This window comes from Thamnophis sirtalis, unplaced genomic scaffold, assembly GCF_051295495.1.
Source record: "Thamnophis sirtalis isolate CommonGarterSnake01/CBP01778 unplaced genomic scaffold, rThaSir2_p1.2 scaffold_5, whole genome shotgun sequence".
Classification (NCBI taxonomy): Eukaryota; Metazoa; Chordata; class Lepidosauria; order Squamata; family Natricidae; genus Thamnophis; species Thamnophis sirtalis.
Genome location: NW_028261385.1, coordinates 41,794,488 through 42,371,203, shown reverse-complemented (window position 1 = coordinate 42,371,203; position 576,716 = coordinate 41,794,488). Strand labels below are relative to the sequence as shown.

At 37.2% G+C, this 576,716-nt stretch overlaps 5 protein-coding genes, 1 long non-coding RNA gene and 1 pseudogene across 8 annotated transcripts; 5 read left to right on the top strand and 2 right to left on the bottom strand.

The window, feature by feature from the left end:
• Positions 1–37,069: 37,069 nt before the first annotated feature.
• On the bottom strand, positions 37,070–51,670 carry LOC148045349 (uncharacterized). Its single transcript, XR_015696568.1, has 3 exons — positions 51,528–51,670; positions 45,615–45,658; positions 37,070–37,204 (listed from the first exon to the last, which is right to left on the bottom strand). It is a non-coding gene; the product is annotated as an uncharacterized LOC148045349 (long non-coding RNA).
• Positions 51,671–74,351: 22,681 nt separating this feature from the next.
• Positions 74,352–115,859, top strand: ARRDC3 (arrestin domain containing 3). 3 transcript variants are annotated; one of them, XM_014053805.2, is made up of 8 exons: positions 74,374–74,938; positions 79,004–79,085; positions 81,060–81,207; positions 83,747–83,849; positions 84,442–84,698; positions 84,806–84,962; positions 85,693–85,847; positions 87,003–89,470. In XM_014053805.2, exons 1-8 carry the CDS (start codon positions 74,659–74,661, stop codon positions 87,057–87,059), a joined length of 1,239 nt encoding a protein of 412 aa, XP_013909280.1. In that variant the 5' UTR covers positions 74,374–74,658; the 3' UTR covers positions 87,060–89,470. The 3 variants fall into 3 exon arrangements, with proteins under 3 accessions (XP_087571839.1, XP_013909293.1, XP_013909280.1); XM_087715713.1 differs by lacking the exons at positions 85,693–85,847; positions 87,003–89,470 and adding an exon at positions 115,285–115,859 and having other exon boundaries at positions 74,352–74,938; XM_014053818.2 differs by lacking the exon at positions 87,003–89,470 and having other exon boundaries at positions 74,361–74,938; positions 85,658–85,836.
• A 48,788-nt stretch (positions 115,860–164,647) lies between these two features.
• On the bottom strand, positions 164,648–396,836 carry ADGRV1 (adhesion G protein-coupled receptor V1). The gene is made up of 89 exons (XM_087715712.1): positions 396,657–396,836; positions 396,313–396,462; positions 394,633–394,728; positions 393,213–393,317; positions 391,855–391,968; positions 390,946–391,511; positions 388,885–389,155; positions 387,768–388,097; positions 380,322–380,498; positions 379,547–379,770; positions 375,803–375,929; positions 375,519–375,704; positions 373,289–373,469; positions 372,429–372,592; positions 371,906–372,029; positions 370,695–370,955; positions 369,705–369,831; positions 366,019–366,236; positions 364,687–365,424; positions 361,831–362,204; positions 360,303–360,479; positions 359,082–359,262; positions 357,219–357,421; positions 356,704–356,833; positions 355,336–355,410; positions 354,439–354,578; positions 353,354–353,963; positions 352,266–352,481; positions 351,040–351,255; positions 349,557–349,801; positions 348,864–349,045; positions 344,140–344,951; positions 343,503–343,712; positions 342,657–342,787; positions 341,685–341,784; positions 340,336–340,515; positions 338,962–339,125; positions 338,338–338,431; positions 337,340–337,418; positions 334,926–335,064; positions 334,329–334,470; positions 330,234–330,496; positions 329,427–329,602; positions 328,084–328,208; positions 327,170–327,336; positions 326,627–326,773; positions 324,248–324,355; positions 322,409–322,661; positions 321,881–322,003; positions 320,815–321,037; positions 319,765–319,969; positions 318,570–318,716; positions 316,556–316,811; positions 315,891–316,093; positions 313,901–314,077; positions 312,248–312,430; positions 311,155–311,334; positions 309,235–309,399; positions 308,421–308,538; positions 305,988–306,111; positions 303,967–304,105; positions 299,907–300,092; positions 298,632–298,864; positions 297,612–297,760; positions 295,445–295,646; positions 294,505–294,724; positions 292,718–292,957; positions 292,234–292,383; positions 291,114–291,587; positions 290,318–290,461; positions 289,311–289,482; positions 288,270–288,405; positions 287,079–287,926; positions 285,170–285,287; positions 284,036–284,207; positions 283,008–283,253; positions 280,530–280,937; positions 279,838–280,022; positions 279,257–279,506; positions 276,975–277,114; positions 276,007–276,167; positions 274,860–274,960; positions 225,091–225,207; positions 220,694–220,872; positions 207,422–207,579; positions 196,349–196,470; positions 172,127–172,318; positions 168,752–168,929; positions 164,648–165,062 (listed from the first exon to the last, which is right to left on the bottom strand). Exons 1-89 carry the CDS (start codon positions 396,834–396,836, stop codon positions 164,944–164,946), a joined length of 18,621 nt encoding a protein of 6,206 aa, XP_087571838.1. The 3' UTR covers positions 164,648–164,943.
• Positions 396,837–415,532: 18,696 nt separating this feature from the next.
• Positions 415,533–421,847, top strand: LYSMD3 (LysM domain containing 3). The gene is made up of 3 exons (XM_087715711.1): positions 415,533–415,697; positions 416,915–417,202; positions 419,101–421,847. Exons 2-3 carry the CDS (start codon positions 416,930–416,932, stop codon positions 419,674–419,676), a joined length of 849 nt encoding a protein of 282 aa, XP_087571837.1. The 5' UTR covers positions 415,533–415,697; positions 416,915–416,929; the 3' UTR covers positions 419,677–421,847.
• A 6,564-nt stretch (positions 421,848–428,411) lies between these two features.
• MBLAC2 (metallo-beta-lactamase domain containing 2) lies at positions 428,412–439,677 on the top strand. Its single transcript, XM_087715709.1, has 2 exons — positions 428,412–429,005; positions 437,426–439,677. The coding sequence occupies exons 1-2, from the start codon at positions 428,501–428,503 to the stop codon at positions 437,809–437,811; spliced, it is 891 nt and encodes a 296-aa protein (XP_087571835.1). The 5' UTR covers positions 428,412–428,500; the 3' UTR covers positions 437,812–439,677.
• A 5,603-nt stretch (positions 439,678–445,280) lies between these two features.
• On the top strand, positions 445,281–450,868 carry CETN3 (centrin 3). The gene is made up of 5 exons (XM_014053784.2): positions 445,281–445,475; positions 446,706–446,838; positions 448,572–448,686; positions 449,199–449,390; positions 450,491–450,868. Exons 1-5 carry the CDS (start codon positions 445,459–445,461, stop codon positions 450,532–450,534), a joined length of 501 nt encoding a protein of 166 aa, XP_013909259.2. The 5' UTR covers positions 445,281–445,458; the 3' UTR covers positions 450,535–450,868.
• Positions 450,869–536,654: 85,786 nt separating this feature from the next.
• LOC148045348 (uncharacterized) lies at positions 536,655–554,251 on the top strand (annotated as a pseudogene).
• Positions 554,252–576,716: the final 22,465 nt, after the last annotated feature.

The window sequence follows — 576,716 nt, the reverse complement described above, 5'->3', positions numbered from 1 at the left end:
ATAATAGTGTCCATTCAAGTTGAGAAGCTAATCAATTCAAATAATAAATGAATAAATTCAATTTATTTTCGTATATATACTGCTTTACATAGCTATATTTTCCTAAGAAAAAGTTGAAGTAAACAAAAGTTGGTGAGCTATATTATAGAACAGGCCATAAAAAATAGATTATCAATTAATTTATATTGCATAATAATGAGACTTGATTCATTCCTGAATAGTTAGCTTTCTAGCAAGGAGCACGATATCATAGGCATACTTATAGCTTAGAATATATCAAATTATCTTTGCTGCAATTATTTAAATTCTTTTTTGCATCTTCCAAATGATCTTAATTTCAAGCGCCAGGAATCTCCCTAGTGAATCTTTCCCATCAAATATTTCACAAGTAAAATATTAAATATATCTGCTAAAAGAGGGATAATAGTAACAATCATTTTATGAGTTCAGAACGTACGAATATTAATATAACCACTTACTTTAATAAGATTTGGCATAATACTGTACTTTCCACGGTGCTTTATACATCTAGCATTACAAGAGTTTTATAGAACAGTTCTATACAATTGGCATACAACTTTAATAAGGCCTAGTGCCTTTTTGTAACATTAAAAGGTATTTTAAACCACAGAATAGGACATTGCTACCAGAGGTGGGTTGCTATTTTTTTTACTACCGGTTTGGGTGCACTCCGGTGCATGCTCCCGCACGTGCGACACATCTGTGCATGCACAGAAGCATCTGGGTGGGTGGGCAGAGCCCCCTGCTGCCACTACTACTGGTTTGGCTGATCCGGGCCGAACCACCACAAGCCACATCTGGTTGCAACTGTAGGAAAAAATGTATAAAAATTGTCTTTTATTGAGGTAGTTCCCTGGTCCCTCTAGCTAGCTTGATGGTAAAGCATGAACAATTTTGACTGCATTGAATATTTCAAGATTTTTTCCTTTTCTGATGTAGCTTTCTGAGATGTTTTAACGAGGGATTGAAGCTAAAACTTAACACATACAAAGCCTTTAGATTGGCATTGTACATCCACAATAAAGCTCAGAGGGGTCATTTTAAAAATGTCCCATTCGGGCTTGATCACCTGTACAGAGCTAAACACCTTTAAATCCTACTATTGTCACTAAGAAAATAAACAGTTTGATGAAATGAAGGGTGAAAATAGATGCTATATAAATCAGCATTGCTGTATCTTGGCAGCCTGGAAGATGTGTGGACTTCAAATCCCAGAATTGAAGGCTGGCTGGGGAATTCTGGGATTTGAAGTCCACACATCTTCAACTTGTCAAGTTTGAGAAACACTGTTTATAGAAAAGATAAATCAGTTAATGTTTTTTTCCTGCTGAATATTTCTCTGCTCCAAATCAACTCCTACCCCCACCCCCAGCTGCTTTATCCCATAGGGATTCCTTATACATGTTTGAACATGTGTTTGGCACCCTAAAGGGGAAGAACAGATGGAGAAGGATGATTTGGAATGGAAAACAGCTTGTGGGGGAAATGTTAAACATTCCCTTCCTCTCCTACAGTTTCTCCTATCAAAACTGTCCCCCAATTCTGCTTGTTTTTCTTATTAAGAGCAATCACAGGGTTTCAAATGTAAACAGAAGGAGGTAATACACAGTCATGTCCAAAAGACGGTTGAATCCAAATCTCAGATTGACAAAAACATTCCAAAATTTTCAAGCTACTAGAGTTATTTATTTTTTTATTCCCTATCTCGACAAACCAAGCACACAGCTTCAATTAATTAAGGGCCAATTACATATTATGCTGAGCTGTGAAAATCTGGAGAAGTACTAGATGGCAACAAATAAAAACCTCTTTGTTGCTACCTGGTGGTTATCTGAATATTTGCAGCCCAGCTTGCTAATTTTATATTAAATTCTCTTCTAAATTAAAATACCATTATAAACTCTTCAATCAAAACTTTTAAGATTTAGATAACCACAGGAATAAATATAGTGAATTAAATGTTGCAAAAAATATATGATTATTTGTTCAATATTCCAAGATTCTACTATTAAATCTTCCATTTGCAATGTAGTGAAGAGGGAAAAATAATTGATTCTAAATCATATATGTAAAAATGTAAGAACTCATGAATGTGAAAGATCTTAACTGCTCTGACCTGAAACAAATCACTCCAAACAATTTCTTCAAAGATCAGATAATATGCCTTCTGAATGACTTGTGACAAAACTCCTATTATTCCTTCCTTATAATTCTAGTGACAATAGTGACACGAGTGACAGTTATTTTCTGGGTGTGCACAAATGGGGCACAGGTACAGTCCATGTTATTTTTAACTATAACATCGGCTTAAAATTGGGCTTTGGAGATGAGACTGTTAGCAAACTAGTGATACTGATAACGTAAGTGTGGGTTTATTTCTTGTTCAGTTGAGACAATAACAAAAGTGTGGAAAAGAGTACAAGTAGAGCAGCATGCTAAACCTCAGAAGATAACTCAGCTTAAAATGAGCATATGATGCAGTTAGAGTTCAAATATTTTATTTTCATTACTTTCAGTACAAAAATTTTAAAGGAAAAAACACAACAAATCCAACAGATTACATATGAGTTCATAGGAATTTTGGTCAGATCGCACTTGGCTACTATCAGTTAAATTAGATAATGATGACACTCGCTACTCCAAACATGCATTTTTTAAACCCATACATATTGTATTTTTTTCTTGTTTGTAACAGAATTACTTTACCATTTTCTTTTGTGCCACATATCAGATACCCATAATGGTTTCCAAAATAAAATAATGGAATACAACTCAAATAGGTTACAGCAAGAAATAGAAAGCAATATTCAATGAAAACTGCAGTAGGAAGTAGTTGGATACAAAAACCAAATGTCAGATCCATGAAAATTGAGTTATACTAAACCTCTTGTCCCAGTGATGATCAATATTAAAATCTGTTGGAAAATTACTGGAGGTAATTTATGCTTCGTTTGCACCCAGCATACTCCCAGGCAATTCTTATATTCCAGTCTGAGCGAGCATAGATGCACTCAGTTCAGCTAGTTAGAATGTAGTTTGATGTTTATTCATGAAACTTCAGCAAACATCAGAAACAGTTAACTGATCAAAACAAGAGAAAAAGTCAGGCAAAAGCAGAGAAATAGAGACAGGAACAAGAGACAAGTGATAAAAGGGCAGAAGCCGTGTAACAACAATCTACATTCTCTATATCTGTACCTAATAAAAAAACACAGAACTGTCAGAGAGTCCTGGGAAACAAAACTGTGAGTTGGAAATGGATTTGAATTAACTCTTTTACATAAACAATGGCAACAGAATAGAAAGAGGGCCACCAGGTGACCATCCTTTAATTTGCACCATTAAAAAAGGCAGGTAAAATAATACATCCAACAAAATCTAAGGATGATAATCTAAGAGAGTTAGATGCTAAATTTCTCCAGCATAAGAGCTTCAGCATGGCAATGAAATCTACCAGGATAATCACCTTGGAAAACCCTAACATCACAATTGGTGCTCTCTTATTTTAGGCAGTTCAACTAGTGTTCCAACTCAAGCACCTCTGAAGCCAGCCCTGAAGACCATTTGTGAACTAGGGATAGAAAGCAGTGGTGGGATTCAACCCACTTAACAACCAGTTCCTGAAAATATGAGTGTGCGCACGTGTGCAGCTTTCACCACGCGGTGAGGGTTGACCAAGCAGTCTTTCGGGGTGCTCCATCTCCATCTCTGCTCTCCGAGGCAGAGGCTGCTTCTCTCTGCTGCTGCTCTTGCTGGGAGAGAGTGTCTCTCGTGCAATTTAGCAGCTGTGAGCCACCACTTTCCTCTAAGTTCCATCCAGAAAGCATGTAGCACAAAGAAGCAGCAGCCATATTGAATACTGCTTTTCTGTGCTGTGCGCTTTCCTGATGGGACTTAGCGGAAAGCGGCAGCTCACAGCTTTACTAAATTGCACAAGAGACGCTCTCTCTCCCAGCAAGAGCAGTAGTAGAAAGACCTGGAGACCACATGGAGCGACTCTGCAAGTGACCAAGCCTTGGCAAGGGACAGCTGCAAGATCTCTACTGCAGTGCTTTAGGTAAGAAGAACTGTCCAGTAGTTTGAGGCCAAAGGGAGGGAGGGAGGGAGGCATGAAGGCGGAGGCCCAGGGCAAGGCCGGAGTCAGGGAATGGCATGTCCCTGGGCCCCGACCCAAGGCAAAGGGTGAGTGGGTGGCATGATTACCTTTGGTGAAGAGAGCAGACAAGGTACAGAGATTAGCTGGATGGTCTGGACCACATGGAAAAGGGAAGATAATATATAGGGCAGGGCTGGGTGGGTAGGGCTAGCCAGTGGTTGATTTTACTGGTTCTCCGAATTGCGCAAAATCATAACAACCGGTTCGCCCGAACCAGTCGGAACTGGCTGAATCCCACCACTGATAGAAAGAGCCTTCTGTAGCGATGTCAATAAACAGAAATCCATTTCCCAACCTAAGAACTGGACACTCTCTTTCTTTCACCAATGTGTTTTGGTTACTCAACTTTTTCCTATCCTTTTCAGTACATACTTATAGTTTAAAAGTGCTGCTTGGTTAAAAATTATATTTTTACAGGAATTATATATATTCATTTTAAAGCTTCCAACTTTTTAAACAGCATTTCTCTCAATTATGTCAGAAAAAAATGTAATTTTGGTGCTTTGGATGGAAAATAAGTCCAGGCTCAAGGTGAACACATTAAGACAAACTAATGGTTGCAGCACCATGTGAAGTTTAAAGTGAGAAACTTGAAATATCATCTCGGACCCATTGTTCAGGTTTAGATATGTGATTTTGGCTAAGATTTTGCAATTATTACATTAATATAATATTAGATCCTCAACAGCCATATTATGCTTTTATACTCATTGTACATAATTGTGTGACTCACACTAAGTGTCAACACAATGACTCGGTTCCCTATGAATCTCGAATAATCTCAAATGATGAAACATTAATTTAGACTCAGCATACATTTAATGCAAGTTTTGAAAGAGAGGCACTAAAAAGGAAGGGAAGCCTTATTTATTTTTATTATTTTATTATTAAATTATTATTGTTATTGTTATTTTTGTTGTTATATTAAATAATAACAATATTCATCCTAATTAATAGTAATAAAAATAAATAAAGGACATACCACAGAACCTGTGAAGATGTTCATGTAATAAACTATCTTTAAGATGATGCTACTGTGATTGTTATTGTGTATGGTTGGATTTATATACAATAAAATTATCAACCCTACAACTCCTGGACTCACAATGGGTCCAGGAGAGATTATATAAACTTGCCTGTATTTGCAAAAACATTCTACATTACCTTATTTATATTTATTGTATATTTATTCTAAATGGAAGCTGCCCGTTGAAGCTTTAAGAAACCACATTTCCAAATATAAAACAAAACAAAGAAATTTGTTTTCCAGTTAAATACTCCAAAACCCCAAAGCACTCACTAGCTTACCATTAATGGAATATCAAAATCAATATTCTTTAAAAAATACTTTAAAAAAAAATGGTTGAGATACAGGGTGTTCTAAAATACACTAAAATATATATGAATAGCATTAGTTTTCTTTTGCAATAAGCAATAATTAGCTGATCTAAAATATTAACGCATATGTTTGTCAATAACTTTCCTCCTGTGGGAAAAAAATCAACTGCTATGTTCAAATTTTGACCAAAAATAAAAGTTTACATATATTTCATGGAAATTTTAGCGTGTAAGAAAATCAGTGAAGATATAGCTAAAAATAGTGACCATTTTGACAGATGAACATGATTCTATGGATCCTGCTTGATCTCTCAGTAGCTTTTAATATTGTCAACCATAGTATTCTCTTGGACCAACTTCATGTATTGGGAGGAGTTTTGTTACAGTAATTCTATTCCAATTTGAAGAAACAGTCAAGAGTTTAATGCAGGAAGTCAGAGGTCATTGTTTTGCCTTCAATGCAATCTAACAACTATATGAAGCTGCTGGGGCTGTCCTCAATTTGAGGAGCAAATGCAGGGGTGAAATGCTACTGGTTCGGGCCAGTTTGTCCAAGCCAGTAGTAAAAAAATGCTACTGATTCGGGCGAACCGGTAGTTCCAACGATCAGCGGTGTGACAATCAGCTGTGCCACATGATTTATATTTGCTAGAAATCACAGCTGATTCTTGCACAGCTGAACGTCAGAACTTTTAAAAAACTTTTTAAATCATTTTTACTACTGGTTCGGGAGAACGGGTAGTAAAAAAAAATCTTTAAAAAAAGTTTTTAAAAAGTTCCGACGATCAGCTATTGCAACAATCAGCTGTGCCACGCAATTTATATTCACTAGAAAGCAGGAAACCCTACTTTCTAGCGAATCTAAATCACGTGGCACAGCTGTTCCCTCCCCCTTGCTGTTCTACTTATCTTTGCAGACTCAGAAAAGGCTTCTTAGCGCCTGTGGTGCACGAAGCGAACCAGTAGCAGACTGCATTTCACTCCTGAGCAGATGTCATCGATATGCTGAAGTTATTCACTGTAAGATTTAAATCAGGAATGACTTCTCAGGTTTTGAATATCATAAGTACCTGCTGCAATGATGAAGTAGATCAGGATCAATGAAAAAATGTCGAATTTTAACACGATGGGATTCTAATGGGTAGATGATTCCCACATAAGGGAAATGGGAGGTTTGCCTGTTCAGAAATTGTTGCACTCATTCACAATGGACAAGTACTTAGTTTAGGATATCCCTAAAGTTACTCTTTTCATTGGAGAGCCAAGTGATGTCTGTAGCAAGGAGCACTTATCACCTGCTTTATTTGTAATGCAAACTATATTTTTTTCTGGACTGTGACAGAATAGGAACAGTTTCCTCAGTCTCAGGTTTCAATTACAGCAACATGCTCAATTTGGAACATCAATCCTAGAAAAAATTGAGTAGCTTTGGATTTAAGAGACTCATCTCATGTCAAAAATGCAGGAACTAGAAATGGGAAAATTAAAAACTAGTAAAAACATAAATTTATATACTGCAGTTCTTGCTACATTGGTGGCAGATATTCTCGATCAGCAAGTCACGCTCTCCAGGGGACATTGTAAAAGTTGGTTAGTTTGAATAATATGATACTAGCAATAACAGTGGTTATGTGGAAAGTTGTTGACATTTTTTTTAGTATTGCAACTACAGATTATATTATATGGTTTTATATGCTTTTTGCATGTTTTTCAAAGTGGTGGCCCATGGGCTGGATGAGTCACAGGCAGACCATGCCCAGTCCTCTCCACAAATTGGGAAAACGTCACGAAACGTCACGTGATGGCAATGTGATGCAGCGAGTTTGATATCCCTGATGTAAGGTGTCCAGAGTTATGTATTTGAGATAGGCACCTAAATAAACTGAAATACTAAATGGCCATAAATAGCGCGAAATGTAATGACGGAACACTCAATAGTACAGATGCTGCACCTTGGTTCATGCAGATCTGTGGGTTGACAGCTCCTGAGCTAATTTAAAAATTTGGCTTAACATGTATAAAGTCTGAGACCAGGACTTTATATCAGGACAAACTTGATGGATTTCTTTCATTCTCTCAAGTAGATTGCTGAGATCTTCAGGGACTGCCACCCTGAATTTGATCAAGGGCAGGTGTTTTCTGTAGTTGCAACTTTGCTGTGGATGCACTGTCTCCTGAGTTTCATGACACATAAAAGATTATTATTTTTAAGCATTAGCTTTCTTTTCACTTGGGTCTTTTCTATCTGATTTTTTTTTCTTTATAGATTATTTTTTATTTTTCTCCTTCCTTTTTATTGAATGTAGTTTTATATTGCTTTCAATTTATTGTTGTGTATTTTGTAACACTGCTGATGTAAAATATATCAAATATGTTTTTAAAATATGGGGCCATTTGCTTTTTTTAAAAGTATTTTTGGATGCTACTGTTTCCAACTGTTACAATTTATTTAATCCCTAAATGCAAAAATCTTCAGAACTGTGACCATCTCCATTCCATCTATTATGAAACTCTTGTGTAATGACTATATTTTATACTGTGGAAACATGGGATTTAAGATACACATTTTTAAATTTGTGATCTCTACCCTCAAAGATGCATTTAGTGTGAGTTTGACATAATCTCAGAGACCTTCACACAACCTATTCCTAGATGTTTAAAGACAAAATGAGAAGAGGAAAGATTGGTGTTCTCATTTCCCTAGAGAAAGAGGAGGAGGCATCAAATTTGAATTATTCTTAGTAATGACACAGATACATTTTTCTTAGGATGATCTGTCCCTAAGATGGTCCTACAGTTCTTCCAATGGTGCACATATCACCTATCACCTGTAATTGAGACCATCCACCTTGGTACTGGTTGCCCTCCTGTCTTTACTTTCACATTTTCCAACATTATGGACTTCTTGTGGGAGTTACGTAGGAACATAATGTGTCCAAAATATAACCATTTGAACCTGATTATTTTGCCCCAAGTGAGAATTCTGAATTGATTTGTTATATAATAGAACATAGAATAATAGAGCTGGAAGGGAGCTTGGAGCAGAGGTGCTTTTCAACCGGTTCTCTCCAGTTAGAGCGAACCGGTAGTGGCGGCTGCGGGAAGCTCTACCCACCCGCCCGGTCGTAATGTGCAAGCACTGCGCATGCGCAGAAGGCGGTGCATATGCACAGACGAGCAAGCTTACATTTGCAAACCAGTAGGGAAGGTAAGTGAATCCCACCTCTGGCTTGGAGGTCTTCTAGTCCAACTGCCTGCTCAAGCAGAAGATCCTATAGTATTTCAGACAAATAGCTGGCCAGTCTTTTCTTAAAAGCCTCCAGTGATGTAGCACCCACAACTTCTGAAGACAAGCCATTCCAGTGGTTAATTGTTCTGTTAGGAAATTTCTCCACAGTTTTAGGTTGCTTCTCTCCTTGATTAGTTTCCATCCATTGTTTCCTGTCTTGCCTTCTGATGCTTTGGAAAATAGGGTGACCATCTCTACTTGTAGAAACCTCTCAGTCATTGGACAATCTATTTGTTTTTCTTTTTAGGAGTCTTCTCCAACCCAAAGTTCAAAAACATCAATACATTTTCCTGCTTCTTCAAAGTCCAACTTCATAGAGTGTCACAAAGGGGAAAAAAATCCTGTACAATTCTGCTTACCATAGTATGGAGACATCATGGCATCTGAATATTTTTTCTTGAGACTTCATTGCTGCTCTACCACAAACCTATCTATGATGTATTTCTTTACCACATTGCTTTATTGTTAATAGTCATTCCTAAGGTGACCAGATTTTCAGATTGGTAAAGAGGGACACCTTTGACCGGGGGGGGGGGGGACACCTTTCTTGCCACAGTTCTTAAGTGAATAACTGCAGCTGATATTTTGTATTTTGGATAGAATCTTTTTTTAAATAGTCTAAGAAAATTTAAAAAAAGATTCTATCCAAAATACAAAATACCAGCTGCAGTTATTCACTTAAGAACTGTGGCAAGAAAGGTGGTATAATGGGTTTAGTGACCAAAGTTACAATGGCATTGAAAAAAGTGACTGATGACCATTTTTCACACTTAGCGACCATTTTCACACTTAGCGACCGTTGCAGCATCCTCATGGTCACGTGATCAAAATTGTGATCTTTGGCAACAGTTACAATTTATATTTGTAAATTGTAGTTATGTTGAAATAAAAAAAAATATTACAATACTATTTTTGCGTTGTATGAACATTTTTGTTGCTCCGTATAAAATTTTTAATCAAGCCCCCACCCCCAGTCAAAGGTGTCCCTCTTTATTGAAAATCTGGTCACCTTGCTTTTTAGGATGCTGTCTAGATTTGCCATAGCTTTCCTCCCCAGGAGCAGGCGTCTTTTAATTCCTTGGAATTGGGTATGTCTAGTTTAATGAAAAGAAGAACCGAGGTATTGTATTGTGGTTGCTGCAATTAATATACTTAATAACTCCATTTTTATTCTTTATTTTCTAATAATAATTTTCATAACAGTTGCTCCTGTTTTTGTAATTACTGTTTTATATTATTATTTTAGTGGATTGTTGTCACCCCTGAGAGTCATTTCTATTGAGATGTACACATTTGAACAATAAATGTATTTATTTTCATATTTAAGGAAAGGCATCATCTATAAACTAAGCAAAGGTGTAGCTTCCAAGATGTGTCCTTGGGATCTTGAAGTTGGTGGGAATCTACTCAGAGATTAATTGAGGAAAGCTTAGTAACAGGGAGTTCTTAACTTAAATCCACACAGAATAAAACTATTTTAATAAATCCAGGTGAATGAGCCAAGGTGGCGCAGTGGTTAAATGCAGCACTGCAGGCTACTGCTAGATCAGCAGGTCAGCGGTTCAAATCTCACCGGCTCAGGGTTGACTCAGCCTTCCATCCTTCCGAGGTGGGTAAAATGAGGACCCAGATTGTTGGGGGCAATATGCTGACTCTCTGTAAAACCGCTTAGAGAGGCCTGAAAGGCCTATGAAGCGGTATATAAGTCTACTGCTATTGCTAAAAAAAAAAAAAAAAAAAAGCAGAAGTTTTCTATCACTTCCATATTTTCACTGTCAGTTCTAAGATCGTTTGTCGTACTGTTGCCCTTTGTTTAGCATTTTTTCATATTTAACATTTTCACTGTGTTCCTTAACTTTCTTTACTAGAGTTTGCAGATAATTTGCATTTTTACCTCTGTGTCATCATTTACAGCAGAGTAGTAGTATTAGCATTCCTCAGGATATTGACACTTCTTCCTCCAATTTTGAAACCATGCTCATCTTCTTCCCATCCAATTTCCCCTCATTTATACTATATTCAGCACATAAATTGAATAGATACAAGTAGTGCTCGAGATACCACAGCAGTTGGCAATGGAATTGTTATCACTAAGCAATGTGCTCACAAAGCACATGGTCATGTGATTGCATCTCTTAACAATGGCAATCCAGGCCATCCTATTGTTGTCGTAACTGCAGATGTGTGAGTCATTAAGTGGGAAGCGGAGGGAGTCCCATGTATTGTAAAAGGTTATATAATATGTATTCCTATTTTAAAACAACTAAGTATTTGAAAGACATTCTACAGAGCACAAGACTTACATTGTCTTTCTGCATTTTATATTAAAAGCACTGCAGCACCCTATATGCTGAAATAAATGACTAGGCAGAGATGGGGGAAAACCCGCTTTGTAATATGTTTTTGAAGTTTATGACAAAAGCTGCTCCTTGTGGTTTATTAAACCCTAATCATTTTTCTTGAGGATTAGTAGCAATTATCATTAAGGTTCAAGCATTTAACTGTGACTGCTTCAATAAATCTTACTGAAATAACGGAAACATACTTTTTTTGCATGTGGCAACCTGTCTCTGAATCACAACCATCTGTACATAGTTATTGCCTGATGCACACAGATGGCAGTAAAATCACTATAAAGCTATACTATTCTTTAATCATAAGTTCTATCAGTCCCAAACAAAATGAAATTGCAATCAGGCTATTAGCATTTGAAAGACTATATGATCACTGTAATTAACAAATATGTTTTTTGAATCCTGGTACAATATTTCTGCAGTAGTTTTTCAGTGAACAAAAAATAAATAAATAAATAACCTTAAACTTCAGAAATATTTAAAGTGGGCAACCCTTGTTTTAATCGCAAACAGCACATTAAAAATGAATGAATGAAAACAGATGTTAACAATAGGATAGCAGCCTTTGAAGTTTTTGCCATGCACAATTCCTCTGCAGATTTAAAATGACAGTAGATAGTAACAGGATAATTGATCCCTTCTTGCTCAAGGCACAGAATCATGACTACTTAAGATCAGCAAGTGGAGGGAGAGGCTAAATCCTTGTCACTCCAAATCAGTTACAAAGAAGACTTTTGTACATTTCATTTAATTTTCAAGGGAAGAGGGTGTCCACATGTCTTTAACAGGCCTATAGTCTATAGGTACTGACTTTCTAAACTGGGAAAAACAGCTGATCATTTTCAACCCGAACAGTGTTACAGTTTACACTGTGGTTCACAGTCTACTTCATTAAACACTATTTCAGCTTCTATCAACTGCCTTGCATGCATTTATTATAAGCGTCGTCTTCTGAGGATAAGTAAAGGACAAGGAGTAGGAGAACATTGGGAAAGCTATGACCTCCTATTGTTGATGGACAACAACTATATCCTTGCAATTGGTCTCTAGCTGGGACTACTAAGAAATGCAGCAATACTTGGAAAGCTACATGTTATCACCAACTCTGGAAGCAGAAACTAACTGGAGATGAGGAAGTGGATCACTAAGTCATTTGTAAAGTCTAAGCAGGAAAAGGCTAAATCCTGATCTGAGAAAGAGAATATTGTAGAATTACTGAAATTCAGTAAAATTTCTGAAGTGCAACATTCTGTTTACTTGACCTTGCATTGTTCTATATGAAGCAGTTAGAAATCAAAACTAGTTATCTTAGCTGCCAACATTAAAAGCAAGATGGGAACGAGCCTTGACTGCAGAGTGATTAACTTATATTTATAGAATTGGAACCCAAGTTGCTTAGCTAATGGCAATGAGTCTCAACTGGTGTTTCTCATGCTGCATTAATAAGCTATAGTGTGGCCTGCAGTATGACTTGTATGCATGAACACAAATTGAAGTTGTAGATGCTGTAATTTGGAGTAGTGATCTTTCTGGAACAATTCTGATTGCTCTCTAAAAACAGGAATGTTATTGTGTCCTAATATCTGAATGGATTCTTAATAGGATTTTGTAAATCTAAAAATAACTGCAAACTGTATTTTCTACACAAGAAAGCTCATAATGAAAATATTCAATGAGATGTATACTCTGTTTTATGTTTGCCTTTGTTTTATATTAAAATGTGACTTTGCATCTCAACTGTTCCATAAGTTTTGAATACCCACTCCCCCCACCACCAAAAAAATATGAAACAGATGCGATGAATCTAACATGAATCTTGCAGAGCATAGCTGTGCTTTTTGATGGGCTTAAGCAGTTGCCCTCCCTGGGGCACATGTTAACTGTTTGAGATTTGCTGCTGCCAAATGCACAGCTTGCTATCTGCAGGAAAGGACAATTGGCAGGGAACAGCTGGTACCAGTCAATAGATGTGCCATTTCTATTTCTTCCATAAGAACTGTAGCACAATAAATTAGCATAGCTCTAGATGGCACACCAAATTCAATGTCTAATTAAAGACCACCAAGTGCTATTTATATGTATTTATTTTTATTTTAACCTCTCTCCAATCATTCTACCAGATACCAAGTATTTATTATTTTACTTTAAAAACAATTGTTAACAAATTGTTAACATACATAAAATCTCAGTGGCAAATTCCAAATTACTTAAGTAGTTTTTCAGGGTTTTTTTTAATCACCATATTTAACAAATTTCCATTGGAAAAAAAATCACAAACATCCCTTTTTCTCAAAGGACGCCTATTTCTTTTTCTTAAGTTTTGACAGCACGGGAGGATGACTCTTGGATTGGTTACCATATATTGTTTTTCAACCAAAAAAAGGCTGGGGGGAAAAGAATGCCTGTGTGTTCAGCTTTAACTCATAGCAGTTCCAAACATGGAAAATCTGTAGCTCATCTTCCAATTTACTTTCAAAATGTCCACATAAGTCTTTCTACAGCTCTCATTCCTATAACAATCTGTACCTTTGCTATTATTATTTCTGAATAGAAATGGATTCTTAGGCTGATGTGTAAGATGACATTAATAAAAATAAGTTTTAAAAATGTGCCTATCTCTAGCTAGCCAACATAACTGACTCTTTTGTAAAAGTCTTCTATGATTCTGATTCTTCTGATCCTCTGATTCATCACCGCAAAAACTTTGGTATGGCTATTAGTCAGAGATGCATAAAAGTAAGGGTTACTGTTATTAGCAGAGGGACACATGCAAAATTAAGATTTTGTTGTGAAGCTTAAAACTTCAATCTGTCTAGGAAGGAGAGACTCACATGAAACTCTTTGATACACAATGCTCAAATACTCAATGCTGAAATTATGCTTTAATGAATAAATATTTCACTGGTGTAATGAAATCAATGAAGCCAGTGGACAGTCTGGATCACTAAATGTTACATAAAAGAGGTTCCAATCAGAATCAAACTGTCATGTTCCCCCCTCAAGCTGCAGCCTCAGGACCATAATCAAAGACAGCTCCATATAAACCTGAATATAATGATATTCCCACATTAACTCCATATGAATGCTGATTGGCAAATCAATCTGTGAGGGATAAAATGGGTGCAGTTTCTCTTTTTTGATTAGCTGGTTAAATACCAGTGTTACAACTTGCTACCTTTAAAAGGAAAAGCAATTTGGTTATAAAATAACACCAAAGTTTCCAGTTACAGAAATGCCATAAATATTCCCACATATTTTAGTCTAGATACTTTTCAATTATGGAAAAAGTAGAGGGAATACTCATAAAGTATGTTACTCATCATACATCAAGGTAGGAGAGGTAATACCATAATAGGGGAGGCATATAGTATAGGCTAAAAGAAACAATTTTTAAAAGACACAAATAAAAAAACAGTAATAAAAATAAATAGCAATAAAAACTTTTGCAGTGATAAATTCAGATTAAGACATTATGTGGGAATAATGATGACAGGACACTCTGTAGAAGCCTTTTCCAATATGATGATTTACTAATAATGTGATACATTATCTCCTATAACCGTAGTTCATGTAACCAAAAGGGAAGACTTAACAAAATAATACTTTGAATATATTGAATTCTAGAATATTGTTACTGTTCATGCAATCCTATTCTAATCAATGAAGAGACAGATCATAGTGTCTCATAAGACCATTTCTTTCTTTTTAGAGTTTTCTTTTTATTGTAAAAGGTGCATAGATGGGATATGAATACCTGCTGTAGTATCTGGTTGTATCTAGCTGACTAAAAAAAGGAAGTAACTCAATAGAAAAGTCACCTTGTAGCATGCTAAAAAAAATGGACTTAGGACAGGGGGTCAAACTCACAGCATGTTGTTGTCATGTGACATATCATGACTTTTCCCCCCTTTGCTAAAACAGGGGTGGCATGGCCAGTGCGTGATGCATCCAGGCCACGGTTTGACACACCTGACTTAGGACCAATCCAAGGCAGTTTTCTTTCTGACCTGAACGTTAAAGTAGCACCTCTTCAATTCTATCTCTTTAAACTACCATATTTTTGGAGTATAAGATGCACCGGAGTATAAGACGCACCAAGGTTTTGAAGCAGCAATTTTTTAAAAAAAGTTTTGCATTCTGCAAACCTCCCCAAAATGGCCCAATTTTTGCAAAAATGGGCCCAGGTTTTTTTAAAAAACAAAGGGCATGAATAGCCTTTAGGAGGCTTGTATAGTGCTCCTGGGGGTTGGGGGGGCAAAGATGAGCAAAAAATGGCCCATTTTTGTGAAAACCGGCACATTTGTGTCAAAAAAGGACATGCATCGCCTTTAGGAAGCTTATAAAATGCTCCTGGGGACTGGGGGGGAGGGGCAAAATTGAGCAAAAAACAGCCAATTTTTCACTCATTTTCTGCCCTCCCCAGCCCCCAGGAGCAATCTACAAGGCTTCTAAAGGCTTTGCATGGCCATTTTGGTGAAGGGGGTAGGATTTCAGGAGGCCAAAAATGCTGTATTCAGTGTATAAGATGCACCCAGATTTTCACCCTCTTTTTTGTTGGAAAAAGGTGCATCTGAAAAGTACGGTAACTTGACTAACAGTTGGATCTTACATTAATATTAAAAGAATGTTCACATTTTTCATAATTGCTTGGCAATTAAGTTTTTGCGAGTGCATATTTTTATTTCAACAGAAACGGAATGACTAGCATGGAACATTTGGTAACCACTTTTGATACTGGTAAATTTTATCATTTTTTTCTGTTTTGTCAACACAAAGTTTAGCAGATATCCTTCTTTATCATGTACACCAACTTCCACTCCTATCTACCTTGCTTTCCATAAACAGTAAGCATCCAGTTTGCAAAGTGATACTGCATCAACTGCATTTTGGAGATCTAAATGAAAGATTAGTTTTTCTAACGCTCTATGCAGGAGAAAGTGCTCCTGTTCTCTATTGAAACCAAGAGAAGAACAAAAATTGAAGCTAAGTTACTAAAAAATTGACATTTTTTCCTTGATTTTATCAGCTACCAAGGCACCATTTAGATGACACTGATGTAAAATATATTATCAAAGCACAGTAAAAATAAATTTTAATTATTTTAATCAATACAGGTAGTCCTTGACTTATATCTGTTGCTTAGCAACTATTCAAAGTACCGACAGATTTTCCAGAGCCACTTACAATCTGGTTTTGAAGTTCCAGCCACCACCACAATTTTGGGTGTTTTATAACCAGCTTATATTTATGGCCATTTGAAACATTTTGTATGTTACATATGACAATCTATATTTTAGCAATAGCAATAGCTCTTGCGGGAAACTAGCATTTAATTCCAGTTTGACTGCTGAAACATTTTAAACTTTGCTTAAAAATGGCAGTTAAAGTAGCAACTCATATAATAAAAGAGATTGTCTGGTTTTGTTTTAGTCCTGAAGGTGAAGGCACTTCTATATAGGAAAGTTTAAGGGTTGGCAAATGATACTTCTAGATTGTTCATGGCTTTCCTAACTTGGTAAGTATTTCAATTACTTAAAGGACAACACTATATCTCATTTCCATATAATGGAGGGCAAAGAAATCATAAACAATCACTAGGTGCAGTGATTGACAGCAGTACAAATAATACCAAAGAGATCCTTTTACTTCTATCTAACATAGACTTTTCAAACCTTTACACATATTAGAGTCACCATTATGAACAAGCCAGTCAATAAATGGGATTATATATGATATACCTTGTAAGGATCTAAATACCTAACAAGTTCTAAGGATTTTTGTAGGTCAATTCTTAACATAATTGCCAGAGCTAAGTCTGCTGTTCTGCCTCAATGATTTCCACATCTTTAAGAACAATATATGTACTACACCAAAAATTACCTGGCTTAAAGGATTAAAGAAGATAATTCATGTGTTTGTTTGTTCAGTAAATAAAGAGCATAAGAACTGTGATGAACTCAAATTTGCAGCTCATTACATATTGAACAACTTCATAATTCATAATATATTTAGTAGCAATCATTTCAATAACTTATTCCTCAATTTTGAATAGCTTAGGTATTGGAAATTGAGCACTGGGTAATAAAGTATAATAGTTGGTATTCATTATATAATTGTCTTAATAATATCTAAATGGTGTTGATATAAAAATAATAATATTTAGTATAAAAAGGCAAACATACCCTGTTTCTTCAAAAAGAAGACTTCCCTAGATAATAAGCCCAATATTGCAACACAGCAGCAGCCCTGAGGTGACCACGCTCGCTGCCTCCTGCACCTAAAAAATAATAAGGCCTCCCCAAAAATAAGGCCAAGTGCTTATTTCGGGAGTCAAAAGAAAATAAAACCCTGTCTTATTTTCGAGGAAACATGATATGTTGAAATAGCAGTTAACATGAGCGGAATTTATTGACCAAAATCAAAATACAAGATACACTTTACATATGTGTGTGTGTGTGTGTGTGTGTGTGTGTGTATGTGTGTGTGTGTGTGTGTTGTATTTGTGCTGATAAATAAAGGGAGACTAGTATAGATCTATTTCAAGCTATTTAGCTCTCATCAGCTAGCCATATCAGCACAAATACAACACAAATTGTAACAAAGGCAACAGTAAAAATATTGGGTTTCTCTCTGGATGGTCTCTTATGACGAGCCGATGGACAGAGAATGGAAGCAGTGAACGTCCTCCCATATTTGGGCATACCAGGGGTTGTGACTTTAAATATATACAATATACAAATTGTTGTATTTGTATTTTTCCTATTTTATGAGTAATTGTTTTCCTTATATATCATCATTATTCCAAAATTCCAGTTAAGATTCAAATCAAGTGCAACAATACGTCACCATTTTTAGCTACCTGCCAGAAATCTTCAGACAATATGACTCAACAGCTTTAAACACCTGCAATTTTACCAATTGAATGGGGAAAAAATTCAAGTAATGCTGATGATGTGATGTCTAAACCATTAATATAAATGCTTATTTAGGTAAGTCTAATTACTTTGGACCAGAAAAAATATTCTTATTGCTTAGAAAGCCAGCATCCCTACAATTGGAGAGTAGAAGCCTAGAGCATTAGGCTTCTTGCAGTGAACAATTGCAGAAGGCCCACCTATCCCCAGTTTTACCCGGCACATCAAAGGCTGAAAATAAAGTAGTCTTGACACTGACCCCACAAAGACCCAGCAGCTGAAACAACCTTAACAAGGTATTAACACAGCAATATGGTCCATAAACTCTTACTAGCTATAGGAAGAGACGAAGAAAAATGATAGAAAGAAAAAAAGGGGGGGTTGGAAAAATGAAACAGATACTTTTACAAGAAAAGTTTACACAGTTAGCAGACTCCAATTAGAAGTTAAGATACGACTGTGTATTTTTCATTTATGTGGAAATGAACATCACAGAATTAAATGGAGTTTTCTCGCTTGTGTGTATTAGACTATTCCTAATCTTAGTAACGAACCCACATCTTCAATGTATTATTAAAATTATGTCGTGAATTAAGTTTACTTCATTTTTCATGCTTAGGTTCCCTGAATTATTTCATAAATATAGCATAAGTTTATAAGTAACATAAATTTTGACACTTGATCAAAGGAGCTTCTTCTGAACAACTAATATATTACAGGAAGGCCTTGTAACAGCTATAAACCGTTACTGTTTATCACATACTGTATGTGTGAATGGAATAGGTTTGTCTCTGAAAATGTGGTAAACTTTATTGCAATTTAGAATAACTAAATTCTGTTCGATGATGCATATGTGATATGTATAAAAATAAGGCAGAGCATATTTTGCCAATAGTACTTTAAGTGCCAATTTATTTTAGTTATTTATTGTATGATGATGTTACATTATCCTGGAGATTACAATGTTAATACAGAGCAGTAGTTTGGCTGCCTAAGACTGCTAGCCCTGTTTGCTTCAAGTTTGTGTGCTTTCCAAGGGGCGCCACCAGAGAGAAAGGTGAATGGCATCCTGCACCATCATCCAGGGTCCTCTCCCCAGACCACAGCTATATCCCAAATGGGCATCACAACCGGGAAGGTTTAGCATCAGCAGGATTCTGACCATCCGCAAGAAGTGCTGGCTCATCTTCCCACTAAAGTGGTACCTATTTATAAAGTCCCATATAAAATGCTTTCAAACTGCTAGGCGGGCAGAAGCTGAGGTAAATAAAGGGAGCTCATCTTACCATGCATTGCTAGGACTTGAACTGCTGTAGCAAAGATCATCTCCAGCATTATTAAGTCACTGAACCACTGTACCAAAGAGAGCCATGTTATTAATGCAGCTCAGTTATGTTGCCTTTGGCTTTCTACTTTCGTTCTCACTTTCTTATGTTTTTACTATTTACTATATATTATACCATAAGACCATATGAAAGGCTGACCACTAAATAATTGAGGCATTTGAACTATAGTGCTGGAGAAGACTCCTGCGAGTCCTTTGGAGTGCAAGACGATCAAACCGGTCAGTCCCATAGGAGATCAACCCTGACTGCTCTTTAAAAAGCCAGATCTTGAAAATGAAACTCAAATACTTTGGTCACCTAATGAGACGGAAGGACTCACTGGAGAAGAGCCGAAGGCTGAGAAAAATTGGGGGCAAAAGAAGAAGGGGACAACAGAGAATGAGTGGCTGGATGGAGTTACCAAAGCAGTAGGCCTCAGCTTAAATGGACTCCAGAGAATGGCAGAGAACAGGAAGGCCTGGAGGAACATTGTCCATGAGGTTGTGATAGGCCTGACATGACTTTGCAACTAACAACAACAATATATATACATACATACATACATACATACATACATACATACATACATACATACATACATACATACATACATTCAGGTATTTTGCTAAAGATACCCTAACCAGGGCATACAAAACCTTTGCCAGACCAATTCTCGAATACAGCTTATCTGCCTGGAATCCACACTGTATAACGGACATTAATACAATTGAGCAAGTCCAGAGGTATTTCATGAGTACTCCGCTCCTCTGCTCGCAATAGAATACCTTACACTACTAGGCTTCAAATTTTGAACCAGGACAACCTAGAACTACCTAAGCTTAATACACAAAATTGTCTGCTACAACATCCTACCTGTCAACAACTACTATAGCTTCAACAACAATAATACACAGGCAAACAATAGATACAAACTCAAAGTAAACCGCTCCAAACTCGATTGCAGAAAATATGACTTCAGCAACAGAGTGGTCAATGCCTGGAATGCACTACCCAACTCTGTTGTTACATCCACAAATCCCCAAAACCTTAATTTTAAACTGTTTACCATGGACCTCATCCCATTCCTAAGAGGTCTGTAAGGGGGCATGCATAAGCACACCAACATACCTACCATCCCTGTCCCTACTGTTCCAATTTATTTGTACTCATTTCTTATGTATATACTTATACCTGCTTATACTTATATGTTATATTCATACTTATATACCTGTTTTCTCATACATGCTTTACAAACCTAAATAAATAAATAAGCAGTTCTGAGTTTGATCATTTTCTGATTTGGAAAAAACACATACATTTCACTTCACATTTCTTGATCTAAGTAATATTAAATTAAAACAGTATATTTCATTATGTTATTAAGCAGTGAAAACTAGAATATATTCTAATTGCTCTCTTATCCTCTTAAAGTTTACCAAAGCTCTTTTTTGAAGCAGGGTTGTGTTGCGAGGCCAGGAATTAAATTTATATTGAATATTTTTAAATCTAGAGCCAGAGTGCTGTAGCAGCTGGACTGCGATCAGGGAAACATCAGTCCAAATCTCTATTTGACTATGGAGCTTGCTGTATAATATTAGCCTGTTAGCGTGTTTCAGCTCAACCTGCCAGAGAGGATTGGTTTTGTGAAGATAAAAACATACATTACTTTGAGCTTTCAGAGGAAATACAAGGAATATAACTAACTATACTGTCATGTTCTCAAAAAAAAACCGTATGCTAAAAAATTGTAGCAACTCAATGAATCTGATTAGAGATCTTGGTATGGATGTATACAAAATGTACATTAAGAATGCACAAATACTGTATGTTATGCTTAGCAAGAGAGCATAAATTTACCTGAATAAAATTTGAAACTGTTAGGAATGTTTTCACACACAAAAAATGATGCTTCAAGTGGCAAGCCATTACTTCCTAATTGCCTTTTCAATATATTAGTTTATACTTTTGTATCTTTAATAGCATTTGAAATTTTTATTACTTTCCAGTAGTGAACTAGTTTCTTTAATAGAACTCACATAGGTGACACATTGCACTGAATTGCAGTCTTTGTATTAAAAATACACTGGCATTTGTTAAAAATATATTCAGTAAGCACCCCAGAAAAGTCAAATTTATATATATTATTGTGCTGCAGGACAACCATCTTACAATGCTGTTAAATTCCAAAATAATTTATTAAATACTATAAAAATCTCCAATATTCATTTAGGTATTACTCTACCTTATAGAAGATAACTCACATTAAACAGAATTAAAGGAAACCATTTCCAATCATCTCATTTTTTTTATAGATTATAAAAACAAAACATTTGGGAAGAAAAAAATACTCATCATGAACACTATTTATGCACCAAGAATTGTTGACAAAAAAAATGTGCTGCACTGAAACCAGAGAGGCTTAAATATCACTAATAAAATATTAAAACTAGTACAACCAGATAAAGATAATGAAAACAGCAAATACTCCTGAAATAAGTATCATATGCAGAAATAATGAAATTTAGATAGATGAAAGGAAAGGGGAAAGTACAGACAATGAATTGTAAACTACTCTGTGTCACTGACTGAAGTAAGCAGCTATGGAAATTTAATATAAATAAATATATTACTGTAAATAACAAAATCACAGAAAAAACTGAAAAATTTGTTGGAAGGCATAAACTGGTAAAATAAATAAAATGATATAAAGATAATATAATCCTACATTATCAGTATAGTCCTACAATGTCTGTATAAAACCCTCATCAGGTTAGGAGAATATATTTAATGAGGACAAAGAACACAATGAGAAAGTATCAGAATAAAGAATAATGATAGTGTAAAGGTTAATAATGATTGAACAGCAATATAAATAAATGTTTGTTCTTAAAATAATTCTCCATTAAAACTTAAAATTCATGTTAAACTTGTTTAATGTGATAAAATACAAGGTAAAATGTTAAAAACACATCAGAACTATAATAACTTGCTGTTTCTGAATAAATATGAATATAATTGTGCTGCTAACACTACTCTGAAGCAAATCAATGAAGGAATGTTATGACTATGGTGTCCTTAAACTAATATGGTGTTTTAAATTTAAAGGTATCCTGAGAATAATTTTACTGACAGGGTTTCTGTTTCGGATTTAAATGCAACACTTTCAAAGCTGATGAGTTTTAGGCTACTTCTGTAATGTTGCCATTTCCGTTCTCCAGTCCCTCAATCTGTCTTCTTTCCTGCAGATCTCATAATGTTGAAAAGGAGCAAAGAGACCTACCCAGCCATCCTGAACTGCTGCACGTCTTGAAGGAACTAAGACTCCTTTGCTTCTACTCTAGACAAAGGCAGCTTATTTAGCTGCATGCAAATAAATCGGAGCAATGTCTACAAAGTAAGCTAGTTTTCTTTTTCTCCTAAAACACTTGAAGAGCAACTAAGATCCTCAAGTTTAAAAAGTCAAAAGTTTTTGCAAACGGATAAACAGGCTATTCCACAGAGGCATTTCATAGCAGAGATTTTGTTTTAACTGCAGTTTCAGATTCACAGAATCTAGATGAACCAGAAATCAACTGACTCACTTTTGATTACCATGAGTATCAAGGACTCACAGAAATCTGGGACAGGTTTCAAACAGGCCAGAGACCTTGCATGGAATTGTCTTTAATCACAATCCAGATTTGTGATTAAGGAGTTACTGATATCATATGTATCGCAAACATCTTTAATTTCCATCATAGCACACACGTACACGTGGAAAACAGACAGTGCTCCCTTGCAAACACCAAGGCAAGTTCCTGCTCTATTTTTAAAATACGTGGTAGCGATTTGAGTTTATTATATTTTTAAAAGTGACATAGAAAAATAAGTCTAAAATTCTGCTTTTGAAAGTCTATTTTAGACATAATGAAAATGAATAACATTACACAACATCTGCATTTGTGCCCCCCCCAAAAAAAACCTGCCTTTTTTTGTTCAGTATATATTTTATTATGGTTTGTAGAAATGTATACTGAGCAAAAATTGAAACTCACATGCTTCTCAGAATGAGCTTGTTTTAAATACTACGACTATGTTCTCTTAACTCAGCAAGTTAAAGATATCCAAGTGAAAAATGAAGAAATGTGCTGCTAAACTTTTAAGTGTTATTTCTATCCTGCACTGACACCTACTGTCAAAGCCAGGAACACTGCAAGATAAATATAAACCTTTAAAATACCTTTTCTTCCAGTAAAGATTTTTGAAGTAAGGTTTTTTCAAAATTAAAGTTCTCTTTTGAGAACTGGGTTTCTATAGTATTCCTAAAGTGGTAAATCAACAAGAAAACAGATTTCAGAAACTGGATTTAGGCTCTTTCTATTCATTAAGATCTATAACAAAATATTAGGCTAAATGGTCACTTAAGTGTCGAACCACAATGTGAATAGCTTTGCTGCCTATCATTCTGGCCATCAATAAACATCATTAGAGTTCATGCATTAATTAATTAATTCTCATTAACACTGAGAACTTGCTTTTTTTTCTTGTCCTTTGAACATGCAAGATATTTCTTCAAAGAAAAAAAATTCTTTGTTATAATTTTATTGAAAGTTTTAAATAAGAGAGTAAAAATTAATATAAATTAAAATAGAGGAAGAGGAAGAAAGGACAAGGAAGAAATAAAAGAGAAAGCTAAAGTGCAAAAAGAAAAAATAAGCAAAGAAATACAAAATATAAAAGAGATCGTACATTCTCCTTAAGATTATAAAAATGTAAATTTTAATCCTTTCAATCACATATTTTTCTATTGTAAAAATCTGTATATTTTTACCAAAATGTTTAACCCATTTTATCATACATTGTTTCATTTGTTATTCTTCTAATTCAAATAATTTCAGCAATCACATTTGTCAATATTTTCTATAAGATCTGACTTAAATTGAATGTTCTACAGCAACTATGAAACCCTTGAGGGGGGAAAATTAGCTGATTGGATCAAGATATTGCTTTCTTGTTGCACACCTTCTCTCCAGAAAATTTCCCAGGTAATATTTTTCCTATTTCTCTCACAAACTGAATGTGGTTCTTTTTGCTGTTGCCCTCTTTAAGGCAAATCTTCCACAAAATTCATTAGATTCCATGCTTGCTATCTTTTAAGGACTATAATAAAGCAACAAGGATAACAAGAACAGTAATAACAGAAAGCTAGAGATAGGATAGATATTTATTCCAACCTAAGTATTATATATATATATATATGTTGTGGCCCAGCAGGAGCTGTTAGAGCTGCCGCCAGAATCCGACAGTACAGGGGCTGGTGGGTGGGCCTTGGAGGAGGTGGAGGACCCTGGACAGGGTGTTAGGGTCCGGCAGGAGCCGTTGGAGCTGCCACCAGAGTCCGACAGCGAGTAGGCTGGTGGGTCAGCCTTGGAGGAGGTGGAGGACCCTGGATGGGGTGTCGACGCCGCGCAGGGCGGGAAGAGACCCTAACGAGCAACAGCTGCTCATTATCCTCTCCTGTGAGTTGGTCAGCCCTTTTCCTGGGTTCCTTTCTTACTGGGTTCGAATCCCAGTAAGGGTATGGCTAGCTGATGAGAGTTAAATAGCTTGAAATAGATCTATACTAGTCTCCCTTTATTTATTTATCAGCACAAATACAACACAAATGTAAGAAAGGCAACAGTAAAAATATTGGGCTTTCTGTCTGGATGGTCTCTTGTGACGAGCCGATGGGACAGAGAATGGAAGCAGTTAGCTTCCTCCCATAATCGGGGCATACCAGGAGTTGTGACACTAAATATATACCTACCCCCCTGGCTCAAGCTGATATAGGAGGAGGACCTGTGGCTTAGTGGTTAAAACATCTGCCTAAGATGCAATACAGCACAGGTTCAAATTCCAGTAAGGGTATGGCTAGCTGATGAGAGCTAAATAGCTTGAAATAGATCTATACTAGTCTCCCTTTATTTATTTATCAGCACAAATACAACATACATATACATATACATACATACATACATACATACATACATATATACACACACACACACACATATATGTATGTATATGTATACACACACACACACACACACACACACAAATTCCACGTAGTATGATGAGTGAATAATCTATAATCCTGTTATAAAATATAGAATTGTGTATTTGAATATTCTTAATAGGGAAACCCTTCCTGATATGGATATTCAATATGGGTAGTCTATCTTAGAAATCAATATTGCGCAGAATATGTTGAACAGCATTATTGTGTTGCTTTAGCCAATATGAATGCAAGCATTTAATGCTATTAATAAAAACCTGACAAATGTAGCTTTAAAATTAAATGCCTGAGGAATTACTCTAAGCCCTAAATTGCTATTAGACAACTTGCTGTTTAATCAGCAGTAATCATCATCTAAGTTCACAAACTTAGCTTGATCTTTTAATAATGCAATGAAATCCAAGAACAGATGGCATAATGTATTCCATTGCATTCCATTACAACATTAAAATCTATATTTTAAAAAAGATACATAGAATTGTTCTAAAATTATTGAAACATTTTTTAATTTTAGAAGGTTTTTTTAAAGCAGCAAAGATCAGGGACATTTATCAGAAAGGTTTATGATTTTGATCAATATTTAAGTGTACAAGGCAGAACCATTGAGAACAGTAAATACTTTATAGCTGGCACTTTGTCAAAACTCTAAGTGGCTCTGCCTTACAATTTTACATCATCATTGAATTTACAGTCATTTGATAAGTAGCACAAGGTAAGAATTACTTCTTTCTAAATCTAAACCAAGCCATAAATCTAACATAAGGGTTCTTCTCAGTGTCCGTTATCGTCTGATGACAATGCCTTTTACCTTCATTGTCTTGACAGAAATATGACATGTAAAATTGTAATGTCACATCACTCACCGTGATTTAACACTATGCATTTTAATCAATCAAAATAGTCATTTTTAGTGTAATGATTTTGTGGTGGATTTTCTGTGTTTAATGTGATACATAAGTCAGATTAGTGACTTGATTTACTGTCTAGCACCCCGAGTTTAATGCCCATTCTTGCCTCCTAAAGAATTAGAAAATGAGTAACAATTGAAATATTAAAAAAAGAGAATGTAATTGCTGCAAAACATAAATCAAAGGGGAAACTTATAGATAACTAAATAGACAAAATACAAATTATTAGTTATTATGGTGGGAAAAGCAACTATTTAAAATTAAAACTCAGAATGGAACGAGTGTTGTTAGAAACAGTTTCTACTGTATATTAGAGAATTTGCTATGAATAAATATGCAAAGGATCTGAATGAATGAGCATACATTTAAAACTGTGATGCCTCAATCATACAATACAGTGTTAAATGATAAAATAATTGTCAGTAAAATGTGTGTATTTATTTATTTATTTATTTATTTATTTATTTATTTATTTATTTATTTATTTATTTATTTCTGATCTGTGTCTTCCTGATTTAACAACAGCACTTAGTATTCCATTTGTATATTTTCTGCTGTTAGAGATACTCTTCGACTTAAGACTATTTACTTAGCAACTTCAAAGTTATGACAGATGGGTCAGCTCTCCAAAAGCTTCTTATGATCTGGTCCTGAAATTATGGCTGCCGTAGTATCTTCATGATTGTTCAGCCTTACAACTAACTCAGGGATGCTGTAGCACTCCCCACCTATCTTCCATCCTGTCCTGGTTGTCCAAAGGTCTTGGACCTACTGCCATCCTACTGGGTCCCATACCTTCCTTCTCATCTTTTGAAGATCTCCAGAGCTTAGGTTGTACAAGGAGGACAGGCCATACCATTGCTGGGCCACATGGTGTGATCCCAGAAGTAGCTGCCATTTTCCAGGCAACCACACTACAGCTTGGGAAATGGTGGCTGCTTCCACAATTGTGCTGTGTGCCCTAGCAACAGAGTGATTTGCTTTGCTGCTGTAATGTGAGCTCTACAACATTCTGCAACCCTGCAAATATTACTATTCTTAACCCAACACAAGATAAAGGAGACAATATATAATGGTGTATTTGCCTTGAAACTCATATTCCCAATCTTTTCTTAATGCAGGCCACTATAACATCATTGAAACTTTTAAGTTGTCATTGTAGAAAGCCAGCTGACAGATCAAGCAAAGCTCTTCATAAATGCTTTTTCAACCTTTCTGCAAATGAACCAAAGGCTTATGAACATATAGCCTGCTCAAGGCTGAACATCTCTACCAGTAACCTGTAAATATCAAACAGTCAAGTCATAAGCTATCAGAATGACAGATAGGTCCAGCAAAGAGCAAACAATTTACTGTAGTATTTCTGGAATTATGCTTTTACTTCATCTGATGCTATTTTGAGAATCCAACTTTTGAAAGTTCCCTCTACCTCCACCTCTTTACAATCGAAGCCTGTGTGTCTAATTATCAGTATGCATGTATCTTCTCTCCATTCATACCCATGAATGTGATTGCTAAGAGTCGCCAATCACTTGATATCACATAATCAATCAATCCCTTTCATAATCTCAATAGTTCCAGATGCCAGAGCAAGGAATTTGTATGCTATCACCAATTGCTCTATGTCAGCAACACTCAAATTATGTTCCCCAGAACCTCAAGGTTCTATGTGAATCATCCAAGGGTTCAATGTGAATAGTTTCTGTTTACATTGTGTGAAAAGTATTATTACAACATTAATTGCAACATTTTGTTCAAATAAAATGTATTGCATGAAATGTACTATTTAATGGGTTCTGTACGGATTTTTTTTACATTGAGAAGGGTCCCTTGATATCTTAAATTTAAAGACCATCCGCCAAGGTGGTGATTTTGAAGCAATTTCCTCCTATAAATCAACTTTTTACAACCATACTTATTAATAACACCATATCATCACCTACTTTAACTACAAATATATCTGCCTCATTTTACTGACTGCTCATCTAAGGTTGTAATATGCATATCAGTCACAATGAGCAATATTTAAACCAGTTAAGCAGTGCAAGCGTATAGAAGAGAGAATAGTATTATTGTAGAAATAAGAACATTGCCTTGCTATAAACCACGACTGCAAGGGATAGACGAGCAGATGGAGGGAGATAAGATCTGCTGGGCAAAACAATATACTCACATGCCTTTGTTGAGTAGTACCTGTTGGCACTGTGAGAACAATACTGGAAAAGGAAATCTTACACCTGGCACAAGATGAGATCATGCTGTTTGGCTCTACCAATTTAGACACAGAGAGAAAACCAGACTCTGAGAATATTTTAAGATTATATGAGGAAGAGCTGCATCTTTTCTGATTCACAGCCTAGGGCAGTGATGGCTAACCTTTTTGCCATCGCATGCCAAAAATGGGGGAACATGGGGGGGGTCATGCGTGCATAATTCTATGAGCCTTCCTCCTGCACATATGCGCAACCCCCCCCCCCATGCCTTTCCCACATTTTTGGCATGCAATGGCACAGTGGACCCAGTTCTCCCCAGGCCCCAGAGGCTTTCTAGAAGTCTGGGGAGGGTGAAAACGGCCAAGGTGTACTATAATGGCCCATTTTCCACCTTCCTGTTTCTGTGTTGAGCTGTTTTTTTCCATCCAGCGGGTGAAAAATGGCCTAACATGCAAACTGGAAATTTAGGAATGGACTTCGGGGTTGCCCATTGGGCTGTTTTATTCGTCCAGAGGGTGAAAAACAGCCCAACATGCAAACAGGATTAGAAAACAGGCTATTTCTGGGCGGCGTGGGGGAGGCCATCTTCCCCCTCCCCAGAGTCCTAGAAAGCCTCTGGAAGGTGTGGACGGTGAAAAACGGGTCCACCGTTCCATTACATGCCAAAAGCTAGGGGGAAAGGGGGCGCATTCGCATGTGGGGGGGTTGTGTGCATGCACAGGGGAGAGCCGAACTTTCAGTTTGCCCATTGGGCCATTTTCTGCCCTCCAGAGGCTTCAGGAGGCTTCCCTGAAACCTCTGGAGGGCGTAAACCAAGGCTGAAATCAGATGGGGAGGTGACAAGGCAACGGCACACGTGACCTCAGAAATGGCTCTGCATGTCATCTGTGGCACGCATGCCATAGGTTCCCCATCACGAGCCTAGGGATTGATTTCCCCATTACAAATATGCCATTCAGACTAAGATTAAATAGCCTTAGGCTCAAGGGATACCATACTATCTTATCCTAGATCCACAGATGCAAAGATACAAAATGTCTTTCAGGGTCTAGTTTGCTAAAACATCACTTAAGTAGGCCTACTGATATAGATAATCCTTTGAGTTATGACTGAGCCCAAAATTTATGTTGCTAAGTGAAACATTTGTTAAGTGAGTTTGTCCCATTTTACAACTTTTCCTACCACAGTTGCTAAGTGAATTTAGATTCCTCATTGATTTTGCTTGGCAGAAGGTAGCAAAAGCTGATCATATGACCCTAGGACACTGCAGGTGTCATAAATATGAGTCAATTGCCAATGTGTGTGATCATGGGGATGCTGGAACAGTCGTAAGTGTGAAAAAATGTCACAAGTCACTTTTTTCAGTGCTGTTAGAACTTTGAACAGTTACTAAATGAACTGTTGTAAGTTGAGGACGACCTGTACCAGCTGTAGTAGGTAAAGTTTAATAGTACAATGCCTGTTCTGAAAGGCGCCACAAAATTGGTGGCTCAAAATACTGGTGATTAAGTATATGGTTGAACAGATTATGGCAGGAATAGCTAATGGCATGGTGGAGAATTTTCCTCTCCAACTAAGACATCACTTCATGCATTATTTCAGAAGGCAGAAAGCACTTTCATGCATTGTAAGAAACAAAAAGTTGGACACAACACCATTATGCACTTCACCTCAGATAAATAATTGAGTCAGTTTGTTGTGCCTGCTTGCCTCTTTATCATTACACATTGGTGGAATAATGTGAGAAGGTGAATCAGTGGTGGGATTCAGCCAGTTCACAGCAATTCGGGAGAACCGGTTGTTAACTTTGTGAGCAGTTTGGTGAACTGGTTGTTGGAAGAAATCATTAAGGCAGAGAAGCGGTTGTTAAATTATTTGAATCCCACCATTGAGGTGAATCTGCTGCTGGTTATTAGTACCTCCCTACTTCAGGACCATAAACATGATTCTTTAGATAGCTTTTGGTTGTATTTTTCTGGGATATGAGAGATTAATACCACAAGGTACCACAACTCTATTAGGACATGTAAGAACACCACTTTTCTTTTGTTTATGTAGCAGCTTGAGAAAAAAGTGGGATTAATATGACATGAAAAGAAAAACTGATGTATCTCCTTAATTTTGAGGATACCTTGGTGTTTAAGTCATTCTAAGTATTTTGAACATCTTGAGGACTGAGATATGCTGCATGGAAGGAGATCCCTGCACGCTTCTCCTTTGATATTATGGAGCAAACCATTCTGTGCCACCTTGGCAAGAGTCCCAGGCACTGAAAGCAGACAGACTGAGATGCAAATTACAAGTCTGTGCACTTTAATTGGCTTGTCGTAAATCTCTTATGAAAGAGGAGGAAAAGATAAACTAAGAGTCATAAATAAGAGTCATAAATAAATGAAGAAATTTGTTTAGAACCAAGATACATTTTTTGCCTGGATCAGAATGAATCTGAACCGTTTAAAGGCAGGAAAACTGTGTCAACTCAGAAGCAGTTGGTCTAGCTCTAAAGAAAGCCATCCAAGGGTGGTCCAAAGTCAAGCCAAAGCTCTGTCTGCAGCAGTGACAGGAACAAAGTCACAGGAACATAAGGAAAGAATTCAATACACTTTTTCCAGCAAAGGAGGGATCTAGGGAATGTCCTTACAAGTGGTGGGTTTCAATTTTTTTAGAACCTCTTCTGTGGGTGTGGCCTGCTTTGTGGGAGTGGCTTTCCAGCCATGTAATCGGGTGGGGGGTGGCTTACCAGTTATGTGACCAGGTGAGAGTGGCTTGCCAGCCATGTGACTGGGTGAGCGTAGCAAACTTGTAAAATGTGGTGAAACTCACTTAACAACACTCTTAGCAACCAAAATGTTGGCTCAGAAACTCTGGTATTTGAAGCACACAAGTCTTAAAGCTGTCAAATTACAAGACCCTTGCACCCCTAACCCTTTAGAAAAAAATACTCCAGGGGTGTTCAGACTTGACAGCTTTAAGACTTGTGGACTTCTACTCCCAGAATTCCTCCTCCAGTAATGTTGGCTTAGGAGCTCTGGCATTGAAGCACACAAGTCTTAAAGCTGTCAAGTTACAAGACCCTTGCACTCCTAACCCTTAAGAAAAAAATCCCAGGGGTGTTCTAACTTGACAGCGTTAAGACTTGTGGACTTCAACTCCCAGAATTCCTCCTCTCTTTCTTCATCTTGATGATGTGCGGATGCACGGGGGGGGGGGGGACGACTGGAACTGGTTCTAAATGGGACTGTAGATTTGTGGAACCTCTTCTATAGAAGAGGTTAGAACTGGTAGGAACCCACCTCTGGTTCTTACACAGCCAGAATGTCTGATCGTGCCCACTTAGATCAAGTCATGCCCACTCTGCTATTCAGTTCTTTTTAAATGATAGCTCTGGACAATTTTTTAAAAAAATCAATAATTTAAGTGTAAAAACATTTTTTTGGTTGGACAGACAGTACTCAACATGGACTAGCATATAACCTATTAAATTTATAATACATTTATATTACAAGGATATAGGATGAATGGGAGGAAGGAGCTTGTTTAAAATTGCCATTGTTCCCTAACATGAAATATCTTTTGTTCTGTATAGATTCTTTCATTATGTCAAGAATAGTTCAAATGGGTATATTAAATCAAAATCACAGTTATTAATTCATGGTCTATTGGTCATATGACTTCTAAGCTAGGAATATATAGAAGATAGCAGCTTTTAAATATAGCAATTGGTTTTCTAAAAAGGCAAAGAAACGTAGAATAACAAAACACAGATCACAACATTTTAAAAAACGAGATGAAAATTTTCAGATGTACCTTCTCTAATGAAGGTAATCCCTATTTCGTATGGCACCTGGAGAATGAAAACAAAAAGGGGTGCTACTCCTTATGCTCATGTTTGCATGAATTCACACAACACTGTGTCAAAACCAAGCAAGCCACATTAAGTCATTGCCCAGTGTGCAAGCCCATTCCTAAAAACATAAATGCATAGAAAACTGGTGGTAGAAAAACTGGTATTTATACACACACACACACACGGTGTGTGACAGTGTGTGTGTGTGTGTTGTTTAATTCAATGGTTTGAACTTGCAAGTTAGCCTATGATGCTTAAGTTGTCATAGAGGAAGAGCACAATACCACAGCAGGGGAAGTCATGTTTTTAAAAAAATCTGCAAAATGTTTGGAGACTTTTATGGGACAGTGTCCACATTAATGAGTTCATGGCAGGAGGAACTAATTCACCAGATAAGTCATAATTTGTTCCTCATATATAAATAGATTTAATAATTTTAATTTATACTGAAATATCTCACTTATATCTCTGAATTTTCACCATAATTGTACACTGGGTTGTGCAGCTGGACTACTTGGGATATGAAGCTATGAATAACTTCTAGGAAAATAACATGGCTCAAATTTTAATGGGAATAATAGATCTGCTTAAGGGGAACCGAAACAGCTGTGAGCTTGTGAAATGAAAATAAATAGTATACTAAAATATTGCACGAATCACATATATTCCAGCAATGACCTTACAATAATTAAAAATTGATGCTTTGAGCATAATAGGGCTCTGCAATCATATTTAAATTTAATAACTTTTTGGAAAGAGGAAACTTGAATCAAAAGGTCATAACACACTTTAATTGCATGACAGTCTATTTACTCTATTCCCAAAGTGAGAAAGTCTAATTTCTAAAAGACCAAACCAATAATTACATATTATGAAACTGTTTTACAGTAGTCAATACCTAATTTCTAGATATCGATTAGTATTTAGACATTTAAAAACATGTCCTATAGCAACAATAATATATTTATCATACTACTTTTCTCTCCTTACTGACTCGTGTAAACATTAACAATATTGATTAGAAACATGTGACCAAAAGGTCAAACTATTGGAATGATTATAGTATAGGACTACAATCGTTTAGTTATTTCAGCAATGGAGTTATTTCTACAAATTTTTCCATTAGATTATTTGTTTTCTTGTCAAGCCTGTTAAAAAAAAACCTTTACTTTAGAAAAAATGATGAGCTTTAAAATGTAAAATTGGAGTGTAAGAGTTACCAAGTTCAAGGAAATTTCCACAGTACTTGAGTTCAACATACATGGGGTGAAAAGTTTGTTTAGTTGTACAAATTGTTTGTGCGAGCAGAGTCTTTTGTAATATTTCAACCAGCTTTAAATGTGATGAGAAAAAATATTAAAGCTGTTACAAAAGAAATGACATCAACAAGTTTGATTGTACAAATAGAAGTCTTGCTTATTGTATGTTACATGAATAGAATTGTAGCTAGTTCACAGGAGCAAATATAAACACGGTGAGGAAGAATGGGCTTTTTTCTGTTCTTGCTGCACAACTGTTTATTCCAATAAGAAAAAAAAAAGTCTGCTTCAGTAACAGTTCTGTATTTTAGGCAATGAAAATTCCTCCCAGGAACCTGGGGGAAAAAACCTGAACTTCTGGTATTAAGGACAGTGCATGAAAGACAGTGCATGCACTGATTTTGTCGACCATCATAGAAGCCACAGCATTGCAGTAGCCAAGAAGTGTGAATCTTCCCTGCTATTTGTTGAAAGACACCTGGCCCTTGAAGCGGGAGTGAGCTTCAAAAATTTTAGCAAAGGATTCTCTGACTGGTTGCTGGGTGGCCGTGGCCAAGTTGGCCTCCTGCACCACGGGGGTGGGGGGTGTTTTTGCCCTCTCTAGGCAAAAATGGAGGCCTTCTGTAGGCCAGAGATGGGCCTGTTTCTGGTCTTTCCGAACTTCTGGTAGGCCCATTTTTCACCCTCCTTGAGCCTCCCTGCGCACTGCACTTACCTGCATTCAAAATAGGTCGCATAGGGACTCCTGTGAGGGAGGGGTGGGCAGGGCCAAGCCAGGAGTGGGATTTTGGGGTTCTCCAAACTGCACAGAATCTCATCTAGAGGTTCTCCCGAACTCCTGCGAATCCCCAGCAGCCCAGCCCTGCCTTGATCCCCTTTAATTGACAAATACTAGAAAGAGAGTTGGACTGGGGATGACCAACAAGCATACGCATACAAGATCCTAGAAGTCACAGTTCATGATCTGAATGTTTAGCTGATTTTATTTCACAAACAGTAATTTTCGAGAGATAATGGAGATAGCAACATATTTATTATCATAAAAACACTCTTTAAAAAAAGAGGGATTTGACTTTGAAATTTTATTTCAGCTCCACTCTTATTATTTGGCTTGGACTTTGTAGTTACTAAGATTTTTTTTTTTTAAGCGGCCCAATTTGCCCTTATTTAGATGCATTTGTTGAGTTTGGGCTTTGGAATCACACACGTCCTAATATGCACCAATTAGCTTTTACCCATTATTGAGATGAGTTTGGGGAACTTAGCCTGTTCCCCTTGACAAGTACTGCTTCAGGCTCTGTTACCTCTAGTAGGAAAGACCAGAGGAACCATCACTAATTTAATGAGTCATTTGCATTCAGTATACATACACGTGCATGGCTTATTATTTGAAATAAGCCTACTTTGTTGCCTCTTACCAATGGATATGAAGTGGTAGGAATAAATAGCATTACTACAGCACAAAACACTGAAAAAAACTTTCTGTTGAAATATGGTAACCATAAACTAGTATAGTTTTCTACTCAATCTAGATTTTGAGCACAATCTTTTCCATTAACTGAGTGAGCACACAGATGTATTAATTTATTCCTCTGCAACTGAGGATACACTGGATGGCAATGCTGCTATGCTAAGTCCATAGAATTTGGATTGCCCTTTTTCTAGCATTGCAAAATTGCCTCTCCAAACCAGACAAACAGGTTCTTTGCTCCCATGGCACACACAAGCATGGGATTGGAATGATGGCACTACTCCAAGAAGGGCTTCAGCAGGAACAGACCTACTTTGGATTTATGTTGTTGTTTGTTATTGTTGTTGCTGTTGTTTTTCTTTATCTTGCCCTACACCAAGTCCTCTTTCGTCTCTCATTTCCTCATTGCTTTATCTCTACCACTTGTTTGTTGTTTCCCATGGGTCTTGTTTTTCAGGCCACTGGTTACTATGTCCTGTTTATTCAACCATTCAGAACATGCAACATCCTTATATAAGTGCTATTAATTTTTGTCAAGTCCTTGCTTCTTGTGGTTATAGCACATTTAGTACTTGTTCTAGAAAATTTTCCCTACCTGCTCCTTAAGGTCCTCTCTTTTTTAGCCCACTGCATAGTCACTGCATACATACACTATATACATACAAGGGACATGGTGGCTCAAACGGATGTGGTAGGTTAGTGGCTAAAATGCTGAACTCGTTGATCAGAAAGGTCAGCAGTTCGAATCTCTAGTGCCGCATAATGGGGTGAGTTCCCGTTACTTGTCCCAGCTTCTGCAACCTAGCAGTTCGAAAGCATGTAAAAATGCAAGTAGAAAAATAGGAAACACCTTTGGTGGAAAGGTAAAAGCATTCTGTGAGCCTTCGGCATTTACTTGTGCCGGCCACATGACCATGGAGACATCTTTGGATAGTGCTGGCTCTTTAGCTTTGAAATGGAGATGAGCATCGCCCCCCCCCCCCCCGGTCAGGAACGACTAGCACATATGTGCGAGGGGAACCTTTACCCTATACTCCTTTTCTTTTCTCTTTTTATTAATTTTATGACTTGCTTCAAATTCCGAAAGAGAGAGAGAGAGAACAACAACAACAGTAAACATCTCTTTCTAAATTTTTGCTTGTTTGTATGAGGTTAGCTCACAAGCTGCCATTCAGAATACAGAATACCCATGCTCCCCTAAATTTGCCCATTCCAGCCATATCTTTCTACAATTCCTCATCTTTACTTCCTAGGAAATGGACTCTTGCAAAGATAGGAAGGACAGGAATGAAGTAGGAAGAGGCCATATTTGTTTCCTTCAAATAGACCAGGCATGTCTGAATAGAACATGTGGGCTTGGCTAGATTTGTACTTTTCTGTGCACAGCACGTCCAATTAATCACATATCTTTCAATCTAAAATATTATGTTTTGATCATGGAAAAGTAAGCAGACATATAGACAGTATTAAGGGAGATAGAATAGGATAGCTGTCTTAAAAATGCATAAACTGAAACAAACCATAAGTCAGCTAACTATTATAAAACAATTTTAAGAACTTTTGCTTGCTACCAGGAGATTAGCAGAATGTAGTAAAATCATGCTGACATTAACTTTAAAGGTTAATGAAACATTTTTATACCAGCAAAAAAGTTCAAACAATGTGCCTCCCTACTTTGCGCAAATTTATACATTAATATCTGAAATAGTATAAAACACACTAATAAAGTAAAACTCATAGGGAATATCAAAATACTCTTGTTATAGATGAGTGATAAGATTTTTATAAAGTTTTATGTTTTGTAGAGCTAAGCGGAGATCACTAAAAGAATTATAAATTCACTGGGAGCATTTACTCTCCAAAATAATCTAGAATATTTTAAAATAATGGCATATTAAAAATTAGAGAGAAGGGGTTTTGAAAGTGAGCAACTGACCACATAAATGGCAATCCAAGAAAGCTTTGGTTCCTCAACCATGGATTGAGCTAACTCATGAAGAACTCCCAACAAGAGGTGGGCTATATCTCACAAAGCTGGAAAGGGTGCATTTGATAGTTGTCATGTCAATCTCCTAAAGAGGCAAAAGGGAAATGTGATAAAAGCAAAGAGTGGATTATACATCCAAAGCTGGAGCCAAAACCACAGGAATTAATGGTGAAGTCTAAGGATAGAACTCAGAGACTGGTATATCTCTATCTCTATCTCTATCTCTATCTCTATCTATCTATCTATCTATCTATCTATCTATCTATCTATCTATCTATCTATCTAGATTTATTTATCAGCACAAATAAAACACACACACACACACACACACACACACACACACACACACACACACACACACACACACACACATATATATATATATATATATATATATATATATATATATATATATATATATATATATATATATATTATATATATTATATATAATTATATAATTGTTATATTTATGCTGATAAATAAATAAAGGGAGACTAGTATAGATCTATTTCAAGCTATTTAGCTCTCATCAGCTAGCCATACCCATGTTTGGGAATCGAACCTGTGCTCCATTGCCTCCCAGGCAGGGAGTTAACCATTTGAGCTACAGAGAACGACTCCTTATCAGCCAGCCAGGGTGGGAGGTATATACTTAAAGTCACAACCCCTGGTATGCCCAAGTATGGGAGGAAGGTCACACATATATATATTGTCTATATATATAAAGAAATTAAGCCAGAAGGACACGATTCACATCTCAGATATTTTTACACTGATGTAAAAGTATAGGAAACCAACAGGGAGAACTTGATTTCTTAACATGGGAGAATAAATATCATGTCATAGACATCATGGAAACAAATTGGAATATGTACAGGTAGTCCTCAACTTACGACTATAATTGAGCCCAAAAATATGTAAAGACAATTGTTAAGTGGGTTTTGCCCATTTTAGGACCTTTCTTGACACAGTTGATAAGTGAATCACTGCAGTTAAGTTAGTCACCTGTTGTTAAGTGAATCTGGGTTCTCCATTGACTTTGTTTGTCAGGTCACAAAAGGTGATCACATGACCTCGGGACATTGCAACCATCACAAATATGAACCAATTACCAAGTATCTGAATTTTGATCATGTGACTATGGGGATGCTGCAATGGTCATAAGTGTGAAAAATTATCATGTCATTTTTTCCACTGCCATTTTAACAGTCACTAAACAAATGGTTGTAAGTCAAGCCCTACCTGTAAATGCTTTGAGAGTGTTTGGGTAGGAGGAGTAAAAGGAAAGACAACACTGAGTTTATTATAATCTGCCTGGATTGGCAGCAGATATGAAAGAGGTCTTTCTGCATTCAGCACAGAGGTGAGCTCTTGAACCGGTTAGTACCAGTTCTCTGTGTGCATGCTTTGCATATGCTGCTCTCTTCAAGCAGGTTTGTTTGGCTGAAGAATCAATAATAGTTGAGTGATGCAGTAACTTAATGTTTGTTGTTGATGAAAAACTTAAAGGCCAAGTTCTGTCAATCTTTCTGTGGATGGTGTTTTTTTACATCTCCAAATGAACTCCAAATGATCTTGCAAAATTGATTAATATTGGAAGAATATTAACAGTATCTAGGACAGGGATATCAAACTTGATTTCAATGAGGGCCACATCAGGGTTGTGTTTGTCCTCAGGGGACCTTAATGGGCATGTCCCCAGTGGGCATGTCCAGATCAACGTCACTCGTCAAGGCTCCATTTTCGGACATGATGGCATCCTGCAGCCTCTGCCAGCAAAAATGAAGCCCGGGGGTCATACACGGCTCACCTGGGCTCTGTTTTTTACCGTGATGGCCTCCTGCAACCCTCTGCCAGTAAAAACATTTTTGCTGGCAGAGGCACCGCGGCCTGGTCCTTCACTGTTTCCAGGGTGGCCCCGCAGTCCATATCTAAGCAACCTGCGAGCTGAATCTGGCCCCCAGGACTTGAGTTTGACCCCCTGACCTAGGACAATCTATGAGTGTGGATTTAGTTTAATATATTCCATAAAGAACAAATTGAGAAAACAGTTATACTTTGAGCATTTGGAAATGCTTATGTGTGTAAGGAGCTGAAATGACAGATTACTAGATTTTGACAAAACTAAAATAGTTGAATGCTAATGTTTGCAGAGAAAAATTATAAAACCTGTGGACTTTCATAAATAAATTATAATTGCTTCTTCAATAAGCAAATATTTTCTGATGAAAATACTTCTGTTGAACTAGGAATAATTCAATACATAGTGATCAGCAAGTATAATGTGTAAGTGTATGTGACATACTATTAAGCGTTCTGGTTTCTCTACTTTAGTTAAGAAATTTGTAAACATTTTAACATGCATGAATAATTTCCTTTTACATGCATATTTTGGTGCACAAATTTATACTGCGTTTGAGAAAAGCTGCACAAAACAATTTTTTAACCCACAGCGAGACAGAAATTAGAGGAACATTGATTGTGAAGTGGTATATTTCCTTGCTTCATAGAATATGGCAGACAGTCTGGGAGACCATCTATCTGAAATGCTTTAGCAGATTCCACACTAAATTCCAACTCTAATATTCTAAGAAATGTGTGCTACTTCAAGGATCACACTTGGCTTGTGCTAGAAGACTTGGCTAATAAATCCAATTTCTAGCCATGGTTTATTGATTGCTATATGGTAGCTACAAACTATGACTTGCTCCTTTTTTAACATACCAGATTCAGAAGTCAAATTGTTTCACATGATTTACAGATTATAGCATTATTCATTCTTGAAAGGTAGTATTCTTTATTCTTGAAAGGAGACAAAAACGGTATTTCAAAACATTAGATTTTACTTATAAGGACAGTGCTCTATTTTATTTATTAGCAAGTCTCCTTGAACATGACCATTTTCAAAAGGCTGACTTAGCCCTGATTGAGTCTGAATAAATCACAATGTGATCCTGAGAATTTGGCAACATCATCAATGATTTTATGTCTAGCATCATACATTGGCTGCAGTTTGAAGAAATGAAAAGATTTTTATTTTTTTTGCTTTCTTTACCTCACCCCATTAATCATAGTGTGGCAATGCATGCATTATCATGTGCATCCATTCTGAAGCTCCCAAGACAGAGAGGAAGCTAGCAATGTTATAAAATTCATATATTCCTTGCTGTGCTACTGATTATCTTACAGTAAGCTAGTAAGATGATTAACTCTTTGGAAAAAATGCATCTATAAATTGAAAACTGCATATTAATATTGTATGTTTCTGTACCCTTTAAAAAACAATTAATAAAAGAGTAGCCTTCAGCTGTCACAACCACAATATCAGCATGTAAATCATTACAAGGAAGGAAACAATGCATTCTTCGCTAAAGTGGAGTCCACAAATACTTTTCAATTAGCTGCTAGATGAAGCAAATCTATGCAAAGAGCCATGTGATTACATCATTTGCATGGGTTTCAGGAACTGCATTTTGAAACAAAGAGATGTTGTTTAATATAAAAGGGTTAGCATATTTAATAGTCAACCCAACATCTTATTTCATGGATCAAACCCCACCCCCATATTTCTCAATCTACTAACTGAATATTCAAGACACTTTGTTACAATTTTTTTTAAAGAAACATCTTAAATATCCTTTTATGGACTTGTTAGATCAGATCAACTTAGATCTCATCTGGAAACATGACTATTATATATTATACCTTTTATATAACATTCATATTCTAATCATAAAATGTGAATATTGGTTTTCAGCCTGATCTTTGAAGTGAGTGGTGTTGAAATACATATAAGCATGATTCAATCCAAATCCTATAATCCTACTCTTGGAGAAAAGCAACTTCAATTTCAGTGTGTAATATTTTTAAAAATTATATATAGTTCCTCTAGAAAACTTAATAATCACTACCAATTACATACACCAAAGAAATTATTTAAAAACATTATTTCAGTTAACTATAGTGAACATTTAATTGAATTTACTACTATTAATTGCCATGTTCACCCAAATTTTATAGATATAGAAATTAGTCCATTATGTGTTTTCTAGGCTATATAAAAATTATGCCACACATCCTTCATAGAAGATTTATGGCTTCGGCATGTGGGTTCTCATCCAGTCTTTTGCCACTATTTAGATTGTCTTCCCTGATTTAAATGGCCCCTAAATCATTTCCCAGGTCTTTATACCTGCCAGACACTGCTATCTTGAAAGCAGCAGCTGTCCAGAGCACTTGTGGATAATCTCAGGTCCTCTCCTTTTGCAGAGTGGAATTATCAAAGGAACAGCCCAATCACCGTTCTTCAGTCACTCTGCTTTTCACAAAGCTGTCTGCAGTCTTTCTTTCCAAAAGTCAAATATAATCCTAATCTTGAAAAGTAGTTGAGATGTTAAGATTTCCTAAAATAAACTTCTTAGATTTTGCTATTCCAGTTCTTATTTAGGAATAGCAAATCATAAGTATGATATTGACTAATATACTTAGTATAATATATTGGAATATGGAGTATAATACCAATGGATATACTGTAGCACTGTTCTGACACTTATGCAGCTAACACAGGTTTTTGTAAAATTTTACCTTGAATGAATATATGCCAGTAGGTATTATATATCACCAGTAAATGGTCTTGCAGTCTGATTCTTTTCATGAAAAAGCCCTTCCTAGCATTAGTTATAACTGTACTTAGTAAAGTTTGTGGATGACTTTCCTTCAATTATCTGTGCAGAGTACAGCTGTGTATCTTGTGCCTCTAGAAAAACCCTGGCATCTTTCCAGCATCTTTAAACTGTATAAAACTTCACAGCAGGTGTTCTCTTTTCACCTGCTGCACTATAAGATTATCTCCTGCTAGTGATGACAAATTTTGAATCTCTGTTCCTTAGATAGGGATACTTTTGAAGTATTATTGTTGATTTTATTGAATCTAGTTTATTTATTACATATACACTGGAAGTCCCAGTTCCATGGACAGAGTGAAAATTGAATCTAGCTGGTTTAAGCTAGAGATTTTTAAAGCATGTTCAATATGTCATTTAAAATGCAAAGGGTGGGCCTAGAGCTTTTTTTTCCACATCTGGATCCAGTGAACTAAAAATTGTTTGATTGCACATAATCCAATGATGAGTAACAATGCCTTAAGCAATTGTGCCAATATCTGTCTCACTGAAATTTAGAAGGACAGGTAGTATTTTTGGATATATGTTCAACAAGAATTTGTCATGTTCTTTTAAAACTTTTCTCAAATTGCAAGATTGACATCCAGGAAAGAAACAGTGATAAGGCGACCACTGTTCTGTCAAGCCACCAAAACTGAGTTTTTCGATGTGCAAGAGTTGCAGTGGTTTCTTAATCATGCAAATTTGAAAATACAGTCATAGCAAATGTTGTAAGAAATCATACAAGGAAAAAAATTGATTTGAGCATCTTCATAATATCAATAACTTTCAAATCAGAACAAGTCTTCTTTTCTCTTTTCAGATCCAAGCTAGAATGATGACAGCTGTTAAATGTTAACACTTGCAAGCTGGATAGATCCTAGTTCATCTTTAAGGAGTTTAAAAATGTAAAGGGTCTTAGCACCAATATTTATTATAATTTCCAGAATCTGGGCAGGGGCACACTGACATCTATAAGACAGAGTAATGCACATTGCAACATTATGACAAAGAACTCTGCTGTTTAAGTATTTGTACGTGTTGCAGTAAACAGTACTCCCTCCCCATACATATGTGGGTTGCATTGACTACCAAATCCTTCCTTCCCGCATACATCAGAATTGCTTAACATAACCTTGTAAAAAAGCATTCATAGCAAGGTGAACTGATCCTGAGTGATGAAAGGGACATGAATCTATCAGAAACTTGTAGCCCACTAAACCAAATAGTGCATATTTACCAACCATATTTCAAAGATAGGATGGCTATCATGCTGACTCAATAGGAAGATAAATAATAATATGGACATGTAGAAGGGTTTATCTAACCCACTCCAATATCACACTGTAATTTCCTTTGCGTTTGCCTTCTTCTTTTGTCTTATCTTTGCAACATAGCACACCAAAGGTATGTAAGCTTCTGCCTTTGCTCAGCTAAGTGCCAAATCTTTGCTAGGAGATACCAGGCAGAGAGAGTCAGAGACAGACAGACAGAGACAGAGAGATATATTATTGATTACATGCTAATAACATTATGTTTTATTTTCAAAGTAATTTGGTTGCTTTAGGTGAAAGTGAGAGGGTGGAGCTTGTGTCATGGCATCATGAGACATATTTCAATATATTGGTATCAAGATTACTGGGAAGCAGAGGGAGTTACAGCAATTAAATAAAGCAGAAATTGCAGACAACTGTAATCGATTCTAGCAGATCTTAATTTTCCCTCTTCTATTTTTTTAATCTATTTGATGTAACTACATAATTAACATTTTCAGAGTGTTTCTTCCTGCAGACACTTTTACTTTATTGCACAGGTAGATTGCACAAAAGCAAGCTACCAGTAAAGAGGCTATTTATTATTCATCAACAGAAGATAGATAAATAAATAAATGATCAAGTAATCAAGTAATTAAGATTGGATCACAAACAGTCGTGGGTTTTAAATAATTCTATCACCAGTTCACTGAAAAGGTGAGCACGCACGCGGCTTCCACACATGTGTGTGCACTGCTTCTGTGTATGTGTGCAGCTTCTGCACATGCGCAGCTTCCACCACGTGACGAGGCTCGACCAAGCAGCCTTTCGGGGCCTGCTCCCCTCCACCTCTGCTCTCTGGGGCAGCTGCTTCTCTCCACACTGCTGTGAGAGTGTCTTGTGCAATTTAGCACCAGTGAGCCACTACTTTCCTCTAAGTCCCATCCGGAAAGTACTAAGGTACAGAGAAGCAGCTGTCATGTTGAATGCTGTTTCTCTGTGTCGCAGGGCTTTCTGGATGGGTCTTAGAGGAAAGTGGTGGCTCACAGCTGCTAAATTGCACAAGATGCTCTCCCAGCAATGGAGAGAAATAGCAGCTGACCTGAAAAGGACATGGAGCTGTCTCCATGAGCAACCAAGGCTCGGCAAGGGATGGAAGAAGTGGCTGCAAGATCTCTGCTGCAGCGCCTTCTGGATAGGACTTCTTACACGTAAGAAAAACCATCTGGTTCATTTCCAAACTGCTTCAGCCCTCCTGTGCCCATGCCACCACCTCCCACAGCCCTTGGCCTAGCATAGCAGGCTGCAGGCTAAATAAATTGCTTTGGCCCAGGGGGAGTAGTTTGAGCCCAGAGGGGGGATATGGCATGTGGGGAAGAAGTCTGGGGCAAGGCTGAAGCAGGGGAGTGGCACGTTCCCTGACCAAGCTGAGGCGGGCGGAGGCTCCGGGGCAAGGGCAGAGTGGGGGAATGGAGCGTTTCCTGATCCAGCCCAGGTGAATGGCAAGTGAGCGGAGGCTGCAGGGCAAGGCCGGAGCAGAGGAATGGAATGTTCCCCAATCTGGCTGAGGCAAACAGAGAGTGGGCAGAGGCTCCAGGGCAAGGCCAGAGCCAGAGAACGGCGTGTCCCTGGGCCATGACCCAAAGCAAAGGGCAAGCGGGCAGCATGCTTATCTTTGGTGAGCAGAGTGAGCCAGGGGCTGAAGCGAGGTGCAGAGATTAGCTGGGCCGCATGGCAAAGGCAAGATATATATAGGGGGGGGGGGGTAGGCGGAGCCAGTCGGTGGTTCAATTTGCTGGTCCTCTGAGCTACACAGAATCATTATTACAGATTCGATAGAAGCGGTCCAAACCGGCTGAATACCACCTCTGATCACAAAGATATCAAGTGCAATTACTTCTCATGTAAAAGCAGCTTTAACCACTTAGCTTTTTCCAGAAACGTGGAGATTTTGATATCCTTATCTCACGTTTTCTCATGAATATATAAAGTATGTACAAATGTTGTGAATCGGAACATTTGAACAACAAAGGAAAAATTAGATTTGTTAAAACATTGTTAAATAAGTACACACACACACACACACACACCCCTTCACTGAAACTGTTACAAATAATTCATCATGCTGGTATTTTTAGGAAATATATTAACACCACTTGAGTCTAAATAGTCTATGCTATAAACCTCTCTTTGGACAGTTAATTAAAATCAATCTTTTTAAAAACTCAGAGGAATTTCAGCATTTTCCAATCTCATGGGAAATATTAAGGGGGGGAATCACAGAATGCCACAATACTTAACATTCAGAAAATGAGTCACTTTAAAATAGTTTGCATGGAATAAATATTCCAAGATACTTGAAATCCTTGGGGGGGTGTGAGGGGGATGTAACAGGGTTTAACTATAGTGTGAAATTGCTATTGGAGTGGTGAATACCAATTATTTGTGATTTACAGTAATTTACTTGCAAACCCAAGGGCTTAACCTAAAGCAGTTGATATATGTATTAAATGAAGCATCAAGGGGTAGGGAAGGGAAATAAACTAGAATGTAGAAACATTATAAAGTCAAATATTACCTCCATTTATCCAGATTCTATATGGAACCCAGCATACACTGTTACTAAAAGACAAGCATAAAAAATAAATTGGCTTAGAGAATGCATTTTCTTTGATCCAAGAAACCTTACACTGGCCACTGTACTAGAAAATATAAATTATTTCAAAGAACTGAGGATGGATGGGTGCTGAATAACAACCAATGTAGAAAAGGGAGAGAAATGCCAAGCAGCTGATCTCAGGGCTAAATTAGACATGGCACAGATTTTAGACACATTAATAACTTTTATTGGTCAGGAACTCTTCATCCTTTAACTTTTGTAGGCCTGTAAACTATGACCAATAGAGAGTAAAACCAGTCAAATGATTCTCCATGTCACTTGCATTATTGCAATCCACAGATTGGAAGGAAAGATATGTCAGCTTCTCTAACGGGAAAGCAAAATATCATAGATAAATCAGAACTTTCAAGTTCTGTGTATTTGTGGGGGGAACAGATATCTAAGTCTTATGTATATTGTTCTGAACATTCATTCATTTACCTATTTATCCATTAAATTTCAAACTGCTGTAGAAAGATTGACTGGAAAAAAGAATGGTATGGATCATTCTTCCCCCTTTACACGTATAAGAAATATCTGTGTAGGAATGATTACTTAGCCATTGTCTGTACTTTAGCAAGCTTTGTATTGCAAATTTCTTCACATTTGCACTTAGAAAGATACTTAGCTTTGTGGATTTATCATTGTATTGTTAATTACTCTTCTCTGTATACTACAATGTTTATGTTACATTTATATTTCTAGAATTAAGATTCTATTTTGGGGAGGGTGCAAAATTTCACATTGGTTTGAGCCAATTGACTCTGAATCAGGGGTGGGCTGCTACAGGTTCGCCTAGGTATGGGAGAACCCATAGCTAATGTTATAGCCAGTTCGTAGAACTGTCAAATCCCACCCTAGCCTCCCTTAAGTTCCGGAAGGCCAAAAACGGACCTATTTCCGGCCTTCGGAAGGCCTCTGAAACCTGGGGGAGGCAGTTTTTGCCCTCCCAGAGTCTCAAGGAACAGCCTCCAGAGCAGGGGTGGGTTTCAACCGGTTCGCGGCGGTCCCTGCGAACCGGTTGGTCGGTGAACCTGGAAGTAAGTAACTTCCGGGAACGGCGAAGGGCCCACCCGCCCGCCCGCGCTCCTTACCCGGTTTTGACGAGTTCTGCGCTTCCACGCATGCGCAGGACGCATACAGCGCCTGCGCGATCCTCCAGGAGCAGCTGGAGCATCACGCAGATGCTAGTACGCATGCGTGTGCCGCACGCGTGCACGAGGACGCCGCCGTCCCCGGTTGGAACGGGGCGAGAAACCCACCCCTGCTCCAGAGCCTGGGAAATATGAAAACAGCCCACCATGCTGCAGGAGGCTGACTAAGCCACGCCCACCATGGCCACACCCACCCAGCAACTGAGCAGAGAACCTGTTGCTGAAATTTTTGAAGCTCACCCCTGCGTCTGAATCCTAAAAACCACACTGACTTCTGATCACCAGGATGCCAACACACATAGTTGAAATGCCCAGTTCCAGAATGATTCATGTCATTTTTGTAATATGTAGTGAGGGTATAAAATATAACAAATAAACATCTCAAATCAGAGTGGCATATGGCACTCACAATACAATGAAAACATTTAAGATTGCAGCTGGTTTCTCTTTGAAAATATTCAAAGAGGACACTTTGACCAGCTGCAATTCTTAAATATATTTAGTAAGAATTGAGAGAAATAATAAAGTTTTCTCGGTTTTTCTTAAATCTGTTTGTTGTCATGGATGTTCCAGGTTTCTTAGGAGAAAAATAAAATTTTATCCATTATGGTTGCAGAGACAAGCTTGAAAATACAATAGAAAGAACTCTTGATGCACCAAACAGCTTTCTCATTTGGGGACTGAGGAAAAGATTCTGCTTGAGAATCTGACCTTAAAAGAATACAAATACAGCTTTGTAAATGGAAATTGTATAATAAATGCACTGAAATTTTAATAAATGCTAGGCTTCAAATAAACCTCTGCTTTATATTCAAAGTGCTGTGCGGATGTATATAGCAGCACCAATATGTATATGAATATCAGAAATATAAATGCCTAAGCAAATAAGAGTAATTTCATGCACATCCATGATAGGTCTTTGTTTTTCCTTGTTCATAATTTCTTTATGATAATTGAAAGCTTTTATGGAAGGCAAGGAAAATTGTGCTAATTACAGAAAAAGAAATGCAGAGTAGAAATTCAAACAAGGTTACAAAAAAGCTATTTATGCATAGTCACAGGTGGAACTATGGAATATTTTGCCAATGATCTACTCTTGGTTCTATTGAAATTCATTGTAACTCCATTTAAGAATGTTTCCTTGACTAACCTTGAGTAATTTAAAACATATCTAAAAGAGTTTTTTCCAAGAAGTTGTACCACAATGCAGTGGTACATAGAATAGCTCCATTTGAATTCATAACTGCCTTTGCCCTTTCAATAATGAGAGAAAGAAGACTTATGCAGACCAGAGGTGGGTTCTGGCCGATACGCACCACTATGGGCATACCGGTGCCAGAAATTTGTCATACTTTTGCATACTCATTCCATGGCAGCATGGCCACACACTCATACCAGTAGGCTCCCCTGCCCCTGTTTGCAAGGTGCTTCTCAAAGAGAAGGAAGCGAGGGCGGGGCTTCTTCAGAGGACCGAGGCAAGAGCAGCATTGAAGCCCTCTCTGAAGCACCTGGAAAAGGTACGTGTGAGTTGGAGGGGGGGAGGAATTCAAACTTCATCTTCCTGGTGTGGTGCGGGGCTTTGGACAAAGGTTGAAGGGAAGGACCCTGTAGTTTGATTGCAGGTGCAGCAACGTTGCCTTTTCAAACCTGTAATCAGTGAAGCTGGGCTGGATTTTACATAGCTGATCCATGCCTTCCATGGGGGAAAAGTGTGCTACAGCATGACTCTTTGCCTGGCTTCCTGCCTCTTCCTGTGGTCACCTCAGCACTCGCTTGTGCTCTCCTTCCCCAAGTGTAGTTTGATTGGAGGCGAACCCATGTTGGCTTTTCAAACCTGTAATCAGTGAAGCTGTGCTGGAGTTTTGCATAGTTTTATCCAGCTATCAGGGGAAGGGGAATGACTTCCTCCCCAGGCCCCCATCAATTTCTCTTTCACGCACATACACATCTAGATAAAACTATGTAAAAATCCAGCCCAGCTTCACAAAATATTTTTTCGAAGGACTCTAAGGAAATGAAGTCTCTGTTGGGCCTTTCCAATCACCAGAGAAGTGTTGTTTTTCCAGGTGAGATCTTGACTAATAAGCACATCAGGGGTGGGTTTCAACCGGTTCGCGGCAGTCCCTGCGAACCAGTTGGTCGGCGAACCCGGAAGTAACTAACTTCTGGGAACGGCGAAAGGCCCATGCTCCTTACCAGTCTTTGAAGGCTTCTGCGCTTCCACGCAGGTGCATGGCACATACAGCGCCTGCGCGATTCTCCACGAGCAGCTGGATGGCACATACAGTGCCTGCGCGAGTCTCTGCTAGCAACTGGAGCATCGCGCAGGCGCTAAGATGCATGCGTGAACTGCGCGCGTGCACGAGGACGCCGCCGGCCCTGTTCCAACCGAACCGGTTGGAACGGGATTAGCAACCCACCCCTGAAGCACTCCCAAGAATTTAAAAGGGGAAACCCTCTCCACACAGCCCCCATTGATATACAGTGGGGCAGGTTCCTCTCTGTGCTTCTGGAAATCTAGTACCATCTCCTTTGTCTTACTGGTATTTAGATGTAAGTTGTTTCTTGAGCACCATGCGGATACCTTCTGGACTTATTCCTTGTATGCTGATTCGTCCCTTTCAGTTTTGAGACCCAGCACTGTTGTGTCATCTGCAAACTTTATTATGATGTTGGATGGCTCAGAGGATATAGAATTATATGTATACAGCAAGTACATGTATGGGCTGAGCACACAGCCCTGCGGGGAGCATGTGCTGAGCTTCAGCATGTAAGATGTAAACGACCCAACCCTTACTGTTTGTGGATGATCTGTCAGGAAGTCTTTGATCCATTCACAAGTGAGGGGAGGGAAACTCAGGTCAGTCAACTTTTCAATGAGAATGCCTGGTAAGATGGTGTTAAAAGCCGAGCTATAGTCTATAAAAAAACATTCTGATATAATTCCCAGATTTCTCAAGGTGGCTCAGTGCAATATGTAGAGCAGTGGTGATGGCATCCCCGGTTGACCTGTTGCTTCTATAAGCAAACTGGTGTTGATCAAAATTTGATGGAAGACAGGACCTGAGGTGTTGTAGGACCAGTTTCCCAAAGCACTTCATCACTATAGACGTCAGTGCAATGGGTCTATAGTCATTCAGGCTATTTATGGCTGCTTTGTTTGGAACTGGGATAATTGTGGCTGTTTTCAAGCATGATGGGACTCTAGCCTGTTGTAGGGAGAGGTTAAAAATCCTTGTCAGGACCCGTTAATTGGTCAGCACAGGTTTTTACCACTTTCCCCAACATCCCATCTGGACCTGCAGCTTTGTTGGGATTTACAGCCTTCAGCTCAGCTCTCACTTGATGTTCATCCAGGGTGAGTGGCTGGAAGTCAGAGGGCCTTTGGGCTAGAGCCACAGAGACTGATCTTTTGACCTCAAAGTGGGTGAAGAAGCTATTTAGCTCCTCTAGTAGCAGGGCATTTGCATTGGCTATTTTTTTCATATTGCCTTTTTAGTTGGTTAGGTGTTGTAGCCCCTGCCACACCTGTCTTGAGTTATTATCTTCCAGATAATTCTCTACCTTTTGTTTGTATTTCTGTTTAGCCGCCTTAGTGCCTCTTCTCAAGTTTGCCCTGGCTTCATTGTATTTGTCTTCGTTTCCTGCCTTGAAGGTGGAGTTTCGGGCTCTCAGAAGTGATTGTACCTCTACTGACATCCAGGGTTTATGATTACTGTAAACTCTGATGCGCTCATTCACTGTTACATTGTCTGTGCATGTTTTTCTGTATGAGTACAGTGTCAGTGAATTCTTGCAGCTCCAAATGTTCAAATATACTCCACTCGGTAGTCTCAAAGCAGGTGGGTGTGGCCTATTCTGCCTCCTGCGCCAAGGCAAAGGGGGGCATTTTTGCCCTCCCCAGGCTCCGGAGGCTTTCCTTGAGCCTCTGAGAGGGCAAAAACAGCCTCTACAGGCCCCGGAGGCCCTCTGGAGGCTGGAAACCTTCCTGAAGTTCCAGTAGGCCCATTTTTCAACCTCCTCGAGCCTCCGTGTGTACCCTGCATTTACCTGAATCCAAAACAGGCTGCATGTGGACTGCTGGGAGGGGTGGGGTGGGTGGGCCAGGCCCACCAAACCATGCCATGCCCACCAAGCCATGTCCACAGAACCGGTAGTAAAAAAAATTGAATCCCACCACTGTGCCACTGTAATTGCCGGTCACTGATCTAGTCTACTTATGTAATCTGATGAATTTACATATGCATGACAGCGTTATCTTTGATGTTCTTGACATGTTTCCCTGTTTCAATTTTTAAAATGAAATTAAGTAGATATATACTCGAATATTCTGAAAGAATATTCTGAAAGTATAGGTGAGCTACAGCTCTGCTTTTGAGGATTCTCTTCACCATGGCAGAGAAAATCCATGCCCTAGGACCCGCCAAGTGTAAATTCCTAGCAAATGGGACCCAAAGCATACCCCTTTGCCAGATCTAATGGTATAGGCAGATGTAATCAGACAGAGGCAGTTTCTCAGATAATTAAGGATAATTATTGCCCATTTGATTGAGAAATATAGTTACCAAAAGTAGCTCTTGTTTGTTTGTTTTAAGCAAGTCTTTGATTCTATTTCCAGGGCAATTCTCTGGAAGAAATTGAAAGCTTCTATTACTACTATCGGTAGATAGTTACTTACCATATTACTCTGTCAAGTGTCATATGCAGACTGTTCAGATTGCTTCAAATGCCCAGAGCAGTTCAACATCAAAACTTTCTTTCTTCTTCTCTAGGGGTATCCAATAATACCAACTGCCTTCAAGCTTTTTGAAGCCAAGACATTATTGCAGCTGTGATATGGAGCACAATTAAACCCAGGAGTTAATTATCAGTACAGTCAAATTTCATAAGAACACTATTCTAAGCAGCAAAACATGTGCCTAATGTTGCCCTGCAGTCAGAGGCAGAAGTTATTAAAGTTGACAGAAAGGCATGGCTGTCTGTGTTTAAATACTGATTAAAGATACTCATTTCATAATGTTCATAAATAAATAAATAAATTTGCAGTATCTAGGTTTGACACAGCTAATATCAATTGATAAATATGATTCCTCCTGGATACTCTAAATTGAGAAAAAATGTATAAACTGGGTTTCTCAAAGGAAATTCTCATGCCCTTGAGACAAGATTAGGCAATGGCTGTGCTTAACCAAAGATACTTGATATAGAATTACAAATAGAATGTAGTAAACTCTCACCCAGGGTATAACTGGGTCACAGCAATTTATGCTTCAAAGAAGATGGTATTTAGATCAATTTACAAACATTAAATTTCAGCAAGCATCTACATTATTATACTTCAACATACCATCAGCATAGCTAAATGCAAAAAGGCTATGCCATTGTAAAAATATTAAATATTGAAACCTCAACTCTTATTGGTTGCATTGTAACTTTTATAAAGACTTACATGAAGAGCTACTAACACTTTTTAAAAGTCATTTTCCAGGGCTGATCAGGAATTTTTTGTACAAATTTTACTGGCAGGTAAGGATTCCAAGAAAACTTTGCCATTCAAAGTTTGTTTCTGCAACTTATATGTACAGCTGCTAAAAATAATAATGCAAGTGTGATTGTTTTTTTTTAAATCTTGTATGCCTTTTATTTTGTATGATCTGTTTTATAAGTTTTATTTAGTAAATTTTATTTAGGCTGGGAAACTGATTAATGTCAATTCTTCAAGACAGACAAACTAGACATCATGCATGCTAATACTATTTGTATTATAAGATTATAGTAACAGAATCTTTCAAGTCTAAATGTCCTTCCTCCTTCCTTCACTTTATCTTGTCTAAGGAGGCAAGCATCCTGTCAGTGTAGGAAACCCAGTATAAACCCAGACTAGAGGAGAAATATAAAGTTCAGCACAGAACAGAACAAACCTGTCATAGCCAGCTACAACAAATAAGTGCAAGATAACAGCAACATAATGAAGACTGTAACAGAATAAATAAATAAATAAAAGAAAATGGCCAGTAACAAAGCTGAAACAAAGATTTCATTTGTAAATTTGATAAACCATAACTATCAGTCTTGGAAATTCAAGATGAGCATGCTGCTAATAAGAGAAGGTGCGTGGAAATGTATAAATGAAGCTAGATCAGAACATCTTTCAGATAAGTGGATAGAAAAAGATCAGAAAACTCAGAGCACAATCTCTCTTAGCATCAAAGATGGTATTCAGCTGGTTTGCACCAGTTCAGGCGAACTGGTAGGGGAAATTTGATATGGTTCGCTGAACTGGTAGCGATCTCTGGCTTGCCTCACCCACCTGGTCACTGCTTGCTCCCCCCACCTGCCCAGTCACTGCTCACTCGCCCCACTTGCCCGCTGCTTGCTTCGCAACACAGCCCAACTAATTAGCTAGCCAGTTGCCTCCATGCCTCACCTGCTCTGTTCAGCTTACCAAAAGCAAGCATCCTGCCCTCTCACCTCTTGCCTTGGGTTAGGGCCCAGGGATGTGCCATTCCCTGAGGCCCGAGCTTCTGCCCGCTCACTGTTCACCTTGGCCGGGTCATGGAATGCACCATTCCCCAGCTCTGGTCTTCCCGGGGCATCCTCCTGCATGCCACCCACTCTCTCTTTGCCAGTCCTGTTTCCGCTCCTTCAGAGGCCCAGGCCTGCTTCCTCCCACACAACTGCCTCTTTTTTGGGGCTTACCTACTTCCTGGGGTGACTGGTCAGACTCTGGAAGGCAAGCTTTTTATTTTGGTGTGACTGCAAGAAGCCTCTCAGCCACCGCCTTTTTGCTAGCCATTTCCTGGCAGCGGCAGCTGGCGGGAGGCCATCGAAAACCACCAGAGGTCCTAAATGCGCTGAAGAAGCTGCTGCCATTGCCACCCTGTTCTTCACGCTGTCCGTGCATGTGCCTTCCATTGCCTGCTGCACCGGAGGCACTTGCCTGGGCAAATCCAAGCGGAACAGCACAGTAGGCAATCCACATGCGTGGATGGCGCAAAGAACAGGGTGTTAGTTTAGTTTAGTTTATTTGTCTTGTATGCCGCCCACTCCCGAAGGACTCCGGGCGGCTCACAATAGACAAGGAAAGGGGGATAAATAGACAAAGACAACACTTTAAAAACGCAACATTCACAATTTCCGTGGGGCTGGATGTTTCACAAGCCCCCCGGCCTGCTGGAGCAGCCAGAACTTGGTGGCTTTGCGGAAGGCCGGGAGGGTAGTAAGGGTCCGGATCTCCATGGGGAGGTCATTCCAGAGGGCTGGAGCTGCAACAGAGAAGGCTCTCCCCTGGGGAGTCGCCAGCCGACATTGGCTGGCAGATGGAATCCGGAGGAGACCTAACCTGTGAGATCTAATCAGTCTAAGGGAGGTAATCGGCAGGAGGCAGTCTCTCAGGTACCCAGGTCCGATGCCATGTAGGGCTTTATAGGTAACAACCAGCACCTTGAAGCGGGTCCGGAGACTAATGGGTAGCCAGTGCAGCTCGCGGAGGATAGGTGTGGCATGGGTGAACCTAGGTGCACCCACAATCGCTCACGCAGCTGCATTCTGGACTAACTGAAGTCTTCGAACACTCTTTAAGGGCAGCCTCATGTAGAACGCGGGTGGTGATGGCATCAGCTTTTTCAGTGCATTTGAGACCTCCAGTAGTTTTCGCTGGCCTCCAGCCAGGCCACACTGCCAGAAAGCAAGGCCGGAACCAGGGAATGGTATGTCCTTGAGCCCTGGCCCCCAACACAAGGCAAAGGGTGAGTAGGAGCCATGCATATTTACATTTAGGGAGCTGAGCAGAGTGAGTGAGACATGGAGGCAACTGGTGAGGCATGTAGCTGGGTTGCGTGGTGAAATGAGGCAACATATATAGGATTGGGATGGACACGGCGAGCATCAGGCAGGCTGGGGTGAGCAAATGAACCATGAGCAGGTGGGGTGGGCAAGCGAGTGGCAAGCAGGCAGGTGGGGTGTCCAAGTGAGCAGGCAGGGCAAGTGAGTGAGCGGTGAATGGGCAGAAGGAGCGAGCAAGCTGCGACTGGCCAGGGCTAGCCAGTGGTCACTACAGGTTTGGCAACCAGGCCAAATTTCCCCTATCGGTACAAACCAGCTGAATACCACCTGATTCACACATGGCACAGGCGACTTGGACACAGAAGTCCTGATATAACACTGATGGCGAAACTTTTTTTGGCTCCGATGCCAAAAGCGGATGGAGCACCAGGGGGTCGTGCATGGATGTGCAACACCCATAATGCAATACATAATCCCCAGTGTTCATGCGCACATGACAGGCGCAACCCCCCCCCCCCATTTTTGCATGCTTTTTTCACCCTCCCCAGGCTCGAGAGGCTTTAGGGGAGCCTGGGAAGGGCAAAAAAAGCCTCCCCGCTCCCCCCGGAGGCTTCAGGAGCTTCCCTGAAGCCTCCAGAGCACAAAAAAAATGGGCCTGCAGGCAAACTGGAAGTTCAGGAATGGACTTCCGGTTTGCTTGTAGGACTGGTTTTAGTCCTCCGGAGCCTTTAGAGACCTTCAGGAGCCTTCAGGGACCTTCAGGACACTTTCCTGAAGGCTCTGGAGGGTTTAAACTAGTGATTTCTGCTTTGCTCATAGGGTCGTTTTCCATCCTCTGGAGCCTTCAGGGAAGCCTCCGGAAGGCCTCTGAAGGCTCCGGGGGATTTAAACCAGCCCTATGAGCAAACCAGAAGTCTGTTCCCAAACTTCCGGTTTGCCTGTAGGACCATTGTTTTTTTTGTGTTCTGGAAGCTTCAGGGAAGATCCTGAAGCCTACGAAGGGCCTCCAGGGGAGGCTGTTTTCACCCTTCCTAGTTTCCTATAAAGTCTCTGGAGCCTGGGGAGGGTGAAAATGGCCAAAATAAAAGGCTAAAGTCAGCTGGCCAGAGCACATGTGCACTGGCCAGCTGACAGGGCAACGCCTCGCATTCCCTGACAAATGGCTCCGCGTGCCACCTGTAGCACACGTGCCATAAGTGCGCCATCCTGGTGATATAATAAAGAAATTCACCTAAAAAGACTGTCTAATGGAATAAAAAAAAGGAACCAGGCCATAAGAGGCTTCAATCAGGAGATTCACCATAAGCAATAAAGGCCAAATGTGTGTCTTATGTTGCTCGCAATGCATTAAAACCCAGAGACGGGAAGAAGAATCCAAGAGGCTGCAGCCCCCCCATCCTTATTACCCAGCCCAGTCAGAGCCAGGGCCCCAGAAGTTTCGATGCCAGCCCTTTTGGACAGCCAAGGCCGAAGCTGGAGAAGAAGTGCCAGCTCTGTGAACAACCAGGACTGTATGAAAATGAGGAAGAAAAAGGACGAGAAGAATGATAAGGAACAAGAAACCAAACTAAGATAAGAAATGGGACTATTAAAAGGAGTAGTTGTTGAGTTGGGTGTTGGAATACATATTAGAACGTATTTTGTATAGCAAAAAGTACAGAATTATTCAGCCAGTAGATGCCAGTGTTTAGTTTGCATCTATACTTATAATCTCATGATGGCAAACCTATGGCACACTTGGCCAAAGTGGCAGACCCATGTTGCATACCATGCATAGCATCATCCATTCCTCTTTCGGGTTTCTGGCAGGCATGCGCATGTGATGATCAGTTAAGTCTTCGTGCATGCAGCAGTGCTGGAAACTGGAAGACCTAGTCTTCTGTTTTCCAGCATAAGCATGCATGTCGTCCAGCTGATCATCACATGCGCACCAGAAACTGGAAGACTAGCTGGCCAGCGTGGATGGGTGCACTGGAAACCAGAAGTTCATTTTCTGGTGTGCACATGCCCCCTGGGCAGCTCCTCTTCCAGGTTGTGATCCAGACATGCACGTGCTCTCCCTTTTCGACTCTCGGTGCCAAAAAGGTTTTCCATCACTGTTATAATCTATGGTTCCTTTATGTTCTGAGGAGAGTTTCCTTTTTGACAGTTGAAACCGTTAAGCAGCAAGGCCCATGGTAACTGTACATTATACATTTGATTTGATGTGTATGGCTATGTAACCATCCTCTGCTACCATTTCTATAGAATAAAACAAAATTTCTAATAGTCAGAGATGCTTTCTCAGGTTGCAGTTCTGTCCCACGCTCAGGTTTCTTTTATCTGACTGATGTCTTGATAGGGCTTTTCTTCCTGTTTCTTTTTTCCCTATCCATCTGTGATAAAGAATTTCAACATTATTTTTTTCCAAAAAAATCTTTTTGTAAAGGGAGAAATAAACTAAAATATTTCAGCTCTATCCCCAGTGATGCCATCATCATTGGGATCCTAGAAGGACAAAAGATAAACTATTTTTAAAGTACATAATCCTTAAGCCAGAAAGTTGCCCCCATAGGCAAGACCTCCATGCTTTTCTTTTCTTTGGAATTCAATCTAATAATTAACAAGCTTGGTCTGAACAGAAATTACAGTGGGGCAAAAAAGTATTTAGTCAGCCACCAATTGTGCAAGTTCACCCACTTAAAAAGATGAGAGAGGCCTGTAATTGACATCATAGGTAGACCTCAACTATGAGAAACAAAATGAGAAAACAAATCCAGACAATCACATTGTCTGATTTAGAAAGATTTTTTTTGTGTGCAAATTTTGGTGGAAGTATTTGGTCAATATCAAAAGTTCATCTCAATATTTTGTTATATATCCTTTGTTGGCAATGACAGAGGTCAAACATTTTCTGTAAGTCTTCACAAGATTGGCACACACTGTTGCTGGTATGTTGGCCCATTCCTCCATGCAAATCTCCTCTAGAGCAGTGATGTTTTGGGGCTGTTGCTGGGCAACACGGACTTTCAACTCCCTCCAAAGGTTTTCTATGGGGTTGAGATCTGGAGACTGGCTAGGCCACTCCAGGACCTTGAAATGCTTGTTACGAAGCCATTCCTTCGTTGCCCAGGTCGTGTGTTTGGGATCATTGTCATGCTGAAAGACCGAGCCAAGTTTCATCTTCAATGCCCTTGCTGATGAAGAGGTTTGAACTCAAAATCTCACGACACATGGCCCCATTCATTCTTTCCTGTACACGATCAGTCGTCCTGGTCCCTTTGCAGAGATGTTGCCACAGTAGGTATGGTGTTCTTTGGATGCAATTCAGCATTCTCTCTTCTCCAAACACAACGAGTTGTGTTTCTACCAAAAAGTTCTACTTTGGTTTCATCTGACCATATGACATTCTCCCAATCCTCTTCTGGATCATCCAAATGCTCTCTAGCAAACTTCAGACGGGCCCAGACATGTATTGGTTTAAGCAGGGGGACACGTCTGGCACTGCAGGATCTGAGTCCCTGACGGTGTAGTGTGTTACTGATGGTAGCCTTTGTTACGTTGGTCCCAGTCTCTGCAGGTCATTCACTAGATCCCTCCGTGTGGTTCTGGGATTTTTGCTCACCGTTCTTATGATCATTTTGACCCCACGGGGTGAGATCTTGCGTGGCGCCCCAGATCGAGGGAGATTATCAGTGGTCTTGTATGTCTTCCATTTTCTAATTATTGCTCCCACAGTTGATTTCTTCACACCAAGCTGCTTGCCTATTGCAGATTCAGTCTTCCCAGCCTGGAGCACATCTACAATTTTGTTTCTGGTGTCCTTCGACAGCTCTTTGGTCTTCACCATAGTGGAGTTGGAGTTTGACTGTTTGAGGTTGTGGACAGGTGTCTTTTATACTGCTAACAAGTTCAAACAGGTGCCATTAATACAGGTAATGAGTGGAGGACAGAGGAGCCTCTTAAAGAAAAAGTTACAGGTCCGTGAGAGCCAGAAATCTTGCTTGTTTGTAGGTGACCAAATACTTATTTTCCACCATAATTTGCAAAAAAATTCTTTCCAAATCAGACAATGTGGTCTCATAGTTGAGGTCTACCTATGATGTCAATTACAGGCTTCGCTCATCTTTTTAAGTGGGAGAACTTGCACAATTGGTGGCTGACTAAATACTTTTTTGGCCCACAGTATAAGCATTGCTTGTCTCTTTTTATGTAATGTTTGAGCCTCTATTTTCTAAACTAAAATATTTTTGTTAATATTATTATTGTAAATGCCAAGTATTTTGTTCAATCTTAATATTTATTGGGTAGTTCTTAAAAGGCATAATTTTGATGAAACCAACTTGTGTATTAAACTTATTAGGGTCTACGCATTTATTTTTTGCTTCCATTTGGATGGGCTTATTGTTTGCTCCTACAGCTCTTTGTATTCAACTCATTTTGTGGTATCTGCTTCTCTTTTGTTTTCGTTGAATTTGCTTTATTTTCTCCTTGGAATATTCAGCAATTCTTCTGATTGTTTTCCCTTTTTTGCATTGTTTATACAATATACAGCACTTATTTAGCTTGAATTTTTGTTGATCGGCAAGTCTCCAGATTTTTAATGTTTTCACTTTGCTTCGCTTTTCTTAATTTGATTTCCCTTTGTAATTAGCTTTGGTTTTTGAATGCTTTTATTGTTTTCTAGTTATTTCTATTTCTTCACCTTCAATATTGAGAATATGTCCGACTGTAGCTGATGGATACTTCACTTTGTTCATTTCCATTTATTATTTTAAGTGTTAATTCCATCAAACTTTATAGAAGGTTTCAACTCTCTACTGAAAAGGATTTATTCATATGTTTGTCTATTTAGATCCTGTGGTTGTTGCTAAATGTGTTTGTTAAAATTAGCAAATTCAGCCTTAATGATTAGAATTTCCAGGTAACCCTGCAGTTAGATTCATTCATATCTTCAATCTCCTCACCTCCCAGCAAAACTCACTTTCTCTTTATGAAGTGCCATTTATTGTGCATACATAAGATTATTGGTTTATGAGGGCAAATTCTTTGGCTAGTTTTACTCCAGTTTCTTTGTTTACCTGTAAACAGAGTTAGTTGTGGAGCCCTAATGACCAGTCATAAGATGATTTCACTATAGGGCCTTCTTTTGCAATAATTGAGCCATTATCTAATCAGGTGAGGGTCTTGTTGGAGGAAAAAATATCTTTCATTGTGGCTTGGTTCCAGGGGTGAAATTAACTTACAAATGTGAGTGCACACACATTCCACCTTCCACGCATGCGCAGAGCATCAAAAACGGGATGTGATGACATCCTGGTGGGTGGGTGGAACCTGCCGCCACCACTACCGGTTCTCCCGAACTGGATAGAACCGGCTGAATTTCACCACTGTTTGGCTTCCACTTATGTCCTACTACTCTAGTCTCTGGCTCTAATCCTAATCAATATCACCACATCTCGTGAGGACCATTTTAAGTATTAAAATAATAATAATAACAGTCCTCTTAATCTCTGTCTTAGTCACTGTTCCAACCACCTGCAGCAAATACACTCAGCTATACTAACTGGCTGCAATATAGTTGGGAGAGCTAAAATAAGTTTTTTGAGATAAGACACTTGGAGTTCCATGTTTCGTTTACATTCTTCATTATCGGAATTCAGCACTTCTGCAGTAAACTTAGCTGTAGCAGTCAAACCACAACTGATAATGATGCTGTGTGTAAAAAAGCTTTTACTAAATATTTATGGAATACATTTTAAAATTATCACATGGAGCTAACTACAGGCATCACACACACCCCCGCACCACAATCTTACTGGAAATCCTGAAAGCCCTTCAAAATCATATGCAACACCTAATTTCTTATATCTAAAAATTTTGTTAACATAAAATGCATCATTTAAATCTGAGTAGTGTGAATCTTTTGGTAGTTACAAAAGCTACATAGCAACACTATGTGTTGTTGAAAAATATAGTACTGTAGACTCGGTTCATAAGTTTTATTCCAGAGAATATGACAAAGAATTGCAGACTAGAAAATATAAATGTCTTAATTCTGTATAGGAAATATCATCAAGCATGGATTTTTTCTAGACTGGATATATTATATTTTAGGTTTCAGAAATATTTTGTTGCTTTTTTTTCTGTTTTACTATTCTTGAACTCTCAGAGTTATGTTAGATAGGATGGCCAGCTATACATTTTTTTAAATAAATACTTTTGCACAAATAAAAAGTTTATCATTATAATATAAGAATATAATAAATAAATAAATAATAAATAAATGAAAGATAAAATACAACAATTATATTTTTCTACTTGCAATACTTCAGATTTTTAAATTCCTTTTAAACTTATAGTTCCATGATGGCCTATATACACCACATCCAAAATTACTCTGGAAATAGGAAAAGGTTCAGAAAACAAGGTTAACTGGAATGTAACCAGTGATATAATAAGAGATGAAGAGAGAAACAAATATACCTAGTTCTCAACCATTCAAACATAATAAGTGTGAGCCAGATTTTTGTCCCTCTTCAAAATCATCATTTACCTAACATTTAATAAACATGCTATTGCTGGCAATGTGATAACAGTATCATATCTATTCATAGTTGGAGAGCTGTCAGAACTTATCAACCAATACCAATATTTCTCAGTCTGTTACTTTCTCTTCCTCCCCATCTCCCTGCTACTTTCCACTTTTTCCTTCCCGTAACCTGTCAACTGTTACTACTACTTCCATGTCAGAAGCACCAAAGCACTTCCATGGTTTAGCCGGTGACATCACCGTTGCCCAGTGGATGCCTAGTTGGGGACTCTTTTTCATGTCCTTGCTAACTGCTAACAGCAATGTATGTGGTTCTCTGCCTTGATGCCCTCCCACTGAATTATAGCTCTTAGAATCTCCAGGCCAGGCTGGCCGATAATGCTGAACACACTAAAAATAGTTAGTTGTAAGTGTTGTTTGTCTAATAATGGATCACAACAGAGGTAGCAACACCATTGTCCCTGTTGGTTTGATCACTACAGTAGATTTATAAGAAACCTGCCAAAAACCCAAATAAATTATTTTCCAAACATAATTCTTAAATAAGATGTATTGAAAAGAAAGGCTGAAGGTTGCAGGAATTCTGGCAACTGAACTAGTATTTCCCAGCTACAACTGGTCATCCCAAAGAACATCAGGGTGGGTATTTATTTCCTAATCGTCTTCCTTGAAACAGGAACTGGCTGATTTTTCACTTATAACAAAAGAGCCTGAAGCTAATTGTTTTCACAATAGTCTCCTGAATGTTTATCAGTCTGGAAGCAACAATATAACTGTACATAAATAATAAGAATAAATATTACCTTTGGGCATTGCCGAAAAACTGCTAGTGCAGGCCTGTGAGGTAAAAGGGGAACAGGATGGGAGAGACAAGGGTCAGAACTGTGAATATTTTAGCTTAAGGCTAATAACAAAAAAAAAATCCTGTGTTTTTCACATAATTAATACATACCTGAAAAAACTGAAAAGTAGATTTGCCTGACATGCTATATTTTTCTTAGCCTGTAGATGTTGCTGTAGAACCATATTTTCTTTATTAATCTCACATACAGTATTATCAAAATTCCAAATGTAGATGAAAGATTTATTAAACTTGGGCAGGTGATTAAAGATAAACAGTTCTATGGTGAAAAGACAATTAACAGATTTTTAGCTGTGACTAGTTTCATGTTCACTTCCTCCCAGGACTTATATTGTGTAAATTATATACAGATTGCCTTTTAATTTACACACTTAATTTCATTTCCTTTTTGGAAGGGGAATTTTTTTTTAATCCATCCATCACTCGGGAGCAAATCACTATTCCAAATTGACAGAATCACTTTTCTTTTAAACTAAAAGTTATGCACTATCCTAGGAATGTGTTCTATCTGCTTTCTACTGAAGGTCACACCAGCTATTACTTCCTCCCCAAAATGCTATTATCAAAAGGTAGATCAGGCCCCTCAGCTATTTTAGTCAGAAAAAAAGCAAATTAGTTTGAACACTAGATGGTTTTATTTTCTTCTGCACATACAAGGCTATGATCATAACACTGAAGAAGTTATCCAAGTGGCTAATGAAGCATCTGAAAATGAAAAATTAAACTAAGAAGATTCATGTAACACAATACTTCAACTTTGATATATTCTCTACCATTATTTACTCTAACATTGTGCACTAATCTACATTAAAGCATTAACTACAACAATAACAAGGAAATGTTAATGGATAATGTTTAATGATATATACATGTGTTGTATTGGTAAAAGCAAATTGGATACAAGCTTTAAATAGTGAGTTGGGGGAAAAGGGGGGGGATGCTTAGCTATCTTATTGGTTTTTTTTTTAGAATATGTTATAAAGGTGTAATGTTATTGGAGGTTTATTGAAATTGCGAATGAAAGCCAGTAGGTGGTTATGCCTTTAAATACAAATGACTTCAGATAAAAGCACGTTTAAATAATGGTAGTTAAATGAGAATTGTGGTACATTGATAGTAAAATACATAAAGATTTTTGATTGAAAATGTACAATTCATATGAATGAAGTGTAAGTAATGATTGTGGAAGAAACACACTAAATGTATTTGTAACCAATCGACACGCTTTCTACAAGATGTAATGAAGGATGATTCTTTTTTTGTGTTTTTGTTCAATTAAAAAATAAAAAAAATTGAAAAAAAATCAGGCTTTCCTGACTCCTCTTGAATAGATCCAATAATGGAAAACCACTGCTTCTTAGGTCAGTGATGATGAACCATTTCGGCATCGAGTGCTGAAAAGGGAGTGTGCACGCGCATCAAGGATGCGCCCCGGAAGAGAAGCTGCCTAATGGGCATGCGCTTGCTGGAAAATGAATTTCTGGCATGTGCATGCACACCAGCCAGCTTGTCTTCTGGTTGCTGGCATGCATGCATGCACGATGATCAGCTGGCCAGCACGCATGTGCACAACGGAAACCAGAAAACCAGCTCTTCCGGTTTCCGGCACTGCCAAATGCAAAAAGCCCAGCTCATCGTTGCATGTCCATGCGTGACAGAAACCTGGAAGAGGAATGGGTGACAATGCACATCTCAGCCAACATGGCTCGGTGTGCTGCTTTGGGCACGCATACCATATGTTCGCCATTACTGTTTTAGGTAATTGGTCCCACCTTCAAGCTGATCTTTCCACTAGTAAGATTTTTATAAGCTTCTGCAGGAATCTACCTTTCAAAACTTTAAATGCATGATTCTGTGAGCTGCAATATAGAATGAGGGAGAGGTTTCTGACCTTCTTTTATGTGACATCCTTTCAGGTGGTTGAAAAATACCTTTGTATCACCTCTCTGTTTCCAATTTTCAGAATCAAATCCACTCAACTTCTTCAATCTTTTCTCACAGAATGTGGTTTGCAGTCCCCTGAACTACTCTGTGGCCTTCTCTAATCATTTCTTCTGAATCCTTTTTAATCTGTGATATCCAGAAACAGACACAATACTCAAGATGAAGTTCAACCAAAGCAGAATAAAATGTAATTATGACTTTCTACAATTTGAACAATAATAATTCACCCCAAAATGGTCTGAAAATGGCCAAAAAATGCCCACAAAACAGGCTGTTCTGGGGGCTGTTTTCTAGCCAAAATCGGCCCCAAAACCAGCCCAAAAAAATGACCTGAAATTCCCCCCCCAAGCCTAAAAACAGCCCCAAAATGCCTACAAAACTGGTGGTTTTTCTGGCCAAAATTGGCCTGGAAAAGAGCCTGAAAAAAATGCCTGAAAACGGCCCCAAAACAACTTACCCAGCTTCTGTAAACCGCTTAGAGAGGGCTGAAAGCCCTATGAAGCGGTATATAAGTCTACTGCTATTCTTTTCCTCTTGCATCCAGCTCCCTCCCTCCCTTTCTCTCACGCACACATACACAGAGAGAGAGAGGGAGGGAGGGAGGGAGATTGGATCTTTCTTTCCTCCGCCTGCCCCCCCCGAGACCCCTGGATTTCCTCCCCAAACATGCCTGTCCCAGAGGTATCACCCACACAAGTGATGTAGGGTTGACTCAGCCTTCCATCCTTCCGAGGTTGATAAAACGAGGAGTCAGATTGTTGGGGGCAATATGCTGACTCTGTAAACCACTTAAGAGGATTGTAAAGCACTGTGAAACCAGTGGGGGGTGCAGGCGGTATGCCCCGGTATGGGCATACTGGTGCCTGCTGGGAGCACCAGGTACCGTTCCAGCACAGTGCTCCAGAGGGCCCACCCGCCTGCCTGCGCTCCTTACCTGTATTTGAGCTGTTCGGGGCTTCTGCACACGGAGCGTATGGCGCCTGCGTGACAGTCTGCCGAGCAGCTGGAGCGTTGCAGAGGCACAGCGGAGCATCGCAGGCGGTAAGTACCTCCAATAGACCGATCAGATCCCACAGATTAGGCCTCCTCCAAATTCCATCCGCGGCCAATGTCGGCTGACTACCCGGAGGAGAGCCTTCTCTGTGGCTGCTCCGACCCTCTGGAACGAACTCCCCGTGGAGATTTGAACCCTCACCACCCTCCAGGCCTTCTGCAAAGCCCTTAAAACCTGGCTATTCCGACAGGCCTGGGGCTAAAAAAGCTTCTGCCGCCCTTCTCGAATGGTATGGTTGTTGTGTGTTTTAAATTGTGTACTGTTATGTTTGTTTTTATTTTTTACCCCGTCTGTACCCCTTCCCGACTAAATTGTGAGCCGCCCTGAGGGCGGCATATAAATGAAATCAATCAATCAATCAATGCGCGCGCTGCACATGTGTGCACTGCACATGTGTATGTGAATGCTGCACACTTTCATGTGGTGGATGCCTGGCTCCGTTGCACTGTACCAGTTGCAATGTTATCCAGAATTCACCACTGTGTGAAATGGTATATAAGTCTTAAGTACTATTGCTGATTCCTTACCATTCATCTTCATTTTTATTAGAGCACCACCAGCAAGGCTTTTTATTTCTTTTGTTGTTGTTGTTCCTTTCTCCAACACTCAGGTTAACAAAGTCTACATTTTTTATTTATAGAATTCTCCACCAAACCTCCCAGGCAAAGTCCTATTAGCTCTTCTATTTTATTTGTAGAATGACTATTGTATCATATATAAATGTTATTCTACTGAAATGATTATTCCAGCAATGTATAAATAATTTGGGTGTCTAGGGGGAAAAAAAAAACCTAATACCAGCAATTTACCACAAGGTGGCATTGCAATACTACAATTGTTAAGAGAGAGAATAAAACCAACCAAACTGTCAGAATGTATCTTACTGCGTCACCAAGAGTAGTAGTAGTATATATGTCAATTTAAAAAATCTTGAAAATACTTATTTGAGAAGTTTATTTATATGCCGCCCTTTTCCCTGGGGGGACTCAGGGCGGCTTACAACTCGAAAAGGGGGGGGGGACAAACATTTAACACGTAGGACAGTACATCATTAAAAAACACAACATTCATACCATTCGGGTGGGTTACAGTCTTTAGCCCCAGGCCTGACGGGATAGCCAGATTTTGAGGGCTGTGCGGAAGGTCTGGAGGGTGGTGAGGGTACGAATCTCCACGGGGAGATCGCTCCATAGGGTCGGAGCTGCCACCGAGAAGGCTCTCTTCCGCGTGGTTGCCAGTTGACATTGACCGGCAGATGGGACTCGGAGGAGGCCTAATCTATGGGATCTAATAGGTCGAGTGGAGGTGATTGGCAGTAGGCGGTCTCTCAAGTACCCAGATCCACTACCATGAAGGGCTTTATGGGTGACAAGTAGCACCTTGAAGCGTACCCGGAGATCGACAGGTAGCCAGTGCAGCTCGCGGAGGATAGGTGTTATGTGGGTGAAGCGAGGTGCACCCACAATCACTCGCGCGGCCGCATTCTGGACTAGCTGAAGTCGCCGAATACTCTTCAAGTGCAGCCCCATGTAGAGCACATTGCAGTACTCCAGCCTAGAGGTCGCAAGGGCAAATTCAACTCTTGCTAACTACATGGAAATAATCATGCTGTATTCACGACAACAGTATAGCACAAAAGTGTTTTGCCACTGCCTTCTTTTAGGATGTTTTTTGGATTTTTCATTAGCCTATATTCCTGATATTCTTAAATTGTCTCCCATCAAAGTATCAAGCAGGAACAAGTTTGATTAGCCAGGTTAGCCAGATGTATCCACGAAACAAAGTTTAAATGTTTTCTTTGAAGTGAGCACCATGGTTTAGAGCAGTGTTAAATAATGTTTGGATTATTTAACACCAACATATTAATGTGATACTGCTATTAAGATTTTGAAATCTTGGCTTCATCTATGCAGAAGAATTAAGAACTGCCAGAAGAACTGAAAGTTGGATTCAAAAGAGGCAGAAGCAAATCATATTTCTAATATTTGCTAGATAACAGAAAACATCCAAGAATTCTAGAAAGATATTTAATTTTGCTTTATTAATAATAAAGAAATTTGACCCCAAACCACAATAAATGATAAACAGCTCTTAAAAACATTTGACTACAAAATAAATTGTATAATGAACAGGAAGCAACACAAAGAATGGTAAAGTTTGTATTTGCTAAATGTATGTGATTATTTTAGAGCTCTGGACCTCTTTTGCTTACGTCTGGATTGGAAAAGAAGTCATTTACTGGAATTGCCTATAGCTAAGACTTGTGTTATAGGGTGAAGAGCTCTACATATTTGTTAACTAAGAGGAAGTTGAAAAGATAGTGAAATTGTTTTTATTTGTTATGAGGAGGATGGGAAGTTGGCTTCTTAGAATTTTTTCTTTTGTATTTTCTATTTAATCTTTTTTTCACCTTTTATTTAATCTAGCTTTAGTTTTAGTTTGTATCATCCTGTATTACTGTATTTAAAATTTCAATGAAAATATTATTTAAAAAGAAGCAATAACAATGGCAACGATGTCTCAAAATGATGCATTTGAATTATGAAGGGTGAACATTTTAAGAATATTTTGGATAAAAAGAATGAACAATTCAATACAGGTAGACCTTGACTCATGACCATAATGGAGGGTGCCCTTCATGAAGATCATTAAGTGAAGCGACATGTTCATCTCACTTAATCCCACCTCTGTTCTCACTTATGTGCTTGTTAAATGACCATGCAGGTCTTTAAGCAGCGTTGGGTAGATCCTGGGAGGCCTAGTGCAGGACCAGACCTACCTGCCCCAAGGACTCCTCCAACTACCAGATGACCTGCTGCTTGCAAAGTCGTTTAGCCAAATTCTTGTAATATACCAGTTCCACTAGCTAGTATAAACTATCTCCAGAACAACTGGAGGGTCCTTTTTGAATTCCAGTTAGTAAAACAATCAAGGAAATACATTTATTGTTCTATTTCTGTATGTAAGATTCTCTTAAGAGTAAGAGGCACCTAGCTTGATCACCACAAAACAGACTGTGAATTGGGTGAGCTTTCAATCTGATTCAGCTTTAAGGTTCAAAAGTCATGTTCATACTTCCTTGCTTTGCAGTCTAATTTAAAATATTTGTGTTTTAAAAATTATAAATTCTATCCATTCCTCTGATAGAATTTTGTGCATTCTAAATTGAAATGTGCATTGTTTTATATTAGCCACAAGATGGCACAAAAGGACAAAATATTAGCATATGTACCAGAATTTACAGTCAACTAAAACAAGAATGACATTTTTGACTAATTATATGCACATATTAGACTTCACCCTTAAACTTTTTTTTACACCTTTCTTACTGAATTCTATGAAATTTGCTTCCTCGTTTGTATCAGATTTGCAGGATGATTTCTGCATGTATATTCATAGGCATTCAAAGGCACATTTATTCATATTTATTTTTGAATAAGCTCAATGAATTCAGTGACACTTGATCAGAGTAAACACTAAAATAATTCTTCACTGGAACCAGAATTGTCAGTTTCTTGGCCAATATCAATTTGCATCACCACACCCACTTTATAAACTTACAAATTACAATGTATGATCTTACAAAACCTGCACTAGACATTTACTTACATAGGGCCTTGTAAGTTTTAGTACCATCAGTAATTCTTGAAATTCATATTTCTTGCAAGAAATGACATATGACAGCAAATACCTTCAGTAAACCAAAAATCTTAATTTTATAATTAATGAACCAATAATTCAACATATACCCCTTTCCAATAAAGCTTGTAGCTAATGGGCCATTGTTAAGAAAATGACGTCCCTTTTGAGATAATCACTATTAAGACAGTTTCACCCCATCTGAACTCTGTGTAAAGATTTTTTTAAAGCACATTCAAAACCACAAATATAATGTTCTTTTACTAGGTCCATAGATAGCCAATAGGCCTGCTTGGGTCCTGGTGACTGACCCAGATTGGATTCTTCAGTAGAAATTCAGGTGCTGCAAAGTAATTGAAAGAGAATCAACATCATACTAGAAGGCAAAGTTCTTTATAGAAACACTAGCTGATAACCTGGCATTGCCCGGGTATTTATAGACGTCGAAGCAGGGAGCCATTGAGAGGTCTTTTTTCCCCCCTACTCCCATGCCCATCATCCCTGCCCCCCCCCCCCCCCATGCGTCCTCTTTCTCACCCTGTCTATGATCCGGGGACTTTTCCCTGAAGTATTTGTCTAACAGGGAGTCATTGAGAGGGGCCTTTCTTCCCCCTACTCCCATGCCCATCATCCCTGCCCTCTCCCTCCTCCCATGCGCTCCTCTTTCTCGCCCTGTCTACAATCTTGGAACTTTGTCCCAAATCCATCAGGCGCTTCTCCATTGGTCCACTGGATGCCTCACTTGCTCTCCTTAAGAGCCCAGGCTCTCCCTTCTACCTCCCATGACATCACAAACAATTGTGACTTTACTTGCTTTCCTTAATGGGCCAAGCATTCCAGAATTATTCTAGAACACACACACACACACACACACACACACACACACACACACACATACCAGGGGTGACTCCCCCCTCCAAGTATTTGTTTCCAGTGAGTAAGTCATCTGTGTACCAAGTTTGGTTGAAATTTCTCAAGGCTCTCCAGATAATCATATATACATACAGCCTTTTTTAGATGATGATGAAGAAAAAGGAGAAGGAGAAGATGATTATTATTATTATTATTATCATTACATAACAGGGGTAAATGGATATTCCATACAACAATGGAGAAAACCATCTTAGTTTATCTATATTGTCCCTGTGAAAAATAATGTTGATTTCTCCTCTTGGCACTTAAAGCTGAATTTCTATTTAGATACCAGCTCCCTACACATTCAAAACAACTCAAGAATAGTGAGATAGGTAAACGGACAGATAAATAAATAAATATGTCTTGTAGTGCTGACAGAAATTTGTATTCCTGGAACTAACCCAATGCCAATTATCTATAGTTGCGAATTAGTTTTCTCTGACTTATGAATCCACACATAACTCTCTATGCCAGAGAATTAACACTACTTCTATTTGACTCCAGTAAATCTCGCAGTACAGCATAGCAGCGAAATACATTTCCTAAATATTTTCAAGCATGTGCTATAGTTTGGTCTCATTTTTTTCTACTTATCCTAATAGGATTACAGTCTGGTTCCAGTAAACTGCAAACGCCTCTCCCCATTCCAACAGTACATAACCTTAAACCCAGTAAAACAATACTGCAATAAATTTCAACAAGCATGTTTAAGTTTCAACCTGCAAAACTATTTGTAAATAGTAGATACATGTCTTAACTGGACAATGGAAAACAAACAGTGATAAAATGATAAAATAGTTAATGTTCAGTCATGAAGCTGAAAATCCTGACAATGAACAGCAGTTTCTTTTGACAGTGACAATGAGAAATTGTGTACAAATATACCTGAAACAATGTTCCTTAGTGCATTTAACCATTTTAAACAGGGCCACGAGAACTGGGCTACAAACATCAAGCAGTCACTAGATGGCAGTAAAGAGATACAGAAAATTATATATTTAGTACCCTCCCATAGACTTCTGCATTTTTACAGTCTCTATCTGGCAGTTTATATCTGGTAAGATTGTTTTCTACTTTATTAGATTAGGCTACTAGATTAGCCTCCCACCTCTGATTTTATTTCAGTGAGGATTTACTTCAAGTAGACCTGCTTGAGTTTTCATTGTAATAAAGCAAACCCAACTGAATTTGATGCTTCTTTTCAGCAAGGAAAAAACTGTATCAGCTGCATCTAATGTATTCATGTTTTTAAGATGGCAGTGGCCACGCTGGATGATTACTAAGTGTAGGCAGAATGAATCCTGCTACCAAATCCCCCAGTCAGAAAGCTTTCTCTATATTCCCTCTATTAATCACTGCAGATAGATAGATAGATAGATAGATAGATAGATAGATAGATAGATAGATAGATAGATAGATGATAGATAGATAGATAGATATAGATGGATGCATAGATAGATAGATAGATAGATAGATAGATAGATAGATAGATAGATAGATAGACAGACAGACAGACAGACAGACAGACAGATAGATACATACATACATACAATTCAAGATAATAGTAAAAGAATCTGTAGCCTTCTTAATGTTGGTTAAGGCTATCAGATGTTGCATATCAATTGCATGTGGAGTGGTAGGATCCCCAGTCTCAATGGAGAAATTAGCTGGTTTGGTTTCTGCCTACTTCTGCTTCTATTTTTTTTACTTATACTTTTATTTGCTTTTCTTTGAAACAAATTCCATACTTTCCTCTAATCACGCTATGAAACTTTATTTGTAGCTCCCCTAACAATTTGAGTGAAGGGTTTGGAAAGGGCAGGAAGCATCTACCATGAATCATAACCCACTAGATGAGATGGGCTGATTGCAGACTATTTCAAAACCAGTACTCTAACTCAGAGAGGGAGGGAGGGAGGGAGGGAGGGAGCTATGTCTTATTGGATACTGAAAACATTATTCATCACTGGCCATTCTAGTTGGGGCTACCAAAAAGAGAAACACACCACCACCTGGATTGTCAGGTTCCTCAGTCCCCTGTCTGTCAATCCTTTAATCTTCTTGCTATTTCCTGATTCATTCATTCAGTCCTTGAAGCATTACAGTACAGGAGACAGCAGCAAACACTGTGGGATGGGAAATGGCCTGTCTCTCACTTCCAAAAAGATTTTTGTTCTGCAATTCACTAAGAACAAGTGAGCCTATTGTCAGAGTGTCAAACGTCCCCACAAAAAACTAAGGTGAATTTTTAATGGGAGAAAAATTGGGAAAGATCACCATTTTATATTTTTACTTGTTTATTTCAACGGGTTAAATCATAGACTAAAAAAAAGTGGTTCAGAGACCTTCTAGCATCTATATTTCTTTTCTTTTTTTCATTTTTTGGTTATACCCTACACCATCTTCTAAAACAACATATAGCACTTAATATGGAGTGATGGTTCTTTGAATTCCTTGTTGTTTTCATTTACTATTTTGACCTAGCTACGTGCTGCCATGCTATTTAATGAGTTATTAGTGAAGTTATAAAATGTTAGTTGAAACTCTTTGGGACCATTACACAGATCTGATAAAATATCTGCCCATCATCTCAATCTCTCCCACAGAAAATGGTGAGAAAGCAAAAAAGTTGGGGATGGGGGCAGTGGTGGGTTCCTAACTGGTTTACTACCGGTTTGCTGAGAGGATGTTGATTGAAAACTGTACTGCGCGTGCGCAGAAACATGCCGGTGATGACAGAAGAGACCAGAGAACCGGTTCGGGGGCGTGGCAGACCGTGGCAGGCCTGCCAGTTCCAGCGACTCAGGCCACCATACCACTACCGGTTCAGCTGAACCAGTAGGAACCCACCACTGGATGGGAGAGAGGAAGCAGTTCAATATTAGCCTGAAGCAAGTGTGTCTACAATTGTGGGCAGTGGCTTCATAATGGTGTCATCAGATGCATGAAACTGTACCCTCTTCTAATAAGATACTTACACATGAAAAGGAGTGGGGCTTCAATCTCCCAATGGTTTTCATTATTATGAACCCAATGACCATGGGTGCAGCTGTCCTTGGCCTGCATATGATACATGGCAGCACTAAATGCTATCATCCAGTTCCAAAGCCAGAAAAAAACTATGCTGCTTTAAGGAAGTGTTGGCACCATGTTCAACCCCTACTCTAATTCAGCAACAAAGCAAACTAGATGTGTATCTGTAGGAAAGATGGTTTTTTCCCCCCAGGAGGCAACTGGACTTTCTTGTTTTTTTCTTTTGAAGACTTTTCACTTCTCATCCAAGAAGCTTCTTCAGCTCTACTGGGGAATGGAAGGATTTTTATTCCTTGCAGACAGCTGCAAGGTATAAATCCTTCCATTCCCCACTATCCTGTCAGAGCTGAAGAAGCTTCTTGGATGAGAAGTGAAATGTCTTCAAAAGAAAAAAACAAGGAAGTCCAGTTGCCTCTTAAAAAAACACACCTTTGAGGCAACCATGAGCTGGATGACTGAGAATCTCTATAGACTTTTAAAGGTGTATCTGCACTAGAAATTGGGGAAGGAAAAAAGCAGGGGCAGGGGAATCTCTTCTTTGTTGCCACTTAGTGGCAGCAGATCTGTCATCAGGCCTTCAAACCTGGGGAATTCTTCTAGGAATCAAAGAACTGGTTGCAGAGCAGCTGTTTTCTCCAGTTTATTTCACCCCAAATCTCCTGCTATCAATGACTGTCCAGCTTGGACAAAAAAGGGGAAGAAGACTGGCTTGACAATGTGGTGCATTCATATTCTAGAAAAAAGTTTAAGTTGGACATCTTTCTGCTGGGAGAAGAGGAAAGAGTTTATAGATCAAATTGATTTGATTTGCATTTTGGGAATAAAGATAATTATGCCTCTGTCTTCTTTAGATAGAAAATCCCCCAACTATCGCTGTATCTTAAGTCATAGATAAAACTCAAAGGTTTTGATGGATGAATCTTTATCTTCTTAGTAATGGTTCTCTCTCTCTTCTCTTATTTCCAGTTATTACAAATGGGCTTTGCTCATTGCTCTGTTGGAAACAGGCACAGCTAAAAAAAAATGATAGGAGAGCTGAAATCATAAGAGAATTAAATTTTCAAATTAGTACAAATTTCCAATGATTAGCATTTCTGGGATTGTTTAAAAAGACTCCTTCCAACAGTGGGGTGTTTTAACATTTGCAAGTCTGCAGCCATACACTAAATACAGGTTTGAAAATCAATAGCACCAGTAGAATTACAGAGAACAGTTCTTAGTTTTTAATCTGTCTCTCCCCCCCCCCCCTTTTGAAATTCCAACCAAAATTTGAACTAAGTGAAGATCCAGCTACGGCTGGTTTAATGCCTCCATCTGCTTAAACTGATGCATTCTACTATATTCAATTCTTTCCTCACTTTCCAGTTAATTTTAGTTAAATCGTTACGGGGAGGAGGGGGAGACTGCAAATGTTGTACTCACTGCACCATGACACAATGTCCCCCCAACTATTTCAGAAGATCGTTTCGAAGAGATTTGTCCCTTTTACGTTCTTCCTTCCCCACCCCTCACCCAGTTTGGCAACGCTGAGGTTTTTAACACGTACCACCTGTTTGGAGTTCAGACTTGCAGCCGTGCTTTGATCAATGATTACTTTCACATTCTAGAGCAAACAGCGATTCTTTGCTAAGCATTATAAAAGGCAAAGCACCTACGCTGTGAATCATCTTCCTTCCACCAAGGAACTAGGAGAACAGCAGCCCTGTTACGCTAAAGGAGCAAAGCGCCGCGCATGCGCACTGTGGTTGTTTTCCACAAAGCTTAAAATGAGCTGGCAGCGGCAGACTACTTGTCTTTGTAGAGAGACCACAGAGCTGGCGGGCAGGAGCTGCGAGCAGCATCTTATGCTGGTACTTTTGAAGAAATCCCCGATGAAGTGCTCGTAGAGATCACACTGATCCTGCCTGCAGCCTTTTTCGCAGAGCAGAGAAACTGATCAGTGTCAAGTGAAGATCGCATTTTTATATGAGATCTTGACTTCCTTCCCCTTTTTTTCTTATAGTGTATTTTTATAGACTTTTATTATTAAAAAAAAAACTAGTAACATGGTGCTGGGGAAGGTGAAGAGTTTGACAATAAGCTTTGACTGTCTTAATGACAGCAATGTCCCCGTCTATTCTAGCGGGGATACAGTCTCAGGAAGGGTGAATTTAGAAGTGACTGGAGAAATTAGAGTCAGATCACTTAAAATCCATGCAAGGGGACATGCGAAAGTACGCTGGACTGAATCTAGAAATGCTGGCTCCAACACTGCCTACACACAGAATTACACTGAAGAAGTAGAATACTTCAATCACAAGGATATCTTAATTGGGCACGAAAGAGGTAAGTCTTTTATTATTATTATTATTATTATTCTTAAATGTGAAGTGACAACCTTACGAGACCCACTGTTTAATCCTGAGCGTAGTTATTCAAAAGAACCTCCCTAATGCAAGGGAATTTATTCTCCTGCATCGAAGTTCTGAATTAAGCTTCGTATAGAGCTGTGAAAAACATCAAGGTTATATTAAGGAAGGAACCCCGAGATCGTCGGTGCAGCTTGCAAAGTGCTTCCATAAAGACTTTTTCCACCCCCCATTTTCTTTTTATAGAGATCCTTTCACTGTTAGATCAAGAGGGCTGGTAGGGTTTTTTTTTTAATGGATTGATTTGGGAAGGAGATACGTTGAAATTTATTCTTAAGTATCTGATGACCCCAAAAAATGTGGCGACTGATTTATTAATCCACTTTTGAGAGCAGGCGAGCCGATCAGTGATGTCTTTAGGATAAGAGAATTGTTGATAGAGAAAGGGCTCCCTGCGGCTTATTTTGACACTTGCTTTCAGCACCCCACGTGTAGATCCGTGTTCCCTTTTACCGAGGCTGGAAAAGTTGGTTAAATTTCGCCGTATTCTTCTGTAATGCTTCAGCCCTCGAGACGTAGGGAAAGCTATTTTGGGGAGGGGAACCCCACTCTTAAATGACCCTCATATTGAATTAGTAGGGCATCCTTTCTAAGTTGAGGAGTTCTATGATGTATGAACCTGACGGTGCCAATGCAAAGAAATCTGCAAAGGGAGCGAGATTAGCAAAGGAAAAAATACTTTATTGGAGGGTAAATTTGCTTCCAGATTGTTAATCTATTGTTTCAAATGGTGTCAGTGGAAGTATAGCAGAGTCTAAGGTTGTTTTTCTGAAGTTTCCACCCTTTGTTAAAAGCGGTTCAATCCTGTTTGGGACCGGTACTGGAGAGAAGGGAGGGGTGGCGCTCCTCACAGCAGATTGGTTAGGCGCGTCAGGTGGTGGCGATGACTTAATTCCTAGCACAAGAAAATGTTAAAGCAGGTTATGTAATTTTGGCTTGTTCTTTTTATATATATATAGTTATAGATACAGAAAAATTGCTGCAGATAGGAGGGAGAGAGAGAGGTTAGAGACGATTCGCCTTAATTCGGTAGCATGTTAGGGATTTGTGGGTTTTTTTGAAAAATCTGAAAGTAGTTCTATGAAATCGTTTCTCAAATGTAAGTGACGTGAGGAGGGCACTTAGTCGAAAGGTACAGAAGGTAAAACTTGCATTGCGGGTCGTTTTGAGAATAAAATACAGCTTTCCTCCAGCGGCTGTGCAAAACTCAAGCTCTTCCGTTAATAATGGCAGGCTTGAAAATACTCCCCCCCCCCTTCCCCACATACTCCCAGTCATTGAACTGCACAAAATACGTTTGCAGTGTTCCTGGGGAAAGTAAGGTTAGAACCCAGGGAAAACAATTATCAGTTGCTTTTCAGATGTCCTTGTGATTGCACCTGTTTCTGTGGCAATTAAATAAGGGTGGGTTTTCAAATCAGTATTTATTTGTAAGAAACAAAGACTGGTAGTGATCTACGCTCGGTAGGGTCGGGACTCTTGACCCAAGCCCATACGGATAACCGAGCAGTAGACTCGGCTGAATTGTCCTTCTACGGAGCGGCTCTAGCTCTTCATTCTTCGCCGGATCGCTCTCCTGATGGCGAGCGGCTTCCAAGGCTTGACCCCCCAAGCCCAGAGCGGGGGAGTTTCAGTGGCTTAGCTGAGAAAGCAAGACAGGAAAGAACCCGGCAGCCTAGCGTGCTCGCCGAAGCCACGCCTAGCGCTCAGCCAGTCATTGGCTCGGAGAGGTTTGTTAGGCTGTTGCTAAGGCAATGCCACTTCTTGATTGGGAGTGGGGAAGCCGAGAAAGAGGGGCGGGACTAAGAGCCGAGGTTCGTTAGCTCGCGGAGGCTTGTGCTGCTCCTCAAGTGGAGTTGCGCGTGCTGTCGGAATGTGTATTCCTGGATGGCTTCGGTGGAGGGCGGTCCTTTGTCCTCGGCCACGCGAGGTTCGCGTTGCTGTGTTCGTGCAATCCGTGCAGCAATATAAGAAACTCTTGGCCCATCGCAGTAAAAGCCTGACTTATGCTTAGGAGTTAGCCATAAGTCTTCAGTTTCTGGGTAATACTGAGTGGAAAGGCTGCCTAGATTTCATTCTCTCTCGCCTCCCTACTTACGTCGGCTCGATGAGGTTTATTTTGGAGGAAGCGTGCGTGCATAGATGTGCAGCAAGCGCTTGGTGACCGCCACGTCGTTTCAGTTTGGTTGAAAATTGGATGGGACTTGAAATGGGGATCCCACGCGTTGGAGCCTGTAGGAAAGGATGTGCATAACCGAAGCCAAACTGAGGTTTTTTTTTGGGGGGGGGGGTGTCCAAAATCCTTTATAGCAAAGCTCATCTTATTCTACCAAGGAACAAGATTTGAGTTTATTAATACGATTACCGCAGCAACAATCATGAAAAAATGCCCTATTTTTGCTTGGGCATCGATTCCGCAATCCTGAGCCCACAATCTGGTGTCGTGAACGGCGAGTCCTCACTGGGCATTGAAGCCTATCGCTTCCGAAAGATAGCTTTAGTTTACCAGCTTTCCTTCCCTGTTGCCTAAAATGGGAGACAGGATCATTAGGTCGATCCTAATTGCAGAATCGAGTCTCATTCCGCAGGATCGTGACTTTGGAACCAAATAAAGGGAATGGGGGGTTGGATTCCTACACCCTATTTAATAGCCCCTCTGGGATCCGGATCAACTGCTCGGACTCCCAAACCAAACCGTGAAATACAGTAAGGCTTCCAAAGAGGAACCTCGGCTCCTTTCTTTTTCTCCCGGGTATTTGCACTCCTTGTACATTTTTACGTAATTTACTATGGGGGCGAATAAACTGCCCAAATTTGGTCGCTTTTTCACGGAACGGCCAAACCGGTCTTGTCAATCCTTGCCCAAGGACTGGCAATCAGAAAGCGAGGACGCCAGAGCAGTTCCCTTTGCTCCTTTCTCTCGGTCCTTCATGACGCCTCCAGTTAGCAAGCGGGGCGGAGCTGCTGAGCAAGGAGGCTGGGCGGGCGAGCAATGTATACTGTATGCATATGAGCGGCTGGCTGAGGTTCTGTTCGCGCCGGTTTAGGCCGGTCCTCTCCTGCTCTAGACTAGTCTGTGATTGACAGCCCAGCAGTTGTTTACCTCAGCCAGGCGGCGGCGGCTGCTGCTACTCCGAAAGCTGGAGGGAAACTGCTGAGCTGGCAGAATGAGAGGGAGGAAAGCGGAAGGGAGGAGGGGGATTTTCAGTATAATAAATGGGAACGGGGTCAGCGTGAACCAAACGTCAAAAAACATGATTTTCGACATCTGTATTGTATACACATGTATAATGAACGGTGGTTTTGAAGATGCCTTCAGCTATACCAGTGGGAATGAAGTCATGCGCTTAGTGGTGGTCCAGATTTTTGCAGCCCAGATCTGCAAACTTCAATTAGTGCCATATCCTAGATGTATAATTTTTGAGAATGGGAAAGAAGCAGCTCTTCCTAAAGCTCTAGAGGAGGAAGGCATTGTCACACATTTTATTCACTCCTTGCCTGAATAACTCAATTCTAAGACATTAGTAACAGTGCTCTCTAGCTTGTTAACTGGGAGTACTCTCCTTTTTTTATGTTAACAGGGAGAAGTTATTTATTGGTCTTGCCAATGCTATTATTTCCTGCTAGGACATTTTCTCATATTTTAGGACTACATTATATAGGATTTGGGCCCTGGCCTGAGAAAAACTATAACTGAGGACATGATAGGGTCTGGATTTGTAAGTGTAGAGAAATTTGCCCATCCCTTTAGAGTAATACTAAAGAATTCTAAGACAGAAAGAAGTTCCTTTTTAAATGCACCTGGAATCTTCTTTCTTTGGTTTGTGAGAATCAAACTAAAAAAAGATTTTTCAGATATGTAGAATTTATCAACCATATTAGTGTTAAATATTTATTTTCAGAGTCACTAGTGACAGGTGTATAGGATGACAGGAGAAAAATACTTAAACGTGAATTAGAATATTGAATGTTTCCTTTCTAGATGATGATAATTCTGAAGAAGGCCTCCATATCATTCATTCAGGAAGACATGAATATGCATTCAGCTTTGAGCTTCCACAGACGTAAGTATATGTAATACTCAGCCGTGACATTTGGGTCACCCTGCAATAAATCTATAAAAAGCAGCTTATAGAGGGAAATGGGATGGAGAAAAAAAAAACCCTTTTCAATGGTCACACGGATTGCACTAAAATATGCTGCAGGGACATTGTCCTAATAAACAAGAAGTTGCTTTGATTCAAAGTGGCAAAATCATGAAAAATCAGGACAACTACTGTCCTACCAGTAATGACCTTAAAAACATGGTTCATTTATTCAGTTGTTACATATTTAATTTCAAACAAGCTCACTAGGCTTTTAGAGACATTTGCATTGCTTCCTGTTGAATTAAAACTTGCTACATTGCTGATAGTTTCCATTGAACATACCTGTTAAAATGATGTAGAACAAAATTGTATGAATGATATGGAAAATTTAAATGTTAGCAATGGCTCTCGACTTGTAAAGTTACAGATTATATGAGAGTTAGGCAAACGGATGAAGAAAGACACTTAAGTCAAAACAAGAAAAAGCCATTATTTCAACACAGATGCATTCTAAACATTCTAAAGATATTTTAAATTAGTGATATACTGGAAAAGAAAAAATATGATGAGAATGACATGGAAATATACACATTTTTAAAATGGAATTATTTGATAATTATATATAATTATTTATAATGAAAGCCAGAATGTAGAGAGAAGAAAAAAGAGACTTCTATTAAAGAAGTTGTACATTGTTATGATAGAAAATCTTTTAGCAATATGATACATCATTGTCACACATTTTAAAATTATGCAGTGTGTCTAGTAACTTGTGTAGAATTTGCAGGCTGCATTGCTTCCTATTGGGTTTTTTCCCAAAGAAGCAGTGTGACAAAATTTAATTACCCTGACTAGAATATTTTACAAACTCTGTGGTGTTTGATTTAAAGATATAATTATCACTAGCAAATATATTCAGTGAAAATATCTCAACTAAGACTACTTATGAATTAGAAGTTGTAGACATACATACATACATACATACATACATACATACAACATACATATAAAATAAGTTAAAGCATAATTTACTTAATTCTTATGTTTCTTAATTAGTATGGAAATAATTGGAAACAAACTTATTTTTGTTTTTAATTAATATGCTTTAAACATAATTATGAACTTAAATGTATAAATGCATTAATTGAAGGTACCAGGGAATGCAAATAAATTATTTTAGACTGAGCACATTTATTTTCAGTAAAGACCAGAATATAGAAAAGTCTGTAGTTCTCAATAATATCATCATTTCATTTAAGAATACTAACTGAAAGGAAGTAAAGTAACTTTGTAAATTTAAGCTCTGTTCTCTTCTCTGTAATGAAAGCACAGATCTGGAATATTAAATGCCAGACATTATATGACTTAAAAGAATATATTTTGTACATTTTTATACATGATGCCTTTAAAATCAAAAGCATCTTTAAAAAAATCCCTGGTTTAAATAATTCTCATATATAAATTGAGAATTTTGAAAGCAGTTCTGCAAAAGCAATTTATGGACCTGCTTTATATTTCATGGTTTTAAATTTAAAAAGTGATCTGTTCTAAACTTAACATATCTCTTAACTTGATCTTCAATATATTCAAGCTGGAGCACATTCAATTCAATTACAGTTCCCAGTCAGCTAAATGTGACTTAGAGTGAAAATGTAATTCCTCCTGCTTAACCAAATTGTATTAGGAAGTTGTATCCTCGTAGCATATTTCAGTGCAATTCTAGTACAAATATGGTCATACTTTGTAGATCTGTTTAACAATCAGTTTAACTACAGAGATATTTCTCCCAAACACATTTAACATGAAATCTTAAAAATAAACATTTCATTATATACTATGATGCATTAACAGTACAGTACAACTTACTAATTATTACTTTGACTGTATATTTACGTTAAGCAACAACAGAGCTAAAGATTTATTTAGTTTTGACCTTTGTGTCCTGAACAGACCACTTGCTACCTCATTTGAAGGCAGACATGGCAGTGTGCGCTATTGGGTGAAAGCAGAATTGCACAGGCCTTGGCTTCTACCAGTAAAATTAAAGAAGGAATTTACAGTCTTTGAACATATAGATATCAACACTCCTTCATTACTGGTAAGAATTGATAGAATTACTAATTCTTTGTTAGTAACATTTTAAAAAATATCACACATGGCCCTTGAATTATATATATAGATATATATATATATACATAGATAAAAGTAACAATAATCAAATCAATGGAATGCTTAAAGTATATGCAATGTAATACCAAGAATATGGTAGCATATTGAGTAATAATAATTTTTAAGCTGCTTGTTTTTAACATATTAAACTGTTCCAGTAAAGATTAACTATGGGACAGTTTTATTTATGAAAAAAAAATTCACCTTAGAATTTGCAGCTTGGCAAAACAATGTATTTTTTAAAAATTGTACTGCAGTGCATTATTCTTTATTCTATTACTGATAATTTACATATCAAGTGGGGAGAAATCATAATTCTGTATGTTATCTTAACATACTTATTTTAATATATCAGGGATTTAAGATTCAATCTGATCAAAAACCATTATTTGTTCTTTAAAAAATATTTGAAAATGAAACACATGGAGAAAATGTCCATTGAAACAGGGTTCTTTTGCTTTGGATAAAAATCATATTTGGGATGATATAGGGCCTTGTCTAAAACCCAACACAATCAGCAGGAATATTTCTGTGGATTGTGTATGTTTGAGATAAAGCCCATTTCATACATAATTTGACAAAAATAGTACTTTGGAACCACCCAACCACTATTAGATGATGCTACTAGTTTTGATGGATTTAGTTAATCAATGGTGTTAAAGAATATGGACCATTTGGGGCATCTCTTTATTAATAAATGCTTAAATGAGGCTAATTTCAATTACCTGATATAAATATTTCAGGACAAGTCTATGATTATAAGAAGTAAGTCTCATTCAGCTTTAAGAAATATATTTGTAATTTTGAGCTAAAGATTCACAAAACATTTAATTGACAATTCAATTTAAGAACAATTTAAACTGATTTATGATCCTAAACTTCACTTTTAAAATGTAAATCGAAGAGATGTACTTCCATCATGTAACAGTATGGTCCAAATGTTGTTAGTCCAAAATTAAGTTCCACTTGCTCACTAAGTTTTTATTTGACTGGTAATGCAAACAGGCAGCCCACCCTTGTGTTTCTTTCTATATAAGAAGCCTTACTAAGTTTAGTGAAATTTATTCTCAGGTAGCATAGCATCACAGCCTAATTTAGCACTGTGGAAGTTACTCCTGGGTAGATATGAATAGGATCTGGCACTATTTAAAATGAACTCTTTTAGCTCGGATGATGATTTGGGATTTTCAGTGACCTTATTGCTAAACCTATCTCCTTGGAAACAGACCTCATTGAAGTCAGTGAAATTTGCACCCAAATAAATATAGTTAGGATCATACTGCAGTTGGTCTGTGTCTGAATTGTTAGACCAAATACTTTCAATAATATGGGAAGCTTCCATATTCTGAATCAGACTACCCTGTTTTCCCGAAAATAAGACCTTCCAAGATAATAAGCCCAATTGGGCTTTTGAGCACATGCGCTAAATTATGCCCTCCCCAAAAATACTGCAACGCAGCAGCAGCCATGAGGTGACCACGCTCGCCACCTCCTGCACCTCAAAAATAATAAGACCTCCATATCTCAAGGATCATTCAGATGAGAAATATAAACTGGAGTGGAGAAGATGGATTGTCTATATTCAATATAAATATGGGACTAAAAAATTCCAGATAGCTTATGACTGAAAAAGCAAGGAATGATTTAATTTGTTTATAGTTAGCTTAACAAAAGAGGAGTTAAAGCACAAATGAAAGATGAAGCCAAGTTTCTTTTAGTTTATTTTAGAATATGTTGTTAAAGATTTATACCCTGTATTTGCTCTGGGAAGTCAGGGGGGGGGGAGATGGGCTCGGGGCGGGAGGGGAGGTAAATATTTGTAAAAGCTTTTTAAAATTTTCAATTAAAAATAATAATAATAATAAGACCTCCCTGAAAATAAAGCTAAACACTTGGTCAAAAGAAAATAAGACCCTGTCTTATTTTGGGGGGAACACGGTACTAATTTATTAAGTTTACTTCCATCTGTATAGACTGACTGTAGGATCCATCTGAGGATGACAAATGTTGAACAGAGTAATTTTTTTCAGTGCTAGTACACTGACTGCAGAAACTTGAAATACTGAATAATTGAAAACTAGAATTTAAATTCTAATAATTGAATTTCAGTAAAATTAAAGGATTGAAAAACTACTAATTGAGTAGTACTTTACTGAATTAGTCCCATGGTAGAATTAATAGTGATAAAGTTCATTTTACTTATATATTTTGTCTTATTGGCTTATTCATAAAAGAAAAAGGCCATAGAAGTGTTAAGATACTTCTAGACAATGACTTCTTTGTTTGCTGTAGTGTTAATGATATAATAGTCAGGTAGATGTCAGGTCTGTCTATCTTGTGCTAATAGCTGCTGATCTGGATCCAGTAATAGAATCAGCAACTCAGATCACAGTGGAACCAAATCACTCTTCAAACTATTTCATTTTCACTAAGCTAAAAATGTAATTACTGTTTTGTTTTTCTTTCAGTCACCCCAAGCAGGCACAAAAGAAAAGACTCTCTGTTGCTGGTTTTGTACCTCAGGCCCAATATCCTTAAGTGCCAAAATTGAAAGGAAGGGCTATACCCCAGGTATGTAACATGAGTTCTAAGGAAAGTAGGGTTTATGATTTTTTTCATTTAATTGATTTAAAACAATGTTTGGTTTCTTCTGGGGTAAACAAAATGCAGTGTCCTATTAATGGTTGGTTTGCATGTTAACATCAAATGTTATGACTACTTGATTATAAAAGTACATATGCCACAGTTTAGATCCCTTGCAACATGCAAGGTCTTTTGAATAATTAAAATACAAAATATGTATGGACGCATGTAATGTTGGCTTGGTATTCACGTTAAAATTATTGAGTTGTCAAACTGAGCTCCTGGTGACTTAATGAAAATGTCCATATTTTTTCTTAGATAGACATATTTGCCCATTATCTCCTGGAGAATTTTTTTTTTCAATTTCCCAGACTGTATCCCTAGGATTTTCATATGGTACAGATTTATGATTTACAGATCTGTTTCTAGTTAATGTTTGGGTCAAACTACATTAATTTGGTAGCTGCCATTGCTGTGGCTTCTTGTATTTTCTTAATTATTAAAAATAGTATCACCAATGCTTACATTTTAAAAGATTCATGATTTCCATCTGATGTGTTTATTCTTAATTTCATTCAAGGTGAACCAATTCAGATCTTTGCAGAGATTGAAAACTGCTCATCTCGAATGGTAGTGCCAAAGGCTGCCATTTATCAAACACAGGCATTCTATGCTAAAGGGAAAATGAAGGAAGTAAAACAGCTGGTTGCCAACTTGCGCGGAGAATCTTTGTCATCAGGGAAGACAGAAACCTGGAATGGCAAGCAGTTAAAAATTCCACCTGTGTCCCCATCCATCCTTGATTGTAGCATAATCCGTGTAGAATATTCTCTAATGGTAAGAACTTAATTTAATCTTTTAATATTTAACAGAATACAATATACATAGAGTAGATGACAGGTTTTGATTGGGCTTTGAGTAATTTCTTGTTATTTCTTTTCAAGGTATATGTGGATATTCCAGGTGCAATGGACTTGTTTCTTAATTTACCACTTGTCATTGGTACTATTCCTTTACATTCATTTGGCAGCCGAACATCAAGTGTGAGCAGCCAGTGTAGCATGAATATGAATTGGCTTGGTCTGCATGAAAGACCAGAAGGTAATTTAACCATACATTCCAAATTATTTGTGATTTTCTATAGGTCTGTTATTCTAGTAGTATTTACTGGTAGTTAATACTGTCCTAAATAATAATGCTGCATAAACAGTATAGAAAGATTTTTTCATTAGGTAATGCCAGAATATTGTTCTGGATCATTGAAAACCCAGACTTTTCTGGGAATGGAGAGATAGAATAGAACAAAGTCCCAGATCTGTTAAGTGGTATAACTATAGAAAACATTTACAAAATTTCAATGATATTGCAGTATTGATTTTTGTCACGAATACCACTAAAACTGGCCAAACTGGTATAAATAGATTATATTGCTTTTTCTTACCTAATATTGATGATTTGACAAAGGCTCTGCACTTGTGGCAAGTTGTTTGTTGGTTTTGATTATTTGGTTTTTACAAACCAGCCAGTTATGTTTTAATCAGTAAGCTGTGGTAATACAATAACAAGAGTTTTGGCAATGTGGAAACTCCCCAATATCTGTAGCTAGTTTTCTTCTTGGAGAGCTCTAAATTATAATGGTTGTACCATTATAAAACATGATTTTTTAAAATTCTAACCTAGTTATTGCTTACCAAAACTACCAGGTAACAGTTGAAATTATTGTTATCTCTGCCTTGAACAAATCATTTAAACAAAGTTTAATATCCTGTCATGTTATATGTTCTGACATGCATAAGAACATAGTTCGAACTGCGTGTAATTTTCCCTTCAGCACCTCCTAGCTATGCAGAAGTGGTCACTGAGGAGCAAAGACAGTCTAGTCTAGCACCCGTAACTGCTTGCGATGACTTTGAAAGAGCACTTCAAGGACCATTATTCGCCTACATCCAAGAGTTTCGATTCCTGCCTCCTCCACTTTATTCTGAGGTGAGATAACAAGTAGTTAAAGCTCCAGGTTCTATTTTTAAGTATGTTACATTTTCTCTCATTCGTAAATCTCTCCCACTACAATGAACTAATGCATATTACATATTACAAGATTTCCCCTTGCTATATTTATGCTTATCTTCTATCTGAAATTGCAACTTTTATTAAACTTGGAGGAACATAATTTAAATCAGTAGAAATTATTTCTACAAAAAAGGGTACCTTAGATTTAACAAGGGACTTTGTATTTAATCATTGTGTAATATACAACAAGTATTTATATATTAATAAAATACCAAGCCCCATTTTACTACATTTTAATTTTACTACAACTTCTGGCCTTTTTTATGAAAAAAATTCAAAGCAAATAAATGGTTTGTGCTTGCTTTAAGCTCTTTTATTGTAATAAAAGAGCTTAAAACATTAAATACTATGTGCAGGTTAGTTAAGAATTAGCATTTATTGAAGAATCCAAATTGACAGTTGGACGGTATGTTTATTATACCATGCTAGTTGTCTTTAATGAAGGAAATGACCAACTTAGGAATCTTAATTTTTTTTCTTACAAAAAAGACACTTTTAAAAAAACTGAAAAATGATTTGCACTTTTTTTAAAGTTGCAACTGTCAGAAGAAAAAGAGTTGGGTAATATTTTACTATTCAAAATGATCCTACTATAAACATATTTTCTATCCATTTTGGATTGTGTTATTTTTCCTGAAAGAAGATCCTACTATATTGTTTGTTGAAAAAATGATTTTGTCTCTTGGCTTTAAAAATATGCATTATTTCATTTAATTTCATTTCAAGATATATCATTGTCACTGTCTATAAAAGCATGGAATTCAGTATTACTTGAAGTTCTTTTTTTCTAAAGTCATAATTACAGCATTAGGATACGTAATATTAGACCCAAAGCACTAAAATTTGCTATTCTCTTTCACCCAACTTGTTCTAAAATACATATAAGTTAAAAAAATGAAAGAACTCTGAATATTTTGCAATAATTAAGGATTGCTACAAATCAGGCAGCATGTAAACGTAAATCATCATCATCATTCAGTCTCAACATCTGTGCAACCAACCTAGTAAGTATTATAGTTTCTTCCTTGTTTTTAAAGTTGTCTCTCTTTTTTTTGTTCCTCTTTCACTTAGATTGATCCAAATCCAGATCAGACCTCAGATGACAGGCCATCCTGCCCCTCTCGCTGAAAGAATGTCTCCCAAAAATGTTGAGATGGGTCTGAATCATATTTTAACTGTATTCAGGATAAAGACGTCCTATAGAAACAGGCTTTGAAAGGAAGTTATTGCCTAAAAGAAAAGGAGAAATAATGAAACATCCTGTGATTATGCTTTTGAAGTCTACAGCAAACATCATAGGACTGCTCCACATGCTTGAAGACCTGGGCTTTCTCTTTCTGTTCTATAATGGCACATACTAAGAGCAGCCTTAATAGCCTACACGTGTCAAAATACTTACCATGTTGCAAGAGGGATAACATTCTCCTTTTATTTGAAAATTTGCACATGCTCAATGCTTTTGTTGTGCAGTTCAGTGTCACTACAGCTTTTTCTCATTTATGTTGGACTGTTAACCTCTTCTAACTTGTTTGTGGTCCGCACAACAAGGAGCAAAAGAAAGCTTTGAAAACTTTGATACAAATGCACTGACTTTTTTATTTAGATAAACAATATAGGTTGGACTTTTTCTGCATATGCACATGTTCAGAATTGTCCCAATAAGACTGATCCATGCATCACCTCTTCAGCTTGGATCCTCTTGTGGATTTATTACAAACATCAAATGCCTTCAACCAATCCTTGCTGTATGTTTCACAGCCTACTATAGTAGACAAGCAACAGATTCGAGGGGCGAAAGTAACAAAAGAAAACAATAGGATTTTTTGTCAGGAGTGTGTATCTTAATTCCTTTTTAAGCATTTGTTGCCTTTCTACTATTACTGCAAAGACGAATTTTGTTACAGACTGCCTAAAATCACTTAATCTCAGGTGAACTCATCACTTGCCAAAATGTTGAAATGCTACTTGTGTTTATGTTGCACTGTTGAGTTCTTTTTTCCTCTTTTGTTTTTGTTACTTCGTTTTCTTTGAAAAGGGGACTTGGAAAAGGGACATACATATATTAAGACATCCTCATTTCTTATTATCTAGCCAAAACATGAAACATAATTAAGAGTTTGGCCAAATTCCTAGAAGACCCATGTAGGCAATAGCACCGAACATATCAGCAAGAGTTGAGGAGGAAAGTTATACATGATTTATAAAATTACTCACGTAGGGATTTCTTAGCTAGGTGGTATGGGTAGGGAAAGTAAATTTATTTTTATATGTAGTTAACTCATGACCAGAAACGTGTAAAAAAATTTATAGTGAAATTTTAGTCAGATTAGGGTGGGCATCTCAAGTGAGCAGTATCTCTTTTAAGATACTTTAGAACATATTTTCTGGGGACTGCTATTTCAAATATATTCTCTACTAAAAATGAAAGTGACTCAGTAGTAAAATCATTGATATAATTAGCAGGTTTGCTTTGCTTAATTTGAGGATGGGTAACATTACAAGGAATTGACTAGTAGGTGATTGGGGTGGAATCTCAGCACAAATGCTAAAATATTTAATTTTTAAAAAGTCACAACTATCACCTTTTGGAAAACTCAACTCATTTTTTACCAAAATAACTATTCTAATTTTCAAGTGGCAAGAATTGAGTTCATGTATTGCTGACCAAGTGTTGATTTTATCAATAGATTGGCTTTGGACTGGTGCAGCTCATCCCAAAGCCTGTCTTGAGGATTAGAACAAGTAGGATAGGCTTGTCCACAAGTGGCCTTTAAGAAAACATGGACAACAATTCATGTTTGAATACTAACAGGGTGAAAAATGAACAGTATAAAATGAATCGCGTTTTAAGTGATTCTTTTAAATGAGTTTGACCTTTAGCAAGCAAACTTCATATGATGGCATAATAAGAAAATTGAGCGATGGAACTTAAAAAATACAGTAACAATTTTGTGAATGTCCCTCTTCCATAGAAGATTAAAATATGCTTTAACGGGATAAAGGCATAAAAGGGCATTTGGTGGGCTTTTTGTTTTTTTTTTGTTTTAATCAATGAGGGAACAATTGTTATGCATAGCATTATATTTATCACAGTATAATAGAAGGTTCTATATTGAAGCAGGATTGACCAATATTGTAATAATTGGCATTTCAATATACCAATATTGTGATGAGATTAAAATTTACAAACACTAATTTTTTTCACAAAATATTACACTTGCGGCATTACTATTATCTCTGACTTCAGAAATATTGGTCATTGTCTAGACATTGTATAATATTGGATTTTGAGCTGTAAGTCCAGTATTCAAAATAACAATTAAAAAGGGGGGATAAGTTCAAAATGTTAAACAAAGTGCAATATTTAATGTTTGCTTTATAGATTATATTCAGTGGCTGTTTGTACTATATTTTCTTTCTTTTTTCTGTTTTTAGTTTGGTGCTGAATATGTCTCTGTAGATTCTGTTCAAGAAAACGAATTGTGGAAAACAATTTAATTTTTCCTATTGCTCTTCCTTGTGGATAATAAACTTTTTTTATATAAAGCAAGTTCATTTGATAGTTTTCATCTGAAGAAACAAAAGATACCTCCTCTTGAAATTATATGCTGCAGTTATAACATTTGAAGCAAAAAAATCACAGTTTGAACCTTCTACTCATCTTGAATGTAGTAGACTGGTTAATACATAGGTCCTCACTGTGCTTTTAAAGAATGTTAGGTTTATGCACACCTTTATTTAACCAAGTTTCTGAGTACATATTAGTTTACATAATAAGAGCAATGGTCTAGCTCAGCGATCCTTAATCTTTCTGGCACCAGTTTCGTGGAAGACAATTTTTCCACAGACCAGGGAGGGAGAATGGTTTTATGTGCAACCTAGCTTCTGCGCATACGCAGATGACCCTTCATTCGCTCACCCGCCACTTATGTAGCCCAGTTCCTAACAGGCCACAGACTAGTCCACAGCCAGGAGTTGGAGACCCCTCATCTAGCTCATAAATATCTAACATACTCCTCTTAATACCTGTGTCATTTCCATCAGCTATGGAGTATTGAATTGAAAAGGTTTTATGTTGCCAGTTTGGATTTAATGAGAGTATAAAAGTATATAAATACATACTAACTGGCCTTGTAATGTTATTTATGTTTGGTTTTCTGTAGGTACCACATTCTGCATTGCTATGAGAATGGAAAATAAATAATCTGATGCAAGTATAGAAGGTCACATCAAAATAGTTTATTTGAACAGTTAAGTATCTGTATAACCATTGCATATATGATCTAGAAATATAGGGGACACTAAGAAACTTGTATTCTGGAAGCAGCTATGTCTGGCTGACATAACGTACCCTAAATATTTTCTTGCAAGTTCCAGTTGTAGTTCAGATTTATGATTCTTAGAAACTCTAAAAGCTGACAGCTAAAAATTGATAGCACTGTTGCATGGTCATATCAAAATTTCTTTATTAATGTTGCCAAACTTGATTTATATAAAATTCAGAAATGACTGAGCATTAAATTAAAATAGGGGGTGTCTATGTAGCCTATATAAAATACTGAGCACTATTACAAACAAAAATGATGAGTCTTTCTCTCCTTAAGATTTTAAAAACATCTTCATTTTCAATGATATCTAGGTTAAACTGACCCTCATATTAAAATGAGCATTGTTCAATGCAATATAAAATATACTTGTATTAGACTAAAATGTGCTATTAGCTTTCAGCATATGCATTAGTGAATTGTATGGAAGTATATTCTTTATTAACCAGATACTATAGAGAATATGATTACAAATTCTAGGGTAATTTCATTGCTTTTTAGAGTTCTTTATCATTAAGTTTCAGAATAACATTAACAGCAAGTAGAAAAAGGAACCACCTCTTCTTCCCTTCTTCCTCTTTTCTATCCAATAAGTAACTAGGCAGATAATATTATAAAGTCATCAACTGCCTAATAGGTCACATGTTAAGAAAGCAGCTTTTGTACAGTGTAACCTAATTCTAAATAATTCTAAAGTAGTGGACTATATTAAGAGCTGGAAGCACAGGCAATGACATTAATAGAATGATAGGGGTTATGATTTTGTATTGGTGCATTAAAATAAATACAGGAGTTTGACATGAGAGAAATCAAGCAGAGCTGATTGAAGATCATATAGCAGTAAAGTGATTGATTAAAAGTTTTTTTAAAAAACTCATGCATTAGTGCAAATCAATCCCACTAGGTTTTGCATGCTATTAGATCCCCGCATAAATTCCCTCAGTATCTATCCTTCATATAGCACTACTGCAGGGGTGTCAAACCCAAAGCCGGATCCAGCCCATGGGGTGCTTAGATCTGGCCTGTGGGGCCATCCTGGAAACAGCAAATGACTGGCCCGCGGTGCCTCTGCCAAAAAAACGGAGCACAGGAGAGCTGTGTGGCCCTTCCGAACTCCGTTTTCGCTGGCAGAGGGTTGCAGGAGGCCATCGCAGCTGAAAAGAACTCGGGAGTCCATTTTTGCTGGCAGAGCGCTAAGGCCACCCTAGGCACCCCTGACGAGTGATGTTGAGATAGCCATGCCCACTCTGGGCACGCCCCCATCCCCCAAAGTCAAACACAACCAATTTTATTTTTATACCAGATTATACCAATATAATCTGACATGACCTAATTCAAGTGCCACTAGAATGTAATTTTTTCCATGAGGGAGATTATTAGAGCCATTTTGCACAAATAAAAAATCTGTTTGTTTTCTTGTGTGTCTGATAATAATGAATATGCACTTCCTTATAACAGAAGGATGAATCACACATATTCATAACCTTATTTTAGAAGCCTGAATCTTTTTTTTTGAAATTTTTTTTATTGTTTTAATTGAACAAAAACACAAAAAAGAATCATCCTTCATTACATCTTGTAGAAAGCGTGTCAATTGGTTACAAATATATTTCGTGTGTTTCTTCCACAATCATTACTTATACTTCATTCATATTGAATTGTACATTTTCAATCAAAAATCTTTATGTATTTTACTATCAATGTACCACAATTCTCATTTAACTACAATTATTTAAACATGCTTTTATCTGAAATCATTTGTATTTAAAGACACAACCACCTACTGGCATTCATTCGCAATTTCAATAAACCTCCAATAACATTACACCTTTATAACATATTCTGGAAAAAAAATCAATAAGATATCTAAGCATTCCCCCCTCCTTCTCCCCCCAACTCACTATTTAAAGCTTGTATCCAATTTGCTTTTACCAATACAACACATGTATATATCATTAAACATCCATTAACATTTCCTTGTTATTGTTGTAGTTAGCTAAAAATTATTTACTATTTATATCACATCTCTCATCAGACCCAAAAGAAATTATACCTTTATAACAAGATCTAAACAAAAATTTATTAATAAAATTTATAGTTCTTTTCCCCAAGTCCCAATTTACAATTTATATCCATGTTACTTTTACTAGTTAAGGTTATCATTTCATTATTGTTTTCATAGTTAATTATATGTTAATGAATAAAGATTTAATAACAATCTAAAACAATCTATAAAATACTAAAATTCCTACTTATTAATCACCAAAAATTAACTAACTTTTTATCATCAACTTTCATTATCAGCCTATATCTTTCCAGTGGCAAAACAGTCTTATCTCTCTTGCCAGTTGTTGTGTCAATTCTCTTTTTAACTCCTTTATAAAGTTTTTTTTAACTTCTCTCCACACTTTATTGCTTGAAAGATGTCTCAGATAATCTTGTTGCCCTTGAGTTGTTATTGAAATTAGCTTGTCTTTGGTTGTCAGACTTATTTCTGAAAAGGTTTCTCTTCTTAACTCCATCATTATCACCTTTTTTTTTCTGGGATAAAACTCCAAATTGTCAAATTCACTTTTTCCATCTTCCCTTCTTTCCACTTTCACCCATGTTTGCTCTATTAATAAGTTCATCTATTGTCTTGTCTTTATCTTCTATATTTTCATTCTCTTCTTTAATTTTTGGGGCTCCAACCCCATCATCTTTTGCCGTGAGAAACAATAGTCTATCCAACTTCTTCTCAAATCTCCCAAATCCTTCCAATATATTTTGAATTCCAGCCAGGATATTTTGAAATTTTAAGGTTTCCTCATCTGCATATTGATCCATTTTTCCAAAAAAAGGAGGAGAGAAAAAGAAAAAATGAATCTGACAGCCACTGCCACTCTAGCCTTTCAAGTCTCTTGTGTGTGTGTGTCTGTGTGTATAAAGTTGACTTAAGCACAATTTCTTTTGTACTCTTCAAAGAAGAAGGGTTCTACTTTTTCCTTTTCCTTCCCTTGCCAAAATATTTTCCAAAAGCAGCTGCAAAAACAATTCGTGCCCTTGCCTCTTTATCAGATTTTGTAAGCAAGTTGCAAACCCTTCAGTTACAAAGTCAGTGAGATCAAAGAAGAAAGAACAAAAGATACATTGTTTCAAAAAAAACCTCCAGACTCTGACTTCCTAGTGGCAGATTCTACTTTTTCATACTTGTCTCAAGCTTATGGAAAACAAAGGTCTTTAATTGTCTTTAATGGAATTTAATAACAAATGGTAGGAAGAATTGTTGAAATCAAAAAGGTTTTAATTCAAGCCAAAAAATAAGGCGACAAAGAATAGAGGGGGGAAAAAATCAATCCGTTCACTTTAAGAGGAGAAACAGGAAAAATTACGGTCACTTCAATCCATAAAATATCGTTACAAAGAAAAAAACAAAACTTTCCAAGGCAGTCCAATAAAAATTAAATTCGCCGCTTTATTCTTTTACTTAAAGGACTAATTTATCTTTTTAAAAAAAGTTTCTTAGGGCAATCTTTCTCAGAATAGAAAAAAAAAACCTCACCAGATGGACTCACTTTCATTTCCTTCCTTCCGGAGCCATCTCCGACTTCGTCAGCCTAGGGCTGTCTGTTTGCCTCCAGCTTGAAGTGCTTCCCTTGGATCAGTCAGGGACGTTGCGATGTCCCTGAGACCAGCAAGGCTTTGTCTTCCTGTTCCCTGTCTCTACAGGGCGGTTTAGGTCTGACTGGATCATCCAGTGGCAAAAGTGTCAACGGCGGTCTCGGACTGTCGGGACCGCACATTGTATTGTCACGACGTTGACGCCTTCTTTCAGAAGCCTGAATCTTTTGTGTCCCCCCCCAACTTTATTTTCAGAACCTTGGTTTGACATTACCAATAGTGACAGGAAGACCCAAATAATTGTATAGTATTTGTGTTCTATTGTGGAGAAATATATGGATGGATAGTTGGATCAAGGAACAGAGAGAAAAAGAAAGAGAAATTATTCTCTTTTATTCTCTAAAAGAAAAAGAGAAATTATTTGACTATATGATGTCACAAAGCCCAACTTTTGCATTTTCTAATATACTGACAATTTTACTATCCTTAATTATCAAAACTGTAGCAGAAGTTACAAGTGAAACTGATTTTTTTTTCCAGGAAGTTAAAAAGAAAACTAAGCTTAACTTCTCAGATATAGCCATTTTGTTTCAGGTGTACTTTAAAAATAACAGACTGCTAGCATTACAAAAAAAAACACCTTAATAACTTCTTGAGCAAAGCAGACACAGCTATATAGTCACCAAAGGGTGCATTAAATCTTGTCTATTCATTTAAGACTTCATCTTAAATTGCTATCAGCAATGATAGCAATTGATACTGAAAGCTCTATAAAGAATACTGTTAGGAACACACTTACATTTTATGGCAGTTAAACTCACCACTATTTTCAGTTGTCCCAGCTGCTCATTTACTCATTTTTTTTACTTCGCTTTGCTTACTTTTGTCATTCCATCCACTGTTCTTACTCCAGACACTGGCCTTTCCAGATATAGACTGATATGTGATTAACAATTTGCCATTCACAATGTAAAGGACTGAATGAGAAGGACAGAAGCTGGCTTCAAAGACAATTTGAAAGCTTTGACAAGTAAATTGAAAGGAAAAACAAAATATCATGATAATGGCTGCACCTGCATAATAAAAGCCTCCCCCCATTTCTGCATGTATAAAATGTTACTTCTGTTAATGGGGGTTGTTGAGAAATATAGTCTTTTGTACAACTTTTTGGAACTTGGCACCATTCTGCCATGCCTAGACCATTTTTACTTCCCAGAGTTGTTGGCCATAGTCACTATTGGCACTTCCATTTCCTTGTAAAACTAGCAAAGAATGGAGCTTGTTTTTGGTCAGTTGTTCAGTTCTGCTTCACTATATTGCTCCTCCTTGCTCATGATCAGTCAGCCATGTTTTAGATATACACACATACATGCATACGTCTACCAGAGGTGGTTGCTCCCGGTTTAGCCCGGATCGGGTGAACTGGCAATGGCGATAACAGGAGGCTCCGCTCACCCGCCCAGACACTTCCGCGCACGTCCAGCGAACAAGTACCAACCAGTACAGAAACCCACCCCTGCCTTCCACTGTAACCAATCAGTTGCTTCAAACAAGATATTCACAATAGCCATTTTCCATGGTTGTTTCCCAGGTAGTTGGCAGTTTAAGGTAGCCTTTTGTTTTCTGCAATTCATCTGTGAACACTGAGGTGTTTCTAGTGCCCCAGCCTGGAAGCACAGAGTTTATCAGAGTCTGTGGGGAGACTGAAATCTATTGTTGAAGTAACTGTGGGTATCATTCTGAAATGTCATTGTCTTCTATCCATTTTTGGAGGAGCTTGTTTTCAAAGTCAATGGAGGCTTCATAGCACTGGGCTTGCCAATAAACTCTTTCAGCAGGTGCAGCTTCTAGTTTCCTTTGCTGGATGTAACAGTGGTGTTGGGTTTCTTTCAGTATTTTGGTGGTATTTGTGCAGCCACGCTAATACCTTTTTTTTCAAACTATGTTCCATGGAATCTTAGGATGTCATGATTCAGTGACAAACTAAGTGGGAGAAAAAGGTCATTAAGACAAAGCCAATTTTCTACTTTTGCCTTTTGATTTGACTTCTGGGGTTTAAAACTAAATTAGACTAAGATGTTCTCCAGTTTGAAGAAGTGTGAAAACCTCTGGTCTAAGGAAAACAGGATTGGTTTTTTTCCCCCATAGTTAATATAAGACTTGGGCTACTTCAATATTTTTCCTGATTATTATTATTTTTTAGATGGTAGCAAATCTCCACATAACAGAGCAGGAGACGTGAGGAGGTGGGGATGAATAACACTAGTTTGATTTTTATAAGATACGTCTAGTTCAGGCAAAAGGGATCAGACTGTAGCTATTTGTTTTCATTTGGAAATACTGCATGATTTCTTTCTTTTTATTTTACTCAGCTGAAGAAGAAATAGATGCCTTCTATTACACAAGGGGCAAGGCAAAGATAACTTTCTAAATCCCACTGCTTACTTTGTAGCTTTCTCAGAGTTTACAAAAGCAGTAGAATCTGAAGCAGGACCTTTTCAATATGAGAGAGTTATTCATAAGACAAGTAAACTCTGCATTTTATAGGACAAAGCAAAAATTCCATCAAAGAAAAAGTTGCTTGGGTCACATTCCATCTGAAAATGGCAAGCCATCTCTGATCCCTGAAACAGCTTTCTTCAATGGCAAAAATTACCTCATTACTATACAAGCATTAACTTCATTACTGGAGTCCCTTTTCTTTATTGGGAATACAAAATACAGTTCTTAAAAGTTGAAACAGGGACCCCTAATCCTGGGTTTAGACACTGTGTTATCTTTTTTTTTAATCTTGTAGCTTTGTTCCCATAGTTCAGAGGTGTCAAACTCAAGGCACTTAGATCTGGCCCAAGGGGTCACCTTAGAAACAGCAAAGAACTGACCCGCAGTGCCTCTGCCAGTGAAAACGGAGCTTAGGAGGGCTGCATGCGGCTCTCTCAGGCTCTGTTTTCAACCGCAAAGGCCTCCTGCCGCCTTCTGCCAGTGAAACTGGAGCTGAGGAGGGGTGCATGCAACCTTGCCGAGCTCCGTTTTCACTGGCAGATGGCGGCAGGAGGCCGTCACAGATGAAAACAGAGCTCAGCAGCCTGTTTTCACTGGCAGAGCAATCGGGCCACCATAGACGCCCCTGACATGAGTGACATCAATCTGGCCATGCCCACACCAGCCACACACGTCCTGGCCCCCAAGGTCAAACACAACCCTGATGTGGCCCTGAATGAAATCGAGTTTGACACCCCTGCCATAATTTGTATTTCTTTCTTAATATGGTGACATTTTTGATCAGGGGTAACAATAATTATTATGGGCATATTCCGGAATGCTGAATTTGACCAAATGACTTAACAAAGTTTTCTGGGTTTCGTTTTGTCCTTGGCCTTCACTAATGTAATATAAGCTGTTGACATCAGAAAAAGCAAACGTCACATTGAACGGTGTTCATTTTAAAGCTTGGGGTAGAAAAGAGGGCACAAAATAATTCTGCCTCTCTGGTGCCTGGTGTCAACAGCTGAAGATGTAAGAAGTAAAAGGGAATATTTTGAGCAAGCTACCCAAGAGAAAATAACATTTGTATGCTGTAAGTAAAGGGAGTGAATAATTGTTAACCATGATGGCATTTCACATGTTGAAAGGCAGCAAATGCCAGCTGTCAAGATTCAATGTCATTCAGGAAGGCCAAAAAGTTTGCAAGGACTGTTACATCACAGCCAAACAAGCCTTAATTTCACACTTCTTTCATGTTAGGACAATACACTTGCTCATAACCATGCATGCACACACACATTTGCACACCAACACACACACACAGAGAGAGAGAGAGAGAGAGAGAGAGAGAGAGAGAGAGAGATTTTGCATATGCAATGATGTATAACATTATTATTATATCATTATATTAACTAATATCACCAACAGAAAAGGGGATTTAGGTTTGTAGCTGATAAAAGACATTTAAATATATGCTGCTATTTTTTAAAAGTTGAGTTCTTTGTTTGGGATTTTTATAGTGTGACCATACGAGAAATACTGTATAGAATTCTTTTAATCACATCTTAAGAAGAATATTAAAACTCTGGAAAACATGAGTAAAACTTGCTAATATACTCAAAGGACTAGAGTCTTCCCTTATCAGTAAAAATTGCAAACAACAACAACAACCCCACAGTAAGATGAATAATAAAGATGAATTAAACTCTGCAATGAATTTGAATGGTGGAAGATTCAGTATAGGCAGAAGTATAGCTGCCATATTATTTTTTCCTGCCATACTTCTTTTTTTTTTCTGGGAGGTAATTACATACTTGGTAACCTACAAGTATTTGAAGCCAAAGTTATATCACAGCCATAGCTTTTATAGCTTCTAAATCAGTGTTTCTCAACCTTGGCAACTTGAAGATGTCCGGACTTCAACTACCAGAATTCCCCAGCCAGCGAATGCATTCGCTGGCTGGGGAATTCTGGGAGTTGAAGTCCGGACATCTTCAAGTTGCTAAGGTTGAGAAACACTGTTCTAAATACAGGTAGTCCTTGACTTACAACCACAATTGAGTCCAACATTTCTGTTGTTAAGTAAGACATTTATACCTAAACAGGAAGAACAAAATATTCAGTTTGGACAATGATATATTCTATGAAAGCTTTTAGACATGTTTAAATAAGAACCCGTTTGACTTTAACATCAGGTCAGTAAAGATAATGTAACACAATCACTCTTGGAATGATATTAGGACTTATGCTGGTAGCTGGTAGCATTCAGGGCAACATTATGAGTTCGAATATGATCTACAATATGAACCAAGAAATCCATATTCAATTAGGCAGAAAAGACATAAAACATTGTGAAGTACAATATTCTTTAAAAACTGAATAATATTAATAAAAGATTATGTGTAGATGTAGAACAACAATTAAGATTTTAGGAAACTCCCATTCATCATATTCCAGGTCCTTTTGTTGTCTTCTTGTCTCATTGAATCATGGTTACAACTGGCAAGAGTTATTGTCTTAGAGAACTAGTAATTGTTCTCCTACAAACTTTTAGTTCTCAAGAATTATAGCGGGAGTTGGCTTGATGATTGATTAAGATATTGGACTAGAACCCAATATGTTCTAGTCCTCCCTTGGCCCAAAAGCTGTCTGGTATCTTTCATCCATTTACACTCTCTGTTTAACACAGTGTGTTGCTATGAGGAAAACAGGAGCAGGGAGCATTATATACACTGCCTTGAGTTGTGCACAGTAGAGGCAGGATATATATCTAATAAAGAAAGTAAGTAAAAAGAGAACCTTGAAACATTATCCCATGCCCAACACTGTTAGTTTTGACAGAGTAAAGCAACTACCTCAGGCTCAAGTGCTAGAAGATACCAGGAGCTGTCCCATCTGAATTCCTTCTGCTGGAGAAAGAAAAATGTACATCCTACACATCCCTTAAAATGGCCTCTAGGATGCTGCTATTTCATCAGCAATCTTTTTTTTTAAAAAAAAAAATCAACTTGCACTCTGGTCATATGGAGACAGGAAATCTGTTTTTGCTTCAGGCCATAAAAGTCTCTTGGGAGGTCCTCCCTTGATCTATCTAGTTTGGAGGAATCCACTACAGGACAATGTGACTACCTTTGTAGTGTGTTCAAAATTCAAGTATTAATCAAAACTGATGCTCAGTTAAAAGGCTTTCCTATTGAATACTGAATCTCAGAAGTATGCTTCACTCTTACGCCTGTTTTCCCCTTAATGAACAGGTAATATGTCTCTATTATAACTGGATAATGCAGAAATGGACAGACAACCTCAATGTTTAATATAGTGCAATAGTGAAACAGAGCTGCTACAATAAACCAAGGAATATAGAATGGAAGCAAAAGGTGCTACCACTTTTCATTGTATTTTGGCCTGCAGAAACTACTTTTTTTTAGATTGCAGCTCTAATCAGTTCTAGCACTGGGCACAGGTTTTAAAAAAAATGTTCATACCTTTACTGACAATCAGATAGAAAACCTTTCAGAATAACAAGCAGTTTCAAGCTTGTTTTAAATTTCCCAATATTATGGATTGTTCAAAATCTGATCTTTCTGACATCAGTATGCATGTTATGTTCAACTATCTATGCAGACTCAAAAAATGACGTACTGTAGGTGAAAAAGCAACATCCAGATTGACCTTCAGCTGCAAAATCCATTTACTAGAGTTTAATAGAATTATTGGGCAAGAAGCAAATTCAAGTGTTTGGAAATGGGCAGATTACTTTCCAAGTCTTTAGGAATAAATTAAAGAAAAGCTTTCTTTTTCCCTAGGAAAGTTTTAGCTGAGTATGAATCACACTTTAGTCTATGTTTTTATTAAATATGTTTTGTTGTTAAACTACAAATGGCATTTGCTTTAAAGTCCACATTTCAAACTTAAGCAGAACATTTATTTTAAAAATAATGTATTAAAATGTGTGTGCTGTCTACTCTTTCAGTATTGTGTTGTATGAGGTATCAGCAATCCCTTGTAAATGAAAATTGATTTAACCTACTAACTCTCAGAGTTAAATGTCATACTGACTTAAATGTATGGCTGCATTTAGGCAACACTCAAGTCAGCCAGTTTTAGTACAACATGAGTAACACATCCAAGCTGCCTGGCTAGTCTATGATTCAGTGTTTTGTGCATACAAAGAACTGGGTTAAATGGGTAAGGTAGAGGTAAAGGTTCGCCTTGCACATATGTGCTAGTTGTTCCTGCCTCTAGTGGGCGGTGCTCATTTCCGTTTCAAAGCTGAAGAGTAGTGCTGTTCGAAGACATTTCTGTTGTCATGTGGTCGGCATGACTAAATGCCAAAGGTGCACAGAATGTGATTAAATATGTAGACCATAGCTAATTGAACCATGGTTAGGTATCTTATATGAATACAACTTTTGAGATGCCATCCAACCAGTGGTGGAATTCAAAAAAATTTATTACTGGTTCTGTGGGCATGGCTTGCTGGGCATGGCATGGTGTGGCTTGGTGGGCGTGGCAGGGGAAGGATACTGTAAAATCTCCATTCCCTCCCCACTCCAGAGGAAGGTTACTGCAAAATCCCCAATTCCTCCCGATCAGCTGGGACTCAGGAGGCAGGGAATAGATGGGGGCAGGGCCAGTCAGAGGTGGTATTTACCGGCTCTCGAAACTACTCAAAATTTCCGCTACCGGTTCTCCAGAACTGGTCAGAACCTGCTGAATACCACCTCTGGATCCAACATAAGGCAGAGAAATCCACAACTGTATCAAATGAATACACTTGGAAGAAATATTTTCAACCTCAGATGTAGTCACACTATGAATCCCATCGATGTACAATTTCCTCTGTGAAATTACATTTCTTTCCAAATCTTTCTTGTAGCTAACACAATTATTTATTCAGTTTTAAGTACAGCAGTCCAAGGACTGTACAATCTATTTTTGTACACTTGAACTGACATTTACTAAGTCCCCAAGGAAGAGAAATATCGGGTCTGCATTTGGATAAAATTCATAGATTATATGTTTATTTTTTAATTACTGTAACCATGAAATTATAGACCAGGGAGAATTACCAAAAGCTGGGCTTTGACAGAGATGAGTGGTGGTGATGATGAATGAATTCAGGACCTTGAAATGCAAAGAAAAAAGCATGTATTTGCAGGCTTTGTTGAAGATTGTAGTGTTTGAGGAACAATGCCATGTATACAAGCATTCCCCTTTGATATGGCATGGTTTTTGAAGATTGTTTTTTACCTTTAAATCCCTCCCCCATTGTTTTCTCAGTAGAAGCTCTAGAATTTTTATAAGGAATAGAACTTCAAATAGCAATTAGTATGACAGCTACCATCCAATTATAAAATACTGTATATTCACCATTAAGTGAACTTCTGGTACATTTGGAAATGAATGACATGATATCAAACCTCCAAATAAGAGAAGCAGCATATTTGGCTAAAAAAAGCTATTATAATTATTGTTTCATTGTTTTTTAAAAAAATTCTTTTTAAGTAAAGGGAAAGTAGCCAGTTCTAAGCACCATAACATACTTCTAGGTACATTCTGAAATGGCCTGTACAATATTCAACTGGACAGATGTTCACTGTCCTGCTTTTTTCAAAGGAACCCAAACTGTCAAAGGTGATTATAGCAGAATTGTGATCTTCTGTGCTTTAAAGCAGAAAGAGAGGAAAAGTTTGGAGTTCCTCAGAAACACTACTTAAATCGCCCGATCTTTCCTCCTGACTTTTACTAGGTCATTGGCAAAAGACATCTTTGCTCTGTTGTTTTCAGTTGCCTTCTTCTCCTTGCCTGCCAAGGCAATGATACAGCTTGCCCTTATAGTTGATAATAATATACCTCTGTCCAGTGGTGTGATTCACTTAGTTTCCCTACCGGTTCACAAATGTGAGCATGAGCACGAACTGCATCTGTGCATGTGCACAGACTTCTGTGTATGCACAGTGCTCGCTCATGACGTCAGGATGAGTGGGTGGAGCCTCCTGCATGCACCACTACCAGTTTGCCCAAACTGGAGAGAACCAGCTGAATACCACCTCTGCCTCTGTCTTACCTAATTAAAATGGTGCCATTGGATAGGGGCTGTAGCAGGATCCTGTGACATGCTTCTCATACATTTCTATTAAGAAAACACATGGCTTATTAACATACGTTGTAACTGAGCAAATGAGAAATAATACCATATAGTGGTTAAGGTGTTAGATGGAACATGAGGAGAGCTACATTCAAGTTCCAGCCTTCACCCCCCAAAAGCTTCCTGGGCTAGTCACTCTCTCTCAGACCAACTTGGTTTCCAGAGTGTTCCTGTGGAAGAAAGAAACACTCTATGTGCACCTTGAACTCCTAAAGGAAAAGCAAGATATAAACCCAGCGCAGAAATGTGAGCTGTCATCCTCCTGAGTGGAATGCTTCTATTTCTTCTTAGTGTCAAAAACTGGTCTTCAAGTAACAGCCTTGTCATTTTGCAACGACTGACCTCTAAGGCACTGAAAATTGAGAATAGCCTCTACAGGGATATTTCTTAACAAGACTGATATCATTTTGCTATATTCTCTTTCAAGAATATAGCACCTCAATAAGAGCAAAAGCCATGGAAAGAAAAGGAATATGAAAGCTACCCTGGCTACCCTCATTCATTCGATTTTAATTCTGCCTTTATTTTTGTTATGAGTAGTTAGCTCTGGATCCAGAGCCTCAAAAGCTCAGGCAACAGATAGCTGAGAACATAGTGTTTCTTACAAGCTTCAGATTTAATCATGTAAGCCAGCCAGCCAGCCAAAGCATTTCACCTGTTTTTCTATTTTCAATAGACCTATTCTTGAAATTTCTCAATCCAGCAAGGATTTCTGGTTAATGAACTTGATTTGCTTTGATTAATCAGAAACTTTATTCCTGAATTAGCAAAGCTATCTGGAAAGGTGATTTCCCCACCTTACCTATGATCAGTGGTGGGATTTAACCCATTTAAAACCGGTTCACCAAAAATGTGAATGTGATGGCGAACCTATGGCATGTATGCCACAGGTGGCACATGGAACCATTTGTTAGGGCAAACGAAGAGTTGCCCTGTCAGCTCCAGCAACCATGTATGTACTGGCCAGCTGACTTTCGCCTTCTTTTGAGACCATTTTTCACCCTCCAGAGGCTTCAGGGAAGCCTCCTGAAGGCTCTAGAGGGCAAAAAACAGCCCTATGAGCAAACCGGAAGTCCGCTCTTGAACTTCCGATTCGCTGGTTTTTCACAGCGAACGGCCTCAAAAGAATCCTGTAAGGTATATTAGGATAAGTATGAATGATTAAGGCAAAGTTACTAAATATGCCCTGCTTCTTGGATCTGGGACTCCCAATTCTTGCCCCAAACATTAACTGCTATATGATAAATATAAATGCTTTATTAAATTTATAATAAGAATGTTGTGAATACTGCACAAGCAGGAAAATTTATACTACAGGTAGTCCTTGACTTAGGATCACAACTGATATCAAAATTTCTGTGCAAAGCAAGACAATCATTCTGTGCTAAGCAAAACAATCATTGAGTTTTGCCCCATTTTACAACCTTTCTTGCCACAGTTGTTAAGTGAATCTGGTTTCCCCATTGCCTTTGCTTGTCAGAAAGTCACAAATCAGGATCATATAACCATGGGACCCTGCAATCGTCATAGATAGGGACCAGTTGGCAAGTATCCAAATTTTTATCGCATGACCATGGGGTTGCTGCAATGGTCGTAAGTGTGAAAAACTGTCATGTCACTTTCTTTAGTGCCATTGTAACTTTCAATGGCCACTAAATGAATGATTGTAATTCAATGATTATTTGTATTCATTTTGTCAGGATTATCCATGCAAAATGTCATTGTCTATAGGAACATCTAAGAAGATGATTGCGTTTGATGGCTGAAATAGCCAATTCTACCTTTAAGATTTTCTAATTCAGTAATTATGTTTTTCCTATTCTTACATGCAGCACTGTGTAAAGCATACTGCAAAATATTCCCTTCCCATTCCTGGGGGAAGGATATTGCAAAATCTCCATTCCCACCCCGTCCGGGGCCAGCCAGAGATGTATTTGCCAGTTCTTGGAACTACTCAAAATTTCCGCTACCAGTTCTCCAGAACCTGTCAGAACCTGCTGAATTTCATTCCTGGTGTAAAGAGATACAAAGAATTATATAGGTATCAACAGCTCCAAGTCAAAGTGCCATCACCAAGTCTGACTTTTCTAAACAGATCTAATCAAATGCTATGTTACCATGTTGTGTAATGGTATTTCACAAGGGCTTGCTGATGAAAGCAGAGTGATATTTACTTGAACTAGTTTCCATTCCTTCCCCCCTTTTTTTCTGAGTCATCTTAATTGTTATCTGCTCACCGCCAGGAGAGGTAAAACCAGCTGGGCACAGCCATCATCCAGATACCACACAAGGCAAGGATTCATATAACTTGAAGAAAGAAAAGCAGAATAGCTGCTTTCATAGAGCTGTGGGAATGGTGTACTTCTGGTGATGCAGTGTTCTTTTTGCAACAAACATACTCTCAGACTAGTTTTCTTGTTTTTTTATCCATTTTTTGACAGATATTGAGTTGTTGTGTCATATTTTCTCCACTTGTTGATGAGTGCCATCCATGGTGTAGCATTCCAACAATGAGATTGCTTTGGTGCTTTGTAAACACTTTGTAGATCTTGGTTTTGACTATAGGTGGCAACTGAGTAAATGTCAGAAAAATCCTACTACAACAGCTAAATCTTATATGGTCTTGATCAGAGTCGCTTTAATTGATGGTCTGCACTACCATTGAACATCAGTTTGAATGTGATTGGTTAATTCTGAACAAAGCCATATCCTTGCTTATAAGGGAGTATGAACACTTTTAAAAACATGTTATTGTACTTTTTGTTATTTTTTTCCCACTAAACAATTTCAAACCACGCATTTAAACATGGAAGTGTAGACTTTTTATATACAGTGGGCTGCTACGGGTTTGGCAGAACCCATAGCTAACGTTATGGCTGGTTCGGAGAACCTCCAAATCCCACCCCTGGCTGCCCCCCCACCACCACACCACACCCCTTTCAGGAGTCTCCACACGGCATGTTTTGGATACGAGGCAAATGTAGGGCCTGCGTGGAGGTTTGGGGAGGGGGAAAATGGGCCTCCTAGAAGTTCCAGAAGGCTGGAAATGGGGCCTCTGGAGCCCAGGGGAAGCAGTGTTTGCCCTCCCAAAGGCTCAAGGAAAGCCTCTGGAGCCTGGGAAAGGCAAAAATGCCCCCCCCCCGACATGGCGCAGGAGGCCAACTAGGCCACGCCCACCCAGCAAACGGGCAGAAAACGCATTGCTGAAATTTTTGAAGCCCACCCCTGACTGTACCTCTCTTTCATCAGTGCAGTTACTTCAGCTAATTATTCATATTCATTTTACTCCAGTCTTAGGAAAAGAAGAAAAACTCTTTTCCATTCATTTATTCAGATTATGCATATTTTTAAGAAAACCTTAACGTGTTGCTACTTCACTCATTTTTTAATAATTATTCTTGTCTCCTAATCAGAAGCAAATTACCTTTCCAGGTCTAAGACCATTGCCTGGAGGATATGACTGCCTTTCTCTAATTAATTCAACATCCTACACTACCAGGATTATAATTATTTGCTCAAACTATTAATAAGTGCTGTCAGGGTATGCTATTTTTCTTCTGTCATTGAGGAACATGGAAATCAATGCAATCACTGCAGGGAAATGTCGCAGCTTCAAACATACATGGCCTCTTGTTTCATGCCACTGACATCCTTTTGATTAACATGTATACTTTATGAACTAATTCAGTCTGTTTTTAAACACAAACGTTTTCTTTCCCTTTTGTTTTTCCTCCCAGAGAGCATATTACTAAATGAGCTTTCAAACAATTTCCATTTTAAAAATGGAGAGAAACACCTAGCACTTTACAAAATAACAAGATATATTTGAGTAAAATCTTGAACAATATAATGCCTTAGAAATATGCAAAATCTTTATATCTGTAATATTATTACAACGTATGTCACGATGGGAGTCATCAGCAATAGAGAACCAGCTTGGTGTAGTGCAGGGGTGTCAATCTCACATTGTCACATTTTCATCACGTGATGTATCATGACTCCCCCCCCCTTTGCTAAAATGACGGTGGGCGTGGCCAGCATGTGATGCATCTGGTCTGCAGGCCGCGAGTTTGACAACCCTGGTGTAGTTAGAAACCAGGAGACCATAAATGCTGGTTACTGACTTTGGATCAGTCCTACTCTCTCAATCTAACCTACCTCACAGGGTGATTGTGAGGAAAATAAGAGACAAGAGCATGAAATATAAATACTGCCTTGAATTAACTAAAAATAAAAGTAGGATAAACATCTAATAAGTACATAAACCAACAGAGGGCCACAGGTTTCCCATTGCATATGTAGATAATCACTTACTCTAAATTAGCATTTGGTAATTTAGAAGTTTGCAAATAGATTTGCACTTTGGTAAATAAATATGTTACCGGTCTTCTATTAATGTAGTCAATTGATTAGGAGAAGGTAAGAACTAATTTAAATTTTCTACCTTTGTCCTTCAATTTGCTTCAAGGCCACTGCATCACACTTCAGTGAACTCTGATGATAGCCCAGTTATTAGTGCAGTATATTGCACAAGTGTCTTGCCCAAAGTACCTAATATTCTGTGGAACTAATGTTGACTTGAAATAAAGGAATACAATTTACTGTATGCAAGCTTTGCTAAAAATCATGATTTGTGAGCACAATTGTTTCATTACAATTTGAATAACAGACGCCATGTTAATTAATGCAGTCAATCAGATGTGCCAACACACTTCCCCATTGCCTGGTCTACAAACCAAGGTCAAAATTGTTCTGAGTTTCTCTCCTCAAAATGATGCAATCTCTGTTTATTATCAATCAGACTGGGAAGGGGAGGTGTCATAGAAGAAACAGCACATCGATAAAGATATTACTTTACTATTTATAATATGCCCAGGAGTGGGTTGCTAGTGGTTCGCCCAGGTTTGGGAGAACCCATAGCTAACCAGTTTGGAGAACCTCCAAATCCCACCCATGGCTGCCCCCTCCCACCCCACCCCCTCCCATCCCTCCCATGTGACCTATTTTGGGTGTGAGGTAAGTGCAGGGCCTGCATGGAGGGGAGGGGCAGGCGGGGTGGAAGTCCTCTGGAGCCCAGTTTTCACCCTCCCAGAGGCTCAAGGAAAGCCACTGGAGCCTGGGGGAAGGTGAAAATGCTTCCCCCCCTGACTTGGTGCAGGAGGCCAATTAGACCATGCCCACCATGGCCACGCCCACCCAGCAACGGGGAAGAGAACCCGTTGCTGAAATATTTGGAGCCCATTCCTGAATATGACTCATTTCATATCTGTGTAAAACTGATCCAGTGGATTCAATTTCAGTATTACTGACTGACATCATACACATGGGGAGCGTCTGCAAGAGGAGAATTAAATTAATGAATTATTTGGATTCTTGAATGTATAAGAACTCACTGACTAAAAAGACAGTGAGTGTTGCATTCTTTTCAAGGGAGGGAGACCTAAGAAAAAGCAACACGTTTCAGGAAATAGTGTTGGTGATTCATGAAATGCTTAAAACTTTCTCGATGGCTTTGACTAAGAATTGACTCAAAATGCCTAGTAGCTGGAAAAAAAATTACTCATTAAAAATTGCTGCTATGCATTTCTAATACTAACGTCTTCTTTCCGGTTGCAGCCAAATCTCTGTGCCTATCATAACATTCTGCTAGAGATTCTCTGACTGAAGCTTTGGCTTCTAAACTTCTTTGACTATGCCCCACAAAATAATTAGGTGTTTATGTGTGTGGGTGTGTTATATAGTGCTGTATACTTCAATCAGGAACACTTTTCTCCAGATCAAGCCTGAGCCAAATAGTTTGCTTTCATAAGCATGACATTTCCATTCTGCTTATTAACACTTAAACAATTTCTAAATTGGATTAGAATATTGAAAACATTATAAAAGCTTTTAAATGTCGGCTATTTGTTTATTTCACCACTTGCCAGCACAAGAGCTCTTAAAATATATTAGCTTGTGCCATCAGTACTCAAAATATTCCCAATCATTGATTTGGGGACCTTGCAATGGACCTGTTTACAAACACCAATGAATCTGAAAACACTATTTAAAACCATGAGCACTTTAACATTTATACTAAAATTTCTTAAGTAGTTAGTTCTCTTTTCCCATATTAAACTTCCCTAAGCATTACTTCTCACTGTTTAAAAAAGAGAGAGGAAAAAGACCTTGCTTTTGCTTAACATAGAAGTTACGAGAACATAAATTTACAAAGAGGAAGTGGTTAAACAGGTTATGTCGTCTTTTATTAAAAAAAAATAGGCTGAGATGTTTTCCAGTGTAAACAAAAGCACAGAAAGAGTGGCATCAGAATTACAGGTTATCTGCCTTAAAATATATCTGGAGATATAGGTTAAAAAAACATTGTGGCTATCTACTTACCTTTTCAAAGGACAAGCTATTGATTATTGAAACAGTATTCTATTTAAATTTAAGTCTAATTTAAAAATTAAAAAATCAAACCAAACAACAATTAAGAGGGGAAAAAAGTCTCCAGACACAGTAGATTTTGGAATAGCTAGACTTTCACCCAGATTTTCCTAATATGGTGAAAATAATTACATTTAAATTTAGTAATTCATTCATACACACACAAACATATTTGTAGCATATGAATTGAAAAAAAGCATGCTCCCATTCTTGGATACTTGAGAATTACATTCATAATAGAACTGGTGCTACTATTTTGTTGGGTTTATATTTTAAGGCAGTTCCAGGACTGCTTCATAATTGAATAGGCCTAAGAACCACTGATGTCTCATCCTGCATAACAAAGTATTTAGTTGATACTTGAAGAATATCCCAAATGAGACAATACCTAATTAAGGCTGGAAAGATGAAAAATGAGTATTTTAGATTAATCAAAGAGAAAACAGAAAATTCTAACCTTGATCAACAACCAACTGGGCTTTCAGTAACATGGGAATCTCAATCTCCATTGCCAATCTAATATTTATAATAATTAAAGAGAGGCTAGGGGGTTCCAACAAAAAGAATCTTTGCTTTCACAATATGCCACTAATTTAGTGGAATTAATATTTAATATTAATATTAAGATTATATTCAAACCTGCATAGAATGAACTAGGACAGTGATGGCTAACTTTTTTGTCCCTGAGTACCGAAAGTGTGGTGTGCACAACAGCGCAAATGCGCATGCCCACATCCATAATGCAATGCACACTACCCCCTGTGTATGCATGCATGACACCCGCCATGTTCCGTGCCCGTGCATGTGCCACCCCCATTCCCCCTGCCCCCCCCCATGCATGCATGCGCCCCCTGTACCCATTTTGGGCCTAGCAGGCCTTCCTGCAGCCTCCTGGGTCCCAAAACAGGCTACGGGGGATTGCACCTCACTTCCCCATATCCCATTTTGGGTCTAGCAGGCCCCCCCTAAAGCCTCCTGGAACCAAAAATGGAGTGTGGCGCACACACACACACCACGCTCTGCCCCACACATGCGCACATTTCCATATTTCCACTTGTGGCACACGTGCCATAGATTTGCCCTCATGGAACTAGGAGAACTATATCTGAGCTTAAGTTCATGTATTATCATGGATGTTCATTGGATTCACTTGGGTCAGTTAGTCTCTCTTAGCTAAGGTGACTAGACGTCCTGATTTCAGCGGGACAGTCACAATTTATAACAATTTGTCCCGTGTCCCGTTTTTTTTTTTAAAAAGTCCCGATTTTCTGGCTTCATGTTGAAAGCCCAGTGGATTTGCTTAAGAAATCCTAACCGGGGCAAGACAAAAGACACTCTGTCTAACCTCTCTCTCTCTGTCTCAGTACTTTCATTGAAGATATTACAACTTTAAAGCAAGAAAACGGACACCCCCCCGCCCCTTTTACTCACTTTTATAAGAAAAGATGACCCAATACCATAGAGCTCCAGGAAATACTTGGCTAGAGAGGTAGCGAGTGTTCCTTCCTGGATTTTCTGGAGGGGAGGGGCTCGTGTGGAAAAAATGGTGGCAAAGTTTCTTTGAAAAATATTTCCCTGACTAATTTCACCATTTTAATTTGCTCAGTTCTTTGTATTAACATCTACATCATTCTGGATTGACTTGGAGTGCTCACTTGTGCCTGCTGGTAAGTGAGCTGGTTTTTTTTCTTTTATTTTTTTAATGTATTTTAAAATAATATTTTATTTATTGTGCATAGGATTTTTTAAAATAGTTTTATTCTGTGTGGATTCTTTTTTTAAATTGTCTTAAACTATTTAAAAAAAGATTCTATCCAAAATACAAAATACCAGATGCAGTTATTCACTTAAGAACTGTGGCAAGAAAGGTGGTATAGTGACCAAAGTTACAATGGCATTGAAAAAAGTGACTGATGACCATTTTTCACAATTAGCCACCATTTTCACACTTAGCGACTGTTGCAGCATCCTCATGATCACGCAATCAAAATTTTGATGTTTGGCAACAGATTTGTGTTGTATTTATGATGGTTTCAATGTCCTGGGGTCATATAATCACCTTTTGACAAAGTCAAATGGGGAAACCAGATTCACTTATGTTATTAACTTATCAGCTGCAGTTATTCACTTAAGAACTGTGGCAAGAAAGGTGGTATAGTGACCAAAGTTACAATGGCATTGAAAAAAGTGACTGATGACCATTTTTCACACTTAGCGACCATTTTCATACTTAGCGACCGTTGCAGCATCCTCATGGCCACGTGATAAAAATTTTGATGTTTGGCAACAGTTATAATTTATATTTGTAAATTGTAGTTACGTTGAAATAAAAAAATATATTACAATACTATTTTTGCATTGTATGAAAATTTTTGTTGCTCCATATAAAATTTTTAATCAACCCCCCCCCCCCAGTCAAAGGTGTTCCTCTTTACCAATCTGAAAATCTGGTCACCTTACTCTTAAGCCCTAGCAAACCACTTGTAAAGCATTTGAAAAAATACCTTTCTCATCCAGGGAAAAACTCACAACTCTCTGGAGACTTGAAAATGGCATGATTTTCCAAGATGAGAATCTCTTTACAAGAAAAAAGGCTGTACTTTAAAAAACTGAGAAGAATATATTTGCAAGTTGCCCTGCAGACCTGATCTTAAAGCTTAGTTTAAACTAAAGTCCTCCTATGAGGAGGGGGGGAAATATCAGAAAACAGTGGAATACTTAGTGAAAATATCCAGTTGTAAACAACAACCAAAAACTCACAGAAAGAAATGTCAACTCACATGACCCAAGGATTCCAATGTTTCTATACCTCTAGATTCATTTATTCATTTATTTTCAAAGAGATCAACTTGAATAGTGGAGAATCTCCCTTTCTTTGAAGATTTGAAGCAGAGGGGAACTACCATAGTTCTATAGTTATAATTTCCAGCTTCAGTTAGGATCAGATTAGATTAGCTTCAAAGTCACTTCACTCTCTATTCTATTGCCATCTTTCTTTTTAACAAGTGTTCCAAAACTGCATTCTGTTAGTCTATTATAAAGGAACATCTCTTTGATGTCTCCTTGAGGCAAAACATAGCTTGGATATATTTACAGGCTACAAGCCACAGGCACTGCAAATTCTCATTGGAATTCTAAAGTATTCTTATTTTTCTTTTAAAGTTAAGGGAAGTCAGTCCCCTATGTACTGCTGCCCTTTATTTTGAGTAAATAGGCATTATATCAAGCTGCATATAATCCACAGGACTGTGAGACAAACATAAGAAAAACCTCACAATGATATACCATATAACATGATAGCAAACAAGCGTTTCCTCCAGCATTCTCATCAAGAAATGGTTAACAGCTTCCCGTTCCTCTGTCTCACTTAAATGTCAACTTTCTCATACTAATGACGTCTTCAGAAGTTAGGAAATCTCTAAAGGCTAAGAGGGGAAGCCAATAATGCAGTACTGTTTCAGCCAAGTTAAGTTTCATAAATTGCTTTTCCTTGCTTTCTTTGAATTCGGGACAAAAAAAATCTATGTATTTCATCTTGCACATTGAATAAAGGCTCAAATTCTGGGAACCAAGAACTTGATCTCCAAAGGGAGAGAAGGGTGGAGGTTGCTACTGACAGACAAATAGTTCTCAATTTTCTAATGTTCATGTTTTATCCAAGTAGCTTGATTTTTGCTGTTGTTTCTCTTGTCCTGACTATGCTGAAACATTTGTCTTATGTAAGTCTATAATTTGGTTTATACATTAAAACAAATGTATGTTTTTGGAACATATAAAAGCAATGTTGGATATTCAACCAAGGACTTATGGAGACTTTCACTATGCTAATATAACTCTCCCCCCCCCACCCCCCTATCTTTTGTGAGAGTTTTAAATGTGAGTCTGAAACTTGCAGATGACATGATTTGTTCTCACCAGCAATCTTTAGCAGAAGGAAGCAGCAACAGCAGCATTCTCTTGCAGTGAAGCTTCTGGAGTCTTCAAGAGCAATCCCATATGGGATCTTGGCCACTCCTGCTAAAGTTGTCCCTTGCCTTTCAAAATGCTGTATTCACAAATAAAACATTAAATACTTTGGAGTACCTGTTCTCAAACAATTTCTCTGAAACATCTAATTAGTATGTACACAAATTCATTTGAGGCCAGTGTTTCAACACTATATACTCTGTCCAAACAAACACAATTGTGGGCTGAATTGTATAGGTTAATTCACACAGGGTTTGTCAGCCATTACCATGGAAGGAAGTCAGATAACGGGAGTGACTGCAAGCAGAGGCAAAATAGGGATCAGAGTGGAACAGCAAATCTCCTGCTGACATACGGTAGTTTTCTGCCCACTCAAGGGCGGGTGAGACTACTTCAGCAATGGTAAAGGTCTTTGTTGTATGATTGCTTAATCCCTTCCCCAATTTGTTTTCTATCTTAAATACACTTGAGAAGCTTATATATTTTTATCATATGCTCCCCAAATTCTAACTTCTTCATCATTATTATTATTTTTTGGCATTTCCTACTATCATCATCACACACTTTTTTCTGCCAGTGTCTGTGCTCTACTTTGTTTTTATCATTAGGATAGATTTTCAAGAAACGAAGCAAGTTTTCTAACTTTTAAAGTTTGATGGAAACCACTAGAAAGCCATCCTGGGTCTTTTTGGACCAGGATGCAGGGGTGGACTGCTGGGGGTTCGCACGTGTTCAGCTGATCCTCTAGCTAGGATTCTGCCCAGTTCAGCGAACCCCCAAATGCCACCCCTGACTGGACATGCCCCCTGTCCCCCCCTCCCAGGAGTCTCCACGCGGCCTGTTCATCATGTCAGGTAAGTGCACAGCCTGCGTGAAGGCTCGGAGAGGGGGAGGGAAATGAGCCTACCAGAGGTTCCAGAGGTCTGGAAAGGGGCCTGTTTCCAGCCTCCGGAGGGCCTCTGAAGCCCACGGGAAGCAGTTTTCACCCTCCCAGAGGCTCAAGAAAAGGCTCCGGAGCATGGGGAGGGGAAAAACGGGCTACCGGAAGTCCAGGGACAGGCCTGTTTCTAGCCTCTGGAGGGCCTCCGGAGCCCTGGGGAAGCAGTTTTCACCTTTCCAGAAGCGTGAGGAAAGCCTCTGGAGCCTGGGGAGGTCAAAAAATCCCCCCTCCTGTCATGGTGCAGGAAGCAGACTTGGCCACCCCCACCATGCCCACCGCTGCAACGGGGCAGCAAACCCTTTGCCGCAATTTTTGAAGCCCATCCTTGCCTGAATGGCCATTTCTTAAGACTGTATTCTACAGTCTAAGAAATATATTCTGCAATTTAAACAATTCTACAGTCAATTCCTGTGATTTTAAGTATTCTTCAGGCATAATTAAGAGATTTGTTCTACCTAACATTCTTTTTGGTATTCTCACTCATCAATGTAGCTATTGGATCTTGCTTACATTTTCTCATTTGCATGCTAACAGTAATAGCATTTTGAACATTGTTTCCAGGGGTGAAATCAACTTACCTTCACTACCGGTTCACAAATGTGAATGCACGCATGCGCAGAACATCAAAAATGGGACGTGATGATATCCGGGCAGGTGGGCGGATCCTTCTGCCGCCACTACTGGTTTGCCTAAACTGGATAAAACCAGCTGAATTGCACCACTGATTGTTTCCCATTGCTTCCACAATACATACATCTTTGTTTCCTTGATTTGTTTTGCACTAAAACACAATTGCAGATGAAATCTAGGATTCAGCAGTGTCCCTAGCATACTGGACTATAATTATAAAACATATATGATGACATCATCATTCAAATGATTACATTCAGGCATCAGGATACATGATGCAAACATATAACTGGCATTTGTATTATAACATCCTATTGTATGGCTCATAATTTGCCCTCTTTGTCCCCATAGTTGCCACTGCTATGGTCAATTAGTAATAGCACTTAGATGTATATACCACTGCATAGTGCTTTACAACACTATCTGATTAATTTACAAATGTAGCATATTGCCTCCAACAATCTGGGTCCTCATTTTACCAACCTCAGAAGGATGGGAGGTGAAGTCAATCTTGAGTCAGACAGGATCAAACTTCTGGCTATGGGCAGAGTTTGTCTGCAATTCTACATTCTAACCACTGCACCACCAAGGCTCTTACATAATTGTTTTAAAACAGTTGCTGTCTTTGTGAGGATAACTCACATCAGGGGCATTGGAGAGTAGAGGATCAAAGCAATCAAGACAGTGGCCATTATGCATGTGTATAATGCATAAAAAAGGGGGTGGGACTTTAATGATATGGTTATAGCCACCATAATGACTTTAAAATTATACTTCTTTCCCTTTGATGATCACCCTAGTTTGCATTTTTCTCCATTTTTTCTCCAGATGATCATAAAAGTTTATGGTACATGCAAACTGCCATTGTGAATACAACGTCTCCCAAAGAAATGCAATATATTCAAAGTATCTCTACATTTACAACAGAACCTAGTCCTCTCTCTTCCTCAAGAACTTCATATCTTTTGGACTGTGAGAAAGTAACTAATGACATGCTGATTTTGCTAGTAAACACAGGAAATCACTAAGGATTGAAGAAGTCTAATGAAGAGGTACCACCAAAGACCAGTAGCAAGGGATCCGGCAGTCCAATAAATAAATAAATGACAATTGTGCTTTTTTTAGTATATAAAAAAGAAAGGGAAGGAATTAAAAAAATACATGGAATAATTTGTGTGCTGTTAGTGAAATAACATTAAATGAAAAGAACATGAATGATTCACTGGTCTATATATTGAAAACACACTGGAGGAACATTGGGAGGAAAAGAAAAGGGGAAAAAAATGTCACTGCCATTAGAGAAAATCCCTCTTCAAAATTTTGTGCTGGTTTTGTGATGGTGCTTGAAAATGTTTTTTTTTCCAGATTGATTCAGTGAGTGTGTACTGTACTTAAGGATTTTTGACCCCTCTCCATATTAAAAAATAAATAAATCTGTCAACCGCTTTTTATGACATAACTGCTGGTGTAAATTTAAGGTAATTTAAATTTAAAACACCCAAAGTCAAGTCTTCTCATGCCAAAATAAGAGCCTAAACCTCTACAACTCTATACAGTTCAACTCAAAGTGCTGGTAGCAGTTGCTGAGAATATATACATATATAATATATACATTACAATTACTCTCTTCTTTTAAAAACTGGATTCTTTAAAATCAAAATTAAAACCAGTCTACAGAACCTGAGTTTTTGAAAGTGCACTATAATGAAGTATGCATTTCAGGAATTACCGATTTTTCTGCAAGGAACAAAGGACAAGTACTAATGATGTCAACACAACATAAAAGCTTTTTATCTCTGAGCGTGACTGTAGCCTGTGTGCATCCAATTTGCCAACCGGTTTAGTTAATTTTTTAAAAATTATCCAAACATCTATGGAAGCTTTTAGTGTAAAAATACCACTTAGGCCAGCTTATAACCATTTTTTAAACATCACACTATCATTATAAATTGCAGCATAAGAAAATAACCAGGGAGATATCGTTATCAATTAAAGAGCTGCCACATGCATAAAAAGCCCATGCTGTAAGAAAAGGAGATGGAAAAAAAGAGATTGAAATGCTTTTAAAAAATTAAACACACAAAAGCCAATAAAAACCCTATTAACTACACTGAAGCTAACACCCGGTTCGGAAGAATTTATGAATTCACTTATAATCTTAATAGTGAGAACTAGCTTTACAAGATCTATACTAAATATTACAATCCAGTCGACTAGTAGCAATAACTAATCTTTATTAGATTGCCCTATTTTATATGAATCGCTTTGCCTTCATTCTTTAGTTCAGTTCTTCATTCTTTAGTTCAGTTCAGGGTCAGACAATCTTCTGGAGTGTGAATGCAGGGAACTGGTGGTGGCATTGAGGGATGACAGGAAGTGAACAAAAGATGTATTGTACACGTGTGTGAGTTGGCGGGGTGGGGGTGGGTGAGAGCGACTAGTAGTTTTAAGCCTGCTTTGGAATTGACGCTGCCGGTTTTAATCTCTCCACACTTTGATATTGCAAAACACACCGCAATTCCAAGCTTTTTTCCTCCCTTCTTCCCGAAACTGAGCTAAAATCCAATGGAGACTTCCTGTCATTGCCTTCGAGTTCCTAAACTCCTTTTCCTGCCATTTTATTTGGAAATGAAAACAATGGAAATGAAGACGAGAAGGAAACTTTGCGTGGCATCGCTACGGGGGCGACAGCGAACTCCCTCAGAATGGCCGAGATCCACGTGGAGACCCCGATCAGCCGCTCGTTCCTCCCCCCACTTCCCCTCGTCCCCCCCCCAGCACGCTTTCGCATTCCCGGCCATTCGATTGGCCTCGCGCCCGTCGGCGCTTCTGAAGGCCCGCCCTCGAACACCGCGCAAGCCCATTAAGCGCAGCCGTGTGCTTTCCGCTGTCACGTAGGGAAAGGTGACTCAGTGCTGACTCACTGAATTCTCTGCCAATGGAATTCCCAGCCTCTCAGCTGTTCCCGGGCAGCCTATCTCGAGCGGCCGAGAGACACTCCTCAGCCGCAGTAAACCGGTCTCTCCCAAATCCACCTCAATCCAGTTTGCTGTTGCCGCGCGTCAGAAGCTTTTTCTCGACGAGGCGGGACTTTCGCGCTCTTGCAGACAAGAGAGCAGTCCAGCTTGCAGAAAGGCAGCTAAGGGCCTGAAGGGTTCCGCCGATCATCAGCGAGGATTCTCTTATTATCAACTTGCAAAATTGTGGCGTTAACGTTTTTAGGTTGCCAGGCGAAAACGCCTCCTCCCTTGCCTGCCTTAGGCACTATCCGAAACCGCCTCTCTGCTTTACAAGGCTGGCTGTCAAAACTAATGTATGATGCCAATCAGTAGAACATAGAACAATAGGCTTGGAAGGGACCTTGGAGGTCTTCTAGTCCGACCCCCTTGCCTATGGCAGGAGATCCTATGGTTTGGATCTTATGGAGGAGAGCTAAAGAATGTCTGACAGAAGCATTTCCACATGTACATGCCCTCCAGTGTCACCTCCAGTCAATATTGAGACACTCCACTGAACCTTAGATTTGGGGGCAATATAACTCTCAAGCGCAGGATTACAGACATTTTTCCTGCAGACTGAATCCTCATTGCCTGTAAATGCTCTTTCTGTTCCCAATCAAGCATGGCTTGCAATGTGTACAAATCAGTTCTGTTATCCTTTTTTCTGTATCCAAAAGAAGACAACGGGAATCTAATTCAATTCAGAGGTCCTTGGTGCTCTCTGAGCTTGCTTGTTTTCTAGCAAGATATTTCAGTACCTCAACTAGGTTAGGAAGGAGTGCTGTTTGCTGTCTGATTCAGCACAGATACAAATATAGAGGAGGGTAGTTGAATCTTGGCCTGCAGGATCTTACAGTGGAATAGAGCTGGACCTTGGAGGTCTTCTAGTCCAACCTCCTGCCCTTTTAGTAAATATTTCCTATTTCCCGGTCAAGAAAATAACATCCTCTCCCAAGTGCACAATAGGAGACAATGTCCTGTTGCTTCAGATCATGAGTCATGACAGACCTCTATTGTCCATGCTACAAATGCTCTCAATTTGCTTATGAAAGGCCTTTTACCTCACTTTCACAAGGTATTGACTGGTTGTTTGATACACTAGGATGTAATAAGACAGAATACACGGGCCATAGTTATGAGGGAATAGGCTAAAATTTCTGTTTCTTAATGGCAAACAAGTTGCACTCTTCTTCTTTTTAAAAGATTATATTTGCCACTTGTCCAAAAGAATGTGCTCACTTTTCCCAGATCCTGCATTTCATTTTTAGGCTAACAATTGCTTTAGGAGATTGTTTAGACTGGGAAAGAGTGAGTGATCGTCCAAGGCATTTCAATGCTGTGGATTTTTTTCCCAGGCTATCACTCTATTTGCTACCAGCTAAGCGTTGCTAAAACTCAGAATTGGATGCCTCTTGTGGCAAGCCTTTGAACTGCATGTTAAACTACACTGTAAACCATGATTGCCCCAGTCAATAAATACGAGCTGTTAAGATTATTATAGAACACAATAAGGGGTGTCCTGGGGCAATTAAGCTTTCTTGTGAAACAATCTTAGGACTCTGAATGCGAGTATATTCCTATAGCCTTTGTTTCAATCCTGACTTGTTCTTTAATTCTTTATCAGAATTTGATCCTGATTTGTTTGTTCCTTGTTTCTGAATCACCTTAGAATGCTTCTTAAAATCTGGCCCTGTCTACTTGGTGTCTTCCTTACTAGTTTTGGAGTTCCAATCTTCTAGCATCTTTAAATCAATAGTTGGGAACCAGTGGCCCTCTAGATTCTGTAAAACTCTAATTCTCAGCAATTCCGGAAGGTCTGACCTTACTCTTAGGTGTAGCTTACCAAATGTTTTGGTTGACAGACTGGAATGGGCAACCAATTAGGGATAAGTTGTACCTACTTCGTTCTCAAAGTCAACTATATAGAGCAGCCACTTCATTTCACAAAGGGATCTCATAATTAGTTGTTCTGAGAGCCTCCCGAGAGCATATAATAGTACAACTATCACTAGGCAGAATGTGCAGAAAAGTATGGATAGCTACAAGCAATTACCAAATAATATCAGTAAAACTTCATGGACAGTTCTTTAAAGTAGTATGCATCCAAGTTTGGGCTTCAACTCCTGATGCAGAAAAGAGGAGATTGATGATTAATAATCAAGTTCAATCTGAAATCAACTACAATGTTCAAACAAATTGTGCTGCTTCTGATTGGAGACTGGAATGCCAAAGTTGCAAATATTAAGGAGCAAACTATAGTTGGATTGTATAGCCTAGAAAACAAGTAAAGCAAGACAATAACTCATTAATTCCTGCCAAACAATGATGGGAGGGTGAAAAAGGGTCTACCGGAAGTTTGGGAAGGCCAGAAACAGGCCCGTTTCTGGCTTCCAGAGGGCCTCCGGCGCCCGGGGAGCTCAAGGAAAGCCTCCGGAGCCTGGAGAGGGCAAAAACACCCCCATGGTGTAGGAGGCTGACTAGCCGCGTCCACCCAGCAACCAGGCAGAGAACCCCTTGCTAAAAATTTTAAAGCCTATCCCTGATCTATATATGTAGATTTCACCAGGAGAAGTATATAGATGTGACCAGGGATTAACTTTGGAACATATCACAACTGGTTTTGAGAATTCAGTAGCATTTTTCACTTCTTTATTGCAGCACTAGCTTCTATTTTTTGAACTAATAGAGAACTATTCTGGCATGAAATTTGTTGCCCACCTATGTTTTCTTTGTTTAATAGCAATAGCAATAGCACTTAGACTTATATACTGATTTGCAGTGTTTTACTACCCTAAGTAGTTTACAGAGTCAGCATATTGTCTCCAACAATCTGGGTCCTCATTTTATCAACCTTGGAAGGATGGAAGGCTGAGTCAACCTTGAGCCTGGTGAGATTCAAACTGCCAAATTTTAGGCAGCGGGCAATCACCTGACTTCCCTCCCAAGGTGACTAAGGGCTCTTTTGCATGTTGTGTTAAGGATTTCTTCAGTGTTTCCGTTAGTAGAAAAAAATATATGCTGAAATAATTCATGCTACCCCGTATATTGGTGCTTTATTCTGTTTCAACAATGAGTTTATGAGTGATATGGTCCTTCTAGCTTACTTCAAGACAGTTTCATGGCAGCAATGGGTAGATTTATTTGGCTTTGTATCCTTTCCTCTCACATATTGTTAGCAGTTGCTTGGAAAAATCATCACCAATCACTCACCCTAAAGAGTGAAAAAGCACGATCATGCAAAACCCCTTCTCTGCAGAAGCAGCAGAAAGCACTAAATGTGCTCATTTGAAATAGAACTAGCAATACATCTCTTTTCCAGCTTTAAACAGATCTACCATCCCCCACTTTAGAAAAAGACAGTTCTATTGGTCTTTTGAAACTCTACTGAACAACAATAATAATTCTAGTAGTTTTCTAGAATAAGTGTAAGGTAAAGGTAAAGGTTCCCCTCACACATATGTGCTAGTCGTTCCTGACTCTAGGGGGCGCTGCTCATCTCTGGTTCAAAGCTGAAGAGCTAATACTGTTGGAAGACATCTCCATCGTCATGTGGCCAACATGACTAAATGCCGAAGGCACATGGAACATTGTTACCTTTCCACCAAAGGTGGTCCCTATTTTTCTTCTTGCATTTTTACGTGCTTTCGAACGGCTAGGCTGGCAGAAGCTGGGACAAGTAACGGGAGCTCACTCCATTACTCAACACTAGGGATTCCGAACTGCTGACCTTTCTGATCGACAAGTTCAGCGTCCTAGCCACTGAGCCACCACGTCCCATGGAATATTTCCATTGCCTGAACAGCACTTTGTAAATGAGAATAAGATACTATATGGACAAATGCCTCTGCAGAAACCAGGTGTTCATTTTTTTTAATCCAGCCAAAGCCCAAAGGTCCATGCAAGGCAGTACAGGGTGACCCTTAGAGGAGGATGTGTGCCCTCAGTAGGTTCATGAAGCTAAATAAGAGTTAAGCAGATGCTAATCCCAACTCCATCAGCATCAAGATTATGAATGAATCATTTGTCAGGAGAAAATGAAAAATGCTACTTTAAAAATGGATAAATTTAGCTTGCTTCTAAACATCTGTGGAGATTGTCAGTCATAGTTGTCTCAAAGGTGTTGCTTTTTCAAAAGGCAACTGGAGTTTTTTTTTCCCTTGAGGAAGAAGAATGAAACTGTTCCTTTTCCTCAAGTGAAGTTCCCCATTAAGATAGCTTGCTTCTATTATTTCATGCGGTAATCATGAGAGAAAGGTTCTGTCAGGGGGGCATCTTCTCAGGGGTGAAATGCTCTGAAGCCTGCTACCGATTTGCTTCGCATGTGCATTTCATGCACGCTTCATGCTTGCACACACCACAGGTGCTAAGAAGCCTTTTCTGAGTCTGCAAATGTAAGTAGAATAGGGAGGGGGTGGGAACAGCTATGCCGCATGATTTAGATTCCCTGCTTTCTAGCGAGTATAAATCGTGCAGCACAGAAGATTGTCACGCAGCTGATCAGCTTTTTTTAAAAAAAAACTTTTTAAAGCATTTTTTTACTAGCGGTTTTAGTGAACCAGTAGCATTTTTTACTACCAGTTCAGGCGAACCAGCCTGAACCTGTAGCATTTCACCCTGCATCTTCTCTACAAATGGTAGTGGGGCCCTTCCAAGCCATAGTTAGATGATTGTGCAGAATAGCCGAAAGTCTAACAGAAGTTGGATGGTGTCAGAAAACAAGGGAAATTACAGTTTTAAGTCCAGTACATGGCTGACATGAAGGCAACTTCAAGGGATATATAGCAGGAGGAAAATATTTCCATGACATGTTTGTGCTATGTGTTAGATAAAATAAGGTAAAACTTCAAAATGTAGTACTAAAAAAAAATATCTGCCTCAAACTTCCTCCCTGTGGTAGATGAGGGAAGAATGTTCTAGGATATCTATACTGAATTTTAAAGTATCTCAGAAAAAGTATATAAAAATATAGACAGTACAAAGAGCTTGGGCAGTTTTGAATTAAACAATCACATGCTTCACAGAAAAACAAGATTCTGAGAACTGGCTGATTCCAGTCAGATCTTCTGAAAAACCACGTTTATGCAATCTTCGAAATTGCATAATACTATAAACGTATTAGGATGTTTGTGGCATTTTAATGAATAGATACTTCTACGGAGACCTTTTTGTCATTCAGTACAGAATCTAATTTGCAAAACAGTTTGGTCTAGGAAATCAGTCCTTTGGGTTTTCAGCAAGAGCCCATAGAAAATACACTCTCAGGGAAATCATTCTACAGGCTTAGAAAATCCAGATAGGACCAGTTGAGATTGTTTACCAGCTTGGCCTGGAGTTCTCTATCAGACAGTGAGTCACCCTGTTTGCTCATAGAATCTCTGCTTCACATTAGACATTTGAAACTCAAATTGCCAGAGGGTATCGAAACTGGGAAACGGTGTGCTTTGTTGTGATTACATGATGTACCAGGATGCCCCTTGGAAGAAAACAGCACCTGCGTTTAACAGAAAAAGAAATGCTTATTAAGAGGTGTAAGGTTGAAATCTGGTGGCTTTTATTACGGAGCCTTCTATTTTATTCCCCCCCAGATGAGTGGAACACAGAATTCTCCCTCTTGCCTGACATGGGGTCAAGTGCTCTTACTAAAATCAGGTCAACTGCCTGCGTAATAATACAGATGGAAGGTATGCAAATGTGACTTAGAGCCAAACTTCTTTACGCTTGCTTAAAATGGCCCACTCGATTACTTCAGAAAGAGTAATTGTGGGAAATGGCATTATATGTCATAATAAAGAATGGGAAAGAAGAGGAGGATATTTTTTTCTTCTATTGTAAAATATTTTCAATTAATCTCTGATCAGGAAGGTCAAAAGTATGGTATATAATAGTATTAATACTAAGTCTAAGACTCTGGCATTATAAAGAAGAAGTAAACTGACAGATCAGCGCTGCAGCTCTGCAGATCTGCCATTTAACAAAAGAGGTGGGAAAGTTTGCTTCTGGTTTTTTTCATTTGTCTCCTTCTCCATTACACTCTTTCCCTACCCTTCCCTGTAGGCCCAAAGGACTTATCAGGGCAGGAAAAACGGATGAAATCATGGTGCAGGTAGTAAAAATATCACTTCATTAAAAAGGGAAGGCAAACAGTGACATTATTTATTCTGGGAAATTCTACTAGGGACCTGAAGTTCTCTTCTGTATCCAGTGTTGGGGAAATTCTGGTTGGTTCAGTTATAACTCATTCAAAAGAGTTGAGATAAATGTTCTGCAATCTCATTAAACTATAATTAAGTAGTCTAATTGAGGATGTATGGATATCTCTGGGGCAAGGGCCATGTTCAGTCTTTGAATCAGAGGCTGGAGATTTATTGGATGAGGCCATCACAAAAATGTTGTATTTCATTTCATTTACACCTATTAAACATTTCTAGTATGATTATTCTTTACTTCTCTACTTTTTTTTTAAGATTAAAAATTACCATTTGGTAACTCATCCTGGAGACCACTCATGGTTTTCTGGAGCTGGCTACCTGAAGTCCTGGAACCTGAAGATGTGCCCTACTGCTGTAAAAGAGTCAAGAGTTTCTTTAATGTAGTCATACTTTTCTTTTTAGTGTGAAAGGATAAAGGAATGGTCCTTTGTGTTCTCTGAACTTGGTTGTTTTCCTGCAGATATTTCATTACGCAGCACAGGGGTGGAATCCTACAGGTTTAACAACTGGTTCACTCGCGCATGCGCCTGACGTGCACTGCGTGCGCGTGCTCAGCTTACAGAGAAATCAGCTTCCGCATTACTACTGGGGAGGAAAACAGCTGAGGTGCTGTGATCCCCTCTGCCGCACCTATCAGCTTGGCTTCAGAAAAGGGAATATAGGTGAGTATAGCACAGGGGCAGGTGAGCAGGTCAAGCTGCTAGTCATAGCTACTGGTTCGCCTGAACAGTCTGAGCTGGTAGAATCCCACCCCTGATTAACCACTGATAATGTTACTTAGTTTGAGTAATAAAACGTCAGCAAGGAAACAACCAAGCTCAGAAAGCACCAAGGACCCCTCATCTCAATCCTGAAATGCAAGTATCCTCCTTTATTGAAAGGAGAAGCATTTGAGAAAGGGAAGAATTCTATGAACTAAACACTTGTCCTGTTTTTGCTTATAATCTATCTATATAATTATGGGGATATAATATATAGTGAATAGATTTATATCTATTATAAATATATAGTCATTAGATTTTTTTGCTTTTTGGTTCAAAGTGTCCAGTTCAACTTGTATCCTGAAATAATTCCAGCAGTATATCATATGACAATGTGGCCCAGGTATTGATGGCTTTGATAGTGTTATCACTATTCAATTTTGTCTTTAGCATTTTTCTCACATTTTGGTTATATTCTTTACTAATCACATTTTTAACATCTATGCTTGATTTATCCAATTCTAAAATGGCCAGATACTTGTAGGCTTCATCCTGTTGAGGCGGCTTAAGGTAGGAGAAAATGACTGGCTTAAAGTCCTCTAGCCAGTTTTCATGGTTAAGGAAGAACTAGAATTAAGTCTCTTGCTTTCTAGGCCCGCACGTTCACCTCTACACCAAACTAACTCTCCTTAATTTAATTTAATCTTAGTGCAATGCTTTCTGATACATCAGTTGTACTGTAATACAGAACCACAAAAATATCTATGCCTCATTTTAATTAGGAATAAATGCTTATGAAACCATTTCCTTTCAACAGTGCCTGCTAGGTGTCTCGGTGATGTCTCAGGGTTTGTTTCTTTGGTTTTATGATATGTTTATTCATTTACAGGAACAAGAACTTCTGGGGACCAAGTAGTTTCATAGTTATAGCCAAGTTGTGTTACATGACCATCTGTCTAGTATGCAATTGGCAGGCTCTGGATTCTCTCAGTGGAAGACTAAGCACAGTAAGCAGCCAGCCTCCGGTAGGAAAGTTTGATCTGTTCCACTGCAGTTTGCAAAACAAATGTCTAATAATAACTTTGCAGTAGCCTTTATAGATGGGAATTCTAGATTTTCCATCAGCACATATCTTGACTCCAAGAGTGATGTAAGATTATTACAGATAGTCTTTCTTTAGTGGCTGCTTTGTTTAGTGGCAGTTCATAGTTACCGCGGTGATGAAAAAGTAACTTTGCAAGCAATCTTTGCATTTTTCTCTTTTGCAGATCTTAAAGGAAAGGAAAGCTGAAGTAAGACAGCAAGCAAAGTTGTGGTTTTACTTAATGATCACTTAGCTTAATGACTGAGTTATTGGTCCCACTTGTGGCCATTAAGCAAGTAGCTGTATACAGACTGTTAACTATGTAGATAGGATTACCGGATATAAACCTAGAATTTGGCCCCTAAAATCAACACTATGAATCTTTGAAATGCATCTTTGAGATAAAAAGAAGGCTTGTCTTGCATTTATATTTACCTCCGTATCCTAAAGAACAGGGGTGTCAAACTCACATCGTCACTGCGGTGTCACATGATGTAATGGGACTTTCCCCCCCTTTGATAAACTGGGTGTGGGTGTGGCCAGCACATGACGCACCCGGCCCATGGGCCGGGAGTTTGACAGCCCTGCTAAAGAAGGTGAGGACAATTGAAAATAAAATCTATTAAGTGCAACATTATTCTGTAAAACACCCAAAGTCTTTTAGAGGTTCAGAGAAAAAGAGAAAAGAAAAGAAAAAGTGCAAGATTGCTACCAAGTAAGTTAAGGAAAATAAGATAGAGCTAATGAATTGAACAGTCTCCAAAACAATGAAGATCATAGTTTCCAAAATTCTTAGTCAACATGACAAAAGACAATATTGAAGTAGGAATGCCGGAAAGTGTAATTGCAACAAATATGGAGGACATCTGAATGGGGCAAGCTAGAAAAGAGGATGTGTAAAGATGTGGTGTACTGAAATGCCCAGTCTCCCTCTAGAGGTGAGGCAGATCCCCACTGTCCTGGCCTTCCAGAAAAGGAGTTAAAGTATGGCTTTGCTAGGGGATGATTAGCACCCCGAGAGCTCTGCCTTTGCCTTTTAAATTAATTTTCAAGAAGGTTCAATCATTCCTGAACCTTCAGTTCTTTAAAATTCTTATATGCTGTTTTTATATTTTAACATGTTATCGTACAATGTCCAGAGCCCCTCTTGGAGATCGGTGGCTCAAAAAATGTGAAAATGAATGAATAAATAAATAAATAAATAAATAAATAAATAAATAGGTAGGAAAAAGACAAGCGTGTCAGAATAGAAGCAGGACGGAACACCGAGTGCAAATGTGACTTCTCCAGATCACCTCCTAACCAGGGTTCCCAACCCTGTAGACATTTTCATCACTGCAGAGTTTGTTCATATTTCATAGTAGGACATCGTTCATATTCAATAGCAGTTACTGTAGTACATGTGATCCCAGATACTAGCTCCTCAAATATAATAATACATTGATCTCTATGGTTTTTAGTTAAGAACCTGATTTCACTACAAAGCATGAGGTAAGTAGTCTCTTTTGGATACTATCACAGGTCTTAATTCATGAGGCCTCTAGGTACGAATGGGAATTGTCAGAAGGTGAACCCTAACTCTCCTCCTGGAGGCATTGTGCCAGTGGAAAAAACTGACCTGAAGCAGATCTCATTGGCCATGCAATAATGAAAATCTAATGTGGGCAGCTGTTCTTCTGGGAACTGTCACTCAGCACAGTTTTATTTCACAGCTTTGAATTAATCTTTTCTAAATAAAGCACTGAGGGGAACAGAGATAGCTTTTGCTTTCATTGCAAAGGGCTTGGAAGTGAAATGAGGTGGAATGTTTATAGATTGCATTTTGTTTTTGAGGAAGGTGATTGTTTAATGCAGGAACACTAGAGTCCTTGCTATGGAGCAACAGGACTGGGAGAGTTGGCAGCAGCAGACAAGTCTGATTAAATATTTGTGCCTGAACTTGCGCAACATAATCTAATCAACAGTAAGAGGTTAGTGAGTGCAAGACTGTACTCTACACTCTAAAAAGAGTTTTCATGAACAAAAAAGAAAAGAGGGCTTTCCCTGTTAAGAGTACAGTCCAGCTTAAGATAATATTCATTGTTAACGCTTCTTGATTTCAGTGAGAGCATTAACATTTTGCTTAAATGTTCCTTATAAAAATAAATGAGTTTACACTCCACTTATCTCTAGTGAATTGTACCCCAAATATTTATCCAGGCAAGCGGTGTAAAGTGATGCTTAAAATACACTACGGAAAAGAAAATATTAGAAATAAAGAAAATGTAATAATCATGTTAATAATGGCAAAGGATTACTGCAGAATAAGTTCAGCTATTTTTACAAAAAAGAACCTAACCTTTTTACTTTTTACGAATATGTATAACTTCTTCCCCCACTCCTTTGGGCTTTCTTTTGCCCAAATTAAATTGTGTTTTTTTTCAGCGCTAAATTTGCAAGACTTATTGGATGATTTGCAGATGGAAATTCAAATTACATCCCTGTTGCATGGACAATTGACACCTTGCAATCATCCCGGGTAAAAAATTACTGATCAGTACAATTTTTTTGAATATTTGGATACAAAATGGTATTAAAGCAGCTCATTGTTTCAAAATGTTTGGTATAGACAGTGTTAAATATATTTCTTATGATATTAAAATGAGACAAATTGATCAAAAGATTCATTTTCTTTCAGCCAAAGGATTGCATCCCGATCTTTTTATGCTTGAAATATTTGAGAGGCCTTTGATATTCAGGCTTGTGCTTTAAAAACATAAGTTTAAAAGTTGCTCATATTGTGTGAAATAATGTACTCGAAAATTATGTTTATGGAGAACTTAGGACTTGACATGTATCTATAATGATAATCTTATATTATTGAAAAGTTATTACAACTTCTAACTAGGGTTGGAAGCTGATTAGGGCATGAATGACTAGGAGTAGAGCCTCTCAATCAAGGAATGGGAGTAACTGGTACATAATATGAAGCTATAAAAAGGCCCTTCCTCTTTGAGCAGGAGTTCTGAAAGACCCCCTCTGATTTCATGCAGGTCTGTTTGAGGAAATGCAGCCTCTCCCAGCACTGAAGTTAGTAAATTTCCTGAGCTGGAAGATCCAAAACATTCTGTCGTGCCAGGAATGAGCTGATGGTTTCCCATCTACATATATCCACCCATCAGCTCGCTGATGATACTTCATCCCATGTTAATGGATGTTAAACAGGAATGGAGAGAGTACTGAACCCTGAAGCACCCTCTGTAGTATGGGTGAAAACTGAAACCAACTACATGAAAATAATACACTTTACCCAGGAAGGCATTACTGGTATTGAGAAAACAAAATCTGCTTTCCTAATATTATTTCACAATACCCATGCCTTAGAGCAGTACCGTAGTTCTCATCCTTGGCAACTTGAAGATGTGTGAATGTCAACTCTCAGAATTCCCCAGCCAACACAAAGTCCACACATCTTAAAGCTGAGAACGTTGAGAGACATTGCCTCAGAAGCAATAAACGAGCACAGTCTCACACCACTAATAGCAATACTCAAATTTCAGAGAAGCAGCATTTTAACTCCCCAAGACAAACTGTCACTGACAGAGTGAGAAAAGGAGATTAAAGACCAGTTTCTTCTCAAAACTGCTGAGCTAGAATTGTTCAGGAGATTTAATACCATTTTTGAGGATTGAACAAAGGCCAAGGTTTCTTATTACACAAAAAGTATTAAGTAGCTATTCAATTCAAGATTGTCTGTCTCCCACCTGGTGTTCTGTCATATTTGGTCACTTCTAAATACATATTATTACTCACCTTTCTTTTTTTTAATTATCTCCATACACCTCATACAGTGAACTGGGATCCACAAAAATGTTTGAGATAATACATTTATAAAGGTGTCTTTAATATCTTTATAAATTGCTATAAGGATCTTGGTTCTTTTATTAAGAAAAAATGATTCTAAATAAGCATCAATCCTCTTCCCTCCCCTGCCCCCCCATGGCAGCTTTTTGTGCTAATACACCACAAGACAAAATTTATTTTCAGCCAATGTTCCAACTTTTGGAACAGATCAGAGAGTTCTGTTCTCTATTAAGATCTTCCATTATAACTTCATTTTGTTTGATCAGCCAGTTATAGACTATTCAGACACATATCATTTATTTTACCTTGTGTTTGTGGGTCGGGCACTCTTTATATAGAAAAAAGAAATAATTTGTTCTTTGCCACAATCTAGTGGTTGTCTGGATTTTTGCTGCCCAGGCATGATGGCCCTATTATCCATCCAAAAATTAATATGCTTCTTTTGGTATTGATCTCAATCTTTAGTATGTGAGATATGCCAGGGGTGAAATGCTCTGAAGTCTGCTACTGGTTTGCTTCACTACCTGTTCACATGCGCACTGCAAGCGCTACCGTGCACTCCTGAAAAGGGAGGATAAATAAGCCTTTTCTGGTTCTGCAAAGGTAAGTAGAACAGTGAGGGGGGCAAACAGCTGTGCCGTGCAATTTATATTCACAAGAAAGCAGGAAATCCTGCTTTCTAGTGAATCTAAATCGCGCAACACAGTTGATTGTCACACAGCTGATCATCAGAGCCGGTAGTTACCAGCTCAGGTTAATTGGTAGTTCTGACCATCAGCTGTGCAACAATCAGCTGGGCTGCATGATTTCTAATGACTATAAATCATGCAGAACAGCTGATTGTCACACAGCTGATTGTGGGAACTACCAGTTCGCCCAAACCTGAAGCATTTTTTTACTACTGCTTCAGGTGAACCGGGCCAAACCGGTAGCATTTCACCCCTGAGATATGCCCTCCTTTATTTCATCTTATAGATTTTTAAAAAATGGAAAAGAAAGAAAAACCTTTTAATTACTTTCACTGCTATTCCACTATTTTCTTCTGGGCAGCTGTTTTAGAAGCAACTGTGCTATATGCCAAGGGCACTCACAGTTATTATTGTTACCTCTGCTTCTTATCCGAAGGTTGGACAAAGGTGCTTTTTTTTTTTTGTGTCAAAGAGTCTATTCAGTTTTGTGTCATGTACTAAGATTAGACTTCAAAAACTGGTTTGGTCACTGAAAGCTGCCACAGGCTAAAGAAAACTGGTATGGCTTGTGAGTACTGAACCAAACAAAATACTGGGATAAATACTTTTCTTTAGTTGAATTAATATTTTGCCAGCCAGCTACTTCAAAGGAAGGGGGGGGAATGGATAGTTTCATTTTTACTGTACTCTGCCTAATAGTAGAAATGCCAGAGACACAAAAACCTATGTAGCCATCCCCCATTAGGCTTTGTGATACCCGATTTTTTTCAGTCAAGATATGGATCAGTGACAAAGTATGAGAAGCACCAATGAAATAGGATTAATGCCTTATGTGCATATTAAGTCCTATATATTAGGCCCTGGTGATGTTCAAAAATGCACTGAAAATGTAGCTGTTCTCCCAAATACTGTGGCAGAATGATGAGTTGATCTTGGTAAGAATTTTGTTTCATTCTTATCATTGTATGTCTCTAACATTAAGGGATAAACATAGTCATCCACATTAAATAGACTGATAAACATTCTCCATTAAAACAATGGAGATATAAATACTCTTTCTGGGACATTTGATAACTCATGCATGCAAGTTAGTATTTAGCCCAGGAATCTTTATGTAGATTTGTTTTTGGTAGCCTTACATAATGAAGAACCAGCTGTGTGGCTTTAATTATACTGGTTACAAGTCATTATTTTTCACAGAAAATCAATATGGATATATTTTCAATCCAGGGGTGAAATACTAGTGGTTTGGACCGGTTCGCCTGAATCAGTATTGCCAACGATCAGCTGTGACGTGCGATTTAGATTAGCTAGAATCATTGGATATCTTGCTTTCTACTAATCTAAATGTCATGGCACAGCAGATCCCCCCCGCTTCTACTTGCCTTTGTAGGCGTGCTTGGTAGCAGTCTCCTCCCACCTGTCCAGATGTCATCATGTCTTTTTGATGCTCTGTGCATGCATGACAGGTCCTATGCATGCACGGAGTTGGTAAAAAGATTCCTGGATTTTCTAAGCTATTTCCAGGACTTTAGACAGTGCTGCAAAACTCAAACAGAAAAACAGAAGGCGCATCTTAGATGAGATCCTCCATGCCAGGGGTGTCAAACTTGCAGCGTCACAGCATAGTCATGTGACATATTGTGACTTTCCTCCTGCTTTGCTAAACTGGGTGTGGGTGTGGCCAGGTGTGACACATCCAGCTTGCAGGCTGAAAATTTTACAGCCCTGCTCTATCCTGTCCCAAAATTATTTCTATTTTACAGAAAATACAAAAAATGTTTATTATTTATACTGCAGCAGATATGCAGCATTTGCACCATTACATAAAAACACCAGTTATGAACTTGCAGTTGATCTTAGTTTCCTGGCACATAAATATTTTTTGAGGTGAATGAATGTACCATTGTAACTTAACAGCAGATATGCATAATATGAGGAGTATCTCATAGTTGTTATTCCAGAACCAGCACTGAAAGATGTCTGAATTAGAAGTCCTGTGTCAAATATCACCAATGACGTGATTTAGGGGAGAGTTGGACAATCTCCATTTCTAGAGCTTTAATTGGCCTTCAACAAAATGTCTAAAGCCCTCTGTCATGCAGTCGGTCTTGCCTGGGGAAGAAAAGGAAAATATCAATGCATCAGGTTAAATTGAACAATTGTTGAAACAGAGAGAATTTGCAAGTAGCTGAGGGAAAATGAGAGCCAGTTTGGTCTAGTAATTAAGGCACCAGGCTAGAAACCAGGAGACTGTGAGTTCCAATCCTGCCTTAGGCATGAAAACTAGCTTGGTGACTTTGGGTTAGTCTTCCTCTCTCAGCACAACCCACCTCACAGAGTTGTTGTGGTGGGGAAAACAGGAGGAGGAAGTTATGTTTTCCACTTTGAATTATCTATAAAATAATAAAGTGAGTCTAAAAAGAGAAGACATTCACCGCTGGAGGTGGTTGATGGGATAAGAAGGTCTCATCCTGTGCCATCTATTTCCTGGGTTCCAGTTTTTATTTAGCTTTTAAATTTTTTAATGTTTTTATATTTAACTTTGAAAGCCCCACCCCCACCCCCAGTTGCCTTATGGGAGATATGGGTAGCATCTAAATTTAGTAAATTATAAAAATAAAAATGAAAACTAAAAATATGGGAAATTTAATGGAGAAGCTGAATTGTTAAAATGATAAAGAAAAACTCTGTGCTCATTTTCTGCTATCCATTTTTCTCTTCTCCCTTTCTCTCTCTCTCTCTGTCTTTCCACTGTTATTTTCCTCGGTAGTGAGGATACTTATATGAGCTTTAAATAGTAGAATCTTCAAAATGAGCTTTTATAAGCAAGCACTATTGATTGTTTTTTTTTTAAAATAGAAATTGCTTGCTTTTTATGTTGAATCCTTTTTGTAAAATAATATGTATGGCTTTAATATCCTTTTCTGACAAATAACAAGGACATCACATTTACAGTATTTGATTTTTCCTTCAGTAATAACTTGTTCTCTTTCCTGTTCCTTCTTTTTCCTGAATTTTCCTGGTATTTCTCTCCCAATGTGTTTTTTTCAGGGCTGAAATATATATATTTAGAAAATGGACCCATTCCTCAACACTTCCCAAACCATGAACCTCTGAATAACTGTAATCAGATCCTTGCATACAGCTGCATAGTGTTAATTGACAGAAATAAATCATGTGTGCAGGTGATGTATCAAAACTGTGAAACGGACAACTTTGTCCATTTAAATGAAAAGATGAGCAAATCAGCACTTCATCTAAATCTGCTATCTGTCCCAGTATAGCAATGTGGGTATTTGGAACATATTGTTCTTGGCTAAAGTTTAGCTAGCAGTTGACTTGCTCTGGGGAAAAGAGGAATCCATTCCATTTCAACCATGAACGTATTGCCTATCTCTAGGCAAATCACTTAATTTCAGCTAAGCCTGGAAGCTAGGCTTAATTACTGACACTTATTGTTATGTAGGATGAGAAGACCAGAGATGATTTGCATGCTGAATATTATTCTAATATTATTTTGCAGTACACGCAACTGAATTTCTTGGATTGGAGATTGGATATTATTGGCTTGATCGAATCGAAATTCGCTAAGAGAGAGATATACAGCACAGGTCTCTTAACTGTGCCAGACCAGGGTCTCAGGCAGATGTATTCCTGTCTAGACGTGGAGGTGTGTCATATTCCCAAGCTCAGGGTTTTTGAGGTCAGTGGCTGGACCTGGAACAATCTGAAATCAGAGAAGGTAAAGCCTAAGCAGGAGGCATGCCTCTGTTGACAAGCAAAGGGCTGAAGGCCAGTTCCTTGTATTTATACCAAGTCAGACTACATCACTGGGGTGAAATGCTACCTGTTAGGACCGGTTCACCAGAACCAGTAGTAAAAAAAAAAAAATGCTACCGGTTCAGGCGAACCAGTATTTCCGATGATCAGCTGTGACGCGCAATTTATATTAGCTAGAATTGTTGGTGTTCCTGCTTTCTAGCTAATCTAAATCACCTGGCACAGTGGATTCCTCCCTCGCTGTTTTACTTATCTTTGCAGGCGTGCTCGGTAGCGGGTTCGCCCTGTTTTGATGCTCTGCACATGTGCGGAAGGTCCTGCGCATGTGCGGAGGGGGGGAGGCAGAGTGCACATGCGCTCACATTTGCGAACCAGTAGCAAAGTTACGTTGATTTCACCCCTGCTAAATCGTGTGTGTATGTATGTCCGTGTGTCCGTGTGTGCATGTGCGCAAGCATACACAACTCAGCTGGTCAGAAAGCAATGAGCTTAACATCATATTCCCTGTATCTACTGGAGTCATTCAGTATTACCCATATAACCACAAATCAAAGTTTCAGATTCTGGGTCACTGCTTTAAACCTAATATAGCCTCTCTAGACCCAGTTTAGCTTCTGATGGTCAGTTGATGATAACTACTTCTGTTGTCACTTTTGCCTGAAAATCTTTTGAAAAGACTTATAGACAGGGAGTCAGTCAGAGGACAGCCACAGATACACATAATAATATGACAAAAAGCCTGATTTACTGAGATTTTCCAGATTAGTTGCTTTTTCTCAAGATTTAACTTGTCCATCACCATCTCTACTATAATAAAGAAATTATAATACCCTGAATATAATAGTTTAGTTATATAAGTACTAATAGCAAACCAGGAAGATTTTGCTTTCGCTTATTCACTTTGATAGCTTTCTTCCAATTAAATCTGTAAACAATATGGCAGGCCTTGGAAATTCCATGATGTTTTTTTCAGCTGACTCAACACTATCACTTATTCTTATGTTGTTATTTTCCACTCACTAATGAACCCCTTACCAAGTTAGACAAGCTGTTCCCATGTTCAGTCGTCCAGATGCAATATGATCTAACTGTCCAAGTTTTATAAACATAGATACAGCCACTAATACATTGATTTTTCAGGTAAAACTTGCTTAAAAGTCAACTAACGTATCTGACAGTCACTTCATTAACTAGCCCTTGTTTATATTTTAATGTATTAAATGTATTAAATGTATTTATCCCTACATAGTGATCTAATGAAACATGTACAGGATCTTTCACAAAAGGCACCTAAAGAAAGACCAATGCCTCAGGACTACATGTATTGCTAGATATAACCTATGTATATTCCTGTATTTTTATAACTCATCTTCCCAGTTCAGTCAGCGGACATGACGTGCCCCTACACAGTATCAGGTTGTGGTTTTCTAAGCAAAAAGCACTTCATAGAGGCTTTCAAGTTAGAACTGGTATGTGATGAGTCATGGGTTTCTGCTATTGAATTAGGAACAGAAGCAAGGAGGCTAACAGTCAAAACCAATATTTACAGTATCTATCCTGTGATATACACTTCTAAGGAAATTATATCTTTGAGGGAAATGCTGTTATTCATGTAAAATCATGTTATGCCCAAATGCTAATAATTAAGTTAAAGATATCCTACTGCTTGAGATCAGTGAAGTGTGTGTGTGTGTGTGTGTGTGTGTGTGTGTGTGTGTGTGTGTGTGTGTGACAGAGAGAGCAACAGTATGATAACTGAACCCAAGATCCATTGGCTATGTCAGTTTCTTTCAAGAATCCTAAGACATCAGAGTGAGGATTTGGATCACAGTCACATTCCAGCCTCCCTGTTGGGTACTTCTTCCAAAATAAGAATTTTAAAAGAAACTATATTGATGGGGATTAAGCGGGGTGAAATTCAACCGGTTCGAACCTGTTCAGGCGATCCAGTAGAGACTATTTGAATTGGTTTCTGTGAGCGTGAGTGATGTTGAGTTGGCCATGCCCACTCAGTCACAGGACCCACCACCACCAAACCACGCCCACAGAACCAGTAGGGAAAATTTTTGAATTTCACCATTGGGATTAAGGTAGAAATGAATATACCTTATCAACCCACTTTGATCAATAATCAATCTTCAACAGCCAATAGCATTTCTACCAATATGAGAATGGACACAAGCTTTTCCGTTGTTCATTAGGGGGCATCACACCTCCCCCTCATAGAATTAGCTGGATAATAACAGCAAGGGCAGTGAAGACTTTTGCTCATCTGCCCATCTGTTGTCAGCAGAGTGCCTAGAATAGGAGGTATTATTTCACTTTGGAATAGGCACAGCAGTTTGGCAGATGAAAGAAGAATGAAATATTTTGGGAAATATTAAAAAGGCAGAATAAAATATTTCCCCCAAAGGAGAAATGAAAAAATCTTAAGGGAGGTAGAAACCAGTCCCAGTTTCCCTACCCCAAGCAGAAACTGAGGAGGTCAGCTTTTAGAAATGCAGATTACATTCCATAATCCATTCAAAAAGACTGGGTCTTATTTTTTTTCTATATGACCCTTGAATTACAGCTCCGAATATATAGATTGAAATCTAAGTATTCAATAGACTGCATTTTTTTTATTACTGAACACCGTTTTCGTACCTGAAACACATTGAAATCACATGTATTTAAATATATCATTTAAAAGAAGAAAACAGTGTTACAATTATATTAAAATATACAATAGTAGAAACAATTTCATTGTATTTATTTTGTACAATGACAATAAAGGCTATACTAATGCTAATGCTAATGCTAATGCTAATAATACTAATAATACTAATAATACTAATAATACTAATAATACTAATAATACTAATAATACTAATAATACTAATAATACTAATAATACTAATAATACTAATAATACTAATAATACTAATAATACTAATAATACTAATAATACTAATAATACTAATAATACTAATAATACTAATAATACTAATAATACTAATAATACTAATACTATAGGATGATTTAAGAGGATTATCTTTCTACTATAACAAAAACAATGCAGACCAGAAGTATGCATCACAAATGTGCATTCTTATGGGCAGAGCAGTTTTAATATTCTGCTGTTGGAAGGAAAGTCCATCTGGTTCAGTTCCAAGCTGGGAGAAAGAAGCGGGAAACAACATGGAGGCTGCTTAGAAAGAAAGTTTATTGAACAGAACCACAAAGACAATGTGCAGCTCTAGGTCAGCTGACAAAATGGAGTTTAGAGTGGGTGAGCTTTTATACCTTCTGGATTCCTATGGGTCATGTAGGTGTTATGTAGGGGGTCATAGCTGGCTCTATAGGCAAAAGAAGAAATGCAAATCCTAGATGTTTGTCTGAGCTAATTTTGTCAAACTTTTGTTTGTTAAATACATGTGATTTCAGTGTGTTTCGGGTACAAAAATAGTGTTCAGTAATAAGAAAAATGCAAAGTCCATTGAATACTTAGATATCAATCTATATATTCTAAGCTGTAATTCAAGGATCATATAGAAAAAAATAAGATTTATTTCATATATCCTTATTATACTTTCTGTACTTGGCCATGCTACTCAGGACTCAACAGTATTTGAATGAACACAGGTCTGCCTCCTTCCCTTTTAACCACATAAAGTAGATTAAAAAGCACTAACTCTTCAAATATGCCTTATATAAATATTGATCTGATGTAGCTTTTTCTATACTTTCTAGGTTCATAAAAAGAGGGGTTTGTTTTTTTATACCCAAAGGTGCTTTTTCAAAAGGCAACTTCATTTTGTTTGTTGAAAAACAAAGTCAACTTGTTTATTGAAAAAGCACCTTTGGGACAACCATAACCTGAATAATTGAGAATCTCCATAGACATTTGTTTTTAATAATTTCCTGATAACTTTCTTACATTGAATAAAGGAGTGGGAGTGACACCTCTCTCAAAATCCAGATTATCTATTTTGTGTTTTTTCTGATCTGGAAAAAAAATCACACTCTCCTAAATATTTGCACTGTTTAAGTCAACTTGCCATAAACAACCAATGGATTGGATCCATCAGTTATTCTGTTTGCCAGAGTAGCACTGAAACACTTGCATCTCTTCCTGTATTGGCTCAAAAGCTTCCAAGAGACAGAAGTCTTGATGGAGGCCTGGCCAGATGTTCGTTTGTTTGTTTAATTTGTATTCTACCTTTATTATTTTTACAAACACAGCAAACATTTCCAACATACTTTTCTCATTCTATTTTCCCCACAGCAACAACTTGATAAGGTGAGTTGTACTGAGAGAGTGACTGGCTCAAAGTTACCAAACTGGCTTTTCATGGCTAAGGCAGAACTTGAACAATGGATCTCTTCTTTCTAGCAATGGTGCTTGCATCTTTAGATCAAACTGGATTTTAGTATATGCTGAATAGATACAGGCACACATTTTACATTGTTCAAGGGGAATATTTCAGTAGAATTATATTTGCACATTATTGCTGGATTAATGCAGTGATAGACATTCATTCACATGGTGGCACAGTGGTTAGAGTGCATTACTGCGGGCTACATCTGCTGACTGCCGGCTGACTGCAATTTGGAAGTTCAAATCTGACCAGTCTCAAGGGTGACTCAGTCTTCCATCCTTCTGATGTCGGTAAAATGAGGACCCAGGTTGTTGGGGGCAATATGTTGACTCTGTAAACTGCTTAGAGAGGACTGTAAAGCACTGTAAAGCAGTATATAATTCTAAATGCTCTAAATTCACATTACTTATAAAGTCTACGCAGCTTACTGTGCAATCTGTTTGTGCTCTACACATGAATCCAATTTGCTGTAAAACATTCTGAGACTTGAGCAACAGTATGAATAAAAACAAAACCGGAGTTAATAAATATCCAAAGAACACATTAAGACCGTGATGGCGAACCTATGGCACATGCACCATTGCCAGCTACTCTTCTGGTTTCCGGTGTGCACATATGCACTGGCCAGCTGGTCTTTGAAGCACTGGAGCACTGGAAAATGGCCAAAAACGCCCCCAAAATGGTTCATCTTGGCTTTGCTTTGAGTTGGATTTCATGGACATCTCTATATGTTGTTATTCAATTTTAAATTATCAACTTGATTTTACTTTTTATCATTTTGATGTAGTACCATCCATATTAGTAGCTGATAGTGTCACCCAGCCTCTGCTGTAATAATATACCAGTAACGTGGACATCCCCAGAGTAATAGCTGACATATTCTATGCATTGCCAGTATAGATAGCTTTGTATTTTAATGTTTTAAGTGTTGTTGCATGCTGCCTTGGGGGATTTTTGTTCTATGAAGCTGCCTATGAATCTTATCAATCAATCAATTCCCCTCATTTTAGTTCCTGATTTGGTTATTAGAGCTGAAACCTTTCTGCTTAATCTTTTTCCAGAGGCATCTGGTGTTCTGTTACAGTTAAATGTTCCTGCAAGCAAGATAAAGAGTTTTTCTTTTGATCTTTAACTTAGGCTTCCCTGTTACATGTATTGCAAATTTTGTGCCCCAAGTGCAGCTGGCAATAACTTGAGAGTTCTGGGTTCTAGAATGTGGGATATGTGGCTTGGTTACAGATGAAGAGTTTGATTCTATTTCATATTTTGATTTGCATTTAGCTTACTAAAATGAATTCTAACAGGATTCCAATATTATACGTAATCAATATTCTGTATTATTTTTCAGGCTCAACTGTGCCAAAATCAAGTGGTTGTAGTTTTGTGGTCTGGATCTTGGCTATTTTTGGTTTTGGATGTATTGCACTGTCCCATTAATACAGAATTTGGGGATCTTCCTGGAGCCACAGCTCCTGCTTTGAAGAGCAGGTGGCAGTTTGCTTTTGCAGAACTTTGTCATATGTGCTACTTGCATCTGTACCTGGATTAGGAGACCCTATTCACTGTCACTCACTCACTAGTTAACTCCTCAGTGGACTACACATTGTGCTGCATGTGGGGCTGCTCAGGAAGACCTTCCAGAAGCTACAACTGGTTTAGAACACTGACATAGGTGGCATCGCTACTGTGAGAGCAGCAATAGCAACAGCACTTAGACTTATATACCGCTTCTCGGTGCCTTTACAGACCTTTCTAAGCAGTTTACAGAGTCAGCATATTGCCTCCAACAATCTGGGTCCTCATTTTACCCACCTCGGAAGGATGGAAAGTTGAGTCAATCTTGAGCCTGGTGAGATTCAATTTGCCAAATTGTAGGCAGCCGGCAGTCAGCAGAAGTAGCCTGTGGTACTGCATTCTAACTGCTGCAGCTCATGGGTCATGGGCTTTCTGTAGGCTTGCAAAGGCCTTCTGTAGGCTTCTGGTTCCAATTCAAGGTCTTGGTTATCACTTAATTAGCTCTACATGAAAGAGAACTGAGTTGTTTGTTGGATTGTATCTTCCCAATGTTATCTGCCTGTCCCACATATTTCAGTAGGAAGGATATGCTTCAGGTCCTTTCTCTTTCATGTGATGGAACTCTGGAAATATGTCTTTTGCATTGTGGTCCCCTGACTGTCCCCTGACATAGAGTTGGCCCTCACCTTTCTGAAAGGCAATCAAAATCTGGCTTTTTCCTCAGATATTTTGGTCAAAATGATTGGGATTCTGAATGGAGTAGATACAGATGTCTGGTTGATTTTAATTGGAATTGTTTTTCTTCTTCTGATTTTTTTTGTTTATTGGTTTAGTACATGCTACCCATAGTTGAAATGTCTGTGATGAGTTACACATACCGTAAATCTAATAAATCAATACATAAATAAAAAGATGTGTATTGTTTTATTTGTAAATCATTTGAGAAAATGATTTTTAAAGTTGAAGGAAGGATAAAAATGTTTCTAAGCAAATATAACAATAACCAAAATGCAAGAGATGATTTGGGATTCTAGTAGCAAACCAGATGCAAAGGGGATAGAAATACTACTCTAATTGTATGGAGTCACTGCTTTAACTCTTTGATCCGACTGCTCTGTTCTAGGTTTTCAAGGAAAATTCTTTGAACTGGACTTGTATTCCACTAGAAAATCATCATTTCTGGGGAAAAAAATATATATTTTCCTGATATAAATGCTTGCCCAACTATATATGCGCACAACAGTCTTTCTCAGCAGGGTTTCTGTGGAACCATAGGGTTCTATGAAATGCCCTAGGGGTTTTTATGAGAATTGAGGGGGGAGGAAGCATCATTATTTTTGAAGTTTGCAGTATGATAGCCCTTGTATTGTACGTCCTGTGCATTGCTACTCAGCTGTAGCCTACTGCTCCACCAAGGGTTCCTGGAGAGAGCATAAAACAAAAACTAAAAATAAAATCACTCTTTGAACTTTGTGCACTGTGCAGTCCTAGCGGTAAAGATAAGAATTTTTTATGCAAGGGTTTCGCAAGAATAGAAGATGATTTCAAGAGTTCCCCCAGGGTGAAAACATTGAGAAAGGTTGGTCTCGAGTATATCTCACATAATTGAATAGAGGTAGAGGTGGGAAGGCAGCCTGTGTACTTAGGACCATGGATAAGCTTGAGCCAAATATTTTAACTGAACAGGTCAGACCTCTGGGGTGAAAGCAACAATGCAAATCTCTGTGGCTTAGAAGAAGAAAAAATGATAGCATGAAAAAGAGTGAGAAGGAAATAAAGAGAGCTGTTGGAAGAAAAAAGAAATGCATGCATCAAAAAAAGTGGTTTCTTCCATGGTTTCTTAATGCCCCGAACAAGGCCTATGAGGTTATACAGAAAAAAGAGTGGCCTGCCCACCTCTCTTTCTCTCTCCCCCCTTCTCTGTTTTATTCATTCTTTTTTTTTTCTACTACACTGAGATTGACTTTTGCTACTGTCAGAGTGAAGGGAGAGCTTTTTCAACTTGTACATGTGAAAATTCAATTAAGATATAGGATTTCCTTGTCACATATCTGTGAAGAGCACAACCAGAAAATAAATATGACAACTTGTTGAATTGGCAGGAGGTATCACTTCTTTGCTATTTAAAAAAAAGGTCGGGGGAGGTATATGAACAACCTATTTCTTAATGGTAAACATCAAACAAAGGTGTAAACTTTTAAATGCATCACCTATAAATAAACTGTAAAATTAATCTCTTCCTACGTTAGTATGTAGCATGTTAGCATAATTTTGTGACTATAAAATATCACTCAAGCAAACATTAGCATATATTAACGTGTAGATCTCCATACAACGGTGGTTAATCAGTCTCATTATCCTAGCCAACAGGGATAGGAATTGTAGTCCAATATCTAGAGCCACTAACTTGTTTAGTTTTTTTTTTAAAAAAAAACAACTATATTAAAATATCATTCAACAGCTTCCTGCAATGTCCATAATGAACTTTCATGCAAACAGACTTACTTGTTATGTAATGCAGCTGTTTGCAAAGAACAAATCTTCAGGAAGAGCAAGGTCAAATTAATGCAACCATCCACTCCTTTTAACTCAAATAAGTACCCTAATGCTGTGCATGAAATAAATGATACATTTCAGTCTCAAGGAAATAAATTTGTTGTTTGTTGCCCAGAGTCACTTTGGGTAAGATGGGCAGCTATATAAATTTGAGAGGTAAGTAAATCAACCAATCGATAGCTCTAGACTTTATAAATCAAATACAGGAATACCTTGGGCACTTTGCTTTATTGTATTTCCCAGATATTGTGTGTGTGTGTGTGTGTGTGTGTGTGTTTTACAAATTGGGACTTTATGGGAGTTCTGTGTCGAGCATGCCTTTTGGTGCTATTATTTTAATTTCTCTGTGATTTTGGTAATTCTTGCAATATTTCATTTTTTAAATTTTATTAATCAGATAATAATTTGCATTTTTATCAATAAAGTATTTTCATTAAAATATGTACATTTATTTTAGACAAAATAATACTGCCCACTTAATAGACTACAGTAATGTAAACATAATTTTTATATGTACTGGGAAACCCCCAAAATTATGACTCACTTTATTGTGATACCTGTTCTATTTGGTGGTTTGGAATTAAACTCAGTATCTTTGAGGATGCCTGTGTTTCAGTGGTTGGAGTCAATATTTTTTACTACCAGTTCTGTGGGCATGGCTTGGTGGGCATGGCAGGGGAAGATTACTGCAAAATCCCCATTTCCTCCCGATCTGTTGGGACTTGGGAGGCAGATAATAGATGGGGGAGGGGCAGTCAAAAGTGGTATTTATCGGTTCTCCAAACTACTCAAAATTCCTGCTACTGGTTCTCCAGAACTGGTCAGAACCTGCTGAATACGACCTCTGCTATGTTTATAAAAACAATAACAATACTATTTTAGCGTGAGGTATAGCTGGAAAAAGTTTAATTGCACTGCCGGATTTGTCCTCTTAGAATCCTGAATTAACAAAACAGGAAATAGTTTCAAAAGGGACTGTTAATAATTTTACTTGAAGCAACATGAATATGACTCACGGTAAACAGTGTAATGTTGGTTTTCACTATCTGCTTCTGGATCTTCTGGACCGAACATTTTTCATATGAATGAGAAATCTGTTCCACCAAAGGATAGAGTTCTAACAGTGGAACTATTTCCTTAGATTTTTACCCTATATTGAGTTAATAACAAGAGCCATAATAAACAGAGAATTGAATCCTTAATATTGGTCAGCAGTTTGACAGCAATTTCAGTAAATATCTGGGTTATCTTCACAGGATCTACACTGGAAGCCCTTTCATCTGAGAAATATCGAGATAATGGTAATTTTCTAAATTGTGGCTCCTATTCAGTAACCATATGATAAATAATACATAACTTCAAAATTAAGTTTGAAGCACATAACTACAGGAAAAATTGGAATTGCTAGAGGAAAAAAAAACCATCTATTAACAGTAGCATTAAAGTTGCAAGCTCCAGTAGCTACTACGTATGTGAGTTTCTGACCCAGCAGTCCTTGAGAGTGGAAATAACTTAATATCTTTCTTTATCTTCTTGTCTGTTATCAACTTCACAACCTTAGTTTACCAGTAAACTCAATACTAATCTTTTCTAATTATCTTCACAGTGTTTATGGAAAAAGCCCCAAGTTGACTTTCCTTTCTTATCTAAACAACATTCATCTTCCTCAACCAGCATACCATAAATGCAATGGCCAGTAATCAAATGTTTGCTAAAAACAGTCAGGGTTGTTTTCAGTGGGGGTGGAGGCCATCAGACTGATTAGCATGTGTTCCTTGAGTGAGGAAGTTGACATAGTGGGTAGATCCAGTCTGAGTTACTGTTTTCCTAGTGCGATATTTATATTTAATGTATGCTTACTGTTTCTAAAATGTATGCCTCTTAGAACTCAAATCTATGTTCTCTTTCCATCTTCTCTTTGATGATCTGTAAGCAGCCATAGTCACACATAGAGCCAATTTTGTGGGTGGAATAGAATGAATTGTTCCATCATCACATGCACAAGGAAAACTCACTGAAGCTTCTACCTTAGGTGGAGAAGGTTTTTTAAAAAAAAATAATCATGGAAAGTAGTTGTTGAAATTACAGGAACAAAGGGAATGAGAGCATCAGAACTGATTGTTAATTGGACTTTTCATCTCCTTTGTCACACTACCTAAGAATACTCTTCTCTCCAGTTATTTTACTGATGTTACGAAATAGCCCAATGGCACTAATTTATATTTCTTCTGAGCAAGAAAAATAATAAGAAGAAGAAAAGCCCAATGCAATAGAGAATAAAATCAAACTGGTAACAAGCAAGTGACTCATTAATGATTTGCTAGTTAAGACAGAATATATTCTTATGGCTGACATTTCCATTCTATTTTGCTTATTTTGCAAGAAAAGTGAAGCAAATCCTTTTGTTCTTTTTAAATAGGTTTTTTGGAAAATTAGTTGTGCTAAAATTTTTTTGCCAGGAAATAATTTGCATGTTGATACCATTATGATAATGAACATATTTAGATTAGTCCTTAGGCTGACCCAAGACTGTATTTTTTTAAAAAAATTAAAAAGTAAATTGCTTAATATTATAGCTCAATAAAATCAGCTTGTAGTTCAGAAATTAAGGACAATATCAAAATACATAAAAATTATAAAGGGACAATAATTGGTAATTTGCCCCATATGCCTTCAGAAACTTCCTCACACTTTAAACATTTCAAATTGCCTTTATAAAACAGATCTGACCCAAATGCCTTAGCACAGCCTTCTGTAACCTCGTGATTTCCAGAACAGACATATTAATTAGAAATTCAGAGAGGTGCAAAATCAGAACAGTTGACTAAAACTAGGCAAGAAAACACTTATTTTGTTTACTATTCCCCAGACTGCTTGGGGGATTCTGGGAATTGATGTTCACACATTTTAAAGTTGTTGAGATTGAAAAACACACATATATGCATATAAATACAGAAACAACATAGGTATTTTTTGGATTTCCCCCCCCTTTTTTCCTTTTATTTATTTATTTTGTTCCTTCTCTTTTTTTGTTTCTGGGTGGGGTGGGTCTGAAAAGATGGGGTATTAAAAAAAAACTGGTGGTCTTTTATTATACTTAAGGGAACCATTACATGAAGTTTGTTTCCTTACTATTGTATCAAAAATGTAGTTCACCATTTTTGGAATATGAAAGAAACTTCAAGGCAGTTTATATTGAAATCATGCAAAACAGAATTAAGTAGGCTAACATGAAAGAATATCCCACACATTCCAATTTCCCAAACTATATTTTAGCAAGAATTTATAACAATTTGAAAGAGATGGAGTACAAACCAGTTTGTCTGTTTGTACAGTATATTTCCTGGATTTCAATAGGATCGTCCATATAGATGAACATATGTCTGAGACCTTCTAAGTATATATGGTCCTATAAGATAGCTATGTTTGCAGCCAATCACATGCAACTGCTCTTTCCCAGAGGTCAGTTTTTATTAACAACTTTATTGTTGGCCATTCCCCAATTCATTGTCAGCATTTTGAATGCCACAGTGAAGAAATCATCTAGTGCCCTCAAATAACCTCTTGTTTTTATTACCCGTTGGTTTCAAAATTCAGGAAATGTGTCTATGTGTAGTTTTTTTCTTTTCCTGAACACAAGACAGAAATGTTGATAATGTTTATATTTAGTGGCTTCAGAAAATCATTCTTTTCCACCGGAGACAAGCCTCCTTTGAAAAGCAAACTGATAAACTATGGAAAGATTTGTTCAAGGTACCACTGCCCCAAACCTTAGTTGGAGTGCCACTTATGGGTCATTTGGTCTGATGCCTAGTTTTGGTCCCAGTTTTGAAAATGATCAAAGTTTCTGACATTTTCTAACCTACCACAAAACACAAAGTTTTATTTCATTAAAATAAAAACAAAACAAAAAGACTTTAGAAAGACTACCAAGCTAAATGCAGTTGACAAAATCTTTGAATTTCTCTACAAAAAATTTCAGAAGCACCCTCACTTTCCACCCACCTGGGGGGGGGGTGTGTGTTTCCGGCTGGCACTATTGCTGATTTGCTCATGCTTTGCTGCGCACACAACTGAAAAACAAGATGGTGCCAACCAGGGAACCGGTTCGGGGGCGTGGCAGGCCTGGGTCGCTGCCGGTTCCAACGACCCAGGCTGCCAAACCACGACCAGTTTGGCCGAACCGGTCCGAACTGGTAGGAACCCACCACTGACGTGCACGTATAGATGTAGGCTTGTGTCTGTCAGACTTCTGCTAGGACAGGCTGTATCACTTAAAGGTGAATCCTTTGTACTTGGTTAGGGTTAGATAATGAAACAGGCAAAAGAGGATATGGAAATTGGAAAGGGAGGGGACGAGAAGAAGGACACTGCAATAAAATCTGCAATAAAAATTACGGTGAACATCGGCAAAACAAACAAAATAAATAAATAAATAAATAAATAAATAAATAAATAATAAATAAATAAATAAATAAATAAATAAATAAATAAATAAATAAATAATAAAAGCATTTAGATTTATGTATATTTGAAATTATTTTCACTATCATCAGAAAGTCTGCTTTTTTGAACTGCAATATTTTTCCAGCAAATCTTTAAGAACGTATGCTAGCAATAATGTAGAAGTGATGGTGAATTTTCAAATCTCGCCATAGAAACATAAGGATGGGTCACAGAATACACTGATCATACAATTGAAAGGTCTGGCTCAGTGGTGGGTTTCAAAATTTTTTAGAACCTCTTCTGTAGGTGTGGCTGCTTTGTGGGAGTGGCTTGCCAGCCATGTGACCGGGTGGAAATGGCTTGCCAGCCATGTGACCGAGTGGGAGTGGCTTGGCAGTCATGTGACAGATTGAGCATGACCAACTTGTAAAACTCACTTAACAACGCTCTTGCTTAGCAACCAAAATATTGGCTCAGAAACTCTGGCATTTGAAGCATGCAAGTTTTAAAGCTGTTAAGTTACAAGACCTTTGCACCCCTAACCCTTTAGAAAAAAATCCCAGGGGTGTTCAAACTTGACAGCTTTAAGACTTGTGGATTTCAACTCCCAGAATTCCTCCTCTCGCTCTTCATCTTGATGATGTGCGGACGGGCGGGGGAGGGAGCTGGAACCGGTTCTAAATGGCACTGTAGATTTGTGGAACCTCTTCTATAGAAGAGGTTAGAACTGGCAGGAACTGTTTCTGGATGAAACTGATTGTTGGGATCAAGAAATAAATGACATGACACAAAATCTAACCTATTGAATCTGTCAAGAGATGATGGAAAGAAAGAAGCAGACTATCTACGAGGTCACAATACACGACTGTTTGAATTGACTAAAAAGCCAGACAATATTTGATTTTAAGATTGTGCCTGCCAGATGAAGGGCACGAAGACAAAAAGGGGGACATATCTTCCTTTTGCTGGATCTCTGGTAGCCCCATTCTGTCAACTATATGGCAAATCCTTCATTTTCTTGGCAACCTTTTTGGAAGTAGTTTGCCATTATCTTCTTCCTAGAGAAGAACTGGCTCCAAACTGACTGGCTAGCTCAGAGTTACCCAATTTCTAGGCCAGAAACTTTAACAACTACACCAAACTGGCTCTTCTACTTTAATTAGCTCATTATAAATGAGAATGGCAAATTCCTGTTGCGGTTTCCAAGGTGTGACACCAAATAGCATTAAATATACCTTACTAAATTCCATGTAATTATTGCTTCCTTGAACTAGCCCAACTGGGGTCTGTAAAATGGGGTTTGACACTGAGATAAGGCAATACCCTTAATCTCCCAACTTTTAAAAATATTATGCAACTTTACCCTATACTTTAAAGATAAAAGCTTTCATAAAACACCCAACTCCTTGTGTTTCCTGGGTTCAGTTTGCTAATTCATAGTTATTGTTATTCATATTGTTATATTTACTTCTAAACTGTTTCATTCTTCCCAGTTTTTTGATGATTTTTCACCCATTAAAATTTATTATAATGTTCTTGTTTTGTTGGTCCCTCCTCCCATTCTTTTCACATTTCATTTTCAATCCCTTCACCTTGAAATAAATGAAAGAGCTCCAAAACAACTTTTGCATTTGGCAGGATTTTGTTCTGATAGGATACCATAACAACATATGAATGAATTAAAAATGAAAATTGTTAGAGGTAAAAGGAAGATATATAAAGTTGGTGTGTTTGACCAAAATTAAAATAAGACATGTTTCTATTGTATAAAGTTCTGGTAACCCTTACAGCCTTTTTGCTAAGAGTGCTAAGGTGCTAAGACTGAAATAGTATGTATGTATTTGCATATAGATAAGGGATAGAATTATTTGTTTGCAACATTTATTATTTATTCATTTGTATTTGTTTATTTGTTTATTTGTTTATTTATTTATTTGTTGTTTAAAAGTTGAAAGAGAATGACAGGTCCAAGGTTACCCAGCTGGCTAGGTAGGACTAGAAATCAAGGTCTTTAGCTTTCTAGCCTGGTGCCATAACTATTTGACCAAAGTGACTCTAGGGAAGAGTTATTACATTTGTTTATACTTGTGATGAAGATTCGAAGTCACTTCTTTAAATATTTTTTCTTTATCTTATTTCTTTTTCTTGCACTTTTTGTTCTTTCTTTCTTTATTTTTCAAAGTTTAGTTTGCATTTTCTTTTGTTATTGTAATCAAAGTCTTTAATACAAAATATTTTAAAGATGACTTTTGTGTTTCATGTTATTTTTAATACATAGCTTCTCTAGAAAGTAAATGTACCTTCTTCCTCAGAGTAATAAAATATGTTAAAAATATAGCTTAGACCATTCATGAATTAGCATAAACATCCGTGGAATCTAGTTATGATAAACCTGTGATCTTTTGGAATGAATATGTGTCTCTCTGTCTATGTGTGACACTTATAGAAAAGACAGTTGCTTAAAAATATCATTAAACTACATTATTACATTATATTAATCTTTCCAATGTTTGTGTGCAAGAGCATACATGGGGTGGCTATCTATGTGTCAAATAAATCATAATAGTGGCCACATGATCAAAATTCTCTCTTTTACATGTGTTGCACTGTGGTGCACATACAAAAGGTGGGTGGGGCTTCAATCATATAGTCATGGCTACCATTTTTACTTTTTTCAACCCATCCACCCACCCCAGCCAATAAAGATTCTCCTGTTGATCTAGGTGGCACTTCCTGCAGATCTGAATGGATTCCCCTAGCAGGTTTGATTTCAATTAGATCTATTCATAACATTTTCTGTAAATTTAGTATTGTTTATTTTTAATAAATGTGGTTAGAATTTTGTTTTCCCCAAAATAAGACAGAGTCTTATTTTCTTTTGACTTCTGAAATAAGCGCTTGGCCTTATTTTCAGGGAGGTCTTATTATTTTGAGGTGCAGGAGGCACGAGCATGGCCACCTCAAGGCTGCTGCTGTGTTGCAATATTTTTGGGAAGGGCTTATTTTTGGGGGAGGGATTATTTTAGCGCATGGGCTCAAAAGTCTGATTGGGCTTATTATCCAGGGAGGGCTTATTTTTGGGAAAAACAGGGTACTAAATTTGGGGTTACCATTTATTAAAATTCTATATAAAACTTCCTAATTGTTCAATTGACTGATCGAGAACCATTTGCTGCATTTTGAAAGTCTTCAAAATATGAATTTCTTGTTCTAAATAATTCCATTTATTGCGTTCATTTTCTGAGTGCTCTGTTTCAAAATCCAGGCTGAAATTACACTTTTCTCACTTTTCTGCAAACAGCTATCTGGATAGGACTCTACTTAAGTGATTAGAGTTCAAAACCAAAATGAAACTCCTACGATGCAATAAATAGTATTCTATTACCCCCAATTAAAAAGGAATACAAGGCTAATCTGTGCCTGGCAAAAGTGCGTCTTTAAAGGGCCAAGGGTAGGTTTATATGCAATGCTAATATCACATGGGTGCAGCCAATTGTTGTACAGAGAGGGCCCGCAATTTGGGGGGCCTCCTGGATTCGCAGCTGACACTGGAACACCATCTGTCGGCTGTGACCAGGGGGGCCTTTGCCCAGGTTCGCCTGGTGCACCAATTGCGGCCCTACCTGGACTGGGGGGGCACTTCAAACAGTCACTCATGCCCTTGTCACCTCAAGGCTGGATTATTGCAATGCGCTCTACATGGAGCTACGCTTGAAAAGCGTTCGGAGACTTCAGTTAGTCCAGAATCCAGCCGCGCGAGCAATATCGGGTGTACCAAGATACACCCATGTTACACCTGTCCTCCGCGAGCTGCGCTGGCTACCAATTGGTCTCTGGACGCAATTCAAGGTGTTGGCAATTACCTTTAAAGCCCTACATGGCTTAGGACCAGCGTACCTACGATACCGCCTACTACCACATACCTCCCAACGGCCGATAAGATCCCACAAGGTGGGCCTCCTTTGGATGCCGTCAGCCAGTCAGTGCTGGCTGGAGGGCCCCCAGAGAAAAGCCTTCTCTGTGGCTGCTCCGACCCTTTGGAATCAGCTACCCCCAGAGGTCCGGACCTTGCCCACTCTCATGGCCTTCAGGAAGGCTGTTAAAACCTGGCTCTTCCGGCAGGCCTGAGTCTGTTGACCTTATTGAAAGGTCCATCCCCGACTAGAACGAATGTGTGTTGTGAATTTTAAATTATTTTTTTCATTTTTTTTCATTTTCTTTTTCTTTCGCTTTGTAAGCCGCCCAGAGTCCTGCAGGATTGGGTGGCCTATAAATTTAATAAATAATAATAAAATAATAATAATAATATTTGGTTGTGACAGCCCACTCATATGCCCTGAGTTCACAGCTATGAAGAAGCTCTTTGGAATTGTCTACCTTAAGATTTAGTGTGGGGCCATCTAATGGTCACCTTAATAAAGCTAAGAAGATCAGATTGGGATACTAATGGAACAGCCTGGGGACTCCATATACAGTTCAGCTCCTTAGTCCAGTGATGGAAAAAAATGGAGTGCAAGTAATTTCTACATAAGGATTAGTAGTAAAGTTAACTAAATATACTGTGGCATCTATGCACATTTAAATCTCGACAGTAAACTTTACTGAATTAATATTGCTGTTGCCTATGTAAGCCATGTGAATATTTTTTCTTATTCTCCTGATCTGTGATGTAAAATGAAAGATATAAAAATGATGATCTATTTCCATGGCCCATTTGTAAGAAGTAATCCAAGAGAATTTAGACTTCCCAGATAACCGTATCAGGAACCCTTGCAACCAATTAGCTATGTATCAGATACTAGATTAAAGCTATGGCTGTTGGCTAATACTATGAAGATAAGAGTGCTGCATTTCTCTCTGCAATTGGCATCTACAAGTAAGTTAGGGTATTAGTTAGAAAGTGAAAGAATCTTAGCTGTAACCTTCCCAGCCCTGCTTGCGTCTCACTCTGCGTAAACACCTTTATTTCAGCATTTCCTCCTTATGTCTGCATGCAAATAAAAGTATGCAGTAAGAGAGACTCTTTCTAAATCACAAAAAGGAAAATCTCATTACCAAGACTACATAACTCAAAAGAGCTCTATGTCCTTGAGTTTCTTTTTATCATTGATTGACAGTGCAGTTATACCCCTTTCTGCAAACCATCAAAGGACAGCAAAGCCACATGCATGAATGCTGTCTGTCTCACTATGGAGAGTCTTGAAGTACTCCAACTCGCTATCTCTTAAAGAGATCTGATGATATATGTGTGCGCGCACACGCACGTGCGCGCGCACACACAAACACACACATGTGCCATGATTGAAATAATGTATCTGTCACTTTGAATGCTCAAGTGAGATACGATTCGATGCTGTTGTTTTAATCAGCCATAAGAGGGAGTAGGAACTACTACTGTTTGTTCCTGGTTGTTCCTGGTTGTTCTCTGTACTTATTATTGGAGTTGAATACTGTATATTGGATGGTGCCTACTCTGTATGTTAGTTACCTGTCTAAATAGTGAATTGTGAGTTGAGCATCTGTAAACCAATGTGTTGTATCATAGACTATGTATATAATTCAAGACTACATCGCTTGTTTTGGAGAATGTTCATTCTACTTTATTTTTGTTAACGCAAGTAAAGTTATCCTTGTTTTAACTTCGGTGGCTGTGATTGATAGTGTGACTATTCAGCGGCACATTCCTTGCACATTCCTTGCTAGTCTCCAAAAGTAGATATACTTAACACAAAACATAATTGATTCTCTGCACAAGACCTAACACTAGATAAAGAGAACCCATTTAAACAAATGAGTCAGAAACATTATTTCTATTTATTGAGGGAAATGATAAAAAGCTACACATTTAAGGATTCAAGATAACTGCAGAAAACAACATTGATGTACAGCCATATATGCATGTTAGATTTAAGCAGGTTCAACTTCAACAGGTTTAGAGAAGTACTAGCAAAGGTGGTATTCAGCCAGTTCACATCGGTTCGTGCGAACTGGTAGCGGAAATTTGTCATGGGTTGTCAAACCGGTAGCGACTGCTGGCTGGCCATGCCCTCTAACCAGTCACCCGACCACTCGACACTCATTTGCCCCACCTGCCCCCCTTGACTTGATGCTCTCTCACCCCACCCATCCCAGCCCTATATATGTTGCCTTCTCTTCACCATGTGGCCCAGCTACGTGCCTCGCCAGTTGCCTCTGCTCAGCTCTGCTCAGCTCACCAAAAGCAAATAAGTATGCTGCCTGCTCACCTTGGGTCAGGGGCTGGAACCCCAGCCATTCCTTGAGGCCCTAGAGTCGCCAATGGGAATGCACCATTCCCTGGCTCTGGCTTTGCCCCTTGCAAATCTCAGCAGAGCAAAGCTGCAGGCAATGGAGTGCGCATGCACGAAGAACAGGGTGGAGATGGCAGTGGCTTTTTCGGTGATCTCCGGTAGTGGGAGGTTTCTTTGCAAGCCACTCCCAGCAGCAGTGGCTGGCTGGGGGCCGCCGAAAACTACCAGAGGTCAGATTGCCTTCCGGAGTCCAGACCAGCCGCCACGGGAGGAAGGTAAGCAGCCAGAACAAAGAGACATTGGTGGGGGAGGAAGAAGGGCTAGGGCCAGGGCCACTGAAGGAGGGGAAATGGAGTGACATGTGTGACTGTCGAAGGGAGGGTAGCATACAGGTAGATAGGTAGAAATGCCCAAAAAATTCCTAAATTTTATGTGGCTGTGACTTGGTAGTGTGACTGAGTGGGTATGGGCATGAGTGACATCAAGTTGACTACATCCACTTAGTCACATGACACCCTCCACTTAGCCACACCCACCCAAACAATAGTGAAAAAATTTGAAACCCATCACTGAGTAATAAGTGTAAATCCTAAAATGAAAAGGAGCACAGGGAAGTTCTCAAATAAGATATCAGAAATACAACTGAACATATTCTAATGAGGTCAGCTTAGGATATAGTTATGGATGCATAGATGACTTTTAACTGAGGAAAAAGTTAAATAAGTTAAATTATATCAGGAAATATCTTTGGTCAATTTTTTGCAAAAAGAGAAAATCAAAAGGGTAAAACAGGAAAATATATTTGGCTTGCGAGTGCGAGGCAAAGCAACAAAACATGTTAGCTATGTCAATTATGCAATGAAGAAAAAGGGAAGTGGTGAATCTGCTACTTAGAGAAGACAGAATTATAATAGGTGATGGAGGGAAGGCAGACCACTCCTACTTATTTTTAGCCTTCTCCCCAAAGCAGAAAACTTGAAAAAGGGAGGGACTGACAGTCTAAAGTAAGTAAAGAGATGGTTAGGGTGAACTGCTACTATGAATTAAATTAATTAGTCTTCAGTATTAGACTAATTACTTCCAAGAACAGGGGTTGGCAAGTATGACAACTTTATGACCTGTGGACTTTAACTTCCAGAATTCCTGAGCCAAATTCTGGAAATTAAAGTCCACAGGTCATAAAGTCGTGGTAGTTGCCCACCTCTGTCCAAGAATCTTGAAAGACCCCCATATGTTATCTTTGAGAATGGTCCCTTTTGACAAACCATTCAGAAGTCATTGAAGATGAGCATAAGGAAGGAGGAATGGGAAAAACACAAATGTTCTTCTTGTCTTCAAAAAGAAGGGAAGAAGAAAAGATCCGGATAACAGTACCATTATTTGAAATAGAGGATTTTGCACTTCGTTTGTAAGCATTACTTGGCAATGGATTTGTCACAAATAGATCATGCCAAACTACTCTGAATTCCTTTTTTGATAGAATGATCATTTCAGTTGACTGTAATAATGTAGCTTACATATCTTGATTTTGTAAAAACATTAAACAAAAACTCCCATGTGATCCTAGTTGATGACGGCAAAATGTGAGCTGGATTATGCTGCCATTAGATGGACCACTGGAATAAGATTGATTGGAAATCAGGAAAAAACCTAAAACAAAACAATAACTTTTCAGATGGAAAACTGAAGGTTGGATTACCATCTCTTGGCACGCTGTAGTCATCAGATCCTGGAACAGGACTGGAGATTCAATAACCTCCAAAGTCTTCCAGTCCTGCATATGACTCATATGTACCATTTTAATTCTTTTATTGCATACTTTTTCAGGCTAGTTATTTTTTGCTAAAGCTTTAAACTAAACATTTACTTAGTAAATTCAGGGTTGTTTTTTGTGTGTGTGTATGTGTGTGTGTGAGAGAGAACATGTTAAAGTTAAACACAAACATGGGGGATGATATACTTCCTCATTTTTTATTACACTTCCTACAGCAATAAATGACAAAATCAAAGATTACACAGAGGCTCTGAATCACAGAGGCTCTGCGTCGTTTAAACTCAGTCTCCCGGTCTTGCACGATAGACTATCACTAATGTTAGCTTCTGTTTTTTACTCATTTCTAACACAACCTATTAACAGCATTGCATACTTTTCTTATTTGTTATAGTAAGCACTTCATACTGGTTGGGAATAGATACTAGCAAGAAACTTTTTTTTCCCTTTTTGATCCTAAATAATAGCAAGATATCGTAATCCCTAGAAAAAAAAGGGTGTGTCCCATGATATTGCCAAGGGCAAATGAGAGCAGAAGCAAAAAGAAACAACTAGGTATTTTAATAGGTTTGCAATGTGATATAGCACCCATGCAATACTTTTGGTTCATATTGCTATTAAAAAGCATGTGTGCATTTTTAAGGAAATACACCATTAACAGAATCCAATACAGGAGTGTCAAACCCAAGGCCTGAGGGCTGAATCCACCCTGCTGGGTGCTTAGATCTGGCCCAAGGGGCCGACCTGGAAACAGCAGAGTACTGGCCCACAGTGCCTCTGCCAGTGAAAATGGAGCTTGGGAGAGCCGCACAGGGCCCTCCCAAGCTCTGTTTTCAAGAGGCCATTGCAGCCAAAAATGGAGCTTGGGAAGTTGTTTTCACTGGCAGAGTGACATACAAGTGACATCAAACTGGCCGTACCCATCCTGGCCACACACACCCAACCCCCTGCCTCTGACGTCAAACATAACCCTGATGCGGCCTTCAATGAAATCGAGTTTGACACCCTTATAATACAGAGAGTGGGAGCAGGAGATCCTAACTTTCTGGATTCACATTAATGGCAAATATCTACGAGGATAGCCAGGTAGGGAGAGACTTTGGCTTTGTTTCTTATAGATCCAGATCTGAATTCTAATTTGCATACCTGTAGAAACTATGTTTAAAAATAATCTCTGCTTTTGGGAGAATTTTTTTGGAAGCTTGGCATCCCTGAAGCATATATAGTCCTATAATTCTTTCTGAAGTGTTTAATGATGTATGGCAAGTTTACTATACATTTTCCTTTGAAGGATGGAAAGCATGATCAATCCTCCCACATTCTAGAAGGTTGAGCACAAGTCAACTATCCAATAATTTTTTTAATCCAATAATCCAAAAATACTTTAAAAGCTAGTAATAGGCAATTGGATTCAGAAGACACTGGTTCTAATCTGTCTTCAGGAATGGAAGATCGAGGTTCAAGTTCATCTTCAATCAGGATACCCCTTGAGTAAATCTGAACCCATCAATTATCTCTCAGCTTAACCTGGGAAATAACTTATCTCACAAGCATTTTATCATGGGGAAAAAGTAAAGGCTTTCTCTATTTGCCATAGAACTGAAGCTAGAGAGGTAATCCCACTGTTGGAAGAATTAGGTAACATGGTTTCTTCTATAAAGCGAAGTTTCAGGTAGTGAGTTTGTAAAATGGTAGATGATAGCTGTCATGTACAACTGACTATCCTGTTCTATGCTTTGACGCAAGCCCTATATAAAGAAGCAAAGAAATGGTTGAGACAGACCCTACATATGACTGAAGTTGTTAGCAGTCCAACTGGTATTTTATTGAAATAACAAAATTATCATTTGTTGTTAAATTTGAGACAGCATTTTTGCAACTACAGTGATGTGGCTGTTGATCGTGCTGCTGGTGTCATATCCCTCTGCTGTCACAGGACCTTGCTCAGAAGAACACCAAGTTTCAGGGCTGACCTTAAAGCAAAGGACTGCTGAATGAGATGTTGTAGGAAACCTTGTACATAGTCCAGGCAGAAGAAGAAGAACAGCAGCACCTATTTGTCTGTTAGAGATAATGCAATCTCTTAGCTCCTGGCCAGGGCATAATACCATATGCACAGACCTACTACCCAAGAGGCTTGGGGCTGGCTGATAATGTGTATCTGCTTAGCAGCTGAGAAACCACCCCATCCTATTCCAAGTCTATGTAATTTTTCCCCATAATAGGTTGCTTGTTTGTTTGTTTATATCCCACTTTTATTTTTCCAAATAACTCAAGGCAGCAAGCATTTCCAACACACCTTCCTGCTCTTATTTTCCCCATGGCAGCAACCTTGTAAGGAGTGTTGGGCTGAGAGACAGTGACTGGCGCAAGGTTACCCATCTGGCTTTCATGGCTAAAGTGGGACTGGAATTCATGCTCTCCCACTTTCTGGCCTGATGACATAATCACTAGACCAAACTGACTCTGACACTAGACCAAATATCTCTAATAATTATAGAAATAATAATGCAATGCAATGCAATGCAATGCAATATAATACACTGCACCACACTACAATAGAATGCAATACAATATAAATATTATTAGGTATAGGGTGGACTGTTTCTTTGCAAAAGTTTAATTGATAACAAATTTGACAAGTGGAGGAAGGAGGAGGTTAGGATTGTACATTTTTAGCCAGTCCTAACCCAATAAACAGGTTTAGTCAGGAACCTGGAAATCTTCTATTAGCAATGTGTTTTTAAAAACATGAACAAACCTTCAAACATGCCAGCTTCACTGCCTCAGATGTATAACTTGGGAAAGCTGTTCTGTTTGATATTTTTGAACATGTTGCTCATCTCTAATTTGTCTGCCATGTTCCTGCTTTCTGTAAACTTTTATTTGTATTTTTGTAGTCCAATGCTACAAAACATTGATCAATCATTCTTTAAGAGTTAAGTCTGACAGCTGTCATATATCGTTTGTTCATGCATGAGTAATACTATGGCAGCATCAATAGTATATGGGCAGTGAGCCTTTATCAAAGGAAAAAAGTGTGATATCTTAAAAATGCAGAATCTCTTCAGTAGAATGTATTGTTAAAAAGCAATACATTCTGAGAATTGTCCCTTTTTTGAACATTAACAATGTTCAGGGAACTCCACTTTGTGTTCTCTAGTTTCATTTTGAAATTTAATTTGATATTTGTTTTTCCTGTGTCCTGATTCCTTTGAATTTGGACATTTCCTTTGCTAATTTTTGTCTCAAGCCTCAGTGGGTGGATGCTGAGGGGAAAAAATCTCCCTGTCAATTTCCAAAGCAGATGTTTTTCTTCAACCAACAATTTGTTGAGGCAACTATGCAACATGTAGACTTTTTCTCTTAAAGAGCAACATATAAATAGTGCCTGTCTTTCCTTCACTGGAACTGCTGAGTAATCCTAACAGCTAGACTAAAGTTAATAATTATAGAGATTCAGACCAAACCTGGCCCTAGCTCTAAATTTGTTCCATTTTTTTCAGGAACAAGTTGAACTAGAGCTCATAAGAACAAAGAAGGTGAATAACTGTTATTCCCCTCTGCCAGCCCTATGCAAAACCATGGTTTTTTATGTTTGTTTGTAGAGAATAGTACTTGGCATATACACGAGAAGACCTCCAATGAGAAACGTTCAAGTTAAGCAATCTTAAACTAAATTAGATGGGTTGTTTTTTCATGGAGAGGCAATAATTAACTTTGTGTAGTTCCCTAATGCTTGAAGTGATGACTGATTATAGCCAGGTGCTGTCAATTCCTTACCTGACATTTTTCTTGATAAATGAAGCATGCAGCAGTGATGTACAAACCTCTAGATTCTACACTGTGAGAAAGAACATAAATGAGGAAGTGTGGGTCTGGCTGCTGTTACAGGAACGTCATCTTTAAGCAGTGCAGAGGCATGTGGTGCAATTCTGCAGAACAGAGGGAGGCTAAATCTTAAAGCACCAGTGACAGGGTTAATCTGATTTTCTTTCTTCCATGAATCCGCTGCAGGCATCTTTCTTGGTAGATGAAGCAGATTCTCTGGAAAATAATAGCCCAGATCCATCAAAAGAAGTAACACTCAGCTTTCCTAATGCCAGGGACATTAACATCTATTGTCAGTCAAGAGATTGATGTTTGCTGAGTTTCCAGGAACCCCAATTCTGTTCACCTACAGAAAAAGTCTCCAACCAGTTTCCAAGAACAGCCACCTGGGTTCCTCAGATATCAGCCCCCATAATGTTCCTTTTCCCCTGGTGTGTGGTAGGCATAGGCAAATTGTCTATGGCCATGAATATCCCATGGACAATTTTATCTAATTCTATTTATCCTGTTCAAAACCCCATGATCTTTAGCTGTGATCACCATTGGTGCTAAAATACAAATTTGTTACATGAAGAAGAATTTCCTTTGAAGCATGCAAAGGACATGGTTCACCCATTCATATGTAAGGCATAGATAATATTTTGGTGATTAGAAACATTGCTTGATGTGTATTTCAGGCAAAGAATTTGCAAGTAGGAAGCGGTAATGCAAAGCTGAAGAGACTGTGATTTTCATTCCTCCACCCCACCTTTGGTTGTGGGAGGGGTTTTCTGTTTTGCTTTTTTTTTTACATCGTGTCAAACTTGTTCAATAGCAATAGCAATAGCAGTTATAAGTCTTATATACCGCTTCATAGGGCTTTCAGCCCTCTCTAAGCAGTTTACAGAGTCAGCATATTGCCCCCAACAACAATCCGGGTCCTCATTTTACCCACCTCAGAAGGATGGAAGGCTGAGTCAACCCTGAGCCGGTGAGATTTGAACAGCCGAACTGCAGAACTGCAGTCAGCTGAAGTAGCCTGCAGTGCTGCATTTAACCACTGCGCCACCTCGGCTCAACACTTAAGCCACTGTTTTTTGAGGTTTCCTGCATTATAATAGCAGGAAACCAAACTTTTCAGAGGGTCGTGTGGCTCCAGTCCAATGTACATCTCCAGCTTAGGGTTATGAAAGACCATATGTTACTATTTCCTGAAGATTTGCTTCTGAGAGATATGTACTCAAATGCAAAACAAATATCTCTCAGATGAACCATTTTCTGTGTTTTTTAATTGAAAAGTAGTATATAAATAAATTTATGTAAAAGAATGTCACAGAAGTAACAGGAGATAGGCATATCCATCTGCCATCTTCACCTGAAAATAAAAGGAACAATAATAGCAATAAGTGCAGAAGTTGCTCCCAACAGATAAGGACAGATATTTTTTTCCCCCATCAAACATACAGAATGAAAGCTTCTTGCTATGGTTCTCAAGTAGAAAGCTTAAAGATGTGGTGATCCTTCAGGTCCACCCAAGTTGCATAAAAGTACCTTGTGTGAGTTTTATTCAACTCCACACTAGTGCCACCTTGACAAAGGAAATTGTGTCCATGGACTAACACGAAAGCTTTAAAAGCACCTGAAAATGTCATTGTTTCCCATGGTATTATAGAGACCACAGATACAATAGGAGGCAGGGGATCCTAATTATTGATGTGGATGGAAAAGTGTGCAAAAGAACTCAGAGACATCTGGACTGTCTCAAATGATGAAGGATATATGACCAAAAGAGTGGTAGGTAATGGCATGCCTTCCAGATATTTTGATCATCAACTCTCATCATCCTCCAGCCAGAATGGCTATTTTCAAGGAATAATAAGAGTTTGAATGATCTAAACCAGGGGTGTCAAACTTGCATTGTCATGGTGGTGTCACTTGACGTATAGGGAATTTTTCCCCATTGGCTAAACCGGGTGTGGGCATGGCCAATGGGTGACAGGGCTGTGATTCTATCAGTTTAACAACTGGTTCGCTTTGCACACGCGCCTGACACATGTTGTGTGTGTGTGCACAGTTTACAGAGAAATCACCTTCCCATACCTATCAGCTGGGCTTCAGAAAAGGGAATATAGGTGAGTATAGCTCAGGGATGGACAGGTGGGCCCAGCTGAAAGTCAGAGCAAACCGGTTCGCTCCCTGCTGACAGTCAGAGCTACCATTTTCGGCCCATGGGCCACGAGTTTGACAGCCTTGATCTAAACAGATGTATGAATAATTGGAATCAACATCTTTGTCCTTCCTGGTCTTGTAGCTGCTTCTCCTTATTGCCACTGTTTTATGATTTTCTACTTTGAATTTTACCTCATCTGTGTATTTGATTAGAAATCTAGAAATATTGCAAATGCCTCCTGTTTACTTGGAAATTGTAGATGAAATCTGTGTGTATAACAATTATATGAACAGCAGTATTGAGCTATTGTGTTGTAAACAGTCAAGATTTCCAGTGATTTGGTTGACTTTGATCTACATACAACTCTCTGGATTATTTGTTATGCATACCTGAAATAAACTTTTTTATTAAATTTAATAAAATATATTTTAAAGTATCCCCTGAGGATTCTTTGGAGGAGAAGTATTTGTTTTTGAGAAAGCCAGCAGCAGAAGGTACCACTAAATCTACTCATATGACAATGTTTTATTGTGGATTTTTTCCCTGTTAGGTTCGTGACCCAACATTTTGAAGTGTTGTTATGTAATTCTTTCTTTGTTCTTTATGTCTTTAAACAGCTCGTGGCATTTTAGTATAGCAGGAAATCAATTTTTACTTGATGGATCGACTCATTTAAGGAGGCGAGAGAAATTAAAAGCTGACTGCCAGCTATTCAGCTAATCTTGGGCAAAATTACCAGTGTGTAGTACAAGCAGCAACACACTCCTACCAGGGGCAAAGCCTTCATGATCTTTTAACCAAAGCAATTGTGCACCATGACAAAATATCAGAGCAGTTTGTTCTCTGTGTTTTGACTGAAAATGATATCGGAGTTTGTCGTTCTTGTTAATATTAATGGTGAGTTCATGTTGTAGCATGAATTTCAGGCCACTGAACTATCTGGGCCAATGTTCCTTCCATAGCTATTGAGTAAGAGAACTGGATTGTGTCAAAATTTTCCACCAGAACAAAAGTTTGTGTAAAGGTCTTTTAAGGGACAGAGGAGCCCTAGACACATTGACAAATGCCAAATTCAATCTGATTACATAGAAGTACCTTTAGGTCTAGGTCATTGAAGCTATTTCATACAGAAGAGGGACTTTCAAGTACCTGCAAATCGCAAGCGGATTTCATTATCTCCTACAACCCCCGCCCCAAGGGCTGATCATTGCTTGTACACATGACAGGACAAGGAACATCAGCAGTATTACGTTGACTATGGCACAAAGTTCTTGCTATACTTGTCTGATTGTACAGGCAATACTTTCACTTCATTCATGGCTCACTATGACAGTGCTAAAACAGCTTTGTAAGGGCCTGACATCTGGATAAAGCTTTGCCAGCCAATGCCAAAGAACAATTGGTACATACTGCCTTTCTCCCTCTTCTCTCTTGCATGGGGCAATCAGCAGAACATCACAAATAGTCCTTGACTTACAACAGTTTGTCTGGTGACCATTCAAAGTTACAACAGCAGTACAACAGTGACTTATGACCGTTTTCTAGTTTAAAGCATCCCCATGATCATGTGATCAAAATTCAGATGCTTGGCAACTAGTTCATACTTATGACCACTGCTATGTAACAAAGTTATGCAATCCCCTTTTGCGACCTTCTGACAGGCAAAGTCAATGGGGAAGCCAGATTCACTTAACAATCGTGACTAACTTAAGAACTGCAGTGATTCACTTAACAACTGTGGCAAGGAAGGTCGTAACAGGGGGAAAACCTCACTTAACACATGCCTCACTTAACAACAGAAATTTGAGGTTCAATTGTGGTTGTAAGTCGAGGACAACCTGTATTATACCAATGTCTCAGGATGTGTATCATGGTGGCAGTGGAGAAGAGGGAAAAATGGAAAGGAATAGAAGGATCTGCAAGTAGTTGTAACAGCTACACTCAAAATAAAAGCAGATCAGGAACAATAGCTGGAATGGGGGCCCTGCAAGGAAAGAGGTCAGAATAGTTCAGCTTCAGATTTTCTAAAATGTGCCCTCACCGCTTTGGTTTTAGGTCTGTAGGAGAACATATTAGAGCAGGGGTGTCAAACTCGATTTCATGGAGGGCTGCATCAGGGTTGTGTCTGACCTTGGGGGGGGGGGCAGGGGGCGTGGCCAGGATGATGTCACTTATGTTGGGGCTGTGGTGGCCAAAGTGTTCTGCCAGCAAAAACAGGCTACTGAGCTCCATTTTCGGCTGGGACAGCCTTTTCAAACCCTCTGCCCATGAAAACAGAGGTCAGGAGGGCCATGTGGAAGGGCCTCCCTTTTCACTGGCAGAAGCACGCTTCACTATTTCCAGGGTGGCTCCATGGGCCAGATCTAAGCACCCACAGGCTGGCTCCGGCTCCTGGGCCTTCAGTTTGGCATCCCAGTATTAAAGGGTAACTTTTCTTGGTCCAGCAGGCAACAGTTTTAAAGCAGGACATTTGAGGAAAGTACTACCAACACCACTGGAAGGTCGGCAGTTGCTTGTTCCTCCTTAACATGGGAATATTGATCTCTAAAGTCCCTGGAAGTTAAGGCTTGAACTTTAAAGAAAGAATTATTCTTGAAGACTCTGTAGGTGATTACTGCAATTTGGAAAGAGATTGATGGTTCTACCCAAGGTTTGTTTGTTTCAGGTATGTGTGCGTGTGTGTGTGTGCGCGTGTGATAAGATTATCAGTCTCCCAGATCAACAGACCTGTTCCCCCGTCCTTCACCAAATCCAGATGAATGTTCAATAGGGCATATGAAGATAATGATTAGGAGGTGTGGGATTTTACCCACTTCCCAACCATGCCCCACCACACCATTCAAGGAGCAATTGGTGGTTATTTTTCTTGCATCTAGGGGCTGAATAGGAGAGGAAAGAAAATTAGGGCATTCACCAATTGTTGTCCTCAATCCCCACTTATTACATGCGTGAGGACAATGCCACTCCCTGGCCTCCTTATTGTGTATCTGAAGATCGGCCATGGGAGCAGTGCAAATTAGGTTGACCTACTTTTCTGCTGCCTCAAGGATGGGAGGAATACGCGTTAACATGTCTGTGGGGAAGTGCCCAAAGTGTGAAAAGCAGTGAACAAAAGAAAATAAAGGCCATATATAATAAAAAAGCAAAGGGAAACTAACTAAACCTAGTTTATATCAATGCCATTCATTGCACTTCTCCTTAACTTCTAGTCTTATAAAAATCTCTTGGCTTCCACCCTGTCTGCATAGTGATTCATATATTGCCTTTTCTCTTTAAACATATGACCTTTTGTTGTTTGATGATCTCATCAACTCAATCCAGACACATTTTCTAGGTTTTTCCCTGAATCTTTCCCACTCTTTTTTCATACAGTTGTTTTGCAATTTAACTCTAATTACCTATCTTTTTCTATGTGACCAAGGTGCCTGAGAACACTTCTTTTGTAATAGTTACTCACTTTAGTATTTGCTACACATTCATTCATTACCATTCATTCTTGACTCTATGTCATCATTTACTACATAAACATATTTTAAGTATGCCAGTTCAATCGCATTTCTGAACTCTATTGGGAAGAAACACTTTCCTATATAGAACCATTTCCAACCAATGGAGAAATGCAGTTAGATCAGGGGCTTTGCTTAGCAGCCTTGCTTGTCACAATTTATGATCCATGAAGAAGCTTGAGAATAACTCTGTACTCTCCTGGAGTTCTAAACTATACTTTTTACTCCCATCTTAGTTCATACTGGGAGATGTGTTATCAAATTGTATGTGGGGTTAACATCTCTGCATGTGAATTTCTGATTATAATATGTTCGCTCTTGCTTGGAAAGTAAAATAATACTTTGTTGTGGGCAAAGAGGAAAAAAAAGAAAACAAAGCAAATATCTATAGGAATAAAATAAATTGAAGCTTAATAACCGTCAAATCTTTCCTGGTCAAGCACACATAAATAAACACACCATCTCCATCAAACTGATTATATATATTTTTTTTATTAAAACAGAAATACACATAGGAGTTAATTTTAAAAATTAGTTAACTTGATAGAATAGATTCATCTACATTAATGGCTTAAAACATGAGTTGTTTATAGCTTACTGTAAAAAAAATTAGAAGGTTATTTCATTTAAAAAACAAAACTTGTTAATTCTTTAATCATATAATTCACAGCATTCTGTTACAGACCTATATGTAGTGAGATTCTTTCATTGTTGTTCAAAGAAAACACGTGTACAAAAAGCAGAACGCAGTACAGCATGTTAACAAGATGAAAGATTAGAGATGAGTGTCTGCTATAGGTATTCTTCTAAGTTCAACAATTTGGGAATTAGCTATTGTACTTCCATCCAGGCTGCCATGACATGATTCAGTGTCACTGATGTTGAGACCAGCACCTGAAACACAAAACGGAAAGCAGAATATTTCTGAGATTTGAAAACAAGACCATATATTCCACAGAATACGCTTATCTGATTCTGGTGATGACATCAGCTTTCTTAGTGGTTTAATTATTCTGGCTGGATTTAGTAACATATTATACAAAATTCAATTATATCAAAATTATGTGGCTGGCTTATAAAAGCTAAATTCTTGTTAAAATTAATACAGAAAATTCCTCCAATTTAAAGCATTTTAGGCCATAATAAATTGTTTCTAGTTCACATCTGAATCATCATTCTTTCTTAACTATAATTTACCTTACTGAATTTTTAATCCATAAACCACAGTTACAAATATCACATTAAGTACTGTGAATTTACATATTTAATTTTACTACTGCAATATTGCCTTCATTACATTTAAAGACGTAAGATGACTATATTAGGGGTAAGGTTTGCAAATCTCCAGAATTCTGTTAGATATTTTAATATTTTTTACTCATCATTCAGATTGTATAGCTAAACTCCAGTCTTAATTTATATGAATGCTCTCTCTCTCTCTCCCTCCCTCTCCCCCCCCTCTCTCACACACAGCATTCTATTTCTTCATGTAACCTCTATGCTTCATGTCCTTTAAGAGTCATTTTTGTATACTTTCATGAAATTGTATGTCTTTAAAAGTCTATACATTATTAAATATACACGTAAATCTCCAAGGTGTGAAAAGAAACTAAGCATGATGGTTGCTTCTTTGGGTTTTTCCCGTGCACCTCACCAATTGCTAGTGGAGTTCCTCACAAAAATAGCATCTACATGATGAGGGACAGGACCTCCATCAATGACATCACAGTTTACAATTATGCTACTTTAGAAAGCTGACCTAACCCTGTACTAGGTGGGCAGATTTCTTGAACCAACATTAATCAAAATGAGTAGGTTTATCAGTATAATGCCTCCATATTTTCTCCATAAAGGTACAGTTCTTCTTGCATAACTTTTTAGGACGATGGAATAAACATTTTTTTTTATCATAGATTGAATTCTTCATGAACAAAAGAAGGTGGAGAAGTTGCTTTTCCCCACCCCCACATTATCTCTTCTAGTGACACCAACTGATTGCTTTGCCTGAGTGAACATACTGTGCTTTTGGTCTTAGGACAAGTAAATAAAACATTTAAAAACTGCCCAACCCCTACTTAGACATTTCAAGACTTGCAAATCCTATTTAGGCAGAAGTGCAGAAGTGCATGCAAGCATAATTAAACATGGTAATGTCAAAAGAGATTAATTCCAGACATCACTTGCCAGTAAAACCAGCTACAAATGAGCAAAGGCTGCAAATATTCAATGGACTGGGCAAAATTATTTCTGCTGCAAATGCATAGGTTTCAAAGGAGCTGTACCAGCAATAAACCTGGCTCACTGCATTTGGAATCTGCTATGTTTGCAGGAATATTACCACTTTTTTAAACTAGCAATTAATAAAACACACAAGACAGAAAATGTGGCATATTAAGTTGCTTTGTTATATATGGACAGTGATTATTTGTCTCTTTTTAATTCTATGACACAGCAGATGACATGATCAAGTTACAATGTTCTCCATCCAATCAAATGATTTAAATATGCTTTACAAGATGGGTTCCTACAGCTATCATTAGGCAAGCAATGTTCCTTTTTTCAATCTTTTCCTTCTTCACAGTTGTTTAGTGGGAAGGGGAAAAAAAGAATTGGTGATTGAAGACCCAGGAAGATTAAAATGGAAGATAATGATGATGAAATCTGGGTGCCTTCTAAAAATCTCTCAGTGAGAGGGGTTAATCAAGATAGGTTCCAAAAAATAGTTTTTTGGAGGGTAGAGAAATGTACAGACCAGTTAAGCTTTTATCTAGAAGTGTTTACCACAAAATAGTTAAGAGTTCTTAGGGGCAGCGTGTTCTCAAATTCAAACAATGAGGCCCTGTAAGATGGTGTAATGACTTCACACTGTGATTTTTGAGAAAACATTGTCTGCACATTTTCAGCACTAATGCTAAAGTTGGTGTCTCATGCGTCTTTGTCAATTGAGCCCAACTTGCAGTCAAAAAAGAAAACGCTGAGATATACTGTATGTTTAACATTGCTTTCCAGTCTAACCAGGAATTATAAATCTGAAGTAGGTTTACAATCTTCTGGCCTTGCGAAATCAGTGTGGTGGTATCTACAACTGCAGTGGGTAAATGAACATTAAATCTCATCACGCCTTTTTTATATGTTTAAAAACCTGTATTATATTATTGGTAGTTTCTCAACTGTTTCATGTTTACACACACCCAAGAAGATTTTTTTATGGGAAGCATAAACAATTAACTGTTATTTTCGTTTTGGTAACTTTAGCAGAACTGAGAGTTTCTCCTTTCATTTAGTATTTACTTTAAACAGTAAATAATTTTAATTATTTATTTATTTTTGTTTAACAAGGGAATGAAACACTATAGTTCAGCTGTGAAAGTTTCATGAATAAACAAGGGCCTATCTGAATTTACTCTAAGAACACCAATGAAACCAAATGCAGATTATGGCTCAAAGGTCTTCCAGGTGCCTGTTTGCCTAAGAAACTCACAGTACCTGTACAGCAAGTTTAAGATGAATTTAGGTAGCCAATCTAGTCTTTCTGCCTATGTGACACAAAACACTTAGAAATATTTCTTCAGGGCACTCATAGTTTGACCCCAGTTTAATTAGCACTTTTTAAAAAGTTACATAACTTGGCACTTATCCTTTTCACACAGTAAACACACATACATATATTTCTAAGCAGTGTTACAGTCGTATCATTTGTTGCCATGTTTTGCTGTGCAATTATCAATGTTCCAAACAAATCAGTCTGAGAAAATGTTATGCTACTGAGTGATCCATGCAAAACATAATCAGGATTGGCTTGTATTCTGCTACGTGTAACCAGGATGTATATAAACTAGAAATACAAGTGCTCTTTTGAAGTCAGTAGTCATATTCATATTTGTAAGCTTGAAAACCTGTCCCTTCAAATTAAGACAGCTGTGAAGTTGGCAAGTGATGTAGCCTCCCAAAGTATTAGTGGTCATATGTTTGATTGGGAATTAAAGTGCAAGACAGCTGATGAATGGAATGCTGACTTGCCACTCTTCTAGAAACCCATAAATTTCATTTTCTGGATGTCCAAGAAATCCTAACAGTGTCTTCTTTGACATACTTTCACACTCTGCGACTGATTTTCTCCATCTTTTACTTAGAATTAATCTTAATCTGGTTCTTAGACGATAGTTAATCTTCTTCAAATAACTATGAGGAGCCTAACTCAGCAAGATGGCATAATTGCACAGTCCATGACCATATTTCTGATTCATCTGCAATTGCTTCCATATAAATGTGAAATTAGATCCATATAAATTGGATATATGTAGCATTTCTATATCTGAAATAGTAGCTTGTGGCTCATATAAGAATAATGTTTACTTTTTCATTCTAAATTTCAAACACTTACAATAATAAAGCACGTTCTATTTTCCTGATATAGGCTAAACGTGTTTTCATTAAATTTGCCTTTTTTGTTCTTTAAATAAAACACATATTAAGTTTAGCACAAGACAGACTTTTTACTTTGATATGAACAGTTAATTTTTTTTTACAATTGCAAAAAAATCATATCTGATTATTTAGAAAGGGGGATATATTGCACTTACCAGTTTTTAAAGCAAATATTAAATCATCAAACTCTTGTGATTCTTCATCTGCCATCAAAGAACTGCTCCTAAATCCTCCAGCAGCTATGTAGGCATTGCCATTCTGTGGGCTTTGCTTAAAAACAGCCCTGGCCTCGGTGCCTGTTCTTGGGGATGCCCTCTCCCAGTCTGCTGGCATCTTTAGAAAAAGCATTAAGTGTACAGTTTATTTATATAGAATGCCACAAAAAAATCACTCTGTGTTATCTTCCTAATGATGTTATTGGTTCGCTAGACTAAGGAATCCCTCAAACAGCAAATGATGCCTTCATCGTTATTTACTTATTTTGGCAACTGAGGAAAATATTATCGTAATTTAGATGCGATAGGCTGACCCCAAATTATCCTGGTCGTAGCAATGTATTTAGTCAAAGGAATTAGAGCAACAGATTTTTCCTTTTGCATTATGGCATTTCCCAATGCCAAAACAGAAGAGATGGACAAAGATTTTGCTATCTGATGTAAAGTAGCAAATGCCCACCTCCTTGTCTAAATGCATTTTGTATACCAATTGGTCAAATTATGCTGGATCCTAAGTTACACAATTCCACAAAACTCTCTCCTTTCTCAGTAAAAATCAGTTCAATATTGAGAAATAAGAATTCGGACCTTTTAATGATACTTTTACCTAATGGCTAGGTCAGGCCCACAAATTAAATGGGACTAATGTTTGATATTACCAAAAATACCACTATCAAGGAAAGGCTGTTTCTCTAAGTCTAGCCACAAATTCCTTTAGGGATACATAGGCTGTTCTTGATAAAATAATAATTTGATAGATATACAAGATGAAAGTTACTTTCTTTGTGAAATAATAATTGGTAGATCTACAAACAGAAAATATAGAATGCATAACTGATATCAAACTGGCCTTGGATTTATGTATTTATCCCACTTTGGATTCTGTAACTCCACAACAGATGTTCAAAGAAAAAGAGGCAGAGTTGTCAGCAATACTGTAGCAGCAACTACAAGGCTGCCTTATAGTCCGAGACCCTCTGGACATGTGAAGACTGGTTCTATTTCAGTCAACACTGATTGCCCACTGAGGTGAAAGTCAAAGATCCTCCAGCATCTCTGAACACCTCAGGAATGGTAATTAGTGTGGAGAAAGAAGAGGCCCCTTTTCTGTAACAATAACCTTGTGCTTGTGTCATGTCCTTCTTAATGGCTTTTCAGAAGATGGGCAAGTCTTGCTTTCTGCTATAATGACTACTTATATCAGAAGGAGTGGTTAGTAATAGAATTATTTTTAAATAATTGGATCTCCTCCTCAAGAGGAGCTCCTCCCCAATATGGCTGCTGAATGGTAAGGAGATTTTTCTCTCTTACCGGTAATCTGCTGATTTTGCAGATTTTCTGGTTGCTACCTGGAATTGAACGGGAATGACCCAAAGATGACTTTTGGATGGACATGGATCCATTTGGAAAGGGGATCTTAAAGATTCAAAGATCAAAGAGATATCGAATGTACAGAGGTAGAACTGAAGTTGATTCCATACAACTCTTTGAACTTCAAATCTGCATTTGTTTGCAATAGAAGAAGTCTGACATGGAGAAGTGACAAACTGATTTTTCTTAGGAGGACTGGGAAAGATTCGGGAATGGATTTATTATTCTTAATTGCAAACCACTTTTATCTGGACTTTGTTGGGCAAACAGACTGATTTTAAATATTGAATGTAGTATATTGAATTAGACAAAAACTGATAAGAAATTATATCAAAAAATGAATGTACATATATGATCTAGGATGAATTACTCTTACTCTTGGGATGATTTGGGATAGATAAGAGGCCATGGTAAGGTCATATACTTCTTTAATTATGAGGTGGCCAAGATGCATGAGAGAATGTTGTGCCTCTCATGATGTAATCATCTTTCTGGCTTCCAGAACTTCAATTAAATTTAAGGAATGTTGTAATTAAAGAATTCTTTTGCATTTTTTTAAATAGTGAGGCAACTGTCATCAAGAAGGAACAAGTACGTTAAAATAATATTGAAGAATTTTTCTTTTCCTGAAGATCGTTGGGAAATTTCCTATTCCAACCTACTTTGCCAACAAATTTAGTGGATAATTTTTGAAAGCTTATTTGTGCCCAGCTGCAAAAAAAAAAAAAAAAAAGTCCAGTTACTGGCATCTTGGTGTCTGGATCAAAGAGCTCCAGCAACATAAATGTTAGTTAAGCATAATGAGCTATGGCAACACGGCAATGTGCAGATGCTTTATGTATATCATTTTATAGACCACTTGCCATTAGAATATTTTCTAAGATCCAACTTTCCACCATCAAGAGCATATTCACTCCCTTTGGCTGACTCACAATTAGATCCCTTTCTGTACTTTTTAAATTACTTAATCTTGCAATTGTAATAGGGTGTGAATGGGTTGAATTTTGAAATGGAACGGAGGTAGCATTTTGAAACAGAGCAGAATTGCTGAAAATAATACGCATATGATGCTTCTGACATATGTATACTTTACAGCTCTATTTTCTAGATAAATCCGATGACCTGTTTATAGGAAGCCTGAAATGGCCTGGAGGCAGAAGGTGGCACCTTCTTTGTTTTGCTCATTCTCCTGACCTGTGGATTAAGATCAAACAGAAACTAATTGCTCAGGTACATATGACAGTCAGCATGAAATTTGGCAAGGGTAAAGGCATCACTACAATAGAGCTCCCAAGAGTGCCCAACTCATTCTTCCAATGAGATTTTTTTGTTGGCTTATAAATGAGAAAAGAAAAAGTGCTGTTGTTCCTTGCATTGTCATTTAAACTTCTTTCTTATGCAACTGTTAATATTGATATTACATGCTGGGATACAAACCCCACTGACTTCAAGAGGGGGGGGCTACTCCGCCAAGCAATTGAGGACATAACTGCAATCTATAATGAAAAATTTGGGAAATATCCACTGGATCCAGTGAGTTTTCTGAGGAATACAAATATTCAACTATGAACTATTTAAAAAGGAAATTCTACAGAGTTGCACTGTAAATCTTTTATTATTTACAGTTGAGCTTTACTAAGCATTTTATGTTCTCAATGTCCTTTTTGATCAGAAATTGACCTTGTATGTAAAAAGATTCTAGTCTACCCTTATCCACAGAAGCTCACTTGGTGACTTCGGGCTGGCTAATCTCTCCCTGTCTAATTTACCTCACAGGGTTCTGGTTGTGAGAAAATAGATATATATCCGAGAATGCTTGCTGGATGCCACTCTTGAACTCCTGACTGAAATGTAAGAGGTAAAACTTATCAATTAATAAAATCAATGTGGAAACTATATGAGCTGTTAGGATATTTGTTTGTAAAGATAAAATAATGAAGATACCTCTTCCATAGCAGCAATAAGATTTTGAGTAGACTTGCTGATTTCTTCCCCTGCCAACGGCATTCCACTTCCATGAGTGAAAAATGTAGAACTCGAGCTAGTATTTCCATTCATTTCAACTGTATAGCTGGCTTTCACAGGGCAGCAGAGTTGGTTGTGTAAAATGAAATATACCACAAAGACATAAAGACCCTAAAAGACAGAAGAGGGAGCAAAGAAAACTCAGGCATCTATGTATGAAATGCACAGATGTTTAATGCAGAACACATTTAAGAAATCTATATATTCAGGATATCAAGATTTAGAACCAATGACTATCCATATGATTATAATATAAATTAAAATGCAAGAGAAGCTGTCAGTATAAATTATTGCCTTGGAAAATAACCTCCATGAACATAATGAGATAGTTTAGATTAAGATGATGTGTTTCTGTTTAAAATCACTTATTGTTGAAGCAAAGCAAAAGTAGAACAATGGTTCAGCTCCAAAATAACAGCAAGGAAATCAGAAGTGGCTGATAGAGAGCCAAGCTTGCGATGATTTATTATCAGATAAAGTATTTTTACTGACCTGTTAGTTTCAAATCATAAGTTCAACATCATAAAAACACTGGTCAGGGTTTAAAGAACATGTTTCAGCTTCAAATAAGCTCTATCTTAAAACTGTTTTGCCTTTATTGCCTATTTTAAAATATTTCTGCACCATCTTAATAGCAAACTGTTCCCAATTATAGGTTCATAACATAACAAAAAAAAACAGAAGAAAATATAATGCATGCATTTAAAATGTTGCTTGTGCAGTTTATACCCTGCAAGCTTTTTAACATTCAGCAACTGTCATGGAGTCAATTTTAACATAATACTGAGGCTCTGGATTCTAGATCCTTTCATCTAGCTTCTTCCCGATTGTCTTTTTGAGGGAGAAAGCTGTTAAGGAATAACAGACCTTGGAGGTCTTCTAGTCCAACCTCTGGCTCAATCAGGAAACCCTACACCACTTCAGACAAATGGTTGTCCAATCTCTTCTTTAAGAACCTCCAATGTTGAGCACCCACAACTTCTGGAGGCAAGTTGTTCCATTGGTTAATAGTTCTAACAGTTAATAGTTAATAGTTCTAATAGTTATAATTCAAGAAATTGCTCCTTAGTTCTAGGTTGCTTCTCTCCTTGATTAGTTTCCATCCATTGCTTTTTGTCCTGCCTTCAGGACAATAGACTGACCCCTCTTCTTTCTGGCAGCCCCTTGGATATTGGAACACTGTCACATCACCCCTAGTCCTTATTTTGATTAAACTAGAGTGGTAAATAATAGGTCCCTTCCCAACAGCAGCAATTTCTTTTCATGACTCTTTCATATAGGCAATATGCCTTTACCAAGACCTATCCACCTTCAATACTTTGAACATAGAAAAAGCACATCTAGGTCTTCAATTCATATTCAGTTTATTTCCTTAAATACAATCCATTACAGTTCCAAATTGTAAAATACCACATGAACTGTTCCCATAGAGGAGACAGAAAGTTAATATTATCATTTATGCTTTTTATAAAAAGCAGGAAAAAAGTAAAAAAAACAATGATTTTGCCTTCTTGAATATTTTGGCAGTATTTTGGATTTATTTATTAAATGTATTAAATGTATTTTGTGGTTTAAATGCTACAGTTAGGATACTATGGTGTTATTCTTATAATTACCAAAGGAAGCATTATATATGAAAAACACTTTGTATATTACACTACCAACTGCAAAGATGGATTAACAGCATGGGAGATAGAAAAACAATCTGCATAGAAACTGCCAGAATTGAGTCCAAACTTGTAAATCACAGTTATTTCTGATATAGTAAACCAGACCACAAGTAGATCTGTGCAGTTTTTCCTGCTATTTTGTTGTTGAAACTGTTCTAAAAAATTCCATCACCATGCGCTATCTACTACAGAATGACATCTTCAAAAACTATGAAATACTTGTATTTACATTACAGAGAAGATATATCTAATTTATGCATCTACCCTCAATACTTCTAAATAAAATATTTTATTATACAGTACTTTTATGGCTAATTCTAAAACCACCCAAAGATTGGTTCCTACTCCCAATTAGAAACATTACAAAAGGCCAAAAATAATCATAGTCTATTGGTTTTATTACAGGATTGAGTGTCCCCAAATGTAATTTCTTTTTCAAAGCATTATATAATCTCTTTAATTAATATAACTAATAGTATTTGCTAATATATTTTCAGCCAGAACTGGGAAATAATCCTCCAGAGGATGATCAAGGACAGGGGTAGGATCTGAAACATGTCTGATATTTGCATATAGTTCCTTCCCGGTTTTATGGACTGGGTGACATTTGTGACAACCACTTGATGGAGCAGAAAGATTAATACTCGCTCCATTGAACTATTTCCCATATCTTAAATTGGAATTTGTCTTCATTCTTACTTAATGCAAAGAAATACCCACCAGCTCCACTTTTCTCCATATAGGAGATAAACGTGAAGAAAAATCTTATCAAAATCTACCAATCATTTTAATTGAATGTTAAATTTATGTTCCTTATTATTTTAATGCTTTATAGTGAATTATAATTGAATGTCTCTAACCTGCTTTTAAAAGGATGGGTGGCATACAAGTTTGTTTAAATAAATAAATAAATAAATAAATAATAAACAAACAAACAAACAAATAAATAAATGCACAAACAAACAAATAAATGCTCTGCTAAATGCCTATTTTGGTTGGCATGCATAAAATAACATAGATTTATCCTTGTTTCCTAAAGGAGAAATACTTCTTATTTAGAAGAAAGGCCCCAACCCAAGAGCACTTGCAAATGTTTCAGATGGCTGATTCTTTGGGGGTGGTACAGACAGTGAGCATGTCTATTGGCCAAATTTGAAATAGTTTGCTTTTGTGGGCAAATTAGGTCATAGGTTTGAGGTTCCTATTCTTGATCTAGGAACAACTCATGCCAAAGTACTTGAAATAAAAAGATGGATTGGGAAATCATTGAAAGTTTTATGGAATACACAGGACAGGTTAAACATGTTATTAGCTTACGTACACTTGAGTGTGTATATGTATATCATTCTGGGATCCAGTTGTAAGGGAAGTTCTCCACCTAATATTTAGTCATACCCTTTATCTTCTGGGCCTGCATGCAAAATCTGCCCCCAGTAACTCTTTGCATTTAGCTTGCAAGGAATTGAAAGAGGGTTTGATTGAACAATTTCCCATAATCATGAATCCTGATAAAACAGGGTAGGACTTGTGTGCACTTGCACATTTCCTCTCTGGCTTACTTTTTACTTACATTGCTAGCAAACAACTCCATGTATGTGTGAGTCAAGATGATATTCAAAAGAATAAAATTATACTAAGAAAGGGGGTATATTAAGGAGAAACAAATGAGAGGCAGATTAGATATTAGCAGTTCCATCCCTAAATGGATTGAGAATGAAAGAAATAATGTATGCATTTGTCCTTGATTATATGTCAGGTTAATATTTCTTTTATTTATATATTCATGACATGCATTTTAGGTTATATTTCATTATTCCTAAATAGTATGTAGTAATTTGCAGTTTTCCTTTGCCATGTTTAGCTAGCATTAATGTGAAGACTGATCCTGTTGGAGTATAATAATTTGTCTTCTAAGAAATGTGAGGTAAGGTTTTTAAAAAGTTGGGTTTATTTTTTTCTAAGTTTCTTTTTAAAATTTACACGTAAGTTCTGCAACATACATAACTATATGCATACATATAAAAAGCCATACTAAATGCTTGAAACAACTATTTACCTCATTGTTTGACCTTAAATAAGAAAATATGCTCTTTCACTTGCCTTCATATTAAGAACTGAGTTAATAAATGTTCAATTTAAAAAGCTCATAGATAGATAGATAGATAGATAGATAGATAGATAGATAGATAGATAGATAGATAGATAGATATAGATATAGATATAGATATAGATATAGATATAGATATAGATATAGATATAGATATAGATATCTAAAATCCTTAATAAATACAGAATGAGAGAAGAATTCTTCTTCGCAGAGATAACTTTGATTAGGATTCAGGATGTTTTTTGCCATATCATGTTAGTAATATATTATGCATGTACACTGGTTCATATATTTCAGTATTTATTATTTATGTAAATATTAATATTTATTCAATATGTTATTAATTTATATGTGTTACTGTATTTTACACTGAATGAAAGGTATTTTCATAACATGACAGATACTTTAAATAAATAGTAATTGCAGCACTTTATACAGATTTCTGGACTGGAAAAGCCCAAAGGTAAACAGTTTTACATTAAAGGACTTAGAAGCACAGAGGCAAGAGAAAGAAAAAAGTTTCCAAGCAAATGAATAAAAATAATTGGATGCATGTTTTGATCACGGTAAGATGTACAGGGTTGATGATGTGGTTTGCCAAGCTGTTTACATAAGCATGAATCAAAAGAATGCATTGGATGTTAATGAAAAATAATGAGTGTATTTAGAGGATCTGAGGATACATTCAGAATAGCCATAAGCAATAATGTGTTGTTAATATAATCATGCCAGTGTTTCAAAAGTGGGTCAAAAATTACACAGAATTAAAGAAAATTCTGGACTTCCTTAAAATCTCGACAAAACAATATTGATTACATAAGGTGAAAGATGAAATAAAGGCTTCTCTACATTTTCAATCTTTCCTATTAATTTACTAATAAAAAATTGCCAGTCCATTGTTCCAAGTGAAGATGTAAAGGAAACCAATGCATGGGTGGGATCTTCCAGTTTTGACTTCATTGAAACATAGATAGACATTCTTGAGAAAGAGCCATGTTGTAAAATATATTTTGGGGAACAGCGAAAACATACAGAAGAAATTTGAAGAGAGAGAGAGAGAGAGAGATCGATCATTGGATTGATGTACCAACTTTTACATGAACTTGTCAACCTACATTAAGCTCCCTTCCATTTTTCTTATAATGAGAAGCCTCTGAGATGGGTTGGGCTGAGATAGAGAAATTGGTCCAAGGGCATATAGTGAGTTTTATTTATTCATTCATTTATAACATTTTCAATTTAGTAAAAATATACCGAACAAAGATAAAATATGAAAAACAAAAAAAGAAAGGAACAGGAAGTAGAAATAATGTCTTTTGCCCTTCTATTGATTATCCTCATAAAAGTTTTTCCAACCTGTTTTTTTAAATCCCCAAACTATCAATTCATTTTTTCTTCTTTCATCAAAAATTCCATATAAGATTTCCGAAAAATATTTCAGAAAAATATTTTTTTTTCTTTTCTCTGACCAAACTGATTAACTTTACTATTTCTGCAAATTAATTCAATCTTCCATTTAGGTGTTTCTTTGCTTTTCCAATTATTTTTATACAATAATCTTGCCATAGTTACTGTAGTTACCATACACAATATTTATCCCCATAATTCTTTTCTTATTCCTTGTCCATAAAACCCAGTAGAAATCATTCTGGTTTCATTATATTAGTCCACAATATCTTATGTATTGTTGCAGGAGTATGAGCATACTATATAATGAGTTTCCATGGTTGAGAATGGACTAGACTATTCTATCATGCACCCATTTCTGGACCAAGAAGCTTTGTATACGGTCACTCATTCTCTAGTCACTTTCCAGTTGGATCTTGCAACTCACTTTACACTGGGCTGTTCTTGAAGATCATGTGGAAAACACAAGTGGTTCTGAATGCAGGGCGTGCACAGTTCTGGGGGCTACACAAGTTACTTGTATTAATACTGTTGCTATGACAGCTGTACTGGCTTCCAGGATGTGTCTGTGTGAGTGTGTGTGTGTGTGTGTGTGTGTGTGTGTGTGTGTGTGTGTGTACAACTGAAGATTTTGCTAATTGCCTTCAAATATCATGGGACCAGCTTATTTGTGGGATTTCCTCTCCTGTGGATTTCTGTTTCATTCTAACAGTCAGATAGGTTGGGCGTGTTCCAGGTACCTTCCCTTAATATTGATATCTACTGGGACCAAGAAAGCACAACTGCCCATAGCTGCCTAGCTCTAAAGATTTGGCAGGTCCCTATCTTCCTTCCCCAGAAGACTCTTTCCAAGAGCATCAGAATAGAATGATGCTGAAGCCCAGTAAAATGGCATGCTATATAATTCTTTATAAGACCTTTACAAAATCCCAGTCCTGCACATCATTAAAGATCACAGGCATTGGGAGTTCTCACAAGACCTTCCCAATGATTACACTCCAGTTAAGATATACTATTTTCCTACATTATTTTTTCCCCCAGAAATTGTGCTCATTGCCTGAGGCTCACCTTGCAATCCTCTCATATGAAAGGGTTTAGAGGAAATCAGAAAGGCCTTCTACAATATGTTCGGATTGTAGAAGGCCTTTCTGATTTCCTCTAAACCCTTTCATATGAGAGTATTGCAAGGAAAGCCTCAAAAAACAAGAACAATTTCTGGGGGAAAAATTATTGTAGATTGTAGAAGACACTCCTCAGAAAAGTCCAATTAGCCACTTTGTTTTAGTTTTAGTACACATTTTTAACTAAGGGTTTTAAATGTTTTGTTTGTTCTACATGCTTCTGTATGTATTGCAAAATAGTGAGCATACATTTTATTGTCAGCAAAAAGATAATCTATGTAAACAAAAAGAAAAAAATAGAAAGTATGGACAAAAATGATAAGAATACTATCTTAAGGCCTTGGAGGAACGTTTCCTCCTGAAAGGCACGCCGCTAGCACTGTTAAAATCCTTTGAAACTGATTACACATAGTAACTGCTCCACGTAGTGGCCATAAGATAAAGCTTGGCAGATGAGTAAATCTCATCACATGGAGAACATCCATGATGCTTCCATCTAATACCTGTAGATGTGACACTGAACTCCCAGTTTTATTAAAGATAACCTATAACTTTTAACAAATCTTGATCATCTTTTAGCCAACATCCCCTCAGGTGTTTCCAGAGTACAATCACATCCTTCACAGTTTTCACAAACGTGCCCCAAATCTTCAACCCCTCATCATGAAACTTTGCAGACTAACAAAGAAATCTACTCATTTAGTTATTTATTTGTATTCTGCCTTTATAGTTTTTACAAATAACTCAAAGTGGCAGACATATCTAACATACTTTGTCTCTTGTTGGGCTGAGAGAGAATGACTGGTTCAAAGTCATCCAGTTGGGTTTCATAACTATGGCAGAACTAGAACTCACAATCTTTGTTCTTTGTGTCCAGGATCTCTAAACCAACTCCTAGAGATCCTTTGTGCGTTTGGTGAATCTATGTAGACAGAGGTTTTGTGGGGGTTAGGAGTCAGAGGGATAAAAGCATTATTGTGGTTAAGCCCAATTCCTTTTTTACATGCAGTATGACCTTGTATGATTCATTATGACCAAAGAATGGGGATTGTACCACAACTCTCACAATTCTGGTTTTGTCATTCTAAAGATACATGGGCATTGCTCTTTCTAAGTGCTACTTTACAGGGATCTTCATAATGTATAGATGACATGGCATGGCTCCTGCAGTTCATAACACTGGGACAAGTCCAGGAGGCTTTGTCCTTTTCCCAATCCATGTGAATATAGTGTTAAGTGTTGTGGCCCAGCAGGAGCCATTGGAGCTGCCACCAGACTCCGACAGCAAGGGGCCCTATGAGTTGGCCCTGGAGGATGTAGAGGATACTGGACAGGGTTCCAACTCTAAGCAGGGTGCAGAGAGACTGGTTGACCACCAGGTGGCGCCTGAGCCTTGGATCAGTGGTGGTGAGACAAGGGAGAGTGATCCAGAAACCAACAGTGAATTGTTCCTGGATGCACGCCATCGAAGAGCTACTCGGCGTCAGGAGCAATTACATAATTACAGGAGGTAATTACGCTCAGCTGATGGTCATTAGGCTCCTCTCCAGACTATAAAAAAGACTGCTTGTGCCACGCCCTTCTTGCAGAAGTCAACCCTTTGACTAAAGAGAAACTAACTTGGCAGGCTGGATTGCTGCCAAGGTTTGTCTGAATTGCTGCCAAGGTTTGTCGGACTTGCTGCCAAGGTCCTTATCTGTTTGTTTACTTGACTTTCAGCCACTGAGATTTTGGTCTTGTTATTAAAGGACATTTCATTTAAGCTTGTCTCGGCTTTCGTTACTGGATGGAGGAGGGGGTCAGAACAATTAATGTTATATGAAATTCTCAAAGGAATGAGTTATTTCAGCATTTTGAATAGAATCTTCAAAATGTATTCTGAAATACTTTTTAAAAAGTTTATTCACTTCAGAAATTTCATTTGCCAGCCCTTCTAAACTCAAACCAACCTTTAGCAATGAAAGCCTTAAGAGGAGGTGCAGAGTACTTATCAAACTGGCAAAATTTGTCCAATTTTCTGAAAGTTCTCTTTCACTGAGAAAAAGAGCCAAGTTCTGTTTTCCTGATTCTTCTCAAGGTGCTTTGAAATTTCTTTTGGTAACTTTACTGCCTTATGGAAGGTGAAAGGGAATGCAGTGGTTTTCCTACAAAGCTCTAAATTTTCTTTGGTTACTTATCTTTCTAGGCTGGATGTAACCAATAGAACAAATATCCTTTCTAATGTTTTTTCTTTACTAGCATATATTCCTTGGCTACATATAGTAAATATAAGAATTTGGCTTTTCACTTATGAGAATTTCCTAAAGCAATTATTTCCCCCTTTTTTCTTTAATAAAAATATTCTCTTTTCTACCATACTGAAGGTGAATGGTTTGGGGGCTTTTTACATAGATTAAATATCTGACTCATGGACTTAATAGTAAACAAATCATTTAGACATGCTCCTTCTTCGCAACTCTTATTCTCAGGAATAGTTTGCTGTCATAAACAACTGCACTAAAATATCCCTAGAGATGGGAAGAGAGATTGATACTATAGATATGCAAGGTAAAGATGAAGTCATCCCTCTACAAGTGCATGTGAAGGAGCATCCTATTTGTTTCTGTGTTAGCTGTGACTCAGCTAAGTCTAATCTAAGTTGGCTGTATTTCCATCATACAGTGTTCTTCATGTAGACGGTTCTCTGACACATCTCCAGTTAAATGGTTGAAGATAACGTAAAAAGTCCTATAAAGAGGACTTTGGGAAGAAGCTGTTATTTTGAACATAATGCTAGAGTAGGTGGATTGGTGGACTCATTTATTTTAAGACTGCTTCATATATCTTTACGCTTAAGTGACAGTGAAATGTTTAAGGAATAAATTCTTCATGGATTTAATACTAAATCCGGAACTGATTAATGCATAGATGCCAATAATAGTGTACTTAACTTCTCCATTTTATATTTATATTCTTAATTGTGTAATGCAGCTTGCATATCAAAAAAAGTTACTATTTTCTCTTTGTGACTATCTGACTGCATAGCAAATCTAGGCAGGTTACAGACAAAAATGAAAACAAAAGTATATCAAGAAAGTAGGTAATGACTGAATATATATTCCCCCCCCAACAGCAAACAGAAAAGAGTACCCTAGACCAGTAATGGTGAATCTGTTTTGGATCATGTGCCAAAAGTGTGGGGAGCACAGAGGGTTGTGCATGGGCATGCCACACTCATACCATGTGCGCAACCCCAGTGTACATGCACGTGCGACCCCCACAGCGCATTTGTGTGCATGACCAGCACGACACCCCCCCCGCTTTTGATGCACTTTTTTTGCCCTCTCCAGGCTCCAGAAGCTTTCTAGGAGCCCATCAGAGGCCCTCCGGAGGCTATAGGAGCTTCCTTGAAGCCTCCGGAGGGCAAAAAAATGACCCTACAGCCAAACTGGAAGTCATTTCCAGTTTGCCTGTAGGTCCATTTTTTGCCCTCCAGAGCCTTCAGGAGCCTCCAGAGGACGAAAAACGGCCCTACGAGCAAACTGGAAGTCCATTTTCGAACTTGAACAGAGGTTCAAGGAAGCCTCTGGAGGGTGAAAAAGAGCCTTAAAAGAAGGCCAAAGTCAGCTGGCCAGCGCACGCATTCCCACTGGAACTGACAGGGCAATGCTTCGTGTGCCCTAACAAATGGCTCCGCATGCCATAGGTTTGCCATCACAGCCCTAGACGATGGCCTGGAAGAACAATCAGATTGGGAAAAGTGAAAAAAGGTGGCAGCAGTATGAATCTTCAGAGGATATCATTGCAGCCTTCACCAAGAAGGCACACTTCCTAGATCCTGCAACATGACACTGTTTACTTAATGGAACCTGAAGTGTTTTCACTCTAGCTGATCTCATTGTACAGGTGAAAACATAAGGAGAATAGGCTGTATACCATGAACAACTTTAAAGGTGATTGCAAGTACTGTGAATTGCACCCGAAAGCCAACTGGCAACCAGTGCAGCTCATGAGACAATGGAGACAGTTGCACATATCATAAAAAATTTATCATTGCCTGCAATGCTGCATTCTTGATCATCTTTAGCTTCTGAGTTGTCTTCAAGGATAGCCCTATGTAGACTACATTATAGTAATCCAATCATGATGACTAAGGCATGAGTGACTGCCTGAAGATTCTCCTGGGCCAGAAACAGATGCATGGGATAGACAAGATGAATGTGTACAAAGACTCCTGACCACAAGCTACATTTCAGCAGGAACTGTGAATTGAAGAGGACACCCAGACTGCATTGGGTTTAGAAAAATAGTCCCTTCCACTAGAGGAGTCAAACAAAGCCACTCAGTTTTGTCAGGGTTATGCAGCTGTCACTTTTCACCCTTGTCAACACCAATTAGAACTGGACACAGAGAAAAAGCCACTGCAAAACAGTGACTCCCACTCCAAAACCCAAAGTTAACAAAATAGGACACTATGGTCAATCATATAAAAACTGCTGGTAGATCAAGGAGCACTATGATGGACACTTAATCTCCATCTCAGCTCTTCAGAAACTGTGTCCAGTTCTGTCTCCATGCTGAACTCTAGCCTGAAACCTGATGAATTGGCTCTAAATAATTATGTATAAACAAATATTTCGGAATAAAATAGATTTAGAAACATTTAAAAATTAAGATTTAAAACAGACATTTCATGTGAAAAGTAGATCCAAAATGCATTTCAATGTTACTTAAACATTTAGATCCATATTAAAAAAAAACTTCTAGGAATAGAATGAAATGGATTTATAAGATTTATTTATAGTCTATTCATTCTTAGTTGGTAGTAATATTTATGAAAGCAAAGCTAAAGAGTGAAGAAGTAAAACAGCTAAATATCATGTCAGATTTACAGAGTCATAAATCTTAGGACTATCTCATATTTCAACCTTGGAAAGTTAATTAGAGAAAATATTTTTCTAAACAAGTGTCTGAGGATATTGTAATCTCTAAAAAAACAATTCTGGATTTCCCACCAAGCTGGTAAAATTCTCGGGATGGCATAAGGATATCAATATTTTATCATTCAACAATACATAATCAATAAAGACTAGTGATTTTCCTCCTAATTGTTTTTTCTTTCATTTTAAAATGTATGATATTCAACTAATATCCAAGACAGCAATATAGTCAGTGATTATTCAGATGGGAATTTAGCCCAATGTACTCATTAGAACCTAATTTTGAAAAGCAATGCACAACACTGCTATCTATCTATGTTAGATCGGGTAAAGGATAGGCACACAAGGCTCCAGTAACAATAGCTCTTTATTGCAAGTCTGGTAAACATACAGTGAGGAAGGGTCGGACAGCAGCCCCTTTTAAAGGGATCTGTCTGACCCTTTGACCAATGGGATTAAACCTCTGTTCCCGCCGGAACAGAGGAGCTAGGTGGGAACCATTGTCGGGGGGGGGGATATTTAACAAGCTGTCTGTCTGTCTGTCTATCTGTCTATCATCTATCTATCTATAATCTATCAATCATCTGGTCTATATCATGTCCTATCTTTAATTACAGATTTGTTTTATTTTTATTGTGCATTTCCTTCAACATAAAGCAAATATATATTTAAAAAATTCTATATGCAGCAGAGTATATTAGAACAATAAGAGTATTCATATTGTTTATTATGTATACAAGAATCAAAGCAAGAACTGTTTTCCATGGATAACAGGAATGGTCTATATTTAGACCTTTCCTGGGAAAAGAGAATAAGCCTATATTTAGCTTCCCAACTGAATTAATATAGTAATTGCAGCTATTAAAATGCCATAATTGCAGTGACCATTTCTAGCTAAGGTGCTTTGAAGAGTGGTGGCAACAAAATGATTCAGAATACTTTGGGCAATATAGAACAAGAACATATCAGTCAGTACTAGATGGAAGTACGAGTCTGGGTGGGTAGGGTTGTGTGGATTGTTGGCTACTGCAGGGAGTGGAAGTTAATTTGTTGGATAACTTAAGGTGCTGAGAGCAAAGGCTGAAAGGCCCAAGGGTTTACTCAACCCTCCCTTGGTATGTTGGCTATATGATGATATGTGGATCCCCTGTTTTAAGTGCTGGAGGTTATGAACGGGGGGAGGAGGAGATCTTGTGGTGAGTCAAAATATTCTGGTGTTGATATATATGGGGAAATATGATTGGATATAGGATACAAGTCACTCATGGGGAATGCATTCTCGATGCTTTGCTCCAATTTTGTGCTCTAGCCTCCTAAATTCCTCCTGAATTATATTCCAATACCTGGTCTTTTGAGACCCAGACAGGGGTGGGTTTCTGCCAGCATTACTGCTGGTTTGGTGTGCACATGATTTCATTTTGCGCACGTGCACAGTTGCTTGTAAATAGGTCTGTGCATGCGCAGAACATTTTAAAAGGTCAAAAAAAAAGAGATGTTGCAGCGACCGGGGAACTAGTTTGGGGGCATGGAAAGCATGCCGTCCCTACCGGTGCAAACTAGTAGGAACCCACCTCTGGGCCCAGGGTTTTAGATGTTGCTTCTGAATGCTAGGTTGGCCTGCAATAAGGTAATTGATTCTGATGGGGTTGCATTTCCCCAGAAGACCTAGTACGCAATATGGGGTTCTTCTGGACTCATGACTCCTGCTCAGAGAGCAGATGGTAGTTGTGGCTAGGAGGTCTTTGCACAATTTTGAATTGTGCACCAGTTGCACCCATTTCTGAATCAAGACTTTCCACTCAATCACTCAAGTCCTTGTAACTTCCTGTATGCATTATTGTAATATACTCTATATGGTGCTGTCCTTGAGAGTTTTGGAAGCTGCAAAATGAAGCAGATATGAGATGGGCATTTATATAAATTGAATAAAATAAATAAACTAGGCCACTCAATGGAAGCAGAAATAAAGGAAACTAAAGCTTATTGGGACATTATGCAAAGGCAATAGTAAATTGAAGAAAACCCTGATGATTGGAAAAACTGAGGATTATTAAAAAGGGCCAATAGATGACAAGATGGATAGATACCACCATCAATGACACAAATACAATTTTACAAGAATTCAAAGAATTAGGTGCTATCTAACAATCCTGGAAAAATGATGATGGATTTTCAGTTTCATGAAAAATCAGAAGTGATTAAAGAATTGAACACAGGGGAAAAATATTTGAGCAGAACAAGAAGAAATGAGGGTGTTCCATTTACTGGTAAGTTCCTGACTCTCTCCAACTCTAAACTGCAGTTTTCTTTTACTAAAAAATAGGCTTTCAATTTTGCACCCTGCAGATTAATCTGCAAGAGTGACAAAATAAAGGTAAAAAGCAGGAAAAAAGTAACTTTTCTGATATTAACCAAATACTATCTATTCCTCAATGATTCAGAAAATGTGAAATCAGTCCTTGGAAAATTTAAGAATGGCAAAACAGCTAACTAATTCTGCATCAATTATTACAAAGTCTGGACTAACACAAGTTCACTTGCCTCCTGTTTTATGCATTTCACTGCATTAAATGAATAAGCATTTTTCTCCACTCAACTTACCTCAAATGGTTGTTGTTGTAGGGAAAATGAAGGGAGAATATAATGTGGAATATAAATCTAAAAAATGTTTAATTTTAATGTTTCCACATTATAAAAAGTGATTTTTATATGTACTTTGGGACCCAATGTCATAAACACAATATCCATGCATATTTGTAAGTTCTTACAAAGTCTGAAGAAAATAGCCTGAAACCACGCTAATGACTTACTCAATTAAAAATTAGGTTGAAATTGCCCTGCCACTTAAAAGAAAGTGATTTCAAGCCTATGTGAATGAATGGAAAAGATATACATATTTATTTCATTGCATGTAGGACTTCTATTTGAGATATAGCAACTGCTGAAATTCTTTCATAATGGCTTCATTAACTTTTCTCTGATAATTGTATCTGTTGAACAATATATGTACCATATTATATCCCTCTCTATTTTTTGGAAATGCTTTTAAGAATATAAACACATCCCACAGATATGAAAAAAATATTGAAATATCCAACATGATACAATAATAACAACTGTTATTTCCTTTAAAAAGGCACAAGGATAAAAAAGTGGGGGGAGGAGCTCTTTTTAAGTTTATCACTTGGGACTATCACTAACTAAAACTTTCCATGTCACTGTGACAACAAGAAAACATTTCTGAGATTTAAATTGCTGATGAACTTATGGCACAATTTTGTTTAGAGCTTTCTAAAAATTTAATCCAGCTGACCTTTGTCAAAGCAAACAAGCAACACTTGACATTTTATTCAAAATAATGAAAACACAATGCTTTTTCTATTGTGCTAAGTTCTGACCTCTTTGGTTGCACAACACTTTCCAAAGAAAAATTAGATTATTTTCAACCTCAGATGATGTATAAAGGAAACAGTTTCCTGACAATGCTATTATAAGTAGGTCCCTTTGGGACTTATAAGGATAGTATCTAGATAGCATGGGAAAACTATTTTTAAAAGGGCTCAGTAACAATAGTCTTCAGTGATGTAGGCAACTGCAAAGACTTATTTCATACCTTCATACAACTCATGTGCTGTGATGAAAAGGAAGTGCATCCACACTAGGTCTATTTTACAAAATTGAATTACAAGATGTCCATCCCAATTTAGATTGGTTGGGTTGAAAAATAATGTGCATAGGTTACCCAGTGAGTTTTGTGGCTGAGTAGAAGATTGAAACTTTGCTTTTCCAACATCAAACTCTATACACAACATATTCTTAAATTGCTACCAACTTCATGACTTTATTGGGCAATCCAAGAGGCAACACCCAATCAGTATAGTTATAAACAGGATTAGAAAGTCTTGATTTTATCTAGGTAGACGTCTAGACAAAAGTTAATCTCTTTTCAATTTCCTTCCAGAAGAAAATGTAACTTAAAACAAGAACAAAAACTGCAGTATGGGAATATTCACTTCTTTCAGGAGAATTAATTTTGTGAATCAATATTTTATCTCTCCTGGGTTCTTTTATGGTCAATGAAGACATTATAGACATTGATGAAAATTTCCAACACAGAAAGTGGTTTAATTGGTGAAAATGGTGAAAAATGAGAGATGAGAGGGGGGGAAATGTAATTATGTGATTAGCTGAGAGTTGATCAGTGCTAAATGTAGAAATAACACCAATATTCATCTTTTAATTAGGATGATTTTGAAGAACTATCAAACTAATAATAATAATAAGGTAATGCATCCCTATTTGATGACTCTGAGATAACATCACACTCACCACTAAATAACTTTATGTAGCATGTAGAGTCCCTCTGTAGTATGAATGACACTGTTATTTAAATAAAATGAAACTAATATTTGTTAAATCTCATTAAATGCAAATAAAATAAAATAAACATTAAGTTTGTGCACTGTTTTGGAATTCAAGACAAAAAAGTGCTTAAGAGCACACAGGATTGTCCATATAGCTTTATTTTGCAACTCCTCATAATTGGGCTCTCTGATCTTAGCCACTTCCAGGTGTGGGGACCAACAACCTATTGCTGATAATAGCCATGCAGACTGGGAAATTCTAGAAGTAGAAATGGATATTTATACAAATTCCCATGGCTGGAAAACACTGCCTAAATCAAGCACATATTTTTGTCTAATGACTACAGACTTCCTCTTATAACTGGGCACTGTACAGAAATGGGAAAAATACTCATAAGGAGAATTAAGCCAGTGACCTGCAGAAGGGGCTTTAATCGCTTTTTCCAACAGAATTAGATTTTTATGACAAAATATTCCAACTGGGATTAGATCACAGTGTATTTAAATATAATACTGAGCATCAGTTTCTTTTATTTTTAATATCTTTCTTAATTATTTTTAATAATTAGGTTTTGGCTTGTTCACTATCTATCTGTAATAGTATATTAGAGTGAACTTGAGAGATAAGGGAAACCTTGGAAACGATCAGAGTGGGGAGGGGAGTCCCCAGCTGATTAACGGTCAGAAGAAGAAACTTAGGAAAGGCCTCCCTCCACATCACTCAGGTGGTTAAAAGTGATTTGTATCTTCGGTTTTGCAAGATTCTGTTAATGAAGCCTTAGAATAAAGTAGAATTAGGTTATCTAGTTGTGTTTCCTGTCTGATAAGCCTGGAAAGGCTGACAATAGCAAACTGTCTTATGAATCTAAAAATAGATAGTTCTTAGCAGCATCAAGAATTAAGAAAGTTACCATTTAATTTATTATATTAGCCAAATGGAAGCAAAGGAGAAAAGGAAAGAATAAAAAATGCAGAATAAACAATAATTTTGAAAAAAAAACAACTGTTTTTTAAAAAGTTAAATATTGAAGAAACAGAAATTATAAGGACAGATTAAAGACATTATAAAGACAATCTAGAATCTATATAATAGACTAGATTATATAGACTATGGAAAATTACATGCTTCCCTACAAAACTTTTGAACAATATTATAATTTGTTTCAATTGCATCCTATAAATTTATTTCTTTGGCTCTTTGTAACAAAAAGAGTAAAGACTGAAATTAAGTCTGTGAAAAACACCCTAGAGACTGGATATTTGTGTCATTTTTATTTTGCAGAGTATGATTTACAGTATAGTAGACATTTTCCTAGGCTGATCATATCCCTGAAGTTCACTCTACTTGCTGCTAATTAGTGAGATGAAAAATACATCAGTGTTCAAACACAAAAAGGTTGTTCAGTAAATTTAGATTATTTATGTTTACTTACCTAGATTGTTCACTTTGCTTATAATACATTTGCTGCATTTGGATGTAATGGTAAACCAAGGATAAACTCCTTCCCTTAATGCTAAATCCTCAGCTATAGATCACTAAATCATAGTTCAGCTTCATGAGAAAATCTCTATCTTAAGCATTTTTCTCCTTCCTCTTTTCCCCAGATGCTGTCACTGGAAGTCAGTAGCTTCTTTTTCAATTTTAAATAGAACACTGAAAATAAACTGTGGTAAAACATAGAAAACATATAGCCCAGAGCAAAAATCCTTCTCCTTTCATTCTCTTCTTGTACTGTCCCATCAAAGCCCAACATATCAGCTTGTGACCCCAGTTGCATCTTTCAATTCATGTTCTCTGACCACTGATTCTAAGGGACATGCTGCTAAACTGGGGTTCATATACATTCATCATGATTAGAAGTTCATTTCCAGGAATTTGTTTTAAGAGAGCTTTTTTATTTTTCTTTAAAAAAAAAAAAACACAAACATGTCATCGTTTGTCAATCATTAAGACATTGAAGTACAATTTTTTTGTTGTTGTTGTGTATACCCCTAGGAATTTGTTGAATCGTCTTTTACAACAGTGGTTCTTAACCTGGGCGATATCGCCCCCCAGGGGGCGATTTTGTTTTTTTGGGGGGGTGAACAAAAAGGGGTGACGCGGGGGTGAAGGAATGGAAGGGGCGATGGAGCGAGAAGTTTGGGGGACACTTTTGAGACTTTTTTTCTACAGTGAACCGCTGTATATCTGTTGTTCAAAAACATCAGATCGCTCGCTATTAGTGGATTGAACTGTGTTTTAAAATGTTCCTCCAGCTAGCTTCAGTACAGCTACACTGTACAGAACACTGTACATATGTGAATACGCATCGCTTATCTTCATGAGCGTTGCACAGCAGCCTCTATCACTCTACCCATACAGTGGCATGCCATTGGCCAGAATGGGCAGTCATGGAGGGGTGAGCGCTTCTTTCGAAACTTTGCATGCAGAGTGGCTGTCCCCTGTGATGTCAGCTGTAATGTCAACGTAACTGTTGAAACCAGGTTTATCGAAGTTCACGTGTGTTTTATAGTGTTCCAGTGCAGTCGAAAATTTAATTTGCAGTTAGTGCCTTTCATTTCAAAGACCTCTCAACATGGCCGAGAAGGGGAAGTGTTGCCAATATTCGGCGGAATACCTAAAATTGGGGTTCATTCCATCTCCTTCCAATGTACAGTTTTGTCTTCTTTGTGAGAAAACATTTTCAAATGAATACGACTGTGAAGCCCAATCACATTTTCAGAGTTACTGCTGCGAAGATTTTGGGTGAAAATGAGGAACACTTACCCAATATTGTGGGAAGAAGTTAAGTTGCTTCTTTTAGCCTTTCCTTCCACTTACTTAGGGGCTTCAGCGCCATTCAACTGATCCTTTCTAAGTCAAGGAACATGTTGAAGATCACTGAGCATGGCGATTTAAGAATGAGATTAACAAAAATGGTTCCAGACATCAAGAAATTGGCATCAGCTCACCAAGCACAAGGTAGCCATTGATGGTCTTTTTTTTTTTTTTTTTTTTTTTTTTTTGCTTTTTGTGTACATACATTTTCTTTGTTAATAATTGTCTCAGCGCTTATCGTCGGATTTGCTGGCATTGGATTTCACGTTCAAGTTTGAGTTTTTGGCTTCATTTTCGAATTCTTGTGCTCTGTAAAACATTTTGTCTGTCTATTTGTATTGTACTTTTTTAGCATGCACTCCAGTTCGATATTATATTTACTCGTTTTTTGTTGTTGTGCTCTTCGTGTAAACTTTGTGTGTGTGTGTGTGTGTTTCTTCAGTTTAAGGCATTAAATTTGTCATTCTGATTTTTGTTGTTTTCCTTCTGTAAAAAATTTCTTTGTGTCTTTATAACCCTTTTTACAATGTGCATGAATATATATTTTCCTCAAATCTTAATTTAATGTCAGAGTTTTCGTCTTGAAATTCTTAGTTCCTGCATTGCGGTTTGTTCTTATGCCCTTTTTATATATTTTTTTGAGTCTTAAAATTCACTTGTAATTAAATCATTAAATGTTACTGTTCTTTTTCGGGCATTTCATTTTCTTGCAATTGAATTTTGTTTTTAGTGATCATTGCATTTAAGTGTCTTGAATAAATGAGATAATAATGAAATACATGTATCATGAAGTTTGGGAGTAAAGTGATGGGCGGCATCAGAATTTTTCACGCAGTTGAGATATGGAAAAAAGAATTGAAATAAATTATTTGCATCAAATAATGTCCTGATGACAATTTTAAAGAAAACGAAAATGTGTTTGTATAAATTGAAGAATTATTTCCCTGTGTTGTGATTGAGAAGTTATGTTGGGGGAGGGGGGGCAATGATAACTTCCTCAATGGCTCAAGGGGGCAATTCTTTCAAAAAGGTTAAGAACCACTGTTTTACAACCCTGTCCATGGTGGGCATCCTTGCTGTACCTTTTTTCATCTCTTCTAAATTTTCCATCATTTAGCTTTATTGAATTTAGTATCTAGTACTTTGACTCATTATACTACCTCTTTTTACTACCCCTCCTCCCCCACCTCCCAGTTGTCAAAACTTTTCTTTGTAGGAAAATTACTCCGACCTTCTGTGATTTTTGTTGCCCTTTTTCAGTTTTGCAGGATTCTTTGTGAGATGCAGCACAAAGAATTATTTGTAATGTTGCATAAGAATACCAGCACAAGAATTCTGCATCAGTTTGAAAACAACTCTAAATTTCAATGAATTAATTGTATTTGAGACCCAGGGTAATTTACTGCTGTTCTGCTGTTGTATGTTTGAAACCATGCCAAATCATATGCAGAAAGTTTTGGCTCATCATGCTAATGCGCTTCTGGTTTTTGAAAGATGCTTTTTCAGCTTTTCCTCACAGAAATTATTAGGACTTTATTTATTTAGGCACATGACTGGAAAATTAAGAGAAAGTAGAATGTGGCTGGGTATGAGTGAAACACACACAATTTTATCTGCCATTTGTAGGAAGAAGAAAAAAGTGAGATTCTGCTATTGCATGAGAGGTGAAAGCTCAGGTGGATTGTAATTTTTGTTCTTTGTTTTTAACATTTACAGGTCAGCAGATATGAAAAATGATCTACAAATTAAGAAGCTGGGAGTAAAGGCAGTGATGCTGTGGAAATTATTTTAGCATGGTTCAACCATATAATTATATAATGGTATATAACGATAGCTGGATATAATTGCTCTTTCAAATTTTGCCAGCAAATTTGTAAACAGAAAAATTGAGCAAACTGCATTGCCAAATATTTCCAAGAAAAGGGAAAAGTTCTCCAAAAATTTCACAAAGGAAAAATGTCTCCTTAAGTAATAATTGCACTATGGCTACCAAAATGCCAGGGAAAACTTTTCTTCCTGTTGTTTTTTCTTAATATTGTAGTTTGGAGCATGAGATGCTAGAGAAGCTGGACACCACTATACATGACTGTACAGTAAAAAAGCCCAAGATATTCAAACATAAATCTTGGCCACCTGAAGATTAAGTGCAATTCCATTCCATTCCATTGTAATTACTGACTCATTAAAACATTGAACTAAGAATGTGTATCTTGTCTTTTGGAATATCTTATTCCCTGAGGTGAGATCGACTCCCACCCTTCTGCTAGATGGTTTGTGGGTCCAAATGAGGAACATCACAATAGAGGTGATAGATTAAGAGCCAATCCCACCGCCCTGCCATCTTGCTCCCTCCTTCCCCAGCTTGTAACTATGATTTTACTTTCACTGTATTTTCATTTCATTATATTAGGAGTATTTATCTCTGATGATTTTAATGTTTTATGCTATAAGCCACCCAAAACGAGATGGGCAGCAAACAAATTAAGAAACAAATAAATATATAAGGAAAACTAAATTTTAGAAGCTCACTAATCATTTCAGGTCAGTCATTCTCTCTCTGTTTAACTTCTCTTGCAGGTCTATTATTATAAGAAAAATAGAATGGAGGCCTATACATTGTATACAGCTTTGAGCTCTTGAATGAAAGACAAGATATGATAGTGAATAAATAAATATTTCTCCAAAAGTTTTTTTCTTTTGAAAAAATATTCTAAAGGAAAGGCTCTTTGATCAACTCAGAAGAGGTAAAGAAAAAATACAAAGGACTATTGGTGTGCTCAGTAATTTGTTTGTTGATTCTCGTCTGAATAATTCTAGATATTGTACATTTGTCTTTCACCACAGTTGCATACTGTGTTGATTATCTCATTAAGTTCTTCACCGTCAGCCAAAATCTGTTGCTAATTTATTGCAGCATTTCAAATCCAATTGATTTATATGTGAATTTAGTATTTTTCCCTCTTGGTGTTCTTACATTTGTCATTTAATGTCCCATTCTTCTAATCAAAAGTGAATACAAAGGTAAATCTGATTTTCAGCAAAAGACTACCAATATATATAATATTGTTCATCATAATTTTATCTAAAATATTGAGAGGGGGCGTTAACCAGTAAAATCTTTTTGTTTTGTCTAGGTTTTTTGTTTAATCTGTATTATTAAATAAACTAATTACTTAGTGTATTTATATTTAAATTGCATTAAAAGTGTACATTTATGAGAACTGTTCCTGCAAGTCATCTGAAGTTCCTTTAAATGTAATTTGCTAAATAGTTGTGATTCTGCCATTACAGCAGAGGCAAAAAAAAGGCTGTGCATATGGGATGCTCACTATATCATTGTATTTTTTCATTGTTTATTCTATTGTTCCATTACTTTACTATTGTTATATTTACATCTCTTTTTATTAGCCACTTACAGCAGCCACATAGCAAAATAGCAGCAGATAAATTTAACAAATAAAATAAATTGGGAGTGAGCAAATCCCACCAAGAATGCAAGGAACTGAATGAGCAAGATATGGTCTCAACATACTTGTGTGGAACAAATGCAATTTAAAATAAACAATGCTTACTGATGCCTATATTAAGAAATAAACTTTTTGTTTCATAATATGATTCCACAAATTGATATAGGCTATATCACTGTAGCCGAGACCCAATGTTAATGCAAGTGAACAAGTCAAGAGTCTTGTTAATACATCACTTCCAGCCATGCCAATTCAGCAATAACCTAGAGATTTAAGGCTGCAATCTTTAGATCTAAAGTCTAATTTTATATATCTCTATTTTTTTTAAAAAAATAATTCACTTCAGCAGGATTTGTTTCTCTTAACACTTAATTTCACATTGTTCTTATTATGTTGTGAATGCAAAGACCCACCTGTCTCTCCTTCAATTCTCTTCCCCTTTCCAATTTATCGTATGATTCCATTTTACTTTTAAAAAGCACCATGAAAAACATCTCGACAATTTTGAACAGATGCACAGAGGAGCGCACTATTACTGACTTTTGCTAATTTCTTCAGCATTCCTAATTTTGGTGGCCTCAATTTATGTTGGATAACATATCTCATACAGGTACGTTGTGTAATAGTAGTTAAAGTCCAACAGCTAGAAGGCACCAATTTAAGAATGAAATGTAATACAATTGATATGGCCGATTCAAATACTCAATCCAATTATAACTTTCTTTTCATTTTATATAAATTTGGTGATGGGGAAAATCTACATAATTTGTTGTTACTTAATGATGTCTTTCAATATAGTACCAAGTAGTTTCTTAGGAAACATTTTCTAAAGTGACAGCAAGGGGGAAATTCATATCATATTTGCCATGTGTCAATTTTATAAATTCTTATATTCAAATTAAGACTTAAAAATAAGTTGATGTTTAATTAGAAAAGTTTTTGTTTAATTAAAATGTCTCCAATCTATAATCTGTCCAATTAGTTGACTAAATATGATTAGTTTCCTACTCACACTTGCTAACAAAGAAGTACTTCTGTGCTATTCCTTTTTCTTCATTCTTCAAGTCAGAGATCCAACATTACAACAAGTATTTGGAAAAAAATTCTGGATGCACAAACCCATAATTTTTTGCAAGTTAAATTTTTAACATGCAAGTTCTACCTAAATGTTTAATATTTCACTAAAAATATATTTCACATGAAGATTATTTTACACTGCTTCATACTATAGACCTGGGATGGCGAACCTAAGGCACGCGTGCCACAGGTGGCACACAGAGCCCTTTGTCAGGGCCCGCGAGACGTTACCTTATAAGCTGGCCAGCACACATGCGTGCAGTTCAGCCTTTTTTAAAGCCATTTTTCACCCTCCCCAGGCTCCAGAGGCTTTATAGGAACCTAGGGAGGGCGAAAAGCCTCCGGAGCACAAAAAACGGTTTTATGGACAAACTGGAACTTTGGGAACAGACTTCCAGTTTGCTCATAGGGTCGGTTTAAGCCCCTCGGAGGCTTCAGGGACCTTCAGGAGACTTCTCTGAAGGCTCCGGAGGATTAAAAACAGCCCTACGAATAAATCGGAAGTCACTTGAAGGTCCCTGAAGCCTCTGGAGGGCCTCCGGGGGGAGGCTGTTTTCGTCTTCCCCAGGCTCCTATAAAGCCTCTGGAGTCTGGGGAGGCTGAAAAAAGCATGCAAAAAATGGAGGTCGTGCTTGTCATGCCCACATGCGCACTGGGGGGTTGGGTATTGCATTATGGATGCAGCACGCCCGTACACGACCCCCCTGCGCTCCCACTTATGACATGTGAGCCAAAAAAGGTTCACCATCGCTACTGTAGACTTTATTTTCAATTACATTATAGAAAAACATTTCCCAGTTGAAATTTAGGTTCTGAACCCTATTTCTAAAAATGAATATAGGTATATAAACATTTATGTTTTTTATTCTTATACTGCTGATGTGTTTAATCATTTCATCAGAACCATATATTATATTAAGGAATATGTACATGCCAGCAGTGGATTTCCATTTTTTTACTACCAGTTCGCTTGTGTGCATTCATGCACGACACTTCTGCGCATGGTCAATGTACCTCTGGTACATGCATGTGTTTTGAGTTGTGTGACAATACATACCAGCTATATTCTTTTTTATTTATAGGTGTACAACTTTTCCTTCTCACGCACTTGCCCTTTTTCCAGGGTTCCCATAATTAAACATACAGTGCTTTGATTTTGTTAAAAATGTAAATGATAAATATAGTACTTACTTGTAGACTGTTGAAAATGACAAAGAAAACCAGCATCCATAGATGCCTGTAAGCCATGTGCAATCCTCCCCATAGCCATGTCGTGGAAATGAGGGCAAATAAGTACAAAACCAATGGGATCTCTAGAAATCATAAAAACATGAATTTATCACATTGACATGCTTTGCAAAAATACCTTGGATATCAACAGCCTATGAAGATCTTTTAATTTATCAGTGCTTCTGGAACCATCATTCCTATCTGTGATGGCTAGGCATAGTCTTTCCCTTCCAGTACTCTGTTAGAGCTGAAGGCAGCTGACTGAGAGTTGGAGAGGAAGCCCTAAAGCTATTTGGATGGATTATTCAGCAGATGAGCTCATCCCAAAAACTGAAGGCAAGATCAATCAATCAATCAATCAATCAATCACTTCTGGTAGCAGATGATGAGGTTATATTATTATTACTATTATATTACTATTCATCCAGGCAATGCACCACATTTATTAATTGGATAAAGCATAGCTTGGCTTTGTAAAACAATACTGGAATTTCAGCATTAAAACCTGTTGAATGAGTAGATGAGTAATAAATAGTCAATAATCAAAGAGCTGATGAGAGAATACTATGCCCTGGAGGGAGGGAGGGAGAAAAGGAAGGAAGGGTTTTAGATGAACAAACTAGATTCCTTCATTCCATGAAAAATGCAAAGTTAAATGACATTATTGAGCTTTGGAGTTGACATTGCACTCAGAGCAGATCCAAAGTTCTTATTTATTCGGCTATGTACATTTAAATTTGTACAGGTATTTTGCAAAATGTCACTTTTTCTCTTCAGTGACGAACACTATTTTTTAAAAAACCTGAAAGGATAATTAAATATAGGAAGTTCATAACTTAATCAGTTTTCAAACTCACATGTTTACTCATAATAAATTACATATGGAACTTAGTAACAAACAGCATAGGTGCCTTTCAACAAGATAACAAAATATTGCTTCAAGATTTTCCATACAACTGCCATTGTAAGAATGAAACTTTGCAAATCAATGCTTATCTTTTTCCCAAACCAAGGGTACCGTAGGTTGAAGTGAAACATTGCTAAATCCTCTTATACTGGTTCTTGCTTCCAATGTTTGCAGCATAAAATGTGAACAGTTACCTAGTTAAACCTTTTATCTGTCTTGCCTCATAATGTCAATTCTGAATTAGCATCTCTCCAGGTTTCACATAGATGTTTTTCAAGGTGCTGCCATCCAGATCATTTGACTGGAACTCTTTGAATCTGGTATTTTATACACTTCTTACACCATTTGAAATGTTAATCCCCTTCTAGAGATGAGTCAATGCTTATGCTTAATCCTATTCTGAGCAGCTGTTTGCATGCCCTTAATTTTAACACTTTTTGGAAGGTTTGGCAGCTCTTTCTGTGACACAAAAGCATTATCAAAACAAGCATTGAGTCTAAGGAATCAGAGACTATCTGAAAATAATGTTTTCTTTAGGGTGTTTTAAAATTTTACATCTTTGATTCTTTGTCTAAGATAGGTACTTCTTCTGCACTGTACTGCAGCCATATGCCATTGCAAGTTATTTCCTGAAGAAATATTTGGGGAACAGGCATTCCTATTTTTAACTTTCTGCATTTAATTTTCAGTGTATTCTGAGAATGTTCATCTATCTGGTGTAATACAAGAAAAGGAAAATAGAAAATAAAGAAAGATTCTGATATCTATAGATCATCCTGAGAAACAACATCTGAAGCCCTAGAGACTGTCTATTGGCCAGCATAGAAAAGAGACCAGTGGCCTAATTCCTTATTAGGCAGCCTTCTCACTGGGAAAAATATGACAGGGATTTTGATTGCATGGATGGTTGTACATATCTTCAGTTAGAGTTCACGTTAATAAGACTATACATATACATGAATACTATACATATACACTGAAATGAATTAGAGCAAATTTTGTCCTGTAGAATTACAGCAATAATCAGTTACAGCAGTTTTCAACTATTTTCATTATAAATATACATGCAGCAAAAATCCTGGGACAAGAATGGTGAGTGGGGGTAGAGTCTGTCTAATGGGACAGATTGATGAAAGCAGCATTATATGCTGTTTGTGATGAAGCCCTGCTCCTTTTCAATGCATGTCCCAAAAAGGGAAGGTGGCCTTGCAGCACAACAGCATAATACTACTTTTATAATCTTGGTAAATGATGGAACCTAGAGATGCCTACGTTTAAAGTGATGCGGAGAGGAGTTCCAAAGCCTAGTTGAATTTAACAATGAGACATTAACAAAATAATGAGGTAGGCTTCTTATTGTCTGTGTACAATGCTATTTGACAGGCCAACAAAACTAACTGAATTCAGCAGACATGTATATCTAAATAAAATAAAAATCCTGTTGAATTGCTTATAACAACAGATATTCAAGGTGTGGGTTCATGTAATGCTGGATAGATTCATATACTTTCCTAAATCAGAATATGGTTTATTTAAGTTGGGCTTAGTTTTTTTGGAACAATGAAACCAATGAAACAATAGATTCAGTATATTATTTATTAAACAAACATAGGTGACATTCTTATATGTTACAAATTAGCATTTTTAGTCTATTAAACGTATAACATTTTTTAAACCAAAGAATCAATACACACACACCCATCCCCGTCATAATATTACTTTTTGAGTAGGCAATGTTATGCAATGTGAAAAAAAATCAGAAATAGTAAGAAAGAATAAGTAAAGGTATTCTGGTTGTTAGCTAACACTACACCTTTTCTAAAATCTACTCTTCAAAAATAACTAGCCCAGGTGGAAAAACAAACAATATAGTGTGCAAGTAATTGCAACACCAGGTCCTTACATGCACTCTTGCCAAACTCTTGATACTATGGTTCAATATCATGCAAAAACAATTGTGAAATACCAGCAACCTGAAACCACATTTATTAGTAGAAAGGGTTATAGATAATGCAGTTTTGTATTCATTTAGCATTTCATTTAAACTCAAAGTGATCTACGATTTCACATCTATTTTAAGAAACTGTAAGAATAAATCAATGTGGTCTAAACCTGTAAAAAAAGGTGTAATATTTTTGGCAATTATATTTAGATACTGCTATAATTCTAAGTTTTATTAGCAATCTGTTGTCTCAGTTGCAATAATATTCAGAACAAATGCTTTGACTTCCAAAAGTTATTAGCTCAAGAAGCAAAAACCTATTTTATTTTATAGATAAAAAATTAGATTGAATGTGTACAGAATGTGGATATTTATAAAAGGGTTAATGAATAGTTAATAATTTAATGCTAATGCTACAAACACTACCCAACTTGAATTCTGTTTGTGATTCAGCATACTCATTTATACTCTTGAAATATGTACATAAATCATTCCTATCTATAAATATTATGTAATCTATGGGAGTGTTTTACTTCTGTTATTGAAAGTCAGAGCTGGGAAGAGAATCTTTAGAACTGCGGTGTGGAAAATAATACTCTTTTTTTCAAAAATATTTGTGCAGCTGAAATAAATCCTTATGAACATGAGACTTAGAAAACTCAACTGTACAATTAATACATGTATACACACACACACACACACACACATATATATATATATTCATCCCCAGAGAGAAACCTTCCAGATGCCCCAAACTCTATGACCTCCCCAAGATACACAAAGAAGGAACACCACTCAGACCCATAGTCAGCTCCATAGGCTCACCTCTACAGAATCTTGCCAAATCCCTCGCCAAACAACTCCAACCATACACAGAATCCATCACCTCACACATACAAAACTCACTCCATTTCATAGAAACAATAAAGAAACAAAACCTACAACCCAGCGACCTACTTGTGAGCTTCGATGTCATATCCTTCTTCACCCAAGTGCCTATAAAAGAAGCCTTGACAGCTATCCAGAACAAACACAACTCCCCTAAGCACATCCTGGACCTGAGCAACCACTGCCTAACCAACACATACTTCATCCATAATGGACAAAGATACAAACAGATAGAAGGAGCACCCATGGGATCACCCCTCTCACCCGTCATCGCAAACTTATACATGGAATATTTTGAAACTGCCTTAGATAAATCTGAACACAAACCCAAACTCTGGCTTAAATATGTTGATGACACTTTCATGATTTGGCCACACGGGAAAGAAAAACTGGACAACTTCCTCACACATCTCAACAGCTTACAACCCAAAATACAATTCACTATGGAAATAGAAGCAAACAACCAACTTCCCTTTCTGGACATCCTAAACTACAAAAAACCCAATGGCTCCCTAGGACACACCATCTACCGGAAAAAAACACACACCAACCACTACTTAAACACACAATCCCATCACCACCCTGCACAGATCAACTCTGTAGCCAAAACCCTCATCTCCAGAACCAAATGCCTAGCCGACAAAGACCACCTGAAAACTGGATTACACACTCTCACAAACGTATTAATCTCCAACGAATTCCAAAGAAAAACAATTACCAACCTAATCCAAAGGGAGACTCCCCCCAAAAACCGAGACACAGAAAAGGACAACGCCATCCCCCTCCTCCCTTACATTAAAGGCACCACAGATAAAATCAGCAAAATTCTCCACAAACACAATATCAAGACAGCCTTCAACACTGACCAAAAAATAGCCAACATCTTAAGAAGCCCCAAAGACAAAATCCAGCTAGAAAACCAAGGAGTCTACGAAATGTCATACAAAATCTGTCCTGCAACATACATAGGACAAACGAACAGGAGAATAAATGCACACATCACAGAACACAAGAACGCAGTCAGAAAAAAAGAAAAAAACTTCATCCCTTTTCCAGCACCTTAAAGCTACAGGACATGAAATTAATTTTGAAGGAACCAGGTTAATCTCCAAAACTGAACACTTCAACAAGAGAATAATTATGGAAGCTATCGAAATAGATAAACAACCCCACAACATGAATAAATGTGATGATACCTCCCACCTACCAGACATCTGGAAACCAGCCCTGGTAAACAGCCGTTACAACACAAAACAACAACGGACTCACAGCCAGCACCAATCAGCACCAATCTATCAATCATGATACAGCCACATATGCAATCAATCCACTTACTGAAACAACGCCAGCACTCCACACACACCCACTAAAATGTATAGAAAGACATCAGCTCCGGCCACGCTTTAAGCCATAAACACCAGCCTAAAGATGGCAAGTGAGACCTCGCCGAAACATATGTGTGTGTGTGTGTGTGTGTGTGTGTGTGTGTGTGTGTGTGTGTGTGTACTATAAGTGACTAGCCTTAATCGAACTTTAGAAGGTTTTTTTTTTAATAACAAAAACTTAATAAAGTACAGCAACCTGTAGTAAGAGACGAAAATAATTGTGCTTCCCTTTTGGATCTACTACAAGTAGTGTAAATTGAGAGAATAAGTGCTGACTAGAGAAATGCATATTGAGATGTATCATAATTTGCATTTTTGCAACTGATTATAGCTCAAGCTGTTAGCTGCTTGAGTTTTTATTTTGGCTACTATTCCATTTGGCTCCTATAAACATATTTTTAAAACTCTTGGCAAACAACAAACTGCTTTGCAGAAAGCACATCCAAACCAATTTAGAAAACAACTTGAACCAATTCAAACCTTCCAGATAATTAAGAGAAAATGCTTTTGTAACTTTAATATTATTATTCCAGGAATCAGAAAACATTCTGTGTTGAAGTTTGGTTTTAAAAATGTAAATGTTTGATAATGAAATTTAGTGTGATAACACTGCAAAATGTAGGGCTTATATTTCAGCTTCAACTCAACACCACTTTGTAGTACAGTATTCTGGGAGATTGACTTTAATTTGCAAAGACATTTTATTCATATACCTCGAGAAGGATTCAAAAATACAGATACAGAATGCATTCCTATGAAAACTTTCCTACACATATGTCCCAAAGGAGACAATGGCTGTCTAACATATTTCAAACCAGAATTCTTCAGTATACTAGATACAATCCAAAAAGCTGTTTTCCTGATCAACGCTATATGATTCTTTGTCTTCCAATTCCTGGTATCTCCCTTTTTCTGTAGGAAGTGTTTCATGCTAGAATTCATTTGCAGTTTCAAAGGAGTTAGCAGAGTCACCCCACTGAATTGCATATGCTCACATATGTTACACAATGTTACGAAGCCCGAAATAAAACAGTCCATGTGTGGTGGCAAGTGAAGTTTGCCTGACTGATAAGTGATCGCCTCATGCCATGACTTCATTTTGAAGTGGGTAACATTGAAGTCAACCATGATGGGTAAATCAGGGGAACCGATTTCAATATTGTAAATGAACTTTTACATCACATACATTTCAACTGGCTCTCTAATTGTTTTAGTGCTCTTACCTATAACCAAGGAACAGAATAAGCATTGCACAGGAAGACATTAATTTGGGGACTTATTAAATCAACTATTCAACATCAAATATCCATAAAATAGAGAAACCAACCAAACGTGGTGATAAAGGTCAAGTCTAATTGCTTTTTTTTCTCTTTAAGACCCGATTTGTCCAAGCCATAAAGAAGCAATGAAATTACATGTGGGGAATATTTCTGCCACTGGTCTATGATTTCTTTCTAGGAACTCTGAAAATGAAACCCTGTTAATCATCAAGCAATAGAACACAGGAGGATAAATAGCTGAAAATCTATTTAAAAGGACTGTAGTTGTCTTACTGGAGATGTCCTATTTCTTTAAAAATAGTGTAGCAAAATAAATTCGCCCAAATTTCTTTTGCAGACAGTTGTCACTTTCTTCTGTCACTTTCTAATATACTGAATTAATGAGATTCAGAGGTAGGAACATGATGTAAATTTAACTTAATTTGCTTATCATAGAAAAAAGTTTCCAAATCAACAGAATGACAGCAACTAGAGTTGTGAAACTTCAATCGCTTTCACAACTTCTATAGAACATGAGACTTGGCCAGTTCTGAAATATTCCCCAGTTTCATAAAGCAATGAGAATACTTCTCTTGGTGATTATGGTACTGTGAGAAGTCCTCCCTGAAGGCAGAGGTTAATATGCAGGCAAAAGTAATAGAGGCCTATGAGCTGGACTACTATTTTTTCTATCCTGTGGAAACTTCTTTTTTTATTTTAACAATTTGCTTTTCTTTACTATTATTTATACCGCTTGAAAACCACTTAAGAATGATTATCTTGTAAGTTGAGAACTAATTCTAATATATTTATAAATATCCTAAACACACATGAAAATCTAGATTCTGAATAAAACATTCACATGATGAACATACAACATCTAAATGGAAACTGAGATTTAAAAGACCAGCAAAAGTACTTATTCCTTTAAAAAAGGTTCCTCTACTTTTCAGCATCCAATCCAAAATGTCATTCTCACAATCATGTACTTTACATCATGGCTTTAATTGCCAAGCCATATTCTTTTTCTGTTAAAAAAAAGCCAGTAGACACTACATAGCTTATCAACACTGTTTCATATTAATACAGTGTGCTACATGTTGATTTTAAAACGGGCCAGATGTGATTCATTTAGCAACTCTCTCCTTCATCTTCTTTACTTGCCACTGATGGCTAATTAGTCATAATCCATTTTTCCTCATGATATTTATTGTGACAACAAAAGGCATGAGAATTATTATTCAAGAATATCTCTAAAAATGAACAAAAGCATGGATACACATAGGTAGAGCTGTGAGAGATCAAGTGCTAAAGGTGATTCAGAACATACATAGATTTGCTCATAGTATCTATTGGAAGCATTATATATTTTCTTATAATCATGCAACTGCTACCATTTAACCACAGAAAAAATGTATAGTTGTAAAGTGCTATATGTGCATCTATACACACTCTCAATCAAAGTTTGCCCCTCAGATCTCCACATAATCCTCTTTATTCATATGTAAAGCCCTATCTGAATGCCCTGGGATTTATTTGATTTATATGGCTACCCATAACAATACATGACCAGGGGCAGCTAATAATATTAAAAAATTAGTCACACTATGAAGAGCTGCTGATTTGGAAGTGCCCTTTATATCATAACATACACTGCTATTCTTAGCCAACTTAATTTCAGCAGAATCGGAATTTCCATTTTAATTGCACTACAGGAATATGTGAATGTGTGAGAGAGTAGATTTAGAATTACGTCATGCTAGGTTTTTTTTTTTTTTGACTATACAAAGCATTTCAGAGTCCATGGTTTATACCAGCAGTAAATTCACTAGCAAGCTTCTCCCATGTGTACAAATAGGCTCACATAGGATTAAAGTAAAACAAATGCAAATAATACTAATAGGATCCCTAATATTTTAAATGTATACACATAAACAAAACTACTTAGTTATTTAGAGGAGTTTAACTGAAGCAAATGCCACTCTTAAAATATGACTAAAATATTTAAAATACATGGAGATTTAGAAATTATCTGAGTTATTAAACTTTTCCCAGAAACGTATGTCTATATTGTTTCATAGTGAACTGAATTTTTTGTTGTTTAAAATCCCTATGTGTTACTTCTTCTAGTTAAGTGTTCTTTCCTCTAAAACATGGGGAAGCCAACTGACCCTGTACAATTTAGTTTGTAGCAGGCTGCAAAATACATTCACTGTTAAAAAGAGTTGATAGGAGTGATTCCTAAAAGAAGAACATCAGTGGCCAAGTCACCAGGCAGTATCCTTACTAGGGAAAACCTCCATTTTGTGTTCACATATTTGCATGCACGGTTATTCAACCATAGTTTACTAAATCCATTTTTTTAGGATTTACATAATGTACAGAAGAATGAGTTAACCACAAGGGCTGGATCTGAACAACATGCCAGGATGGCTGGTATGTTTTTGGTCTGTATATTATGCAAACACAGCCTCTTACCAGTTTCTATTACATCTGTGTATGATTGATATCTAGAATAAGAAAGAAGAAATTTAACCATCTCCCTTCAAAACCATCAGTGATTATAGCTGCCTAGCAACTCCTGGTAAATCATTGCTATCTGCTGATTTATTACTACTGAGGAGCTGAGATAGCATGTTGATTCCACCATCAAGGAAGTGTTAGCTTTTTGAGGTAGTCCAGACAATCAGTATAACAATGAATATTAGCTGTATCTTTAGTGTAAGTTTATATTAACAGAGTTTTGCAAGCTGAACATATTATTCCTATCCTTTCCTTTAACTCTCTGGAAAACTAGTGAGGGTTCCTTCTGAAATGCTTCCCAAATCCCCTCCTCTTCTGTGGACCACATATCTTTCATATATGGCTCTTCCTCTTGTTTCCCATTCCCCGCATACCATTAGACAGACAAAAAACAAAGGATACCAATTTGTGAATCCATATTTCTAAATGTGCACTTAATAGTTTTGGATTTGCATAGTTCAAATATGCAAGAACCAGAGTGAAATATCTGCTTCATTAACAACCTTTCCCCACACATATCTTCTCTATCTAGCTATCTCAAGTCTAACCTAATTATCTCAATTATATCATTTATCAAAAATGAGGACACATTGAATTCTCTTCACCCCCAAGTGCCCAAATGCATGTTTAAAAATGGCATCCTTTGACCTTTCCATGCTGCCAAGCCAGCAAAAGGATGACCGCATGTAGCAAGGAATATATCATCTTCAGCAAAGCGTGAAAGAGACTAAAAATTGTAAGACTACCATTAAAAGCAAAGGGCTGTATAATAAAAAGGAGAACTTTAACACAAAGATTTGACCTTTACAAGGACATATGAGCATTATATCTGAAAACATCCTAGTGACATTCAAACCCAACAGGTGTCCTCTATCAAACACTGCAGCCATCCTCCCCTTCCTTCCACCTGTTCTCCATGTGAGAACAGTCACTCATATCGCTCCAGCATCTACACTGACTTCCTATTGTTTTCTAAATGCAACCCAAAGGGCTATTTTCAATCCATCTCCAGAAAACCTCTGACAGCTGTGAATCATCACATGCTTTTATATTGGTCTAGCATAGGCATCTAGAGAAAGATTCTGCATGGATTTAGATTGAAAGTGTATCTTGTCTAGGAGCAGTTTTTGTTTTATTTCTTTATTTTTATTTTTTGCAAAGTGCTAGTCAAAATATGCTTTGTGATGATTGGGAGGTTTTATATAAGACTATTTTAGGCATGCTTTATAAGGAAAAGGCTTTTTGGGTAGCCCTGCAGGACAAATGCTCTGCTGAATATCTGGAGAAGGGCTGCCATGCAGAGCAGACAGATATGACTGACTTGCAAGAAAGTTTGAGGCAATGTTTCCCAATCCTTTAAACGTGCGGACTAGCTGGGGAATCCTGAGAGTTTTAGCCATGCTTGGGAATTCTGGGAGTTGAAGTCTACACATCTTAAAGTGGTCAAGGTTGAGAAGCACTGTTTTAAGGTACTTTTATGCCAGATTAGATAGGTTTTTTTTTTTAAAAAAGAGTCCTCCTTTGGAACCTTTATTTTTCAATTTGTGCTAGTGTAAAATGCACAAATTCAATTTTATATGCCTCAGAGAGGTTTCAATCTCTCCCTTTGGAAGACATTTGCTTTCTGCAAATGTTTTCCAACACAAATGTGCAAACTACCTTGAACCTTTAATTCAGGCTTGAAGTTCTTCTTCTGTGTAGTAAGGTTAATCCGTTCATTGTAACTTATGCAGCATAAATAAGTCAACAGAAATCTACTTAATGCGTTCTTAGTTCTCCTTTAACCGTACTTTCCTTAAAGTCAATCAATTTAGAAAAGTCTTGACAATCTTAGCTCTTGTCAATTTTCATTGGTCAAGGTCAAGATATATGTATTGATGGGTCTTACTTTAGTTCTATTTTTCACAATGGAAATAAGCAGAAACCTTTTCCATAGAAGGGTGGATGGAAATTCAACTGATAAATCATTGTGTGTTGCTACACCTGCAGGCCAAAATATCTCATCAGTTACATTTTTGCATTACTCAACATAGCATTATTGAAAGTATGAAAAGGCAATATATTTAGAGGGCCTAAAACTTAGAGAAATAGAAGTTGTTGGGTTCATTCAATATCGTTCACATTTCATACCTGCTGCATTGGTTCTTCCTCTAAATACATCATCATAAGCTTTCCACTGGGGTGTCACTTGATAAACATGGATGAACACCACAAACACTACCACCAGGCATACTAGTGGTACCAGGGCAGCAGTAAAAAGGGCTGCATAAATATTTGGAATGAAGCACCTGAAAGGGAAAAAGAAAACAGAGTCATTATCAAGTATTATAGGAACTTTGACTAGAGTGTGGAAGTTACCCACACATGTTGTTTAACCATATGATTTTCAAGAGTAAAAAGGAAATTCAAATGACATTTAATCATCTCATATATCTTGAATTTATAAGGGACAGCAATTGTCAAAATGGGATTAAATGTTTTTAAGTATAATAAAAGTTTTTACAAATGCAGTTTTCCCAAATAGAAAAAAGCTACTCACTCAAAAAAAAACACCCTTCTACATGTATATTTATCTAATTTAGTAGCACTATTAAAAGAATATGCATTTTTGTACATTTATCATCAGTTAACACAGTCAGAATTTCTTTAAAAACATATATAAAACAAAAAATGATTGGCATATAATAAAAGTTTCCATTTTGGATAAAACAACTGTGGGTTTCCTTTTGTAATAACTTTCCTCCCACTATTTTTCCTTTTTCAGTTGGAGAAGTGAATAGGGCTAGACCTCACCCATTCAGAAACCAAAGCTGAAATCTATTAATACTTGCCTCATGTAAGCCCAATTACGGTGGGTTCTTTTGATGTAAATAAATGAGAACTGACAGCCCAAGAAAAACATACTGTTTGATTACTTTACCAGAATACTGTGAAGTTTTATTTATGTAGTTAAAATATAGAATGTCAATAGCAACTTTATTTGGTTCACAAAACTTAATTGTATTTAAAGAACTTTTGGACTGAATTGGGTATTGAGCAGGTTTTTTTTTAACTCCAGTGTAGGTCTATAAACTTCTGCTCCTTACCAACTTCAATAGCCAATTGTTTTATATTCACTTTTTTTCAAATCAGAAAAAAAAAGCCATTGGCATATTCTAGCATCCCCACTGTTGCCCTTTTCTACATTCATTAGATTAAAAAAAATGTTGAATCTCCACAAAATGTTCAGGAATATCTCCCCATTGGTCAATTCTGACTAAAAATGAGAAATACTATATGATCAGTAAAAGCTTGACTTACAACTACAATTAGGACAAATGTCTATGGAGATTCTCAATCATCCAAGTCATGGTTGTCCCAAGGGTGCTTTTTCAAAAGGCAACTGGATTTTCTTGATTTTTCTTCTTATCCAAGAAGCTCCTTTAGTTCTGAAAAGAGAACCTAGGAAGCTTCCTGGATGAGAAATGAAATGTTTTCAAAGAAAAAACCAAGGAAGTCCAGTTGCCTTTTGCAGTGAAGCTAAGCAGTGAAACTAAGCTATTTTTAAGTGAGTTGCACACAATTTTACGACCTTTTTGGCCATGGGTACAGTGAATCACTACAGTTGTTAAATGAATCATGCAGTCATTAAGTAAATTTGCCTTCTCCCATTGACTTGGGAAGGTTGAAAATGGCAATCATATGACTCTGGGATGCTGTAAAACCATCGTAAATACATGACAGTTGCCAACCACCCTAATTTTGATCATGTGATCATGGGGATGCTGTGACTGTCATAAGTGCAAGAACTAGCTGTAAGTAAATTTTTTCAGTGGGCATTGTCATTTTGAATGATTGCTAAGCAAAAAGTTGTAAATCAAGGACTATTTGTAATTGGGACTCCGCAAGAACAAATACTGTATGTCCATTCAAAACTACTATCAAGATGCTTCTCTTGTACAATTAATTTCTGTCTATCCACACTTTTATGGAAATGCACAATTACCAGAATTTATCGTTCTTGAAGATTAAGATTGAATATTTATAAGCAGGTTTTAAAATTAACTATCATTACCAGTGTCATCTTTACTATTTCCAATGAGTATACCTAAAATTCTAGTTCTGTACTGGTTAATAAAACATTGTGAAGGTTTCTATCTTTTGTCCTTTCATTTCTAAACTGATTTATTGTGAAGAGAGTTGATTTATAGCATAAATTACTATTGTAAAAAATACAGTGTGCATCTGCCAACCTTACTATTTTTAGAATGCAAGAATATGAGAAAACGCAGATACAAATTACTAATTAAATGTACAAATCATCCACAAGTCATCTACCTATTGCATAGAAGGGTCTGAGCTATCTTGGCAGTGAGTTATATATTATGACTGGGAATGCCTTATGGGAGAGAAGGAAACTTGTAGTGCTCTGAATCTTTATTTAGTTATGGGATTTGTATCCTGCCTATTTGAGTATGTTGGCTGGATAACAGTTAGCAGAATAAATAATAATAACTTAAAAGTGCATTACATGTAAGTTAGAAAATAGTAAATTATAATGAAGTTAAGCTAACATAAAAAATTAAAGATTAAGCAGGGTCAAAACCATTAGTGGGCTCATTAGTTCTTATGTACTCAAGTTTCTTCCCAAATAGCCACAGTTTTACAGCTTTCTGAAAACTAAGCACTGTATTCCAAAGGCAGCCAGCCATGCTGAGCAGACTTATCTCCAGGATTGGAAAAGCCAGGTTTTTTTTTAGCAAGTGCTAAGTTCAGAGGTCTCCATAGGATTCACATCACTTACCAGAATTATTTAATAGATGATAATGAATTCTCTTATGAAAGTGACCTAAGTTAATGTTCTATTTTTCTCTATTAATCTTAAGTCTCAATGGACTGTATATAACTGTCAAAAACTATTACTTTGTGCACATGAAAAATATACTGAGCATACGTGTGAATGAAACATTTTAGAAAGAAGGAAGGAACGTGGAAGATCAAGTTTAGTAGTCATCTATGGAAACCAAGCTTTCATCTGCAAGAATTTGTATTACCATACCTCTGCAGTGCAGGGAATATAGCAAGCTTCATAGTACTATAATGTTGCCATTTTGTTGGGCATACAAAAATAGAATGTGGATAAGCACAAGACATTTTTATTATTGCAAATATATTGACTATGAGTCTATGCTGTTTTGGCTGAAACACCAAAAAAAGAGAATTATTATGTCCAAATATTCTTCAGGCAATTATTAATTTCCTCTCTGTGAAATATCCAGCATATTGTTTACACAGATTATATTATGAATTTATTGCACCCTAAAGTTTAGGTGGTGTTTAATAACAGGTAGTGCTAATGATTGAAAGAAAAACCAGATTATGTTGATACTCTTGGCAGCTGTCACTGTGACTATATATATACTCCAGGATGGGGCTCTATTGGATCCGTCATATATTGTGTCTCTATGCATATCCTGCTTTCAGTCCAATGTGTGCGCATGACTATTTTCAACCCTTATCTCCTATTCCTGCGTGGGCCTTTCCTTCCTATTTGCAATGTTAGTTGCATATTTCTCCCACTGCATGCCAAATCTCTGACCTGATTGTGCTGCTCAATGAGGAGCGGTGACAACTTATAAGTAAATGTTATTTGAGTGTCTGTTTGTTTTGGTTTTTGCTGACCGCATATAAATGTTGGGAGCTGTTTAGGATGTAATATTTTCTGTAGAATTATCAAAGTTTTGGGTATTCTGTTTTAAGAACAGTTTGATAATATGAAAGTAGGTTTATTGTTATACTTAGTGAATTCACATAGACAAGAGTGTTAAAACAATTGTCACAATATGTTTTACAATATACTATCTGAGAATGCAATACAATAGTTTTTGTTCAACTGTAAATAATCTAAAATCTTCCATTTAAAGATTGCTGTAGAGACCTAAATCACAGTCGTCTTATCAAAAGAACTACATCTGCTTCTTTTTCCAACTGAGAGGGAGGAAATACGGATTGATCAACCAACTTTTCTTATTGGCTGTTTATGCTGCATAGTATTGTTGAACAAATGCTAATACAAATATTCATACAAATGTTTGATAAAACTTCCACTTTCATTTTTAGCAGCTACCACTGTGCCCGTACCTGTAGAACAAACAAGCTAACATCTAAATCAAAGACAAAGTAATGCCAGCTAAAATCATAAAAGTTTATTAGCAATTAGATTAATTACAACTTTTTATTTGTGAACACAATAAAAAAATTGTAGATGTTTGCTTGCTCTCAGAAGAACTGTGCAGATATCAAACATTTGTCAGGCTAGCTAATGCCATCGTGTTTCCCCAAATTGAGTTTGATTACTATAATTACCAAGAGTTATTCTTCCTCAAGTAATCACCAAAGATTAGCCATTTATCTTATGGACAGGTATTGAATAATATAATGACCAATAGTTACTGCCAGACAGATCAACAATTCCTTCCCCATTTTATCTTTGAACTTTCTGAACCAAAAGATTCTGTGACGTGTGCTCCTGTTCGCAAAGAAAAACAGTGAACAGATAAAAGTATTATGTTGATGAAGTATTGTGTCAGACTGAAGAAGCTACTTGGATAAGCAGCAAGATGTTTCAAATGAAAAAAGTCAGGTTGCCATGACTCAACTTTCAGATGAAAATATTAAGTTTGCATGATTGCAGAGTTTGTACCAGCAATGATGGCTAGTGAATGGCAGAAAATTCCTGATCCTCAGTGTACAACAGTTTGTATGAACAGAGCTTATGTATTTGCTTTGGCAATAAAAGTACATAACTTTGCCTACATTTCAAATTTATGGGACTAGAAATTTCACCTAATGTGGTTATGATACCAGTAGGGATCTGATACTCCCCTGGGAAAATATAAATTGCCCTGAAAAACCTTCAAAGTAGTTAAAGAGCAATATATTTGTTATAGCTAAAATGTGTGCACTGCTTTTTTACTTAAAACTCATAAGGCAGGTTCTAGAAAGTAAAAAAGAAAGAAATTAGCAAAATTCCATCTTGGAGTTTCCCATTTTTCTTATCAATTGTTTATTCCAAAATTATAGGACTAAAACCAGTGCTTTGCAAGGACTTGTTTCAAGCCCAGAAGCAAAGTAAAATATTATATGTTGTTAGTCAAGATCTTTGAACTAAACTTACATATCAATATATTTTAATGCAGACAGAAGATAAAACCTGAATATTCTTGACAGAACAAAACCAGTTAATAAAACACATATATGAAATTCCCTTGATACTTTGATTTTTTTAGGTAACATTTTAATGCTTGGTTTACAGTATTGAGGAAGGGAGATTCCCAAGGTCAAATTAATTAACTGATGATTGAGTTGAAAATGCAATTAATTAGACTAGCATTTTTCAAACTGATATCCACAGGATATTTGGAATAAATATTCCCCAAATTTGCAGTAATCATGGCAAATTCCTATGCTGGAGGAGAGTAGCTTGGGGTACCCTCCATAGGATGGCGAGGGAGCTATAAGTTCTGGATGCTGTAATTCAGGGCGGGGGACACAGTTTCCTCATTCCAAACTTAAAACAATTCTAAGCATAATCATCAATTATAAGCAATTTCAATGTATCTATACTAGGATTAGGCAACCAAGAACCTTTTCAAAGATGTTTGCTTATATTTAGAGGATTGGGTAGAGTGTTCGATCCAGTGGACTGCAATGATGCAGAAGAAAGAAATAATGAAGAGAAGGGGTGAAAAGAAAATTATAAAAAGAAAAGAAGCTATGTCTACAATTGGCCTCAACTCTGTGCTCCTCATGCAGGTGGTCTATGGTGGTTCTTGACAAAAGCAATGGCTACCCTAAAGAACTTTCACTAGGCATCTGAATACTAGTCTGTGTGAATAATGACCCTGCTATGCTGTCACCATCACTGGGTCATTCTCATTTTCCTCAGTATTCCCATGTAGTTTATTAAGTGGGTTCAGGAAAAACAAATCAAGAACAATATAGTTGTTCTATGTACAGAAGATTTAATCAGCTCCTTCCACTGCTGTCCTTAATACCCTCCACAAGCTGGTGATAAATCTCTGTCCTGGGAAGCCCTTTCTACATAGGCAGCCTTCCTAGATAAGTGTTCCAATTCTTGAAGAGGTCATATAGATGGAACAGTTATCCCTGCTATTCCTAATGATGGGATTAATTTGAATCCCCAAATAAAGATCTTCTATCTACCAATGTCTACCTGGATTCTATTCTACCTTGAGGTTAGTTGATAGCATAATTGACTTGTCCAGGAAAAGGAATTAAATCCAGGATGCTTGGAAATCAATCAAACATTATCTTATATACCATAATTGCTGTTTAAATGCAATGCTTAAAACAAGCATAATGAAGTTCTTGGCCTTAAATATAGTGAACTTCTTGGACTTCCTTGGACTAACCATTCCTATCCTTCCCTACTTTGATCTGATCACTTGTCTCAAATTATGGAACCTGAAGACTTTACCATTATGTTTTATGGGCCAGGGAACTAAATCTGCCTCTCATTCTATCACTGTTGGTCTCTGGAGCAGGTTGACACTGTGTTACTTTTCAGTTCTGAAATATAATGGAATAACATAAACATATATTATATACAGCTGCACTATTTGGAAACTGAAGATAATGCATATGGCAGGTACTTTTATAACCAAAAGGTATCTCCAAATTCAAAAATAACACTTCATAATTTTTTTTAAAATAGAAAGTTAGAATATAAAATTCACTGGGTATGAAACCGTGCAATTCATTTAATAAATCTTCCTCTATAGATCTATTTTTAAATGAAAGAAAAAGAAAAACCAAATTGCACCAGATCATCTGGATTTCCCTTGGTTATTGTTTAGAGATTGTTGTTTTTCTTTCTCTTCTCTGAAATGTGTTTGCAAATCCTGGAAAGCCCTTTAAATGCTAATACAGCACGAAAAGGGGATTTTCTTTAAACTATTTTCTGTTCTGAGTGCCAGCAGCTTTATGAGTCAAAACAAACAGTTCTCAGATGTACCATATCAATTGCTCAAGAGCGTTGATCTGAATAGTATAATGCTGGATGATTTATTTATTCAAAAAAAAACCTTTTGAGTTTAGCATGTCTGCCCATAAAATCATTTGATTTTAATTGTTTTTATGAAAGAATACCTTTTTTACTGCAATAGAAATCCAACTACGTGTAAAAGCTCTGATTCTGATACCAATCTTTTATTCTGTCTGTCTACCAATCAATCCATCCATCCATCTATTCATCCCTGACAATTTTGCTTCAGATTTAGGAAGCAAGCAAAAACAGCTACCCAAATTAGTTTCATAAATATTTATCAAAAGAAAAAGAGCACTTAATTATCTTTATTTACTTTAGAATAGGCTTTCCCCCCGGTCTTTTATTTTAAAGCTAAATCATGAAGATAGAAGATGAACACTCCATCCAGTACTCCAGTCTTTAAAAAAGAAGGATATAGGAATTGATGGTCCAGGGCCCTGTCTACTTTGTGAATCTTGTGTAGGACTCTCCGCCCAAATGATGCCTCAGCCAAGACAAACGAGTCCAGCTTATAATTCTTGATGAATGGTGATGGAGAGGCCCAAGTAGCGGCCCTACAAATCTCCTCCACTGATGCTTGAGTAGCTCGGGTGGCTGTAGTAGCTGCGCTGTGTGTGGAATGAGCCATAATCCAGCCTGGAACCTGTCTGGATTGATGTTCATAGGCCAGCGCAATACAGGCCCCACAGCCATCTGCCGATAGTATAAAGAGACACTTTTTTGCCCATTGAAGTGGGCTGGAAGGAAACCCAGAATGATTAAGTTCGATGGAAGGAAGCTGTCCTCTTCATGTAGTGGTGGTTCGCCCTTCTGACATTTAATTTATGCCACCGTTTTTCAGTGGGATTTCTGGTGTTGGGACAAAAATCAGGTAAGATGACCTCATGAGATCTGTGAAAATTTGTATTCACTTTAGGAATGAACGATGGGTCCAGCCTGAGGATGACCCTGTCTTGACAAATGATACACAAGTTATCTCGAATAGAAAGAGCCATCACTTCTGAGATTCGCCTTGTGGGGTGACAGCCACAAGGAAGGCAACCTTAAGTGTCAGAAGACAAAGAAATGTTGTCTTTAATGGTGGATTAAAGAGAGCATATAAGACCAGAGGAAGATCCCATGTGGGATAGCACTGAATGACTGGTGATTGCAAGTTCGATGCACCCCGGAGGAAGCTACATACCCTTGGATGTTGAGATAGGGTGTGATTGGATTCAGTCCTTAGAATAATGGACAAAGCGGCGACCTGCGTTGGGAGCATGTTTAGGGTGAGCCCCTTGTAGAGTCCATGTTGAATTCAAACACCTGAGGAACAGAGGCCAGGATGGGATAGATAGGGATGGTAGAGCACCATCTGCAGAACACGGCCCAGTTCACGTCATAAATCCGGTTCGTAGAGTCATGCCTCAAGGGTTGGATGGTCTGGATGACTCGTCTGAATAATTTCCCCTTTCTCAGGATATCCCTCTCAAAAGCCAGATGGTTAGCAGGAACCACTGGGGTTCTGGGTGAACCAGCACCCCCGGCTGAGAGAGATCCTGTTCTGGTGTATCTGCCATGGACGGGAGACTGAGAGGCTGATCAAGTCTGTAAACCATGGGCATCTGAGCCAGTACGGAGTGACCAGCAGGACCTCCACTTCCTCTGTGAAAATTGTCCTAACCACCCATGGGATGAAGGCAAAAGGGGGAAAGGCATACAGTAGGCCCTGTGGCCATGGACTGTGGAGAGTGTCTGTTCCTTCTACTCCCGGTGTCGGGAACCTGGAGAAAAATCTTAGGAGATGAGCATTTTCTGGTCAGGTGAACAGGTGTACTCATGGTCGGCTGAATCTGTCAGAAAGAGATCCAGTTGAAGACACCATTGTATTGTCCTAATCTGTAGGAGATGGCGAGTCTCGACTTCTATGCACTTCCTCTTGGAGGAATCCTTGGGGTAGGGCAACTTAAGAAGTGGCAGGAAGGAGGAGACAGGAATTCTATTGTGTCACCTAGCCTCACTGTCTGTAACACCGAAGCATCTGTAGTTGTCTCCTTCCACTGGGGGAGGAAGACTTGTAAGCGACCACCAATGGACAGAGTGAGTAGGGAGTCACTTGGCTGTCTGGAAGGGCATAAGTCCAGCCCCGCAGAAAAGTCATCTGACATAAGGCTGTTGCCTGCCCCTGTTTCTGAAAGCACTCCTGTCCTGGTATCTATCTTCCCCTTGGGAATAAGGTTGCTGAATCTGGGGAGCAGGGAATCCAGATTCAGCCAGTAGAAAGGGCTGTTTATGTGAATAGGGAGAGACCCTGTGGTCTGTCCACTTTTGAATAAAAGGAAGGACCTTTTTCTTGTCTTTGGTCTCTACCAGGACTGGGTCAAGAGCCTCACCAAAGAGTTTGTACCCTTTAAAGGAGCTGAGGCTAGGCGCCATTTGGACTGCATGTCTGCCTGCCAATGACAGAGCCATGTGATGTAACATTGGCTGCTAAGTCTGAAGATGCGAACTTGGCCGCATCGAGCCGAATATTTGGTGGCTGCCACTACCTTATTTAAATCTTGGCGGAGCCTGGTATCTTCAGGAGGAATCTTATCTAAGAGCTGGCAAAGCCACATGAGTGTGGCTCTGTTAAAAAATGAAGCCGAGGTGGCTGCTTTGATAGCTCAAGCCGAGGCCTGGTGAATTTTGCGGAATGAAGTCTCTGCCTTCTTGTCTTCTACCTTCATCCCCTCCATAAGATCTGAGGGAATGAGAGCAGAAGACGTGAGAATGGCCACTGGGGGATATACCTTGGGCCATTGGAGAAGAGTCTCCAGGTCAGGTCCCATGGAATACAGACTCTTGCCACTTACAATGGGAGCTGTGATGGAACCAGGCTGTGACAATTGGTGTTGGACCATGTCAATAAATAACTGAGGAGCAGGGACCACTTCAGGTTCAGCTGGTGGTTCAATGAACAAGCTATCACACTTGCCCTTCCATTCCTTGGGTGGTTCTGAATAGCCGCTCTTCAGATCCAAGTTTGTAATGGACATGGCCTTGTAAAGAACGGATTTAAAAAGAGTTGGTTTGAAAAGGCCGGTAAATGCAGGTCTGTCAGGAACCATGAAGGCCTGGGCTTGTAAAATGGTGCTGGTGCAGAAGCACACAAAATGGTGGCTGCGATTATGGCGCGAATGAAAAGCAATGATGGCAGGAACTGCTCCAGGCACGAAGCTGAGCTAGTTCCCTGAGTTGGCTACAGCCTGGAGCAATTCCACATTCCTTGATCACCTCCGAAGCCGATTCGGATCATTGGAGGCCAGCGTGTGCTGCTGTGGCTTGCCGCGGCTTCAAAGGAGCACTGCCACAATCATGGAACAGTCAATCAGTGGCTGAAATGGGCCTCTGAAGGGAAGGCAATGCTATTGCCTTCAGGTGGGCATTTCAGCAGCTACAATGCGACTGCTCGCCCCCTCAGTGCCTAGCCTGCAATGCTGTTCTGAAGATAAATGTCAAATACAAGAAAAAAACACTATTTTTTTTGTTTCTCTTTCTCTGCTCATGACTGAGAGAGATCTAAGTCACACCTTATGGGCTTGACTGAGTTGAGAAACTGGAGGCAGTCAAGCCTAGGAGGCATGGCCAAAGAATCTAAAATAACTCAGACACCCGGCAGACAAACAAAATCCATGGTTAGATTCTCCAAGCAACACACAGGGGAACACAGTACATTATTGCTGGCGTAAAAATAAGTCAATATGTCACTAATAAGTCACTGATTAGAGAAAAGCCTTCAATTGTGGCATTTAAGACAAGCTGCGAAATGTGCTATAAAAAAATAGGAAATCCAGAAGATAATACTGCCCTCATGAAAATGTATACGTAGGTGAGAAAGCCATAGTACTGATATAAAAATGTCACAATTTACCAAGATATACATTATATACTGACAGTACTGTAAGAACAAATTTGGAACACCATAAACAGACTAGGAAATTAAAATTGGAAAACATGAACAAGAATGACTCCCATATGTACTATGCAGCAGGGTGAATATACACAATTGAAATACACTTTTTAGGAAGAATATTATGACCAATAACAATAATAGATGAAAGGATTCAGATAGTTACTACCCCATAATGTTTAAGGTAATATACACACATCCAACAAACACACATATGTATTTATATAATGGTAATTTGTTGTGGAAATAAATAGAAGGGAAGCAGAGACTCTCTTGCAAGAGAGTTTTCCTACAACATTTTTATTTATGTTTTACTCAATTTTAGTTGTTTCTTTTTCTGTTATTCCATTGTTACTATCCAACGTAGAATTTTTTTTCCTTTGCCTTTCATTTAGGATAGGATAGGATGGGATGGGGTGCCTAAAATAAAAACACCACTACTTTCCTTTACTAAACAAGGGAAAGGCAACAGGTGCAACTTCTGTTAGTTCTATCACTGGGAATACTTTTAGTGAATCAGAATTCGGAGCCACTTCATTCTAGGCTTTAGTCATGGTTGTTGCCACCATGTTCAGGCACCCATTAAAATTAATGGGTGGATTAAATAGGCAAATTATGTTTTTGTTTGTATTGGATTTTTTTCTGTAAAAGGAATTTTTCTTTTGCTTAAAATGTACTGTTTAAACATAATTACAGAATTATTGTAAAATATATATACAGAATTGCACACATCACTGGGAAAGACATAAAATATCCCAGAAGATGAGATTCCTAATGGGTGTGGTAGCTGATGCAGCCCAATAGCATTTAACTGAAAACAAGCTCTTTCCATTTGTAGAAAGGAAACTGCCCAAGCAACAAAGGAACACATGATTAGCTCTTAATTGATAAGATAATTTTGGCAAACTGCAAGAAAAGGAAGCCCAACTTTAATACAGCTTGGATTGATTACAAGAAAGCATTTAACTCCCTGCCACATGATTGGACAACCAAGTTCCTAGAAATATCAGGAGTCAATTTGAAACATTAGAAACTTTATGCAATGGCACAATGGAAGACACAGTTGCTGGTCATGGTGATAGACTGGAGGAGGTTAATATCAAGAAAGGAAACTTTCAAGGAGATTCACGCTTGGCACTATTTGTCATTAATTCCACTGTCAATAACATTAAACAACTGGACAACAAATAATACTAAACAACTATATGCTATGCCTTCAAGGAAAAAAGCAGTTTGCAAAATAAAGTCAGGGTGTCCAAAAATGAATATGTATTAAGCACATTTTTATTTCAACATAAATCAAACTCACAATGCATTGCATTTCAGTGATCCACTTTTGGTGTACATCAGTCTTTTTCAAATTTGGTCACTTTCAGACATGTGCACTTCAGCTCCCAGAATTCCTCAGCCAGCATTGCTGACAGAGAAATTCTGGGAGTTGAAGTCCACACATCTGAAAGTAAACAACATTAAGAAACTTTTTTGTACATGATTTGGGTGTATGTTTTGCTTTGCCTAGAAACTCTACCATAACAGGTAACATGCAAAATCAGAAAATATATTCCTTTAAAATATAGCAGAAAATCCTATAATAATGTCTTACAATTTTGACAAATAACAAAAAAATGCATTTCTATGTATCTAAGACACTTTGAGTATTCAATAATTTTTAAGATATATGATATGACAGTTGAGCATTAGTTAATTTTGTCTTTAAGTCTTCCTGAACGTTTATGATAGGTCTGACTGACTGCCCAGTGATATTTTTGTTAAGCGATGCCAGAAAGCTGCAAAATATTATAACCTAAGTACTGTTTAACTTGTTCATTTAAGCAGGTACCAACAGTGTTCCAACAAGAAGTCCAAAGTATCTTGCCACATTCAATCAATACCTGTTTTTACTCAAATGAGCATCTATATGGACCATACAGGAAAAGATGCAATTGGTGGTGGAATGAACCCACTTCCTCCAAATAATATTTTCTGCTTCGTATTGGAAGTACAGCCACATCCCTATTTATAATACTTCAATTTTTCTATATGGACATGAAGAATTTTCTGACAGTGGCCATTTGTCATGTTTTCTAAATTGCATTTGAGTAGGCCTTAGAATTCTACAAATGTCTATAGTTATGAAGAAGATTCATTTATAAATGACTCCTGTCATTCAATATTATTCACACTGCCATTATTTCTCTTCTGCTTTATTAAATTTGATGAGCAGAATGTCATGTAATCGACTCGTATCAAATACAGGAAAGGAAACGAGAATGATTCTTAAAATTGGCTTTCTCTAAGCTAGTTTAGCTATGTAAGGTGAAGAGATTTGTAGTTTAACTATACATGTATTATGTATGTCACCTCCAGGTGAGATAGGCAGCATATAAATTTAATAAATAAACAAATAAATGTGTTTACTTACAGGTCATTGTGAATCAGGCCATAAATCTGTGGTACGTTATGATGATAGATTCCTCGCAGGATAATTAGTAATAGTATCACAACAAGGGCTGGAAGACCCCAACCCAAAAGAAAAAAAATTAGATAACGCCGTTCTGTGTGTTCATTGTTCATCACCAAGATATACCAAAAATTAACAGCCTAGGGAATAACAGAGAACCAATCAATATGCTTAATAGTATTTTAATAACAGTTCTGTAACAACTTTTTAGCAATATACTTATGCCAATATCCAACCCAATTAGTGACAGAAAACTGACAGCAGAAAAAAACCTAGTGGTCCATTGAGTCTGTCCTTAGAGTTTTTTCCTTGCTGTTTTTGTTTTCTTTTTAATTAATTATTTTAATTATTTTTTTAATTTTTGTCAGATGTTGGATGTATGCTTATCCCAAGTAAGTTTAAGGTCAGTTACTGATGTTTTTATTGTTAAAAAAAAAAAAAAGTCTAAGAGTGGCAACCTATATTTGCAACCAGTTGGTATCAAATATAAATATCCTTGGGCCTGCCTCTACTGTATAAAAGTGGTTGACATAGATTAAACCAAAAGGCAGTATGTACAACAGATAAAATATTAGATCCCAGGAGAAATAAGTTCAAGTCACCACTTTGGGTCAGGTACCTCTTCAATACATCCTCACAGAACTGCAAAAGAGATATAAAATGAAGAGAGAAACCTTCCCTCCCTTCTTATAAGTTGCCTCAGGTTTCCAGAGAAACAGAGATGTATGAATGTCAAAAATCAAAACAAATATAGATTCGTTCTGAATGAACATTAAGAAAAATATTTTAACAAGGAAAAAATGTTCATGAACCCAAAGGCATCACTCAATAATGAGAGGCTAGACCCCCACTCATTGCAGGGTTGATAGCCATCTGCTGAAGACACTTGTGCTGGGCTGCAGGCTCTGGATAAGATGACAGTTTTATGCGTGTGCAACACAGTGTAAAAAAAGAGCAAGACTAATTTTGATCAGACAAACAGAAATGTATTGTTTAATTTTTATCCCTGTCACCTGAATTGCAGAATTAGCAGTTAATGTGCAAAACATGCAAAACAGACTGTCTTCATTTGTCAGACTGGAATATGTAAGGGCTATTCTGAATCACATATCGAACTGCTGATTACATCAGTGCCCATATCATTAAACATATTTGTATAGTGCTTTTAGATAAAATGAAACAACGCCAATACTTGACAGCTGCTAAAAAAAGTCTTCTGCTAGACATTACATCATCTTCATTATCATCATCATCATCATCATGAATTTATGTAGCAATCACTGGTGGTAAAGTAACCCCAAAACTTTTGAAGCCCAAATCTTTTCCTCTCCTAAATGAACCATTTGTAAGCATTGTATTAAATCACATTGAATTTATTCCCAATACATTAACTTTAAAATGATCTAAAAATTTATCCAGCTCATGCCTCACAAGAATTCAGCATTTAGTGATAAATAGGCAATTGTTTAAATGTACCTTGGCAAACATTTGGAAAGGTCAGAGAAGGAAATTAATGGCTACACATTTTCTTAATACAATCAAGGATAGCTGATGTAGTGGACATTTTAAATAACATACTGTGAGTGTGTGAGAGTGGGTATATGTTTGCATGCACATATGTATTTATTAGCAGCTCATCATTTTAATAAGCCTATGAAGTTTTCTGTGCCCTGCATTCATTTTATAACTAGGTTGCTTTCTTTTTGTGACATTAAAAGAACAAAGTGCTAGGTAGAATGCATCTTCTTACTGCATGACCTTGTAATAAAACTAGGCCATGCTTCAGCTACAGACAGATGAATCCTGAAATTTATTTTTGTCATTCTATTTAGTGAAAGAGCTATGATCCCATTAATTCCACCTCTTAGAACAAGTGTTTTTAGCCATGCAATTTTCTAAGAACTGGTACTATGTGTCCTTACCCTTGTTTTCTGTAATTGTTTAATCACTGTTACGTATCATCTTATCTCTTATTGCATAAATGATAATACAGACACAACTGGACCTTGCAAACTTTGTGAGTTTGGTTTGTTTGCTATTTTCTGTATGTACATTCCTGATATGTAATGTCATTTTTTAATCTTGATAAATATACACCGCTCATCTTTTAGTATTCTAGAGTTAAATAGATCAAATACAAACAGCAGATCTAACTTTAGCAATATTTTTCTGTTGCTATGGTGTAATAATAACAACCAGTTGTGTGGACACAAAAAGGTACAGCCAGTATCCTAGCTGCTAGAAGAATTAGCTCATGCAGAAATTTCTAGTTTGCTGAGGAGTAAATCAGAAATAACTTGTACTTTATTTGAAGTGCAAAGATGGACAAAGTTCACATCAGATGTTGAGGAACCAGGAAAATCTGATAATAATTGGACAAGTGAAACACATCATTCATGGATAAGACAAGAGACGCTGGGATTGATGGAATACTACTACAAGAGAAGACCTAATAAGGGGGAATAAATGAAAGGAATGTAAAAGTATGGATGGACAGAAGCAGAGGTGGTATTCAGCCAGTTTGGACCAGTTCACCTGAAGCGGTAGTGTAAATCACAGATGACCTGTCCCCGCCCACTCACCCCTGCTCTATGCTGTCCTATTTAGGCACATTTTTGAGGATGGGCACATGCATGGAAGGTGTGCAGGTGAGCAAAGTGCATATGCAGAAGGCCATGCGTATGTGCAGAAGGCTGGGTGCATGCATCTGTGAAGTGAGCAGTCGTGGGTGCGGCAAACTGGTGGTAACAAAATGTGAAACCCTCCACTGGACAGAAGATCTGCAATTTCAATAACTGAGAAACAGCTTGTAACTCAACACTTAACGTAATTAAAGGGAAGTTCAAATAGACCAATTACACATTATAGTCCATAGTGAAGAAGACTCAAAAAAACAACTAGCTGTGCAATCAACCCTTGAAGCTGGAATGTAATTAATATCTTCTCTATTACAGAGCAGAATAAGCTGTTATGAGGCATAAGACCATGGATAAACTAGATACAATCAATTCTCAAGACTGGATACCAAGGCTCAGTAGAGAAGTACTATCAAATAGTATCCTAGACAAATCCAATAGAGTCCTTGCAGAATTGTTTAGTAATCTGTATTCTCCTTATTTTTTAAAAGAAAGAGCAAAAAGTATACCCAGAATTGCAAGGACCTATCCTATTTACAAAATATAAAGCATATAGTTATGTTGTTACGACTTGGGTTACAGAATTTATGATATTGACTAATCACTGTTGTATGAAGTGTTACATATATTAAGCATACTACAACACAGTTTTCTCTGTTTATCACAGATTTACTTATATCAGTTTCCAAAGATTTGGGTTAAACTTTTTTAATAACCTAAAGAAAAATTAATCCACTATGCAAGCTAATTGGAGAACTGGAATAAAGCATCAAATAACCTGAGCCTTGGAAAGGATTATATATAGCATTAGCTACAGGGAATTTTAATGTAAACATAACTTCAAGTTGACTTCTGGTTGTTAAATGGATAAATTCAGCCAGTTTCCTTAAGAACAATATGGAAATTGAGGATACAGAAGGCAGAATGGGTTTGTTTAGAAATGTCCAGTACTGAGATCCAAAGAGTTCAGTAGATACAGCCTGGGCAACTCTTTGTATCTGCCAATTGCTCCTTTAAAAAGAAAAGAGTCTTCTATATTTTTACAATCTAATGAGGGCTGAGGAAAATATGTGTTTGAGGTAAGGAAGCAGCAACAATTTAATATGTTAATAGGAAATAAACACTGTGATTACAGTGGGAGTCATCACTGTATATAGGCAACAGGCAGCTTGGTATATTGGTTAAGATGCAGAACTAAAAGCCACAAGACTGTGAGCTCTAATTCTCCCTTAGGAATAAAAGCCAGCTGCATGACTTTGTACCAGTCACTCCCAGGGTTGCAGTGAAAATAGGAAGTAGGAACATTATATATGGTATTTTGCGCACACACACACACACACACACACACACACACACACACACACACACACTGTTATACAGTGTGTACCATTCCATTATATGTACCATTATACGTATATGATACTTTCAGTTGTAAAAAACAAAGGTGGGATATAAAGAGGAGGAGAATGAGGAGGAGGAGGTAGGAAGGAGAAGAAGAAACATTTATGCTTCTTTTTGTAGAAAAAAATATCCCCCCTAAATATAAATATGTGCTAAATGAATATTAGCCAAAAGCAAAAGGACAGCAACTTAATAAACCTAGGAAAAGGCTCAGCCCTTCTAGGAACTGTCAAGAAGCTCTTTCTTCATTGCCTGAACACTGATGTTCCTTTCTGGAATTAGATCCAAATTTCTGCACTAAAAAACAAAATTTTTACTAACCTGAATAAGCATCCAACTGAACTGACAAAGGTAGAGATAATGGGTAACTGAACCCAAAGCAGAGCAACTTTCTTCAGAGAGCTGTTGACTTGTGTAAGCTGAAGCCAGAAATGATATCTAGAAGAGAATTATAGTGACATTAGTTTAAATATATATTCACAACGATAAGAAAGATATCAGATTCACAATTCATAATATTCTATGTATTAATCAAGCACCCCACCGTACTATTTTGAATATGCATATACCACACTTTAAACTTTTTTCTTGAACTAAATATTTTTATGCACTTTGGCCTGAATGATTTATGCAAATACATGACTGCTAGATTATCCATGTTCAGTAACTCTCAGATATATACTCTGTTAAAGTAAAGCTACCAAGGATCTTTACAGGATCTATTAAGTGAAACATTTCAAAAAACAATGTGTTACTCAATAGAACCTTGAATCAGGGTTTCTTAGGCTGTGATCCTCTGAGGGTCTGTCAGCCCATCTGTGGATTTTTTTTAGGCTCGCAGACATAAGCATTTGTCCAGGAAGAGAAGTACCAAGGTCTGACAAGGCTTCAGCTCTGCTTAATCTGCTCATGCCACCTCCAGCTCCCAGCTCCAACATCTGGTGCATGCTCACCCATGCTGAGCCTTGTTTCCAAGCTTTCTCTCCAGGAGGGTTTGAGGTCCTTGTGAGAGGTGGCAAGCAGTTGAGCCAGGACCATGAGAATGAAGGCAGGCAAGGAGAAACCCGCTCTTCCCTCCCTCCATCTCCACCATGCCTTGCAAAAGGAGTCACTAGAAGATGGGAAAGAAAGGCATCTGGAGGAGTAACCAGTGGGCTGTTGAGTACTGTTTTCTGGTGGCTCTGATTGTCTTTCTATTTGTATCAACTGAAGCCACTGTCACTGTCAGGGGGGCGACCATCAGAATGTTGGATCCAGGTCATCTCTTTTTTTGTTTCAGTTGAGACTTCAAACACTTGCTAAGCAAACAATTGTAAGTCAAGGATTACCTGTGCTGTGTCTGAAGAACCAACGCAATGCACAGAAAAAATGTTCCAACCCACTTACATTCTGCTTTCCTTCATATGTAATAGATTACTTAGCACCCCCCTCCCCTTTTGACAAGGGTATCTATATCCTCTGTCTGTTTTAACATCAGATTTTCTAACAGGTTGCCGTCTAGTGACTGTGAAAGCTAATGGTCATGTTTGTGGCCAAAGAGACCGAAGGACACAGCTGCAACATCCCTGATGTAATTTCCATCAAAGGTTCAGAGATGGGAACAGAAATGCTATGTATCCAATAGCAAAATGCTTCAAAGTATGATCAGAGACATATTTAATGCAAAAAACATTTCAAAGTTCATACTGTAGGAAGCCTTCCCTCCTCAGATTAAGATATTTTTTATTCTTAATGTTAAAAAGAGGCAGGATAGAATATTCCCCTAAAGGAGAAACGGAGAAAAATCTTAACAAAGATTTTGCCATAGGAAAACAGCCTCAAGCAGAAGCTTGAAGAGGCTGGTCTTTGGGAATGGAGATATAATGGGGCCAATCCATTCATAAGCAAAGACACTCCATATAAGCAACACAATAGGCAAGGGACCAAAGTTGACAAGATTAGCTCAGACGAACACCTAGGATTTGCACTTCACCTTTTGCCTGTAGAGCCAGCCATGACCTCTACATGACCCCATAGGAATCTGGCAACAACCATTAAAATATTGAAGGACATATTCTTGCACAGGAACAGGCATCTCAACCACAAAGTTCCAAAGAATGTATAAAAGCCCATCTACTCTCAATCCCATTTTATCAGCCACCCCAGAAACATGCCACAGTCACTAGTATTTGGCTTCAACATAGAGACTCCCTGCCTCCATTTTATTTCAAGCATCTTTCTCCTGGCTTGGAACCAGACCCGATTTTATTTCCAACAATACTACTATGGAAAAGGTATTTTCCCTCCTTTTTGGGTTGAATTAAAAATACAAATGGAAGAAAAAGTTGAAATCCTAAATCCTAAGGAGCATTTTGAGGCCTTGAAGTTAATAACCCAAATCTGGGAATTTAAAATTGTAACCTTACTCCTATCTAAAATAGTAATTAGATTCTGTTAATCTGGAATACTATCTCCTGCTATAAATTATTCCTTTCCTCTAGGCATTAAAGTGAATTTGTCTAGTTATGTAAAACAGAGTAAAAGCTGTTCCATCTACTTTCCTTGTGATAAAATTCATTATAGAATCTTCTTGCCAGTCTAAATTTCTACCAAATATGCAGCGCTTATTTATACAATGGAAGATAGAAATGTCGTCCATATTGGATCTCAAATATCTCTTCTGATTGGTCCATATTGGATCTCAAATATCTCTTATGATTGGCAGCAGATCCCTAAATTCCCATTAAAGACATTCTCAGCTTCCACTAGATGGGTTTCTTGAATAGAGACAATGAGGTATTCTTTTATTTCCCATCTTGTATTTTGTACTTGTCACTGTAAAATGTTCTGAAGTTTTTGGAGATAGTAGGAAATTAAAATAAGTGAATAACTAAATTAGTTAAGGAGCCACTACTGGTGAATTTAGACACTTTCAGACACTGCAGATCTCTCTGCATTGCTTTCATTTCATTTTTATTATTTAGAGTTAAAATAAAGACAGAAATACCAGCATGTCCAGACCATACTGTGATTAATGTTGGGTTTGGAACATGGAGCATATGAATTTCTACTGTACTTCATGAATTTGGCTTATTAAAATAGTCTCCTTAATGCTTCTGTTTCCGTTAACAATGGCTTGAAATATAGCAGCAGTATCACTAACTTGTGTCACTCTTTAATAATAAAAAATACATTATTAAAATGTATTTTGACCAAACCTCATTTTAATCATTGCTGTTTCTTACCAAAAACATATAACAAACATAATACCAGTTGATAAAAATCTGGATAATGAATGTGGCAATAGCTGGAAAAAGCAGAAGAGAAGAGAAAGAACTGGCGAAGATAATAAAATACAAATACCTACAAATAGAAATAGAATGACTGTGGCAGAAGCAGGCAATATAGAATTAATAGTAGTAGGGGTCTTGGGTGCAATTCCAAAACAACTGGAGCACCACTTGACTACCATTGTCATTGACAAATTCACCATCGGTCAATTGCCAAAGGTGGTTTTACTCAGAATGGCTTCCATCCTGGGACGATATCTGTAACACTATCAAACATCCGGATCTGCCTATCTCAGGTCCTTGGAAAAGATTTGATAGGTAGACAAAAATATCAAATCCAATCTGAACATCTGGCTGACTGTATGACAAACCATAATAATAATAATACTTATTTTGTTCCAGAACTATGTATAATAATGATTTCAAATTCTTTTAAGATATTTTCTTAGTTTAATGACCTAAATAATTTTTCAAGAACAGTTTGTATGGTTCACAACTATTAAAAACTTTTGTTCTGTGATCAAACACATTATTAGTGCTAAGAAGTGCTTCATTTTTTTCACATATAAAAACACAGGCTAAAATTGCTCCCCAAATAGAAAAGGATTTGATTCTGATTTGTATATCTCAGCCATAAAAGGAGTTGCTCTAGCCAGAATTTTAACCTACCCTGTCAGTCAATTGTTCATAGTCCTCAGAAACAAAAGTGGAAAAATATTTCTGCACCTTAAAGAACTATTTTTTCCATAGAAGTTTAAGGAAGGATTAATTAACCTGATACCATACATTGCCACAAAAGGAAGTGTATTTCTTCTTTGCCAACAGAACATGACGTGCAGACAAACAAATAAAAACAAAAAATTGGAAAGACTAGTTTTTCTGCAATTTTAGAACTGAGGGGGGAAATGCTATGCTTTAATCCACTATCCAGAAAGTATAGGCTGCTGGGCTGTAGATGAATTGAGCATAGGGCCTTATTGTTCCAGTAATTCAGCTGGCAGCCCTGGAGGCCATCTTTTTCTTTGGATCTTCAGAGCTGCCATACTTGGTGGATGGGCATGCTATGGGAACTGGGAGAGGGGTTGGATGGCGACGGGGTCAGATGTACAGCCATAACAACATTCTTTCACTGGGAGTCAAGGACGTTCAGCCTGCACCTGCAAAGGCATGACTGGGAAACAACTCCAGTTAGGATGCTGACCTGATTGGACCTCGTGATGGACATGTATGGGTACAGGGGAAAGGACTTTGACTTTCCTTTGGGTGGGGAAAACCTGAGAGACTTCAGATTCGGGTTTTCCCAGATTTGCCAATATGACATCTCTAATAAAAGGGAACTTTGAGGAAATGCCTGACTCTGTTGGGGGTGTTACTTGGAACAATGACACTGGCTTACAAATCATCTGGCTGTAAATTGATATATAAACCCTCAGAATAAAATGAACAGGAAATCCAAACCTTTCGGTGCATATGTAATTTATCTATTCATACATGATAATATAGGATTTCCATACTACCAATTTATATGGTCATCTAGCCATTACTATGATGATAAACCTATTTCATTAATAAAGGTAGGCGTGTCAGGATATGGATAACTGTGTTTATTCCATCATGTTGTCTTATTGGAAGTCAAGTTAATTAACATACATAGACATAGACAGACATTAAATACCCCGATTTAAACTATGATTTGAAAGTAATTTTCCTTTAGTCAATATCCCTTAGGTCAGGGGTATCAAACTCACGCCATCACATTGTTGTCACATGACATATGACAACATTTTGCCCATTTGCTAAACTGGGGTGAGTGAGGCCAGCACCTGACACATCCGGGCTGTGGGCCACGAGTTTGATGCCTCTGCTTTAGGTCATACAATGAATTAGAAGTGGGGAAATACTAATTATATTATCAGAATCAAACAAGATTTTCTCAGCGCAAATGGTCTGCTAACCATCAAAATAACTTTCACATCTTTTTTTAAAAAATGTGCTTTAACAGTTTGCAGAAATCAAAGAATATAACTTCCAATTAGATAAGGATATTAATGTTTGGGCCTATAAATGTACAATACATACGTTGCAAAGTTAAACATATGATTTTGAAATACGTGAACTGAACAATTTGGGAAGGTTTGATGTGTAAATATATTTATTTTCATGGGTATGAGGAAAATAATACCTTCTCTGAGAAAACTAACATTCGAAATAGGCTTTCCTACAACATATTCTAAAAAATAAGAAAAAGTAGAAGGGGAAAAAACCCAATGAAATAGCAATTATAGGAATATTTCTTAGCAAACCAACATAATCTTCCAAGACTTAAATACTATAGTCATGAAAGAGTTGGATAATTTTTAAGATTTAAATAGAAATATTTATTATATAAAAAATGTTAACGCACTTGCAGCGGATTTTCAGTTTTGACTTAGCTCTAGACATGGAAGTAATCTTATTTTTATTAACATTAACATTTCAAAAAGCATAGTTAATATTGATATAAACTTTTTCCTTAACTTTAAAAGTTTAATTCACTTAAATCATCATAGTGTTGAAATTCTCACCTAAATCATCATAGTGTTAAAAAAACTCTAGTTAATTCTGTACAAATATTTCTATACCCATAATATATTATATTATAGGTACATCTTACGTCTTACAATGCAATAAAAGTATCTAAAAAAAAACCACTAATGAGCTTGATCATTTTTACTACTTGTTTAGAAACTGTAAAAATAATGGTATTTTGCCCAGGCTTATATACTTGTTTCATAACTTAAAAATAGTAGGAGCAGCAGGGACAATGTATGTGTCTTCTATAACTCTTGACATTTACCAGTTTCTTAAAAGAACAGTTGTTTAGACAGTGTGTTAGCATGGTTTGTCCTTTCTGTACTTTGTTGGCAATAAAGATGTTTTTGCAGTTAGATGTGAAGGACTGAACACATTGTTTATACTTACCGACAATTTGGCAGTAAACAACAATTAAGATGAATAACACAAAGCCAAAGTTAGAATTTAAAATCTGCTGTTCTCCTTTAAAAATGCTGACAAAGAGTAACAAGATAGTCAAGTAAGTCTATGTAATGCATGCTTTCTTTCTTTAAGATACTTGATTCAAATTTCAAGAAGTCAAGAAGGAACATGAAAAATGTAGTGCCAGGCACAATGGTGTTTCTACGGGCAAAAGAGCAGACAGGGAAAGTACAATGAGTCACAGTGACTCAATAGATTCTGCTTTTAGGAGTATGAAACAGAATGAAAATAACTTGTAGCTAAACATGTATGATTGCTAATAGGATGCTTTTGATTTAACTGGATTAAAGATGTATCCATCTTCAGAGACCAAGATTTCAGGAAATAACTATCAAAAAATAGATAGGTTCTCTTCTATATGTTTCTCTACAAAAATCATTTTACGAAGCTCTGGAGAGCTTATATACTGGTAAACGTAATTTGGATTACACACAATGACTACAATCTTAAATGTTTCATTCTAATAATTCACTTTTAAATAAGAGGACTGTCACAGAGAATATGGTAATGAAAACAGATTATTTTCATTTCATTTTTTTGGACAAATGTCTCAAATTCTGCTTTGAACACCTGTAGAAGAGACACATTAAATTTTGAAGGATTTACTTATGAGTATATATGTAGCATTTATACTGTACGTCATGGGTATTCGTGGCTTGGAAATTCTCTTTGGGGTCCTTGGTGCTCTCTCAGCTTGTGTGTTTTCCTGCAAACATTTCATTACCAAACTAGGTAACATCATCAGTGCACCAAGCTCTGAGAGTGCCAAGAACCCCACAGTCCAGTCCTGAGCTACAAATATTCTATCACTAAATTCCCTTATATTGGCTGAAAAGGAATCTAATAAAGACATTCACACTCTCTCCAAAACCACTAGATACAGTATAAGAATTAATATAAAATTATTATTATTCTACTTCATCCAATGAATCTAAAACATTACTTCATAAAACATTATACACCTATAATCTAGCAGACTTAATCTTTGATGTCAATTTTTAAAAATCCATAAAATAATAAAAAATATCTTAAACAGCCTTATGATGACAGGAATTTGTACTACTTTTTATAACATTGCAGATTTAGATTAGATTACAAACTACATCTGATCTATTCCACAAATTGTCTATCTTTGATTTAGCCAAATTAAACGACTTAAGGTTTAAACATGATTAATTATCAAGTAAGCAATCAATTATAATGGATTCAAATGCTTCCACAGACAAAATCAGACCCTAATATCTGGAATCCTCCAGATGTGCCAAGACTTCTGAAACGTTCTACATTCCCAACTTTTCCACAGTTGATGAACAATCTGGGATTTTTATTTCTATTTCTTACTGTATCTATAAATGGAGGGACAGGAAAGTTACCTAAGACTTATTTTTCAAAGTTCTGATAGAACTGGACTTGGAAAACAATTACGTTGCCCCATAGTTGTGCATTCTGTAACTAAACTTGCATACATCCTTTAATACCCTGATAAGAGTTTGCCCTTCATCAATTTGTTTGCCTTCTTCTAAAAACACTCCAATTATCACTTCCCTTTTTGAGCTATGGGGCCCAGCACTGGATACAACACTCTAAATGGATTTTGGTGAGGCCTGAAAATAGTGAAACAATTACCTCTAATCAACTCTATGTCCTGTTAATGCACCCCAAAATAGCTGTTGTCTTTTGGGTGGCTACAATGTAATTATGGTTAATGTCGTTGAAAAATTCTCAGATCCCTTTCATTTTCTTTCCTTCACCAAATCTTTCTTCCACCTACATCATACTACTTACATTACAGATTGCAACCAGATTCTAAGTATACTCTTATTGAAATCATATTTCAGAAATCAGATCAGCATTCAAAGTATATTTTTTTTCAATTCATATATCAGATTTATAAAATTAATTATCTACATCAATAGTTTAGGAGCCATTTGACTTTGGCCACATAAAAACAATTTTCTAAACAGAGGTTAATGTTAGACTTGCAGCATTATTGTTTAATCAATAAGAATCCATACAGGATTGCATCAATTCTTAAGTAAATTGAAAATAGACTTTGTCCCTGAATGATCAAATGAACACAAAATGATGTACAAGATGAGAGCTTAATAACAAGCCAGTAAGATTTTCAATCACAATAACAATGAAGCAACTATATTTAACATGCAGTTTTCTCATGGTTTATGTGTACTTGATGCTGAACTGCTAGAGGCATTGTGATGAATTGTGTGAGGCTTGTTTTTTATGTTGCTTACTAGTCAGCATGAGAAGAGCTTTTAGGATTTTAACACACCAAGAGGAGGTTTACCTTTTTTTCTTCCAAAAGTAATTATTTACCTCAAGCTGCGGGTAACCTTAAGCAAAAAGCTAACATTGATACCAAATCTGTCCACCCACATACCTCCTATTAAATGACTGCTAATGGAACAGTCCTATGTGTAATTCATGTGAAGGAACAACAGTAAAATCAATGGAGTTGAACTACAGGATAGTATTCTTAATATGATTTGACCATATATGGACAAAGAGATATGCTTAATGTAACTGGGGAATATAACAGTTATTATTTATTCCAACTGAGTAGTTTGTATTGCTATTTGCAAATTGGAAGTACCATATTGATACACAAAAACTTTGAAAGGGGTTTTTATTTTTATGCCAGTTACGAAGAATTGCATAGCCTCGAGAAGGTGTAAGCCTCATTTGCTTGGACATGCTGCTTATTTTATCTAGTGGTTTTAAGAAAACAACAGCTCCAGTGAAAGCCAAGAACATTGGCAAAGGCTTGGGACAATCATTTTCATTATGCCATTTACCTCTTTACTAATAACTTACCGAAGAGATTTCCTATAATATAAAATTGGGAGAAGGGCAGGTAATATAATAATGCAGGCTATCTAGTGCTTTTGAAGGTCACATATGATAGTTTCATATAATTCCCATTTTGTTTTTTGTCATCAGGATTATGGCAATTGAAATATTTCTTAGCAGCTCCGTAGTAAATGTCCACATAAACAGAATGTGTGTGTTGTTTTTCGTGGGCCCATATGAAACATTCAATAACCATTGTTTTCTATTTTTAATTATTATTGTAAATACTCCCTAGGTGGGAGGTAGTCATTAGTATGAGCTACCAGTTTGTCAATTTATAGAAGTTTAAGCAAAAGTAAGCATTTTAGCAGACTTTCCCTCCTTTTAAGAGTGTGCACTTGACAAACTAGAACCAACAAAAAGAAGATATGCTTACTGCTCCTTGCTGGATTTTTTTGCTTTATTTTATTTTACTATAAACCAAACCAAACCAAAATGCTTCTCCTGATGGTTACAGCAATATTAAAATCACCACAGCAAAAGAAACAAAGAAACAAAACATTTCTGTATATTATCAAGCTCTGTGAATTACCATTTAGCTTTGAAAATTCAACATTAACAAGGCACAACAGCATTCAGAAAAGCCTGAACAAGCCAACTAACGCATATCGGTATTTGAAAAATCTCTGTAAGCCACAAGAGCTAAAACTGAACAACCAATCAATCCAACATGAAATTTGAAAACATTCAAAACCATGATTTGTGGTTTGGTTGGCTGGCTGGTTTCAAGTCTGAAAACGACCGCTGACTTACCTGAACGGTCCTCCTATGTGTGCTGCGAGGGGAATCCAAGCATGGGTTAACTTTGTCCATTAGCCTAGAGACTGAGTTATGCAAATTGGTGACCACGCCTCCTCTGACTGGATGGGTCAGTTTTGTACGAAGTCAGCCGTTTAATGATGTATAACAAGAACAATAACAATGACGGCCGTAGCCCAAACAGTATACAAACATGTCATAAACCAAAGTCACAAACTAGGTAAAGTCAGTCTTAGTCAAGTCACAAGTCAATGAAGAGTCAGTCAATGTAAAAAGTCACGACAACCCTGGCCAGCCGAAGCTGCGGGCGGGTTTGGATTCCCCTCGCAGCACACATAGAAGGACCGTTCAGGTAAGTCAACGGTCGTTCTCCTGTGTGCTGCTTGGGGAATCCAAGCATGGGACATGGCAAAGCAATTAAGATCCAGGGCGGGACTAGGTTGGCCAGGGTCCCCTGCGGGGGGGAGCACCTGTTGCAACACACGCCGCCCAAAGGAAGCCTCAGCCGAGGCATACACGTCAACCTTGTAATGTCTGATGAACGGCGATGGCGAAGACCAGGTAGCTGCTCTACAGATTTCTTCCACTGAAGCTTGCGTGGCCCAGGCCGCCGTGGTGGCCGCACTCCTGGTAGAGTGAGGAGTGATGCGCCTGGGTACCTGTCGAGATTGGGAGTCATAAGCAAGAGCGATGCACGACTTCAACCCTCGACCTATCGTATGGGAAGAAACCTTCTGCCCCATGGATGATGGCTGAAAAGACACAAAAAGCGCTTCCGACCGCCTGAAAGACGCTGTGCGTTTCACATAGCTAAGAAGAACCCTGCGCACATCCAGGTGATGCCACTGGCGCTCCTGTGGATGACAAGGGTTGGGGCAAAAGTCCGGGAGGACGAGTTCCTGAGCCCTGTAGAACAACGTGTTGACTTTTGGTAGAAAGGCCGGGTCCAAACGAAGAACGACTCTGTTGGAATATACAGAGGTCCGCCCGAACTGACAATGCCGCCAATTCGGAAACCCGCCTGGCTGATGTAATAGCCACCAAGAACACGGTCTTAAGAGACAGTAGTCGAAGACTGATGGAAGTAATAGGTTCGAATGGAGAGTCCATAAGCGCCCTGAGTACTAATGTCAAATCCCATGTAGGGTAGTGGTGCACGGTCGGAGGCCGGATGTTGGCCGCCCCCTTCAGGAAAGCCTTGACTTGCAAATGCTGAGACAAGGAACATTCCTGACCTCCCCCAATCACCATGGCAAGGGCCGTGACCTGCCTGCGAAGCGTATTGGGTGCCAAACCTTTGTTAAGTCCAGATTGCAGAAAGTCCAATACTTGGGGCACCGAATCTTGGAGAGGGTCTGCTCCAGTCCGGCGGCACCACCTGCAGAAGGCCTGCCAGGTAGCCTTGTAAATTCGAGTGGTGGACGGCTAATTGTGCCACACGGCTAATTGTAGCAACTGGGGGTTCGGATGTATGAGCCGGATCTGATCATCCGGAATCCTCCATGGGCGTGAGATCGACAGGTGCACCAGGTCAGCATACAAGTTCGCCGGGACCACATCGGAGCCACCAAGAGAACCTCCGCTCGTTCCGACAGTATCTTCTGGATGACTGCCGGAATCACTGGTAGAGGCGGGAAGGCGTAGAGAAGGCCGGCCGGCCACGGGCTACACAAGGCATCCACTCCTTCCGCCCCGGGAGTCACGTACCTGGAGTAGAACCGTGGCAGTTGCGCATTGTGGGGCTGCGCGAACAAGTCCACTGCTGGATGGCCGAACCGGTGGGAGAGCTGCTGGAAGAGGTGGGGGTGGAGCTGCCACTCCACATGATCCACTGTGGCTCTGCTCAGCCAATCCGCCTGGACGTTGGAGTCGCCCGAAATGTGTTCCGCCCAAAGGGACAACAGTCTGGATTCCGCCCAGTGATGCAATTTCTCTGCCTCCAGCATGAGGGCCCTGGAATGCGTGCCCCCTTGGCGGTTGACATGTGCCTTGGAGGCCACATTGTCGGTCAAGATCAGAATGTGTTTGTGAGTTACAATATCCTGGAATTCCCGCAGTGCCAGACGGATGGCCCGTAACTCTAGCCAATTGATGCTGTTGGACAGCTCCCGGTCCGACCAACGACCCTGCGCCACCCGATCCAGGGCATGGCCGCCCCATCCGAATAGGCTGGCATCCGTCGTAACCTGGATGCGGTCCGGCTCCTTGAACGGGCACCCCTTGAGGATCTTGGAAGACGCCCACCACTGAAGTGATCTGAGGGGCTTGGGCGGTGAATGGGCACATGGAGGTATGCCTCCTTGAGTTGTGAATAGCAGTAGACTTAGCAGTAGACTTATATACCGCTTCATAGGCCTTTCAGGCCTCTCTAAGCGGTTTACAGAGAGTCAGCATATTGCCCCCAACAATCTGGGTCCTCATTTTACCCACCTCGGAAGGATGGAAGGCTGAGTCAACCCTGAGCCGGTGAGATTTGAACCGCTGACCTGCTGATCTAGCAGTAGCCTGCAGTGCTGCATTTAACCACTGCGCCACCTTGGCTCTTATGACTGGTGTGGGACCTCTGATAGGGAAGTAGGAACCATTGGAGTGGTCTTGCGTGAAACCTGGCCCAGGGAACGATGTTGATGCAAGAAATCATCTTCCCTAACAGCTGAGAGAGTAGAGCCAGGGGCACAAGCCGCAAGGCTGACACCTGAGATGCCAGCCATTGGATGCTCTGTTGCCTCTCCAGGGACAGGAAAACTTCGCAGGTGACGGAGTTGATGACGGTCCCTAAGTGAAGCAGCGATGTAGTTGGCTGCAGATGGCTCTTGGGAAGATTCAGCATGAACCCGTGCCTCCGCAGGGAGTCCATTGTTACTTGAAGATCCCATAGGGCCTTTTCCCGGGATAGCGACAGGACCAAGATGTCGTCTAAACAACAATTCACTCTCACCGGAACCGAGCGAAGTGAGGCCACCACCACCACCGCAATGAGCTTGGTAAAGGTGCGGGGGGCCGATGAAAGACTGAAAGGCAAGGCCCGGTATTGGAAACGACGGCCCGCAAAATGGAAGCGCAGAAACCACCGATGTGCCGGGTGAATGGGCACTGATGTCATCATGTCACCTTGGCGGATGGATGCCAGGATGTTCTTTAAGGACTGCATCTTGAACTTCTGATACTTGATGTACCAATTGAGTCTTTTCAGATCTAGAATGGCCCACCATCCTCCTGAGTTTTTGGGCACCAGAAATAGAATGGAGTAAAACCCTAGGCCTTCCTGCCCTTTGGGAACCTGTTCTATTGCATTGATGGAGATGAGATGATGTATTTTGGCTTCCATGAGGCACCGCTTTACTGAGCAGCTGGGTACGGGGCACCTGATGAACCGTCTTGGGGGATGGAGAGAAATTCTAGGGTGAGGCCCAGCCTTACCACCTGAAGGGCCCAGGGGTCGGACGTGGTTTCCGCCCACTGATGAGTGAAGGCCAGCAGACACCCGCCCACTGGCTCCTCCCCTTGGGAGTCACCGGTACCTCCAAAAGGACCGGTTCCCCGAGCCACGAAAGGATCTCCTGTTGTGGGATTGCGTCTGGTGCTGTTGGCGCCCCCTATCTCTGCCCCCCCCCCATGGTCCTGGCCGTGGTCCTATGACTGGTGAAAACCCCTGTTGTAATGGGGAACGAAGGGGGCCGCTGTGTATCCAGAGTAGCCTCCCCGAAAGGACTGGCGTCTGTTATATGGCTGCTGCCTTCTGGTATTGCGCCCCCCCAAGGAGGGGAGAACCTTGCGTTTGTCCCTGGTCTCTATGAGTATGGGGTCGAGAACAGATCCAAATAAGGCCCCGCCCTTGAAGGGCGTGGATGCCAGGCTCCATTAGACTTAATGTCGGCTTGCCAATGGCGGAGCCACAAGAGGCGATGAGACGCCACATTGGACACCACAGCACGAGAAGCAAACTTGGCAGCATTAAGCGTGGCATCCACTGAAAACTCTAAAGCAGCCATAATCTTAGTAACGTCCTGGTGAAGACGTACCTCATCAGGAGCCAGTCTCTCCTGCAACTGCTTAAGCCAGAGCACTGAAGTTCTATTAAAGAATGACACCGCAGTAGCAGCACATAAAGCCCAGGCTGCAGCCTGGTGGGTCTTCCGAATAACTGTCTCAGCCTTACGGTCTTCAGCCTTCAGACCCTCAGAGATTTCAGACAGAATCAGAGCAGTGGAAACTAGGGCTGCTACTGGCTGATCCACAGTTGGAAATTGTAAAATGCCTTCCAAGTCAGGGGTGGAAGTATATAGCTTCCTGTCCCCGTTGCTGGGCAGGGTAACCGCAGTTGGCTGGTCCCATTGCTTCTGAATGAGATCCATGAAAAGCTTTGGGGAAGGAATCCCTTCCTGCAATGAAACTGGTTCAGCAAAGAGGTGCTCAGTAGTGTCCAGGCCTACAGCAGAACTGTCTTTGGGAGCAACCCCTCCCATATGAGTAGTGGCCTTAGCTTTAAATAATGACTTGAACAGCATAGGCTTAAACAGACTAAAGGAATTGGGCTGATCAAAGATCAGGCCCTCATCATCAGAGAACTCCCTATCTATCAACTCCCCTTCCTCCACCAAGGTCGAATCCTCACTATAAGTAGAGGGAAGAGGTGAAGAGAGCCCTGCCTGCAGATCAGGAAGAGCCACTTGTGGGGCTGGGAGAGAGGGCCCACCCTGGGTGCTAACAACCACTGGGGCCTGATTCCTACGAAGCAGCTCAGCATCCATCCCCCTGGATATAGCTGCAGATATCATTTGGTAAAGGTCTGGGGATAGGCCCTGGTCATAGCCTTCCATAGGCCTTAGGCCTGCAGCAGTGGAAGTAAACGTTGCAGAAGGCCCAGCACGTGGCATAGAGTAGGCTGGAACAACCTGGGCCTCAGGCATTACTGTGGGGAGTTGGAGCCCCAACCCCCCCCCCCCGCCCCAGTTTCAGAGATAGCAGGTAAGGAACGATCAGGGGACCAGGCCTGGTGGCCTGCTGGCTGTGGAGCTGGCGAAATGCGCTGAGGTAATAGCGTGGGGGGGGGGAGAAACTCTACCCTCCCCAGAGGCTTTAGATGTTGCCTTAGATTTATCCTTCTTCTTGTGACCCTTATCCGGAGTCCCAGAGGTCTCCCTGGGCCTCTGACTGATGGCCCTAGAGGCGGCCCTGCCAGGCCTCGAACTAACCCCCGCTTGGGCAGCATTCTGATTATCAGTAGAGGACTCAACTGTACCTCCCAAAGAAGAATGATCAGCCATTGCAATGAATTGAGATGCGAAAAGACTCAAAAGGCACAAAGCACAGTGTTCACTGTAAGGCAAACGGACCGCGTGGTCAGCAAAGGCAGCAGGGAAACAACTTCTACCTAAGGCACACGGAGCCGAAGTGAGGGAAGTGGGAGGGCCGATGAGACAGCAACTGCGAGGGGAGGCAACGCCCGAGCTCAGCAGCGCCTGCGCGAAGAACGGCCCCAACATGGCGCCCGAAAATTGAGCGCCAAATTCAAATTGCAAGCAGCGAACCAACTGCCGTCCGAGACTCCCAGAGTGGGAAACAATGCAGCAGCCGCCGTGGCACTTTCCCAATGCGATCAGCGAGGACCGCAGAGGACAAACCGCGCTGCGAATGGTGGGTAACTCCCAGCGGCAAGAGAAAAGGCCGTGCTGCGAACGGCGGGCATCCCAAAGGCTCCTAAGGCAGCGGGGGCTCTTAAATTCCATCGTCGGCGCCAGCCGAAGCCTTGCGCTGCGAAATGAAGACCGAGCCCAAGCAGAATACAAAGTGCTCGCCGCCCAGACGCCTGCAAAGGCTCCAACCGCCTGCGGGTAAAACTTAGACCCAACGCCTCCAAACGCTAGTTAAATACCTGAGCGACAATAGCGAGCCCAGATGGACCTGGCAGGCAGCGAACTGCCGCCTTTCCCATCGGTAAGATTAATCCTCCACTAGGTCAATTGATCCTTGCAAGGAAATCCAGGATGAAGTATAAATTTGTCTCAGTAGTCTGGAGAAGAATTGGTATACGTCTCTTCTGGCTGGACTGAGTTAAAAAACTGACCCATCCAGTCAGAGGAGGTGTGGTCACCAATTTGCATAACTCAGTCTCTAGGCTAATGGACAAAGTTAACCCACGCTTGGATTCCCCAAGCAGCACACAGGAGAATATCTTTTCTACCTTAACTTAATAGCACTGGATTTAATACAATTGTATCTGTGTATGTCATAATTTTCTAAATCTTAAATCTATATATGTATTATGCATTAATATACATATCACTGTATGTATCATACAGATTTTGCAGCCTACTATATTAGTATATAATACTCTATATATTTGACTAAAAAACTTTTTTCTGCTATTTTGCAATCATGAAAACAAAGTTTGTTCAGGACTCAGGATCAAGATGCCTTAGATATATTACAGTTGTAGGCATTATCCAACTGAGATCCTATTTATACTTCTATCTTTGTGAAAACAATTTTATTTAAGAAAATGATATAAAATGTTATATACTTATAAGTAAAAAAGAATTATTGCTCCAGCAATATATTTTTCTAACATTCCAATGGATGCATCCAAAAATATTGGTTTTCTAGTGTAAAAATACTGCTCTCCTGATAAAAGGTTGCATATATTAGAATGATTTGCTGATGTTTTTGTTTGGGAAGCTTCCCTTACTTTAAAATAATGAGCTGCAAGTCTGATCTTTATCAAATAAACAATCAAGATGCAGTAGAGAAATACTACATTTGATTCCAGCTGATAAATGCCTGACTGCAATATTACACCAGCTAGCAAAATGAATACAAAGTTATGTGTAATATGTCATTGTACCGGGGCTGCATGTTTTTTCCCCCTACATGAACACAGTGTAGTTTCCTGTACATATATGTGTAGGAAACAGATTAATGTGGCCTTGGGAGTTTTCCAAATCCTGTTTTCCCGCAAACAATGAATAAAGTGCAAAAGGACAAAAGTGAATGCAGACTATATTCCATGTTGAACTCTGAATCTGAACTTAACCTAACTTCTACAATACAAAAGGTTAATCAAAAGAAACTATATAAAATGCCCTGCTACTGAAAATAAATGCCCTTGCTGGAAATTCTAAGAGTTCAAAGTGAATGTATTTAACAAATCAACTTAATGCTAAAATTAATAAAAGTGTTCGAAAGTTTCAGTATAAGATAATTAAAGGTATTATCTCTATCATTAAAGTATTATCCAAGTACTGGTGAAGAACTGAAACTTTCAGAGCTTCAGAAGGGCCCAATTTGCATATTATCTTCGTGATGAAGGATAAAGGATAAAAGTGGCAGGCTTTTGTTAAAGCAGGATCCTGGTTTTCTGGAGGCTGTTTGAGCTTTGATAGGCAAAAACAGGCTGAGACTCCATTGCAGTCAGACAGATGGGCTTTGAGTTTGAAATCTTGCAGATTCTAAGAAGATACCAACTTTAGTTTGGAATGGGGTTGCACTTCCCTAAGCAGAGCTGGTTTGTAAATACAGCAAATATAGGTGACAGCTGTGCCCAAGATGGCTTTTGCTCACATCCATTTTGGGTACTAATTGTGACTTCTCCTGCAATGGGACATTTTACTCATTTTCACTCACTCCTTATTCATCTCTTGACTCTGCTACTACAATGCACTCAAGAGTGCAACACTGCAGGATAGAGGAAATTCTTGATGCTTATAGCAATAGAATTGGAATTGGAATTGGAATTGGAATTGATTTTATTTGTAGGCCGCCCTTTTCCCTGGGGGGACTCAGGGCGGCTCACAGAAACCAGGGAGAGGGGAATACAAAACAATACAATACTACGACAACAACACATAATAAAATAATACGCAACATGCATACAACATTCGGGCGGGGTAGTGGTCCTTATCCCCAGGCCTGACGGGCGAGCCAGTTCTTCAAGGCTGTGCGGAAGGCCTGGACGGTGGAGAGGGTACGAATCTCTACGGGGAGCTCGTTCCAAAGGGTCGGGGCCGCTACTGAGAAGGCCCTCCTCCTTGTGGTTGCCAGCCGACATTGGCTGGCCGATGGGATGCGGAGGAGGCCTAACCTATGAGATCTTATAGGCCGTAGGGAGGTAATTGGCAGAAGGCGGTCTCTCAAGTATCCAGATCCACTGCCATGTAGGGCTTTATGGGTGGTCAATAGCACCTTGAAGCGCATCCGGAGATCAACAGGTAGCCAGCGCAGCTCGCGGAGGATAGGTGTAATGCGGGTGAATCGGGGTGCACCCGCAATCACTCGCGCGGCTGCGTTCTGTACTAGCTGAAGTCGCCGGATGCTCTTCAAGGGCAGCCCCATGTAGAGCACATTGCAGTATTCCAGCCTAGAAATCACGAGGGCCCGAGTGACTGTTGTGAGGGCCTCCCGGTTCAGGTAGGGTCACAACTGGCGCACCAGGCGTACCTGGGCGAATGCCCCCCTGGTCACAGCCGCTATATGATGGTCGAATGACAGCTGTGAATCCAGGAGGACTCCCAGGTTGCGAACCCTCTCTGAGGGGTGTAAAATTTGACCCCCCAGCCTGAGTGTTGGATTAATGGCCGAATTTTTGGGAGGAAAACACAACAGCCACTCGGTCTTTTCTGGGTTGAGCACAAGCTTGTTAATCCTCATCCAGTCCATGACGGCTTCGAGCCCCCGGCCCATTACGTCAACCGCTTCATTGATTTGGCACGGGGCGGACAGATACAATTGAGTATCGTCCGCATATTGATGGTATCTAATCCCGTGCCTACGGATGATCTCTCCCAGCGGTTTCATGTAAATGTTAAATAGTAGGGGGGATAAGACCGAACCCTGCGGCACCCCATATTTCAGGGGCCTTGGGGACGATCTCTGCCCTCCCACTAACACCGACTGCGACCTGTCCGAGAGGTAGGAGGAGAACCACCGTAACACGGTGCCTCCCACTCCCACCTCCCGCAGTCTTCGCAGAAGGATACCATGGTCGATGGTATCGAAAGCCGCTGAGAGGTCAAGGAGGACCAGGATGGAGGGATGTCCTTCATCTCTGGCTCTCCAGAGATCATCCATCAATGCGACCAAGGCGGTTTCAGTGCTGTAACCGGGTCTGAAGCCTGACTGGAAGGGGTCTAGATAGTCTGCTTCCTCCAAGGACCGTTGGAGCTGGAAGGCCACCACCTTCTCGACAACCTTCCCCAGAAAGGGGAGGTTGGAGACCGGGCGGTAGTTATTAAGGACAGCTGGATCTAGGGATGGCTTCTTCAGGAGGGGTCTCACCACCGCCGCCTTCAGTGCGGCGGGGAAGTTCCCCTCCCGAAGGGAGGCGGTTACAACCGCCTGGATCCAGCCTCGTGTCACCTCACTGCAGTTAGAAACCAGCCATGAGGGACACGGATCCAAAGCACAGGTGGAGGAACTCACAGCTCTCATGGCCTTGTCCACATCCCCGGGGGTAACCTCCTGAAACTCAACCCAGAGCTGTTGTACTTGGTCCCCCTGAGTCTCGGCTGGAACTGCAGGTGTGGAGTCCAAGTCCGTCCGAAACCGAGCAATTTTGTCCGCTAAGAATTGGGCATATTCTTCAGCTCTGCCCTGCAAGCAATAGCAGTAGACTTATATACCGCTTCATAGGCCTTTCAGCCCTCTCTAAGCGGTTTACAGAGAGTCAGCATATTGCCCCCAACAATCTGGGTCCTCATTTTACCCACCTCGGAAGGATGGAAGGCTGAGTCAACCCTGAGCCGGTGGGATTTGAACCGCTGAACTGCTGATCTAGCAGTAGCCTGCAGTGCTGCATTTAACCACTGCGCCACCTTGGCTTATCTATATTAATGAATAAGGCATACTGTACAAGAGTACCTACTGGCTGTGGTATGTCTTGCTTATCTACTCAGATGGACGTAACTAGTGAGAGTAAGTAATAAATTAGCTTCATTATTAGTAACTAGCTTATTCCTACCCAGTGTACTTTTTTCATAGACTGCTTCCAATCCTGAAAGAGGCCCAAAGTACCACATTTGAATGCAGACTGCTTTTTTAGACATAAGTTTGGATAGTACATGTAGTCTTCGAGTTACAAATGTAATGGAGCCTACGCATTCCATCTGTAACTCAAGAATTCGTGGGAGGTCATACCTTAAACGAGATTCCCTGCTTTTGCCCACACATTCGCTAAATTAGCTTGGGGTAGGGAAGGCCATGAGGGGAGGGGGCAGTAAGTGAACAGGCCACCTACTTCAGACCACCCAAGGCCTCCCACAACCCACAAATATCTCATTCTACCCCCAGGGTCCCCTCAGTTGCTTCCCCGCATTCTGCCGCACCGGGTGACTTACCATATGAAGTCCTCTCCAGCCTGTTTCTTTGCCTGCTCTCTCCTTTCTCATCAGCAAAGGGCTTGATGAGGCCTCGTCAAGCTGACCTCTGACAAGACAGCAGCCGCAGAAGGCTGCATGCAGCCTTATGGGGCTGCTTTCTCACTGCCAGAGGCCTCATCAAGTTGATCTCTAGTGAGAAAGGAGGTCCGGAAGGCTATGCATGGCCTTATGGAGCTGCTTTCTCGTTGGCAAAGCACTTGAGGATTGCATCCCTGCAGGCTTCGGCAGCCCTTTGCAAAAAGCCTTTGCCAGTAGGAACAGGGCTTCGGAGGAACATGCCCACACCTCCTAAGCTCCACTGATGCCAACAAAGGCTTTTTCCAAAGGGCTACTGAAGCCTACATGAACGGAATCTCCCTGCAGGCTTTATCAAGGAACAGCAAACAGAAGGAAGGCCTGAAGGACCAAAGCCTTCCTTCCATTTGCAAACCTCCAGGCCTCAATTTGCAGAGAATAGAGGCCTAAAGTGCAAGATGACATGAGATCTTGTGCTACTGATCTTGCATGAACTCGCAGTACGTGAGGCCTCATTTCTCTGCAAATGCAGGTAAAGAAACCACAACAGAGAGTAGATATTTGCAAGGTAAGTGAGTCTCCACAGGTGAAGTGCCTGTGAAGACAAGACAGGGGAGAATAGGCAGTGTGAATGTTGCAAAGCCTCTGCGGTCATTTGTAACAGAGAACAACTTCTGTGGTGCTGCAATATTCATAATTTTGGGACTTGTTCGTAAACGCTAGGGGGATGTCAAGTTGCCAGGGGGCATTTATCACGTAATTTTGAACGTTTACTAAGAGATTGCTCATAAACCAGGAATTACCTGTAATCGTATGAATTTCCTTTAGAGTACTATGTACTAACTACAAGAATGTTCGGTGGTATAATTTGCTTAATAATTGAATATGGCACGTGGTCAATTATAGGAACCATTCTTTAAACTGGCTGGGAACCAGAGCAGGAACACATCCCAAATTATGACATGATTGAATTCATCCTAAACCTTTATACAGAACATATAGCGTAGCTCATCTGTTGTTGTGGAAAAGAAGCAAAACACAGATTTCTCAATAGCTAGAATAATTTAAACACGATTAAGATACAAGCCAAATTAATAGGACACCGCATGTTTCAACTGTGTCCTTGATTCTGCCTTCTCTAAAAAGATGGTGGGTATGAAATCATACTCCTAAAGACAATGTGCAAGTATTACATCACTATGGAGGAGAAGCTAAATGACACAGCAAAAACCAATCCCATGAATTTTCATTTAAAAATTCAAATTGTGCTTTGCCTGCTGATGCTGCTTCCCTGTTACTACCTTGGGGGAAAAAATCATGCCAGCCAGCAATGCTCAGAGGAGCTCATCTATCCTACAGGGCTCCAACAGTGAGCCTTTCAGAAGCTGGCTGCTGCTGCTGCTGCTGCTGCTGCTGAACTGAGCAATGTGTTTTTCCCAGCAAGAGCTGCCCTTCCCCCAGCCCTCCTCCTCTACTCTCTCTGTCATAGCTAAACTGTGCCGGCTCAAACTGGCTTGCTCCAGCCACAGCAGCATCTTCTCTTTCTCTCTACCTTGTAGCTTTGTTCCCAGATTTAGAATGCAGCCTGTGTCTTCAAAGCTGCCCGTGTAATGAATCTGCTAACTAGCAGACAATTTTAGAACATTGATGCTTTTGGGATAAACATACTGGAGCAATGTATTTCATGGCAGCATTAGTTGTACTGTGTAACTAAGCTATGTGACAAAGATTTAACCTTTCAGAACCATGATCTTAATCTGTATTTATTTTGCTTTTGTTATTATGTGATCTATAGTAGATTTAGAATATATGTAAAGAAATCTGTGAATAATAGTCATTTTAAATGCTGAAAAAATTATATCAATTTGCTGGCTGAATTTGAAAGAATTTGAAACTTTTAAAATGCTTTTAATCTGAAGGCACATGCTTATATGGGAGAATGATTTTCAGTGTGGTGCAATTCCCAGGCTCAATTTACAATTCAATATCAAGGTTTATTGGATGACCTCATCTTATCAATCATTGTTTCAGTTCCTTATAAAATTGCTGTGAGGATTTAATGCAGATTTCTTTGGAAAAATAACAGTGCAATTTAATAATTTTTTTTACAGTATTGCTGGAATGTTTTACGATTATCAACCAAATATAGCTATGCTATTCAACTGAATGTTGATCCTGACACCACTTCGTAATTTCTCAGAAAATTCTGGAACTCGAATTAGAATAGTTTTCCAAAGCAATGACCTATAAATGAACAACTAAAACCCCAATATCTTTTATGACCTTGAAAGATAATTGGTTGACACAGAGATCAAATGAGGGAATAAAAAGTATTCTTTCATACGTGATTAGCTGGTTTTTTTTGTCTGACATCAGTACAAAAGCCAATGAAAATGCTGATCAACTGCATTTCAAAGATTTAGACCATGTGCTGGATTATATCAGACAAATAAAAAATGGAGGCTCACTGAAGTCTTAGGAGTGGGGCAGAAAGTGCTTTTACAATAGCAGAATCACAGTATCGCAAAAGGCTTTTCTGAGTTTAACTACCAAGGCTTCACCGGTTTGCATTTATCTTTGCTTTAAATAATCTCCAGAATAGTTGTATGAACTGTTTCTTTTTAGGCAGAGAAGAATGGAAAAACAGAGAAGAGCCAAATAGTTCAAAATAGCTTCTTGGAAGCCAATAGATTTTGAATGCTATTTACATCTTTTCCTTTGGTAGACTGTAGTTCCTTTATATTTATGTAAACACCTGGAACCTATCAAATATGTCCTAATAGATAAATATTTTGGTTAGGTTTCAGATAGTAATAGCACTTAGACTTATCTACCGCTTTGCAGCCCTCTCTAAGCAGTTTACAGAGTCAGCATATTGCCCTCAACTTTCTGGGTCTTCATTTTACAGACCTTGGAAGGATGGAAATCTGAGTCAACCTTGAACCAGTTAGGATCAAACACCTGGAGCGAGCAGTGAGTTAGCTTGCAGCGCTGCAGTATTTCATTCTAACCACTGCGCCATCATGGGCTTAGATAAGGCCAGGATGGGGAGGAATGGGTCAGGGGAGAGGGACACAATCTGGGCATGTAGAAGAACAATTCTAAAAACTACACTTAACAAAGTTCTTATTACAATAATAATGTTTCACATGAATATTTCTAAAAATTAGATGGGTCAATAATGAAACATTCTGAATGCAAACTGGTAAAATCTTGATGCATAACACCCCAGATGTAACTCTGACTGAGAATAAGGAATTGTGGATAATTGATGTGGCAATATCAGGGGATAGTAGAATACAAGACAAAGAATCTGAAAGTTGAACCCTAAAGAACTACCAGCTGTGATTTCACATTGTTGTATATGTAATAATAATGCTATAGAATAGACTAAACATATTGCCAACATGAAGCATTTTTCTAGTCCAGTGTGATTATGCCAAGCAGAATGCTATGCTCTACAACAAACATCCTTTTGCAGAGGAACATAGGATAAAAAAATAGGTACTTCCCTTGCATTTTGTATGCCAAACATGTGAAATTTCCTGGCCTGTTGCTAAATAGCTAGAACTTTCTAGCTTTAACCAGATCTGCATAGCAGAATGTTCCAAGTTGTGTAATTCTTGTAATATTTCCTATTTTTTTTATACCAGGGTACTTTTAAAGTCCATGAACTACATGGATCTTGCAGAGAGGTGAAACTACACCAAAATAATGACATGTACAATGATGTCATAGTTCAAACCCACTTTACATACATGAATCCTGATGTCAGTAAGTTAGAGATTTTGTGTTATAATACAATGCACATTTCATTAGCTGGTTCCTTTCCTCTCACCACAGTTGCCCATGTACATAAAGAAAGGAAGGATACCTTGTTCCATTATTAATAAAATTGGGCACAGTGCCTTAGAATAAGTTACCCTTAAATGTACTACAGTAAAGGGTTACAATCTCATTTTAAAATGTCTTATACCAGTTTAGATTCATATGTATTAATGTACACAAAGGTGTGTAGTGTAGCTTTGCATATACATGTTTGCTAAGTGTAGGGTTTCATTAATATTATCTACATTATTACAAGATAGGCTGGAAGCAACTGTTTCAGAACATGATGCCAAATTAACACCCACATGCCCATGAAGAAAATGCTCAGATGTATCAAAAGCACTATAAAGACATATACTGTACCAACCTGAATATATGAATTCTGGTAGAGATTATTCCACTAATATAATTGCTTCTGCAATCAAAATAACAAAGCAAGTATAAATAAACCTCAGAAATTAACTTAAAACTGCAAATATTGAATTGGACCTCCAATGTAGCAGAAAATACTTGGAGCATGCCTTCACTATATATCTCGTTTTTATATCTAAGAGACACTCACCAAAATACAAAAATGAAATATGCAACTTGCACCAAACATTTATTTTGGTACAACAGAAGCAACTAATTAGCAGAGTTTATTCTGCTTGGAAGCCTACCATTCCCAGTTGTGTTCAGGTTTATTCCAGAAAGATGGGAAACTGTTCAGAAACACAGACCAAGATAAATTAGGGAAGAAAGGAAGTTTTGCCCAAAATATTGGATGCAGCTAGATGAAATATGAGCAAGGGACATCAATGTTAATCATTTTAATATCCAATTGACTGAAATGAGAAACTCTCCCACTGTAATCAATACAAAGGCTGGATCATGCCATATGTGTGGTTTAATATTTTGCCAAAATAGTTTCCATAGAAGTAATAAAAACAATAATCTTTGCAAAATGCAATACTATGCAAAGAGGAAAAAGAAATTAATAATATTAAAATGTGGAAATGTGGAAAAAACCAAAAATGATTTTGGCTCTTTGAGTAAAACCAACATGTTGGGGGTGTGGCAGGGGAGAAATATTCTACAACTGGGCTCTATTGAGAAAAAAATGTCTTCAATATCCCCCCCCCCCCATCTTTATGATGAATATTTATTATTTTACATTTAAATGCATACTTAATTGCTCATCAGAAACAGAAATACATTAATATGGAGACCTGGTAACAAAAAACTGACATCCAAAATAAAAAGACCTGATGCAGTGACCTCTAACCCTCAGAACATAACTTACATATTTATGTAATAGATATTTGCATTTTCTTAGTATTTTTTGGACTGCATTAGGCATGCAAACGTTTGAAAGCTGTGTGCTAAAGTTTTCATGTTACAAGTACGAATGTATAGCTTTAAAGCTATAAAGGAGTGAATTTTCAACATTGCCAGAATCATTGATTTAAAATAATGAATGTTTTAGAAAATATTATGATTTTTTTATTCTATCAAAAATCATATATTCAGGCATTTCTTGGATGTAACTATAGAACAGCCCACAGAAGAATTTCAAGAAGTGTTTCACAGTATTTTGTTCCTAAAAGGTGTTTAATAGAAAGAATAGCATTTCTGGACTTACTGAAAGGAAAACATGAATGAAGGAATAACACATTGAGGGAATAACTAAGTCCAGTTGGCTTAGCATAGCTATAATAATATGGGTAAACAGTGCCTCATAGTGGGCTCTTCTCTTTAGTGCTGATTGAAAGAGATGTCAAATTCTGTTGTTTAAAAAGGGAAATCAGCTTCAACAGTTATGAATATACACTGACCAATGGCTCCCCTTGGTGGTTTATAAATATGTATATTAGTGTGTAAGACACACAAACAGAAGCACCAAGAATCAGTTCAGCATAAACAACTTTTTGGATAATCAACACAAAATAAAAGTTGGCTCACATCTTTGAGACAAATAATTTTATACTGGTTGTTGGTTTTTAATATATATTTTAATTCCTATAAAATGCATAGTTCTATAGTGTGTTAACAGAGATTAAGCAGAAATTTCCTAGGCACCCTGTCATTCTGTTGACCCTCTTACTCGTGCAATATATTAAGTGCTTGTGGAATATTGCAAGGGATAGATCAGAGCAATCAAAGGGAATTGATTGTTTTCTTTTTCTAAAAAAAACAAAACCTGAAGCTGACAGAACTTTGAGCTTAAAAAAATCCAAAACAAACCTGTGCCCTGTAATGCTAGTGTTATTGGTCACAAAAAGGACATTTCTACAGCTTCCTTTTTTTTTCTTTGTACAATTGAAGGGGTGTCCCTAATGCTCACATTATCAACAAGTTGATATTACAATATAAAGTCTATCAAGTGCCTACCAAGCAACAATTGCATTTTACCCAAATATAGAATCTGCCAGAAAAAGCAAGTGGAGGTAAGTCCTAGCTGAGACCTATCTTTTGGGTATATGTAGAAGGAATATGCAAAAAGAGAATGCAGATAATGATAAGCCCACTAGCTCTGCCCTATCTGGAGGTACACTTTTTTTAAATGATCTATGATCAGCTGCTGGGACCCGTGCTTTACTCATGTTGTCCTCAATTTAGAAGTCTGATTTTTTAGATCTCTAATCAAGTAAGGAACCTAAAGAGCTAGGAATCATTGCTTCAAAACTTCTCTCTAGGTCATGTAGTGATGCAAGAAGAGAGCCAGATTTTCACGCTTCCTTGCTGCCCTGTAGACAGATTATAGGTAAACTTGCTAATCACATAAAAAGAGAATTAGTTGTCAAGATGAGGAAAGAAGTTTACACAATGGATGTTTCTTGCTTAATGTTCTATTTGAAGCTGCCTATCTTTCACTCCTTCCCCTCCCCTCCTCAAACTATCTCCTGATATTCAGAATGTGGTTTGAAAGGTTTTGGAGAGGTGTATTATTAAAATCATATTTTTAAAGAATAATAAATGCATATTTTATCAAACCGTGAATGAAAATTTCTTGTATGTAACTTGAATTTAATTTTTCTGTGACAAAAGGACATGACAGACAAAATGGATTCTAAGAATATCAGTGTTGGTGTCTATGTATACTGGATGTTAAACCCAGGATCATATTTTAAATACTGATTAATAAAAAGATAGTAAAAATGTTATAGTAAAAGCTTAAATACATAATTTAGTGAGGACATTTTAAGATTCTTCTATCCAATGCATAGATAGAGACAGAGAGAGAGACAGAGGCAGGCAGACTGACAGACAATTATAATTCCCAACAATAGCCATGTGGCTTTTTCTCAGACGTCTGATCAAAGTTCACATAAGATTAATAAATAATAGATTTACAGTAATAGTTAAGCAATAGTCCAAAGTCAAGATACACAACATTTTTCCTGCTATCCAGACATACTCCAGCTTAAATATAACTTGCCCCAATAGTCTACAAAATTAGAACTTCCCTATTAATCATCTTGGAGATCATGTTGAGACTATTATTCTTGATGTGTTAATGTAATCTGGGCTACAATCACTCTGTTTATCATTAAACACTTCAGTTCACTGAAACCTGAGAGAAAAGACTATTTATTTCAAACAAAATCTAAGGGCATGAAAGGAGGCCCAAATTCACCCATTGTTGAACAGCTGAATTTTGCCCCCTGTGTTTTGTTTTGGTTGCTGTTTTAATAAACACTGTCTACAGGTTATTTTTTTTTTAATAATACAGTGTTTCTACAATTCTTGTTTTAGTCTTCTACAATCAAATACAGTAATGAATAGATGATCTGTGAATACATAACAGATAATGAATGAAGTAATTATAATGATATGTCTTATTAAGAAATAAAATTGTCTTTCACTACTCTCCTTAATTTGAAGGCTTTCGTCAACTCCGTAGCTTGAAAAGCTTCTTGCAAACTGGGAGGGGGATAATTTAAGAGTTTATTTTCATTCAAAGGTTCTTAGCAAAAGATAACTATGATAGACTACCATCAGAAAGTGGGAACCCACTGACACCTATTAAAGTGGTACTTACACTTGTACAATGACTTCTCTTTTCATCCCAGCCTTAGAAATAAAACTGAGATGAAGACATTTCCAATTAATAAACTTTGGGTCAATCCTGGAACACGGGGAATAGCTTTATAGCCATAAGACCTTGCAGATCAGTGTTTTATTAAGAAATTATGTTGTTAACCCAAAGGATCAAAATCTTTAGACATAACAATTAATCTGTTGGGAAAAGGTCCATTGTGGATAATTAGGAAAAACCATTTGGGTCTCATGGCTGGTGTTCTCAGGGAGCCTTCCTTGTTCATTCTACTCCACTTTGTTTAATTCTGTTGGCCTATATTTTACAAACTGTCTAGGAAAATTGAAAAGTAGATGTCTTTGGGAGACTGATTTTTGTTTTGCCCTGTGAAGGAAAATGTTCTATCTCTCATACCATCAAATTAGAACTACACTAATGCATAAACCTCCCTTCCTAAATACTGAGGTCTCTTGGAAAGATAAAGCTGCAATCTAATTCTCACCAGTGACACTACTGACTATATGGGATTTGGGAAATACATATAATATTCCATTTATTCAGATCTCAACACGTGATCAAATTATCAGGTGTTCTTTTCCTCTGTCTTCAAGACAGTATTGGACTCCTAGCAATTGCCTGGATTCATCCCTGCAGTTCTCTTGCAAGATCTTTTTAAAGGGAGTTTGCCACTGACTTTCTTCTAGGGCTGAGTGTGTGTAACTGGCCAAGGATCACCCAGATGGCTGCAAGACTAAGATTAGAATTCATGGTCTCTGGCCTGATGATTTAATCACTACATTGAACTTTCTCTCATGCTCTGTTGTGTCTTATCTAAAACTAGGCTTTTCTTATACAATTTGTTAATGCAAAAAAATGCTTAATAGTTTTACGTAAGCTTCAGTTAAGATGAAGCCTACTGTTTTGCCTTTTTACAGAATTAAATACATTATATATTTCCTTGTTTGCAATGTGCTCGTAGAGAAAGCTGATCTAATTCTATGGTGATGATGTTTTTTTTTTAACCAGTGAGCATCTCAGCCCACTGGATTGAGTGAAAACTCCAAAAATAGGTGAAGGCTCCAAAAATGGGTGTTTAATACATTTTGAAGATGCTGTCTCTTGAATGTTTCTATTGTAATATTATTACTGTTGTTAAAAATAAATAAAATATAAATATAAACCCAAAAGGTTTTAGTGTTCTCTGCAAGTAGCTTATTATTCCTAGATGTTGAATACATTACCATTTCCATCCCTTTGGAAGCACACACAGAATGGATGCAAGTTAGACTTTAATGTGAACTATTTAAATAAGTACAAAGGTACATCTGTACTCAGCAGATTGATCAATGTCAATATTTGGGTCAGTAGATTTTGGCATCTTCTTATATTTACAGTCTGTTAAGCTACTTTGCCTGTTATGCAATGGAATCACTGTATTTACTCAAAAGTATATCTGAATTTAATGATATATGTTCCAGTAAATACATTTAGAGATGCAATCTTAATTGCAATATACTGTTCAAAGACAAGATACTCTAATCATAGTAAACTTAAACATTGTTATTAGTGGAAATATATACTGTCGAAGGGAGTTAAAATGTTAGAAATCATATATTTTAGAGCTCATCTCAAGAGCTATCATAAACTATTAAGACAATTTCTGTTAGTGTTAGATCGGGTAATGGAAAGGCACACCAAGGCTTCAGTAACAACAGCTCTTTATTGCAAGTAAGGTAAACATCCAGCTGAGGAAGGGTCAGACAGCAGCCCCTTTTAAAAGGATCTGTCAGACCCTTTGACCAATGGGATTAAACCTCTGTCCCACCAGAACAGAGGACCTTGGTGGAAACCACTGTCAGTGGGGGGGAATATCTAACACCCTTCCCCACTAGGATAGAACAATCCAACTGGTAACGTAGCCATGCAGGTAGGCAGCCTGCATGGGAAGCTTTGCCTGACCTGCGCAGTTCAGTGGGAATGGTTTCCTTGGATAAGTTGGATGGACTTGTTTGCTCTGCAGCTCTGCCTGGTGGAAACTCCTGGAACTTTTCACAGGCCGTGGCTGGAGCTTCTGGAGTTAACTTGCTCAGAGCTCACTGCGGGCCTGCATCAAAATCAGATAAGTCTTCCGATACTCTCAGGCTTGAGTTGGACATGGAAGGACTGCTATTTTATTCTGTTTGGGTAGGACTTTGGCTAGCTCGTGCAGGAGTTACCATTGGTTGTCTAAGCGTGGAGTTGGAAATTCGGCTGCAGAGTTGGTCAATATGCCTTCTCCAATTTCTACCGTCCTCGAGCTCTACCAGATATGATCGAGGACCGGTAATGTCTATTACTGAGGCAGGAATCCACAGAGTTCCCCCAGTGTAGTTGTGGGCGTATACCAAATCTCCTATGGTAAAAGATCGAATCTTGCTTGTGGAATCTGGGGGTGATGAGGTAGAATAATTTGGATATAACCGGTCTAAGTGTGACCTTAGGCGGCACCCCATGAGAAGCTCGGAGGGGCTTCTCCCTGTGGTGGCACTGGGTGTGATGTGCCGAATCAGTAAATAGTGGTCAATCCGTGTTTGCCAATCACCTGGGCCCATCCTAGTGAGGGCCTCTTTTGCAGATCTCTCCATTCTCTCCGCCTGACCATTGGAGGCCGGATGGAATGGCATGACCAGGGCATGCCTGATTCCCTGAGATGCTAGGAAAGTCTCGAATGGCATGGACGTAAATTGAGGGCCGTTGTTAAAGACCAAGACGTTGGACAGGCCATGCGTGGAGAAAAGTCTCTGTAGCACCTTGATGACTGCTTCAGCCATAGTGGAGGTAATCAGGATCTACTTCTAACCATTTTGAGTAAGGGTCCACAACTACGAAGAATGTTTGGCCATGTACTGGTCCAGCAAAGTCAATGTGCACCAGGGGTGGGTTTCGACCAGTTCGCACCAGTCCCTGCGATCCGGTTGGTCGCCGAACCCGGAAGTAAGTAACTTCCGGGAACGGCGAAGCCCCCCCCCCCCGCGCCCACGCGCGCCCGCACACCCGCTCCTTACCCGGTTTTTTCGAATTTTGCGCTTTCCACGCATGCGCATAACGCCTGCGCGATCCTCCAGGAGCAGCTGGAGCATCGCGCAGACGCTAGTATGCATGCGCGCCACGTGCATGCGTGAGGATGCTGTGTGCGTGCACGCGTGCGCGCCGCATGCGTGCGCGAGGACGCCGCCGGCCTCGTTCCAACCGATCCGGTTGGAACGGGGCGAGAAACCCACCCCTGATGTGCACCCTGGACAATGGTCCTTGTGGTCGCTCCCATTCCTTAGTGGGCACCTCTGGGGGGGCCGGTCTGGACTCCTAGCATGGTGTGCATGTAGCCACCCATTCTTCGATCTCCCTGTCCATGTTAGGCCACCATACATAACTCCTTGCCAGAGACTTCATCCTGACGATCCCAGGATACCCTACATGCAATGCTTCTAATACTGCAATGTGCAGTTTGGTGGGAATAACGACCTGGTCCCCCCACAGTAAACACCTGTTAATAACCAACAATTCATCGCATTTGGTAAAATACATTTTGAAATCAGCCCCAACAGGCCCCTTGGGCCACCCCTTCCACACCCAGTTCAAAATTTGCTTTGTTTGGGGGTCCTTTGCAGAGTGGCATGCAACGTCACTGGATGAAACATTTCTGGTTTCCAGGCAGTCAATGAGAAGGACCAGCATCTCAGGGGTGGGGTCGGCGAGAACTTCAGGCAATGGGAAGCAGCTCAAGGCATCCGCGTGCCCTAAAGTGGAGCTGGGTCAGTGAATGAGACGGTAGGAGTAGGCAGCCAGGAAAATAGTCCACCTGGTCATGCGGGGGAATAATGATACCGGGGTGCGGCTATCCCCAGCCAATAAGCCCAACAATGGCTTGTGGTCCGTAACCAGTTCGAAATCACAGCCGTAGAGATATTTGTGGAACCTTTTTATTCTGGCCACTGCAGCCAAAGCCTCGAGGTCCAAATGGCTGTAGTTCCGCTCTGCGGCGGACAAGGTTCTGGAGTAATAGCAATAGCAATAGCAGTAGACTTATATACCGCTTCATAGGCCTTTCAGGCCTCTCTAAGCAGTTTACAGAGAGTCAGCATATTGCCCCCAACAATCTGGGTCCTCATTTTACCCACCTCGGAAGGATGGAAGGCTGAGTCAACCCTGAGCCAGTGAGATTTGAACCGCTGACCTGCTGATCTAGCAGTAGCCTGCAGTGCTGCATTTAACCACTGCGCCACCTTGGCTCGTGAAAAGTAAAATGCAATAGGGCTTCAGTTCCGTTAGGCATGTGGTGGCTGAGGACAGCGCTGACACCAAAAGGGGAAGCGTCACAGGTTAACACCATCGGCAGGGTCTGGATGTATTGTACTAGGAAGGAATTCGCTGACAGGAGTCATTTTACTATGGCAAACACAGCAGTGTCGGCTTTGCCCCAGGACCATTTCGCGTTCTTGGCTAGGAGGCGATGTAATGGTTCAGCAATGGTGGCTTTCTGTTTGAGAAAGATGCTGTAGAAATTAAGGATCCTGAGGAATGCCTTTAGTTCGGTGTGATTGCAAGGTGTGGGGGCATCCTGAACAGCTTTAATTTTTAGTGAGGTCGGGTAGATTCCAGACCCATCAATCAGGTACCAGAGGAATTCAACCATTGGTACATTAATCTGACATTTTTCTTTTTTGAGGCGGAGACCCTTGTCTCTAATTCTGGCCAAAACTGTTTGTACGTATTTTAAAAGTTGTGCCTCATTTGCAGCCGATACCAAGATGTCATCGAAATAGGGGACAACTCCTGGAATCCCCTGCAAAAGTTGTTCCATGATGCTTCGGAACAGTCCAGGGGCGATACTAACTCCGAATTGCAGATTGTGGCATTTGAATGCACCCCTGCGCATCACAATCGTTTGGGCCTCTGCAGTAGAGCCATCTACTGGCAATTGTTGGTATGCCTGCGCCATGTCCAATTTTGCAAAAGCTTTTCCTGGGCCAAGCGAATGTAGTAGGTGCTGTACAATGGGTACAGGGTAGGCGCTTTGTTGTAACGCCTTATTAATTGTGCACTTATAGTCTGCACAGATGCAGAAAGACCCATCAGACTTGATAGGTGTCACAATAGGAGTCTCCCAGCATGCATGATCAACTGGCCCTAGGATGCCCTGGCTCACGAGCTTATCAATTTCTTTGTCAATTTTAGGACGGAGAGAGAAAGGTACTTTCCTGGGTTTTAGCCTAATTGGGTCTATAGTGGGGTCCAAGCTAAAAGATATTGGGTTCCCTTGTACTTACCCAGACTAGTGCCGAAAACATCCTCAAACTCCTTAAAGATGCCTTCAGCACCGCCGTCCCTCACAGAGTTGATTCCAGTACCTCCATTCCCAAAGCTTGGAACCAATCAAGTCCCAGGAGGTTCTGAATGTTACCGCTGACCACCATCATGGGGAGGTTTTTGCAGAAGTGTTTGTAGTTCACCCGGAAGGTGCCTTGGCCCACGATGGGCACCTGGTTTCCCTGGTAATTGCACAGGCGGATGTCAGGGTTTTGGAGGTGCCGTTTCTGTAACTTCGGAATCCCTTGCTTGAGGACTGACCATGGCATTATGGTCAGTGACGACCCAGTGTCGATCTCATCTTGCATGGAGAGTCCTTGAGGAGGACAGTGACTTTCAGCTTTTTGGGCCGCCTAGAGCGGATTTGTTTTATTGATGTATGATATGTGTATTTTTGGGATGCCTGGTTGCGGTAGGGAATTCGCTGTGGCACACCTTGGCGATGTGCCCCTTCTGCTCTCACCACTGGCAAGTTGCTTTGCGGAATTGGCAGGATGGTCGGGCATGGTCTCCTCCACAGCTGGCGCAGGGGAGAACTTGCAAATTGAATTTTCGCGCTGGTTTGGTGCAGCTACTGCACATGTGGTAGCTGTCGTCCTCCTCGCTTTCTGAGCTCTCTGGCTCAGCAGTCTCGCAATGTACACGGTTACTTTTCTGCGCATTTTGAGGTGCGCTTTGGTGCTGTAGAGTCTCAGTTGATTGGTGGCTGATTCGGATGCCCTGGCCTCGTCCAGTGCGATCTGCAGAGTGAGGTTAGATTTAGTGAGTAAATTCCTCTGTAGGGTAATGTCTCACACACCACAAATTATGCGGTCCAGAATCAGCTCATCCAGGTCTCGAACTTGCAGTACGCTGTGGCTTTCCAGAGCGCCGGCACATACTCATTGATTGATTCACTCTCCATCTGGTTTCGGATGTTAAATTTGTGCCAGCGAATGTGCTTGGACGGCTTGGGCATGTAGTGGGTCTTCAGCGTCTGTTGGAATGCAGACCAAGACACTGCTTGGAGCGGTGTGGGTTCCAAGAGGTTTTTCGCTGTTTCGAACACTTCCCGGCCACAGTAACCAAGGAACATGTTGCCTTCGGGAACGCTCGTAAGGTCATTTGCCTTGAGTAAACACTCAAATTGTAGCATGTACAATTCCCAGTGCTCGGTGACTGGATCATATGGAGTTGGTGGGGCATGCATAGCCATCCTGATTCAATTTTGCCACTCAGCGATGGCTTGCTCGATGCCGCGCAGGAAACTCCGGGCTGGATGTACTTGCAGAATCTCTTTTGCTCTTTTTTTTATCACCTAGTTGCCTTCCAATCCCACCTTCGTCACCAGTGTTAGATCGGGTAATGGAAAGGCACACCAAGGCTTCAGTAACAATAGCTCTTTATTGCAAATAATGTAAACATCCGACTTAGGAAGGGTTGGACAGCATCCCCTTTTAAAGGGATCTGTTAGACCCTTTGACCAATGGGATTAAACCTCTGTTCCCACCAGAACAGAGGACCTTGGTGGAAACCACTGCCAGTGTGGGGGGGGGGGGAATATCTAACAGTTAGTGATTTGTGAAGAGATTGCAATGGTTTGGAATAGGGTTGGGATGATGATTGGTTGTTCCCATTTCTTGCTCATCATCCATTCAGAGATGGGAATCCTGGTTGGCCTGCTTGAATGGACAAGTCTGTCTTCTCCTTTCAGTTATTATTCTCTCTTCAGTTGTCTCCATTTCCCCTTTGTTTTCAAACAAGTTTGTAGAAAGGATGCTCTTACATCCCCTTGCCATATTTTCCCATTTAACACTCAGACTTTTTCCTCATTGCCCACCTCGATATTGGACCAGTGTTGTTTCTACAGTATGCTACAATGATTAAAGTAAAGGGGACATTTCTATCATTCATTCTTCTACCGTATTCCATAGAAATTTGTGGCAATGATGAATTGAGAATTCAATTGAGAATTCATTGAGGTTCATAGAAAGAAAGAAATAGACTTAACTGAAATTCTGAAGCTTTGGTCCAAAACTCATATGTTGTCAATTAATATTTTGTTTGTATTTTTTAAGTAAAGGGAAGTATCACAATACAGTAGGCATAGAATGGGAAAGAAACCCATCTGAGCAAAAATCAAAAGGGTGCCTATTGAGAGATGTACGGTAAGTATGCAACGTATGTGTGGTGGCAGTAGGGATATTATAATGGCTAGGAACATTTACTGAACTCCATGAACTGTTGTTAATTTACTGGAAGAAAAATAAAAAATAAATAAATCAATAAATTGATGACCATCAGCAGCTAGGAGGAAATGTCAGCCCAGCTGGAAAGGAATGGACATGCCTAGTGCTGTAGAGTTAAGGGTGTTCCTACACTGGAATAAATTTGGTAAAGTAATCACTAAGAAGAGTATAAGATAACTTAGCATGGAAGCCACTACTTCTGAAGTGGAGCTGGGTGCAGGGCAACATCATCCATTATTGCATGCAAAGTGGACTATACAAAGTGATGGGTTATGCAAAAATGTGCATTTGGTCACAAATACACACTAGTAAGTCCTAAACAATATGCTTAGTATCATTTTTAATAACACTGGCTGCCATCTGTCCTACACAAATGCTTTCCAGTTATTTTAAAAGGCATTGAAAAGATACTTTTTCATTTTGGAAATAAGGAGAATCCATGAACATAAGAAATTGAATTTTCTTTCATTACCAAATTTCTTCATTAACTCATCAAATATAGAGCTGAGAAGTACATACCAGTGTTTACCAAGATATTATCAATTTCTATCATTGCTTACCAGTCATATTTTAATATGCAAAATCAACTATTGCATGGAGTTATTTTGATTAGATTACTCCCCCAATAGTTAGCTGATTGAGATATTCCTATATTTACGTGCACTTTATTATTATTCAGATGATATGATGAAGTCTTATCCATTACTTAAGATTCTCTCTTTATCTTTTGTTTACATGGTGTGTTATCTTCTACAAATAGTACAACAAAGCTACACTCAGAAGCAAACCAGAAAAAAGTTATTGTGGATTTAAATATGGTTGCAGTTAAGAATGCAAAAAATATGCCATGGGAAGGAGAAATTTTGGGATGCCTTCTACATAGGGTTCACAAGTTAGAAAATCACATTAACTGCAAATATTAACTACATGACGTTCAAAAGATATTTCGGCTGGCCTTAGCACATTCTTTTATTCAGTTTTTATAATCTTTGATTAACTAGGTTGAATAAACCGGAGTTCATCACAAGGTTATATTTTTTTTTAAATGTTTGAATTCATTAAATTACCCTTAGGTAATGATGGGGAAAAACTGGTTTCAGAAAAGCATGCAAAGTTACTTTGTTTATTTATACATTTATGTATTTCAGTTCAACTTGTAAGCAAGACCCACTGAATTAAACAGAATTTTCTTTCACATACACCATATTCCCTTATCCTATCTTGAACTTGTTTAAACAGCAATTGCTCAACCAGAACAAAAGATCCTGCATTACATAGTAGTATGGGGGATTCAGCTCTAAACAAGATTTCCCATAAAGTGGAGAATTAAGAGAAAGCTTGCTTCAATATATGACTATGACACTCAATCTCTTCCACTACCTCTCGTTATTTGTTTGTTTGTTTCAGAAGTCCTTCAGGCAACAACAGCTTCTGTGCACTGTTAAGCATAATGTTCTTAAAAACTGCAATATTTTCTTACTTTTGGATGCTAGTATAGGAAGCGGCCCATAATGTAAAGAGTGAAAATCAAGACACAATAAAAGAGAGGTAAAAGATTACGGTAAGGGAGTCACTGGGGATTTTATTACTCTAGTCCAGTGATGGCTAACCTTTTTGTTGAGGCATGCCAAAAGTGGGGGGAGTGGGGGGGCATGTATTCATGTGCCCACACACATAAGGCAATGCCCTCCCCCTGCGCATGTGCGCACAACCCCCCACGCATGCGTGCAGGCCTCACTGAAGCCTCTGGACTTCCGGGAGGTGTGTTGGGCCATTTTTTGCCCTCCGCAGGCTTCAGGAAAGCCTCCTGAAGCCTCTGAAGGGAGAAAAATGGCCCAACCGGCAACCCAGAATTTATTCCCAAACTTCCATTGGGCCCTGTTGGGCCGTTTTTCACCCTACCCAGGCTTCAGGGAAGCCTCCTGAAGCCTGGGGAGTGCGAAAAACAACCCAACACACGAACCAGAAGTTCAGGAATGAACTTCCAGGTTGCCCATTGGACCGTTTTTCTCCACCTGGAGGCTTCAGGAGGCTCCCCTGAAGCCTCGGGAGGGTGAAAAACAACCCAAAGCTCATTTCCATTTCCGAACTTCTGGTTTGTGTGTTGGGCAGTTTTTCGCACTCCAGAGGCTTCAAGGCCGAAAATCAGCTGGCCAGTGCATGCATGTGCGCTGGAGCTGACAGGGCAATGCCTTGTGTGCCCTCAGAAATGGCTCCATAAGTTTGCCATCACGGCTCTAGTTGTTGCTGACTATAAGAAGCAGTGCTCATCTCCATTTCAAGGCCATTGGTCATTGGGCCAGCATGTTATCACAGTGTGCTGTTAACTTCCCACCAAAGTGGTATCTATTCTCATTTGCATGTTTTTGAACTGCTAAATTGGCAGAAGCTGGGGTGTAGACAGGAACTCATCCCATTATGTGGCACTAGGATCTCGAACCTGGGCTGCAAGCTTTCAAGCTGACAAGCCCAGGGTCTTAATCATTGAGTCACCTTGCTGTCCCTATAAAAGAGAGGATGTTAAGTGATTTGCTGGGTGACTATTGATTGGCAGACATCAGTTGTTTTCAGACCACTTGTGAAGTTACCTTCATGATCTTCAAGATATGTACTAGTTCAAAATATAGCCAGATAGAGAACTCTGTATGTTAATGGCCAGTTTTGTTATACCAGACTGTGAATTCAAAAATCTGTGTGGCTATCCTGAAGGTAGAGGGACATGGAATAAAACATACATATGGTGCTGTGTCAAAAAGATAATGCTTCCTTCATAATACTGTTTTGGAATAAGCCCCTTTTCCCCTTAGTATAAATAGTCCTGCTCCTATAGCGTGCAGTTGAATCTGATAATAAGTATAAGAAATACCTAAATGTGCTTTATTGTTAGATTTGTAACAAATTCTGGTAAATACTCTCCTGACTACACAACTGTAAAAAATTAAACTTGCAAATTCTTTAAACCACACAATTGCAGCTACAAGCTCTGCTGCTTCCACATTTCAAAGATCAAAGGAATTCAGTTAAATATATATGGATAAAAATATATGACAAATATATTACAGAACATTTTAAATTTCTGTTGTTATACTTCTTTATCACTGATCCCAAAATGGCTATCCTTTATCAAAGAAATTGTTAAGTCTAATTTCATTACAAAACAGTTAAGATGGAAAATATTTTTAAAAATGTAACAGTTTTTCATAGATTAAGGAGGCACCATGTCTTTTATCACACTAGATAATGTAAACTAGTATACTAGTAGAAGAAACAACTTTGTTAATTGTCACTATTCTGTCACCATTTCCCCTCCAACCACAACCGCTGAACAAATATAAAACTTTCTTCTCAGGAATATTCTCCATTTGTCTGAAGCTTACATGATAATGCATTAATAGTAAGTATCTATGGGGAAAGATTGACATTTGTTATTTTATATATGATCTGTCCCTCATTATCCACAAAACAGTGCCACATACTGGATCTGATGTTCCTGTTGGAGCATTGAGGATGTGATCTGAAATTGAGGGACCTTTTGGTGTCCTAGTTGTCATGGTCAGATCAAGCCCTGGTTACAATGGGACTCTCTGATGCCATCATCAACTGCAGAAAGGCAGAATCTATTATATTGGTCCATCCACAGCAAGTGAATGGCTGGGCTGTTATTGGTGTCTTTTACCTGAAGAGATTTGATCTTTTTTAAACACTCAAACATTCTTTTCCTAAGCTATTCAGCATCTTCCTGCATTTCATCAAATATTCTTTCTAGCATATCAACATTAATACATCTATTTTAAATCTAATTACAGGTAGTCTTCAATTTAAAACCATAATTGAGCCCAAAATTTCCATTCTTAAGCAAAGTAGTTGTTAAGTGAGTTTTGCCTCATTTAAAACCTTTTTTTGCCACAGTGGTTAAGCGAATCATGTAATCATTGGCTTTGCTTGTTGGAAAGCCAGTTGTAAAGGTTACAAATGGTGATCACAGGATATGGAAATGGTTGTAAGTGTGAATACCAGTCATAAGTCACATTTTTCAGTGCAGTTATAATTTTGAACAGTCAGTAAACTAACAGTTATAAATTGAGGACTACTTTTATTAACTGTATCATGACAAGAAGCTCAAAATTAAGAACTTCTCTTAACCCAATTCTGTGTCATACCTCAGGAGCTGAGCTATTTGTTCATCTCCCATCAGACTACCAGACCAAGCAATTACATTTTCAGATGGAGCCAAATTTCAGCATATAAACAACTAGATTAACAGCTGATAGAATTTTTCTTTCTCTTTTAGGGACAGTGCCGCAGGGGTAGGAAGAAGAGGAGGAAAGGAAGGAAGGAAGGAAGGAAGGAAGGAAGGAAGGAAGGAAGGAAGGAAGGAAGGAAGGAAAGAGAAGCAGCAATAGCAGCTGTTGTTTCTTATGCTTGTAAAGAATATAACTTTTCCCAAATTCTAATCTTTCCAGATAATCATTTAAATTTATATTTCTGCATACATATGATTTTATAAAAAGTTCAGATAGTTTTTAACAATTCATGGAAGAAAAAATGAAGCCAACGTATTTCTCATATATGGTATGACAGCTTAGTATTGATATCTATATAGAAAAGTATTTTGGGTGTACCCAAACAATTGGACACACTCAAGTAACTGTCAATCCCAGTCCATTATTCTGAGATGTTCATTGAAAGATTAATACATGATTTATTCCAGTACCTTCAGTGGTACAATGCTGAATACAACTTTCTAATAAGAGCCATATGGTTTTCCCACTTACAAAACAATGTTTTATTCACACTAATTACAATGGGAATATTTCGACTCATTAGGAGTCATTACTTCTAGTCCCAAAATTCCAGCAAAAGTGGGGAAAATTCACTATAATGGCCTGGCTTACTTATTTTATAACCAATGACTAATAGAAGTCTTGATTTTTTAAGAAACAAAAAAAGCAGAAAATAAATTAATAAATGCAAATAAATACAATTATAAATACACAATGAATACAATTTGGATAGCAACATGTAGCATATCATAATGTGCTCAAAGAAAAAATATTTCTCAAGAAAAACAAAAGATGATAATGGAATTCTATCTGTTAGCCTAGAAATGATCTAGGAAATTTACATAGTAATTACAAAAAGCCAGTAGATCAGAGAAACAGATGAACTTTCACAATTAGAAAGTTAAATATTTAAAAAACTTAAGAGAACATGAAATTACAGCATTTGTGATAGCTGGACTAGAAGTTTCTGAAAATTTTAAGACAACAAGAAATAGGCAGAGTATATGGAAAAATACAAGATTGCAAACCTTCTCCATAGTAATACTATAATGATGGTTTTAACTAATATGAGCCCATTAAATTATGCCACATTTAATGAGTGCTTAAACAATATCATTAAGAGTGCAGTAATTGGACCTATTTAGAACAAAAAAACACCTCTAACAGACTAACTTCATTTCCGGTAATATAAATTACTCAATTCTGTTTTATTTGTATTTATTAATTCTTTTCCTTCCTAAAAAATTAAAAAAATAAAAATAAATAAGGAGATATAATGAGCAAATCAGAACCTTCCGGGAACTGTAGCCCAATTTTAATAGATTTTCTCCCCTTAATTCTAAAATATTGGTGTTCAATTTTAATTACATCAGGTAAGAATGTACAATTATGTTTGTACGTGCAGTGACTTAGAACACTTAGTTTAGGCAGGATCCATACAATTCACAGTAATTATCACCCTGAGAATATTAGCTGTATACTTTCATGATGAAAACTGCCATCCAAGGAGGAAGAAAAGGAAGAAGCCATGTTAGGCATCAAGCTATAATTCTATAAGATAATTTATCTATAATTTATCTACTTATATATACTCCTGTTTCTCTTCAGATTGTATAAATATTTCACCTATAAGATAATCTATTATGAAAATCAATAATTTATTTCAATAGAATAGAATAGACAGTTGGAAGGGACCTTGGAGGTCTTCTAGTCCAACCCCCTGCTCAAGCACGAAACCCTATACCATTTTATACAAATGGTTTTCCAATCTTTTCATTCAAAACTTCCAGTGTTGGAGAATTCACAAATTTTAGAAGCAAGTTGTTCCATTTTTTAATTGTTCTAATTGTCAGGAAATTTCTTCTTAGTTCTGGGCTGCTTCTCTCCTTGATCAGTTTCCATCCATTGTTTATTGTCCTGCCTTCAGGTACTTTGGAGAATAGTTTGACTCCCTCTTCTTTGTGGCAACCTCTGAGATATTGGAACTCTGTTATCATGTCTCCCCTAGTCGTTCTTTTCATTAAACTAGACATACCCAGTTCCTGACACCGTTCTTTATATGTTTTAGCCCCCAATCCCCTAATTATTACAAATAATGAAGTGTTGTAAGGATATTAACATCACCATATCCATATTCATTTCATTTTTTTATTGGCAATACTACAGAAGTAGTTTGCCATTGGGTTTTTTTGGGGGGTGGGGGAGGCGGTGCGTTTGGAAGCTTTTTCAATTTCCCACTCTGGCTTATAGCCCTAGAATTGCTAGTAACTCCCCTTCCCAAAATCCTAACTAAGACCAACCTTGCTTAGGTTTTTTAAGATCAGTGGGTGCTGCCACATGCTGAGGCTTTAAAGTAAGTACAGGTAGTTCTTGTTTAGTAACTGCAGAGAGAGAGAGAGAGAAACTTCAAAAATGTTTTTTCTCATGATATGTCTTCTGCCTCACCCACTTTTTCATTTTTGCCTGCTTGGAGGCAAATGCTAGATGCCACATTTCTCTTATAGTAGTAACAAATAGGATGAATTGGAAAACAATCAAGCTATGAAATGTTCTGGAATACGTGCTAGAAATTACTTAGTTGTAATTAGATCTAAAATGAATATAAAGATTGATCAGTGACCACTTTCTAAATCAGAGTTCTCCAACCTTTCTAGCTTTGAGGACCAGTGGGTGGGGGGAGGGGGAGAGAGGATGGTTCCACAGAAGCAGTGGGCAAGCAGAAATTACATGACCTGATTGACGACCAAATATATGTTTCTCCCTGATCCAATGGTAAGAACTGAAAACATCACTTATATAGGTAAAGGTAAAGGTTCCACTGTGCTAGTCGTTCCTGACTCTAGGGTGTGGTACTTGTCTCTGTTTCAAAACCGAAGAGCCAGCGCTGTCTGAAGATGTCTCAGTAGTAATGTGGCCAGCATGACTAAACGCCAAAGGGGCATGGAATGCTGTTACCTTCCCACCAAAGGTGGTTCCTATTTTACTACTTGCATTTTTACATGCTTCTGAATTGCTAGGTTGACAGAAGCTGGGACAAGTAATGGGAGCTCACTTCGTTACACAGCGCTAGGAATTCGAACCGCTGAACTACCAACCTTTCTTATCAATAAGCTCAATATCTTAGCCACTGAGCTACCGTATCTCTTGCACTTATGTAGTAAGTGTAAAATGGGGAATATTTTTTAAAAAACAAATTAAAAATGAAAAGAAGCACATATTTTTCCTAAATTTGGAGTTTATGGTATAGATGATATTTTAAATATAAAATCAAAAGGACTGATTTCAAAGGCCATCTTTATGAAATGATTTAAAGTTAAGACAAAGTAACCAAAGTTTAAGCACATATAGGTACATATGGATATATATACATGTGCATCCATGCAGACATTTCTTCATGAGAATTTTAAAAAAAAACCTCCTTGTTAGATCAGGCCAAGACCTGGTTTCACCAAGCATTTTTTTTTTTTGCAGTATCCAACAGCTGTCTCTAAATAGCTTATAAGCAGAAGTTGAAGTTAACCCTCACCTACTGTTATTCCCTGAAACTGGTACTCAAAGGTCTCCTATGTCCTATCTAGAAGCAGCACAGTCATTGAGGATGAAACCTGTTTATAGGTCTGTGTTCCATGAATGTATTTAATACCTCTTTAAAGTCATGTTAGAGACCATAAAATGAATTGTACAGGTTTATCATGTGCTACAGAAGGAAGTGCTTTCTTTTGTCCATTGTGACTCTGCCAATCAGCCTCACTGTCTGGCCTTTCTTCAAGTCAGAGTTCCAAATATTGTAGCCTTGAGTTCCCCCAGCCCCATCGTTTGGGTGGTTCTTTATGGTGCTTTTGCACCTTTATTGCATCTGTTTCAAATATGGCACCAAGAATGGCTCTTCAGCTGTAGTCATGCCATAGATTTGAATAACAGTCTTGCTGTAATGCCAACTTTGTTTTCAATCCCCTCCTTAATGATCCACAGAATGGAATTTTCCTTTCTCACAGCTGCCACACACTGAGTCAACATCTTCTCTGAACTATTCCCTGTGATGCCAATAGTTTTTTTTAATTACTAACAGACAATTATGTCAACATCACTAAATAAGACAAATGGGGTTGGGAGGGGGAGTTAATGTGTATCGCTTTATACTTTCTTAAATGGATGGAATTTGCCTGAGTATTCATTACCCAGTTTAAGGAGACTCCTGGAGAGCACTATCACCTTTGGTTTTTATCACCCAGAATACTTCACTATTGTCTGCAAACTTGGCCAAATATTTAGCACAGTATCCAGTTGCAGTTCACTGTTTCTGGTTAAGCAACTTTTTAAAAAAATGTTGCAGTGGCTGAAGCACCATTAATGCAAAACTCAAATTACTAATATTTTCAATCACAATAATTCATATAACCAAAAATATAATATAAAATGTAAATAAAAAATATTTAAGCTGCCTCAATGTTTCCAGTCATTTTCTTTTCACTGAATACTATATTTGAGAATATGAGAATTGCTTTTGGTCATGACACATGTCTATGTTTGATATTTTGATAACAGGAAAAATTATGTTAAGAAGAATAAAAACTGATCATTTGAAATTAATAGTACTAATTTTATCACTGAAATTTGATTTTCTGCACACAATCTTTATTCATTAGACTTCACAAATCTATCAATATGAAATGATTAGTAATATTAAAACATACACTTTTTAGTGTGGCCTGCCATTAATGTAGCTAAATGTGGACATATATTGATAACTCATTGCTTCTGATCTATTATTGTATGACATTTGCATAGAAAGAGTTGACCTCTTATTTTGTTTGCTGTTTAAAATATAAGATGGTTCTAACCCATGGGTCCTTAAACTACCACCTGGGGGGCCAGATGTGCCTACTGAAGCCATTAATCCCACACAGGACCATGAGGCTGCCCGCCCAAATCACCCTGCCCACACTTTGGCTGAGCGCTGGACTTACCTTCACGAACCCCACGGGCTGGAACTAAAAGGTAAGGCTAATTTTGGCCTGCAGAGATGTTCTGGAGGCAGGGGAGATGAAAAACAAGGCGCACAGTTGCCGCAGGAATCCAAAATACAGGCCATTTTCACCTGGTTTTGGCAAAGAAATGGGCCGTTTTCACCCATTTTTTGCCTGTAGAGAACTTCTGGAGGTGGTGAGAGGTAAAAAATGAGGAGTGCAGATGCCCCAGAAGGCCAAAAATAGGCCTATTTTTCATCTCCAGAAGATATAGATATAGATAGATAGATAGATAGATAGATAGATAGATAGATAGATGGATGGATGGATGGATGGATGGATGGATGGATGGATGGATGGATGGATGGGTGGGTGGGTGGGTGGGTGGGTGGGTGGGTGGGTGGGTGGGTGGGTGGGTGGGTGGATGGACGGACGGACGGACGGACGGACGGACGGACGGACGGACGGACAGACTGACTGACTGACTGACTGACTGACTGACTGACTGACTGACTGACTTGTTGATTGTAAGCTCTTTGGGGCTGAGAAGAATTGCTGTAAAACTGAGTTTCCTGAAATGGACTCCTAAACATCTGAAAAAACGATCTAGTAAAAAGAAAGGCAACCAAAAAAGCAACATGCAAACAAAAGCAAATAAAACAACCCCAGGAGCAAACCAAAGTTTTGTGTATTGTTTAATAGAGTGTTAAATTGGTCATGCTCATCCAGTCACATGACCTAGCCACGCCCACTCAGCTGGTCCAGCCTCCCAACAGTGTGAGGGGCTGTGAATTGGCTCCCTGTTTAAAAAGTTTGAGGACCCCTGTTCTAACTAATAGACCTTATAACTTATAGTTATGTGTTAGTTGCTTTAAAAGGTTACATGTGGTGGCTCTAATCAGTAAAAATTATAGACAATGGCATCTGAATTTACTATGCAGAATAACAATTTGCAGGAATTATAGGAAGACATGGTTTTCTGAATACCTGATACCCAAAGATGCCTGACTTCATGTAACTATGGTCATCGGGATTAGATCCAAATTTAGTCATATTTAGGGCAGACACACTGATGTCAGTGAAACTTCTGTTACACATGACTGAATTAAGTACTACTGATTTCATAGTTGATTGAGTAAGCTGTCTAGGAATGAGTAAGTCTGAACTGCATTACCCACTGGGTGCAATTTTTATTCAGTGACTAAATTATACAGGTAGTCCTCAATTTACAAACACTATTGGGATCAGAATTTCCTTTGTAAGTTGTTGCAGTTATAAATCAGGTACTGATGTGAGCTTCAATTTTACAATCATTTTTACCGCAGTTCCACCATGTTTGTAAGTCAAGTCATGTGGTTGTTAAGTACAAATCCAGCTAAATAATTTTTTTTTACCAGAAATTGACAAAACTATCAGAAATCGTCATCAGGAGCCGAGGTGGCGCAGGTGGCGCAGTGGTTAGGGTGCAGTACTGCAGGCCACTTTAGCTGACTGTGATCTGCAGTTCAGCGGTTCAAATCTCACCGGCTCAAGGTCGACTCAGCCTTCCATCCTTCCGAGGTGGGTGAAATGAGGACCCGGACTGTGGGGGCAAGTTGCTGACTCAATTTGCTAAAAAAAAATTTGTAAACCACTTAGAGAGGGCTGAAAGCCCTATGAAGCGGTATGTAAGTCTAATAAATAAATAAATAATCAGATGACCATGGGATGCTACAACCAATTGTAAATGTCAGCTGCTGCAAAGCACCCACATTGCAATCACATGACTGTGGAGCAGGGGTGACAGTTGTATGTTCAAATTTAGACTGTAGTTGACTTTTTTGGAGGCCACTGTTAATAGTTGTAAGTTGTAAGTCAATGTTATAAGTCAAGGACTACCTGTAAATTGGTCACACTATGTCTGAAATTTATATAGAACATAGAATCATAAGGCTGGAAGGGACCTTAGAGGTCTTCTAGTCCAACACCCCACTCAAGACAGGAAACCTTATACTATCTTGGTCAAATGGTTGGCAAGTCAATTTTAAAACCTCCAGTACAGAAAATTCTGACAGCAACTTACAGAAATTTTGAGGAACAGTATATTGCTTATATATAAAACAACCCCCTTTTCATTACCTTGTAAGTTTAGTTTTTGCTTTTCAGTTGATTATGATAAAAATTAATCAAAGGTGAGAAGAGATCTACAATCAAGCAGTGAGACAGTATAAGCCATTCAAAACTTTATAATATTAATAAGACCAATGCTGCTATATAATGATATACTGTATCTGAAAAACAATGAAACCAATATGTGGTAGTATAGCTTTGCACTGAAAATTATCTACACTTCTCATTGTCAAATTTAGAACTTTGTTTCATTAAAATGTTGTCTCATATAAATTGCAGTAAGTTTCAATGGAAATAACATTATTTTTTCCAAACTACGTTAAATGAAGTAATAGAATAACAACATATATGAAGATTTAAGGAACAATTGTTAGAAGTTGTGGTAATGAACATGTAACAGTTTTCTGGCAATCAGTTCTGACTGCACATTTTAAAATTGAGGACATAAAATATGGGAAAGAGCCAAGGTAAGCACTTCTGTTGAAAGGACAAAGTCCCCCCTTTGAAAAAGGTAAAAAAAAAAAAACACCTCCCAGCAGAAAATCTTTCACAGCAACTAAGTTCAGGATGTTTACATTTCATATTCTTTCTCAGTAGGCTAGAAAGATGTATTAAAAATTGGCTGAAAATAAGGTGTTATGTAATTGTCACATAATATCCTGTTGTAACAAAATGTTCAGACTTTTCAACATTCAATAAGTGCTCTCCTTGTTTGTTTCTTCATTGTGTCTTTGCATTCTGTGTAATAATTACTTAATAAACTCAGGTTACTATAAGCAGCAAATGAGACTTTGAACTCCCCCCCCCTCCCTCTGCCCATTAACTTTCCAACTTCCATTGATAACATTTGCTGAGGTTTGGAAATCTTAATATTGTACAGACCAAAACAAGTGGTATGGTATTTTACCAAAAACCTAGAAACAATGTAAGGGCATGCATAAGCGCACCAACGTGCCTACCATCTCTATCCTTTTATTCGTATCCACTTCATATATTCAAATCATGTTTATACTTATATATGTTATCTAATTCATGCTTGATGAAATAAATAAATAAATAAAATGGGATGAAAAATACTGGGATCTACTCCTCTAAAGTCTCAACTTTTGCACATCTCTATGCCAGCTTCAGATTTGAAAAACACTTAGATAAGCTCAAGAAAATCTCTAAATATATTCCTTCTCATTGTAGTTTTTGGAAAATAAGCAACACTGAAAAAGACAGATAATGCAAACATCCCTCCATTATCATGTCTACCACTTCACATGATGCCTGCCCTTTGAGGTAATCCAAACAAGAAACCCAAACCTCGAAAATTATATTATACAGTTACAGTAACAGAATCTTTTAGGTCTGAAAATACAGTATATCTCCCACCCTTTACTTTCCAGAGAACTAGGGAGCGTCAATTCTGTGACATTTTCTCCACCCCATCCTTCCTTTGGATTTGGGTTTCTCTTCTCAGACTCGTCTCAGTTGTGTCTCTTCCTCCTGTCTCTCAAATTTATTCTTACAAACCAATATATCTGGTAACCAACTGGGCAATAGAAATGCTAAACATTTATGCACCATTAGGCTTTCTAACAGTTTTTTCTTATCATCATTTAGCCATCTAAAAATTATTGACATACCTTTGCCCATTATTTTTAGCTGTGTTTTCAGTTTTTAATGTTTTAAATAATAATAGCTGTTGTTGTTTGCATTTTTTAAAATTTTGTTGCAGGCTGCCCAGTGTCATTTGTTTTGTGAAATGGGTAGCCCCAGAAATTGGAAGAATAAATAAATAGGTAAATCCCACATAAAACAGATGGGGGCGTGGGGAATGGAAAGAAACAAACTCAGGCAGGTACACTGAATTATATCTTGCATATTATGAAAATAAGCTTGCTTTTGCACCAACATCAGCTCCAAGCTTGCTTTTGCACCAACATCAGCTCCAAAATTGTTTGTAAACAAATTGAGCATTATGGTAAAAATACTAAATAAACTGAGCTGTTTATTTCAGATGATATTCATATAATGTTGAGAACTCAAAATTAGAAAATTAAGTTGATGAGCTTACTAAAGTATTATAAACCATCTTCTCTTAAGTATTCAAGCTTGAAGAAGCATAGACACAAAAATTTATCCACATTAGAATTCAAATAAAGGAGAATTTACAATCTATAGAATATTAGCCTTTGTTCATCCACAATCAAATTAATATGAACAAAAACTTTATAGTCCTATAGCTGATGTTTTGGACAATTTAACCAACTTACTTAGTCTCAAGGAACAACTAAGCCCTTGAAAAGCAACATTCCATCTATTGCCTCAATCAAACATTTCACTAGGAAAATAAATTTCTAATATATCAGGGGAAAGGTTTCACTGCCATCTGCTGGTTTTGATAGCTAATATCTATGTAACCGACCTAAATAAGGAAATAATTGTGCCTGTAGAATTTCAGTAATGGCATTTTAAATAGCATTTTTGACACTAGATGGAAATGTTTGGTGGTATGTTCAAAGATACAGCATACACATCAACTGCTCATTCTTCTTCTGATCAGAAAGATTCTGTGCTTTTCTCCTTGCATTTTCCAAGTGAATATCACTGAGCTTGGGCAAAGTAGAAAATGTTGCTGCTTTAAATATTTGGAAATGTGACTCCAACAAGCAATTGCATTTACCCCTGGAAACTGATCTAGGGCAAATTCATTTTTGAAATGAGTAGGTGATATGTGTTCTATTTAATAATGAATTTCAATATTTAGACAATTAACCAGTGGACTGGCTTGTCTCCAGAAGCTGTGGTTGCTCCATTACTGAAGGTTTTTAAGAAATGATTGAATAGTCATTTGTCTGGAATAACACAGGGTCTCCTGCTTGAGCAGGGGACTGGACTAGAAGACCTTCTATTATTCTGTGTATACGATGAAACTGGGTGTAAATTGATACATGGGATAATGTGGCTATAGAAAGCCTTACATTAAATTAAACATATTCCTACCTGAGAACCCAAGCAGGCAACCATCATATGAGTGAGGAGTTTAGCAGCAAACATTGATGCTCTGGTACATAAGAAATATGAAAATAGAGCCAAGATGAAGCCTGTTGTAACCAAAGAAAAGTAGAATTCAATTACTAAATCAGCCAAATGATTCAGATCATTTCACAAATTGCAGTCCAAGTTATGTACAGCAAGACAAAGTTTTGTCCAAATGGCAACAACGTGAGGTCATGGTGTACAACAGAAGGTCACAATGCCACAAAGCAATGTCACAACAAAAGCATAAAAGAGGCAGAGTTTAAGTTGCAAAACTGTAATGTTAATCATTTCTGCTCACACTTGCAGCTCTGTGGATAGTTATGTTCTTAACTTCTCCTGTTTCTAAGTATTTTTATTGCACTCACACAAACCTTATAAATTTTTTCTCTTCTGGAATTCATAACCTGTGTGACTATATATTGAAGTAACTACATAGAACTATTTAATTTAATAAGCTACTTCTGGAAGTACAGTGATATAAAACTAAGCAAATTCCTTTTTTTTTAAATGAATTTCAGTAACTTTTGTACTATTATCTTCCAGGATATATTCCATTTGTCAAATATACATCTTAGACAAACATCTAAATATTAAATATCCTAACTAAAATATTTGTGAATGTGTCCTAAGTGTATATGGTAGAAATAGAAATTTGAGCAGTAATCTTTGGACAAAAGTTATCCACTTTTAACTACTTAGATAGAAGTGAATTCTAATTAGCTGAAATAAGGCATATCAGCTGAGATTTCCTTGGCTAATAACCTAAGGAAGCATAAAATCTTTTATTTGCATTTTTCTCTTGATAAAGATAAGGTCTTCTTTGAGGATATTATCATTAAATAAAATATATTTTGGTGAAGTTTCAAATAATCACACAATTATTTTGAAAGATCCAAGGAAGAGTTGGAATTGTAGGAGTCCATTCTGTATCATCTTTTAAAAGCAAAAAGAAATTGGAGTAAAAAATGAATCAGCATCTTCATTATGCATGTCTAAAATAGCTCCCCAAACTTTCCTTATATTCCTTACTTGGTGACTTTCTGAAAGAATTTCCAATATTATCTTTTTAAATCAGTACATAAATCAACAATACTGTAACACAACTGACCAGAAATACAGATGAAACCAGAAGAAAAGAAAGCTTCATTGTAAGAAGAGAAGCTGTCTGTCTGTGCACTAGCTGTGTAAACTGACATATGTGAACAAGAACATTCCACGTAATTGGAGGAATCATCCATCAGCTTACAGAATTGAGCATTAGACAGCCAACTACAGAGGAAACAAATATTGGCAGTTAATTTATTATTTCTTAACTTGATCAATGTCAAAAAATGTAAACAAACGTTATAAGAATTGTGTTGGTTTATAACAGAACCAAAATGCTTTTATAAATCAGAATAAAGTTCCTTTTTTATGGAATTTATTAGCTATCATACTACATGATTGTCCACAAGGAACATAAAGTCAAGACAAAATTTAGAATTTAACCAGATGGATGTCAAACTTTATGGGAAAGCATAGTTTCGTAAGGGTGTATGAGACTTCTGAGATCTGATAAGCCTAAATCAGATTTTCTCAGTAGGTTATCAATCAATGTCTCACAGGTTAATTCAAACATATTGAATTTATCTGGGTTAATATGTCAAATCTTGATCAGGATTTAAAAAGTATATAAATCACTATATATAGGAGCCATTAAATATCTATGTGTATATTTTCAGACCAAAGCAGAAATCTGATTGTGTCTTGTTAATGAAACTCCATCTTTCTCTAAATTTATATACTAGCCATGTAGAAGGCAGTTGTTCAAGACTAGGAACACATTAAGTAGAAGGCATTATAGGTTCCAATAAACTTGCCTCACCCTGTCAGCACCTCCATATTTTTTGGAAGTCTTGAGAATTGAATGAGATGAGGAAAAGACACAACTTCTTTAAAGAACTACCAACAGATGCAGTGAGTACACTCACACCCTCTAGAAATCACCCTCTTTCACTTTACATTTGCACAGCAACACATACCTAATAGATCTATGTGTTTGTGGCTAGACACGTAAACAAAGAATTATAAATATACCTTTCAGCAATCTGATTCCAAACAAGACACAAAGATTTATGAGGGACTATATGACTGTCTGTTGAATAAATCCGGTAGATGACCTCATTGTTATCTTTTAGCTGAACTGGACTCTGTCCCTTCAAGCTCATTGAAAAAATCTGAAATGGGAAAGACAGACATTTTTTGCTTTTAAAATATTCAGGATTCTTATTTTATACTTGATTCTTATTTTGCACTAAATATTCAAATCTATCTTATTCCAAGCAGGCCATCAGTAACTCCTGAAAAGATACCAATTCTCTAATTGGTATCAGTTTGAAATACTTCCCCTTTATCCTTCCTACAATACAGTGACTATACTTCATAATGCAAAGATTTGAAGAGATATCATTCAGACTTGTATTTGCTTTCTAAAAAAAGATGCCCAAATTCCATCTCACACAATGTCAAGAAGATTTGAATCCATATCTTATGGATGCCATCTTACAGAACCAATTGTCCTTAATGTTATTAATTTGTTTTAAGAATGCAATCTTCAGAACCTTAAGAGATATATAAACCAAGCAAGTGTAAAATCATATAATTTAACATTTTATTAATTTACTGGGCATCTTACCACTTCTTTCCATTAATAAGATTAAAAACCTAGAAATAACAAAAAGAACAACAAAGAAAAATTCTTCCAGCAACAATAAAAGGAACTCACATTTTATGGGCAGTCAATATTCAATCTAGTCTATCCAGAAGAGCTATGTTTAATGCTCTTTGAAATTAATAGAGATGGAACAGTTCTGTGAAGAGGTTATTCCAAAATGAGGAGGGATATTACTGAGGAGACTTGAGAATGAAGTCCCTGAAGATGACATTTCCTTAATGTATCACCTCCCCTTGATCTTACTAGATAGGGTGATTCCCCTTACAGCAGGCAACCCCAAGGCCATAAGCTGTATATTGTTTTTCAAAAGTGTCAGCCATCACCTTGAATTACATTTGGAAACTGATAACCCAACACAGCTATAGCCATGCAGATGTTACATAAGTAAACTTTGGTATGTCTATGACAATCCAAGCTGCCACGTGTTTAATTAGATGCAGTTTGCAAAAGGTTTTCAAGGATAGCCTCATGTATAAAAACTGTTGATTGCATCCTTTAATATTAATATAAGTTTTTGTTGCTATAATTATATACATACATTTCTATATGGGTTCTCCTTGAAGTGAAGAGCAGCTCTGAATAAACATGCATGAAATATGAGTATGAAAGTAATTATGTTAAGGCTGGGTAGCACTTTGAATTCCAAGGAAAGAATGTGTTTCAAGATATGCATGACATCCATATGCCATTTGTCAGAAACACCTTAAACCAAATGTATCTTTTCTTAGAATAGTATGACAGCTATAGAGATCAGCTATGCAAACCCAGAAAGCCCAGATGTTTTAAGGTGTTCCTGACAGGTGCATTCTCATGGGTGTTCTGAATCATATATTTTATTTTGAATTTGCAGCTCTGCATCATCCTAAATTGTACAAATCAATTGATTTTTTTCCAGTAAAATGTTTTAAGATAGTCAATAGATCTTCATGTATAAGTCTCATTAAAAATCCACACCATCAGTCAGACTTGCTCATGGAACTCAAAATCAGATTCTAGCATTTCCTCAATAATAGTTTTCATCTCATCTTACATAAGGTTCATAAATGTGTCTCTAACAGAGCAGTTGAGGTTATAAAATTTGATAGCTAGGTCAGCAGAAAGAAATGGCTCCCTAATCATCTATGAAACTGATTTACAGATTCTGGCAGTAGATTGGCTTGCTATACTAAGACAGGCCCAGAATGCTATCATAGGCAATGAGACATTATACAAATAATGAGAATCAAGTTATAGCAAGACAAACCATTATTAAAAAGATGCATGCTCAATATTTTCATTGAGAATAATGTACATCTAGCAACAGTTTTCTTTGGTATTCTGAATGTCATATTTGTTTGCCAACTGTAAGCAAATATTCCTACTACTTTCTATGACCAAATCATTCCATTGATATTGAGAAGCCATTAAATCTAGAAAACAGCAGTCTGCTACTAATATGGCTGCTGATTCAGATGAAATTACATTAAAATATTTTTAAATCCAATATGTCATAAATGAAACAAAAGCAATCCCATCTTATAAGAGTAGTAAAATAAAAAAATGAGTACTTGGATGTAGACTGGGAAAACCACATAAGGAACGTTGATATTTCTAACAGAAACAAAACTCACAGGATATTGATCTAAACAATAGTTTAACAGATTACCTTATTTTTTAGGGCAATTCCTCTACCATCTGCTGTAAACCATTGCTGGCTACTATATTCAGTGACTTGAATGAACCTACAAGTTGCATCATCATTAGACTGGGATGAAGCAGAAACTTCTAACAAATGGTCAGGAACTCTAATGAAATCCCCATCTTTTCCATCAAATTTATGCCCATTGATTTGTTGTGGATACCAGTGATGTGATGTGATTACAATATAAGGGCAATGGTCAAGGAAAGTTTTACCTCTGTTAAAAAAAACAGTAACAACAATCTAAGTAACTAGAAAATTACTATCTGCAATGAAAAACATGCAGTAGATGCTCATGCCTGCTCATAGTCTTATTGGCTCACCAGCAATACAATAAATAATATATCAAATATTAATTCATTAGTAGTATACTCAAGTTTTAGTTCAACTCTTAAATGTGAAATAAAAAAATGTAATCCTGATCCTGAGTGCTAAAGGATTCACTTCATAGGATATTAGACATTCTAAGCAATTTGCTTACTTGCATACTAAGATACATACATAGACCTGCAAATAATCTTGTAGAAACGTGTAGAAAATGCCATTACCTTTCACCCTGTGAGCCACACTTTTCACCAACAGGAAGAGAAAAAGCAAATTTCTCTGTAATATCAGCAAGGAAGCTATAGCCTCGAGTATCCTTGCGTTTGGGATCAGCTAGTGCACAGAGGATTTCATACAAAAGATTTCTGTTTCGATCAGTGAGTGCCTGTATTTCTCCTTCAGATATTACCTTGAGAAGCAAATATTTTAAAAAATGTTCAGTGTCTAAAATGGCTTGATTCTTTTGTATTGGGATAATTGATGAATTAAGCATTTCAAACATGAAATAAAAACATCCTTAATAAATATTGAGAGTAAGTGCCATTGATTTCAATGGAGCTCTTCCCTTGCATAATAGTGATATCTAAAACTTCATGGAGGACTAATCTTGAATACATAGTGAAGATAGTTTATGTCATGCTCAATGTATTGGAATTTAACACTTACATTGTATATCAGTTGCTCATTCAACTTCAGTTCAGTTAAACATTTGGATGAGTAACTTTCATCTAAGTGAGCAAATACTGCTTATGGATCCTATATATAATAATATGTACAATTTTCTATTTTTAAAAACAAAATAATCATTGGGTCAAAGCTTTCACTATTCTGGCTTCATCTCTCAGAAAAAAATGATTAAGATTTCATAATTCTAAGAAATCTTTAATTATTACAGAAGGGAGAACAAGATATGGACCTTATCTATGATATACATCACAGCAGAAAGTTGCTCCTCTGTATTTTCTTGGATTATTTTGATATTTAGATGCTGGAGGATTGTGTTCAAAATAATATCATCAAGTGGTTGAAACAGCTGATCAGTCAGACTCCAGATTGCTTGGGAGTTTGAATCAGAAACGATGGTGATGTTGGCAATACCATAGATGGCATCAATTCTGGCACCACCTGTAGGATTGAACAGCATAACTTGGAAGCGTTTAGGAAATAAATTTAGATATTCATTCTTTGGGTTGAGTATTATACTCATCAGAGCATTTCTCTGTCCAGATTCAAAAGACAATGTTCCTTCAGAAGCAATAAAATCTTGTCCGGAAATGGCAGGCGATATGATTACACGGCCAAAAGTTTCAGGTCTCAACAGCTCCTGAAAATCAGGAAATAAATGTCTAGGTAAGAAATTAATTATGGTATGTTGCAATTTGTAAGAACAAATTTGCTTCAAACTATCAACATTTCTAAAACTTCAATAAGTGATAGAGACTCTATAACGTTGTGTTCTAGAATCCCATGTATCTAGCCCAGATGTATTCTGGCAAAAACATGTCTGTATCATCAAGTGAGAGAATTTTCAAAAACTTTAAATTGTCCATTATCATTGGTAAAATGATTGAGGAACTAGGTACCCCCCTGCTTTCAGGGGGTATTAATTCGAAGGAGAAGTCTTCCAGAAGTAAAGTGAACTGCTTTAGGCATCACTTTGGGTAGGTAAGAGATGAAGTCTGAAATTGAGACCTACATGATATGTCTATATTTTAAAATTATTTGTCCTTCAGTGGGCAAAGAAGGTTGGAACCATATTTTATAAACATATAAAGATGTTAGTATTCCTCAGTTTATCAGCTATCTGTATTATCAACTATTATCACTAGTTCCTCAGCAGCTAGTCACTTACACAATAGCAATTGAGGAAAATTTCTTGAATTAGTAACATGGAGCTTATTTACCAACTCAGGATGACATCTAATCCTGCAGCAACTGAGGAGAGTCAACTTACATTTGCACCCTAAGATTTCCTTGCATATTCATGCTTTAGTATCACAAGAACCTACATGCATATGTTCAGCTGGCATATTTGTAGTGCACGTACACCCATGTAAAATAATATACTTTATAATACATAACAGTATAATAGTTCAGCCAGAAAAGCTTCAGAATTAATCCTAGTAACAATATATTTCCACATACATACATACATACATACATACATACATACATACATACATATATATATTTGAATCCAGATTCTTTCTCAGTACTAGAATAATTCTTAGGAATATCAGTGTATAAAATATAAACCACTAAAAAGTGTACTGTTTTGTCAACTCAACCTATATCCCAGTTTCAGTTAAACAACACTGCTAACCTTGTGCTTGGCAGAAAGCTTTATAGGGATGAATTAGCAAGGGAACTAGAAAAAAAGACTCTTTCTCTTGGCTATTTAAATGAGACACCACCGCTTCCATTTGGGTGATGGAACTGATACAAAAAGCAGTTAATTCACAAAGGACCAAGGATGAGTTCAACTGTCAAAGATAGAGTAACTTCAATTAGGAAAGGAAAACTATAGGCTTCTAACAAACTCTAATTCTGTTCCACATTGTCACCTGGAGAATCAATCATAAAAATCCAAAATGTATTAGTTACCATATCTGGCTGCACAAAATCCTTAAACAGTTTTTGCAACCTAAACATCCCAATTCAGAAAGAGGGAGTTGACCCACAGTGACAAATGTCTTTAGTGAAACTCAGTGGAGTAATCTTTCACTTATTATAAACACAATAGTATTGCAGTTATTTTTTTTTTCATTCAATCCAGTGCATAATTATGTTTCAATTTGTGTTGTTCCCTCATAGAACATCCTCAGCCATGAAAAGCTATAAGATAATGACTATTTCATAGCCACTTAAATTAGTAACTTTGCTGGAAGGGTTTGAAACCACTTCTCCTAAATCCAAATCAACTATATGTGCACCAAGTTTTCAAAGGACTGCCATTGTTAGATGAAATCTACAAATTATTGATTTCAATTATAACTTCTGGAATTTCAAATGGGCACTATTTTTTCCCTATGAATAAAAGAGGTAAACTAGCCTTTAGGCAAATCTTTATTAAATAAATATAACCTTGATTTGTTTCTTTGTAAAATATCTATCCAACATATAGGATGAAAGAAAATGTTATCAGGCTATTACAAACTACTACTCTAACTTGCAACTATTCAACAAAGAATAAATACGAAAATACTTTATATGAGATTTTTTTTAAAAAGAGAAGGAATAAGGGCTTCACCAAATATGTACTCATGTGAAAAATCAGAAGTCTGGTCATTTAATTTTATTAAAAGACATTAGTTATTGTGAGCTGCAGCTTATTTTATCAGTTGTCAGATGATATCCAGATATACAGCAAGATATATTCATGTGTCTGTCTTACCTGAGTCCTGTAGCCGACGGAGATAGGAAATGCTGTGTCAGAATCTCTAACTACTTGGAGTCTAATTGAAGTGGTTTTCATATGGGCCACAGCCAGACGAGACCCCACAGCAAAGTAGATGAGATCCTTCTGCACAGAATCACTCTCTGGAACTATAATGTTTGCAAATCTGGCACTCTCATTTAAAGCTGCTCCTTCCCCCACATCATACAGTTCCACAAAAAAACAGATCTCAGATTCAGCATCCTGATAATCAAAATGGACAGTCAAATGACTGTATATTTTCCAATCAAAGGGTATATATAACAACAATAATTTTTAAAAAGCTACCAAGTGCAATTTTGCTACATTTTGTGCAGTGAGTTTACCAGATCATAGAACTATGTGTTTGGCCTTATTAAAAAAACAACAACTGTTACTTGGAATCTGGATAGAAATCCTGTTGTCATTCATGTAATTTGTTTGTGAATCATTAAAATGTATTCTGGGAAAGTACACATGTATAAATAAACTCCTCAGTGGAAAAAAATATTAATTAATTTTATATTTTTTTCAAACTTGTTTCAAATACAATTGATAACTCTCTTCATTTTTTTTCTAAGTACATAGAAAGATTAGCAAATTTGCTCTCTTAAGGATTTGTGATTTTTTAAAAAAAAAAATCTAATGGAAACCCTTCTTATGCCATGTATAGTTAGCTTTAAAGATTATTGATCTTTGGAATATAAATGCTAATTAAAAAGGAACAAGTATCAGTTCAACATCTAAAATCCTACAATTTTCCAATGTTCTGCACAGAACCTCATTAGTGGACAGATTCCCACTGCTGTAATGTCACATAGATTACAAAAGAGAAGATCCAATATATATAATTCTTTCCTAAGTAAAAAAGGTATGCTGCTTCATAACCAATAGCCTAGAAATATGATAATGCAAATGGAATATTCTCCAGCTTCTCATCATTTGACCACATTCTACTATATTTTGTGGGAGAGTAGTTAGGTGTCTAATTCATTATAAGTACTCACATTATCAGGCTGGATCTCAATAGAAACCATGCACTGTACTTGGCCAGCCTTACAAGTGGTAACCCCTGTGACAGCTATCAGTTCATTTGCCAGATTGGTGCCATTACTGTGCAGGACAACTGATGTTTGATTAAAAGTTACACGCCAAGACACTTTCACATCTTCAAAAGCCCTATTAACAAAACAAAACAAAATAACTGCATTGATGCAGGCAGCCATTGGAAAAGTCTTTACCCACGCATCCATTTTGTTCCTATAGCAAAATTGTGCATTTTTTAAAAAATGAACAATGTTTATCCTATTATTTCCATTGCTAAATCATAAAAAGCAACCACATTATTTAGCAATGGCAATCTCTATAATCTAGGTTGCTATCATTAATTTAATCTCATAGTCATTAGGCAAAGCAACTTCTTGTGACTTACACATCCAGTTAATGGAGAAGCCAGCAGGAAGTTGTATGTCCCAGGCCAGCAAGCAGGTAAATTGTATACTACTAGGTAGAGTCTGCAAGGGGATGAGAGGATGCTTGCAAGTGCATGAGAAGCATAGCATGGGCTACAAAGGGTTAGAGTAAACACACATAAAGTGACACTCCATTTTTTTAACATAAGGATCTCAAATTCAAACCTTGTTTAGAAAATGCTGTTCAAATCAAATTTTTCATAATACGAGTGACCTGAAATAGTAGTGGGATGCCTTTGATTTTACCAATATAATGTAATACAATGGATTATATGATCAGCATTTAAAATATGAAAAAAGATTATTAATGAGATAGATCAAGTGCCATCTGAATCTACAATTCGAGCCAAATTGTACTTTCCTGAAGAAAGCATCAAAGAGTAAATGTGTACACATTGGACAAAAAATAATTTCACCTTGTAGCTATTATGTGTATGAATTAGGGTAAATTTATTTTTCTCATTTTTTGTTCAGTTCTGGTATACTGATTGACTTATATTCTAAATTTATGAGATAATTATCCCAGTTTGCAGTAATTTACTAGAACGTCTAAATGGCTTCACACTAAGATCCCGTCGCAACCTATCCTGCTTATAATTATAATCCTTGATTTGACACAATGCATTATAGTAAATGAAGATAACACTTTTTATTAGCAGCTGCTTGCACCTGTTTGGCTGTCGGGTGACAAAGAGTTCTACTTTCCTCTTTTCTGAATCTTCATCAAGCACAAGACCATGTTGAGTTTCTTCACTGAATCCTATAATTCCATTCTGAAGATCATTTCCTAAATGGGAAATAGATCATTCCAAAATATCAAGAAGCAAGTAAATTATTACATTGTAGAATTCATTGAAAATTATTTCCCAAAATGAGATAATTACATGATATTACATGGATTGAGGAGCTATTACAATATAAATGGAGAAACTGTATTTTATATAAAATAATGGGCTATTTAATGCTGCTGGAATTAAAACATTTAAGAATACTTATGCGTTTTAAGATACGATAGGATGGAATATTGTTGATATGATAATCACAACACAAATATAATGGCATTTGTTTGTTGAATCAACACATTTTAAAGCAACTGGGTATCTTCATGACATAGAATTAATATTAATACGATAAGGCACTAGGGAAAATAAAAGGGCTCCTTTACCAATTTTTGGAAATATATCACTAAGAAAGGCAAAGTCTTTCTTAAGTGGTGCTTGACTCCTTCCTCAGACATGGGGGTGTTATTTTCCTAGCAACAATTTGAAATGCTTTTCTATTGTCTACTTTACTATTTTAGCAAGAGCTGTATGGCTCACAAATTATTGGTTGTTATAATCTTAACAAAAATAGTAACCATCAGAATCTTTTCCTAGGTAAGAGGGGATGGTCACAATGGTGCAAGCAGCATTGAGGAATAACAGTTCAAGTCCTGCCATTTTCCACTCATGTTATGAATCATACATATTCCACAAAGATGTGGAGCTTGCACTGTGATGCTTCTACATTATTTTGACACATATGAGAACCTGCAGATGCTGCTGACAGTAACTGATTCATAAAGATTTAGCTGAATCTCTGCTTAATTTCTTCCTGTAAAAGACATAATTTTTAACAGAAAGCCTGCATTCTTGATCCTAAATGGAACCTATTTAAGTTAATTTCCTTTTATTATCTTTCCAGATAAATTCAGATGCTAATTATTGGCAATTACACCAGTCTAGTAAACAAAAGTAACTGATATGTAGAAAGACGATTCTGTTCTTACCAGTCCAACAAACAGGTAAATGTTAGCCCAGGAGACACAATGAGATAATTTTACTTTTGTTCCCCAAATTTTTTTTTTTAAGTCTGTTCAGGTATAATTTTTATGTATTGAATCCCTCACACAAGGAAATATAAACAGAACAGTCTTTAATCTCTTAGTCATGTTGGTAATATAAGAGAATATAAGTCTCATATAGAATCATTACAGCTCTTCTCAAGATTTACTAGAATACAAAGCTTCTAATATGCAATTGTGTGTGTGTGTGGTGTATGCGCATGCACGTACATGCGCAATATTTTGATCTGAATTTTAAACCAAAAGGAAATGCTTAGTTATCAACTTCAGATCCATGTTCCTTACTGAACTCATCCTTATTTGCCCTTATTTTCTGGTTTGCAAAGCCTAATTTATATTATCCAGTACATGAAACTGACCAAATAAATTTGAGTTTTTCAACAGACCCTTTATATGAATTCTACATTGTTTTCATCATAATCTTTTCCCTTCAATTATTACAATTACATCCAACAAGAAAACATGCTAATGCCACTGTTTCAATTTCAATCTATATTGTCAAATGCAAGAAATTTACCAGATATTCTCTTCTTCTTCAGTCACAATTACTTTGAAAATGATGGTCCAGATAACGAGAGAATGTATATGATTTATATTACAAACTCTGGAATACACACTTAATTGTTGTTGTTTTTTACTTAGAGTTATTATTTGCATATCAGTACCATTTTACTAAGGAACTCTCTTTCCTCTCAGCATTTTGCTTATATACTAAAACAACATAAATATGTCTACCTTTGATAATTATTGTGGAAAAACCTTTAAACCCATATTCATCTATGCTTTCTGTAATCTGGGCTCCATCTTGAGGTTCAGAAAGAACAACATAAAAGAATTCTTCCCCTTCAGGTTCATCATCATCAAGAATTGTGACAGACACTTTGCTTTCTCGTTCCCCATCCAATAATGTGACAGACAGAGCCATCTCTTCAAAGTCCGTACCTTCGATTGCCCAGGTAAGATTAGAAACCACAGGGATAATTTCAAAAGGAAATGTATCTGCCCCACTTTGGGCATTTATTGCACCAAAAGTTTTTATATTTACAGAGATATTTCCCACAAATCCCTGAGTCCTTCTGATATGAATCAGAATAGTGTTGGAAGCAATGTTATTGCTGTCTTCTTCAGTGTAAATAATAGTTGGTTCAAGACTTAAAATTCCATAGTGGACATCACTAGCCAGTAGGGTAATTGATGCAATGCTAAATTCTGGATTCAGGCGTGGATTACAAGCTGGGTTAAGATCCTGAACATCTAAAACATTCACAGATGTTAAATTCACAAAAAACGTTTCTTCCCCTTCTGAAATGCTGTCATCAGTTACCATGATTTCCAACACTGTGTTAATTTCAAGGAATCCAAAAACAAGTTCTCCATCATGAGCAGGTTCAAAGTCTTCTAATGATTTGGCACTTCCTGCAGTGGTCTGATAGAACACCTTTGTGAGATTGCTTTGATAACCAAAAAGTCTTTGTACATTTAATCTGATTGTTAGAACATCTTCCCTCACTAAAATGTTCCTTGAGTTAGGAGCAAATTGAAAGACTCCCATTGGCTCAATCTCAGCAATAATGAAATCTGATCTGAAATAAAACAAATATGACACTTGAATGTGGAAAGATAAAGGCAGGACAGTTTTAACTCATCTTCAATAGACAGATCCATTTAAAAACATTAGCATATTGGGTTCATTTGTTCAAATTGAAGAAACAGTTTTAGAACTTTATGATGATATCAGTTCATAAGTTTAGTCATTGTGTATTTTGGTTCCATAATTATTAATATGTCCAGATAAGTGGTAACTTTATCTTAGACAAAAGAAGAAAATAATGAATGTCAATTAATTAACGGGTGGGGTGGGAGGAATCCTTGTTGTACTAATAGGATGATAAACCAAATATTCAACTTGAGTGATAACTTTCTTACCTTAGACAAGCCCCACCAGATGCATTACTCTGCACAGCAGCCAGATGTACAGCAAACACCTCAGGACTATTTGCATTTGGAATAACTTGCAATAAAATTGTTTTGTTTTGTTCACCATGGGAAAAAGTAACTGTGCCTAGAAGGAAAAAGGAAAAGAGATAGATTGAAAGCTACTGGAATGTTAGAGAGTAATAGTATTAAATCATGAGTTGTTGCCAGTTGGGCAGCATGCAAGTTTAATAAATTATGGTTTGTCACACAGTTATGGATGTTCAGATTGGATTTGACATTTTTATCTACCTATTGAGTCCTTTCCAAGGACTTGGGATAGGCAGATATTGATGTTTGATGGTATTAGAGGTATTGTTGCAGTATGCAAGCTACTTTGACTAAAACTGCCTTTTGCAATTGACTAATGGTGAATTTGTCAATGCCGATGGTGCCCAACTGGTGCTCTATTGTTTTGGGATTGCACCCAAGGCATCTATTACTATTATCTTTCCTTTTGGGGGGGGGGACACATTTGTTCTATTTGCAGGTCTTTGTGTTTTGTTATCTTTTATATTCAAAAATATGCTACAGACACCAAAAGGAAATGATGGAAAAGACCCTTTAAACACTGATTCATCATTCAGGTTTGCTCATTGTTGAGTAACAGATTAAAAGGAAAGGATAAAGCAGTTACACTGTATACATCCCAGATATCAAAAAGTTTACAACGTCAAGTTATGATAAAGTACAGTGAAGTATGCCCTGGATATAACAATTAACTATCTATTTTCCTAAGGGAAAAATGGTTTAAGAAAAGAGAGTGATAAACCAAATTCAGATAGGGAATAATCAAGGAATTGTTTTTACATTTTTTAAAATTAAAAGAAAACAATTGAAGGTACAAAAAGAGTTCATGGTAAAATAATTCCCTTCAATCTTGAGCATAGTTCCTTTCTTCATTTCTTTTTCTTTCTTTATTACTGTCCCTTTGTTATCAAAGTGTTTGAATTGTCCTACTGTCCTCAAGACTAGCAAAATGATGGCACTTACCAGAGGCTGGTATAGTACTGCCTTGGTGAAGGTATAGTGGAATGAGCCCCAGTGGATATCCAGAATTCCAAGTTACTACAATGGAGCCATATATTCCTTTACGAGTTATAACAGCTTGAGTTGTTCCTGCTGTAATATTGTTAAGGCGCAAGATAATAGAATCAAAGGCAACCTATGAAGAAAATACTGTTTTTGTTAGAAATTATGGCAACATCTTATCCAAACTAAAATTATAGCCATGTGCACTGAATAATTGTATATGGAATACTGCTGCTGTTGGTAATAGAAATATGTCATGAAATAGAAATATTGCATTGTTTGTGCAATAAATCTATATTTTGAAATTTTAAGTTTTGTTTAAAATATACTACATATATTTGTTTTAATCCAGAAGCAAATATATATCAACTATAAAACAAATGACAATTGGAAATGAAATATTATACATGAGTTTTTTATAATACCTAGTTAAAATAACCTGATGTTATTTTAGCCGAGGTGGCGTAGTTGTTAAATGCAGCACTGCAGGCTACTTCAGCTGACTGTAGTTTTGCAGTTCGGCTGTTCAAATCTCACCGGCTCAGGGTTGACTCAGCCTTCCATCCTTCCAAGGTGGGTAAAATGAGGACCCGGATTGTTGGGGGCAATAACTGACTCTGTAAACCGCTTAGAGAGGGCTGAAAGCCCTATGAAGCAGTATATATGTCTAACTGCTATTGTTATTGCTATTGCTATATTTGCAAGCCAGGAATGACAAGATTCATATTTTGTTTCCTACCACCACTGCCAAATTGCAAAGAGAGAAAAATGGTGATGCAAAAAAATACATGAATGTGCTTGCCCCCAAATATGTAGTGAGAAATAAAAACCAAAATAAAAAAAAATCAAGATGTTATAATACAGTACTAATAATTTATTCAGGTCTTTCAACACCTGGCAGTTATGTCTAATAAATTAAAATGTGTTCCACTGGTTGTTAAGTTGTTAGAAACTATAAATCTAGTTACCTGAGAATTGGCAGCTTCTTTGGGAATTGGAAAAGAGACCAACCTGGCTGTCTCTAATATTTTAGGCGCAATATTGGCACTAATATTAACTAACGTTACATTGATCAGTTCCAGGGTCAAATTCATGCCAAGGGAAATAAATACCTGGAAATTTATAATAATAAAACATAGTAATTAAAAATTACATCTATAGATTAGCATTCAAATAAGACTTTAAAATATTTAATTCAAGCAAGACTTATTTAGACATGTAATTTTCCTCCAAAGTTAATAGAAAGCAACATTAAAATTATAATGAAAAACACCAGCAAATTAAGGCTACCAAATTTTAACTTTATCAAAATTATTTATTTAGAATCTGTAAGTGCCATGTCATTTTCTATTACATCATATTAATAGAACACATTATTTTGAAATATGTAGCCACCACTTTTGCTTTTGTTATCATTGTGAACATTCAAATATATAGAGTGTCACCTGTTATGATCTTGTTTAAGCTTTGTTACCTAGATAGACTAAGGAAATGCATTCTTTGATATACATGACTTTTAGGGACTGTGGATAAGAGTTTTGAGATACATCTTTCAACATCAAAAAGCGGCTTCCCAAGAAACTGGCATGTGCACTCACTACTGTGCATTTTCCTTCATGTACCTTAAAACAGGATTCTTCTGCTTTTCTAAATTAAAACCAAGACTTAATAAAAAAATTATAGCTCATAAAATACTGTTTTTGATTACAAAACACTACAATCATAATTTAAAAAGATCTTTCAGTGGGAAGGGAAATAACAGACCTGGGTGGATATTGGCACTGTTTTCAATCCATAACTGGAGCCTGCTTTAATGTGTAGCTTTCCCACTCTGTTGGCTGGTGTGATTGCTTTTTCTTCATTGAAAGATGAAATTTGGTACTCTACAATTACATCTGCAAAAGTCCCTGCATGCCGAGAAATATTAATCTGGATAAGCCGGCTGAGATCTTTCTCTACTAGTACTGACTGTTTTTTACCATACAAGGCAAATACTCCATATGGCTCATCATTTGCAACCACCATGAATCTAGAAATGCTTTTCTCCAGATCCAAATCAGCTCCTCCTTCCACTGAAGTAAGCTGCACTTCATAATGCTCATCTATTTCAGGAACATCATCAGGCAACAAGGAAATTACAATGTTCGAAGTCCTTTGTAGATCAGGAATCACAACAGAACCTCTCATAGTTATAAAATCATTTGTAGTATCAGAATCACTACTTAATTTCCAGTAAATCTATAACAATTAAATTAAAAGAAACAAAGAAGCTTTGGTCAATATATTGAAGTCGCAATGAAATGAAATTTTATATAGTTTAGATGTTACAGACTTTACAATTTGAAAACAATATTCTGAGAACAAACAAGCATACTTTCAGTTTCTCTGAAACCCCATCATTATTAATTCTTAAATTTTGTTGTTCATACAAATATCCTTTTCAAAACATTTTACTAGGAAAATATATATATTTAAAAAGAAAATATTCATGAAGTTCAGAAATGTAACATACATTTTCTCTGTCATATGCTTGCATATATTGTATGTGCATAGGTAGACAGATATCCCTTCTCTTAATAGATGTATTTTTCTACTTGCTACCACTTATGTATCTACCTACTTATTGTATAAAAATATCCCAAATTAATCTATTTCAGTATACATCTTTGATCCAAATGGGTTGATATATTCCAAGTCTAGGACTGGGAGTAACTGGCCACTTCTTCTAGTCCAATACTTTAACCATTACACCATACTGGCTCGTCTGTCTGTCTATTTATCTATCTGTCATCTAATATTTATCTATCTTAATCTCCCATTGATTTAATTCTTCACTCATAATGAAGTTATATTGGACAAACAACTAAGTACCAAAGTCGAATACCGTGATGTTCCCCATAATGCCTTGAATTCGCTTTATGGAAAGCACAATATTCAGTGGACCTTCAGATGCTGATGGTTCCTCAAAAGTCTTTGGAGATAAGGATTCAGGAACAAACTGCACTATCCCATTGGGATCACCAAACTTTAAAATCTAGGTTAAGAAAAAGTAATGGTTATACTTGGCTTTCCTAATTAGTGATACAGTACACAGAACATTCAAGTACTTTAATTACATGTTTCCTTTTTAAATGGTGTGCTGTAATGGTGCTCATTATTATAAGTGACCTTTAGACTCTTGTCCCCCTGTGTTAAAACAGCTCAAACATTTTCAAAAGTTATTTTTTATATGACAAAAGCTATAACCTTCTCATATATGATTGTATGTTGTAGCATTAATAAAAAGATGCTGTAAAGAATAATAAAGAAATAAAACAAATAACAGTAAAGCTCAAAAGAGTACTATTATTATTAATAAAATCATTTACTTTTACTGTTATATTGGCAGCCTTGGGATCTATTCTTGTTTCTCCCCTCATAGCACGCAACCTTATAATGAAGGTTTCTTGAACTTCAACTTCTTCATGAGGATAAATTTTCAAGTTGATATGTCGCAAGCCACCTTCTGCTTCCGCAAAATAAAATGATCCATTTACTGGGTCACTGATGTCACTATTCATAGGAGGTAAAATTACCTCTGAATTAGGTCCTAAAATGTCCCAAATAATCTGCAGATGACATATATTTTAAGAAAGCATTATTGATAACTTAAAAGTGCTACAGCATAAAAAAATATTCTTAGTACATATTAATCAATGTGCAATATAAAGATCTTTTGTGGATATTCCCAGAGAAAGTGTGCCCTTTTGCTCAATTAATCTGCTAAATGTTTAACTGGCTTTAGATTAAAGAAATGAACTCATTTATTTATCTTTTAATTAATTACTTGATGAGCCACCTATATTGCCAAAACTGAAACACAATATATGTATACACTATATTGCCAAAAGTATTCACTCCACATTCTGATTATATGGATGGGTGAGCGAATACTTTTGGCAATATAGTGTATGTGTAAAATTATATGAAAATCTACCAATCAGCAATTTTTAAAAGAGATGCAAAATCAAAAACAACCTTCATAAAAATGAAGAGAATAATTATCTCAGGTAAATTCTGGTTAAAAGCATAATGTTAGGAGGGAAGGAACTGATTATCTTTTACAAGGTAAATCATTACAAGCCATAAGGTTATATAAGGCACTTCTGTATAAAAACAAGAATTATTATCCATCTCGCAATGGGGCATAAAATGAAGAATAACTTATATTCTAAATATGTTAGTTCTAAGCATGCCTGAAATCCACAAACATTCATTTAAAACTGCATTTCTTTATATTAGACTTCAGACACACATTTTCAGATCAAGACATTTTGCTGGCCTCTATAAAATTGCTGCATGAATGGGTGGGATATATTACAGGTAGAAGAATCAAGACATGTTGACCGATCTGAAGCATGAGTTTACATAAAAAACTATATTTGTGACTTGGTAGTCTTTAGTGAAACTAAATCGAATAAATCAAATACAAAGTAATCAGATGTATTCATTGATCATAAACTAAAACAATCAGAAAACAAAAATTCAACATTTTATCTATCAATTAAAACACAGTTCATTTCTCCATGCACAAATCTTTTTATAAGATTGCAAATTTCCAAAATTATTAACTTTTGAGCAATGTAAGAAAGCAGCATTACAATAGGCCTATGAATTTAGTAAATAATAAACATGAGATATAAATAAATATTAAAAATAATAATTTAGAGCTTGGATGGAGAGTGGAATCTTATTAAATTGAAATTACTTTTATCTTTTTCCTTTCTAAGCATATATTAGCACATATTGGCATACATTTCAGTCTATTTATTATTAACATGCTTTGTTAATGTTTGAGAAATTAAAAATAACACAAGGTTCTTTGCCATGGGTAACACACGTGTGTAATAAAATTGGAGGTTACATTATTCTTAGTCCATTATAGCTATAGGTTGTTCAGAACAGGTTGTCCTTGAATCCATATAAAGGTAAGCAAGGATCAGCACAACCAATTCCTTTCTGAAACTGAACTGGAAAAATTTCCCATAAATCTTATCCAAATCAATGATGGCTGCTTTATAACTTTAATTGATTGATGTTTTAAAAAACAAGTGAAGAGTATAAAATTCTAAAAAGAGTATAAAAAAAAGTTTTTTAAAAAATTAAATAGACATACCTGAGACTCTCCTATCAATTCTCCAGCTCTTTCAAGTACCAAGGACAGTGTTAATGAGACATTGGGGTTGGGAAGAATGATTTGGCTTTCATTGAGGAAGCGGACAATCCCATGTGGAGAGTCACTCTTAGCAATAGTTATTTGGGTCACCAGGTGAAGTCCCAGAACCGCTCCTCCGCTGGCACCTATTAGTTGGATTTCAAACTGCTCAGCATTTTCTCTAATCAGAAACCAAAGAATGGAATGAATGTTGTCACCACACATAGTTATAGTACCCCATATATCACTGAAATATGAACATCCAGTAATTTTACAGCTCATATTCATAAAATTTACTATTATTATTATTGTTATTGTTGTTGTTATTGTTATTATTATTATTATAATACATGAAGTATTTAAAGTTATAGATCAGGACAAAAAGAACTAATTGATAATAACACCACTAATTCTTCTAGAAAAAAATATGTAGAAATTGTAATTTAAACATTTGTTCTGGAAAAATAAGGTAAGCAATGAAATGCCATATGATTTAAATTTAATTTTTTAAATAAAACAGGCTAGTTTTATGCCCACTCTAATTAACTATGTTTATAGCAATAGCACTTAGACCTATATACTGCTTCATAGTTCTTTAGAGTCCTCTCTAAGCTGTTTACAGAGTGTCAGCATATTGCCCCCAACAATTGGGTCCTCATTTTACTGACCTTGGAAGGATGGAAGGCTGAGTAAACCTTGATCTGTTCAGAACAGAACTCCTGGAGTGAGCAGTCTGCATTACTGTAATCTAACCACTGAGCCACCATGGCTCTTATACAAATACTGTAACCAATGATGTCTATCAAGTTTTACTGATTTGGTTATGAGTGCCACTGACTGTGAAATGTAATTCTTGAATAATTGTAGGGCAGTGAATGAAAAATAAGAAAAAGAGCTTTACCTTTCTTCATCATTTATGATTAAAATGCTTATAAAACTCTGTGTTTGGCCATGATGAAAAATGACTGAATTATTTGTAATACTATAATCAATCCCATCCGGAAGAGCTGAAATACTTCTAGATATGAAATCTGCTGTCACAAAACCGTAACTGCCCAATCTTCGAAATACTGGAATCATTATCCAACCAACATCTTCTTCCACTGAAACAAAAGAAAACACAGGATGCATTACAAGTTCTAATGCAGGAATAAGCTTCTAACTTTTAAGTAAGCTTCTAAGTGCCAGGAAGTTTGGTTTTAAAAGAGTGCAAAATTATAGCTGTATAAAAAGCCATGATTATATAAATTGTACATAAATGCCCTCTTATTCACTTCAGTTCATAAAATTAGATGTTCAGCCTCTGTCAAAAGTTGTCTACAAATATAATCACTGGGATACAATTATAATTGTGGAATTTACGTTTATCCTTGAAATCTGATAACTTTTGCTTCTTTTATATGTGTAGTATATATGAAGTCAATGCTCTTAAGTATATGAAAACATTTTTATGTTATTGAATTGTATATGAAGGCTCCCTCCCCCATATATTACATGGATATATTTAGGCCTTTGCCAGATTCTGTGCTCAGAAGGACTGCCTTATTTATAGGCAGGTCCACAGTAAAGAAAGATAAAAGCCATGTAATATATCTATTAGTTCAGAAAATGGAAAATGCAGAACTAGAAATAACAAAAGCCCAAACTGGCCAGAAAATGTAGAATCACACAGAACCAGGTTAATATTATTGATTCTGGCTCCCCACTGAGTTTCCTGTGGGAAATTGGCAGGAAGCATTGGAAATTAAACTAACTACCTTCCTTCCTTCCTTCCTTCCTTCCTTCCTTCCTTCCTTCCTCCCTCCCTCCCTCCCTCCCTCCCTCCTGCCTTCCTTCCTCCCTCCCTCCCTCCCGCCTACATAATGTACTGCTATGAAAAGGAATAAAACATATAGAAATAAAAGTTGGAAATGTGATACAGGAAGAACATTTTATTTCACTTAGTAGTCATGTAAACACATTCAAAAGTACTAGAAATATTTAACAACAAAGCTTGAATTTAAACGATGTTTTTTCTAGTAGAAATCTTTCCAGTAAATAAAATATATCACAATTTTATTATAATATACAATGATTTTCAAAAGCATAAATTGGCTCACATTAGAAAAGAGACACTTTGCCTACAATAACAGACAGGGAAACCAACTTGGCAGCAATGTAATACGTTTACTAAGGGACAATATTTGATTTAAATACTGTAGTTACTAGAAACAATTTGAATATTTATTAATAAGTTGATGTAATCACTTGCCAGGTACAATGGGAGGAAATTGAGTATTTAATATTGTTTTTAGTTGATTGTTTTTAGTATTTTTTCATGTGGTTTTTTATGTTCATGTCCATTTATTTTAGACAATGATAAATAGTAGTCTGCAGTGATTTAGAATGATTTCTCAAGATTATATGAGTCTGATTTTTACATGCTCAATAAATCTTAAATACTCAATTATTTAAGCCATGAAATAAGGAATGTTATATTTTATGAGAATTGGTTTTTTCAACAACAAAGTGATTGCAGCCCCACCTCCCAGTTTATGGCCAGCTCACTCAGTTGCTTCAGAGCTCTGCTTCAGAATCTCTTTGCAAACCACTGCTGTATGGAATGGTGATCTTGTGGGGTGATTCAGGGACTCTCACTAACCCAGGAATTATGTAAACTTAGGGAACTGAGTTTGCTTGTTTGTAAATTGAAAGTACTTTGGTCTGGAGCATTTTGGATTGGCCAGTTGGCCATCTTCGCTGGAAATTGTGAATTCTGCTTATTTACTGATTATTTTTTTTATTTTCCATCCACTATGCCTTTTCTCATTTTATTTTTTTCCTTTACAGTTTGTTTCCTTTACTTCATACTTTTTTTCTTTTATTCAATTTGTGTTCATGGATCAAAATACAAAAAGAAAATAAGAAAATGAACATAAAAGCCATTTTTTAATTATTGTTGTTGTTTAAAAGCTAACTAACACAAAAGGAAAAGTGGTTACTATTTTTTAGCCAGGGGCAGAATGTTTTTCTTGCTGGATCCTGAAATAAAATAAATGACTGAAATAATGCAGTAGGAACTACCATACCTTCAAGTCTTGCATGGGAGGGATCAAATTCAATGATGCCTTCTGCATTGTCACTTTTTGATATAATGATTCTTATTACTGAAGCGTTTCCTATCTCAGGTGGCTGGTCAATTTGCAATCCATTTTCTTTCATTGTAAAATCAAATCCACTTGCAAAAGTATATGAAGATAAAAATAGTAAATAAATAAGGCAATACTTTCATGTCCCTATATGCTCTTATTTCTTTGTATTAGACAGTCCTCAAGTTATGCTCACTCATTATGATGGGGCTGAAGTAATGAATTTAATGCTTCTTGAAGTTCCGGCCATTGCAGATTCCTGCAGTTACGTGATCAACATTCAGGCCAGTCATTTACAACTGTCCCCTGCTGCTGCCACACTCTGATTGCCCATAGCATCTCCCCATCTGTGGAACCCTCTATGATCCCTAGTACCCACCTGTGGCACCCACCCCACCTGCAGCATCTACCTTCACTTCCTAGCACCCACCAACACTGCCACACTCCCAAGGACCTACCCGCAGCCCCCATCCCCATCTGCGTTCCTTAGCATTCACCTGCAGCACTTCCCTTCTCATATAGTTCTAACATGTATCTCTAACCTGCCAACTTGCTTGCCTGGAACTCCCATCTCTTCCTACTAAATCACATAGTCAGGGTTACAGTGACAATGGGACTACTGGTATTGGTGTTGTTAGGTGATGTGGTCACATGGTATCACACTTTATGACATTACTTAGTGATGGAAAGTCTGGTCCCCATTACCATCATAACCTGAGGAGTACCTGTAACTGATTCAGCAATAACACCAAATTATAAGTTATTACTACTAGAATGAACCCGGTTTTTACATTTCTGGTTTGCAAGGGAACTATAATATAAGGTACATCCATATTAAATTCAATTTTACATTAGATCTTGATCACAAAATCAACTATGATACCAAGATTTGCTACACAGTATTTTATATTTAATGACTCCGGGCAATATTTTTCTATAAGATGACTTTTATGTTTTTACCTTTCCAGTAATTCTACTTTTGTAATTACTATTGAAAAATCCTCAGGACCTTCTGGAAGATCATCATCATAGATTTCAACATAAATAGTTTTAACGGTTTCAGTGGGTTTGAAAATAAGCTCTTCTGAAGTCACACCAAAGTCTATGCCTTCCACTGCAGTACCATTCAATGTTTTATACAAAAGGTGAATTTGCTTGTAAAATCCATGAGAACGGACAACTGTGATGTTAGCCTATTGGAGACAATTGCATTCTAAGATGAAATGCACCTTCATGATTTCTCTAAAGGTAAGCACAGAATCAAAGAATTCTAAGTTGGAAAGGACCACAAGGATTCTAGTACAAGCCCCTTCAGGAAAGGGATTTTAAAAATTCATGTTACTGAATTCTACTAACATGATTTACTGTAACTCTGATATCCATTTTCTCCTAGAGTAGAAAAACATACCATTTGGACTGTTGCAGTTTATTGTTCTTTGATCTATAGCAGGGCTGTCAAACCTCCAGCCTGCGGGCCCAATGCGTCAAGTGCTGGCCACACCCATGCCCGGTTTAGCGAAGGGGGAAAAAGTCACAATACATCACAAGACGCCATCATGACGATATGAGTTTGACTTGCAAGGCAATGGGATGCGCATGTGTGAAGAAAATGGCAGCAACGGCAGCTGCTTTTTCGCTGACCAGAGGACTTTTCAATGGCCTGCAGCCAGCCGCCAGCCTCTTTGAGAGCCGGTATGCAAAGAGAAGGTGGCTGGGAGACTTCTTTGCCAGCTAGCCGCTTCCCAGCAGAAGGTAAGCAACGAAAGAAGTGGTGGTGAGGGAGGAAGCACGGAAACAGGGGAGACTAGCAAAGGGAGGGTGGTGGTAGAAAGGGAAAAATCCTAAAAATTTCCTACCTTTTCCTGTGGGCGTGGCTAAGTGGGGAGTGGGTGTGGTCATGAGTGGGTGTGGGCATGAGTGACATCAAGTTGGCCACACCCAGTCAGTCACATGACTCCCACCTAGTCACATCCACCGAACTGGTAGCTAAAATTTTTGAATCCCACCACTACCCCACCCCAATATATAACATGAAAAATATATCTCGGAAAATTATCTGATAAATATAATTTAATTAAACAAAAATAATTGATATCTAAATCAAAATAGAATTAAAATCCAAAGTAACCATTGCTGTCTTAATAGTGCTTGGTATTAACATCTACGACAGAACTTCTATCACAATGTATAATATGAAAAGCTGTTCTAATAAATTAGGATTTAAACTCTGCCTACCCATTTATCATCTTCTCTTGTTTGCAGTACTTCTTGAGAAAATGTGAATTGTCCATATGGCAAATCACTAGCAGCCATTATGATATTTGCTGTTTTGGCTGCTTCATCTATGATTCCGCCATTGCTAATACCAGTCAGCTGAAACTGATAGTGTTGCTTTTCTTCTGGGACATCATCATCAAGAGCCTAGATGAGAGTGAACACATTAAGTTGAAAAACATATAGAAATATTCACTATGCTACATGGAACAACATATATTTGTTATTAAGTCTGAGCCAAGATATATAGTTGAATAACAATATCTGCAAAGGAAAGGTAGATTGTCAAACAATAATGAGGCAACATAAGTTATAGCAAAAAGTTCATTATCTTAGAAAACCAACCATCATAGCACATAGTGCTATCATCTATGAATTGAATTGAATTGAATTGATTTTATTTGTAGGCCGCCCTTTTCCCTGGGGGGACTCAGGGCGGCTCACAGAAACCAGGGAGAGGGGAATACAATACAATACAATACTACGACAACAACACATAATAAAATAATACGCAACATGCATACAACATTCGGGCGGGGTAGTGGTCCTTATCCCCAGGCCTGACGGGCGAGCCAGTTCTTCAAGGCTGTGCGGAAGGCCTGGACGGTGGAGAGGGTACGAATCTCTACGGGGAGCTCGTTCCAAAGGGTCGGGGCCGCTACTGAGAAGGCCCTCCTCCTTGTGGTTGCCAGCCGACATTGGCTGGCCGATGGGATGCGGAGGAGGCCTAACCTATGAGATCTTATAGGCCGTAGGGAGGTAATTGGCAGAAGGCGGTCTCTCAAGTATCCAGATCCACTGCCATGTAGGGCTTTATGGGTGGTCAATAGCACCTTGAAGCGCATCCGGAGATCAACAGGTAGCCAGCGCAGCTCGCGGAGGATAGGTGTAATGCGGGTGAATCGGGGTGCACCCGCAATCACTCGCGCGGCTGCGTTCTGTACTAGCTGAAGTCGCCGGATGCTCTTCAAGGGCAGCCCCATGTAGAGCACATTGCAGTATTCCAGCCTAGAAATCACGAGGGCCCGAGTGACTGTTGTGAGGGCCTCCCGGTTCAGGTAGGGTCGCAACTGGCGCACCAGGCGTACCTGGGCGAATGCCCCCCTGGTCACAGCCGCTATATGATGGTCGAATGACAGCTGTGAATCCAGGAGGACTCCCAGGTTGCGAACCCTCTCTGAGGGGTGTAAAATTTGACCCCCCAGCCTGAGTGTTGGATTAATGGCCGAATTTTTGGGAGGAAAACACAACAGCCACTCGGTCTTTTCTGGGTTGAGCACAAGCTTGTTAATCCTCATCCAGTCCATAACGGCTTCGAGCCCCCGGCCCATTACGTCAACCGCTTCATTGATTTGGCACGGGGCGGACAGATACAATTGAGTATCGTCCGCATATTGATGGTATCTAATCCCGTGCCTACGGATGATCTCTCCCAGCGGTTTCATGTAAATGTTAAATAGTAGGGGGGATAAGACCGAACCCTGCGGCACCCCATATTTCAGGGGCCTTGGGGACGATCTCTGCCCTCCCACTAACACCGACTGCGACCTGTCCGAGAGGTAGGAGGAGAACCACCGTAACACGGTGCCTCCCACTCCCACCTCCCGCAGTCTTCGCAGAAGGATACCATGGTCGATGGTATCGAAAGCCGCTGAGAGGTCAAGGAGGACCAGGATGGAGGGATGTCCTTCATCTCTGGCTCTCCAGAGATCATCCATCAATGCGACCAAGGCGGTTTCAGTGCTGTAACCGGGTCTGAAGCCTGACTGGAAGGGGTCTAGATAGTCTGCTTCCTCCAAGGACCGTTGGAGCTGGAAGGCCACCACCTTCTCGACAACCTTCCCCAGAAAGGGGAGGTTGGAGACCGGGCGGTAGTTATTAAGGACAGCTGGATCTAGGGATGGCTTCTTCAGGAGGGGTCTCACCACCGCCGCCTTCAGTGCGGCGGGGAAGTTCCCCTCCCGAAGGGAGGCGGTTACAACCGCCTGGATCCAGCCTCGTGTCACCTCACTGCAGTTAGAAACCAGCCATGAGGGACACGGATCCAAAGCACAGGTGGAGGAACTCACAGCTCTCATGGCCTTGTCCACATCCCCGGGGGTAACCTCCTGAAACTCAACCCAGAGCTGTTGTACTTGGTCCCCCTGAGTCTCGGCTGGAACTGCAGGTGTGGAGTCCAAGTCCGTCCGAAACCGAGCAATTTTGTCCGCTAAGAATTGGGCATATTCTTCAGCTCTGCCCTGCAAGGGTTCCCCCGCCTCCCTTTTGTTCAACAGGGAGCGGGTTATCCTAAACAGGGCGGCTGGGCGGGACTCAGCGGACGCAACCAGGGAGGCTATATGTGATCTTTTGGCTGCCCTAAGTGCCCTAGTATATTCCCTGGTGCAGGTGGTTACCATTGCTCGGTTCGCTGCGGACTTATCGGACCTCCAACGGTGCTCCAGGCATCTCCTCCGGCGCTTCATCTCCCGGAGCTCCTCGGTAAACCAAGGTGGTCTCCGGGATCCGCCGCCTCGGAGGGGCCGCAGTGGCGCAATCCGGTCGAGGGCCTCTGACGCTGCCGAGTGCCACGCAGCAGCCAGAGTCTCTGCCGGACTGTGGGTGAAAGTATCAGGAATAACCCCAAGCTCTATCTGGAACCTTACTGGCTCCATAAGACGCCTGGGGGCGGAACCACCTGGTCGGTTCCTCCTCCCTACAGTGGGGGTTTGGCCTCCGGAAGTCGAGCCTCAGTAGGCAATGGTCTGACCACGACAGGGGTATGATGTCACTCCCCCTCAGACCAAGATCACACATCCACTGCTCCGAGAGAAATACAAGGTCAAGCATGTGTCCCGCCGAATGGGTTGGGCCTCGGATTACTTGAGTCAAGCCCATGGCTGTCATGGAAGCCATGAACTCCTGCGCCCCATCAGAGTTTTCACCGAGCGTCGGCAGATTAAAGTCCCCCAGGACCATCAACCTAGGGAACTCAACTGCCAGCTCGGCTACTGACTCGAGGAGCGAGGGGAGGGCTGCTGCAACGCTGTTGGGAGGCAGGTACGTTAGCAGCAGACCCACTTGACCCTTGAGGTCCAACTTTAACAGCAAAGACTCACACCCAACAATCTCCGGAGCAGGGACCCTACGAGGAACTAACGACTCCCGGATAACAACGGCCACACCCCCACCCCTTCCCTGGGCTCTCGGCTGATGCAGCACCTGAAATCCTTCTGGGCACAGTTCTACAAGGGGGACTCCTCCCTCTGGGCCCAGCCAGGTCTCAGTAATACATGCCAGGTCTGCCCTCTTGTCTAAAATTAAGTCCCGGACGAGAGGTGCTTTATGTACAACAGACCTGGCATTTAGCGACAACAGCCTGAGACCAGGGTCCTGATTACTTACACCATCTGGTCTTGGAGTGGGACTCCTAGGGCCGGAAGGAGGGATCTCTGTGATGTAGCGAACCCTCCTTCCCCGGTAATGGCCTGCCCTAGAGTCCCCGCCGTATCTGCCCCTCCCTGTCACGACCGCGATACCCCGACCCTCTCCCGTGTCTTTAGCCCCCTCAGCCACCCCCATAGCCCCCGCAGTTCCCGGCAGGTCCTCCGAATCAAGCATACTCATTTATACACTCAAACAGTCCCCACGTAGTGATTAAAACACATAAAATACAAGAGTCATAGGGTAATAAAAGTGGATGATCTATGGATCTATGGATGATATGTTACCATTACCAATACAAATATGCTGGCAAGACTCTCTACCAGTGCTGCACTGCACCAGGAAATGCATAACCATATTTTATGTTCCTCTTTAAAAGATCTCTGATTTGCCTTTAAAGAAAAATATCTCCCAAGAAATCTTATCAAACACAAATTAAAAACAGTAAAACTGAAAGACGCAAAGCAATTGGTTAGTGATCAAACTTCACAAACTTCAAAGAAAAAAGTTAAAATAAAGAACAAAGGACCTCCATTCCTAATATTAAAGTTGTATTTGTGTCTCCAAGTCAGTATTGACTACTGAAATCAATTTATACCTGAATCCGTATAACAGCAGCAGACTGCTGGTCTCTCATAGTGACAGTTCCCGATACATCAGCAAATTCCTTTTGGTCAGGTGATGTTATAATCCAAGAGATTGTAATTTCTCCAAAGATCCCTGGGCCACGAACTAGACTGCCAAACAAAAAGAAATTGCCATGTTCAGTGGTGGGTTGCAGGCGGTATGCCCCAGTATGGGCATACCAGAGCCTGCCAAGAACACCAGGTACAGTTCCGATATGGTGCTCCGGAGGGCCCACCTGCCTGCCCGAGCTTCTTACCTGTCCTTTAAAGTCTTCAACACTTCTGTTTCCGCACACGGCGCATACAGCACCTGCGCAACACTCCTCTGAGCAGCTGGAGCATCGCAGAGGCTCGCAGAGATGTCACTGGACAGTAAGATGCATGCATGGGCTGTGCGCATGTGCGCAGGTGCTGTGCGCGTCCATGTGGACAACGCTGGGCCTGTTCCAACCGGTACAGATCCAGAACCCACTACTGGTCATGTTTGAAATATTACTCAGTATTGGTCCAATACCATTCCCAGATACTTAGTACAAATGCTTCAACCAATTTTACAGTTTATTTTTTCTTTCTTTCTGAATAATAACAAAATAACTTGATATTTTTCTAAATGAGTTTACTGTATATTCAACAGCTAAATATCTAAATTTATATGAATCACTAAGAAATATAAAAATACTTTGTTTTATTTGTACTAATAATTCACACATGATTTGCAGTTGTAAACCACCAATTCTACAGTTTTCTGATGTTGTTTTGTATTACAAGATATCACTGGAAAGAAGTTAAGAACTTTTCCAAAACAATATAGTATGTTGTGTCATGACTATATTAGGCCAGATTTTCTTTAAAACTGCTACATTCTCTCATTTAGCAGGGTAGCTCTTACTTTTACCAAGATGAAAAGGTACTTTGGAACATATGCAAAAAAAAAAACCCATTTGGTATCTGCCTACATCTCTTTAAATCAAGCATGACTTTTCTCAAGCACATATTGTAGTTCATTTAGGAAGCTTTCATCCTTTCAAATATTCATTGTGAAATTGCTTTAAAAGTATGACTTGTATAACTTGAATGATCCATGTGTTTCAAACACATTTTCCCCTCAAAAGAGGCAACGACCTCAAATATGCTACCTTAAAAAAGAGACTGTAAAATATTAAAATAAATGTAATTAATTCATATTTACATGTTTATTGGGTATTTACAGTAATTAATTATTGAAATAATTAGTATTACCCTTTTAGATGTTAATGAAACATATTCTCAACAATTTTGAAGATTTTATACCAAAGCATATATAGATGCCCATGAATATATTGGCATTTTTTTTCCTAGCAACTACTTAGCAAGCCTCTGCAGTTATTTTGGCAACTGTCAGGCACAATCAACCAGATTCACATGTTACTTATTATTACATTCTGCCTATTATATAGGAATCTTCCCAGACTGCCAGTCTTCACCTGGGAATAGATAGATAAGACTCTATTAAGATAAAGGGGGATCAATTCTCGATCTCTTGAGGCTGCGCAAGGATTCGAGGCTAGTTCTGCACTTGGGGCCTCCCCATGCCTGGCTGGGCATTTTCCATCATCAACATTTTTGGGTTTGCCAATGCCTTCTTTCTATGATTCAGGAGAATGTCTGCTAAAGTTCATCCAGTTGAATTTGTGCCTAAGGCAAGACTAGATCTCCCAGTCTCCAAGATAGCCTGGTGCCTACAATAACTATATCTGAGTGTCCCTCTGCATGTGTTGTACACACAGTTAATTTTATACTTAGAATTCTTTATGATAAATAGGAAAATTTAAAATTATTTAACATATCAAAAACTACCAAAGGCTAAAGGAACCAGCATTAAAAACATGGAGCATTTTAATGACCCTAAAGTAGTTAATTGCTAGCAAGACACACCTCTTGAGTTGTGGTTAAATACTTACACAAACTGTGAACAATTTTTATAGCAAAGATACAAAATGAAATGATTGCCTACCCAATAAAGGCAGTTCCGTTATATTTTCCTACAGGCTCCCCAATCAGGACATCGGTGGATTGTGAAGCTAACCCAACAACTCCAGAAGCTCCTTGATCTGCCAGGATAGTAATAGTTGCCATACCTGTAAACATATATGGGGTTGCCAATAAAAGCTGATTGGTGAAAGATTTTTTTTTAAATCAACACAAAGCAATAATATAACTATTACATAATTCTCATTCTATTCTCAGCATATTACCAACAAATTCTTTTAAAAATGTAATTAGCAAAGTTCCATTATTAAGTGTCAATATTTAATCATACCCAATCTCCAGTCAATGTTAAGATACATTCAGGATGCAATTCTATATTTTTATTTGGAAGACTAATTCAACATATATTAATTATCAGGACTATATAGTTGTTTATTTTTTAAATTTCTATTCTGCTTTTTCTTCAGGATCTCAAGATAGTGTACATTCCCTTCTCTAATTTTGTATCCTACAACAAAAGTCTTGTGAATTGGTAGTGACTGTTCCAAAATAAGCTAATGAACCTCCATAGTTGAAAGTGGATTTAAAATTAGTTCACCTCATTCTAATTGGAGATATTAGCCATGATGCTTATAGGAACAAATACTTAGCAGGTCAGATAAAAACAGCTAAAACTAAATCATTAGTTTATTTCCAAAGCAAAGGACAGGTGAAACTGTCCCTCCTGTCCAAAGAGTAACTTCTAGTTATGTCGATTATACTGTCCCCTAAAGTCAAGTAAGGTAACTCATTTTCACAGATTCATAGAAGTATAGCACTAGAATGGACCTTGGAGGTCTTCTAGTACAACCCACTACTCAAGGCAGGAGTACTTATAATATTCTGGACAAATGTTTGTCCAATCTTTTCTTGAAAACTTCCAGCGATGGAGTACCAGAATTCCAGATCGCAAACTATTCCATTGATTAATTCTTCTCACTGTCCAATACAATTCCTCATTTCCAGATTGGATTTCCTATGATGCGCTTCCACCCATTGCTTCTTGTCCTCTCTTCAGATGCTATGGATACTAAATCATCTCTCTTTCCCCTGTGACAGCCTTTTAAGTATTGGAAGACAGCTATCATGTCATTCCTCGGACAGCAGCGGCTTTTTTGAAAGGTAAAAGCACATGGCTGGCTCATATTTAAGTGGTGGTCCACCAGGACACTTAGATTCATCTCACAGACACTACTGTTAAGCCATATACTGCCTATTGTGTACCCATGCATTGTGTTTTCCTAAGTGCACTACTGAACTCCATCTTGTTGTATAGGGCCTGATGCGGTACTTTTTATCTCACATTGCTCTATCTTACCAAGCAACAGTCTGTGATCTACTTTATCAAATATCTTAATGAAGTTTAAGAATACTATATCCACCGCATTTTCTTGATCCACTACTTTAATTTAATTTAAACAATGTAACATAATAAAGTAATTTAAGTTAATTAAAACCTTGTGGGTAGGAGTGTAATGTAAGAATCTAAACCATTATTTTTCTTCAAATAGAGCTTGTATTTGAGACATAAGAATCATGCAAATTCTTTCATTATGGCTTTGTTAATTCTTCCACAATAAATCTACTTATCAAAAGCTTGTTCTTTCTGTTTGCAGTCCAGTTTGCGACAATACTGTGAAATACACAGTCAAAGCCAATATCCAGGACAATATTCAGCATTCATAGTTGAAAAACAAGGTTAACCTCAACATATGTTTTCAAAAGCCTCAAATACCACATGTGTCAGGCATTCAATATCCAAGAAAGAAAAACCTTAACTCCATTTGAATAGAGATAAAGTACTTTTACTAGGTATGAATTGAAAGCAGCAAAAAGGAAAGTAAAATCTGAGTCAAAAAAGCATGAACAAGTACACATCAAATGCACCCTCCCCCCAATTCCCCAATCCAATGTCCAATATGCAATTCCCTAAGGTGTCATGTGGGGTGCATCTTCAAAAAGCCTCATCAAGTTGTTATGCGAGATGGTTGGCGTTGACCAAGTCCAAACACAGGCCACCAGCATGTGCAGAAGATGGTGAGAACAAAACTTCCTTCTTCATAACTCCTCCAGCACCTGTAATTCCCCCTCCCAAATATCTCAAGCCCCCCCTCCCTGTTTCTATGGCAGCCGATAGCAAGCAAGGAAAGTAGAGGCTGATAACATGTAACTACTTAGTTAAAAAAGACCTCTATTTAAGAATTAAATACTTTTCAAAAATGTTACAATTCCAATATAGCAAAAGTAATATGTCAACATAAAAGAACTTATGAATAAAGTCAACAAGCCACATTCTCTGTATTTTCTTTATTTCAGTCTAATCATGGCATGCCATAGTTTTCTAAACACTGCAGATAAGGGGAAAAATAAAGTTAATTAGACCTGTCTGGCATCATTGCAATTAAATGAGTGTGTTTACCATTTACAGGTGATATTTCTGTGTTATCAGTAGACACCAGATGAATTGAATAATGTTCATCACCTTCCAAAACATCATCTTGAATTGCCTGCAAAATTATGGTTTTCTGAGATTCCATCTGCATAAAATTGGAAAAGATTATATATCTTAGAGCTATAATTTAGTATACTAAAAAAGGAAAACAACATTAAATGAAATTAAAATCATCAAATGAAATTAGTTTCAAAAGAGGAAAACACTAAATTGAATTAATACATTTTAGGAGATAAGAATAGAATTTTAACCCTTTTAAGAAATATATTCAGGGGGAAATGTTGTTAAACAGGAGAAAATCACTAAACCATAAGCAAAAAAATGAACACTTTTGTCTTAAATACTAGAATAATATCAAATTCATAATTGTATATTTGCATTTCTACTTTCTACATGTGGCTAACAGTGCAAATATGTTAGGTTCACATCAATATTTTTATTTGAATAAATCTGATAGATTATTTAACCACAGAAAATATGCAGTTAAAAAATTATTTGTGAAATGAATGTATTTATTTATTTATTTATTTGTTCATTAAATTTATTTGCCGCCTATCTTGCCATGGGCTACTCAAGGCAGCTGACAACAATAAAAAGAAAGAAATTAAGAGAGTGTAAACAAAACAGAAGCAAAATAATAGAACAATAAAACACACAATGAAAAAGAAAGCAATGAGAATACATAAAATATGATATAACATATGTACATAAGCTTGACTTAAAATAAAATAATAAATAATAACACAACATTTAAAAAGTGATGTGGCAAAAGGGGCTGTACCTCAGAAAAGAAAATAGTACCATTGAGAGGAGTGAGATCATATCTAGCTGCCTCCTCAAGTTTCCAAAGAATCTGGACTTCTCCTTGGCCTCCTGAACTTCGACTTACAGTGAGAAAGACATTTGCTGTGGGATCATGTATTGACTGAGGTTCTTTCACTGTTACCTGAAACAAGAAAAGCATTGGTATTACGGAGACCAATATTGAATAACAAGCAAAATATGTCAGTGTTGAGCTTCCTTTATGTCCCACACATTGCACTTTTGATGCATTGCTGGAACCAGCAGCCTACCTGTCAGTACCTGGTGCCAGAATCTGCCAACAAGAAGGAGAAATGCACACATGCAGCCTCTCTCAATAAGACTAAAGAGGATCTCTGCATAAGGGACTTTCTCTGTTTAATCACATTCCCCTTTAAAAACTGTTTAATGTGGCAAATGATTTGATTCAAACAAGCAGTCATTCAAAGAAGCCCATTAATAGCAATAGTTATTGCACAGTGCCCAGAGCTGCCCCATGGAGCGGTATAAAATAATTGTAAAATATAAATAATGAAATAAAATAGACTTTATGACCATTTATTTTTTTCTTTTGGTTTTTCAAATAAAGCCTACAATTATAAAGCAATTAAATTGTTTCTTCTTCTATGTCCTTAAGAATGTTAAATTATAAATATACTAAGTAAACATTGAATCTGTTCATATGGTACAGTGATGTTTTCATGTGAACATAAATATCTTTCTTTTGTTCCAGTTAGTAAACAAAGACTAATTTGAGGATGATTCAAAATATATTTATGTTAGAATTCTATCTACAAATTGTACTTAATTGTCAAACATCTTCTTTCTCAATAAATTCATTAACAAAACTATTATATATGACAGCCTATAGTAATAATTCTGCTTGCAGGAGCAGCGTCATTATTTATTTATTCTCTTGTCCCATTTAGCACCTTCATATGCAAACACAGATATATCTGTTAGATAAACACAATCACTTGATAAAATAGCTATTGCATACAATATTAAGTTCTAGTTGTGGTATCACTTCTGCTAATCCAATCTGAGAATTGCTACTTTTTTTTCCAAAAAAAATATGCCTGACTCAATTTTACTTTTACACCCAATTGTTGACACTTAGAAGTCCTTAAAATAGCATATACTTCTTTTGATATCCTAATTATCAACAGTGGGAAAAGAGTTATAGACCACTTTTTCTAGATTCTGCTACTATTTTACTAACTAGAAAAGCTCCCCTTATTTAAATCCAAACACAAATACTAAGGAAGGATGGACTATCTACAGTGGTGCTTAGTTGTTTGTGAATTTTTTGGAATTTTCAATATTTTTGTATACCCATGTTATAAAACATGATCTATTGTCCACACAAACCCTAAAACTAAGTAAAGAAAACCCAATTTACAAATGAGTCAAAAATTATACCCGTTCATTTATTTATTGATGAAAATGATCCAGAGCTAAATCCTCCTGGTGTAGGGGATAGACGTCATGTAAACTATCTATAGTTGTCTGTTCAAAGAGCTTAAAGGAAATTGCTGTGTATACCATTGTGAAAGCCTCTATACATCCCTTCCTGAAAATATTCTGCACTAGAACCTGGATAGTTCCTAAAACAATTGCTCTGTATATAGTCATGTGAAGGAGAATAACATCTGGCTATCTAATTCTGATGCAATGAAAAACATCCAAGGTGATATGTATTTTGAGATTTATGGATTAGTTTTAAATAGACATTTTGTTTTCAGATGCATCTTGGCTAATTTCAGCCGCTTATTATTTATATCCTACTACTGCTTTTGGTCTCAGCTGGATTGGGCATCTAGCTGGACATATCTATACATTAAGGTTTGAATATGCAAGTGATATGCAGGTGTCTGGCATTAAATATAATTTCACTTACATGCTTTTCTTCAAAACTGAACACTCCAGCAGGTGAATCATTTGGTGCAATAGTAACCATCACCTGTACATCATCACCTAATCTTGCATCACCTGTCACGCTAAGTAAGGTAACAGTGAACATTTCCAAAAATTCAACCGCATCATCATCTATGATAGTGATCTCTATCACTCCTGAAACCTAGGAAATAAATTAAAAATAAAAACAAAGATGAAATAAGTACCATGAACGTGTTCAAGACATTTAGATTTAATTCTGAAGCAAAATAGAAATGGAAATGAAAGTTCGGGTGAGGTGGGCAGCTTTATAAATTTGGTTAATAAATAAATAAATAGATAAAATGAACCTCAAAGAAGGCAACTCTGGCATAATGCATATCATACACATAAACAGTTAAAAACACCACAAAACCCTTTTACAAAATAGTCTCCACTGTCCTTTAAAAACAAGCAGCAAGGCTTGAAGTGGTACAAGCTGTGTCAGTACAGGGTTCTGAAGCAAAGTCCACTTAGTGGAAAAAGTAGGGAAACTACTAAATGTAGTAGGATTCACTGGCACATTTAGAAACAAAATATCCATTTTTAATATATCTATATAAAATGCATTGTTTCTTTACTTTAATGGCATTAGATAATAGATCCAAAACAGAAAAGTTGCTAAGGAAAAAAATATATGAATAGAGTTACACCAACTTCCAGAAGTTTGGTAGGTTTCATAGTACTTTAAATATGAACATGAGTCAGACTTCAATGAGGCTCTCATTTTACAGCAATTAATGGTTTTCATGGTTTAATACATTTATAGTGAATGTAAGTGGGTCTCCAATCACAATCAGCCATGAAAAAAGGACCCTATTTGCCATCCTATATTAGAACCACACAGATTGTTGGCTAAAAGCTATTCAGACCTCACTAAGTCAATGAAACTTATTTTTGAATATTTATGCATAGACATGTGCTTTGTACATACTTAAAATGTAAGAAAGGGGAAAAGCATCCTGTGATTATTAGCCACAACTATCTTAAAAGGAACATACAATAATCATAAGAATAAAAAATATGGGGAGGGGATGATTTATCAATATGTTACATACTTGTCCATCAGCAAATATAAGATTTCCAAATGATGGTGAAAAGTCTTTCAGACTAGCAGAGGCAGGTGTGGCTTCCCAATCCAGTTTTATTGATCCAAATGTTCCTGCCTTCCGAACAATGGACAACTTTAGAATATTATCTGGTGGTGGTACTTCATAAGCAGCCACTGTCCTGTTCATATCCTTGAAAGGGAACAATTAGTATTTTATTAAAAATATAATGGTGCCTGTATTTCAGAAGGAAGAGTGGGAAGAAGAGAAAAAGTGAGAGATAATAAATATAATAGGATGTGTGTGTGTGTGTGTGTGTGTGTGTGTGTGTGTTTGTTTGTTAGGAATTGCTCTTTCAGGGATTGTTAGGCCAAAGTGAGAATAGTAATAACAAAAGTACAAACATATTTATCACAAACATAAATAGGCTCATTTTCTGCCTTTGGATTTTCTCATGGAATAGTTGAGAGCTTTCTCCCTTAATAAAAGCTTTTAGTTAATTATTATTGCCTATTTTATGAGTTAATTATTAGTGGCCTATTTTATGAGAAATGCTACAGCTTTTCTATTTCTTCATTTAACTATATGGATAACGTCTTTGATAGTGGTTGTTTTTTATCATGGCATATTTTCAGGAATCCTTTTAGCCTATGAATACTGTGAAGTGGTTGAAAATCTGTCAGTGTTGTATTGTGCCACCTGTTCTTTGGATGCCTGCCCAATTTGTCTACTGAGGGGAACAGATGGAGAGGTAGGTGAAATACTGTTGATATTCTATTTTTACTGCCTGGAGATTTTAAGGGTTTGGATGGGAGAGAACTGCTTGAAGTGTAATCTAAGAAAGATGTAACTACAGTTTGTCTATTAAGATTCTCTATCAACAGTAGTGTTACTTCTGTTATCTCACAAGCACAGTGAAAGAACAGATTCACAATTGGTGGCCCATCTACATTCACAGCTCCTGCTTGAAGGTAGAATAACAAGTAGAAATGTCTTCACCCAAGTTCAAGTAATGCTTCACTTGGGGCTTTACCTAGTAGGCTAAAACTTACACTCTCATTACCACTGTAACAGGCTACTACAACTTACTTGCCCGTAAAGACTTCTTAAAATTACAAATAATTCTGAATGCATATTCAATGGCTCTCAATGCTGGAAATACATAATATGGAATTTACAGGCCTAAAGTGATACCTGATTTTCAGGTATAAATTAACGTGCTGGTTTTGACCTTTATGGTTTGGAATCTGAGTACCTGCAGAAATGCCTGTTCTAAATAGAATCTAGTGCCCATCTCCCAGATCTTACAGCAACAATATTTAATTATTTTGACATATTATATAATATGTATTATATATGTAAGCTACTGTAAGCCACCAGATTGTAATGAAATTGATTGAATGAATAAGAATCAAGACCTTTAGTGGTAAGGATCAATAGATGCTTTAGCAACTCTTTGCCAACTAATCCTGTCCTATTCAGGTTAAGATAAATAAATAGGAAATTATATCATAGGAAAACATAATAGCAATGGACATATTAAGCATGGATAAAAGATTTATAATTTCACATTATTAACCTACATACATGCATTGAAACGGTCAGCTTAGAATAAGAATAGTTTCTACTGCTCTTGACAGAGATGTTTCAGTTTGTTCTCACCTTGCTAATATTGAACTGAAATATTCCTCTGGGGTTATCATTTTCTTCAATTAAAATCTCAGCTATTTCTAAACCAAGTTTCTTCATGCTCTGTTGCCCTCTAGTAAGAGAAGAGTTCAGTAATTGCACACTACTAATATTGATTAAAAAACCCTCTTGTAATTCTGGAATATTATCCTGTAAGATAAAAAAATGTTTTAAATTGTTTTGCAGATTCAGATTTTGGATAGACTAGTAAGAGAAATCATTTCAAGTTATGTTTGTTTCAATGGAAAGTAAAGACATGGATGACCAAGCAATCAATTCCCTCAATGTAAAGAAGATTAGTTATATAAAAACAAATGGTTGTTAAAAATTATATTTTCTTTCCTAAAAATATAATTTCCTTGTATCAAAATCTGCTCTTCTCTGTATATCTAATTACCTAATCCATTTAAGGAAAAGTTAAATATAAATTAAATTAATTAATTTAAGGTTAATGATTAAAGATAAAAGGGTTCAAATTGTGAAGTGCAGCAGAGATGGTACAAATTGTAGCATCAGAAAATAAGCATGAAATATTTTAATAGAAACCACAATCACTGGAGGTTGGGCAACATATGGATTTATTTTTGTTCTATTAAATTTTATTGAAAAGTTTTTCAGAAGTGGTTTGCCTATGCCTCCTTCCTAGGGCTGAAAAATGACTGGCCACCAAGCTAGCTTCTTGCCCAGGAGCTCACTGTCTCTTGTTTTCTAGACTGATGTCTTAATCACTATATCAAAGTAGTGTTTATAAATTTAATAAATTATTACTAATAGTATATCATAAATATGGTAGAATAGTCCATACCATTTATTCAGAGAACATATAGATAAAAATTAGAAGTTGTTGAGATTACAAATTGTAGAAGGCAATACACCAGCAGATTTTCTATTTATTAACTCATTTATTAATCAATCAATCATAAAGTACATACCATGTTTCTCCGAAAATACAACAGGGTCTTATTTTCTTTTTACCTACAAAATATGGCTTGGGCTTTATTATGGGGGGAGGGTTTATTGTTTTGGGGTTGCCGGGTGGCTGCTCTCTTGCGAACGGGTTCCCAAACAGCCAGGCACAGCCTCATGGGTGAATGGCTGTGTTGCTCTGTCGCAGCAGCCATGAAGCAACCATGCTCATGAGTAGCCACCCTGCAAACCCCCTTTGCAGCTGGGCACAGCACCATTCACTGACCTAGGGATATTGCCAAGCCACGTGAGCACCTGTTCAACACCACCCAGCTCCCGCGGCTTGGCAATATCCCTAGGGGGGTTTGCTCGGTGGCTGTTCGTGAGCGTGGTCGCTTGTGCGACAGCGCAACACAGTCATTTGCTAATGAGCTGTGCCCAGCTCTTTGGGAGCCTGCTCACAAAAGAGCAGCCGCCCATCAACCCCTCTCTTCAGCTGGGCACAGCGCTGCTCATCAACCTAGCAGTATCCTGGAGGCACCAAGCAACGCGATCAACTTTGCCTCCCCCCAGGTTCCTGTGGCTTGGCACCTTCAGGATACTGCTAGGTTGGTGAGCAGCGCTCTGCATGGCCGGAGGTGGGGGGTTGTCCAGGGGGCTTATATGTGGGGGGGCTTACATTTTTGCCCACCAGAAAAATGTGTCATGGCTCTATTATGAGGACATGTCATATATTCAGGGAAACACGGTAGGTATATCTGTACTTCTTCTCACCCACAAATAATATTCAAACATTAATCAACTTGGGAATTTTCAACTAGCATAAATATTTAAAGTATGAAATATACTGTAAAGTTGAAAGACAGTGAAAAAATAGGTTTTTTAATACAGGGAATATAATTAGTCCAGATATAGATGTATAGGGAATTATAACATTAAATTATTGAGTGCTATCCTATTTTATGCAAAAATATTAATCAGAAAAGTATTTTCACTTTTCATATGTCATTCACATATAGGCTTGCTGCAAGCTATTTATATACTTTCAAATACTCACTGGTAAAATGGTTACGTAAACTGAAACTAATGTTATATTCTCTGTCATAATAATGGTCTTGTTTTCCAATCTATAATCTTCATTTTCAATGGCTTGATTAACAAGAGGGAGTGAAAAGATAGGGTGGGATATTACATGTATACTAATATCACCAACTAGTGGTTGTTCTCTGAAAATATGTAAAGTAATAGTAGTTGATCTCCCTAGGAAAAAAACAATATTAAAGTTAATGAATATATATATACTTATTGAAAGAGTCTGTTTTTTCCAACCAAAACTAATATGAGTATGGCCAATGAACTACATAATAGTAATATTACTTTCATAAATTGCTTCCATAAATTGCATTTTTTCTCAGCTCAAGAAAAATTAATCATTTGTGATGATAAAAATTAGGACATTAAGAAAAGTGTAAGCACTCTTTTCTAAACATAATTTTTTTGAGCATTTCAAAAACTATTTACAAAAATATAACTCATATTTCTTGCTACTCATATATTACGTTCTACATATTATATTGGTCCTCCAAGATTAAGAAAATGTTTGAAACTATATTCAGAAATGTTTACTTTAAAATCTATAGATATAACTGCAACATTTTTTTTAAAAAAAAATCTGGAAATATATACTTGCATTTCTCTAGGATTTTCTCAGAACTGACTCACCTTCAGGCTCTGCTACTTTGTTAAAGAGAGAATTTGTGTGCCATCCCACCACACCTAGGGGAATATCATTGGGCAGAATAGTAAGTATAGCTTTTGCTCGATTTTTATCAATTATGGCTCCTCTCTGGGGGTCTTGAATGCCCACTGTGCTAATACGAGTGAGAGTTATAATCAGTGTCTCTGTAGCTTCAGGAAAAACATCTGCAAGGACTGTTAATGTTACTGTTGACAAAGCCTGACCCTCTGAAAATGCCACCTACAGAATTTAACAAGAAAATATACATATATGTATTTGTTACATAACTGTGGCTTAACACAACAGTTTAAGATGCAATCCAATGAAACTTAGCAGTTTTTGTACCAGTTAAAAGAAACATTTAATCAAATTATCCTAATAAAATTGCAATATCAATATTGCTTAAATATACAAGTTGTAACCAATCATTGAATTAGTAATGTTCGTTTTCTTTTCAATGTTTATTTTGTTTACCTATGGTACAAAATAAAATCTTTCAGGGAAGCTGGACTGTAACTCCTATTGTAGTCCAACATATTTTGGAGTCATATTTTGAAGAAAGCAGGTTGAATCAAGTTGAAATATCAGGTACTACCTTACCCAATTTTAGGAAGAGGAGATTTTAATACCTGCAGTTTATTCCTGTATTTCCTATTAAGACTTGCAAATTCCATGGCTTAAATATACAACTTCTGCCTTGATTACCAGATAGAAAGTTAATGTTGTTGGAGGGGAAGAGTATGCTAATATGATTTTGGATTTTTCTTATGTCTAACAAAGTTTATTTTACTTTGTGTATTAAAATTCTAAGTTGCATTGGCATTCAGAAGAAATAAAAAACACACTAATCTTTTCTTAGCAATGGCAACTGACTATAATCTTGAGTACTTATAAGTGGAACTTTATGACACTTTAGATTTTTTTTCTAAACTAAACTAAACCTCTTCAACCTAACAGCAATACTGAGACTTTCAATTTAGAAAAGAAATCTGAGTACCAGCATTTCCTAAAAGTCATCTCTTGCCATTTTAAACCCAATCTCATATTGTTCAAGGGCTGTGTTCCTCTTCATGAGTGAATTTTCCTTGAGTGTATGCAGCAACAAGAAAGTGCTATTGCATAATTTATATTATCTGAATGGCATTCATTTTTGACTTTATTAAATTTGATCCACTTCAGCCCATTTTCTAGAAATGAGTTATATGAAATAGTGTTTCCTGCAGGTACTCATAAACAGCTTTGTAAGTTGACATGATGCACGTTACTATATATACTTATGTAGCAAAAAGACACACTGCAGTTTTTTGTATCAGTGTGCATTATAGGATAAATTTATATTTTAATTATTTCCATTAAATATGGTATTGATACTACATTTCTAAAATATAGTGTATAACTTTCTTTCCCTACAAAGGACTGAAGTAACATCACATAGAAAGCACTTTTTCAACCAAAGGAAATTCACTATTTATATATAAATATACCTCACTTGATGACCATTCAACGTTATAACCAACTCCCCAAACCTACTCAAGTCCTATCCTCGAATTTACAGCTGCTTCACCCACCTTGGAGTCCTATTATTGCATTTTGGGCACTTTGACAATTGACAGTGTTTTTGCCATTTTCTGACAAAGTTAACTTAATGGCCTTATTGCATTGATTTAAGAATATGAAACAACATTACTATTATGATTACAATCAAACAAATTACTAGTTTCTTTACATTTTAATTTTCTTAATTTTGTTTTTTCTTTTAGTTTAACAAAATTAGATAAAAAGTTATCTAAGGAGTATGAAAGCAAAGGAAGAAATGATTTTTTCCATAAATCAAAATGATTTTGAATTTTTAGATCAAGAAATTAAGGGACAATATGAGGGAAGAAAACTTTTGAGCTAATATTAGCCAATTTGAGTCTTGTTTAATTAGATCAGTAATACATTAGCAATTAAACTAGTTGGCAGTTTCTATAGCTAAAATTTTGGCAAAATACATACCACCCCTGAAGTTGGAAATATGTCATTAATACTCCCGCTAGCTTCCCAGTGTACTATAACATGTCCAAATGTACTTATTAAGCGCTCAACGTTCAAGGTGATCAAGGTGTCCTGTTCCATTTCTTCGGCTTGTTTAAATAAAGAATTCTAAAAATATGCCAATGATGAAAAATAATACATAGATAGTTTAACATGCACATATTGCTCTTTAAACACTAACAAAAAAGAATAACTATGTATTCAAAAATGTATAAAAATAGTTAAAATCATAATTTAAACTGAAAAGGTATGACTATCAGATTTTGCTTTAATAAAAGCAGTGACCCTTTACTTCAGGCACAGCAATATGTCTATACTCCCAAGACATTTAACCCATACTCAGGTATCCACTGACACTCAAAGATGTGATGTGGTTTTATTCCACAATAGGAAGAAGCACTTTTCCTTTCTTTATCCATATGCATACAGATCTGCCTACTGCAAAATTTTGAAAACCAATTCCATCTGCCTTTAGCTCTACTAAAGTTTTCCTGGCCTTAAGATTGGGAGATTTCTGTCATTATTTACTTAAAAGTTCTATCTAGCCTGAGAAATGTTGGTTCCCATTTTGACAACCTTCTACAACAGAGAAAATTAGTATGGCTGAAATGTGGCCAATGAAGAAACTGAGTTCCCTATATTTAATTTCAGAATAGAAATAAACAATAAACAAGATAGGCTAGTTTTTATATGCATTTTGACACCCATCATGGTACCATTATGTAGTAGCAAATAGATTATTGGACTTAAATTTAAGACCTTGGATTCAGGTGTCCTTGAACCAGTGATCTGTCAGACTAACTTATGTATTGTCATCAGTGTAAACTATTAAATTGCCTTGGGGAAGCTAGGATATAAATCTGATCAGTAAAACAATACATTTTCCTAATTTATAAGCCATCACAACAGAATTCACAATTAAACCAGTATGACATGACAGAAATTGCAGGTTCCAAAGCATTTTTATTTAGTTTTACTTTTATATACTATCCATCTTGCTATCCAGAGATGAATGAATAATATGGTGAGATATGTTACTAAGGCAGCTGTTTATGATACTGGTGTTGTGTTTACAACATTATAAACATGAATGCATTCCATATGTGTTAACAGGAGCCTAGTATTAAAAATATTTAATTTAATATTTTAATTTTACCTGGGCAAATGCAACAACTCCATGAGCATCATCATTAGAGGGTATCACTATGGTCACATAACCATTAGGACCTATTTCTGCACCACCCTTTGGATTTTTCAGCCATGCTCCAAAAGATTCTTCTTCCTCTGGGACTATGTCATCAAAAATATTGATTGCTATCACAATTTCTTTATCTCCTGGTTCAAATATCAGTTCACCTGAACTAGCATAAAAACACAGATGTACAGCATATTTATAATTAAACAATTGTTCTTCTGAGACAAAGTAAAATCAGTTTTGATACAGAAAAAAATGTAATTTTAGGTACTTTAAAAAAGAGTTTCTATCAGTTACTAATTTTTTGTTGCTATTAACTTAAGTGTTACAGGAAACATTGTGAGGTCAATTCAAAAACAAGCAAATAGACATGTTTATATAGAATAATTTATCCTTTTCCTCCTATCTATAAAATCCCTAAGTTTTTATAGTCTGTTTTGGGAAATCATTCCACACACTGAAGCAGAATTTAAAAGTAGTATCTATGGAGCAGTGCAGCGTGGAAGCTCTCTGTCTCCATATTACTTTAGCAAGACATTTCATTTGCCAGGTAGATTACCTCATACATATTTTAAGCAAATAATATACACTGCGTTCCATTTAGATTAGACTAATTTCATTGTTTTTAGACTTTATCCAGTTTTATCCCAAAGGAAAAAGATCTCTTGGCAATCAATCAATCAAAAAATAGTCAGCAGACTTCTATCAGCTTTCTAGGTTATATATTCCATTATCATCTTTAATTTGGTCATATTTTGTTTATAATCTTTGACAGTACTCTTTCCTGTATTTCTGAACAATTCCAAGATAGTGTCCTCGGCTGCTGACTATCACTTTCTCACTGTAGAATTTTCACTAGAAAGTGAAAGATTCAGAACATGGAAGGTATTTTATTAGGAACTCAAATCTTTGCAGCAAAAGAAAGAACAGTAGTATGATGACTGTAACGTTGTTTTATAAACTGTAACTAACAAAAGTAACAATAATCAATATAAAAAAATAAAATCATACCTAGGTATAAAATCTGACTGATTTGAAATTGCAGTTAGCTCATAAACATAGGAATAGGAATCTCCAGTCACAACAATGAGACTTTTGTTAGAATTAAGAGACTTTACATTGATACTGGAAATATGATTGGCAGAAGGAGCATCTAGCAACTGAGAAAACTGATTCATTTCTGAGTTCCAGGAATACAGAGCTGATTTATCTTTGCTGGCAAACAACACCTGCACTACAGCAAGAATCAAAGAAGATAAGAATGTTAGAGAAACATGTTAACATATTATGCTAAAAAAAATTTTAAAATATTTAATTGGTTTTGTTCAAGGTGTATTTCGCATTTACTCAGTACTTTCTGTTTTAAAGATATACAAAGCCCTTAAAAGGGTACTCCAAAAGGGCACTGAAATCAATAAACATCAGTCCTTGAAGCGACCATGTCCCCTGGAAGCTCAGTGTGGCTGCTTCTAAGGCTTATCACATCATTCATCTGAATGTAGACAACACTTTTGCTTGTATCACAAACATAGCAAAGCAATTGTGCATGCACTGCCATATTTAGACAATCAGGGAAAGATTTGTGCAAGCAGCTGTGCAAAGCATTCCTGAAGGAGGTAAGAAATGTTTGCACTTTGCAGCAAATGCAGCATGCTCTCATTTTTCTTCCAACAGCAACAAAAAAACTTTATTCTGAACACATGATTAAGATACATGTTAAAAATTGTTCTGTAAGTTTGTTTTCTCTCTGAAAGCTTGGGTTGTGGAAATGACTCTATTACTAATCATATTAGGCTAAGAAACGAAGTGCACACAAATAAAATGACTTTTTAGGGCCATTTCATATCTGACAATGCCATTAAGATGCAGGTAATATCCATATCCAAATTGATCAAAGTGCTTATTTTGAAAAATCATGACCAACTGTACATTTCACAGGATCCAAAAGGCCAATAGTATTATTTATGATGATGGTATAAAAAAAGGCATTTTCCCCTACAGGAAAATTATACGTGGCGAGGGGGCGTGGGAATCATGTTTGAATTAATGCAGTATTAAAGATAATTGTCATACTTACCTAAACCTGAAGGTGGGAAAGAAGTATGGATTGCATTTACTGCTCTGATGGAAATGGACTGAAAATATCTGAAGGAAAATTGCCCTGCCTCCCAGATAAAAATTTCACATGTACTGTTGAGCTCTATGGAGAGTAAAATCAGACAGCTTTCTATGGATATGGGTATTTATAACTACTAATCAATAAATAGTAACATCTAATATACTAGTTCATTTTAGGAAACACTATGGATTATAGAACTACAACCCTGTTTCCTTCATTTATTCATTACAAATTATTTTCTCTTATGTCCCTAATATCAGAAGAAACTATTGTCAAACAGATTTTGAAAGAAAAGTGAAAAACAACTAGCACAATCCCCCCAATATATATGATCAACTTTGCATAGTTGGCCTTTTTAAAATGTTATATAATAAGCATATATCAAAAGATCATCATTAAACAAAGCAACATTAATTATAAGAATCATTAAAAGTTTTTTCTTGCTTCAGTTTCCACTCTTTATGTAATTCTATCAAATATGAGTACCGTTTGCAAATATTAGGTAGATGTCAGATCCAGAAATGACAGCTTTGACTTGTGTTATTCCATTGATTGGCACTTCTTGAAACCTTATAAAATCATTTTCTGACCACTTGAATAAAAGAGGTGTATGCATGGATTCACAAGGGACAATGACTAGATAGGTTGTACTTCCCCTGGAGAAAAAATCCAGACTCAAAACTCCATTCACAGAGAGTTGATTACGGAATATAAAGATGCCATTATTCCACTGGAAAATCTGGAAAATGCAAAAGAACTCTAGTTACAACTAAAATTGGAGGAAATCAAATAAGTTAAAATATATTTGTCTTAAATATGACACCTTGTATGGAATATGGAAAACTGGACTATATTTCTTGTTCATTATGTATATAAATAAACAGCAATAGGAATTATTCAAGGAAGATCTGTTTTTTTAAAGTGGTACCATATAATTTTACATAATTCTTTTTAAATTTTCCTTTTGAAAGAAAATATGATTATCTTCATAGCGGAGCATGACACTCCTTCACTTATTTCATTATGGATTGACCCATGTACGTATGTGAATGCTTTGTTTTTACATTATATTATCATCTCTGGCAGTCTGCAAGTTTACAGACTTCAATTAAATTTGACAAGAACATATCCCGAGGAACCTCTCACCATGGGTCGTTTTTCAGAAAAGGAAAACAAGGCTGTTTGGAGCAACAGAATTCTCAATTACCTTCAGTTGGAAAGTAAGCTCAAAAACACCACCAGAACTTTTACTGCATCTCAAAAGCAAAGAGAATTCTGAAAGTGTTACCTTTTCACTGTAAATAAAACTCATTAATTGACTGAAATTTTTCAAAACAACTCAAGGCTAAAAAGCACTTTTTTTCTAAAACTTATGCAAAATGTATACAATTAAATATGTGTTAAGATAATAAACTCTTTTGTTCCCCATCCAGTCCATAAAACATCACTTTTGACATCACTCCAGAGCTATGTGACTTCCCTCTTCAAGTACAATAATCTTTGGAGAGTTTACATTGACAGCCATGCATTTTACTTTGCACATTTGAGTATTAATTGAATAGATCTTGCTGAAGAGGAAGCATCACCACTGGATGGAGACATGTTGGATGCAGAAAGGTAGAATGGTTTGGAGTCTTCATTGACACAGGGGAACCGGAGTTTGAATTAAAGCTTTATATGCTATAATATAGATATGGTGCTCAATTTTTTAATTGTTGTATTACTGTCCCGTTTGTCTTACTTTCTGTATTTGTTTTCCCCTTCCCCTGGTTTTTGTTCAGCCGCCCTGAGTCCCTTCGGGGAATAGGGCGGCTTACAAATCGAATAAATACCAAATACCAAGTACAAGATTCATACAAAAATGAGATGCATGATCAGCCAGAGTAATAAGAATAATTGAAGATTAGGAGCATATTTAAAGCAGAACTCCAACTGAGAAAAGTTTTAACCATTAATTGTTTATCACTTCAGCTGATTAATCTGTAATCATCATTTTGAACACAGAACAGTAATTTGCAGATATGAATACAAAAACATGTCCTGAAGAAGGATGCAAAAACAGGTACACATTTGTGTAGATGGTACTCAAGTTGCATTTATTAATGTGCAATAGAAACATAAAAGTAGAAAAAAGTCTAAATTTCAAATATTTCCAGTGATCATATGATTCAAATATATACACTTGAATTTGCTGCCTGATTTGTTTGCATCCCCTTAAGGAATTCACAAGGCTGTGTAGGTTCTGAATATGTTACTAGATAATATGTTATTAGGTAAATATACAAACAAGGTAAATACAGGAAATAAAATGAAGATTCTCCTAACCTGGGTAGACTTAGATTCTGGTCTACAACTTGCAATAATCAAATAATGGCTTTGATTCAAACTGAAATATTTTATATCACTGGTGGCTGGCACCAATATAGACTGTACCTGAAAGAAAGAAAAAGAAATACAGTCACATGTATCTAATTACAACCTTCAAAATCAGGGGTGGGTTTCAACTGGTTCACGGCGGTCCCTGCGAACCGGTTGGTCGGCAAACCCGGAAGTAAGTAACTTCCGGGAACAGCGAAGGGCCCACCCACTTGCCCGCGCTCCTTACCCGGTTTTGACGAGTTCTGCGCTTCCACGCATGCGCAGGACGCATACAGCACCTGCGCGATCCTCCAGGAGCAGCTGGAGCATCGCACAGACGCTAGTATGCATGCGTGCACCACGCACGTGCACAAGGATGCCGCTGTCCCTGTTCCAACCGAACCGGTTGGAACGGGGCGAGAAACCCACCCCTGTTCAAAATGTATCTCACTTGTTTTAATATAGCAATGCAACTTAAGGCAAAATGATATAAATAAAATGAACATCTTAACATCTAGCACTGTAACTTCCAAATTCATTTCTGAGGTTTCAGTATTTCCTTATGTGTCAGCAGCTCCATTATACATAGGTATGGCAATTAATCTCCAAGATAAGTGAAATAATCCATACACTTACACAATATTTAAAAATGAAACTTGGATAGTTAAGTGCTTTATGATGATAATGATAATGAAAGTATCTCAGGTGCTTATAAGGATAGTTTAAAAATCTACGTTGAAAAATCGTATGTCTGAAGATTTAAGTTCTAAATTAATTTTTACTGCCTTTTGTTTTCCTGCCCTTCCAGCTTCCCATGCTGGCCTGGCTTCTTATTTCCTGCCTTGCTAACTCTATGCTCTTGGTAAGGCCACACTTGGAATACTGCATTCAGTTTTGGTCACCATGATGTAGAAAAGATGTGGAGACTCTAAAAAGAGTGTAGAGAAGATCAACAAAGATGATTAGGGGACTGGAGACTAAAACATATGAAGAACGGTTGCAGGAATTGGGTATGTCTAGTTTAATGAAAAGAAGGACTAGGGGAGACATGAGAGCAGTGTTCCAATATCTCAGGGGTTGCCACAAAGAAGAGGGAGTCAAACTATTCTCCAGGGCACCTGAGGGTAGAACAAGAAGCAATGGGTGGAAACTAATCAAGGAGAGAAGCAACTTAGAACTGAGGAGAACAATTAATCGGTGGAACAGCTTGCCTCCAGAAGTTGTGAATGCCCCAATACTGGAAGTCTTTAAGAAGATGTTGGATAGCCATTTGTCTGGAACAGTATAGAGTTTCTTGCCTAGGCAGGGGGTTGGACTAGAAGACCTCCAAGGTCTTTTCCAACTCTGCTATTGTATTGTATTGTATTGTATTGTATTGTATTATACACTCAGCAACAATACACAGTTGTTTTTAGGTTTTCTTTGACTTGGAGCTTTATTTTTGAGAATGTGTGTTTTTCTTGACTGACCATTCATTTCCCACAAATATATATCCTCCCTCTGAAGTTATAAAAATATTCATTCTCGTCACCTGACTTCAAAAAATTAGGTTCCTTGTATAACTTGACTTTTCCCTTGGAATTACTTTAAAAGCTGTTCTGTCACACTTTTGATATTACACACTAGTAAACTGATACCATCATGATTAAAATGCACTGCATATTTTACTGGTTTGTCTGAAAATGAATTCCATCTCTGAGAGAGATGGGTGGTTAAGAAAGATGAACTATAAATAAATAAATTCCCAATCACTCAAATATCTAATCCCCCTCTTATTATTTCCAGTGTCACATTCATTCTTCATCTTGCTGTCAAATTCACAAGGATATTTAACACTTTAGTCTTTTTATTTATTATTTTTAAAAATAGCATTCTATCTAGAGTATGTTTTACAAAACCAAAACCTAAGGTTCGATTTTGCAGAGTGAAGCTCAGGCTTATTCCTACAGTTTTCCTATAAAAATTAGTGAGAACACTTTAGGTATGTTGCCTTGTGGCTTTTCATTAAACCTACTCATTGGTTCTAAGATTGAAGTAACTTTGCTACACTATTGCAACTTTAGACTGAAAAAATATTTGCACTTTTTGGAAGTTTTTGCAGAACAAGATTATTTTTTCCCGTAGGAGTAAATTCATCTTATACTTTTTAGCATTCAATTAATTGTGCATAAATGGTATTTAGCTTTATTTCAAAGATATGCTCAATGCATACTTAACTGTGGTTTACAAACAAGTATTTATATATATTTTTTGATATTGCTTTGATATTATCAGGAAGAATAATTTTCAGTTCAAATATGTGAGGCATAAAAAAGTTGAAAGGAAGTTTGGATAATGAAACAATACCTCTAGCAGCTGAAATCCAGAGTTAAACAAGAACACCGTGTTGTTAGAAGGTCTATTTTCTTTTATTCCACCATGAGTAATTACTAAGTAGGAGGAGCCATTGATTTGAAATGCAGTACAATGATGAGGGTTCTCAATACTGAATTCCTAAGCAAAAAGTAAAACAATAGCTTTTTTTTTACTATCCAAATAATAAAATCCATGAATTATTTTAAGACAAAATATTTAACATTCCTCTCTATTGAAATAAGATTTATAGATAGCCCTCCTTTAATGATTGCCTCAGTTAGCAACTATTCAAAGTTACGATGGTGGTGAAAAAAATAATTTTACAATCAATCTTCACATTTATAACCTTTACAAGTCTGTAAAGCAAGAATATAAGCATGGCCATGGTTTCAATTAGCAACCATTTCACTTAACAACTGAATTTCTGGTTCTAATTGTGGTTTTTAAACAAGGTCTATCTGTGTATCACATAGCTTGAAACGGTGCTATGATCCAATATTCTTAAATATCAGTTTAATTTTTTACAGTATTTACCTCAACAGGAACAAAAACTCCCCGCCATTGATATATTGAAGACTTTACAGCTGGATTTGTTCTCAACAATAAACCATATAAAAAGTCTCCTTCCATAAAGAAACACCAGCTAGATATTGATTCTTCCTCAAAACTTTGTAAAATGGCCAGTACACTTAACCCACCCTCTGCAATTAAAAGAAAATTAATGCTATTAACAGTGCATATTGGCATAAAACAAAGAAAGTCCATAATGATAGCTGACCAAATGACCATGAGCTGCTAAAATTGCATTACCTAGAAGAAAAGAGGCAAATAGGTTCAAGTCTAGGCAGCTGCTTATCAAACCATTCCAGAATCTTGGAAACAATTCAGGACAATCCTACAAAACCACCAGCCTCTCACTTCTGTATCCTCCCATGGAAAAAATTATTCCAGTTGCCCACAGGGAGAATAGAAAAACAGCAAACAACTGGCACCTATCCTTGTTCTTCTCTGATCATATTGTAACTACTAAGAAAAAAAGAAAGATAAGGAAAAAAAACCTTATAAAGCCGCAATATGGAAAGAAATGGATCAAGTAAAAGGAAATTAAGGGAACCAGATGGATCCCTCCAATGGGAAACTGCTTGATCTTTTTTCTTCTACAAAAGAAAAAAACAGCACAAACTTTTTGGATTTTTTTCTACAGGGAAAGCTAATCCAGTAGTTAATTGACGCAGCTTCCAAGACTTTTATATAAGTTTTGGGATGCTATGAGGACAACTCAGAATCCCAAGACATATATAAAGCACAAAAAGGCACAAAACCAATTTTGGACGGATACAGTCATTGTCTATGGAAAGGGCTTTATGTCTCTGTGATTGAATTGACCAAATTACAGTACATGAGTTATAAAAACCTATCCTGTAGAACCTATCAAAAAATTGACTTACTTATCCCAAATGCAGAATCAGGTCGCGTTTCCCATTCCACACTCACTGATGTATTGAGTCCATTGCTCCGAGATATTTTCAAGTAGACTGTAGTGTTTGCTTCCTCAGCTATAATAGAATTTGTCCTAAGAATTAAGGAAGATTTAACAGAATATATAAATAGTGATTCTTTTTCAGATTCATTTCTCTAAGTGCTATATAACTAAATGATAAAAATAAAAATATACAACTAAATAAATGACAAAATAAAAATATGCACCTAAATAAATGATAAAATAAAAATACAAGGAAGGTGTTCTATTGGCATACTCTTTGTAAAAAAACAAACACTGTTTTTCACCACATGTAAAATCTCACATATCCTGATGTTAAAATAACAGACTTTTTCATAGTAGTTCCGAGAATAGATGCTAATTATAATGTAAATATTCTATAAATCATAGCAAGATATTTAGAAATGTAACCTGTGGTTCTTTAGAATTTTCAGAGTTTACTCAAAAGATACCACCGTACATATTCCCTTGGAAATAAATGTCACTGGCTTGGGTGAATATAGAACTGATTGTGCAAAAATATCTGGGGAGTGTTTTGTCAACTGAGTGGAGCACTAATGGAATCAGGCCAGTTCAAGGGCCTCACAACTTTTTCTCTGGCCATGCATGTGCACAGATAGTTCTTCCAGGACTATCTGTGTGTTGATCAACAGTCACCCTAAAAGCTGTGTTACGCTGTGCATTCACACGTAGTCAGTCCAAGCAGGAACCTCAAAACCAGTTAAGCCATTTCGAAGAGATGGCATTTCAACACTCTTGAGCAGTAGGTTTGTTTTGTTTGCAGCACAAGGCAATTTCCAGAATGGTTTTGCACATTCCTAGTTTGGGCTGCACATTGTTTGCCATGGCATCCAGGGAAAGCGAAACAGAGAAATACACAGATTTTAATAGAACTGACATGGAATTATATTCCATCAATAATTAAAAACAGATTAGATGCCAGGAATAAAAACTGAAACTGGGAAATATTAATGAAATCTCCAAATGCCTACTGTTAAAGAAAAGATGGTCAATATATAGAAGTATCTAAATGTATAACTATTATTTAATGTATTTAAAATATTTATATACTGTCTGTTTAAAATTTATGAATAATAAGCAATGAAAAAATTTCTATCAACATTTATGGTTCATATTTATCCTATTTATCCTGACATTCTTCTGATATCTATAACTCCAACATTTACCATTTTCTGTGTTATATTATAAATATTAAAAAAATTATGAAAGACTAAAGTTAACTTTTGTATATAACTAACAAATTATTTTCTGACCTGACACAATATTTACCTCTCTGTAACTGGAAAGATACTGAAAAGTCCCAAAGGGGCTTGATTTTGCAACACTGTGATCAATGTTTCTGTTCTTGCACCTAATCTGGCTCCACCAGTTGGATTGAACAGTGTAACAATGAAATGTTCGTCCATTTCTGGTTCAGTATCCAGGATGGCACTAATATGCAGATTCTGAATGAAAGGAAACACATTAGTATTAAAATCTTGGATACTAGTATAATTACATTAAGACACGGAATGAAACCAAGAACATGCTAGAATGGGAGAAGCTGTCATTCTTATAACCTAAAAGATAATTTTTATTCTTCAAAATATAATATTTAAAATCAAGTATCAAAATCTTGGATCAACTATTATCAACAATGAAACTCTATAATAATGTCACATCTCAAAAGCAATTACAAATATTACTATTATTTTGAAAGAGAAGCACATAAATACCATCTTTTCCATATATTTGTAGTAACTCATCAGAACTTGCCAAATTAGATGTCCAATAAAATGTATGTATTTTCAAAAATAATTGCTATTGAAATAAATATTTCCAAATAAACATGTACGGCAATGTCAGCTAAAGAACCTTTGTTTTTGAAAGAGCCAAACATTTTGAATATCTAAATCTGCCTACAATCCAAATCAGTACAATCATGCTCTGCAATTGTAAATTAGTTCTTAAGGTAAATAGTACAATATACATATTATATACATTTACTAATATAAGCCAATTTATGTATTTTCTTTCTAAAATAAAACAATGTTATTTTTTTTTTACATTTTGTAGAAACTCCTTGTTGTATATTACCTTGACTCTTATTCCTTCTTCTAGAACAATATAGCCCTGTGATGGAGTCAAATCTACTGATGCTTCAGAATAATTTATCTCTCGCACTATGTATTGGACAGTCACTGTTCCAAATATTCCTTGAGGTGGTTCTCTGATAATATTCAATATCGCAACACTTTCCATTAAATGGAGTGCTGTCTGTTCTCTTAGGAAAAAATGTTCACTATTGTTGAAAGACAAAACTCCATGACCGTCATCACTGGCCAGAATAGTAATTGTTGCTTTGAACAGATAATAAATGAAATGATTACCTTAATATACAACATAGATTCATTGGGTAATATTTCTACATAATTTAATAAAGAACACTGTTGTCAATATTGGTATCTAAATTCAGGTACAGTATATATTTGAGATTTTTCTGAGTACAAATTTGTGAAAGATAGCAAAGTTTATGTAGATTATAAATAGTTATAATAAATCAAGACAGAAGTCTCTAATACATACAAGGAAAATTTGTGCTCCAACTTTGTTTTGCAAAGTTTGAAAAACATAGTCCTGAAGAACTTAACTAAAATTCAGTATTTCAAATGTATTTACATCAAACAAGAAAAAACTTTCATAATAAATATAAGTTTAATAAATAAATAAATATTTTTTATTTTACTCTACTGATTTTACTCGACTGATCCCAATAGTTTTGCTTAAATAATATGAAATCTATCTAATTTTCTCCATTATGAATTACAAAGTGAAAAGAATGTTTTAAAAGTTTCAAAATGTTTCATATTGTTCTGTTATATTATCCTATCAATACTAAAAAGAACTGAAACCTTTTAATAATAGAACCCACCAAAAATTGCACAACTGTTTATGGACTTTCTACATGCTAAACACACACACACACACACACACACACACACACACGTGTGTGTGTGTGTATAAAAGGGGAGGATAAATTATTGCTTTTTCTTTTCTTTCAGCACCTAGCCAGGGTGGAACCTACACTGTAAAATGATTTTTTTTTTAAAAAAAAGTACAATATAGGCCATTACCAAACAATATGACATACTGCCGGCCAATCATTGCTAACTATCAGTAATTTAGGTAATTGTGTAAATTGCTAATGATTATGAAGAATAATCACAAGCATCCACTGTTAGTAATAATGTTAGCTTTATGTTAGCTTTATTCATTCACTGTCTCATCCATTCAATTTATGTAACTGTGAGATAGTTCACAGAATTAAAAACAGAAAACAATAAATAAAAATAAACAACCAAAATAAAACTATTAAAAACCAAATAAAATGAAAAATTTTAACAGGAGAGGGCAGCGAATACAGTCACTAATAATACAGCTGGCTAACATGTTCCATACCACCGCTGATCTCCAAGCATAATGACAGAACCATATCTTGAGAGCCTCCCAAAAGGTCAGTAAGATCACGACCTGTCTAACCTTGGGGGGAGGGTGTGGAATGATGTTCTCAAGGGTAGGTGCTGTGCTGTGGTGGGTTTCAAAATTTTTTAGAACCTATTCTGTGGGTGTGGCCTGTTTTGTGGGAGTGGCTCAGCAGTCATGTGACCAAGTGGGCATGGCCAACTTGGAAAATGTGGTGAAACTCACTTAATGACGCTCTTGCTTAGCAACCAAAATTTTGGGCTCAATTGTGGTCATAAGTTCTCTTTCTTTCTTTCTTTCTTTCTTTCTTTCTTTCTTTTCTTTCTTTCATCTCTCTCTCCCACTTTCTTTTTCTTAATTTCTTTTTCTGTTTTTCTTTCTTTCTTCCTTTCTTAATCTTTCTGTCTCTCTCTGTCTCTCTCTGTGTGTGTCTGTCTGTCTGCCTCTGTGTGGCTCTTTCTCTCTCCCTCCCTCTCTGTCTCTCTTTGTCATTCTCTCTCTGTGTCTGTCTCTCTGTCTCTCTCTGTATCTGTCTCTCTCCTCCCTCCCCCATCTCTGTCACTCTGTGTTTTTGTCTGTCTGTCTGTCTGTCTGTCTGTCTCTCACTCACTCTCTCTGTATCTCTCTCTCTATCTGTCTCTGTCTCTCTCCCTCTCTGTCTCTCTCCCCTCCCTTCCTCTCTCTCTCTGTCACTCTGTATATGTTTGTGTGTCTCTCTCACTCACTCACTTACTCACTCTGTGTGTCTCTCTCTCTCTCTGTGTCTCTCTGTGTCTGTCTCTCCCTCCCTCTCTCCCTCCCCCCTCTCTCTGTCTCTCTCTGTGTATCTGTCCATCTCTCTCTGATTCCCTCCCTCCCTTTCTCTCTCTCTCTCTGTGCCTCTGTCTGTCTGTCTCTCTCACACATTCACACACACACATACTGCGGTCACTTTGTTGAGTGTTCCAAACGCATTTGAAACTCTTAATAACTGGTCTGCATTTATGTTTTTTTGCAGCATTCTGCAGTCATAGGACCAAAATATATGGTTAAAGGTACCCGGCAGTGGCATTTTTCCCTGGGGGGCTCCGTAGAACATTCCAAGACCAATGCCACCACATCTACCCTCTTTGGGGACAGGTCCTCTTCAGAAGGATGAGGCCTCTGTGGTCTCCCTTGCGTTCGTCTTCTGGCAGTGGCCCCACGCCGTGGAAAACATAGGCGCACGCACACAGGCACAATTACAGCCCGGAGCAGGCCCAAAGCCCCTCTCCCAAATGGCCCTTGCGCCCTCAGTGGGCTTTGGAGGGCTTCATAAGGAAGCTTCTGCAGAAGCCCGGGTGAGTGAGAACAGGTTTTCGCTGTTATGAAGTCTCTGACGCTGTAATTGTATGGGGTGTGTGCGCGTACCTATGTTTTCCACGGCATGGAGCCACAGCAAGGATGGGCTCTGGAGTCATTGCCGGCTGCACAGATCCATGCCGTGGAAAACATAGGCGCACGTGCACACCCCATACAATTACAGCCTCAGAGACTTCGTAATGGCAGGAACTTGTTCTCACTCGCCCGGGCTTCTGCAGAAGCTTCCTTCTGAAGCCCTCCGAGGGAGGAAGGGCCAGTTGGGAGAGGGACTTTGATCCTGCTTCAGGCTGTAATTATGCGGGTGTGCACGTGCCTATGTTTTTCCATGGCGTAGGGCCACGGCTGGAAGACGAGGAACATGAGGGGGAGCACAGAGTCCTCGTTCTGAAAAGGACCTATCCCCAAAGAGGGCAGATGTGGTGGCATCAGTCTTGGGATGTTCTGCAGAGACCCCCCACTGGGAAAAATGCCATGGGGGATGGCTTTTTAACCAGGCGGCTGTCAGAGAGAAGAGGGCAGCATGAGCCCATGGGCTTGTGCAACAGCCAAATCCTGGTCTCCTGTTCCTTCTTTGGCTATTGCACAAGCCCACGTGGCATGCGCTGCCCTCTTCTCTCTGACAGCTACCTCGTTTCCAAAGGAGGGGGTGGGGAATGCATGCCTTTTCCTCCTTATGCATGGATTTCCCACCCCCGATTGGTAACGAAGTGGCTGTTGGCGGGGCAAGCCTGGTGCAGACAGGTGGGGCAAGTGAGCGGCGACTGGGTGAGTGCGAGCAAGGGGGCAGGCAATGGGAGGGAGCATTCCGGTATGCGGTCTCCAGAAGAACAGGTACTGGAGGACATGCTACAGTTGACCAATGGGTACGTGTGTGCCGGGCGTACTCCATGAAACCACCCCTGATGCTGTGGCAGAAAAGGCTCTCCTCTTGGGACTGTCAGATTATGTGTTTTTGTGGATAGGACCCATAACATGTACCTCATGCCAGCCTTAATGGCATCTTGCCATAGAGGCTTTATAGGTCATCACCAGTACCTTGAATATTTATTTATTTATTTATTTATTTATTTATTTATTTATTTATTTATTTATTTATTTATTTATTTATTTATTTATTTATTTATTTATAAAATTTAGATAGAACCTGGATAGTGAGGCTCACAAAAAAGAAGTATTGCCTGTTCTGATTGAGAAGCACACTTTGCACCTGTAGCTGCTGAATGTTCTTTACAGACAGCCCCATGTAGAACATGCCATTGTATAGTAATCTATTCTGGAGGTGACCAGGGTATGAATAACTGAGAATAGAGCCTCCTGATCCATGGCAAACACAAAACAAAATACTAATTTCAAATTAATTAATATTACCTGTTGTGTTTTCTCCCAATTCTAATCCAAGGGATGGATTTGTTAAAATTAGTTGGAATCTCTCATCTCTTTCAGGGATCTCATCATCAAAAATTTGAACATCAATATATTTATATCTTTCTCCATCAGCAAAATAAAGAGTCTGTTAATGAAACATAGTGTAAATGCCTTTAAATACTGTATGTTGAAAAGCAATGCATACAAATGTACAGAAAAATGTAAATTCTTTGTGAGAATTTACAGAAACATTCAAAAAAGTACGTCATCTTTATAATAGCAATAGCACTTAGACACATATGCCACTTCACAGTGCTTTATAGCCCTCTCTAAGCAGTATACAGAGTCAGCATATTGCCCCCAACAATCTGGATCCTCATAATGATAAAATACATACAATAAACATAACTCAGTTACACATCCTAACATCTAACTGTTCTTTGGAAGTTTAAAGACCAATGTAAATGTTTGTGCATAAACAAAGTGTCATGTTTTAATTAAAATAGACCTAATATTCAGGGTACAATTGCTTATACTTTTCATTGAAACAAAACATTTGATGCTATGGAAAAATGGTTTTCTGTGATGGTTTGTTCTTACCCTTGAAGAAAGGTTAAAGTCCAGTCCCTGATATGCTTCCAGATTCTGAGCATACAAGAATAAGGACACATTACCATACAATCCTCGGTCCCGGAATATCACTAATGTTAAGTTTACATTCAGTTCACTTATTTCAAACCTGAAGGAAAAAAGAAAAGTTACCTATTTATTTAAATAAATTATTTAAGTTACTTAAATACTTATTGGCTAACTTATCAAATAGTTCTAGGAGGCTTAAAACAAATGGGCATCCAATATAAAAGCAAAACGTTAATGTATCAAAAGCAAAATAGCATCCCTGATTCATTAATTATCACAGTCATATCATCCACTATGTGCAAAGGCAACATGGAAAAATGTACTTTATTGCTTTTCAAGATGATAGTAAATTATAATATGGAAGGTGTAATTTTAACTCAGAGGAACAGCTGTTGAGGCTGAGGGGGTAATGACCAAGAAAGCTTGTATCTAGACACCCACCCTTTTAACATCTCTGGTACAGTCATCTATAGTATCCCTTCCCAGTTTACATTTGTCAAGCAGATGGATTCTACTTGGGCCATATTACCCTGGAAGTAAGAAATATCCAAATTACAAAAGGCTTCAGAAGTGACAAGGAACACTTTGAATTGGGACCAAAAGTCTACAGCTACTTAATGAAACTCACACCAGATTGGCATTATCCTGCTGTAGCATCTTCTACCATTCAGTGTGTGTGGGGAGGAGAGGAGGGGGAGGCTGAATTATGCACAAGTTGTATCTTTAAGGGAAACTCTATATAGAACGACTTGTAGTCCTCCAAATGTGAGTGATAAAGGAATGAGTTACTGTACTGCTGCTAAATCCTTCAAGAAAGATAGTACAGCCACTATCCCATGAATGGACTAAAGAATTTGGGAAATTCTTTAATGCAAAAAAGAATATTTCTTTCTCTCCTTACATTCCCACTCAGCTGACATAAATTTTACTGAAAAAATGCAGACTTTTACAGCACATTGAAGGGGCCTGGAAAATGATGCAAGACAGAAAATTTCAGACATCAGGACTGGTGGATGGATCCAACTGAATAAAAGCATATTTTTCAAAGGATATACCCATAATCCTTGGAAACTTGGAGCTTGATTATGCCAGAAACTTTGTATATTATACCTATGGGTATTTGTTTATCTTTGTGCATGTGTGAGGGCTTTTCTTTTTCTACTCAGACTCTAAAATACCATATTTTTCGGAGTATAAGATGCACCGGAGTATAAGGCGCACCCAGGTTTTGAAGACGCAATTTTTTTTTTAAAAAAAAAGGTTTTTGCACTCTGCAAACCTCCCCAAAACGGCCCATTTTTTGCGAAACAGGCCTGTTTTTTTAAAAAATTTTTTTGCATGCATAGCCTTTAGGAGACTTATAGCATACTCCTGGGGGCTGGGGTGGGCAAAATTAAGCAAAAATGGCCTGTTTTTCACTCATTTCTGCCCTCCCCAGCCCTCAGGAGCTCTCTGAAAGCCTTCTACAGGCTCTGCATGGCCATTTTGGTGAAGGGGTGGGGCTTCAAGAAGCAAAAAATGCTGTATTCAGTGTATAAGACGCACCTAGATTTTCAGCCTCTTTTTTGAGGGGAAAAAGGTGCGTCTTATACTCCGAAAAATATGGTACCTGACTCAGTCTGCTATTATTCTTCTGCTAGAAGTGGGTGATTACTTGGCTCTCCAAATTGCATGGCTATTGTCCGGCAGGTTCTGCCCTTTATGACCTTCATTTTAAAACACATTATCTGACAGCCTGTTTCTTGAGTTGTAAAGTCAGAATTTATTAAGCCCTGCTACTCTAATTTATAATCTGATTCATCAGAAATGCTCATAACATACATCTTTTTTCAAATGTTATCATTTGTGTCAGCATTTTCATAATATTTTTTTCCTTACTTATCTCCTGAAAGTCATAATCACCCTTTACCTAATGTGTTGATGGGTATTCTATAGTATTTTCTACACCTTTCTCAGCTAGATGCTGTCCAGTATTTGGTGATCTTCTCCCACAGATCTGTTTAAAGCTACTCTGCCACTTTTTTACTGGAAGGGACCAGCAGCCTGGTTCCATTTTGGTTCAAGTAGCATCCCTCTCTCTTGTAAAGATGTGTTTTCAATATTTAATATATATAAAACACTCCAATTCATGCCACCATCTTATCTACACTTTGAGATTCTTGAAACTGCCTATAGCACTTAAATGTAAATTAGCTACATTCCTAATAAGGATACCTTGGTTATCCTGGACTACATAAGAGCCCATATTTGGCTTCCAGGACTGGCTGACTACATTTCCTACTGTCTTTGGTGCCATCATGATTCATGTCAAAAGGTTTCAGCTGAACAAAGTAACAATTTAAGAAAATGAAATGTGAATTGAAAATTAAGCTTACCTTGTAGTTTGCCAACTTATTACTCCTCTTGCTCCATCATTAGCATCAATAATTATCTGTGCTGTTAAACCATCCATGTCTAAAAATAGCAAGAAAATTATTTTGCACAGTAATGTGGATCTATAAATTAACACTTAGATGTACAAGGTAAATTATTATGTATAATATCAATGTATGCATAACGTTAGCTAACTATAATTCTTCTCAAATGCTTCTGGAAAAAAGTAGAATATTAATGAATACAATTAAGTAATTAAAATTACTAAAGAAGATAGAGATTCAACTATTCCTAAATGTTCTCTTTGCTATCAATGATGAACACATCTTAAACCTATTGGCACATTTTTTCTATTTATCTTGTAGTAAATTAACCAAGTCGGTTCTGTAGAAATGCAAAATGATGTTCAAATTGAAAATATTAGAATATAGAGCACCAGTAACAGGAAACATGATGTATCTTGGAAATACTGAACAAAATCAAATTTAATATACCAGCCTAAAGTTGATGAAGAATTATAAATTGAGATTTTGGCGCCTGAAGCAAATATTGGAGTTTTCTTCCCTTATGTTTCTAAGGCTCTTATATCACACTGATGTTTGCAGAGAACATGAATGAGATATTTGCTAATGCTGTACATGATGCACATGCCATTTTTAAAATAAAATAACCACTGGTTGATTTAATAGATGTCCTACTGTAGGACAGTAATGTGGGATCACATCAGCACACTCTTCCTCTACAATAAACAATATTCACTATTGTAACTAATAAAAATGGCTTCTTATTATCTGTGATTGATTAAATTTACTTCTAAAATGCCATTGACAAGTCTACTGTTAGCTTTATTTTTTTTTAGAAAAGTATATTTTGAAAGTTTGCATAAAGAGAGTAACAAATATTTATATATATATTAACATTGGTGCAAAGTATTTTTAAACTGTACAAATTTGATAGAGAAATATAAAGAAATCATGAAAGAAAGTTGTGAGATTTCTACCAAGTCTGGGAGGAAAAGATGTCAAAGGATGTGTGACTAGTTTCACAGATGTTAGATTAATAAAAAAATATTCTTGCATTTCTGGAATATCATCCTGTAAAACAAAAAGACAACACAGGTTCATGTTATTGTCCACTTGAAAATTACTTCTAAATTAGCAGAAGTAGTTTATTTTGCACTTAAAATATCTATTATGTCTAACTACCATCCTCATTCCTAATGGAATTACTAGACCTGAAAAATTTTCATGTTATGCATGTCAAATGAAATATTACAAATTTTAAAATAATATAATACGAGCCAGGCTTGTTTCCAACCGCAAGATTTACTACAAGTACTATAATCAGGAAATGAAACAGAAAAAATATGGAACAATGCATTATTCATTTTAAAGATTATAAAATGTGGCACATGGTAGTGAAACCACTGTAATGAAACAGATTTATTCCACTTGTATAAATCTAACTTCTCTGTTTGTGATTAACTGTTCCTCTTGGATTTTTCCATCAACCAATGGAGCAAAGAATTTTCCCATGAACATTAGAAATTATGGCCTAAATCCTGCATTCATCTAAATTAATCTCTCTCTCTCTTTTTCCTTTACTGAGTGGAATTACAATTTACCTCTAGAATAGTAATATTTATGGTGGCTGTTGTTACACCTTCTTTCAAAACAACTGATCCTGATATAGGTATATAATCAACTCCTGGTTCAGCATATGCCCCTTCTGTCCGATTCTTTAAACCAAGAAATTCTGAAATTGTTGTGTAGGTTACATTGACAACACCTGGTAAACATATAGATTTCAGATATAAATACACCTATATTTTATAACGAACAAAAACATCAAGTAATGATTTGTATATCATCACATATCTATGAATATCAGACATGTAAGACATGCAACTAAAGAGGCAGTGTAATGCGCTTCTGTCCAGCATTATAGCTACATCTTTGACTTATATCAAGATGCTTCTTTTATTTGTCCATTATACTTGGATTTTGACAATAATATCACGCTCAGTACCCATGCCCATGGAACATGATATTTCATGACTACTGGGAAGCTTTTTAAATTAAAAAACTTTAAAAAAAATTAAATTAAATTTTAAAAATTAATTTTGTGTAACAACTTTGTGTATTTTTTTCAAATGTCTGCATTTTTCTAAGCTTGCTGTTTCTCCTGTTTGCAGTTATTATTTATAATATCAGAGGTCTCTTAGAAAATTACAGCTAAGGTGAAGTGTAACATTTAAAAATGACTACTATATTTTGCAACTGCTTTCTTTTAATAGCAAAGTGAAGTATAGTGATTAAGACATAATGATCACATAAAGATATAAATATCACAGTATAATATATTAGTTTTTGAAAATGTGCAAATATTTAGGTATTTGATATCTAGGACTCTCTATCTTCTTTCTTATATGTTAAGGAAGGCCATTGAATGTTCAGAATTCTGCTGGTTAGAACTACAAAAAGCAGAAAGCACTGTCTTTTTGCTATATTATCTCATTATGATATTCTTTTCATAAAAATCCCTCCTATCTGTATCATTTTAGTAAAAGTTTAGAAAACCCACTATTTAAATTAAAATTTCATCAATTCTCAAACAAGACTCTCCCAGCTTTTTCCATCATTTCTTTTATCACGTGAAAGGAAAAGCCATTTACAACATTGCAATTAAGTACTTAAGAGAATAGTGTACTTCAGTATATTTATGTATGTGAATAAAAGAAAGCTTGTTGGGTGCTAATATCTACATTCTAGCCACTATTGATACATGGTACCTAATATACCTGCTCAGAATCAATTTAGCTCTTAGATTGAAAATATATTCCTTTTTCAGAGTTTCAGATTTATTTATTTGGAAGTTGATGCATTTTCTTCTGCTTTTATCACATAATACTGTGAAACATCACGGGTAAGAAAGTAATAATAATGAAGCTGTATATAGAAAAATATGTTTTAGAGCCTACATTTTTCTATATACAAACCTAAAGATCCAAATTCTCTGTTGATGAAAAGTTGAATTGTCTTATTTTCCTCTTGGATTAATACAGTTCTGGAGGAAGATGCAAAATTCAGAATGCCATATGGTTCATCACTAGCCTCTACTGTCAAAGCTGCTTCATATCCTTGATGGTCCAAAATAGCACTGCCAGTCGAAGTGATACCTAAAAATAAATTTAAAAAATGATATTAAAAAGCATGGTTCCTCATAGGAAAGTGCTGTTTATTTTAATAGAAAAAATGTTTGGTGGTATATGGCAAAAGATATTCCAGTATGTTTTTCATAAAACCATGATCTATTAATCTTTCCATTCCATTGTTCTGCTCTCTATGTACAATGATCGTGACAGCATACATGGCAACTTTCCTCCTTCTTCCCACATAAAATAATCACATATTGGGCTAGAGAAAGCTAGTTGATTATATCATATTATGATAAAATATCATAAAAAGTAATAAAGAAGATTATGTTTATCAAGATTATCAGACATCGTATCTTATTTTTGGAATCAAAAGAAAATTGTGTCCAAACATAATTTCTCCCATAGTATATAAAACAATTGTCCTCAAAATCTGGTAGACTACCATAATTTCTGATTTAGAGGACTAATAAAGGAGAATATTTGTAGCTCAGGGTTGAAATGAGGGGTCCTTTTTGCTCTCTGAGCTTGCTTGTTTTCTTGCAGATGTTTCATTACCCAAACTAGATAACATCCAAAGGTGGTATTCAGCAGGTTTTGACCAGTTCTGGAGAACCAGTAGCAGAAATTTTGAGTAGTTCGGGGAACTGGTAAATACCACCTCTGACTGGCCCTGACCCCATCTCGTCTCTGCCTCCCGAGTACCAGTTGATCAGGAGGAAATGGGGATTTTGCAGTAACCTTCCCCTGGATTTGGGAGGGAATGGAGATTCTACAGTATCCTTCCCTACCACGCCCACCAAGCCATGGCATGCCCACCATGCCACATCCACAAAACCGGCAGTAAAAGTTTTTGAATCCCACCACTGGTAACATCATCAGTGCTAGTAAGGGGGGCTGAATGATGTTATTTAGTTTGGGTAATGAAATATCTGCAAGAAAATAAGCTTGGAGAGCAGCAAGGACTCCCCCCCACCCTTAGATAGGACTTTAGTTTGATCCAATATCCCTGTTAGATGAAGCATTAAATGGTTCTTTGCATCTGTGAACAGACTCAGACAGACTTTTCACGGCATTTCAGACTGATGGATTTTACCCGCTAATATATTCATCTTCAGATTACAAAGTATTAAATAATCTAGTCATCATGTATGACCCAATCTTGATTTGCTATATATCTACAAGACAGATACCTTGAGTTTTAATATTATGCAGAATTATGTGATATTCTTTCTTTTCTTCAGGGATCTTATCATCCAGCAGGTATAAATAAATTGTTGCATTTAATGACCCCTATTTGTTAAAGCAAAAAAAAAAAAGGACAATTATGTAACAACTATAATAGCACAGGTAGTCCTCAATTTACGTTTGTTCAAAGTTACAACGGCAGTGAAGAAAGTGACTTATGGCCATTTTTCACACTTACAACCATTGCAGCATCCCTGTAGTCACATGATCAATGTTCATATGCTTAGCAGCTGGTTCACATTTAGGATGGTTGCAGAGCCCCAGGGTCATGTGATGTTCTGACAAGCAAAGTCACTGGGCAAGCCAGATTCATTTAACAACCATGTTACTAACTTAACAATTGCAATAAGTGGCTTAACAACTGTGGCCAGAAAGGTCATAAAATGGGGCAAAACTTACTTTACAAATGTCTCACTTAGCAATATAAATTTTGAGCTCAGTTGTGGTTGTAAGTTGTAACCTGTAAAACATTGAAACTCATTTCTACAAATCACCTTTTCATCTGCTAAGTTGTCCTATTACAAATAATACCAGCCTGGACTATTTTCTGAGAGGTACATTGAAAGGTCTTCCTTATTAAGAACATTCCATTATTAAAAGGTGTTAAGGGGCACAAAGTTACTGTGACATTCACAACTTACCAGAGTCTGCAGGTTTCAGGATATAACAGATTAATACCCAAATATTATATTTTATTCTAGCAAAAGCTTAGTTGGCTTGTAAAACCCACTAAGGTACAGTGGCAAACGCTTAGAAATAAATCCCACTTCATTAGTCTAAATATAGCTGAACAGATATGTATAATTTTACATTGCAAATAAGGCAATAAAGTTGTCTGTCCATCTGTTCTCAAATCAAGTGCAACTATTCACACCTTCTTTTTATTATGGTATCTGAAGCAAATAAATGATAGCTACCTCTAAAAAATAAAGTGTGCCAGAAATATTTTCAAAGTTTTGTTCCAGATTATGGCCAACAATTTTCCAGTCAACAGTTACATTGCCAGCTCCTGGTGCAGTCCTTACCACATGAAATTGTAATAGCTCTCCTAGAAATTAAAGAATACATAATATCATAAGAAATGAAGGAAAGCCTATATATTATTTGCATCTAAGACAATAGAATGTTCTAAACAATTAGAACCTTCCATTAGTTTGTTTCAAAGATAAATATATGCCTTTCTGATAAATTGTTTCCATTATCTTGATTTGCTATTAAATGACTGTAATATATGTAAATCAGAAAGAAACTACAAGTCTCATCTGTTTATCTCCTTATCTACCTACCTAACATTTATTTAACTGTAATACCTACTGTAAAATTGCTGACTTAAATAAAAGAAAAACTATTATCGGCAAATGCAAAGTATGTTCATCACATTATATTGCTCAAGTATTAAGGTAAACATTTGTTGTATATATTATACAACTGCAGTATATTTCATCAAGGATAACAAACTCCAGCCTTTTTCTCATTCATGTGTTTTGAAGTATGTCAGAATATGGAGAATTGGTGATAAGGAGAAGTATAAAATTGTGCAATTACTCACACACTGTACATTTGTATATTATTCCACAATATTAATTTCTAGGGATAGAAAAAAAATTTAAGGGATAAATTGATCAAATGAAGGCAAATAAATTGATCAAATTCTTCTTTCTGTTTTTCTGAATAATAAATTGATCAAACTGAGAGAAAGTCTAAACTCAGATTAATATTAATAGCTCACAAAGAAAGGGAAGTGAAAATGGAGATAAACCCACCTTCATGAGCAATTACAGATCTTGAGGATGTTTGAAAACTAAGAATTCCTGCTACGTTGTCATTGGCTAAAATCACCACTGTGACAGTATCTGAAGTGGGTAAAATACGGCTACCACCTTCAGTGTGGGTCAAAGTGATGTGAATGCTTTCATCATCTTCGGGCTCAGTGTCGTCTAGAATAGTCAAAGTGATGGGCTTTTTTGTCTCACCTGATAAGAAAAATTAGAGCACTTTATGATTATGTAGCAACCTTTCCAATGTTTAGAACACTCATTTCACTTACATAAACAAAGCAGCTTTCTAAATACAAGCATATAAACAAAGCAGCTCTAGTATGTAATACTATTTAAAACTGTTTCTTAATTCCCCTATAAATTTTGGAAAAAATAGTATGAAATCATTTTAAGACACCACATTTCAAGTGGCATGAAGTAATCTATATTTAATGCATTTAAAATGCCAGAATTCAAACTGTAATTTATGAATGATAACCTTCAGAGAGATGTCATGAGTATTTTCCTTACAATCTTCCCATAAGTAATTATAAAGCTTGATATATGGCAATGATTGTACAGGACATACATATTGTATGTAGCATATTGAGTTTTCATTAAAGGATTCTCTCAAATTTCTTACCTTCTGCAAAAATCAGGACTTCTCCATCACCTATAAAATCCAGATTTGGGGTAGCCGTGCCACCACTAATGCTCCATTCCACCATCACCTGCCCCAGACTACCTTCTGTTCTATGTATCATCAACTGCACTGTATTCTGAGGCTGTTCTTGTACTTCCACATAAAGACCATTCTCAGTTGTATGGGGACTAGTGCTATAAATTACAAACACACCAAAAGCATCCCCATTCATTAGTATGAGAACCGTAGCGGTGTTTGGTTGCCCTACGACTGGTTGATTTTCAATGCTGGCAGTGACATTCATCAGCACAATTTGTAACAAAGAAATGGCAAACTTCTCATCCAGTTCTGGAAAACCATCAGGTAATATGGAGACTGTGAGGTTTGCAAATTCTTCTCCTTCTTCCATGATCACCCACTGGCTGGTAACAGGCTCATAGTCATTATTAGCAATTGCTTGTGTACTGAAAATAGCAGTTAAAGTAGTAAGATTTTTCTTGTATATCCAGAATCTGGACTTGTTGGTTATTGAGCTACTCCAAGATCCCACCCAGAAACATGATGGAATTTCAGAAGTACCAGAGAAATAAAAAGCTGAGCAGGCCTGTTCTTTCAAACAAAGAATAGCACAAGTGTAGAGAGAATCATTGGCTGGTGAAAGATTCACTCTGGTCACATGACTCTCATCTGGAATTCCTTGTATAGGTTCTTCATAATAGCATAATACATCCAGCCCTTCCTCTTGTACAAGAGTTATGAAATCAATGTCTGAAGTGCTGTAAAATATCTTCAGCTGACCAAATCTTCCACCACTACAAATTAAATAAATGACAAATTAAATAATGATTAAAACAGTTTTCTTGATATAGTTGTATTGTTATAGTTAAATTTGAAGGGGTAGGGAATGCAAAAGTTAAATTTGATATCATCATTAAATTTGAGGGGGTAAGGAATGAAAAAAATAAATAAAAACAAAGCATAACTTTGAACTCTTATGTTTTAAAATTTATTTATTAAATTTATTTATTAAATATATTTATATGCCGTCCAATCCCAAAGGATACATTACAACAGGGATGTCAAACTCAAGGCCCGTGGGCCGGCCGTATTTGGCCCATGGGGTGCTTAGATCTGGCCCACAGGGCCATCCTAGAAACAATAAAGGACTGGTCCGTGGTGCCTCTGTCAGTGAAAATGGAGCTTTGTTGGGGGCATATGTGGCCCTCTTGAGCTCTGTTTTTACTGGTAGAGGGTTGCAGGAGGCCGTCACAGCCAAAAATGAAGCTTGGGAACCCATTTTTGCTGGAAGAGTACTCAGGCCACCACAGACACCCCAGCATGAGTGATGTTGAGCTAGTCACACCCACCATGGCCAGGCCCTCCTCCAGCCCCCCCCCAAGGTCAAATGAAACTCTGATGCGGCCCTCAATGAAATTGAGTTTGACAGCTCTGTTTTACAGGATACTATAACCTTACTTCAGATGCTTGGGATGAAAGGCAGAAAGGGAAGCTAAGAAATAGTGATTAAAGGAAGAACATTTTCCCTAGGTTTTACATTTTTTTAATTTTGGGGAAATAATTAGATGTGGGGGCTTATATGTTCTAAGTTTATTCAGACTAGAAGTCCTCTCTATGATTTCCATTCAAGACCATTTCCCAGTGTCCTTATTTCTAAACTACATTCATTGGGGTTTTCCGATTAATTTGTTCTGCCTTCCCTGAAATGCTTCATTGGCAACATGTTTCTCCTACCTTAGAATACAGTCAGGGCTTGTAATATTCATGTCTAAACATGTTACATATGTGTAAAACAGCAACTATCATAGAACATCACCTTTATTGACTTATTTGTTTAATATTTATGACACATAGAACCAGAAAATAAAAGTTATTATTTTGCAATGATACTGTTGATGTGTTAGGTTTCCCTAATTGCAACCTGTTCTCATAGTTTTACACCAAATATCTGGATGCAAATAGCAATAGCAGTTAGACTTATATACCACTTCACATTACAAATAATTCATAAGTATATTCGTATAGCATATTCATATGCTAACAGAGAATTTTGCATTCATTTTAAATCTATGGGAGGTATATAAATATATATTAGATATATTTATATCTAATATATATCTAATATATTTTATTATATATGCATCTATTAATGCTTACAAATCAAGAATATGCACAAACACATAGATACATTTAATTAAAATTAATATATGATACACGCAGTGATGTGCAGTCAGATGAGGCAGGTGAGGCACAGCATCACCGCTCTCATCATGAAAAGAAAAAAAATGTAAAAGGAAAAAGGCAAGTGCTGAGATGAGGCTAGCTAGCTGCTGCCTCACCATGAATGACTCCCTAACTTTTTAAAAAAGCCTCTAAAAAGTGCCCTCCACTATGAGGCAGGAGAACTGCATGCCTCATCTAGTCTGACTTTTTAGGTGTTTTATCATTGCTCAAGCAGAGTTAAGCAAGGCTTAAAAGCCTAAAAAGTCCCGAGGTAGGTGAGGTACGCAGTTCTCCTGCCTCATAGTAGAGGGCGCTCATTCTTCCTGTGACTCAATGGCACCGCTACCCCTCTTCCCTTTTTCTTCCCTTCTCGCTTGCGATACAGTGATAATAAAGGGGAAACACCTTCATCTCTTCATTGATTTCCCTTTTTATGGGATGAGCCAGCTTCCTGCTTCTTTTATTTTCTGGAGGTCTCTTCTTTCTCCATTTTTGCCATTTTTTATTTTATTTTTTTGTTTGATGTGCATGCATGCGTGCGTGTGTGTGTGTGTGTGTGTGTGTGTGTGTATCATGCATGTGTGTGTATATGTATCTACTTTGGTGGAGATGAAATGGCTGCTGTTATTATTTGGGAAAAAGCTTTTGGGGGAAAGGTTGCGGAGAGGAAGGGAGGGAGGACGGGAGCGGCTTTTAGCGCTGATTTGTTTCCCTCTCTTTTCTCTCTCTCTCAGTCTCTCCCTTCAGCACTCTTTCATTTCTCTCTCCCTCTCCCCCTTCTCTCTCTGTTTACCTCTCTTTTCCCTCTCTCCCATTCTCTCCTTCCAGCTCTCTTTCATTTCTCTCTATCTCTCCCTCTTTCTCCCCTTTTCTCTTTCATCTCTTTCATGCGCGTACAAGCAAAATACCCCAGGATCACAGCGGCGGTGACAGCGACTCCTTCTGCTGCCGCCACTGAGAAGTGAATACCTGGCTGCGCTGCGGAGAAGAGCCACGCTGTGCAGGAGACTCCTTAGCACTAGACTCAGGTCAGTGCAAGCTGCAGTCCCCTTCATGTTGGCTCAGGAAGGAGGGGAATGGGGCTGCTACTCGTGCTGACCTGAGTCTAGTGCTAAGAAGTCTCCTGCACTCCTTAGCGCTAGACAGGTCAGTGCGAGCCGCAGTCCCCTTCATGTTGGCTCAGGAAGGAGGGGAATGGGGCTGCCACTCGTGCTGACCTGAGTCTAGCGCTAAGGAATCTCCTGCACAACGTGGCTCTTCTCCACAGCATAGCCAGGTATTCACTTTTCAGTGGTGGCAGTGGAAGGAGTCGCTGTCCCCACTGCCGTGATCCCGGTCCAGAAAAGTATTTTGCTTGCACGTGCGAGGAAGAGATGAAAAGAAAAGGGGAGAAAGAAAGAAAGAAAGAAAGAAAGAAAGAAAGAAAGAAAGAAAGAAAGAAAGAAAGAAAGAGAGAGATGGAAGGAGAGAATGGGAGAGAGGGAAAAGAGAGGGAAACAAATTAGAGAGAGAAGGGGGAGAGGGAGAGAGAAATGAAAGAGAGCTGAAGAGAAAGAATGAGAGAGAGAGAAAAGAGGGAACCAAATCAGGGGGAAAGAAAGGAAGAGAAAAGAAGGAAGGAAGAAGGAAGGAAGGAAGGAAAAGAAACTTTCTCAGACCTATGACGAACGCAATGGCAAGCTAGATCTCTTGCCAAGAAAACTATAGTTTGCCAGAAGGCACAAATTGGAAGCAAGTCTGATTTTTTAACAAGAAAATAACAGAGATGGCAAAAAAAATGCATCTGAAAATAAGATTATTTATAATTTTGGATAACATATTATATTGTCAAACTCAAAAAGCTTTTGATACTTAATTGTCATCATCATCATCATAATCATAATCATCATCATCTCTCTCTCTCCTCCCCCCCTCGGAGGGACTGTCGTCCCTTGTAGAAAACACAATAAGGAACTCTTTGGCTCCTTGCTCCCCCGCAAGTCTCTTTTTTTGTTGTTGTTGGCTACCGCTCTTGCCTGCCACCCCTTCGAAATGCGCAAGGATGGGACAAAACGGCATGGATTCTTTTATTAAAACCCCCTGTATTAAAAAGGCATTTTAATAAAAAGATTGTGATGATGTCAGTGCCTCACCAGCCATAAACCTTACCGCATGTCACTGGATACATGCTATTTGAAAAATAAAATTACATTCAGTAGGAATTACTGCTTTCAAGGAAACATTCATTAGATAAGCTGCAGAATTCTTTTCCTTGTAGCAAAATCTTTACATGCCTCTAGCAATTTCAAAAGCAATCATGGTAAAATACTTTAGTATTTTTAGTAGGTTTTTGAGTTTGTGTTGGTTTATTCAAAAGATTGCCTCATTCTTATCTACAAAGAGTTTTCTCCATTAAACTGTAAATTGTAATAATTGCCATAAATACAGCGAAACAAAGTGATTATTAGCCATAACCTAGTAAGGTATTAGGGTATTAAACAGACCTCCTCTTTACTGTTATGTTTGCAGTTGAACTTCTCTCCAATGGCTCTTGAATACGATATAAGTTTTGTTGAAAGGATACTGTTCCATATGGCTTATCATTGGCAGGAATTACAACATTTGCCACTCTGTCTAGTCCAATAGTACCTCCACTGGAAGCCTGGGTTAATTCCACTCTGATAATCTGTGATGTATTTTGGACAAACAGTTTGGTGCAGAAAAATATCATTAACTCTAAGGTTTGATTCCAAAATTAAACATGGGCACAAAATTCCTAAACCAAATGTAAGTTCTTATTGAGATTTAAGCTATTAACAATTTAAAATGTAAATTTCTCTCACAACTTTGCTCAAGAAAGTTCTAGTGTTACACAAGGAAACAATTTTCACCCCTGCTCAGTATAGTTTTTGAAAAATTGCTCTAAATGGTAAGAGACCTAGAGATCAACATTTGAGAACTGGGAATTCAGCAATTATTTTATCCTAGCAAAAAGTTTTCTGATCCCTGCTCTCCCCACAAATCAATTGACATTCCCATTTTCAATAGCATTATTATCATTATCATTACCATTATTCCATAGTATTGCATTTTTACAAGTCCAATACTTGTACCTGTGATTTTTATGAACATCACTTTTAAAATAAACAGTCACATAGAGTTCTTCTTTTCACGTTTTGTCTTATTTCTCAGCTTACCTCTTCAATTTCTGGAACATCATCATTCAGAATCTCTAATATCAAGTTCTTTATGGTTTCCCCAGGGGAAAATTGAACGTTGCCTAAGAAGACTTTCAAATCACTGGCAGCAAATTGCCCATCAATGGTAGCAAGCCATTCAACAGTTACATTGCCAAGTGTTCCAGCGTTGCGAATAACTGGCAGATCTATCAGCACTGTATTGGCTTCTGGTTCTTTGACAACTATATTAGTGGTCTGGAAAACTAACAACATGAAGCTTCATTTTTTTTCACTGTAATTTATTTTTTCTGCTCGTTACATACTTTTAATACATAAATAGAAATTTAATTTTTATAATCAAAGACAAATAATTGGTGGATTTTTAAAGCTACTGCATATTATAATTTTGAACATGTCTTCCTAAATTAACAATCAAAGCTTGTATTGTTCACTCCAACAATATTAGAGCCAAAGTGGGGGAACCAATGGAAACCCAGCACCAGAAATAAAGTGCCTGCATTTTTACTGCCCAAATTGACTTCATCCTCATTCAAGCAAGAGGCAGCAAAGTCCACAGAACAGACTATGGTGAATATTCAGGTAGAGACAGTACTTATAAATCTTTTACAAATGTCTTTGTTTAATAATCTCTCTTTAACGGGAACTTGAACAATAGAAAAATGAAAAGATTCATGAAATATTTCCAATCCAACTCTAAATGGTATTGAAGAATTTCCGTGCTGGTCCAGAATACTAGTTAGCTCAATCTTTCTCCAACTGTTGGTTAACAAAAGTAAACAATGGTCTAGCCCTTAATATCACTATTTAAATATTTATATTCTAATTTTATTACTAATTGCTTGAATAGGAAGAATACAAACCTTTTAATTAAACTAGAAGACCTCCTAGGTCCCTTCCAACTCGGTTATTTCATTCCATTCCATTCTGTTCTGTTCTATCCCTATCCCTATTATTTCACTCCACTCTAATTTCACCAGAACCCTGTGAAGTAGACTAAGAAGTAGGTTTAAAATAGGGTCTACTCTTCTTCTCTCTCTTCTGATTTGTATTCATCTTGCTTTGGTAAAGTCTTCTATAATACCACAAAAGGATACCCTAATTTCACAGAATGCACAAGAGGCCAGTTTAAGATTTAAGAAAGGGAATCAGAGAGGGGAGTAGAGAGAAGGACTAAAGTCTTCTTTCTGGGGATCGCAATACTTCTCATGAAACAAAAAGAGATTACATGGCTTGTAATCTTTACTTTAAGTATTAAATTTTAAATTGTAAAGTCCAGTATAAATGTAATGGCAATAATATACAGTACTTTATCATGGTTTCTGAAGAGGTTTCTTCAAAAAAGGAAGAAGTGGCCAAAGATAAGATAAAATGGTTTGAAAAAAATATATTGTTGAGATGAAAGGTAGATTTAAACTTGTTAAATTTATTATGATTTTTTCAATTCATGGATGGTTTTATTAACATTTAAATGCCACCTTACCAAAAGATCCAAATGGATCGTCTGAAGCGTCAATAGTTATCACTGCCTGACTTAGACTCCCGAGTTGTGCTCCGCCTGTTGTCTGATTGAGCAGCTGCACAAGGAAGGACTCCTCCCTTTCAGGGTTAATATCATTAATTATATAAATTGGCATGGCTTTGCTGGTCTCTCCTTCTAGTAAGACAACATCTGAGGAAGCTACGCTGTAGTCTTCACCTGTGTATAACAAAGATGCCTATTCAAAAACATGATGATACTATTTCTTTACATTATTTGAAATTCAGGTCTAATGAGCAGAATCTATGAGAAAAGTTGGAGAATATAGAATATGCTTGAAACAATACCAACTATTTTATCCTATAAAATATTTGGCATTCATGTTTTAGCCATTCCATATTTCATATTGCTACAACCCAAACCTTCTTTAAAGAGATAATGTTAGCATACGTGGTCTACTGAAAACAAGTACCCAAATAGTGTGCATATAGATAATTGATATTGTCTGCTCTGAATTTTTTTTTTCAAAAGCTAGCATGCTTTATCATCAAATTAATTTGTTTTACCATGAGAACAATATATCTGGAAAATTTGAAAAATGATCTCACGTTAATTAACACAGTAACAGTTTACATGTAAATTTAAATTAAAACATGACAGAATGATCATGTAAACTTGAATTCAGCAAAGGACTGTACATGCTATGTTATATGTTTTTCTTTTGCTTATTCCATGCTGAAACATTTCTATATCTTACTACATTATAAAGCCATATTAGCAGATATCAGAATGAAGCTGGTAGGTAAACATTTCAGTCACCTGGCACAAAAGGATACACTGGATTATATCCTTCCTGCCTTATCTACACATTGAGATGGAAGGCATCAAGAGGGAAGTTTGACCATGTATTTAAACTAGGCTACCCAATTCAGATCTTTTGCTTCAATGAATGGATGCAGTTAGCAAAAATGAGTGATGGGAATGGACCAATGAACACAACTCCATTTTATCATAGATATACAGTAGTTTGAACTGGATGAGCAACAAATGCTCAAATAACAACAACAACAAAAGAATTTCTGAACATGCTTAAGGATTTTATGACATGCAGGCATATTCCATATAAAGCTTTCTGATACTATAGTATTCTTGCCATTTGATTATAGCTAAAGTATATGTGCAAAGTTGTACATTTTTGCCATTGCATTGTAGTCTCTTCACTCTCTTACCAGGAGTTGCTGTAATTGGCACTGCTCTAAATTTCACAGAGACATCTGCAAAGATTCCTCCGGTTCTTGTAACATTGATTATTGGTCCAATATAATTTTCAGGTACTTGGACAGCTGGTGCAGAAAGCTGTAATGTTCCAAAAGCATCATCATTGGCATTGATAATTATATGAGCAATTGTATCAGTAGTAGATCCAAGGCGAGGAGAATCTGAAACTGAAATACAGAAAAATTTGAAGGATTTCCAATTTATTTTTTACAATAACTATAAACTAGAATTTTACAATGAAATAACAACCTTATATCTACTGTTTTGGAAAGATAAGCATTGGTTTTTGAAGGACATTTGTTCTGATTTGCAGTAATTATAGCAATATTACTGACACCGTCCAAATATCCATTCATGTACAGTATACAGAGAGAGGAAGATAAATGTGGACGGCGAGGGAATACAGGACCAAAGCAACATTCATGGCTTATTTCTACTGGATTATTACCAGATCAGACATCATTTCAAAAAATACAAGCATGGATAATTTCATTTTTTTATCAAGGTGGTATCTATGTTATGGAAATGTGGGATATGCACATCCTAGTCTACTTGATCTGCTCTAGCTTCAATTATTACTTTCCTCAATTATTCAGTTTATTAGCCAGCTTTTGTTTTATAGTAAAGTGAATCTTCGACATTAATCAGCAGCAGATTCTAAAATTGGATTTGCCATGGTTTTTTTTTAAAAAAAAAAAACCCAAGACACAGAATAGTCATGGTTGTGTGTGAAAGTGTGTTAAAAGAGAGAGTTAATCTTGATTTTTTGTGACTACATAGACGTCCATCCATTTTTGTTGACAAGTTTTTCAGAATGATTGCTTTCTTCCTAGGGCTGAGAAATAATAGCCCAAAGTCAACCAGCTGGCTCCTATGCCTATGACAGGACTAGATTTTCTCAATCCTAGCTCAGTACCTTAACTATTAAACCAAAGTGGTTTTAGTCATGTATAATGTTGCTAAATAGAGTTTTGTAAAGAAAATGTAATTTTGGATTATGCTTTAAACATTACTGAACAAAAGACAAAGTTAGCCTTACTTGGCTGATGATTGACTTCTCCTATCAAAGTAGCACCAAGAAGCTCAACAAATACAGATTCCGATTGCTCTGGTTCATCATCATCCAGAATAGGGAGGTGTAGTGTAGCTTCATTTTCATTGGCTGGAAGGATTACAAATCCTGAAATGGGCAGATAATCTTCTCCCAATGTTGCCCTTGCAATATTTGATGGCAGATAGAGTGAGTCATTTTCATCACAAACAGTTCTATATGTAACCTTGACTACTCCCAAGTGACCTTTCAACCTTACTATTGTTAGGGTGACATTCTTGGTTTCTTCCTCAACGTTAATTGGCCTATTTTTTTCAGAGAAAATCAACAATCCATATGGGTCATCATTTGCAAGAATAGTCAATGTAGCATTTGTGTGAACTCCAAGCCGCCCATGTGTAACATTAATGATATAAACTGAAAATGTCTTGTCTAGTTCTGGAATTTCATCAGGCAAAATATTTACAGTTAAATTTGCTTTTCTTTGCTCTATGTGAAATGTTATGTTGCCACTTGTTGCAGTCACATCTTCAGTATCATTTGGCACTATGAACCAATATAGCATCACCTGAGACAATGCACCATGATGTCTAATAACCTGAAAAGCAAAGCAATACATCATTATTATTGTATCATGTAAGAAATGATGTCTTAGCTAAACCAAGGTTCCTGTGCCACTTTAGATATTACATAGACACTTCTTCACAATATTAATAAGCAAAATAAATTTGAAACAAGATTCCTAGGCATTCAGCAGTTTTTATAACATTTCTGCCATACAGTCATAATCCCGTCTCATGATCTTTGTATATAATTATCCTATCAGTCTTGCATCTTGATACTGAACTTGAGTATCACTAATATGAGTGCTATAAATGAGTAAAATATAAGGTATTTCAAATTTTCTGTCATAAACCCCAAGTATCCCTGCATATTAGAGTGAGATCATGACAACTACAGTTATCAGCAAAAGAAAGCCTATTTTTGGAAGAAAAAAAAATAATGTAGCCATGGAGGATTTCTATAACAAGTATGCAAACACAAGAGTAGTATATGGGACTACATCTGTAAACCTCAAATGTGATGATTCCTATTCCATTTTCAGGTTCCATTCCACTGAGAGAGAGGGATTCAGCACCGAACTCAAAGACTCCATGTGCATCATCAGAGGCTTCAATAGTCACTATGATATGAGATGCTATTCCCAGATTGCCTGCTGATATAAAGGACAAATATATAAATTATATATATCATGCATTAATTCTAACAATTGGATCACATATAATACCCAAAGTTTAATATCCTGTACCAAAATAAATGCAACTCAACTGAAACAGAAGTATGGCTACTTAATTTTCCCAAAAGGTTTGAATTGCGACCCTAAACACACAGGTAGGTCTAGACAAGAAATATTAAGCAAAGGCAGCTTTCCTACCACTGTCTTCCCACAGTATTCACCTAACATTGAAAATCTTCTTCCAGAGGTTGGAAGATACTAAATGGAGGTATTTCAGAGGATACCTTTTATACAACTCAGTTGCTTAACTCTTTCAGCAAGTTTCCCTGTCTTTTCTGGGTCTGGGGAAGAACTAGGGGACAGAGAAGTCTTTAAAACTATTTTATTTATAAATCATCATGCCAGAAATGTGACAGGTTGGCATAATAACTTTCTTTCTATGTCAGAGGTAAGAGAGGATCTGAAAAGTGTCTTTGGAATAGACAGCTCTCCTTATGTCTCCAGGAAAGAAATCTGGTAATATACTTTGAAAATAAACAACCTGCCAGCTTTGAATAAGAAGAGGGGAAAGGCTAAGTTCTTATTAAGGTAAGATTGTACATTACTGTACCGTTTCTTTTAAATGCTGGGAGTTAAAATCCGCATCTTAAAAGTTGTCAAATTTGAAAAATACTGTTTTAAATAGTGAACCATACTTCTAAGAGAGGGTGAAACTCCAGAAATCACTGCTTACCATATTGATGGACAGGAGGAAGGAAGTAGAAATCACCATCACCACTACCACTGCCACCATTAAAGAATTCAGAAACTTTAAAAAGACAAAGCCAAAGATGATACTTTTTTTGTGAGCTACCTGTATCAATTATCTTTAATTAAGAGTAACAGATACTTGATAAGTGAAAAAGCAAAGAAGAAGCAGAATCTATAAATCAAAATTCTCTGAATTAGTAAATTCTGGAAATAATGCTAAAACAAATAAGGATATTTATTTATTCACAAAGTAGACTGCCTCAAACTGAGCTTAACTCCATGCAGTTTTCTTTGCAACAAAGCGGAAGTACTTTCACATTGCTTTCATCTTGTTTTTTTACTTCACAGTCTAATCTATTCAGCCCAGTGATTTTCTGTGAGTTTCTCAGATGACTTTTTAACCAGGTTAGATTTTTTTAATGATCTGCCAAGAATACATTCAGCAAAAGAAGCTCATGTGCAATAATATTTTCATAGCATCAGAGGTAATCAACTGTAGCCATAATGGAGAACCTATGGCACGCAGAGCCCTCTTTGCGGGCACACCAACCGTCACCCCAAAACAGCTCCACTATGCATGTGTGCGTGCCTCCCACCAGCCAGCTGGTCTTCAGGTCTCTGTGCGGGGGTTGCATACACAAGGTGTGCATCCACAGGAGGCTCATGCATGGGGGTGCGCATATTGTATTTTGGGGGCTCTGCAGCACCCCTGCACCCAGTTTTGAGCCTGGAAGGCCTCCTGCACCAACCTGGAAGCCAAAAATGGGTAAGAGGGAGGTGGCGCACATGCAGGGGGTTTCATGTGCATGAGCCGGGTGTGGGGGCAGTGGGGAGGTTTGCACATGCATGCACAAGGGTCACACACATATGCATGGGGCAAGGTGCATGCAGTGGGTCATGCACACATATGCGGGGGTTGGGGTGCGAGGGCACATTGTATTATGGGAGCTCGCATGCACTTTCGGCACATGACAACAAAAAGGTTAGCCATCCTTGAACTATAAGGACTGGCTTAGGTTCTGGGTTTCTACAAAGTTATCAAATACTTGTTATTTCAAGTTTTGGAGCAGCTTCAGATAAACACGTGTCAGATAAAATGAGGATTTTGACACATACTCTACTACCAAGATTCCTGACAACATATACTATAGAGTACCTAGTTTATGTGGAGTATTTTGTTTAGCAACAGAGAAGATATGCAGCTAATGTTTTCAAAAGAAAATTAAAAATATGCTTTTTTTAAAGGAAATTCAAGTTATTTTTGAAAAGAGTTTTGCCAGAATGAATTAAATATAATAAATTTCAGTTCCCAAAGAGACGAATGTGTTATTATTATTCCATGACCCTTTACCTGCTCCATCTGGATTCAGCAATTCTACTTTGAAAGCCTTTTCTAGCTCAGGGATAGAATTATCTGTAATATTGACAAGAATGTGCTTGTATCTTTCTCCTGGCAGAAATTCCAAGGTCCCTGTAATTTCCTGCAGGGAACAAAAAATGTATTAAAATATCTACATGAGGATGCCATTCATCAAGTCATCAATTACTTGGGACAGGTCCACGGCTGCCATAGGGGTCACAAACCTCTGAGCCACCTTGGACCTAGCCTCACAGGGTGTCAAATTAAAACCCTCAGGTGCCAACAGCTAAGGAACTCTATGGCCAACCCAGCCATGAAATGTAGAAGTTGAGGCAAGAATCCCTTAGGTAGCAGGGACAGCAGTATACTAGCAGCAATCCCAACTATTCCCTTTACTCTGAAACATTGATACTGTAGGTGACAATGGACATACTATTTAAATGATAAACTCATATAGATGAAGTTAAGTGGCCTCTGTCAACCCTTTTAGAGAGTTGCTCATATACCTGATAATCTTGAGGGCTGAATGCTGTTAGTGCAACTGTTCTGTATTGTGCCATAATTGTCCCAAGTAAGCCTTGTGCTCGAACAACAAGCAAGCTGACTTGCCCTACTTCTTCCTTGACAGTAATGTGGGGTGTTGTCGTGGCTGAAGTAATGATTTCATCGGTGTCTGAAGAAGGCTGCCCAACAGAGAACTGCAACAAACCTGCCAGGTGAAAAAATATACCTTGCATTATTTAGCCTTAAGTGCAGGCAAAGAATATTTATTAATAAAAATACATTTGTCTCTGATACATAAATTTAATATATAAAGATCCATGTCCATTTGGACAGGGCTACATTTGAATCTGAATCATAGTGAATCTGTATACAGCTATAGGAAAATATGCTAAGGTATGCAATTTTGCAATTGGATAATATATTCCAGCAAAAAAGATTACTAGCTTTCTCCAATTGGCATAGGTTAATAGTGGATAGTTATACTAAAAATTAGCAGACATTCTACATAGTGTCTGCTTTTCCATGTTTTCTCATTTCAAGAGAACTATTTTCTTTCTTGAAAAGAGAAAACATGGAAAAACAGGCACTATGTAGAATGTCTGCTGATTCTTAGAGATGAATTGTATAAATTATTTAAATAATTTTATAGCAATTAATTAAATCTATCTATATATACATCTATCTACAATATCTATCTATCTATAATGATATAACTATTCAAAGAGCAAAACAATAATAAATGATATACTGTATGTATGCCACAGGACACAAGTCACAGTAAGTTACATCCCAGAATGAGTCAACTCAACACAGCCAACTTGCCACGGGACAACTAGCCATGGACAATGTGCTGCTGCTCTTGGATATAGCTGATGCTTCCAACACTAATAGAAATTGCATCACTGCATCCGCCAGTGGTGCTTTATTCTATAATTTGAATCCCTGATTTGAATCCAATAGCCAGGTGGTAATACTAATGTGGCCTGGATTACAAGCACACAGATAGAAGAGGCTTGGGTTACCCAAAAATCTGTAACACTGCATTGATAGGGCAGTTTCTAATGGCCTCTTTTGCAGGCCAAATTTACATTTTCTAAATCAGTGTTTCTCAATCTTGGCAACTTCAAGATAGATGACTTCAACTCCCAGAATTCCCCAGCCAGCAAAGCTGGGTTGATGTCCACCTATCTTAAAGATGCTAAGGTTGAGAAACACTGCTCTAAATAATCATACATTTAAATCTCAGGAACATTCCTATAGATTCTATTAATTAAGCTGCAGTCCCCTTCCTATCCTTTTAAACGGTTAATTCTGTGTCTGACACATTTGTTTTAGGATAAGGTGAGGAGACAATGCATTTTAATTAGCAAAGAATGCTTCCTGATATATTCATTCAGCTTTAAAAAAAATTCTTACACCCTGTCACTGATTTTGTTGGGACATAACCATATATAAAACTAAATATAATAAATCATTTAAAATTATTATGGTTTAGGAAAAATTTTGCTCGATAATACAATATTATGCCTGTTTTATTAAATACAGTAGGGTGCATAGCTAGTAAAACAATGGCTGTAATTTTACAAGATTTCCACATTAAGTATTTTTAGTCTTCTATCTAAAATGTTGTGAGAGTTAGGGAGGTGTTTTACTCTTAGTAACATACAGCAGTGGATGAAGAATGCTTGTCAATTCAAAAGTCTTATATTAACACATGAATGTAGCATTACATTGCAGACCAGTAAACTATCTATAGCACATACCAACTGTCTACATCTTAAATGCTATATGTAAATAATTATACAATAATCTATACAAATTAAGTATGAAATTTAAGATGTAAACACAATTTCTATAAGTATTACCATAGGGGTGATCACTAGCTTTGACAGTGATGTAAGTAGTTTCCTTCTCTGGATCTATGCTAGCTCCACTGGTTGGGGTTGAACCTGTTTTTCCATCTCTGGTAACTGCAGATATTAATGTCACCTGAAAATATTCTTTTAGTTCAGGTATATCATCATCAAGTACATGCAAATTTAGAACCTGGGGGCAGGAAGTGATGGGATAAAGATATAGGCAGAAACCCAAATTAAATATAAGTATTGTTATTGCATTTTAAAAAGCAAATCCAAAAGTGTGAGAAATTTTACATAAACATTGTTGAATACATGAAACTTTAATTTCAATCTGAGAAGAATATATTACAACCAATTTTAAAATTTATTAACCTGACAAGTTTTTCTAATGAAATCAAGAGCTCATTGGCCAACAACCATTAGGTTATTCCAGGGGTGTCAAACTTTTGGCCCGTGGGCCAGATGCATCACACACTGGCCACCCCCACCCCCGGTTTAATGAAGGGGGGAAAAGTCACTATATGTCAAGTGACAACAATGTGACGCTGTGAGTTTGACAACCCTGGATTACCCTATCTCAATACTTTAAAACTAATGCAAGTAAAGCATTATTTAAAAAGCTGATAAAGGAGAAATTTAAAAATGAACAACATTAGGCAAAACTATTAAATATAGCATTAAATGTTAAAATTTAGAAATACTTAAAAGAAATATAAACAGAAAAAATAAAGATGCAAAATATAGTTAAAGCCTCTATTGTGATTTTAAAAGGCTTGGGAAAAATTAAGAGTATTTGTACATTAATAAAAAGACATTATAATGGGTATCAGGCAAGCTATTTTAGATGAAAGTTTAGTATCATAGAAGATACAGATAACAAAGAATACTTCCCTCAATATCAGAATCATTTAATTTTTAAAAATACACAAAATTTAGTGTTAATATGGTGAAAGTCTTACAGAGACTATCTAATACTTTCTGGTTGAAAAGATTTTATAGCATTTCCATTCTAAATGTTATTCATCATTCATTTAAGTGTAAACAAATAAAAATAACTACAAATTAGGTACATCGGTAACTAGTACAATGAGCCTTCATTTAAAGCCACAAATATACTGAAATTAGTGTGCATTCTGGAAAATAGATTACCAAAATATATTATCCAAATTTCAAAGCAGCAAGGCATAACAATTATATTATTAACTTGAAGAAGAATGTATGATTTACCTCTGACCTCTGGAAAGGAAGGAATTTTACCATTCCACTACTGTTAGCAAAGTCAGTAACAGTATAATTAACGCCATAAGAATCAATCTGAGAGATAGCGTAATACACAAAAACAGAATCCAAGGCCCCTCTGGTGCGTTCCACTACACAAGATACAGTAGAACCTTCATTAGAGACCTATGAATAATAAGAACTTCAATAAACATTATGATAAACAGAAGATTTGAGAATTTTGAGGTTTGGATGGAAATAAAATATGAAGTCACATTGATATGTTATAATAAAATCAATATTCAGCTTTAAAATGCATAAATTCATATTTGGGGGGGGGGAATCTCATTACACACACATGTTCATTTGTTCAATAGTTATTTTGCCCCATTCATCAACTCTAAAAGCTCCCTGAGCACTTTAGCAATGATTAACAGGGAGACATTTCTCATGAACAAGATTACCATATAAAATATCTGAAATAAAAGGAAAAAAAATGGAAGGAAAATAAGAAAAGGAGGCACCAGTTTTTAAAGTCAGAGTTTGCATAATAATCATCTGTGAACTACTGTAAGAAACAAAAATACTAGAAAAAAGCCTTATATCCATTGTTTGCCCATGTGAAATCCTCTATCTTAATTTCATTCCTTTTCCACTCCTCACAGTGATTTATAACAACCTGCTTATAAACTAACTTCTAGTTAACAGTTCCAGTGTTGCTAGTATGAAGACTTTTCAGCTAACAAGATTAAGCAACATGAGGACTGCATTTTGATAGCAATGTGCTATCAAGATTGCAAGGTACCATTATCTCCATACTGCTTTTGGTAGGTTGAGGTCAAAAAGAAAATGAGTAGTTCCAGTTTAGCAACTGGCAACTCATTTATTGAGCAAAGCATCACTAAGTGAAGCCACAGCTGTGTTTATGATCTTACTTCAGCTTCCCTTTATTGATCTGTGAAGGTCATGTAAATGCACAGATTTCTTGCAAAGTTGCTTTTTCATCACTATTATGATGAAACAGCTCTAAAAGAGGCAATCACTAAATGAAAACTACCCATATCTAGTACTGTAATGGCGAATCTAGTACTGTAAGTGGCATGCAAAGTCATGCAGCCTGGCATGCATGGCGTCACCTGTTCTGGGTTTCTGGCATGCAATAAGCTGGCCTTTGTGCATGCGGCAATGCTCTAAACTGGAAGAGCTGGTCTTCCGTTTTCCAGCTTGAGTATGCGCACTGGCCAGCTAATCGGAGCATGCACATCAGTAACCTGAAGACTTGCTAGCTGGCACGCATGCATGCGCTGGAAACCAGAAGTTCATTTTCTGGCACGTGCATGCCACCTAGGCAGCTCCTCTTCCAGTTCACACCCTAGATGAGCATGCACACGCCCTTTTCAGCACTTGGTGCCATGTGTGCGCGAGCTCCTTATTCGGCACTTGCCGCTGAACAGGTTTGCCATCACTGATCTAGCATGCATACTGGTTAGACTTGAATTAAGGATTTTCATGGATCATGTTAATAGGGTTTTTCTACCTCTGGAATACATGCTCCTGTGAAACCAAATAATCCATTGGCATTATCACTTTTCTGGATTCTTAATGTTGCAATTGTGTTTTCTTGTGAAATCCGTGCTCCTCCATAAACTGAAATAAGCTTTAGAATGAACAGCTCCTCTCCCTCCTCTTCTTTGTCATCTTTGGCAGAAACAATGAATGATTTATTCGTTTCTCCTTGTCGATATTCTAAGTATCCAGAGATGGGATACAAATCAGACCTTGCCGGCATAGCGTGAAGTTCATTGATCTCTTCCTTTGTTAATTTACATTCATAAAATCTTACATCTTGCATCAATCCTTTATACCTGCCGCCACCATTTATGCCAGCACCAACTTTCATTATTCCTGGTCCTAGAGAAAACAGGCCCACAAATAAATATTGTTTTTAACGCTCCAACTTTTAAGTTTTACAAAATTAAATTGGTTAGCACTATACATAATCACCCATTTTGAATTTTCTTATCTAAAACAAGAAAGCTGACTTCAATGTAATTAAAATTAAATGCATGTATTAATCTTTATGTAGTAATCAATTCAGTGTAGTTAAAAGATTTTTCTGGCTCAAACTTCGTAGAATAATGTTTTGCTTTCATTTGTTTTATCTAGCCATTATTTGAGCCCAGCAGAACTAGGCATAACAAATCTGATTTATTTAAAAGCAAAAACAGCAATCTGTAAATTGAATAAACTTACATGTTTTTGATTTGTAAAGTTTACTATTGTAAAAGTCTGGTTTCTGTTAAATCTTAAAAGGCTTCAAGGAAGCAATAAACAGGATTCAAATCTTTATTTATAAAGGCTGTTCTCCTCCAGCTTGAAAAAGTAAAGAGGACCTACTGAAACTTTTCTATAGCTTTTATTACTCTCCTGCTAAATAACAGCTACGAAGTTCTGCTTCACCAGAAAGGTTTCCCCACCAATACGAGAGGTAGTGTGTTGGAGTGTTGGGCATAGAAGACTGAATATAAATTAATGGTGCAGCAACTGGTATGACCTGTGGCTGATGATCTGCCTTAGGAGAGATCAGTCTTTTGATGCTGAGCTTCTGATGTAGAATGAAAATCTGAGAATTTTATAATCCAGTTTTAGTGGATTGAGACAGTTTGGGTGTATGCTTTCCTACTGAAAGTGGTATATCATGTGATGCACTCAGTAAGTACAATTTAATTCTCCATCTATTGCATCTGCACATTCATATTTCACCAGAAAATGTGAAATATGAACATTTGCTCTCAGAAGCTGTCTATGCTGCTTTTAAAGAGTTCTTTGTGGTAGAATATTTTGGGTCTGGGTTGTGATGGTACCTATTTGCCATGGTATCCTTCTGGCTCACTAAAAGATTTAGGTATAGGCAGTATCCCTATTTGTCAGACAGATCACATATAGAGGTATTTCATGACAGGTGCTGTTAATACAGGAGTTGCTACTACCTGGGACATATCTATGCTTACTATTTAAGCTGCTTCTGCCCCATGCCATTTTACTCCAAACTGATTTAAATTCCATCTATATTGAGACATTTTGACAAAACTTGTATGGTATACATACCACACTTCCAGTCATAACAAAAAGCTGTAAAAATCTTTTCCCATCCTACTGCTTTACAATATCTTTTAAAATTACTGTAGAAGTACAATGTTGTAGAAGCACAGTGGCTTATAAATAGAAGATCAATATTATATGTTAATTGTAAAATACTGTAACTTTACATTAAATATATGTAAAAATAGATTGGCTAAAATGCAAAGTTAGCTATTTGAAACTAGAAGTTTGGAATTAATTATCCCAGCATTAGCCAAATATAACTCTGCAATCCATTTTTTTAAAAAGCAAATACTTATCACACAGAGAGTATCTGTTTCAGATCTGTATAATAAAAACCATATATTTATTTATGCAATTTTAAATGAATGGGGATGAATTTTTATCTAACAAAAGAAAATATGTAATTCCTTCAGCAATTTTACTTCTCAATGGAGTTTGATCATCCAAAATTTCAGTTACAAGAACTCAAAACACCACACAGGAACAGCTTATATCCTGCAATGATACCCTTAACACCATTAAAAAAAAACCTACCTCTCTCTTCGAAAGCACAAATGCCAATTCCAATCTAAACAACTGGCTGACAGTGCAACCAACCAGTAATAAAGATAACAACTGAATTATTAATAATGAATTAATTATTAATTGAATGCCAGGAGATAGTAGAATAAAAGACAAAAAATGGTGTTCATAAATTAGCTAAAAATCAAAATTGAAAGATTATGGCATAAGCTGCTTATGGTGGTCACACTGTTATAGGCACACGAAGTGCCATACTAAAAAAACTTGGATGGCACTTTGAAAATCTGCTGATTAAAATGTCCAAAGGCCACACTGCTTGGATCCACACATATAGTATGTTGATAGATTACAATATCTTAGGTTTTGGCAAAAAACTTGATGAGTATGAAGGCCAAATCCAACTAAAGAATTAGCAGATATTATTTCATAATGTTGTGTACATAGAATAACTGAAGTAGAACCATTGTGACAAAATAAAACAGACAGAGCTCCAATAGTAATCAATGCCTTGGGGAAAATATAAAACAACTGGAGCATTATTTCAAAACCATTGACATTGATGAAATCTCCATCAATTGTAAAAGGCAGCTTCACTTACATTAAAACAGTTTATATCATGAAACAATATCCTTAATATTATTTAATATTTAATTAGTATTTAATAACAGCATCTGGCAAATCCTTGGGAAGGACTTAACAGGTTTACAAAAAAAACCAAATTCAGTTTCAACATCTGAACAAACAAAACAATAATAATATTGCTTACCATCAGCAATTGCTTTTCCTTTGAGCTTCTTAATGCCCCCAGGAACAGGTTTGCCATCAATGAAAAACTCAAGAGTGCCATTATTGAGCATAATCAGAAGGTGAACCCAAATATTTTCCTCCAAGTATTTCATAATTGTGATTTTAGCTATATATGTCTTATTAGACTGCAATGGCATGTAATAGAATTCTATAGAAAGATGGGATTCGTTTGTGCCTATTTTTACTCCATAATATAGTAATCCATTACTATTGTCCTTTGTTATTATAAATCCATCGTTGTTGGCACTAGGAAGTACCCATGCTGAAAATGTGAAGACACTAATTATACTGTTTTTACTAACATGGACCTCTGCCTCAATTATCCCATATGAATCTTCTTCACCACTAAAATATAAAGCATCTGTTCCAGTGTGATGCCGTCGCATGTGAGGCTTTGACTTTACTGAATCTGTAAATTTTCCAAGCAACAAGAGGTCAATCATTGGAGGTAATCCTTCTCTGAAGTTGCTAGATAATATTTCCCAGCCAATCCTGACAGTTCCAAAAGTTCCCTGATGCCTCCATACTGTAAAACTGGTAATGCAGGAAGTGTCATCCTCAGACTGAATGTCTTCTGCTACCTCTCTGTCTTGGCTCTGAGGATCTAAGATGAACACTCCATAGGGATCATCATTAATTGGGATCATCACAGTCACAGAAAGGTTGGTTTCTGATAACTGGCCACCAGGACTCCCACCTAAAAGAAAGACAAGAAATTATTTTTATAACTCATACACACAATCTTATCAGCTTTTTTATTTATCTGCTTATTTAATAAGTGCTACTGATATATGCCCCTTCTTTTTCCCATTGTTATCTTTACAGTATCTTTAGAGGTAAGCAAGTCTAAAGACCAGCTAGCTGGACAAAGACCACCCAGTGAACAATATGATTAAATAGGGAGTTGCTACATATGAAACTTTTTCTGGCCGCAGTCCCTTATTAATATTGTGACTGTATGACTCTGGTACATTATGCCCAACCACTCCATGCTAGCCAAAAAGTAATCCAGAAAAAGGATTCCTCAGTTTGAGCTTCCACTTACAAAACCATGTTCTCTGAGGCTCCTTTTCAGCAACATATCAAAAAGCCAATCCAAATGGGTCTTCAAGATGAAGATTGCAAATAAAACTGAAGCAACCACACCAGAAAGTATGTTCTGAAGCTCATGATGTATCTTTTCTTATGTAATATGTGTTTAATGTATTTTTACCACATACATGTTTTTAAACCACATGCAATCATAGCAGGAAGTGGCACATTAAATAGATTGTCAAATATGTAAATATACCTGAAGCATTCACAAGTTTTAAGGTATAAAATTCATTGAATTCTGGAATTTTATCAGGAATAGCATGAAGAGTTATAGACTGTGACTGTTCACCCTCTGTGAACCATACAGTTCCAGATACTTCATAGAATTCTTGTCCTGAATCTAAAGCAGAATTATTGCCAAATAGCTGCCAGGCCAAAGAAACATTGCCAAAGTAGCCTCTGTGCCTCATGATCCTGTATGGTAGAACAAAGAAAAGTATTTTCAGACTTACATTTTTCAATTCTCTACATGATCTCAATATATTTTTAGAGGGCAATAAAGACTACTATGAACATATGTAATATTCCCAGTGTTAAAGGACCTCTTCAATGGGATGCAAATTGGGAATATACATTTATCTCCTTTGAGTTTTCACAAAGACAGGAGCTCAGTGTGAAGATTTAATGAAACAAAAAAGTGTCATTAAAAACTGTGGCTGTGATCCAAAGAGTTACTTTAGGTGTGCCCAAAAGGCAGTCTATGATCATGGAGAATTTTCTTTTTTGTTTCCTTAAGCAAAAGGCTCCTTACTATTACCAACAAACCAGAGCATCACTGTTGTCTGAAATACACAGTAGTTGGGACATGAAAATAGCTGGATGGGTTTATTTATTTATTTTATTTATTTATTTATTTAGTAAATTTATAGGCCGCCCAATCCCGAAGGACTCCCTTTGGGATTGGTATCCCTTCCCAGGTAATGCTACACAAGGTTATGATATAGTATCTGAGCAATATATAGACTATTTTGAAATAATTATTTTGAAATCTTTTGGGGATATACTGAAATATTTGATTTTTTTACATTACCATCTCATTGTTTTCATAATCTTAAACAGCTGGGACTTGGAATATTTATGTGGATTATAAGGAATTATGTTTTACAACAGGAATTTGTACATCATCATCTAATGGAATCTTTCTAACTATAAACATTCTGTTTGTTTTTTAAAGTCAACTGGTAAAGTAGTATGTGTTATTAATCATAAATAATAGAATACACACAAAATCAAGCAAGATGTTTCGAAGAACTTTTGTTGGTTGCTTCTTTCTCCCAGCAACCCTACAGATAATCTTGGACATAATCTAACTTAGTGTTTCTCCAACTTGCCAATTTTAAGATGTCTGGATCCCTGCTGCTTGTGCACCTTTTTCTTCCACACTTTTCCCTTCCACATAACTTTCTATTAATGTGCTTTGATACAGCACTTTGGGAACATCCAACTTCTTTTGCAATTACCTTTTGAGACTTTCCCTCCTTACGGAGGGTCTCAATGATGGTTTTCTGCACAACTGTCAGGTCAGCAGTCTTTTCCATGATTGTGATTCCTACTGAACCAGACTGAGAGACCATTTAAAGGCTCAGGAACCCTTTTCAGGTGTTATGGCTTAATTAGCTGATTAGAGTGGGACACTTTGAGCCTAGAATATTGCACCTTTTCACAATATTCTAATTTTCTGAGATTGTGGATTTGGGGTTTTCATGAGCTGTAAGCCATAATCATCATGATTATGACAAATCACGGCTTGAACTATCTTGCTTTGTATGTAATGAGTCTATCTCATATATTAGTTTCACCTTTTAAGTTGCATTATTGAAATAAATGAACTTTTGCACGATAGTCTAATTTTTCGAGTTTCACCTGTATAAAATTAGTACAAGAAATACATAAAGTTTTGTGTCTTTAACAATATTTCTCACTATGCTTATCTTTCACTGAACAATCATTGTTCGTTGCTTTTGGGATTTTATTCAAATCTAAAGGATGACATGAAAAATCTCCAAGTAGGACTTTTCAGATTTAGCTATGTAAACTCTCAAAGAAGTTTCAGAATAAAGGAATCCCAACACAATAATAATAGCAACAATAGTAATTACTAATGCAATCAAGTTCACAGTTGAAAAAATCATCAAATAAAGAAAAATGCAGATTGTGCAAAGAAGCAGAAGAAACAGTCAGCTCATGCAAGAAGATTGCACAAACTAATTATAATCAATGACACTGTCAGCAACATTATTCACTACAATAATTATTCATCTGTAAAAATTATCACGAGCCGGTAATGAAGAATTGGTGGGGACACAGAGTTCAAAAAGCCATTGAAAATGAGCAGGTTAAAATATTATGGAAATTCCAAATACAAACTGATAAGATTCTTGGCTTGTAACGTATCAGATTTAACTATGGTTGAAAACATGTGGATAATTGATATGACAATACAGGAGATAATACAGTAGAAGACTAAAACTTGGATAAATCACATAGTACCAAGATCTGAAAGCTGAAAATGTATTTTCTTCTTTGTTTGTTTGTTTATATATGTTATATTTCTGAACCAGTCAAATCCCTTGAAGCGGGAGTGCTACCAGCACCTTGGCGGCACTTTGAAAATCTGCATATTGACAACATTTGTACCTGTCAATTACCAAAGGCACTCTCCTTCAATCTGCATTATACTATACCAATACATTATGACATCCTAAGTTCTTGGAAAGAACTCAGTGCATTGGATGGCCAACCTCAGTTAAAGAACTGGCAGCTGTGATTTCACATTTTTGTGCTTATCATAATAATAATATCTGAAAGCACCTTATTCTTAAGACAGCAGAAAAACAAATGTCAGAGGGAAAAAACTATTGTTAAATTGTTTTATCAACATCAACATAAAATGGAGCTTGCTCAGGAGCTGAAATACACCAGGTAAATGAGATGAAGAGTGGGAAGAAAAAGAAACAGGTAAGGAAAGTGGAGAGGAATAGGAGAGAGGGCACGGAGGGGGGAAAGAGGAGGAGGAGAGAGGAAGGGGAAGTAGAGTAGGGAAGGATGACAGGGGGAGGAAAGTAGGTGGGGAGGGGGAAGAGAGATAGGGAGAAGAAAGTGATGGATAAGGACAAATATAGTGTATGGAGAACAGAAGAGCTAATAATTGTGTTTCGGAAGTTGATGGTAAGATAAGTTGATGTAGACATTTGGTAATACAAAACGATGTTGGCTATGTAATAGTATACATGTGATTATATGTTATGAAAATGAAAAAAATAAAAAAAATCTACTTAAAAAATTGCTATATTTTTGCACAGATTTAGTATGTAATAATTCAAGATGTGTCATGATTCCCATACTGATTTTGTTCATTACATTTTGTGTCATAATTTCTTGCATCCTAATTTTTAAATATTCTTTTCTATGTTTTACCAAGTGATCTCCCTTCGTCAGCAAATTAATTAAATATCATTTGATAATGAAATTGATTCCTCATCAATTTAATAGCTTCCCATTATGCTATTATAAAAAAATTACAATTTGGGTGCAACATTTGGAGGAGATTTGGAACCCACACCATAGTTTTTATGGGATCCAGAAGCTGTAGGCTGTGCAATCTTGTCATTCAAAGAAAAATAGCAAAAAGTTATATCCATATCTACTTCCAAAAATGGGTAATGGTTGCAAAGTTTCCAGCTACAGTTGCATTTTTAATTTTTCCTTGTGAATGTTTAAAACTCTTCATTTAGTTAAATGTGGACATGGAAATTGTTTATGACACTATTTGCATGCTGTAAAAACTATCATAAAAAATAAGTCACACCGAAAAATATTTCAAAGTATTATTCAAGATACTTAGTGAAATTGGCAAAGGATATTTAATTGAAAGTTACTTACAAAAAGTCATTGGTTTTGCCTTCTTCCACTGCTTTGCCTATAGACTCAAGTAAAAAAATGCCATTTGGATCATCATTTGCTTCAATTATAACTGTTGCCATTCTAGGTTTGTAAACAACTGTGTCTCCTTAAAAAAAAAACCACAATGATTTTGTTGATAGATAGACAAACAGATAGAATTGTAACTCGAGAAAACATATTTCCACAACTATTCCAAATACAGGTTCAAAAGTCAATCTTCTCCTTTGACTACGAAAAAAAGTGATTATGACTTCTCTAACATTTGCATCTTTGGTTCTTCAAGTACATAGCACTAGACCCGAACACATTTTAGGACATCCAAGATAGCAAAGAAATAGTTTATAATACTGTATAATATGTATAATCTTTCTGCTCCCTGCAAAACTCATAGAGATATTATCCAAATAGGTTCTAAAAGCAAAAGGCATGAAAATAGAAAACAAGACAATACTATACAATGTATTTTATACTTTAGTCACAGTGGTGAACAAGCTATATTATAAAGTACCCTAAACATATGCTTCAGATATAACAGAATAACAGAGTTGGAAGGGACTTTAGAGGTCTTCTAGTCTAACTCCCTGCTCAGGAAGGAAACGCTACACCATTTCAAACAAATGGTTGTCCAATCACTTCTTTAAAACTTCCAGTGTTGAAGCATTCACAACTTCTGGAGGGAAGTTGTTCCACTAATTGTTCTAATTGTCAGGAAATTTCTTCTTAGTTTTAGGTTGCTTCCACTAAGTATCTTGATTAGTTTCCATCCATTGCTTCTTGTCCTGCCTTCAGGTCCTTTGGAGAATGACAACTATAGTATACAGGCTTTAAAAATACTACACTTTGGTGTGAAGAATGTCAAAAGGTAATGCCCAACTATCCTTAACTGCCTATAATATCAATCAGGGGGCAGAAAACAATCTAAAGAAACAGCAGTCGGTTAGTTTATATAGATTGAATAATAATTTGAACCTGTAGAATTGAAGAGAATTATGTAAAAATCCTCATCTGATTCAGGAATATCATCATCATGGATAAACATAGTTATAGTCTGTTCTTTTATTCCAGTATCAAACAAAACCATTCCATTTTTTTCACGAAACATGAAATCTTCAGCACTGGCATTTCCATCAATAGTGGCATATAAAACAGATACAACATCGGCACCAGAGTCATTTCTTACAACTACAAATTCTGCAATGCCACCTTCGTGAACCCTCTGAATAACAGGATCTGAAATATAGTTAAGTCATTAACTGTAAAAGCATGCAAAAATTGTTTTTCAAAAACATATATTAAATAATTGTTATATGAATTTCAGTGCCTAGCTTCTGATATCACATTAAAACATAGATTATGTCAATCATAGTTAAAAAAATTCTAGCTTGCTCATTTGATTTTGTAACCCATATAACATCTAACCCCAAATTGATGATTGTTGATCTTTACAATGTTGCAGAACCATACCTTCTAATCATTCTTATCATTGGCCATGTTATTTGAGGTGGATAGAAATTGTAAGATGGGTAGTCTGAAGGAATGATTAAAGGCACTGAGAAATTGACATGAAGCCAGCTCTGTGACTTTGGGCCAGTCTCACTCTCTCCCCCCCCTACTCGAATTTGCTGTGTCTGCTGTGTTTTTAAATTGTCTGTATTGTCTGATTGTTTTGTCTTACTTTTTTGTAATTGTTCCCCTTCCCTTGGCTTTTGTTCAGCCGCCCTGAGTCCCTTCGGGGAATAGGGTGGCCTACAAATTGAATAAATTCCAATTCCAATTCCAATTCTCAGCCCTAGGAAGGAGACAATGGCAAACCAGTTCCAAAAATCTTGCCCAGAAAACTGCAGGGATTCATTCAGATAGTCATCAGGAATCAATAATAAACTCAGGGGCACACACATGAAAAAAAAATGTAAATCATAATATCTAAAAGTCACAGATATTCACTCCTACTATCAAGGCAAAACCAATTTTTTAAAGTGAAAGGTAAGAGACAAATTAGGCTTTAATTATTTTACTAAGGACTTGTTATATAAACCATGATTGATGCACCTAACCATAGGTCTGTGGAACATAATGTTCAGCATAACTCATACAGTTCTAAATGTTCACTCTTGGGTCCAGAGCTTCCTATAATAGTACTATTCTTGCATTTAAACATAAGCTAGTAGAATGGAACTAACCTGCAAAGTAAATTGGACAATCGTTTTTGGTGATCTGCAATGTTGCTGTGGTTATATTTCCTAAGCTAGCACCGCCTGTAGTATTGAGAAGACTAATTATGAATACTTCCATTTCTTCAGGTATCTTGAGGAAAAAACCCACAAAAGTTATGTATTAATAGTATTAAATTAACCTCAAGGTGCCAATCATTAATTGAATACTTGCCTAGTAATAGTAATGAAATTTAAATCTTATGATTGATAAAACATTTTATATAGATATTAGACATAATTTAAATCTGGTCCAACGCATACATTGTTTCTATTATTCCATTACAGTGTTTTCAGCTAATCAGCTAAAAGGAATGTTTCAACTGAGCCCTCATTCAAGAATGCAGGTATACCTTTTTTGACCTTTCATGTTTAAGTTTGGAAAATATTCAGTACTTTATTGTTAGTCCTCTTGGAATTATAATAATTATCTTTGTGTGTTATAAATTTATTTGCCCCTCTTCCACAAATAACAATTATTGTAAAAGAATACCTCATCAGGGACTGAATAAATTGTGATATCTTTTGAAAATTCTTCATTTCCAAAAAAAATTGTTCCTCGATCTGGAAAAATATCTTTTGTAGAAATGGAGTCTGTTGCCCAGGATACACTCACACTCCCAAAGGTTCCTTGGTTTCTTATTATTTTAAAAACAGCTTTGAAACACAAGCATACAGATATCTCCATCAGATAACATCCAAGACAGGTAAGAAAAACTTGATACAAAACTAATGTGAGGTTTGATTTTTAATGTTATAATATCACATAGATAATTTTATATTAGAAACAGTGAACAAATTCCAAATTACTGTTCTGTCTACAAAATGAACATTAAATAGTACTTTAGATGTTAGTGTTGTACAACCGAATAATGAGTTTAATAGTTTAAATGCTATGACTATGATTTGTTAGCCACGTGATTGGGTTCACATATAATGCAAAGCATAAATCTAGGTATTACCAGTAGGGCACAGTGATTGGATTCATACCGTACATAATACAGAAAGGAAAAAAAAAAGTATAATACAGTACGTAAAAATAGTTTGTGCTGATTGGGAATCCCAAGGTCTAGTTGGAGAAATAGCAATTCAAATCAAATCCCATGACTGAGTCCAGATATCTGTAATCCTGATTCAGTTGCAAATATTAAATCCATAAAGTTAAATTATGATAATTAAAGTTGTGCCACAATGACTCTTGTAATATTAGTGTCTCAGGTAGAAGATCGAAACAATGAACTTTGGTAAATAAATAGTAGAAAGGCTAACAGGTTTTTTTTACTTATTAAAAGTATACTCATATATTTTCTCATTTACGAAAATATTTTATATGAAGAAAACAATGAGAATTACCAGCATAGAAGTCTTCACCTTTACTTTCATTTATTGTTACTATCATCACATTGTCAACAAACTGAATAATTCCATGTGGATCATTGTTCTTCAGAATTGTGATGTTGACTCTTGTAGCATTTCCCAGCTTACTTGGCACGTCACCATGGCTACTGAGGAGCACTGAATAAAATTCATCTAACTAGAACAGGGAAACTGAATCAGAACAATAGGGACAGAACTAGCAACATAGTAATGAATAGATATTTGAATGAGTGCCACAAACTAACTACTTTTTTTTTAAAGGCAGCATTCACATATTGTTCAATCCAGTTCAAAATGGTTAATGATTCATTCACATTTCTTTTCTGCCACAGTACAATCCTAGTGCAATTTCAGTGATACCAAGTTACATTTTGGAAGAGATAAAGCATCCATAATGGTGAACATTAGAAAAATACTGTGATGGATCAATTAGTAAGATATATCCTGTTTTTGTATGCTGTATTATAGGGTTGAAATTCAGCAGGTTCTGACAGGTTCTGGAGACCTGGTAGCAAAATTTTGAGTAGTTTGGAGAACCGGCAAATTCCACCTCTGGCTGGCCCCAGAGTGGGGTGGGAATGGAGATTTTGCAATATCCGTTCCCTAGGAATGGAGATTTTGCAGGATCCTTCCCCCTGCCACGCCCACCAAGCCACAACCACAGAACTGGTAGTAAAATTTGAATTTCACCACTGCTGTATAATCTAGATAATACTACTACTACACCTTTGATTTTAAGTGTCTTGAATTTTCAATATAATGGACAAAATCTGTCTATATCCTTCTACACATGCCTAAAATCCTATTCATCATTTTACTCATACTATGCTGCAAATATACAGTACATAAAATACACAGGAATTTTTTTTCGTCATTTTATGCCTGTGTAAAATTTTATTTTAATTTAATGGACATTCTGTTTTAATGGATAATGCTGATTTTAATTCTGCATAGAATGTTGACAAAATAAAATTCTATGCAATATTTATGCTTCCATAGATTTAATTTTTATTTATATCTTGCCTTTATTTTTGTATAAATAACTAAGATGGCAAACATGCCTAATACTTCTTTCTCCTCCTATTTTCTCACAATAATACTGTTGGGCTATGAAAGAGTGACTGGTCCAAGGTCACCCAACTGGCTTTCATGTCCAAGGAAGGATGAATGCAGAGTCTCCTGATTTCTAGCTAGGTGAATTCCTACTGGTATTTTCTGGATGCAAGTCCATGAACATTTAACTGAAGAAAGACTAGCAGAACAAAGGTGAATGTACTTCAAAATGCACTTAGCTTTAAAATCGGTAAACATTACTTTTCTCTTAAGTCATAGAAAATAACTTTAAGATGTTGGGATTGGAAATGTCTACTTAACTCTACAGGTAGGTCATAATTTCCAGACACTGGAAAAGAAACCTAACAACAAAACCTGTTTGGTTTACGGTAGAGATATATAACTGAATATCATCATTGCTTCTGTATCAACATATGACATTGTCCAGCAGTTTTATGTAGAGTGGGGGGAGAATAGAGTCCTGCAGGGTACCTCTAACACAGAAATCTAGAATCTGAATAGACTAGATTTCTTTCTTCCACCAAAACCAACTTGAAATTGTATTTACAAACATTGCAGTATCCTGCAATCACTTGATTGCTATTTGTATGCTTTGTAAATTGGCCTGAGACAAGCAGAGATAATAGAGAGGATAGAAGTACATTTTTAAATCATGCTCACAAATGAGTTGATTCTATTAACAGCCAAGGGGAAATGAGGTTATAAGTCTTTCATATTGACATGTTTCAGTAAAAAATATATCACTTAGCAAAGGAGTTGCTTTGTGATTACTGAGTGAGGACTAGCCGTGTAGCATTTCAAATTGCTCAACTCCAATAGATTCAAACCTTCTTAGCTAAGAACATGTAAGTCATCTCTTTTGGACATGCCTAGCTGGAATCAAAGTTAGAATGAGTCAGAATGATGAAAAAATGTTCTGGCATTTATGGACACAGAGAGGCCACAAAGCACTACTCAAGTCCATAGCTACCCTTTAATTCAGGCACTGGTGAGGGCCTCAGTTAAGCCATGGATCAGATCCCAGCTCAGAATCAATCATGAGCTCTCTCTGAAACCCAATAAGATCCATTAAACAGTATTGGTTATTATTAGTCTAAAAGAGACATCAATAATTTCCCCTTCCTCTTTTTACCTCTGGAATCTCATCCATCCTTGTTAGCAAAGTAATTTTAATTTCTCTTTCTCCAGGTTTAAACTCCAGGACTCCTGTATTTCCATAGAACTCATTGCTGTCTCTTGGCTCTATAGTGTAGAGTAGAAATTGCTCCATAAGTGCTCCTCTGGAACGGACAATCTGGAGTTCGACAGATTCTCCTTCCTGTAAAATAAAATGATTATTTTTTAAAAAAATTGAATGCAAAAGGTCAGTATTGATATAGGATATGCCTCTCTTCAAATTCAAATATGAATATTTACCTTTATCCTATAGGGACCTCTGGAAGATGAAGCAAACTCAAACACTCCTCCAGGGTCATCATTTTCTGGAATGATCAGTTGGCGACTAGTATATCCAGATTTCAGAATTTGATTTTCCACATTCACACTGAAGAAAAAAATTGAACGCATGTGGAATATGCAGATTGGTTGCAATTAAATCGACCAAAGCCTATGGTAAAGATACATTCTTGGACAAAAATAAAGGACAAATCTGAAAAATCCAAAAGAGGTTCATAAGAAATTTAAGTATATATACCTAAATTATGAACCTCTTTTGGATTTTTCAGATTTGTCCTTTATTTTTATATATATTCAGATTTGTCCTTTATATATATATAATTTTTATATATATTCAGATTTGTCATATATATATATATAAAGGGAGACTAGTATATATCTATTTCAAGCTATTTAGCTCTCATCAGCTAGCCATACCCTTACTGGGAATCGAACCTGAGCTGTATTACATATCAGGCAGTTGTATTAGCCACCAACCAAAAACTATTCTTATTTTTAAAAATCTAAAATCAAATAGTATGTGTACATTTAGTTTTAAAAATTCAGTTCACAAATGTGAAAGACTGTGCACTAAATGGCACCTTTTGTATAGTAAAAGTTAAATTACCAAAATAAAGGACAAAAGTGAGGTTTTGAAAAATAAATAAATCGAAAGAAGAACTTTCTAAAGTGACTGATTATCCTTTATTATATGGTCACTGTAATTATAAAGCATTGGGGGTTCTGTACTTCACTACCTCCAAATTATATTTTTGCCCTCTCCCATCTCCCTCAAAAAAGGCTTATCCTGAACTGGCTTCATTCAGGAAGTAGATAAAACTTGCTCTACCAAAGGTATGCTAACATTGCCTAAGCAAAAAAAAAAAAATCTCTTTTACACTGACAGTGTAGTTTGTCAGAAAACAGTCTACTAATACTGAGAGTAACCAAATAAAATATTTCTCAGTATTCAATATCACATATAGAATCCACTCTGAGGATTATTTGGATCTTGGAAAACAGATCACATATTACATAGCAAAACAGAGGAATTCATGTGTGCAACACATTAAAAAAAAGGTGAAGCTTTAGGCACGCAATTACAGCTGCCATCTTGACTTGTTCTTAATATGTGGACACTCCAGAGAGGAAAAAATTATTTAATCAATGACTGCTTCCAGGTTAGTAAAGCCGCCTGGCAAATAGAACTGAGTTTAATTGTTTCACCGCCAGAACTTTTGTGTACAAGTATTTAATTTAAATCTTGTTAAATATTACTTCAGGTTCCTAATTATATGCCAGATTGTATAAAAAAGTACAACCTACATTTCACAGTAGTCTATTTTGAAAGCCTGTTGTATTAATGTGTGCAGGCTCCTTTGCTAAGTTTGCAACCTGTACACTTTTGTCCAAGGACGAGTCATACTGAATGCAGCCATTTTGCTTCTAAATAAACAGCAGTCATTGAATTGTGCTGTGCATGATTCAAATGCTGCAATGAAAATGTATAATTTGATTAAAGGCTTTTGTAAATAACCTTTTTATATACCCGGTTCCTACAGCTCAGTGAAAAGAGATTTGTCACACAGGTTTTTCAAGCCATCTACTGTACTGGACTATCTTCAAACATCAAGCCATGCATTCATAACCATTATTGTTGTTTTTGTTGGAATCCCTCCTCCCCCTCAAAAAATGTTTTCAATCCACCAAGACATGTTACCAAGGGGCACTAAATAGCATGCTTTCCCTGAGAAGGCTTGCAAGGCAGAAAGAAAAACCAAAGGAGATTCCTGTCCAGACAAACCACTTCCGAAACAAAAAAGCTAGTTCACTGAAAACAAAGACACAGCTTGCGGCACTTACCCAAAGTACACGACAAACCTTTCTGTCTCTACCCTGTCAATGCAGAGAGAAAGAAATGGGGGACAGAAATAAAACCACTGTTGGCCAAGTTCTTTGTATGAGAGTTCTTTAGATGGTGGAAATCAAATGAAAGATTATAATACAGCACTTTTCAGAGGCCTACTGTTTATTTATGGGAATCCTTGTTCCAGCAATGGTAGTAAGAGGTTCAGGAATTTGCACTTGTAATTCAGATGACCCTGTGACCAATTGTGATGTCAAGGACTCTTTAAGCCCTTCATTACAGCATTGCTCAAAGAGTTAGTTGCTGGCTGCCCTAGTACAGTGTTCAGGCACAGAAGCCCAGCAGTTGAGTCCATTTTTATTCAGGACTACTTGTAAGTACTCAGTGCTTTGGATCAGACTAAAAAAGTCTGTTTTGTGGGTAAGTGTATTGCCTCCAGCACCTGTCAATCTACTAAACAGTCCTACTGATTGTGCAAGATAATGAAGGACAGAGGTTGCTTTTGTCTAACCTTGTACTGATGGGTGTATGTGGATGTGCTAATTAATAATAAGAATGATACAAATGAGAAAAACATTTTCCCAAGCTTATAAGAATTTCATCTAAAAACAAAAAGTTGGAACTGAACAAAGAATGAGGTTTTTTTCCTAAAAGAAAATCTGAAATGAAATAAAACTTTTAATCCTACCCCTAATATTGTAAGACAACAGTTCCTTTGATTAATTATAAATTTCTGTCTCTATTTCTGTGATTTGTTATATCTGTACATGTAGAAGGTCAGAATTCTTTCCTAGAAATGTGAGTTCCCACTACATTAGGAGAACTTTTAGAAATACAACAGTTGAGAAAACAGAAAATTAAGGATTCATCTGGGAGGGAGATAGATGAGGAAGCATTTTAGAAATATCTATGTAGATGACATAATCATTGCACATTCACAGTACAGAAGCAAGAACATAAAGATAATAACTGCATACAACAAATATAGTCTTGGATATTTAGATTCTAGGTAAAAGCAAAGCAATGTTTACATTTACATCTTACTTACCTCTTATGAAATTAACTTATGCTATAAGATATCAAGCTAAAAGCTATACTATACTTGAGCTAAAAGCTTAATGACTTGTATCTTTAGTTAACAGTCACTATCGATTTCATTTCTGCTATAAATTTAGTAACCCAATAATTAACTTTATTCTGATGATATTAGACTGCAACAGTCTGTTTTTCAAATTACAGCATATAATTAAATGAATAAATTTTCAAGATTATCCTAGAATCAGGAATGAGTGAGAAGGAAATCTGACTGAAACTTTGCTTTGTTACCATTTCAACTAAACAAGTTCAAAGCAGATGATGGATACTTTATAAACAAATTAGACATAAAGTAACAGAAAAGAGCAACAATCTTTAATTTCAGTCAAAGACCAGCATAAAATTATATGTTGCTACAAGGTTAGCTAAATGATAAAATACAGTTCCTAAAGTATAATAAAATAATTAGGTAATATTAAGTTAATGTATATATCTATAAATTATTAAACTATATATGTTCAGTTTAAGTGTGAAGTAAAAGAAAGGTTAATCAGATAAAATGCTTAAATTTATTCTGCAGAAATAATGGATAGTGGTGTCCTTGTCTCTCTTTAGTTCTATCCCTGCTTGCTTCAGTTCTCAGTTTTTCTAAAAAATGAATCCCACTGTGCTTTCTGCAGTGAATGCAAGGTTAGTATGCCTAAAATTACAGTTTAAATACATGCCATCTATTATATTATGGTTGTCTTATATAAGCTTTTATATTACTGCATCAGGAGAAAGCATGATGTTAATTTGTTTTTTAAAAAATTATCAACGGCTACCTGTCTAATGATAATGTTAGAGTCTCATTCATTTCAGGTATATCATCAGCTTGAATAGTAATGTTGATTGCTGTGTCACTTTGTCCAGATAAAAACAGAACTGAACCAGAAAAAGGCCATATGTCATCAACAGTCACAGCTTTTGAATTGAGGCCTGTAGGTGTTAGGCTCCAGAATACAGTGGCTTGTCCATCTGTCCCATCTCGATGCAAAGGAATGGAGCTCTAGAACAAATATCAAACTTGTAATTTTGCATATCTTGGGATGTGTGCAAAACTTGATTTTCCAAGCTATAAGCAATCTAACATTTTACAACATAGTTCTGAAACTGAGGACATACTGTATATACACATTTGTCCTCAGTATGTTTGTTTATTTATCCTGCAACTTTTTATGAATAAAAAATAAAAATCATTGATAACGGAGTTCTTTAAACACTGTTAGCTTGATGATCACCATGAAATTATACGACAAAAAGGTTAAGTGGTGCTTGATTTTAGATTTTAGAAGTGAGAAAGTAATTTTTATTTTATCTACAAAACTCACAATTTTAAATGCTCACAAGACTTTTCATAATCAAGAACAAATGAATTATAAACTTCAGTTTAAAACTATGATTCAGACTTGCTAAAATAATCATTCATTTCAGGACTATGATTACATTAGAAATATTTCAGATATGTATTACAAAACTTTCCTGCATTAAGGTATAATGCTATTTTTTCTAAATACTGTGCTTAATTTATAAGAGCAAGGCATAGAAAGATTAACTTACTACTGCAAAAAGAGAATCTTCTGGCTCATGAAAAATTATTGGAAGGTTGCTGATAAAGCCAATTTCTCCATTTGCTATATCAGGCGTAATTCTTAAAGATATATTTTTAATTTCCCCTAATCGAGGAGTTATAGAAGGAATTCGAGGAATAATATTCAGTAATTCAACTTTTTCCAGCTGAAATAAGAAAACATTAAAAAAATTCTGTTAATAGACCTGCAATAGAACATATTTTAGCTGTTACTTATTAGTATTATCTATTATACTGGAGATTTACTTTTTGCTATTTGAATATCCCATACATTAAAAAAAATGTGGGCGTGGCCTGTTGCCGAGGAGGGCTCCACCGAGCTCCTCAGAGATCTGGTCTGTATATCTAAATAAGATCATAGATAGCACCCCTTTTTGGCTAAGAAAGGGGCAGGGAGGATAGCTCCGTAGGTTAGGGTCTATTCGTAAGCCACAGCCTTTTTCTTTTTTTGGCTGTGGAAGAGATTAGATCCAGCCGAAGCGGAGCCTTTATCTCCGGCCAGTTCTTCTCAGCTGCCTTTTTTTTTTTTGGCAGCCCCAGACAGGCTAGCCCCCCCCAGGACAAAACAAAGTTTTTTTTCAAGCTAGAGCTGATACGGGAGGGTACCACCCCTGTGAGATTTATGCTTTTATTACTATCTTAAATACCAGCACCATTTGTCTTAAAGACTTCTTTGTTTAAATAGACTTCAAAATGGCGATTTCTCTCCGTGGATGATTACTGGATGTACTTAGCTGGGCTTATCTTCCTGCAGACCGCTCCTTAACAAAATAAACTCTTTTTCTTTGGAAATAGAGGGGAGCGAAGCGCTGCTTACTTGTTTATCTATTATGGCACCCAGATCAAAGAAACGTCTTGCTACAAATGTGTCTAAAGAATTTAAACAATCTTTTTTGGAAACACAGCCTTTGTCTCCTACGCCCTCTACTGGAGAAGTTTTAACACAGGAATATCTCTTTAAAATATTTAATGCCCTTAAGCAAGAACTTAAGGAATTTGTATTGCAACTTTATGATGATCTAAAATCTAAAGTTAATCAAATGAAGGCGAATACGTTTGCAGCTGTGTCTGCCCTGTCAGATTACTCTGCTGAAATAGAGAACAAATTGGAAAGTCTGGAGAAGGCTAATTTTGATTTGACTACCAATATTCAAATTTTACAAGAAAAAATTAGAAATAACGAAGAACAGCTTATGACGCTAAATTTTGATAGGAAGGCATTTTCAATAAGAGTCAGAGGATTCCGTGAAAAGGAGCAAGAGAATTTGAAACAGACATTTGCTGAAGCCTTCAGCCATGCGCTGGGAAGCCCGGGACTTAACTTTGATTGGCAGATTCGGAAAATCTATCGCCAGAACTCATTGATAGCGGAACAGCGACAGCTCCCGAGGGACATAATTATACATTTCTCTACAAAAGAATCTAGAAACGCGATTGTGCAAAAGTTTTATAATAACAGTCTCCGAGTTGATGACCAGGACGTGATTGTCTTCAAAGATATACCTTTCCAAATGTTGAGAGCAAGAAGGGACTACGCCTTTTTAACTAAAGAGCTTAGGAGTCAACAGATTCGATACAGATGGGAGGCCCCTGCCGGCATCACGGTTACATTTGAGAATCAAAGATTTCGTCTCAACTCTGTTTCGGAGGCTCAAGATTTCTATTGTAGGATTCTGAAGGCGGGACTTCCTGACGCGCTTGGAAGAGAGGAGAGACAAGCGGAAGGAGAAAGCAAACGGCTGGCCATGCAGCTGCAAGATGGAGGGGGTAGCCCCTCCTCCCTCGGAGAAGCAGAAGAACGCAGATCGAGAATTTAGATACTTCAAAAGACTTCCTAAAGTTGAGGACTGAATGGGGGTTTGAGACCTCTCTCCGGTAGAAAAAGTGGACTAATTTTTTTCAGAAGGGAAAGCTGGGTGAAACTACTTAGATTCTAAAGTAACGTTAGCATAAATCTGATAGTGGTTAAAAGAATGCGGAATGATTTATGTTGTTTAAACTTTGTTAGATGGGACTATTTTAAAATAGAAGGTTAACTGACTCTTGCTGAAAGCATTATTTGAATATGATCCATGCTATTTAACTTTTATTTGAAGGGAAAGTTGGTTGTAATAGTTCTGAGTTATTTTTCAAATAAACGCTAGTATAAATTTGATAGTGGTAAATATTAGACAAGCAAGAGATGAGGGTAAAATGCATGTGGAATGAACTACGTTATTTGTGGTAAATATCAGACAAGCAAGGGATGAGGGCAAAATTTATGTTGTTTAAAGCTTATTAGAACAGGAAGCCGCTTGGGATTATCTTAAGATAACTGTAAAAAGAATGTGGAATGATTTATGTTGTTTAAACTTTGTTAGAAGCGACTACCTTAAAATAGAAGGTTAACTGAATCTTGCTGAAAGTATTATTGGAATATGTGGAATGATTCATGTTACAAATCGCTCTGAGTTATATTTTAAACAAATGGTAGTACTACGTTATTTGTGATAAATATTAGACAAGCAAGGGATGAGGGCAAAATTTACGTTGTTTAAAGCTTATTAGAACAGGAAGCCGCTTGGGATTATCTTAAGATAACTGTAAAAAGAATGTGGAATGATTTATGTTGTTTAAACTTTGTTAGAAGCGACTACCTTAAAATAGAAGGTTAACTGAATTTTGCTGAAAGTATTATTGGAATATGTGGAATGATTCATGCTACAAATCGCTCTGAGTTATATCTTAAACAAATGGTAGTATAAATTTGATAGTGGTAAATATCAGACAAGTGGGGGATGAGGGTAAAATACATGTGGAATGAACTAAGTTATTTAAATTCTATTAGAAGGGGAAGTCGGTTGGAATTATCTTAAGACAGAAATTGATTCCTGTGTAAAGTAATATCTGATCTACGCTGCTTAACTTTACTAAGAAGGGGAAATCGGGTTAGATTATTTTGAATTACTGTTTGAAAAAGGGGTAAAGAAAGATCATTTACGTTGTTTAAATTTTACTAGATGGGAAAGTTTGATTACTTGTCTGTAAAGTTATGTTTGAATATATGGCATAAACTACGCTGCTTAAATCTTACTGGAAGGGATCATGAGGTTTAGGAAGGGAACGGGAGAGTCTACAGAAGGTCGGGGTAAATAGCAAAGAAGTAAGAGATGAGAATAAAATATAGATAGAATGATTTATACTATTTAAGCATAGATAAAGATGGGGGGCTGAGATCAACACAAAGAGTGGTTTCTTTTTTCTTTTTTCTCTTTTCTCTTTTCTTTTTTTTTCCTTTTTTTTTTCTTTCTCTGCTTTTCTTTTCTTTCTTTTTTTTTTTTTTTGATATATTACTTTTATTTTTTAATCCATATGTATACAAGACATCTTAGATAGAAGGTAGTGCCAGGTGTGGGCCCTGGGAAGTCGGGAGGATTAGGGATGGGGATTGTGGGGGGTGGGGTGGGGGGGTGTTAATATAGTTTTAATAAGAACAAGAATGTATTTATATACGGTGGTTCCTTTTTTTTTATTATTATTATTATTATTTTCCTTGGTTCACTTTACTTTTATCAGATCAAACAACACTCGAATAAAGGCATACACCAAGGAGGGAGGTAGAGGGAAGGAAGAGGGAGGAGTAAGGAAGGAGTAAGGGGAATGTAAGGAGTAAGGGGAATGTAAGGAGGGTGTCTGGGGAGTAAGGGGAGAAGGAAGGCTTGAGGGGAAAGGGAAGTAGGAGGGGAGTGTTAGAGGGAGAAAGGAAAGTTGGAGGGGGTAGATGGGGTGTATGGAGGACGCAAGGGTTAGGTGGGGTTGTGAATGATGAGTTGTGTTTCCTTTTTACTTGTTCGTTTTATTCCCTTTTTCTTTTCTTTTTTTTCTTTTCTTATAGTAAATACCCTGTATATAAATGATTGCAAATGGAATGTGAAAATTGAATAAAATATTTAAACACAAAAAAAAAAAATTGTAAACCCAAAATGAAAAAAAGTCAAGCCCTTATCTCAATTATAACAGACATGTAAATAACCTTGTCAGAATTAAAGATTTTTAATGGCATGATCATTATGTTTGTACAAGCAGCACAAATTAATATTGAATCAGCTGCACTGACAAAGAAACTGAGAAATAGGAAGTCATCTAAAAATTATCTATGAAGACCAGACAACATTTTTTGGTTTTAAAAAAATTAAGCAGTGTAAAAATTAGATAGCATTGGGATGAAGGGACCAATAAAAAAAGGTTATAACTATAAATGTTTAAATAGAAAATTGGGAGCCAGGTACAATCACAGGAGGAAGAAATAGCCAATCACTTCTACATTTTTGCCAAGTAAAAAATCTGGATGGATCCATGTAGTGACTCGTATAAATAAGTAAATATAAAATAGAAATAAGCCTCGAAATTAGAATATGGTACATGAGTAGGTGCTTCTTAGATACCGGTAATTGAGAAAGCTAAAGAATATATGAAAGAAGTCACTGTGTGCTTCACTGCCTATAGAAAGGCCTTTGAGTGTATAAATCATGTCAAGTGCTATGATGTATCTTTTGGTAGTCCTTGATTTATTATCACAGTCGGGCCCATAATCTTGGTCATTAAGCAAAGTGGTCATTGCAGATGGCAATCACAGGATTGTTGGACACTTAGCAAACAGTCATAAATTTGAACAGGTTGCCAAACATCTAGATTACAATAATCTAGGGTGGTTTTGTGATGGTTGGAAGTGCTTTACTGGCTGTAAAGCATTTAAATGAATGGTCATAAATGGAGTACTACCTGCATACCTACAAGGATCAGACTCATGCAAGCCATGATGTTCCTTATGACATTGTATGGAAGTTAAAGTTGTACTATGAAGAAACAAGATAGGAAAACTATTAAGACTTTTGAATTTTGCTGTCACAGAAGAGTCCTGAAATTATTGTGTATAAACAAAAGGAACACATGGAATTATCAACCAAAAATTCTCACTCAAGGCACAATTGACAAGTAACTTGGACTTAATGCTGCTCATAGGAATCTCAACAGCTCCTCCCTGCATTAGTGATAGAGGAAAGGTATCATCTATCCGGTATGGGAGAAGTTCCAGTAATTAAGGGTAACTGGATGGTAGAGGTATTGGCATCTAGCCTCCTCCACTATGTTAATGGATGATCATTCAATCCACTGCATAATACTGGAATCAATCTGATACCTTTGAGGTACCCTCCCATTTGTTGCTTGAGAAGTACTTACTTAAAACATTGTCTGTCTTTCTGTCTATCTGTCTGTCTGTCTGTCTGTCTATCTATCTATCTCCATCCATCCATCCATCCAATTTATATAGTTGTCCACTGCACAAACATACAACACTAGGCACTGTGCAAAAAAATTAAAAGCAATTAATGAAATACATTAAAAAGTATTAAAAATTGAGACCCAGTTTGGTCTAGTGGTTAGGACATTAGGCTAGAAAGTGGGAGACTGTGAGTTCAAGTTAGACTTGAAACCCAGTTGGGGGTCCTTGGGCCAGCCACACACACTCTCTCTCAGGTCAACCCACCTTATGAGGTTGTTCTTGTGGGAAAAATAGGAGGAGGAATGTTTATCGCTTTGCATTATTTGTAGATACATTTGAGATACAAATAAATGAATAAATAACAAACTGAAGTATAGAATAATAGACAAAAGGAACTAAAAATAGTAGAGCCACCTCACTAATTCACCTGTTCCCTGGAGTCACCAGCCTGCTGGCATAACCAGTTCTTGAGAGATCTCTGAAAGCTCAACAATGATGAGACCAACTTTATCTCAGGGAGGACAAAATTCCACAGTGCAGGCACCACAGTAGAAAAAGCCTGTTATCACCAAACATAGCTCCCTAGGTGACAGAACTATAACAAGTGCTCTCTGATGGATCCCTCAAATAACCCAATCACATACCATGAAGGGTTTTAATGGTCAACTACTAGCGCCTTGAATTCAACCTAGAAACAAACTAGTAACTGGGCATGAGTGACCATGAGCAGGTCCTTTTGATATAGGAAAGGATGCAATTGGTGCACAATATGAAGTTGTGCAAAGGCCCTCCTGATCTCAACTGTCATGTGTTATTCAATAGCAATAAAACTTAGACTTATATACCGCTTCACAGTGCTTTCCAGCCCCCTCTAAGTGATCAGCAGATTGCCCCTAACAATCTGTGCCCTCATTTTACTGACCTTGGAAGGATAGAAGGCTGAGTTGACCTTCAGCCAGTTAAGCAGGAATTATGACTGCAAAAGGACTGCCAGATTGCACATAGGATCTGATTGGGGCAGTGCACCCAATCCAGTACCAAAGATGCTTTAGTCCCAGAACCAAAGAGGTTCAAAATTCAAAGTCACTGAATCTTGCCAGGGTTGAGTTAAAGCCTATGGCTCCCCATCCAGATCCTCACAGCCTCCAGAAACTCAGATAGGATGTCCACAGCATCATTTAATTTTACAGGGCAGGGATGTACAATTGAATATTATCAGTATACTAATACAACACTCCTTATTTTCCTGGAAATATATCTTGCTACTTGTTGGCAGTAAGTCTCTTGAGGGCTAAGCAATTTTAACATACCAATAGCTCTGGGGGTTTTTTCTGAAGGGACAAACGCAGAAAACATGTACTGAAATGGAAGGTAGGGAGGAGCGTTTTGCAATTTATTTTTCTTTCTTTCTCTTTTCCTCTTTAGTCTATGAGGCAGGATGCTGATTGGAAGGTAATTTTTACACTATTCCTAAGTGAGAGGAAACATTGATCAGCTATGGTGCTGCTTGTTCTCAGCCTTCCAAAATTTGCAGGGGGAAAGACAATTCTATGGCTGTCTTCCACACATTTTGAGGACACTGAGAAATGGAAATGGAGCTGTGTAGAAGTACCTTCTTCATTGATTTAGAAAACCTGGAACTTTTTCTCTACTTCCCATTTCTCTGTTTACCACAGTCTGGTTATAATACATGGAAATCAAGAAGAGTCCTAACATATAAGTATATAAGATCACAATGGTATCACAACTCTTGAGATATATTAAGAAACAATCAATTCAAAATATCTTTGAGATAATAATTAAAAAAAAAATAATTCTCACTTTTTCAATCCGTTCCCCCATTCCCTTCCCATTTTCTTCAAATTTACTTGCTCTGAATCTCACACATAATTTTTCTTTTACAGAAAAAAAAATATTACCACTCATCAATTGAAGAGTTATATAAAAATTTTCAAGATTTTCAGCAGAGTAGTATATTGGGAAGTAATATTCATTACTATGGTGAGTTTTAAAAAATAATAATTGCTTGGATATTAGGAACTAGATTACTTGAATGGCAAATCATGACACTGCTGATACATCTCATTGAACAGTTGTGACATAATATTATGTATCACAAATGATTTGAGACTTTTGCATATAATTTATATACCTGTATTAAGAAATGGGCTCCATTTTGAAGAAATGCATCATTTCTTATTGGTACTTTAATGGTGTCATTAGGTTTTCCTTCTGGAAAGTAGAGGATACTTCTTCTGGAAGTGTTTAAAACACCTTCTTTAGCTCGTTCAGGATCCACAGGTCCAGAAGGAATATACATGATAATATAAAAGAGCTTCACATCTTCCACAGTTCCCCTTTGCCTTGCAAAGCTAAGGGACAAAAAGCGTCCATCTGGGCTGCTTTCTATCTGCTGATTCTCCAAAGGACAGAACTGAATTACACCATAAACATCATCACTGTCCTGAATGTAGAACAAAAGCTACAAGAAGGGCAAACGAAATTCTTGTTAAAAGCAAATTTCTAATTCAAACCCAATTATATTTTCTCATCATTGATATTATTCTAATGTATATTTTTAGCCATCTAATGATAAAATCTAAGAACTCAATATTTGCTATCTTGACTTTAACTCATAATTGAATATGGAGGTGCATGAGAGACATTGACATAAATCTAGAGCTTTCCCATATTCCAACATCTGGCTAGAACTGAGCTACTAATAGCAATTCAACCTAAGTGGCCATACCACCAAGAAGGGTTTTAAATGTAAATCTTAAGGATATAATTTTATCATTGTACTCTTAAATAGTGTGCTCACAAATCAAAGGTTTTTAGAAATTTTCTAAGAGACCACTTAATACCACGTTATTAAAAGCAAGAATTTTTTACCAAGCAGGCAAACTTTTGCAGCAATTGAGAAATAGCTATTATCTACCTTAGCATTAAGTATTCCTATGCAATTTACATCAAAATTTAACATCCCATCTATTTTATTCTACTCTATTGTCCCTATTATTTTTTTATAAGTTTCCAAAAATGGGATTTTCTCATGGTAGAAAGCATTTCTTTCTTAAGATCAAAATTGATCTAGTACAGGAAAGCACACAACTTATAATCCTTACAATATTATCCCAGTAAATATCATTTTATAGATTAAAAATAAGATAGCTATTCTTGGACACATCTTAGCATTATTTTCTGTATTAATTTTGCCCAAACACCATCTCAGTGCTTGCAGCTTTTCAGAAGAATAAATGCAGACATACCTCAGCTGGGTCACTCACTTCTGCCCCTCCTTGTATTGTATGATCTAAAATTTGAAGCAAATATGGCTCTGCTTCTTCAGGGACATCATCATCAATTATATTCAGATGGAGGGGTGCCAATAACTGTCCTTGAGCAAAATGTAACACCCCTGAGTCTGGAGTGAGATCTGTTGTCACAGGTGAAGTATCAGTGCTGTTGCGAGTTATAATCCAGGAAACTGAAATATTTCCATGTGTTCCACCATTCCTTACAACAGTGATGCCTTCATACCTACATGATGTACAAAAAATTAATAAGAGTAATACTCTATGTGTAACATTGACTGGTACCCGTTGCAGTACTGACTCCATTATAGGTCTCTAAAATACTTCAGATTTGATTTAAAAGAGGTGCTTTGGAACATGTTAGAAGATGAAGGCAGAGTCTTCATCTGTTATTGTTATTTTCACCTTTCTGTATTTTCCAAAGCCTCTTACAAAGCATTGCACAGTTTCATTCCATTCCATTTATATCACCAAAGCTCTAAGCTATTTTTCCATCTATGAATGCGCACAGACACAATTGCTTTTCAGAATTTTGATAACAATAGTAAGAACTAATAAAACCAAATAGAAGAAAGAAAAAAGAGAAAAGAAGAAATAAAAAAGTGTAAAAAAGAAAGTAAAGATGAAAGAAGAAAAAATATAAAAATATTAAAAAGTGGCTTTTGATCTGTGAATTGTATTTTAACTTCTCTAACATTACATCATGATTCTCCTTACCACAATCTACTTTGTCTAATCATAAAATCATTAGCAGAAGTTCATTTTTTAATGAAAAAAGACTATAAGGGTTTTCCAGTCACCGATAAATGTAGATAGTGTTTTCTCTGATCAAATTGCCACCGAAAAAGCCCCATCATCTTCACCAAACCTTCCTCTGTTGTAGACAATCTTTCCATCTTGCTGCAGTTATCATATATAAAAAATGTTCCATGGCTTTTTTCTAACTGTTAATCCATTAGTCCTGGGTGGAGAAGTTCTGGTTTCAACTGAATATTAATCTTTAAAATCCTCTCAATCATTCTGTGTATTTGACCCTAATTTTTTTAGCTTTTCACTTATGACTATTTCTGATAGGCAGAACTATTCAATAAAAAAGCTAGTGATCCAGGAATAATGAATTATGAACTGGAACTGCATGACAGAAATCTCTTATTTTGTACTTATATCCTAACATTGCACACAAGTATGGTTTGCATTGCAACATTGTGATACATATTTTGTCATCTCCATATTGTGTCATCACCAACTGATCCAGATTTAGATATGCTTTGATAAACTTCTGGTTTATATATTGAATTGAAAGTGTACTTTCTCTTGAAGCTGATGCAAATGGAATCTCATTAAACTTACCTTGATAAAACTGTACTGCTTTGATTGACAGTCAGTGGGAAGTGTCAAATGTTAAAAAGGAGCAGGTCCAGGTCACAGAATTCAGTTGCTATCCTGATCACTTGGAATAATATGATTTCAATAGCTACCTTGATTTCCTCCTTCCCAACACCCCTAATTGCTTTATTTCTTGGCCTAAATCAATAGCTTTTAGGTATTTTGTTTTATCCCTAAAGTCTTATATAGCTTTGAACCCAAACACAGAGGAGAATATCAATCTATCCCACTTTCACCATGTTTTAAGATGTTCTAGAAAGGTTCTCTTTACAAACCTTCTATATATTATTATTTGTAGAGACTGTTTTCTTTACTATGATGCCACTGACCTCAATATTCATTCTGAATGATTAAAGACTGTAATTTTAAAAATTGTTAAACCATTTTCCTGGTTTTTTATGTGACATTTTTGTGTTTCTGTGAATATTCATTTTCATGAAAGTCAGTCTAAAATAGTCTTACTAAAATAAGAACAGCATTGTAAAAGAAAAACCAGAAAATCCTAAAAAAAAAAAAAAACATTGATACTGAAGCAGTATCAATGATTTAATTAAAATATTTAAGAAGATTAGCTAAATTATAAACCAAAATTATATGTTCTGATATCAATATGAGAAAGTAATACAATACCTCAGCATTTGATCTTCATTGATAACAACTGTCTGAATAAACAAGATGCTATTGATGGATAGTACTCCATATGGTTTATCATTGGGTTTAATGGTAACTTGGACAATTGATGGATTTTTCAAAATGGCATCTCCTTGCAAAGTGTCTTTAAGTAGCATGATATGAAACGTCTCAGCAATTTCTGGTATGGCATCATCAAGGATTTTGAATTTAATATAAGATTCATGCACCAGAGGTGGGAAAACAATAGTTGTATTTGGCTGTAGATCTAGAAAGTCTAAGTTAAGCTGTGCATGTAGTGTAGAGTTCCCAGTTACAATGCTGTAGCATATGGAAACTTGATTTTCATCTGGTCCAATTCTATTTCCACTATCATCTGTTCCTCGAACTACTGTGATTGCTATTATATCATCTTCTTCATGTACCATATAAATACTCTGAGTGAATCGCACTGGACTGTCGTTTCCTTTAATAATAATCTCAACAGAGTTTCTTGATGAATTAATTTCAGCTCCCCCTTCCACGCTTCTCAAATATATAATGTATAATTCATCATTTTCTGATACCTAGAATAAGTAAAATATACATTACTAAAGCATAATTTATATTTCTCATTCAGATTTATGTAATTAGTACTTTATAGATTAGAACATTTATTAAATGTTTTGGTTTTTTTTGCTTTATTTTCTTGCACTAAATTCAGCCACCTGTTTCCTTTGAAGATTCAAAAACTATGTGAAGCATGAATTACAAGGATTGCTTGATGGTAAAAAACTGAATGACTGTAACATCTTTGCAAGCAAACTAACTTCCTTCCAAACGATTAACTCCGCTAATCATTTTTCTTTTATCTTTTTGTTAATTTATTAATTGATCAAATGGGTAAATATAATTGATATATATCTTTACCTGGTCATCAAGAACAAATAAGTTATAAATCAAGACAGCTGTGCCAGGTGTAAAAGTTATATTTCCTTTCACTGGACTCAAATCTTCTTCAGGAGAATTTGGGCCACCTTGTACCTAAGAAGAAAGCTGAAGATGTTTAATAGAAATACTGAGTTGTTATATCAATTAAAATACATATTGTTAACTTCTACAATTAAAATGTTCAGAAAACAAGATCTCCAAAATGTTTGGACAATAATTTCTGAAGGAAATCTGAGGACTGCATCAATAACAGTTATTTTAAAAAATTAGGAAATGCTTATTCGAAGTGGAGGTACAGTAGTTTAAAATATCCATATTCATCCACAGCAGTTTTGTACACTTTCGACTGTTGTAGAACACATGTATAAAACAAAAATAAAAATGGTACTGTAAGTCTTCTTCTAATACATTAAGAATCAGGAGATGGGTTTGATACATGCAGGCAGTTTGAATTGGATACTATACTATACATGCCAAATACCATATAAACTCAAAATACAAGAAGGAAGAGTTTTAATTAGAATGTGTCCTTTTTATGGGGTTTATGAGGTATAAATGGTTTTTTTTTCAAAATAAATTTGATGAGGATGTATCAAAAACTGGTTATTTATGCTTTTGTAGAATAAAGCTAATTTGTGACATGTGTTTCTAGCATTTGCCTAAAAATTCTTATGATTCTGAAATGTATCATGCCTACAGCCAAGAAGGATTTCTCCAAATACCTATTCATGTAATAGGAGTTATTAGATTCCATATCTTGAAATGGCAAAATCTGACTTTGAACTGATCTACCAATTCTAAAAGCTGTTCATCTCTTTACTGGAAGAAAAAAGGAGCAGAATTTAAAATCACTAGTGTGTCAGACTTTATAGCTCCTAACAAGGTCATTATAAAATCTCTGTAGCTTTGGCTGAAAGATCAAGTTTATCAAGTCCAGCATGGCATGTTAGATCACAAGTGAAATTATTACATCAATATATGTCTTTTTCAGTAAGTTTTCTGGTCCTGAAAAAACCTGATTCTTGCCATAAAAATTTTCTGTTGTTTCAATAACACAATTTAGGGGCAATATTTCCTGGTTATGCTGAATACTCCCAAGAGCTCACAACCCAACATCAGCAGGACAGGATAGATATTAATAATGATCTGATTACAGTGATCTGGTCAGGCGACTATACTGAAAATAAAAATAGTCATACTAAGTACCAGTAGGAATATCTGGAAATGGCAAGCTCTACTTCATTTAAGAAGTGTCATATTCATTTACCACAATGATTCAAACTTTTTGGTTTATTCAAAATAATGTTTTTAAGGTAAACATATTTCAGCATGCTTACCTCATAGAACACAGTGACAGAACCATAGGTTCCCTTCTCTCTAACTAAAGCAAAAGGCACAGATTTATTCTCACCTCTGGGCTCAGTCAATGTAATTAAGGCAGGCTAAAATTCAGAGATGAGATTGAAGATTGGAATGGGGAGAGGGAGAGGGAGGGAGAGAAAAAAATAAGGCATCAATGAAATATTTAGGGAACGGAATATACAAAGGGCTATTTTACACATGTACATCTTCCTAGTGATAAATTAATTTACCTTATGAACTCATCTAATAATGAGATAGTGTTTTTCAAATTGATTCTATAATCAAATATATCAAAGATTTCAATATTGTTAATGATTGGGGGTTTTTCACCCACTGAAACATGTGCTACAAATAATTAGTATTCTATTATTTATATGTTATTGATTGATTTATTAAATGTAATAAATCAATTATATATTTACAATATAATATATTTAATGTTAAATCATACCCTTAAGAGTAGAGTAGTACTAGAGTTTATAAGACTTATTAAGAAACAATTCACTAATGGGAAAATGCTTTATCTTCTGCATTATCTTCTGTTTCTTATTCCTCCCCCCCACCCCTAAATTCAATGAACAGCTATTTTCAACTTATTTAACTCTGACCTTGTGGTGTCTTGCTAATCATTACATTCATAGACTGTCCCTATTTCATTTCTGAAGTGATAATATAGGTAGTAATATATACATGGTATAAAGAACCCACAAAGACTTACGGTTGCTGGAAGAAAACTGTAAACATCCAATCTTAAAATTCCAAAACCAAAAACTGCTAATTTAAATAGTGAAAGGATGCATTTATACAAATAACTTTCAAATAACATCCTGCTGTTGATTGAGTAGATGTGACATTTATTGCTAAGATATGATTTAAGCTTTGAGCATAAACTATCAACCGCAGTACTTTGAATGTCCATTATGATGTCAATTTTCAAAATATTTTTAAGAGAAGTTCTTTCTGAGATGAAAGTATCAGGAACTTTTTACGGGGGAAATAAGAGGGGGGGGTTGGGTGACAGCTACTAACTTTGGAATGCTATATTGATGAAGCTGCTTACAGTTATTTTTTAACATTCAAGTAGATGTTTATCTTTTATTCTGTTTTGTTGCTGTTCTGTGGGTGTTATTATTAATTTCTTACTGATGTGATTTTGCTTGATGAGTTTGCAGTATTTCACACATTATTTATTTATTAAAAAAAATTACAGAGTCACATATAGGTGACTCTGGGCAGCTTACAACATTCCATTTATATATTCTATTTATAAACTTAAGTATGATTTATTTATTTGAAAAGGATATACATTGAAATAATAAGCAAACACATTTTCTTTGCCAGATATTTTCTTATCATTCTAATTTAAGTAAACAGATGCAGTAATTGAAAACATACCATATCAAAAGAAATAATTCCAAAAGCATTGTCATTTGATAAAATTGTTACAGTTACAGCTCTAGGCAATCCAAGCTTTACTCCTTGAAGCGGCTTCTAAAAAAACATGGCAGACAAAACAGAAAATAAGGGTAAACAAAACCACCTATATATATAACAGGCGAAAACATTCTTCTATTCACTAATGTCTGTGTTTACAGAACAAACAAATGTTTGTGACACATTCCAGGGAAAGTACTCAAATGAAGGGAATCTATAAAAGCACTTTTCATGGAACTCAAATCCTATAGACTCAGTCTGGTTAAACAAAAAAGTGTTTGACTCAAACTTTGACAATCATTAATCATAGTTAATGATACCATAGCAATAAGATGCTAGATGAGAAATATGCATTCCTTTCCTCCCTCAAGAACCTGAATAGCTTTTGTGTGAAACACTACTGAAATAAATCATTTTTCAGTTATGACTAAAAAATATAGAGAGAGACCACACTGATTATATTTAAAACAATAATTTATTTCATTGATCAATTTTACTTTAAAGGAAAAAAAGTGCATATTATATAATAATGAAGTTCATTAAGTAATTACCTCATACTAACTAGTAATCTATATGCAGTGACCTGAATCTTCTTATGCTAGAGGTCAGAATAACAAAACAAAGTAAAAATCACCTCATGGTGAGATGGGCAGCAAACAAATTTATTAAATAATAATAAATGAATAAAAAAAGTCCTCAATATTTTTGAATGGGTTTTCTGAATTGAAAATCAAATACTCTTACTTGAAAGTTATTATAGACGTCTGTATTTTGTCATCTCAGATAGATAAATGTATATCAGATTTTTGATAAATATACAAGGAAAGTAAAGAGATGGTTGCAAAGCGATCAGGGTTCAATTTTCTTTTTCTATCCAATTCAGAAATTGAATGAGATTGTTGCTATAAAATTTTATAGGTCAGTGCGAAATTAAGGAAGGTCAAATTTTAAATGTTCTTTTTTTAAAACAAACAATTTAAAATGGGGAATCAGAACCAAAAATTATTTCAAATAAAACTTATAAGGGGATTTGATTGGGAGGTGATTAATACCACAATGCTTTAGATTCTACTCAAAAATAGAAGGGAGGGAGGTGAATCTAGTGCCCATCTGCACCTCTTCAAAGAAGCCACATCTTTTCCCAGTATTCTGAGGCTTTACTGATCTGAGGTGGCAAGTGACACTGTACTCTCAATGTTCTTGTTTTATGTTGCATTTTTGTCCCTTACTTCACAAATTCCCTGGCTGTGCATCCTTCCTTTTCTTCATAAAGACTTTTAATTTCCTAAATATTAAATTGAAGATAAGTAGCTAGTATGGCTGCAGATTGCTGGAGAGACATTGTAACAATAAAGGATAGGTGGACTCCCTTTGTAACTAAGGAAGATACAAGATCCTTATATCAGTGTAACTTTCCCTAAAATTACTTCTCAAGAAAATTGAGCCCCCCCCCCAATTAAAGAGAATGGTTGAGATAATAAAGAACAGCTAGTACACAATGGCAGTAAATAAACCAACATTAGAAAAAATATATCAATACACACAAACATATACATACAGTATATACTATATGTGTGTATACCATGTGTGTGTGTATGTATGTATGTACGTATGTATATATGTAGAAAAAGTAATGCCTACCTGTAATGTCAAATAAAATATAAATGTTTCATCAGCCTCTGGAATATCATCATCACACACAGAAATGAAAACGGTTCGATTTGTTTCTGCCTGGGATATATATGCTGCTGCATATGTGTCAAAAAAGTCACCTGTATTTTCACCATGAATCTGCAATACATACCATACACAATCCAGAAATTAAAAACAAATATATCTTATTTCTGCTTATTTGCACCTTATGACACTCTTAAAACAAACATCTTTATGGCTGACATATTGCCCCTAAGTAAAAAATTCCACTTCAGAAAGGAAACCACATAAATATTTGCTATTAGAGCAATTAGATTGGAAACATTTCTTACCGATACTATTGCTGTGACATTCACTGGGTCTCCTATTCTTTCAATAACAAGACGTATAACGGTTGTAGTTGTTTCATTCACTACAAATTCTGTTTGTCCTGTAAACTTTACTTCTGTTTCTCCAGAAATCAAACTGATTAGTGATAAAAGAAGTATAACTAGTGAACAGACAGAGGGCATCCCTGAAATAAAAGAAGGCAAAAGTAAAATGGGGGAGGGAATTAATTTTTAAACTTAATCTTACATTCTCTCTTAAGAGTTATGTCTTTTTCTCAAAGGTGGGCTAGTCAAATATATATACAAAAAAAGTGGAAAATCAAGTCTATAAAAAGTATAGCAATTTTGCTTAATTGCTAACAACTTATTTCAGTTATCTGAAGTAATGGAGTCAGAAGATGGATGTGTATCAGGGACGTGCAGTCACTAGAGGCAGGGGAGGCGGGGCCTCACCAGACTCCTCAGGAAAAGGAAAGAATTTTAAAGAATTTTTTAAAAATAATTAAAGCCAAGGAAGTTGCTACCAGACTCCAAGTCACAGTGGCTTGGAGTCTGCTTAGCGTTAACTATAGGAGGAAGCGAGAGAACTAGGGGCCTCCTTTGCATAAGGAATTTTTCTCCTTTTAAAAGTTAAGCAAGGGTTAAAAAGCGAAAAAATTTGTATGCAAAGGAGGCACTGATTCTCCCGCCTCCTGATCTGGGAGCAGCACTTGAGCGACTGCACAATCTAGCAGCAGGAGCCTTGCTTGTAAAACGCGCCTGTGTGAGCAAGTTCAACTCTCCACTTTCCGCCAAGAGCAGAACCATCAGAAGACTTAGAGGTCTCTTATTTCCCCATTAACCTGCGATAGCTAACATTTAATATACATTTAAATTTGTACTGAAATATTTGTTTTACAAGTTTTTTTATATATCAATATCTATTTTAGTTTAAATTAATATTTGCAGAGAATGATTCTCAAAGTATTCATACAGCTATGGCTATGGAAAATGATAAGATGTTAGAATGTATTCCAAATAATTGTCCAGCAGAGCACTTTGCATCCTGGGAGCCGCCAAGCGCCTTTGCTGCAGACCCGGGTCTTGGTGGCTCCCGCGATGCAAAGGAGGCCGTGGCACAAAGGGAGGGCCATGGGGGTCCTCCTTGGTGGCAGCCTTGGGGGGTGGAAGGAAAGAAGCTGCGGGCTCCTGCCTGCCTGTCTCCCCCGCAAGGTCCGAGGTGGGCAGGGGCTTTGGGCCAGGAAGGGCCCTGGGGGGAGGCCGTGGGAGGGCAGCTCTTCCCCCACGGGGCCCATGCGGCCCTTCAGGGCTGTAGAGGCTCTGCCGCGGGCAGGCGGGCAGAGCGCGGGACCAACAACTCCAAGGCCAGCCGGGTGGAGGCCATCTTGGGGGGCGGAGGCTCCAGGCCTCACTCCACCTGCCCGCCCATCCTCCATGGCGCCTTCGCTGCTGGGCGGCCAGCAGGCGTCAGTGAGCAGGCAAGGGGAGCCTGGACGGAGTACCTCCTGTCTTGTGAGCTGAGCCACCGGGTCCGGCCGGGCAATGGCGGTGTGGCTGGTGCTGGCCGGGGTCCTGGCGGTGGCAGCGGTAGGGCTGGTGGTGCCCTGGGAGAGCCGGCCAGCCCTGGAGAGTCTGCTACTCACAGCCGGAGTGTGCTTCGGCTGGACGAACCTCAGCTGCCCCGCCTGCAGGCTGCTCTTCACCACCCTGGATGCCAGCATGCAAGTCAGCGCCCCGCTCCCCCCTTCCCGGAGGCTCATGAGATTTCCCCTGGCTGGCCGAATAGGCTTCCCAGGCGGGGGGGCAGCTTCCTGGTGGCAGCGGGGCCCTCTGGGCCTGGGCCGGAGAAGATCCCGGTGGCCCCCTGGAGGAGGATGAGGAGGGGCCCTCTGGCCGGTGGGGAAGGCCTGGGCACTTTGTATCACAGGAACTTCATCAGCCACTGCTGCCGCTTCCTCCGCTGCCACTGCTTTCCCCTCTGCCCTGTCGCGTTTGGAGTGCTGCCCTTTCGGAAAGCTCCGCCGAAGCCCCAGCACTGTGTCCGCTATAGAGTGGGACGTGTCCCGCCTGTATGGTGGACACAGCGGTGGGGCTTCAGTGGGGCTTTTTGAAAGCTGTGCCAGGGCTTTGCCTCACCAGCCATAAAGCTCACTACACATCACTGATGTGTATGTGTGTCTGTAAGAGAGAGAATGTTTAATTAAATGTACTGCATGTATTAATTATCATAGTCATTCTAAATATTATACAGATGTATTAGACATCTATTTTGCTAAGGATTTTGCTTTGATCAATATTATTACATAGTTTTGTTAGACATGGAGAAAGGATTTTGATACGTTTAATGGAAATTTTTGAAACAACTTTTGTTGAATATGGATTTCCTCTAGTAGTTATTAGTTGGAGCAACATGTATATTCCATCTATTCAAATTATCACAAATGGGATTATTTTCTCAGCCATTAAATTGTCTTGTGGGACAATTATGCATTATTCATGTCCATTATTCACTCTCCCTTATATACTGGATTTACTGGATTACCCAGAAATTGGTTTGATTGATTATCAATTTCATTATTTTGCATGTATAACATGAATGATGGACTTGTTTTATTATGTATTTTCATCTGTCAATCACAAAAGGTCACATCACTTGGATCCACACATATACTATACCAATATATTACAATATCCATGTTCAATATCAGGCCAATATCAGATGTAGCAAATGTAATTTTACATTTTGTTGCATATAATAAAAACATACAGACTGACTACAAATAACAGCACCACAAACTAGCAATAATGTTGCAGTGGAATATCAGCAAGAAATACCATTTACCTGCAAGCAAGAACTGGTAAGATCACGAAACAGACAAAGTAATATAAAGGAACCAATTTCATTGTACTTATTTTGTACAGTGACAATAAAGTCTATATTAATAGAAAGTGAAAAAAGATAAAGGGCTTTGAGACTTCAGAATTCAAACAGACAAGCACCTGTCACATAATACTTCAGACTTAAGAACTTTTGATAAGAAAGAAAATCTGAACAGTTGTCTTGGCAGAATCAGGACAATAAAAAAGAAAACTAGACAACAGATAGTAGGTAACTAATAGAAATAGGCATCTTGGGTACACATCACAATATCTGGAAAGTCACTTGAACACCATCTGCATTGACAAAAATCACCATCAGTAAATTGCAAAAGGCAGTTTTACTTGAAACAACTTACATCCTGCAACAATACCTTTAAACACCATGAAATGTCTGCCTATCCTAAGTACCGGGAGATAAAAATGGCAAATCCAATCTAAATACCTGGCTGATTGTGCAAAAAGCAACAACAATAACAAAAAAAAATATTTGAAGCAGCTTACATCTTGTGATAATACCTTTAGCACCATCAAACAACTATCAGTCCTTGGGAAAAACTCAATAGGTTGATAAAAATGGCTGACTGTATGTAAGTTTATGGTTTGTAGTTTGTAGCAATCAGAAACAAATAATAATAGCATGTCAGCAAAGAAGATTCTCATTTCTAATATTTTCCAGGAAGATAATCTAAATTAATACTAATATTAATCATTATCTTAACAATTTAAAATTCAGTAAGGAATAACCAAGACAGGTAGCATAAAAAGAATTAAAGTGATAACTTTTGTTGAAATTAAATCTATCTTATTTATAATTTTGAAATTATTAATTGAAGTTAAAACTTTGCCTCTTGAACATAAAATGCTATCCTTGTAAAGTATGAGAAAAATCAATTTGCAACGCAGTAATTGATCTTTAAAGAACTAAGGTGGCTGACCTTTTAACTTCAGAAGTTACCTTAGATGAAGCAAGTTTCTTCCCATACTAAATACCTTGCTAAAATAAACCTGAAAACACAATCCTTGTAGAGCAAGGTAACTACGTTTAGAGTTACAGTACTTGAATTCTATTATCTTACTAAAACTATAAAGTTACTGCTGTGCAACAAGAGACTAATAACCATAACATCAATTATTCAGTTAACAAAAAATCTTCCTTATTATATTTTATTTGTGATGTTTACATATGCATATGTATGTCATATATTAATATTTCTCTCTCTCTCATATATATATATATATATATATTAGTGTCACAACCCCTGGTAAGCCCCAATTATGGGAGGAAGCTAACTGCTTCCAACATCTGTCAATCGGCTCGTCACAAGAGTCCATCACGACAGAAACCCAATATTTTTACTGTTGCCTTTTGTTATATTTGTGTTTTTTATTTGTGCTGATAAATAAATAAAGGGAGACTAGTATAGATCTATTTCAAGCTATTTAGCTCTCATCAGCTAGCCACACCCTTACTGGGATTCGAACCTGTGCTGTATTGCATCTTAGGCAAACGTCTTAGCCATCAAGCCACAGGTCTCCTCCTTATCAGCTGAAGCCAGGGAAGAAGCATTGCTAGCTGATGAGAGCTAAATAGCTTGAAATAGATCTATACTAGTCTCCCTTTATTTATTTATCAGCACAAATAAAAACACACACACACACACACACACACACACACACACACATATATATATATATATATATATATATATATATATATATATATATATATATATATACATATACATACACACACACACACACACACACACACACACACACACACACACACACACACACACACACACACATATATATATATATATATATATATATATATATATATATATATATATATATATGAAAAATGGCAAAATATATTAAACCAATATTTCATAAAATTATTCCAATTATGGATAGTGTCCTAAAAATTAGATCTAGACAACTCCAAAATGCCTTGAAAGTCTGTTACCCAAAAGCAAAGTTCAATGCCTCCTGTAAAATCTACAGGGCTTCTAGAAGAGAATGTTTTGCACCTTTAACTTTCTATGCTATTAAACCATTCAACAAGTAGTCCAATTTTTAAAAAATAAAATCTGTTGTTGAACTCGGTGATTCCAATTTTTGATATTTCCATCATTTACTTTGGCAGATGTCACCCTTCCCAGGTAAACCACACAGGAAATATGAGCTAATTCTACTTTATTGTAGAAATCTTGCAAGCCTAAAAGTACAACTCTCCAGCCATCTCCTTTACAGCCTAAAAAGCTAGGGAGGGTCTCTTCTGACCTCTTTCTCCATCCACTGTGCAGCTCCAGGTTATGCCCTGTCTTATCTGACCACTCACGAGGCATCATATCTTTGTCCTGTCTCTCAACTCTGTGTTACATATCATTACAGCAGGATAAGATTTATGTATGTAGCTGTTTTGTTCTTTTACAACTGTATATATAGGCAACAGTTATTACATCAGCTCTTATTGACCACAATCAATTTCAATTTCCCATAAAATTTTATAGGTTAATACATTTTCTAGTCTTTAGGATTCCATGTTATTCTTTGTTATTTTCACACATTAAAACATACATAAAGGAGCACTTGTAGTTTACAGTTTTAACCAATGTATATACCATATTTGGTTATAGACACTAGAGCATAAATTCTACATTTTCAATAGGATACATTGTATGAAGCAATTTCAAACAATTTGTGTATTACGTCAATTGCTGAAGGTAGCTGAAATAATATCTCCAGAATGTTAGGATTTATATACATGAAAATATATAAAAGCTGGCAAGTTATATAAAATAATTTTCTCTTGTTAACTTTAGAAAGACAGTGTTATAATTTCTAGTTTTATTATTATCATTTTTCTATCAGAAATTTAACACACTCTTCCCAGGAAGCCATCAGTAACTCTCTAAGTAACTGATACTCCAAGAATCAGTCATTTATCAGGTAATATTGCAAGATTAAAAAGTAGCATAGTTGATCACTGCTGCTATTCTGTCATAATTTCAATTTATTTGCTTGCAACAGAACACAATGATTGTATCTCATGGTAGAGGCATATTCGACTCTACAGTAGCTTCTAAAATGAAACACCAAGAACTATGCTGAGATTAACTGCATGCTATAGGTGTTTATGATAAAGATGAAAGATATATTATTTCAATCAAAATTAATTTATAAATATCCAAAGCCATTAACTGATTTAAAATATGTACTCATTTCAGGATTCCTAAGGTTGTTCGTAAAGAAGCAAGGCCTGCTATGGTATGCTACATGAAATAAACGGAGCAGACTGCTGATTCTCCCTAGCATGTTACTAAAATGTAGGAAACCTTCCAGTTGCTGAATTTACCAGCTATAGGAAAGACCACAAGTAGCTAACAGTGCCCCACCCCTAAAATTCTATGTGCAATGATTTTATAATATTTCATTCCATTATTCAAGACATGACTAGAACTATTTATCTAACAGAAGAATTAACCTTGTTAATTAATTCTTTCAAATGAATAAGCATAATATGAATCACAATTCATATTAAATCTGGAGTCTTTGAGCTTGTTTGTTTTCAGAGGTTTCATTAACCAGTTCTATAATAAACACCTATTAAATGTTTGCTAAGTGCCATAGCTCATTATCAAGTACAATGCAATTATGCAAGTATAATCAAATGCTAGGAGTTGCATTCAGGAGTTCTAAACTTAATGTATTTCACAGAAATGTATTCAAATTATATTTGATCATTCAATTATGTTAAAAAAAGTGAAGGTTTTGAACTTGCTGACTTTCTTAGGATACAATCACATTTTTTTTCATTTTCCATTCATTTTTACTAATTGTACTGCCTCATTTGTTCATTTTGATTTTTAACCGCTATGTGCTTGCATTGTGCATTGCAGCCTATTGAAGAAAATATAGCCTTGAAATGTTATTGGAAAATATCCACCTTCTTATCACTGATGTTTTTTAGTGCCTTACTAAACCTTGTAATCTAGTCCACAATTTAATAACTACTATTTAATCATTATAATCATTCTCTTATTAGCCAACTACTTTGCTTCTCCTGCCTCATGGCACCCCTGGAGTTCAAGACAAGGAAACCTCTTTGTTGATTAATTATTTAAGGCTAGCAACAATAACCATGCAGGAAATAAAGGTACTTTGAGAGGATTACACAAGGTCTAGTTCTCAACAGCACCAAGCTGAGGAAAGCAAATTACAGGCCCAAGTACTTCATTGCATGTAACTAAATTGGCTGGTTGAAATGCTAATTGCCTTTCAGGACTGCTGAAGGCAGACGGTGAGGCCTCGACTTCATGGGAATTATTCTCTTTTTTCTTCCTGTTCTACATTATTGTCTGGCAAAGAATGATTCAAAAGATTTCCCTAACTTCCAAACATGTGAGAAATCTCTAAAGTTCTGACTACTGCTTCAGATCACTTTGGTCTGCCAAATCTGTAACAGATGGCTGAATTAAGGCCATGTTAAATCTCCACTAAAGCTCTGAGCAGCCCGGAGTAACTTTGGATTGCTGCAAGGAGAAAGAAGAGCAATTCATGGGTCAAATGAGACATCAGTCATAAATTAGCAAAATCTGATTAGTATTGATGGAGCATAACTTTTTCAAAACTTAACATACTTTAGCTTTGTGATAGCAGTTGAAGAAAAATACTCCCAATAATACATTAGGAACCTGATCTAACCTGAACCTGTTCTATATTACTGTGTTAATATATACTGCATATTGGGGAATTATTTTTTGAAGAAATATTTTCATGCATAAACTTACAGATGCTCTGAAACTCAAAGCAATTTTCAAGAGTTGGATGAAATGCCAATATTCCAAAATGTGCTTTTCCTCTGCTTTTGTTTAGAAGCAACTGTGACATGTTTAGCATTATTCCAATCATGTTTAAATGAGCCCTGAATCTTTTAAGCCTTCATATTCTGCAAATTATTTTCAATGAATGCAATTTAAACAATGAGAATTTCCATTATTCAAAATTTCTTGTTTCAAAGATTCAAAGAATAAGGCTACTTGTATAAATTTTTCTTATTGTAATGCATATACATAAATCTTTGATTATAGTAAAATTGCTTATTACACACCTTATTTTATAGTTATTCTGATCTGACAGATCTTTTTTTATAGAAGTAACAGTTGTAATTCAACAAAGACATTTATTTAAACCAACCTCAGAAGCCATTTCCCCAAGCAAAATTGGGCATACATAATACATACTGTAATGTAAAATAATTTTCTAGCAGTCAAGTTAAATTTAACAATGAAATACATTCATTATATTGAGCCAATGTACTCAATGAGAGAAGAATTTTTCTCTTTAGCCCAAGCCAGAATTAATATATATTAATATCATAAATCAGTTGTTTGATACATACCCGAGAATAATTTCTGATTGTTTTCGGTTTCTATATATATAAAACATAGTTCAATGTAGACAATTCCAAATATATAAATTTGAAGACAAGTTTAACAAACTGTTCTTTGTAGAAGAACATTATTGCTTCTGCCTAAAATATATATACAAATCAACATACTGTATATTCTATTAAATGATATTTGTATAATGGATACTGATGAGAAGTGTCACATATATTATCCAAATTCATATTAAACTTTTCCAAACATATCAAAATTCTATCTTTGTCAAAATCTTAAGAAATAAAGAATTCCATCAACATCATTTATGGGTGCTTTCCTAATATTTAACTATTCATCAAGGTAGTCAGTTTTATGTAACATGATATTCGTATAGTTTACATATATTTGATTTGTGCTTGAAAAAAGTTACATATTAACATTTTTCTTCCTGAAGTTGATGATAATCTAAAAATCAACTAAATGATATAGGATCCCATATTTCCAAATGATTAATCTTAAACAATTTAGATGGAGGGAAATATGTTCCTAAATTCAGGTATAATACAGTTCACATTAAACATTTGCAACAAGGCTATATGTCTATTCAAAAGTTAGACTCATTAAGTTCAGTTAGACTTACCTCCAGGAATGGAACAGTTTTCCTTAATTACACTACCTCCTTTATTTTTTCAGCTGCAAATTAAAATTGTATCTGTGTGCTTTTGTTATTAGACAGTGAAACAAAATGCTTCATGTTGTCTGCATTTTTAATTAAAAGTGCATATAAAAGCTTAATGATTTATTTTATCAATTTCTTTCCAATCTCAATAGAAATCTGATATTTAACTTTTGTATAGTTGAATTTGCAACTGCTTATTAACAATCCATTTCTCTACATAAGAATTTTTGCTTTAAAGTATTTTCCATACTTCATTTTTTTCCATTTTATTTCAATAAATCCAAATTAATATTCATCTGAGTGTTATCTGAGCTATTGATCAGGTTGTGAAAATATTCTAATAAAAACTTGGTTCAAACTTACAGTCAGGTAAAATAATACATTTCTTTATCAAGAATAAAAGAATAAATTTATAACTTGTCTTCCTCATGACCTAGTAATAACCTCTTGAATAATATTTATAAGCAATTTTAGTAATGTTTAAGTATGCATGATATGTATGTATGCTCAGAACTTAATGTATAATGTTTCTTTGTGGGAAACATCTATCAAAGTTTAGCATAACATGACCAAAACAAAATTAAGCAGTTAAGAATATGATCCTGTAAACATAAACTAGATAGTATCATTGAATTAAGTTGAATACATTGCAGAGTAAAAAAAACTGGGCTGCAGATCCCAAGACTTTCATTTAGGTGAAATTCAAATTTAGTTTGAATGAAATCATGAATGAAATTACAACAAAACCTAATGTTCTTACACTTTTAGTTTGTTCATTCAAAGAGACAAGCTCTATCTAATGTGACATAATACACACATTACAGCTTTCACATCTAATAAGTTATATGCTTCTTAGCCTTCAAAGTATAATACTGCATCTATGACAAGGAGTTGAAGTCTTAGGGAGAATAGAAACATTTGAATATATGCAGTGAATAAGGTTCAGAGTTTATTGTTCCACTATTGGTATATACATGTAGTACTTGTTTTCTCCCTTTTCCTCTTTATTTGAGGATAGATTATGTCACAAGGAACATGTAGCAAATTGCAAGAGGAAGGCAACTGAAGTACCATTTATCAGGATGATGCAATGACAAGTTATTAGCAATATGATCACTTATAATCCAATTTTTGATAAATAGCCACAACGCTTTTAAGTTGCCTCAGCAGGTGCTGTGCAGCTCCTAACTGGTTACTCTAGTATGCTAAGAATTAGATAATGCAGTAGCGTTACAAGAGAGAAACGGCAAAATTGGAAGACATCCTCCTCAGCCCATAAAAATCTCATGTTTGATGCCGGGAGGTCCCACCCTACGCACTTCACCTGAGAGCAATGGTAGGAATGTAATGTGTGTTGCGTGGAGGGGGGGGGGTTGAGCTGCAGCGGCAGCAGCTATGCAGGTACAGCGTGTGCAAATTCGGACTCAGGTGGCCTTCGCTGTCGCCGGCGGCAGGACGTCCAAGTCCGGAGCTCTGGCTGCCGCCGCTGTCGCCAGCGGCAGTGCACAGGCCTTGCGGGGAAGTCAGCTGGAGCTGCGGACCTGAAGTCCCGGGATCAGCGGGTGGCCGCAGGTGGGTGGGTGGGTTGAGACTGGGGCAAAGACGGACGCCGGAGGTCCGCCAGAGCCCCGGAGAGTGGCGCGCCGGTAGGACAAAAGAGGGGGAGGAGAGGAGGTATAAAAAGGAGGAGGTTTTGGCGGGAAAGAAGAAGGGGCTTCGGTGGGGCAAGCCTGGGGGAGAGAAGGGAAAGGAGAGGTATCTGTGGCCGTCTTTTCTAGCCTTGCTATTCTTGATAAACGAGCTGCCCCTGAAAACAGCGGCAAAAGGTCCGTTTCGCGCGCGCACGCCACTTCCAGCGCAGTGGGCTCCGCTAAGCGCCGTGGGCGCCGGTCTCCCCGACTCCTACAGTGACTGTTGCGAGGCGCTTCCAGCTCAGCCAGGAGGAAGGTTTCCTTTTCCCCTTCCCCAATCGGAGTTGAAAGCTGACCGGCTTCGCTCTCGAGCCAAGCAGCCTGCCTACACCGCAGTAACAGGTGCCGCTCTTGGGAGAGAAAGATGCTCTCCCTCTCTCAAGGCAAGCGAGGGAACCAAAGAAACTTCACAACTTGCTCCGCAGCAGAACCGGGATTCCTATCCACGGGCGCTCGCGAAGCACCTACCTAAACTCAGAAATGTTGACATCAGCGTCCGTGGACTCGCTTGCCAGGCAGCCGCCGGTCCGTCCGCCCGCCGCTCCTTGTCACACACGCCTGTATTATGCGTGCCCGCAGGGCAAGCCCTCATTGGGTGTCTGACGGCGCTGCCGCCCCGGCTGTCGTCCTCCCGCTCCTCGCCGGCTTGGTGGGAGAGGAGAGTTTGGCCACCCAATCAGCCGCCCTCTTCAAAGAGGCCGGCTTTGCAATGAATTTAACTCCAAAGCGAAGTTGGAGGCCTCCCTGCACCAGACTGGTGTTCTCACCCCTCCGTTTATCCTCCTTTTGCTAGGGTTGGGAAGATTCGGGACATTTTAAAATTAAAAATTAGAGCAGTGGGTTGGGGAATACCAATCAACTTGTCAAAGTAGAATCTGGACATACATAAAAGGATCTTTAAGGTTTTGTACCTGACAGCTGTCTCCCCATTTTCTCTCCCTCTTCCTCCCTCTCTCCCCCCAAGTCTATAAGAAAAAGTATTTTAACTATATCACCCATAAGAGCCCCTTGGCTTTCTTTTCTCAAACAATCATACCCAATTCCATGAAATATGTTGTAGGGATTACAGTACACTACAATAGCAGAGTTGAAAGGGACCTTGGAGGTCTTCTAGTCCAACCCCCTGTCTAGGCAGGAAACCCTATATGGTTTCAGACAAATGGCTATCCAACATCTTCTTAAAGACTTCCAGTGTTGGGGCATTCACAACTTCCACTGTTCCACTGATTAATTGTTCTGTCAGGAAATTTCTCCTCAGATCTAAATTGCTTCTCTCCTTGATCAGTTTCCTCCCATTGCTTCTTGTTCTACCCTCAGGTGCCTTGGAGAATAGTTTGACTCCCTCTTCTTTGTGGCAACCTCTGAGATATTGGAACAGTGCTATCATGTCTTCCCTAGCCCTTCTTTTCATTAAACTAGACATACCCAGTTCTTGCAACCATTCTTCATATGTTTTAGTCTCCAGTCCCCTAATCATCTCTGTTGCTCTTCTCTGCACTCTTTCTAGAGTCTCCACATCTTTTCTACATTGTGGCAACCAAAACTGAATGCAGTATTCCAAGTGTGGCCTTACCAAGGCATTATAAAGTAGTATTAACACTTCACGTGATCTTGATTCTATCCCTCTGTTTATGTAGCCTAGAACTGTGTTGGTTATTTTGGCAGCTGCTGCACACTGCTGGCTCATATTAAAATGGTTGTCCACTAGGACTCCAAGATCCCTCTCACAGTTACTACTAGTTTCCAGACAATTGATTAGCTGTGCTGCTTTTTACCAAAAGCACTTCAATTTAAAACATGGGGCCCAGATTACAAATGTCAGGCAAAATACAGTGGGCCACAATCATGAACATGACTGGATGATTCCTCTCAAAAATATTTAAACTTTGTACTGTAATTTTATTTTTGGTCCTGCTCCATGATTTGACTCAAGAACAGCCTCCAAATCAAAGAAATATAAACACAGGTCAATCAACCAACTTTGCTTTACTTATGTAAAGCTTTCCTTAATATATTTTTCAAATGAAAAACTCCACAGACTTTTCCAGATTTTGGCTTTCAACTTTCAAGAGGGTTTTGATTAAGAAACAGGCCTGGATACTCATGACAGGCCATCATTCCAAACTAGCATATTTAAGAATCTTATCCAGGGAGGAGGAAGTAGAATTAACAAGGCTCTGTTTTGTCATATTGGCTCTCCCCACTCTTATCATGCAGTGTTCAGTGGGTAAGAGTAATAAATGTAATATTGTAATAATATGGAAATATCTAGCTGTGGTTGTTAGCTTTTCTCAAGTCAATGCTATACAGTACTAACTTTACCTTGGACAATTTTGTTTGGACAAGCAATGTCAGTCTTATCTCACATCCAATGAGTCTGGTAAATGTTTTAAGAGAAAGTCCAGCCTAGAAAGTTTTGAATTGGAGAGACATACAAATCCAATAAACAGATGCCTCCCTTTTCTCTGGGCTATTTCTACCCTAGTGTAGAAGGAATGGCAAAAGTCCATTAATTCAGTCCCTCCATTGGCAGTGCTCCAATCAGTGGAGGCTTTCCCTATGTCTAGTGATTTGCTAAAATGGGATGGGAACAAATCCAGAAAAAAAAATCAAATCATTTTGCCTATGAAAAGTAATACACTCATAAATTAAAACACCATCTATCAATGAAAGTGGAAATATTTAGGGGTTGGAAACAAGCACTGCAAATTTTATGCTGCAATTGCTTTACATCAAATCAGGAATGGAGAATGAAAAATCAGCAGTGGAAAAAATCCCTTTTCTCTCAAATATATACTCTTTACTTTAAAGTTACTTTAAAGACAGTCCTGTAGATGTGATGTCAATGACACCTTACACCTCTAAAAATAATTTAAGGTGTTTTTTTTAATTCTCTCTTTATGACTTCCCCCCTTCATTATTATTGAATAACTCAAGGCGGTGAGCAAACATAATACTCCTTCGTCATCCTAGGTTCCCCACAGCAACAATTTAAGAATGAAAATTAAAATGTCTAATTTTTCTATATAAAGAAAAAGATCTCCTCTCACTGACAGTTATCCTATCCCCCATTGAATTGTGAGTGCAGAAAACAAACCAAGTTCAAATGGGGTAGTTGGACTACTCCTTTCACTTTTATGTAAAATGTCTCTGAGGAAGACAAAACAACACTGAAAGCAGCAGCCTCCAGTTTGTTTGTTTGTTTTCAAGGCTTTCCTATTTTCCTTTTATTGGCATGGGATGAATGAAGACATGGGAAAAGAGGGACTTGAAATAATGTGGGTGGAGGAAACAAAACTAGCTACTTGATTCTAAGCGGTTTTGTGCTAGCAATAAAAGTCCACCCAGATGCATGCAACAGATCCCTTCTAGTACTTCATAAGGCATAGCAAATTAAAGAAGTGGCTAAAGAATCTCTGCCCCTGCGTTGTGGACCATCCTGCCCCCAGATGTGAGGAAAGCCTCCAATCTCTTGGTGTTCCGCAAAGGGGTCAAAACTTGGCTCTGCGACCTTGCTTGCAAGTTCCTTGAGAGCCTCCTCTGCCTGTAATACTCTAATGTTAAATGGTCATCATAGGATTTTATCTTCAATATTTATAAATTTTGATAGAATAGATTTTTTGCTTTCTTCAACACTACAATATTAATATCCTTTCTTTTTTCTGTTAAATTATTTGCATCCTCTGTATCAATTTTAAGTTATATCCAAACACTCACGGAACAAGGTACATGCCTCATAAATTGCAATGAGACTTTCTTCTTAATGGAATTGTACAGGCATAATATTGTAACTGTTGCTGGATTTTTTTTCACTATGACCATATAAGGATCTAACCAAAAACTATCTAGTTCACATTCTGTGAATGTTTAATCATATATTATTGGAAGCTTACAGGTCAGTCCTCCATTTGTTTTCTAAAACTGACATTCAGAATTTAGACCATACTATAGTTTTCTTCAGATATTTAGCACCACCAGACAATGCACTTTATTCACTGACCAATGCAACTGCAGTGCATGGATTTTTAGACTTTCATGCATGGAATAAAAATAAATAAAATAAATAAAACCAAAATTGATTTTATTCCCTCAGTTTTCTCTATCATTGTAAATATTTTTATTTCAACCATTAATAATGTAAAAGTATTAACTGAAGCTAAACTCTTCAATCAATGGAAACATTTCAGTTGAAAAAGCAAGTATCTAATTTCTCAAATTTCTCAAATGTTAAGTGGTAATTAATGACATTTGGGTATATAGTGATACATTGGCCTAAACAATAATGAAATAAATTATTAAAAGATTCCATTTAGACAATGCAGTGTTTTTTCTTGAATATACTAGCTAAAACCAGCCTATCTGATATCTATGTCAGATTGTCCAAATTTTGATGTTTTATGATGTTTCTTATTTATGTGCCCCCTGTGTGGCACTTCCCTGCAGTTTGTTATTTTTCTTCAACAGTAGAGGGAGGAAACCAACAATGCTTGGCAACCGCATTACATAGCACACAGTAACCATGGAAGCATTTGTCTAATTGTTAAGACCCTTCCAAAGCGATTCAGCCATTCATTTCTTTGAATCAATATTGAAGCTTTTAAGATTTATTATTCAGGAGCTTAGACAAAACTAATGAAAGAAATTTGTTGTTTCTTTCCATCAGTTCATTCCATCATGTTAAGCATATATTAAGACCTTGTAAACTCTTGTATGCAATAAGTAATGTTACCACTTTTTCCTTATGGGAAGTCTAATCATAAGATCCTGGCATTAACATTCCTGACACAATGTGAAAAGAACTTAAGAACTTCTAAAGCAGATTGCCATAAAAGATGAATCTAATAAAAAGACAAAGAGAACACAAGAATAGAACATGGGAGTAGAGCAAATTGCTTAAAAATCCCTCAAAAAAACTTTTAAAGTTGTTAGAAGTTCCTTGAACTTAACTATTTAGGAATTTTATCACTTCACACTATTTTTTATTAAAGATTTTTAAATGTATAGATTTATTTATCTACTAAATGTATAAGCCATTCATCTCATATACATGATTCTAGACAGCTCACAGGGTTGCAATTCCATATACTTAATTGGAAATAAACTTACTTCTTAGTATAGTAACACTGTATGTCAAATTGTTTTGTCAACAGAGTTTTACTTATATGCAGATGGAAACAACTTATTCTAATCATATATAAAGTTTGTGAATGCATAGAGATAACTAAGTGACCACATGGAAGAGCAGGCAAGTGCTTGGTGGGCTAATTTGGCTATATATTAGTTCCAATGAGCAAGGGAAAATAATAGAATAAAAAAGTAGTAAAACCAGAATTAAAGTGCATGTGTGCGCATGCACACACACACTCAATTGTATTAATATGAGTTAGATTCTTGTTCCTTTTTTGCTTACCTCTAGTTAAAAGCTTATGTCCAAAATATTTTTTGCTCACTGTAGAGGTAATGGATTGAGGGTGATAACTTTGTAGAATTGTAGAGTAGGTACATATATTTGTGGAGATAACTGCCAATCATCAATCAATAATCTTAACTAATTTGGCAGAGGTAACTGTATAAGATCACTGAAATAAATGGACATAATTTGGTTTGCAACACTCACAAAAGCAGGCAAATAATCCCTCCAGAGTCTGAGTTGATAACTAAAATGAATTATAGCAATATTTTGTTTTGATTTCCATTTTAAGCAGTTGTTTTAATAGTATGCCTAGTTCTCATTTAGGTTTTTCATTTGCTATTGGTTTTTATATGCTGCTCACAATGAGTAAGTTCCTATGCAATACTTGCACATACAGGTGTCATGCTGTGATTAATACTGGCCTTTGCTAACTCATTTAACATGCATTCAGATAAATGAAGTAATTTACATCAAGAATGAGAAAGACTGCATCTACATTAGTATTCACAGGTTGTTCAGCTACTGTCCTGTTCATCAAGTTGGAAATATACTCTTTTGTACACTGATGGGAAAATGTCACTAGGTACAAATAGTTAAAAGAAAGGTTTTAGTATAAAAGTGCACAGCTCTAGCAATATTTGACTCCATACTATAGATTCTGTCTAAAGCACACTTCTCAAACATTGTGGGAGCCTAATCCTCTAAAATCAATACATATTCAGAAGAAACAACTATGAATTAACATTAGGGAAGAAATAACTACAGTATATTATTGCTTTTAAACTCTGTGGCAACAAAACTACTCACTGAAGTTTGCATAGGCACAATTAGTCAGAAGGCCTAAAGTGAGTTTGGACAGTGGTCTCATTTTGCCTATTCAATCATGATGGGTTTTCAATTCAAAAGTTGGCAAACCGTAATTATAAAGGAAAGAAATGTTGAAATTAATTTGCCTTTTACATTATCATCCAAAACTTTAAAACAATGGTCTGATAAAGATTTATATTTATAACAATTAATGCCAAGGTATTATATGAATTTGCTTTCCTCAAATTTATTTGTTGCTGTACTCATTTCTATTAACCTCTTTGACCAGTCATAAAACTACATTTCTTTAGTAATTAACACAGGTAAGTCTTTTATGTCCTTGTTACAATCTGTTTACTACAGTATTGTGGTTGAATTCTTCCTTTATGAAAACTGCTTCAGATCTCTGTCAAACATGAAGTAGCAAAGATGCAAAGGTTCATGTATCTTGCTAAATCTTGCAGAAACAACCAAAAAGTCTTCCTACACCACTGAAATAAAATTGAATTTTCTTTGTAGGCTTCCTAGTTGTTCACACATGCTATTAACTTTTTCCCATGTACTTGTGGAATGGAATTGCATTGTATTAACCAACAATTCCAGCTAAAATTTAAAATTTACTCTGAAAAGTTTAAAGCACAGATTTCAGAAAGAGGCCTGGAAATCAAAGAAGGAAGTAACAAGTGGTGCAGCTGATTATTCATATTTTATTTCAGTTAGAGACAGGGCAATGCCAAGAAAACATCATGGATTTCAGGTTGAAGAGTATTATCCACGACACCACACATATATACAAAGCTTTTATGAGGACACCAGCAGCACATAAAGCACAATAGTATCCTGTTGTGGCTCAGCAGGAGCCGTTGGAGCTGCCACCAGACTCCGACAGCGAGGGGCCCTATGAGTTGGCTCTGGAGGATGTGTACCTTGGACAGGGTTCTGACTCCGAGCAGGGCGCAGAGAGGCTGGTTGGCCACCAGGAGGCACCTGAGCCTTGGACCAGTGGGGAGGAGACAAGGGAGAGTGGGCTGGATGCCAGTAGTGAGTTGTTCCTGGATGCACGGCATTGAAGAGTTAATAGGTGTCAGGAACAGTTGCGCAGTTACAGGAGGTAATTGCACTCAGCTGGTGGTCATTAGGCTCCTCTCCAGACTATAAAAAGACTCCTTGTGCACACACTTCTTTGCAGAAGTCAACTCAGGATTGAATGTTGGAGGACATTACTGTGAGCTTGGCAGGCTGGATTGCTGCCAAGTTTTATCTGTGTTAATTGCTGCCCAAGATTGTCTGTGCCAGTTTGCTGCCAAGGACCTGTCTGTCTGTTAATTAAATGCTGTAACTCATCTTTGGCTCGGAGTGTACTTTGGTGTGGAACGAGGTGGGCCAAAACAGTATCTCCAGTATTTTTCTCAGCAACTTGAGCACAAGAAAGAATAGCTGTCATTAAATTAACTGATTGAATATCGTTTTAGAAGATTAATGTTTCCCCCCGTGCATTTTTATACACATCCTCTTACACTTTTTCTAAGCTTTAAAAACTAATCATTTTCATAATCATTTTCTATTAGGGGAACTGCTTAAGTTCCTGTATTACTTTGGTTCCTTTTTTCTGCATTTTCTTCAGTTAATGGTACAGTACTATTTTTCTGAAGCGGAGACTAAGTCTTCACAGTATTTCCTGTGCGTAATAACAAATAGACACAAACACATCCGATTGCTGCAATGGGTCCTTTTAAAACTTAGCACAGATGTGTGGATATCACACCCAGAATTCCACACATTTTAAAAACAACCGAATTTGAAAACGCCGGCGTACAATATACAAAACACGCTAATATCACAATATTAACGACTGTCTGCATTATGGGTGGAGAGTACTTCAAGCACAGATCTTACGAAATTATTGTAAAGAGGAAAACTGTGTAAGAGTAGATGGGCCGTTGCAAAATCTCGCGAGCGTAGTATATTGCCATTTTGGAAAATGCCATCGCGGGATTTTGAGATCTCACGAGAGGAAGCCGAGCAGAGTGGCCGCCATCTTGTCGACGCGCGGGCGCTTTCGCTCTTGGCAAGCAGCCGTATTTCGTTTCAGTTCCCAGGCTTCCCCATCGTGGCATCCGCGGAGAACGTTAAGCCGGCGCCGCAAAACGCACCCCCTGCAAATGGCCGCTCCTGGGTAGCTTGGTAAGTAATCTACTTGCCAGTCTGTATGTATTACAAAAAGGAGGGCAGTTTTACAGAAAAAACTATTTCTGGAGTCGGGCGGGGGCTAGTCAAATGCCGAGGGCTAGAGATGTTGCGGGGGTCCCCTGAAGAGCTTTGCCGATCTGCTACAGACCCTGGTGCCTTTTTCCATCCCAAACTCGCCCATCCTCTTTGTTGGAATCCTATTTTCCTGTCCCAGTTTCCCGGCTTTTGATGCGTGGCATCAGGACGTTGTATCTTTTCCTTCTATTATTAGAGTGGGGATTTTTTGGGGGGGGGGGTTAAAATCAGAGGAGTCCTGCCAGATGACACGTTTATCATCTGCGAGTTTTCATTTGCCTTTTAGTTAGTGGGACTGTTTCAATAAGTGGTGGGACCTGGAGATTTCCTTGGTCCGAACCCTCCTTCCTGCCTACGTGTAAGTGCTTGAGGCTTCAAAAGCATTGCGGGAGACGTAAAGAAGTTCTTGCCAGATGTAAATTGTGACAAAAGCAACCGGTGGATCATATCAACTAATTGATTTTAACTAAGCTTAAATAACAGTTGCGCAAATGAAATTCACCTTCAGGTTTTGCAACAGTTTGGAGAGGCTTCTGTGGCATAGCCATCAGAGACCAAGCACAGCCCTTGATCCGGAAGAACCGAACAATTGCTCACTTTTCTGTATTTAATATCAGGGATCTTAGGTCACCTTGGAAGTTGTTTATCAATAGCAGTCTTTTAATGTCTAATTGCAGGAGGCAGGAATCGGAGTGTATATATTCAGTTCATTTTGATCAAACTTGTTACAAACAAGGATGTTCATGATGTCTTATCTAATTCTTTTTATTATTTTGAATTCTGACTTCTCAAACATTTTGATCAAAGATTGTTGCAAGCAAGTGTTCATGATATCTAATTAATGCTGTTTCTAATGTATCCTAGTACAGAGTTTTTATAGTATTGCCAATTGGGTTGTGCAATAACCACTTTCTTCTGCTATAGCTAGCTCCAGTCTTATATGGAAATAATGCTTTCTCAACAGTTTATTTCTATTCACTTTTTTAAAAAAAATATGAACCTGAAGGATCTGTGTTCATTGAGTTATTATCTAGAGGAATAAATATGTCAATAGGGACCTGAATGAAATCATGTGTATACATCTTTAAAAACATTTGTGCTTAATTGCCCTCTTTTCATTCTCTTTTCCCTGTTAGATTTCTCCTGGTAGAATGACAGGAAAAAGCCAGACTTTAAGTTTTCAACACCCAGCTGTTGTACAACCCACTTCAGTGGATAGCCACGTATATCCATTTGGGAACAATCTTAGTTCTGACAGTGATGTTTTGGAAGATGAAGTTGAAATATATGAACTGCGACCTCGGGGAAAAGAGAAAACTCGGAGAAGCACTTCAAGAGAAAGAATGGATGATATTGTATTTATAACTAAAGATATACAAGAAGGAGATACACTAAATGCATTAGCTCTTCAGTATAGTTGTTCAGTAAGTTTCTCTTTTTCCAGTTGCATATAATTGTATCATATATTAGACATATAAATGTAGAATGTTTTAAATAAAATTATGCAATAAACACAATTGGAAAGGTTACTTATTAGATTCTGGACTGTACAAAAATACAATATATGTTTGCCAACTAGAAGCATGTGGTTTTTCAAAGTTAATTATAAATTTTGGTAATTGCTAAAATTTCAATTTTTTTCTTCTCTAACAATATTTTATGAAACTGATATAGAAAATTCCAAAAGTTAGAGGATTGTATAGGATTATAATTCTTTATTTTTATTCATACAAAGTCAATTGGACTTTAGTGGGGCTATAACGGTGATACCCCTTGAGGAGATAAGCAGAATTAAGGAGAGGGGGTACTCAAAATAATTTCATTAAACTTACTAAATTTAGCACCTCATTAGGAAATATTATACAACAGTGTAATTACTTTAAATCAGAGGGCTAACATGTAATGAAATGGAGCTGTATACTCTTGAAAGAATATTGAATACAGCTAGAATAATGTTTAGTCCTGTGCATAATTTTAGACTCAAATACTATGCTTTGGAATGCAAGAAGGTGTCAGAGGTAATACATATCTCATGTCTTTAGCTTCAATGCAATAACTGTGGAAGACAACTATGAATTTCCAAGAAATGAAATGACTGCATTAAAGAATTGCAAAAAAGAGTTTTGTTCCTGTCCTCATGTTCTAAAACATTTCTCTTAGTGGTCGATGTGTTTGTGTGTGTGTGTGTATGTGTATATATTTATATAAGTATTTTTCTTAGTGGTCATATATATTTATGTAGAGTATATGTGTATTTGTACAAGTAATTAGCATTAGAATTTTTGTATAAAATATTTTAATTACAGTTAATTGATTTTAACTATGAAAAATGGAGCGCAAGATATATACGATCAAATAATTTTACTGCAGACTATAGGTAAAATGCTTATTTGTGCAAAATGTTAAGGCCATATTCAAATGCCTGCCTTCTATCAGTGGTTTTTTTTGCTTGATAGTGTTAGTTTACTAAATGCATTTAGACTGGATGCAAATGGGATATTATATTTGTGTGGCATTTTAAAACAATGACTTGGATTGTCATTGTTTCAAGCCATGGTTTGCCTATGATTAAATTGTAATTGTTTAGGCATTTTATTCAATCATTAATTTTAAGCAAACTATGGCCTAGCCTTTAACCTTGAGTCACAGTTGGTTTCAAACAACAAGCTGAGTCAAAAATCAAGTGAACAATATACCGGTACATGTTAAGAATCAGTCCTGAACACACAGCCACATCCTGATTATTTTAGAAGATCCATTTCCCACAGTTGTAAAATAGTTGGAATTGGTGATTCATCCCTTCTATCCTTTCTGGATTATTTTAAAAAAGAAAAAAAATAGTTTCAAAATAGCTGTTAGCTAAGGAGAACCAGTACTTGTTATTCTTGGTAATCTCAAGTTTTCTTGACTAGTCAATGACTAATTTTCAAATAGTGACATATCTTCGTTTTTGATAAAAGCAAAAAAGGACTGGCACTGGGGCTATGGCATAACGTTTTTCATCACATAGATTATTCCACCATTCATTTGTGTGATTCCTTGTTCACTGGTTAAGCCAAAATCAGTGAACCAGCACTTTTGGCCTCTCCAAGAGAATTCATTCTACTGGAATCCCCAAAAGATTGTTTTGTAAAATGAGAGCAAGCCATATGGAAACTAGTATACGGTTTTACTATTTGACATAATTTAGTTTGATATTGAAAGCAAGACTTTGTATCAATATTGACAGAACAGGTTCTTTTTAAAAAATGAGTTGAACGTAACAGGAGTGATTCAGTTAACTTTTTAAATGAAGCTAATTTGTTTTATTATAACATTTCAGGTAGCAGATATCAAACGGGTGAACAATCTTATCACAGATCAGGACTTCTTTGCACTAAGAACTATTAAAATTCCAGTTAAAAAATTCAGCCTTCTGACGGAGACACACTGTTTTCCAAAAAATAGACAGAACTCAAGATCTGCCTCCTCTTCGTATTCCACAGAATTTTCAGATTCATCACTAGCACCTGAGTTGTTCTCGTCTACTGAAACAGCTGGTAACTTTTTGAAAGAAGTGGACCGTGATATAGAACATATAGTGAAGTGTAATGCTACTAAAAGAGAAAATCTTAATGAAGTTGTTTCTGCTTTATCAACCCAACAATTGAACTTTGAACCAGATGGTAAACCTGTCAGACAGAAAGATCCTTATTATGGTGCAGACTGGGGAATTGGATGGTGGACAGCAGTGGTAATAATGGTGGTAGTAGGCATTATAACACCTGTTTTTTATCTTTTATATTATGAAGTTTTGGTCAAAGTGGATGTCAGTCATCATTCTACAGTGGAATATTCATTAGTTGCACCATCTCAGTCAAAGCCATTAGAAAATGATATAAAGCAGCCTATTTCATGAAGATTAAGTTTTGGTTTTACATGCTAAATGTCTGAGCGTTCTTGCCGTATATTCTGCAAAGAAGCATGAACATGTTCTGAGTGGAGCTGTAAAGTGGCTATCTCTCTGATGGTAATATACCGTGTTGTGGAAAAGTTGTCAATATATTGAAAAATTAAAAGTTTATCTGGATCTGCTAAAATATATGGATTTAAGCTGCTACCCTGCCATTGAAATCAATAGGACTGAAATCAATATAAGTGAAGTCCCTTACAGTAAACTTCATATTTACTTAAAAATGTTTAGTCTGACTTTAATGGTATGGAGATTGTATTTATATCAAGCCATAATACCTTCTATCACAGTATAGTGGAATTAGGAATAGTTTGGTTTATTAGATTTACTGAAGAAGCACACTGCTTGGTATTGCTGAATAGGATAATGAGTTTGAATTATTTGAAGAGCACTATATAATGAAAGGAACCAATGATTCATATGATTCCTTTGTTCTAACTGCAATGAGTTTCAGAGAATGAAAACTTAAACAGGAAAAAGGTGAAATAATTCAACATTCTTTGAACCTCTTTGTTCCTGAAGTGCTCATTGCATTGTATAATACTGCATATCTTCAAATGCAGAAGAGCTGTTTATTGTACACAAGCAGTTTGCACAAACTCCCTCTTCCCTTCTAAATGATTTAGAATTAAAGTGAAAGAGTACTAGCTACTTGCAGGAAACCAGGAACGATAATACAATATCAGATTTCTTCCAAGATCATAACAATGACATTGTGGAAGTTAAACAATCAATTGCCACTAATGTATCACATGTACAGTTGAGCTGAAAATTGTGCTAAGCCATTAAATGCTTGGGCTTTCATTTGGTATATTATTTTAACCTAATCATTTAAGAAACTTTTTGACTTGGTCTGCTAATTAATTTTTTTTAAGTGGAACACTGGTTCAGCAGCTATGGTTTAGTGCACTTTATAAAGCTAATTCTGTACATGGATAAGACTTAGAGGATGGCAGCTACACAAAATATATAAAAATATATTAATTCATTCCATTAAACGAATGCAGTATTATTGGCTTATTTTCTTCTTGAATCTTCTAATTTGGAACTTTTCTATTATTTTTGTATCCATTCAGAGCTTTCCTGCATTAGCTACCTAATCAATATTATTTTGGAAAGCAAACCTAGTGTTCCTTAGGGTATTATTGGAAGTGTATTGCAAATGTATACTTAAGAGAGGGAAAAGGTCATTCTTTTCATTTTAGCATATGACTAGTTGCAAAGCAAAGAAATACAAGTGGAATATTTCTGAAAATTTAAAAACATGTTTTACAATTGGCACATAAATGAATGCATTAGAAGGTCAAGTATGGCTGACTGATAGAACTAGAAAACAAAGAAAATAATAAGCTGTGCAAGACTTTTAAAGATCTCTATGCCATAAGGCATACATATAGTAATATTTTTCAACCATCTACAGTTTTTGAACTACCAGAAGTTGAGTACCTCAGATATGCTACATTTCTTTTCTTTTCTTATAACTTGAATTAAGGCATTTGAAAAGAAAATATTAAAGGAAGATACAGTATAATAGTCTTGGGTTTTATTGTGCCTTATTTCTACAACTGAAAAATATTAATCTATAGTGTTTCATAAATAAGTAGTATACTTACAAATGGAAGGTTTCTCCATAAAAATTATGTAAACAAGTCAATTTTGAAACCAAGGTCAAGAATGTGTAAGCTATAATTCCTTATGCAGTGTTGCTGTATGTTATTATCTTTTCCAAACTACATTTTCATCATGTGAAGGACTGAAAAGACTATGAAAAGATAACATGAAGTTAAAGGAAAAACCTGCAGTACTAAATTAAGAAATACCACTAAAACAAAGCAATTAAGTTCAGAATATCAGATTTGTGAGTATACTACATAAGTGAAGCATATGAAATAGTTTTAATTGTCATTTGGAAAAGAAATTTTCACAAAATGAGATTTATGTAAGTTTCAGAATTTATCAAAAGGCCTTTGTCCAGAGTATTATTTAAAAAAGAATATAAATAAATAAATATATATTTCTAATTTTGTTTAGAGTGATGAATCAACCATATGAATTGTAGAATGCATATATTTAGTGTAATGCATCATATATTTATTCCATAAAGTCTAAAGAAAGCTTGTGAATGGTAAACTATAGATTCTTATATAAAGAGTTTAAACAGTAAACCCTTATAAAGAAAAAAAGAAATACACTAAAATCAAGTACAGTTCGGATAGAAATATACATAGAAATATTCTTTTTTTATCTCACTGCAAAGGGGGATTGAGGTTTATTCTAAATGCCTAGAATTTTTTAAAGGTTTACAAAACACTGTGATTCCGTAGAATATATAACCCATCATATATATTCTTCAAGAGTATTTTTCTATATATAAAATGCATCCTAGGATTTTTCAAAGGTGTGCTGATATTCAAAGTTGTCATGTCTTGTGCAGTTGTTTTGGGGGAGGGGAAATTTCAACCAGTCTTAATTTTTTGGTAAACTATCAAATTTTCTAGCTGAAAAATGAAATTGACAATGACTTTCCCTTTTCCATGCCACCCATAAAATATGACGACGGCATAGTTGTTTTAAAAGCACCTATGGTTCAGTGTGGAAGTCTTGTGCCAAATCTAATTATTGTACATAGATTGGGCAAACCAGGTAAACCCCACTCAGAATTGCCTGACCATACACTATTGGGCAACGTTTTAAGGTGGTTCTCCTCCTACCTCTCGGACAGGTCGCAGTCAATGTTGGTTGGAGGACAGAGATCGACCCCTAGGCCCCTCAAATATGGGGTGCCGCAGGATTCGGTCCTGTCCCCCCTCCTATTTAATATCTACATGAAGCCACGGTGAGATCATACGCCGGCACGGGATCAAATATCACCAATATGCGGACGATACTCAGTTGTATCTGTCTGCCCCGTGCCAACTCAGTGAAGCAGGGGAAGTGATGTGCCAGTGCCTGGAGGCTGTCAGGGTCTGGATGGGAGCAAACAAGCTTGCACTCAATCCAGACAAGACCGAGTGGCTATTAATGCTGTCTCCCAAAGATAGTCCAGACATTCCACCTCTTAGCCTGGGGGGTGAAATTATACACCCCTCAGAGAGGGCCCGCAATTTGGGTGGTCCTCCTATATCCGCAGCTGACGTTAGAACACCATCTGTCGGCTGTGACCAGGGGGGCTTTTGCCCAGGTTCGCCTGGTGCACCAGTTGCGGCCCTACCTGGACCGGGAGGCACTTCGAATGGTCACTCATGCCCTCGTCACCTCAAGACTGGATTACTGTAACACGCTCTACAAGGGGCTGCCCTTGAAGAGTGTTCGAAGACTGCAGTTGGTCCAGAATGCAGCCGCGCGAGCGATATTGGGTGTACCTAGATACACCCATGTTACACCCATCCTCCGTGAGCTGCACTGTCTCCCCATTGGTCTCCGGACGCGCTTCAAAGTGCTAGTCGTTACTTTTAAAGCCCTACATGGTTTAGGACCTGGCTACCTGAGAGACCGCCTCCTGCCACTTACCTCCCAACAACCAACAAGATTACACAGGTTGGGCCTCCTCCGGGTGCCATCGACCGGACAATGCCAGCTGGCGACCCCCCGGGGGAGGGCCTTCTCTGTAGCTGCACCGGCCCTGTGGAACGATCTACCCATAGAGATCCAGACCCTCACCACTCTCCCGGCCTCCGCAAAGCCACCAAGACCTGGCTGTTCCGGCAGGCCTGGGGCTGTTGATTAATATCCAGCCCCACTTAGACACAATGCATGATGTGGAATTTTAATAATTGTATTTTTTATTTAATTTTTAAATGTTTCTTTTTACCCTGCCTGTAAGCCGCCCAGAGTCCCAAGGGAGTGGGCAGCATACAAATCTTATTAAGCCTAAACCTAAACCTTTGGTTCTTGAACTAATTTCAATCCCTTATGGAAAATACCACTGCATATCTCCTTTTCCTACTCTACATTTTCTGATATTTAAATTGAGTAAGTTGGGAAAACACATTAACATTTATTGCACTCCTCCCATAACCTACCTTTAGGCATGGCTATATTCCTGCAATCACAATTTAATGCAAGTAGTTTTGTAGCAGGTTCTCTGCTGCCCTATCCTTTCCTCTCCAGCATCCCCTAATGGTAAGAAAACCAAATCCCACTTGCTTTTCTGAATTTGTGGCAGGATTGGGGATTCAAGTGTTAATTTTTATGATTTATTTGTTTAGCCATGTTTTGTTATTTTTTGTTATTTTACTGAGTGCTAATCATATAAAATTATTCCCCAAATCATCCAGATTATCGAAAGAAACTGACAGACTTGTCAGGAAAATAAAAGAGTGGTACATTAAACAGAAGCTTCCACTCAAAATGTGATCAGAAGAGATGCTTTGAAATACAAAGTGGAAAAGCCTAAATTTCCCCTTTAATTCAATTTCTGGTTTTGGTCATACAAAGAACCACTTTACTCTCGTACTCCATATTTGGGGTGATGTGCACTCTCTCTTCATCATGATCTCAGCAGCACAGAAGACACATTTGCTACATAGCAGATTTCTTAACTTTATCAATCTGGGAGTTCAGTATTCAATTGTACAGCTAAAAGAAAAATTATTTGTAGTAGGAATCTAAATTCATGTCCTATAACTGAAAATTTCTCCATTATACTGATAGACTGAAGAATGTCAGCATAATATCCAAAATAATTCACTATATATTGTACTGGTGGGGATAGAAGTGAATGTCTCATTTCTTTATAGTAAACAAAAAAAATGCATGCCTTGGGCTCACAATCTCTAGTTTTTAGCTTGATTCATTAACCTGAGATAACGATCTCCACCTTTTGAAAGATAAATACTTCTGTCATAGTCCATAGATATCCAACAGAAGGCATGATAATCTCACATGCACCATTAGGCCATTGAGCAAATGACATCATGTATGTAATTTCTGTGATGTGCTTGACAAATTACATATTTTATGTAATTTGCATGATAAAAGTCACGATGTGCATAGCATTATTTCAAGAGGAGGTTGTAGATGGGTCAAATTATCCAACACACTAAACCTAGGGATGATTTCTTGAGACAGACTATTACCTCCATATAGGCTGATAAAATCAGTGGTTTACTTGAGAAATTCACAGCTGCTTGTACTCAGTCATATTCCTAGAGAGGCTTTAATCAATAAGGAGAGGCATTGGTTTTATAAACTGATAGCATATTCAGAACCTGCCCATTTCCTGCCCATTTCCTCAAGTGAGGAAGGGGGCTCAAACTACCATAAGTCATACAATGCAGTGGTTTAATCAGCTCTACAGGACATGTAATTGGAATCATCTGAGCAATTTCACCTGTCAGGTGTCTAGAATAATCCTCATAGGAACCCTAGAGCTGTTTCTCTGCCTGTTCTCTGGCCAGTAATGACCGAGTCATTTTAAACAGTACCACTGGCTGGCATTCTGTAGATACCATAACAATGGAAAAAATAAAGTTTTGCCACTCTTTCTGCCTTGATGTAGTCCTTAATATGGACTCCAATATGTGTTTATTCAGATTCATCTTTATTTTCAATCCTATTGTTTCATCTCCTTAAGCTTTTCCAAAAACTACTGAATCCACTAAGATCCACAGACAAAAGGAGGGTTCATGGAGTCAATCCAATATAAAGTCATTGTCACCCTCTCATTCAAAAGTGTAAGTAGGATTTCAGTCAAGCTTGAAGTAAAGCCTTGAAAAATTCTGCAAATTCCCTCTGAAAACCAGTTGGTGCTGGGGCAGTTCAGGCAAATAGGGCCTTCCAGTCAGTGTTGTGGGGAGGAAAAGTCTGGCCACAGGGACTGTGGGATACCTCAGGGCCTGACTCTATCCCCGCCTCTGTTTAGCATCTATATGAAGCCATTGGTGAGATCATCTACCAGCACAGGGTTAAAGACAATCAGTTCGCTGATGATACAGTTGTCTATAGCCAGATAGTATTGTCAGGGGTCTTTTCCACTAACTGGACTCAATCCTAGCAAGACAGAGGGACATTAGGTTGTAGACAGTGGTGAAATTCGGTTCTGTGGGCGTGGCTTGGTGGGCATGGCAGGGGAAGGATACTGCAAAATCCCCATTCCCACCCAACTCCAGGAGAAGGATACTGCAAAATCCCCATTCCCTCCCCACTCTGTGGCTAGTCAGAGGTGGTGTTTGCCAGTTCTTTGAACTACTCAAAATTTCCATTACCGGTTCTCCAGAACCTGTCAGAATTTCACCCCTGGTTGTAGAACGTCCCAAATCTAGAGAATTCCCATCTCTGAATCCGGATGGGGATGCAATTCATCTGACAATTTAGGGATCTTTGTGGACGCACAGTTCCTGCTTGAGGAGCAGGGGACAGCTATAGTTAGTAACCCTTTTATATAAATGTGCCTTTGAATGTTCCTATGACACTGCGCTGGCTCCCAGTTGGTTTTTTGGTGCAATTTAAGGTGCTGTTGGCTACCTATAACGCCCCACATGGCCAGGTTATTTGAGATTGTCTGATAGTTGTGTTGTGTCCACCTGACCTACCAGATCTGACAGGATGGTATGCACCAAATCTAACAATGCCATCTAGTGGGATTTAGGCAGCATGTACTTTCGTTCACTGTGCCTGCCCTATGGAATATATCTCTCCACTGAGATCCGGATGACCTGTACTGTACTGTAATCCTTCCAGAAAGCCTTGAAGACCTTATTTTGCCCAGGCAGTGGGACCACACCAAAATGTATGGAATGTTGATTAAGAGATAGTTTTTATAGTCCTCATTTACACTGTAGTATTTCTATGATTTCCTATGTTTTATGTATTTTGCTAAATTCACAAGGTTCAGATAGGCAGCTGCCTGAATTATACAGAAAAGTAAATAGACAGACACTAATATAGTCCCTGCCCATTTAAATTCCTTTACTCTGGCTTGCAGTAATTCAGTAAAGATTCAATAAAACTTTCCTCTTAAAAGATGCAGGTCACTGCTGTGATAACTGATAGAGAGACAACTGATGATGTCCTTTTGCACTGCCAATTTTATTGACCTATCTTTTGTACATGTGCATATGTTGTGCACATGCCTTTGAGTCAGGGTTAACTCCGGGCAACTTTCCTGCCATTTCAGAAGTGGTTGCCATTAATTCCATCGTAGGGTTAAGAGAAATTGATTGGACCAAGGTCATCCAGCTGGCTTTGTACTGTTGGAAGTAAAATCTGATGTGGTTCCAAGGCAGGAAAACGATGCTGGAAAAATTAATTGGAAGCAGGCTGTAGGAAAGGAGATGACCATTTATTAGAAATCAGATGTGAAGTGACATAGCAATTAGCAATTCTTTATGGGATAGCAGACAAAACAGTCTGCTGAGTGGATGGGTTTTTATGTGGTTCTAGGGCTTTGTGATTTAGATGCCAAGGATCATTGTGAAATGTACTTTAATTTGTACTTCAGTGTACCCTTTTAGTATTCTAATTAGTGTTGCCTGACTCCTATTGTGGCTGGGAAGTCATGCCCTGTCATTGGAACTGGGTGGGGAATATAGATTTTAGGTGTCTTTTGTCTGTCTGCTTTTTTAATTGATCAATTTCAGCCTTCTGTAGAGGCTGTAGCTGAAGGCGTTTTGTTTATGAATGGAATAGTTTTTGAAAGGAAATATCCATTCATAGGGGTCAGCTGCTTGAATGATTTTACTTCAGGGAAGCCTTTTCCAGGAGTTGGGGTGCGGGGGCATTTCTTTGCTTATATGGGGGCTTTCTTACACTATATTGCCAAAAGTATTCGCTCACCCATCCACATAATCAGAAGCAGTTGTGAGCCAATACTTTTGGCAATATAGTGTATATTTAAAGGGGGGGGAGGATTCTCCTTACAGTATCTAAGGTGGGGCTAGAACTCACATTCTGGTTTCTAGCCTGGTATTTTAACTAACAAGACTGGCTCTTTCTAGTATTTAGTAAAATGCTGGATCACTCCAGCCAGTTTTATGTGCCTTTTATTTTTTTATCTTGGTAGTAATTCCTTTTCAACACAGAGTTGTGCAACAGTATCTAAGATCTGTAGGACAGTAGTAAACGTTAATTTCTCCGTCAGTCCTTGTTTTAAGGGGAAGTACTGAATTTAATCAGAGGTGGGCAATGGAGGGCTCTTTAGAATCCAAATAGTATTGCACTTATTACGGTTTCTGAGCTCAAGAGATGCAATGCTTAATCGAGGGACAAAGGTTGGCTTCTTTATATCCCACCATAGACAGGGGATCTGAAAGAACACAGACGAATAGTTTCTTGCGGATCCCATCTAAAAATCCTACGAAATCTAGAAAATCCACGAGTTCAAGCACCGGTTTTTTACCCAGATCCCTTCCTAAATACTATACTTAGGAAACACAAGTGAGAGGGGCTGGCATTTTCTTTCGCACAACCCGGAGCGCTTTTGCTGTATCAGCTGTCTTGTAGCCGCATCTTCAGTCTCGCAGGCAATCCCCACGTGCAACCGCATCCCCTTCCAAGGCAAACCCTCATCCCACCCCCCACCCCATTCCTTCCATCTGACGCGTTACTGCAGTGGGAAAGAGCCGAGTAGGGGACCACCCGATAAGCCGAGACGGGTTACGCTGAGGAGCTGGTGATTCAGTCCCCGCCTCCAGCTCCTCCTCCTGCTGGATCCGCCCTCCTCGTCTAAGCGACGCGTCCGGGACATTCGTAACACGCGATCCTAGCTCCAAACACCGCAGGCAGGCGTCGGGTCGTGTGGCCGCAGCGCTTCGTTTGGCGACCGGCTGTGATGTCGGCGCTGGAGTGGTTCGCGCATAAGTCTCTGGGCGGAGGCATCTACTGGATCCAAGAGCGCTTCTACGAGTCGGGCAACCGGGCCAATATCTGGCTGGTGCGCGGCTCCCAGCGGGACGTGGTGATCGACACGGGGCTGGGGCTGCGCAGCCTCCCCGACTACCTTCACTTGGCTGGGCTTTTGGATCCCGACCCGGCCCAGGGCGATCAGGAGGGAGCCGGTGTCGGCGAAGCAGAGAAGGAACCCGCAAGCGGTGGGCGGCGGCGGCGGCCGTTGCTAGCCATCGCCACCCATGTGCACTTCGACCACTCGGGCGGACTGCACCAGTTCGAGGAGGTGGCCGTGCACAGCGCCGAGGCTCCAGCCCTGCGCCGCGGCGATAACTACGAGACCGTCACTTGGCTCTCGGACAGCGAGGTGGTGAGGCAGCCCAGCCCCGGCTGGAGGGCCAGGCAGTTTCGAGTGCGACCCGTCCAGCCGACGCACGTCTTGCAGGAGGGTAAGAGCGGGAAAGGGGAGGGAGAGGATAGTGGGCTGGCAAGGGAGATCCTCATCTGATTCTGGAGGCGCCTTTCTGGAGCAGGGCAGACAGCTCTCACACCCTAACCGAGCCGAGCGGTTGTGACCAGGTGTACAGCCTTGAATCGATGAACGCTTTCTTTTAATGAGCTGCTTTCCGATCCAAGTCATGAAAGGACGCCAATGTAGTGATACAGAGATTAATTATTTCATTAAACACTAGGCTGAGTGATTTCTTGCATGCAATATCATAAATTTGGAGGGGTATTTTCCCCCTTTGAAGTAATATACTTCAAAAAGACAGTCTGTAAGAAAGAGTCTCTAGCCACCTGCAGCATTTGGCTTTCTTTAATATCGGATAGGTCATAGTAAATTGGACGGGGGCAGGGTTGAGTATCCCTAGCATTATTTCTGTATTGCACATGACTACTGGGTTCTTGCTGAAGTGGATTATTTGTACAGAAAGGAGGGGCTGTTTGAGTCCAGCAACTTTTCTGTTACTGAAAATAAATAGTGGATATTATCATTTGCCTACCAGAAAATGCAAGAGTATTGACTGGAGCCATGTGAGAGTGTGACATGAAAACGGAAAGTTCTGGTTTTTTATTTGCATGTAGTGAAGGCACTAATTCATAAAGGTTCAGTGATGAAGGCAGATGGATTTTGAACCCTAACGTTCCTTGGTCTAGAATGCAGAATTAATAAGGCATGGGAGAGGTGAATTATGCCACTTCAGTGGCAAAGTGTAAAAGGAAGGGAATTTCTGGTGATGCAGGGAAATAATAGTAGTCTGTGTTTATAGCTTCTGTTCTTTGGGTATGGCAAAGGGTAGAAGAATTCTCCCAAGATTTGAAATCACTATGAAATAGATATATGAGGAAAAGAGAAGGAAAACGTGGAATGGAATGGGAATGAAAAACACAGCATTATGTGATCCCTGTACTTTTATAAAATATTTTAAAAGGAGATTATAGAAGAGACCCTCAAAACAGAGCAATGTTATTGGTTTCTTGAAAAAAAATTGGGAGCTAAATGCATCTTTCATCCATGATGTTGAAATTATCTTTCTGGTGTTAAAAATGTACCTCTGAAAAGACAGGTAGAGAGCATCTTTGTAAAATCCATGCACAGGCCATTGAAATTGTGTGTCTGCCTCTTAAAGGTCATACAAACATGAATGTGATCTGTCAGAGTCTGAAAGAAAGGGTAGGGTGGGAACATCTTGAGCATCTGCTGAAGAATGGGGGATATACAAAGTACATGGTAGAGCATTTCACTAAGACTCTTAGTACTTTGTGCTTCTCTAGGGCATCCCTGCTGTGGGGTGAAAAAAAGAATAAATAAACATATCAGAGCTTATCAGCCAGAGAAAAATGTCCAGGAATACAATTTTGCCAAGTAGTAACATTGCTAGGAACAATGAGTTTTCAACATTTATCCATCAAATATTTGTGCTGTACTGTGTGTGTGTGTTGTGTGTGTGTAAAACGTTTTGTGTGATTTTTCCCCAGCATCTTTTTCAGTCTCTGTCCACTCTGCAATTCTATCAACATTTTGGACTAGCTGTTTATATTTAAGAAAATGCAACCAAAATCCTTTAATATTATCCACAGATTATAACCTAGGAGTAACATCTAATGCAGGTTTCCTCCAATTAAGTATTTCACATATTACAACCCAAAACACTACACTAACAGTTCAATCCACATGTTTCATATCTAATTTATAAGAGACATGAAAAACTATAATTCAAATTAGATTGATCATCTGATTTTTTTCACTTGCTTCATTATACCTATTATTTTAGATTTCACTTTTAATACGCCCCTAGCTACATTTCTATTTATCTCTGGCCAGATTAATTTTTCAGGGATTATGAAAAGTGCTGGAATTTGCGAGCAAAAATCTTATTTAGGATTTTAGGATTTTATTTTTTATGGTTTTTTTATAGTATTTTCTTATTTGTAACCCCTTTAATTATATTTAATGTAAAATTGCAGAAAACTGCATTATATCATTGATCCATCTTTCTCATTTTTATCTTGATACTAACAGTTGTTCCAAAAGGTTTTCATCTTGAGTCTTTCCCAGGAGTAATAGATATGGCTTGGGGCTTAATATGCATATCTCTGTCTGAGCATAAGTGCTCTGCCATGAACCTGCAACCATTTACTTGTAATTGACTTAGAAACATCTTTATTTTGCCTAAATTAATGCTACCAGTGCATTTGTAATCATAGGCATCTGTTTTTAATTATGAAGATGCCAAAATTATGAATGTATGTTATAACATGATACTAACCCTCTCCCTTTATAGATTTGTATCACAAGGTCACATCCAAGTACAAGTAGTCCTTGACTTAACAACCACAATTGAGCCTAAAATTTCTGTTGTTAAGTGAGACATTTGTTAAGTGAATCTTGCCCCATTTTATTTCTTGCCTCAGTTGTTTAAGTGAATCACTGCAGTTGATAAGTTAGCAACCCAGTTTTTAAGTGAATCTGGCTTCCCCATGGACTTTGCTTGTCAGAAGGTCATAAAATGATGACATGATCTTGAGATACAGGAAAGTCAAATATGAACCAGTTGCCAAGCATCTGAATTTTGATCACATGATTGTGGGGATGCTGGAAAGGTTGTAAGTGTGAAAAATTGGTCACACGTTGCTTTCTTCAGTGCCCTTGTAACTTTGGTCATTAAGCAAACTATGGTAAATCAAGGACTACCTGTACTACATGATGGAATTTGAGTCAAATCATCATAGAGTAATAATACAATACAATACAATAGCAGAGTTGGAAGGGACCTTGGAGGTCTTCTAGTCCAACCCCCTGCCTAGGCAGGAAACCCTATACCGTTTCAGACAAATGGCTATCCAATGTCTTCTTAAAGACTTCCAGTGTTGGGGCATTCACAACTTCTGGAGGGAGTTGTTCCACTGATTAATTGTTCTAACTGTCAGGAAATTTCTCCTCAGTTCTAAGTTGCTTCTCTCCTTGATTAGTTTCCTCCCATTGCTTCTTGTTCTACCCTCAGGTGCCTTGGAGAATAGTTTGACTCCCTCTTCTTTGTGGCAACCCCTGAGATATTGGAACACTGCTATCATGTCTCCCCTAGTCCTTCTTTTCATTAAACTAGACATACCCAGTTCCTGCAACCGTTCTTCATATGTTTTAGTTTCCAGTCCCCTAATCATCTTTGTTGCTCTTCTTTGCACTCTTTTTAGAGTCTCCACATCTTTTCTACATTGTGGCGACCAAAACGGAATGAGTATTCCAAGTGTGGCCTTACCAGGGCATTATAAAGTGGTATTAACACGTCACGTGATCTTGATTCTATCCCTCTGTTTATGTAGCCTAGAACTGTGTTGGCTTTTTTGGCAGCTGCTGCACACTGCTGGCTCATATTTAAATGGTTGTCCACTAGGACTCCAAGATCCCTCTCACAGTTACTACTGTTTAGCAAGGTACCACATATACTGTACCTGTGCATTTTGTTTTTCTTGCCTAAATGTAGAACCTTACTCTTTTCACCATTGAATTTCATTTTATTAGATAGTGCCCAATGTTCAAGTTTGTCAAGATCCTTCTGTATCTTAAGCCTATCTTCTGGGGTGTAATATATCCGGTCCTAGTGATTTGAACTTGTCTAGGGTAGACAGGTGCTCACTTACCATTTTCTTTCCTATTTCAACTTGTGTTCCTAATCTGATTTTTGTGGTGCTGTTTTTGATAGGTTGGATTGTTTTATGCCTTTGTGTAAAGACAAATGCAAAAAATGAGTTAAGTAGTTCTACTTTCTCCCTATTGCTTGTCACCTTCTTGCCACTTTCTCCTAGCAATGGATCAATTGTTTCCTTAACTTTGTCTTGTTTTTAACATGTTGGAAGAAGCTTTTTTTGTTATTTTTTACTTTTGTGGCAAGCCTTTCTTCATTGTGAGCCTTAGCTTTCCTCACTTCATCTTTACCGGCTTGGGCTATTTGCTGATATTCTGCCTTAGTTATGTCCCCCTCTTTCCACTTTTTATACTTATCTTTTTTATCTTTCAATTTGTCAGATAGTTCTTTATGCAGCCATGCTGGTTTCTTTTGGGAGCTGTTATTTTTCTTCTTCATTGGTATTGTGCTAGACTGGACTTTACATTCCTTTATTTCCCTCACCCCCCCCCCCCCTGGTTTCTTTTCATCCTACAAATTTCCATGCTTTTAATGTTTGAGTTATGTTAATATATCCATGATTGCTATTTAAACAAGCGTAGGCAATCTTACACAGATGTGATTGTTGAAAAGTATAAATAAATGCAACTATGGGCTATTCTAAACTATGGGCTATTCTAAAAAAACCTATTGCATCTTCATTTTTACTTAGAATTTCTTTTCAGATATAATCATTGAATATTTGAGGGCCATTAGAGAATCCTAGAAATAGTGGAAGTAGGCTCAAGGACATTTTAGACTATTACTGTTTTAGTGTTTTCATGTATAAATAAACATCTGCATAGAGCATCAGTACAATAAGTATGAACAGATTCATGCATCTGAACCCTACAATGCATTATTAAAATTATCTCAGGGTGCACACTAATTTTAAACCATTTTGTACCGTATTTGAGGAAAGAGAAGTAATTCAATGGTGGGGTACATACTTTTTTTCCACTTTGTGTTCACTTTAGCTTTTACATAAACGCAAATATCTTGGGAAGACTTGAATATCTGTGAATATCTGTGAAATGTAAGTACATCCAAAGTAATATTAATGGATATGTTGACAATTCTTGTTAATTGAACATTAAAACGCATAATAGATTTATGGTCAGGGTACAGCAAGCTGCTGGTTACCACTATGTATAATGGTGTAATTTTTCTATCTTGATTTTTATGGGGGTCCATTAAAATTGAAAGTATACAAAATATATTATGATTTAATAGTTGAAAGTATATATCATATCTTTTCTGGGAAGATGGCATTCTCAAAGATGGTGAGTCAGCCAATAAAAGCATTGCAAGAAAAACAGATAGAAAGTCATTTCATTAAGATTAGAGGGACATATGGATTCACAATCTGCTTACATTTCCAGGTGATGCAGACTTATTTATTCATATATTTGTTTATGACATTTATATAGCTACTCAGTTTATATCGAACCTCAGGTGGCTCCTCTGAAACACCCATAGAACAGCTTACACAAGAAGAAATGCATAGTGATCTGTTTTGGATGTGAATTTCCAAATTTCTAAATTATGGCATATGAACGTGATAAAATACTGTAGATTGTGACTTAATATCTTAGTCAGTAAGCTGACTGATTCAATACAGTAATGTATTTTGGATATAATGAAGACCTTTGGTTTAAGGCAGGGCATTAAGGGGAAAAGGAAGGAGACATAGTTTCCAACTGCGAATTTAAATTTCCACCTACATAATCCATGTTTTATGAAGAATTAATGTCCACAGTTGGAACATTAGACTCTGAGTCTACTTGCAAATGGTATTATGTAGTTTTCAATGCTTGTGTACTGAAAACTGCAATATATCTAAAAATGGCCAGAAAGAAACACATTTTGAAACTTTATTTTCCCTGTCCAAAGTATTTTCTGTTAAGAAAGAGGCATGATAAATTACCTACCTTTTAGTAATAAATTTCTGTTTGTATATTATTATATTATGATACCAAATACTTTAAATATATTGGTTTATCAGAGAGAAAGGATAGAATAGGAGAAAATGTGAATAATTCATAAACTAAATAAAAATAACCAGTCTTAATACACATATACCTATGTATATACATCCCTTTGTACTAGCCACAATAAAGCCTTGTGATTGTAACTTCCACTTTGAGGAAAAATATTTTCTGAGATTAAGAACAAATGACTAAGAAATCTTTTGAAATTAGTTCAAGCAGTCAGTAGTTTTAGCTCATTGAATGTCAAAATGATTACTTAGTAATTTTCTGAATTGCTAAAATATACATAAGTGAATATGCAATCTAATTGATGAGGCTTCATTGCCCCCTTTTGTGTTTTTCATCCTTTATCAGACTGCTACCATAGCCAATATCCACTATTGCTATTGACAGATGTGAATAATGAAAGATATGCTATATTGTGTAGTATATTTGTATACTACATACAAAAACAGTAGTTTTAGTTCTTTATTGTACATAAATTCATGTTATTCCATTTCCAGAGATACCAGGTTGCTTGCAATGTAACAAGATTTTTAAAAATCACTCAATAAAACCATAAATACTCCATCTGATGCATCACCATGTGGGAATAGCAAGATCTTACTTGGATTTAAATGTTTTTCTGATGTGATTTTGGATATTACAAAGGAAGGAGAACATCACTTGGTCTAGGTTCTGTAAAGAGGGCATTCTCTTAGTGGCAGGACCCCTTAGAAAGTCCTCATTCCCAGTTCTTATAGGATGAATGGATTCAACTCAGAGGTTGTAGTAACACAGTACTCAGTCCCTGAGCCATTTAGGGCTTTAAGAATGACAATCAGCATATTGGATTGCATTTTGAAACTCATTGGCAGCCAGTGCATCCTGTAGTAGTGATAATACATGAATGAACCTGAATGCAGCTAACTAGTCGGGTTGTTGCATATTGTACCATGTAAAGCTTCAAAATGATCTACAAGGGCAATTCCATGTATTTTACATAACAAAAATCCACCTTCGAGGTTCATAAATAATTGTGAATAAAGCTGCCTGAATTAAATAAGTCTATGCCTAGCCACTGTAACTGACTGTCTCGCTGGGTCTTCATTTTCTGTTCAAGTAGGAGTGTCATTCTATGTTGAGCCACAATAGGTCAACACCATATGGGAAAATATCATATCCAGGAACAAAGTTGAATAAAGTAAAATAGACGAAGTTATCTTCTACCCTGTTTCCCCGAAAATAAGACCTCCCCGGATAATAAGCCCAATATGGCTTTTGAGCGCATGCACTAAAATAAACCCTGCCCTGAAAATAAGCCGTCCCCGGAAATTTTTTGCAAGATAGCAGCAGTCATGAGGTGGCCATGCTTGCTGCTACCTGCACCTCAAAAATAATAAGACCTCTCTGAAAATAAGGCCAAGCGCTTATTTTGGGGCTCAAAAGAAAATAAGACCCTGTCTTATTTTTTGGGAAACACGGTAAGTCCACAGTGTCTTGATAGAATTCAGTTCAAATTATTTCTTATATCCATATCCTAAAAACGTCAAATCACTTAATTAGGACCTTCATCACATATGTTGCCCAGATTCAGATGGAAAATATGTAATTGAACATCATCAGCCTATTTGATAATATTTCACTTCATTTTGGAGATGATCCCTCCCAGGGGCTTCAGGTAGATGTTAAATTATAGGTGGAAGACAGCTGAGCTGTGCAGCAATCCAGAAGCCAAAGTCCTGACTTACGCCACTACCACTGTGGGAACTGACCAATCAAGAATACAGTATGTCCAATAATACTCATAGCAAAATGTCTAAACACTTACAATAATTGCAGGGGGATATCATGATATAGAGTATTGAAGGCCACTCACAAATCCAGCCTTCCATCCCAGCCTTCTTCCATCCCAGCCTTCTCAGGGATCATCAAATTTTAATTCTATACCCAGGCCTATATCTTCATTTAAAGAAGTCCAGATAATTTGCTTCTTATATTCAATAAACTTTGTGTTTTGTGAGTAATACTGAGTGAATTGATGAAACTAAATATTGTAGACCCCAAGCCAGATATTACTATTGTGATTTGAGCTTCAGTCAATTGTAGATTCCTTACTTATGGCTTCTGGGAAAGATAGGCTTCAAGTTGACAGTTGTTTTCTTTTCTTTTCTAATGAATAAGGAGAGTGCAGCTAGAGGCAATTGGCTGTCAGTTGGAGGTAATGCAAAAGAGCAGATCTAGGAAAAGTACAAGCTGCCCAGTCTAATAGAACTCATAGAAATCATTATGAGAAATAAGGATGAAATTAAACATGCATGATATGATGGATTTTCTAGGAGACTAGTGTTTCTCAATCTTGGCAGCTTTAAGGTTGGGGAAGTCAGACTGTCTTAAAATTATGAAACATAAAAATAGATTATAGTTTGGCCATGTTGGTGCTCATCTGCAGATGTGACTGGAAAATACCTTTAAAAATCAGGGTTTTTTCTTCATAGTTTTACTATCCCCCTTCACTGAACCCTAAACTAAGGTAAGTAGTCATGCTCACAGAATCCTTCCTACTGTGTGTGGGCTTTCATCTTTGTCAAGGGGAAGGGGAAAGAGTAATATATGTTTTCCTGCGTTGCTTGGTTACAGTTAACAGTTTTAATGCATGCATTTGTAACAGACAAATATAAGGTTGCATTTTTAAAAAGTGTTTTGTGCATAAAATTTTGTTTCTTGTTTTAGGGGATGTGATCAGCCTTGGTGATAGACAGCTCACTGTCATGCACATGCCTGGCCATTCGAGAGGAAGCATTTGTTTGCATGACAGAGAACGGAAGATTCTGTTCAGTGGGGATGTTGTGTATGATGGCTCAATGATTGACTGGCTTCCCTACAGCCGGATAAATGACTACGTTACAACCTGCCAGCGATTAATAGACTTAGTCAATAGGGGCCTTGTGGAGAAAGTCCTTCCAGGGCATTTTAACACATTTGGATCTGAACGACTGTATCGTTTAGCTTCCAACTATATTTCAAATGCTGGGGTTTGTCACAAGATTTCTATGTGTGCGATGAGATCGGTTGCAAGCCTAGCACTTCGTGCAACAAATTCTAGAACAACTTCATAGTCTTAACTTCATAGCCATGAAGATGCTTATTTTTATCTAATTAATTTATATTTTAAAAATGCCAATATACATACCAGTAGCTGTGCCAAAGCTACTCATCTTTTTTGTCTCTTTTAAAAGGCGAGTTTGCACATATGTTGAATGCTATTTGACAGATGTTCTAAATAAGTTATTTTGTATTTTGAACCATTTTGAAACATATCGCTAAAACAAAAGTTTTGCCCTTTTGTCAAACTTTGTAATGCAACCTTCAGTTAGGAGTTATGTTGAAAACATATTTTAAATGGCTGAAATACAGAAGCAAGAGTTGTGAGAAAAAGGGGCCATTAGAACATTCCACTGTCATGTTGAATGCACTAAGTACCTATGTAATTTTTATTGTATGGGATGAATGTAAACTGAAGTTAATACCAAATGTTCATATCAAATATTGTTCTGTGTTAATGTTGTTCTTTAATTGTGTTGCATTTAAGTATTGGTTTTAAAACAAATGAAATGTCATTTAATATTTTAAGTATTGCTTGCTTTCCAAATATAACTAATGCTGTAAGTGTGAGTGTATAACCATTTTTAAGTAAAACATGCACCTATAATCCAAGATTCTTAATCCCTGTAATATCACAGTTGCAGAAACACTTCAGTAAGTGTGAGCTGCTGATTAAACAACAGTTGTAAACAAAATATAAAACTAGCAACTTGATATTGGGTGGTATCAGGTGCACATTGCATATGGGTCAGACTAAGTTTTCATACTTCAGTTATTATTCTTCGTTTTTCTCTTTTCAATTTTTTTCCTTTCTTTTCCACAATTTGCATTGTGCTTTTTTCAACTAGCCTATTAAACATTTCTGCCAGTTATTATTTTCTACGATATTACTAGTCTCATTTTTGGATGCAGTACTTGTTTCTTGCATCAGAATTTGATTTATTAGAATCCAATAAGAATTATATTAAAAATGACTGTTTCTTGCAAGAACAGTAACTTATTTGAATATTGTGGTCATTGCACTTTTTTTTTCTTTTTGAATTCTATTGCACAATATTTCCCCAAGATCAAAGCAGCACTTTGATTCTTAATACCACAGTGTTCCAGCACTTGGTATCCTATGAAAGTACAATTCTTAAAAAGATAATAGTGCCTATTTCCTGTTATAAAATACTGCATCATTTTGGCAATTAACACTGGAATTGCTGCCTGTACTAAGAAAAACTCTTAATTCAATACCTTTGAAAAATAGGGAAAAGGTATGTAGCAGTATAATCACAAATTAGCAAATGCTGCTTGTATGCTATGGAAACTGGCTAATCTTCACTGAGGAGCCGCACAATTGTGGTCCAAAGGTTAGGAGCATGTTGCCATATTATGTACTCATAGTCATTTCCTTTTTGACCAGATTTCTTCTTCGAGTTGAATACAGTTAAGCACAGTATCAGCTGCAGTATTAAGCACAATCAAAATTAATCTGATTCCTGCTTAATCAAGATTTTCAACCATCTTGGAATCCATGTGAGTTTATAGTGCCTTGTTTATTTCTGCTACAGAATGGTTGACATTTTGGCCTGGACCATTACAAACTGATTTTGTTATGAAATACTGCTGAGGCATTAACAGTTTTTTCCATAGATAAAAGAATCCTCTTCTTTTGACTTTCTGTCCCTTCCTCTTCCTTTGCCCATTGACAGTGTCTTGAAAGTTATTTTACCAAAGTGTTGATTTCTCAGTATGAAAGTATTTAAGTGTAAGGAATCCTTCAATTATCAGACTTGTGGCAAAGGACTGATCTGAAGCTTTTCCATTAGTTTAGTAAGCTAGCAAGCAAACAGCTACAAAGTTTGTAGCTGTTTGCTTTCTAATTAGAAAATTTGCTGATTTTAAAGAAAATCTCTGTCTTTTTTCAATCTGATTAGATATCACAGAGTAAACCTATCTACTGAAACTAATAATTACATTTAGTGGGTGAAATATTCAAATTGGAAGTACCTTCCTTACTGTAATATAAATACTACTCAATTCAGTGAGATTTTATTCCTAGCGAGTACTGAATTTTAGCTTTATTCGAGTTTCAACCTAGGACTGAATCACAGTTCAACTTATGATTATTATTGGTTAGTAAAATACTATTTCTGAGAGAGAATGCTATAGAATTTGATCTGTTGTTTTAAATATTTTTATATTATAAAGTTTAATTTTGAAAAAAAAATCCTTTTTAAAAATGATAGTGATCATTCCTTTACTATTATTTGTAAAAAAAAAAGTTTGAAACCACTAAAGGATTCTGTATTTATCTGGTTTTCACAGTTTAAAAACTCAAGTTGAAATAGTTATTTGAAGTTCAGCTGTGTTGATGTGATATCACTTTAAGAGATATTATTTAACTGGGTCATGAATATTGCTGTAATGTATGGTTTAAAACAATTTTTAAAACTTGTAATGCACCATACTAATAAAAATTTACTAATGGTACTGGTTTTAAGAAAAGTTATATTGTTTATCATTGATATTGATAATAAAATAATGACACAAAATACATCTCCAATAAGATTTCATTTTTTTGCTTTTTGATTTATTCCTTTCCTTTTGAATGAGAGGAAAATGTGTATTTCCCTTAGGAGGTAAGCGGAACGATACGTGTATAAACAATCAACGTTTTGGAGGTGGAGTGGGGATGATAGCTTGAACATAACAATTGCCATCTCAAAATTTCTTTCTGCATTTTTACAAATTGAAATAAGTGGCAGAATCCCCAGGGACACAGCTTGCAAAGTCAAAAGAGAGAGATAAAGCAATTGGTAAATATTTCCGTAATGTTTCCACTCCCCCCCCCCCCCAACCATCACACACACACAAATCTGTCCATACAGTAACTAAGAATGAAACTTTTTTTGGATTCTTCAAAATTCTGCTACTATTTATAGTGATATCATTTGTATCATTCTCAGAATTATATTGTTTCTGTAAGACTTACATGTCTTGCTGCTGTTTTAGACATGGCCTTTTTGCATTTGTTATAAGTGTATTAACTACAGTAACTACTCATTATTCAATCTTGATTTTCTTTTTAGTTCACTATTACAAAATTGTTTTCATCCCAGATTTTTGAGCGTGCCTTACACAATTAATGAAATTAAGCTAGTATAATCAACTGTCTCCTTTTTAAAAATTATGGCTTAACTCTTCATTTCATGATGATATAAATATAGGGGTTTTCAGAATCAAAATTTTAAGTATAATGTTATTTTGCATCAAATCTTAGTTCTTTTGAACTGATTGTTTTATAAAAAAACTAATCTAAAATATTTAATATTTTTAATATCTTCTGTGTTATCTTTTGGATAGCCATTCTAAATATTGAGGATGCCTCTTAACAGGGTGCATAATCTATTCATTAATTTGTCTGGGATGAAGTACTGTATTTTTCAGAGTATAAGACACACAGTTTCTGCTCCTAAAAGAGGGTGAAAATTTGGATGTGTCTTATACACTGAATGTAGCCCTGCCCACCCACCAGCCCCCACCCTTTGCCCTCTGCCTCACAGCAATTTACCTTCTTGCAGCAAACCAGAAAATTGGGCTTGCAGAGATGGCAATCGGCTATGGCAATCAACGGGAGGCTGGTGCTGAAATTGAAAGTGAAACTTGCTGTTTGCTTGGAATGAGGCAAATTGCTGGGAGGCAGAGGCATATTCTTTTCCTCTAATCAGGCTAAACTGAAACAGGTTGTTTGCTGTTTGCTGCAAGGGGCAAATTGCTGGGAGCCAGAAGCAGATTTTTTTCCCTTCTAATCAGGCTAAACTGAAACACGCTGTTTGCTGCAAGGAGGTACCATAAGTCAGTAACTATAAATGCCTATAGAATGTTCAAATTATTAAACTTATTTTTTAAAGACTGCTTTATTATTGTTCTAGACAACTTAACAAAATGAAGAAGCTTTTTTAAATAAATGCTTGATCTGAAGAGGCCCAGTGTTATTGTAACTTATTTTAAATAGCAGAGAATAATGTATACTTCCAGAAAGCCACATCAATTTTAACAGCATCTGTATAAGTAGTCTGAAATATAATACCACAAACAGTGTATGTGTTCTGTACTGTTTGCTTTTTAGTGCAAGGAGGCAAATTGCTGGAAGGCAGAGACATATTTATTTCCCCTTGTTTTCATTCCCAACAGCTATGTGTGCCTTATACTCCGAAAAATACGGTATTTGAGGTTCAGGAGCTTAACCAAATATATGAAAGGGGCTGGGATTGGAATTTTTCTTATGCTGAAGTCACATTAATACTTAAAATGAATATATGTTTTGTCCATTTGTTCTACATCATTGTTAAAACTTGGTTCTCAAAAGTTATATAATAAATTGAGTGGTATATACATTTATTGCCACCATGAAAGCAAATAATCTTACTAAAGACACTAAATCATTGAGATTTCAGAATTCCAGTCTGTTGAATGTGTGCTGAACAATGTATGCTGCCATCTGCTGGTGCAGTTGTATATACATAAGTGGTAAGATAGGCTGCAATGTTGTCTTCAAGTGTGGCAAAATAAAAGATTAACATTTGTTAAATTGATGTTGAAATTTAAATGTTTTTCCCCATTTTCATTTATCCTTTCCAAACTACAGAGACATTACAAAAATAAATGATATACTCATATCCTGGAAGGAATTTCCTAAAATTAAGAGAGTAAGCTTCTTTCCAATTCTATAAAATTGTCCTCTTGATTGTGCCCCAACCTTTACAAAGCCAAAGCTCTTCACAAGATGACAGATTCCATGTTTTAGGAATATAGTTCAGTATCACATTAACTATGGTTTTCTAAAATTGTATTTACATACATAGACAATTAAAATCAAAACAATGCTTTGACTGGACAATGCCAAAAAGTATTAAAGAATTGCAGCATCTTTAAGAGATGTAGGACATCTTTAAGAGATGTAGAAGTGTTAAGCTTGACCATGTTGAAATCAATAATTCCAATTTTTTTCATTTGAAAAATATTACCGTTCTTGACAGAGCACATACCTCATATAAGGGGTGGATTTGGGACATTATAAGGATCAACTGTGCTTCAATTAATATAGCTCTCAGTCACAGCATTTTACATCAATCTTTAACATCTGCAATTCTAGACAGCATTGTGTGTTCGGAATAATAGTATGAGAAAAGAAATTTTCACTGTTGATTCAGTCAAATCTCTTGAATAACAAAACACACAGCATTGCTTATGGCAGAAGCTAAATATCTAAAAGGGCAATTTGATGGTTCTGTTATATGTAAATAGAGTGGCCCAAATTACTCATACTCAGAAATATGTGCAATGTGTATGCATGTATGTGTCACATACATTTTAATTGGTTCTTTATCATTAAATAAAACCACCAGTTAACAAACTTACTATGGGTTGTTGGGGTCTATGTTAAATTTTCTGTTCTCTACTGCCTTAAATTGGAGGAAAGCATATTAACATAAACTGTATTGCCCCCAGTTTACATTATTGAACCTTAGCAATAATGCTGGGAAGTTTTGCTATCTTCAAAGAATTTAATTAAGGCAATTTCAAGACAGTGATGGTGGTTGAAAAATCAACCACCAGCTGCTTTCCTGAATTTTTGGTGGGGTGGGATTGGGAGTTCAAACCTTTGTTTTATTATTTATTTAGCCTTTATTTTTACCATCTGCTGTAGGATATTTCTAACAAGACTATTTATGTTCCATGTTGAGTATACTGCCACCTAGAGATCATCCTGATTACTGCAGGAACATGGGAATGCAATACTCTTAGTGTAAGAGATAAGTAGCCCTATCAAATAAACCCTGCCCCTAATCTGTTTGATCTGATTTGAAATAATCCTGAACCAAAGTGCTTAATGCCACTGTGCTTCTGCAGGTTTCTTCCTTCTACTTCCCTCTTCCTACTTAAATGTATGTGTCTCAACATTTCTCGCTTTTATATCCCAATATACAGTATACATATCTTAAGTACCAGATAGCAGAATTCCTGATTGACTGGTCATCAAACTCCTGGGAGTTTAACAAGAGAAAATAATGGAGTATCTCATTCCTCATAACCAAAGTCAAATGACCATGGATGCCCATTGCTCCGTAACTATGTGAAGATGCTGTCTACTACATCAGATTTATCAGTTCAATTGGAATTTAGCGAGGACTATTCATATCTATATATGCCCATACTCATTGCCAGGACATTTTAGATCATCCATTATGACAATTGGGAGAAAGAAAATACCACTTTCCAAGTGGAAGGGCTATCATGGGCTGCCTGAGTAGTGGGCTGGGAATGTGACAGCAACATGTTGGTATAACCATAAAAAATCCTTAATATGGTATCTCTGCTCCAGCAAATCTCATGACCTCAAAGCAGTTTTTATAGTTTGTTCCTTTCTCATATTTTGTATTATCCTTCCTAATGTAGTTGATTAGGAAGTACAAATCATTGCATACTTTTGTTTTAATTGATGATGATAAAGGATTTTCCCGGTAAATCAACAACTATGTGTTCTCTGCATGCCTGAATCATACAGGAAGATAGAAAATAGTTGCTTGATATAGTTAGTATTACTGATTTTTTTTAAAAAGTACAAAGTTTAAAAGATAAACACAAAAAAGATTAAAAAGAAAACTCAAAAGAAAAAAAATGAAGATAAAATAGTAGCAAATGCCAAGTGGTATTTTGCTTGGTATCAAATCCTGTAAACAACACTGATTTGCAAGGTTTGCATAAAATGTGTCATGTGATTCTTGGTGCCCCGTGAATCCTTAAAACCTAATGATAATAATCTTCTGATCTATACAAAGTGAAAGTTTGGAACATGGTCTTGTAAAATAAACAAAGGCAATATAAAATGCATTTTTATAGCTGCGTAATAGAAGTGTGCATGTGTTTAACATAACTCAGTCCAATTGCTTTTAGAATCTAATCCCTGGTGCAAGTCACCTAATTTGTAATTTACACTGAGCTCAGTTGTATCAATTTCATTGTCCACTTCCATTTATTTTCTATTGACTTTCAGAATTCCAAATATTTTCAAGACATACTTATCTTGCTGTATGACAAGCATAACCCCGCACCACCCACTCCAGCCACAGCATAGACAATATGCCCAAAACAGGCATGTTTCTTCGATTGCTAAATGTAAACTGAAGACGGAAAGAGACGCTAACAAACTAAATCAGGCACTTTACTCAACGAGAGTCCATAGGAAAGCGACTCCAGGAACTCCAACCGTTCAAATTTGGAGAGGCGGGGCCTCTACGTCACCATTGCTCACACCCCTTGCCTTCCTTATCTTACTCCCACTATGACGTTGCATTCGCAGTGCTTTCTGGGTAGTTTCTGGCGCTTTTCCAACCTAATAGTAGACAAGGAGGGAGGCCTGAAGCTTGATTGACGGGCGTCTTAGCCAATCGCTTTGGGCTCCACACAAAGAGGCGTTGTAACGTCCAATCGTAGCTGAAATCTGAAGAGGGAAGCGGCATTGTTGGCGGAGAGACTTGGGTTTACGTCCCGCTTTTGAGATAAGGCTGTTGTCGAGTCTGAATTTCGGGTTTAGTTGACCATAATTACAAGATAATTACGTCTCTTTCCCCCCGCCTGGTGTCCGGTTCAAGGGGTGGGAGACCGGGAGAATGAATTTGGTAACGAGGTGGGTACAAAACGTTCGGAAGGAGGGGAGAGCGCAAACAACGATTCGCTTCTTGTTGCTATGGTAACGTAACGTTCTCCCCTCGCGTGCGACGCTTGTCGCGATATCTGCTGTAGCGCGCGATAGTTGCGGGAACAAGCGGAGCGGAGCGCTTCTCCCACGTGTTTATTGTATTGAGGTTTTTCCTGCACATTTTCTCCCCCCCCCCCCATTGCAGAATTAATGATTTCTGCCTTTATTCTGAATTGATTCAGAATCTCGAAAGAGAATCTAAGCGGACTTGGTTAGTACGGAGATGGGGAAATAAATACGGAAGCTGTAGATTAGGAAGGAAAATGAGAAGCAAATTCCTTAAGGCCATGTAAACCGTTTCCATGCTTCCGCTAAAAAAAGTGTATGTGCTCGTTTCTTTATCACAAGTCAGAGGAATCTTCACCTTAGAATGATTCCCCATCAGATTTTGCAATTCCTTTTATTTCACCCCCTCGTTTTTAAAAATCAATTTACAGTATTGATGGCTTTAAAGTAGTAATTTGCATTAAAACACCTCAGCTTTATAACTGCTGGTAGTTATAATTGAAAAATTTAAAAAATAGTTTTAAAAGAAGTGTCTGGGAAAATCTTAAACAGAACCAATCATGTGGCAAGTGATGTAATTAGACATAGATTTGGGGAATGGGATGAATTAAAGATGACGAGTTCTGGATCTCATCAGAATTAGCAGTTTATCCACAGGTTTAGCAAAAAAGATTTTTTTAGTACTGAATGTTGATGGAGAATGGATATTTATAGTTATTAAAAAAGTAGGAAACTCACTAGCATAATCACTATATTATAGGTAACTTCCCATGCATCATGTTACAGTAGTAATGCAGTTAGTGGTGCCCATACATAGTAGTAGGGCAAGTGAGGATTGGGATGCAAATAATGTATGCAAAAGATACAAAATAAATGTGAATCAGAAAGGTTAAGAGTCTGGAGTTCAGAGTTTGGAGTATATGTACAGTTTATAATTCAGGTGAAGGATATTTATATTATAAATATGAATTTTATGACTAGATATTATATAAAATCAGATCTCATGAGAAGTGACATTTGCTTATTTATCAAAAAACCCATAAAATCCATCTATTTAGATGGGTTCTAGATCTACACACTGTTTGATAATTGATAATTAAGACAAATGATTTTTTTTGTATAATGGCTACACATTTTTCTTTCTTTTTTTAGAGCTGAATTTTCTGAAAAAACCAAAAGAAAAAAGAGAAGAGAATTAACTGAAGTACAGAAGCAAGAAATTAAAGATGCTTTTGAACTATTCGACACTGATAAAGATAATGCAATAGATTATCATGAGCTAAAGGCAATTCATTTTCTGTTAAAAGTTTAATACTTTGTTTTGAAATAGTTTGGATTACTGGGCTTATTGAAATATGCAATATTGCACCTACAAAAGATAGTTAATTGCAAGTTAATTTAGGAATGGCAAGAATGCAAGTGAAGCTGTTAGAATATCATATTAGACAACTTGTGATTTCTTGGGTGATCATTTCAGAGGTATTTCCTCAATATCTTCAACTATGTCAGAGCTTGTAATGTTTTTAATATGTTCTTAAAAATACAGGGAGAGATGTATCTAAGAGTTGCCTTGAAAGTGCTCCATATTGAACTGAATAACTCAGTCAAACATCAAGAGTTGACCACAAGAAATGTTTTATCACTGGATTTTGGACACATTCTATAAGTTGGTCCACCTGTGGTATTTTGGTTCAAAATGCTTTTCCCCATCACCCAATTAAAGGTCACAAATAGGAGAGTTTTTGAAGTATAGATAGGAAAAGATGCCCAAGAACAATATTTACAATAAAGTCTTAAAGCCATAGAATATCTTATAGAGGCAAAAAGTAAAACACTAAAGGCTTTGTCAACTGTCACAATTCAGTAAAGGTCTTAGGAGAAGGAGGGGCAGGTCTAGAGCAGACCCAAATTTCAATTCTATACTACTTCAGTCAAAAAAATTAAAATTGAAGAAAACCCTAGAAAGAAACAGTTTCCTATTATATGGACCAATATTGAGTCACCTTACTTGTATCGTCATCTTTCTCACAAATTAAATTTAGATTCAAATCTATATGAAATATAAAATTAAATAAATTTGCTACTAAATATGGCTTTCTGACTTCAGCATGGTTTATTCCTATGTAACTGATCAGGTTATAGCCTAAGATTGAATTGGTTCATATTGGAGGACATTGGTTTTTTTAGTTAATTTCATCAAACGTTTTTCAGAAGAATAATTGCAATCTTGCATTATTAGCTGACATTGTAGGCATTTTTCAAAAGGCAGAATTATAGAAAGCAGTGCTTTCCAACATGGCCATTTCCTAATATAAGGACCAATCTAGAATTTCTATCCACCTTGATTATTACTTAAAATTTAGGGGGTTGAGGACCACACATCTGGGATATGTAAGTTTAATTTTAAGTTTGTAAGTTTAATTTTATTTATAGGCCGCCCAATCCCGAAGGACTCCGGATATATCAGTGTTGACAGGGTGTACTGTAAATATTGTAGTAATCTAAATGAGAGCTAATTAAGATATATGAATAGCTTTTACTTAATTGTTGCAGTAAGTAATATGATGTCCTGTTAGAAGGAAATGCTATCATGGTTTCCTCCCACCCTCCCCACTTTAGACTTACTCCAGATCCGAGGAAATGAAAGAAGAAAGACTACATAGGTTTCTCCTATCCCTGAATTCAGAAGTGCTAAATTCCTCAGAGTAGAACATTTGCCCTGCTAGTCGTCTGGAACTGATCAATTACTTACATAATCAAATAAAGTGACAAATTTGGAAAATGTATTTAATCAGTTAAATTATTTGTCACATTTAATTTGTTATTGATACCCAAGTGAAAAGAACTTCACTTAGAACATAAATAGTTGTGTCCCTGGAAAATAATGAAGTAATGGTTTTTCTCCCAAATTTTTCTGGTTTTCCTATTCACTATAATACCTCTTACCTAAGTTTAATTTACAAAGATAAGTTATTATGTGCCAAATTGAAATGTTGTATTTCTGTCTTTTCCCTGAAGGTGGCAATGAGAGCCTTAGGTTTTGATGTGAAAAAGGCAGATGTATTAAAGATACTTAAAGATTATGATCGGGAAGGAAGTGGGAAAATCTCCTTTGCTGATTTTAATGAAGTTGGTAGGTGATGGAATTTAAGCAAATTACTGATAAGAAAGCAATAATTGGTAATCAAAGTTTATAAATATTTTAATAGATATTAAAATATTAATCTATTGACAAAGACTTTTTTTAATATATTAGGGGAGAGGCAGGAGAAAACAAACCATCAGGATTTCAAAATGCAGAATATATTTTCTATTATTTTACTTATGGGAAAAATGTAACTAATCACACCTTATATTATAAAATATTTTATTATAAAATATATTTTATAGTTGTTCTTAATATAACTTCTCATCATGTTATAGCTTGTAATAAGAATCATAGATTTATTTTACTGCTTTTACTAGAGACTAAACCAATGTGCGTGCAACTACAGATTGATTTTGGTTGATGGTAAAAATGCATCTTAAATTAAGTCATAAAGTTGATGTATGAAACAAAAATAAAATTATTTCTGTGGAGAATACAATTCTAACAGTAAAAGATGTTTTTGTATAAGATGTAACATTTTATTTTTTCCATTTTAGTGACAGACTGGATACTTGAAAGAGACCCACATGAGGAGATACTCAAAGCATTTAAATTGTTTGATGATGATGATTCAGGTAAAATAAGCTTAAGAAATCTGCGTCGTGTAGCTAGAGAACTCGGGGAAAACATGTCTGATGAAGAACTTCGGGCAATGATTGAAGAATTTGATAAGGATGGTGATGGAGAAAGTAAGTTCTGAATATGTATATAATTCTAATTTTGGATCAGAGAAGCAAAAAAATTGTTCACTCAGTTTTCTGTCTTTGAAATATTTTCATGATGAGACCTATAGAAATAATTTAATATCCAAAAAATAAAAATCCTACAAGCTTCCAGTGTATTTAGAAAAACATTCCACAGCAGTAGTTTCTTCCTATTCAAAATGAAAATTTCCTTGGCATATGTTGATGGCAATAGTATGTCCATTGTTTTTCTTCTTTTGTGTAGAATGAGTAAATATACTGGAATTAACCTGCTACAGTATAAATAACTGAAAAATAAGCATGAAATTTACTTCTCAATTTAAAAGTTATGGTGTTAGCATAACATCAACAAAGCATAAATGCCAACAAAATTATGTCTAAGCCTAAAACCTAAAGCAATTGCTTGTATAGATAATCCTAGACTTACAACCACAATTGAACCCAAAATTTCTGTTGCTAAGTGAGACAATTATTACATGAGTTTCCCCCTGTATTATGACCTTTCTTGCCCCAGTTAAGTGACTCACTGCAGTTATTAAGTTAGTAACACAGTTGTTAAATGAATCTGGTTTCTCCATTGACTTTGCTTGTGAGAAGGTTGCAAAAGAGGATTCCATGACCCCAGGACACTTATCAGTTGCCAAGTATCTGAATTTTGATCATGTGACCATGGGGATGTTGCATGATTGTAAGTGTGAAGAACAGTCATAAGTCATATTTTTCAGTTGCGCTGTAATTTTGAACAGTCACTAAATGAATGGTTGTAAGTCGAGGACTATCTTTAATGGTAATTACTTATGGGTGTAATTATATAGCATAATAATTTTTATTAAAAATAAAAACCAATTACTTGTTTCTGAGTAATTTGGGGTGTTTAGGATGGTTATGTTATTTTAATTTCTTAATACTAATTGATTCCCTCTACTATTAAATACTGTCCATCCATTAAAAGGATGCACTGCAAAATTTCCAGTTGAAATTAAATTGTTACTTCTTTCCTGAATGAAATAAGTTTGAGATGCTAATTTGAGTGAATTTTTTTTGAATAAGAATGTGGTACATATGTATTTTTTTCTTTTTAACAGTCAATCAGGAGGAGTTTATTGCTATTATGACTGGTGATGTTTAATATTTCAAGAAACGAACTTGATACAAAAAGGAAGGATTGTTTTCAGAACTGCAACATTTCTATTTCAATTAATATCTATAACAGGAGCCATGACAAATGTTAAAGGACCAAAATAAATATAAAGTATATGTATTGAGAGGTTACTATTTTATATCATTAAATTTTAGAATAAGCATGTTTGTTTGAGTACTCATTTGTAAAATAGCTTTGTATAAAATGTTTAAATTAAATCATAAAATTTTTGACATTATTTTAGCATTAGCTGTGGCCTTAAGTTTTATATAAAAGTTTAACACACCCATTTTAATAAAGCCTTCTTTTTATATTCTGTAAACTTTGTTGGAGTGTTTAATCTAGAGTCTGGTCCCAACTGACCTTCGTACCTAAGGGGAAACTAGAATTTGGGATTACGTGCTACTAGTCCAGCACTTTAACCATATACTGGTTCTCTCTAAATCAAGTATTAGTTGTGGAATTGTGGATTTTGTTGCATTCATTTCATTTTCATTACAATTGTGTAGCTATTGATACAATAGTATTTGTGAATTTTAAAAGGAAGAAAAAGGTATAGGGCAGCAATAGCAAACCTTTTTTGACTCGTGCCATAAGGGGGGAGCGCAGGGGGGTTGTGCGTGAGCGTGCCGCACCCATAATGCAATATGCGACCCCCCCCAGTGCACATGCATGCATGAGAGGTGCGACCCCCCATTTTTTGCATGCTTTTTTCGCTCTTCCCAGGCTCCAGAGGCTTTATAGGAGCCTGGGGAGGGCGCAAACAACCTCCCCCGCCCTCCAGAGTCTTCAGGGACATTCAGGAGGCTTACCTGAAGCCTCTGGAGGGCAAAAAATGACCCTTCTGGTTTGCCAATAGGGCCATTTTTTTTGCACTCCGGAGGCTCAGGGATCTTCAGGAGGGCCTCGGGGGGGGGGGAGCTCTTTTTGCCCTCCCCAGGCCTCCTATAAAGCCTCTGGAGCCTGGGGAGGGCGAAAAATGGCTTTCAAAAAGGCCTCGTGTGCCCTGACAAATGGCTTTGCTTAGGTTCGCCATCCTGGGTATATGGCATCAGTTTTCATGAGCAGCAGCAGGATAAAATTAAGGTAAAATAATTCCTTGAATTATTTTGGGGGGGGATATAAAAATAAACTAATTCTAATCATACAAAAATGTATAATCTTAATATTAATCCTAACATTTATTAATTAATGTTTTTTTATGAATGCAGTTGTCCATTTCTACAGCCATTTTGAAATAAATTTGAAGAAAGGATCTAGTGTTCCTGAAAAATACAGAAATGTCTATATTTCTGTGCAATCTCTTAATAATGAGAATGCATATCTTCCTACCTAGGTTTTTAGTCATAATTTTAATGGATTTTTCCTGCTACTAAGTTGGACTATCTCTGAGTCCTCTGCACAGTCTGTACCTTGGATCCTGTCTATGGATCTTGCTTCTATGGATCTGGTGCTTCATGCCTGTTCTTGTGCTGCTTTGATTAATGCCTCAGTGCTGTGTCTTAGTCCATCTCTTTCTGGCCACTGGGATAGTACCATGTCATCCTACACAAAGGCCATGGGTCAGATCAGCTGGTTCTGCTTTCAAAAGGTAACCTGTGATTTTCAAGAATATATTTTTTACTTTCTCTTTTACCATTTGATGTGTTGAGGGAATCTCTAAGATCCCCTCAACCCTCCAATCACTTTCAGGAAAAATAACCATCCGATCTGTCCCATGACCTTCCTTTACAATATGGTACTGTCCTGGAAATGGACACCATTTTGGGAGCTGCCATAATTCTCAGATTTGAGAATTGTAGCCATTTCCAAAATGATGCCAACTTCTGGGAAGGCACGATGTGGCCTCTGAATAGGAAGGTGGATTGGATTGGCCATGGTGGCGCAGTGGTTATAATGCAGTATTACAGGCTAATTCTGCCGACTGCCAGCAGTTCGATTCTTACTGGCTCAAGTTTGACTCATCCTCCCATCCTTCCAAGATTGGTAAAATCAGGACCCAGATTGTTGGGGGCAATATTCTGACTCTATAAACTGCTTAGAGAGAGCTGTAAAGCACTATAAAGTGGTATATAAGGCAAAGTGCTATTGCTATTGCTATTCCTTCCCAAAGGCAATCTATAGAAAAGGTATGTTTACCATGCCATGATGGGAAGGACGAGGTGGTGGGACCCAGCAGGATAGGAAACAGGCTGAAGGCCTGTGGGACCCATTGAAATAAGATGGGGGTGGGTGTAGACAGAGTGGCACTGTAGTATCCCTGTGGTTGATCATAAGGATAGGGAGATTGCAAAGCATCTGAATTTGGTTTATGTGATTGTGGGGCCACTGGAGTAGCCATAACTTTGGGTACAGGTCAAAAGTCCATTCAGTGCTGCTGTAATTCTGAACAGGGTCTGGCAGACAATAAGTCAAAGACTACTTACACACACACACACACACACACACACACACACACACACACACACACACACAGAGAGAGAGAGAGAGAGAGAGAGAGAGACATTCAAAGATTTAAAAAAGTCCTTTGTATGATATGGTATTTAAGATGTTGAACAAAACCAAATTCTGTACACTAACATGTAAATTATATTTTTGTTATGAACTACTAAAATGATATATCAGGACAGAACGTACTATTTAATGCCACTTACAATTTACTATATATGTTTTCTGTGAAATATTTATTCACAGAAAACATATATAGTATAGATCTGTGTTACCGATATACCAGATCATGACTTTACATATTTGTTTTATTACCTAATCTGAGACTGTTCTGTAAAGCTATCTAAAACTGAAAGTCAAAGATTTCAAACTATCTCTTGATTTAAATCTGGATATATGTATGTGTGTTGAATTTTGAGACTACTAGACAGAGTAAAATTTAAAAATAATGACTTATGAAAACAATAGAAAACACTCCTAAGGAATGTGGGGTATAATTGATATATTTTAAAATAGGGTATTTAAATACAAGGTTCTCATGATCAAGCAGGAGACAGATTTAACAGTCAGATTTCCTTTTATCCTAAATCTGACCTCTCTTCAAATTTGAGATGCAGGACAAAATGCTCTGTTACCTATTTTATCTTGAAAATGAATTTAGTTTTGTTTGTTTCTCAACAATATAGAAGAACATATTAAAGTACAGTATATATTAAAAGAAAGGTTGCAAAGGATAAGCAAGGAGTAACATTTTACTAAAAATCTGAATTCTCTGGCCGAGACAGGATCCTTTGGTAAATTGCAGTATGTAGAAAATGTTAAACAGGTTTAGACTGAATTGTGTGGTACATGATACCTACTTTCATGATTATTATGTTTAATTATGTTTGAGGCATGCTACATTCTTGAACATGGAATATTGGCTGAAAGATTGACTTGTATTCAAATAAGCAATGCCTTTGCCTTGTTTTCATTTATCCCTAGCTTTTTCACTCAGATGTTATTCTTAGTTCACAAAATTCACAATTTCTGTTTATGTCAAAATTTGTTTATTTTAAGGGCAGATTTATTTATTTCCTACTAACCACAGTTTTTGGATGTAAAATATTGAAGAAGTGGACAAGGGACATTTAGGCAATGATAAAGTCAAAGATGGGCAGAGACTGAACCGAAATAGACAATGTCCTTCCTTCCTTCCTTCCTTCCTTCCTTCCTTCCTTCCTTCCTTCCTTCCTTCCTTCCTTCCTTCCTTCCTTCCTTCCTTCCTTCCTCCTTCCTCCTCCCTCCCTCCCTCCCTCCCTCCCTCCCTCCCTCCCTCCCTCCCTTCCATACTGTTGTTGCAAGATATCTTCTCACATGCAAAGGGCTTAGAAATGAGGCCAAATGATGCAGGAAATTAGCCTAGCTTTAAATACACATTTCCCCTGGTCTTTGGTATTCTAGATATGACAACTGAGCAATGTTCCCTAAATTTTAGCACCCTGGTAGTGGAAGCAAGCCTTAGTAATTGTTTGATCATCTCTGGAAAGTACTTCTCAAAGGAAAGCAACATATGCTTGCTACGTCAGTATATATCTTTTGTATATATGCAGTGGTGAGATTCAGCCAGTTTGCACCACTTCGGGAGAACCGGTCATTAACTTTCTGAGCAGTTTGATGAACTGGTCGCTGGAAGAAATCATTAGGGCAGAGAACCGGTTGTTAAATTATTTGAATCCCACCATTGAATATATGTGAATAATAATAAAAATGGTAAAGTAATTGTGTATATGCTTCAGATCCAGAAATTTGTGAGGCAAGGTCATTACAAAATTAAAGAAAGTGGCTTCTTTCTTTTTTCAGGCACAGTCATGTCAGAATTCATATTTAGCATAAATACACATATTAATTCCATTATAACATGAACAAGTGCTTTTATATGTAGTCATTGCCTTAATTTTATTTTAAACTATATTATACTATTTGGTGATCTTGATGCCTATCAATGGCAAAATGATTGTGATGGATTGAATATTTTGCTCTGTTATGAAATACATAGAACATAGATTTCATATTTGAGGACTGGAGGGTTTTGTGACATGATCACTTAATGAGGCAATTCTGCACCAAAGAAATAGCATGTCATGCCTTATATTATTAAAATGACACAGAAAGCTTAATTAAATCTCCTGATGCGTTCAGTTTGTGAGTAGGAGAGAATTTTGAATACAAGAATCAAGGTTTTGGCGAAGATAAATGTAGAAGTAGGACAGCAACTATTTAAATTTTTATCCACTAGGGGGACCTATTGCTGTTGTAAAGTGGATTTGAAGAAGCAATAATTGCACCAATTTGACATATTTTATAGTATGGTCCTTTAACTCTGTCAATGCATTGACACCTTAAAAGATGCAGTTTTCCACCATAATAACCTTTAATTAATTTCTAGACTTCTAAATTTTTAAGTACTCTTAAGCTTCTCTGCAGTACTGCAAGCAAAAAGCAAAGATTTAATATATTCAAGTCTAGTCTTTCTCTCTTGCTATGCCATAACATACATACTAAGAAATCATATACACACACTCAAGTTAGTAAGCCAAAACAATCAACTAACACTGGTGCAAAATTAATTTAAAAAGTTGATTCTGTGTTTCCATTCATTTAGTGACTGTTCAAATTTACAAAGTTACAAACAGCATTGAAAAAAGTGACTTTACGACTGTTTCTCATACTTACGATCATTGTAGCATCCACGTAGTCATGTGATCAAAATTCAGAGCACACAGTGTTTTTATGACAGTGTAGGGTTCAGGGTCATGTGATCAGATTTGCAATCTTCTGACAAGCAAAGTAAATGGGGAAGGCAGATTCACTTAATAGTCATGTTACTAACTTAACAACTGCAGTGATTCACTTAACAAATGTGGCAAGAAAGATCATAAAATGGGGCAAAACTGACTGGCTTGCTAGGCAACAGAAGTGTTAGACTCAATTGTGGTCATAAGTCAAGGACTACCCATAACATTCCTATGTTTTGTGTTGGGTAAGAAGTTGTATGCAGGAAACTTGTCAGTTTTAGCTTCATTTTTAGTTCACAATACTTAATATATTAAGTAACATATTCACAGCATTCTGGATCTCTTCTGTATGCAGATAGACATCTTACATTATGAATCGTGTGTACAATATACTCTAGATATTAGTAGTCCATATGATATTTTAGATCAAGAGTGTCAAACTTACATTGTCATGACGTCATCACATGACATATCCGGACTTCCCCCTTCACTAAACTAGGCATGTGGTCAGTGCATGACGCATCCGGCCTATGAGCTGGGAGTTTGACAGCCGTGTTTTAGATCCTTTGTTATCTGCATATTTGCTTTATTTTTTATATTTCCTTTATACCTATTGTATTCCCTTTGCATGTTTTCTCCTTTAATAATTTTTTTAAAAGAAACCATTTTTGTATATAAAGGGTCTCATTACTCCCAGTTAGTGGGAGGGCAGAGTTCAGGCACTGTATCCTTCCTACTTGTATTTTATCATTTCTGATCTCTTAAAAGATGTGGGGGAAGAGAGAGATTTAAGCTATTCCTGGTAAACCAAGCAGGCTGCTATCTTTTTTTTTTTCTGGGCTAAAGTCCAATTTGCACAGCAGTTGCAAAGAAAAAGCAAATGCATTGCTAAATTCATCAAGATTTTTTTTAACAATATATAATATCTGTCAAGATAAAATTGCTTTGTGATTTACATTATAATAAATCCTTATTTATATTACAATAAAAGTTGAAGTGGGATGACTACATCTTTCTCCCCATTGTGGCATTTTGTCAGGCCTTCCACACCCTGCTTCTACTCAAATGTGTGGAGATGGCAATTCTCAGAAAGTCCTTTCAAGTCTGGCCAGGTTGCCTGTGGATTCTAGGAGATGTACACCCATAGGCATCTATAGGTGTGGGGCAGAATAAAAAAAACAAAGCCACGGAAGCTGAAAATCTCTAAATCCCACTCCATGTGTTGTGAGTGTGACACATATAAAAAATGAGATACTTCAAGTCCAGTGTTTGCAGTGGCAAATTTAATATGTGTGAACTTCAGTTCTTAGAATTTCCCAGGCAGTCCACACACTATAAACTTGCCAAGGCAGAGAAATGAGATCTAGCCCAGGAGACTCCAACCTTGGTAACTTTAAGACTTTAAGACGCTGGCTGAGGAATCCTGGGAATTGAAGTCCACAAGTCTTAAAGTTGCCAAGGTTGGAGCCCCCTGATTCTAGTCTATAGGCCTGGACATTCCTAAAGGTTTTTCCAAGTAAATCCGAGACAGATCCAATACTATTTAGATGTTATAAAGTAGACAAAGTCCAAATGGTGCTGCACAAAGCGTAACCAAAGCTTAATTGTTTTTGTTGTTGATGATGCTACAGGTAAGTGAAGAAGCAGAAGAGACAAAATTAACTCCAATCATCAACTCTATCATCAGAAATAGTAGTCAATGAATGAGTAATACATTAAGGATTTAAATGCACAATTCTTGAAATTGAAATTAAAAGTTCAAATATATTAGGTTGGTTTATATAAACAAACTATTTGCATTTTTCTCTTCTGTATTCATGAATACCCCACCATTGAATAATTGTAATTTCTTGAAAAATATTTGAAATATCTTTCGGGCAGACTACTGTATCAGCCTTTAACAAAGTTCTGTGCTCCAATAATGTTGGATCGCTATTTCCATTATCCTGAGACAATATGATAAGAAGGACTGCTATATCAGGATTCTGGAAGTTATTATAGCAGTAGCAATAGCAATAGCAGTTAGACTTATATACCGCTTCATAGGGCTTTCAGCCCTCTCAGCCTTATCCATATATTTCAAGAATATCAGGTTGAGAAATTTAAATAAATTCTATATTCTATATTTATTTAATTATAGTCAGCATGATCATAGATAAAGATATTCAACCCTTTCCCATATTTTTGGTGCATTTCTTTTTACATTTGATGTTTATAATTGATATTTAAACTTGAGGTTTGAAAAATCTAGTTTTGGTTTTAAAATAGGGTTGAGATGCTCTTTCTTTCCTTTTTAAACATGATTCAAAATGCCCTTGAATCATTCAATTATATATATTTACAAACTTATCTCATCAATGAATGTATGCTCTCCAGATGTGGAGTTTTAAGGTTTATTGTTCTGAGGTAGCAGAGATTTTTTGACACAATTTATTATAATGATATTAATATCAAAACTGGACAGCCAAGAAGCTCTACTATTGTACAATGCTGGAAAAAGAAAAAAACTTACTTTGCCCTAAATTTTGGTGCTTTCACAGTCCACCCTACATGACCCAAACAGAGTGTGTTTTGTGCCACTCAAATTTGTTGTGGTTTTCACAACATCTAACTTGCATCTGAGAAGGAACATGATTAGCAATTGATTACTCCTCATTTGTTAATATCAGCTTCTGTTGCAGGGACATCACCAATTGACACACTGCTTACTAAAATGTATTTATTCATTTGTTATTCTTTTGGAAACACCTTGAACTGCTCAACTCATAAAGTCAGTTGATTGGCTTATCCATACTGCAACTGAAGCCTTTGCAAATACCCGTGCAATGTTAAGGAAACATTGACTCAATCAGGGACGTGCAGGCAGGGGAGGCAGAGCCTCACCCCTGTCATCATGAAAAGAAAAGAAAAATGTAAAAGGAAAAAGGCTGAGCTAGTTGCTGCCAGAATCACAGTGGATGACTCTGCTTAGTGCTTAACTGTTTAAAAAAGCCTCTTAACAAGTGCCCTCTACAGGAGGAAGCGGGAGAACGAGGTGCCTCATCTAGTCTGACTTTATGATCACTCGAGCAGAGCTAAGCAAGGGTTAAAAGCCGAAAAATTCCTGACGTAATGAGGCACATCATTCTCCTGCCTCCTGTAGAGGGCACTTTTTTAGAGGCTTTTTTAAACAGTTAAGCAGAGTCATCCACATGGTGACTCTGGCAGCAACTAGCTCAGCCTGATCTCAGCTCTTTCCTTTTTCCTTTTACGTTTTTTTTTCTTTTCATGATGGCAGGCAAGAGCAGAGTTGAAATCCTTTCTGAAACAGCTGGAAAAGGTACGTGTGTGGGTTGGAGGGAGGGGGGGGAATTCAAACTTCAAATGCTGTCACTTTAAATCGGAACTGAGCATGCCTGGCTGTAGAATTCTGGGAGTTGAAGTCCACAAGTCTAAAAAAAATTGAAATCCCTGTGTCAGTGCCTCACCAGCCATAAACCTCTCCGCACGTCACTGGATTCAATGAAAAAAATTGAAAGTGCAGAGCTGCAGAAGACATCGTAAACATGAGTCTAAATATTCTTGAGCGGAATTCTGATGCAGTGTTTAATGATCAGGGAAGTTCACAGCAGGGAGGGCGAGATTCCGTCTTGTCATGTACAATTGATTACTCATCCAAATGTCATTTCAAAAAAGAGAGAGTAATGCTATGCTCTGGTCTTCTAAAACAAGAATGACCAATTAAGCCTGCACTTATTTTGCTTCTGCTTCTGCCTCATCTTAAGGTTCAGGTGGGACATGTGGACATGTGACCAGGGAATGGATATACGAGCATCCTAATGTTGGGGCAAGAAGACTCAATGGACGTGCCTAAAATAAATGTGACAAACTGTTTAACATTCATTTAAGGTTATGTATTTATCCAGAATCTAGATAAATTTATGTATTATCTAAACTCTTAACAGCGCTCTTAGGGTGATATTCTATCAACTGGGCTTTCTCGGATGAACTGAATAGTCTACATAAAAGTGATTGGAGGTGTTTTCACTGTTACTATTAAACAATATTATTCTGCTTTAAAAACTCCTTACAGCTATCTTAAGAACATAAAACATTCCTTCTTACATTTTTTTCAGAGTTTAATTCTTGATCTGAAACATATGCATTTGCATACATATCCATAGATGTAGACAGTGTTCTGAAGAGGTTCATAACTATATAATTTGCTATTTTTGTGAGCTCTTATAATGCAGTTCTACTTATACTGTACACGCTTACTGTGGACATATGCTCACATTAGACAAAATCTGGTAACCGTTTGTCACAGATGGCAATGAGCAATGCTTCTGCTTATTTCACCCACCCAAATAACCCATGTAGCACTCATGCAAAACAAGTTCCCAGTGACTCATCTGGTGCAAATAAGAAATTTATTGTCTATCTTTGCTTCTATAGCTCCAATAATTAAAAGCAATGCTAGAAAATCTAACAACTACAACAATTAAGAAAATATGATTACCTATTCTCCTTTGAATTCTACAACCACAAATATGAACAATTCTTCAGTCACACTTGGGCCACCATGGACCTATGGTTTGGATGTTGGACTAAACCCTGGGAAGTCCAGATTTAAGATGAGCTTTGACCAGCAAGCTCACTGACAGATTTTTAATCAACCAAATACCTTTTACTCCAACTTACACTAGAGGGTTATTGTTATTGGGGTAAGAATGGGGAATTACATATGCTGGTTTCTGTTCCAAGAAGAATGTGTAATATAAATCTAAAACAAACAAATAAATGTGTGCCCCATCAACAGACGAAATAGATCTAAGTAATAAAAATTCCAAATCCAGGGCATTGTAAAATATTTTGTAATTTTTTTAAAGATAAAGATTTCCCCTTGTTTAGACATGTCTGACTCTTGGAGGTGGTGCTCATGTCTGTTTCCTAGCCAAGGGAGCCAACGTTGACTTCCATGGCTATATAGCCAGCATGAGGTACATGGAATGCTGTTACCTTCACACTAAAATGGTATCTATTTATCTACTTGCATTTGCATGCTTTCAAACTGCTAGACTGGCAGGAGCTAAGGCGAAAATGGGAGCTCACCTGTCACATGGTACTTGGGTCTTAATCTGCCAACCTTCTAGTTGACAAGCCCAGTATTTAACCACTAGGCAACTATGTCTTTTGGTTAAATTCATCTTGACCCAAGAAAATGTCTTCATTTTATCTCAGCTTTTTGATATATTCCTGATGAATTTTATCACTGCTTAGGCCTTCTCCAGGAGCCCCAATGGCATAGTGGTTCCAGAAGAGTAGCAGTACTGAACTGATCCCCAATGATCCATGTTTCTTTAGGTGATAAATTAAATGAAACCTTGCCTTTTGTTACAGTCCTACACCAGAGCAACTTTAAATAGTAATAATAAAATAGGTACATCAGTACTGCAGCATACTATAAAATAATATATCAAAACACATATAATATTTTATTAACGTCAAGCAGTACTCAGACTCAGTCCACCTGAAGCAAATTTATGTTTGATCACAAACAGTTCATAGAACCTGGCTATATTAACTGAGGTCTTTGTTCTACATGGGTAATAAAGGAATTATTTTCTAACTTAAGCTCAACTGTTCTTTCAAAGGTGTATGTTAAAAAAATGACAGAATGAAAGAAAATTTTTTTTGGAAAGAATGTTAGGCAAAGAAATTGCATATGTCAGTTGGATCTCTTTCTTCAATTATGAAAAATTAGGAATTGGACCAAAACAAGCAGCAGGGGACTGAGCATGCAAAATGTAGATGAACACAAAAGCTTATGTACAACTCAATATGTATAGCAATTTATGTATATTAAAAGGTATTATTATTGCTAACATCACTGCGCAGGTTAGTACATTATTATTTTTTTAGTCTCTTATGTGTCCTGTTTTCACTGGCAAGATCTCCCAATCTTAGCAGGATAACATTAGGATGCCATGACTCCTATGCATGTAAGATTTGTTACACAGAATATTCTAAAATATCTCTTGATATTGTTAATGAATTTGTTTAAGTTAACCACCATAAATCCAGAAAAAATATTTTTTCATACTTCAACTGATTGCCAGATTTTGCTCTTTTGCTTGTTTACATTAAAATTGCAACAGCACACGTTGTAATAAACTCTTTTATCTATGAGTTTATTCTGCTTCTTGGTACCACATGTTCTTGGCAGCCAATAGACAACAAAACAAGTTCTGGCTTTCTAAGACACACTCTCCCACTTTTGACTTCCTGAATGGTACCATCGCTGAACCTTTCAACTGGTTTTTGTGGTCATCAACAACAAAGAGTAAAAATAAATTGCAGCCATCTCTTAAATTGCTTGAGTATTTTTAAATGGTAGGACATATATCAGTGACTAAATACTGTACAGTTAGCAAAGAATGCACAAGATACATTTAGCATCCTTTGAGTATATTTTAAGAGCATTTGGTTACAGTGTGTGGTGTATAATTTGCTGCATTCAAAGTTACATCATTATAATGCTACATATTGGGAAAGTTACTAAAAGAGCAATGTCTTTGAAGCATAAACTGGTATGAACTATAGTATATATTTTGGGGAGGAATGGGAAAAAATAAAATGTAATTTTGGCTGTTTCTTTTTATGAACTTTAAAGAGGAAAATATTTTGCATTTTTATCCCAAATACACTTTATAATAACGACTTTAGAACAGGTATGAGATTTGTAAAAAGCCATTTGGAACAGAGGGATAACGGAAGTGTCATTTGATTCCATTTATTATAAATGATGCATTTATTATTTATTTAACACTTCTTCTAATACTCTATAGTTATCTAGCAACTATTTGTGCAATGGAAATAGACTTTAAAAGTCAACATACATTTCTGCAGGCTTAAAGACAGTAGAAAGTCATATATGGTTTAATCCAATATATTTGACCTTGCTTAAAAATATACACCCATGCAGTCTCACATCTTCAACTAGACTTACATTAAAAGTACATAATAACATCAGTGGTTGATTCTGCTTTTTTTTCCTTTCCAGGATCTAGACAATGGAACATCTTGTCCCTGGAGCTAAACCTTATTTTATTGCAGGAGGAATTTTAAACTTTTATTTTAAATCTGGCTCTTATGATTTTTTTAAAAAAATATTTTTAATTCTTGAAGTTTAACCATTTGTTAGTGGGATGTTATTGTATAGCATTGTTTCTCAAACTTAGCAAACTCCAAGAATTCCACACATCTTAAAACTGCCTAAGTCAATAAACACTGTTGTACAGGGATATCCGTAAGCTGCCTACAGCCACAAAGTGGGAAAAAGAAACAAATGTATAATGTACATTTATGGGAGCACTGCTCCTTGCCCTGTGTCTTCAACAAACCTTATAGCCAGATAACACTATACAGTACTGAAGAAGCTTCTTGAATGAGAAGTGAAATGTCTTCAAGGAAAAACAAAGAAAGACCAGTTGTCTTTTGAAAAATATACCTTAAGGACAACCATGACCTTAATGACTGAGAAGCTCCATAGACATAAACAGGATTTAATGAACGTGGAGGAGAGAAAAAAAACCAATTTGAATCTGTAGGTTTCATGTCAGCCCTTATCCAGCTCAGGAAAAAGCATCACAAGAAGACTAGAGGTAAGCCTTATTCAGATCTATGGGATGCTGTTTGGGAAATTCTAGGAGTTAAAGTCCACACATCTTAAAGTTGCCAAAATTGAAATGCATTGGCCTTATTAATAGAATATTACAAGTCTGATTGTGTTTTTGTTCCCTCTCCTTCCCTCACCCAATGAACTAAAGAGGAATCAGTCTGAGACACTAATGCTGTCTCCTTTGTGGAATACTTCTGCCCATTTTATTTTTGTAATAGATTCTGAATATCTCCCTCAAGATCATCTCCAGGACCTCTGCATTTCACCAGCCTTCCAGAATCCAAAAAGGTTGAAACCTTTACCACTAGGTAAAGCAGTATTTCTTTCAGTATCTCTTTTTTGAAGGAAAAGAACATGTCCGAAAGGGTTAAATATCAGTTTCATGAGTTTGGGTCCTACATATTTCCCTCATTACTATTTGCATATTGTGTTATTTTTATATATCTGCAACTGTATTCCATTCATTAATCCTTTACATTTATTAATATTACAATAACATCATTTTAAATATATTTAAAATAATTATATATAATAATAATATATTAGAAATTTTTACCCAGATTTAAAACAAAATGATGACAATCAGTTATTTTTTACATTACAAATCTAACTGGCTCAAAAAGTATTGATTTTTAAAGTATTCTAAAGTTCTAACAAGTCCCTATTCCAGGAAAGTATTTTCACTATGCCAGTGTTGTTTCACCATCCGTGATTAATGCCTCTTTTATACTTTACTAAGGGTTGGCCTGGATAACTAGTGTTCCTGGAGTGAAGACATTTCAAAGAGATTTTATGTGGTGGCACCATGCAGAGGGCATCAGTCTTGCTTAGGATTTTCTCTTACCGTAACAGTGAAAAAGCTTTAAATGAAGAAATCTTGTAAAATCAAACATTTCTTAGAATTTAGATCCACAGGGTGAAAAAGGAACAATTTTCAGTTGCTATAGACAAGTTATCCATATGCTTTGTATACTTTTTTAAATACTTTTTTTATTTTTTATTTTCAAAACAAACACAACACATAAAATCTTCCCTTTTTACATACTGTAGAAAGTGTATCAGTTGGTTACAAAAGGCTTTCATGCATCTCTTCCACAGACATCAAAATAATTCATATTAACTCAAGTATTTTAACTCAGTTATTTATACGTTACCATCATCATACCTCCATTTTCATTTGACTATAATTGTTTAAATGTCCTTCATCATAAAATTAAGAAAATATGATTACCTATGGAAGGAGGAGCCAACGTCACGATGTCAAAACGTGCGGTCTCAATACTCTGAGACCGCCGTTGATACTTTTGCCACTGGATGGTCCATTGAGACCTAAACCATCCCACAGAGATGGTGATCAGGAAGATGAAGCCTTGCTGGTCTCAGGGACATTGCAAAGTCCCTGATCGACCCAAGGGAAGCACTTCAAAAGGACATCTGTAAGCTTTTCTTCTTATCACTCTCTATAAACAAGCAGTGAGACCTTGGAGTGGCAAGCCAGGATAATCAGTAAGAAAAGTAAAAGTGTTTCGTTTCCAATACACAAACCTCCAGCCCCTGAGTAGCAGTGTTATTGTTGCAATTTTCTTTGTTTCTTTTTGTATCTTTTTTGTATTTCAAGTTAAAAAAGGTCCAATTCTTGAATGAGTTAGAAAAACACCCACAGTAATGAAAGAGGAGAATTTTAGTCCATAGGTTACAAAGAATAATAAAAGAAAAAAAAAACAGAAGAAAACTTAATCCATTCGTTTTAAAAGGCTTGCATAGATTCCATCCATGAACATGGCATTTGAAAAGTAAGATAACCCACTGTCCAAAATCATTCCAAACTTAATTCCGTCACTTATTTCTTCTGTTCTCCAATTTAAATTAATTTTAAGTTTTTTATAGGCAGTCTCTTTTAAAATGGTAAAAATTCCTCACCAGCTGGAAACACTTTCTCTGTATATCCTTCCGTTTTGGAGTCGCCCCCGACTTCATCAGCCTTGGCTGAATTTTTTGTTGCCGGCTTGAAGAACTTCTCTTGCATCAATCAGGGACTTTGCGATGTCCCTGAGATCAGCAAGACGTATTCTTCCTGTTCACCATCTCTGCAGGACAGTTTAGGTCCGATTGGACCACCCAGCAGCAAAAGTATTGACTGCGGTCTCAGAGCATTGAGACCGCACATCTGTATCGTCACAATGTTGGCTCCTCCCCAGCCATATGCTTTGTATATTTAAATGCTAGGGAGTAAAATGGAACTTCATTTTTATTTAAAAAGAAACTGTAATTGTTGTATGTTGAATGACATGATTATTTTGAGTTAATAATCACAAGAAATATAATGAAACACTAACATGCTGTTAGCAGTCAATTAGCATTAATTGTATTAACTTACCTTTGAAAAATACCTATATATTGCTTGAGAAAATGCAGTTCACTGAAGCATTTACTACTTTGAAAACATGATTCCTATCCCCCAAATGCGTGAATTTGAAATGAAAAAAAAAACATTTGCAACAACATTAATTTATTCAACACAATATTTAATATACAACTTATGTATAGGTTGCAATGAACCACTCTTTATTTTTTTAGTTCAGTTCTCCCATTACTGTTAATTCAGAGGGTGCTTGTGAGACAATAAATTGAAACTGTGCTGACATGGCTATTGTATGTGTGCATGTTTCTCATTCTACTTGCTCTACCAATATTTTTTCAGAGACGCTGAATAAAAAGGTATGATTAAAGGTGGGATATTAATATTTTCAAACAGACAAAAAGAAATACTTGACAAAGCAGGGGTCACATTTTGTCTCACAAAAAGATGTCTAACTGATATTATCTACAAATGCATGCCAACTGTAGGGTTTCTGTGAGAAATCATTCTTAATTCCCCTCACAACCAGCATCTTGTGAACATTGGAACTATGTCTTTTCACACGTAGCCAAGTTACAAGATATGTGAGTAACGTGCTATTATCTGTTAATTGATATAGAAAATTAACAAGTATGCGAATGATGACCCAGGGTTAAATGATAAAATGTATGTCAGCAATGGGGTCATGTCTCAGGAGGTATTTAAGAAAGAACTTGGAATTTAGGCTGTTCCTGTTTTTCAAATTATGATATTCCAATTCTGGATACTTTTAGAAGATTAAATTCACGTACCGAACATTTTCAGCAGAGGCAATTATTTTTAGGTCTCAATGACAATGAGCAAAAAAAAGACACATTAGATATGTCAGACTACTATGATTCTTCAATTTTGGAGGTGCTAGTATCAGACAGTGTATAATAGGCAGGAAAAAGATTTTCTGCCTGCATGTGTATTTATGTTGTGATACTATTATTCTCTAGTTTTATTTATACAAATGCTTCTACCATGTACTTTGCTCAGTAATCTCCAAACAGCCAACCATATAAAAGCAACAATAAAGGTGTTGCTATTTATTGCCAGGAGGTTTGTTCTGCCTCAGTGCTGAAGCTAGCAAGGGGCACTGTTCTTAATTTTAATGTGAAGAACGTTAATGAAAGTATTGTTGGATTTCTCTGACTTTATTTTCCTTCCCATTTCACTTCCTAGTAGGGGAAAAAATAAGCAAGCACCAGTTTCTTCCCTTAATGTGTGGGGTAGCAGGACTGGGCAAGTGTGGGTCAATCTACTGAATGGCAGGTGGATCCATTTGACAAAATGCTCAGGTAATAAGTTATAGATGCAAAGAAATGACAAGGGGTGAAGCAGGAGGGAGTTCTCCTGATGTGCTAAATAGGAGCATTAGCAGGGCTTCTAATTCATTCCATGCACCACCTGCTAATCTTTGACCTATCTGTCAGACTAACAGGCATGGAGAAAGGCAGGGCAGAGTGATCAATAATGAGTCAGCTCTACCCTTGTCTAGTGCTGCAAAAGAATGGCAGTGCTCATGGCAATAGATGGCAGCCAGTATCACCCAGATGTAATCCACAAAGCAGCCAAAACACTGCTCTCCCTTCCTTCCAAAGTAAGAAAATAATTTGTTATAAATTAAAAAAAAATACAGTATGCAAAATTCTTTGCCAGCAGAAGCAACAGAACTCTTATAATGTGCTCATTTGTGACAAAAATCAACAACACCCACCTGACAATTCTCCAGTTTTTGTTACTATTAGATTTATATTAGGCTTTTATTTATTTTGCACAGTATCAGCAGTAGAATCCTTCAAGTTGTTGGTTCTTTAATCACCCAGGATTTGAAATGGACATCTAATTTTAGAAATATCATTAAGAAAACACAACAAGCAATGTTCTTCCTGCATCAACTCAGGAAATTCAGGCTGCCTTAGGAGCTATTGACACAATTTTACAGAGGAATTATTGAGTCTGCCATTTGTACTTCTATAGCTGTCTAGTTTGGTACAGCAACCAAACAGGACAGGTACAGACTCTAATCGCAGAATTCCCCAACTTTTCTGGTTTTGCGGGCTGGAGGGGAGGGGGGAGGGGATGGTTCTGTGTGAGCATCCAGCAGGCACACACAGATCCATTTGCACTAATGGTATGCATACACATCCACTGCTCACACAAATGGAGAGTGCATGCATGCACTTGTCCGATACTCACTCAAGTGGGGATGCACGTGTACGCATGCCCACTTGCCTGCTCTTTCCACAGCCTGGTTTCAAACAGCTCACAGCCCACGGCCCAGAGGCTGGAGGCCCCTGCTCTAATGGATAGTTAGGACAACAGAAAGAACAATTGCAACCAGCCAGTCTTCCATAGAAGACCTGTATATTGTGTGGGTCAGAAGGAGGGTTGAGAAAATATCTACAGACCAATGGGATGCTTTTACTTGAGATGGATCAATTGAAATATAGTAGGTCACTCATAGAAGAAAGCAACAACCAAGAGCAATGCCATTGCTGTCTACTTCAGCCTAGTTCAGAGTAGTCTTACTAGAGCTGACCAATTGATTTCATATCTGCCCTAGAAGAAACCATACAGACACCTCGAGAAGGGAGATCATCAAGTGTTCCTGTGATAAGGAGAAAACAACCCAGACTTTCTCAGGAAAAGAAAGATGAGTGTTGCTAATAGAAGATTTACTTTTCAGGGGAACAGAATCAGCCATCCATAGATCAGACAATCAACCTAGGAAGGTATGCTGTCTCCCTGGAACAAAAATAAAAAAAAATGGCTGAAAGCCTTACTAAAATAATGAGGACCACAAATTATTATCCCTTTGTTCTCTTTCATGTGGGGACAAATGGCAGAACAATGAATCTGAACACAATATCAAGAAATTACGAGTAGCTTGGCAAGAAAGGTAAGGAGGTATGAGCACAATTTTCATCTGTACTTCCAACAAAAGGTCAACATCCAATAATGGAACAATGGATTTTAGAAATAAAATAGTGGCTTAAGGGAACTTCAGATTCCTAGATCACAGTCTGTATTACTTACATGAAAGGTTTCTGGCAAGGGATGGGCTGCACCTCACAAGAACCAGGAAGAATGTATTTAAAAAATGACTGGCTCAGTTGATCCAAAGGGGTTTAAACTAAAACTGGGGGAGGGGAAGGATGAGTTTAGGGTCCTTAGGACTAATCTCAAGCATTAATCCCCAAATAACCAATCAAACTACATTCCAGAGTTCTGAAGAAACTAGCAGGCATGAATTTGGAACCATTTAACCACATTTTTCAAAGATCCTGGTGAACTATCAGAGAATATGATATGAAGAATGGTTGCAGGAATTGGGTACGTCTACTCTAAAGAAAAGAAGGACTAGTAGTGACATGATAACAGTGTTCCAATATTTGAGGGGCTGCCATAAAGAACAAGGAGTTAACTTATTTTCCAAAGCACCAGGAGGCAGAACAAGAAGCAATGGATGGAAATTAATCAAGGAGAGAAACAGCCTAGAACTAAGGAGAAAATTCCTGACAGAACAATTAACCAGTGGAACTGCTTGACTTCAGAAGTTGTATGTGGTACATCAGTGGAGGTTTTAAAGAAGAGTTTGGACAGCCATTTGTCTGAAATGGTATAGGATCTTCTGCTTGAGCAGGGGGTTGGACTAGAAGACCTCCAAGGTCCCTTCCAATTCTGTTATTCAACTATTGGATGAAGCTGATGTCTTTCCTTGAAGAGGATGGGAAAGGAAGTTTTCAGAGGTAAGGCTAGTAGTAGCTTAGGAAATTTGGATCAGAAGTTTCCAGATTAATTGCAGTTCAGGAACTTTTAATGAACAGCTATGCCTTAAATTCTATCAAGGTAATAGCTAGGAAAACAGGCTTAATTTTTCACAGCCAACCAAAAAAGTGATATGAAAACCCACTGTGATAGCACAGAAAGTAGCTAGTAAATACTTTGCGATGCTCACTGTGATTTGTCATTTGGGTGAATGCAAAAGTTTCTTCCTCTGGTTTAGTACTATTCTATTTATGATTTGAGTTTAATGTTTTTGCATTAAATTTGTATGGTAAATTATGTTCAACACATGTCTCTCCTGTTTGCTTGCTTAATTTTAATGAGGCTGTCTTCCCTCCCCCCACCCTTGGTATAAAATGTACCGGATTCTATAAACAGTAATAGACTGCTAAAAGAACAAGCTGAAGATAATTAATACAGTTATTAGAGAGGAATTAATCAAGACAAATAATAAATGACTTGTCTGTTATTTAGTTTAGAGAAACTATTACTGTCATCAAATATCCCAAACACATAACATTTTGAACAATTGTAGTTTTTTTCTTTGATGATTATGTCAGACAAAAGGGGAATGATTGTACAATTGTAAAGGAATACAGGCTGCAATGCAATAAATATATTTTAGACAGGTAGGTCAAAAGTTTAGCAGAGTTAATATATAATTTCTAATTTTCAGAAATATTCATTTGTAAATTGTTTAAGAAGAACTCTCAAGAACATGAATGTTAAGGATTTACTACTTAAACATTTTTAACTACCTTGTTATTATCACAATCAAGATGATTGAATCGTTATTAGTGGGTGGAGTTTTGGGTTCTTTCAATATCTCCTAGGAGTAAAATTGGGACTATGAATTGCTACTACATGTTTGAGGTCATTTTTCATGCATTTAGCATAGATGTAAAGCCTGTGGGGGGGAGGGGAAAGGGAGAGGAAGAGGGAGGGAGGGAGATGTGGGGAAATGAGTGTTACAATTTTGTAAACATTATTTCTGAATGGTTTCACTAATCATTTGAGGAAATATCATTATGTATTTAAATGTAATGTGAGAGAAGAAAAAGAATGAGGTGAATAACTATTTGCTTAGTCTTCCAAAGCTGCTTCACTTCTGTTATTTCAATAAAAGAGAATAGATGTAGTTCAGGATTGAACTGTGGAACTCTTAGTGCTCTCTGAGTTTGGTTGTTTGCAGACATTTTATTATGTGACTAGCAGTGGTGGGTTTCTGCCAGTTCGCACCAAATCCGGAGAACCGGATGGTGAAATTTACCGATCCGGTGAGAGGAGGTTCGACTGGTGGACCCAGGAAGTAACTTCCGGAACGCCTGCCCCAGCCCTGTCACGCCTCGCTCACCCCTGCCTGTCCGGAAGCCGCTCCATCGCTTGCCCCCCCGCCTGTCTGCACTATCCTAGCACAATTCGGTGTCAAGTCCCATACCTGGGACTGGAGGTGGTGAACGGAGAAGCATGGAGAATTCCAGCGGCACAATCCACCAGACAGCAGCGGCAAGTTCAGGAGTTTTCTCCTGGATTCCTCTCTGTCATACCTCCTCCGATCTCCCAAAGTTCTTTCTCCAGAGTGTGATAGCTTTCTACTGGATTCCCCTCTGTCTTGCCTCCTCCATTATCCCAAAGTTCATTCCCCAATGTGTGATAGCTTGGTCCTGGATTCCTCTCTGTCTTGCCTCCTCTGATCTCCCAAAGTTCTTTCCCCAGCGTGTGATAGCTTTCTACTGGATTCCCCTCTGTTGTGCCTCCTCCGTTCTCCCAAAGTTCTTTCTCCAGAGTGTGATAGTTTTCTACTGGATTCCCCTCTGTTGTGCCTCCTCTGATCTCCCAAAGTTCTTTCACCAGCATGTGATAGCTTTCTAATGGATTCCTCTCTGTCCTGCCTTCTCCGATCTCCCTAATTTCAGCCCTTAATCCTCCAGTGGTCTATTTTTGGGAGGTTTTCCCCTCTCTTCCCCCACTCCCTTCATAGGAGTCCCAAATTTTTTTGCCACATGGCTTGGGGGTGGTGGTCATGGGACTGAGTGTGCATGAGTGATGTCAAGTTGGCCATACCTGCCCGGTCACATAACTGCCAACCCACGCCCACAAAATAGGCCACACTCACAGAATAGGTTCTAAAAAAATTTGAAACCCACCACTGGTGACTAGGTAACATCAATAGTACTTGATTGTTTATCTGGTGTCAATCACTGCTTATCTGGGTGGTTGTAACTGGAGAGGATGTGTTCTGAATTTTTTGTTTTCTTCTTAGTTTTTTTATTGTTTCTTTTGAATAGTGTATAAACATGTATATCTCTATGCTTCTATTGATAGCTGATTTGTCTGAATGCCAAGCTTCCAGGATTTCCCTAGCATTTTTAGATTTAGCTTAATGTAGGATGTTCAGTTTTCAGTCCATCCATGTGTTGGACTGAAATTAAGGAAATTAAGAACTCCTTATTCTCACAACATATGCACAGACTCAGTTGGGAAACTATGAGAATGCTAGACCAAGCTAAATCCAAAAAATTTAACCATTACTCTGAATTGCATTTAGAAGAATACCTGGAACAATTCAAATCAAGTACAAATAAATGTACAAGCTGCTGCTGATGCTTTGAACGCTCTTGAGAGACAACCCCAGTTTTCCATATGTGTTATATGATTAAACAGTGAGTGCACTACTTTTTCTAAACCAAGAGATTCCCTTTGAGGATCATACCAGGTGCCAACTTCATAAAAAAACGGCGTTAAGACCAGGACCCAAACTTAATGTTATTATTTTTTATCTTTTAACATTTAATAAATACAACATATAGGACTACTTTCCAGTCTAATATTTAATATGTTTCTCATCATATTAAATATTTCAATTTGATACCAATTTTTCAAAGTCCTTGAGGTGTTCACTGGAGACTTTTTAGGATTATATATTATGTACTTGTAGTTTAATACCTGGAGTCATTAAACAAATCACTGAATATGGTTACCAATCTGGATAACATTTTTTGCCACTGATCAGTAAGCATGTTATTTATATATGCCTTGCACCCAGTCTCAGTATCATATTATTGGAAAAATACATGGATTATCTGGTAATGCCCTGTCAATTTTCATTTATAATGAAGACAGTATGGAAAACAAACATTGCATTCTATATTCATATATACGTAGTAATTACGCAAAAACCCATATTAAGTGGACAAACTATCCTCTTCTTGTATCTATTACAATTGCCCTAGAACTTAATTCATCTTTGTACTCATAGTGCTTCTGTTTCTCATATAAGGCACTATGAAATGTTATTTAGTGCTGCTGTTAAGTATATTCTCTCTCTCTCTCTCTCTCTCTCTCTCTCTCTCTCTCTCTCTCTCTCTCTCTCTCTCTCTCCCTCCCTCTCCCTCCCTCTCTCTCTGTCCTGTCTGTCATCCATCTGTCCATCCATCATCTATCTATCTGTCTGTCTGTCTGTCTGTCTGCCTGTCTATCATCTATCTATCTATCTATCTATCTATCTATCTATCTATCTATCTATCTATCTAATTTTTTACAACAATCAGTGCTGGTGTAATATGTTCTTTTGTTTCTTCGTTGTATTTTTAATCCATTCACAAATATATGTTCTTTAGACTGCTTACAAAATTTGGAAAATTAATGTATTCAATATATATTTAACTGAAATATCATTCACTTGTATTAAAATAAACAGTCCTTTTAAAAGTCAGAGATAGAGGTTATATCTGGTTTGTCTGATCTGTCCTGGTTCTCCTAATTTGTCCCAGCTAAAAAAAATAATTAATGAAACAAAATCACTGTCTGCCAAAATATTCTGATGTGGACCTTTCCATTTCAGCCTATATTTTCCTTGGGAAAGTGGGTAATTTAGTTACTATACAATGACATGTGATGATCTTGAGCATATCCTCATAAACCCCAGCTGACTGCAAGGGTAAAATGATGGATTTTTAAGGACCTGAGATAGTACAAGTTATAAACACCAGGCAATAAAAATGCCTTCCACGCAATTTCCCATTGGCCATTTTTCAAGTTGTTCCCTTCCCACACTTGTCTGGTACAAGATCTAGCCTTTCTAAAGCCAGCGACCTTGTGACATTATATGATCGAGTTTGCACACTTAGCAGTCACTCACTGGGAGCACAAATGGAAAAAAAAAGGAAGGAAGTTGTGATGTGAAGAAGAATGTCTGCTAAATGTTGCATCCAATATCCATCCAAGCATTTGTTTAGAGTGGGTGTAAATTAAGCATTAGATTGTTACTAAAGTCTCCAAAATTAAAGACATATTTTCCTAATGATGCATTTAGGAGAAGAATATTTTCTGAAAGAAAGGGAGACAACACTCACAATCCTTTTCATCTTTGAATAACTTCACGAGCAACTCACATTATAGTGGACTGCTAGATTAAAACACTGACTTGCTTTTCTAAGCAGATAAAATGAGAGATTTATATCTCTCTTTTGACACATTACTCTTATAGATGAAAGGAAAAAAAAGTCAAACATTGTATATTTCCTAGCTCTTTACTTTCAAACTAATTTCTTTTTTTTTTTAAGTATTTTTTCACTGTTTTCTCTAAGGAGTATTTCATTCATGATTAGCTAAAAAAAGCTTAGTCCTTCCCTTCCCTTTCAATGTCTGATCAGTTTTATGTGCTGGGAAACAAGTATTGCACAGAGTTTTCCTAAGTCCATGTCTGTATTTTAGTGAAAAAATTGGCAAAGCAAACTCTGTTTTCGAAAAGTCTCCATCAATATTATTCACCCACATTATTTTTTTAAAAAATTACAGTATTTGTAAACCACCCCAATTAGTTGAAGAACTCTTTACAATACCGAGGCTTTGTAAATTAGCATCTGCCATAGTTATGATATTGAAACTAGTGGCTTCCTAGCAAGTAAATACTGGCTAGTTCAAAGCTCTGTTAATGTACAGTATTTGCAGTCCAATGCACTCCAGATTAGACCTACTGTATCTCTGTTATGTGCAGTTGTGGTGTACTTTATATTTAGTTTCAAGTAGGGCAGAGATGTCAAGTTTCTGCTGCAGGATGGACTGAGAGGGCTGTTCAAACATAAGAACAGTGTAAGATTGTTAAGCATTTTTTAAATTAGGGAACCTGTAAAGTGTAGATAGAGACATGTGAGATAATATAATATATGAGAAAAGCTTCTTAAGAGTTGCCTATGAGCTCAGCTAATCCTGAGTGCTATTTGTTCGCTCATTTATTCATTATAGCTTGTGGATGTCTCAAAGCAAGTAAGTCAGATCTGAGAAAATGACTTTTTTTCACAAGCTCTTCCAGATTGCAAATGAAGTTTTTCTTTGTCTATCTTTTATGAGGCTCTGGTTCTTTGGGCCTCTGGCTTGCCAAATTCTAGCATGTTCTCAAAAAAGATTGCTATCTGTAGAGTTATAATAATACGGTATATGCACAAATTATCTTATTTCTGATATGTTTCCTTTGATTGTCAATGATTTGGTTGTGGTATGTTAGAATATTTTGGTTCTTCTCTTCATTGCAGTGAATTTCTAGAAGCCTCCTGGGTTTATTATGCTCAGTCACAATACTATGTTTAATGTTGATATTTGTGAGAATATGACAATCTTTCCTAAATAATACTTTTTGAAGTGGCTAATGATAAAGCCTAACATAACTGGAAACTTATTTCATCTTCAATCCTATACTTGAATACTATGGCCATTTTATCTCAAATATGTCCTTTCAGAGTACAATCAACTACAGGATAAAAATTCAACCTTCTCTGGCAGTTTGATCACGTATTATACTTGGATATTTTAGTCAATCCAGGCTACGTTTGGAAATGTAATTCTGGGGAATTAGAAAATGCTCAATTTATTACATTATTTGGAGTTACAATTGAGTTCCAACTTTTTTGATCCATTTTTCTCACTTGGAAAGTTAAGCATGTGCTATGGACATTTCTCCTTGCATTTACTCCCCTACCCCTAGCCCCAAACAAAGAGGAAAATCCATTGGCAATGGGAAGGGCCTTTGGAAAAATGCACTTTTTAATATTCTACTTTTCATTTGTCCTCTTCTTGATGAAGCTAAGACCATTCTATCTAATTTTAAGAAGCTGATTTTTTTTTTCACTTGGGGAAGGGGCAACTGCAGGAGAAGCAACAAGTCATCAAATTTCCCACACTTTTTTTTAAATAGAAGACAGCAGCTTTATTTTACAAATCATGCTTAAACATCTTAGCACTGAATTATTCATACCAATATTATACTGAATCTATAGCCTTGAATTAATTGCCCTTGGTGCTGAGTGGAACTAATAATTTCCCATTTGAAATATAAACATACCTTGCACGAGGAAAATATTAACATTGCTAATGTCATTGGCTTGCAAACATTGCTCCTTTCTGCCTTTATTTTGGACCCAATTTTGTTTTGGAGGGTGGCAGTACACTTTCATTTCTCGCATTGTTTTCATCACATTTTGTCTTAATGCAGGCTATTAAAAGTTCTCCACATCCAAAGTATAAAGTGGGTTACACTAAATAAAAACAAAGTTGATTGCCATTCAAATAAGATTGTTTCTTAGGCTGATATGCTGCTGTGGATTCTTACAATTTTTAAGCCAACAGGAATCGAATACCTAACTTATCGCTGTCAGTCACTGAATATTTTAAAAATTCATATATGGTCATTGTCCTTAACAAGGTTGGTAACTTGAAATGGCTGAGCAAATATAAACGTACTTTTCAAATAGGCAGCTATTTAAAGTTACAACTGCCAAAACATCTTAGGGTCATTGTTATTATGCAGTTGATCTGTAGCAGGCTTACACATTAAACAGTCAGTGTAGCATGCGAGAGAGGCCCCATCCAACATTTATCTTTCCAGCAAAATATTACTTAAACGGAAAGTGGATCTGTGCGTGTTAGCCCTTTCCTGTGATTGTATTCTTTGTTGTATGTGTTCAAGGGACAGTTTGAAAAGAAGCTTGTCAGACATAATAGTTTTCCCCAAGAGCTGTGAGGCTGCAGCTCACACAGGCACTTATTTGTATTTAGCAGACAGGCCCTCTTCTTGTAATTCCAAATGTCTACCAGGCAAAAGGCTGGTGGTGTAAGGAATATGATAGTGAAGTGACTAACATTCATAGACATATGATTCTTCATGCAATTGCACTCCATTCTCTCTACTACGTCATTTCTCTGGATAGAATATAGCCTTGCTACAGCTACTGAAGACTGCACTACAGTTCCAATCCATGAAGGGCTGCTTGTTTCTCTTTTTTGTAGGTGTGTAATTTCCCCCATCTTTACCACCAGAAACAAAGTTTGGAGACATATAAAGATAAAATATGAGTAAAAAGCAAAGCATAAAATAAAATGAAAATAACAGTACAGAGATCAACCTATACTGCCATCCGCAAGCTAGCCAGCGTTAACTTTGCAGGCTGACCCAGCATTTAACAAATGACGCATTGCTGCAGACACTGGTCCCGGGTTTCCCTAAAATAGTAGCTACTGATTGATTGATTATGTGCTGTCATGCCAGCCTCAACTCTTAGTGACCACATCGATAGACCTTCTCCAAGATGAATAGCAGCTACTACCCTGTACTTAAATTCCATCTTACAGTTGTAACTCAGTTACGGTTGTGGAATAAAGCACTCTGACTAAGCTATTTCTAAAACTCCGTGTTCTAATTTTATGTCAATACACGTAAACAAAGCAATTGTTTCAACAAGTTACTCGTAATTCGGGCTTTTTATATCTTGCACATTGTGCTCTATAAATATCTTGATCTAAATGAGGGTGGCATTGCAAAGACCATCTCACCATCTATAATCATGGTTGATTTTTTTTAAAAAAAAGCTTCTGATGACTCTTTATGTAGTGTAAACCAAAGCCTGTACCTAAGGCTACATTCAGTCCTGAAGATAGTAATATATATATATATATGTATATATATCCTCCCCCTCCCCAAAAAAACTATGTGGTACAATCATCTATCCAGAAGGGGGAGCTGTCAGCCTACATGTAGTGGAAGATGCAACCGGTCTCCTGTCTTAAGGCTTCACATTTATCTGACCGTAAAGTATCAGTACAAATCATGTGCTCTGGTGCTGAAGCATGCTGGACTTCATCTGCTAGAAAAGATGTGGCGATATAGCAATCACACTTCATAATTTAATAAACACACTTTTGTGTTAGCAATGTGAGTTCTGTACCCAAGCTCCTGTTGCCACAAAAGACATTTAAATATTTCGCTAATATGTCATGAATGCTATGCAAATTAATGAGCCTCTGAATAGCTGTATACATTTGTCATCTGAATTCATGCTAATCACGGAGGTCTCCTGATTATTCCAACAGTCCACAGCAGCTGCTCAGACTCTTAAATCTATAAAGGCATATTTTTTTTCTTTCCACTTTTTTCATGCCCCCCCTTTTTTTCCTAGGCTGTCACTTGGGCAGCAGTTCTGCAGCTGGTTATTGATAGGGCTGCTAATTATCTTTGACTTTACACCACAGGTCTGACCCTTAATACGGAGCAGAAGTAATGGATCAGTGCTGAGAGAATTATGTACATCAGATGGTGACAGGCTCAGACCACCAGGTCAGAAGACATTCACAGGGAACCAGTGGTATTTACTGAGTGTGTTGGCACGCCAACGGATAACATTTTTTCCCAAATACAGAATATAATGTATATTAATAAGTTGGCCTGAGACTGTAGCTGTGCACACAGGAGTTACATTTCACTGTAATAAGAAACAGCACTGTAACATTTGGCTTGGTCAGTAGGGATAACGCATTAGTGAACTGTTTTCAATAAGTTGCTGCTGATCTTAGAAAGAGAATGTAGGTTGGGAATTCTAGCTTATCCACTGACTAAAGGGCCCAATCTTGGGAAGGTCATCCTTCTTTGGAACAAATGTGGAGGTGAAGCAATATCTAAAAAAAACCAAGATACTTTGCATGCTGTTTTCTTCTGTTCGTGTGTTTTAGTGGTATCTTAGTGGTATCAGGACCATGAACAGAACTTGTCTGAGTAGAACATGGATTGTTCCTTTTCAGAAATTGATTTCCGTTTGCAAGTAGAAGAAATAAACTCAATGATGATCCTGAATTTAGGCTTATAATATGAAGATTATTCACGGTCTGTTATACTTTATTTCCTTTTTACAGATGTGTTTGTGCACATGTGCATGCTTGCACACAAACACAAATTTTGTGTGCAAGATCCCTAAAGCTACACATGACAATAAAATCAGCAATATACCCAATTCCTTCTCTTTTCATATTTTATCATATCATTAACTTAGTCAGTTACTAAATTATTAGGTTTCCTTGAGTTATGGGGAAAGCAAGGCAGTTATTGTCATTTTTCAACAACTTTCAATCTTTCCTGGGTCTCAGTAAATATATGAGCTGGAAATCTGCAATATTATTACTCATGTTTATGTTAGTGTACGAATCCATGAAGTAATCATGCAAAAATACTTTATAAACCAAGAAGGTACAGCCATTTTTTATATCATTGAATAATACTGCATGCCTCTGGCATTGTTTATGAAGAGTATTCATGAAGAAGTGATTGGCTTTGTTTCTAAAATATAAACAAGCAACAACAATTTTTAATAGATGGAGCAGTTTAGCATCTCTTTTGCTAGCAAATGGTATGATTTATACACATGAGAATTATTCAAATCACTTCAGGCTATGTTATGTATTTTTACTTAGCATATTGATTTCTAAGTAGAAAATAGCACATGTGACCCCAATATTTGCAAATTCAGGGAGATTACTGTTATACATTGAGCTCTTCCACATTACTGGTTGTGGGCTTGGCAACCCAGATCTCACCCAAAATGGAGACACTTGCTGGAGGCAGTAGGCAAAGCAAAAACCCAGGCTCTCAACAGTGAGATGGAAAGGATTGGAGGCAGTACAAACAAGGCATTTCTCTCTGACATGGAGACCTGTTCGAGCATGGCTGTCTAGGGCAGTGGTTCCCAAACTTGGCAACTCTGCTCTGCTGGCTGGAGAATTCTGGGAGTTGAAGTCCACAAGTCTTAAAGTTGCCAAGTTTGGGAACCACTAGTCTAGGGAATTCTGGGAATTGAAGTCTATGCTGCTTAAAATTACCAAGGTAGAGAAACACTGTTCTGGGGACTGCAGACCAATAAAACATTTGGCTGTCTGCAAGAAGACAGTCACTTCTGTCTGCATGACAGGAATACTTTGAGACATGAATTGAGAAGCCTTTGTTTATGGTTGATGGGGCCGTTTAGTTGAACTTGTCCTGCTTGTCACTGGACTCCCTCTTGTTTTGTCCCTCTCTGTGAAGCATCTGAAACAAAGTCCAATACAACACTGATGTGGCAGCCTTCAAAGGCTTGAAGATGGCTATTTTACTGTCTCTAAATTGTCTGTTCTCTGCTTCTTGGCTATATTTTGAAGGAACTTAAAAGGACTTCAACCTGAAATGACACCTTAAAGACTTCCAGGGAAATTACTACTGTATGTTGACCAAATATACATTTCACTGAAAACACCATATTTAAAGAAAAGAAATTGTCCCCAAATTTAAGAGGATTCCCACCCCATAAAAAGGAAATTTAGACATTAAAAAGAAATCACCTGCCTCCACTGCTGTATTCTTTAGTTTTTAGTTAATCATAAATAAGGATTGTGCCTCTTTAATAGTAGTTGCGTGTGCATGCAGAAAGCTATTTTTGGCAGAACATAACATAACATCCCATCACAACACAACACAACATAATATACAATATATATAAATCTGGTAAACTGTGCTGCCTAAAAATAGCTGTCTGCATGCACAAAGGTCCCTTGCAACTACTATTAAAGGGGAAAAATCCTTATTTATGACTAATTATTTAACTCTGGGGAAATTTCAGATAACCATTCCCTTTATCTTGTCCTGTAAGGTTGACAACTCACTTGGAGTCAAGATGCTGGGAAAAGGATGTGCCAGCTTTCGCTTCCAATACCCCCATGAAGGAAACTCCTTCTCTGATGGCTACTGGTGTTTATATGTAGAGGTTTCATATAGGAACAAAGAGCCACATCTGCAGCAGTTTGAGAGTGGAAATCATTTTGTCCATGATCAGGGACAATAATGACTGGTCAGAGCAGTCCTTAATCTAGTTTATGAGTGGACTAGAAGCAACATGTGGTTAATATCTGATTTGTCAAGCAGACAAAATAATCAAATAGAAAACAATACCCTAATCAAAAGTCTACTAAGGAGAAGACCAAAGCCCCACTAATACTGGCAGAGCAAACTATTGTACTGTGTGTAAGCAGAGAACTATTCATTTATTTACATTTGCATTTTTGGATTGCTCTCAAAATGTACACTCACTTGTTCCTAGTCAGGTAATGAAACATCCGCAAGCAAACAACTTTCAGAGTACCAAAAACTCCACTTCTGTTTATGTCCATATAAGTTATCATTTTATTAAAGTATGTACAGGGCATAGAAGTAAGTTTTGAGCTTTCAGATTCAACCTTATATTTCATTATAACTAGAAGACCAGCTAACTATACCTAGTACAAAATACTGGTGAAAGAACAAAATACCTCAGACCACATGATCCTACAATTTGTGCTTATTATAGCAATAGCACTTAGACTAGCAATAGCACTAGACTTATATACTGCTTTACCGTGGTTTACAGCCCTCCCTAGCGGTTTACTGAGTCAGCATATTGCCCCCAACAATCTGGGTCCTCATTTTACCCATCTTGGAAGGATGAAAGTCTGAATCAACCTTGAGCCTGGTGATATTTGAACTGCCAAATTGCAGGCAGACGGCAGTCAGTAGAAGTAGCCTGCAGTACTGCACTCTAACCACTGCACCACCACAGCTCATAGAATTGAATTGCAATGCTTATGCATAGAAACTACTCTTGGGTTCCCTAACTTCCTTGGTTAAAATATCCTGATTTAGAGGGTGAGGGTATTTTCTACTTTAGTGATGGGACAGAAATCCTGGATCATTCATTGCAAATCTGTCTGAAATTTGTTAGAACATCCGGACTTTTTTAATAAACTGTTGTTCCAAATGGCATTCATTTACAATTTTGCTGTTCTTTGAACTGGAGCCATGACTCTCAGTGAAACCTGATGGAATAACCAAAGTCAAAATTGCACTTTCAAAATATGAGCATGAAAAGAGGGACCACTGACAAACTAAGTTGAACAGAAGAATGTACAAAAGGAAATGTTCAAGCCTCAAAGCTGTTTCACACCAACTCCTGGGAGAACTCTGTCTATCCATCCACCCACCCCTCCATATCACCCATCCCCATCCCCATTCTCAGGGTTAAAAGCCTCCTTTCAAAGAAATGAGCTTTTCTAAGTATCAGTGAATAGTTTTCTTTGCTACCACTCTGCAGCTTTCTCAGGAAGGCAGGAGAGCTACAGAGTCACATTCCCTCTTTTCTCAGGAACTCTGACATGTAAACTCATTGGATTGATGGCTCCTTCTGGTCCTGGCATTCTCTTTGATTGCTAGTTGTGGGGTTTTTTTCTGTAAAGTTGTTAAAATGTCTCTCAAGCAACTTTCTCTCTCTCTTTTTTTTGAGCGAGTGCATGTAAGAGTAGAGCCCAAGTGACAGGTGAAGATTTACTTTTACTCTTGTTGATTGTAACACTTTGGAAGATCAACCACCCAGAAAAGTTGTTGCTTTTTCTCAGTCCAAAGCATTTAAAGTCCTTTGAAATTATGCATTCTTTAGAGTGGTATTTGCCAAGAATACTAGGAACTAGCTTGCTGCAAGTTTTTTTGGGGGGGTGTATATTTAAGTCCAGAATGACAGTAGTCCTCACCTCAGAATAAGGCTGTAACAACTACACTACCATATTTGACTTTGGTTGGCATTTTTGACTCCCATGCATATTTTCAGAATTAATCATATAGGGTGATGGTTATAATAGCTGCCAGTGCTTTGCCTGATTTGCCTTATGTAAGGGCTGTGAGAGCCAGAGGGCTCTGGAAGAATAACCTGTCCTATTCTTCTTGGCTGCTGTATTTCCCACAGGGAATCTATATTTTTGCTTTGTCCCTGGAGGAATGTTCTGAACAGTCCAAAGTTTGCATGTGAATAATGAAAAACCATTTTGGACAATTTTTTCTCTGCTGTATTATCCCAATGAAAGAAAGCTTAGTGAATCGTCTTGCTGAAATTAGGACTGACACCACAGCATTGCCTTCTCCACGGTTCACAATGGCAGTGGTCTTCAGCTGGATCAATAGTTCCAAATATTCAGCCTTTGGAGATTTGTTGTTGCTTCCTTTAGAATCTAAATGTTCTGACCTAGGCTTCCTGATGCAGTAAAAAGCACACCCTTAGTCCCCCAAAAACTCTTTTTATTTCAACAGTTATAAATTATGTTCATTCACAGCCCTTACAAATAGTTTGTAAAGAGTCTGACAGAAGTCTGCCAAAGTATTTTGGGATAAGGCTGGCAAGCACCCACCTTTATCTCCTGCAATTATCTTACAGGGCCACATGGAGCAAAGAGTCAAAAAGGAGCTTCAGAATTTAAACCGACCAGAACGAACAAAGTTGCTTGCTGCAAAGGCTCACGTGCCTTTGCTCCATCTTTATGTCCTATGGGAGGGGCCAATCACCTCCAAGCCTTACTCCTGAATCGTCCCTTTTGTCTTAACTTTTCTTACTTTTTGGCAGCTCTGTGCATGAGCACATTGGGAACAGGCTTCCCCTGTTCCTCTGCCTCACTGATATCTGACTCTGGAAACTCCATTTCTGCCTCTGACGCAGAGCCCTTGTCTGAGCCTTCCCCAGACTCCAGTACTCGCCCATGTTCCTCCCCAACATCCTCACTGTCTGATTCTTCTGCCAGCTCCGCAGGCTGCCGGCGGACCACAACACTAAAGGGCACTTTTAGAATTTGGAGTACATGTTGTGGCCACTCTCACAAAATGTCTACTATGGCAAAATGATTCCCATGGGATTTATCTATTCATCAATTTTCCTATTACCATTTATTTATTTAATTTATTTACAGGGCCACCTTTTTCATATAATGATTCTAGTGGTTCGCAACATGCGTTAAAACATTGCTTAAACAAAAATTCACCCCATGCCCAATACCAGAGTAGATAGCCTTTCAGCTCAATCTCATCCTAGCCTATGTTTGGGTGAAGAGCCATGGTTTCATGGCCCTCTAAAAGGCTAATCTCCCCACCAGTTTCTTCTGTACCAATTCTGCATACTTTTGCTTTATTTTGATTAGTTTTCAGGTAGAGTAGATTTGCAGCCAAAGTATAAGGATGCAGCTACTCTCCATTCTTACTTTCTAAGAAAGGCTGGTCTTGATCCAACAGACATTTATGGAAATAAATGTTGTGTCTAAAACTAGAGCTTTCTTCCCTGTTAGAAGCTATTGTATATTTACATTTAAAATAATATAAGTGTTCAATAATCAGTATGAAAAGGGCCATGCCAGGGGCCAAAAGAGAAGCCTATTGGTATAGTGGAGACAAATGTGGTCTAGTTAATTCCTGGAACCATCTTGTTCAAAATATGTCCATTGCCCAGAGCTGCAATTGAGGAGGGGGGCATTACAAAAGAAGTCAAATTGGTAGCTGCAACTATGTGATTAAAGATATACCACTTTTTCCCCCCATACTTGTGTGATGCATAAGAAAAAGGGATGGGGCTACTATCACTCAACTGTGGACAACCTGATTGTTTTGCCACTCAAGGCACCCTTAATATTAATACATTCATTCATTGTTTGCTCCAAATAAATCTTGGTAGAGCATCTTGTTCTAGTTGCAGTTTATATATATTCAAGAAACTGCACTGAATTAAAAAAAATGGGGATGCAACCAAAAAGACTAAAGACTAGATTGAATTTCCACTCCCTATTCCCAAACTTTTACCAATCAACAACAAATAGCCTAGCAATTACCAAGAATCTTCAGCCAATGCTATAAGCTTTCAGACAAAAAAATTGGCAGCTTGCTCGAATCAATCTCTAATATTTCTTTTTCTGCTACTTCCTGGCCTGGCTCATCAGGTTACAATGTCATTTGAGAGCAGAAGCAACTTATAGATAGCATAATTTTACCCTTTAGTTCTACTAACTAGGGAACTGCCAATGATACCACCAATTTAGGTTTCTTTGGGCAGATTCTTGGTCTCCCTCAGATGAATTAGAGTTCTTCTGAATTGACTAGAACCAATCTATACATTTTTGATATTCTGTATACTGGAATGGAGCAAATTAACCGATATGCATAATTGTCATTCATTCTGTGTAAATGTGTGTATCTGTAAAGTTTTATAAGTTGGTATGAGACTTTATAACCATGTGTGTTAGTATTATTTATTCATTAAATTTTTATCTTGCCTTTATTACTTTATAAGTAACTCAAAACAACAAACATAATATCCATTTACTCATTTAAAAAAATTATGTTTATATAAATGGATATATGTATATGGAATACATTTATTTAATATTGAAGATATTTTTTAAATATATATATATATATATATATATATATATATATATATATATATATATATATATATATATATATATATATATATATATATATATCAAAAATATCAACAGAATAGTCCTTAGTCTATAACATAATCTGTCATTTTTGCTAAGTATTTTTGTATTTTATTAATCATAAAACCTGGTTATCTTATTCTTTAAAACTATGTTGAAAAAGATAAACATTTATTTATATTTTCATGCATGTCTCTTAAAATGAATGCATTTTATATGCATTTTTTCTAGACGGTTTAATTTTAGAAATATTTTTTCTTTGTGAAAATACAGTATGTTTTAGTCCACTCTGATGGCAGCGCCTGATTTACAGAGGAAAAACCTGGTTAATTCTTGAATGGAAAGTCTGGAAATCTGGAAGCTATACTGGGAAGTTTTAGAAAAGAATATTCTAGAAGAATGCAATGCCACATTATTTCCATATTATCTATTTAAGGTTTTTTTTAATAACATGAACATGTGGTAATCTAGAATCAAAGCTAACCTGAAAAGGTTTTCCCCTTCACCTTTACCCTATCTTATTTATTATTTATTTTTATGCATATTATTTTTTGATACAAGATGTCAAATTCTAAAAAGGGTCGATTTCACTCTGCATATATGTGTTATATATCCAGAGGTTCCAAAATTAAAATGTTTTTCTAATGAACTGGATTTCTTTTCTATTCTATTCCAGATGTTCATCTCTTCCATAGAAAAATGGTAGAAGGGTAAATTATGTATGCCATCTTGAGCTTCTGAAAGATGGGATATATAGTAAATCTAATAAATACACAAATAACAGTAATATTGTTCTATATTTTTAAGAAATGGAAATAAATTTCCTAAATCTAACTCTAACATTCTATCTGTTAACTAAAATGCACATATGTCAAAAACAAATCCTGAATATCTGTTCACCAGCTGGACAATATGAAAAAAATAGTGAATCATTTGTATATCATTCCATGTACTTATTCATCCATTATATCCTTGAGCTAATAGCTTTATTGTTAATTTTTTTCCTAATCTTTTTTTAAACTCTTCAAATCCAGTTACTTCTCTTTTTGATTTTGTTCCCACATGAAACAGAAACATAGGGATAATAATGATTTTTTCATAATAAAAAGAGTTTTACTGTAAAAAATGCCTTTTTGTTTCTGCTTGGCTACTTGTGCAGAATACAAAGCAACAAAACATTAGGCTATTGACATCGTGACTTTTTAAAATTAGGATTACAACTGGAGCACAATCTGGAAGAAGATCTAACAGTAATACTCATATTTGGAATACTGTGTGTGTTCTACTGTACACTGATTAGGTGATTTTGGCCATGATGGAAAACCTGGCAAATATTGATAGCACCAGCAGTAGTCTTATTCGGCGTGGCTTGGAAAGAAACATACCAAGCAAATTTCTTATTTATTTGGGGATTTATATCCTGCCTTTCTGCCAACAGATGGCTCTCAAGATGGCAATATATACAAACAAATGTATTTATTTATTTTATTTCTGCACCCGTCTTCCTCCCAAAGTGGTTTACAAGAGAACAATAAAAACAGCTTTAAACACAGGCAGCACAATAAAACCAACCAACAATGCTTAAAAACAATGCATTCAAAATACAATTCATTTTTTCAAAAAGCAGAAAAGCAAAGTAATTGTCCTACAAAAGCCTGAAAGAAGAGTGTGGTCTTCAGTTTCTGAAAGAAGAGATGACTGGGCCAATTTGAGCATTTCCAGAGAAGAAAGATCCATATCTGGATTCCTGCCACTGAGTGCTCCAGAAGACTTTGCACTCATAATGTTCCTTATTTCTTGAGTAAGCAGAAATACATTGTTTTAGCATCATCTGTAGAAGGTTACTGCAGGACAATTGCCTGTGTGCAGGCAAGCTGCTTATATCAAACATCAGTGCTATGGAAATCTTTTTCCACTGCTTTTCTCAGGGATCTCTTGTTTCTGCTCAGTGAATATCTTATTTGCCTTATCATTTATTTATTTACCATATTTTGATTAGAAACAGGCTCAGAAGTAGCTTACCAGAATTGAACAACAATAAAATGTCCAAAATAAACTGATTACAGTAAGTGGTAATAAATTATAAGCAAGAATCAGTAAAAATAGTCCAAATCTTCCAATATTAAATGTCCATTGATTGACCAAGATGTTTAAAAGAAATATCTTCTTCAATCTGCTGTTTTTCTCTCATGTATTGAGGTGACAGCTTGTTGAGGTCTCAGAGTTTTGGTAGCTATAGTTGAAAACTATGGTTGTAAATTTCCTTTTGAGGGGATGAAGGGGTTGCAAATGGACCTAAACAGAACAAGTGCCAAAAAGGCAGTAGTAGTAGCAACCGAACAAAAAAATAAATAAAAACTTAGGGGACACCTACCTACATCAGTGAGTTTATGTCCCTAGATCTGGTTAGTTACATCTGAGGATTTTGAAGAAGATTGCAGAGCCTTGTTAGACAATCCACAGGCTCAAAACAGCTTCCTATGATCTTAGAGAAATCCAGAGAGGATGGGTATAGCTTCAGAAGAGTGGAAAAGAGTACATTATATGCTGTTTGTATGTTCAGAAAATAAAAAAAAAGATTTAGATAACTAGAGACAAGTCAGATTGACTCTGATACTGAACAACACTCTGAAACATATTGTTAAGCAATTTCTGAGCATTTAGTGGGAAAAGACACCATAGTCCACAATAACAAGCCTGGTATCAGCCAATCTAACATTTTTGATAGAGTGACCAATTTAGTTGAGCATGGAACTGTGATGGACATTGTATATCTTGACTTGGCAAGACATTTGGCAAAATTGACAGTAAAATTCTAGTAAATGTGGGAGGGACTGTGCTAGTATTATATGGGTGCAGAGATGGTTCACCAATTCTGCCCTATGAACATAAATCAGTGGCCCTTTGTTAGATCTGAAGGAAGTATATGTGAGATATTACAGGGTACTACACAATATATTCAGGGTGGGTTTCTGCCAGCATTACTGCCAGCTCGGTGCATGAACGATTTGCACTCGCTTGCTTCGCTTTTGCACGTGTGCACAATGGCCTGTAAATAGGTCTGCACATGCGCAGAAAATTAAAAATGTCAAAAAAAATATGTCGCAGCAACCGGGGAACCAGTTCGGGGGTGTGGCAAGCCTGCCATCCCTACCGGTTCGGCAACCCCATTGCAAATTCCACTACCGGTTCACCTGAACCAATGCAAACCAGTAGCAACCCATCTCTGAATATATTGTATTCTAGGTTATGTACATATATAAACATATATAAATAATAGACAGATAGGGGATTGGATTTAGAAGATAAGCTTCAGTAGTATATTGATAAGATGGAGCAATGGATATAAATCAGCAAGTTGACTTTCAGCAGAAACAGACATTGAAAAATTTAGGTGGGAAAAAATCCAGAATATGAGTGCAGGTTCTCTCCTCCCTCCCCCTTTAAGTAGCATGTCTGCTTCTGATTTCATTTTTATGCCTAAGGGATGTTTGGTACATTCTATCTATCTGCTATAAATGTGTCCTTGTTGTGTTACCATTATATTAGAGAGCTGCAGTCGCAGAGTGGTTAGAGTGCAATACTGCAGGCTATTTCTGCTGATCACCAGCTGCCAGCAGTTTGGCAGATCAAATCTCACCAGGTTGACTCAGCCTTCCATCCTTCCGAGGAGAGTAAAATGAGGACCCAGATTGTTTGGGGCAATATGCTGACTCTGTAAACTGCTTAGAGAGGACTGTAAAGCATGGTGAAGCGGTATATAAGTGTAGGTGGTATTGCGATATATATTTTTGCTAAGACTCAATTATTTAATTTTTGCCCTATATTATGTTCATTCATAAACATGTTGCTGTTTCACTTTTACATTAATATGAGCCTTTCATAAGTGCACAGAAATGAATGACATATTTGTTCTCACATACATTTCTAACCACATTCTATTTTAAAGCACAAATCTATATGATTCTTAATATACTGTTCATCTTAATATATTTTCGAGCAAGACCTGCACTGTAAAATCCGAAAGTTAAAGAAGTACAATTTTATTTGGCCTGTACTTTAGTCCAGACTAAATCATGTCTGTTCATTACAAAACAGCCTTCAAAAGATAATTATTTTGCACATTTTCGTTCTGAAAATGCTGATTGCAAATAACTGAAGAAAAGAAGACTGTTTTCTAGCAGATTTGTGTTGTCTTACTTGAATTGTGGAGCTATCAATATGCATATTATCTATTGAAAGAAAATGCAAAATTTGTCTTTTGGGCAAATAATATATTGATGTAAACCTAAGTGATGGGCGGGGAAGACAAACTCCAAGGTTCTTTTTCTACCCTGGTTTTATTGAAGGGAAAAGACCTTGAAAAATATTGAAGCTTGGCACTTCTCTTAAACTTACATTGCTTTGTTGTTTCTGCTGCCTTATGCAGCAATTTTTCTTTTTAAAGAAATATACAAACAACAACTTTAGGCTGAGTTGAAACGAATGCCCTCATCTAATGCCTGGCATACACCAGCTATAGACATATTCACATGAGAAAATGCCTTGACAAATATTTCATCTATCTGAGATATTTTCCAGCTGAGTTCCTGCTCCATTCTGTTCCCACCACATTCTCAACATTGCAGAATAGAAAAAGCAGAGATATTTAACTTCGGCAATCAGACCGGGAAAGTCAGACTTTGAAAATCAACACTCTCTCTCCTCAACACACCACATCTCCATTTCAGCTTGCCCTTCATAATGGAAACAAGATTCACTCACCTCTTTTGCCATATGTATCTGCTTTCAAAAGGAGAGAATCAAGGAAAGATTTATTGTATTTCCTGATTACTGTATGGTCTGTTATGAAGCACTTTCTTGTTAACTTACAAATTATAGAGAAGGGATAGGATGAAAAGTAATGGCTGTGTTGCCATTAAATTGGGCTTCCACAAATATTACAGTCTGGAAATGGATGGAAAGAAAACTGTTTAGCTGCCTGAAACTTTTTTTTTTTGTAGTGGAAATTTGTTTCCGGGTTCTACTATTTTAACACCTATCCTCCGCGAGCTGCACTGGCTACCTGTCGATCTCCGGATGCGCTTCAAGGTGCTACTTGTCACCCATAAAGCCCTACATGGTAGTGGATCTGGGTACTTGAGAGACCGCCTACTGCCAATTACCTCCACGCGACCTATTAGATCTCATCGATTAGGCCTCCTCCGAGTTCCATCTGCCGGTCAATGCCGACTGGCAACTACGCGGAGGAGAGCCTTCTCGGTGGCAGCTCCGACCCTATGGAACGATCTCCCCGTGGAGATTCGTACCCTCACCACCTTTCAGACCTTCCGCATAGCCCTCAGAATCTGGCTATCCCGTCAGGCCTGGGGCTAAGACTGTAACCCACCCGAATGGTATGAATGTTGTGTTTTTAATTATGTATTGTCTTATATGTTAAAAGTTTGTCTCCCCCCCCCCCTTGGGTTGTGAGCCGCCCTGAGTCCCCCCAGGGAAAAGGGCGGCATATAAATAAACTTCTACAATCTACAATCTAATGATACAACAAATATAATCCTGTACTACCAGACTGATAGTGTATTTATCAGTCTAATTTGGATTTTTCTCTAACAATCTATGGAGTAATTTTTGAGGAGAACATTGAAAAGCAATTGGAATACTTTTGACTTAAATATTCACAGAAATAACAGTTAGGCGAACGGAAGAGATAGGACTCAATGATCAGCAACAAACAGCTCTTTACATAGACAACTATGTACAGCCCAGCAACTTGCCTATGTGACAACTCGCCCTTTTATAGGGAGCTGTCAGATGGCTCAACCAATCACATTCAAACTAGTTTCCCCCTGGAATGGTGGACCTGAGTGAAGCCTACTGCTTCGCTCTGAATACTTAATAATAACTTTACTGAATCATTCATATAAGCTGAGGTAAAAGGGAGAGACACCCAATTTTTTTTTCTGGCTGAAGACCATCCTGACTTTTTGAATAACGAATCACAATTTACGCTGCTCCCCTTTCCAATTGATGGACCCAGAATAAAGATATAGACACAGGTAGCACAGAATCAGAGCAAAAAAAACCAACAACACACAATTTGACTAAATTTACATTTCAATTACACACAACAGACTGAAATAATGCTCATACAACTTCCCATATATCATTGTAATTATCTTTTGTCAAATTTGATGGTCTGTCTTTTGCCGGTCACAAAATACCAACACAGGTAACCCAGAAATATGGGTCTGGTGAATTAGTTCTAAACAAATTTCAAATAAATTCAATGTTTGGCAATGTTAGAGCAGTGTGGATAGAGATTTAGATAATAGGGAGATTGCAACTGAACTCCTCAATCATCAGAGATCAACCAATCTACAACTTTCAACCCACAAAGTGATTGCAAGGCTATGTCTATGTGGGAAGAACATTTCCTTGAAGAAATGGACTCACATATAACGAGTAACATTTTCATTATGTCATTGTATTACTGAGGGAGCATGGAGGGAACTCAAGCAATCTCATTGTACATATGTTGTGCACTGACAAATAAAGTATTATTATTACTTCCATACAATTATTTAGTAAGTATAAAATATGCTTACTAAAATTAAAGTTTTAGATGGGCTCTTCTTTTTACAAGAACCATAGCCAAGAAATGAGTCAACTCAATGCATGGAACTGTTGGAACAATAGAGTAGCCACAACCCCAGAAAGTCTGCAGAGCAGTGTAGTAACCGCAAGGGCAAAAGATCACTTCTACACAGGAGCTTCTTTCACTCTTGCAGACAGTCAACTAAAGGTCAGAGCACAATATTTCTGTCTCTTTTCCTTTTCTCCCACTCTATATTCCTAGAGCTGCAAACTAGGATAGAAGTAAGCCAAAGAGAAGCAGAGGCGGTGGGGTGGAGCAGACAGACAAACAGCAAGATTTACTAGTAGCAGAACAATACAGCATTATTAACTTTTTTAGTAGAAGAAACAATGGGAATAAAATAGAAACCATTCATTTGGCCTTACCCGTTTTAGCACTGAATGCTTATTCTTTTTTTTTAAAGTGTCATCAGGCAAGATTTCATTCCCTTGACTTCTGGCTTGCAACAACCTGTAAAATTAAAATTAAAATATCTCCAAGACTAATAGAAGTTGAGACTGGGACTTGGCATAGATATTTTTTTTAATTTCTGTCCTCTGATACACTCCAGTATAGAGAATGGGTCAAATATTATTAACCCAGTAAATCTCTGTCTGTGAGTAAATTAAATTATTATGAAATTCTTATTGCTTTATTGTGTGCTTAATTCTGTTTGGAATCTTAGCTGAAATTTTTTGGAAACTATTGATGCCAAAGGCTAAAAGGAAACCTACTCTTAAACCTGTCCCTGAATGTAAGAAATGTAATGACCTCAAAAAGAAAATTGAAATGCTTAAGTTCTGGGGGTCTCAGTCTTAGCTCTGAAATAACCATGATGTTCAAAACTTAAAGCAGGGATGTCAAACTGGTGGCCTGCAGGCTGGATGCGTCATACACAGGCCACGCCCACCCCAGCTCTGCAAAGAAAAAAAGTCATAATACATCACATGACATCACGTGATGCGATCGAGTTTGACACCGCGATCGAGTTTGACATAAGGCAACAATGCCTTATAATAGAGTTTCTCAACCTCAGCACTTTAAGACATGTGGGCTTGAACTCCCAGAATTCCCCAGTCCAGTATTACTGGACTTAGGAATTCTGGGAGTTAAAGTCCACACATCTTAAAGTTGGTAAGGTTGAGAAATGTGACACTATGGCTGGGATGGTGAACGTATGGCACTCGTGCCACAGGTGGCTCCTGGAGCCATTTGTCAGGGCACACGAGGCATTGCCCTGTCAGCTGAGTTCAGCCTTTTTTAAAGCCATTTTCCCCTTCGCCAGGCTCCAGAGGCTTTCTAGGAGCCTGGGGAGGGTGAAAAGAGCCTCCCCCTCCCCCCGTAGGCCCTCGAGGCTTCAGGAGCTTCCCTGAAGCCTCTGGAGCACACACACAAAAAAATCGCCCTGTGGGCAAAGAGGAAGTTTGGGAATGGACTTCCGGTTTGCTCATAGGATCAGTTTAAGCCCTCCAGAGGCTTCAGGGACCTTCAGGAGGCTTCCCGGAAGCCTCTGGAGGGCGTCTGGGGGGGGGAGGCTGTTTTCGTCCTCCCCAGGCTCCTATAAAGCCTCTGGAACCTGGCAAGGGCGAAAAAAGCATGCAAAAAATGGGGGGAGCGCCTTTCATGCACACATGCACATGGGGGGTTGCACATTGCATTATGGGTGTGGCACACCCACACACAACCCCCTTGCACTCCCTCCCTTATGGCAGGCAAGCCAAAAAAGGTTTGCCATTGCTGCCCAATGGTATCTGTCTATTCAAAAGAATCTGATAGTGGGGGGTCCCCTACAATCAGGGAATATCATCTCCAGGCCTCAATCCAGCGGTGCCCACAGAGGGCTGCATATCAAAAAAGTCAAGGTGGCAGCTATGACTGTGCAGGTGAAATCTACGTTTGCAGGTGTGCAATGTAAAAAAAGTGTGAGTCTTTATTAGAATGCGTTCAGCTTGACTTTCTTGACCCACCCCTATAAAATCCCTGACTTTAGTTTGTATAGCAAGATCTAAATACAGGTAGTTCTTGACTTACAACAGTTCATTTATTGACTGTTCAAAGTTACAGTGGCACTGGAAAAAGTGACTTATGACCATTTTTCACAGTTACGAGCTTTGCAGCATCCCCATAATCATGTCATGAAAATTCAGACATTTGGCAATTGGTTCAAACTTACGACCGTTGCTGTGTCCCAAGGTCATGTGATCAACTTTTGTAACCTTCTGACAAGCAAAGTCAACGGGGAAACCAGATTTACTTAACGACCAGGTTCCTAACATATCAACTACAGGGATTCACTTAACAACTGTGGCAAGAAAGGTCATAAAATGGGACAATACTCACGTAATGAATGTCTCACTTAACAACAGAAATTTTGGGGTCTATTGTGGTCGTAAGTCGAGGACTACCTGTACTCTGCTCCTATTTGAGTGCAGCAAAGCTCTCAATCTGTTCATTATTAAATGTTTTTATATAAGCACTTAAGGCAAATAAAACAGGGCTCAAAATTTGTGAGCCCTGCCATGGACCATCAAAGGAGTGCCAATCAAAGGAATGCCATGATCCTATCCTACTGGGCTTAGATATATATCCTGCAGTCCTAAAAGTGCAAGCAGTTTCCCAAAGTCTTGGCTACAATCCTCAGTTCTGCTCCACAGGTTGCTAATGAGCCCTACTTTTTATGTCACAAAAAGGGAAAATAATTAAATAATACAAAGATTGTTCACATTAGCTACACGAATTTACATTAATTTTTGTGGCAAGCCCATGGCATGCAGCTGTGTGGCCTTTAATCCTAAAACTGTAGTCCTTGCTTGCCCCAAGTTCATGATAATGCCAAAGCAAGACTGCATGCACTTCTGCAGCGCAGCAAATCAGGAAATTATGTATAGCCTGTCAAAGAATAACCACTAAACTATGCATTAATTACAATCTGCATCCATCATAATATGCTCCTAATTAAGAGCATTTTTGAAACAGGCAGCAGGGCTGACGTCCTGTTGAGCTTTCTGCAATCATACTTTTAAGAGTTCCTGCAAGAATTTCAGTTAGAAGAAACAAGTATTTGAAAGGCAAAACTATAGTTTATTTATTAAGGTAAAATATGTATTACTACTCTTCGCCTTATGATATCAGAAAGGAATGGCATACAGAATCTAATGAAAGCTATGTATTATGTTGTGTACAATGAGTACAATAAAACAACCCCTGCAATAAAAATCGGGAACAGCCCACATCAACTTGCTTAATAACATCATTTTAAATGTCTGGGAAGATTTAGGTCTAGCATCAAAAAAGATACATTGGAGGGATACTTGAGTCTCTTGGGGAAGAAGATACACAATTGGGCTGCTGCTTCAAAAAGGATCCCCCCCTCCTTTTTTTCTTTCATAATATTTTTACTCCTGATTATTCTGGAGGTGCTAAATCCCATAATGAACTTGAACATGATTAATTGATACATCTTCTATTGTTGCCATTTTGATGCCGATTGTCACATTGTGCTGGCTTCCATCCTCTTGGTCTGCTCTCATAATCTATGAACTTGTTTAATTTCATGTGCACCTTTTATTGACTTAGCTGTCTGATGGATTGAAGTAAGCAAATTGCCGTAAAAGTCCTCCTCGGCCTTATTATTTAGTTATAATTTATTATTTGTCTGGACTGTGGTTTCTCTGGCAGGGTCTGAGAGCAATTTAGAAATGAACATTTTTAAATCAAGCTATGCGAAATAAAATGAACAATCCTTAAATAAAAAAAATAAAGAACAATGTCTTGGCAAGCTAAAAGAGATCTAGCCCTGGAGTAGTGGTCATCTTACAAATAATTGGTAGTGATTTTAAAACAGTAACGAGAAACACTTTCATTCTGATTGTAAATACTTAACACTTTTTTCTTCTGTTCAATTGTGTCCAATTCTTGGAGAATCCTTGTAGTCTCTGTAGCTTTTTTGGCAAGGTTTTCCAAAAGTGATTTGCCATTGTCTCCTTCCCAGAGCTGAAAGAATATGACTGGCCCAAGGTCATCCAACTGCCTTGTGGCCAAAGTTGGTCTCATGGTCTCCCAGTTTCTTGCCTACACCAAACTGGCTCTCTCACTTAAAACTTACCTGTGTGCCATTAGGTCATAATTGTTTTCACAGTCATTTGGGAAAAAATCACAATGGTGTTTGCTGGTCATGATATCTGTGATATCATGACCAGCAATCAATGACCAGCATCCATCAATGAATTGCCACTACATGCCTGGCTTTTCAGTGACATGCAATAAATTGAGAGATTTTAGTAATTTTATTGATGTATTTATTTATTCATTCTGGTCAGGCAACTGTAACTCTGGGTAGAATATTTCCCAAACTTTCATAAAACTTGTTTAAAAAAACTGATTTACTAAAATCAAAATAAGGTCATTTTCTGAGGGAAAAGTACTAATTGGTTGACAAACAATAACAAGTAATTAAAGACAATACATTTATATAACATGTATCTGCATACATCTTTCTAATTTCATTAAAGTTGATAATTATTTATCAGCAATTGGATGTTGCATAAATAATTTCTTATTACATTTCTGTCTTCATTTAATTAAATAAATAAACACATCAGTTGTTAATGTTACTTCTTCCCATACAGTTAACATCTAAACTGATAAACAACTATTCTTAGGCAGTTTACTATATGTCAGCTAGATAATTAGTGGCACTTCACTGCAATTTCTAAAGTTGTGGAATTATTGTTAGGCTGTTTGATTATTTGTGTAACAGTTTATGATGGACATATGAACCACATAAAATCTAGAGGAAGAAAGTACCCTAATGTGTTCCTGTGGAGGTCAATTTTGAACACTCAAACAGCAAGACATCTTAAGCTATTCGTCCCCATTAAGTATGTTTTTCAGTTGCTACTTCATAACTCTTACTAAAAAAATAAAATAAAATAAAGAAGTGCAGAGGACTTACTTCAAAAGATTACGTACAAAATAAACCTCAATGAATCATTACATCTAAACATAGCTTCTTGGTAATTCTCCTTGAAAAAAATAGCAAGAATCCCAACAGACATTGGGCATGACAATTAGATAATTAGCAGAATATCTGGGTTCCTTTCATTCAGGATTAAGATTTGGGTATAGAATGGAGACAACATTGGTTGCATTGTTGGATGATCTGATGTGGGTGATGGTACTAGTATGTCCATCTTTGCTTCACTTGACCTCTTAGCAGTTTTCAATATCATCAACCATGGTAATCTTCTGAATTGACTCAGAGGATTGAGAGTGGATAGAACTGTATTGTCCTTCCTCCATGGTGATTGGGAGGGAAGATCCAACCCTTGGCCTCTACTTTGTGAGTCTGCAGGGATTCATGCTCTCTCCTCTCCTTTTCAACTTCAATGTGAGACCACTGAGTGAGATCATCTATTCCAGTGGGATGAAGTATCATCAGTACATTGCTGATACCCAATTGTATATCTCCACTCCTAGACAGTAGACCTTTTCTGCTCTGGTACCCACATTATGTAATCTTCTCCTCCCAGAGATGAAGTCAATCTCATCATTCCTGAATTTCTGGAGGGAGGTCTCTCAAGTCCTGGCTATGCCAGCAGACCTGAGGACTTTAGGGGCATGTAAATCGCTGAGGTGGCTTTGTTATTGTTAACATTCCTTCATCTTTTTTTCTTTAGTTCTGCTTTTGTAGCTTTTAATTTTTTAAAATAATTATTATATAAAATTTTACACAATGATTATTTTGTATATCCATAGTTTTATTGGATTGCTGTATGTTGGTCAGAGTGACTTTCCATGATATAGGCAGCCATATAAATAAGTAAATGATAATAAAACAGGGACTATCAAGTTTAGGACTACCAGATTTCTGCTGCAGAAATCAGGACAACTGCTTCATGACAGCAACAAGGTGTACAAAACTCTTCACATTTTGTTACCATCTAGCAGTTAACCAGATTTCTGTAGTTCAGATTTGGTGGCAATATTTCACATAATCTGACTGAGGTTACAGTGGAATTTTATTTCAGTGTTGGTGCTGGAATATTCCTCTTAACTCTACCTGTGAGTAACAGATTAGTTTAAAAGACAGCTGTATCCTGCATAAGACTTGACTTGTCAGGGAAGATTGTTGCTTTCTCCACATCACCTTCTATCTGCACTCAGACCCATTCTGACAAATGGCAGGACTACTTTCCTTTATGCTTTTCCTTACCCTGGTCTGTGAAACTGTTGGTTTTGTTGTTACCACAAATCATACACTGCGAAAGGGTTATGTTTCCAGACAATAGTTGCTCATCAATGGCTGAGCACATTTTCTTCTGACTCTTTGTTTCTAAGCTTCTTGTGCCCAGGGCTCTTAACTTCTTTCTCAAGTATATTAAGTGTGCAAATACTGTAAGATCCAAAATGATGCCAACTGTTCTAATGACACCGCAGAACCAGCATCAGATTTCACATGACTGGCACTGTTCTGTTGGGTTCCTTAGAGGGGCATAAAAGTTTATCCTCATCTTGATTAGTTTCTTTTTTTTTTAACTACAACCAAAGCATCATCCAGGGAAGCAGTTACCCACCAGCCTTCTTTTCTCACAATGCCTCCAGTTTTTAATAAAAAAGATAAAAAAGTTCTCTCAGGGAATAAAAAATGGGTAGGCATCAGAAGGACAAGTCAAGAAACAGACTCCACATTTGATGGAATTATGCTATATTCATATGTTTTATTTTAACAGAATCTTGAAAACCTAACTGAGCTTCCCCTTTTCCTCCTCTTATAGTAATAGTGAATTAAGGAAGAGCCAATCTGAGGTTTTTTTTTCTTATTCTTTAGGCTTCCCAGGCTTAAAAGATGGTGTTGTTTACATAATTGTTATTGTCTCTGCCTCGTTTCCCCAAGGTGATTTCCATGGCTTTCTACAGTAGATTTGCTTTCCAGTGTGCCTGCTGCTTTAGTGTTACTTTCAGCAAATCCAACAGAGCTCTGCCTGATGCTGCTCAGGTTATGATGCTGCTCGGGTTATTGCCCACTCTGATCGATCTCCCTAATGATTGCTGATACCACAAGAGAACTAATGACTCTCCATAGCAAGGGAAAGCTGGGAGAACAGAGCACTTTAGTTCTCTTTCTATAGAAATGGTCCATCTTCTCATTCTCATCTATGATATTTCTGTTCACAGTACTGGAGAGGGTGGAAATATGAGCTTCAGAAGAGATTTATATGCCCAGAATCAAGGATAAAACTTTGTACTTTAAAAACATAATTTTCTATGTAATGAGAAAGATCCAAGAAGAGTTTCTACATTGAGCAAAAGCATTACACAAAAATGATGGGCTGGGAGTCAGTCTGGGGAAAAAAATTGATGAGCCAAATTAGCTGTGATTTGATGTACACATGAATATTCAGTTCTACCTCTAAGGTGCACTATGAAACAAACTTAATGGAAAGAAAAATGTTTTTCAGAAACCTATTGCTGATAATTAGTAAATTGTTACTAACATCAATAAAGTATGATTATGATCATGCAAATCCATCACATCTCACATGAGCAATTTCTCACTGTTAAACCTTACTAGCTTCTTACCTAGAGTTCTTACCCAGCAAAAGGGAAATTTTGGGTTGTCCAATTATATCAGACTTGCAAGCAAAGTCTAAGAGTTAATTTTTGTTGATCAAGACAGGAGGGTTAAGTTTCCATGTGACAAATTCAGGGCAAAATCCTCAACTTGTTACTGTTTGATAATAATATAAACTACAAATCTATCTAATTGGTAAAACCCAAAATCAAAGTTTCATTTTTTTTCGCCTCAAGCACAAAGATCAGGATCAGTTTCCAAGTAGAAATAAAGGTATTTGTGTTTTTTCTTTAATCAAAATTGTCAATTTAGCCATCTCTGCAGCCATTCATCCATTGTGGGTTATAGTATCACCTTCTGATGAAACAAATAAGTTAGAAGGTGATTTATATTAGGGGAACAATTCAGTTGATTGACTTGACAGTCAATCAATCAATTAATGTTGCGAGAGATTCTAATCTCTCTACAGATCTCCCACATTTATTTTTGACCAGAATTGCCCCATAAGTATATTTTCCTGGAATACAATCCCATAAAGCTGCTAGATCTTGGCTGGAAAAATCTTGACAACCTGATACAGTGATGGCTAACCTTTTCCAGACCGAGTGCCCAAAGCGTGCCCATGCCCGAACCCCCAAAATGTGATGCGCAGCATCCCCCACATGTGCCCTGCACCCTGCACATGTGCATGTGCCCCCATACATGCCCTGCCCCTGTGCATGCGCACATGCCCCCTGCCTGTGCCTCACACCCACACATGTGTGCACAACCTCCCCAAGCACCCCACCCCTTGCACAGGCATGCACTCTCCCCGCAGCCTCCCTGCACATGTGCGGCAGAGACCCGAAGACCAGCTGGCTGGCAGGAGGCGCACTTGCACAGCATAGACGAACTGGGGCGATGGCTCACATGCCATCAGAGAGGGTGCTGCATGCCACCTCTGGCACAGGTGCCATAGGTTCACCATCACAGACCTAGTAGAAGCAGCACAGAAATTCAGAAAAGTCTCACTCTTTGTTGCCACCTACAGATAGTTTGGAGTTCTGTAGCTCAGAACCTATAGCCCTGATATTGTTAGTATATGATCAGCATAACTATAAGAATAGGATTAACTACTGACTGCACTGTCCTCTGCTTGATCAAGGAACTAACTGGGTGATTTCATGCATACTATGTAGCCTCCTGTTATTGTTTTAATGTAAAGCAAACAATTTACATATTTCTATCCCGTATTTGGGGGATAGTTTGTCCCTTGCCACACATTCCTTCTTTTCCAGGCACCTCACCAATCATTTATTCAGCAGAGAGAACGAATGGTGCAGGCATAGCATAAACGTTTCCCATGGCTTAAAGTTTTATAGTCAGTACCTCTCCAAGCATATGCCATATGCTTACATTGGAACTGGCCCTGCTTGTGCCTGTTTCCTGGATCAGAAATTAAAGTTTTTATAGAAAGCAAGTTATGTCTCACTCTGTCTCCTTGAGCCTATGTTTCAGATATCTCATTGAACAAAATTATTTATAACCAATTTTCAAGCAGTCTGAATATCAGAATATCGAGATAATGGCGTAAATACATGTGGTTTAGTTCTTCAAAAATTCTTCAGTAGTTCCAGTGGAAAACAACAGAGTCTTTTGATCCAGACTTGCAACATTTGGGGTTTTTTTTAGTTGAATGAAAAAAACAGCAACCTATTCAAGATCCAAATGCAAAAGATAGTGAGGGCCATTGAATTTTCAGGTTATTTGTCGCAGCTTGTTAGTGTTTGGCATCATTAGTATTCCTGTTATTTTTCTGCTCATGCTATCTTTCCCCCATTTAGCTTTTTATCTCTTTTTATCTCAAGTGGTATCAACTCTTTATTATCAGCACTGGGAAGGAATTTGGTTTCTGCTTTACTACTAGCAGAGTTGGCCAGAACAGTATTGTGCAATGAAGCACAGTATTGTGCTGCTTTGCACAATAGTTTCCAAAATACACCGGTAGGTACAGCAACACACATTTTACCCCTCCCTCAACCAAGAACAATGTTCTCTTTTCCCGGGGGAAATTTGTTTGTATAAAATATACCCCGCCTTTCCACCAGGAGATCAAGGTGGCACACGTAAGAATTCCATGTTCTAATTCACTTTTTCTCAACCTTGGCAACTTTAAAATATGCAGATTTAATTTTCAGAATTCTCCAGCCAGCATGCTGCATGAGAATTCTGGGAGTTGAAGTTCATACATCTTAAAGTTGCCAAAGTTGAGAAACATGGTCTAATTTTTCTATGCAAGGGAATCTTGCAAACTAAAATGGGTTGAGAGAGTGTGACTGGCCCAGAGAAACTTTGTTTTTTCTCATGGCTATGGATGCAAATACCTCCTCCAATACACTTTTTTTCTTTAATGAAAACTAGCCAATAACCTGGCATTTCCCGGGTATTTATAGGGGGAAAATGTCTGGACCAAACATAATTTCTAATGTTGGATTTTCCCCCTTACCAGAGGGAGTCCCTTTGTGGAGTAGTGTGAAGCCATTACCATGGCAACTTCATTGTACTGTACAGTAACATCCAGTATGGCAGCATGACACAACAAGCTGCATCTTAACAGAACACACAACCCTACAGTATTTTTCTCTCCAGAGTAAGTCATCTGTGTACTAAGTTTGGTTGAAATTGTTTGAGGCGTTCCAGAGTTATGCTGGAACATATATACACACAGCCATTTTTATACATACAGAAGAAGAAGATGAAAGATCTGTCTCATATCAATTTATCCAAAATCTTTGAAATCCGTCAAATTAGTGACCATCAACACATCTTGTAGCTGTATATTCCACAAAATAAATATGTGTTATGCCTTTTCTTTCTGTTCTCAATTCCCTTCTAATCAGCTTCCCTGGAAGAGCTACAGTTCCAGTTTTTCAAAAAAGGAAGGGCATCTCCTTCTCACCAATTTCTTATTCAATGTATGACATAACACACCTCAAACATGCATCCTTGGCTTTGGTTCTAAGCTGAAGGATCCATATATTTCTCATAACAAACATATTTGAGAAAAGACATATTTAAATGTCTTTTTTCAAATCTAGCAACCATACTGATATGCAGTATTTCAGATGTAGTCACACCACTGATCTGTACAAGGGTGTTGCAACATTATCTTCTGCATTTTCAATCCCTCCCCAAATGGACTCTAGTCTGGATTTTACTTTTTTTTTTTTTTTTTGGCAGAATTACAGTTCATGGAATTGACATCTTCATTGTTCCCAAGATCTTTTTCTCTGTTAGTTACAGACAGCTAAGATCCTATTAACGTATACTTAAAGAGATTCCCCCCCTCAATATGCATCACTTTGCACTCTCTTAACTGTAATCACATTTGCCATTTGATTGACTAATCACCCGATTTAAAGAGATTCTTGTGGAGCTTTTCATCATCACTTTCACTTTTCACAAACCTGAATAGTTTAGTCACATATACAAACTTGGCTGCCTTGCTACATATTCAAGGGTCAAATTATTTATGAACGAGTTAAAAAGTCTTGTGTGACAGTATGTGGAAGGCAAATATTGAGTTCCATCCTGTCACATGACCACCCAGACATACAAACTGTAGTTGTGACTGATAACCTGAGTCTGAGAAATAGCTGAGAAAAGCACAGATAAGAAAAGAAAACTTTTCACACAGAGAAAAGGAAGTGAAATGAGCTAAGAAGTTGGCATAGAGGAGTTGAATTCAATTTGGAGAAAGGGAGAGAGAAAGAAGAAGGGGAAAAAAAGTAACAAGCAAGATGGAATCAGAGTCTTGGGCTTGTTGAAAGATGCAGCTTCCAAAAAAATTCAAGATCACCAACAAGGACTCAATATAGGGATTGCTCTGCAAGGAGGATAAAGCAGTAAGTGACCTGCCTAGTCCATGCAGGAACTGTATATCCCAAGGTAGAAGAACAGAAGATACCAGAAAGAAGTCCAGCAATGTTGCAAATCGCAGGAGGCTACTAGCTATGTTTAATTGAAGTTCTTGTCATTTTAGCAGCAGCAGCACTACAGTTGATAGAAAGGAGTTAATCTCTGACTTGCAAATCACTTAGGTTTTTAGATTAAAAAGTTTACTACAGTCTAACTTCCTCTTTAACAGACACAGAAGGGATCTATAGATCTGTTTGTTTGCATTAGCTGAAATCTGCTTGCATGGGTATCTGACTCGAGACATTAAATTTTCAAAGAAACCAATGTCTTTCTATCTTTGTTATGCTACGAATAAAGGGGAAAAATCAGAATGTTCATAAGAAGACCCTTTAGGCTGCATCACTAATTGAAAATTCAGGTTATATTAGTCCTAGCACATATTCTTGAACGATTCCCGCCTTACTTCCATTGAGAAAATTGCAATCCATAAAAATATATGTTTGCTTCATTGTTTATAATCCTTTAATTATGATATTTCTCAAAAGCTTTTTGAAGTGTAAATGTGGATAGGGTCATTTTCATTAATGTGGCTGTTGACATTCTTCAAGAATTCTAGAAGACTGGGGAGCAGGATTGATTTGTATCGCATCCATTCTGATCTTCTTTCATCAAATCTTGGTTCTTTATGCTATTAGTTAATTTTGGTTTTGATAAACTTTTCTAACAAACTGCCATTAAGAAACATTAAGCTGTCTAGCATGAGATTCCCAGAGTCGATATTGCATTCCTTCTGATTGATTTTAACACTAACATTCCTAAAGCTTAACAATTTAGGTTATTTAGAAAGTGAGGTTTTTGGGGCATGATTCCTCTGTATAATGCACAGGGAACCAGAGGCAATTGTAAATAACTAAAGTAAGAAACTTTATTGTCCATTACCTAAATTATAACAATCTCTCCAGATTGCTTGCCTATCTTGACCAGATGAAGTTTCATGGATCTCAAGGCAAATAGAAATAGCACTTAGACTTATATACCGCTTTACAGTGCTTTACAGCCCTCTCTAAGCAGTTTACAGAGTCAGCATATTTCCCCCAGCAATCTGGGTCCTCATTTTACTGACCTAAGAAGGATGGAAGGCTGAGTCAACTTTGAGCCTGGTGATATTTGAACTGCCAAATTGCAGGCAGCCAGCAGCCAGCAGAAGTAGCCTGCAACACTGCATTCTAACCACTGTGCCACTGTGACTCATCAACCTAATCAAGGTTATGCCTTTTGTGATTAGGCAAGGACTATAAACTAAGCTCTTGACCCTTCCTACCACCTACCTGGCAGTTTCTGAACATCTAAATACTATTTTTTTTATGTAGGGATTGAAGTCCTCTAATTACCTTTCTCCTTTATGGGTGTTTCTAATACTTTCACCAAGTGAGGGTCTTTGATAAAATGGGTGATAACCTATCATTAAATCAAATTTACATTTGTGGCCTCCTGCAGCCCTTGTTCTACTTGATAGCAAGGGCCTGTATTTCTTGAGAGTAGGATCCAGCTTTTATATTTTTGAAGGTGTTGTCTACATATCCTTCTGACTATTTAAGCCAGCTTAGCCACTTGGTTTCAGAGATTTGTTTCAAACCTTCCCTCTCATATTTGTGTCCTGAGAGTTAGTAATTTCTTACAGCAGCACAAACCCATTTATTATGTGCAAGAGGCAAATATTCATTCATTTATCACTTTAGGTTGCATGCTGGAAAGTACCCTCTCCCCAATAGCTACTTACTGCCCAACTACTATCAGTAATTTGTTTGTCTTCCCTAGAAAGAAGTTATATTTTTAAAAGTATGGAACCCTGTCTTTTTAACATACTCATCATACTCACCTTAATATTAGACTCTGGGAGTGAGAAACTTCTGCCAAAATCTTGCCTATTCCTCCAGCTGTTTCTTCTCTTCCTAAAAAAAAAAGCCAGTTCGCACAGTAATAGCAGCAATAATAATTTTACATTTGTATCTCACCATTAATCATGCATTTTTCAATGTATTTTTGATTAGGTTAGGCTGAGTGATAGGGACTGTCCTAAGATCATTCTGGAAACTATGGCAAAACAAGGAATTAATCCCAATGTAAATCAAGATTTCTGTCTGCTTGATCACATTGATTCTCTTAAATGCATTACTCTAAAGAAAGGAGTCACGTGAAGATGATTTCCATGGAATTTTTACCATGAATATTAACCAAGGAATTTAAAATAGAACTGATTCCACACTTAAAAAAACCCCAAAACCTCCCACGGCTGGATTCTTTTATTGCGCTTCCAGGTTTTTTGCTGTGGTGTATTGAAGTCACAACAAGTATCAAACTTTCCATTACAAAAATAAAGATCTCTAGGCCTGGGATAGATGTCCACATAGGTTAATTTGATTTCCTTCCTCCTTCCCTCTCTTTCTCCCTCCCTCCATCCTTCCCTCCCACCTTCCTTCCTTCTTTCCGCCCTTCCTCCCTTTGTCCTCTGTCCCTCCCTCCCTCCTCCCTCCCTCCTTCCCTCCCTCCTTCCTTCCTTACTCCTCTGTCCCTCCTTCCTTCCTTCCTTCCTTCCTTCCTTCCTTCCTTCCTTCCTTCCTTCCTTCCTTCCTTCCTTCTTTCTTCTCTCCATCTGTCCCTCCCCTCCCTCCCTCCCTCCCTCCCTTCCTGGCACAACAAAGGGTGTAATTGAACTCTTTACAATAGTTAATATTACAAGAAGGTTTATGACAAGAAATATTTTCTCAGTCTGATGTGTGGGCAGAAACAAATGATTTCTTTTTGGTAACCTTTCTAATCTCACCACCTGTACACTCATCAACAAGAAAAAGCAGCAGGAGTTGTCACTTCTTTTTGCTCAGCTCAATTAAAATGTGTTTTTTTAAAGGAAAGGAAAAAACAACATAAGGAATATAATAATTCTTTTAACAGGCAGAACTTATATGAGTTAAAAGGACTTTGGATCAGATATATAAATAATAAAATAATGATATTAGAAAGGAATGATATTAGAAAGGAAACATGTTTATGTATTAGACCAAGCAGATCGTGTTCCCCTTTTTATTCATTTTGCCCCAATCCAGTCATCTGACTAAGGTTTACAAAATGTGAAATGAGAAAATTAAAACTTGTTAAATAATTATTTCCATTGCCAAACAAAGCAGGTTTTTTCTGGTTTAGACTTTGCTGCTTACATAAACCCTTGCTTTAAGAAAAATAAAAAGTTGAATTTGAACCATGATATATATGGACCCTAATCAGTATAACGTTTTAGTGAGCTGATGAATTGGAGGAATGAATTGCAAGTATAGAGTATTAGAATAAAAATTAAATCACCTCAGAGGAGCCCAGTAATGGAATCTGATAATTTGCTTGTATTTTTTTTCCTGGTACTATTCAACAAGTTTCTTAGAAGCAGTGGATCTTCACAATCCACATGGTAAAATTAGATTGCATTTTGCATTTAAGATTTCCCTCTGCCAATCTAAAAAAAAATGATGTTACATTTGGAAAATGTTAGCTTATTATTCTGCATAACTAGGTTGAGAAGATGAGAAGAAAGTATATAAATTCTCTGTAGGGCTCCCTGCTCCAATTCTCTGTCTTTACCAGAGCTCCATTGGAGCTAGAAGTCTGGATGGATTTCAGGCATAATTGAAACAAGCTATAATATTCTTTAATTCTGCATTCAGTATTTCATTTCCTCTCCCACTCCCACCCCCACATACCAACTAACTATTTCCCATTTTAAGAGAATATTTTTCATTCTTTCACTCCTTGGCTGAAAGTGTCAGCAATTTTGACAAGGACACAGACTTTCTAATTGTACAGCATAAGTTTTCACACTGTATAGGTTAAAAAAAATACTTTCAAGCCATTAAGATACGTACAAGGGATCCCCCCCACCTCCTTGCCCAATAGCTTGCTAATGAGAGTTGTTTTTCTTCATTTACTATGTTGAACAGATGGATTTATTGGCATGTACATTTTGTCAATTTCAATATTTGAAACCATGTTATATTCTACAAGCCAGTTCAAGGCACCCAGGCCTGTCCATGAGAGAAGTAATATTTTAGTATAAGGTGCTACTTTTACAGCCACTTGATCTTGAAAGGACTAAGGAAAAGAAAACTGGAAAAAAGAAAATAAAAATGTTGCATTGTATGGCATGGCATTGCATTGCATTGTTACATTACAATTTACATTTGTTGGTTGTCCCTTTCCAGTGGACATAGTATATTGGATATAATTGCCATAGGTATCCTCCATCCTATTGACATCTTTTGGAGGTGCTTTTTTCAGGGTTATTATGAAGACTTTTTGGCCTAAATCCTCAAATTGTACATTCTTGTTTAAGATGTTGACATTCTTGCTCTTTATTATTTATTTTTATTTATTAAGAAAATTCATATAGCTGCCCAACTCATTCAGGGGGACTCCCAGTGGCTAACAGAAGTGAAATCCCAAAATACAAAACCCAATAAACCTTCAACCTCCTGGCAACAACAATCTGACAAACATTTACCTGGACTGAAAACGCCTGAACTGGGGAGGGATCCAAATTCAAAGGTTAAGAATTCTGTTTGTCTTGTTGTATCCATTGCAGCAATATATACTGTATCTACATTTGGAAAAAAAAATCTTTACATTTGAAAAAAAATCTTCCCAAGGTGGTGAAGGTGACATCTGAAATGTACCAGCCACATAATACATGCATGCATGCATGCAGGCAGGCAGACAGATACTGATGCATCAAAGCCAGAGTGATACATTTTTCATTTGATCCATTGAGAGTGCATAAAATGGAACTGGAATGATGCCAGCAGTCTCCAGTCCTGATTTAGACTGCATTGTTCACTGTATAGTATTGTACCTTTACATATTCATACTGAGGACACACAGAATCAGTAAGAAGAGTTTGGGATTCTACAAAAGTCTAATTTCTGACCTATATGTAATAATATATCGGTAGTCCTTGACCTACAGTGGTAATCAATGTCCAATAGGGTTGGAAGTTGTGATGGTCATTAAGTGAAATGATTACATGATCGCCTTCCTTAATGACCAGCACCCATACTGTCTCTGATCTCGTTGTTAATGCATGTGGGTCATTAAGTGGAGCATGAGGTGCCTCAGGAGTGGGGGAGATCCTGGGAGGTCAAGTCCAGGCACAGATCCACTTGCCCTGGACCTCCCAAGGCTTCCCCCCAGCTCCTGAGAAACCCCGTGCTCCAAGTCTTGCCCCGTGGAATCCCACTTACCAGTTTAAAATGACATAGGAGGGGAAGTGAAGAGGAAGATATGGGGCATGATGAGCTGGAAGTAATCCTAAGACTTTTTTTAACCCCAGAAAGGAGCCACATTCAGAAATGTGAGTTGTTTTTACCATCCAACATGATGCTACCATTTGAGTCTCTTTGAAATTAACAAAAGTTCAGAGCATTGGATTTTTACAGGACAGTATATCAAATGTACTCATTCAATGGCTCTAAAATGTTGGAAAATGTTTGAGAAAGGCATTTGCTGGAGGTCTAACTATGCTGGTATAAAATGCCAATTCATTCTTGTGGTACTTGTAGGACTGTTAAACTGATTGAAAAGGGGAAATCACGGTTTAAAAAAAAAAATCTGTAAACTCATTATGCTGATGCCAAACACTCCAGGTCTTTTTAATTAGGTCACTTGGAAGATGACCCTTTTGTTTTTGTATGGTTTTACTTTGGAATCTGTGCTTCTAATTATATTTTGTGTTTCAAGCTCTGTAGGGTGGGTGGGTGGGGGGCTAGTGGATGGGTAGATGCACATGTCATTGCATGAGAGAGAAAATAAAAACAATGCAGAAAAAACAATGCCTTCAGATATGGAGCAAATTTAACAGGGCTGAAAGAATGGCCAATAGAAGTTATCATCAAAGACAATGGAGATTCAGTTGAGATAATCCAAGCATCACTGCAGTTGAAATGAAAGCAGATGAAAATCAGTACTGTTATCCTAATGCAACTTCCACAAATAGAATCTGGATTGTAGAGCGTATAAATCCAAATAGCAAACAAATAACACAACACAGCACAGCACAACATAACAACATAACATCATAGCTTCCATGAATAAATAGATGTATTAATTTATGCATGAATTGTCACAGAGAATAGTTTTGCCAATGTTAGTACGATCCTTCCTAAAGATTCTAAAATCTTTTAGCATATTATAATGCTGGTATTAGTTACTCCATTCTCAAGGTGAATTAAGCACTCACTGTTGCTTCTGCAAATGATCACTGTATCTACAGCATAACTACTAATGGAGATTGCCTCTGGGAACTCCTTAAGTTTCATTGCTCAATCAAGCAGAACATGAACAATAACATAAACTATTGTTTTTAAGCTAAATAAATGTTATATAATTTAACTCTTATTATTATTTTTAAATGATCTAATGTTATTTTGATTGATAAAGTAGTTAGCTATGGAGCTTTCTTATTCATTTAATTTAAGAGAAGAGGTAACCTGGCAATTTTCTACTTTGTCTTTATTAATAAGAACAGAAGAGCTCTTTCTGGTCCAGTATTACCTCTGTTACTTAATGATATAAATTGATTCTACTGCAAAAATTACACAAGGACTGATTTTTATTTTCACATAGTGCTGGCTAACCTCTGTAGTATTTATGTTGGATGCAATTCCTGATTTTTCAAACAGTTCCAGGGTACCTGAAATAATTGCAAGTTAGTGCATTCCAGAATTTTATAATATATTTCAAAGGCAGAGAAACTCTGGGGAAAAAGAAATATACCAACCAGTGAATGATATGTGATTTTATAAATTAAATTCACTAATTGTATAGGCCTTTCAAAACATCATATCTCAATAACTAATATTCCCAATACAGGATCATCTGATTGGGAATTAGATTGGTTTTATATAAAAATGTTTATAAAAATGTGTAGTAGAAACATCAAATCCTTTTCATGTAATTTAGAAGAAGTTGGAATTATGAAGAAGGAATTGTAACTATTATTTCTGCTCCCAGCCTTCATAGTTCCTTTGTAAATTGAATTTATACACAAATTGGTGTGCATAAAGGCATTATTTCTATCATAATATATCCCACTTTTTCCTAGAATTGCCCACATATATTTTGAATATATTGTATGTAAATTCTGCTAACAAATTAAAAGTACAGGGTTATTGGAGCTATGGATAAAGATATTTCCTTCTGCCTATTGAATGAATGGGTTCAAGCACAATATTAAACATGGATTCTTTTCTAACCATATCTGGCTGTGCAAACCATATTGGTCTGGCTTGTCCATAAGCCTAACTTATAATGAATGGGATTGTTTTGGTCTTAGATGAAAAACAAACACATTACATTATAAGCTACTTATGAATGAGATCAACATCCCCTGCACTTGCCTGCATCCAAACGAACCCCCAGCAGCCCATCCCAAGGCTCCATTATTATTCCAGCCCCACTGTCTGGGGCAAAAGCCATGGCATCATGGTCTTCTGAGAAGTTAACAAGGTTGGGGCATCATATATCTCTTCTTTTTCCTGTCTATCCATTTTCTCCTTCTCCCTCCCCCCTTCCTCTTTGATACATACCATTTTGTTTTTGTTTTTCTCCACCTTAATTTTTTTCTACTGCCCTTTGATTTTTCAACAGGCTGCTTTGTAAGATAGTACTTAACAAATCAGCTTTATGATACTCCAGCATGCTGAGCCTATGGTAGTGAAAGATTTAGAGGCCGTTATATACCCTAAGGCTGCAGGATGATGTCCACTTGTATTATGGAAAGAGAGAAAGACATTTCAGGGAAAAAATGGGATTAAAAACATTGAATAACCTTTTGTTCACTCTCTTGTTCTCTTCTAATTAACAGCATTATTTCGTTCTCAGGCCTTTCTCGTTTTATTTTCAAGTGTTGTTTCCATACCACTGCTCTTACAGATTGTGGGGGATGTGAAAAGGGAAGGTGAGAAAGTAAATGTTTCTGCTGGAGTTATTTTGCTCAGAGAATGAAACTGAAGGTACAAAGAGCAATAGTAGTGGGTGGCGTTTGGTTGTCATGGGCTAGGAGACTTGATAACATCATACCAACCTGTAACTCTATAAGAGATGAGTGCCTTATTGGGACAGTTTAAAGGTGGAGGTGAGAAGGCAATGGATTAAACAGAGATATGCTTCACCATTTTAAATTATCATATGCGCAGCCTCTGTTTTAATGGGAAGGCAGCAGACACAATAAGATGTAGCATTATTCAAAAGCTACAAGTTCTGTTCCTCATTTGCTTCTGAAGTAGGTGTACTGTTCTTTGAATAAATATACATTCCTGTTTGTGGAAGAATTGAATCTATTGCAGGAAACCATGTTGTGTGCATGATCCTAACCTCTTTTCTGTTTTGTGTCAAAATCAAATGATCACAATTTCCACCCTCTGTAGTCATAGTTATTACTGGACGATGCAACAGACTTGGAAAAGGCTGATTTCAAGATACATGCAGCAGCCAGGAAATTGGATATAACTGAAGTGCTTCTAAAGGGTTGGGATGAAAAAGTGATCTATCTTTTGCTATGCTATTCATTCTGTTGTACAATAGATTTTTTTTTGTTCTTCCATTCAGTTGTGTCTGATTCTTAGGGAATGCCTGGACAAGAAGTGGCCTCCTTCCTAGGGCTTATTTGTTTAGTGTATTTATTTAGTATTGTTATTTAGCATATGGCATCTACAGAAATCATGTAATCACTGATATAAAAATTTAGCTTAAATAAAACATCAGTTAACATCAGTGATAAAGGAGGAGAACCTTGTGGCTTAGTTGTGGCTTGGTTAACACAACTGCCTAATATGTAATACAGCACAGGTTCTAATCCCAGTAAGGGTATGGCTAGCTGATGAGAGCTAAATAGCTTGAAATAGATCTATACTAGTCTCCCTTTATTTATTTATTTATCAGCCCAAATGCAACACACACGCACACACAATATTATGTGGACAATACTATATAGGAGATAATATATTTAATTAAGATAAAACCATAATAAAATCACCATAATACGGAGCCAAAGAATTGCAATGGAATAGAATATAATCCCTAGGGCTGAAAGAAAGACTGCCCAAGATGGCTTCCTGCCAAATGCAGGACTAGAATGCATGGTCTCCTGGTTTCTAGCCTAATACCTTAATCCCAAACTGACTCTCTAGAAATTACTATCTGTTAAATATTACTTGACTTTTGAAAAGAGTTAAGCATTATGCTTAGAAAAGAAAAAGCACAAGGAAATATGCTTAATCCTTAAAAAAAACAGTGAGTCAATCAACCACAGTTTTTTTTAGCCAAGAGTACCAAAAATATACTGTAGGTCTCAAAATTATTACTATCCAGAGTGGAAATTCTGGAAGCTGAAGCCTAAAATGGCTGTAGTTTACAGAGGGATAATAAAGGGAAGCATTGCCAAATTCAGGAGCTGACAAAATCAGCTCTTGCTAAACTAGAACTTCCTGAAGATTCTACCAACAAGGCCAGTGGTTGCTGGAAAGGGTAGTTCAGTAGCAGACAAAGGAGAAGGGATATCTCCTTCCTAATCTAGACTAAACAGACCTCTGAAAAGTCATAGGGATTCAGGTTTATGGAGGCAAATGAATAGAAAGACCAAGAAGAGAAGATAAAAAAAATCTAAACACATTTTCTTCTTGGGGCACTTGATATGTTGTTTGATGAATTGATTTAATATTGACTATGGTTCTGAATTTCTGTAAATTCTATTGCTTCTTGATAGGGAGCTTTTGTGCTTCTCTATTTTTAAAAATAACATTACAAAACACATTACAAAATTTATTCAGGTTAATTATACATAAAATATATTTTATGCATCTTTCATGACTGCATTTTCTGTTTTAATTTTGTTTATATAATTTTATTTCTTCACATTTAATTGAAAATGATAACAATCTTTTTTGCCAGAAGTGTCTAGCCATATAGTTGCACATTTCCCCCTTTCAACTATTTTTAATTTTTTAAAAATAATAAATATGCCTATCCAATTAATTTTTATAAATTGAGTAAAAGACATTGAACATTATGTCTATTAATGGTCTAATCACCATCATCACCGTCATCACCATCACCACCTCTATTATTATGTTCAAATAAATTTAGCAAAATATTATTGCATAGAAATGGATGGTATGTATATAATTATAAATGAAGAAATCCTCCATGCATTCTTTCTGCATTTCCCCCTCTTCATTTTCAGGGTTGCATGTTATTAGCCACACTGGTTAGAATGAAATCTGTCCAGATGATCTAGGTTCAAATGTCCATTCAGTCATCATGTTGACAGGGCAACAACTCTACAGCTACTTTTTAGAATGATCATGAGAAGAAAAATATAATCCACTGAGCTCCATGGAGCAGCTGGTATTAAAATATAACAAAAATTGAAAAAGCAGCAGACAAAATGAATACATTATGTGCAACAGACAAGCAAAAGCACTTAGATGTTGATTAATGAGAAGGTGGTAGCTGTAGAAGCAATATCCCTTTGTGAAGATTTTGTGAGTAAAAGTATTGCAAGAAAATAAGAAGTCCTCTTTGAGCATTCAGGGAATTGGCAAGAACCCTCATTTCTTTGGGACTGGTGAGAAAATGAGAGCAAGCCCTGCCTCTCCTATATTGCCCTCTTGTTGAGGGCAACCATCTGTAGCGGAGGGCCTTTTCTGTCTCTGGAGGCTTTCCATATGAATGAACAACCTGGGAAATCGGCATCCTAAATTGCATGGCAGGTTTACACCATTCTCTCTCTCTCTTTCTTTTTTAACTAGCACTTATCCCAAACATATGGAAAGTAACCAGAAAGAGTGGGAGTAGCAAACGTGAAACCCCTCTCTGTAAAAGCCACTTAATTTTTTTGAATACCTTAAGAGTGTGAGTGCATAGTGTGTTTCTGGATTTGTGACGCATAAAAGGATGTTTCTTTTCATTCTTGCTATTTGGCACTTATTTTTAACAAGTATATACTGCTTCACAACCAAATGGCCAATAGTTGTTAGCAAAATCTGACAGTGCCATGATGCTCAACTATTGTAATTGGGTTTCCCTTTGAAAAGCAGCATGTTGTTGTACGTGTACAATTTATTTGCAATATGTATTTCTTTTAAAGAGCAAACATACAAACGATAGCAAACTCCTGAAGGTCTTAAACGAGCCAGTACTTGTTGTTCCAGAAATGAGATTCATCTTTTCATTTCTTACAGTTAAAAAAAATGAAAAGAAAGAAAAGCTGTTTACAAGGAATGGTAGAGTAAAAAGGTTCCATCTGTGATTGTTCCTTTATTATATCAAAATATTTGTTGGAAAAGACATTTCTCATTTCAGAGCTTTTTAGCTTTCTGTATTTCATTTTTATATGGTCAGTTTGGAATATTCGGGGGGGGGAATGGGGTGGCGATGGAAGGCAATTCAAACAGATATATGAGAAAAAGAAATGGATGAAAATAGGAAGAATGACCATCATTACCATTGACAGAAATCTTGTTATTTGTGCAGCAAGAGCAAATCACTGAAGCTCATGATTAACAAAAAGATATTTTCAAGACACTATTATATATATGACAATTCATAATTAGTGGATTAGTATTCAATAATTTCTGCTGGCTATGGGATGCCTAGGAGTTCAATCAATCATTGACCTGGAACATCTGGTCATTTCAACCTGCCATTAAGACCTTGACTGAGAGTTTTGATGTATCAGCAAATCTGGCCAGTGTCAATCTGTTAAAGTCCTCAAACTGGTCCCACATGCCTTTATGGGGGAAGGCTGAAGTTATTCATCATAATCAAAGCAGAATGTTCCGAGCAAAAGACTCACTTCTAATTCTCCAGCTACAGAGCGCTTTTCTCAGGCAAACAAAGCAGCTTCAAGGTTTGGCAAATGGGGACATATATTATCTGAAACAAGCCGACCAAAGTAATATTAGCCAGGAGCTCTTCCTTTTTCTCCATTGCTCCCTATAGGCTAAGCTAGATATGTTGAAATCTCCAAATACCCAGGTCAAGTATCATATTATATTCAGGACCAGCTTCAGCACTGGTCATGATCAGGTAAGATGCCCAAGCTGTAAATCAGCCACTCAATTAGATATCAAAAAGCTGTGCCAATAATGATAAAAAGGGCCATGGTGGCAGGATGCTCAGATACCAGACTGACCAAAACATCAGAGTAAACCACAACAAGGGAACATAAAAATATATCTAAATTCCAGGTCTTTGTCTTGAAGTAGCTAGTTCGGAGAAGATAAGCATTTCAAGAACAGAAGTAGTGATGGTAGGACAGTTGATGGATAGTGACGTTGTTGGTCCTTACATTCTTTCTCCTTTTCTTCCTCCTCTTTAATTTTCTGCTTGGAAGTGAAGCATTAATATTATTATGATCTGTAATCCCTCTAATCTGCCCTTGTATATTACGTAAGGCATATATTGTTTGAAAGTCCTTGGGAGTTCTGTTCCTTGATGGAAGTAGAACTGATGGAAGCTGATGGGAGTGCGGTATCTCTGTTTCAAAAACAACATGTAACAAATTAATCAAATCAAATTAGGTCACTGTCATGCCAATTTGACTATTTATCCATTTAGCTTAGCATTATTCATTGGAACAGGTAGTGGTTCTCTGTAGTCACAGAAAGAAATATACTTTTCCTATTCAACATCATAATTGTATTCTCAACAATAGAAGTAGAAAAAGTCAGTACCAATTAGTTTAATACATCTCTGAAAAATAAAGAGAAAGATTAAAAAATAAGTATTTATAGTTTTTTTTAAATAGCTATAATTAATTCCCTGGAGATATACTACACTGCTCAGAAGTTCTTCTGAAAGTTCATATTGCATTATACTTCTCACAGCTTTATCCTTGTATCCTGTATCACTTTCAGATAGAATAATCAGGGTTAAGTAATACAGAATACATAGTCAAAAGTGTTGCAGTCTACAATATTTTGAAAAAGAGAACATCTTTGGCAATTGCAACGTAGCATGAAACGGGGAATAGGCAGAGGTGGGCTTCACATAATTTAATTCGCCTAGTGCAGAACTGAAAATGTGAGCATGCGGCTTCAAACACACCTTCTCAGGCAGACATGGTGAGTAAGCGGGCGAGGTATGTAAATCAGCTGGGTGTCAAGGTTCTGACAGATGCTCTAATTAAATCATGACCCTCGAGTCAAGCTTCAAAAGAAATCCAGTTATTTATTAGGAGCTTCATGTCGACATGTTCCCAAGTGAAGCTCTGACCCCACGTAATTTATGGCCCCAATCATGACCTTGTTTGCCCTCTTACCCCAGTATGTGTCATCAATCACATTCACCAATGGGGCAATTTTGTGGGTTGTAGAGGTCATTCCCTCTGGGCCACTAAGTAAGTAACCTTGGGATACAGCCTTGAGAGAGATAAATCTGGAATGTGCATCTGTCTTTTGCCATTTCATTGGTTTCCCATTCCCCTTTTCCTATGGCAACTCAAGAGTAGGCTAGGGATGCTTTGCAAATTGACACTGGGCTACATGAGTATGGCAAGCGAGCCAGAGAGCGAGATATATAGGATGGGATAGCGCCAGGGCAGGTAGGTGGGCCCAGCCAGTGGTCGGAACTACAGGTTCACCCAAACTGGTCTGAACCAGTAGCAGCCCACCTCTGGGAATAGGGATTCAGAGGACTAATGCATCCTGCAGTCTCTTTTATACCAAGTAGTCATGGAATTCTAGAATGCCTGAAAAATTTCAGGTGTGGACCAAACATAACAACAAAAACTTGTTAGTACATAGAGCCATGACGGTGAACCTATGCATGGTTGCTACAGGTGGCACGCGGAGCCATTTGTCTGGGCATGCAAAGCGTTGCCCTGTCAGTTGGCCAGCGCACATGCGTGCACTGGCCATCTGACTTTGGCCTTCTTTTGAGGCATTTTTCACCCTACAGAGGCTTCAGGAGCTTCCCTGAAGCCTCAGGAGCATGAAAAACCAGCCATGTGGGCAAACTGGAAGTCACTTCCAGTTGCTTGTAGAATCATTTTTTGTCCTCCAGAGCCTTCAGGGAAGGCCCCTGAATGCTACAGAGGGCTAAAACCAGTCCTACGAGCAAATCAGAAGTTCATTCCTGAACTTCCAGTTAGCCCATAGGGCCAGTTTTTCATGCTCCGGAGGCTCCAGGGAAGCTCCTGAAGCCACTGGAGGGCCTGTGGGGGGTGAGGTGGCTGTTTTCACATTCCCCAGGCTCCTATAAAGCCTCTAGAGCCTGGGGGGGAAAGCATACCAAAAATGGGGGGGATCACTGGTCATGCATGCATGTATGCTGGGGTCATGCACATAGCATTATGGGTGTGGCACGCATGACCCCCCCTGCACTTACTTCACTTTTGGCACATGAGCCACAAAAGGTTAGTCATCACTGACATAGAGGTTTCCACTGAGCTTGGGCTCTGCATGTGGAAGAGATGTCAGAGACAGCTGTCATTAATTTCTTTCAAGTGAAATGCAGATCTGCCTCCAAAAGCCTTCAAACAGAAACAATTTCATAATACTACTAATATCCATTACAAAACATATTTTGCTCAAAATTGGTTATACTGCACTACATAGTGTGTATGTGAAAGCTGCATCCAAAATACATGTATTAAGTAAGCACATTGTGTATCAAGTCTCAATATTGATTTCCAGACATATTTTTTCACAATCCAGTGAGATTTAATTGATAATAGTTATCGAATTCTAAACACAACTTGAATCTGATGTCTGATAAATTCTTTCTTTTCCTTACTATTTGGTTTGATAGTATAATATTCCTCATGAGTTTGAATGTTGGAATAGGTCATTGTGCCTCTTATCAGGTGGCAACATTCCTAGAGGTAAAGTTGAAAATGGTTCCTGCTTTTTCAGCCAGACCTGCTCATTGGATAACTATCTATAAACCAAAGACCAAAACATCTATTTAACAGCAATCAACACCCAGATAAGCAAAGATTTACATCAAGTTTAATATTAATATTTAATATTAGACCAACAATATCCCATTAAACAAGCAGTAAACAATACCCCAATCAAGGAGCTACCAATTCAGGCAAATAGTGAACAATAGCCTAATCAAGGAATCAGAAGAACACTCCCACCAACTCTGAGAAGCAATCCACTTGTATATCAGCAGAGAGAAAACCCCATTTCCTTGTAATACTGATGATATTACCTGGTAATTAAATGTCTGCAAGACAACAACCAAGCTTAGAGAGCACCAAGGACTTCATATTTCCTTCGTTAGCTGGAGAAGTACATGTGGAGAGTATTTGTTTGTATGTCTGGTAATTGTGGATATGGAGGAAATGGAATGAAGAAAATGGAAAAGCCAGTTTGGTGTAGTGGTTAAGGTACCAGGCTAGAAACCAGGAGACTAATTCTACTTTAGGCATAAAGGCCAACTGGGCCAGTCATTCTTCCTCAACCCAACTCACTTCACAGTGTTGTTGTTGTGGGGAAAATTGGAGGTGTATTGGATATGTTTGACATCTTGAGTTATTTATAAAAATAATATAGACAGGAAAAAATCTTTCAAAAATTGATCCAAAGTCCAACTGCCTGCCTATCTTTTCATTCACTTTCCCAATGCTAGTTTTTGTGAATGTACACATTTCTGAAAACTGGACATTTTACTTGGGTGTGTCCCTCCTACCATCCTTATAGTGTTCCTTGCAATGCATGCTTGAGTTAATCTAGAATTGAAACTGAAAGAACAACCAAACTCTCAGATATAATTAATACATCATTTTCTTGAAAGCCATTATAAGAACAATCACTCTAATTCTAATTTCAAGAAAATCCATCTTTTGTTGAAGTTTTCTCCTTTAACAGATTTATAAACCTTGTTAGATATTGTTACCTCTTTTTTATTGGTTCACTTTTTCTTCTTGAATGCTTAAATCAGTGGTTCCCAAACTTGGCAACTTTAAGACTTGTGGACTTCAACTCTCAGAATTCTCCAGCCAGCTCTGCTCTGCTGGCTGGAGAATTCTGGGAGTTGAAGTCCACAAGTCTTAAAGTTGCCAAGTTTGGGAACCACTGGCTTAAATCATAAATCCTCAGAGGAAGTACTAAAGAATCCCTTCCTTCCAATTTTCACCTCTTTGTTGTATGTCTGCATAGATCCACCATACCAGGATCTATCCTATTCTGGTTCGTGACTGGAAACACCTCCATGGCAATCCATTTTGTGAATGCCACATTCCCCTTTATAGTTATTTTATTGCAATCCACTTGATACTTCTTAAAAAAAAATCAGTGTTAACTTGGAACAAAAAAAACTTGCCTGTTGTTGGCTTAACAGAATATTGATTGCTTGTCGTAAGAAAGATTGTCATGAATATAATACTAAGCTAAAGGCAGAAGTGATGAACTGTATACATTGTTGTATTCCCTTCAAGGCTCTTATTTTTCTATACAGAAATAATGTATTTGTGCCTCTGCGGTCAGTCTTTGAGTATCTATTTAAGTCTTTCCTATTATGTTGATATAATTCTTTATAGTCCAGATGCCATTTTGTAGTAGGAAAAAGACTTTCAATATTCTACTGTTTTTTCATCTTAACAGATATAAAAATGGACATATATCTTAAAAAAAAACATGAACACAATCCTGTCTAAAAATAGAGCTTTTCTGTTCCATTTATCATCCTGCCTATAGAAGAGTGGTATTAAAATTTGGGGCCTCTTCAGAAAAGTTTGTGACATCATGTGAAGTGTTGCAGCTTGGAGTGAATCAAGAGAAATTGGCATAGTCCTCCTTAATGAATGAAATTTGTTCCCTTTTTACTCACCTATGAGTTTTGCACATCAATTAATTATGTCCACGTATTTCAATCATCTTGAGCCTTTTCTCTTATTAGATAATGTTCAGATTATCAATCAATGGTTGACAATTAGCTGCACAAATATATGCACTATAATCACAACAAACATATTCGGTAACATCAATTGATTTGGTCTGCAGCAGCAAAACTTTTTGGGATATGAGATGTTAACATTGGTTAAGATAAAGGTTCCCCTCGCACATATGTGGTAGTTGTTCCCGATTCTAGGGAGCAGTGCTCATCTCCGTTTCAAAGCCGAAGAGCCAGCACTGTCCGAAGATGTCTCTGTGGTCATGTGGCCAGCATGACTAAATGCTGAAGGCACATAGAACGTTGTTACCTTCCCACCAAATCCTGTTCCTATTTTTCTACTTGCATTTTTACATGCTTTCGAACTGCTAGGTTGTCAGAAGCTGGGACAAGTAAAGGGAGCTCTGTTACATGGCACTAGGGATTCAAACCGCTGAACTGCCAATATTCTGATCGACAAGTCAGAGTCTTAGGCACTGAGTCACCACATCCCTTATGTTAACATTAATAGAGGGCAAAAAAAGAAGGAGAACCAAGTATACTTCCACCCTTTAGATCTAAGCAGTGGATACAATCCTTCCTTAGAAGAAGAGTCCACAATGAGGGAAGAATCAAATGTTTAAATTAAAGCATGAAAGCACATTTTTAAAAATCATTGCCTTCTTTTTGTTTTTATAAATTCAACCTTGGTTTGATTAAGCATGTATTTCTGGTTTTGATTATAATATCCATACTGGAATAATAAGTAAGAGTACTATTCCAATTTAAAATTTCACATTTTCTCATGGAAAATAAAGGCATCAGGCAACAGAAGCAGCTGCTCCTTTTATTATTTTTGCGACTTGTATCAAACTGTGGTGCTAATCGGGCAGTGCCAACTCTGTTGATAAGTATTTGAGCAGCTGTGCTCTGTGCTAAAGAAGCACCCCCTTAAATTCTGTGTTATTTTACAAATTGTCTAAAGATTTTGTGGCAGAGGAAGGAAGGCAGGAAATGTACAATAATGAGAGAGATTTTTTTGCTTTTTGTAGCATAGAATGAATACTTTAAATGGACACACTGCCATTTTTTAATGTCTAAAGAGTTCGATCCCATGTTGGAGAACATGCCATCTGTTTGGGGAGATTATAGGAAACTCTCCTTATGCCCAGAGTATCTTTTCTTTCTTTGAGCAAATACAGTAGCTCTCAGATTTAAAAGACTGCCTGAAGAAGGATGCAGTGGCAACTCTTCAGTGATAATGGTGAATCTGTCAATATCAGTTTTGCTAAAGAATGTATTAACCTTAAGATCATTTTGGCAGCATTCTGCACGTTTGTGAATATGACAAAAATAACAAAAAACATTTGTGTGATTTGTACTGGTATAAAAAGGTGTGTGCTTTTTAGTGTACAGTTCTCCTGCACTTTTTTCAAGTTGTAAACTGCTTTGCAATATATCAGAAAATGTGTACTTCAGCATACATGTATGTTCCTTTTTTTGTATAAATTCACAAGTCAGCAATTGAGTAAATGTGAATAGTAATTTGACCTCAGTAAATCTACTCATTTCTGTAGTGCATCAACAGTCATGATTGCTGATAGGATTGCATATTTTCTCCCCAAACACTGCACCAAACTGATAAAATTATGAATAATCCAGCAAATAATAAGATTCCAAAACAGAGTTACAACAATGAGTAAAAGTGAGATGATTTAGCATCTCTTGATCTCTCTTATCTCTCATCCATCTGATTTTATAATATACTAGCCGATAACCCGGTGTTGCCCGGGTATTTATTTATAGGGGGGAAACATAATTTCTAATGTTGGATTTCCCCCTTTATCAGCCCCCTTGTGGAATACTGTGAAGCTGTTACTATGGTAACTCCAGTGCCCTGTACAGTAGAAGCCAGTATGGCAGTATGGCACAACAGGCTGTATCTTAACAGAACACCCCCCCCCCCAAGGGATGTTAGGGATGTCTTGACCCCACAGTATTTTTCTCCAGAAGATAAGTCATCTGTGTACCAAGCTTGATTGAAATTGCTCAAGGCATTCCAGAGTTATGCCGGAACACACACACACACACACACACCAGACACAGACACACAGAGGCATTTTTCTATATAGATGTGTAACTTGGACTTCAAAACTTAACTATAAAAATCTAAATGTTTCACATATTTGGTTCCCAAAAGACAATATTGTCAGTATAGGTGTGTCATTGTGCAGAAATCTTTCATAAGAAAAGCCCTGCAAAAGAGAATATCTTCTTTCTTGTAGCCACTCAATTTCATGTAAAGGCATGTTCTAAAATTGTACATCCAGTAAAGTACATATGGGAGTTGGCATTTCTTCTACTCTGATTTCAAGCCATTCATGTGTTAATGGTCCATTCAAAGACTTTGAATTAGATTTTTCAGTGTGTTGACTGCCAATGTAGCTGCTGAAGCATTTGCTTCACATGATCACCTTGCCCAGCCTCACTAATCTAACAATTCTATTTTGGAATTATTTAATGAAGTGCTTGCCTAAAACAAGTTTATATATATATATATATACTCCAAAAAAGAAATTGCCAGAGAAACAGAGACAAGAGCTACGCAATAAACTATACTGCAATGCCACAACACTTTCATATTATCCTATTCTTTCCCTATCTGCTTTCAACACATTTCAAACTTCACGAAATAGAGGAGGTAGGTTCCATTTTTAAATGGAAGCTGAGCCACTGACCTGAACCTCGAGTTCAACAACAATTCATGATCAACCCAAAGTCCTGGTTCTGGAGATATTGTCTCAACATTCTGAGTTTTCATCATTTTCTTCAGCTGCATCATGTAAGAAAAAAGCAGATATATTTATGACCAAGATGATTGAATAAACTTTCTCTAAAATAATTGTTTACGGTGACAAAAGGAAAAGAAAGAGTCTGAAATGAAATATAAAATAAAGAAGAACAGAGAACTGATCAGATTATTAATCAAATGATGCTGAAAGTGAGGTGGACATTATATTGTGTTTTTTCCCCCCGTGGCTCCCAGAATGAGTCTGTCATAGGTTGTTGTGTACAGGCTGAGATGGCGATCTGCTTAAAGAGAAGGTGACTTACCTTAGGCAGTAGTGGGATTCAACTGGTTGCTATGCATTGGAAAAGAACTCTAACACTTACTGTCTACTGCAGCCACAGTGAGTACAACAGCTGAGTCACGCTAATCCACTCTGCCGTGCCTATCAGCTGGGCTTCAAACAAAGGAAATATAGGACAGACTAGCGCAGAGGTGGGTAGGTAGAGCCAACTGATTGCCGGAACTAACGGTTTGTGCGAACTGGTCCGAACTGGCTGAATCCTACCCCTGATTTCTTAGGAAGTCATTTCTTGGCTATCCTAGACAGGTCTGCTGCCACTGGGCTTCCATTATCCACACTGGAGAACATACAAAGGGATCATTCTGGAATCTGGTAATGATATAACCAGGGAGCAATTGGATCATTTGCAACATCCAAGTCCACCTAGAACATAAGAGAGATCATTATATTGCCTCTGGTGCTACTGATGCACCTTTCCTTCTCTTAGAGACAGCAAATGGGAGAAAAAGGGTTTTGTAAAATGGGCTAACCATAATATTTAAAATTAGTGCAGTCCTTCTCTATCCTGCCAGTTGATACAGCAGGTTTTGGTTCATATGGTTTGCCTGCCACTTCTCAGATCTGGATAAGGGCAATGGTATTTCCTAACCATTTCCATTGATGTCTCTACTTCCTGGATGTACACCATGCTCTTGCCCATTTAAGTAAGACACGGAAACAGTTTGAAAGAAAAAAAATAAACCAAAGTTGAAATGCAGTTGAACATGGAGGATCAGCAGGGATATTTGCAGAAGAAGGTAAATAAAGTCAAAATGACAGCCATGTGATTGGAGTCCATCTTTTTGTTTACATGTGCCACCTTGGCTTTTTTTTATCTCTCCTATGGATGCCCATATAGAATACGTTTACTGAAACCAGATAGGTTCTTTCATCAAATTGCATTTAATTTGCAGGGATTTTGCAGGGAAGGACTCACAAATTCATGATAGCAGCTACAACATGCAATTAAAGCCTCAAATCATTTTAAATGTGTGGTGATGCTTGGTGTTTATTTACGGTATTACATATCAGCAAACATGAAAGGCATTTATATGGGACATTGGTACACAGAGCAGGTAAAAGCAAGGAGTCATAAACAACAGGAAAGTATCTTCATTATTATATTAGTACTCTATATCTTTCTCTGTCAAAACACACCACACTTTTCAGAAACACTAGAAAGAATATGGGGCATAATTTGCATGGATAATCCCAAAGGAGTAGCTTTTGGCTATACCTGCCTTAACTATTTTTCGTCCAGCAACAGATAGCAATGATAAGTAGGATTCCAAGCAGTTGTAGGTTTCAAAAATTTTTGGAACCTCTTCTGTAGGTGTGGCCTGCTTTCCAGGTCCACTGGTGGAACCTCTTCTAACCAGTTCGGTAGATTTGACAAACCGGTTCTACCGAACTGGTGCGAACCTGTAGGAACCCACCTCTGATTCCAAGTGAACCTGCATCTATTTTGCCCCTGTAGGAAACAATTTGGTGGATGGGGATGAGATAGCCAACACATTGAATGAATAGTGTAGCTTGCAGTTCAGATTAAATCCACAAGTAGTGAACACTCACAGAAAACACACACAAACATACATTGTGTGCTACACATACAATAAAATCATGCACTGTTAATTAACAACTTGGGATAGAGGATGTTGAATTTCTACAAATGTGCTTTGTTTTAAAATATCTTATTCTGCTTATCACCTCTCACTATTTTTGATCATATCCTTTAGTTTTCATGCTAAAATCCTCCATTGTATGCCTGCCTTTTGAAAGACTCTGAAGATAAATACCATCTTTCATATAACAAGAGGAAGGTTTCCTTATGAAGTTATTTTTTCTGTTCACGTCATCCACGCCATGCCAACCAAACAAGAGAAGGATTTGTTTTATCCATGGTGAATCAAGATTAGATCAAGGAATAGAATTTAAAACCTAACTGAAATTCTTGGTTAATTTATAACTTAGTACTGCATGTAAATCTAAATGTGGGAACAAATGCTGGTTTGCACTACAGTCAGTCTAGGGCACTATTTTTCAACTTTGACATTTTTAAGATTGGTGACTGGGAAATTCTGGGAGTTGAAGTCCACAGATCTTAACTTTGTCAAAGTTGAGAAACTTTGATCTAGGACATTTCTCTTCTGTGACCACAAGCTTTCTTTCACTATTTGCATCTTATTTGAGCTTTGGCAATCCTCCATGAGCAAGGATCGTCCCCAACCATTGAGTAATAATCCAGTTCAGGCACTTCAGGACAGGTCAAATGAAACATCTTGCTTTCCAACTTTTAGCAATTATATCTAATTGCCCCTATCAAATAGAATTTGAACCTAAGAAGTGAAAGTCTTGGTTCCTGATTTAACCATACTTAGAATGGAATCCATTAGAATCTGTGGGACCTGAGTCAGTTATTTTTGGCTACCCCTCAAGTTTTAGAACAGGGAAAGAGTGAGTAAGGAGCCAGTTGGTGGGAGGTCACTTCAGTAATGGAGTCCTGGTTGTTTTCATGGCAGAATGAAAGTGACAGTCTTTCCTGCAAAATTGACCAGGGTGAGGTGGCATGTCTCAGGGGACTGACTTAAATTCCACTGATTTCAAGGGACCTTTCCATAATACAAAACTGACATCAATCCAAATTAACTTTATTCATTCTGTGCACACAGTACTTCCCTACCAGGAAGATCTGTATCATTTAATTTTTCAAATATTAATGCTGTTATCATCCCCAGGGCTATCTTTGCTATTATTCTTTTTAGTGATTGCTAAATTATGCTCACTTGGTACTTGCCCTTTTGGAGAATTAAGCCTCTGGTTTAAACCATGAATGGGTTTTGCTTAAAGAACTGTAATAGGGAAATGCTAGTGAATACTGTACTAGTGAAATGATCAGCGGCCATCTGATCATAAATGAAGTAATAGCATATTTTAGGCAGCTAAGTACAGACTAACATTTTTTCATTAAGATAATTTTCTAATCATCCTCATAATAATTTAATGAGTGACACTCTGACACTGAATACAAATGTATGATTTCCCAAAATAACAATTTGACTGGCTTGAGTGAAATCTTACTTCAAGTCATCTTGCCTCATTTGCTGAAGAGATTTGACTTTGCCAGTCCAGTATGTCAGGAGGCTTCATCAGCTGTATTTCAATAGCTCTTTAAAAAAGAAAACCCCTCAAAACCTTCTTCTAGTGCTTTTGAGAAGATACCTCAATCTTTTCAATCTCCAATGAAATCGCCACCTGGAAGCTGATTGGGATCCCCACCACTATTCATTAGAAGCAAATGTGTGAGAATAGTTTTACAATGATGGAAGATTATCCCCCTTTTTTTAAAAACCAGGTAAACATATTTTATTTTGGTAGGCATAGTGATTTTTTCCTCCTCAATTTTTTGCTTTTGAAATTATTAATAAGATAGTTTGGACCAATTATCACTCCACTTTCTATTTCTAGCATGAGAATATGTATCTGCTACCATATGTACACCTAATGTTAATGCTGACATTGATGATGGAATATGTATTCTCTTTCACTCTCACTCACTATTTTCTCTCTCTCTCTGTCTTTGTCTGTCTCTCTCTCTTACACCCACACCCACACAGTTTAGAACACAATTTCAATTATTTGAATTAAAATCAATCCATGCTGAAGCCGTGAGGCTGATGTAAAAGATTGAGTCTTCCTCAGCAACTATTTTAGCCCTCTGGGAGCTATATGGAGTTTCTCATTTTGTGTTTGTTAATTTTTGAGTCTTATTGGAAGAAATAGTGTGAACATTTTGTTGAAAAAAACACACATACACACAAAATAAAGCATGTAGGCAGTTTCCTTAGATGTCTTGCCTTCATGCAAATGTGGTGGTTTTGTCAAGAACTCATGTTCAAATAAAACTGTTACAGAGTAAACAACGGAGAAAGTCTTTGGTAACTAGAAATATATTTTTGGTTGCCTTCATTTTATCATAGCCACTGTGAAACTGTCATCAGGAGCCAAGAAACTGCCTAGCATAAATATGTTTTTCAGGTTTTTGGCTCTGAGTTCTAATGTCTTCCTTGGCATAGGGAATACTTCTTACCACTTTAATACTGTACCTTGAAGTAATGGTATGTCCAGTAATAACAGCGGGAGAGACTGGACACTATTTTAAGGCAACACCAAAGCTACAGTGGCATAATGACATGTTCCAGAGCAGGAGTTTTCAAACTGGCGGTTTGCAAGCCGGATGCCTCATGAGCAGACCACGCCCACCCAGTTTGGCGAATGGGAAAAACGTTGCAAAATGTCATGAGATGGCAATGTGACATGGAGAGTTTGACAGCTGTGTTCTAGAGGAAACTCTATAATCAACAGCTTCTGAAGATTCCATTCTCTTAAATAACTTATTTGTATGATTTCTAGTTAAAGATACCTTTTTTAAAAGCATGATGTCATTGGATAAAGGGCTAATGTTGTGCTAGGTCCAGAAGTCACAGCTGGCAACAAGCCCCCTGGCTACAGATATCAATACAGTTTATGCAGGGGTAGGTTCTGGCAGTCAGTACTGCCGGTTTGCTCGTGGCCACGCATACACATGCACACTTGATGTGTGCTGCAGGTGCATGCGCAGTGCAATAAAAATTGCTCTGCGCATGTGCAGAAGAAAGAAACAAGATGGAGCCACCTATGATGCCATCTATGGCACCGCCCGGAGAACTGGTTCAGGGGAGTGGCAGGTCTGGGTCGCTGCTGGTTCCAGTGACCCAGGCTGCCAAACCACTACCGGTTTGGCCGAACTGGTCTGAACAGGTAGGAACCCACCACTGAGTTTCTGAGAATAGACTAGAATACAGAATACAGCTGGAAGGGATGTTGGAGGTTTTCTAGTCAAACCTCTGATCATTCGTTTAACTATGGTTCAAGTTACAATGGTGGTGAAAAAAATCTTCAAAGTTATTTCCATAAATAAGTGATCATGATTTGAGCAGTTGGTAAGTGGCTTGTATTTATAATGATTACAGCTTCGTGTGGTCACATAAACATGATTAGTTATCTTTCCTGCTGGATTTTGACAAGCAAAGTAAATAGGGGAAGCTGGATTCACTGAACAACCCTGTGATTCACTTAACAACCATGGTAAAATAGTTATAAAATCAAGACAGATCATGTGATGACCCACTTAACAACTGCAGGGTTAGTGAATAGAAATTTTAGTCCCAACTATGGTTGTAAATTGAGGATTATGAATACAAAGTTTTGCTTTCAATGTCATCATTTGAACTGTGTGCAGGTGAATATATTTAAAAGGAAGGCCAATTATGTCTGTCAGCCAATTTAAGTTCATCCAGAAATACCTTATGAAATGCCAGTCTTTGGAATGTAAATATGTATGGAGTCTCCACTCATATTTCTTTGTTCACTAGAAAATTTCTGGCTACCCAGCTGAAAGTTGACAACCCTTGTGACTGTAAGCATTAGTAATTTGAGGACACTAAATCTATGAGTGGCTATTTTGGGTAAGCTAAAGGAAAAATAGCAGACTGCGGAGGAGAACATCTGGCTTTCTGCCAAGACTATGATGTAAAGTTTTCCAAATGAAAACACGATGGCTGAACCAGTAAAAGCTGATCTAAGTCAAGTTCTGCTTAAGTTGAAATGCAACTCCTTTGTCTTATATGGAGTCCATTTTAAATAAGATACAATTTTTGTTTCAAGGTTGTTAAGAATCTTTCTCATTTCTAGAATACAACTGGTTATTCCTTCAGAGTTATCATGTTCAAATAAATACCAGCCTGAAAATTCTGAGAAATAAGTTTTATTACTGGCTCAGTGGCTAAGATGCTGAGCTTGTCGATCAGAAGATCAATAGTTCAGCAGTTCGAATCCCTAGTGCCACATAACGGAGTGAGCTCCTGTTACTTGTCCCAGCTGCTGCCAACCTAGCAGTTTGAAAGCACATAAAAAATGCAAGTAGAAAAATAGGGGCCACTTTGATGGAAAGGTAATCCGTGATCCGTGCGCCTTTGACATTTAGTCATGCTGGTCACATGACCATGGAGATGTCTTTGTACAGCACTGGCTCTTCAGCTTAGAAACGGAAATGAGCACCGCCCCTGGAGCTGGAAACGACTAGCACGCATGTGCAGGGGAACCTTTACCTTTACCTTAAGGTACTATATTCTGCATCCAAGGTTTGGTAGTTTGACCTGAAACTTAAAATGAGAATGAGTTGTCACCAGGAACATTCAACACTTTTTAAAAATGAACAGAAGTAGTTTATGGTACCATGCATCCTTTCCTTTCCTTTCCTTTCCTTTCCTTTCCTTTCCTTTCCTTTCCTTTCCTTTCCTTTCCTTTCCTTTCCTCTCGTCTCCTCTCCTCTCCTCTCCTCTCCTCTCCTCTCCTGTCCTCTCTTCTCTCTTCTTTATGGATGGTTGTCTGTGAAAACAAAGAGCAGTCACAAAAACGGGGGGGGGGGTCAAGATCAGTTTGTGTAAGCTTTCAAATCGAGATTGCTTCAACAATATTGAGATTTAGGTTCTTCTTGAATGTCTTCTAGCAAGAAAGTGGAGTTAAGCCCAGTTCCCTACCAACTGATTTCAGTTGAGCCCTGCCTACCCTACATTTTTTTTGGACAAAGTATACTCTAGGTATTTTACCATGGCTAGAAGCACTTATTTTTATTTAATGAAAGCACCAATTGGTATTGATGATTTTCTTGGAATGTTCCTTTTCCTTTTATAGATTTAATTGTACAGGATCAAGCAGGATTATTTGCTTAACTAAGTTTAATATATGATGTGACTTTTTGCATTTAAGGAATCCGGCTATCTAATTTATTTGTTTAGATATTTTTGATCTGGTGAAAGTCAATAAACCCAGAAGTGAGCGGATATTGTCAGGAGAATAATTTTGGTAGAATGTCATTTCCGAATCGAAAATGGGACTCAAATGAAACTGCTATAAAGGGAGTGATGAACAGAGCAAAATAATATTTAGTTACCGACTAGTTCTGTCTGCGCTTATTGTTAGGGCTAAAATAATATTCTATATTCCTTTAATGAAGATTTGGTTTAGTTTAAAATTAGCAGGGAACAATTGACACTTTTATGAGACTGATCCAATATTTCGAAGAAAATTGTCTTTGTGAAATGGTCCCCAATGTAGGCTTTCATTCTGGTAAAACTTGACATGTTCAGTGTGGAATCCATCCCAATAAAAGTAATCCTTGGCTTATAATTATTCATTTAGCAACTGAAGCTATTACAACAGCAATGAAAAAATATGACATAACTGGTTGCCACTCTTATGACTGCCGCAGCCTCCATGTGATCAAAATTCAGGCGAATGGTAATTGGCATATATTTACAATGGTTGCAGTGTCGTGGGGTCATGTGATCACCATTTGCAATCTTCCTAGCTGGCTTCCAACAAGCAAAGTTAATGGGGGAAGCTGGATTTGCTTAACAGATAAATGGTTCTCTTACCAATTGCAGTAATTTGCTTAGAAACCATAGCAAAAAAGGTTGTAAAATTGGGTGGGACAGTATGTGAAAAGCAAGAAAAAAGTCAAGGAAACAATAGTTCCACTAAGGGAAGAAGATGGCAAAAAAGTGACAGGCAGCAGAAAGAAAGTGGAACGGATTAATTCATTATTTGTATCTATCATCACACAAAAGGGAAAAGAAAACAGAATTTGTAACAACAGAATCATAAAAGACAGATTAGAAATATAAGGTAAATGAGAAAATAGTAAGAGAACACCTGTCCACCTTAGACAAATTCAAATCAACAGTACCAAATGGATTACACCCCAGGGTTCTGAAGGAACTGGCAGACTTGATCTCAGAACCACTGAACCATATCTTTCAAAGATCCTGGAGTACCAGGAAACTACTAGAGGACTGGAAAATAGGTGATGTGGTTCCCTTTTTCAAGAAAGGGAAGGAAAAAATGGATCCAGGAAACTAAATGCCTACAGTATATTATCAATAAAATGTTGCCTTCAGAAGCTGTGGATGATCCAGTGCTAGAGGTTTTAAAAAAGAGATTGTACAGTCATCAGAATGGTGTAGGGCAGTGATGGCAAACCTTTTTCTTAAGGCGTGCCAAAATTATGCGCATCTGGTAGCATGTGACCCCCTCGTACATGTGACCCCCCCCTGCACATGCATGTGAGACCCCTTCCCAGGCTCTGGAGGCTTTCCTGAAGCCTGGGGATGGTGAAAACGGTCTACCCCCGATTGTTCCCGAACTTCCGGTTGGGCTGTTGGGGCAGTTTTTTGCCCTCCCCAGGCTTCAGGAAAGCCTGACGGCTGGTGTGCCACCAAATATGGCTACGTGTGCCACCTGTGGCACGTGTGCCATAGGTTCGCCATCACAGGATAGGGTCTCCTACTTTGGCAGGGGTGCTGCATCAGATCTGCCTGACTCATGCCCCTTCCCAAGTTGTGGAAACTTTCCAAAACAAGAATCTCCAATCTCAGAAAGAAACAATTTTGAGACCAAAGCCGAAGGAATGGACTGTATTTCCATACCAAGGCAACAAAATCGTCTATCAATGTTGCAAGAGCGGAAGATTTGAAAGCAACCCATCCACTCATCTACAGAAAAGAAAAGAAATTAACCAATTTCAAGACTAATAAAAAAGCTTAATAAGGCTCCTTGTCATTTTGACATCCCTAGTTAATCCACCTGATTGGTGCTTAATAGCTGCAGATGAATCTTCAACTCTTCCCACATAGCATTTTAAGAGAGAAGATTCTGGGCTCTGATAGACAGTTTGTCCTTCCAATGACATTGTTAGAGAAGCTGTCAAATCTCCAAGAACACTGACAAAACCAATTTGTTAGTGCATGAAAGATATTTAAATTGTCTCGAGTTCAGATGAATCATATCTGACTTTGGGATAGTACCCAATCTGCTCTTCATACAATGTTCCCTACCTGCTTACAAGCTATATGCACCATCTTCTCTGTCCTTTTCCTTACCTTGAATGCAACATATACAGTATGTTAATTATCTTCTATCATTTGTATCAAAATGAATGAGAGATGAGTTTTCTACAGTTTCTTCCCATTTATCCTGTTGGGTGAAGAGGAAGAATTTTTTTCCATTTCACATCTGATATTCTGTGCTCATGATTTTCATTATAAAACCTATAGTTCTTAATTTATTCTTCTTTTACCACTTTCTTTCACTCTTCATCTGAAAGATTTTCATAATTCCCCCTCTGTGGTCCTGGTCACAGTGACTTTTTCTGTCTATATATTCCCTCTTTTCATCCTTTATATTATTCCCTTTCATTAGCTGGCCTTGGTCTTTTCAGTGTTCTTTTTTTAGCATATTAGCACCTCTTCTACATTGTCTCCACCTTATTGAGTGCTAAAAGAACAAGATTACTTCTAGGCTTAGGGACAGTCCCTTATATTTAATATTATTGAGAACAAGGTATCAACATACAGGGTGGGGCATAACCTTTTCCTAGGGGGTCACAGCAACACTTGTAATAACAACACAAATAATTCATACACCATTCGAAAGCCCATCAAAAACTGAGTTTATTGACACGATTTAATAGTCAGTATGACCACCATTAGCCCTTCGAACAGCATTCAAACGAGGTGGATAAGAACACAACAAATCTTCAAACAGTTCCGTTCGATTTTCCAGATTTTTCAACACAGTTTCCAAATTCATTCTCAAAGTTTCAACCGAATATCGATTTTGACCTTGCTCCTGAATCATCAGAGCTTCCACTTCATCCTTAATTATGGCCCCAATGTTCTCTGCCGGATTGAGATCTGGCGAATTTCCCGGCCAGACGTCATTGCCCCAAAATTCGACATTGTTTTCCTTTAACAATTGCTGAGTCGCATTTGCACGCATGCAAGGAGCTTTGTCATGAAGAAAGACAGCCTCACCAACCACCAAGACATTGTCTGGATCACTGAGAAATGGAATGACATTCTCCAATAAAATTTTCTCACGGAAATAACTGCCATCCCAGGATTCCCCTTTATCCTTCAAAACCCAATGCAGTTTCTTGGCTGTGAAAATGACGAAAATCCCGATGCAAGTCGGATTGCGAACGATTTGTCGATATCATTCATGTTTGGCGATGTCGTCGACGTCTTTAGCCCAAATTCGATCGTTCTGGAAATTCGGTTTTCGAATGGCATAAACGAAGAATTCGTCAGATGGCGCCAAATGAAGAAAATCTTCCTCGGTCCATTCAGACAACCAATCGCACAACCAAAGCCGATCTTGAACGTGTGTTTGAGTTTTCAATGGTTTGCAAATGACGTGGAATGGCTTCAAACCTTCTCGTTCTCGATATCGGCCGATTGTCCTTTGATCAACTCGTTTTCCACGAATTTGAAGGATTTCTTGGGCCACTTTTCGGTTTCCTTTTCGTTGTTTGCGACTGCCAGTTGCAATGATGGCTTTGCTTTCTTGGGACAGTTGCAGAGGACGCCCTTCTCCAAATTTTGTGAAACATTCTTGGGCTGTTTTGTTCCAATTATCAGTAACCCAATCCGGATGACGTTTCAATTTGTTTGCAATCCATTTTCGATTGATAAACGTCGCTCCAGCATCGCGAGCCTCTCGAAAGGCAATGCATTTTATTCTGTCAATGATCCTTTGTTCTTCCGAATCGAATTTTCCAGCCATTCTTAAAGCAAATTTAACATTTAATAGCTCATTCAATTCAGTTTTTTATGGGCTTTAAAATGAGGTGTCGCGGAAGTTGTAAACTGCTGTCGATCTTGCTGTGACCCCCTAGGAAAAGGTTATGCCCCGCCCTGTATATGGCCAATTCGTATTTACTTACACAGTAGAACAATTGTTGGAGAAAAGTGATATTTGTGTTTGCATTATTAGTTAATGCAAATGATGATGATGATGATAACAATAATAATAATAGCAACAACAACTGTTATTATAATAACTGGTAACTGTTCAGCAGTGACATCAAAATGAACTTTGGGCTTGAAAAATGTGCTATATTATCCATGCGGCAAGGAAAAATGGAAAAATACAGAAGGAATAGAACTGGGAAATGGAAATATAGTGAAAGCATTAGCAAAGGATGATGGTTACAAGTACCTAGGCATATTGGAAGCAGGTAACATCTTGAATGGAAAAATCAAAGAGTCAATGCAAAAGGAATACATCAGGAGGGTCTGCAAAATATTAAAATCAAAGCTGAATGCTGAAAACATAATTAAAGCCATTAATACATGGGCAGTTCCAGTGATATGCTACTCAGTTGGAATCATCAGTTGGACTCTGGATGAACTGGAAAACTTGGACCAGAAAACATGCAAACTTTTGAACGCTTTTACATCCATGAAGTGACATCGACAAGTTGTACCTGCCAAGAAAAATAGGGGGCAGGGGGCTATTGCAAATCCATCAAACTGTAGAGGAAGAAAAATGAAGTTTGAATGATTATGTGAACCAAAGTAGAGAAAAATTGCTGCAGGCTGTGAAAACGAAGAACAGCATAAAAACAGCAGAAACAAAGGCAGAATATAAGGAAAAACAGCTGGATGACAGATTAAATAGATGGAAAACCAAAGTGTTGCATGGACAGCACTTGAAAAACATTGAAGGAAACTGTGATGACAACTTGACATGGACATGGTTTAAGATGGGAACTATCAAGAAAGAAACGGAAGGTTTAATACTGGCTGCTCAAGATCAAGCACTACAAACTGATGCCATGAAAGCAAAGATACAAAAATCCATTAACAACCCAAACTGCCGACTTTGCAATAACAAAGTCGAAACTGTTTCACATTTAATATGTGAATGCGGCAAAATTGCACAATCTGATTACAAAGCTAGACATGACTGAGTTGCTAAATTAATCCACTGGTCACTATCTAAAAATATGATCTGTCCGACATAGCGGCGGGTGGCCAAAAGCCGCTCTCTTTCTTTTTGCCTCATCAGCCATAAACCTCACCACACATCACTGGGTCCTTGGTTAGGACTCGAGCTGTTGAGCTATCAACCAGCCCCAAAGCCTGTGAATCTCACCAAAGATTAACAACAACAACAACATCATCATCATCATCATCATCATCATCATCATCATCATCATCATCATCATTATCATCATCACCACCACCACCACCACCACAAAAACAACAACAACAACAAGACAGTCAAGAAAAGTGAAGAACTGAAGTGCACCTGGACCAGATGAGTTACATGGCTTCTGGTTAAGGGCACTTACAAGTGTGCACAAAAGATTGGCAGCCCAAATGAACCAGATCTTAAAAACACCTGAAAATGATGAATGGATGACAACTGGAAGGACATTTTTGATCCAAAAAGATAAAGAAAAAGGAAAGGATCTTGGAAACTATAGGCCAATCACCTGTTTGCCAACAACATACAAGCTCCTTACTGGTATCATTGCAAACCAAATCTATGGATACTTGGAAAAAAATAACTTGCTTCCTGTAGAACAGAAAGGATGCTGCAAAAATTCAAGAGGAATAAAGGACCAACTGCTAATTGACAAGCTAATCCTAAAGAATTCAAAGAAAAGACAAACCAACCTGTTCATGGCTTGGATAGATTATAAGAAAGCATTTGATTCAGTTCCCCATAGCTGGATCAAGAAATGCCTAAAAATCTTTGGCATCAGCAGCAACATACAAAAATTCATGGAAACTTCAATGCCCCTCTGGAAAACAAAGCTTATAGCTAATGAAGAAGTACTGGGTGAAGTTAAAATTAAATGAGGCATTTTCCAGAGTGATTTCCTTTCACCCCTATTTTTTATACTCTCAATGCTATCACTGACAATCATTTTGAAGAGGATGAACTATGGATACGAACTTGCAAAGAAAGGACTGAAAATCTTGCACTTGGTGTACATGAATGATTTGAAGCTGTTTGGTAAAACAAAAGCGGAACTGAATTTATTGATGAAAGCACAAAAGAATTTAGCCAAGACATTGGTATGCAGTTTGGAATTGACAAATGTGCAACAATTGCAACCAAAGCAGGCAAGGTCATAGAAGATGATGGAATAGAACTTGAGAATGAAGAAATGATAAAGGCAGTAAAACCAGAAGAAGGCTACAAGTACTTGGGGATTTTAGAGGCCTATGATTTAATGCATAATAAAGTCAAGGAATTAACTTCAGCCAAGTACATTCAACAAATTTGCAAGATATTAAAGTCCAAATTGAATGGAGAAAGCATCATAAAAGCCATAAATACCTGGCTATACCTGTGATTCGATATTCTGCAGGAATAATTGACTGGACCCAGATGGAGTTGGACAATTTGGACAGAAAAACAAGGAAGCTTATGACAATGAATCATGCTTTACACCTTAAAAGTGATGTTGATCGATTATATTTACCAAGAGTAGAGGGTGATCGAGAACACCTACAAGTAAAACAGACTGTGGAAGAAGAAAAATAGAGCTTGAATGATTACATCCAGAAAAGTGAAGAACCAATGATTAAGGAAGTAAATAAAGGAGGCCTTTTAAAGACAACTAAGTCAAAAGCTGAATATAAGAAAGAAGTCATTGAGAAGCGAGCTGAAAATTGGAAAAACAAAGCTATGCATAGCCAATACTTGAAAAGTATTGAAGGCAAAGCTGACCAAAAGCTAACTTGGAACTGGTTACTGAAAAAAGAAACAGAAGGCTTTATTTTGGCAGCTCAAGAACAAGCCTTAGCCACAAACTGCATGAAGGCAAAAATTCAACATGTTACCACCAACAGCAAATGTCGCCTCTGTAATGAGAAAGACGAGACAGTCGACCACTTGATCAGTGGGTGCAGCAACATTTCACAAACTGACTACCTACAATGACATGACCGCATTACTAAGATCATTCATTGGAAATTGTGTCAAAAGTTTGGATTTGAGTACAGCAAAAACCACTGGGACCATCAGGTTGAGAAGGTTTTAGAAAATGAGAAAGTCAAGATCTTGTGGAACTTCAGAATTCAGACTGCCAGGCATTTGGCCCACAACACACCTGACATAACAATAGTTGAAAAGAAAAAAAGGATGGTTCATTGACATTGCAATACCTGGAGGTGCACAAATTTAAGATTCCATCTGGGTCCAGTCAATTCTTCCTGCAGAATATCGAATCACAGGTACAGCCCAGGTATTCATGGCTTTTATGATGTTCCTCCATTCAATTTGGACTTTAATATCTTGCAAATTCGTCGATTGTACTTGGCTGAAGTTAATTCCTTGACTTTATTATGCATTAAGTCATAGGCCTCTAAAATCCCCAAGTACTTGTAGCCTTCTTCTGGTTTTACTGCCTTTATCATTTCTTCATTCTCAAGTTCTATTCCATCATCTTCTATGACCTTGCCTGCTTTGGCAGCTTATATCCTCCGATCAGAGGGGGGTTCCTACCAGTTCGCACCTATTTGGTAGAACCAGTTTGTGAAATCTACCTAACCGGTTAGAAGAGGTTCCACCAGTGGACCCGGAAAACAGGCCACACCTACAGAAGAGATTACAAATTTTTTTTAAAACCCACCACTGCCTCTGATGTTACCTTAACAGTTCCTAGCTCCTTGGTTAGGACTCGAGCTGTTGAGCTACCAACCAGCCCCAAAGGCTGTGAATTTCACCAAAGATTAACATAACAGCAACAACAACAACAACAACAATGACGATGATGATGATGAACATTTGGCCTCTTTCTATTCGCTGTCTCCTGCATAGTCATAATACATGCTGTATTTGCTTTTGCTACCTTGTTTGTGGATCCAGTTTATTTAAAAGATGCTGATATATTACCATGACCTAATACTTCCCATGACAATAATTTATGCATCCCTTTGGCTTTCTTTGTGCTTCTTATTTGCAGTGTTTTTAAAAATGCTTTGCTCCTTACAATTATTTTAATTGTTCAGCTTTCTAACTACTTTGCTTTAAGTTCTACATTTTTAGCTCAGGCTGCTCTTTTCATTTTATCCTATGCACATCTTTTATGGTGTGTCTGTTGGGAGTCTAGTACAGACATGCATTTCCTTCTACCACCATCATGTTCAATAGTATTTTATGGCAAGTTGTGGTCCCTCCTTGGAAGCAATCTGGAAGCAGGAACATAAGTTTGTTTGTTTAGCAATTCTACAAGGCAACATAATTAAATTCTGATTCTCTGGTGAACTACTAAAATGAGTCTCCTCCTCTTCTAATTTCCATAGGTGTATTCTGTGTCTTTGTTTTTATTTTATGTTAATGTACTGCCCCATTATATGGCTACTAATGCCAGAGTAGTTTGCTAGATCCATTAGCCTAGGGACCACACCAGTTAACCTGCACACAATTGAGCAAAAGTTCAAAAATTTATGGCACTCAAGAAACGTGCTTACTCTGCATCCTAACAGCTAATTTCGTGCCTTTATATCAGAACACATCTCTACATGTTTGAATGAATATACGTGGATATAAAACTTTTGTCACACCATAAGCCTGAATATGTATTGAATACCTACTGCATCAGCTCCCAACCTTTTGGGTACCAGGTATTGGTTCCATGGAGAGAGGTTTTCCCATGGACTGGAGGTGTGTTTGGTTTCATATGCTCTTACATCCCATGGATGGAGCTTCACTTGTTTGTACGGCCCAGTTTCTGGCATTCTGCATCCTGGTGCTGCTCCACAGACCAGGGGTTGGGGATTCCTGCCCTGCTGAATTGGATGAAGGGCTAATGTAGCATGTTACAAGGATCAACATGAAGCCTTGGAAACCTATATGTAAAGTATGAAGCTATTTATAAAATTGGTAAACATGGATATAATACTTTTGATTTTGGGTAGCATACACAATCTTTATATACAGTTCCAACATTAAATTATTCCCCTCTATAAATGTATCTAACTTTCCATTAATCTTCTTAAAAACATCCAGTGATTATTATTTTTACAGTCATTAATTTTTCACCTTTTGAAGACTCATTCAATAATTACCACATTGACTTTTGCAGAACACAATCCACTTCATAATACATAGAGTCACTTTATCCATACATATATTGAAGTGAATGGTAACCCATGAGAGCTTAAGGTATACAGTGATGCATGTATTAAGTGTCCCAAAATGTTGTTTTCTTTTCCCCATTAAAATATTATAGCTGATCCTTTGGAACCAAACTGTTTCATATGCCCCTTCCTTTTCCTTTTCTAGCAATACAAGACACACTTGGCTTGTTTCTATTACAGACTTAGGTCAGTAGATGTTATAGCAAATGACCTTCTGAAGCCTTGACAATTGTTCTGAATGTTGGTCGTGCTAGCATGGAAAAAGCGTTCAGTATTCAGATCAGAAATATATCTATGGCCAAAGGTTTATTTCAAGAAATCCACCTAGAGACTGCTGCAATTTTTAACACGAAGGAAGGGAAATATCTTTATACCCAAGAAACAGTTTTATGTTGGATAACTTCATTTTATTATTGTAATTGTTAATGTGACAGCAGGGAAACATTACCATATACACAAAGAGCAATCATATGAAGCATTTTTAATTATTTTATTTTTATTATATTTATTTCAATTAAACTTTGAATTGGTTTGACATCCCTCTCCTTTGTTCTGAACCACTATTTACAACTTTCAAATGTGCCTTTCAGCCTTAGAAAGGTTGAACAACTCTTATTTAAATTTTAGTTTTGGAACTTATTGGATTATGTAAGCCTCAAATGTTTAAAGATTTGTGTATGTAACATATTTCTTTTCTTTTCTTTGCTCTCTCTTCTATGCACAGTATTTGAACTGATGCCCTCCTACCTAAGCTTTCCCAGGTAGTTTGGATATAGTAGTAAGTACATTGTGATTTCTTCTGCAAAGAAAAAAAATATCATTCTAGGTTAACATTTGCAAAGGAACATAGAAATAAAAGTTTCCTAACAGTACAGTTTATTTTTTCTATAACTCCAAAAACAGTTTTCATTCAGATAGGTAGTATTTTTTATCAGACACTACAATTTAATGCTGACTTTCTCCAAGCCACTTAAAATTCATTTTGGTAGATGACTTTTTTTTTTTTTTTTTTAAATGACTATTTATCTAAGATTGTATTTTCCAACCATCCAGATCAACTTTACCTTGTGTTGATTCCCTAATTCCCTCTATGGAAACATATGGAAATTTTGAAGGAACCTTCAAAACAGCCCCCACTATCTATCTATCTATCTATCTATCTATCTATCTATCTATCTATCTATCTATCTATCTATCATCTATCTATCTATCTATCTATCTATCTATCTATCTATCTATCTATCTATCTATCTATCTATCTATCTATCTATCTATCTTTTCTATTTCATATATATATGTATGTATGTATGTATGTATGTATGTATGTATGTATGTATGTCTATCATCTCTCTCTATCTCATCTATATCTATCTGTCTCTCTGTCTCTCTGTCATCTATCTATTATCTATCAATCATCTTCTATCATCATCTTTTTGACCTTGACTCTTGTTGACTGCCTGCACAAGTTCCTGCAATTTTCATGGGAATCTCTTTGGAAGTGATTTGCCATTCCTTGCTTTCTAAGGCTTGAAGGAGAAAGACTGCCCTAAGGTCACTTATCTGCTTGTACCAATGGCAGAACTAGAATCCATGTTGGAGCCCAGAATCTTTAACAACTAAGCAAAACTGATTTTCTACAAAGAAATTCTACCCAATAATGTTTACTATGATGGATTGGACTGCTTGCAAATCTTCTAGAAAGTTTTAAAAATCTAATGGTAATTAAGTGGTAGGATTTCCTGTCAAACTGAAAGTTAATGAGGGTGATAAAGAGAAAATATTGTATACATTTCATCGAAGTTTGTTTTTAATTCTATGTGCTTTGCACAGACTTCATTGTCATCTGGTGAAATAACTAGCTGTCTTCCTCCTAATGTTCATGTACAATGAAAGGCAGATTCTTACTATGTAAGAAGAACCTGAGTTCAAATTGATGCTAAAACAAAGAAAGCAGTATCCTTCTGCTCTCTTCGGAACTTTTTAATGAACAAAACACTTTGCTTTCTGCAAATGAGCCCCCCCTTTTCTTTAACATTGTGGTTTTGGTCTGAATTTCAGCTAATTTCATGTCCCTGTGGGAAATGTTCAGCATCACAACCACAAGGTTGCTCAGCTGATAATTGCATTGGACTTTTGCTCTTTTGCTGCGTGCTCAGTCCAACAAGGCAGGGGTTATTTCTTTGATTCTCTCACACTCTCGAGACTGAGGAGTGATGATTAAGTTAAGAATCTCAACTCTGATAATTAGCTCAGAGATTCTGGATGTACATGGTGAAGAAATTCTTTTTGGAGCTGCTTTGCCCTGGAGGCTGCTCAACCAGCTGTCTCAGATTTGGGGGCTATCTGCATCTGGCTAGTCAAAATAGGCAGGTTTTGTGAAGATGGGTAGGGGAAATAGTTTTATGCCTATTTCTCAGGGTATTCTCATTGTAATTTCCTCTTTGAGATCTCAGTGGGATGAGGGATAAATGTGTTTGTGTATTTAAGAGAAATTAAATGAAAGTATAAATCTGAAAGGCAAGGATAACATTATCTGAAAATGGAGTAATATATGGAAAAGGTTTTCATCATCTGGAATCTATTCATGACTAGTACTAAACCTAGATTGACCAGATCTCAATTACAGTATAAGAATGGGAATTTATCTAGTCTACACCTACCAAATATACAATCAAATGCACATGCAAAAAAGGATAAATGAATAAATAAATACACAAGAATATATATGTATACACATACACATACACATACACACACATATATGTGTATGTATATGTGTATGTGTATGTGTATGTGTATGTATATGTATATGTATATGTATATGTGTATATATATATATATATTTCACCCAGGACCATGACAAATGTTTACAGTAATATTAACAAAATTAATAATTCCTGTTTAAAATGAATTGCCTATAAAGTGAAGTATCAATTTGTAAAATTAATCTGGATAATACAGATATCCATTCTTTCTCCCATCCACAGACAAGTATTTAGCTGAAATATCTGAAACATATCTTTCAACTGCTACTGTTGAAAGACTTTATGAGGTTTGAAGCCTTCCTGCACAGATGAGCAACTTAGAACTGATTCTGTGTAGCCTAAGGTTAAGACCCCAAACCTCATATTTAAATACAAAATTAAATTCATATCTTAAAAGACTTTCTACCCTTAAATACTTATTTTTCAATGTATTTCAAAATACTCATTAGACATATTGTGGACTAGTCATTCCTTTTGATATGTCTTTGGAACTGAAAGTTATACCACAAAATTCTGAACAGCTGTAATTCTGGGTAACGTATTTCTAGGTTCATAACTATGCCATTTTGAATTTCAGCTCATAATGCTTGTTTCAAACACTCATATGTGAATGGAGAAAAGGAAAAAGAGACAGAAGAATTTAAATACCTTTATAGGAATAATCATATTCTGTTGTGCTCCAAATTGCTATAAAATACATGATATGTGAAAGGATTGATTCCTAAATAGGCTAAGGCCAAGCCAAACCACTTTTCCTTGTTTAAGAGAGTATTTATTTTTATTGAATTTCAGCTACAGTTTTTCTCTCCATTATTCAAAAATTGAAAAAATAGGGGGAAACTATTAAAATTTAAAATTACATTTTTGGAGAAAAAGAAAAATTGAGCTAGAAAGAAAATAACACAATAACTTTGAGGAAGAGATTAGTTGGAATACTATCTACAAGTGCTCCAAATACAACACATTTTTGCAAGCCATATTTATTTAAGATATTAAGAAGTTTCCAAAGGACTATACATTGATCACCTAGAGGAAAGGCAGGATATAAATCTAATAAATAAGTCAGTGAACGAAAGAACAAATATTCCCATTGAAAAAAGAAAAATGTCCCTCACTTTTTTCTCTAGTGAAAACCTAAGCAAAGCAGATCAAGGATTCAGCTCTGAGTTAAAATGTTTTTTATTCATGTCTAGTGAAAAAAAATCCCTAACTTCTTTAAATATATTAATAAAAAGCATTAAAATTTATATTAATGCAATTTTAAGGTAAATTCTGAAAGTGGGATTTTTTTTGTTCAGCACAAAGTTTCCACGAATAGTATCCACAAAGATGCTTGTCCTATTCATCGAATTCAAGTTGGTAGAAAAGGTTTAAGATATTGAAAGTGATGGTTTTGCTATCTGGGTTAAATCACTTATAATCAAAATAAGTTTTTTTTTTTAAAAAAACATCATTATGATTAAACTCAAATTGGAGCATTAAGGCTTATACTACATATGCATAATCAATATATGGCTATTTGAATGTTACACTCATAGTTGCTGTGTTCACGAAACCAGCAAGAATAAAACAAAGGCCATTCAGCTACTTGTGCAAGAAAATTTGGAGTAGGCAGAATAGCATTTGCAGAACTGAAAGAATCCAAATTCCCTACAGGAGGACAAGACATCTGACAGATTTGTCCATAGGAAGTGGAGGGGGAGGAGAAGGGGAAAAAAGAGAGATTCTTCTAATCTCATTTTATCAAGAAAAACTGACACTCTTCTAACCCCAGGCATAAAGTGAGATCCCAGAAGTGCATTCTGTCTTCTCAAAACAGCGCTGTAGAGATCAAACAGTCTCTCTTCCTTCGAAGATTGTATTTGATTGATGTCAGTTAACAAAGATTTCTCTGCCTTATATAAGGTATTATGGGCTTATCTCTCTGATTCTCTCTCCCCCTTTTTTGCTATTTGTTTTCCTGGAGTTAGGTCAAAAGCAAGACAAATTCAAATGAGAATAGACAATGCAGCAGCTGATTACTACGTAATTAGTAATAGTACTTAGTAGTATTGCTTTGGATGTTTCGAAGCATAAGAAATCTGGCATTGCACTTGTGGAAGTAGGTCAGCCTACAAAGCTATCATTCTGTTCATTGTAGGAATCATGAAGAAGAGAGATTACTCAAAATGAAGAGAGCAATTCAAACAGCTTCTGAAAAATGAAAAAGAAAGCTGCTCAATCAGAAGGTGACATTTTTCCTTTCTTCTGCAAAAACTTTATGTTTACATAAGAGCCAGTGCCAAAGGTTTGTTCATAAACTAAAGGATGGGGGCCAAGATCAACCACCGCCTTGCCAAGTTTAAAAAGTAGTCATCTTTATTTCTCACCAGAGGTATAAATGCAAGCGTCCTGATGAATGATCAGGTCTCACTGAATGTAGGGATTATGGAATAAATATTTGTGGTACTATTATGCAATTATTTTTGTAAGTCTCATATCAGCTCAAAATTGGTCTCCATACAATGGAATTTCAGAATGAGTCTTTTGACCTTGCATTCCGTCCCCCAGTTGTAGCTCAATTAAAAATCTGGTTGGCTAGTTTTGGTTCAGCAAAAACAGAGCTCAGTCTGACACTTTCAGTGAACCACTAGCCTTATCCTCCAAATCCTCAGAAACATTTTTGTGCCTCCCTACAAGCGTCCTTACCATTGCCAACCTCACCAATACTCAGTAGACCTTCCTCCAGCTTACTAATGTGGTACTGTAAGAATTTATTTCCAATCAGAACTTTGTACATCAATACTGTCAGAACTGTCAACTGTCTCATATGCTTAAACTTTGCAATCACTAGCTGCCGGTCTGCCATGAACTATGCGGGTGGGGGGTGGGGAGGGAGCTGGTTGAGAGGGGAAAAGATGAACTACTCATTGTATCTTCCAGAGACACTATCTAAGGTCAAAGTGCTGGGAATGGAATGCAATGGCTCACCAACCAGCCCACTGTTGAAGAGACAGTTCGCAAAACAATTTATTCAAAATTAATTCAGGGAGGAACTGTGAGGAACTCGATGGGGAAAGTTAACCAGGAAAATTTGGTGTGTGAAAAACTGTGAACTTCAATTCTGGCTTTGCTATACTGTAATCCACTTGGCTTTTAGTAAAGTAAACCTTTCACACTGACTGGAGTCGAGGATCATTTTTACTTAAGGAACCAAGTTGGGACTGAGATACGCTCACATCCTAATCATTGTCTTATTGTACTTGTTTTAATAGTAAGGAAAAACAAAACTGTTTACTGTTTTAAAATGTCGTGACATGTTTAGGTATAATGGAACTTTTACTTCACAGGAAAGAGGGAGACTCATTCATTTAAACATACACACTCACATACACATAGAGCGTATACAAATGGTAGCAAAGTGCCATTGCACTTTGCCTCTCACAGAAAATTGCCTACCTCACAATTCCTAGATAGTTCCTTGAGCTGTTCTTACAACTTCTTTCTATGCCACCTTCTATGCCAAACCAGAAAATTTATTTGATACAGAAGCTTGCTGGTATCATGGGAATCTAGCAGAGTGATGCCCATTGTAGATGGGAAGAAATTCCACATTTCAATAACGAAGAATAGGATTACATATTAGATGACTTTGACAATATAGTAGTATTGTTCCACAGTGATAGTACCCAGAATATGTCTCATTTTCAATTAAGTTTGTGTTCATGGTGATCTATCTAGGAGTGCAAAATTAAGTGTCTTTGGAGATTCTCAGTCATCCAGGTCATGGTTGTCCCAAAGATGTTTTTTCAAGAGGCAACTGGACTTTCTGGTTTTTCTTTGAAGAAGTTTAGGATGCGTGTAAAATTAACCTTGGTAGAAAGACCAAGCCTCTACCTGTTCCCAATCTAAAATATCCTACTGTATTATGTTGAACTTATTTTTTCATAGCTCCCTTAATCATTTCAAGAAAAAAAAAACAGAGAAAATGTGTTTTATATCATTATAAATGAATAGATTTGGATGCATATTCACAACATATACTGTATGTGGTATTGCATGAGTTTCATTCAAGGATCTCTATATTTGTGAATTCAGGGATGGTTTAAGAAGAGGGGAAATACCATAATCATTGGTTGCTTCCCTCTCAACCCTTACCTCTCCAAGCCAGACAGATGGAAACCATTGCTAAATCAGATATGGAATGTGAAATATAAGTTTCCAATGAAGTACATATTTCCGTCTTCTCTTAAGGTGTTTTGATTATGCTTTCATTCTGCTTTGCAGTTTGCAAGACCATTTTGTTTATAGCCTCAGAACTACAGAAAACCTGTGCACATGTTTTTGAGCCAATGAAACCTTGGTGAAACATTTTTACCTCCTGTTTTCACTTGAGGAAATTGTAGTGGGAGAAAGTGGTCATGGAAAATGGGAAATGACTTGGGTAATTTCCAGTTTAGTTTCCACCCAGTTCCTATATTCAGATCAGAGAAAGCTCACACAGCATTCAGGATAGCTAGAAAAAAAAAGATACCAACACAAGCATCGGAAAAAGGTAATTGGCAAAATAGAATAAAAAGCAGGCATAAGGGAGAGAGAGAGAGAGAGAGAGAGAGAGAGAGAGAGAGAGAGAGAGAGAGAGAGAGAGAGAGAGAGAAACAATTTATGTTATTATATATATTTCTATATGAAAAGAGGCCAGAACTTTCCAGAGGTACTGGAAGTAATACTAATACAATCTCAAACAATGTGGGTTTTCATTATCCCAGCCTTTACCCTTTTAGCTACATAATTGTAGCAGTATGAGAATTAGAATAGAATTAGAAAATGGTAGCAGAATAGTTGGTCATTGAATGATCCCTTCTCTATTCTGCACTTTGAAGGAAATGATTTGGTAGATGGGGATGATGTATTTAATCAAACGCATCCCAAAAGCAAAGGTAACCATAGAGGAGGAGGAAAAAACCAAACACCACCAGGTTAGCTTTATTTTGCCCTCCTAAGATAAAAAAAAATGTGCTAACAAATCAATAATGTGCAGATATTACCGGTCCCATTGCAAATGTGATATGTTAATACATTGAAAAGATACAATTTGATATTAGAGAGCAAGAAACTATGTAGAATCATAGAACAGAAAGGATTAAAGCATCATGCAATTAATCTAATGTTCTGCCTCCAGGTGTGATTTGCCACTGTCCAGGGACTGTATAAATGCAACATCTCAGACTGCCACAGAGAAGCAATTAATCTTGATTATCATGTCCTTTTGTGAGTCATTTGCAATACAAAACAATGAGCTGCACATTAAAAAGAACTTATCTAGAGAATATTAAGGAACTTGAAAGCACCAATCAGTCGTTCATTCCCGCTGAAGGTATGAATAGGTTGCATATGCAGTCATTGATTTTTAACCCAGTTCTCTTTCAGGAACAGAGAATAAATTCCAGAGAGATGACTACTTTGATCTGTTTCGGCAAATCCAACAAAGAGTGTTTCATGCTTTGAAATTCATTATGAGGGGCACTTTGCCCAATATATAAAATGGGTTTTTCACACATTGTATCTGTGTCATATATATCTATATCAGGGGTGGGTTGCTGCCAGTGTTACTGCCGGTTTGGTGTGCATGGTACACAGTTGCCTGTAAATAGGTCTGCGCATGCACAGAAGATTAAAAATGCAAAAAAAATATGCTGTGGTGACCGGGGAACTGGTTCAGGGGCGTGGCAAGCCTGCCACCCTACGGTTTGGTGATCCAGTCGCAATTTTCACTACCGGTTCTGTTTTGTCCTCGCGCTTATGACTGACAGCCAGCAACAGCCAAGCTGCGCCTGATTGGCTAAGACACGGCTGGCTAAGCATGAGCTGTCAGATGCGCGCCTATTGGTCTCCCTGCTTGACAGCTCCATATAAATAGCTGTCAAGCAGGGCTAGGTGCTGAATCGCTACCTACCGTTGTACTGACTCTCTGTTTGCAATAAACCCTGTTTAGTTTACCTCAGGCACCTCCTGCCTCATTATTCCTTTGGTTCACTTCACTGGCAATGAAGGTGGGATTTTGAGGCCCTGACTAAACAGCCTAGAACAGAGAACATAGAAAATATTTTTTTCTTGCAACCGAGAACAAATACTACCCGCTCGAACAATGGCCTCCATGCCTCCTTTCGCTCCTTTCAGAACCTCTGGTGACATGTGGGCCGGGTTCCTGGAGTGGTTCAAGTGCTTTTTAATCACGAACAACTGACAAAGCTACTTGCAAACTCGAAAATGCAGTTTTTTCCTCAGCGCCTGCGGCCCCAAAATGTTCGGCACTTTCCGGGCTTTCGCAGCACCCCGGCCTTTGTACAAACTTGGCTGGGACAAACTAATGGCGGGCTTTAAAAATCACTATGCGCCTACCCCTTCCAGGATCGCACGCCATTATGCCTTCCGGCAATGTGTGCAGAAAGAGACAGAGTCTGCCAGCCAGTTCCTCCAGTCCCTGAGAACCGCGGCGATCTAGTGCTAGTTCCTTGATCTGGACCCACCTCTGATCTATATCTATATCTATATGTAATGACAAATAAAATTATTAACTGTGAAGCCCAAATGAGGCTTCCAAATGCCAAAAAAAAAAAAAAAGCTCTCCATTTGCTGCAGTTCTGTGCACAGGATACGAGGTAAAAAGGAATGTTCTACTTCCATCAACAGTCCATGGAATAAATATTATAATGTTCTTACTGGGCTATTTTTGCAGGCCAAAAGACACAAATTCTTCTTCATGTGTTGCCATGTCACAACTAATTGGTTGCTTTTCTCAATGTGATCTCAGAAAAGCAGAACTAAAAACAGACCATTCTACAAAAGAATAATTTAAAAATGGGCAGACTAGGTCCCAATGCTGTTCCTCCATATGGGATTATAGCAAGGAGTCCCTTTTAATGACTAAAATGTGCAATTTGCTTTAGGATGAGCTCACAGACATCTAGTTGTATATGGTATCATGAGTAGTTTCTTTGTTCTTCAAAATCTGCATTTAGAATATATTCCCCTCGTCTGATCTAGAAGGCAGTGTGATATTGCTAAAAAAATATCCATCTTTCTCTTAAGATCCATTTATATTGCTGGATTTCCACTTTATATCTCCTTCGAGCTGTTTTCAGTGTAGTTTTAAATTGAGCAACAAAAATGGAAATGTGTTATTTTCAGTATTTAAGAAGTATTAAAAATGCAACAGACTGAAAATATAGTCACATATTGGATAGAAGAAGATCATCAGCAGAAAAAAAGAGACCAATTAAGAAAAATTAATTAGCAATAAGTGTACTTTCTAAAAGGCAGGAAAGGTGTTCATAACAGAAGTCCATACTATTTTATCCTATCCTTCTGCTATGAACTTTTTTCATACGCTTCATAATTACACAAACAGTTTCTTTGGAAAAGAAAGAAAATGTTGCCTGTATTTGTTTAACTTCATAAAAATGGAAAGCGGCTTGGTGCCCAAAAGGTGCAAATATCTCCTGTGAAACATATTTCAATTAAAAATCTTATTTTTCCATCTGAGCATCTCGCTGTTCAGAAAGGCCACTGTTCTTATTGCTGTAGCTGAAAATGATGAGTTTTACTTTAGGCCAGCTTTCAAAATCTTGTGTCTTCTAGATATATTGTAGGTACTTATTTCTATTAAAAAGAATTGTTTAGCATGAGTTGGAAAAAGTAAAGGGAAACTGTGACATCAAGGCTTAAATGAAGACTGCCTTTTGGTACTGAGAAAGAAGTAAAGTTAATCACATGTCTCTATAAACATGTTCCAATCTCCTTTCCATTGTTGTTGTTAATCTTATTGCCAAATATATATTTTTATTGTGCTTTCAAGTCAATGTCAATCCCCAAACAACTTCCTGCAGGTTTTTTGGCAAGGTTTTTTTGGAAGCGATCTGCCATTCCAATTTCCTAGCAGTGTGTGTGTGTGTGTGTGTGTGTGTGTGCGTTTGTCTGTTTGTGTGTGTGTTTGTCTGTTTGTGTGTGTGTGTGTGTGTGTGTGTGTGTGAGAGAGAGAGAGAGAGAGAGAGAGAGAGAGAAAGAGAGAGAGAGAGAGAGAGGTTACCAAACTCCTTTGTGCCTAAGGCAGGACTAGAACTCACCGTCTCCTGGTTTCTAGCCTAATACCTTAACCACTACACAAAACTGGCTGTCAAAAATATTATCATTCTATTATTATAGCCAGTTTCTATCTTTCATTTTTTTTCATCTCCCTTTATGTATACTTTGCAAAGAAGTTCATGAGGTTTCCATTTCATAAAGGAAAACAGAATGGACATCATACTGTTGGTGTATTTTGTTTGTATCTGCCTTCCTTTTCTTCTGTGTTGCCTAACCCTTCATTACTTTGTACCATGTTTGGTGTATGAATCTCAAATTATGAATTTCCCAGAACAGGTGCATATATGTCCCCTCTGTGTAACATGTAGGAACCAGAGGTGGTTCCTACCAGTTCGCACCTATTCGGTAGAACCGGTTCATCAAATCTACCGAACCGGTTAGAAGAGGTTCCAGCAGTGGACCCGGAAAGCAGCCCACACCTACAGAAGAGGTTCCAAAATTTTTTGAAACCCACCACTGGTCCTTGGATATGATTATTCTACACTATCATGCTCATATTTATAAAACTCAGTGCCTCTGTGAAAGGTAAGGATGACTACTGCGTTTGTGGTACAATCAGAACATTGCATGTGTTGAAGTTGTTTTAACGCAAACCAAAGATGCCTTTAAAAAAAACAAGTTTACATCATATTCTTATGCATGCCAGTGCTGTGTGTGAGGTAATTTAAGGTGGTTCTGACAAGTGTCATCGGCATCTTCATATCCGGTCATATGGGCGGCAAACCACTCCCACAAAGGAGGCCACACCCACAGAGTAGGTTTGAACAATTTTTGAAACCCACCACTGGTAGGAACTCTTTTTTCAGTATTTACAATACATGAAGCCTTGGCTATCCTACAGTTTTGCTTGAAAACGGCTCCACCAACGCTACCATTTCACTGAACAAGACAATGGTTTCAGATTGCCAGGGTTGAGGAAAATCATGGTTTCTTCCCTTCCCCAATTTCCTTATTTTATAGCATAGTCCTCAATGAGGCCTGTGGCTTTGAAAGCAGGTAAGCATCCTAGAAATAATTGAAGATGAAATCCCATTGGAGATATCAAAGTAAGTTTCACTTACTGCCAATTCAATGGTCTATTTTATGTGAATTTGGAAGAGCATGCACTCTTGTCTGGTTCAAATGGAAACATATATTGGGCCAATCCTGAATCATGGGATATATCAGATATATGTACAAATTAGTCCATACAAAATAGACATATATGTTTGTTAGAGTTTGGTCCTTTGGAGTGTAAGGTGTTCAGTAGTTTGGAGGCATTGTAAACTAATGAGCATAAATGGTGATTTATAAATTATATTGCAAGGTGGCTTTTATTTATTTACATTAAAAACTATTAAAAACAAATAATTTAGCTTTTTCTATATGTTTCTTAATGTTAGAACACATTCAGCCCATAATTAAAGAATCACTTATTTGCAGTGACCTGCGGTGAGGTTTATGGCTGGAGAGGCAGCAATTTTTTTAGACTTGTGGACTTCAACTCCCATAATTCCATAGCCAGGCATGCTCAGTTCTGATTTAAAGCGACAGCATTTGTTTTTCTCCTTTGCTAAATAAGTTTCCTTCTTTCTTTTTCTTCTCCCTTCCCCTCCTTTCTCCCTCTCTCCTTCCCCCTCTCTCAAACACACACACAAACACACACACACACACACACACACACAGAGTTGTACCAGGATTCAGAAAATTTAGGTTTTCCTCCTCAGCCCATGTTAGCAATACCACTAGCAGCATTTTGGCTGGCAGGTGTAAGTAGAAGTGGAAATTCATTCTACTGAAAACATTGTTTTTGCTAATGATTGGATAATTAAAATTTCAGAAGACCCAAAGGCATAGTATTAGAGTGTTACGTAGTGCATAAAGAACTGTCTCAATATGCTCCCTCCCCCCTCTCTCAAACACACACACACAAAGTTGCACCAAGAGGATGAAGTTTGAATTCCTCCTGCTCCCTCCAACCCACACGTACCTTTTCCAGCTGTTTCAGAGAGGATTTCAACTCTGCTCTTGCCTGCCATCATGAAAAGAAAAAAAATGTAAAAGGAAAAAGGCTGAGGTCAGGCTGAGCTAGTTGCTGCCAGAGTCACTGTAGATGACTCTGCTTAACTTCTTAAAAAAGCCTCTAAAAATTCACCCTCTACAGGAGGAGGCAGGAGAACAATGTGCCTCATCTACATCAGGATTTTTTTGGCTTTTAACCCTTGCTTAACTCTGCTGAGTGATCATAAAAAGTCAGACTAGATGAAGCACATCGTTCTACTGCCGCCTCCTGTAGAGGGCACTTTTTTAGAGGCTTTTTAAAATAGATAAGCACTAAGCAGAGTCATCCATGGTGATTCTGGCAGTAACTAGCTCAGACTGACCTTAGCTCTTGCCTTTTTCCTTTTACATTTTTTTTCTTTTCATGATGACAGTGGTGAGGCTCTGCCTCCCCTGACTGCATGTCCCTGCTTATTTGTTCAAAATTGGATCTGTATTGATTTCAGTATCCTCCTTTTAAGAACACTGTCCTCTCATTACCTTTGAATACAGTATTGGATGCATGTATGATCTTTTCCCCAATTTCTTCCTGTACCTTCCAATATCACAAAACATCACCATTTGTTTACTAATTATTCTAATAGAGCCCAAGATTTCCAACGATGCTTCACCCACAGGTAGGCTGTAATGATGGTCAGACTTATATTTTCAGTTTTGGTAGTCAGGCTGGAATAAAATCTTCTTTTAAATTTGAATTGGCTAATTGTATAGGAGACATGAAGTTACCTGATCTCATGCTTCAAAGAATCTGTAATAGGAACACAAAAAGCATGAACTGTGACAGCTGGAATCAGGAAGGATAGTTGAACCAGTCAAAAGGGAACAACTGCACTGATATAGCTACAGGAGAGTTGTTCTAGTAGTAATATAATTTAAACAATTTCTTCTCTTTTAAAACTCTTCTTCAAGGAGGATGAGGAAAGTTAATTTCTTCCATTCTAAGTCTAAAGATTGGCTCGCATATTACTCAACTAAGTTTTATTTAGCAAGAGATTGATCTGCTGTCTGGTTAGAGATGAAAACTTCTTGCAAATTGCGATCACTTTTTGAGGCAACGGATGTTTCCACAGAAACCTTGTCCTCTGCCCTTGTTTTCTTTGTTCCAGTCTCCCAGAATTGGTTCTTGACACCAGTAGTTAAATATCTGTTATTTTATACTCTTTTCTAACTTGCATAGCAAAAAACCTCAGCACTGATTGTAGACAGATGCTCAAGTGACCTTTGTGGGTTAAAGGACTTTTTATCAGTTTTGGCTGATATCCCAGTTGCAACCTTACCCGAATAGTGATAACTTGGCACTGCCGAGTGCCACCCTATTTTGCAGACTTCCTATTTATACTCTTAAAACAAATTGTACGCGGGTTACATTTACACATTATTCAGAATCAGTACATTGGTTTAGAATAGGACTACAATATTATTACATGCAATTTAATGATGAACCACATTAAACTTGCATTTTATGGACTGCACTAGCTTTCATTCTATTTCTGAGCAAAATTATGGAGTGTTTTTTTTAATTTTAAAGGACTAGAAGTTCTTCTGATCAGATTTAGTTAAGAAGCCTTTTATACCTAGTTAGAGAATAATAAGACCTATTTCAAAACCTCAGCTGTAAATGTTTTCAGAAATAATGTGAGATAAGTGACTACTATAACAGAAATGTGACAATTTTCTTCTCAAATAGAATGGAGTGATAGAATAAAACTGAATAATTAATAATAATTACAAAAATAATCACAAATTATTGAGATCTGAACTCAAAATTGAGTTATGGCACAAACTGGCTATGATAGTTGCGGTGATTATCAGCACATTGGGTGCCATAACAAAACCTCTTGTATGGCACTTAGAAAATCTGTGCCTTGATAAAATTTCCATCTGCCAACTACAAAAGGCCACATTGCTTGGATCTGCACATTTACTGCACCAATACATGATGATATCCTAAGTGCTTGGCAGTGACATGCAGTCAGGTGAGGCAGGGGAGGCACAGCCTCACCCCTGTCATCATGAAAAGAAAAAAATATAAAAGGAAAAAGGTGAGCGCTGAGGTCAGGCTGAGCTAGTTGCTGCCTCACCGTGGATGACTCTGTTTAAGTGTTTAAAAAAGCCTCTAAAAAGTGGCCTCTACTTTGAGGCAAGAGAACTGCGTACCTCATCTTGTCTTTTTAGGCGTTTTATGATCACTCAAGCAGAATTAAGCAAGGGTTAAAATCCTAAAAGTTCCTGACAAAGGTGAGGCACACAGTTCTCCTGCCTAATAGTAGAGGGCGCTCGTTTGGGCGCACTTCTTCAGAGGACCTGAGGCAAGAGCAGAGTTTAAGTCCCCTTTGAAGCAGCTGGAAAAGGTATGTATGGGTCAGAGGGAGGGGGAGGAATTCAAACTTCATCCTCCTGGTGCAGGGCTTTGGGCAAAGGCTGTAGGGAAGGACCATGGCTCGCTTATGCTCTCGCTCCCCAAGTGTAGTTTGATTGCAAGCATAGCCTCATTGCCTTTTCAAACCTGTAATCAGTGAAGCTGGGCTGGATCCTTCCGGGGCTGGGGAAAGTGTGTGTGCTCCAGTATGGCTCTTTGACTGGCTTCCTGCCTCCTCCTGTGGTCTCCTCGCTGGTGCTCTCCCTCCAATCCAACTTCTGTGTGTGTGTGTGTGTGTGTGTGTGTGTGTGTGTGTGTTTGAGAGAGGGGGGAGGAAGGGGGTGAGGGAGGAAGGAGGGGAAGGGAGAAGAAAAAGAAAAAGAAAGAAGGCAACTTCTTTCTCAAAGGAGAAAAACAAATGCTGTCGCTTTAAATTGGAACTGAGCATGCCTGGCTGTGGAATTCTGGGAGTTGAAGTCCACAAGTCTAAAAAAATTGAAACTCACCACTGTGTCAGTGCCTCACCAGCCATAAACCTCACCGCACATCACTGGTGCTTGGAATTCTAGTGTGATATCTCAGTGGTTAAAGATGCTGAGCTTGCCAGCTGGAAAGCTGACAGCCTGTATTCAAAATTCGAGCACTGTGTGATGGGGTGAGCTCCCATTACTTGTCCCAGCTTCTGTCCACCTGGCAGCAAAAAAGCATGCAAATGCGAGTACATAAATAGGTACTTTGTTGGGAAGGTAACAGCATTCCATGTAGCTCCACGTATAGTCATGCTGGCCATATGACCACCGAAATGTCTTTGGACAATGGCGGCTCTTTTAACTAAGGAATGAAGATGAGCGCCACCCTCTAGAGTCAGAAATAACTGGATGGGGGAAAACTTTACCTTTACTTTAGGTGCTTGGGAAGAATTTGATGCACATGAAGGCCAACATCAGCTAAAGAACCAGCAGCTGTGATTACATGTTGTTGTTTAAGACAATAAATAACATATTAAACTAGTATGACACCTGGCTGTTTAATGGCATCTAATTCATGGGTTCTGCTACTGTCCATCTTAAATCATTTCCCAAACCAAAAGCTAAAAAAAATCCACTTGAGTAATCCATTTGAGATTTTTATAACAAAAATCTTCAGAGATTAATATGGTGCCTGTTAGTCTTCTGTAAAGCTTTAAAGACCCAGCTTTAAAGAAGAAGCAGGGACATATACCAAAGGCTTCACCTCCTAGCTATATTGTTAACAAGTCAGATGTCTTGGTTTATACGTACTCAAGTTAGGTGTTTTAATATTTTAGGGTTTTAATGGGTTTTATTGTTTTAAAATGTTTTAAAGATTTTAATTATAATGTATGTTTCTGAATTGTGAGTTTCCCAGCGTCATTTGCTGAGATGAATGTCTATAGAAATCAAATGAAATCAGAATGCAAAACAAAACAAAAGCAAAAATCAAAACCAAAACCAGAAGAATATAACAGCAAACCCTTTTCATGTTATTCCCAGGAAATATAATGTTGGATCCATGAAATCATGTTGGACATGACTTGAAGGAGACTTCACTTTTTATGGAATTTCTACTATAGACTAATAATTAAATACTAGTGATTCAAACACAGACCAGATCCACATTTCTTTACTACTATGAAGAGCCTAGTAGAAACAGACTTCTATCATAAACAGAGCTTGGGATATCTTTAAGGTCTTTTTGAAGCTGGACCAAGTCATTTTTAACTCATGCAAGACTTTAAAAAATGCCTATCTTCCCATCCAGCCATCAAAAAATTAAATTTTAATTACAGTTTGCCTAGATTTTATAGTGTATTTTAAATATGTATTAATTTGTGAACTAACCAGAAAGCCTGTTTTATGTCTCAAGTTGTTTTCCATTAAGATCATCATGGTTAGATGACCTCTTTGGCCTTTTAAGAAAACTCTACATTATTTCTTGCAATAGTATGGTAGCACTATTAGCCGGACTCTGATTGCCTTTTTCTAAGACAGTCCTTCTTAACCTGGTAATGAATTCAGTCATAGGTTCCTGTAAATTCTACCCAGCAAATCCCATATATTGTAGTCCCAACATTATCTGGAGTCCGTTAGATTAGGGATGATTCTTCTAATGGCAAAGACAGTTCTCATCACTAAGACTTCAAGGCAATTCTTATTACTTTAGAGATGATCAGAATGTCATCATATTTCAGTAATCTCAAACAAAACAATGTTCAATTTCTGGTTTGAACATCCAACTAAATTTGCCAAATTTTAGAAAAGCGTCATTAAGGTGATGCTGCTTTATGGAACTAAACTTGAAATGCCTTTCAGCTGTTTACTGGGGACTATTTGGAAAAGCATTTTTGTTTGCATCATTTTCACAAGTGATTTGCCTGCTTGCTAGGGCTGAGAGAAAGTGATTGGTCCAGGGTCACCCAAATTGATTCATGCAGGACTAGAATTCATGATCTCCCAGTTTCTAACCATCTCTTTAACCACTACACCAAACTGTCTATCATGAAAGTAAGCAGGAGCAAAGGGAATTAATTGAAATTATTGAATTTGAAGATGTGAATCTAATGTAAAGAAGTAAAAATGAGGATAGGACAAGGTCATTTGTAAGATATGATATGCTCAAACAGAGTAATATTTTAAGAGATACCTAGTCATTAAATCAGGAATTAAAACTGAAATCATAGTAAGATATGCAAATACCATGATATTGAATGCAGACAGCAGTTATGGTTTTCACAAGATGCCTGTTTTGTAGTCCCCCCCCTTGTATATCTTACTTTCAATACAAATCTATGCATGTTTACTGTACAATCAACCCAATTCTATCTAATAGAGTTGCTCATGGGATACATAGGGATTGGCTGGAACCTTTGATTGTTGGGAAGATGAAGCTTATCACTATCAAGCTTCAATGCACTCAACTGTGTGTCCCCCCCCTTTTGTGGATTACAAATTCTTTTGCACAAGAAAGGTCATCACTTAGCTCTGGAAGCTGTTAGAAACCTGAGTAAGAAAATACATTTCTCTATGTAAGCAAGACTGGCAGATCAATAGCTGGTACTCTATGCCGAAGGAGGAGGAAAGGGGAGTTGATGAAAAGAAGGGGGGGGGGACAGCAAACAAAATCTTGAAACTGCTCTGTTGCATCACTAAATGTATGCATTTGTCGGTACTTTATGCTGGAATTGCAGAATCCAGGAAAGAATTGTGCAGAGGGAAGACGATGGGAGTGGAGAAAGGAAGAAAGCTCTGAAGTATTAGCACAACTTCTGAGTGAAGGTCAGGTTAAATAAGATAAGTTCTTTGAACTGCAGTAACACCTTGAATTGGCCTGATGTATCTTGGCTCCCTTTCTTAGCCCCTCAAGTCTCAGTAGCTTGGGAGCAATGCTTTCTGACAGACAAAAGATAATCTTACACTTGCCTTCCAATATCAGGGCATTTTAAGTGGCACACTTTATATTGAATAATTCATGGGTATTCAAGCTTTACTACACTCTACAAAGAAAGTGCTTTCTCTTAGCAGCGACAGTAGATATGAGCAGCTAATTCATTATTTAAAGAGATTAAGTATTAGCAACTGGTATGGGCTCTTCAGAGCTCTTTTTATTCCCTTTGCTCATGTTATCCCCTGCCACTCGCCTGCCTAGTACAGAGTTAGATTTATTTTGTCATATTAAAATCATATTTAAAAGTGATTGCCTATTGCTTTCACACTGGCACTGCTTTGCTTTGAAAATGTGAAGTAATGAGTAGCTGAGAGTTGTGATGAGATGTTTGACTATTTGGAAACTGTGTTGGCCAAAACATTGTTTTTTACTTTTAAGACAGAAAAAGGGGAAGAGAAGAACTGGTGTGTATATGTGAGGAGGGTCTATTGGTGATAAAGAAGCTATGAAGATGATGTCAAAGAACAAACATAAATTAAAGCTACTTGGTGAGAATTGATGAATTCTGTCTGCTTCAAAAGTTAAGTTATAGGTAATCCTCAATTTACAGCCACAACTGAGCCCAAAATTTCTGTTGTTAAGTAAGTTTTACCCCATTTTATGTTTTTTTCCACAGTGGTTAAGCAAATCACAGCTGTTGTTAAGTGAATCATTCATTCATTAAACGAATCTGGCTTCCCACATTGACTTTGCTTGTCAGAAGCCAGCTAGGAAGGTTACAAATGACTGTTCCATGACCCCAGGACAGTGCAACTGTCATAAATACATACCAATTGCCAAGTGCCTGTATTTTGATCACATGACTATGAGGATGCTGCAATGGTTGTAAGTGTAGAAATGATCAGAAGGCACTTTTTTCAGTGTGTGCAGTATAACTTTGAACAAATGTAAGTCATGAACTACCTGTAGTTGATAAATATGTTCATCAAGAGAATTTTATATTGCAAAACTCAAAATATATTTCTAAATTAGCACAATACTCAGCAAAGTGCATAATTTATTCAATTTATTTCCTTGTTCTGTTTTTTGTTGTTGTTGTTTTGCCTTTTATCCAGACAATATGCCAGACTATTGTATTCTAATATTTTGTTCTTGTCCCACCATTTTTCTTTTGGATATTATTTGTGATAATTATTTTGTTATAAAACACAACTCTTGCCTAGCATGTACAGACATACCACTGTGAATTTTTTTTTATTTAGAGGATTCTTTTTCTCCATATTAAAACACATTTTGTTTTCAGATTAGCCCACTTTTATTATTTCCTGAAAGCAGAGATCTAAATAGTTCAGAATTTCACCCTGTAATCCCTTGCTTTAGCTTGGAGTCAGGGTAACTGAATGGAGCTGAGCATTTACTGGCTGGATGCCCTTCCTGACACCTACACAGAATTCATAGCAGATATTTTCTGTTTGCATACTGAGAGAGAAGCATCTGTCACTGCCTAGGATTGAACTCTCAGTTTCTGAGTTGGAGGCAAGCATCTTCACCTAGGTTACCACATCACTCCAGAAATTCCTCTATGAATATTCTCCTTGAATTACTCCAATATTGCATCAGTTTTTGTTCTTATGAGAAGACTTATATTATTAGTTTTTTTCATTTTTTTCCTATATTTTCTATATTTTTGCTATGAAAAAATATCTATCTATCTATCTATCTATCTATCTATCTATCTATCTATCTATCTATCTATCTATCTATCTATCTATCTATCTATCTATAATTCAAATTTCTCATCCAATTGGAACAGAAATTAACATAGTGCCTATTGAGTGAGGCAACACAAGGGATTAAATAATAACTTTTTCATCAATATCTACCTCTCTAGATTCAATGGAATGGACTTACACTGAAATCTTATTGCACAGTATCAAGACACATGTCATTTTAACCCTATTGTCACATAATTGCAGAAAAGTCATTCTTCAGCACTGCAAAAGGACTCTAAAATGGAAACATGTTTAAGCATTTAAATATGTGTGATCACATTATAGTTACTCATTACTTTATGCATACATGTGACCATATACTTACACAGAAGTAATAGTGGGTTGTTACTTTGCTTGGAGGATGTGAGTAAAATTGCCTACTTTACTTTTTGCAAATCTGTTATGTTGCCCTCAAGCAGCAGATGGCAGCTGTGATCAAGAGAGACTTAGCACAAAGTTCTATATTTGCATTAGATGTGCCCATTCCTTGACTAGAAGGCCCTTAAAACACTCATGCTTTGGCCCACTTCATTATTGAATGATTGCAATGCATTCTACACATCCATGAGTACCTCTTAGAAGCTGCAGCTTGTCCAGAATGCAGTAGCACAGATAGTTATGTCATGGATAAGTGATGGCAATGCCAATATGACACTTCTGCTTCATTAGTTGCACTGGTTGCCAGTAAGCTTCCAGATTCAATTCAAAATAACCTATAAAGCACTTCAAAGCATAAGGTTATCTCAGGGATTGCTTTTCTCCATTGTTTCTATTTCCCTTCCCACATTGCCTAACAGAGTTCTGGGTTTCATTGATGAAACCAGTGGTTCCCAACCTTTTTTTGGCCACCTAAGCATCTCTAAAATCCTGATGACCCCTCTGTGACATTTAATTCTTACTTTACTCAAAAAGTGAACTCTACTCATGCAGAGGAAGCCTAAAAGGCCATTAACTTGGTTTAAACAAGGTTCAAATTGCCCCCATTAAAAATAAATTGCCCCCCTGTGGGGCGTGGACCCCACGTTGGGAACCACTGAATTAAACAATGCCCACCTGGTGGGAACCATAAAGTTCTGGTATGCTGCCTGTGCCTTGGAACACCATTTGCCCTGAGATTTATATAGCCTTGTATTGCCTCTATTTAAATGAGACATTAAAGTTGGCTGTATTCACAGGACGTGGTATAAGTGCCCTTTGTGTGTGATGTTTTGATATTATTGTTGGTTTTCTTTTTCTTTTTTACTGCATATTTTTATTGTATTTTTTTAAGCAACAAAAAGTCATAACAGATTTTACAAATAAATAAACAGAAAGCCCATGCACAACATGGGTCTCAATTCATGTATGAATTTTTATGTTGGAGAATTCTGATCACATATGCCTCCAAGAATTGTGAAAGGACATGTGTATAAACATCTATATGTGCAGTGTGCCTTGATTCACGTATCCATCAGAGGTGGTATTCTGCCGGTTTGCCCTGGTTCAGGCAAAGTGGTAGCGGTAGCAGCAGTGGCAGTGGGGAGAGGCTCCACCCATCTGCCCAGACATCAACATGGATGCTCTGCACATGCACAGAAGTGCCACACACAAGAAAAGTGCACACATGCATGTTCCCGGTTCTGAACGGTAGTGAAGGTAAGAAGATTTCATTCTTGGTATCCATGCTTCACATGGATGGCAGAGGCTGGATGCTAGAGCCATATATTTTATCAGGGATTAACCATAGTTGTGATCGTATGCCCATGTATATGAAACATTCACAATGCATAAGGCTTTCCAGAACACAGTGAAGAACATCAGCCTTCATCTCCTTCTACAGGAAGATACCATTAGCAAACCAAGAGATTTGGAAGACTCAGCCTTTGTTTCTCTTACGTTACTCCAATTTATGTTTTAAGAATAAGTTTCCGTAACTCCACTCCCCCATTTCCTGTAGTTTTATGGTCATATAGATAGAAAGAAGGCATTTTCTGAGAAATGAGGCTTGTGGTTTTATTCTCTTATGACATTGAGAAGGCCAAGAGATTCATCTGGCAGCATTGATACATTTTTCATTTTTTATTAAAATTGCAGCAAAAAGGTCCAAATAGTGTCTTCAGTTTCTAAACTGATTTATGCAGCTATTCTCATCTTCACCTTCACATAGTCATTTATAAAAGAATAACCACCAGCTTCCAGGTCCAGGGGCAATTTTTTTCTCTAGGGCAGGGCTGTCAAACTCGCAGCACACGGGCTGGATGCATCATGTGCTGGCCACACCTACACCTGGTTTAGTGAAAGGGAAAAAAGTCCTGATATATCACATGACGCTGCCATGACAAAGTGAGTTTGACACCCTTCATCTAAGAGATTCAAGAAATGACCCTCTCTGGAGTTACTTCCAAGTGGTGTTAATATGAGAAAGAAATCTAGCCCACAGCTACTATTTTGTGTGGTGCTCTATGGCTCAATTCTCTCGCCTATTTAACATCTACAGGAGATTGCTCACTAAGATGATGCAACAAATTGAGGTAAAGTATCATCAGTGTGCCAATGATACTCAGATTTCTATCTTCTTTCCAACTCGTATTTCATGCCATAGATGGTTGGTGTGGTCTGGAAGGCTTTTGCACACCCTTCAGGACATTTGCACCTGTTCCTAACTCAGAAAATGTGACTCATGGTCTTGTGATCTCTCATCTGGACTACTGTAATGCACTCTGCATGGAGATGTCCTTGAAGAGCATTTGGGAGCTTCAACTGGTGCAGATTATAGCTACATGGGTAGAAAAGAGTGTTGGATATTCAACACGCATAACAGTACTACTTTGTGAGCTGAATTGGTTGCCAGTGTGTTTCTGGATATAATTCATGGTGCTGCTTATCACCTTTAGAACACTTTACGACTTGGGGAAAGGTCATCTTAGGAACTATCTTCTCCCAATCACAGGCATATTGTTGGTCCTATCAGCCAAGGAGTGTTGGCTAGTGAGATCAAGGAGATGTTCCTTCTGTGCTGCAGTTCCTGCCCTCTGGAATACCTCTTTAGATATAAGGATGACCCAACCCAGTTGGCTTTTGGCAAGCCTGTGAAGACTTGGTTGTATGCCCAGGCCTAGATCTCCGAAAGAGTTAAAGGTTCCATTTCCTGGCTATATTAACATCCACAGTAACAGGTTTACTTGGTGCCATATATTCTATTATGTATCTTTTAAATCTTCTAATTGTTTAAATATTTTATGATGTATGCCAGCCAGAGTCCCTTGTTGAGAAGGGTGACTATAGAAATCAAAGAAATGAATAATGTACTTTATGGGAAAAATGGGGCCTTTCAAGACACAGAAACCAATCGGCACATCTAGCAATCATTGTTGTTTTCAAAAATAATACTTTGCACGTCCTTACTTTGAATCAAAGGCAATGCTCACAATCCACTGAGGAGTCTGTCCTTCCCATATCCAGTTGGAATTACTGTGAGCTATGTTCCATTCAGTTCAATGAATTCATTGCAAGAAACAGCTATGGTGAGGTTTTTTTTAAATTTTTATTTTAAAGATCAAAGGAATAAAGGAACATTTCAGAAATGAAAATTACTATTATATCTACAAATATTCATTCTCTGTGTTTCCCCCCAAATTTCTCTGTTCCAGTTAGTCATAATGCCCCTTGGAAAAACAGCAACGACATTTTTTTCTGATAGCGTGCATATGCATTTTCTTCTATTTCTTCACACACACACCAACACATGTTTTTAAAGTGAAGGAAAGTATTCCTCCCCCAAATCAAAACTTATAATCAGAAAAATCAGTTTTGTTCAAGCTGTCACAGAAATTTTAGCCAAACAACTTGTAAATTCAGGGCTTTGCAAGGGAAACGAGCAATCATTCTTCATCCAATGTAAGAAGATTAATTCACACCACTTGTTTTGAAGTTCACTCAAAAAAGAAAGTCAAACACGTTTTTATCATTAATTTTGGGGAAAAAAGCCCATTTTGTTTTCTATCACTCTTTAAGTTATACTTAGGAGTATGGAATAAAATTGTAATCATTTAATTCAACCGAGAGCCAAATCTAGAATGAAATAAAGCATTGTTTCTGAAGAAAATGCTGAAGAGAAACATTTGTATAATACTATGCAAAGTCACAGTTTTGACAGGTAAGTGATTTTTTTTCCAGTCTAGATCCAGAACCTTTTAAATCAGGTGGAACATGAAAGAAATTTTCAGCTATATCAGCTTCATCTTTAAAATTTTACTTTAAAAGTAATGTAAACATGGAGGAAACCAATAGAACATGCAAATAAAGATGACATAAACAAATATGCCATGTTTCTCTTGAGTTAAGTGCATTAGATCCATGCTGTTGAACAAGAAGAAAAGTCCATATAGATTGCATTTGATTGTAACTCTTGGTGTTAAACATTTGTAGAATTTTCTGTGTCCCCACTCACATTTATATTTTCATGACTTTCAATAGCATAACATGAGATGGATTTCATTTAGTTGTGCCATAGTTTTGTTTCTTAAAAAGTATTTGATCTGATGTGTTTTATTATATTCTGACATATACAATTGTAACACAAAACAATGGCTACAAAACATCTGTGTTACAGAATTTATTCAGTATAAGAATACACTCCACAAGACTTCTACATACAATATTGCATATTTTTGTTTAATATTATTTCTCAGTAATATTTAGATTTATAACTTGGTATTTTCCTAAAGAGTGATTAACTACACACTAAAGGTAAAGGCAAATGTTTCCCTCGCACATATGTGCTAGTCATTTCCTACTCTAGGGGGTGGTGCTTATCTCCATTTCAAAGCTGAAGAGCCAGTGCAGTCCGAAGACGTTTCTGTGGTCATGTGGCTCGCATGACTAAATGCCAAAGGTGCATGGAACCTTCCCACCAATGATGGTCCCTATTTTTCTACTTGCATTTTATATGCTTTCAAACTGCTAGGTTGGTAGAAGCTGGGACAAGTAATGGGAGCTTACTCCGTTACGCAGCACTAGGGATTCGAACAGCTGAACTGCCGACCTTTCTGATCGACAAGCTCAGCTTCTTAGCCACTGAGCCACCAGGTCCCTTAACTACACACTACACAGACATATATACACACATGCATGCAAATACACACAGAGAACTCTTATCTGAATGTTAATATAACTAAAGGTGTCAATACATATGATTCTCAGTTGAATTTCTAAACCACAGACAGAAATAATGTGGTGCACATTTAAAGGAATCCCCTACTGGGAGATTTCTAGACCTAGCAGTAAATAATCTGCTAAAATTGAGACTTTTCTGTGTAATCAGTTCTTATTCTGAGTGTTCTATGAATGGAATTCCCATTTATATCAATGGAAAGGATAGCTTCAACATTCCCATTTAACTATATAGAACCATCTCTTCTATTGAAAAAAAAATCTATATTTTCTATATAGAATCTTTATGTGCACATCTGAATTTGAACCGGGGGCAAATGTGAACTTGGCAAATTTACATTTTATTATTTTGCATATTTATTTTTTTGGTTGGCAAGCTTCAGATTGTATCAATCTTAAACATAACCTTCTAACAGGAACTATAAATCAGAATCAACATGAAAGAACACTTCATGTCACTGTAGACTCCTGAAGTGTTGGAAGAAGGATCTTAAATGCCTATTATCCTTTTAACTTCATGTAGAAGTACTTGTTCAGTTAAGAAACTGAGATGCTTACTTACATGAAAGCCACATAAGTATCTATGTTATATGAATACATAGCATGATTAAATATATGGGAAATTTACATTTCCTATCTTCATTGCAAGTGGATATACTGGGGTTTTTAATTTGGTCTACATTTTTAAGAAAACATAATTTCCAGTTCCAAAAGTAAGATGTCGTTAGAAATTCAAATGACATTCTTTCTGATTTTTTACACTGTGTTCTTGGTTAATAAAATATAAAGATATATTTTAGGGGAAGATGTATACAAGATCAATTTGATTTTTAATAGTCACAGAGTTAGATGAAAATTTGACAAAATACACTTACAGAGAAAAAAATTAGGGTGGACCAGAAATATAAACCAATCTATAAAACTGTAATGGCAAAAAATTGAATTGAAAGATAATATGGCAAAATTACATAAAGAGTAATCAAATTATTAGCTGAAAATATTGTTAGACAAGTAACAGGATTTAGACTATTAATACAATCCTATATTAGTTTCACTAAGTTTTAGGTGTGAGTGTAACACTAACACACCTTCTTTTAAAACCATACAGTATTAAGATGTGCTATTCTAACAGTAATATTTTCTTCACACCTAGGAAAAAAATCATATATAAATCACAATCAGTTCATCTTTATTTTTATGTATGCCTAAACGGTGTGTATCAATTTTGTATATGTGCAACTTCTTAGATACAATAGGTAGTTTAATTATTTTTTCTACTGATACAAATTTTGACACTCACAAATCTGTATGTTTCTGACTTATAGTTGACAATTGATTGAAAAATGTCTTAGATTTATGTTGATTATTCTAATTTGCACTAATATCGATATGAATTACTTAGTAATTTCAAATTTAAATTCTCTAGGAACTTTTAGATGGACATATTCAGGACTAGTGATATGTTATTGTGTAATTTCACAGGACAGCCTAGATTATTTTCTTTTATTACCTCAATTTGCTTTAGTTTTTCTTATTTCCTTCTGAGAAAGTTGATACAGCGCAGATATTTTTTCTGCAGTAAAGACAGATGCAAATAATGCATTCAATTTCTCTGCCATTTCTACATCTTTCTTAAATATTATTTTTACTTGTTAACTCACCATCCAATTTCTTCATGGCTTTCCTTTTTGAATACATGTAAAGAAAGTCTTAATGTTGTTCTTCTTTGAAGTTTTCTTTACCATAAAATAAAGCTTGTTTTAATCATTTTTGATTCCTGGTGACTTTATAACTATATCCGTGCAGTTTTCTTGGCATGTTTAGGATGCCATTTCCTTATGTTGGGATATTGTTTTGACTTTTCAGTCTAGCCTACAGCTCTTGCATTTTCAGGAATTTTCTCCCCCCCATCAAGCATTTACCAGACCCAACTATGCTATCCTTCCTTTCCCCATATGTTCCTCAAATTATTTTTTCACATCCCATATGATCATCTTATACTTTTTCTGCCAGAGTTCTGTTCCTCTTTGTTCTCTTCATTATAGTGACTTCTATTTCCCGAAGAAAGCTTTCTTAACTACAGCTTGTGATTGGACCATATTGACCACACAGTAATGTAGTACATTCAAACAAGGAGTTGGAGACTTTGTTAATGAAGACAGAGCTTTCATTTTACTATTTGTTCCACTTCATTGTTGCCTGTGAGTGTAAACTAGTCAGCTGATCTGCAATAGCAACTTTTCTCATAAAAACAACTGTTTCCTTTGCACAAATCCTCTCCAATGAATAAATGATCTGATCACTTTGCAGGCTGTAGTATATCCCACTGGAAAGCAACACAAGAGTCCTAAACAACATGCCAATGGATACTCAACACAGAACAACATTTTCAGAGCTCATGTAAAAACCCCACTAATCAGTGCTCTGATAAAAGAATAGCGCAGACATGATTTGAATGTAATTGTTTCTGGCCACACAATTTGGGAGAAGTGTGGTGAAGGAAATGTAAACATGATGAGTGGAACCTGTCTTTTGTTATCCTTTATCTCTTGCTTGCAAAACACAGCTAAGTAAATCATATACAAAAATTGGGGACTTCCTGAATGCACAAAGCATAAATGATGATTGTTCAACTATAAACTGAAGGCTGATTAAACCAACACTAAAAGTATCAGTAAATTACTAATGATGACATACTCAGGAAGAACTAATTGTCTTGAAAAAGAACCCATTACTGAAAAGAATATTTTTTCTTTTCCACCAGCCAAAGGAAACACCACGTCTTTAGTTAAAGAGCCCAGCAGCAATCGTCTGATAAAGATATACAACTTTTAAAAAGAATAAATGGACTATTCAGATTCCCAACAAAGCTGTGCACATGGGGGAAAAAACCCCCTCTCAATGCAAACAGCTGATGCTTGTTCAATTAATGCAGTCCTTCCACATAAATAATTACTACCTGACCTTTTGTTCTGTGGAACTGGTTTTGAATTGACTATAGAAAACTTATGCAAATATTTGGCTCCATGCAGAATCTGACAGAGAGCTCACTCTGATGATGAAAAGAGAGTGCGGGCAGATTTTCTTTTGTTTCCAGAACTAATGTATTGTTTGAGGGGTGAGAGAAAATTATGCTAATGTAAAGGAAAGGAAAAATCAGTGGCAGAGGCGCAGGGATATGTCTGAATTCAGCCACAGCCACAGTCAAACCATACCAATTAAGACCAGTTCAATTCTGTGAATTGAAGCAGGAGTAAAAGGAAGGGACATAAACTACATTTAGTCTGTCATGAACTGTGTGAGCAATTTGCACCTGAGTTTTGCAAGGGGAGACAAAGGTCGTGTGCACTAAACAACACACAAACAAAATGCTACTTTCAGTCATCAATTCCCATTCAGTATATCTATAGACTTTTCCCCTGAAGTATCATTCACTCACTCACTCACTGATCTTTTGTTTATCTTTATGAGTTTTGTTTATGTAAAATAACTAGAAACTATGTTTTTTTCTGAAAGCATTTTGAAGCTAAATATTTTTTCTTTTTCTTTTCAATCATACGTGATTCTCAGAGAATGCCTGAACAAGTCCCTGCAATTTTCTTGGCAAGGTTTTCAAGAGTAGTTCACCACTGCCTCCTTCCTAGGGCTAAGAAAGAATGACTGGCCCAAGGTCACCCAGTTGGCCTTGTGCCTAAAACAGGAATAGAATTCAATCTCCTGGTTTCTAGCCTGATGCCTTAACTACTACATCAAACTGGCTGAAATATTACTGAGCATTAATAGTAGAAATAGACAGTTAAATATTTACGTTCAATTACTATGAAGTGAAATGTGTAACAGAAACTGGACTGAATTTGAGTTAATTGCAATACTTATTTCTTGTTAGTTGTGACTGACCTGTTCCATTGATTTCAGCAGAAATTAAGCTTCCCTCCCTAGGAATCTACATGAGTATGGCTTCATTGCATACATGTGAAAGTAACAATACAGCATCTTTATTTGTCATACAAAAGGTGAGGAATCCTGCAAAAAGTGATTTGTTTGGTTTTGACTGTGATCATTGTTAGTAATATAATCTAACGGTTGGATTGGCAATATATAAATCATGTAACAATCCTATACCTGTTTCTTTAAATCATACTGTAAAATGTGATTGGCTGATGTTTTCCTCAATCGGCCATAAGAGGCAGCCAGAATGACTGTTAGCTCTCTGTTTGTTAGATGCTGGGCTGATCTGATCTGAGTGTTTTGGCTGTTAGAAAGTGCCATGAGCTTTGTATGTTTTGCAACTGCTAGCAAACTTTGAGTACTGAACTGATTATGTGATACTGGACTATGTTATTTGGATTATCCCTTAACTGAAAGACATTGATGACTGACTGTCTTATCTGTGTATGACTTGGACTGTTTGATGGACTCTGATACCTCTTTTTCCACAAAAGTAGAAGCCTACTTAAACTGCAGTATCTCTGTATGCTGGTTTGTGTGTTCTCCAACAACATCTCACAACACTTCTCTGAACGTACTCACTCTCCCAATGGGGAGCTTACCTAACAATCATCAATTATCACTGGTGTTCTCTTCAGCAGCTAATGCAAATCTTATGCCATTTATTTCCTAAAAATAACAAATTTACAGCCAGTTTAAAAATAATTGTTTTGAAATTTGACACACTCCTGTCTCATGAAGTATTGGCTTATTTATAAATTTCATGTCATTCTGAGGAAAAATAAAAGGATTTACAGTTGTTTTCTTACACATGCCTATATAGCTTCTCTTCTAAATCTCTTTTAGATCCAGGCCAGAAATGAAATAAATGATGTTTGGACTAAATCAAAACATCTCATGCTATTTCTGAAGATCTAGTCTGGGCATTTCAGTGGAGTATATATATACGGTATTTTCTATCCAACTCTAATATTTAATTTACATGATCACTGAGTAAGTAACCAGTGAGAACAGCTTGCTATGCTAGTGGAGTTCAGTGAGGAAGGAGATTGAAGAAAGTTTAGCAAATTTTCCCTTTCATTTAAGAGTTAGTATTCAGCTAACTTAAGAAGGCAATAAGAAAAAATAAAAACTTTCTAGCAGTGATGACTAAAGAAACAAAAGTGAAAATGAATGTTCAAATCATGATTTGCACTTGTGACTTTATTTTCCTAACTGAACAAAGAACTAAGCGACTAAGCACAAACTTGTAGCAAGGTTTGCAAAAAAAAAACCAAAAAAACCCCTCATAAGATTGAAACAGTAACTGACAATTTCAGCTGATGACAGAGAATGAGGATTTATCAAATAAAAAAGAATCTGCCATAACATATTCTACAAAAGAGGAATACTTCATAAGCAAGATAATTAATTTAGGAATGAATAAAAGTGAAAACCATAAAAAGAGGGATTGCAAGATATTATTAACAACAAGATCTCAGAAACAGTTTTCAGACCTTCATGGATGGAATAAGACTGAGCATTGCAGGAAGAAAAAAAACCAATCCCATGTAACAGAAGGCAAGTTAATAGATCTCTGAAGGACGATTGAGATGCAAGTATTCTCTGCACAAAGATAAAAAGAAGAGACTTGATATTTGGCGATTCGTCATCATGAAAACCCAAAATAAATGTAACCCTACCATGCTCATCGGCTCATGAAGTATGCAGTCTGCCTGGAGTAAAGGTGAGAGATAAATTCCAAGGTTGATAAAATTATAATGATCTCTTACTGCTAATTTGTACTACAAGAAACAGCTACAACTATTTTATAATAGAGTTTAGAGAGCCAAGTCTTCCTAAGTGTTCTAAGATTTAAATTTTCATTTAATGGGAGACCATAAACTAAAACACACATATTACATCTGAACAAGGACAATGTCTAGTATCTTCCACCTAACCAGGCAGAAGATATTGCATCTTCTGTGGATAATGTTTTCCAAAAGCAAATTAGAAATATTCCCTGGATGACCAGATGAATTTTATGTAAATCTCCTTCTGGCAGATAAAGACCCTAAGATAACACAAGCTGTTGCTAGGTTTGCATTTGTAGTCTGCAGAATTCATGTTTTACTAAAGGCATATTAATTTTGGATTGATTTTGAACTATACTATGTTGAATTGAGTACTGTAGAGTTTCAGAGCACTGTGTCACTCTTACCTTATTCTACTGTATCTTACTTTTGCATTTCTGTTTATTTTCTCAACTGAAAATTTTGTGTGTTGTATTTTTATCTTGTTATTTTTATTCTCAAATACTTGGTGGCTCTGTAACCCTTAATAAAGTATATTAAAAATATTCCAAGAGGCATGAAGTAAAAGTGTTGCTGGATATTAATTATTCCAACATCTGTAGAGGATATGTGCAGTAAAATGCACAAAAGTTATAAATTGTTAAAGTGCTACACAGTATGTTTTACCAGGAAGTTAAGTTCACTGGACTCAGCTGCTATATCCAGAGTAGGTATACATCCTTATAAATAGCAGCAGATAATCCGTGCTCTGTTGGATCATTGTTTTAGTGATATTTCCTTCCCTAACCAGAGAAACAGGATGACCAAGGGTGGGCAAAAAAGCAAGGGGAGCAAGAACAATTTCTGACTTCTGCTGGCTGCCTTATTGAGTTTCCTTGTGGAATTCTGGCAAGGGTCATTGGAAATCTTCCCTTCTCAGCAGGCAGGTAAGAGGTTGCTCCTGAGTGGGAGATGGAGCAAGGAATTGCTAGATTGGCTGGGAAACTGTCACAGAATGTTGGAAATTAAGATCACATGAGTGCAGCAGCAGCCATCTAGCAGCCCAGCTGCCAGTAGCACTGCAACAGTCACAATTTCCCCAAATTTAATTCCTCAAGTGACATGGTTTCTGGGTTTTGGACATATTCTGCATACTATTTGCAGTACCTAGTTAAACATGATTGTCCTATGATGAACTATTTTGTCAGTTAAAGTCATAACATCAAGAGATTTAGTAGCATATAGGCATAATTGTTAACCACTTTGAAAGTGATGTGATTCTTCAAATGCTAAAGATTTTAATCTCGCAAGAATAACACAACTGGAATTTATATGGGTTTTTTCCCATATGTTTTATAATTTTGAAAAATGTATGTGTAGTCATCTAAATAAAACTTATTGGAAAGATGCACATTATTCCAATAAATATGTACTGTTCTTCCACTAATCTATAAGCTTTTTGTGCTTTTTAACTTCTTTTGCTAAGTGGTACATATTCATAACTTGTAGTATATTATTAGTTATTTTGTGGGAGTTAGCCATAATATAGAATTCTATATTTTATGTATTTTTGATTTTTTAATATTCCTGAACCACAAAGAACCAAAATACTAAATGTCAGAATCCCTTCCCTTCTTTAAGGTGTTTTACCCAATTTTGGGCACCTTCCCGCCCTTCATGTGGGATAGTTAGGTTTGTGTTTATAGGAGAGAGAAAAAGAGATATTCGATGACTAACAGTTAATGTCGCCTAGTTAATTCAGAACTGAAAGTACAGAGCTATAACATTAAATCTCTTCTAAATCAGTAGACTGTTTAAAAATGTTATATGAAGTTTATAGCCTAGAAAATTTTAAAATGCCAAATTATATATCTTTAAGACTTTAAGGTGCAGTTATATTGCTACATCATTTTTATTAATATATCAGCACATCCGTTCACTAAATAATATTTTATTATCACATATTTGACCCATTCTGTCCCTATAAAACAGATACTGATTTTCCAAATTTTGCATTTGTGTTCCATATTATAGCACATGAATATACATTCTTATATTTCATATACATGTACAGTTGACTTTGAGGTCAACTTTTTTGACTTATATGCTTATGAAAAAAAATTATGTGCTTATGAAAAAGATTAGGGTTGACTATTCAGAAAAGGATTTTATTTGTGTTAGCAGTAGTTGTATATTCAGTTTGCAATGGGCATGTGCACACACATGAAGACATTGATATAGGTGTACTTCTAAATTTCTAAACATATCGGTTGCTTAGCCTATCAAAGAAAAAGATTAGAAAGGAACATGATAACTGTCTTTTAGTACTTGAGGGGCTGTCAAAGAGAATGGGGGATTGACTTATTCTTCAAAGCACCAGAAGACAGGACAAGAAATAATGGGTGGAAACTTGTTAAAGAGAGATCCAACCAAGAAATTAGGATAAGTTTTCTGACAGTGAAAATAGTTGCTCAATGGAACAGCTTGCTTACTGGTGCTTAGGGTGCTCCATCAGTGGAGGTTTTCAAAAATAGATTGGACAGCCATTTGAACAGAATGGTATAAAGTCTCTTGCCTTGAGCAGTGGGTTGGACAAGAAGACCTTTGAGAACTCTCCCAGCTGTATGAATCCATGTTCTATATTCTGCTACTTGTCCCTGGACATGTGAATCCTTACTCATTTATAAAGCTGAGCACTTTCAGATTTGGGTTTTCCCAGATGTGCCAATGTGACATCTCTTAATAAAATGGAACTTTGGGGAAACTCAAGCCTCAGAGTCTTCTTTCGTTAGGAGTGTTACTTGGAACCGTGGCACTGAGTTAATGAATGTTATGAAACATTAATCTTATCTTATGTTTATTAAGCCTTCTCTACTTAAAATTTAATTTAAGTCTTAAATTAATGGAAAAAATTCAAAACAATGACAATTGTGCAGAAATAGTCCCATAGAAATAAAAGTACTAGTAATACAGCAGTGAGGGTCACAGATTTACATTCCTTTCCTCCTCCCCACCCATCTACCCATAAGGAATATTTCAGGATTCCATAGTTTGTAGGTTTACTCTGAGATACAATTCCCTGAAAACCCACCACCCTCAACAGAAAGGAAAGACTGTCAGGAGAGGGTTGAAGGGTCTGCTGTTCCTGGCCTTGTTCAGTGAATGATTTATGCAGCCTGGAACCTTCCTATTCATTTTGTTTCCCAGTATCCCTAACCTAAATTTTTCACAATTGCATGGATAGCATCCAGACCAATTTAAAAAAGGGAAAGTTTTCAACTGGGGCTCAAATCTTTCTCTTGTTCCTTGAGCATCCTTGCAACTGTATCCTTTTTATTAAGCACTTGAACTTTCTCTTGCAGATGGACATTTTTCAAAGGCCAGAGAGAAAGATGTAGAACTTCAACACTATCAAATGAGAACGTAATCTTTTTATATGGCACATTGATTTATATAGCCAACTTTCAGAGATTGAGACAGGTTTATCATACTGCTATTAATGTCTGAATGCATAATGGAATGCAAAGTCTAATTTCTGTAATGTGTTTGGATGATGCATTGCTCATCAGCAACCAGAGGTGAAGCTGAAGAAGAAAGCCTTAGCAGATTCTTTTGAAATTTTGGTCATCTAATGCATTATTAAGGATTCTAGATAAAGAAAAAGAAAATGCCACACAATCTAGTTAAATAGGGAAAGAATTCATGCATTAGCATTTGTCTGCAATTTAATCTATATGAATTTAATCTATATGAATGATTCCTTGGCTTCTGAGCACTTGCATATTCACCAGAAACACAGAGTTTCAATAACTTAGATTATAATCAGCCTTTCCTGAAAAGTAAGAACAATTTATTGTTATGGTACATTACAGGTTCTTTAATGTGCTCTTAACAAGGATATCAAAGTCATTGTTATTACAATTTAAAAACACCCCAGTAATAGTTTCTGAAAATATGCACATATACTGTACATCTAGTTCTGCTAGTCAATTTTATTTGCTATCCAATAGAAATCAAAATAATTAGGGTATGTTTTGGGATTCTAAAGAACTGATGTTTTGATTTTCTACTGAGACAGCCTGTAAATTCTAAATCTGTGAAATCTTTTCCTGGATTTCTAAAGCCTAGGAAAATCTTAATTTAGGACTACTTAATTTAGGAATAAATACTAGAAAATGGAAAAATGTAATTTGCTATTACGTTTTATGAAACAAAGAGACTGTTATCATAAAAGAGGACCTGACCTGGGATGCTCACATTATAGCACTGGTCAAAAGGCCCCAACAGAGATTATACTATCAGAGACTTCTCAAGAAACAACAACTGAATGAAAAATTACTGGTGAACTTCCACCGCTGCACTATAGAGAGTATTTTAACTTACTACACCTGTGTATGGTTTGCCAATTGCACAGTGGCAGATAGGATAATGGTCCAGAGGGTTAATATCATTGCCCTGAGGATCATTGGCTGCCCTCTCCCCTCCTTGGAAGAGCTTTATAGCTCCCGCTGCCTTAAGAAAGTTAAAAACATTCTTAAAGATCCATCTCATCCTGGGCATCCTTTTTTTTTGAACTATTACCATCAGACAGATGGTACAGTACAATAAAAACAAGCAAAAATAGGCTGAAAAGCAGCTTCTATCCCAGAGCAGTCACTATATTGAATTCTACTCAATCGTGTAATATTAATTCACTATCAGGGGTTTTCAATTCAATTGTATAGAATGTGAAGGATGCATGTTTTTGTTTTTATTTTTATAGTTTTCTTATGTATGATGTACACTGAAGATGACATTTAATTTCATTGTACGAGATGCAATGACAATAAACTAAATTAAACTAAACTAAACAAGAAATTATAAATGTTGCCATTGTCATATGTACACTATATCGTTATCACTTTGTACTTGTTATTATTGAAGCCAAAGCAGTTTTAACCATGATTTTGGGTAGGATCTATTTTAATACTTTTGAAAAGTACTCTTTTGAATGTTATTGTATTTAGCATAGTCAACATGATGGTCCCTTTCACTCAGGGGTGGGTTCCGGCTTCTTTTACTGCCAGTTTGCTCAGGCCTGTGCTTTGGGCGCGCACGTGCAAAAGTAAAAAAATTGCTTCTGCGCATGTGCAAAAGCAAAAAACAATATGGTGCTGCCTATGGCGCCGCCGATAGAACTGGTTTGGGTGCGTTTTCTGCCGAGTTATTACCTACTTAGCCGAACCGGTCCAAAGTAGTAGGAACCCACCTCTGCTTTCACTTGGGTGGCATGTAAATTGCATGCTGCCTCCTGTAGAAGATGGTGGTTATTTATTTCTCACTATACTTCTTGTTTCTGCATTACTGCAGGGCATATTAGAGCCAGATTATCTCTGCTGACTGCAGGAATATTCTGGATGCAAATAGAACCACAGTTTTCATTTTCAGTATGGTATCCTGAAGATACAGAATATTTTTCAGGCTGAAAGTCTAATTCAAACTTTATCTCGTTCACCAATAAGGAATGACATGACAAACTGAGTTACTAAATGAATTAAATGAATTATAGCTGGTATGTTTATTTCCTATAGATTTAATATCATCACTGGCAGATTTACTTTATAAATAGTGGCTGACCAAAATCCTAAATACTTAATTCCTGAATGACTATCACAGACCAGCAAAAATGAAGTCAAATGGCTCACTACATTAATAACCCTTGTTACAACCCTTGTTACCCTTGTTCAGTTACAATATAGTCAACGTCATAGGTTGATGTGATTTTTTGCAGGCCAATGCCTTTTCTTTCAATGCCAGGTCTGACATTTTGAATGGGTTGTCTGGTAACCTCTGAAATAAATCTTGTCCAATAATTGTTTCTGGATGTTCAGGGGTCATTTTCTCTTTCTGTTATTTCCAAATCTCTAATTCCTGGAGCAGCAAGATGTTCCAACCATTTAATAAGCATTTTGAGAACACTGGGCTTCTAGTCTTAAATAAGACCTTCATTCACATTATTTATCTCTGGTGTTT

What these genes read in the sequence shown, in the direction of transcription:
- ARRDC3 (XM_014053805.2), top strand. Translation starts at nt 74,659, where the DNA reads ATGGTGCTGGGGAAGGTGAAGAGTTTGACAATAAGCTTTGACTGTCTT. An exon ending in GTGTAGAATATTCTCTAATG is followed by an intron (nt 84,699 to 84,805) that starts GTAAGAACTTAA and finishes TTTCTTTTCAAG; the next exon opens with GTATATGTGGATATTCCAGG. An exon ending in TCTGCATGAAAGACCAGAAG is followed by an intron (nt 84,963 to 85,692) that starts GTAATTTAACCA and finishes TTTTCCCTTCAG; the next exon opens with CACCTCCTAGCTATGCAGAA.
- ADGRV1 (XM_087715712.1), bottom strand. Translation starts at nt 396,836, where the DNA reads ATGCCCTCTGTCTGTTCACTAGTTATACTTCTTTTATCACTAATCAGT. An exon ending in CTGGATTTCAGCTGCTAGAG is followed by an intron (nt 324,356 to 326,626) that starts GTATTGTTTCAT and finishes TCTTTCTTTCAG; the next exon opens with GTACAGTCTATATTGGTGCC. An exon ending in CCGTCGGCTACAGGACTCAG is followed by an intron (nt 280,938 to 283,007) that starts GTAAGACAGACA and finishes CCTGATTTTCAG; the next exon opens with GAGCTGTTGAGACCTGAAAC.
- LYSMD3 (XM_087715711.1), top strand. Translation starts at nt 416,930, where the DNA reads ATGACAGGAAAAAGCCAGACTTTAAGTTTTCAACACCCAGCTGTTGTA. An exon ending in CTCTTCAGTATAGTTGTTCA is followed by an intron (nt 417,203 to 419,100) that starts GTAAGTTTCTCT and finishes ATAACATTTCAG; the next exon opens with GTAGCAGATATCAAACGGGT.
- MBLAC2 (XM_087715709.1), top strand. Translation starts at nt 428,501, where the DNA reads ATGTCGGCGCTGGAGTGGTTCGCGCATAAGTCTCTGGGCGGAGGCATC. An exon ending in GACGCACGTCTTGCAGGAGG is followed by an intron (nt 429,006 to 437,425) that starts GTAAGAGCGGGA and finishes TTCTTGTTTTAG; the next exon opens with GGGATGTGATCAGCCTTGGT.
- CETN3 (XM_014053784.2), top strand. An exon ending in TAGATTATCATGAGCTAAAG is followed by an intron (nt 446,839 to 448,571) that starts GCAATTCATTTT and finishes TTTTCCCTGAAG; the next exon opens with GTGGCAATGAGAGCCTTAGG. An exon ending in TGCTGATTTTAATGAAGTTG is followed by an intron (nt 448,687 to 449,198) that starts GTAGGTGATGGA and finishes TTTCCATTTTAG; the next exon opens with TGACAGACTGGATACTTGAA.